This window comes from Lates calcarifer, linkage group LG23 (assembly GCF_001640805.2).
Source record: "Lates calcarifer isolate ASB-BC8 linkage group LG23, TLL_Latcal_v3, whole genome shotgun sequence".
Classification (NCBI taxonomy): domain Eukaryota; kingdom Metazoa; phylum Chordata; class Actinopteri; family Centropomidae; genus Lates; species Lates calcarifer.
This window is the reverse complement of record NC_066855.1, coordinates 12,780,885-13,318,370: the sequence shown is the minus strand read 5'-3', so window position 1 is coordinate 13,318,370 and position 537,486 is coordinate 12,780,885. Positions and strand designations below refer to the sequence as shown.

Sequence of the window (537,486 nt, the reverse complement as noted above, 5' to 3'; positions counted from 1 at the left end):
GTCCAAGGTGTTCAGTTTTGGAGTAGATTACCCTCTCGTACAGATCATAGAGTGGTCGCCACGGCAACTGTAGGTCATCCCTTGACAGCAGTTCCTTCTTCCTGTTTGAAAAAACAGGTACCGGTAATTATCATCTGTCCGGCCTATTTATAAGGGGTTTTTGCAGGATGACAAGCTGGTTCTTTGACATATTTGAAGAAAAAAAAACCCCGTCAAGTAAAAATCACAGTAATAATATTATGTTGACATGAAAGACTACAGGGTGTCTGAAAGGGTCTGTAATCATGGGAAAACGAGTCACTACCTCACAGGCTGTGCTCAACAGGATGGCTGCCAACTAGACATGTCTGCAAACATTGTGATTCTTTGTTTTCAGTAAAGTATAACTGGACTGACAGTTAGTAAGACATTAGTAATTTGTAGTTGTAGACTCAGATGGTATTAAAAACTCACAAAATAACCTTCCTGTATGGGGCTCCATAGAGCAAAATGAAGATTTGAGAGTGGACCCAACAGGCTTTTTGCAAGCTAACCACGCATCCAAGTGACATTTTTCTAGGAATCTTGGTTTTTCAAACACCCTGTTAAGCTCTTAAATTGCACGGTAACTGGTGTGCCTCTGATGAGTACTTTATACGCTTTAAAGCCAAGCAGGTTTTTTAATCCTCCGGAGAAACTCTCACATTGCTTTCTTTGTACTCTATTACTTGGTTCTTTGTTAAATTGCAATTTTTATAGGAGCAAACCCCCACTGAAAGGCGAGAGAGTCCCTGCACTGGAGAATATGCACAGTTTCCACAGCCTCAGATTCCTCTTGTCTCTTCTTCTCTCATTCATCTAACAGCTATGGAACAGACTCTCAACGGGGAGATGTGAAAAATGGAGGAAAGACGAACTGACGGTGAAATGCGAGGGATGAAAAAAGAAAAAAGCCTATTGAGACCCGATGCGTGATGTTGAGTATCAAATTCATCTCTCAGCTGTGAGACCTGGCACTTAATATATGGTTAGCCCAGATCTTTCTCTTTTCATCTAATGGAAAACACTCAGACAAATGACATCTACATTAAGATGTTGTTTTGTGATGGATGTGAAAATCGTGGAAACAACTGGAGACAAATGGGAAGTGATGAATGTGACCGTCCTGGAGAATATCTTGCAGACACAGGAGAAGTGACAGATCTGATTTGAGAGACAAAAGCAGGGAGTTACGAAATAGGTCAGGGCTTAAAAAGTGATAAATGTACTGTTAGGCCAACATACTTTCTTTTTTTTATTTACTATGAGTGTATCTGTTGGAGTGCATATGTGTGTGGCTGCATAAAAAACTACATTTACTCAAGTATTGTACTGTGCAGTTTTGAGGTAGTGTTTCAATTTTCTGCTCTACTTTAAACTTTTACTCACACATTACACATGTTATTCCTCAACACATATTTGACAGTTACAATTACTAGTGTTGTTTTTACATTAAAAAAAAACACACACACATCAATCTGCTAAAAAAAAAAACTGTGTTTCCCAATCTGTTCCCAATCTTGTTTCCCCTTACAAAAAATCCATCTGGCTGGGGAACCTTGTCATGTTTATAAGTTTCCAGTTCAGCAAAGAGAGGCTTCTCAGATGCTTTTATTTTGACAACAAACAAAGAGGGTTTAGTTAGTTAGTTTTTAAAGACTATGGTTCAAACAAAAAAACAAAGATTAGAGAAAAGAACAAGAAACTTCTTCTTCCCTCCTACCCCATTAATCATCTAAAAGCGCCCCAGATTTATTGTGTGTCCCACTGGAGGACATCTGACCCCTAAACTGTGAACCACTGGATTAAACAACCCAACTGTATCTAAAGTAGGTAAAATTGATTTCACCTTGACCAGATATAACAGTAAAATTCTGCTTATGCAACAGATAGATATGTCATTATTAGTAACAATCTAATAATGACATATCTAATAACAAATAAGTCATAAGGGTCAGTCTCTGCGCAGAGTACTTTTACTTTTGATGCCTCAATGTACCAAGGAGTGTGATTTTGAAGACTATTTCATATGATTGCCATATTTTCTTTAACCACTACATGTGCAAGCCACATTGCTGTTTTCTGATTATATGACTGAACTGCATTTCATTTCCACTTTGTCACTGGAAAAAACTAAAAATCTGGCAGCTATTCAGAGGTCTGGAACTTGGCTAAAATTGTTGTTTATCTGCAAATGAAAATCTATCAAGATGCATTTTGTACATTTTCTCAGGAATAACTCATAGACCATGAAAGGGAAATAACAACAGATCGGTGGCTGCGTTAAAGACAGAGAAAAGTGACATAACTTTTGCAATTACAGCAATTACTGTATCAACAAATGGCAATTAAAGAAAAACAGCACAATTTAAAGTAGGGTAAAAGTACCACAAGTGGAGAAGAGTCATTAAGCCAGTAAATATATTCTGTAATGTTAGTTACACAGTAATATCTATCTAAGGTCAGCTAACAGTAGCAACTATAAGCTACTGGGCATGCCAGACCAAGTAAGGCTGAACCACCAAAACCCCTGAGTGTATCGTGCCAAATTATGGTGCATTTTATTGCAAATAAAATGTAGTTTTCATTTGAAAAAGGCAGATTGTGCTACTGCTTTTATAAGTTACATAGTCTCACTTTAAGCCTATACTAACTAAATGTGTAGATCCTGCATTTTTGGAAAATTAAAGATAATTTTAAGATGGAGAATCTGATTGAGAATGAACAACAATCACTATTTCTTTTGCTGCAGACCCAGACTGAGATGCAGGTGTACATTTTACGTAATTAAATTCAAAGATTTAGAGGATTATGTGGATATGGTGGGGATATCCGCTGTCTGAATGCTTTCTGAATTACTCCTTATTTTGCTTTCTCAACACTGCTGGTTGTTTAAGGCTCCAAATGGCAGCGTTCCAAATGGCAGAGGTAAATGAACAATCCACTTTAACACATGTCATGTGATTTGACATCAGTATGCTGCTTGTAGCACAGCAATGTTTAGCACAAGGGCTCTTCTGTGATCTCATTATACTAAAGGATACAAAAGTGCAGGAGAGGCCAATGCCGGGGTGTCCAGCTTTCTAGGGTTGAGAGTTCTGCTATAAAAAATGTCTGACTGTCATTGCTTGACGCACTGAGTATTAATTTCATCATGTTTTATTAGTTATAGTTATTTCACTATGCTGTTCTGGATATTTTAACCCATTTATCCATCCAGCAGCAGGCTACCCAGACATCCTCCTCCCCAGGCACATCCTCCAGCTCCTCCTGGGGGATCCCGAGGCATTCCCAGGCCAGATGGGATATGTAATCCCTCCAGGATGCTCTGGGCCTGCCCCAGGGTCCACAGGGAAGCACATAGAGTTGCATCCTGATCAGAAGCCTGAACCACCTCAACTAAGCTCTTTTTATCAATGCGAAGACGCTGCAGTTCCACCAAGCTCCATACATATATCTGAGCTCCTTACCTATTCCCTAAGGGTGATGAGCTCAGGTATTTCTTATGCAGGTGTGTGGTTATGTGTGTGTGTGTGTGTGTGTGTGTGTGTGTGTTTGTGTCACACCCACTTGAGGAGGTGAATGAGCAGCCGGGCGTAGCTCTGCATCATGTGGGGTTCCAGGTTCGGCAACGTGACCAACTCATAGAGAAGCTTGATGAAGAGGATGTGGTCCTCTTTACAGAACCTCCGGCCGTACAGCTTCAGAAACCTGCAGGTGAGAGGTCACTTCCTGCTTCAGTGGCCCGCTGTCTCAACACAAAGTCTTGAATGACCTCACTGAATCTGAGTTGATGCCAAGTGGTCAAAGTGAAGTAATAGTCCAGTCTTTACTTAAAGTAAAAGGGCAGAACATGATGCCCTGATGCTCTCTTAAGGGAGTCACAGTAGCTCGGGGAAGGTCAGTAACACCATGTGGTCTCTACATAAAAAACTCTGATGACATTTACATTTTTAGCACTTTATTCCTCTTTTATTAAAGTGCAATTGAATTAAAGGTCTAGTACTGAATACTTGGGTTGTGTGCATTTAAACTTGATATTTTACACCTGTAAGGGACACTATACACACTGCACACTGTAATTCAATTCAACAAATATTTGTGAAGCCCATTAATTTTGTTTTTGATGTTACTGCACCACAGGGGTATTGATTTACCTCTATGATAATTTGTTAGGATGTAGTTTGTGGTTTTGTTGCACTGGTTGCACAGTCAATTTACAGTATAATGTCCCCCAAAAATGACCTCAGAGTAATACCACTTAAATTGACTTCTGTGTAGACTATTATTATGAATCCCAAGTGACTTATTATGGGTTTAACTTGTCGTTAAGTAGCCTATATCCGAAGAACAACCTTGTTCCAAACACTTACGAGAAGAGTTTCCTGGACCAGAAAGCCACCCCGGGCCACAGTTCTCTGAGGAGGACAGCTCTGGACAGGTTGGCTTTGATCTCAGCCAGCAGCTCCGTGGCCTCTCGGTCCAACCGGTCGGAGTAAGGCAGGAGGTCGTTATACACAATCTCCTTCTGAGAGATAAACCCGGCCATGTCCCCGTCCACAACAGTCCCAGTCATATCCCACTGATAGTCAGGTCACTTTCTCTGCAATAAAGTATAGGGAAAAAAACACGTTCCTCTTTATTTAGTGGTTATTGTGCCTTCTGGGAATAGCGCTGCTGAAGTTAGTGGACATAATCCGCTGTGTCCAGCAACCGGGCGGAAGGAGGGTGATCACAGGGGAAAGTATGTCACGCTAATTGAGCTACGTAAATCCTCGAGCGCTGACGCCCGGTTCCGCTCTGACCTGCAATGTCAGGCACCGCGTCACCTCTCACTTCGCACCACCACGGGGCGCCGTGCGTGCCTTCATGTGTGTGCTTTTGGGGAGGGAGTGAAGGGGGTGTTGAAGAAATATGGGCATGGGACGCACGACGGGAGGTCGAAGGAAAATGACTAGCCCACAGGTTGGTAGAAAGGGTGCATTACTTTGAGGTCAGGCTTTGATTTCGACACCGCTGAGTTTAGTGAAGGGAAGGCTTTGATATATGAAGACTTTCATGTGCGAGTGCTGGGTAGTGGACTGGGAGGAAAGCTGGGAGGGATCATTCTAGACTACAAGTCCCAGAGGCGTTGGATGAGTGCGTGTGACGAGCTAATCTTCTGAATATTAGGATGATCTGATAACTGGATTAATGCTCCTCTCCTGTTCTACTGACCTACAGTGGCTGTTATTGGGATAAACAAAGGGGTGGATTTAGAGAATTAACATCTATCTATCTATCTATCTATCTATCTATCTATCTATCTATCTATCTATGGCACATAAGCAAACATTCATCTGTGCACTTAAATGTGCCAGTAAATGAATAGATTTCAGTCCCTCTCCTGCTCATGTCATCCATGTCTACCTTTGTTGTTTTATCTGTCTCATGACATTTGTCCGACTTCATTCTTGAGTTACTGCACATCCTTCCATGTAAATCCTTTTAATTTAAGCCCATGTAATTCCCTGACCACTTCTTGCTTAGAGGCACAGAGGTGTGGCAATTGCAGGACATTGTCCAACCTGCCTAACGCTGAGGTTTTTCTGGTCACGGTGAGGGGCTTAGAGTCTAATGCAACAGCCCTTTGACTTCTTTGGTTACTTTAAGAGAAATGGGGCAGTTGCTGCCACTTCACCTCAGCCTGTTTTTTCTTAAGCTGCCTGATTGCATAAAGTGCCCTGTTTCTCAACCCTGACTTGGTCTTGCTAAAGGTTTTCTCCGGTTGCTTTTGCAGGTTCCACCGCCGCCCTGCAGCCCTGCAGCCCTGCAGCCAGCCTTCAATCAGCTTCACCTTTTCCGAGACAGCAAGCGCAGTGCCCTCTTTAAAACTATTTTCTCTCTATAAACACTGGGAGAGACAGACAGATTTTGAGAGAGATCCCAGAACAGAATGTGCCTTCCACAAGACATATCAGTCCAAGAGTGTCACACTGGGTTTCGCCAAGTAATCTCGCCCAAGTCTTTACCTTTTATATCCCCTTAGATCTTATTACTTTGGGGCTTTTTCTGACTCTCAGAGCAGTGACAGCACCTGCTTTCACTGTCTCTGATGTTGAACCACTTCCAGGAAGAAACATGGTGTCTGTTCCTATTTGTTCTTCGTTGTGATGTTTTTAGGTATCTGGAAATAGAGAATTGGTTGGAATGTTGTGTGTGTGTCTGTGTGTTCATGTGTGTGTGTGTTTGTATGGGCACAGGCGCTTGCATGTGCGTGCATGTGCGTGCATGCATGTGTGTACACATCTGCGAGATTCATTATTCCACAAGTGGAGTCTACAGATGGAAAATATGATTCAGGATGATGATGCCTTCTTTGACTCAGCAGGGAGAAGACCAAACAGAGAGAGAGTGAGAGATAGAGAGAGAGAGTGTGTGTGTGTGTGTATGTGTGAGAGAGAGAGAGAGAGAGAGAGAGAGAGAGAGAGAGGAAAGTGATGGAGGAAGAGGAGAGAGAGAAAAGGAAAGAGAGATGATGATCCCGATGGAAGTGGATGTTTTTGTATTCCATCAGCTTGCTCATCTGTAGCTCACGATTTTCTGCAGAAATCAAGAAAGTCAGTTCTGAGAACACACACCGACATACACACACACGCACACACACAGCCTCTCATTTTCACTGGGGATTTATGGTGATGCCAGTTTTCTCGCTCCTAAAATATTGGAAAACTCTGACAGCCAATAAGTGTGTGTGTGTGTGTGTGTGTGTGTGTGTTTCAATGTGTGAGTGCATGTGTTTGTGTGTGTCTAAATTTGGAGGGTGAAGAGTGTAAATGATGTGTCTGGGAAACCTGCATCGAAACGTCAACACACACACACACACACACACACACACAGGCACACACACAGAGTTCCTTCCATCCAGCTGGGTTTCTCGCTGGGAGATATGCAGCCCAGTTCATCGCCAGACAGACGGGTAATATATGGCCCCCGCTCCTGCCTTTCTCACACACACACACAGACATGCACACACACACACACACACACACACACACACACACACACACACACATACACATACAGACACACACTCTCAAACAAATACATAACCACATTAGAACTTTCTACAGAACTAACAGAGCTGTCCGCATGTTCTTCACTCAGATTCCTCTCCCACCAACCTCTCCCCTGTTTCTTTTGGATGTTTCAGTGACAAATTGCTGAGGAAGCCCTGCTAGTTATCCTCACTCCGGATGCCAAGGTGAGAAGGAAACAAGGAGACAAGGGAATAAGGACGAGGAAAAGGAGACAGACATTCCATCACAGCCCCTGTGGAGCTGCAGCAGGGACGAGCCTACCAGCCGTGATTTCTAATCGTGAAGAAAGGCAGAGCTGCGAGGAGTACGCAGGTATGCAAGGTTAATTCCCTCTTTATCTTCTTCTTCTTTTATCTCCTCGGCAGCAGTCCTGCTTGTTTTGCGCGCTAGTGTAGCAGTATGGTTGCTATATTTCATGATGACTGCATATGTGATTTATTTATAAACAGGAATGAGTCCGCTGAGAGGTTTCCCCTGGCTTTTGATATGCCTCTTTGCAGCAGCTGTTTGTGCAGGTACCACACGGTGCTCTCACATGCATTTGCTCATAGACACACCCGCATTCAGATTTATGCACAAATACAGTCGGGCCATCTGTCTTTCTATATGATTAATGCAGGCTCAGGTTTAAAATCTAGCTCAGACCACACACACACACTTGTGCCTCCTCTACAGGTGTGGGTGGTGCAAAGGTCGACAATGTGTCGTCAGAAATCTGTCGTCATCCATGTGAGGAGCTGGTGGCTTTGATCACAGAGATCCATGGCCTACGTATTGTGACCAGCAGCCTACTTGAAGATCTGGAGAGAGTAGTAAGAGCACAAATATATGCATATGCATCTGCATGTTGGACTTTGTCAAAGCTACATTTATTTTATGGCACGGGCAAGAATTGGAAGAGGAGAGAAGATTTCATTTAGGCGTACTGTTCTTTCACATATTGAAAATGAGAACGTTAAAGATATTAAAAACATACATTTTCATGGATTATTCTTAACAATCTTTTCAATGCAATCTACATTGTATGTGATGGGGTTGGGATTTGTGGGAAATTTGTGTGACAAAACCAAGAGAGTAAACCTTCTCCCAGTGCAAATGGAACAGTCTTTTTCTGGCAGGAAGCACTGTGGTTTGTGGTAAATGTCCTGGTTGTTTTGGAAAAAAAACATGCAGAGAGAATACCATCAGTGTTAAAATGTTGGCTACTAATCATCTCACCACCCTTCTAGTCTAATTCAGCAGGTCCCTGTGCACGAATACAGAGTAAATCTAGATAAAGTAGATATGAATAGAAAAAGATGTGTTTTTTCTTATAATTATTTTAATGTTTTGAAAATGCCACATCTATGTTTTTGTGTTCTCAGTCAAGAGAAAATGAAGAGATGCGTATATCTTTGGCTGACCTGAGCAGCAGCAGCAGTAACAGTGGCTACAGACACAATGGCAACAGTAACAGCAGCAGCAGAAACAATGGCAACAGTAACAGCAACAGCAGAAACAATGGCAACAGTAACAGCAACAGCAGAAACAATGGAAACAGTAACAGCAACAGCAGCAACAGCAGAAACAATGGCAACAGTAACAGCAGCAGCAGAAACAATGGCAATAGTAACAGCAACAGCAGAAACAATGGCAACAGTAACAGCAACAGCAGCAACAGCAAAAACAATGGCAACAGTAACAGTAACAGCAGCAACAGCAGAAACAATGGCAACAGTAACAGCAACAGCAGCAACAGCAGAAACAATGGCAACAGTAACAGTAACAGCAGCAACAGCAGAAACAATGGCAACAGTAACAGCAACAGCAGCAACAGCAGAAACAATGGCAACAGTAACAGCAACAGCAGAAACAATGGCAACAGTAACAGCAACAGCAGAAACAATGGCAACAGTAACAGCAACAGCAGCAACAGCAGAAACAATGGCAACAGTAACAGCAACAGCAGAAACAATGGCAACAGTAACAGCAGCAGCAGAAACAATGGCACCAGAATCAGTGGCAGCAGAAACAACGGCTACAGTAACAATGGCCACAGTAACAATGGCTACAGTAATAATGGCTACAGTAATGACAGTAATAATGGCAGCAGTAATGACGGAAGCAGCAATCACGGCAGCAGCAGCAGCAGCAGCAGCAGCAGCAGCAGAGGTGGTGGTGTAGATGGTGCTGGTGCTGATGATGGTGGTGGTTTTGATGGTTTTGATGGTTTTGATGGTTTTGGTGGTTTTGATGGTTTTGATGGCTTTGGTGGTTTTGATGGTTTTGACGGTTTTGGTGGTTTCGGCGGCGGCGGCGGTGATGACAACGATCTTGACATAGACAGAGACGGGGAGGTCTGGTGTGTGCAGGATGGACGAGTGTACGAGCAAGGGGAGCATTGGGAGTTTGACAGCTGCACCTCCTGTTCTTGCCGGGTACGTGTACAAATCTTATGTAACTCAGATCCAACATATTAGCAGTGAGGTGTTTCCAGGGACAGTGCCATGCAACTCTCTGATTGAATGGAAGATCTGTCATAGATAGACAGCAGACCGTAACATTGTTTAATTTTGAATGCTGCTCAGAGCTTTTTCAAAAAAAGAATCTTTCAGTCCAAGTCAAGTCTCAAGTCATTTTACATTTTGATTTCATGTCTCACAACAGTCAAGTCAAAGTCATCCTCATTTTTGACTTGAGTCAGACTCTCATTTGTTATTTTACTAATTTAAATACATGATACATCTCGACTTTGACTTTAATTACTGTAAGACTGGAATAACAGTTTTGTTATGTTAACAGTTTTGACCTGCTAAAAGAATCAAAAGTCTCAAGTCTACAGCTCTGATGCAGCCTGTAACCTTGAAGAGCTCATTTGAAATTTTGGGAAATACGCTTATTTGCTTTTGTCTAAGAGTTAGATGGGAAAATCCCTACCAGTCTCATATCTGCGTGCTGAATATGAAGCAACATGTCACAGTTCATTGAGTTATTCATTCATTCTCTGCCTGCCTCTGCCAGGAATCACTAACTCTCTTGCCATTTCAGACCCTGCCACTCACACCTGCCCTGCAGTAACCCAAGCCTTTCCTCCCTTCCAGCCACGTGACACCTCCCCACCCACCTCTTCACCTGTTCCTCATTTCTCATTTACATCTCAGTATATATACCAGTCCACTTCCACCTCCAGCCTTGTCTGGTGTCTATTGTGCCATCTCAGCTGTAGCTTTCTAACCTTACCTCCCAGACATCACCTCCTTTTAATCCTTGTCTGTTTTTGTCTGCAGAACCTAAATATAGGTGAACTGTTTTGAAATGTTTATCTCTGAGTTGTACATTTGAGTCCTTCCAATTCTGAGCCGTGGCAGGAGACTGATAGCTTAAGTTAGCCTAAATCCTGGAAACAGGGAAACAGCTGCCCTGGCTCAATTCAGAAGTAAAAACAATCCACAAAATCCAGGAAGTCACTGCTCCCAGCCAAGAAATAGTCTGGCACACCTTCTTTAATGTTTATGTGCTTTATAAGTGGTGAGAAAAGGATGGTTAGCTTAACATAGCTTTACCAGAGAGAAAAGTTAGTCTGTCTCTGTAAAAAAAGTCCACCTATTAGCTAAAGCTCATATTGTATCTTGTTTGTTTAATCCGTACAAAAAAACTTGTGGGTTTAAAGGACAACATGAGCCAGACTATTTCTTAGCTGCAGTGACTTCTGTTGGACAGAACCAGGCAAGTTGTTTTCCCCTGCTTCTACTCTTTATGCCAAACTAATGGTCTCTTGGCTGTAGCTTACAGTATGAGAGTGGTGTCAATTGTCTAGTCTTAACCTTGACATGAAAGTGAGTAAACACATCTCCCAAAATATCAAACTATTCCTTTAAAATGTTCTTACCAGTTGGGAAAGTTTCACTTGTATCCAATGTGGTTTCATTTATTTCCAGAGCTGCATTCATTGGCCTCTATCAATATTTTATGATGCTTCATCGTCTTCCCTGAGTCTGTTTCTCTTTATAAAATATCATTAGTTTTGTCAAAGAAAGATTGAGGGAGTAACCAAACCTATGAGTCATGACAGCATACCATTCCTCTGCAGGGACTGGCATCTAGAACAAACATCTGGCTCAAATAACATAGTATGACCAAAAACACTGTTGCCAGATCTAAGTGTGTGAATACTGGTCTGTCTCTCCTTTTTACTCCTTTTAGGATGGAAAGGTGGTGTGTCAGCAGGTGGCTTGCCCTCCTGTATCCTGCATAAATCCGTCCTTTATTGATGGAAAGTGCTGTCCTGTCTGTCTCAGTAAGTTTGAATTGCCTAACACTGCGACACAGTATCAAAAACATTTGCTAGGTTCAGAAAATGTGATATCAGCATAGAAACTGTGTATATTTTGTCTATGTATATAAAGATAATGAAGATGGCTGGTCCCCATGGTCTGAGTGGACCCACTGCTCTGTCACCTGTGGACGTGGAGGGCAGCAAAGGGGCCGATCCTGCAATGGCATCATGCCATCCTGTACCGGCCCGTCAGTTCAAACCCGGAGCTGCATGCTGATCAAGTGTGACCGCAAGGGTAGGACATCACTCTGCATGTCTTCCAAGAAGGGTTGAATTGAGGGCAGCTGGACTCGGTTGTAGATACTTGAACTTCTCATCCAAGAGGTTTCTTCAGTTCTGGACTGATGAGAGGTAAAATGTCTTCAAGTATCCACAGCCAAGTCCAGGTGCCCTTAATTGAACCCCTCTTGGATGACCAGGATAACTGAGAATCTTCACAGATGTCTGATCTGTCATGTCTTGACCTCATTTATTTCTTCTGATTGAACACAACCAGTCCAAGGGAGTTTAGTGAATATTCCTCAAAGAGCAGAAATATGACACTTAAGACAAATGGATTTTAGACATTGTAGTCATAATTAGAAACATGTTGTTATAGCTCTGTAAATGTACACACAGTGTAGAGCTGTGGTGGTGGTCTGTCTTGAATTCCACTCAGAGACATTTCCTGGCTACTATGCATAAAAAAAACGGGACTTTTTACTATTTGTATGTGCGTGTTTCATGTCTAGTGCGTGCTGATGGGAACTGGGGCCTTTGGTCTCCTTGGTCTGCGTGCACAACCACATGTGGTGAAGGAAATATTACACGAGTACGTCTGTGCAACAACCCTCCACCACAGAAGGGGGGCAGAGGGTGCCCAGGCAGCGCCAGGGAGACACAGTCTTGCAACAACACACTCTGCCCCAGTGAGTACAGGAGCACAGATGCACATACAAACTGCACTGTGGTACTTGACTGCCTTATAGATAAATGATATGTTGTGTGTGTTGTGTGTAGTTGCTGGAGGATGGACAACCTGGACTGAATGGTCACTGTGCTCAGAGTCTTGTGGAGGAGGCCTTTCAATCCGCCAGAGAAAGTGTTTGAAACCTGCCCCTCAGAATGGTGGGAAGCCTTGTGCTGGAGATGCTGTGGACTATGAATCTTGTAACAGACAACCATGTCCTATAGGTAACCTTAACCATGTCCACAAACCTCAGGGGATAGGTACATCTTAATTGTGTAAGCAGATATTTTTCTATAAGTAGGCTAAGCTTTGCAACCATGGATAAACCTAATCCCTTTTATTGGGGGATATTTTCAAACAATACAGGATTAAAAGCAGTATTGTGCCTTTATTGAATTATTGAGGCTTAGTGCAGAATAAACAATTCTAATATAAATGTCCATTGACCCAATCTTGGATTATTTGCTTTGTAATTCTTCATGAAAACAGCTCATTGCCTTTTGCAGACACGTGTTTGCTGTCAAATCCATGTTTTCCTGGTGTGAAGTGCACATCATATGCTGATGGATCATGGGAATGTGGACGCTGTCCATTGGGTTTAAATGGCAATGGCACTCACTGTGAAGATGAGAATGAGGTAAGAACAACATATCTTACACTCATGAGGGCAGGTACAGGATCAGACTACAGGACATCAGGCTAATAATGGTCCAGTGTTGCAGATGTAAGGCTTTGGAAACAGCTGATTTTTGTCCTATATGGCATGTTATAGTAGAAGTCAAGCAACAATGTCTACTGACTGGCAATGCCAGAATTTTTGCAAGGATGTCAGTGTTGGTCTTTTGATTGAGTGGTCGCTCCATCCCCTAAGGTCCGGACTGTGAAGTGTCTTATGGATGGATTATTATGAATTTTGTACCACATTTCGTGGTGCCCAGAGGATGAACCTTACTGACTTTGAAGATCCCCTGACTTTTCCTGTAATGGCTCCATGTAGTTGACATAGCAAAATATCTAAAACTACTGTATAAATTGTCATGAAGTAGCGCTATTCATGGTCCCCAGAGGATGAATCCTGTCTCTGGTGCTGCCTGATTACCTTTGCATCTCATGCAAGTTATGAGAAACCCAAACAGTATATGACTGGGTCAGAGTTCAACCTCTAGTTTATAACTTAAGGCACTTAAATCACCTGTCATCCACTTTTCGCAATGTTGTTTAGACAGGTATTTCGGTAGAGCTTTGTGTTTTGCGTTTATTATGTTTGCTTGTGTGTGTCTTCCTTTCCGCTGGTTTTTAATTGATATTACTGTAAAACACTGCGTGACTGCTCTGTTTTAAGAAGCTCTATACAAACTTTACTTACATTAATATTCTGTAGTCTGGCAAGACTTTCCTTCCTGACACAACACCTGCAATACAGTTGTAGAAACAGTTTGTGTTTGATATGCTGAACATGGTTAATCCCTCTATCTCTTCAGTGTGAAGTGGAGGGTGTGTGTGTTACAGAGTGTGTAAACACAGACCCTGGATTCTACTGTCTGCCCTGTCCTCCTCGCTATAAAGGCACACAGCCATATGGCCTTGGAATGCAGGAAGCTCAGAAAACCAGGCAGGCATGTGTTTTACTCTTCGACCCTTACTCATTTATTTAATTTTTTTGTATGAACTACTTTCTTTGCTTTGAACTACAATCATGAACCACTTTTGTATTCTCAAATGCTTGGCTTTGTTCTAGGTGTGTGAACCATACAATCCTTGCAAAGACAACACACACACCTGCCACAAGTACGCTGAGTGCATTTACCTGGGCCTGGCATCTGAGGTCTTGTACAAGTGTATGTGTGCTGTTGGGTTTGCCGGTGATGGCTTTTTGTGCGGTGAGGACTCTGATCTGGATGGCTGGCCCAATTACAGATTGCCCTGCAAGCAAAATGCAACCTATCACTGTCAAAAGGTAAAAATACACCAACTCCAAAATGTTAAAGAATTTTAATCTGATTAGCTGAAGCTGCTTTTTGATTGGATGTGACTGCACTAAGCTGAGTTCTGATTGGCTGCAGGATAATTGCCCCATGCTGCCAAACTCTGGACAGGAAGACCTGGACATGGACGGACAGGGAGACGCCTGTGATCCTGATGATGACAACGATGACATCATAGACGAGAGGGTTAGACTGGTGTTTGAGAGTAACTTTGAGGATACGGTGTCTGAAAACAGGTGTTTATTCAAATCCCCCCTGTGTGTGTATATGCATGCATGAATGGTTGTTTGGCACAGGACAATTGCCCGCTGGTCTACAACCCTCGGCAGTTTGACTCTGACAGAGATGGGGTCGGGGACCGCTGTGACAACTGTCCGTTTGATAGCAACCCACTGCAGACAGACACTGATGACAACGGAGAGGGAGACGCCTGCAGCATTGACATAGACGGAGATGGTAGGAGCTACTCACCAAATCATACCTGGAACATATTACTTACTTACAGACAGACCTCTTTAATTACACAAGTTTTCCCCAAACTTAAGTTTACTTACCCTGTAGGTGTCCAGTACTTACAGAAACACTTATGCTTATTATTCTCTCTCTTCTCTAAAATGCCCAATTGCTACTGCCTTGTTCCCTGTCGTCTTGTTTTCTTCTAGTGTTTCTGCACTAGAAATTGTTACTGTAATTTACAAACTCAGAAAAAGTGAATTTGGTTTTAAATTACTCTTTAAATATGAATTGAATTACATTTACCCAAACACAGTATTGATTTATATTGGTTGGGGTGTCTTCCATAAAATAGTAAAAGTAGCATGAAATGCATTTTACCTGCTGTGTGTCTGTGTGTGGTGTGTGTGTGTGTGTGTGTGTGTGTGGTGTGTGTGTGTGTGTGTGTATGTGTGTGTGTGTCTGTCCCTCTTTCTCCAGAGGTTCTGAATGACCGTGACAACTGTCCCTTAGTCTACAACACTGACCAGAGGGACACAGACCTGGACGGTGTTGGAGACCAGTGTGACAACTGTCCCCTTCTGCACAACCCACTCCAGGTTCCTGAAACACACAAATAAAAACATACAACAATTAAAAGCACACGTGTATCTATGTATATTCTGAAAAAGGCTACAGTTTTCATGGTCATATTGCCTCATAGAACATCTGGTCTAGGGTGCGCAGAGATCCAACAAAGCTGTTCTAACAATTTATTGGTAGCAGTTAATCAGGGATGGATGAATTTTTCTCTTTTTACATGAAGAGGAAATATTACAAGAAAATCTTGGAATTCTACACAGGGAGTGGATGTGCAGGTTGATGGAAAACTGAGCATGGAGACTTGTGATTTAACATTGTGTAAACATATCCAGTGTACTACATGTGCGTGTGTGTGTGTGTTTGCAGCTTGACTCTGACAGTGACCTGGTGGGGGACATGTGCGACGACAACGAGGACATCGATGAGGACGGCCACCAAAACTCTCTAGACAACTGTCCCTACATCGCCAATAGCAACCAGGCTGACCACGATAACGACGGGAAAGGAGATGCCTGTGACCACGACGATGACAATGACGGTATTCCCGACGACCGGGACAACTGCAGACTGGTGCCCAACCAGGGACCAGCTGGACTCTGATGGTCAGTGTTGTTACACTCTAGAAACTCGAACGTAATCTACTGAGCCTCCGGCGACAAAATTGAGACTATCTCTGATATCATAATACAGATGTGAACAAATGCTGATTAATCTGCTGTCACACAGGGAAAATATTTTGGACAATTTATGATAAATGGATTTTGCAGTCATGCAGGAAAATCTCGTGACTATCAGTCCAGTATGTTTCCAGTGGTCCAGGTCATGTTAATGTTGGACATCAGCATAAACAGTTTATGGCTCTCTGTGGTGTGATTAATCATACTTAAAAGATTCTTCAATCTATCTACCATCATACAGGACTTTCTCACCACATTTGCACGTTTTCCCATCCAGTCTTTTTTGTCCCCATCTTGGCAAAAGATGATAACAAGTCAAATCTTTGCACTCTGTCTCTTGATTCCTTTCTTTCTCTCTCTCTCAGGTGATGGCAGCGGAGAAGCATGTTTTGATGATTTTGACAATGACAGTATTCCAGATGCGCTGGATCCATGTCCACTGAACCAGGATATTGGGTCTACAGACTTCAGGAAGTTTCAGGTTGTTTTGTTGGACCCAAAAGGCACAACGCAGTCCGACCCCCTCTGGGTGATCCGTAGCCAGGGCACAGAGTTGCTGCAGACGGCCAACTCGGACCCTGGCATCGCTTTAGGTCAGATTATCCCTGACTCCAGAAAAATCAAAACCTATTCCAAGTGTAATGCAAATTGTTGTTAGAGACTAAAAAGACCCAAAATGTCCCCCTGGTTTTTAAACAGGATATGACAAGTTCAGTGCGGTAGACTTCAGTGTGACGTTTTATGTGAACACCAACCGAGATGACGACTACGCGGGCATTGTGTTCGCCTACCAGTCCAGTCGCCGTTTCTATGTTGTCATGTGGAAACAGGTGAGGCTTGAATGTTGACTTTAACATCAATGATAACTCCTATTAGCTTCAACAATGGTAGGATGCATTTAATCCTAATTTTCTAACCTTTAACGTCTTCAGATATCTCCTTGATCATAACCTACTTTCTATGTCCTTGTATTTAGAAGAAATGGGATAGCAAAAATGAAAAGTGCTTGAAAAGAAAAGAGGCTTTTCAAGTACATTTCTTCCTTCGCAGTAGCCACCTACTATTGCACATTCGTCAACTTGACCTTCACACTCTTTTATCCTCCACGTTTTTTCTTTCTATGAGAGCAGGTGTCTCAGGCGTACTGGGAGAAAAAGCCATCTAAAGCTTTTGGCACAGCGGGAGTCTCCATCAAACTGGTCAACTCCACCACAGGACCGGGGGAGTATCTACGCAATGCCCTCTGGCACACCGGAAACACCAGAAACCAGGCATGAATCAGTGACTTTGCGTCTTTGTCTTCGTGCAGAATATTCTGTTTGTCATTAATCACCATAAAGTTCTTTTTCAGATACACAGTCCTTCCCTGAAATGACCTTAAACAGGCCATCTTTTGTTAGACTGACACAGTAAAGCTCCGATACTCAAGTACAATATTCTTGTTCCTCCCGCTGACATCTCTGTGTATCTTTTAGGTCAGAACATTGTGGCATGACCCCAATAAAATTGGCTGGAGGGACTTCACAGCCTACCGCATGCACCTTATCCACCGACCCAAGACTGGGTTCATCAGGTACAAACACAGCCATCATATACTCTAACTTTTATCATATAAGGTGTCATTTTCGTCAGTGGGTGATGAGCAGCTGGTTTGATTTATTCATGCAAGAGTCTTGAATGAGACTGACCCCAAAATATCCAGCACATGTGAGGAAATGACTCATCACCCATCTGTGTTTTCTCACCTTTGTCTGGAAATATTGCTCCGTTAAATAGTCGTAGTTATTTCTATACGCAGGGATAGTCATAAACAAGACAACTGATATGTGAACCTTGGCTGGTTTCCCTCCTTGGAGCCTGAATTTATATTTTCATGTTGTGCTGTCATAAACCACAGCTGGATTGTGATTGTGGAATTCAACCAACTTTTGAAGTTAGAACAGTAAAGATTTGTGGGCTTCCTCAGGGGAACAACAGATCTTTCCTGGTGGAAATACTCAGCCAGTAACCTTTAACTTTTAATTTACAGCTAAACCATTTGATATTATTATCTTGGCTTTTAAAGGACAATACAAGTGTTTTAGCCCACATATCACTTGTGCATAATTTTTCAAGACATGCTCTATTGTTTTACAATTGCTCTCATCCATTTCTGCAGACTTTTCAGATCAATCTGCATTTACAACTACTAACATGTTATTTCAACAACAGTACAAAAAGATAAGCCTCTTAGTGGAGATCATCAGTTTAAAGCATGTTTTACTGTTAAGTGTCTGTAAATGTATTTTCAACATTTTGTGAAATGAATGAAAACAAAATAGCTGAATGAAAGGCAAAATTTAAAATGCTAAAACACCACTAGCATCACTGTACAGTAAATGCGATTTGTACAAAGCTTGCAAAAAACGGCAGCATGTTCCTTTAACTCACACATTTCAGACTTGGTCAATACCAGCTCAGTTCATGTAGGTTTTAGTGGAACAACAATCAGACAAAGAATAACTTCTTAAATCTGTGAAAATCACATTCAGTGTCACCCTTAAGGCAATAATTCACCCTCAGATGTTCTTATACTCGAGGATATCATCAATCTGCGGGAGTTATTTTATGATAACAGCGTAATTTCACTTTCTTGGTTGTACCCAGTTCTCCTCAACCTGCCACATCTACTTCTACTTAGTTGTACTTCTCACTAATGGACTTTCAAAAAACCCTCCAGGCAATGAATTTTCCGTGCTTTGTGCTGTTTATCTGCAGATGGAGAGAACAACATCAGTGCTGTAGCCATGTTTTCAAGCTGGGAAAAAAGTGAGGGGATGAGAACAAAGCTGTTATGTGCCAAGCCCAGTTGTTCAAGTTATAAAAATACTCATAAAAGAAGGCTATCTTTGAAGATGCTGGCATTGACTATACTGCATTCAGCTGAATGATTGTACCATAGGGTGACTGTGCGACTGCATGCTTATTGAATGTGAGACTGGAATGAAGCTCCTGCTCTTTGATTGTGAAGGACGGACCTACATTGATATTTTGGATGGGTGATAAAAAATTATAAAATTAGCCATTATAATTGCTTTAAATATCTTTTTTTGACGTCATGCCCTCACTATTATCCTCTAGAATAAATGGTAAGAGTGGGAACTGGGAGGAAAATATACAACCAAACAACAAACCTGACCCAGAAATGCAGGGTACGTTGCTATTAGTGATGGAACACATATTCACATCCTTTACTTCAGTAAAAGGAGCACCCACAATGTGAAATATACACCATTACAAGTAAAAGTCCTGTGTTCAAAATTTGATTTCTGCAAAAAAATGAGTATTACCAGCAAATTGTACTCAAAGCACAAGAAAAAAACTCATCCACAATGCAGGAAAAATGTATTTGTATTTTACTATTTAATCATGAATACATGTAAGCAACAGTTTAATGTTGTAGCTGGCTGAGGTGAGATTTTAACATGAGTACAAACTTGTAATGAATTTTCTCTATGGTGCCCACAGTTATAGCTGGCCTGTGTCAATAGTCGAATATAGACGACTTCCATTGATTAGTGCCGTTTTCCCTTTGCAGGGTGGTGGTGTATGAGGGCAGGGAGATTTTGTCCGACTCGGGGGCGGTGTACGACCACACCCTGGCTGGAGGCAGACTGGGACTGTTTGTCTTCTCTCAGGAACACGTCCTCTTCTCAGACCTCAGATATGAGTGCAGAGGTGAGAGATCCTGTCAAAACCTTTAACCTGACTACTGATCAGTGGTGGAGGAAGTACTCAGAACCTTCACTTAAATACTCTGTCTCTATTCTTAGTAAAAGATGCAGTATGTACAATCCTAATTAGGTGAAAGTACACAAGTACTTAAAAATACTTAAAGTGTCAAAGTAAAAGCAGAAAATTGACCTCTGTGACTGATAAATTATTAGATATTAGTGAATTCTGATGCATCAATGTGTAAGTAGCATTTTACTGTTGTAGGTGGTTATATTGGAGGTAGTTTTAACTGCTTTATATGCAGTTAGATTGTTTAGAGCAGTGATTCTCAACCTATTGGTTAGGCCTCTCTAAAGGGTCACAAGATAAATCTGAGAGCTCATGAGATGATTAATGAGAGAGGGAGGGAAAAAAGTGAGCTCTGCTGCCCAAATCTGTATTTATCCTTTGGACTTTTTCTAGTCTTTACTTTTTTTGTGAAATATTAGATGATTTAGCCTGGAATGATCAGAGAACTTTAGAAGGGGAAATGTTTCTTTGGTGGAACTCGAACACATCGGAAACATGGCAAGCCAAGGCCAACAAAGCTGGGAATCCACCACTGCTCCGTCCTCTGGCATTTACAAATCCATTCCTCTCATAGGTGTCTCTCTGATGACCATATCTGTAATCTGTTTTTCTTTCTTTTTTCCCCCTCAGATAACTGAATTATTTTTGCTGGGATATTAAGGAAACTCTACAACAACTCACCAGAGATGCACATTCATTTCAGAAAATGTTAATACCCCTTAGAGAGAGAGAGAGAGAGAGAGAGAGAGAGAGAGAGAGAGAGAGAGAGAGAGAGAGAAAGAGAGAGAATGCACCAGACCCAGGCCTTTATCCAGCCAAGACTATCAGTTAGTGACCGTCATCTATCTATCAGCTTTTTATGCAACAGTATTGATTTCAGACTGTCTCATTCGCTGTATGTTACTGCAGGACTCTGGCAGCATCTCTAATGACAGTGACTTCATATTGCTTCTTATCTGCGCTTTTCCTAATGGTTGTAAATAATTATTTATTGCCAGATACCAGATATGAAAGGGAGAGATGCGAGGATAAATTGATGATGTGGAGTGTGCGGAGCAGATGTCTGGTGGTAACTTATCAATAAATTACTTTTTTTTCCAATTGTTTCTTCCTCTCACTTCTTTTCTGATGACGCCAGTACAGTTAGAAATAGGACTGTGGAAACGTGGTCTCTAGCTCTTTCTAGTGGCGAAAATAATAACTACAACTGATGAATGGAAGAGAGGAAACTAAGGTTATTTAAGGCTGGGAAAGTCAGTGGTTGTAAAGTATTCTGATCATTGACTTACCACGCCTTCCAGTTTTTATTTAGTAAAAGTATTATCAACAGATTGTAGAAGTACTCATACAGGATAGCCTCTGTCAGTGTTATTTTACAATTACTAAATTATTTTTAGTGATGTAAGCAGGATTTTATGATTGTAGTTGGTCAAAGTAGAGCTACTTTATATTGTCTATTTCATCTATAACAGTGCATCATAAAAATGGAAATACTCAGAGTCTAAGTAGTGTACCTCAAATACACAGGTACAGTGCTTGAGTAAATGTAGTTACTTTACACCACTGGGCAAAGCTAATAAGAATTTAATTGACTGTTTCAAACACAATCCTAGATTAATGATTAACCATCCTGAAAGAGCAAAACAAACATAAACTGTTTATTTCCTTCCTATAGAGGGAAATATGTAGGCAACATTCCACAAAAATAAATAAATAATCAGCTTTTATTCATTGTGGTGAGTGGTTTTGTTTTTCTTGTCTGCTTTTACAATGATAAATCTGTGTCCCCAAAGACACCTGACATTGTGCCTCAAGGAAAATAAATCCTTTGTAATGACTCTAAACAGAGAAACCTGTTAAACCGGCTGGAGAGGAAAGTGCAGCGAGACAAAAAGACACACATCAATGCACATCCAGGTACGCACGCCTCTACCTGGCGCCGTGAATGAGTGACGTCACCACCCCGCTTCCAATGAGATGAAGAATGAGGAAGACGAGCCCAGCCTCCGGGTAAGAGAGAGGGTAGAAGTCATTATCAAAGAGAAGGCTTTCTGTCCAGTTAGTTGGAAGTGGTTGAGTGTAATTTGTTGAGAAAGCATTTGTGGAAACAGGAGGGATGGTGCGCAGCTGTACCGACGGGTGGTTAGCTCGGTTTGTGGAGCGACACCATTCGGGGCTCAATTTTGCGCTTTTGGTCGTCGGTTACATCCTTTACCTCATCATCGGGGCCGGGATCTTCTCCGCCATCGAGCTGCCCTACGAGGACGAGCTTCGGCGGGAGCTGAGGGCTGCCCGGGAGGACTTCCTGAGCAACAATACCTGTGTGTCCGACGCGCGCCTGGAGGAGCTCCTGGCTCGCGCGCTGGAGGCCAGCAACTATGGCGTGTCCGTGCTGGGTAACGACACTCAACGCAACTGGGACTTCGTGTCCTCCCTGTTCTTCACCAGCACCGTGCTGACCACAACAGGTGAGGCCCGGGACACAGGTGTTCGAACACTGAAACTGTAATAAAGCTGTAAAGCTACAGTGTGATAACGCTCAGCTGGAGTCATACCTGTTCATTTGGTAGCACTTTCTGATAAGTCAAGCTTTATAACAATTGGCTGTACGGTTCAAGAAACCTTCCTAACACTATGTAAGACATGGAAATACTCCCATTTTTAATAATAATTTGTATCTAATGTGATTTTTAACGACTAAAAGGTTCATTAAACTTCACTCATATCGTAAAAATTACACCAATTTCTTCTCCAGGATTCTATGAAATAAATATTTTCCGTTTGAAATGTTCAAAAGATGTCTCCTATCTCACTGAAAGTTCATTCCTAGTGTACAGTATGTGCACTGGAGGTTTTGTCAGTTGCATATTGAATCACTATTATTTCCAAACTCGTCGTGATGTCACAAAGTCACTCTTATATGTGCATTTTTATCTATATAACTGCAATGGCAGGTGAGCACTTTCCCCTTCAGCAGATGAATGGGAGAATCATTGTGAAGGTCAAACATTTCTGAGTTGAGTAGAATTGTAATAAATCTTTTACTAATACTGCATAGATCAGTTATCTGTAAGCCATCAGTCACAGCAATTTGTTGGTTGGGTTAGGATGTGAAAAATACCCCTGACCTGTGTTTGATGTTGGTAATCTGTAGATAGATACTTATAGGGTTCATGCTGCCCAGTAAACCACAACATCTGCAGTTATACGTGGTAATAAGTTGTTGATGAATGGATCCAGACCGCCCACAAGTTTTACTGGTCCATTGGAGGATCTTTCCATTGAGTTAAAGGACAGGTTCACAGTTTTAAAAACACCAGTCAGGTGCCCATATACACTTTGAGGCCGTTTTTGCTCATTCCCGCTGTTCATACAGACCATTACAAGATCCATCCCAGGAGTGCTTTCATTGGAAGTGATAAGGGACAAAATACACAGACCAAATGTTGTGCCAAAATGTCGTAAACGTTTATTTGATATGAGGCTTTGGCCTTATGAGTTAGTCAAACAAGGTGCTTTCCTGTCTTTTTAGTGTGAAATTCTTTCTCTGTGTTTCTGAAATGTTTTCCTGTTGAGCTGCAATGAAAGGACAAACAACAAAAGGGAATTTTGGGCTAAAAAGTAACTTTTAAAAGTACTCACTTTATTTGTCTAACTCAGACTGCTGAAGCAACATATTAGCTTCTGATAAACTTTGGAATACATTTTGGCAATGAATAAGGACTATGGATTTTGTCCCTCATCTTCTCTCACTAGAATCGCATCAGGAAGACATATTTTAAGGCCAGTACGAACAGGAGGAGAGATTACAGCCAGCAAAACCAGTTTCATTGTCCATATGGGCAAGATACACTTGAGAAACTGATTCTGTCCTCCAAAGAGCTAAAAAGACAAGTGTCCTGGTGGAGGATGAAAACCTGCCAAAGAACTGCTTTTATTGATGACTCATAGTTGCTTTATGATATATTATATATTAGTTACAGCTTACAAACCCTTTATACAGAGTGACATAATAGAAGTTGGCACTGTTATATAACTGTACATGTCCATGAGAATACATTTATTCAGAAGGTAGAAGGAAGTGCTGAAACCACAGGAGAGTCAAGGACAAAATGTGTGTGGTCTGGTCACCCTTCAGGATGTTCATATTGACTATATGAACATCTTGTCAGGCTTTAGCTGTTGCATCACCTCTTATCCAGTAAATTGAAGCAGGTTTGGAAATGTTGTTTTTATGAGAAAGCACTACCCCGAAGCTCCTTTAACACACGCAGTTGTTAGTTCTGCTTAATAGGAGCAAATTTAAATCCACATAGAACCCACTTCCCCTCCAGCCTTCTGTAGTGCAAACATACATAAGTTATAAAGAGGTTAACTTAAAAAAACATTTTAACATTAAAACTCAATGAATAATTAACTTTTTTTAATCCAGCCTGTTATTTATTTATAGTTAATCTTCGATAGAACTTGCTGCAGCTGTTGAATGAGCTTCTGTCATTCTTTCTGTCTTTCTAATTATTGTGTGTAAAGCTTCACAGAGCCTAAGTGGCCCCTGCAAGAATCCCACCTCTAATTATAACACTATAATTAAGACTGTGCTGCATGTTTGTTTCTGTTTTCAGGTTATGGTCACACTGTTCCTCTCTCAGATGAAGGGAAGGCCTTCTGTATCTTCTACTCCCTGTTTGGCATCCCTGTTACCCTCTTCTTCCTCTCTGCCATGGTGCAGAGGATCATGGTTGTGGTGACTCGGGGTCCAGTGTCCTACTTCCACCGTCGATGGGCCATATCTAAATCGAAGCTCGCCGCCATCCACGCCACCTGTCTCGCCGTATTAATGACCCTGCTACTCCTCATCATCCCTGCGTGGATCTTTATCAACCTGGAGGCGGACTGGAACTTTCTGGAGTCTCTGTATTTCTGTTTCATCTCCCTGACAACCATCGGCCTCGGGGATTACGTCCCTGGAGAGACCCACAGTAAAGAGGCCAACCCACACCCGCAGCTCTACAGGCTGATCATTACAGGTGAGGAGGTGGCTGAATATACTGCTGTTGCCCTCAGGTGGAAGCCTTTTATCTCTCTCTCCAAAAAATGAACACTTGAACGAGTAAAAACAAAAAGGCATTGGCTGTATTTGTCATTGGTTTAGGGTTTCGCAAGGCCAAGCATTCGTAAATTGTCCCATTCCGTAAAGCAGTGGTTCCCAACCCTGATGGATTGTGACACCTCAAAGCAAAATATTGTTTACATATGTCTCAGTGTCTAACTTTGTCTAATAAGTCTACGAGTTGCGAGCAGTTCAACGGAAGACACATTTCTCCTTGTTAAGTCTAATATCTACAGCCATGCTAGCACCTCTGTGAGGCTGTACTCAGGCACAGAGAAGCTCTGAGGTAAATGCTAACATCAGCATGCTAATGTGCTCACAGTGATGGTGCTAACATGTTGATGTTCATCAGGTTTTATTTTATGTCTGTGCAAGCCATCTTGGTTTAGTGCTCAAGTTTTGGATTAATTGAAATTTTTAGGGAATTTTCCTCTGGGGAGCATGACTGTCAAAAGTTCATTCAGTAGATTTGGAACAGTTTAATAATAATTAAAAAAAAAAACAAAAACAGAAACCCCTTTAATCATCTTGGGGTATATTAACCCTTATACTGGAAACCGTTGCTGAAAAGGACCAAGATCCTTTAGCTGATATTAAAACAGAAAAATCATTTAAAAAAAATTTCAGGTTTTCATGGAACATTGATAATTTGTTCATTAACAGTTCATCCAGTTTGTCAACATTTACCACTTTGGCATCTCTAATTGACAAGGTTAAACAAAGCCATGATTGTTAAGCCACTGCACCTATTACTTATAGACCCAACCTTGGTATGATCTTATTAGTCACACTGTATTGGCCTTTGTTTCTTCATGTCGCTATTGTGTCTGTGTTTGCTCTCCCAGTCTACTTGCTGCTGGGCTTGGTGTGCGTCCTGGTGGTGCTGGAGACGTGCTGCGAGCTTCCCCAGATGATACGCTTCAGGCAGAGGTTCTACCAAGAAAATGTTCGGGAGCTGGACTCAGAGACCGCCAACATCATCGACCAGGATCAGCTGAGCGACCCCCCGGATCACATGACAGATAACCAACCGGCCATCCCGTCTGTGTCAGAGCAGGCTGCGTCCTTACGGCAAGGAAGCAAGTCAGTGCCTTACACCCTAGCTTCAGGACCAACTGTTGATGGAAAACTGAGCTGACAGATTGTCCTCCACACATGGTTTTAAGGGACTGGTCTATGAACTTTTGCCCTACACATGATTGCTCAGGGCATACTGACACTGACTGCTATCTAAAAGTGTATATATGAGTAAGAAGTCCTGACCATGCCTGTGTGTGTATGTCTACATTTGATCTGAGTCACTTAATTGCTTCAAAAGTGATTATTTTCTTCAGTGCCAACACCAACACACACTTGCGGTGTAAAAGCAGGAACCACCCACAGATAATCAGGATGGCGTTGTTTTCTTTTTCTCCCCCGTTGCTCCATTCCCTGCAGATAAGAGTTTATAGACGTATGATACAGAGGAAGGGCTGGGCCCCTAAACGGAGGGAAACCCCATGAGTTTCCACTTCCTGCCAAAGTCTTGAAGCTATAATTCCAACACAGCACAGTTTGCTCTGGAGGATTTCACACTCCCTTTCAGCGCATTATGTAATCTATGGCGGTATTTGCATAAGAAATTTGCCTTCTTGGAAGTCATAAAGCAATACCAGGAGAATGAGGCATGCCATCACATGGCCTATTGTACATTATGTGGAAGTAAAAGATCAAATAATGGCGAGGAATGTTTTTTTTTTTTTTAAATCCTGGTTGGTCTCAGGTGATGACAGGCCTCCAGCTCCTGATAAGTGTGTTTACATAGTTCAGTGTGTTAATTATACTGCAGTGTGTACCCTTTTACCCCTAGAGGGCAGCACTTTCATTTCATATACAAAAGACATGTTACTGGGAATTTACCTCTCATGCAGCTTCAGAGAATGTTACGTGAAGACATGATTAAGGTCAAGAATATGTAATTGTTACAACTGAGGGTGAGAGAGCATGGTGTAGAACAAAAAACTTTTTAATATCCATGCACTCTGTCAAAGCCATCTCTGTTTACAGGAGTGCTAAACCGAATGTACACTGTATGGCGGTAAAAGTTTTATGTATTTGCAAGTTCTGTTTTAATTCATTCGCAAAACAGCTTAAAACTGGTTAAATCACAAGGACAAGAGGAACTTGACTTGTCTTCCAAAGATCATTTTGCTGCTGTTTTCATTTTCATTTTGTTGGTTTATGGGTTTTAATCAAGAGCAGAACTTGTCATGGTTGATTTTATAGAAATCCAATGATCTTTAAGTATGAAGTGTAAATAAATTGTGCAACCACAAATGTTATATTCTGTCTTTTCAAATGTACAAATAACAAGCAAATCAAACATTTTATATAAACTTGGGTTATTTTATTTATACATTATCATATTCACATCATAATTCAAGACACATACATGCAGACTGATGTGGGTACACACATTCAAATGCATACATTCATACACACTCACACACAACCACAGCAAATGCCCTTCAACCAGGGAAGAAGAGCTCGCTCCCCAGTGGGAGAAAACATCTGTCACACTGAAATGTCCTTGAATCCATATGTGCTGCAGGACTGTTGTTGCAGCAGACGTTGACCTTTGACATCCTCACAAAGGCTGGAAAGTGTAACGTTGACTTGCTTATTCACAAATTGGTAAAATAGCCCTCACCAACACGCTCGCAATCCCTCACACACACTCCATCCATCACCATCGCTTGTACACACAGTATGTGTGTGTGTGTGTGTGTGTGTGTGTATGTATGTGCGTTTATACGATCTGCGGCTGCTTGGAGCAACGGGGCCAGAGGGGGCGCAGGCTGAGGATGAAGAGGAAGAAGATCACTATCGCCATGATGGAGACGATGGAGACGTAGCTGGCGTGGGGCAGAATGGGGGTGTCAGGAGCTTCGGCTGGAATCATGTTGGTCAGATTCAACATGTAGCCCAGCGTCCAGCCTGCATCACTGCCTTTAATCTGGACACAGCACAAGAAGAGGGAAAACTACCACTGTCAGTCACTGATGTGCAAACTATTTGTACTGTAACTGAATACAGATGGGGGGCAAAATTTAAGGAAAAAAAATAACAAGTGGAGAGAACAAAAGCAACACAGATGCTTCCATACACACAAGGGCTGACTGACAGAAAAAACATCAATGATCATATGCTACAGCCTTTACAGTCACCAGATCTAAACCCAACTGAAAATCTATGCGTGGTGACCAACCAACCAACCAACCAACCACCAAAATACCAAATTAAGTTTGTAGGAGTGGTGTTCATTCCTCCAGTTGAGTTCAGAGATTTGATTCTTTGTCAGAAGCAATAAAAACCAATGAAGCTGTTTTCTGGATCCACATACACCACATGATGTTTGTAGTCTTCCATAAAATCACTATTACAGGCTTATTCTCAGCTGCTTAGCTACCACCTAACAAGTAAGGTTGCGAGACTGTAGAGCATGTACTTGGTAATTGTAGGAAATATGAAGCAGAGAGAAAAGGACATGATGGAAGAAATGAACAGATTGGGGCTAACAGGAGAGGGTGTTGAGAATATACTGGAGTGTGGTGCTTGGTTAGCTTCTTAATGAGAGCAGGACTTTAAAAGCCTGGACATTTAAGTGTTAACTAACTCTAGTGGGTGGCAGTGCAATGTTTAGGCTACAAACCTACGTTAAAACCTAAAGAAGAAGAAGAAGAAGAAGAAGAAGAAGAAGAAGAAGAAGAAAGCGTAGCAAGATCTATGGTCCAATCATATTCATGCAGGTGCATGACGCGGACTTTACGGTCTGACACTTCTGAGCGACACCCTGCAGGTACAGTGTCAATGTTGCTTGCTTCTTGCAACTGTCGGCCTTTTCTCAACCCACATTTTTGGCGACTTTATCATACTTGTGTCCTCTGTCCTTCAGAGACTCTGTGGTCGGCTGGTTCAGGTTCCAGGACAGGAGAGGGAGCTGAGTTTCGCAGTGTTCAGTAGAAAACTACCACTGGCGTTGAGGAACCACTCACCTGATTCCACTCGTCACTAATCCTGGGTCCAAGGTAAGAGCCTGCTCCTGTGCTGCTTGTGCTTGGGTTTTTTTGGCTTGATAATACTTGTAAGCTGCTATGAGGCTGCACTGCTGATGTTTAGATTGAAATGACTTGAATTTAGCTTGAATTATTTGAATGTGGTCTATTGCCCACGCGTGCGATTTTACGCTGCTTTAAAGTTATGCTGTTAAATCACACAATTTGCGTCGGTGGTTAAATAATTTATCATAGCAGATGAGCCAATATCTTGCTGTATGGTTGCAATGTGGCATGTGCATTATGCTTTATTGCTTTAATGACCAAGTAGTGGCAGTTACTCTTCCTGTAGGCTGCATTGGCTGGTGTTTTCCCTGTTGATGGTGCCATTGTTAGGGGGTTTGTAATGTATTGGCTCACTTCAGTTCTCGTTCCTGGCAGATAATACACTGTATATTGACTGTCTTGTTTACTGAAGCTGCAACAATCGCTCCTATGTTTCAGTGTCCTTGAGCAAAATACTAAACCCTGATGCTTAGGCCCTGCATGTAAGCCACGTAAATATACACACGGGTTGTATGCACTGGTGTGTATTTGAATGGGTTGATGCGAGGCAAATTGCAGTTCTCTTTGACCACTAAGGTAGAAATTACATAAAGTAAAAGTCAATTTTGTCCGTTTTACTCGGTATACTTGAGTCTTTTCAGCAAAATATAACTGTGTAACCATTTTCTATAAGGGTCACTTCCTTGATAAGTATTTTTGGCAGGTTGAGGAAGTGCGTACGTAAGTGTCTTAAAATTGTTTGATAAAGTTATTCTGAGGTTTTCTAGACTGAAACTGTGACTGGATAATTTGATTAGTTATTCAAAATGAATGTTCTAGTATAATCTTTTTAGCCACCCTTAGTGGTATTCAAATTCATGTTTTAAAGTGGGATATGAGATCCTGAGTGGTTACTAAGACGAGAAAAGATGGCTGGCCAAAGTGTAATGCTGAGGCCAGGATGTAGCATAGCAACCTGGCAACATTATTCTAACCTTAATCCTAAAACCCTGAAAGTATAGAAAAAGACCTTTTAAGGAAGCAGTTAAAATGACTCACTGGCAAGGTCTGAAACCAAAAGGTCATCATAAATATAGAAGCACAAGGGCACACTTGTGCAACACCCACAGGATGTTAGTGGTCCACAGAATATGACTTAAATCAAAAGAGGGCATGAGTCTTAGGAAGCAGAAAGTGATCTACTGACCTTCTTGATGAATTTTATGTTGGAGTAGTTCTCTGAGGTGAAGTTGTATCCTTCTGTAAGCAGGGTGAGGATGTACGTGCCGGAGAAACAATACTCAGCCAGGTATTTTATTTTTACATCTGGATACCGCTGTCTTAACTGTAGGAGTGGTTCAAATACAGCAACATTGTCAGTGTTTAGAATAGGAAGACCGGGCAACATAGATAGGGCATGAATGTCAACAAATATGACAGGACATTTTTTGTGTGTGCAGCTGATGCATGAAAATTCCCCTACCTGATCCCATGGGGTAGCGCAGTAGCTTGTTAGCTTTTCCTTGACAGTTTCCAGTGAATGGATGGATGTATCGGTCAGATTGAGGAAGTTCATCACAAAGTAGTAAGCGGAGAAAGCCTTGAATTGGAGAGGGGAGAGAGAGAGAGAGAGATGAGGCAAAAGCAAAAGAATGCATCTTGATATCTTTAGCAAATGAAGCAATCAATTTATAAATATTTATAAATGCTAAGATAAATTCTCAATAATTGACCTGTGTGTCTGTTCCTGCCCCCTGACTCTGATGTAATTCATATTTAGTTCCAGGGAAATTGTTCACGCAGTAAGATATGGATTCTTCAGAGTAACTGAGAGACACTGTTTTTGTCACATGCAAGTTTACAGTGCTTTGTACACCACAAATAAAATGCTATTCACTTTCTTTATAATAGTATGATGGCAGAAAACTAAGAGACATGAAATAAAACCAAGAAATATCTGCATGGCCAGATGCCTTTTTTTTTTTGCCTGTAATTTGAATCAGTTGAAACTTAAAGCAGTTACTTTACTGGTTAATTTTAAGGAGATCATGTATTCTGATGCAGATCAGGAACATTTTTACTGCTTGCTGCTTGTTCACCAAAAATTTCCCGAGTCATGCTCCAAACAGAAGTAGCTCAGTGAACGTTGGCCTTTAAAGATGACAACAGATAGATCTGTATGTTGTGTAACCTCTCTGAGGTTACAACACAACACACAGCTGCTCTATGGTTACTGACATATGCTGATAAATTAACGGTGATGACTGTGTTACCCTACCCCGAATGGCCCCTGCAAAAGTGGCTGGAAGACCCCATTGAAAGAACACCGGCTGTATTTGCAGTGCGTAAAGTTGAAGACGCTTTTCACGAACGCCTGGCATTGTTGGAAGTTCCCTATTCCACGGTGAATGAAGGTTGCAGGTGCTCCCTGGGGTTTCCTGCTTGACACGCAGGGGCTGTCATAGAGGACTGAGTAGTTCCTTGTGTCTGTGTAGCCAGGGTGGAAACAAGGATCTGATATTTCTGAACTTGAACCCTAGGAGAGAGAGAGTGAGATAAAGCAGTGTAATAGACACAAAGGGGAAGCTAATTGTAATTAATTATTGGATTAGTCTCTCATATAAGTCTTGCATCATCTCAGGTTTGATTAGATTGAAATTAATGCTGACAGAGGTAAGTCAGAAGTTTACCTGAGTCTGTTGTGCCAACGTCATTCGTAGTGCTTGGTCTTTCCCGTAACACAGGAAGCTGTGAGTGTACAGGTTATAGTCGTTTCCATAGAGTCGAAAGGTCACGGCGTTGCTGGGTGACTCAGAGCCGTCATAATTATCGGATACAAAGCTAATCTGAGTGGAGGCCCCACCAAGATCAAGCGCGCCTGTGGTTTCCAGGCCCTGCAGTGGAGACAAAAAGGCATTGAAGTTGGCGCACAGCGGGAGCGCGCGGACTGACGCACACAAAGCACATCTGAAAGTGGACAGACTTGCATATGCAGATGCTCTGTACGTGTGCAGACCTGCTTGAGGCGATCGTCCAAGTAGTTGACTGTGACCCAGCCGAAGGCGCCCTCCTCCTGGCCACTTAAGATTCTTGCTCCCTGAAAGGAAAAGGGGGACTTTTGCAGGGTTTCTTCCACAGCCTTAAAAACCAGGTCTGATGCTGAGCTGTCCTCTTTACTGCATGCACACACAACACAAATTCATTAGATTGGTTCACATCCATAATTCAAATCAATACAGCAGCACATAAATAATAAATTGACTGTGTCGTATAAAATGGATTTGACTGTAATATATTCGCTGTTCTAGCAGTAGAGCTCATGTAGCGATAAATCACATCAAGATGATGGAAAAGCGGATGGAAAGGCTACAGATAGCAGTGCTTTGACTGCAAAAACAATTACAGAGTTGAGGTTGGGACATGGTCACACCAGTGTCAGCATGAAAAGGCCTACTGTGGTTTTTGTTTTTTTTATTTTTTTATTTTTATGTACATTTCATGTTTGATTATGGGAATGTGTGTGTGTGTGTGTGTGTGTGTGTGTGTGTAGATGTGAGCCGTACTTGAGCAGTCTCATTCCCGCAGTCGCTCCCAGATAGAGAGGGGTCTCGTGGTGTCTTTTTTTTGGGACTTGTAGCTTGGCCTCCCGCATGCAGTCTCTCAGAGACTCTCCTGCCTTCCATGGAGCAGCCGCATAGCTGGAGATACCTGGACCTGCAAGAAGAACAAAATGTCAAGAGGAGGGTGAAGTCGTTCAGCCTAAATTTAGTGACCATAAAACATAATGAGACCCTTGAGTTCAGAGATGCTAGCCTGCTTAGGAATGTAAGGTCATCTTTAAGCAAGTACAGTTATGTACTGTGCAGGTCATCCCTTAGGCAAGTCCATACGCCTGAGATGCTCTGCTGGGGTTTTGCATGGTGTGACTCTGTTTTCTGGCTGTTCACAAATCCCATGAAAACCAGCATTGCTTAAATTCATCTCACAACACTCTCTTATACACTGTCTGTGACACTCATCCTCTAGACTGGTTGCTAAGAAAGACAATAATCTTTTAAAAAAAGGTCACAAGTATAGTTTCATTGAGGGGAAAAAAAAACTTCAGCACAACAGCTGGACACCATAGCAAACCTTACTCATAGAAGTGTGTTGATCTATTATCTGCAGGAATCCACTGTCTGGTGCCTATGAAAGGGCTCTACTTTACACTTTGATAACTGATGTAAATTACATGACAAAGGAGGCCATCACACTCCAGCTGTGCTTTGATAGATAAAAGCAGTAGTTAAATCAACTTACAGAAGAGAAGCTAACAGCAGCAGTCAGTTTGATAGACCTGTCTGTCTTGTAGCACGCTTTAATAATTCAGCAAAAACAACTGGTTGCATAAGATGGTTCCTTTTTGCATGAGGCACTTTCCACTGACATATTTGGATTATTATTCTTGATGTTAGTGATAAAGGAGTAGTCCTGCATGTAAAGGGGAAACACACATTTTCTCTCTTGCTGACAGTTAGATGAGAGAGTCAGTAGCATACAGATCAGAAGCAAGGGGGAAACGGCTATCTTAAAGGGTTAAAAAAGTTGACAGGTTAAAAAAACATGTCATGTCTCATTTGTTTAACAATTTTTTTTTTCAATTTCCTGGAGTCTTGTTGTCAGTGTGACATTGGCACAACTAAGCTAAACTAGCCCAGCTGGCTCTAGCTTCATATTTAACTTGGCTTGCCATCCAAGGACCATTCCACTTTAAAAAAAGCTGCAGAACATCTGGACCAAAATCCCTTTATCAACAACTTATCAATATTTACAGACTGAATGAATGACTTTTTAGAAAAGCTAAACCCAATACTTTTTTGGCAGCTTATCACAAAGTGAGTATTGCATTAGTACATCGTAATGGGTTTATAATGAGCCATCACATCCGAGCCCATAAATGTTAGCAAATGATTAATAAAGGGTTCTTCCAATATAGTAATCTATCAGGTCTGGAGTTGTAAATGTTAATGAGTTTTTTAATAAATAGATTTTGGCTGCAGATGCCCTGCAAGTTTTATATAGAAGGTAACCAGTTTAGAGCTGGAGTGATGAGTCAGTTGATCAAGTAGTGGAGGGACAAAACATAATCTGCTACTTTTTTGGTAATTGATGAACTGATCATCATTTTTCCAGCTAAACTACTGACCAGAATTGAATGGTTTTGGACTAAACAAAGACATTTGAAGACGGCAGAATTAAGTTAAGTTAAGTGAGATATAGAAACATGTTTGCATGTTCATGTAAGCTTAGGATTGCACTCACTTATACAGTATATCTGTATTAGTATGTATTAGAGGTCGTACGCCAAGTGTGTCCATGTGTGACACACTGAGCAGCATACCGTACCTTTGACTTTGCAGGAATGTGTCTGTTCGACTCTGCCAGTGTTGTTATCCTTCTCTGCTGGCCACTCGTAGATATACAGAGCTGTGTGGGAGGATCCAGCGTCCAGTACAATCCCATACTGTGGTGGAGACAGAAGGAGGAATTCCAGTTCACTGCTCAGTAACACTAACTCTGGGTGACTTCCCTCCAGACATACATTTTAAACATTCAGTGTAAATGTGATGGGGATTATCCTCCATCTCATGGTGAATTTCATGCTATGTGCGTATTTATGTTTGTGCTTGTACAACATCAGAAGATTCTGCAGTCCTTGGCAGCCATGGAAGTCATTCCTACATGAAGATGTTTTATTTAATAAAACAGCACCCCAGAGACTGTAATGAATAGTAGTGGTAAGACTAAAACTGGGCTGCATTTGTGGCAAAAGGGAATGGTGATTTAATATCCTTATCAGCAGCCACTGGCCATATTTGGTGATGGGTTTCTAGAACCAGTAGTACAGGTTGAGGTCATATCGACAAGAGACCATATTTGGCTTGTGCACTTTGGACTGAGATCCTACTGTAATGCTGTGGGCTCCCACACAGGGAGAGCAGGCTACAGTATTTTAGTATTTTCCTCTACCATACCTTGTACTTTTGGAGGAGAGGCCTGTTCTGCAAAACTGCGACCGTCACCAAGGCAACAATCGCTATGACACCAATCACAGTGATGATGATGGTCACAGGCGTGTGCCATGGGTTCTTCTCTTTCATCTCTGAGAGCGGGGGCGGAGAGACAGACAGACAGACAGACAGACAGATAGGAAGGAAGGAAGGAAGGAAAGAGGGAGAGATGAGGCAAGAGAGTTGCCGGGGGTAGAGAAGGGGAAGAAGGGGACACATTGGAAAGAGAAAGTGGGCGTGTGTTAGCCAAGTCTTGCATCCAGATGTGAGTGATGTCACAGCATGTGTCTTTGTATGTATGAGAGAGAGCCTGTCTGGGGGTTGCGGGAAGTGTTTAATTGTATTGTTTTGTAACCAAGGACTACAGATGGATTTCTGATTGGGTGTGTCTGAACTCATGCCAAGCTAGTCATTGATTCTAGGGGGGAGTGTTGTTATTTCAGCCACAGCACATTTAAAAGGGTCTCCCCCTCCGACAACACCAAAATACTTTGCTAATGCTGAAAGATCAAGATTTTCCACTTTGAAAAATGATGAGGAAACAAGTCGGGCTGTTTACACAAAACATGAGATAAGAGAACTTGTACACTGTGGAAATGTTGACCTATTATTATGATTAAAACTATAGCAATGAGCCAGTGTTAGCAAACAGTAAGTAATAACTGAAACATCCTGTATCATTAATCCTGAATATATTTGTCAACTGTGTCTAATACTATTTTGTTTGGCTCCCATTCCTTCCTAACTACTCACTGAGTTTCCACTGTTCACTAATGGGAGGTGAAACACAGAGATGCACCCCCCCCCCCCATATGTGCTTATACATTCAGTTTTATAAAGGGACAAAAAGGGTTTAGCAGGCTGTCTGCATTCACAAGGCTACTGTGATGGAAAACACAGATGAACAAGATACCAGCCTGAATTGTAAAGTACACACACACACACACTCTCTCTCTCACACATGCACACAACACAACACCCACACAAGCACACACGTGGTTGTTTGACTATTACCAAGGTAAGTAAACTGTCAGACACTATGTAGGTGCACATGACAGATCGGAAAGTAAATACACACACTGTAGAAAGTACCTGACTAGAGACTGTGCAGTACACAATTCATGAGGACACTCTCACACACACACATACACATACACATAGCTGTGTGTCTGCTGCGCTGCATCAGCAGGACTTGCAGCAATGATAGTCAAACTGACCTTTGTCTAGTGTGGGAAAACACAAAAACTGAAACTTAAACCACATTAAAGCAGATAACCAACGGTGAACAGAGCAGAAAAGAGCACTTACCTCTGTTGTCTACTTCGATGAACTTACCACTGAGGAGGGGGAGAGAGACAGAGAGAGAGGGTAAGAGGAGGGGGGGGTGTGTGTGTGTGTGGGTGATGGGGGGTAGAGAGGGAAAGGGGGTGAGGTGCAGAGGGTGGAAGTGGAAGGGAGAGGAAAATATGGGAGAACAGGAAGAGGAGAGAATGGACAGAGGGGAGGTAGCAGAGTGATAAGAGGGGAGGTTTTTCCATCGTGGCTGGACAGAGGATTAGAATAGAGCTGTGTATGTGTATGTGTATGTGTATGTGTATGTGTATTTCTGGTGGAGCAGCTCTGAAGCACTGAGTTTGGCATTTCCTCCCCAAGCTGGGGCAGCAAAGCCCGGTCACTATGGAGACACAGCTAAAGTGTATTTGTGCGTGTGTCAGTGCACTCTCGTGTGCATGTGAATCCCTTAAAAGGGACTCTCTCTCTCTCTCTCTCTCTCTCTCCCTCCCCCTCCCCCTCCCTCCCTCTCCCTACCTCTCTCCCTCACTGTGTGAACTAATGAGAGCCACTTGCCCCAGCACTACTCTCTCTCCCTGTTCATTCCTTGGGATGTGTAGGAAGGAGGGGAAGTGGGGACTCCCTTGTTTGGCTGTTTTTTTTTATTACTGGCAGGCTGTGATGTCATCTCTGTGACGGATCGGGATCCCCTGCTTTTCTCTCAAGCCATGTGTCTATCTGTCTCTGTGTGTGTGTGTGTGTGTGTGTGTGTGTGTGTGTGTGTGTGGTGTGTGTGTGTGTGTGTGTGTGAGAAGAATGGGGATTGCTGGAGAGTTAGTGTGTGTGCAGACCCGAAACATGACTTGCCTGCAAATTTGTTGGTCAATGCACAGATCCAGTCTGTTCTTTTCCTCTCTCGATACACTCACGAATGTACATAGATCCTCATTTTATAACGCGCACTAAAATATTACTGTTAACTTCTCATTTATATCACTTATCATTCCTGAACCTTCCTCCTTAGAGAGAACAGTATGACTCAAAGCCTCCCACATTAAGGAATCACACACACACCAGAAAGTATCCTGTAATTGTTTGACCATGACTTGCTACTTTCAAGCAAAGAACCAAAGTTCACAGCTATTTGTTTTTTTGTTTTTTAAAACATTACCCTGGGTCTCTCTAAACCAGATAAGGTCTGGCTGTTTATTTATTCACCTTGTATTCTCTAAGTGAGCATACTTTTATCTCATATCTGAAATCTTTCTTTGTAATTGTCAGTGTAGCATCCCACGTGTCTCATAGAAATTATTATAGTCAGGCCAATATATCTTGCCGATTTTTTTGGATTGAATTGCCTAAAATGAACTGCACAAAATGTAATTCTAAAACAAAAAAGTTAACTGTAAAAACCATCACACCTAAAATGTAAGTAAGTATAAAAGAGAGAGAGATATGTCAAAGATATCAGACTACTTCAGGCACAAATGACCCCGCACATGGCTGACCCTCTGACACTTAGACTCCTTTAGATGTGAGTAATAAAATTATGAAAGCATGTATGTTTTGTGATGTTCACTCCTAGGCTTCTAATTGGATCTGTCATGATTGGATTTAGGTTCACTAATTGTCTCCAGTGTTGCCACATAATGGAATTAAATCTGGGCAAAGCAGAGGAAACTAGGGTGTAGCTGAGCTGGGACAAACAATAGGCAACTACTGATATCAAACTGAGGCACCCATCAGTCAAACAAATATACCCCCAAATGTTCTTGTTTTTAAGTTTCAATATCTTGCACTTCCATTTTGGAGACAGCTTTTTATACCACTTGGTCGATAGCAGTTACATTAAAAAGGAAAAAACTTGCAATAAAATAGTGTCTGGGTTATTGTGTAGGTGGAACGCATTCTTTCCATCTAAATTATGTTTCAGATGGCTTTCTACAGTGACAAATGTTCTGTGTTCACAAATTTTAGACAAATTTAAACTCTTAATTTTTTTGAGTGAAGCTATAAAAGTTTGTTCAGTCAATTAGTTTTTCTTCTTTTGAAACTCTAATTTGCTTAAATTTACGTTTGATTACTTGATTATTAAGTAAACACAAGTGCACATACTTGGAAAGTATTGGGAATTCAGTGGTAGTGAAATAAAAAAATCTATAACTGTTTTATCTGTCAACACACAAGACTCAGACACCAGCTAAATAACAGTCCCCACACTGGTGTCAGCCATCAAAAGCTCAACCAGTGCCAACAATAGAGGAGGTCCAACCACTAACCCTGACAGCATTACTTTCTGGGGTACATCATACAAGACCAGCATCTTGCTTCAGTGGGATTACAGAATTCATCAAACATTTCCTCGAAGGCGTGCAGCCGCAATGAAGCAAGAAAAGACTATGTGACTGCCACATACAGTATGTGTACTTGTGATACATCATCTTCACATGCTGTTTGTGTAGCTTATGTAGAATTTATGAGAACATCTGTGATGTGTCTGCTTGTTGAAGTAAACAACCAGCCCTACTATTAATGAATGATTCCATTAATGACAGCTGAGTCCAATTATAAAACACCTGCTTTTTTATAGCACAAAACAAAGTCTGTGAAGGGAAGTGGTTATAGTAGAGCTGTAAAAATAGTCTGGACTGACCTGAATCTCGCCCTTCCTTCCTGTCACTGTCAAGTCTGCAAAGAGTTTAGCAACAGATGGAACATTTAGTCTCTAGCTAGAGTCCTTCTTCAATTGGCTTTCAGAAAACTCGGTTTCATCATGTGTTATCACTTAGTGGTAATGTTGTTGCTGGCAGCCGACAAAACAGATACAGACACGTAACCACAAACACACGTCGAGACAGAAAACAGGGCTTACCTGAGCAGCAAATTAAGTACATGAAATCATCAAGGAACTCTCTTCAAACATCAACACAGACTGGAACGCAGGCCTTTAGGCCACACAAACTCACAGGTTTGTACACTTGTACTTGAGAGGAATTTTATTGTCATAAGCATTCCCTATAATAATCCCAACTACACACCTAGCCCCAAATCTTGGCTTTACCCTAAACCTGATCTAATCCTAACCCTAAAAGTCATACCCTTTGAACAACTGTGTGAAGACGGGAGGACCAACCAAAATGTCCTCACTTTCCAAAGCTGTGCTCATGCACACACAAAGACACACAAACAATCTTTTGTTCACAGGCACACAGATTTGCAGACACACAAATACACGTCGACACGGGCACACACTTCCACGCACATGCGCATGGCACAGTCTTTCCGTCTCTGACCCTTCTGTAAACACAAATGTATTGTTAAGGTGAGGCCAGGATTGTTCAATCTGCGACATAGCGAAAAGACAGGGTGGTGGGGAAAAGAGAACACAGAGGAGCAGAAGTGGAAAACATGACATCTGCTATCACTCAGTGCATCTTCCTGAGACCTTTTTTGAGTTTAATGCAAATATTTTAAGAATTTTAGATTTCCTTAGCAAGCAAAGTAAATAAAAAGCATAAGTGCATGCTTCAACCAACTTTTAGTTATCAGGAAGGAAGCACTGTAGGATACAGACTCGAGACCATTAACTTATTGACTGCAGTAGAAAAGAGTGTTGTTTAGATGAACAGCATTCAGTCATTTACCTACAAAAAAACAACATTCAACAAGTCTGACACATTCAATAACATTCACAGCCATTTTTATTGCCTAACACACACATTCTTCTTGCCTCATAATGACCATAAACAACATTCTTCCCCTAATCCTTAAACTTTTATGTAGTCCTTGTTCACCTAAATGCAATCTTGAAACTTAACCCCTGATTCTAAACTAGCCAAAGTTAAGATGTTAGACAAGCCAACGTGGTTTCACTTTAGAAAAAGTCTAAAGTTCAAAGTGGTTTTTACACATGTGAGTGCTTATACAAATACACATGGCCACACATACATAATTAAAAGGCAAGATGTACAGTTCGTAATTTGTGCTAAAACTCCTTCCCCATACAAAGGTACACAACTGTGGAGTTCACTCTAACTTTTATGACCTATGACATAACATCACCACCCATGTTGATCTGTAACTCATAAATCTGCGATGTAGAGATACAAAACCCAAAGACAGGAAGAGAAAGAGAGAAGGAGGAGGAGGGCCTTTTGAATCAGCAGATTCTGAAAATGCTTTGCGTTCAGCAATGAATCAAAGGGTGACACACTTGGGGATCAAGTGTGTGGTTTTATAATGACGGCCGAATGAGACAGTGTCTCTGTAAGGCAGGTCTTAAATTAGTTGTCTTGCTTTGGTGGTTTGGCTCTGATAAATCATGAGCCTGCAAACGTAATACATGTCACATAGACGTAGTCACCACAACTGGCCTAATGCCATGGTGAAACATGCTTTTACAGTAAATCCATCAGTTAAGTAAAATTAGCAAGACAAGAGTATCAGCTGTAAAATTTAACTAAGTATCCAAAGTTAGTCATTGCTTCAAATGTTTAAGTGCAACAGAAAGACAGAAGAAAATAAGGTGCTACAGGACAAAATTAGTAATGGAATGTTATAAATATTATATATTATATTTAATTACAAACTACAACTGTCAAACAAATGCAGTGCAGTAAAAAGTGGAATATTTTCCTCTGAAATGTGGACAATACTGTATTAAATAGCCATCACCTGAAAATTGTACTTAATTATGTCTATTAAATACTCACATACTCAAACCTTTAGGCATAATCTAATGACCAAGACCTATTTCCTATAAATGGTGGAAGACATAATAATTTTGAATAGAAAGCACTTTATAATGATGTATATGAACTGAATCCTACATTGAATTATTATTCTTAATTATGTGCTTCAGAGGAAATGGACCATGTTATTTCTTAGATAAAGCATGTACATGTATACAAGCACATGTATAAACCACAAAGACCTACGTAATGCATCCCTCCCCCCCAACCCCTCAGTACACACTGTTCTTGAACTGTCAAAGGGCTTCTTGCGTCAACCTTTTCATATTAATCAGACAAGCTTTTGTTTGTCCTACACTGACTTTGCAGCTTTAGAAATACTCTTGCTTGGGCTGTTGTGAAACAGCAGCCAAATGTCTGGCTTTTCCTGAAAAAGGGAACCTCTTGCAGCGTCATATGATGAGAAAGGAAGCATCTCCAGTCCCCAAAAGGAAGTGATCTTTCCTTGGTGGTGTTCAGTCTGTCCTAGCCCATCGGCCAGGACATACTGACACTAACCCTGGGTCGGTCTACCCTGACCTTCAGCAGAGAAAAAAATTATGGTCGTCGCTGTGTCAGTGCCAAAGCGTGTTGCTGAACATTTCTAACTGGAATGTAGCCTTAGATCTAATTCACTTCCCACAGTAATGACATGGTGTTTGCTTTCATCTGCATGGAGGGCAAGTTGCTTTATCTCGACAGCTCAGATAAGGTATCAGTCACTTAACAGAAGCTTTCGTATACATTTTTCAAATTGTCCAAACATTCTTGAATTCACTGATACCTAGTCCAAAACACACTTTTTTAGGTGCAAATAGTACTGTGTTCAGTTAATATTAAAGGGTCAAGCCACCTAAAAGCAAAACCAAAAATCTATGAGATTCTGTGAGATTTGCCTCCTCAGCAATTAGTGGAGGTGAATAGAGTTTCATTTGTGGTGTTCACAGCTCTGAAATTGTATTCACCTCCACTGTGTTGGGGTGGACACAGAGGCAGATATGTTTAAAGAAAATGTCACACAAAATTACCTACATGCTTTTTTTGTAATTGGTTGAACTGGCCCTTTAATCTACGTAGAGAGTTATGTGTCTTGATAGTTTAGATAAGGTATCAGTCACTTTGCATAATCAAATTTGACTTTCTTGAATTCACTGATACCGAAACAGCATAAAACAAACTTTTTAGATTCAAACAATACTGGGCTCAGTTAATATTAAAGGGTCAGGTCACCCAAATTTACAAAGATTCCTGCTTTCACACCCATTACTGGAACTCACAGAAACCACGCATCTTACTGTGAAACTTCAGATAAGGTATCAGTGACCAAACATTAGCAAATGTGACTTCTTTATACAAATATTTGAATTCATTGATACTTTTGTAGTGTAAAACAAACTTTTTGGGTCCAAATAATATTTGGCTCAGCTCCTATTGTATGCAGTAGACTTGTCAACAAATGCAGATCCCAGTCTGGTTCATACTGATAATTACCTAATTGCTCAATGGAGCCATCAGTATAAAGATTGTCTCATATTGTCAGATTTATTGACAATTAAACTTTAACCCCCATACATATATTCAGTTAATCAGATAATGTTGCTCAGTTATGATCGGTCATATGCACTGTGCCTGATAAACTACCATAAACCTCACGTGATCTTGAGAGTATCATGTGTAAGTGTGCCACTGTGTTCATCCTCCTGTGAAATAATCACACACACCCTCTCAACTCAACTAAATCCCACATGCAAAAACACACACACATGCACAGGCACCTGCTTATGCTGCCTGTGCGCACCCTCAGGCACATTCTATAGAAATGTCACACACCTTCCCCACACTGCTACACAGCTGCTACATGCAATAAAGGAAGTCACACAGTTAGAAGTGAACACACACTCACCTGATACTTTACAGTTACTGTACGGACTGCTGGAACATCCTACTGCTGGATACACCGGGTGATAAAGACCTCCTGCTCTCCCGCGTGCATGCATGTGTGTGTATTTGAATTTCTGTGTGTTTCTGCGCGTGTGTGTATATGTGTGTGTGTGCCAGCCATAGCAGTACACCTACCTCTTTGTGCGGACATGGGTTCTCTCTCAGCAGCAACACAATGCTCTTTCTATTCTTTGCCCCTCTCTCTGTCTCCCTCTCTCTCTCACTCTAATCCTCTCTCTTCCTCTCTCTCTCTCTCTCTCTCTCTCTCTCTCTCTCTCTCTCTCTCTCTGGTAACACAGCTCTCTGCTCAGTGTAACGTTTTTCAGTACCTCCTTTCACATACACTCGCTTTATTAGGAGAAGCAGAGCTTCCCTCCTCCCTCCCGCTCAGCCCACTCCCCTCCTTCCCAGGCGCTTTTAGCTGTGCCTTCTGTTTACCCCTTTCTCTCTCTCTCTCTCTCTCTCTCTCTCTCTCTTTCTCTCTCTCTCTCTCTCTCTCTCTCTCTCTCTCTCTCTCTCTCTCTCTCTCTGTCTACACCTTTGTCATTCCCTCTACCGCTGTCACTTTTACCCACTCTTCCTGCATTTTTTCATTTTCCCCACTATCTGCATCTCCTTCCTAATCTGTCTCTGCCTTAACTCCTCCACTCTCCCTCTCCACTTGTGCCTTTTTTTTAAAAATCATTTTCCTTCTGCCTCTCTTTCTCTTTGTCATTGTCTCCGTCTTGTAAAGTGGGTCAAACATGAAAGCAGTGTTAGATCTAGATGGGAGCTGGAGCTGAAGCTGGAGGGAAATTAGAGAAAAAGCAGCGGGTGAACTCAGTCTTCTGCTTGAATCCTTGATACCAAGCACCCTTGTTTTTATAGATGTAATCTTAACTCAGTGGAAACTCTTAATAGCTCTACTGAAGTCTTTAACCTCAAATATAGTCTTTAAAGTAAACTAGAGGCATTATGTAAGGTTTGTACATGCAGAGCCGGAAGCTTTCAGTTCAGGATGATAAACAAACCTTGAGCCCAGGGCTGTGACATCGACACTGCCACCTGTGTGTTGTGTGTGTGTGTGCTTGTTGAACACATTTATCAAGGCCAAAAAAACAAAAAAAACAAAGCCCTGTCTATTTTTGTAAGTCATGGTCACTGGGGGAAGGTGGGGATGGTGGTGGGGTCCAATTCAAATTTACACCCATGGGTACACTTTAACCATAACAATAAGCCTCCACTTCTCAGCACTGCCACTGGTATGAGAAAAAATTCTGCCGCCATCAGCAGAAAGCAGTTAATGTATGGGGCGTGATCAGTATGACTGCTAAAGTGTATAGCGCAATCAGTACAAGTGGTGTTGGGCAATGCTTTGTTTTCTTGTAGGGTTTTTAAAAAATTATTATTATTATGGTGGGACCACAGACGGAGGTATTATTTTCCTTGGAGCTCTGCCAGTGTTTTGTGCAGTTGTGGAAGAAAAACACATTATTATGACAATGATAATCCTCACTTAATGATATTCTAAATGACGTGCAGAGTATCTCCTTCAAGATGGCAGCAATGTCCTATTGCTCCGCTTAAATCTGTAAACGCTCCATCAGTCTGTCACTAAATGTGAAAATCTTCATTAGTCACGTAAATATGTCTATCCAGTGGTGTGCACAGTGAAGGGTGGGGGGTGGGGGGCTCACTGCCTCTTCTACTTATGCTCTGAGTGCCTGAGTTTAAGTACCCCTCTAGTCAGTCACAGTGTCCCTCTACTTGGTACAAGAACATCTCTAGTTAGTCCAAGTGCTGATCTGGTTGGTCTGATGAGCCTGAAGGACCTTCTGGTCTCCACAATTGTCCCTCTAGTCCATTAGAGTGCCATTTAATTTGTTCAAGTAGCTCCTAAGCACCCATCTGTTAAGGAGTAGTTAGAAATGCAATTATTTTCCATCTTTTTGAGAGTTAGATGAGAATATAAATGCCACTCTCATATCAGTATTGTAAATATGATGCTAGTCAAGTTCTGACAAATTTAGTCATTTGGGAGGAATGCTAGTAGGTAGGTGAGTCCACAAATTGGTTGTCATTGTAAAGTAAAGCAGCAGCTTTTCGGCAAGCAACCTTACCTAATCGTGCCATCCAACATTACCATGGTGTAGAACTCAAAAGACTTAGTGGGCCAATTATCCAATGTAGCCTTGTATTTACTGTATGTACATGAGAGCGGTATCAGCTTCTCATCCAACGCTTGACAGGAAGGTGAATCAGCATATCTCTCTCAATATCAAACGGTTCCCTTTAAGTTATGCTTTGAATGTCGTAATGTCAGCAAAAGGGTTGGTTAAGGCAAGTACCCTTTGTTGTAGGGCTGAAAAAAGCATGCACAGACTCTTAATCTTAGTTGACACTTAGAACTAATAGCTGTATCTACTCAATTTGATGCACCTTAATTTTCGCAAGGTACCTGATCAGATTACTGGAACAGATTACTGAAGCTGATAAGCTTAATTTATTGATATGATACTGGGGAAAATTTGACCAGAGGAATGTGATTCTTGTTGAAGTTGAGGTGAAGTGATCAGCTACAGAAACGTATTACTTGAAACTTTGTGAATTTTGCCAGTCTGTCCTCAGGGAGAGCAGCGCTGCAACAGTAGCAGGCTGATGCAGACAAAACTCAGAGCACAGTGAAGAAATTATTGGATTTTGTGGTTGGCAGTTTGTGATTAATTTCTGTGCATGCTATCCAAGCATGAAAATGAATTCTATCAAACATTTATTGACCCTTGATCAGTCCAACCCAAATCGCTTGACATTTACCTCCTGCTCAACACAAAATGATTACCTCATCAGCATGTGATTCGTGACATTCACAGCCAAAGTCCTAACTGTTGGCACTGGTTTATTTGTCGCTAGAGAGACCACACCCTTTCATCCTTGAGTAAGCAAGAAGATAATCTAATATTCAGGGTCTACCATCTGGAGTACTTGTAGGTTTTGATATGCACGCCTGACTTGAGCTGGCAATAAGACATCACTGGTGTTTACTGAGACACAGCCTTAAAGGACTCACCCTGTTTGTTCGTATACCATAGAATTTGCTGAGGATTTAACAGAGAGTAGTTTCCAGTAGTACTGGTAGGACAAAACGTATTTGTGATTTTGTTTGCGGGAGAATTTGATACATTGTAATGTCTATTGCACATTCCTGTATCAACACCACAAGAAGTAAAAAAGAACAAAAAAGGATGAGTGTCATCTGAAATACTGCAAACGTGCTGAAGCAGTTGTGAGCAGAATGTAGTGGCAGTGCGTCTGCTTTTTTAAGGCCTTTCACAATTCTCATTGTTTCCTCATTTTCTAAGTCGTCAGTTGATGCAACATCTAACAGTTCCTCAGAGAAATAGGAAGGAAAAGCCTGATGGAAGAGGAGAGAGGGAGAGAAGAAGGTCACAAAGCAAGGCTTGTGTATTTGTGGGACCACATGCAATACTCAATCAGCAATCACTGAAATATATCAATCATAAATCAGACTTTTAATTCTATGCCCTCTTTCCCTGACTGGCGCCTGGAGGGCTTTTAGTTAGAGAGCAGTTGTTTAATGAAATTCAACCATAATAACAATATTTCATGTGTAGTGTCATCTGTTAATCTATGCTGACCTCTTAAAAAGGCACCATGTACATTATTCTGGTCATATATGCTGTCACTCTAATGACAGATCTCAACAAGCTGCATAGTCAGGGAATGCTGTAGCTCCTGATGTATTTAATTTCCTGACTGAGGTTTTGTTGATGTTTTAAACTGAATAGACTGTACATATTTTAATTTAAGCTGTCTGTTGGCAATAACAGAAGAGCTATCAGTCAACCGTGGCCACATGCAACCATCATTAAGGAATTTGTTAAAACAAAACAAAAAAACAAAACAAAAACAAAATGGCAGTCAAGGATAGACCCTAACTGTTTATTAGAGATCAGCTTGTGTTGTTTCTTGGCACCACCGTTTCTCCAAAGGATGGCAAACCTAACCCTCCAAATTCATTTCAAAAGCATAGGTCATTTTCTGCTGTGGTTTCAAAGGTTGTGGATAAAGAAATATTCATTGACTTTTACCAGACATGCCACTTCTCAAATGAATCAGGAGTGACAGCACTATCGCTAGAGCGAGGAGAGGGCCGGACAGGGTCATATTTAAAGCATCTCGGCTACAGTCAGCCTCTGTTTCCTCCTTTTATAACATATGCATCAAAGAGATTTTTTTTAACTTCCTCCCCTCTGGTCACTGACTCTGTGGTGTTTGACCACCGCCCTACAGTCTGTATCCTGTGATGCTGTTTGGCTGTTTAACCCTGATGTACAAGGAACTCTATAGGGCTGCCAGTAAGCACTCTGATAATGTACAACCACTGGAGGTTATCCTGTGGGGAAATTCACTTAGTGGTTTAGTTTATTAGTTTTAGGCTCCATTTCCATTGTGGTCCTTGACATATAGAGTAACACATGGGTAGAATTTGCATGGAAGCATCTATTATCTAACAAGAATAATACATGCAATTATAGTAACAAGTAGAAGCAACCTAAAGAACTGAACAAAATGATACAACATTCATGCAAAGATATACTACATTGATAGCTACGCTCACATGAGTAAGCTACGCTGTATGCTGTTACACTACTGTGTCTCTCATTTACATGTGAGAATTAATGTGAGATGTAGTTTGCAGCCCTGTTGGTAATGACTCTTTCTGTCTTCACAGAATAATTATGTTCTTATGTCTTATTGTTTTTTTGCCTTTATTGGACTTCATTAAAGCAGCATCTCATCAACAATGTTCACAAAGCAATAAAATATTGAAGTTAACCCTGTAATTAGAAATAATAGGCCTGTAACCAACTTCCCTTTTCTTGGTTAGATGCGATCCTCAAGCAGCTTTAATTGGATTTTTCCCAGTCAGGTTTTCATGCAAACTGTAGTACAGTTAGCTTGTGAAAGATGTCAGTGACCTGAGCAATAATGCCAGTATAGTTTTCTGTTGTGGTTCATTTGATTTGTCACAGTTGATAATATTTTAACTGTGGCCAACATGATTTATCTGCAGTTTTGAAAGTTGGGACTTTTACATCTCCCTAAGTAACTTTAAATCAGAAAAATAGGTGTGGTGTTCCTCATGGTTAGTTTTACAGCCCTCTACAATTTGACATATCTACTCACTTATAACACTTGGTCATAAGAAATGTAGCTTTCAATAATATAGTTATACTGATAAGTCACACCTTTAAATTGCATTGTCCTTAAGAGATCTCAATCCTTCTTACAAGAAGCATCACTGAGGTTTTAATCATCCAAGGCACATTGTGAAAATGAGGTTTTGTTTCTATAATGACGCAAAAACATATTCATGCCATTGTCAAAAAACAAAAAAACAAAAAAAACAACCAGCTGAAGATAAGAGAATATGCTGCTGCTAGAATGTTTGCTCCAACATGAAAGAAGGAGCATGAGGGCTATCGATGTCTCCCTGTTGATCCATCACTTTGATCTAAACTGTGTTGCTGAATTTTCAGTAAAATGCTGTTTATAACGAAAGGAAGAATTAATACCCAGTGAGTGTTAGTTAAACTGTATTGTGCAATAGGTGGAAATAAGCTACAATACACAATACCACAAGTCTAGTCCTGTCTGTAGCATTTAATTATCCCTGGTAGATTTATGTTAAAGTATATTTATAGCCAGCAAATGAGCTACCTGCCCCCTTTAGCACACACACATACTACGATGGCAGTTGAGCACAGAATTCCTTTGAGACAAGACAAGATACAGTTGCATCTTTCCCAGAAAAGAAAAAGAACCTGAGAAACCTACTGTTGATTCTGCCGCACAAGTAAAGTTCTCTAAATGCTGACATACAAAGTAGTTACAAAGAAGCCATTACAACATTCAGAAATTATTACAACAACTGAAGTATGTTGACAACTATTTGTTGGATTTCCATGGAATTTGGTACAGATGGTACCAGAGGATGAATCCTAATAACTTTGGTAATCCCCTGATTTTTCTTTTGCTGTCATCAGCAAGTCCAAAGTTTAACCTCTTCAGTTACATATCTCAACATCTACAGGATGGATTAGCTTTAAATTTTGTAATTTTGTAAAGTATTCATTGTCCACAGATGATCTTCATCCCCTTTGATCCCCTGACTTTTCCTCTTATTCCACCATGAATGTATGGTCACAACAACTGCTAGACAGACTTTCGATAAATTTATTGCCATTTACTGTATGTCCTCCTCAGGAAGGAAACAATTCCCAGTTGTAGGAAATTTCACTTTAAAAAAAGAAATGTATTTTCGACACATTCTTAAAATTTTATGTCTTCAGTAGGAATCAATAAGATTGTGGCTTAGAACTATAAAGCAGGGCAGGGGAGTTGAAGGGCATTAAGAGATGGACTAATGCTCTATTGGTTTTAGTCTTTTAATTTATCCTATTTATCTCTCAGCACTAAAGTAAGCAGCCTCAGAGCATATTCCACGAGTGGCATACATACCAGCTATGATTTTGTTGTACTGTCTTTTAACTGGTCCCTTTCAATATATTTTTTATTTTCAAACACTTTGGCCCAAACCAAGCACTTGCTTCAGCAGTGTGCACTGGATTTCCTGAAAAAGAGGCTTTAAAAGCATATTAGCCTGATGGAACAAGGGAGGAATAGGATAACACTTGTAATGCATTTTGGAGGGTATTGTGTCACATTAACATCCCAGTAAGAGCTGTCTGATTGAGTTAGGGTAAGTCTTAAAGCATATGTTGAGAATGTTTTCAGCATAGCAAGATGCTGCGCTGTGAAAGCGAAAACCAAAGAGGAAGAGAGGGTGAGAGAACAAATCTAACAAGAAGTCATTATCAAGCCAATGAGGACTCCCAGAGATGAGAAGTAGATAACATCCAGAGACAGAGAGACAGACATCTCCAGTTCATCCTTAGGTTATTAGTGGTACTCTCTATGCTGTGTCTCTTTTTAGCAGCCACAACCACACCGAGGCAAAAGAAAATACTGTGCTGTTATGGTTGGGCTGACATCTTACAAACCACGCTTTTGTAGCATATAGAATTTTTCAAAAATTCAGGCTCTTGTATCTTCCTTTTTTTCCAGCTTTCTTTACTTTTTGAAATATCTCAACAACTACTGGATAACAGACATTCATGGTTCCTAGAGGATGAATCGTAATGACTTTGGTGATCCCCTGATTTTTCTTCAAGTGCCACCATGAGGTTGAAATTTGTGGTTTTGTGAGACATGTCTCAACAACTATTGGATGGATTGCCATTTGACAGAGAGTAAATACTTATCAGTTACTTTGGTTTATGACCAGATACCTTCAGAATTAATCACATTCCCATCAGCTTCAGCTGTACTTTGTGTTTCATGCAAACTAAGATTAGCATCTAGCTCAAAGCTCTGTTCTATGCCAAACTTCAGTCTCACAGACCTGCTAGTATGGCCATAATCGGTTGTCTTGTATCAGCAAAGACCAACTCCTCATGTCTTGTGTGGCAGTAATCCCCAATGATCTGCTTGAGGAGCACTTTGAAATGACATGTTGTTGCTTAATATTTAAAATAATGTCAGAATTTGTGTTTTATATGGAGAAAGTATGTGGACTGATTCAGCTTTATTAATAACTGTAAATTAAAAAAGTCTTAACAACCTTAGGCATATTAGGTATATTTTACAATATTTCTTGAAAAATGTAAAAAAAAAAAAAAAAAAAAGATGGATTCCATGTGAGATTACAACATGTTTGTAGTTCCCAATGGTAAATTCTCACATATTTGTGCTTTTGAATTCACATTCCATGCAAGAAACAGTGAAAGGACTGTGTGCGTATTTGGGATAACGTGACAGGCCGAACAAGTGAGGGGACTTTATTTGACATTCAGAGTGTAATCAGAAATTTGTTTCCAAGCCACACATGAAAGCATTTCATCTTGAGAGGTCACAGCTCAGGCCACCAGGCTAATAAATGACTCATGTTCCATAATATATTAGAAAGAAAATGGGAAGCATTGTAAATGACAAAACCGAATTAGTTAGGGGTCAATCAAAATACAGGAGTCAGTTAGGGTTAATACATAATTCATATGACCTCTTCACTCATGCTGACCTTTTTTTGGGCTACAGCCCCTCCCGCTGAGGAGCGTTACCATGGCACCGAGTCCCTGAGGAAGTGGAAATTGTCAACAAAGAGTCTTTTTGTCACTTGAGTTTTCTGCAAAATAAGAAACATGATTGTTTGGCAAAAATAGCTCAAATTTGCTCCTCCCTGTTATTGACTGGTGGCAATCACATGGATGAAGGCTTTTACATAAGCTTGCATTTTTGTGTAGAAGTAGGAGATCAATCCTCCTCACATATCATGCGTCAATCTGAAGTATGTGCTTTTGGTGTTTGTAAAGTTTATTTGGAAATGTCTTGAAATGTAGTGGAAAGCAGTTTCTTGTGAGAGAATTTCTAATCTAAGTATAGTTTGAGGTACATCGCTCCCTGTTGGTTGAAACTGTAACTGTAACTTGTGGGTGTTGAAGAGAATACTCAAGTTATCTTCAGTGGTGATGTATTTCCAGTTTTTTGTTACTGAAAAGCAGGAAAGGCTGAGCCTCTTTGTTTTTGTGCATGTTTTGAATTAGTTTGAGGTTTTTGTGTCTGTGATAGTCGGTTGTGGTTTTTTTAAACTAAATCGCCTTCAGTTGTTGAACATCCACCATATTGTATTCTCTTTCCTTGTTGGCACAGAACCTGATGTTTTCATATTCTTGCTCTATGTTTTTCTGAGGGGTACTTCCCCACTTTGGCTAGCTCCAGCATTGATGAACAGACATGATGAGAGATTTTGGACTTTTTCTCTAATCTTTGATTTTTGATGAGATATTGGATCATTTGGACCATTTACTGAAGTGAAGTGTACCTTTTTGAGGACATCTTGTAGGCGTTGTTTGATTGATATAATTCAGTATATATATATATATATATATATATATATTTTTTTTTTTACTGTTTTCTGGCACCGTATGGACCAAATAATACCAACTGATCAAGTAAACCATTGCAGATTAATTGATAATAGAAAAAAAGTTAGTTGCAGTGTTAATTTACAGCTAAAGTGTGCTTTTCTCTGTATGCTGTTCTGTTCAGGATGCCATATCAAGTGTCAAAAGGGTTAGGTATGCTATGTAACGTTCACATGAATCCTGTCCCATTGAGAACATCCTGTTGTCATTGGTGGAGACTATAGTTGCAGTAGCTTGAGCTTAACATGAAACAGTGACACTCTAGCAAAGATATCTGAAGAAAGCTTTCCCACAAGGCATTTTCAGATGAATTTAATATTGCAACTTGCATTTCAAAGACATTGAGAATCCAAAAAGGGATAGAACACCCACAGAGGGAGAGCAAAGGCAAAGAACTGTAGTCTGAACAGACCCTCCTCAATATTCTTAAAAGACAGAACAGAAGCCGTGGGAAAATAGACTTGGGCTGTTTTGTTAAGTCTTGGTTTCTTCTTGTGCTGCATCTCGCATCTCCCACAGACGAATAGCACAGAAAATAAGACCAATCACTTGACAGTTCCTTGCTGCTCAGCGACTTTCACAATGTTAGCACTTTGTCATGTAGTATTTACATACAGCATCAACAAAATTACACATTTCATTGAGGATTAAAGCAGAGCTGGGTCAGTTTAGTCAAAATGTTTGGTTGAATGTTGGAGTACCAGATGGATGGGAGTTATTGTCTTGAAAGAAATCCACAGAAAAGTTGTGTCACATTCAGATACTTTCCTCAACCCATTTATTCTAAAACAGTAAATGAAAACATTGTTAGTTTGGGATGTTTTTTTGTTGCTCTGGCATTAAGCAGGCACTGAAGCACCACATTTGTGTACTGTGGTTTTTGACATTACAAGACACATCTGAAGTTACTTGTAATGTGTGTTAACTGTACATCTCACTCAGGTTGTCATGAAATTGTACTGACTCTACTGCATTTAGCAACCGCTCTTACCCCTTCCTAAGATCACCTGTCAATGCCCGGCCTTCAATTTAGGTATGTACTACTTTTCCATGTCTTAAAAAAGGTACATTGGCACTGATTTGTGAAAAATTTCTTATCTATAATACAAATAAAGCGATAAATATTGCAGGTTCTTGGCAAAAGGCTTTGTTATATGTGCTTTTTAATGTGCAGTCATTTTAGCAAAATACTTTTTGTTGTCTACAGACAAAAGGCAGGCTGTAGTAACATTACATCCATGTTAAATGCAGTTGCATACCACATTTTGAGGTACAAAACCAGTTTAATGGTCTTTCATGACCCTGTGATACGTCTAACTGTGAAACTTCTGCCTGAATCTGTATTGGAAATTGACCCCAGTATCATCACCTCAGCCTATGTTGCATAACTTTTGTTTTCTGCATTATGGCTGAGATGATTCATTCTTTTTCTGACAATATTTCCATTAGAAAAGTATCACATTCGTGATGGGCATGTAGCTTGAGGACAATGAAAAATAATTTCAATATCGCTTCTAATCTCAAAGTCGTAAATAAATGAAAGAATGTATGAGTTTAAAAACAACAACAACAAAATAACAAACCCGAATCTGAACATTCTTGTTGTGTTCTCCAAATGCAGGACTGTAATGTCATTGTCAATACATAAATACATTTACAATAACTACAACTTTTAAAAATATTACGTGGTCAATCAAAAATGACACTTAGATAAACATTTAAAGTACAATATATTATACAACAAAACTGAAATAAGAGACCATGTTTAAAACACTTCATGACAAAATAATTATCATACATGATGTGAAATATACATTATTAATCTAATGTTTTTCATTTACAATTTTCATTCACTGACATACACTATATTACAGCGAGGATGGAGATTTGAGTTAATGGTAGGACAAGTGCATAGCAAAATAGAAGATCATTTGACCAAGTTAAAGAAACACATAAACTGACAAACCAGCTTTAGAAAACAACATTAAAAACCATGTTTAAGGCAAATCTCATCATTTAAAATTGGCATAGTCTGAGAAAATGTCGACAAAGTCTTGTACCACCCTGTAGCAGAAGTCATATTGTTCCTGTGAAGAAAGAGGGGAAAAACAGAAAAGGCAGATGAGGTGGTGGACTGTAAAATTGGTCTCAGCCAAGTTAAAGCAAACAACGGGAGATCAGTCTTTTTAGCACTTCAGATAATTTAGGATCCACTTCTGCTCATACTTACCACAGTTTGGACCATATGAGGCCTCTGCATGCGTAAACTCTTCACAGTTTGGAACACGTCCAGCAGGCCTTCTGCCTTGACTCGCTCCAAGATATTGCTCAGTGCAATGAACGTACCTGTTCGCCCTGCACCAGCACTGCAATGCACACAAAAACCCTTAGTTCGATTTGGTATTTGCAAGCAAATGTTTGTGCTTGAAGTAACTTCTGTTAGGGTTAGGGTTAGGGTTAGGGTTGTCATGTGCAAAATGCTGCAGTAGTCAACACAAATTGAACAACAGGAATGTCGGGGCAGTTTTGGCGCTACCTGCAGTGTACGACAATGGGATGGTTCCCAGACTGCTGCTGCTGTCTCTGCACTGAGGCGATGATGTCGATCATGCCTTTCCCCTCGGCCGGGATGCCGACTTCCGGCCAGCCGTGGAAGTGGAAGTGCCTAATCACCCTTGTCTGCTTCTCCTTTGAGAGGAAATGCGCAGGTAGACAAGAGATCATAGTACCTTACAAATATGATTTATTGGCAGTATATGAAATCATAATGGCAGGTGCAATGTCAGTGTAGGATAAGTGTGCAGTAGATGAGTGGCAGGCTGATGAGTGCTAATCCGGGAGGCAGGAATGTACTAGCGAGCTGCTGAGAGGTGATGTGGGTCGAATTTAATGAAATATATGAGATGAGAGGCTTCCACTTGAAAATCCTAAACACATTCCTGCCCACCACATTTCCTTTGGCAGCCTAAAGAGTTTTATGCAGTCACTTGGGTTTTTGTTCTGTTATAGACTATTATGTCAGATCCTGTATAGCTTTACAAAGTTTTACAAAAATGCTTTTAAAACTTATAAAAAATGTGCTTTTCACTATGTTCAGGAGTTAAGTTTAATTTTCAAATATTTACACATGATTGTAAGGATAGTCTCCACATGCATTTCTTTACTGTTAAAAGGTTTGTGGGTGACTTGCCAGCACTTCCATCAAAGACATATTTCCTGTTCTCAGATGGTTTAATTTATTTAAGTGTTTGAAGCTTAAAGAGGTAAAATGATCAAATCACAAATCCCTAGGTCGGGAATCACTGGACAAAATGTATTAACTATATATAAAATAGCTCCACCTCTTCTATCTACAGTGGTAAAATGCTAATAATCTTATAGTGTAATATATAATAATATATCACTCATAGGGACCAAATTGTCTTTAGAACAAGTGCATTTATTTTTGATATCTAAAATGTTTTGATAATACTTTTGTAGCTTTATTTTGAATGTAAAACTCTAAACCTGCAGTGTGGAACTTTCTGTCTCCACCTTCTGGCAGAGAGAGTAATTACACAAACACTCTTGCGGCTTGTTTTTGTCTTTTATCAATCACTTTCTTTTTGACTATAATCGTCCCTTTGAAGGCTGAGTTTATTTCTTATCTGGAGCATTAGAAACTTTTCTTGGATACTTCCCTCATACTCCTAGCTGCTGTAGCCTACTCAGTCGCTACAGTTGCTCCCCTCTTCAGCTCTGACAAACCAATCATTGCTGGTTGACTGCGTATTACATAGAGATTTACCTAGCGTTGATAGGCTTAATCAGCGATGTGTGGCAAGGGCTTGGTTGTAAGGGACATTCATTTATATATACTGCGCTCCAGTTGTGTTGTTATGGAGAATTTATTTTTACTTTGTTCTGTATCTACACTCTTACTTCAGTGAATGATGTGGAGACTTGAAATGTTCAAGAGACACTATTATGATTTAAAGTAAAACCACTCCACTGTTACCAGCTGAATGTTGATATTTACTTGCAATTACGCTGTGCAGCTAAATTATTGCTAGGGTAAAGGAGTAAAATGCTCAACAGAATTACATTAAGAGGGCCAATAAATGCCTTTTTATCTTGACAGGCAAAAGTAATGTGGTGTTACTGCCCTCATTAACAGCTGTCTTATAGTGCAAGGTCAATTTGCTTACCGGGACAAAGGTGAGTACCAAGTCTCGTAGACTGAAGGTGTCACACAAAGTGTCTCCCTTCAGCTCTACTGTGTAATCTCCGTAGGTGACTGAGTCCTCTGTGGGCCAGTATTGGCAACATTTGTCCTGAAAAACAGACACACAGAACAGATATTTGCATAAACTAGTGTAAAGTAAAAGAGAAACTGCAGCTTAATATATGAAATGGGAAAAATTCTAAAGTGGTTTTGGCTCAGTATGAAATGAAATACTGTAAAAACATTAACTGACATGGGCATAGTTTTGTGACAGAAGCAGGAAATCAGAACAGAGATGGTTTATGCTGCACTGCTGTAGTAGTTGTTGAAGCTATCAATCATAGCTTGCTTGCGGCCATCAGCTATCACAGCTTACCTGCTCCCTCTCCTGGAGCTCAGTGAGCATGACAATGGAGTGGCATTTCCACTCCCACACCATTCTCCAGAAATCTTCTACTGTGTGTGGCAGAGGGCCCTGGGTGGCAATGAAGTAGTCCTTCTGTCTGTAGCCCTGCGTCACAGTAAAAACACACACCTTTTCAGTTTTACAGGTTAAGTTATGCACATTAATAGCAGTACCTATGAACTACTGCAGATACATGTGGAAGAGGAAAGGCATGAAGTAATAAATCTGCTCACATCTATGAAAGACGCATTGATGTAATCGGTGAACTCCTGACCTCTTCTCATGGAGAGAATGACTCTGTTGAAGTCATCTGGAATGGGAACCGGACAGTAAACATAACATTTCATACCAGTTTTAGAACAGAGCAGCTCATAGACCTGTTCACAGAGCGTCAGCTCTCTGATACCAGTTATTGAGTCTAGGGTTGGAAAAAGTAATAGTAGTATTTTGTACTATTGTTTTCTCGCTTGTTATCTTTCTTACATGGAATAATTTGCAGGACTCTGTTCTTCTTCATGTTGGCTGGAAGGTTCCCAGTTCTCATGTTCTCCTTCATTATTCGCATGTTGGTCAGTTTCTGGGCAGAAAAACAAGTGAGCAAAGTTAACGGGTTACAAACCTGTGAATGTTCACCATCTCTTTTTGCTTTCAAACTCAAATGGGGAAATGAAAAGTTTCACATTTAACATTCACAGTTATATGAGCTTACTGCTTTACTAATGAGTGGTTTGGTTCTAAAATACTTTCTCAGTTTCTTGTATTCGTGATAGCAACAATAGTTGACATGCTACTAACTAACATGCTATTCTGTGTACAAAGAAAATGTGAAATAATCTGTCTATAGATTCCAATAATTAAAGTGAGGACAGAATAAATCAAAAATATTTTTATGTGGAGGAAATCACACAGTTTTAAGAGGAATTGTTTGAAAATATCACACTGTATATTTCGAACAACAGGAAGTGAATAATGTTAAATCTTGTTTCTCTAGAGGCCACAGCTCTTTAGGTACACAGTTGAGAACCCCTGTTCTTCTTTGGACTACTGAAGATTCTGAAACATTCAGGAGGAAAACAGATTGTATGAAACAGACTGTCTCAACAAACCTCTGGATCTGGTTTACATGTTTATCAAAAATTTACTGTGTTTAAATTTACTAGTTTTGTCTCAAAAGCCTGGAAAAGAAGGCAAAACTGACCTTCTCAATTAGTATTTCTTCTGATTTCTCCAGTGTTACAGCATTCTTTTCCCACTAATGTATTAATTTTTTTGTGTAGATATAAAGGTCTGAAAATTTGATGATCTGTTTTTGTACATTTAATATTATTCTTGTAATATTATTTGACAAATAGGGAGCTCATATGCTCATATGGGCTAGCGCGGAAACGTATTGCTGCCACCTTAGAAAAAGAAAATCGGATCAGAAAAGTTTACCATTCAGTGATAGTGGTTGTTTTTTTCTATTTTTGGTGGGTGGCAGCAATACACTTCCGTAGGCTACACTTGTGCATGACACACAGAACAAACTACTTCTGTATTTGGCATTTAATCAAGTTGGACCTTCACATCTGTTTGTGTCAGTATAGCAGGCCTGATATTTTATTACATGTGGTCTTTTAAATGGCCAGAATGTGAAATAAAATGTTTTACCTTAAACTCTTCTTCTAGGCCGACCCGGTCACCGTTTGCAAAGGTGTTGTGCAGTTTGTGCAGATGGCCTTCCAGAGATGACACGTCCAGCTCTGTGTCTCCATAGAGGTAGTATTCAAGCAGGGCCTGGTAGATGAATGAGTACTGCATCTGGGGTGAGAATACACACAAACCAAATGACCACACACACCATGCAGAGGCACATATGAACAACAGTTTACTTATAAATGGAACATTATGTTCACGTCCATTTTTCACATTAACTGTCAAGTGATAATGTGATGTTGTATAACCATCTGATACACAAAGTAGGAACTTGTCTCTAACTCACATCAGTCTGAATCAGCTGTGAGCGCTGTTCTCGTATCTTAGAGACGAAACCAAACACATCAACTTTCTGCTCCGCGTACATCATGTCGATCATGCCGTCTATTACGATGAAGGTTCCTGTCCTCCCAACACCAGCGCTGCAGGGACACAAAGCAAACCACAGACTGAATGAACCACAATCCTCAGCTGACACTTGCATGTTAATGGACAACAGGAGGGAAACAAAGGGACATCTGTGCTTGTAAACACATGTATTGCTATAGTCACTCAAAATGTTTCCAGCCATAGCTGACAGTTTGTTTGCCCGCAGACACACAAAAAGGATATTTAAACCAAAATATACTTATCTCCATAGAAACAAATAGGATAATTTAAACCATTAACAATGATGCTCATTCAAAAAGCACTAAAATAGTTGGATCCAAGTAAACAACAAAATAATAAAGAATGAGTAAAGAATGGTACCTGCAATGAACCACAATGGGCCCAGAGAAGGGTGGGTTCACTGCCTTGACCTTTTTTAGGAACTTGAGCATGCCAATGGGGGAAAAAGGAACTCCGAAGTCAGGCCAGCTGGTGAAGTGGAGCTGGGTCACTGGCCGGGGAGTCTTAGCGGCATCGCTGGCTTGCTGCATAGACACACAAACACAAACGCATGGAGGAAACACAGTTAACAGTGCTAATGACATTGGCATAGTATGTTTGAAGAGACGACAGACCGGGTCTGGCCCAGGGGCAATGTTTTTCTAAATCTCTGTTTCAGCAGTAACCGTTATCAAAATAGCAAAAGCTTTTTTCAACAATCTGGATGCATCTCCGTACCCTGAAGCTAGATTGAACTGAAGTTATTCAGAAATTGCCTCTAAGAACGTAGAAAAAGTCTAGTTGTATAACTGTGAAAAGAGAACTGAACTACACATGATGCAGCATACGGTGACATTCCACCCACGATTCTGTTACCTCTGAAACTTACATATTGTACACAGAACTTGCGTATGGTGTAGTCCACCAGGACAGTAAAGTCTTCCACTGCCACCCTCACATTCCCATAGGTCCAACAGCCCTGATCTGGCCAGTACTGGTAACACTTGTCCTGAGGAGAAATAATAGCCATGATTCAGTAAATTAAATACTTAAATAGCAGTTTCGTTTCCAAAGAGTAGTTCACATGCATGACACACATGCTTCAATTTCACAGCCAGTCAGTCCAGATTAATATAAATGAGAGGGGTAAAACCACTCAATACAAGACTTTGCTGGTTGATTATGATAGTGCCTCAGTGGACTTTATTACACATAATGTAGCCATTGATTTCAACCCGTCCATGTGCTGATTTAAATCTTCACCAATTCTCTTATTGATCTTTTTAGCCTTTCTCCTCCTCTCCTTGTTCAGTGAAGGAGCTCTGGTTCACCATAAAGATGGTGCAATTACAGCCTGGTAAAAACATATGTCAAAGAGGGCATTACAGGTGTGAAATGAATAGCTCAAATTAAACTCCTATCCATCACCTTTGACAATGAAATCTATTCGAAGCACATTTCTTGTCAAATCTTTTTTGCGATGCTCTATTAATCCCTACAGAGAAATCTGCCTCCTTTTCACAGGAAAATCAGAGCAGAGACTTGGCTGGAGAAGAAACACCCTGGAGCTGGTAGGAATGCATTATTTTGTTCACTGACACTTCGGCAGGGGAGCTGAGACACATTTAAGAAATAAACAAGGCAGAAAATCACTCACTTCTTTCCTCTCTTTCAGATTTGTCAGCATGACAACAGTCGCTACTTTCTGCTCCCATATCATCCTCCAGAAATCAGCTACCGTGTCTTCTTTGGGACCTGAGAGACAAAAATATTAACATTTTATTATTTATTTACACATATTTACAAATATGAAATTAAAAATCAACCCATGAATGCTTTATGTAATCTCAGTGTGCATTATATCTTACCTTGTGCTGCTATGAATTTGTTCTTTTCTGTGTAACCCTGTTACAATAGATTTTAATATTAATTTAATTAATATTGATACAATACTCCAGACAGCTACTAATGGATCTTGTGCTGAGTTTGTTGTATTAACTGCTGTTTCCACAATCAAAAATGGACTCTGAATCTTATCTTTAAGGCGTACATGGACGAGAGGTCCTTAAGCTGCTCAGAAAAATGGAAATTTGAACATCTGTGAATCCATGATAACTAGACAAAAGTCATCCACTGAGAAAAACTGTGTGATATGATCTAAAGCCCCAGAGCAACTACTGATGAGCCCAGAAGTCAGATTATTCCCTACCAAAAGTATTTAAGATGATTTATGAAACAAGAAGAGCAGAACGTTTACAGGAAATTAAGACAGTAATTGTTATTTTTGGTAAGTCAATATTGTTATTTCACAAATTAATCAACAATGGTCATCGGATTGATTAAACCAAAAAATAAAAAAGGCATAACTCACATCGATATAAGAGGCATTCACATAGTCTGAACAGGGATTTCCATCCAGCTGAGTCAACACCACTCTGGAATGATCATCTGTTGAAGTTGGAAAGATTAGAGGGTTACAGCCAAAAAATAATAACACAAATCTGTCACTGCTACATGATTAAACACTAATGTTATGCAGCTCGGATACGGAGCATTAAAGAAATATTTTGACATTTTGGGAAAAATGCCTAAAAAATGTTTTCTCTCTGGGAGTGAAGTTAGTAGAATGATACTCAATCTCCAACCAACACTTCTAAATCCCCATAAAACAGCAAACTGACATTTTTACACTTGGGTTTTTGTACTGATTAAACAATTAAGATGAAGTGTTGTTAATAGGCAGATTTTGTTAGCCTTGGACAGAGCCAGGCTAGCTGTATCCCTATGTTTCCAGACTTTAATCAGTTCTTTGAGTCCAAGTCAACATTTGTGCCAAATTTGGAAAAAAAAAAAAAATGCCCTCAAGGCATTACTGACAGGAACTGGACAGATTAATTTACGGATATACAGACGGACAACCCGAAAACATAATATAGCATAAAAAGGAAGAAGGGTGAGGAAACTGACTATAGAGGTATTTCATTGTGAATGGATATATATGAGCTGTTGGGGAGGATCTGTATCCGAATTAAAAAAGAAAAAAAAAAAAAAAAGACTCATAGAGACACGTGCACACACATACAGGAAACTGTGAGCTCTGGGTGTGAGTCAAACAAAATCATAGTTCCTACAGAACAGAAAGTACGCTCACAGGGGAGGATGTTGGGGTATCGGTTCTTCTCCTTGTTGTCGTCCTTGTTGGCCTCCTCGTACGTCCCCTGGGCATTACCCCCTGGCAAGGACTGCAAAAAACAAAATGACAGCTAGTTTTTACATAACCTCACATACTGAAAAAATACTCTCAACTTTCAACAGCTCACAACCAGCGCATTGTGTTCTGCTTGCATGAAGGGCTTTGTTCAGCCTCGATGTAGGCACTTCCTCTGCTACCTACAGTAAACAGTCCTCTGTTAAAAGCAGAGAACTTCAACTTCCTCTGTCTGTTCTAAACTGTCTGAATAAAATCATACTTTTATATGTACATGAACCATGAGTCATACACTTTATTTTGAGTCAGATCCTTAATCAGGGCCACAAATGGGTACAAGGGTATTTTTCACGCATGTGGGTGTGTATGTGTACAGAATGCGTCAGCGTCAGTGTGACACATAACTATAAGTAGTTCTCTTTAATAAAAGATACACACATAAGTCATGGTTTGAATCTTCTGCCTTCTGCACACAGTATTTGTTGTGGGAAACCCCTTTGTCTCCATCTTTGGGTATTTTCTACAGTATGTGTTTTTGTTGCCACAGCTGCAGGCAAAAGACACTCATCTGGGGTATGAGACAATTTTATAACTTTTGTAACATGCAACATATGGAAGCCATTGCATAGTGTCTCTAATGATTCCAAATCGACACACTTGTACGCCACACTTCATTAAAAATAAACAGCTAAAAAGAGCTCACTCAACCAATACTTGCACAGTCTTCTGTTCTGAAGTATGAATGCATCACAGTGACTTAGACCTTTAACCCCAGCTGCCTGATGTAAACATCACTTTCGGACTCTGCTGTACAACCACCCGTTATTCTAAACCTCCAGTAGGAGAAGGAAGGGGGATGCTTACATTGTACTCCTCCCTGAAGAGCTTGCCGTCATCAGCAGAGCGGAGCCTGTACTCCTCCTCGAGGTGGTCCACCGGGATGGGGAAGAAGGTCTTGGAGGCCGAAGGGGATCTGGGCAGAAGGACCACCGTCTGTTGCTCTGTGGAGAGAACAGTCGGTGAGTTTATCGTCCCTGCTGGGCTGATCAGGTTTAATGTTGTGGCGGTGAATTATCTTTTGTGTCCAATGAAATGACTTTGTAAATCAGCTCAGTATTTCACAACTGTACTAATACATAACGTTAATGTTTTAGTGATGTTTTGCTGAAACCGATTATCAAACAGAATTTGATTTAATTAGACCAGTGGTTCCCAACCTTTTTCTCAAACGTACCTACACATCACATGTCAGATGAACTCAAGTAACCATTTACCATACCACCCGTCACACTCCAGACATGTCCGTTTGAGTATATTTCAAACTAGACAAAAGCTAATTCAACCGTTTTATCCACACCTTAAAGCTATTTCAATCACTCAATATAAGCATATTATTAACCAAATTGTAATTTCTACTACTTAATGAGATACAAGTACCTCTGGTTGGGAATCAGTCAGTTAGACAATCAGCCTACTGTCCTACTCTGAAAGGATTTTAAAAACCAGTTTATCAAAGACATAAATGATTACCATACTGATTTCAAAATCTTATGACATGTTGACTTGTGTCCTCCAATCCTTCAGTGATTCATTTAAAAAGTGTAAGTGTAAGTATTCAACGATCACCAAACATCAACAGGTGTTAGAGAACCAAAGGACCCCAGGGAAAAGCCACTTACAGCACCCTGTAGGCAGGTTTTTCCAATGGAAACCTCTCTTAAGCACCCAATTAAGCATTCTGTTAGCTCTCACAATTTGGAAAATGTAGGTTGACAAAGCATCGAGAGAGAGAGTGTGTTAGTAACGTGAGGTTCCTGATACCGCCACCCTGAATACCTGACCTGGGGGTACAGTGGTGTATAACGACTCAGTACTGTATCCAAACTCTAAAACACAACACAAATCACATACAGCACAGATACACATGTATATTGTCAGAAAACAGAACAATACTGTCATTATGAATAGCACATGTCACAATCTATAAAACTGTTGTGTATGTCATGTAAGAACAGTCTTGAGGCAAGAAATCTTTCAGATTTAGCAGAATTATCTACTCCCTGAACGGATTTAAAATTAAATCTCGATAAATACTGTAATGTGTTCCCAGTCTATTAAACCTTTACAGTGAAAGGTAAATATAAAATCACTCAAATGAAAAAATGGGTGATGTTTACAATAATGGGTATCAGCAGTTCAACCAACACCTTGAAATAAATCTGGTGTTTGTTACAGGTACTTATGGATGTGCTGTCTTTTTTCCAGTTACATTTCCTATCTGCAAGAATACAACCTGCTCTGTACATTCCTTTGTAATGTCAGATAAGAAAATACTTCCTAAAGAATGCTCACAGGTCCTCAAGACATTTTGTTTCCTGTAATGTCTAGCAACTGCTATCAAGCTTCACATATCAACTCTTAATTCAACTAATGTATCTGCTCTGATCTTTGCATTAGTAATGGTGTGCACTAGCTTTACACACAGTATCTGAGGTATATAACAGGTGGTGATAACAAATAACTGTTCTTCATATAAACCACAGGAAGTCTAAGGCAACCACACGGCAATGGTGGGACAACCTGCACACAGTTTCACATATAAAGCTGATGCCTTCTTTTCACCTCCTACTGCCTGTCTTTACTTCATTCTTTTCCTTTGCCTCTCCTGTGCGATCTCATGCTTTGTAATTCCACTATGACTGGGCAAACATCATCCACTGCCTGTTGCTCTCACAATCTACAATTTGTCTCACTGCCTCTAATAATCAATTTACAACAATGTTACCTTGTTCCTCCAGGATGCCATTTGGTATTTTCTTGTCAACTGTCGTGACAACTGGTTTTTTCTGGTTTTTTAACCTGCCAGGAAAAGGGACAATAAAGTGGAAAAAAAACAAAACAGAACACAAAATGTAAAATCATGAGATTAGATGATGTCCTGATGATAAAAAACTTTTTTAAACTTGTTGCAGCTAAACAATATTTCTCAAATTATCAAATGATCCAAGTAGCCATGAACAAAACAAAACTGTTCATCTTACCATCTGAAGCTTGAGAAGCTATTCTTTCTCATTAGCTGATGTCTTGGAAAGACAGCACTATAGTCCGAATGTGGTTAAGAATTTGTTCTTCACTCTCTTCTGTTGCCTATCTACGTCCAACTGTCACAACTTGTTCTCTCCTTACTAAGCATGAAAGGGAGTCAGCTAGCAGCACTTCCTGACTGGGCTCCGCCTCAATGACTAAAAGGAGGAAGTGTTTGTCACCCTGAGCTCTGCCTCCGAGTCTGGCTCACAGCCACTCAGTGAGGGTGAGGGAAAGGGGGTGAAGTCAGAAGGGTGAGTCCTTACGGGGTGGGGATTTATTTATTTATTTTTTACCTGAGAAAGTACCAGGCTAGCAGTGCGACGATGAGCAGCAGCAGGGACAGGACCAGCATGATGGGGAGGATGTGGTTGCTGGTGGATTTAACGTCTTCTGAGGAAGAAGGGAGAGGCAGAGCCGGGGGGTCAGGGAGCAATGTCAACAAAGAAGCAGGAAGGAGGGGGGCAAATGTTTGTGTGTAAAAATGCTTGGCTGCATTCGTGGGTTTGAGCCATGTCTATATTGCATGAGGTGATAAAAATAATTTAATACTTGGCACTGCAACACACCTCCCATGTTTTCCTCTGGCCACAGGACTGATTTAATAACTGGCTTCAGTTGTATTTTGTCCACAGAGATAGGTATCAGCTCATTTTGTCCTGTCAGTATGTCTAACAGAAAATGAGAGGCTCTAAGTATGGAGACTCTGCCAAGAGTCACAGCCACACAGCCTGCTATTAGCTGTGTTTATAAGGATACACAATAAGCCGTAAATTACTGTCCAGGGCTGCAGAAGTTCATTGTGATCCGGTAATAACAAGGCTGTAGAAAAGGCTATTATCAAGCAGATGCATGCACTGCAGAAGATACATTATAATCATATCTTAGGGGAAAAGTGATGACTGCAGTGGGTAGCAATGGGAATTCTGTTGCCATCACAAATTGTTCAGTGTTACTCAGTTTCACATGTCGAGGTGCATTGCCCTTGTTATTGTTCTTACCGTGTGTATTGTTGCCATTGCCGGTGGAATTGGATGTTGCTGTGGTTGCCACCAAAAACAGAAGTGGGACCATTGTGACTGCAGAAAAACAAAATAAAGACAGATATTAAATTTAGTTCCAGACATGTCTGCAAGTCAAGATTCATGAGAACATGGCCGCTGGATAATATCACCATTCAGGGGAATACAAAAGCTATTGACAGATCTGAAGCATATTACTTTATTCATGACTGTTGCTTTCAGGAATGTGCTCATCGGTACAAAGTTCATGCAGACACAATGGAACAACACACTCATATCCTGGTCATTCATTAGTCCTGTCATAAACCCCACAGTGTAATGCCTAACATGTCCACATAGAGGCACAATACTCCAACCTTTGACAACAAGTCAACTATCATGCTTCCTTGTCAAACCCATTGAGAAAAAAAAAATGCAAAGATAACATCCAGGGAAAAATACATTTTTAAAATTTCTAATTAAAATTTGAAAGAGAAAGAATGAGGGCTAATGTGTGGTGTGGGCTATGTTCACATGTGTGTCCACAGACAACAATCTCTACACAATGCAATGATCCTAACTACCCTTATAAAGTATATGCCTATACTTTAATCTGTGTTTATCAGACTGAGAAAAGAGAACCTGAGGAAATTCCACTTGGAGCTGATAACAGCTGTTTCCGTGTTAATGCCATAGTGAAATGTGCGATTTCCAGGGTATAGCATGTGTTGGGTGTTAGTGTGCCTTAAGCTAGAAATCACAACTTACACAGTCACACGTACAACATGCATACCAACTAAAAGCCGGGGAGATCAGCTGACATTGATCTGCATATGAGTGCTTGAGCCGAGCTAAACTGGATGCATCAGATTGTGAAGAGTGAAATCTTAAAGTCAGGCAGCGAGAGGCTTGACACCTACACCCTCATGCTCTGCTCTCTGCCACCGTCCCCGCCTTCCTCTTTGATAACATCACCCCATCACATGCAGCACAAAGGCATACAGAAAGTACGCACACACACACGCATGCAAACACTCACACCACCATGAGCTCCGTCCAGAGCCCCTACACACAGCCACATCCAAGAGTTTCAGCTGAGTGACTCTGATCATCCCCTCATTTTCTCCTTGTAGAGGAATGCAGAGGAGAGGGTGTGGGTGGGGGGGATAAAGGAGTATCTCTGATCACTTCTTGTGTTTGATCATTGAAAACAGGTCTAATGTCATTCTGATTTAAGTATCTCTGTTCTTTTTAAAGCCACTCGTAAGGGCTGAAAACAAATAAGCCTTGAGATGTTTGCACTTTTAAAGGCCTTTTTTTTCCCCCACCAAAGCATGTTAAAAGTTGGAATCTCAGCAAAGGACGCATGCACAGAGCTGCTCTCACCCCATAATGAAGCATAGCAGAGTGTGCTTTGTCTCCCCAAGGCTGCAGGTGTGTGTGTGTGTGTGTGTGTGTGTGTGTGTGTGTGTGTGTGTGTGGCGCTTTGCAGCTGCGGCGAAAAAGAAAACCCAGGCCAAGTGCATAGTCAATGAAGACACTGTGTGTTGAAGCCTCCACGCTGTGCCGCAGTGTCCTGTAATGTGTCCAGGCAGGACACCGGAGGAATGTGGAGGCAGCGGAGCAGAGACACTGACTGCAGCGGGGAGAGAGGGAGCAGAAGGTCCAGGTCAATAATATTTCCCGGAGCGATTAATAAACCCTGACATGTCAAGCCACCGCTCCGTGGGGAAGACTGATGAGCGAATTCTAATGAGAGAGGAGGGCAGAGGAAAAGCACCTCCCCCCCCCTCCCCCCCTTCTCCAGCTCTCCTCCCTCTTTACTCCCCCTCTTTAAGACTCTCTCTGCAAATGTCACAAGCTTGGGTGAGGGGGAGGATATTACTGAGCTGAGTTATTACAGTGTGTGTGAATCCTTGGAGAAGGACAACAGGACGTGAGGTTTTTGTGATGTGGAAATGCACTCATGGTGCCATCTGAGACTTTCCACTATACGCGCTGCATTGAATTTCTATGTATGCTTTGTCTGTTTGTTTGTGCATGCGACGATGCAATGGGGACACCCAGCAGAGAGCTCGTAGCTAGCCCTACGGCTGTACCATGTGGTAAAGTGTTGCTGCTTGTTGTAAGAGTCCCCCAGTTCCTGGCTCTCTCTTCCCTCTCCATCACCACTGGAGATGTCACCCTGTCACAATTTAGCCTTCAACCCCTGCTAAACTGCTCCTGGGGGGGAGCAGCCTGGTTATCCCCTACTCTCAAGCTTTTCTCCATCTTGTCACTGCTGTGGTCTCCAACCTGACCTCTTCAGCATCTCGGAGGAGATGACCAACTTCCTTTCTTCTGACTTTGCGTGAAACTGTCCCTCGCCTAACTATAAATAACACTGCTTCCTATCCCTCTGGGTATCTAATGTCTTTTACTCTATTTCCCCTCATTCAGCATAAACCAGCCTCGACCACAAGTCTCAAATTAGACTATTTAAGTGTTAGTCATCGTTTAGCTGGGGTCAGACTCTGGGCAAACTGCTATCATCACGTTGTGTGTGCTCTCATCTGTGTATTGTCCTTCCTCCATTTAGCACTCCACAGCTAGTCACCAACCATCAGCCATAATGAAAATAGGTCATGGGAGATGTCAGCTCGGGGGAAGTTCCGAGGCGTCCTTATTTTCCGATAGGAGACATTTGCAAGTAGCCTTGGGGAAGGGTATTGTCATGGCCAGCCAGTTATTTCAGTGGTGTGTGTCCCGAGTTACCCAGGCATATAGTTAGATATCTCATGGTGGGTGAGTGTCTTGGACCGCAAAATGGAACCAAGCTCCAATACTACTCAATATGATTATGGTAGGGAATGATAATCATTCTCAACTTGAAGCACTGCAAACTGAATGAACTCTACATACAGTACGTTAGGGTATAGAAGGCTATTTTCAAATACTCACACGCCCATATGTCTATTGAACCACTTATTGGTGTTATCATTCCTTCACTCTTTATGGGCTGTGAGGCAATCCCTTCTTAATGAGATTCCAATGTAAGAGCCAAATCAAGTGGGTATCTCCCCAAATTCCCTGATTGCGTTTCTGCGCTCAGCTGCAGCAGAGAGACCATAACAAAAACAAGAAAATTTGAACCAAAAAGGCTGTAACTTCGGATGATGAAGACTTGATCTGACTGCTGAAGAGCCTCATTTGAGCTTTAGCTGAATTTAAGACGAGGATTTTTGCACTGAACAAGAGCTGTCCCTCATCTTTCACATCAGAGATGTATTAGAAAAGATTGTCTTCACGCCCATATGGACAGAAGGAAATGATTACGTGGACCAATAACTATTTTTAAGTTTTAGTAGATAGCCGACAGTGGAGAGATGTCATGAGAGGGAACAGAGGGATGGGGAATGATGCAACAAGGGCCTCTGTTGACATTTTGGCCCACAGATGGTAGCCCATCCTAGACTGTACCTGAAAGCAAATAATCTGGCACAGATTTATTTTTCTTCTTAGGTTTGGCAAACAGACAATCATCTTTGAACTCATACTAGAACGTTATGAGCATCATTTTACCCTGTTTCTGCCTTACATACAGTACTGTATAAGACAACACTTAAGCCAATGTTCACAGAGACCTCCAGCACCTGGTATGTACTGTGTGACTCACAGATCTGTCTCCACTGATTACAGCCTGCCACCTCTGAATGCCCACATACCTCACAAAAACGTGGACGTGCACATGCACGGATATGCTCATGTCACTGAACACAGGCAGGCAACAGAAAATACGAGCAGGCTACAACAAGGACTCTCCTTGCTTCTTTATCCTCACAAACATGGGGGAAAAAAAGCAATGTGGGAATTCTGACTCATGGCGGATTGTGTCTTTTATATTCCCAAACCATGAAGCTGATAAATGTTTTTCCCTGACAGTGTTTTGTTTTGGAAGATGAGTTATCCCTCTCTGTGGACTTGCGTTTTCCTTGTGGTGTGCTTCCCTGCTCTGTCATTCTTTCAGTCTGGGTTAAAAAAAAAAAAAAAAATCAAACCCTGAAGTGACATAATGATACTCCTGCAGCTCTCCACCATTGTCTCACTAATTAGCCCCAGACACCTAACCATCAGAAAGGACAAGCTTGTTACAATTAGGAGATAAGACGGAGAAACTGGTTGTCTTTGCCTCTGACAGGAAATGCCGTGTTCCCTGGCATCGTGTCTTCCCATAGACAGAGCACTGTCAGTTCCACTGAACATGGTTTCTCTGGGCACAGAGTCTCTCTGTCTCTTCAAATACATCAGCTGGGGAATTTGGAAAGTGGGTAGTGGGTGTAGGGGCGATGTGACAGGGTGAGCCGGCAGTAGGTACATTGTGTCCTCTGAGCAAGAAGCTGCCAGACTGTTTACCCTTTAGGCCGTGAGGATTTTTTTTTTTTTTATAACTGAAACCTGCAAGATGGCTTATTAGGAGAAAAACAACCAGTAGCTTTCTAGCCTTCTGTGCATTCTCTCAATGCTGTGTTCGAAACATGTTTGCAACCTTTTTGTTCCTGCCTAAAACTGTGTCTTTATAATTCCTAACCAGATAGCGATTATTTTAAAGTTATAAATCAGTATTTTAGGAAATACGTTTATTGTTTCCTTGCCATGAATTACATGAAAACATCAATACCACGCTCATATATATCAGTTAAATTAAGCTTCAGCCAGGAGACAGTTAACGTAGCTTAGCATAAAGACTGGAAACAAGGCAAAACAGCTGGGCTGAAAAAAAAAAAAACTGCCTATCAGCACCTTTAAAGATCACTAATTAACACCTTATATCTTGTTAATTTAATCCATAAAAAATGTGTAACAAGAGACAAGTTGGGGCTAAACGCACGCACGCACACACACACGCACTTCCTGCCAAATGCACACAGGAACAGTGGCTGTTTGATGTTAGATTATGATGGATATATCAGTAATGGTATATGCCAGATGATTATTAACAAGAAACAGCAGTACAGAAACACTAAATATACTGTATGTTTGCAATCATTTTGAAACGATGTTGTCATTACATGGTTTTCTACCAGAATCGATGGCGAAATGTCCCACCCACTACATATCTTGGTCAAAATTCTTTAATATCTAAAGTTCGGGGATCCTTATCAAAATGTGGGATTTACAGTTATCTGTCAGTCTCAGATACTAAAGAAAACTTTAACAGTTTTGAATTTAAGATCAGAATTTTACATCATCTGTTGTGTTTCCTGTCCAAACTGATAACATAGATAAACACAAATTTTCATATAAACATTCATGTTATAAACATTGTGACACCAGTGAATCCCCCACTTGTCAGAAACTATAGATGTTAACAGACTGTGGTGGTGCATGTGCAGAATGGCTGCAAGGCAAAGCAGCAACTGCATTAACAGTTGCTGTTGTCAACAGCATCTTAAATGATGAAAATGTAACAAACAGCTAAATCAACTTGGTATATATCCCGTGCAGTTGCAGAGAAAACAGTCTTACTTTGTTTCATGCAAGTCTGGATCAGTGTTGACCAGAATGTAACATTAAAGCCAGCAGCCCTCCTCGACCACTTCTTCACGTTCAATATACTCATTGTGTTTAAAGCGTGACTGAGCAACTTCTTTATTGTTAACTACTTTCTCTTTGTGGTAGCACCACAGAATAACCTGTGGGTAAAATAAGGCAGCCTTATTTATAAGGCTGATCTGTCTCATGTCGAGTGATATGGTGGTTGGTTGCTATATTATGTTTGCAACATCAGTGCTGACACAAGAACTGGGGCTAAACAGACGTGGCTGTCATATAAAACCAACTCCAAGAGAGAGCAGGGGGTTCTTATATAGAACCTCAGTAACAGGTCTAATATTTATTTGTAATGTTCGGTTACCATGATGGAAGAGTGTACAAAAAGAGGAAGGATGTGTGAGACAGTTTGACAGGTTTTTTTGTTGTTTCTGTGTTGATACTATGTGCTTTGTGTTGCGCTGTACTAGAGGCTTATAAATATTTTTGTGGTTGGTCATATTTAACATGTGCAAAACTTAAAATTAAATTAGCAAAACCATTAAAGGTTTTAGCAAGTTGCATTAAGGGAACTGTAGATACATCTTTATCTGTACAATAATTGCAGGGTTAAGTTTCAGATAAGTTAGTCTTGACCAGAACACTGCAGAAAGTTTAACAAGTTCATGCTTTCTATTTGAGTTGGTCGCCCTCGTATCACTGCGTCTCTCTGTCTCTGTGCTCTCTGCCTTTGGGGAGCTGCAGTGTGTAAACCTGGGCCGGGTTAGCTATTTAAAGGACAGCGCGCTACATTCACAGTACTGACTGAGGAAATGAAGCTGAGGTGTCCATCTGCTCACACAGATGTGCGACCGCTTCTCATGCAATGTAACCTAGTTGGACAAGGTGTTCACTGTTGCTCTTTCTTACTTCTCCACTCCTGCAGAATTCTGTTCTGCACTTAACATCTATCATCTACACTCAGACTGTACTACAGTGTAGTCCATGCACACAGTGTTAATATTTAAAATAAAACTGCAGGAGCCAGGGTTCTTTACCCGTGGCACACTATTCATTATGTCTGATTTGAATCCATTCTAAGATTTTAAAAAGTACACTGTGGAAAATGCAGATTTGATTAAATGTGTATACTGCTGTTCCTCACAATGTGTTCCCATGGTAACCTGGCCACCAACATGGCACCTGTGGGATGTTGAACAAGTTGCCTTAATAGAAAAAAGAAAGAAAGAAACCCAGAATACAGACACACACTGAAAACCTGATATAACCCACCAGTTTGTGTGAGTTAACAGCTCCTGCAAAACAGTTAGGTAAAAAGTGTGGGTCACAGAGTGTTCGAGCTGATGTCATTTACAACAGTATGGAAGTATACATAATACTTTAATGAATATGCTTGACAACTGGATTTGGTTACATTTATAATTATAACTAGGACTGTGCTTGACATGACCAGTAATGGTCTGTCCCATTTCGACCTATGTCAAATACAATGGATGCAACACGTGGGTGAATTTGGAATTTCAAAATCCTTCCATGGAAATCTTATACTCTTCACTGCAGATCTGACTGAGATTAATAAAGAACGCTTAGTAGCGAGTAGTACTGTCACACTCTGCAGTATCTTGCACTAGCACTATCTATAGCACCATTTTACAGTAACAACTCTACCTCTGCAGCACTGCTTTCTTGCCAGTCTGGGTTCCTCCCCTCCTGTGCTCCTAGCATTGTCATTAATCAATTCCTGCCTCCTTCCCAGGGCGCCCAGACGCTGTGGCAGTGGTAATGACCTTAGAGACCTGCTGGCTCCGCTCTGCAGCGTCAGCCCGTCCACCTCTATGGGAACAAATGTAGCATCTCCCACCCAGATCTCCAGCTGAGTGTGTAAGAAAATGCATATGTGCTAATGTAAAGTACGCTGCTGTTTCGTTTGCATGCATGAGAGAAATGTTTAGAGAATAAAAGAACAAAGAGAAAACCACATTAGCCACTGTCAGGAAGAAAAATAAAAAAAAAAAAAGCTGGTGTTGGTTGCCAGGTTCAGGCCATAACATCCTGTTGACTGAGATATGGCAGCCACTGTGTCTGACCCTGAAAGCACTGCCATTAGCAGCAGTCCTCGCTGGAAATGAGAGCTTTTAGCTGCTGCACATTAGTTAAAAATAACAGGGTACTAGATGAGACATGATTATTGGTAATCCTCTTAAAAACATTCCAGCCATAACTGCAACATTTGAGAGCAGCTCTCATTTAACTTAACATCTGCAGCGTTTATAGCATTTAGCAGCTACTGTCACATTCTAGTGAGGCCCAGAAACCAAGAGTGTAATTGGTAGTAAATATTTACTCCAGTCTGGTCTGCAGTAGCAAACACCACATTTGATCTTACTCTTGGTCAGCTTGTTTGAGTGTCATTTAGTCTGTGTGTTCACACGGTTGTGCGCGTGGAAGTGTCTCTCTCTCTCACACACTCACACACATAGTCACAGTTAATATTTTTCCAAGAAGCCAGTAGGTTTTTTAATCACTTCTGATCCACAGATTTACACTCCTGCACAAACACACTACATGCATACGTTTCTGCAACAAATCTGCTAACAATTGGCATACAGAGCTACGCTGCCTGGCTGCCTGGCTGCCTGGCATGGAATACACACACACACACACACACACAGAGACATACGCATACCCGCAAATCTACAAATGCTACAGCAGGGATCCGTGGGAAATACATGTGCCAGGGCCTGCTTGAGAACCACCGTGCCAGAAATAATTCTACTAGTGGTCCATCATCCTCAACACGTGTGTGTGTCGGTGTGAGGCGACGATCTCCCAGAGAGGGGGTCTCATCATGTCCTCCCGGCCCCTTACACCTCCCAACCTGACAGCGTTAAACACAGAGGCATCCATCTTTCTCCTACCCTGACACCTCTGGGATTTACCTCGTCCCCTCTTTCAATTATTCAGAGGCAGCGCAATTACGGCGCGGAATCAGAGCCGTCGATAGCCAGCGTAATGAGCGGCAGCTGGGCTGAAAATGACGAAACCCGCATTGTGACACTTCTCATTATCACCCAGCACTCTGTGATTACCGGCACTTTGCGATGAACAGGTACCAGTGTGAGAGGTGTGGAGAAAGAGAGAGAGAGAGAAGAAGAAGAAGAAGAGAGGGTTGTGTATAAAACAGTGGAACCTGTCAGCACAGTGACATATGGGAAACTACTGCTCAACTTGTAGGGCCATTGAGAGGAGGGTAAAGGTATAACATATGGTGGTGAACTAATGCACTCTGTATATGAGGGGAGTACTTATGGGGTCCTTCTTGGAGGTTTAAGTACATATTGGACGTGCAAGGACAATTCAGGTGTTTGTCAACCTTGGTATGTCATGCTTTTGTCCATTATGGCTTACTGTATAGAAATTTGGAAAACTGGGACTCCAGCAAGAATGACTGGCACTACATGAGCCCTCAACAACTTTGGAAGAACCTTTGTTTTTTTTTTTTTTTTTTAAAAAAAAAAACAGAGATAATCTCAATCACATGTTTTTGAGTCTTTGAAAAAACATAAACACAAGGACTAGTCCCCCTGAGATTCCTGTAGCTGTTGTAGCAAACAGCATAGCAGCTGTAGAGCAATTAGCCACAACTGGAATCTCCTTTTATTGTATAGTGTGAGTCAATTAAGAAGTCACACTGTTTTTACTTAGTCTCCCCCAATCTGGAGTTTGTAGACACAAACCATTTTCTCGTATCTGCTGCTACGTTGTTAAAAACCATCGTCCTCTTACGGTCAGTAATTATATATTATATCTGAAGCTGAAATATCAAAACAAGAACGTGTGGTTTCTTTACGGGGAGATATGTGCTAGATCTAGTTCATAGCAGGGTGTGGTGGCTTTGTGAGACTCCATACTGTCTCTGGCTAACCACTTCCCCCCCATTTTCAATCTTTATGCTATGCTAAGCTAATCACCTACTGGTTCTAGCTCTGTCTCACAGACACAAGAGTGGCATAAATCTATCTCTCAGCCATCTACCTCTCAGCAAAAAAGCTAAAGTGTGCATCCCACAATGGCTATTCCGTGCTCTGATCAGTGCTATATAGGTCAGAACTGTTATCATCACCAATACTGATGATGGACAAAAAAAAATTTGACCCAGATTGACAAATAACAAATTTTTCCCTTTAAACCTCTCAGCTTTTTTATATCAAGACTTGTCATTTGTAACATATCCATTCTATGGACATGAGTTTAGACTGTGTGGTTATGTTTTAGTTTGCAGTTTTAGTGCATTTGCTACCAGGAATCAATGCAGAAACGCAGCCTTAGCCATTACAGAACCACATCCTTTCTGAATATAAGCCTCTGGAATTACATAAACTCAGCGTTCACATCAGAACAAATCTGAAACAATAAATAAAGTGATGACTGGTGGTCACATTATGAGTAAATCACCTCTTTAACTGACCATAAATTTGTCTGAGGTTCTTTTTTTTTTTGGAAAGTTTTATGGTCCATAAAAAGGATTAAACAGATTAAAATGTAGTTCTATGCAGAATCATAACAGCTGACTCAGATACCGGCTGAAAGCCTGATTTTAGAGAGCATTACAACCAACCAGACTGTCTCCCCTGAGAGTGTATGGCTCATTTTTATGTCATGTTATTCAAGCAGAGAAATAACAGGCAATTGAGAAATCCTGTGGGACAAAGAAACCCACTTCACTCAAATGAATGAAAATGAATTGCAGTGTCAGTGCCTGTAATGATGACAATCCACATAGTTTTTTTTACTGGCATTAGATATACTTAACATCAGTGCTGACGCAAGAACAGGGGCTAAACAGATGTGGCTCTTGTATAAAAACCAACCACCAGAAAGGGTGCGACAAAGAAGGGGGGGATCTTGTATAGAACCCCACCACCCCATTTTCACAGAGAGACAAAGATAACCACACTCCTTTAAGATCTTCACAGGACAGACAAGATCTATCCACCAAAATATCCTTTCATACTCGGAGAGAGGGGATGGGGAGGAGGGGTGTGTGGACTGGGGGCAGCGGTGGAGAAACAAGTGATAAGCACCGCTGCAGGAGAACAAAAAGCCACTTGACTCTGAGCGAGGAAAAAGAGAAGGAAGAGGAGAGGAGAGGGGAGGAGAGGAGATGTGGGACCAGAAGGGGAGGAGCGGCCCACGCTGTGAGGATGAGGAGCCTGCCTCTGCTGCTATGCAGAGATAGAGCAGACCTGTCTGCTCAGTGCAGACGCAGACTAAAAAACTCTCCTGTCAGTGTTTGGAAAAAAAAAAAAAAAAAAAAAGGGATGTGAGGACTATGTCTTCTGGTTTTTGAAATGTCCCCAGACTGTCGGCATGGGAAGCAAGATTTTTACTGCCACGCAGCTCCGGTTGCCATAGCAAAAACCTCACTCTTTCACTTCACTTTATGCTCTCTTATCACACACCTGGCAACAACAGGTTTGACAAACAAGTAGGGAAACAAAAACAACTGGTATTTCCATAGCATGGTGCAGATTCACAGAGGAGGTGCAGTGATTGCTGATTTAAACAGCAGCCTGCCTTCTAGGGAGGAACTTGAAGTGGAAGCACAGTAATTATGTTACCAAAAACCCAAATCCCAACCTAACACATTTTTTACAATCCTTTTCGCAGGATCACGGCCCCTGCGGAGCACATTATGAGCAGCACTTTGTTGATTAAGCTTGTGTAACCTTGTTGTTTGCTCTCTGCATGAATTCTATAGGAATATGAGTCATTCAGTGGGGCCTTGGGCACTATAGTGAGCCGCATTGTCCTCCCTCCTAAGCAGGCTTGTTACAAGAATGAGAAAGGATGCATACACACACACACAGAGCATATGGAGAGCAAATGACTGGCTTAAATTGAAGGCCTCTTGGAGAACTCACTGCCCTCTTGGAAATAGGAAGTGCAACATCCAGTCTTCACACACTGCTGCCAAGAGCTCCGCAAGGCAGGCCTGCCATGCTGGGGAGAGACCTGTCCAGTCGCTAATAGCTCTTGACAGAGGCATGGAGACGTGACAGGGCATCAGAAATCACAGACATACACACCAGGCAGGGGGGCAGGAGGAGGAAGAGAAGGTGATGACATATCGGGTATCACTAAACCTCAGCAACAGACAAATATGTTTGACCCACAAGCCGCAGAGGTAACACGAGGGTCAAAATCTCAGCTCTGCTAATGAGAGCGAAAACTGTAGAGCTAAAATCAATAACCCCCAAGGGCCTGACATATGAGGCTCACTGAAAAAAAGTTTTCAGTGTTTGAAAGTCATTTTCATACCTTACACAATCAGTTTAGTGAGCAAAATCCTGCCAACACTCCAGTGCAAGTGAAAACAAAATCCTGTGTGCAAATACTTTTTGACCCAGGTCTGCCTTTCGGGTGGTAAATAGAAATTTGAAGGTTGAAGAGCTACAGGGGACTGCAGCACTATGTAAAGTATAAATACAATGAGTGAAAGGAAAAAATAAGCTTTGGAAAAAAAAAGAGAAGGCAAAACAACCTTCCAGTGAGGAAAAAAATGTCCTTGCTATTATGAAAACATTTCAAAAGTTCATTTGAAACATTAAAGTGTCCTCTATCTTCCTCATTTAAATAGAACTGTATGAAGACTTCACATTCTCCACAGCTGACATTTGTGATGTGCTATCTCAGTCGCACTCCTAATAAAAGCTACTGTATTTGCGCATAGCTCCTCGTGAGTGTAGGACTCCATGTGTGCGCGCCTGCGTGAATGTATGTGTGTGTGTTTCTGCAGTGTAAGCACACGCTGTCCTCCATCTGCTGTTTGATAGAGACTGTTTCCTTTCCTGTGCAGCCAGCCAACCAGCCAGCCTTCCTGTACCGCTCCGCTCCAGAGGGGAAATGGGAGCGGGACTGCCACACACTCCTGACAAAAACCCCTGGATAAGATACGTACACACGCAGACACAGCAGGACAGACAACAATTTAAGCTGCACATTTCAACACAAACACACTCACAAAAAAAGTCTCCTCTCCTTTCTCTTTCCTTCCGCCTTCGACTTTGGGCTTTGTCTTCCCATTCCTCCATCTACTGTATGTTCCCTTTGTCCTTACTTTATTATGATCACACACCTCCACAAGTCATTAAACAGCTTGGTGGGGACTAAAATATTTGAATTTAAAAACAATGAAGGGGATTGTTAAATACAGGAAAAGTCAAAAGCATGGGTGTTGAGGTGCTTTTGCAGCTATAAAACAGCTGAACGTGACATCAACTCAGCACAATTCCCATTAGCCAACAAGCGTGGGTTGTAATAACAGGAACATTATAGTCAATCACTGCTTTATGTCTGAATTCACTTCCATCTCTGTCTGCTTTTGTTTTCCCATCTTACCTAACCTAACCCAGTGACAGCTGTAACACTGCAGTCTTAATTACTTTGGCCACTATAATATCACAGTATGCTTTTGGGAGCAAAAACCTTGGAAAAGTCGGCATCTATAACATCAACAAAAGTAGGAAGTGTGGCATCAATGGAATGGCAGAGGCACTAGTTGAGGCTCAAAGTCTCAAGAGAGAAAACATAAAAAGCCTTTTTATAGGGCAAGACAATAACATTTAACCAACTAATCAACACAAGGTCTAAATCAGGATCCAAATATCAGTATCTAAACAGTAATATTACAAATCATACCATTTTATATTCCAAACAATACTGCTGCTTTGAATAAGCTCCAGGATGCACAATCAAGTTAATGATGTTTTTACTACTGTACACTTTACCATGCAGTCTTCTGTTCTCACTACAGTTTTACACTTCCTGTTTCTTGGTCCCTTTTTTTTTTTTTTAAGACAACAAACTGAAGACATGAATCTCCAGATTGAGGAAGTGACTGCGTGGCCAGAAATGTGCTAGGAACTTGCAATAACAAGTCTATCAGTACACCAAGAGTCAAGTGTCCAGCTGAAATCCTGACTAGTGGTAAGTGTATGCAGTGAACACACTCATGCGGTGTTTTGTATGCAGGCCAGAGTGTGCTCAATTACCTGGATGAGTGTTGATTCAATGTATGCTGATTCTCAGATCCATAATAGCAGGTCACATGGCGCTGACCGAGCCCGGCGGTCACATTGTCGTCATCGTCTTCGGCGAGAGGTCGGACAGAAGGTGAGGGAGGGTCCCGTTCTCACGGCCCAATGAGGAGAGATGATCCCTGGATCCAAGCGGCAGGTGTGAGCTCTGGGTCTCGGCGCTTCGCTTCCAGCGGCTCAGCGGTCTGCGCTGAATTTTTGCAGAGTAGCACTGCGGGTCTCAAAGGGATGCTGCTTACCACCTTTAGTTTGACAGAGAGTGAGAAGGACAGACAGCATGTTAGACAATTAATAAAACAGTAAAGACAAAGAGACAAATGAGGAGGAGAGGCTGTCATGTAGTTCCTGTCTTAAGCCAGAACAGTATGTAGCAAGAAGACAGAGAAGTAAAGATTGAGGGCAGCTTCCCCAAAGATGAAGCATGTGTAATCATTAGAGGGCCCCAGAGCATTGTGAAGCAGCATACACATCCATGGGTTACTCTTCAAACATGACAATGCCATTCAGCTTAGAGGGAAATACAGAAGCAAGTATGAGCATTTTTTCTCCTCAGCATGGGAATGGTGTCTCAGAAGAAGGTGCCCAAGGGTGATATGCAGATGGTCACAAAATGTAACCATGTTGAATAAAAGATTTTTAAATTAGCCAGTAGAGTTCAATGAGTTCCTTTTTTGGGAGGGTAACACTTCACAAAGTGCCTGCGATGCAAATTAGTCTTCTAAATCCAGCAGAGACAAACTCATAGAGCATGGCACTTTCCATCAAATATGTTTGACCCACAAACTAAAAAATTTAGTTTCCCATGATTTCTAAATCTACTGATGGCGAAAATATGCATATCAGTTCAGATTTAGAGAATCCCTGACATACATTTGCAAGTAGTTGTAATTTTACTATTTCAGGCTGTTTGTATGAGGAAATACTGGTACATGTGCTGTGCATAAGCTGCAGTAGAGATTGCAGGTTGGTGCCATCTCATATATAATCCCTGCTATTACCCAAGGGAGGCCTGGAAGGAGGATATGGGGGGGAGGAGAGGAGTGTGAGAAAAAAAAGAGGACAAGGAGCACAATTTATCTACCTGGGAACACTAAGCAGCAAAAGAATCTGGAGGTTTCGTATGGAAACCTTGTAAGTACGGTTTTCCCTTCAACTGAGGGACTTTGGGTGGAGCCTTTCACAGGGAGACTAAGCTCTTTAAAACATGACACTGTGTCAAAAACTAAAAATTCAAAACTACACACTCACAAGTTTTCCCTCTTCTGCTCTTGAAACTCTGACATTTTGGAGATACAAGCTTTTCTCCCAACAGTGGCAGGCAGCATACCGACCGGTTGCTATGACGACGCTCTTGTCTAGCCAAGCAGAAGGGAGGTGGGGAGGAGAAATTGGGGGTGGGAGGGTGGGGGTTGTTCTCTCTCCCCGTTTCTCCTTCTCTAGGCTGTAACGATAAATGAATGGACACATCTCCTGGAGCCTCCTCCCCTATCTCCACCTCCCCTCCCCACTGGAGCTCAAAGAAAACAGGCAGTCAACATTTGCTCCATGACATCCTGGAAAATGAGGTGTCATGCTTGAGGATTTCCACGACAGCCAAATAATGGCACGAGCTGCTCAGAAGACAGGATAGAGTGGAATGAGGATGGAGACTAATCCTTGGAGTAGTTTTAGATTTACACCTGAGTTCCTGGAAAGCACTGTGAGGGATTTTTTCGAATCATATATCATCTCAGGGTCATAAATAAATAATACGAGGACTGACAGTGTGGAGTCAGATCAAGCAAACTATTGAATAATAGAAGAACCTTCCTGTAATGCAATCAAATCTGGAGCATTATGCTTGACAACATCAGAAGAAGAGAACACAACAATGTATAAAGGCCACTGAACACAGAATACAATTTGCGCGTGTTTAATCTAGTTATATCCCTTACGTGAGCAGAACAGGCTGCAGTCCATCTAAAAAGGGTCACCATACCTGCCCTCTCACAGCACTGACTTGGCTGTGCTGCCAACTGTTGCTACGGTGACAGTTCCACCCAGCCAACAAGGGTACTAGACACTTGAAAAAGGTAAGAAAAGATAGCTGTGGGAAGTGAAGGAACTCTTATTTCCTACAGTAACACAATTGTTATTGTGTTTATTTCAGAGTTTAGCTGAGTGAAAACAGGAGCACTGATGTGAACAAGGCAGCCCTTTGTGACTGACTACAGCTTATCACTGTTCACTTCCTCACTGATACATACCAGTTACCACAGTACATGTGATTAACACCACAAAGTATGGGTATTACTCATACACTTAGTATAACTGCATATGACTTTGCAGTCAAAATGCTCTCATGTAAGTAAAGAAAGAAAATAGGGGGTGCCACTTTCTTATGAGGCACCCTTTTTAAAGGATTTAAAAACTGTGATTGATGACTTTATTAGCACCTAAGAAATTATTTACTGATGTTGGCTAAAATGGGCAATGATTCTCATGATGTACTCATATATTATTTCATATACACAAAAAGGCACACTGGTAAACTAATCTATGCTTATCCTGAGGCTGTACAACCAGAGAAACTGGAGGAAAATAAAATGAAATTACTAGAGTTTCTGGTATTAAAGATGCATTAACAGCCACTGTTTATAATCAGAGCACTATCTGTTTGCGGCTAATAAACATGGACTGCCAAAACCCTCCTGCCTTCAAATTAGGAGGTGAAAATTCAACTTCACATACAAAATGAACAAACCTCAAGAGTTTTCACAGGAACATAACGCATACAGACAGCACACAGAAATAACAAATCATTTCTGGCACTGTATCTGATCTCTGCTCGCTGGCAGGCCAGATGATAAGTCTGTCTATGTGTGTGTTTGTATGTATGTTGCAACTTTATCAAAGTAACCTTGCATGTCTGTATAACCCCCTCTGTGCCTCGTGTGAAGGTCTGGTGAACTGTCCAAGTGCAGCATGTGGTGATGCAGGATTTACAGCTGTAGAGCCAAAAACACCGTTTCACCAAAACTCTCACGCAGCTGTTATTTCCCTGACAAGCCCCTGAGCTCAGCTGGAGATACATAGTACCAAAGTGACAAATACCAGCTCAAAGACAGACGGACACCTCACACACCTATATGCATAAACACACAGAGACACACACACTTGGCTCTTCCACCTCTCCAGGGTTGTGGTCAATCAGATTACAGCATCATACTGAGATCTCCAAGTGCACCAACACAAATCCATTTATAGAGATAAGCTTTGGGGCAACAGCTACTACACAAACACATATAAACACACACACACACACACACACACACACACACACACACACACACAGAGCCAGAGTGAGAGAGAGATGTCGCTTCACCCACTGAGTTGCTATCAGGCCCCAGCATCAGCACAACGCTGTATTTACAGAAGTCCTCTCTGACCTGCCAGCGTGCATCACTTCCAAAACCACAGTGCCTCCGTAAAGAAGTTCAGGACCTCTCCAGGGGGTCACGAGATAAATCTCAGTGGTATTGAGATGATTAATAGGACAGGAAGGCAGACAAAATATGTCTCAAAATTAGTTTTCCTTTCAGACTCAGACTCAGTCTGTGCTTTATTACCGGATAATTTTACTGTCTCGGGACTCAAATAATTATTCAAATAAATCAAACTGAGAAGAAAAAATATGGTTTTTTTTTTACACAACTTGTAGACCTGTAATATGTGATGCAATTAAACATTTCTCTGTTTTCACAAGCTGCTAAGAGATTCATACTCAGGCAAAGAAAGTGTGAGCGCATGACTATTTTCTAAATGCTTGGTAATGGAAGATAATAGACAATACAGTAATAAGGGGGTGTTACATTTTTAATAATGAGGCTTGAATTAGAATAGAGCAGCAGCAGCAGCCTAGCACCTCCTTTACCAAGTCAGTGTTAAAGAGATGTAAAAGTGGGAGAAGTGGCAAGAATCATTGTGATTTATGGTGTTTACAGGCAAAGCTGAGAGGGACAAAATCAGCCCCGAGATGCAGCAGCAGAAATTACAATTAATGGCAATGCGGGAAACGAACGCATGAGCGTGACCTTTATGGCTCTATGATCAGATGTGAATAGAGCCACGTCCCTGATGAGCCGTCCAAGCATCAGGCGCTTAATGTCCCAGAGCAAGAGGACAAGCGGCAACAAGGGGTACGATTTTGTTATCTGAGACTCCCTCGCCTGTCCGCCTCGCTTCCAAACACACCGGTGTATCTTGGCATCTAGGACTGAGCGAGTGGCCCTTAGCCAAAGCAAGCAGGATGTGAATGTGATAATATCATATAGCAGCTCTTCTAAACTTGGCAATTGTTGTTATAATCAAATATCTGGAAATTTCCTAAAGGGCCCAGGAAGGACTAGATCATTTACAGACTGACTGTGTATGTGACAGACTACATCAATAGTGTTATTTATTTAGTGGGCAGCTAAATGAAAACCCTGATCTAATACTCACCTGTGGCTCTCTCAGATCAATAACCAATAGAGTGATGGAATGAGCCTCTGTAATGTAAGAAAAGTCCCAAATCCATCAGCAATATAAGTGAAAAACCACTGCTGGGCCAGGTGCAATGATTTCCAGATGGTTAAAAAAAAGAAGTATATTTATAAGCTCTTGTGAGCTTCATCTTTCATATGTGTATCATCATGATAGCAGACGTACAGCAGAATGACCAACAACTCCATCACATGAAAGCCATGGCTTGAAAGACACCAACGTCTGTCACGTTGGTTTGTTGGTCCGTCTGTTGGTCCATCCACCACTCTGATGCAGATTAAAATACAACAACAATGGGATGGATTGCCATGACATTTGGTAGAGACAGTCATGTTCCCATCAGGATGAGCAGTACTAACTTTGGTAATATTTCATATTGAGCTATCACAAATCATTTATGATCATACACCTGCAAAAATAATGACTATTGCAGTAAAATGTTTGGTGCTACTGCCAAACTAAGATGATAAACATTTTATCTGATGCACATCAACATGCTGGAAATGTACTCTGACTTACAGTATGTATGCATTTAATTGATTTTTTTAATGTGTAGGCTGTCTCGGGCATTCTTGGACTTTTAAACCTTTTGCATTGGAGCCTGTGGCTATAGTTTAAAGATGCTGTTTACTGTGTTGCTTGTTTAATGTCTGATGAAGGTCTGAGGAAAATGTTTTCTTTAATCAATAATGTGTTGACAGTGTGTGGGAGTCCACTGCTTTTTCATCATATTTTTTCCTCCTATGTATCTTCCTTATGAATTAGCTCTAGACTATACACTGCTTTAGTTGAACAACAATTAAAAAGAAGATCAGTCTGGACAGCAAAGCTAAGTCTCAGTCCCAAGACCCAGACATGACTTACAGCTGGCCAGAGGCCTTAAAAAAATCCCCATAACTGCAGCACATAAAAACAGACATTATTCAGGCTTCTATCCCACAATCCAATACACATCCCCTCAGTGGTGGTGTCTCTTTTCCCTTCCTCTTCTCACATCCTTTCCCAAAGCTTATTCTCCCAGGCGCCTGGGAGCAGCTCAGACAGAATGGGGTTAGGATAAAACAAGTCCCCAGCCGAGGATTCCCTGCAACACTTAAACCCCATGAACCCCACCTGGTAAATATTCATGACAGTGAAATAGTGGTATTCCAAGACAAGTGGCAAGAAACAAACCAATCTCCACACAGTTACAAACCAGTCTCTAATACACACAGTAGGACACAAAACCCACGCATAGAGACTGACATTAATGGCCACGTAAGAAACATGTACACCCACACAAAGGGGGGAAAAAGCTCTGTGGATTTCTCAAGCTATCTGTGTGTATATCTGGCTACAGCCCAAGGCTACATGTCTTGTCTGTCTGCACAACCTTGTCTGGGAATGGAGATGTTCCGCACGTCAGAGAGAAAGAGAGAGAGGGAGAGAAGAGCTATGAACGCCCCCACTTCTTTCACAGAAAACTGCCAAAAGTAGGAAGCGGGAGCGAGAAATCAAAACACAAATCAAGCTGTGAAGTAATATGTAATGATGCTCTTTTGCAGAAATGGGTATGATTATCCACCTCAGATCATTGCTACAGAAAGGTCAGACTGTCTTTTGGATGATTAACACACATATCAATAAAAAGAAACATGGATGAGTATTATTTTTAGCATGGCTGTAGGGGGTACACTCAAAACTTTAAACCCACTGTCCCTCTTCTAACACCTTTGGCTTCTGGTCAGGGAAACTCTCTCTCTCTCTCTCTCTCTCCATGCCTCATGTCTTTGTCATTGTATGAAGCTGACTCAGAAGACTTGCTGTCCAAAGCAGGAAGAGAAACAGTTTAGATCATATCCTGTGTGTGAACTATGGTTTACAGTCAAACATGAGGAGTACAAAATTAGCTGGACTGTGAGAACTAGCGAGAGACTGAGAGTGAAGGGGCCACCTTAAGCCCTACTACATATTAAAAACAAAAACAAACCACAAGAAAAAAAAATGGACAAAAGGACACAGGAGAGGGAAAGCCATAACTGGAACAGCTCTGGGTGCACTGTCTTCCTGTTGAGTGTAACAACACACTATACTAACACAGATGCCATAGTTATATCAACGTTGGCTCAGTTTTGTGGCATATTAAGCCAGATTAGAGAAGGAGATGACACACTCAAACTGCATATGTACAAGCTATGACCTAGAACATTATTGTGGGTGTGTCTCACACCCATAATCCACATATTAGTTTTCTAAAATTACTCAATCTGTAATAAACATTGAAAAATACCAAACTACAGCTTAGACCAGTGGCTTAGTGACAAAAAAATAAAAAAGTAATCATGTGCCTCAAAAAAACAACAACAACAACAAAAAAGATATAATAGACAACTTTTCTTGGTTGCTTGCAACATGTGGGGCAAAGAAATACAGAGCTTTGCCTCTCAGTTTACAGCTGAATTTAGTCATTAGTTTTAGAAATAGCCTGTCGTGAAGTCTATCATTTTAACTTCTATATAAGTAAAACCCAAAATACTGTTAATGTTATTGAAAGAAGCCAAGAATTATGTTAGTATTACAGATCCTGATTGATCCTGATTTTAATGTAGTCATTATCTGACCTTGTAATGTTTTTAATTGACTGCTGATTAGATTGGGACAGACACTGCTGACAAGAAATCCTCATCTCATGGCAAATAAATGAATTCAAAGTATTTTCAAGTGTTACAGCCTGCAGTGAGTGATTTTTTTGGCTACTTGGGGGCAGCAAAAACAAGCTGTGAACAAAACACTGACATATTATCGCCTTTCAGGTTGACATAGCTGACCTGTTAGCAAACAGATGCCTATACTTATACACATCCAGCAGATAAGGAGCAACATTAGTATTCATTTGGAGTTGTGTTTGTGACTCTAATATTCACTCTCTTTTTACATTCAACTCTCCAACATCTCCTGAGGGAAATATGCGGCTCTTTAGCTGCTAAATGCTCCACTATGTTCACCAGCTAGTTGCTAACTCTGTTTGCCATTTGATGCTGGGCAGGTGGTGTATGTCGGGTTAATCAGAGCTTTTTTTTTTTTTGCAGGAAACAGCTGCCACCTAAAATGATGCTATGGGAGCAGCAGGGGAGTGAATCAAAACAGTAAAGTTGAGAGCTGGAAAATGGGAACTGCACAGGCAGATGTTAACAATTTCTGTGGGTTTGTTAATAGAAATATGTTGTTGAAGATTCATTTCAGTTTGGAGATTGATTTCCCCAGTCTCTCACACTGTGCACAATCAGTAGTGAGGTGGTTAATAGTAGCTGGACTGTCCTGAATCTCAAAAGCTGAACTGTTACACCAAGATGGTCAGATGGTAGACAAGCATGCTATAATTATCTAAATTAATCTAAAAGCGACAAAGTCAAGTCATCTCTCACTCCTACAGCTCAATACCCCCATACTGCCCAGGAGAAAATATGCCCAAGACAGGAAGTAAGAGCTCATAGGAAAGACGCCCTGTAAACTTAAATCAACAGGATGTGAGTGATTTACAGGGTAACATCCACTGCACTCAGGAGTAGTGACTGGCCACGCTTGAAATGAAGTTCTCAGACCTTTCTGAATCTTTTTTCAAAGGGATCACTTCAGCTGATCTACAGGCAGGGCCGTGCGCATGGGTAAATACTGTAATCTCGTCATCAGACAGAGGGGAACTTGCACCCCACACCCTACCCTCCGTCCAGGAAACAGTCATGTAAATACTCTGTAAATACTCTGCTGTATGACCGTCTGACAAGTAATGTGAAACACACTGAGGGCTGGAACTTGGAGGGCAAAGGGATCAGATTTGAAGGGCTGCTGGCAGATGCACTGACCGCAATTTCGATATTTCTAAAAATGAAAGTTAAGATGGAATTTCATCCTGCTGCTGCACACATATGGTGCATTTCACAAACAAGCCGAGAGAATTGAGTCTCGGTCTTCAGGGCATAGCATTACTGTTTGCCACATATCAAACAATGTCAAAAACAGGATTTCTTCTTGGATTGCAAATTATCCAGGGGATGGAGATTACAGATGCAAATACAATGGAGTGTTATTTCAATTCATTTTCTAGCAGAGTTACAGCAACCCGGAGGGAAATCATGATTTGAGGAGCTGAGAGAGTAGCCCCGCTGTGGTACTCTGTCTTTAACAGGTACCAGGAAAGTGGCCATTCAGCACATCATCTACAGTAGCTGCTCCAGTCAGATGACGGACTGATGGATGGCAAGTCACACTCAAGCTGCGACACCATTGATTTTCTTCTCATACAACCCAAGACTGCTGATTCAAGATAATGTTACATTTTTAAAGGCTTCACTGTGATACTGTGGCGATACATTCAGCCCATGAAAGTGATAAATTAGTTGAAGCAACATTGACTGGTGGGATTTATTTCCAGGGCATTGATTTATTTGTCTGGTCATGTACATTATTTATAGCTTATCGTTAAATGTGTGCTTTCATTTCTGGTGCAGATTCAGGCTTTTAAATAGATTATTGAGAAGACTGCAAAACTGGAAACTGTTGTGTGAGGCTGGTTTCTCTGTTACGGAAATTAAATGTTGTCTTGTAATAAACATATCCAGAACTGTCAACTGTGTTCTGTACATCCAATTCACATCAGTGTCATTTAATGACATTTCACAATATTTACCACATCACAGTCTATCATGCTGATATAAACTATGATTTTGTTTTTGGCTTCCACTGATCCAAAACATCAGTGCACCTCTTACTCTTGTCTGCAAATCGGATTAGAGCTACAGTAAATATCACTGTGCTCATCTCAAGTGATATTCAGTAAGCCTGCATCTTTTCACTGTCCATATACAGAAGCTGTCCAAACTTTCCATTAAGCTCACACTAAATCAGCTAAAGACACAACTTCTTCTCTCTGTTTTGACCTCTCTACAGCTTTTCACATCCAAAAACTGATTTTTCTGACAGCCTGGACAAATCTGAAAAATGCTGCTTTAGCACAGGTGGGGAAAACAACATACATCTCCTCAGACAGGGAGTTGTGTGGCAGTATGCTTGAAACAAACCAGTCTGCTTTGTGCAATTTGTTTACACGAAAAGTGAGTTGTGTGAAGAATGAAAAAGAAAAAGAAAGCTGGAGAGAGAAGTTAAAATCTAAACACACCTAGCCAATCTGCATAAAATGGGTGAGTTTGGCAGACTGTCTCTTTGTCCTTTATTTGATAGTGACAGCAGAGATACACAGGAAAGAAACACAGGCAGAGATAAAGAGAAGTAAGACATGCAACAAAGGTTCCTGGTCCAATTTTGACCATGTTCTATGTAATTACACGGCTTACGTCTTATCCATTCATCAGCCATGATAAAATTAATGCTTACTGCTTGTTCACTTCTCTGAAAACATAAACAAATTAAAAGGAAATGACAACTAAATTATTTGTTGAAAAGCACAGTGAGAGTTGTCATGGAGAGCGCGACTCTCAAGACTAACAAGACTTCCTGTTCCAATCCTTTACAGTCACTGGCTGTGATGAAGAGTTTTGTTGTTTGTTGAGAAAAAGAAGAGATGGGCATTTTTCCATTATCTGGGCAGGGACACACATGCTGGTGTTTTCACAGTTGGCTTCGCATGTAACCTCAGCGCTTGCTCTAGTCCAGCTACTATCTGCCTTGGCCATCATTGAAGGGATGAAAGGTTGGGGGCCTGTCAAGAGTCATGCTACCTGTCACTGGGATTAGTGGTGCTGATCATTGGAAAGAGCTGTAAACAAAAGGCCCACGTGCACAGCTCTGAGGAGAGGAGATAAGAAGATGTAGGAGGGGTTTTGATGGAGAGGAGGGGTGGTGGTGGTTACTGATCATTGTGCCAAGCAAGCAGCTGTGTGATGGATTTCACACACATCTTCTCGTCTATCTCTGTGTCCCTTTGTGTCACACAAAGAGCAGAAGAGCCCATTCTGAGTGCACACAGTAGAGGATCAGCATTTTGCCATTCATGTCATTTGCCCTGGCTGCATTATCGTGCATGGGTGAGCAAACACACCCCCATGGTCCTTCGGCATGCTCGACACAGGCAAGCAGTTATTGTGTTTGTCAGCCACACTGGTCTCAGGCAAGAATATTTTCAGGAATTAAAGGAAAACAAATGACAAAAACAACGGTTCTCATTTGCAATCAGGAAAGCTGGTTGAATATAAAGCGAATCCATGGATGTATCGGACAAATCCAACAACATGACAGCCCTGAATTGTCTGCTGCTGGTATCAGACATGTGCAGCATCTTGGCAACGCAGCACACAAAATCTGAACAGGATATTGCATCCCTCATGACATAAGCCGTAAGCAGCCCCCTTCATTTTTAGAATCAGTGACATTACACAAGCAAATAACAACAGAGATGCCATGTCAGCCTCTCCAGAGGGTCAAAAATGTGCGGATTAGACGGTCATTAATACTGAATCTGGATTATAGCAATCCTGAGGCAGCTCTACAGCTACAGATTACTTCTATCCCAGCCCCAGCAATGAAAGACAATGGCACTTTTTGTTCCCCCAGAACTGACAGTACCGCACAGTAACAAATGAGGACTCATTTCTAATAGGGTCAGGAGTGATTAGACAAGCGGCAGCCCTGGCAGCCCATGGAGGGGCCCAAGATCTCCCAGAATCCCCCAGAATCAGACTGGATTTGTCAGCTTAAAACCTCGCCAACTCCAATTAGCCTATTAGTGTAGTTAGCTGTTGTAAAACAAGTAAAAACGGCAATAAAGTCTCTGGGATACGACTTATAATATGGGCCTGTAGTAAAAACAGATTCAGCATTAACAGCATATGTCTTTGCAAGACACATTAGAGTTACAAGTAGCACTTGACTGTGATAAAAAACGGCACCTAAGTGTCTAGACATCTTCACATCATCTTGTGATGGCAGCCTATCCATCATGGCTGTTATAAGCACTGTTGTGCTTTTGATGCATAATTTATTAGCCCCCCACAAAAAGATTTTACCCTGAGACCTCTGAAACTGAACCAAATGTAAGCACCGAAGCACAGTGTTGATTTGGCATCAGTGTTGTTTTTAGCAAAACTGAAAAACAACCAAAAACTCAGAAATGTATTGAATGGCATGATTGTTTCCTGCTTATCTCAGCTGGTTTGTAAGGAAATGTAACACTGTTTTATAAAATTTGCAGCATTATGTTATTTTTTGGGTTTCATTAGCATTCTTTAATTCACAGTGAAACAAGTTATTATTATTTCAAAGGGAGAAATTCAACAGAAAGACAGGAAAATCTGAAGTGGGAGGGGGTGAAGGTGAGGGGAGAGGGAGAGAGGGAGAGAGAGAGAGAGAGAGAGAGAAAGAGAGAGAGAGAGAGAGAGAGAGAGAGAGAGAGAGAGAGGGGGTATACAGATCAGCCAGTGTGACCTGTCCTTGCCCCACAAAAACAAATGACATCAGAGTAGCTGCCAATCAGCTGACGTGACTCAGAGAGAGCCTGTTAGAATTCACTCCAGCTTTATTTTCCCGACATTTTGCGATAACCCTATCAAAGGGAGAAATACTGCTCACTGCAATCACACCATGGATTAGTGAAATCTCACATAACTCACATAATGTTTCAATACAGAAATTACATTCATTGTTGTAACCTCCAGCGGTATGGATGTTTTCAGCAACTTAAACAAGCACCTTTTATTCTTTGTGTAAAAATCACCCCTCTGTAAAGTGATCCTATAAAACACCTCAATCTAATTCAGCTCCAGACATATTTTATTAAAAGGGAAACAGTTTTTTTTTTTTAACTACATTGATTGATATGGGTGGCTCTAATGAACGTAATTAGATGCAGCTCTGGTGACAAGGCATAAACCATCATAAACGGCAGAGCTACAGGCGCCTCCACTGACTGCCATTTCAAAGCCAATGATCTCACCATGCTCTTATTAAGTAGAATCATTGCCTGTCAGTTGTATAAATTAAATATCAGGAATCAAAGCTGACTGATCGCTAAGCCCCTCCCCTGAACACCAATTACCCAATCATAGCAAGACACCAAACACACTGGTAAGTCCACTCAAAGCTCTTTCTCTTTTAAGGTTGATACTGTTTGACTGGCTCCACACTGCAATAGGGTAAGAAAGACATTTGAACGTGTATGTGAGATTAAACACTTTAATGCCTCAAAGTTTTGTGGTTTGTGCTTCAGGAGAGTCACTTCTTCTCAAGGCATCATACACTGGAGAGTGTTGACAGAAAATCATTTCAAACCTAGTGAGCATCCAAAGGTCAAAAGCAGAGTGTGCTCCTGCTAATCAACCCACCTACTGTTCCACAACAACAATCTGAACACCTTGTTAAATCATCCATTTCTATGTCACAAAGTGGACAGAGGCCAATTTTATATTTATATAGATAAGAGATACTGTAGCAATGCTATGGCACTGAAACAGACTGTTGGAGGTGCCTCTCTTTTGCTCATCATTACAATATCAAAAATCCTCTGCTAGAAATAAAACATACAATAATAAATGATCTGATTTGCAGCATCTGAATTCAGTGTGAAACAGCTGTGGACACCAGCTGTTTCAGTGCAAAGCAATGCAAATTTTTCCTGCTGATTTCTAACAGAAAATGCCCAGTTCAGCAGGTTTTGTGACAGATGAGTTTGGACAGTGAGTGAGAGCCTTTGCACACTGTCCTCAAAGGGGGAAGCAAACTCTAATGACGCCTGGAGTGTTTGACATAGATAAGGTTGTTCTAAGATAACAAGCTGTAGAGATCTGTACCAGACAAAATACTTAAAACAAAGTTTTGTAATGAGGGCCCACACAACAAAACGCTGAGCTGCATATTAACCAGGAAAACGAGTGAAAAAGTGGGACATTGTAATGCACGGGATCACTTCGGAGAATTCCAGGTCTGTCTTGGGGGGCGGCAAGAGATGAGATGAGTGCTCAACAAAGCAAAATGGTTTGGATTCATCATTAGACGATAACAAAGTGTTTTATTCCCCTTAACCATGGCAGTGATACTTGGATTGTAGAAGTGCAACTAACAATGTTTCCTTTCCTATTCTTATTTTTCCTATTCATCAGTTGGGCGTTTAGTCAATTAAATGTTAGATAATGATCCAGAGCCCGAAACGATGTCCTCAAAGTGTTAGTTTTGTCTGACTAATGGTCTGAAACCCGATGAGATTCAATTTACAGCTCTACAAAACAGAGAAAAGCAGCAAATCCTCACATTTAAGAAGTAGCAAATGCTTTTCATTATAAAAATGAATTCATAATTCAAATTGTTGTTAATTAAGTTTCTTTCAATCAACCAATCATTTAAGCTATACTAGAATTTATGTTAAGATTTATCAGCTCAGTGGTAACGGTTGCTAATAAAAAGCTGGGCACAGAGCTTATGTGGGTTTTCCCCTCACCTACATCACTGGATGATTCACTCCCCAAAAAATTAAACCCAAACAAATTAGTTCAGAACCCAAATGTAGCCATGCTGGCACACCCATGTCATCTCTGGCAAACACTGTCTGCTTTAAGAGAAGCAGGCACCCCCTGCCACCATCACCCCAGCAGGATCTGAGGGAAACCTAATTGGACACATGCAAATGAAAGATGTGTTAAAAATTCCTCTTCATCGTGGGGGGATGTATTTTGGCACCAGCAACCATAGCACCCTGTGTTTAATCTCTCCCAGTTGTGCTTGTGGTTGTAGTATGAGCTGAAATATACAGTACAACCACCCCCTTTTTTTCACTCCCCCTTCCCTCGTTCTATTCGTTTCCCCTCCACAGCTTACACCCAACCCCCGCCCCTACGTATCATTTCGACAATAACCAATTACAGGCGCAGGAATGTGGGGTGAAATGTGTGGCCTGGAGCATGTAGGATTTTATATCAGACTCCACATTGATATGATAGTAACAACATGGGTGGGGAAGCTATAAAAACAACCCTCTGATTCACCTCTTCCCATATTTTTGGAGCTCATGGAAAATGACAGCCATGGTGGCGGCTAGTGGTATCAGGCTACCGCCGACTCACTAATGAAAACAATCAAGCAGAGCCGCGGGAGTTCGGGCCATTTATGGGACAAAAGCGCACCTCGCTGAAGGACCAACTGCTCACTGCTGCAGCCACACATGAGAAACATTGAGCAGCTCAAGCAAGAACATGATGAAAATGGACTCCAACTAGTCCACACTAATGAGTTTTTGCCATAAGATCGAAGGCATCTCTCTGGCTAACTAAGCGGCTAACTAGTCCCCCGCTGTGGCCCAGCTGCTGGATGTGATACTACAGTAATGAATTGGTAGCAGTTCAGAGCCTTTTATTTATTTCCTGTTGTAGTTCAGCCAAGTCGGCCAGGCATCACTGATGGCTCGGACCACTGTGTCAATGTGTTGGATTTAGTATAAACTGCTGCCTAGGCCACAACAGAGTGAACATTTGCCTCAAATCAAATACAACACAGCAAATAAGCACCACAGCAACACAAAGCAGGTCCCTGTTGGGAGACAAAATCCCAGCATTCTGCGCCTCTAAACAGAGCCAGCAGCCGTAGCATCTACTGTCTGCCTCCCCATCCTACACTAGTTCATCCAAGGCAGTCATAAAAGACTGCAAATGAGGGAGTGTCTTAGTGTGTTCAGAGAGCAAGGCGTTTTCCCTCTCCAGGGAAGACAGATCTGATGATCAAATCCTTTCCTGTCTCCTTCTTGAGCCCCTCTCTGCAGCAAACAGAGGCTGATTTTTCAGTCTGTCATGTCAGCCATGTGTCACACTCTGCTGCCCACCAGCTCTGATAAAAGAGCCCTAAATATGTAGAGCCCAGAGATACTGCACTTGCAAAGGTAAACAAGGAAATGTGAAACTAATTATACAACAAAATTCCATATGTACAATCCCCAACACGCAATTCAGCAGCAAGGCCATTTGACGGACACAGCAGTATACCATGACCAGGTTGTGGTAAATAAAATGCATTTCACTTGTTATTTAAACCCCAAAGACATGCCAATGGAGCAGGAAGTGGTGTGATTTATAAATGAGAACAACACGGATACACAAATGAGGCCATCCAGCGTGGCTGTTTTCTAAAGCCCCAGTGTAATTTTAAGCAGGATAACAAATTAGTCATTGTGCAAGAGACACACCACATGGAGAAGCCCCACAGGGGACACAGACTCCTAGCGTTAAAAATACATATCCCATAATGTATATTTGTTTTCTGTTTAAGCTCCAGATGCAGAGAGAGAGAGAGAGAGGGAGAAAGCGCGGAGGAAGAGGGTTTGAACAATTCATGGTTCACCAGCGGTAAAATAGACGCTTGTGCAAAGAGCCACCCACTGACTGGGCTGGACCTACAAAGAGAGACACTGTGCGATATTCAGCCATGGGACACACCATTATTATGATTACCCTGATCTCTAACCTCATTTGCCTCCATGTCTTGGTTCTTTAAGAGCAGCAGAGAAAACACACAGGGTTTTTGCGATGGCTGTCTGTGATCCCTGCTCCTTGTTATCCAACACACTGTGGTCTGTCTCAGTGTCTCACTGTACGACGTGCTGTGAAACAGGGAGGCCCTGAGGATGAGTGGGCGGACATAGGACAAATTAGGCTGTTAACACGTGTTGCTCATTTCATCATAGATAGAACTATATCCTTAAGACCTGTGGTGCATATATGAAAGAGGTTATTATCTCCAGAGTGAACCACATCTACACTTTTGGAATATGATATGCCTTTTTGAAAATGATGTGTTTGTGTTCTACTTTTAAACTATAATGTATTAACACCACTATATGATATGATACACTACGGCACCTAAATAATTTCACATCAACAGGTGAAGAGAAGAGTGAAGAGAAAAAAGGAGGGAAAATGCTAATGAGCGACTAATTGTGCACCCTCTAAGACAAAAAACTAGAAAGCAATTGTCACATGGTTTTTTGTATTGTTGACATTTTAGCTGACATTTTCACTATTTTTGATAATATTCAATAAACTTTTCCCATACAAACTAAAAATAATTATCTCTCCATATGTGGCATGCATATCCGATTGCTAGTTCTCACTTCTGTAAAAAAAAAAAAAAAACACCAAAGAGCTCCTCATGGCTGAATCTGTACTGGCATCAAAGCAGACTCTAATTACAATAACCAAATGTCCCATCATTGTAAGTGAATGGTGTGGATCTGGCATTGTCTCTGGCTGAGCACAAAAAAAGGCTTTGGCAGTGTTTAGACAAGTGTTACTGTCATCAATGTGCTTTCCCAGTGGGAAAACATATTGTATGACCAAATGCTACGATGATTAGCAACATACAGTTGAATGCAGTGTAGTTTTGGTGAGAACCATGAAAACTGTGCAAATTAAAAAAGAAAGTCATGGGCTATGATGTTCCATTTTTGCAAACATTACACCCTACTGCAAAGTGGAAATATTTCACAGCACTTATAGATTAGATCTCTACAGCTGAAGGTCAGTGTGACAAAGTCATGGTGTGGCATGTATTTTTTTTATATACCAGGCTTATGTTTCAAATAATTGTGCAATACCATCACGTGACAGCAGCTGAAATTACATCCTTAAACACTGACAGGCATTCGATAACATGAAGCATGTTCAAGGTTCCTCCCCTCATCTTATATCCAACATACTGAATGATCCAGGCTGCCTTTAACCTTGGTCATTTTTATCATCTAGGACAGCTCTGATTATCATCCCATACATTAGTGTTTTCTGGCGCTTGCCTGAGCCTCGCATGCCTATCAGCATGCATGCCATGTCAGCTAACCCCTGATTGTGGGCTCACTGCCGCATCTAACTGCACTCATTTAGACACATTTATCACAGTCAAAAAAAGGGGAAAAAAAGAAAAAAGCCTCAACACTATAAAGCTTTCCAAAGAGTCAGAAGTTAAAAGGTGCTTTTAATGAGAGATCTGACCTCGCACGCCACGCCACATCCTTTTTCAGCTCAACACAAAAAGTGACAACCCAGACATTGAATTAATGCTTGTCGCTGTCACTGCAGGCCTTTGTGATTTGATCAGTGCACTTGTAATTATTACAAGTCTCAGGAATATTGATGTTAAAAGGAACCTTGAATCAGAGACTCAGAAAGAATAAAGTAAGATTTTTTTGTCTACAAATAACTGGTGCTGTGTTCAAATTGTTATTCTGTAGTTATATGACATAATGATCAAATAAAATAGGCAATCCTTTTGAATTACCCTATTGTACTTGTGTGAAAATGTTTACTGGAGGTTTTCCCGCACCTTGAAACTGCATCATATTACTGAAAACATGCTGAAAATATCCAAGGACTGATGATGATCACAAACAACTCCCTGTGTAGCAGCCTTGGAAGAATGAATAGGAAATGAGCTGCTTTAGTAAGCATCCATTATTCATTAAGCACTGTACTCGTCCATGTCAACAACCTTAGTATTGACACAATTAAACATTATTTCCTCTTTCTCGCTTTCTCTCTCTCTCTCTCTCTCTCACACCCATCTTTCATCTCAACACTATATGATCAGCAGCCAAACGCCTAACAGCCTGTAAACTCCAAAACATCCAACAAAACACTTAATAATCCAGCTGCATTTGATGGCACACTTATGATCTGACGTTAATGTTTCAGTGAAGGCAGGCACATTTGATGAGGTGCAAGAGAAAAATCATTCCATGTGCGGACATATTACAGAAAAAGATCTGTCTGACAGCACATGCAGAGGCTGATGATAGAAGTCACAAGACTGCGTGAGACCTTGATGCATCTGCATCAAGGCTTCAGAGTTTATGGCGCTACGGAAATGAGGAGGAGATAATCACGCTTTCTATATGCACCATCGCCACGTGAGACACAGCCACGCCTGCTGCTCTTGGAATCAATTAAAAGCCACTTTACAGTTTGTGTGCAGGAAGGAACATTTGGATACTTCAGCAGTGTTTTAGAGGTACATTTTAGGAGGACATTAAACAACTAAACAAATGCCTAAGGGTGTTAAGAAATATCAGTAATTCCAACACATGCACATATGCATGCCTCTGTTTCACACACTCTGCGTCATCTCTGAACTCCAGAGACATTATACATTATCATAAACATCAAGCTATCTAGGAATGTGTGGGCATGATGTCTAACGTGCATATAAAATGACTGCATCTCATATTCACACTAAGCTCAAACAAACAGCCCTCAAAGAAATCCACAACAGCAGATTTTTTTTTTCCTTCTCAGCTGTCAAAGCAATATTAACCATGTTCTCAGCCTCTGGGGTTGCCTTTTGTTTCCCCACAGAAAACCTAATATTTGTTTTTCCTAGTCATTCATTCAGATAAAATAAAAGTGGACTGAAACATGTTTTTAACCAGGGCCGGAGATGTTTGCTTTCACTTCAGTTAAAAATCAGGCCATATGGAGAAGGCAGTTAAGCTTTTCTGGGCTACACCCTGCTTTCCCTGAGCAGGTCACCAAATTAGGTTGCCATATCTCAGCCAAAAGAAAGCAAATCATAGCTCAATTCAATAAAAAGCTTTTATGTTGAAACCGCATCTGTCAACACACTGCCCCTAACAGCAGCTGATTTTAAGTGTGGGGAGTGTGCGATTGTAGCAAACAAGTTTTGGCAGTCTGTTCTACAAGCTGAAACACAGATCTTACAATGTTTCAACAGTGTGTTTTTTCCCCCCTTTGGAGACTCATAAAACAATGACAAGGTCACCAGCTCAATGTCCCAGAACTTGTCTTCTAAGAGCTTTGTGGTGTACTTTGTAATGTGCTCATCTAGCAACTGACAGAAATACAATAGAGGAACTATGTGTTGCCCAGAGGGGCAAATACACCCATATTACTACTGGGCAGCTGTTGTGAAGTGACATCATGCAGTATTTCCCTTGGCTATATTCTCTTATTCAGACCAGAGGGCCTTAACCAAATGGTTCCCAACCTAGAGTTTGGGAATTCCTACGGGTCCCATGATGAATCTGTGGCTTCACAAGATGATTACACTGACAGAAAAATATTTCTCCTGCACAAAGTCATGCATATTTTTTTCCTGACTTTTCTCGTGTTCTGCATTTTTCTTTCAAAGCACTGGACACTTTAATCTGCAGAAAAGAAGAAGAAAAAGAAAAAAAAAGAAAATTCCTGGTAGACAGGTAGACACTGCTTTGTTTAAAGGAGCTCACAAGCATTTCCTTTCCTTGTCATCCCCTTGATATAAATACAAACTTTGCACAGAGCAAAACGTGAAGTCATTAAATGTCTTTTTTGTCTGAGCAACAGTTCAAGCCCCCCCACCCGCACATTCCATTTACTATAATGTGAGACCAAGAAAAGCAGCTAATTCTAATTAAGACAATCATCAATCAATAAATTGTTACAGGTGCTATAATAAATATTAGAAAAGACAAGTGCCATGTGAAAGATTTTTAGGGGCTGTAGCACTATTTTGGAAAGACAGATTGATTTAATTTTAACTTCCCATCAAAAGATTATCTCTCTCTTGTGTCTCATGTGCTCGGCCTCCCAGTTATCTCAGAGGAACTTACAATGCCTCCTTTGAACAGATGGTGGGTGAGTTCTGACGCATCTGAAAAGGGAGAACCTTGATCTCTGTCCAGCTGTTGCGATGCTGCAGTGACCCAGCTGAGTCTTAAACACAGCTGATAGTAAACAAACACAAATCTGCACAGCCAGTCAGTTTGTACATATTTCAATCACAAGCCCTAGCAGGGACTCACTTGCCCTCAGCAGCAGCAGCAGCAGCAGCAGCAGCAGTGCTGGCCCTGGGTGGAACACATCATGTTTGTACGTGTGTGCATGTGTGTGTGTGTTTGCAGGAGAATAAGAGGCAGGGCTGCAGGTAGCAGTTTGCTGCCATCCTTCCTGTGGTCCATACGGTACAGTTTAGATGCATCTCAAAACACAATATCAAAGACAGAAGACAAAGCAAAGACAGTAAAATCAAGGTGACGTATAGATCATGTGGCTGCTACATACATATAAAACTATGAGACTAGGTTAAATAAAGCCAGAAGTGTTATGTTAAAGCTGGTAAATGCAGGAATACTGGGACAATATAGTGACTGGTTTTCAAAAAAAGTAATCAATAGTTGATTGTGACTAAAGTCTGGCAGCTGATTCCTGTCAATGGAAGCTCTGTCTTTTTTTTTTTAAGAGGTCGGTCTTGGGTCTAAGAAAAGACAGCTGACCCTTGCTCACTTGGCAGGTTCGACATGTTTGCTCTGAGTATTCAAGTTGAGCTGAAAAGAGGTCAGGTGCCTCTGAGAATGTTGCCTTTTTAATGAAAAGGAGTAGAACGCATCATTGTTTAACATAAACTCCACGTCACCCTGACCTATTATGCATTTCAGCAATCATGCTACCATATGGACAATGATGGGCTTACTCTCAGCCCTGCTTTCAGCTTGTTCAAACTGTTTTCAGATCCTTTTTGTCAGCAGTACTCAAGGTGAGCTAATTATTTCCTATTTGCAGTAGAGGACACCAGTTAAACTTTCCACATTAAAAACAACCTTCTTTTCTTGTTTGTTAAATCTTGAGGAAGCCTGGCTCAGTCTGTCAGGTTGACAAGTTACACAGTTTATTTGAAGTAATTTAACGAAATGAAAGAACTTCGCTTGTTGTCCAGCCATGTTGCCATGTCATAGTGGTAACAGCACAGCATTTAACCTCCAGAATCTCTCAGTACAGGTCATATAAGAACCAAGCGATAAAAGAGGAAATCAAACAACAAAAGAATGCAGAATCATTTTCACTGGGAGACTTTAAGTGTAGTCTCTGCCCAAGAATGATGTCTGAATTAAAGTCTTTTCAGGAGTTTAGGCTGTCAAAATTCATTCTTTTGTTAACGGCCAGTGGAGCATAATCCTACTGGTGTCTTGGTTCATTTAACTTTTCATTTTCATGGTCTGATTAGACAAACGTCAGAGTTGGTTGCAGCGATTCATCCCCTTTTTCAATTTACCCAGCACACAGCCATAGACAGCCTCCTCCAGGGGATGCTGATCTGTTGCTGACCCTGACCTGTGACCTTCCCAGGCAGGGAGAGGCCTTCCCCATGGGGATTAATATTATGTCCAGTGATTATTCCACTGCAAGCCACAGCAAAATTTATTTTTGCAGCTACCATTACGTGCGTCAATCAAAAATGAAAAACGTGTCAAATCTCAAGACACGACTCGAAAACCTGGAGAGAAGTACCAAAACACCTCACTGCTCACCGACATGTTGAAACGGGCTCAGACAATCTCGACACACACAAGCACTCATCCACCGAGTAAAAAGAGCAGAATGATAATCTTAATAAGATAAACGCAGAAGACTAAAAGGGTAGGTAAACAAGGGAAAATGAAGACCGAAAGGGTAGATGAGGACAAAAAAAAAAAAAAACTCCAAAGGTTTGTTCCATTAACCCACATTGACGCACCGGGGTTGACTGAAGTCGCTGCAGGTTGTGAAACGAAAAGCTCCCAGAATTTTGGCAGACGATAAACACCGCGAGTTTAACGAAGATTACTAGATCACGGCCACATCAGAGCTGAATGCGCACCTGAAATGGACGTTTCAGTGGAGAAAAATAACCGTGCGCCGCTGTGCGTAACGGACAGGTAACACGACGCCGTGTGTGACTGCTGCTGCTGGTGGTGGTGGTGGGGAAGGAAAATGACAGAAAATTTGACGTTTCCCCACCCGCCAAATAAGTGTCAGTGGGGGGAAAAGAAAAGAAGTAAGCTTATCACTCACCTTGATGGCCTCGACGTGAAGTCCTGAGCGCAGATTGTCTTGGAAAAGGCGAGGCGATGCTTCAGCGTTGCCGCCTGTCACCGGGGGAAGGAGGAGTTTGTGTTTACTCCAACATAACAGAGCTGGCTGTCGGCGAGCACACGGATCCTCTTCCTGTTCGGCGAAGAGAGGGAGCCACGGTCTGGCCGCAAATTTAATTACAACACGTGTGCTGCTTTGTGAGACCTGGATACCTCCACCTCGGACCAAAAGTCACTTTAAGAAATAGTTTGAGTTTATCATCGCTTCATTTAATCCCTGTTGAAACAAATAAAAAAAAAAAAAACCTTTTGGTATTGTTGGTCAAAAACCACACTGATGATTATGATCTGAATGAGCTGGGGTGTAAAGAGAAAAGCCCCGAAAGTGCTTATTTATTACCTCTACTGCTGTTATATAAAACAATATTCACAATGCCAAGATGTATGTATATAATCAAATTTAATAAATATATCAAACAGAGTTTAAAATGTGTTTTAAACAAGTTCTGTTTGACTTTGAGGAAAGTTGTAATGTTAAACAAAATAGAAAAAGAGTTCAAACATTTAGGACCTCTGTGTCTTATAGTATTTTTACATCTACAATGTAATGCACTAATGAGATGTCTGAATATAAGCCTGCTGCTGAATAATAATCTTTATTCCAATTTAAATGACAATCAGTTTAATCAGTATCTGGTGGAGTCTCTTGGTCACTTCTTATCTGCTATTACCAGAAACTCCTGGTGCTCCATTGGTAAATATTGCACTCTTCCTGTCTTGTCTAATAAAGCAGCTTTATTTTGTGCCATAAATCAGTGGCACCAACCATGTTGACCACAGTGTAAAATGACACAGTTACAGAGGTCGATTCTCTCTGTGTTTTCCCTCTTTATTTGTGGTATTATTTGTATTAATGTTTCATATTTGAAGTGGAAGTCAGCTGTGTTACAATGTCACACTTACAACCTCTATAATCATGAGCCAAACATATCTTTATGTCTTCTGTGAAGTGATCAATGCTTCACTGATACATGTGATCAGGTTATCATTCCTCTTCCAGTAACTTTTTTAATTTTAGAGACAGGAGGTAAATAATTAATCTGTATTATGTTTTATGGCCCTGCAATTTAGGAGAGTAGGAGAGTAGGACTTTGAATCCAAGGCTGTGAAACTACCTGACAAGGTGTGTGTAGACAACAGGAACTAGAATTTATAAACATGTCTTTTACATGTCCTGAAGTTGCTTTGTTCAGTAGATCTCAGCTTCACAACCCTCACTATACATCCAGACAACAGATATGAGTTTCTATCACAGACATGACACAGGTGTCATGTTTAACCTGTTGGGGGTGGGGTGGTGGTGGACTGGTGTCCCTGCCATGACAACCAGCTCTGTCTCTTCCTTTCGAACCAAAGGTCACCATCATAATCACCAGATTTTATGACCACCAGTCCACATTTCACTCCACCCAGGGAGGTAACTCATACACAGAATCTTTAGAGGATCAGAGGGTCCTAATCTGCTTCTGAGGCTTCATCAGAGCTTTAGAGAAGAGACGCTGGGATTTGGATTTAACTAGCGCAACTGGAATACAGCGATAATGCCTTCCACCGCGAAGACTCTACATTTCATATCCAGTGCGTTGATTACTGCCATATCTGTTGGGTTGATGGGGTACGCCATGTCCAAACAGTGGGCTAGGACCACCATACAGTGTGCAAGAGGGGGAAGCGGCTTATTCAACGGGACTGCTATACTCACGTTGGAGCTTTTCAGTGGGAATTTGGAGAGAACCTCTTGCCCATCATTTGGAGGCGATGAACGTTTCAATGGTAACTTTCCAAAGCTCTAAAAGGGCCCAAATTAGATATTTTCTTCACTTACATACCTCTAGAAACATCTTGAGAAATCCATCACCAAGATTTCCTGCCTTCAAAACACTTTACTTTCAATATTCCAATATATAGCCAAGGCCTGCTCACACATTTCCACCAGGCTGTAATTACAGTAAACTGGATTTAAGATACAATAACATTCTTGTACCCTGTGTGTGTGTGTTTGTGTAGTGTTTCCCAAACTGACAGAAACAGGAGTTACACCACTAGCCCTATACTCCATGGTTTTGTGCCTGTTGGTCCTGTGTCTGCTGTTTTCGGCCTGCAGCATCCTGATCTGCCTCTACAACAGCGTCAGTAACCCTTATGAGACCTACATGGGGCCTGTTGGAGTCTACACCTGCAGCTCGCTCAGCGGTAAGTGACACATATGGAACAGCACAAAGCATCTGGGAGTAACACAAGTGGGGTTGCAGGAAAAAAATAAGCTTTTTTGTGGTACATTTCTGTCCCATTTTTTCATTTGGGACAGTACTAACAGTATTGTTTTTCCTGCAGCGTGCCTGTCAGTTCTGGCCCTCATCATATTTGTGGTGAACATCAATGTGACCAGCATGGCAGAGGATTTGGTAAAGAACTTTGCAGGGGGTCTTCTGGTAGATCTGAAGAACAAGTCTTCAGAGATGCAGCTAGGATACTACCTGATCATCCCTTACACGGTGCTCTGTCTCGGTGCCATTGGTGTGACATACAACTATGACCATGCAGCCTACAAACAACGGAAAGAACAGCAGAGGCCTACCGAGGACGCACCTAAGGAGATAATGATGTATTAATGGCGATGGATTCAGTTTTCAGTGGCACTCATCAAATTGCTCATCAAGACTTTCTGAAGTAACTTACTGTCATGGAAAATTACTGTAGGTATGTACAGTAAAATATGGATGTACAGCTTGTATAATATACAAAGAGTAGGATTAGATTTGTTGCATTTAGTATTGACATTTCCATGAGAAGGTTTGATCACCATTACAATATCAGCTTTTTAATGTCATCATATCATGAACGCCAGTTTTATAATGTCAGTGTTTTAATTTGAGTTTATTAGTATATACATCAATTTAGGTTTATATCTTTTGGATCTTTTGTAATTGAATATTCTTTTTAAAAAATCTATTTATTTTGTCTATGAACAATTTAATTAAATATTCGTTGGTTTGATAATAAAAGTGAGTTTATTTTTCATAGTGAAATGGCTGTAAAATGCATCTCCAATACTGCAACATGCATTACAGATGAACTGCTATACATAAACCCATTGATCTGGATTTATGTATATATTTGTGAGTTATATGTCTGAAATAATAGTTTGAACAAAATGCAGGAACATAAATAAACAGATGGAATGAGGTTAGTTCTCCTTTTTATTCTAAAGGATGGATTTACAGCCAACTTTTATCTGTTTTTTTTAATTTAATGTTGCAGATTAACTTTGAATCACAAAACATATGTAGTTGATGAATAAATCTTTTTTTAACCTTAAGACTAGAAGACTAGAATTTGAATAAAAGATGAGAGAAATGGAGAAAAGTGAAGTGGCAGAGGGAATTAACTGATGTCTGCTGCCCTCTATCTCAGAGAGGATGTAAATGCATCCCAAATTTCAAGTCAATTCCTGTTTCCAAATTATTCACATCTTTTCATCATCCTTGTTGATGTTTTTTTTTTTTTTTTTTTTAATCATGGGATATTTCTCACTGAAGAAAAACAGAATACAAAGTAAATGTAACTTTAAAATCTGCGGGAGGGGATCAATGACACAGGACTAAATAACACACATTTGGATTCTCACAGACATTTCTGTGACTGGAAAACTCCGGATTTGGAACAGACCTGTGGTTACCAATCTTTTTGTAAGATGTAGGTCTACACCTACAGTAACTGTCAGATGAACTCAAAGTATCTCCTCACAACACCACCCACCATCTTCCAAATATGTCCAACAAAAGTTGACTTCAAATTGGAGGTTAACACTATTGATTGTATAAAAGTGGACATACAGTAAAGTTTTCGTACACTTTCAGTGTTTAGGTTTGCTCTCCCTCTTAGAGTGGCAGAGGCTGGATGTTTCAGCCATTTATTCATGACTAACATAGCTAACTAACTATTCCAATAGCTTTGAAATCAGATGATAATTTTTCTATGTACATGTGTATTTTTGAGTTAGTTGATCTACTCTACAATCTCTCCATGTACTTCCTGTCTTGGCAGCTGCAGATGTAAAATCCACGTGACATAAGCCACATGGATTACTTTACTCACCTTCATCAATTCATGTCTCATGATAGAAGCACTGATGCATTGCATCTTAACTGCAGCCTATCCACTTCCATGTGGGATCAACTTGGAAAAGCCTTGATGAGAGATAAAGATTTATTACAGATCTGTTTAATCCATTTCAAAGAATTTAAAGGTAAAACAAGCAGTACTGGCAAATATAGTGATCGTGACAACGCTTGTGATTCTGTAGACACTGAGATAGATCTTGTTGAGAGTCAGCGTCTATTGTCTCCTGGATCTTCAGACGCTCTCACAGTTGTGATTCACATGACTGTGTTGACATGAGAGTGGGGGCGAGGTGTCCTGTTACCGTTTCCCGTGTCCCATCACTCAGAGCCTAAAGTCTGTTTGGACATGCCCTTTCCAGCACCTCTCAGCCCCGCAACGCCTTCTACTTGCCTTCAAAAGAACCACTCTTCCTTCAAGTCTCACACTTCAAGGGACCTGTGGAAGGATGCAGCAATCTGCTTTGTGGTCGTCAGCATGAATATGTATTAAATTTCTGAGAATGCACACTTTCTACAATGAATCAAAAGCATTTCAGGCCTGACAGAAATTCTGTTGGTAGAGCAGAAAATCCACCATGCCCTCTGATGTGTAAGAGTTTCAAGTGAAGTCAGTCGGAATCAACTTTTACTCTTTATTCCATGAGTCTAATTAATTACAACAGGCAAGTGGGACATGGCAATGATCAATAATTTCAGTATATACAATATTGATTGTATTACCTTCCACTAAACTCCTGCAAAGATATTCATGATGCAGGATAATACAACCTGGTGTAACCCTGAAGCTGTGACCAAGACCCAGTGTGAGGCCAGGGCAGCTTGTATTCTCCGAAGGAGGCTGCGTCAAAGCCTGTTTCAGCGGAAAGCCGCCTGCTGTGAAATTGATAAGCTCTTCACAACACAGCATAGATCTATCAGCCATTAGAGACCCTCTTTTTTTATTTCTCACCCTTGGAAATTCATCATTGACCAAGACTGACCTCTGACAGACGGCAGCCACACATTCAAGAACAAAGTACTAAATGTTATCCTGTCTTGATTTCTATTCTTTTATTATTATTATTATTATTATTCTATGTCAATTGGCATGTTTACTTTTGTCATGATAAAAAAAATAAAATAAAGGACAACTTATGGACAGAGTGAGAGGCATTTTAAATGGTTATAGGATCCCTTGATTCTGAACATCAACCTGTTAAACAGCTGCCAGAGGAGACATTTAACTGTATCTTTTACTGATCTTCTCCTGTGTGCACTGATGTGTGGAATAGCTGAATTGCTACTGGGAGACCCCTCTCGCCGTTTGCTGTGCAAACACTGATTGAATAAAATCAGAGATGGGCAGTAATCTCTTCCTCTCTGCATACTCTCTGTCTCTTGGCTCTCTAGAATGAATAAACCCAGGATTATGCAGAAGCTTTGAGCCCTGACCACTCACTCTGTGTGATAGGATTAAAGCGGAAACTTTTGTACCTGTGAAACTTTATCTTCCAAGGTCCCGCATTACAGAGGCCTGTGAAACAGACACCTCCAGCTGCAGGGCGGGGGGGGGGGGGGGGCAACACATTCAGCCACGTAGAGTCCACTCCGGTGGGGCATCGCAGGTTGGGGGAAGTGGGGTCTGGTCTCCCGCCACCTTCGGGAGCAAATTTCACATTGAGAACTAATAGGTACGGGTGGGTGTATATCTACAAAACATAACACTTTCACAAACACCTCTAAATGCTTATCATAGTTCCAGTATTACAAATAAAAAGATACAAAAAGCAAAATATATAAATGCCAAGACAACATTCCTCAGAAAAAATACCTGAGTCTATCAACCTGAAATGCCAATTGTGGCACAAAGCCTTTTTATTTGATGTCCTTATCTCTACTGACTGAATGACCTTCTCCCTCCACAGTTGCAGTGAGATATGTGTGTGTTTCTCAAGGTGTGTTTCCCTGTTCCATTTTCCTATGAGGTAATGAACATTTATGGCTCTGCTACTGATCTGTCTTGACACCACACCTTAGCAACACTTGCACAGTACATAACAATACATTACACATTTTATACAACACACGTCACACTTACTTCTTATACTGTCTGTTTTCTATCATTGAAAGTGGTTGTATGTATTTTAAACATTCTGGTCTATACTGTCTATTATCTTTAGTGAGTTTTCACACTTTTCACATAGAACTGATAAAACAAGAAAACAGGAAAGTATAAAATGATAATGTCTATTGCTGGAGGTGCATTATGTCTTAAAACATCCTATTTGCTTCTTGATATTTAATACTCTTTGTTAAGGCAACCCCGCCTTTAACTTGTCTCATTTCAAAATTCAATCAAGTACTGGGAAGAGCAGAACATTACAAGAGAATAACACCAAGTAATGAGCTGTATGTCTACACCTCCTCACCATGCTCTCACACTCAACCTGACCATGTGATACTGGTAGGTAGGGCAGGTTCCTTATTTATCTCGGTCATTAATCTTAATTTGTCAGTGAGGGCTGAGGTGAAGGCGGAGGAAAGGAGAGAAAGAGGAGGAGGAGGAGGAGGAGGGCTAAAAGGTAATTGCACCCCTGCTGCTCCATTATGGTGTCATTCCTCTGTTAACAGAAGATAAGATCTTCTCCAAATCACCTGAAGCCAATTCTCCACTTTACCTGGCTGGGACAGAGAGACAGAAAAAAAAAAAAAAAAAGACAGAGCAGGTATCCAGCCTAGTCTCACAACTCCAATGGAGACAAACTGAACTAATCAATCTGTGCAGAATTTCCCTGACCAATCTGTCTGTGTGGTTAAGAAAAAAAAAAATCTACATCTGATGCCGGATGACAGTTTACAGCCAGAGTGATGGATGGAGGGAGGGCTGAGCACTTTCTCTGCCCCATGCCGCTTGACACTGTTGTTGATTAATGTGCCCCTGATTGGCAGGTGTGATAGATATCAGTGGGTGCAACACGTAGGGACACACAGTTAACCTACTGACACAGCATGCAGTTTAGGTGAATTGGCGCCATTTGACCCAGACACTAACAGAAACAGTTAACATCAGTGACAGTAAATCTTAGAAGGCAGAAGAAAACACAATACTGCAGGGAATTTAATAGATTTTTGTGTTCCATGTTGGGATGCATTATAATTTATACGGATTATCCAAGGAAGAAAATGATTAAATAGATAAAGAAATGAAGATGAAGAGACAAAGATAGATAGCTATTAAACAGCAAATTTGTGTGGCAGTGAAACAATGACTATGAAAAAACAAAAACTTTTAGAACAGGTATGCTGACATGATCTTGAGTCAGTGAATTTCTTTTTATTTTGCATGCACAGCTGTCTGTGACCTGTTTCTGTCAAGGCAGAAGCCCCATGAGTACTCATCATTTCTTCATTTCAAATTGGGTCATGCAGACATTTTCTTATTCTCCTGTGCACTCACAATGGTGTATAACAAATCAGTGAATGGGAAAAAAAGTAACATCTAAATAATTATTGCAATTTGTATCACAGAGAACAGTACCTAGCCCAACCAGGGCCTAGATCATGATTGATTCAGAAAATGATTCACTGAGAACAGTTTTAGCATAAGCACGGACTATGCGGTTTTTGATCTTGGCAGTTTGCACTGCAGGAGGATGCCTAAGCCTTCCTGACTGTCCAAATGTGTATTAAACCACCTGTTTGAGCCATATTCAGCAACGGCCTTGACCCTGAGTCAGTGCGCCTACAGTTCCGCGTTGTTTTGGGTGCTTTGATTTCAGTATACCTGCTTACTCGTCTCATTTTGATCTGATCATGACCTGTTAGTTTTCTTTATACTCTCAAACATCTACCTATTTATTTTATTCATTTTCATATGAATACATTTTCAGTTAAGCCTACATGGTGCTAAGAGCTTCTAGGGAGAGTAAGTAGCACAAGCTTTGCACCAGGTGGCAGCATTCAACAACTGAATCAATGGAATCAAACAAATCATTATGAGAAACTTGTAGTACAGGGATAGTCACAGTTACTGTTACTGGAGAATTAATCTGAGTGTACTTTGTAATACAAATCAGGCTAATATACCTTAAGATATGACCATTAAGTATCTTGTCTATATCATATAAGCTTGTAATATTACAGAAAACATCAGCAACACAAATGCACTCCTGCTTAAGTAAGAATCTGATTATTTTATTAGTTGATTTTAAATGGGAGTTTATGTCTCTGAGCGGTTTCAAGGTTCATCTGTGTCTCCATGAGATAAAAGGCTTCTGTGTAAACGGAGGAGCTCAGACTCTCACTGGAGCAGGACACAAATCCATAGATCACAGACACTGGACTGTAACTGAGATACTCAGTCAAAGACTGCAAGCTGTTCTCCAATCCATATGGCCATAAAACTACAGAGATTCCTGTCTGCAGCCATGGACAGCACATATAAATTCTAGTCTGCTTTGTACAGTATTTCCTTACCCTTGTTTGGAAAAAAAAGAAATAAATAACAGTAGTTTTCCAGGCAAAGAATTTTGGTGTTTTAGGCAAGAATTTAAATTCCAAGACAGCTTGAGAAATGGTGTCCACGCGAAGGTTACAGAGAGCTTCCTACTCTATCTATATGTTACTGCAATACTGTGTTTTTGTGATTGTCTCATAAAAGTCTCAACACTGCATGTCATCAGCTCCTGTCAAGGCTCTCAGGAGCATCTGACAGCACTGAGTGTCTTTTACAGAAGCCAGATGGGAAGAGGTGCTAGAATAAAGTGCATCAAGTGCCCCCTATTGAGCTTTATGAACGGATTAAAGGATTTGCAAAGCTCTGTCACAAGGCCGTCAATCATTGTCACACCACTTGAAATTTATGGCACTGACCGCAGAAAAAACCTTGGGGCTGTTGTCATAAAGAGTATAACTTCATCTGTCATGTTCACCTCAACACCAACACCTTGAGTGATGAGAATTAAAAAAAAGAAAAAAACAAAAAGCAGAGATTGGAACCATGACACAAGACACACAAGAGTTTACCTTTAGGAATGTTGCTGCAATTCAATACTTCTATGCCTGTATTCCATTCATCATCAGGTTTTCCACCTCTCCTCTGAGCTGTATCGCTGTGACATTTCACCCTATGATGCAAAGTCTTAAAAGCTGCAATCACCTGCCTGTCTCTCTGATAAAACAGAGGTCCTTTGAATAAGGCAGAATTTGATATCAGCTTTCTAAATCCTGCATAAGAGACAATGCAGCCTCTCTACAGGAAGCAATGTTCAGTGTCATTTAGCACAGACGAGGAGACAGGGTGTCTGACTACTGGAAGGATCAGAAGTGCTTCAGGCCTGTTTGCATGTGTATGAAACGATTTGTCTATATAACCAGCTGACCCCGAAACTCACCACAGACCTGACCCCCCTCTGTCCAAGGATAATAGTGCTTTTATTACAATTATTTACAACTGTTTTTCTAGTTCTGGCCTTCATTTGTATCAGTTATGATAACATTATGCTCACTGAAGTAGTTGCTGAGATTGGGGAACATTGTGACATCACCACAGCAAAGTCTAAAGGTGCAAGAAACACAGTCCCAAGTTCATCAGACAGTTTGTATAAATCATAAAAAACATTTTATTTGGACATAAAACTGGAAATAAGTGCATCAGAACTGTTGGTAATAATCCCTCATTGCAAGGGGAAACTGTGTGCACAGATAATATAGTACATATAGGTAGGTCAAACCAGAAGGCAATGGAAAACTGTGAGGAATGTGTGAGTACAATGCACTTTTGTAATACAAAAATATGACACAATTTGTAATATTAAATAAATAAATGTTTTCATTTTGAAGACTTCACATGTTCACGTTTTATTATTTGCTAGTTTGTATTTATTCTTTCTCTTCTGTCATATTTGCATACAACTTAATGTGTCTAAAGGTTTTAAGCTACACACACACACACACACACACTCACTGGAGAGGAGTGAGGACAGTTTCTGGTAATAAAATGTTCACACTTGGTGTGTAACTTGGCCACAGTTCTTAAAAAAATAAAATGTATACAAATGTAAATATCAGTATCGACCTAAAAATCCAGAATCAGCCGGACTATGATACATACATGATACATTAAAAAAACATAAACATAAACATAAAAAAGTAGCTTTTCAGTCGAGCTACTGCCTAAAGAAACTGCATACATAATTTGATCCCCTCTAAAAAAAAGACAGAAAGGCGGTAATGGCGTAGATAAAGCTCCCAGACTTGTCTTCACCCTCTGTGTCAACTCATCACCTCCTGGTTGGGTGTCAACGAAGGGAGGAAGAGGAGAGAGGGGTGAGGTGGGGGAGGGAAGGAGGGAGAAGGGGAGCGGCTGGCAGGAGATGGATTGGGGGGGTGGTAGGTGAAGGGATCACCTTGCCAAATCCACTGTGAAGGCCTCTGCTCGGTGCACTTAGCGTATAGTGGCTGGAGCCAACATGTAGCAGGGTGTAGGTCTCCCTGAGGCGACACTCAGGCCCCGGCCTCCATGCCATTGTCATCTGTCCGTCTCTCAGCCTCTCCATCCAGCAATCTGCCTGGAGGAAACTTACTTCCTCTCTCCACATTCTTCCTCCCTCCATTACCCCCAGGAGGCGCAGGGGAAGCTGTGCCGAAGGGGGCTCCCAGGCAGGGTCAGGGGAGTATCGATGTCGGAGCCGATATGTTGGGGTCTTGCACTAATTAGATCATCTATCGAGCACTATAAGCCATCAAGATGTAAGATCTCGTGTATATCCTTTGAATAAACTGGACAGAGGGTGCGTGTAGTTTGAGCTGCTGGATCTATGGCAGTGATAAGAAAGTGATAAGAGGTTTGCACACCTCACTGAGTGGAATGGCAAATATGTCATCATCCTGAGACAGGGTCTAGCTGGGCCGTTTCACTGAGTGCACCCATGTCAGGGTGATGTATGGATAAAGTAACACAACCTCTGTGAAGGCATAGGGGGGAAATGCTGCGCTGCCAACCTGCCTCTCAGATCCTGAGCAGAAGAATAGGGGCCGCATGTAAACATTTGAGACGTGTCACTCATTCTTTCCTTTATAGCAAACCTGGACGCCACCTGCTAGCACCAATGTGTGTAAATCAGACTCAAAGCTCCACCAGAGCTTTAACTTGAGATAAATTCATAGTTCACATTGAGGAAGATAGACATCAGATAGTTCCAACCAAAGGTCAGCCACCCTGGTTTTAACACTATGGATTACACCTTCAGAGGTTTGTCTGACAAAACCCTGCCCTTTGGGTTTTTTGTACATTTTGTGAGGCTCATAGAAAGCCTGTTCAAGTCTGTTAATGGAAATGGCTTGGGGAATTCATTTGTGAGGAAAAGCGAGAAAAACACTAAGTCTTGGAGGAATTTCTTCCCCTGGGGATCCCTAAGTGATGTCCATCTCCCCTCAGTCATTCAGAGAGCTGAAACTGGAGAACATCACTGACACTTTGAGTTCTCTCACTCTGAATCTTTTAAACAATCTATTTATAAGAATCCAGTTGTACATTTAAAGGGTTGGTCATCCAAACTGAAAACAAAAATACATTCTCATTTACCCCTCAAGGTGTTTCGCTATGCAGATAGTTTTGGTTTTATTTTCTAAGGCTTTGAGACATCCAACACTGAGAAATTCCAAAAAAAAAAGAAAGAAAGAAAAAGAAAAGAAAAAAAAAGAAAAAAATTAATTAAAATTCAAGGGAAATTGTTGATTTCGTAGTATTTTCCATGCCTTGCTTATATTTCAAAATTTCAAATAAACTTGATTGTGACCTGCAAATGGTGATAAATATGTTTAATATTATACATGGTGCTTTGAAAATAAATTGAATATAAATAAACAAGGCAATCCACAGAAGACAGTCAAAAATTTTAAACAGACTATTTCTTTAGGTGGAAATAGTGTCATTGAAAACTGTTGACAGTCAGGTCTATTGATTGTCCACATAATAACACTTTCTGGTAAAACATGTTGCTTTGAGACATATCTCAAAACCTGGACACATAAATCCAAAACTGTCTTCAAAGATATCTGTAGGCTTAAATGAGAAAATAAGTAGTTTTGTAATTTGGATGAACAAACCCTTGAAATATAATTTCTCTCGATTGTGATTTTCAACACATTCTCAATATGAAATTGAATTTATTATCTGAGGAGTTTACAGTTTACAACAACAAAATTAAATAGTGAAAAAGGTGGGTAAATACACTGAGTTTGTGTGTTGGAGTCAAATATTTCACTCTATGATTACTGTGTTTTTATATACAGTATATGCATTGAAGTAATCAGTGCCACAACCTGCCCAGCAGAGGCCTCTCTCCTCCCTCCAAGCAGAAACCAAAAACCTCTGTCACCATACCAAAGCCATATTGAGACAGAGGATCCTAAGGCACAATAAAATCGGAGATGTATGGGAACCATCGAGGTAGAAACGTCTGCAGTGATTTATCCCAGCACGCCTTTCCCACTTTAGACTAAGACATGCCTACATGTGAAGATTTAAATGTAAGATACAGGTGAAGGGATTTAAAATGACCCTGACAGAAACTATGAAATATGGGAACATAAATGTACATTCTGTCAAATGGGTAAAATATCATATGGGTAACACAAACTCCTTCATACAGTGAACCCCTGCCAGGTCCTGGAACGGTGCCCAAACCTGGATTCTGGGAATGCTTCCTCACTGTATTCTGGCAAAGTTGCTAATTTGAAACCCATAAATAAAGTTGCGGTTCATTGCCTGGATAACCTGGGCAGTAAAAGTATTCAGTAGGTGATTCCAAACATTATTCCTTGTGCTTTTCAGATGCTTTCTAATCCTTTAAGTGTGACACAAACACTTAACAAAGGAATGCTTCTTCACTGTGCTTAAGCACGACCCGCTGAGAGGAGAGTTCTACTTGCCATAAGATGTCAAAATAATCAACTCAGAGTGTTCAGGAGCTGGCACAGCCTCAAAGAGCTGGCCATCATGTATGACAAAGCCTGAGTCTGCAACCAGGACACAGTGAAAAACAAGACCATGTCTGTGAGAGCAGTGGACCAACAGTGACAATACAAACACCCAGTGATAGAAGTTTAAAGCTCAGTGGTCTCAAACATATTTGATCTTACTGGGCTTTTTCTCCTCATTATCTATGCAGACTCCATTGTCACAGCATGTTAGTTAATATCAAGTAGGTAGAGTTGATTAAGGCAGAAACACAAAATAAACATGGTCATAATCTGACAACTCTTACCTTTGCTTGCATTATCATTAGATTGGAGCTGGAATGATTTTCAATTAATTGATTAGTATATTGACAATAAATAATCAGCAACTATTTTGATGACTTAAAAACTAGTCAAGTAAAAATGCCTAAAATTGTGAGGTTTTGCTGCTTTTCTTTGTGTTATGTAACAATAAATAAAATGTTTAGACAAAATAAGATATTTCAAATTATCACCTTGTGCTTTAAAAAACTGAGACATGCATTAAAAAAAAAATCTAGGATCTTTACTATATACATATACTTTATATTTTCTTGTACATTAAGAGTGACCTGAATTGTATTATTTTACTGACTGTAAGGCAGTGATGAATTCTGTTGATATGCAAAAATAAAATATGGGAACACTTCCCTAATATTTTGCACATTTATTGCAATACAGCAAAGGTGACCATCAGCTGGGAAGGAGATTACCATTTAAAACTCTTGACCCAACCCACATGTGGACCTCCATTACTGTTGACTGTAAATAAGAGTCTAACTTGACCTGCAGGTGTGTTTCCCTCTAACAGTTGCTGAGGAAAAGTGAGACAAGAACAACTTGAAAGACAGCACGAGGTTTTCATCTTCAGAGTACACCTGAGAGAGAACGTGAAATATCAGCTAATGTGCATTTTGTCGAGCAAGTGCCAACACTTCAATTTATCCTCAAAATCCTCTCGTCCACTTTACATCAGGCATTCATTTCCTCATTCATAGCAGCTTACTACACAGGCTTTTACTGTAGAATCAGTGAGTAGACTGGGCTTTGTTGGGCAATGTTGGGTCATTCGATATGGACTTTGGCAGAGCAGTCTAATGAAGGATGCATTGTCTGAGAGAGCAGGCTTTTTTCTGTCTTACAGAGATGCTGACAGCTTCCTTGGCTCTGGCGTGAGCTTGGCTTTTAATCAGAAACAACACTGTACACTCGATCAGTCCGTTCACACCAGAGCCAGAGCACCTTCATGCTGTTACAATGACACCATTATGTCAGAAACAACTCTTACATGAAATGCCATATCACAGCTTTTCCTCTCCTGTGCAGATATTTTATTGACTTATTACAAACTCTGGAAATAAGCAATCTGACTTTCACTGCTTAGAATAAAACCAAGCGACACACATGTGGGATTTTCATGCATCTGCGGTTAAAAGCCCTTTCGTTTATTGCATCCATTATGTCCATGAGTAGCATGATTCATCTGAGGATCATTTTAAACGGTTGCTTGTCTCTGAGGTCTGATTGTGCACTTCAGCAGGTGGCTCTTTTCATTAAACCTAAATGCCTGATGATTGTGCTCTTCATTAAAGGCTGTCCAGTAATATGGGCCTGAGATGATTGCCCATGCGGTGGTTAAATATAGTGGTTGGACAAGGCCTCTGCCACTGTGTAATGAGAAAAGTCAATAGTGCCGGGGCTATTACGCTGTCAGCGCTCGTACCATTACACGCCATTAAAAACAGCACAACTCTCTGATTCATCATCATCATATTTATTGGATGGATGGCCTGATTTAATTGTAAAAGCAGTCCAACCACTGCAGAGTTCAACATGTGTCATCATTTTGTAGCCACTCTGCATGCATTCTCATTTACTGACTAATAAATTCTCAGGGACTGAAGAATTCAGAGTGTTTAGTATAAAGACACGTGATTATGAGTTTTTTTTTTAGAATTTTTATTTCTCACAGGTAAACGGACTGATTGGTGATGATGCAATCTCCAGTATTTCTTCTGTTCATTCAGTGAGACAAGAACACCGAGCTGTAAACTCAGTCATTAGTGTGTGACCCATACAAGCTCCCAGTGTTGACATGTACGCAGAGGGCAGTGTGCCTGGCTTATTTAACAGAATGGAAATGAACCATTTGTCACTCCCCCTTAATCAAATTCTCTCTGTGGTGCCATGGGTCCACATTTGACATTGCTGAATGCTAACTGCAAGTACCTGCAACTACAAGTACCAAGACAAAAAAAGGGGATTTACAAGACCCAACCACACATCTCCAGACACCAGAGGAGTCTTGAGACAGACTCACACAAAGCATCTCCTGTCTGCTCATTTGTGAAGGTCATTAATGTTTAATCATATTCAAATTACTCTTAAGGAGGCATCTGAGCTGCTCACCAGTATGCAGATGATGGTCAGGGGGGCTTGCCCTCCAGGACTTGTCCCAAGGCGGCTCTCCTCTCTTGGTCTGAATCCCCTGTGGGCCTGTGGACATGTCACGGCCCATCACCCTTCAGACAGACAGGTCCCCCTGACTGGGGTCGTCCGCTAGACTGGCAGACTAGCTTGATAGCTACTGTCTACCCCCCACCCCTATTGTGATTTAACTGCTGGTCACAAGCCCCATTAGCATACTGATAAGAGATAGTGACACCTCCCTTTGAATTCTATCAGGTAGCCTGAAAGCTGAGTGTAATGAAAGGGATAATTACACAATTTATATAGGGAGGGGCAATGACAGTCGCACAAAGCTATCTGGCCAAGGCCTGACCCACCTAATTAAGACGGAGTCCCATCAGTCTTGATGTCCCTGTCAGTGAGTTGGTCCCTGGTAGTTTTAAGTAAATAGAAAAGTGTGTCTCCCCACAATTCTTTTAATGGCCCATTTAAGCACACAGAGTGGGTGAATATAAAGAGGTTTTACAGAAACAGGCACAACAATTTTTCTGGTATGACACGGAAACCTAAAGAAAACTTGATTATGCCTCTGCAGACCTTCATGCAGAGGCTATTCGCCACTTTCTTGTCGTAGTGACAAGGGTTTGAAAAGCTGCTCCATGCTGAGAACAGTAGGGGTTAGAAAAACAAGGCTCCTTAAATCACAGCCTGGTTTGCAGAACAGAGGATGGCTGAGAGGGACACTGTAAGAAAACTACCAAACTCTAGGTTTGTTTTTCATATATATTTTTAAATTAATAGCAGGTTTCTATCACTGACAAAGCACCATCTCTACATGCAAGTGCAAACATTACTGGGCCACATCCACAATAGGATGTATACTGTGACTCTGGACTCCATCCACTGCAATAAAAAGGATGTCAGATGTTTTATCCAGGGTTTCAAGTTATGAAAAACTTTTGCTTTCCTTCTTTAATGTGCCCATCTATTCTGTCTCTCCTTTAAATGAATGTACAGTGAGTCAACACAAGAGCATGAGAGCGACCCAGGGATACACGCAGCAATCAGCACACAATCTCTATTTCACAGGCTAAACACAGCCCTTCCCTCTCGCTGTTTTAATTATGCCTTTGTGTGTCTAAGATTATCTGAGGCTTGTAAAAACCTATTTTCCCTCTTGGTGAATAAAAAAGGCCTCTCTGTCAAGTGGGGGCATGTCAACACACTTCTATGGATGAGCAGTGTTGTCAGCATCGTAGTGGAGTGGATACACACACACACACACACACATGCACACCAATATGAAAACACGCATGGGCGCACGTGTGCATCCTGGATTATGTCACATCACTGGAATGTCATCACATGAAAACGGGGGGGGGGACTGCGTTAAATGAGTTCGAGCGACACGGCACTTGCTTGTTTTTATCAAGGACGACACAGCGTGAGTTACAGTGGCAGAGAGAGAACTCAACTCGGGGAATGTTAACAGGGGAGGCTTTCGCAGCAGCACTGAGCCTGGAAGCCTGTTTCCCCCCCAGACAGGGTGCATGTCTTGTGTTTATAGTTGACACACAAGCTGTTTGGGGTTGATAGACTCCAATACCAGAGTCAACACATAGCACTTGCTGCACACTGATGTTTGTTTGAACACTTGTCTGGCAAATAAGCATCACCTTTGTGTTTCCTGGGCTGCTGCTGCTGCACAAGCTGGGCTGATTTTCATGTATTTGGTGTCTCTCGACTCCCTAAAATAATCCCTGTTGTTCCACAAGGAGATGAATCTAACAGTTTTTCAAGAATAAAAAAGTGTTTTAAAAAAGGTCTAGTCTGTATTTTTATACTGTGTAGGAATTTCAGCATGTTAATTATCCAGTAAAAGAATGAAAGCCATGAATGGTAATAATATTACCTGGTATAATTACATGCTTAAGGGTGGGTGATCAGCTTATCATAGTATTACATCTTCTTGATTAAAGCAGTTTAAAAGCACTACCTTTCTTTCCCTCCTCTTTAAGATGATAGCAGCTGCCTCAGAAGTGAGCCAGGGCCTTGAAGTGCAGGCTGGGATTAGTGGCGAACACAAAAGGAGCATTTGGAGGGGGGCATGCCTGTCCCTTTTGAAAGGCTATCATTTAGAGCCGTCAGCCACAGATCATCTGCGGCTTACATGGGGAAAACTCGGTTAAATGTTGATCAGGCCCATTATTTGACTCTCTGTGAGGGGTGCGTTTGATGGTTTAGGCCAGGGAGGGCTCCAGAGACTCAGTCTGTCTCCCTTCTCCTGTCTCTATATTGGTATGCATCGCTCATAATAGAGGCAGGAGGTAGGGGGTCTCATTAGGGGCCGGAGCAGTGTTGTTTTGGGGGCGGGGGTGGGGGCCAGTCAATGAATTCCTCAGGGCAGATGCACCATCATGTAGGACTGAAGCTGAATAATGCATCATGGGAGCAGGTGAAAACATACAACAATACATAAAGTCAATTTCTTGTTTGCCTCTGCAGCTTCTATGCTGCAAAACATAGCTGAACAACTGTTTCCCAATGATGTGCATCAAGAGCTGTTTCAAAGTAGAAAAGTGCCCCAGGTGGGCTGCGTCTTTAGACAACAGGAACTTTGTCCCATGTAACACTCACTACTGAGAGATAGCTTCCTGTAGAACAACTCGCAGTGACTGACATGTGGTGCAGAGGTAGCTATTTTGAGGACACCCTGAGCACTGAATGATCTCCTCACTTCCGTCTCGCCACCAAAAAGTCCAGGCTGCAGCGGGTAAAATGGATTCCCCCTGGGTAGCTACTTCCTCTGTCATCTGTCACCACTTCCCGTCTGTTGAAGAGCAAGGTAATGACAGCACGCAGGTGTTGCTAGCCGGGTGGTATCACTGCAAGGCATCAGCAACGTAAAACATGCTTCCCTGCCCAGAAATGTTAATACTGTCTGGTTCAGTTGCTTTAATTTCAAAATGTAGTATTCATTTTTTTCTTAGCTATTATACAGTACATCTTTCACACACACTGCAGCAATCCCTGTAGGGAGTTTTAGCGTGCGCCGACAGGTCAAATGCACCATTATCATGTGCAAGACTTAAAGTGGTCCCTGAACCGAGCTAAAATGATTACATATTGGCCGTTACTCAGATATTTGTTCTGCTGCACTGCACATAGAAATTGATGTTCCATGAACCTGGGAGATTGTTCTCATAAGGTCATGGTTTGGAATTTCATGTAGGTGATGAATGGCTGCAGATTTATTGAGGAGCATATGAGTGAGACGTTCACTGTATTGAGAGTATGAGAGAATATAGTTATAGGAAATTATCCAGGGTGATAAAGAATTTGGAACAAGGTTCTCAAAACTTAACTACATATTTGGTTTTTTTTTTGTTTTTTTATCATAGAGTGTTGTCTTCAAGTGAGTCAGAATGACCCATGATTTGTTAGAAATATCAGTCTGGCCGATGTGAACTTTCTTTCCTGGCTTCTCAGCAGTGTGTAAAACCACTGCCATGGTTTGTTATGACAAAGGTCACGGATAAAGGATGATCTGCCTACAGTTCCCTAATGTGAGAACAAAGACTTTGTCAAAATATATTCCTGCAATAGAGTGAGTGGGGGGGGGGATAAGTTACATTGTTTTGGGGATAGGTTTTCCAGACAGAGCGATGTGAAGACAGGCCCTGGATTTACTGGGACTCGTTCTAGTCCGTTAATCCTTGTATCTCTTTGACTCTTTCCGCAGGTTCCTCTGTTGGCAAGGCTCACTGGGCTCTGAAGTGGCTGCCCTTCCTGTGCTCACCAATAATTTCTAGTCCTGGTATCCACACGAACCTGTTTTCACTGGTAAAATGGAGGGATAATTAACCTTAACACGATTTAAGAAAATTATATGTTCAAGAAAAGCAACATTACATGGTGGTAAATTTAATAATTTTCTTAGATGTTTTAGCATTCAGGAATTTCAGACATAATATGCCCAAATCTGATTATTTATTTCAAGAAAATGTAAAATAGAGAGAAAACAAAGAAATACAAAGAAATAATGAAAAAAATATAGGGTATGACAACTGGTGCAGGGATATGTGTCTGCACATTTTTCACATGCTCTCAAAAACCAAGCAGTTTGCGCTGAAATGGCTCCTGTTCTGTATAAAATAATCCATATGGCTGCTCGTCTGGATCGGGGATCCCATGCCGTTACCGGCCCATACGTTAGGCTTTTTATGGGCCTCGGATGGGGAATGATGAAACCGAATCGGGGCATGCCAATTGATAGACATTCGCCTCAGCTATCGCTTGCACACACAGTCCTTTTAAAGCACAGTGAGGGGAGATGCCCCCCTCCTCTGCACAGCCGCGTAGTGGCTTCCCCAGAAGCTGTCATCATATTGTTCACTTAAATGTTTAACTTCCTCAAGAGATCGAGCTGTAATATAAGAAATTATCCCTATAATGCCCACTGACTGCTACAAACAGATGTGAAATTTCAGGGTAGACCCAGACTGTAATCAGCCCCCCTACGGTCAAGCTATCATGTTCTTCACTGGGGTCAGACACACAGTCTCCCTTTTCATATTACTCCTCAGATTTGTCTGTAAGGTAGTGTTATATGGGCTGTGGAGAATTATTAGGCTCTGGACACATCTTTTTGTTTGAAATCCTGAATGCTTTACAAACCAACAAATTGTGACACCTTAATTCACAGTCTCTACATCATCAGAAATGAGTGTATGAGACATGGCAGAGCAAATACCTGCGCCGTACATTTTAAAAGCAGGTTTTGGAGTGAAGTGCGAGATCTCGCTCAACAGCTAATGGGAGTTAAGTTTCTCACTTTGCTGAGTGCAACTCTATCCAGCAGTGATACATCACTCCAGCTCCTGTCACTCACTGGCTAACGTGGACAAGCCTCCCGGTCCAACAACTTGTCTTCATGACTTTCCTGGTTGTTCTATCTATCCTATCCTCAACTGAGTGTAAACCTAAATCTAAACAGAGCAACAGTCCTGTTTGTGTGCTTGTTTATTGATAACCTCTGTAACACTTAGATTTGTCCTCTGTCTGTAGATCTCACTTCAGATGAAGGAAATACCCATCCCTGCTCTCCATAGTTGGCATTGGATAACTTTGCCAGTGTATCTAGTCCTGTAAAGAGAAAGAGGATTAAAATAATCCAGTTCTGAAACACCGGCTCCTTCAATTATGAGCCAACCTTGCCTTTGGAGGGATGACCCTTTGAGGCTGAAACCCATCATTATGGGTTTAGCCCACTAGGCATGTATGGGGGGGACCGGGGCCACTCTTATGCTGAGGTATTCTGCGGGGCCTGGGCCTTTTAGCCCCGGAGGCGGGGGGGGGCTCAAGCAGGTATAACACAGAGACATGGTGGCCTGACTGATATTCATGGGGACCAGGTAAATGTGCCCTTCAGGCACACTTGGGCACTGGAGCGTTACGTTTCTGAGAACTGAGAGGGCAGAAACTTGGAAAGCAAGTAGACATACTGGATGTGGATGTGTCGTTTGCTTGGGCCCGTACACTGATTACAGAGGTGGATCATGACTCATGAAAAGTACAAAATTATCATCATAAACTATTCTTTAAGCACCAAAAGTAAAAGTACTCATCATGCAGAGTGGCCCACTTCAGAATAATATGTGTTATTGCTACATTATAATTATCTAATCTAATTTGTGATAATAAATTCAAATCAATACATGTATTAGTTGATTAGATATATGGATTAATGACACAAGTGACTGCAGTTGATGTCTGATATGTGATATATGTTGTAGAGGTATAAAAGCAACACAAGTAAAGCACAAGTACCTCAAAACTGTGCTTCAGCACATTACTAGAGTAAATGAACTTACTTGCCCTCCACAACTGCTTGCTATAATTGCTTTTTTTCAACACTGAATTAATGTATCCTGACAATTCCACATTGAGAGAAAAAGTTACAAACTGGACTGAAGGATCAAGAAATGACAGTAATACGAACTAAAAAGGCCTGTGAATGTGCTTTATTCTCGATTCACCGGACGTGATGAGGATTTCAACAGAAAACTTGTTACTGTGAGAACCTGCTCCTGTATGACAAAAATCCTCTTTGTCTGATCCGTGGCCCTGCTCCACAGATAATAGAGCAAAATGTGGCCTGAGGGAGATAATTTGTTCCCAGATCTTCAGATCGCAATATTTTCATTTGAGCCCAGGAGGGGATCCCTTGAATTGCCAGCTTCCATTGTGTTCCAACAAGGGGCACGAATGTCTTGTCAATTAATTTTTCTTTTATTCCAGACCACAGAGCGCCTGAGTGAATTCAATTATCAACCAATTAAGAGGTGTTTCCTTCTATTTACAGGCTTTGATTCCGTGCGTATCCATATTGTTTGAAAATAAGACAGGAGCGGGGTGTTAAATCGCCTGAACGTTTCCTGTGCGTGGGCTGTTTTAATATTTTCTCCCCAAATAGCAACGCTGCTTTTTTTTCGTTGTATCCCCTGGGTCACAAGCACAACAAAAGCGCATTACACGCCGTTGGACTCTTGCGTCAGTTGTTCTTCTACAGTGGTTCCCAATGCAGAAAAAACAATAAATCCCATTAACAGGATTCGCACTGACACACACGAAACCGGCCGGGTTTTTTTTTTTTTTTTTTGCGTGACAAGACTTGGGGAATAAATGGAGACAGGTGGAATATTCAGCAAACAGGTTAACATCTAACAGGCGCTCAGTCTGAGTCATGTCCCAGCCCAGACAAAAAGCTGAACTTCTGAACCTGGTGGAAGTAAGTTAAAGGTCCGATTGCTTGTTGAAATGGGGCTATTGGAAGTGACAAGCGGAAAATGTCTCTGTCTTACACACTTTACCGCTTACAGCAACTTGACTTCAGATTTCCTGACAGGACTCGCAAAAGCATTCATACTGTTTTTATTTTCAGCTTTCTTTTGAAATACCAAAACGTTTGAGAATTTCATCTGATTATTTGTAAGGCCCTCTTTTTTTATTGGCCTGACAGGGGCTGCGAAGAGAGACAGAACAACACAGCAGGGGTCTCCAAAATATTTTAAACGGCCGATTTAACTCGAAAATCTGGTTCAGGAGGGGCCTGTTTTGCTTCATCTGAATCCAAAACTGTACAACAGCAAACAAACAATGACCTCTAGTGATTTTAAAAGCAGCATACATCAGAATAAAGGTGATTGGGCCTATGAAAGTGGCTTTCAGTAAGAGAATTAAGAGAAGTCCTGACATTAAATAAGTAAGACACAAATAGGAGACAAATGAAGTAGACTATATCTAAAGAACACAGTTCCCCTGGTTACTTCCCTTATTTGTTTCATTCAGTGCCTACGTGGATAGATAGGAAAATGACACATAAGCCTTAATGGTGGAGTTAGAAATAAATGACTTTTATTCAAACATCAACATGAGTTTAAATAAAACACACACACAAAAACACAGTTCAGTCTAAAATACATGTCACATTTCTTCCTTTATGAAAATAATTTCTGTACATGTGTCTTCTTCTTTAAGACAGGGAGTCAGTCGGCCCAACCGAGCAGCTACAATATGCATTAAGAAAAGTAGTGTAGGCATCCATCAGTTGGTGGATACATCTCCATAGGATGATGTGTGAGATGAACAGTTTTCTACAAATGGAGCAGTGGCAGTTTATATTCCTTTTCTAACACACTGAAATCTTTTTTTTTTCCAGTTTGGAAGGAGTATTGTTTAATTCCAGTGGTAGTTTTACAATGAGGCCTACTAGACCAGTAAATAAGTAATCACAGTAGGCTATATAAGAAATGTGTAGGCTAACAATGAGTGATAAATTACTTTTCCAGCTCTGACCGTCTACACCTCTGTTCCTTCCCGGCTGTAAATGAGGTTATTAACACTAAAATGGTTGGAGATGCTCTGTACTGATGTGTAATAGTTCATTCTGTTGTTGTCAGAGTTCAGAGGAGAGATTAAAGTGGGCGAGTAGGAGCCCAGTCCAGACATGCCCTCTCTGATCGTCTGAGACCCGAGGTGCCCGGATCCGTAGTCCCTCTCCCCTCCCCGGGAGCCTTCGCTGCCGCCGGGCCCGCTGACCGCCAGCAGCGAGTTCACGCTGGACACGAAGCTGCTGAAACACGGGCTGTGCTCCGCGGAGGGAGACGGGGACGACTTGGGCTCCGTGGAGGCCGGGGATCCGTGAAGGCTGGGCGGGGAGGAGCTCAGAAGGCTGGCGGTGTCGGAGAGCTTGTGTGGGCCGTCTTCTGACTTGACGGGGAGAGATGTGCCGCTGTCAGCTCCGTTTATGTCAGCTCTCCTTTTTCTTTTCCGCCTGAAGTTCCCGTTGTCGAACATCTTCTCACAGTTGGGGTCCAACGTCCAGTAGTTTCCCTTGCCTGGACGAGAAATATAACCAGGGTTAAATATATGTGTGACAAATATGCAGCATTTTTTCCCATAACACGACTTAATTATTAATCTGGGTTTTCGTTTTTAAAATCTAACTTGCCCTTAAAAGTAATAAAACTGACCATGAGCTGGAAAAAATCTAATCAGTTGTTTCAACAGATTTAATTAATTCTCAAAGTTGTATCCAAACAGCAGCATCAATACCTCACCACGTGATTTCAATAAAAACATCTAAACACAAATAATCCAGAGACTCACCGGGGTCATCCTCGTCTCGTGCCACTTTCTTGAAGCAGTCATTCAGTGACAAGTTGTGGCGGATTGAATTCTGCCATCCAGCTTTGCTCTTCTTGTAGAAAGGAAAGTTGTCAGCCACGTACTGATAGATCTGACTCAGAGTCAACTTTTTGTCTTGCGCGTTCTGTATGGCCATGGCGATCAGTGCTGAGTAGGAGTAAGGTGGTCTGACCATCTTGAAGAGTTCCTGCTGGCTGGATATGGACAGCCACCCCAGGTCTGCTCCACCAAACCCGGTGGGAGGCGGTAAGAACTGCCTCTGGTTCGACCCGTATCCGGACTGAATGTAGCTCGCGCCGTTGTTCCCGGGAAGATACGGAGAGGAGTTGATGCCGGGTCCGTTCAGCCACAGGTACGGGTTCGCGGAGGGGGACGTGTACTCTCCGAGGCCGTAGCTGGAGGGGTGCGTCGGCGGCCTCTGCGGGTGATGGTGGTGGAGGTTCTGTTGGTACACGCCGTAGTTATCGCAGTACACGGCCATGTCCAGGAGCTCCTGAGCGCTGTGGTGCTGAATTGGGCTGGTCTGCTGGCTGGATGGTTGGTGTCCAAAAGCGTTCATAATCCGCCCTGACCAGATTCCCCCAAAAGCCTAATTTCGTCTCTGCGTCTCTCCCTCAGGACTGAACTCATCCTCAGGAGGGAGGAGTATTTATGCGCAGCGCCCGGAGCCTCTACAGGTAGCCCCATTGAAGAAAACTTTTGGGATGGTCACACCTCTCCTTTCTGTCCCGTAACAGCCCATTTGTATTGACCCAATCTCCCTATCAATGAGCATTGATACTGTTTCAACAGCAACGCTGAAGCTCCAAGTTAATTTTTCAAGCATTTCACATTAGGGAACATTAGTGGTTTATAAACTGTATATGTCATGAGCCGTGCGTAATTACGCGCCGGAGTTTATCTTGACTTTGGCAAAGTCCTTATATCGGAACTGTTTAAAACAAACCAGCAAAGACCCATGTGTAAGTACAAAGTGGAGTTGTGAGATTTGATTTCATGAATTTGAAAAATTATTGGAGGTCACCAGAATGAATATCTGTCTTGAATTATACTTTCCAGATATTTTCCAGATTTCGGATTATTTTCTGCTTGGTCTTTTTCCCTCTGTTTTGAGATATAGTGACCTAAACTACAGGGTCCAAACTTCAATGCATGACTAGCGAAAATCTGTTTTAATGCGAACTTAAATGTCTCAGTATCGCGTTTATACAACATTATATCTGTAACAGCGAGCTTTTATCAGCCATGAGGGTTGTGAAAATAGAATTCAACAGAATTCCCGTCTTATTAGGCGCTGATTGTCACCATGTCTGAACTTGATGAACTTTCTGTGGGACAGTGTCAAACCCAAATAACGAGGACCCGCGTGCGTTTGTAAAGAGCCAGTGTCTCTTAAAAAGAAATTCGTTTGCAATAAACACTCCACAAGTGCCGCAAGTTTAGTGTCAACAAGTAACTCGTGGAAAAAATACCCCCAGCAGGTTCCCTGAAGAAAACCGGCTATACTCTATCTGCCACGTGAAATAAAAACTGGGCCAGGTAGAGGGCTAATTACGTCACTATATTCCATTAACATACTACAAACAGCCACTCAGAGTCAACAGGTTTCTCCTGCTTCAACCTTTGAATTATTTTAATCAAAATATAATTCTATGATTTTTCATTTACAATAAGTAAACCATTAGGGCTACTAGGGAGATTCTATACATAAAAACAATATGCTCCAACAGACTCGCACTATTTCAATTTAATTGTATTCACTTGGTCAGAGGGACACTGGCAGGTAAACGGTCTGAGTTTCAACTGAGAGGAAAGTGAGAGAGACGGTAACAGCCCACCGATACTTTAGACGCCCTATAAAGATTGTTGAAAGTTCTGTCTAATTTAACTGGTAACACATGAACCACACATCATGACCACCACAGACTAATAATCTACAGACTAAGACTTCGACATTTTGTCTCCCACAATATTATATTATTATAATACGTCTGGAAGTTATCACAGTGCGGCTGTGAACGACTGTATGTGATAAATCATTTTTGAAATATGCTGCTGTTATAAGGCCACATATTATTAACCCCCCAAAACTCGTTCCACGATGTATTTAGAACTCAGTCACACGACTTTAAAAAGCGAGTCCAACAAGTACATCGTGAATTTAAAAATCAGAAATGGCCTCAGTGTTCAGGTCTACTGTCATCCCCGGTGAATACTGGACTCTGCAGGTTGCAGTCGGACTCCTGCACTAATCGGTACTACATTCCTCCTCTCCATGACCTTGATGTAATTGTTTGGCTCCGAGGTGTTGTCCCGACCACAGGCTGTACAGCGGTGGCAAGCGGTGGGCTCCACGGGAGGGGAGTGGCATTTAACCCCCAGATGAAAACAACACAACCTGTTAGGTGTCTAACACCCAGGACAGCTAATTACTGCTGACTGCTGACTGGACATCTGAATCTGAAACAATTCAAGCAAGGACTGCAACGATCCTCCTGAGCCTGACATTTTAATATTCAGAAACTTGGGGGAAGTTTTGTGTTGCTGAGGAACCACGACCTCTCATGACTAAAAGTAAATATACTATTTATTTATGAGGGTGAATATATTTAGATTTTAAGTAATTTAAATATCATGACTTTATGATTTGTTTAAATAGTGGCTATCATTCTATTATAGTTAATTCTTTTGCATTGGGCTTTGTTAAAAAAAATAGGCATCAGAAATCAGGACTATTGTTGTGCTGAAGCAGCTATCAGTCACTGATTTTTGTGTATTTTTCTCTCAGATTAAGTTCAGAGATGTCAAATATGGCTCAGCCTTGCAACCTCAAGCCCCCATGTCATTGTAAAGTAATAATTCAAACATGCTGACTGTATGTGTGTGTGTGTGTGTGTGCAGGGTGGGGGTGGGGGGTTGGGGTGTCTATTGTTACGCTGCCATGTCTGTCTTCATCCCCTATTTCCTCGAGCTTTTCGAGGTCATGGGAGCTTTTCTTTGGGAGATCAAGTCAATCACAGCGAGGTCAGAGGGGCAGGAGCAGAACCACCGCAGGCCCCTTCAGACTGAGAGCAGAGGAGAAAAAAAATAAAACAAAAAACAACAACAACAAAAAAAAAAAACAGTGCTGCAGGTGACAGGGGAATCACCTGTACTGCTACTTCTCCATTCAGTATGTATCAGCACATCTTACTGCTGGGATTACAGCTGGATTCAACAAAGACCTTCAGGGTTAATAAGGCTTGTTTTTCTTCCAACAGCCTTGGCTTTAACCATGTGGCCGAATGAGTTAGACAGCTGCTGACTGTTTATTGCTTTGAAGTAATTACAAGACTATTAGTTGCTTTTAAGGCCAATAAACTCATAAAGGCCCAGATAAAGTCATTAATTTTGACTTTGTAAACAAAATTATCCCTTTGTGTAGCCAGGAGCTTGTCCTTCTCAGAGTCTCCCCCTAGTGGAGAAACAAGTGAATAACAGACAACACAGTTTTGAGTGCTAATTACAATACTGCCTAGATGCAGAGCGGGAAAGCTGGTCTTGCTGAATACTCTACCCAAAGTTAATTCCTCAGCAGCTCTGGCCAGCAGTGTGCAGGAGATTAAAGACACCTGAAGTGAAGTGATGTGATCTGAAACTTGGCAGGAGCTGTAACTGTCTGGCCTTTGGAGCATCCTTTATTTCCACACTCAGTGGTCTTTATTCTTCAAGGTGGCAAAGACATATCCACAGCAAGACGCATTAATAATAGGATGTCTAGCTGAGCTTTACACTCTTTCTCAACCCACTTCTAGAGTTTGAAGGGGTGAATAATGGGTATTTTTTTTTAAAGAACTACCATCTTGCTTTTCCTCTTTAAACATTCCAAACGTCACACTGTCTCATCTTGACAGCTTCAATGGACGCTAAGAAAATAATGTACAGAGTTTTAAATGCACATTTGGCTGTTGCATAATGCAAAGCCCCTGTATAAAGAACAACAACTTCTAGACACAGTAATATGATGTTTTCTGATGTCAAACTTTGCTTGTACATCACTCTGCCTGGTGAAGTCCAAACATCCAGGTAAACAAACAAACAAACAAACCAAAAAAAAAAAAAGAAGCAAAACACAGTTTGCTCTGAAGGCTTTTGGGACAGCAGCCTCAATTCAAATTCCAAATATCATTACCACAGAAGTGTCTTACTGCATTTGTCTACCTGCAAGACCCAAGGGGGGGAAATCTGTTTCTTAGTAATTAGATGTTCCTCTCTGTGCAGTCCCCTCTGACCAATTACTGTTTGGCCCTGACAGTCTGTCTCCAAGAGCTAAAGAGGCAGCCCTTCAGACAGCACACGCTAACCGAGGGAGAAATACAACTACAACTTCTGCCTCTCTGCTGCTAGCAGCATTAGCTTAATTCTCTCCTCAGTTGGGCAGATTTACACCTCTGCTCCTGATTACATCCTTGGAGAGATCAGATGTTACTGGTTAGAGCCAAAATCACACTGTTCTGGGCTCACCATCAGCTGCAGAGAGGTTAAATATAGGCTACTCTACTCCCCTGTCTCCTAGCGTGGTCTTTAAATACAGAATCTTGGCATAGGGAGAGTCATGAAATGAGGTTTTGCAAGCAGAAATATTTCAACTCTAAAAATTCCACCAGCCATTAAATAACTGCTGCTTGAAATCACCAGTGCAAAGACACTGTGGACATGATTTGATGTAGTAGGGTACCAGCAGTGTCAAGACTGTTAATATGACCTTAAAATTCTATATACACACAGCAAATGTTTATGTCACTTTGTAATTACTCATCCAGGTAGTGTGATGTGGCAGGCAGGATGCACTTACAGTGTTATCCAGATGAGGGCAGCATTGCTTTAGCCATAATACGCTGAGCAGCACTCAATAAACCAGCCATCTATCAACCATGCTGTACAGCTTTCTGGGAGGCAAAATATATCAAAACCCAGAATCCGATCAGTGTATTGATTTTAATCACACAGAATTTAAGAAATACAGAGGCTTCAGAATTTAGAGTGAAAGTGATGAAAAATGTTTCCACTGTCTGGAAGTTAACTGTCTGAATGCACAGAATCTTTCTCTCTAAAACCTTTACAGTTCTACAGTACTAATCATTGGTTACCCTGCTGCTTTAGAAACATGCATAATATTACAATAATAATGCAAATTCTGCTCTGAAAAGGTCAACACTTATGCCAATGTATCATAATGTCAGATATGAGCATTGGTGTGTATGATAATTAATCACATTTTACCATTCTGTAACATGAATTGTAATAAAAACAGTCCTTAGCTCTCAGTAGAGTTATGAATTTGTTATCATATCAACAGGAATCAATGAAAAAAGATCCATCTATTTTATACTTGCATGAGAAATACTTCAGAAGAAGTTCAAGAATATGTAGATGAGATCAAAAGACCAAATAATAAAGATTTAATTAACCGGTCCAAATCAATATTCCACTGTTGGGACAACATGCCTGTGGCACTTTTTAGTTATTTCCATGTGAAGCTGAAACTAGCTGGGAACTCTGCTTCCTCATCAAACCAGTTCTCCACCCCCGATCTCTAGGTATGTTTCCTAGCAACACGTCTCACTGACTGCCTGGGAAAACCCGGTGCTTCATAATAGCCTCAGCTAATATAGATCACCACCACTTGGCTCTCACACTCAAGCCAAGATAATAAGCCTGTGAACAGAATGTACATTTTGCATTAAGTGCTGAAGGCAGCACAAAATAACATCCACGCTAACAGGCTCGGATTTGAAATCTCCTGTGTTCTGCACAGTCCGCTGTTGACTGGTCTCTGTACTTGTGAGAGCCGCCTGTGACAGTCGCTCGTGATAAGAGAGAGATGGAGTGTCTGTCTGGAGTGTGTAAAGTTGGAGGCAGTACAGAAAAACAGCATTAAAGTGTTTAGTCAAAGGCCTCGCTCACAGCTACCAGTGCAGGTGTTTACTATAAAATCTGCCACACAGATTAGAAACATGCTCAAAGGACAGCTTGTACTGTATCAGCAAAATCTCACACTAAAACAGTGTAAGGACATTTAAAACTTCACTAACAGTAACTTAAAATCTCTATCAATAACTACTGCAGCTAATTTAGAGCAGGGCTGCAACTGATGATTATTTTTTAAATACTGATTAATCTGTTGATTATTTTCCTCAATTCATCAGTTCACTGTTGGGTCTATAAGACATGTCACAGTAGAACTAAAATGGCACATGATTGTATATAATTTGATTTGTTGCAAGGACAGTATGTGTATGAATTTGGACCACTGAAGTGTAACATCAGTTAAGATGGGTCCTTCATTACCTAACTTTGTGGCCTCTGGTCTTAAATAGGGGTCAACATGAGATTTTCTATTTGAAACAGTTTGAGTTGTGCTCACGAGCATACATTTCTACAGTTGTGTTTTTATTAAATAGCTTCAAAGTAACAGACAAAAAATCTGGGGCAAGTTGGTGTTATTCCAGCTTTGGAGTATTGTAGGGCTGCAGCTAACAATGCTTTTCATTATCAATACACCTGGTGATTCTTTCTTTCTTGATCAGTTAATAATATTAGGTTATAACACAAACGAAAACAGCAGAAAATGCTCATCACAATCCCCACATATCGTAGCTATCATACCACTGACATGCAACTAAAGCTGCACCATCATATCACTAATCCCGTCTTGCTTTTGCAAGAGGAACACTGTTGAAATAATTCTCCAGGTGCTGTGTCCTCAATGATTCAGCATCTATTGTGTTTTAAAAGGATTAAATAAAGAATCATCAGTATACAAGAGACTGTTATAGAGGCGTTTTTTTAGAACTGACTCAATGACAATGCTCAGTTTCAGATTTTTGAAGAGCGATGCAGATCCTCTCACAAAAGAGGAAAATATCACCGGCCTTGTTCTCACCACACAAGTGATGTTTGCTCTGTCACTGAACACGATTCATTCAGTTGGTTTACTGAACCACTCAGTGACAACTCTGCGCAGATAGAAAAGGGCCTTATGGTTCCTGCATGACACTATCTGTGACAGCTACACACAACACCCCACTGTCATGTTGACACCTATTGACTGGTGGTGAAGCTACATGTTTATTTGCGAGGGGTGACAACAGACAGCTATACATTAAAATGGCAACAGGGGATTTTTATCTCCATACAGGCTGAGATTTAGAATGGCAATTACCATGTTGCTTTTAAGAGAAATCTTGTTGCATTTCCCTCTTTATTACATAGTTTCATCATGACATTTTTAGCCTAGCGAGCTAGCGATATGGCTCTATGGATGGCAGTGTTGTTCAGTCAGTGGATCAGTCCACCGCTTTGGTGAAGCCTGAAATGTTTTTACTATGAGACAGATTGTACAGACATTCAAGGTCCATGGAAGCTGAATTTTGGTTATCCCAGCTAATATTTGGTGATTGTTGATTGATACTTGACAGTTAAGCAACTGACAATAGGAAAGGAAAAATGAAACAGCTAACTTAGCCATATCCACAATATAATAGCGACCGCTAACCATGTCTATTACTGTGTACTTGTAGAGAGTCCCTATTTGGGAAAAAAGCCAAGAGAACCCCACAGACAGTTGTGCTTGGACATAAGCGTGGTTGTTGATTTATGGAAATATTGTCCTCTTTCATTATACCGAGGAGACATTTAAAGAGAGGCATGCACATTTGCAGCCTCCCAGCAAATGAAAGTGTGTCAAGAGGGAAGGAAAATATACACATTATTCCAGGCTGAAATGACAAATGAGATGGGGATAGAGTGCGTTGTAAATACATTTCTCCTGGAGAGAGGGAGCTAGCTCGCAGCCCCCCGCCCCCCAACAAAGCCCCTGGAAATCCTCTCAATTAAGCGAAGCATTTTCCTATGCTTTGAGGAGAGAGAGGGTGAAGCATAATGCCTGAGCACAAATCACTGAGAGCCTATTGAAATAGCTGCCAGTTAACTATGTAATATTACCACTGCTGAAATGCTTCACCCTTTATCCCTTTTCAATTGCAAGGCTAGATATTGAGTGTGCACTGGGTATTCTTGATAAGTGAATTATGCCACTTATTAAACTTTTATTCCTATCTCACAGTTTGGAAAGAAGTTATCATTGCAATGCAACGAGCAAGTTACAGTGGCTATGAAAAACAAACAAACGAACAAAACAACAACAACAAAAAAATTAATGGACCAACCCCCCCAGACTTGGAGTGTTAAAAGAACTGTGGATGTAATAAAGCTTTGGTAGTCATCACCCTAAAACGTTTAAATGCTTGGTTGAAAATAAATCTGTAAAATTTATCTAAATTAAGTATAAATATAAATTACCAAGTAACTGATGGCATAAGTACTCAACCACCTCAAATCAATATTTTCTAGAGGAACTATTTGGCAACAATTGCAGCCCGTTACCAGCTTTGTACATCTGGATAGCGCAATTTTGCCCTTTTATTAAAACTGGGCACTCTATTCAGTTACATCAGGACTATGAATAAACATAGTCCAAACCACATTTTAAAATTGTTATTTTATCTTTTTAGCCTTTTTGTTTTGCATATTTTCTATACAATTTACAGTTTATCACTGACTTTACTGCACCTTTATTGCTTCACTGAAAAGGGCTACATAAAAAGCTTTACTATAGAGTTTATTATTGCCACAAATATATTGGATTGAGGTGTGGACTGACTTGGCAACTCCAGAGCGACACAAGCATTGCTGTTCTGAAGCCATCAATTTGTAGCGTTTGCTTTATGTTTGGGGTTGCTCTCTCGTTGAAAAATAAATCCTCCAAATCACAGCTCTCTCACTAAAACGTCTACACTATTTCCTGCGTTTACGTTCCCTGTACCGTCACAACCCGTCAAGGCTGCACAGAAACATCACAGAATCACAGTGTGTAATGTCATGTTAGCTTCTTTAAAACAACAATAACAACAAAAAAACAAAAACCACTAGCTTTCTCTTTGCCACTGTTCCACGAAGCTGCTATTGGTGAATCACAGGGGAAACATTTGTTGTGTGCACTGTCTCCTACCTTCACCATGGAACCTTGTCGCTTGGAAATTTCCTTGTAGCACTTCCTCCTCTGACTGTTGCTTCTCAGTAACCTCGTCACAGGTACATTTGCTACTTTGTATTCATGATGTTGTTTTTGCCTTGACTGAGCAGCTGTTGGGACATTGCAGAGCAGAGTAATGTATTGAACATAAAATCACCTGTCACACCTTGAATATGCACAGGTGATCTTCATTCAGCTAATTACATGACTTCTAAAAACAAGTGTTCACACCAGTGATGAGTGCAGGTGTGTCATGGTAAAAGGGGGGTGGGGCAAACGCATTAAGCCTTTTTCATAGAGGACATTTTGACATGTCAGGAAACGCACCTTACACTGGCTTAGCTTTTTACATGAAATTAACTGAAAACATAAATTCCAACAGTCTGACGTCCAAGTGACCACGTGGCGGGTCTAACCCGCATTAGTACCGAGCAAAGGCTTTAATAAACACCATTGTGTTTTTGCTATTGTAAGCAGAGTATGGTACAGCACTGTAGCAAGGGCAATGGTCATTACAGAGGTAGTCAAGCCTAGAGAGGAACTTGGGGGGGGGTGAGGAAAGAGAAGCCACGAGAGAAAAATGTGATGGTAAAACTTGCATTTTTATTGAATATTACGTACTCCATTTCTTCGTGTTTGGAGAGCCATTTATCATCTCAACAGATAGCACATTGTCAGATGAAGGTCCCAGACTGCACACGCACTGTACCTTGTATTCAGCAGGGGTAACATGTAAACAACATTGATTGGTTCTCTCCAGGATCAAATTGATTTTTCTGTTTGATTGTCTACATGTGAGGACAGAGGGAGTGGTGCAGGAGGGATGAGAGGAAATGGAATAGACTGCAGATGAGTACTAACTTATAACTATAAAATAATGAGTTTCCATCACCTTACCGGTTGTTTTTAATCCATGTGAACATTGGTTCTGCAGAAAATTGTGCACATTGTGTTGTTTGACAAAACAACCCATGAGCTACAGCGTTACAAGCAGTCTCTTTTTGACTACTTTTTCCAAATAAAACTCGGAGGGAAAAGATGTCACTCGGTGTTCCTAATTAGGACAAGAGAGCTTTGTAAACCTAAACTTTCTTGAGACGTTTAAAAAAGGCACCTTCAAACAGCAGATGCTACAGTTTGAGTGTTTCTCCTCGGGCGGACACCCACTCACAAAGTGTCAGCAGAATGGGAGAGCAGAGGAGTATGAGCCACCTGGGGCAAACACTTCAAAAAAGGTCCCACAAGCTGGTTTTATGGTGCAGACAACAGGGCCTGTAAATACATTTGCCAAATGTGCCGGCTACAATTAAATGATGGTTTGGAAAAATGAGGTTCAACAGCACAATTTTATAGCAGCTTTGAGCCACTAGAGAACAAATAACAGCTGGAAACTGAACAAAACAAAAATATTTGTTCAACTGCTGATCATAAACTACAGGACTTTCCTAAAATGGGAAGATGACTAATGAAGCCATGTGGTGAAAGTGACAAGATTTCCTTCCAATAAGTAAAACTGATAGTGCTGATAGCATGAAGCATCTAAAACACCTCACTTCAACACATAGTACAGAAAGGCATTATATTCACGCCTATATTTCCTAAAAGCAGTATACCTCAAGTGCTGACTATGCCAAAATGATTACTGTTACTGAACTTTATTTTAGTCAAGTTATTCTACCAACACCTAAAGTAATGCACATATTACTAAACTAATTAAATTCAGTTTAAAGCTGCTGCACTACAGATAATTATACACTGACTTAATGGTTTACACTCCAATCATTAATTTGGAGTCAAAATGCATTAAACTTATCAAGCATAGAAAGTTGAGTAAAAACTTGTCAGCCTGTGTCTTGGATGGGAGCCCCACGACACCTAATCTGTAAACAACAAAATGAAATGAAACCATAAAAAAATGATTAACTTGCCAGAATGATGTGTTATTATGCAGCCACAGTGTGAAGGAACCACAGTTTTTTAATGGAGAACTTTAAGTATGACCTTCAGCAGTTACTATAAAAGCAGAATTTAAGGTTGCATGAAACAGGACAAAGCTGTTGACTCATCTATGCCGCTCAACTTATTCTTTCAAATATGGGCCACATTCCAGATTCACACTTTCTGCTTTGAAAAAGAGAAATGATCACCTGGTGAGCGGATACATTATGTAAATGAGATTCCATTAGCCTATATAGAAGTAATGCGCATCTCCGTATAAAACGCCTGTGTGTTGATAATGAAGCGTCTGTTGCGATGGCTGTCAATCAAGCGGGCGGAAAGCTTCGTTGCTCAGTGTTTCAGTAATTTTCCAGTGAAGGAAATGTGTACAGATTGTGTGTACAGACGGTTTGTTTTGGATTTCAGAAGTGTGCCAACACACATCTATTTTCGGAATCTCTCGCTGTAGAAAAAATAATGAGGCAACATCTTTTTTTTAAAAATACATACACTTTAAAGTTTATTCAGAAGTCATGTCAGTAGTGAAATGGGAACAGTCAATATTATTGAAATCCAAGGTTACAGCAATCTAGGACAAGGTCTGTGAACAATGATAATGCAATAGGAGTTAGTTGTATGTGCACCCCAAAGTTTAACCAATAAAATCCATGATAGATTCTCACATATCAACTCTGTCAAGTCCCTGCCAATTCAAAACCTACAGGCCCTTTTTTTGTTTCATATAAATGCCACTTAACCTAATGATACGTTAATACAAAAAGAGTCATGATCAAATCACATACAAAAAACCTGAAATAAAATCCAATCATATATACAAACCTCTGTACATAGTGGGAATATGAATAAAAAGAGATAATAATGCTTTAATGAGCTATGTGCTCTCATATGCTTGAGAGTGGGTCAGTATTGGAAAGCTGTTGGTCCAAGCTTATCTATCTGAACACAATCTCATGTCATGATAAAAGTCTTGAAGTGGCATGGTGTCGGCTGTAGGCAGCATCTACAAATTCAGTGACTACTCATCTGTGCAACATGCTCCCTGTTGCAGACTGCATCATCGTCAAACTGAAGGCAAAAGAAAAAAAAAATGATAAGAGGGGGCGGGCTGCAGTGAGGTATTCATCTTGTCAAGCTGGGACAGGGAGCGAGGAATGTGTGGGTAAAAACAACCGCTATTTTTTTGGAGGTGGGGGGGTGGGGGTGGGGAGCGGTTACTGTTGATGGTGTTTTTGTTGTGTTGTCAGTGTGTTGTTTGGTCCTACTGTCAGCGTCTTTGTTCACTGTACAATTCCTGAATCGATGGAGGCCTGTTTCCTGGTGGTCTTGGGAGGAGGGGGAGGAGGGGTCTTGCTGGGCAGAGGAGGAGGAATGTGCTGCAAAACAGACAAAACAGCAACTTTGAAATCTCAATAATCACAAGAAGAGATAACTTGGCTTTCCACTAAAATCCAAACTGCAGGATTAAAAGCTGCTATCACTCCCAAGATGACTGACAGGTCTTTTAATACAAGAACTAATGCCAGGATCAGCTTACACAACATTTATGTCTTTTAAGACGGTCACTATGTCAGATTAGGTGATCATGGTGCCTTAAATTGTCAGACTGCATATCTTTCAGACTACACATTGAACCTCAGCCAATAGTATCTTGCAGTCTGCATGAGTGTGCAAGGGGTTGAACAGAAGGTACAAGACACAGACTTCCTACATCAAGAATCAGTTGCCTTCCATTACAACACACAACTTGTTGTAGCAAAGCTAATTTTCCCTTTACATATCCAACATCTGTTAGATCAGGCCATGTTTAGGTTGATATCATGTAGCCTGGTCCTGGTGCAAGCTATTCATGTTTTCTGATGTTTATTGCAAAAACTGCACGTTAGCAACTTTATAAGCTCATTTTTTCATCCGTAAGTCAAACTGTTAAGGTAAATGAACATGCTTTGTATTTATGTGGTATTTATGTGGACTTGCAGCTTGAAATGTTGAGATACCTGAAATGTAACTTTTTTCCAATCCAGACAGAAAAAAGTCTGAAATGTTTGCACCTACATGCCCTACCCAAGACACCTGAGTTCACAACAGAGACAACAGACGGGGAGTAATGTTCATCAATGACCTCACCTCCACCTCCATCGAGGACTGTAAATGAAGAGCAGATGTCACTCAGCCTCAGAACATCTGATCTCACTACATTTCTGTCAGTCTGCTGCCACACTACGTGTGCCCAGGCTCTGTTTTACTACCTGTCCATGGGCCGTGACAGTGGATAAATAAGATTAGTTAACGGAGTGGCGAGGCGAGAGGATGGCTAGCGTAGCCTTCGGTGAGTGTGGAGAGACGAGCCGCTGATTAACAGCGGGAGAGCTCCTGATGGATGTGAGAGGTAAAGTAATCATCCAATCAATCACGTCTGAGCGCCAGGCCAGCTGGGGGGAACGAGTATAAATATCAGCAGGGTGGACAGGCGGGTGTAGGCCCTCGCTGCTAACTGACTGATGCCTACACTCTTCTGTGACACAGATTACAAAAATGATGCAAGAATGCAAAACACGCATGCACACACAGTGACATGGATGCATGCACGTTAGGACAGGATGTACAAGAGTAGGAGATTGTGGAGGAGGCTGACCCAAATGTCAATTGCGTGTAGTGGCCTCTTGTTTCATTATAAGTGCCATGCATCATTAAGGAGCTCCTCTCAGCCCTAATTAAAACACCTACCCTTTGATGTGGTGGGGGTGGTGGAGGCGTCGAGGGACTCGTCAAGTCTTGATTATCTAACAGGTTGCCATAATCAGCCGTGCTGCCTTTCACAGGCAGCGGAGGAGGGGTTTCGCCCTTGTCAGAGCAGCCCATCCCATTCAGCTCCAGACCTGTGCAAGAGGGAGCACATCAGCTCACATTCATCATCAAACCACATTAGCGCTTCTTAAACTGCAGTGCTGGGACCCAGAATAGATCACATGGCCTATTTCTGCCTAATTCCCCATATTTAAAACTAACTGTGTGATTTTTTTTTGTTTTTTTTTTTTAAAAAAAAAACAATTATTTTTCCAATATGAATTAGTATGCACTTTGATGCTTGACCCTGATGATGTCATCACATTTAGAGCCTACAGTTTTGATATCATTTTACTTTGCTAAGACATCATCTAAAAGACTTTGGTATTTACCAAGCAGAGACATCTAACAAAAAGATGCTGTTAGTTGTTATGCAGTTAGAGTTGTACAATGTGTGAAGCTGCATCCACAGTTTTTGGAACTTGACCAATACAATCAACTAAAAGTCAGGCTATCTCAGCCTCTGTTGCATTGGTTTTGACAGCAAGTCCCCAGCCTTATAGAAATGAAATGCTAACTACTTACACAACAATCCTGTGACTTAAAGATATTAGGACAAAACTCAATACTTTTTTTCAGTTTAAGCCTCTAGGGAGAAAAAAAGCAATACATGTGAATTTGAGGTAGTGTCTGTATCACAATGCAAAGAAGTTGAATAAATTTGAAGCCGCAATAGCAGGTTCTCTCTTTTGGTAATGAACGTCCCTGATAAGCAAGTTAACACATTAAGCCATTATGTGTGATGCTGGTGTTAGCAGCTGGCACAAAGAGACAAATTTAGAGGTAAATCCACAGTGCTGACAGTTTTAATTTGCATGGCCATTTAAAGAAGTGTCTCTAACATCACACACACTGTGGCGCTATGTTTGAGATCAAACTGACTTTGACTAACACGTCATCATGTGCACCACAGCATATGGTAACAGTGATGCAAGAGGTAAAACACAACCAGAGGGAGAGCCGGAGAGGGCCGACAGATACAGCAAGCTCAAGTAAGCTTTCTCTTACTGGAAACAGTGAGTGTGCTAAAGGAGAGTTTACTCCTGGGAGTGATGGGTGGGGGTCCCGGTGAGGAGGAGGAGTTGGAGGAGGAAGAAGGGGGTCCAGGGGACACAGAGAGGCGGCGATCTCCACCCATCTGGTTGAGAACTTGACTCCTTGGTCTCTGAGGACGCAGGGGGCTGATCTGTGTGATCGTGTATAAAGCAAAACAGAAAACAAAAACAAAGACATGATTAGAGATTGAGTCAGCACTGAGTACTCAGAGAAAAATAACCTGAATTACACAACAAGTCAATAAAAAAGAACTGAGAGCAAAATTTACTATGCTGCAAATGAGTTCAGTCTATGATGTAATATACCAGAAGATCAATAAATAAGAAAATCAGTTTCAAATCTCCTTTGGGACTGTTTCATGTGTATTCACGCGCATATTCAAGTTGGCTATTTGTATTCCTAAAGGAGAAACCATTTAGATAAAAGTGGTCATTGGGTTGCAATATCTTTTTTGTGGTTACAAATAATTGTTTGAATGCAAGACTGCGCTCTCCCAGCTTTATCATGGCTGGAATTTGAATATGAAAAGATATGTCCTCAGGGCTATGCCACACTGTAGGCTACATTAACAAACAACTTTGTAATTGGCCATACTCAAACAGCCAGCCACAAAGGAGACACTGAAAATAACAACACACTTCATTCTGGGATGTAATGGTTTTTTTCTGGGGTGTTACAACACAAACGAAAATTTGTAGTGTGGGTGATAAAGTAATTTCTTGATTTTTCTGTTCTAGACAATACCTTCAGATGCAGCTACTATTTCCTACAACTGCTTGATATCCACCAGACACCCCTAGGTGCTCTACCCTTGACCCCTGAGGCAGGAAGCTCCTATCGTGAGCCAGACGGCTCCACAAATGCCAGGGGCCTCCTTTGGATCCCATTCCTGTCCTTATCTTAATGCCGTTAGCCAGGGAACATTCCCACTGGGCATGCAGAACACAGTGATGCCTCTGCTGTAATGGACACAGCGGGGTGAAGAGGGACATGAGCACAGCAGAGAAAGGGGGAAGATAAAGATATGTAGAGTGCAAACAGAATTGAGGGGAGCAGCTGAGTCGCAGAAATGTGAGAGGGTAGAATATTGGGGGAAGAAGAAAATAAAGAGAAAATGAAAGAGTTGAAGAGAGCAGAAAATATGACTAAAAAGCTTAAGACCCTGCTAGAAATACAACATTCACTGCAAACCATATTATGAATTTTCACAGTAATCTTGCCATGAGCTATTTTGTGTACAAACCCAACAACTTGATTTGAGAATGACACCAGAGAAAATGACTCAGGCTTTGGGAGCATGAATGTGCTCAGCAAATCTTATGGTAATCCACCTATTAGATTTTTGATAATTCTTGTGAACAAACACAGGTTTTGGTGGCACTAAAAGGAAGGTTGGGGGTCACTGAGATCATTCAGAATTATGAATATTCAGGTATCAACAAGCAACAGTGGAAAAAAGTTTCTTATTATTACAGGTCTGTGATAACGCAGAGAAGAAAGGAACATCATGATGCTGCCTGAGGGAGAGCACCAAGCTTGAAACACATTGAAATCCAGAGGAGCTGCCAGTTCCAACCTTTTTTTGTTCTTCTTGCCACTAACATCTTCCCTATTTTTCTCTTTTTCAACCATGAACACCCACAGCAAATTGTGTTGGAGTGGAGGAGAGAGAAGAATACAGAATAGTTCAGGAAAGTAAAACAGACAAGAAGCATGGTTAGTATAGGATGGAGAAGAGAGGAGAAGAGATACAGTACCGTCTCTGAAAGTATGACCGCTTCAGTGGGTTGCAGTTGGATCTCGGTGGTCTTCATCTCCTTATCGAAGATCTCCTGGTGCTTACTGTTCCTCTTCTCCTTCTTTTTCTCTTTGCGCTCCCTCTCAGGTTCGTCCCGGTCCAGCTTGTCCTGAGACTTGGTATGCAGCTTCTTTGGCAGGAGAGGCTCCAGGGCAAAACTGGATAAAACGATAATATAGCAATTGTCCAATCAAAGTCCTTCCTCATCTGTGCACCTAAGGCAGCTTTGTCAATCATTACCTGGCTTAGGACGCAGGATTAAATCGAACTGCATTTCTAATGTTTATCCAATATATGACAGGTACGCAGTCTTCATGAACTCAACACAAAAAGCGTTGTAAATTTTTCAAATACAGCATAAGCGCATCCCCAGAAATCCTCTTAGGTGTGGAATGAAAATCAAAATCTCTGTACAATGTTGAAAATGAGGCTTGAGACTGACTGTATGTAATAATAATATATATTAAAAAAAAACATTTTTTCAGATGGGATGAGAGATGGGATGACCAAAAGCCAGAGAAATTCTATGGTGTTTTATGCCCTGAAGAACTATGAAATACTTAATTACCCATCTGAACCAGGCCTGGAGGGGGAGTTGTCAGAGGAAATGGAGGTGACTGAGGCCACTGACAGCGGCCGCTGGGAGGAGGGCATGGTGAAGGAGCGCACCATGGAGTGTGGACGAGGCCCCCGCCGCTCGTCTGCTGCCGGCTGACACCACAGAGAGAAAGAAAAACAGAAACATACAGAAGGAATTCAGCTTAAAAGTCACTGTCTGCTTTGAAGTTAACTGTGAATTTCTATTTCTTGGTTAATTTATGTGTTAAAAACATCACACAGCACTGTACATGTTCTCTTATATGCTTTATTTATTGCCTGTAGAGAGGAACTGATGATGCTTGTTATTGTTTAGTGTATTAGAAAGCTAGCCTCTGCAAATTAGCACCAAACTCAGAGTAAAACTAAGGTAGATGGGAGTATTATTAGTAAAAAGTATTGAAGAAATTAAAATGATATGACATAATGTCTGTGCAACATTTCACAGCAGCCAATTCAATAACTATGAAGTTTCAGAAATATTACAATCATGGCAGTCCTAGCAGAATAATGAGAGCATAATCACACTCCTAAGATCACGTAACTGTGAACTGTGTACAGCACATAAAGCATTAATCATAAGCTCCATAATTAATCAAAATATTTAAAGTGAATAACTCAACATGACTTAAAACTTGTATTTTTTTTTTTTTTCTATATTTTTGAGATCTAATTGTTACTAGCACTTAAGCTTAAAAGTCCTATACTGGTCTCAGCAGCTTTCTGCTATATTAGTTTCTGCACAACATACATGCAAGGATTGTTTACATGTAAAAATCAGTGATAGAAGGATATTTTCTTTTGTGAATGGAATTGTACATCTCTTGCTGACATCATCACTTGTGCTTACAAAAGGCTTTAAGGCCCATTTCATTATACACACTGTATAAGTGTCCTAGCAGCATGATATTATGATGGTCACCAAGAGATGGACAAACTGCAAGGGTGAAGGTGATTTCTGGTATTACTCTGAGCTCATCTACATTATAGAGCTCAACATGTAGCAGCATGATCAAACATTAAGTTAATGGAAGAGAAAAGAAGGTACATGCTATGCTATTAATTTCCCCTGGAATCTGATGGAAGAAAAATGTGGCAACGGTAGCTTTAAAAATGAACCCCTCTGCATTTAAAGAGTCTTTTCAAGCGAAAGAAAGGGGGCATCACACACCTGATAGGATAACCTTATTATCACACCCTGGAAAATGATGGCTTTTCTCTTGTTTGAAAGGTCACCACCCTCTCCCTTTAAATTGAGTGAGGGCCTCTTTACCTCAGGCAAGACTAAGGGGAAAAGCTTGGCCAGGCAACAATTAAATCTGCAGCGGAGGAGAGAGATGGCAGGTAGTCCCCAGCAGCAGCCTACCTTACTGACACACATGTTCTAAGTGCATTTGGAGGACTTCCTGTAAAGGTACAAGAAACTCAAACTAGTAAATTTGTAGCTCACTGAATTTGTAGATCAGTGTTTCTATCGAGTGCCAGTTCAAAGGAAGGTTAGCACTGAGCCTCTTCTGCAGCTTTCTGTCATTATGGTGCATCCTTCCTGTTTGGTCTGTTACTTTAGATTGAAGGATTCACTGCTGTCTTTGAGAATAAATCAGTGTTTCCTCCAGCTCAATGCTAGCTGTCTCTAAATCATCCACCCATTGCTCTTCTTCCATGAGCTTCGTACCATGGTTGTGGACATCCCCTATGACACACCGACAAAGTCATTTTTGAAGTCTGTTCGTTCCTGCCTGAGCTCAGTTTTCAAGTCTTACATGTCCTTGTTCAGGCTTTGGATAGCTTTAGCAATGGTAAAGTCCCTCTTCTCACTACCAGCTTCCATCATCTCTCCATTGGTTGATGTAGTTCGCATTTTCTTTTCTTTTGATGTAAACTTAAGCTCTCCCTGAAACTTTCTAGCCTCCAACCTGACTTACCGAAGTCATTTTAGTTTCTTGTAAGAGCTCCATTAATGTGTTTTGGTGGAGTTTTATATTATTTGACCTGCAGAGTTCTACAGGTTATTGTTTTTGTCTATGCAACTGCAGTTTACTCAAACCAGAGTATTTTTTATCTGTGTATCTGAAATGTACAAGACAGAAAGATAGAGTGTAAAACAAATGTTAAAAGTATGAGCACAAACAAAGCAACAGGAAGATTAGAAGCTTACATATTGGATTTCTTAAAGGTTTATTTTTCATGTTGCTATGTTATGAAACTCCTTAGAAGAAATAGAATAGTCCATTTCTTTCTCAGCCAGACACACCAGAGGAAGTAAAAGAAATGGTGCAAATTACATTAGTGTTTTTGACATAGAAATATCAAATAGGTAAAAGCTCTTACCAGAGTCTTTGCCCCGTACTGTTTCTCCACCTTCTCTCGCAGCTGCTTGAAACAGGCCTCCAAGCGGTCGTGGAAAGGCCTCAGCGCCTCAGTGACCTTCTCCCCATGGATGCGAACACCTTCGGCGAGGTGCGGGATCTGGCGGAGCAAAATAGCAGTGTAAGAAACCCTCATCCGACACACCCTGGAGAGATGTGAGGTTAGCTACACGCTGGTTCTTCATTCATCAGAGGAACAAGCTACTGTTCCGCCACATATATCCAATTTAATGCACATGACCTTTGGCCCCTTGGCTGAGCATACTCAGCACAAGCTGTGAATGTACATCACTTTGAGTGTGGCTGCATGCAGAGAGGGAATATCACTGCAACCTTATCCAGGTAGACGTAGACTATATTAGAGAGGGCTGTTGCCATGACACCCCTCCCCACCCCCCTCTTCCTCCCACCACCATCAACACTTCACAACACAGGTTTATTAAACATGGCAATGAGAAAGCTTAGACAGAATACATGTACAGGCATGTACTGCATGTGATGGATGTTTTCCTATCCACCTCTGACGCAAATAAAGACGCAATGCACCCTTTCAAGCACGCTGCTGCCTCTCACACTGTAGGCAGCTGGTGAATAACAAAATCTTAACACATAACAGAGGCAGCTCAGGTAGACGGAGAGAGAGAGGAAGATGGAGAGAGCAAGAGCGAGGGAGAGACTGAAACTGCTGAAAACTAGTAATTAGAAAACCCCAGTCCCACAGTCAGTGTCAGCAAGCTCTGCTGACTAAATCTGGCAAGAAGAAGAAGCGTCATCCCTTGGGGAGTGAGCATTTGAGAGATTTTTTTTTTCTCTCTGCTGGTTGAAATCACAGGTTAAGTTCTTTTTTTCTTGTTTTTCAGAACCTGGTGTTTCTGTGTTACATGCCATGTTTGGCTGTGGTAAGGCAGGAGAGAACTGCACAATAACTCGTCCAGAAAACAGCAAAGATGTTGCAGTCAGCTCTGGTAATAGCAGACCTTTTCTTTCCCATGGCAACTGTAAAAATATTCCCTGACTGCCTAACTGCTATAAGTGAGAAATACTGTTAAACTTGAAAAGAAAACAGCTTATGCTTTTAAGCTTATGAATAAGTAAAAACAAAAAAATAAACCACATTAGAAGGGATTCAGTTCAAACATTTATATTAATCTGTCCTGTTCAGAGGGGTGCATTTGCACATTTGAAAAACAAGGAGACACTGAACCACAGAGTGCATTTTGTGCCTTATTTTAAGTACAGTAGCTTTTACGGCTAACAAATTCACCTAAACCCTGAGCAAATGGAACACTGAATCTGCTCTGAGAACAAAGAAGTGTGTGAAGTATCTAGCATAGCTGGACCAGACTGTGTGTGTGTGTGTGTGTGTGTGTGTGTGTGCGCTAACCTCTGATTCCCTAGAGCCTATTTGTCTTTCTTCCTTTTCTCTGAGGGCAGAGTGCCCCTCCACAGCAGGCTATAGTAAGAACTGACTTCACTCAGCTGGCACACAACACCAATTCAGTTTTGTGATGCAACCTTTTGTAATAATCTCGGCACATGTTTTATTTACACATGGCTTCAGCATGTGGGGGGGCTTATTAACAGGGAGAAAAAATTACTAATGCAGAAACACACATAAGACGGTGACGGTGAGTGAAAAAATCAGCTAGTTTCAGCCATATGATACACTGCACTAATGCATTAAACAGTATCTTGTGAAAGGAGAGGGACACAGTGAGCGGATCAGCTTGAAAAAGCAATAGCGAACATGTATTGTAGCTCATAAAATCCAGGGTATTTCACTCACTGAAATGTTAGTTACTGTGCTGTGCTCCACAAAACTAAGGATTTGGCACAGAAAGATAAATGAGAGGAGGCTACAGACACCCTGGGAGGATTTCCCCTGGTATTGAGCACCTTCATCATCACTGCTGGGACCTCTTGGAGGAGAGAGGTGCAGAGAGGATGGGGCTAGCAGAAAAAAGGTGAAGGAGAGGAGCGAGAGGCAGAGGGCATGGGGAGGGTTAGAAGTAAGAGAAAGGGTAGGGAGAGGAGTCAGGAGGACGAAGTGTTGTGAGACGAAAAAGACAGAGAGGGGGAGAAAAAAACGGTGAGAGTGAAAGCTGAGGCAAGATTCACGTCTCCCAGGATACCCACATCTTTTTATAGACCTTAGGATGATTGAGTGCGACTGAGTGGCGGCATGGCAACAGAATTCTGCTTGGTGGCTGCATGGAGATAAGCTCATTGTGGAAGTCACTTAGGCTCAAGGTTGCAAACATACACACGCACAAACACACGCATTTTCATGTGTTTAATTACACGTAACAACTTTTTTTTCTATTCCTCTCCAGCAGTCTAACAGAGACAGCATTTTTATGATTTTAGATAGCAGTATGAAATATTACCTCATGCGAGGCTGATATTAATATCACATAATTAGACAGTGGAGACCTGGGACTGCATTCATAAAATCTAGCAAGGATTCCACGTTATTACTTTGCTTACAAAAGAGTAACAATGCACCCTACATAAAATAGTATACACAGGGAATTTTGTTTTTTATAGATTTTTTTTTTTAATATATTCTTTAGAGGCATCAGGGCCACATGTCACAGCAATAGTTAGAGTGTCAGCTTTAAAAATTGGACTCTTTATAAGATACAAATAATAGGAAGTGGCCAGACACAGTAAATTAAAAATGGCAAGAAGCACACTGTCATGAGGACATTTGAGACTTACTTTCTTGATAATGAAAAACACAGTGGCAATGCCAGTGTTTGGGTATCACCACTCTAACCAACCACACTTCATGTGAAACTGCAGTCAGCTAGCAAACAAGGTCAGATAAGCTGACTGTATGCTAGATACTTCCCCAGTAGAAAACATACCTAAAGAAAATGAGTGGCTGTGAAATAAGAACAGCTAAAGAGCCGGGTATTTATAGGAGTTGGCGGATCAAATCAGAGCAAAAAGATGATTAAACACTGGACATATGTTGGTCGGGCAAGACTCCACTGTGATGCTCATGTTGTTTTCCTCAGAAAACAACATGTTTGTTAATGTTTGCCATGTTGTAAAGCATTCTCACCAACTGTCTATGTCACTGACTCAACAAACCAATGATTCAATTAGCTGAATAGCTGCCAGTTAAGTAGAACTACTGCCAACAGACACCATGCAAAAATAATATATAGGTGAGCCATAGATGCTCAGTGGCAGCAGTGTCTGTCAATTGGTGTCAGGTTAGCCAGGAATACTTGACTCTCAGAGCCAGGTTTCTGTGACTTTGTGTCCCCCTGGTAGTCAGTAATCAATCACTGTAGCTTTAAATGTGGCATAAAACATTGGGACATCATGAACCCATAAAAAATCATTGTAAATATGGAGCAAACTAGACAGTATTCACTAAATCGCCATCAAAGTTTTTCTGTATCCAGAATACATACACAAAGGTTTGATGTTTCTCTATATGAATGCACATTCCCCCCATTATATTTCCATGCAAATCACAACTTGTAAACATCTACCTTTCAAGCTACACTTTGTGGGCATGCAGTGTTTACAAATGAAGCCCCATTTATAAACAGGTGAACACTAACACTATCAACTGACAAGAAGGATGAAAGAAATGGGGTTACTGTTTAGTATGAGCTGTGTCTCTTGGAGCCCACTGTTCTTAGCTGAACCCTGTCATCCTATCCCCCTCTAATGCACAGTAAGCAGACTTCAGAGCCACACCCTGGGGTTCTGGGACAGCAACGTTGCCTTTGAGATGCCTGGTATTAAGGCGATGATGACATATTAAGACCTTTCATGAAGGTGACAAAGGTCTTTGAGACGTACACAGCCAGCGGTGAGTCAGGCAGACGATAAGCAGACAGACACTACTATATGCGAGATGAAAGGATCAAAAACTCGAATCAAAAGACACGATAAAGACAGAATTGTCTGTAAAGGATTCTGCATATATGCATGTGAATATGTTGTTGATGCCCTGGTAAAAATGCCCCCCTTAGGTCTGTGATTCAATTTATTGATCTCTCTACTCTTAACAACTTTATAGAGTGAATCACACTGCAGTGACAAGTTTAAGGTACTAATTTAGGCATCTGTCCAGAGCATTTGCTAATTATAACCAGAAACATCATAGAAAACACCTACTTTGTATTTGCCAAGGAGCTCTTTACAATACCTAATTTCCTGATTTCCAGTTGCTCATTTCCTCTCTAATTACTAGACTAGGACAATGGGTATTTCAGAATAACAGTGCACACTGGCTCATTTCTCCCTGTTTAGTTTGTTCATTGGAGCAGGCTCGCCTTCATTTGTCTCATTTAGACAGATTCAAGACACGAGATAAACAAGCATTCTGGCTCTGGCAAGTAGACAGCTGATACCATTTCAAATCAACAACTCAGCCTCACTCATCTCTTTTAAAAGTTCCCTATGTGTATGTTTGGCGTGGGCTCAGTAAACATATTTCTGCTTTCTCCATGACACATCTCTGTGATGATCACACCAAACTACTTCAATCGTGTCTTTTTTGTGCTTGTGGAAAATACATACCACCATGATTTCAAAGACTTAGTTAAGAGAATGTGAAAGACATTTTTAACCTGACACATCTGCTAAGATAAAGCAACCTGTTTATCTCGCACTGGTAGGACTGGTGTGTATAACAGAGCTCCTGCTAATTAGTACTGTGGATTGTGGGTGGATGATGATTTCAAAATTGCAGTGTGATTTCTCACACTATTTTAGTCCAGCTGAAATCTCACATTGATGCTGAAATGGAAAATTGGCTCTTTCACATCTGAGCATCAATTTGGAACCAACAAGATTTGAAACAATGACGGTTTTACATGACGATTCAGTGCTGTTCCTTTGAGATAGATATAAAAATAACTGACAGGTCTAAAGGTAAAGGTAAAATCTAGCTGCATACTCCAGCTTTGTCAGATATAATGTATTTGTGATATTCACTTCTTTCCAGGAGTGATGAAGTACTGACACATTTATTTTTAGGCTCCCCTCACCTGCTTTGTCAACTTCTACTTCAGTCAGTGATTTCCGACATTTTCCCATCTTCACACATTTTGAACATTGTAAAAAAATGAATATGGAAAAACTACGGTAATAGCAAATATGGAAATTATAAAATGAAAAAAAAAAAAAAACAGCCTTACTTCTACAGCAAAATAACTACAGTATGTGAGCAGCATCACAAATGACACCAAGCTTGAAGACTTCAGTGTCAAAAGCGGGGAGGCAATATAAGACTATATATTTCTGTTGTGAGTCATTGTGCCTTATAAAGACAAAAGGTTTCACAAACACAAAAGAGCCAAACTTTTCAGATTCGGAGGAGTTCCGCTGCAGAAACAGAGCACAAAGTTGACCTATTTTTCAACAGCAGCGAAAGGAACAACTACTGCAAATTCAATTAACTTCCTTTTTTCCTTGCAAGCAGCGATAGGAAGGAGACAAAAACTTCTTGTATATGTGTTCAATTCCAGGGTGAACCATAAGGCGGGAAACCATGACTTCCTGAGTATTAAAGTGACCCTTAGTTTACAGCAAAGGAGTTAAGAGAGAGCAGAAAAACAAAACTGAAAACCTACAGTGCAGCATTCTAACCTCCCCAAGGGAGGAAGTTTTTGTTATTCCTCTACAAAGCACAGATAGCCAGGAGTTTATTAATCAAAAATGAGCTACAAATGACCTAAAATCTGTAGCGTTTCACAGTAAGCGGTTAAACAGCACATGTTGCGATGTATCCCAACAATGTGTGTGTATGTGCATTTCTTGTCTGCTGTGCGTGCACTTCCTCCAGGCTCAGTGAGGGTGCAAAGCTCGCAAAACAGCCAATGCTGATCTCTTGCTCTTCACGCAGTAGAGCGTCCTCCCTAACTTCAGAATGTTTGCTTCAGCACTCTCTCTTTTGCTATTATTTCCACTGAACTCTTTAACACACTTCTGCTCACTTCAGTTAGTGTCAATGGACACTACTGCCTGTGCACTCACAAGTTCTTCAAATAATATTATACTTTCAGCTGTAACCCTTCAGAGTGACTTTTTTTTTTGCAGTAGTGGCACTTTAGTAAATTGTCAACATTTCAGACATAAATGCCACAATATACAGCACTGAACAAGTATCATTCAGCTTTTAAATTCTCCACTGTGTATGTATATGAAGGACTTTGAGATGTCAAAACACACTGCCTGGTGTCTAGAGGGCCCTTAGATGTTGGGTTCCTGGCTCCCAAATTTCTGGTGCTTTGATAATAAAAAACCCACAGTAACTTACAGATAAGGCCTCTAAATTTTCAGCACCTGAAAGGCTAAGTAATAGTCCAAAGCAAATTCAGGGAAATCAAAAAATGCTGAAAGGCCAAGTGGCATGGATTCACATTTTTATGGCTCTCATGCTCCTTCATACCGTCTAATCCATGCTCAGTATTTTGGCTGCCTGTAGGCTGTGCCTTTCTTTACATGTGCCATGGAAAAGGAAATACCATGGAATATAATGGAATATGTCATCTTTTATCGCAAACAAACGTTTAATTTGTGATGAGCTGGTCATGGCACTTTTCCTTGAACCCTGACATCTTTGGCAAAGACAGGCCAATGCTTTAGAGACTACAGCATGATGCTTTACCATGATCATATGCATTTCACAAAAATGCAGGGGACCATTGTGAGCAGCAGTCTCACCTGCCAGGCGATAAGGTCCTTCAGTTTCTCTATCTTCTCAAGGTCCTCTGGGTGTTCCTGCATGTACTTGTCATTGAAGAAGGCCTAGAGAAGAGGGCAGGAAGAGATATTAGAGTAAGTATGTTTGCATGAAGGTAGGAAGAGTAAGTGCAGGTAAAGGTGAGCAGAACGAGCAGAGTTTGTGATAGAGAGATGAGGGAGGAAAAAAATGGTAAGTCAATGGGGAAAAAACTGGCAGGGCCTGTTAAGAGGAGGAAAATTTTGTCAAGAAATCCATCTCTCCTCTGCCACCTGCACTATTTCATTGAGATGAAGGAATGACCTGAGGGCAAAGAATTCACTTCATCTGACTCATACCGCACCGTTTCACAAGACCAATATGAATCTATTCCAGGTAGTGGTATTTGCTGGGAAACCAACAGGTAATTTTTTATTATCAAACACAAGGTGAAGAGAGTCCCCCCTTTGCTATTGTGTTATGGTGAATAGAGTGTGCACCTAATAAACCAGTGGAAATATGATGAAAAACAGGATTCAAGGAAGACTGAGTTGAGCTTTTCAAATACAAAAAAACAAACAAACAAACAAAAAAACAAACAGATTTATGATTACCTGTTGAGAGGCAAACAATATGTGAATGAGTAGTCACAAGTGTAGTGATAAAAACATCGAGGCTGATTGCAGGAAAGCTGATGTATGTATGAGATTATGATTTGTTTTCAAAGCATGAAAGCAAGCCCAGTTTTTTTGAGTCTGATGTATTATAAATTAATGAAGGCTATAATTATCGTATTAGTTAAACAAAATAATCTTAACTCAAGGTAATTACTTGATTTACATGAGCTTTGAACCACATCTCATGAGTTAAGATATTTTGTCAAACTACTGTACTGTTAACTTTCATGCAAGAAATGCAAAATTATATACCACAAATAATTCTCATATTTTACTTTTAAGAAAGTAAAATGTGTTACAAGTCCTATCGTTCAGGTAAAGTTAAAACCAGTGAGGAAGATCAATACCACTCTCATATCTGTACAGTAACTATGAAGCAGGAGAACAAACTGAGGACAAGGAGAAAGAGCTACCCTGGGCCTGACCGAAGGTAAAAATAAACCTCCATACCAGCACCTAAAAATGCAGACTTTTTTCAGTCTCGACTACCTTCTCATAGTTGGTAAAACCGCCCATGACAGCTGGGTCCACAATCCCATTCAGGAGCATTGAGAGCGGGTTGATGGGAAGGTTGGGGTCTGCGAGATGCCTCTGCACCATGCTGCTGATCTTCTCATTGGTCAGCTGCATCGTTTCTATGGCATTTTCCAGTGGACTGATCTCCTCCTGTGCAGCAGAGCAAGTAAAGGTGTCATCAAATATTCTCAGCAGCTATTCATCTGTTTTAGTATATATATATATATACACATACATCACTACTGTCACTACTGTGCAGTCCCAACAATAAAGCTGAAACTTTTGTCTTCACCAGCAAGGGACAGGTTATTAGAAGATGGGCTTAGGAACCTTTAACTAAACACATAAATCATGTAGGATAGAGAAGCAATGAATCATTTTTCACTGCGCTCATACATGAACCTGCAACTGTCAAATGAAGATGGATAGTGCGTTGGTGTGGGGGAATTTCAATTCCCATGTCAACAAAACATGATTGGCAATTCAGAGAAAAGATGAATAAAATACCTGGAAATGCTGTCATTAATTCCACTACTGTGTGAGAGCAAATTCAAACTCTGTGTAACTCCACGTGGGGGCAATCTCATTACTTTGAATTTAAAAAAAAAAAAAAAGAAAAAGAAAAGAAAAAACCTCACCTCCTTGCATCTCGCTACTAAGAATTTAGGAAAAAACATGAGTGGATTGTTGAGTAAATGTCAGATTTAGACCCCAGCCAAAAAAGATAAGATGTTGTGCCAGGGAGACAAATCTCCAATCTGTGCCGGTATGTCTCAGGCCAGCTTGATAAAAAGCATTGTCAGATGGAAGGCTTTAGCTTGGTGAATCTCAGCCCAGTCATTAAGCTTTAAATAGAGAGTCTGACCTCGGGGACCTGGCCTCTCTCCTGGCTCATCTGGAGGGCAAGCTGCTCCTGACAGTATGTTCCAACCCAGCCTGAAGGAAGAGGCCTCTGCTCTGAATTAGCGTAGCATTGGAGAAAAACACTTCACTACATGGAATCAGGAGTTAGAGGGGTGGGATCAAGTCTTTTTAGAGGAATGACTGTGGATGTAGCAACCAGAAGGACCATTGTGGTGAGCTAAATGCCCAAGCTGCCTGGTGCGTGGGTGTTGTGATGCTATTTGACGGCTGTGAATGTAGAGGGAGCAGACTGTAGTAAACACTGTAGCTAAAGATAACCTCTTAGAGGAGGAGGAGATGTTCCCCTCTCTAAGGCTTTTCAACAGCACATATGAAAGTGACTAATCAAAGCGACAAATAAAGAGTAATTGATTGTGAATTACCTAGCCAGGATAATCACGCTAAGTAGTGCATTTGTTTTGGGACAAACTAATGACACATTAAAAGGATGAGGAAGGCATCCTGGGTCTAAGTGATACTGTTACCTGCTCTTCTGCTCCACCCTACCTGACTATACTAAGCTCAAAATAGCGACACAGGACTGGCATTTTAATTAGTCAAAACAACAAAGATAATAAAAATTAATGAAGTTTCAGCAGGATGCAGGGGATATGTGGAGATTTCATTCCAAGTGCTACAGTAAACACTAAAGTCATTTGTTGCAGTCAGACCATCCTTTTATCAACAGGTTTTCAGTAGAGCAATCCAGGTAATTCTATTACCTGGAAAATCAACAGAGAGTGAGTTCTGAACTCTCCTCTAGTTGTACTTGTGCTGTGTAGCTATTTTCAGTGGAAACAGGCTTTAAGGAGTGCTTGGTGAATCAATGCTGGCCCTCTGGCAGAGAGAGAACGTGCCCGGGGAGTGGCACGCTCGCGTCCACACGGCTGTCTATACCGCTTAAGTGGACAAATCATATCGATTGCCTCTGAGCAAGGCTGCAGATCCTCATCTGATTAGGAGGCCTGCCTGGCACACAGGCCCTTCTCCTACTCACTGTGGAGACTGACTTGACTTCAAACCAGCGCAGGATGCCAGGAAGTTTGTATGCTGTCGTATACGTGGTCCTCTCAATCCACATGTTCTGCAGACAAAGTGACAAAGACACAAAATCAAAAGTCTGGAAACAGGAACGCTATGCAGAAATCAACTCAGCATGATGAGAAGCAAATCAATTTGCAGCTGTTTTTGTGCCAAACCACACTGAAACAAGCTGTAAGACTATTGTTGCATGAGTGAGATTAAGATGATGTAATGGTTGTTCACTGAGAACCCACTGAAGGTGGGCTGGTGGGAAGGAAGCATCCAGTACCTCCCTGCCTGGATGGCAGCTCATTAAGGCTCGCTCACAGACAACCCAAATAAGATGGAATCTCTTCTAATGCATCATGGAGCTGAAATAATGACTCTAAATCTTAAGAAGGAAAAAAAATCACCACAGGAGATGATGACTTCCCTTGCAAGAAGGTTTCAATGTTTAAACCTTTTTTTATCAAGTGTGTCAGGAGAAAAGGAAAAAAGCTGTATTCGAATTTGAACAATTAAATTAAAGTGAGTCAGCTTTAGCACATAGCTACTACTCACCATGCAGACAAGGCAAATTAAAAAGATATGTCTATGTTGACATGTTTAGTAAGTTTGACAAACACAATATGTCTAGCAATAGATATCCATCACCCCTTCTGTCACGACTGAGAGTCCTATCAGTCTGTCAACATTACAGAGTAAGTCTGAGACTTAAATACATCATGTATCTGCTCTGCTGAAGTGATGCCACAGTAAACATATAGAGGAACGTGAGAATGGTTTTAATTTGTTGCCCTTGTCATTTGCAATCTGGATATGAAGTGTGCACAAAACATAATTCATTAGAGGTGCTAAAAATCTGAACTTGACAGTAGCACTAGGCAACCTGTCAGCTATTTTATTTAGTCTGGGTCCTCTCATTGAGGAACACTTTTCCTGTGTTTAAATGTAAAATAAAATAACATCCTCTATACCCCTCTTCCTTGGTGTAAAATGTTCTGTTTATGTAAATGAGAGTTCTGCTATGCTATTGGTTTACTCTGCTGGGAAAAAAAAAAAAAACTGAAAGAATGTGTGGAGCACCTAACTCAAACAATAATCCAGCAGCATCCAATAATAAATTACAAGACGATGGTTGTGACACTGAGACAAACAAGCAGAAACCTGATCAAAACAGATAAAAATGAAAAGCCCTTTTCAGCTTTACCCTGTTTGCGGCGTCTCAGCATCGGAGAAGAGTGACAAACTATTTGATCAGGCTTGGAGATCATTATTCTGCCTGTTGAAATTTAACCTGCTTAATATATTATCTTCCAAATGTGCATTTTTTTGCCCTGTTCGTGGAGTGTGCGTGAGAGGTAAAAAGCATCTTTCAGAGAGAAAAGTACACGTTATGTAATATATGTTTACCTATTCATGGTATCATTTGTCATTACCAAAATGTGGGCTATGAATACATGGGACCATTTTTACTTGCATGGCACCCAATGTTAACAAATTATACATTAAATCTTTTTAAATAAAATGGGCAAGCTAAGAATGGGCAGGGAAAAAAAAGACAGCAATTACCGCAAACTCATTGTCGGGGTCCTTCTCTCCCTTCCTCACTGGCCTGGAATACTGGAATTTATGGACTTCATTTACTGTGTAGAAGCTGGGGAGGGAGAAAATCAGCACCTGAGTAAATTAAAACTGTTATGGGCAATCTGCAGCTTGATTCAAAGGTTGATTGCTTTGCTTCAGGTCAAACACAGGACAGGTTCCCTTCTAGGCTAGCTCTGCCAGGAACTGTGGCATTTAGCATGTATGGTTTTGACTAGCTGTCTAAGGCTTAACCTCAACTATGTGATGAAAAAATTAATTTCTGGGTGGCACACATCGCTGACAGCCCTTGAAGTGAGCCCGACATGTCAGACTTTTAGAAAAGCTGCAGCATACGTGACAGAGGCACATGACTAGCAGGGATGAACTTTGCCAAATAAGGTTAATAGACTTTTCACACTAGGAAAATGATGGCGTTACATAGTGGCTGTGAGAGCAGCTGTCTGGGCAAATACACGGTCCCCCACACAGACGCTTAACTTGCTCCTTTTCCATCTTTCTAACTGTCTCTCATGCCGATAGAAATCCACATTCACACTCACCTGAGGAAATGAGAACAGATCTATTATCCTCATACAGCATATTGCATTTCCAATTCCTAAAACAGTGCCATATGGTTCAAAGAGCATGGTTTGACTTTATTAGCAAACAATAATGAATAAAATATGAAATGAATCTGTGCTGTTCCAAAGCCACTGCCCTGTTATGTTTTTTATTAGCAGCAATAAGTGGGTGCAGATGGGCTGTAACAACTTTTGAACTTTTTCTACTCAGGACTGTCAGGCTGACAAACAGACCACACAAAGCTTTTGTGGTATTCAAACTACACAGATAAACTGAGCTCAGGTCTTACTGGCACTTGAGCCACTTACTACATTATAGTTCTAATCAGTGTTCCCTTCTGTGATTGGTCACAAAGGGCAACACACTATTTAATGAACATGATGAGATCCATTCCCAAATTAGCTGAGAAAGCATGACATTAACCTAGAAAACTGAGCCTGATCTAATAAACAGATTAATAAAGCAGCTGTGCTACCCCAATGAAACCTTTTACATATCATTAGCTGGCAGGCCAGAGAGGATACAGTAGCATGGTCTGGACAAAGCAAGGTCAGAAGGGGGTGTGCTCTGCCTGCTGCTGTGACCCTGTGGCTCAAACAGCTCAGTCTCATTGCTATGCACTGCTGATCTTTTGCACTAAATGAGGGAATAAATGAGAGAAAGCACAGAGATATGGACAGAGAGACAACCCAGAAAAGCATGGTGAGAGCTGGAGAAAGACGCAGAGGGGACAGAGTTGGCAGGGATGGACAGATGCACAGTTGATGTGGAACAGTCCTCTATCACTCTCTAAACACGGCTGCCTAATCTGGGATATTAACAGAGTTACATATTCCAATCAGACACAGTTAGCAAACAAGCCAACAGGCTGCTGAAGGGATCAATTCAGGGGGATGTGACCAGTGCTGCAGGCTTGTGATAAGATCAGTGCCCAGGTATATTTGCCTAAAGGTTTTTCCAAGTAAATGTCTTCTTTTAATTATGTCCATTGATGCGTTGGGTGGCATATCAAAGTGAATTTGCACAGCTGAGTGATGCAGCGCATGGCTGGCGTACAGATTGGGCAAACAAGTGGGAGAGCAGGGGCCCACTGTTTGCCATGGCCCCTGGTGCACGACACAAAGGTATTAATGGTGTCAGAGAAACAATGTTTTACTTGGCACAGTGACTAATAGCAGATGGCTGTTGCAAGTTAATAACCACCAGAACGACAAGAAGGTCAAACGCAGTTTGCTCTACACAGACACACATTTACATCATGATGTAATCACCTTCACCACAGTGGTCCCCAACAACACCACAGTTAAAAAAAATGCTAATGCACTTTTACATGTCACCACAAGCTCTCTAAATAGCTTTTGAGAGACTGGGGGGAAAGTAAATTGGGCTGTGCTGGATTGAAATGCATGCTGCGCGACTTTGAGCTACACACTCCATAATTACAAAGAAATGAATGTTTGTGGAGTGGGGGAATATCCTGCTTACCTCACTATTTGTTCTGAGACGGGCTTGTTCTGGAACTTGGCAGGCAGGTCTAGGATGGGTTTCACCGTGAAACACTGGATGTCTTCAGCAGAAACATCAAGGATGTAAATGAAACTGTTGGACTCTAATTAAATGCAATTACTTAGGATGATAATTCAGTAATATTGTTAGTTAATGTTCAATACAATCTAATTGTAAAATATGACCTTACTCCTATTAATTTTGTGAAGCACTTATCTGATGTGATGCAGAACAGGGAAAAACAGTTCATTGCATTTGACATCAATTTCATTCCTTTATATGGGATTTTACATTCCGTGACTACATGTTTTATGGGAAAATATATGTATTAAAAATGATATTAATAGTATTATTGATGTAAACTCTGTACTGCCAGCAACCAGATGACAAAAAACACTGTTCAAACTGAATTAATGATGTACTGAGGATACACTGTCCAGAGGAACACTTAGTGTCCTCGCTGGGAGGTGTGGTCGTCTTCATCTTCTCTGCGTTGGGAAACTGTGTGAGGAGCCGTGCTTCAAAATCCTCCCTGCGCTCATACTCCTTCCCACGGTAGATGAACATTTTGTTCTGAAGGGCAACAGAGAAAACAGTGAGACCTTGGGTGTGTACATAAAAGCGGGCACACAGTCATGCAAGCTGGTGCTAATTTGCACACATTATGTGGACATGAGGTACACTGTCCCTGTTTTATGAATATGGCAGTATTGACAGCATACAGTGTCATTTCACAGACCATTTCACAGGAAGATTAGATCCAGTAGCTAAAATTCATTCAGTGATGGTAGTAAGGACAGACCCAGGACAATGACAAAATTGTGATATAAAAAAAAAAGTTACATGGATGAGAGCTGCTTTGATTTGTAAATCTATTTGGGTCTGGTACTGTTGCTGGGTTAAAATACATTAGCATAATCTCCATATTAAATACTTGGAAATGAGGTTGACAGAAAGTTCCTGGCACTGATTCAGTGATTAGTCAATCCCAGCTGAGTTCAGAGTGGGCTTGCTCAGGGAGAGGACTTCTGTTTTAGCGAACTGACAGACTGCAAATGACTACTACCACTCTGCTTGGGGCTCTTTCATAACTGCTAACTACAGCTACTGATAACGTTGCCTTCAAACCACTGTAATGGTTCAGACATCTCGCCAGTTTCATATTAGTGTGGTAAGATCATGGCAGTTGAGGACAGGCCCTCCTCACACCCTCTTCACATCTCAGCAGCTTGATGTCTTGTGGAAACAATGAAGTTGTACATCTCATAGAGGGGCTTACTATGAATTACTAGCTTCGTTCATTAGCTTAACAGGGACATTACACAGCTTGAAAGTGATCTTATCTGGGGAGAATAGTCTAGCCATTTTTTTTTACATCTCCTTCTTTCTTTCACAGACCATCACTGCACAATAGCTCACATGCAGCAAGCCCTGTACTCATGCACAGCACACATCTCAATTCCCCAATTAATTAAAGGAAGCACAGCCATGAAATATGCCTAAAGCCATTTTCAAATTTGCTTTGACAGATAAGTTGACTAAAGCATGTTGATTTCCAGAGTCATCGCTTTCAACCGCAGGAGATTGAGCTAGATCTGCCTGACAATACATTGCTGCAATTTTCAGCTTGTGAACACTTTTTTTCCCTCTAAATCATACAAATTTTGTTGAGGACACCTAATCTCTGCATACTGTAGACTTATTCGTAAGAGGACAGACGATTTTTACTATTGTTGTTAAGCATTCTGGTCGTGCATGCAGTTATCTCAATGTCACAATTCTCATTTTTATTAGCCTCGGACATACACTAGCTAGTTAAAAAAAATCACTGCTCTTAAGGTAATAATTGATACAAAAATGGTCTTTTCTTTCATGGCTGCTGGCTAAAAGGCAATTTCAGACAGTCAAGAGAAAAAGCAGTGAAAGTTCACATAGCTGCAATGTCATCAAGTTCAAATCTAACACATGGTAAAGATTTAAGCTCCTTGGACATGACTGATGAATCAGATGAAGTTTAACTGAGATACACATAGATAAAAAGGTCATTTTGTTTTATTCCAAAACAGAAATAAATGATGTGAGAAGTGTGCACAGAGAGGCCCTAAAAATGTATGAGCTGGGAATGTTCCTTCATCTCCCTGAGTGTGCTCAGGGGTCTGTCTGAGGAACATTTTGAATGATAGAACATGACAGCTTATATCCGAGTGTCTCCGAATGTGGTGTGTTAGGATACATATTTCAAATCAACTTTCACACACCCTCAACTGCGCTTTACGCTGAGTCGCTCAGAGGAAACTCAATAAAGCGATTAAGTAAAGTTTAGGACTGATAGGAAGAGAAGGGAGAGGAGGAGAAATGTGCCAACTGGATGTGAAGTGAGGGAAACAATTGTACTGGAGATCTATTTTTGAAATACTGAGAATACCTTTAGGGTGTCTAAAAGCTAAAAGCAACTCAGGTTTCTTTATAGAGCAAGCAAATAGAACAGAAGCTTTCAGTCATGGTTCAAATCTTCTTGACAAGGTATTGTGACTTGCAAGGTGGAAATCATGATTCAGATAAATATTGTGCCTGGATTTACAATGTTTGTTTTGCTAGTAACAGGGGAACTTAACAGTACCAGTAGCAGTCTCTACAAGTGCCCACCAATGGAAATAAACAAGAACCACTGGGTTTTTACTCACAGAACTACATAAAAAAGATGATAACTGGGATTAGCTGCAACTGTAGATCCAAACAAATGACATGATCTAGAGCAATTAGCAAGTACCCTAGTGTCTAACTGCATTAACAACTAATAAATCATAAGCAGCTGAATTAAGCACTATGGCATAAAATCAATTTTTAAAGGGGGTGGATACAAAATACCTTTATCAGAGTATTGGTTTTCTCACATAATTGACTTTTCCCTGAGGACACTGTGATGCTGCAACATAAACAGCATCATGGGTTTTGAAACAAAAACCCGCCACACTATATTTATCTTAATAAGTAACTCATATATGAATGCTCACATATAAATCTTTCAACATAAGTATGAAATATACCAAGATGGTGTGCAAATCCAGAGCCCTTACGACAGGACACTGAGCCATGACACAAGAGAACTGACTCGCTCTGTATCTCTTTTGCTGTATTCATTCAACAATGCTTAATAAGATTAAAAATGCAGCTGGAAAATAATTAAGCAAAAATTGGGTTGCAGTAGAGCTACACTACCTTGAATCTACTGTAGCATAAAGAAAGCTGTGGTTTAAAAAGGCAAAACAATAGACGGGCAAATCAAGTGCAAATTCCTATTGGCAAAGACAACCTTGCATAGACCTGCCCTGGTTATTTCAGGTAAGGTCGAACAGCTGCGGAAAGAACAAAAAGAGAGAAAAAAAGAGAAGTTAAAGCTGTCCTCTAAGGCTGTTTAAATAGCCAGTTAGATTAGGCCGGTGCAGCTTGCCCTGTCTGTAATGGAGTTTCTGCCCTGCCAGATGAAAGAGGTTAGGAGGGGCACATGGAGATCGGAAAGTAGCAAAAGACCCTTGTGAAATGGCTGTTCCTCATAATAGAATGAAAAGGGTATGAACAGGGGATCATCGTTCGTGAAACTGGACTTTCACATTATCTCATTCCAGGCACTCTTTGAGGCCATTTGCTGTGTTGCTTCAGGGATAAAAATGGCTTGAATTGCCTCTGAGAGAGGAAAACAACACCTTCAGTAGAGTGCCAGATGACAGCCTAAAAACAGCTGTAACAGGGAATACATTAAAAGCAAACAAATCATGCGTCATCAGAGAGCTCTGAGCTAATGTTAAACCCACTGTGAAACAACGTCACAGAGAAATTCCTACACCAGTTTAAGTTTTTATATGAATAAAATCTGATATGTGGACAGAACAGGACACCCTTGACAGACAGAGCAAAAGAGGTCTGATATGCACACGGCAGCAGCTCGGACACTGAATAAGGCCAGTGTGGAGATATCAAATGCCTGTTAAACACATCCTTAATTTGTGATAAGCTGAGATCAGATTGGCACAAGGCCAGAGAGGACATTTGGAGGGGAAATAGAGATAACTTCAGTTTTAGCAGCCATTTATACTTGGTAGGGGTTATAAATAGACTTGATGATAATTCAGTGTTGATATTCATAATGATCAATAGCCAACTAATGGCAGTCATTTTAGAAACCATGGCTTCCACTGTACTACGGCACCACTTGCAAGACCATTTGGAGTAAAGCTCTAACTATATAAACAAGGGTAAACCTGAATGTTTTTGGGATTATAGCCAATGATTCAGCAGCCACCAAAAGCAATTTCCAATGTGACCATATCACTTCCTTTCACTTTGGTTTGGGTGCATGGTTTTGTTGTGCAGGCGGGGATGGGACACCTTGTGATGCAGACCACGCTCGCGGCGTGGAGAAAAGGGTGTTCAGCTGAAGTTCAGGTAATGGAATTAAAGGCAGTGATTTTGCAGCGTGATCAGCCTTTTGAGTGGACAAACAACACTGTGTTGGTTCTTGTAGTCGTTCTCCTGGGTGCCATGGGTTTCATAGCCTTGCCCTGCAATGGTGGATTTGGGGGTATTTTTAGGAATTACCAGCAGACAGAGTACAGAGACAGTCCAAGCTAAAAACAGTCAGATATCAGATACATATTAAAGAGAAAGTCTTAAGGAGATATACCGTGAATGAGAGAGGAAGAGGTTAGGGGAGAGAAAAAAGTCACAGATGTCTGCATTTTTCTAAGAGACCCACTTTTCCCACACTGAAGGGCATCCATCCAGCACATTATCCTAGATTTACTCTATAGCCCACACATGAAACAGCTGCTATGATTCACAGTTTGTTTTCTGTGTGAGAAACTAAGTGAAACCCAGACCAGGTGGGATGCTGAACAAGTGAGTCCTGGCAAAAGCAACCAAACCCTGTGGGAGCTACAAGTGTGTAACACGTCTGTATCGATGGCTGGGGTTGAGAACTTGTAAACCTATTGATCATCTGTTTTGACAAGTGGCTCACCCACACTGTGCTTCTAGCCATGTGCTGGGTGCTGAGAGTTGTGGGAAATGTATGCTGATATGTGTACTCACTCGTAGGAAGGAGGGGAACCCCATGCCATAATAACCGACAGCAAAGTAGTCTGGTTTGGGCCGGATGACCTTCACTATGTTCTCGTAGAACTGGGCCTGCTTCCTCTGTAGGGGGATACAATGGTATGCTTCAGTGGCATAGAAAACATCAACATTTTTTCTTTTGAATGATCCTGACAGGTGATTTTCTTTGCAAATTTTACAAATGCATTTTTGTTTAATTCTCATCTCATTTTACATCATCTGGTTTATCTTGTTGCCCCCTTTCCTGCTTGAATAAAGGGTAATTAAATAAAATAAGCACACCGCAGTCTTCTTTCTCTCTTTTAAAAAACCCTTATTATTTGTCTTTGATACCAATGAATAGTATTAAATACTGTTTTGATTTTGTTTAGTATAAGATGGAAGGAGCTGTTTACAAAAAGAAAAAAAAGAAAAAATCTTACCAAGGATGCACTGAGCTGCTCAAAGTCAAACATTTCATTCTCGTACTGTTCAGCCAGTTCCTTTCCCAAAATGATTGCCTCCTCCCACATCTATTGAACACAGAGACAGTTAGTGAATGAATCGGTTATCAAGATTCAAGCTGAGATAAAGCATTGCTTTTCTGCCAGCTGAATAACACAAATCATCTCTCCCAGGCAATGATATTCAATATAATCCTTTTTGAAAATAAATAAATGTGGATTCTTATTATGTCAATAATATTTCGTTTTTTTCTTTCATTTTGAAGAAAAAAACTCAAATACCATCCTCTTGGGAGAAAAAATTTATTATAGTGATGCATTTCCCCTCGAGACTCATCCAGTGCAGTGGAGTGGTGTCACAGATAGATGGGAGCCACTCAAACATGTTGAAAGGCTTCTAAGTGGCTTCCTGACAGACTAGATTGGGCTGAACTGATCTGGGCCAGGCTGGAGGTGGACCGCATCCAGACTGCTACTCAGATCAGCCTGCCATCACTGAGAGCGGCGGTGGCAACACCATCTGGGACTGTTTTCTGGATGACTCGGGTGACACTCTTAGAAACAGTCCTCAGTTGATACTGAGTGCTGATGTATTCTTGCGGCCACTGTATCACTTCCTGATCACTCTGCTCTGTTTGTGTGTGTGTGTGTAAGTGTATCCAAGGCTCTTTCAGTTTGCCGGCCCTCTCGCTACACATCCTGCTGAGTGACATTTGGCTAGAGAGCCAGGAGTGGCGGCTGCACCCCAACACTGATGACACAAGCCTAGAGCCCAGAGACATCATCTCGGAGAAGCTCTGGCTGTCGTTCTGCAGACCTATTCCAAGCTCAGACTGAAACACATTTTTTTTCTCCTCTGGAATAAAATATGAAGAGTGTAGAAGAAAAGCACAGCAACCAACCAGGTCCAAGGTATGTTTGAATGGCCTGCTCTTCACATCACAATACAGAATTGGTACATAAAAATGTCCCAGAAGTGTTTTGAGGGAAAAAAAAGAGAAAGGAGGACAGTGGGAGAGAAGAGCAGGGAAAAAGGGTTTAATGGAACGTAAGAGACAACACAAAAGAGCCACATTAATGCTTCTGCTGTCTGTTATGCGCCTTCATCCATGAGAGCATCAGCTAAAAGAGGAGGATTATTTACAATCCCCGTTCTACAGAAAAGGAATATAAAACTTCCATTCAACAGCTCTTCGTCAAACCCTACCTTCTCAGGACAGAAGAGGTATTTAACAGAGATGACAGGATCAAAAAATAGCATCCTCAGAGTCCAGGATTTATCATGATTATGACCACTCTTCACTCCTGTGTGTGCGAGTATATCTGTGTTTATCTCTTACCTTGCCCTTGTCGAAGTAATTGATAATCTGCTGGTAGAGCTGATCCTTGAGCTGTCCTTGAGTGGTGGCCTGGTAGCCGTCTCTCTGGGTAAGGTGGGCTGCGCATTGCTCGTCTGACCACTGCAGAGAGGACAAGTTAGCATTGGGGTCAACACTGTGCAATACAATACAGGGCAAAGGGGGAATAAGTGACAAGAAATCAATCACTGAGTTATAGCCAATGCAAATGGATGACACTGATGTGTAATTCTCTTTAAAGCTGCCTGCATTCTGGCAGGGCAAGATGGAAACTTGAGACTCGGGCAATGAAACAAGCATCGATACATATTGAATGCTTCAGTGAGAGCATCAATGCAGTTCATAGATTTCTGTAGCTAATACTTGCTGCTATAGTATCTAACACCAGATTCACCACAACCCAAAATAGTACTCAGGTATGTTAGCCCTACTGTAAGCCAATCCAGTGAAATGAAGTAGAGCTAGGGGAGCAGAGAGAAGCATCACTTATGCTTGTGCTAATAATAAACATTGGATACAACTGAGTCATGCAACAACGTAATCTTATTCATCAGAAAATCTGCTTGATTTTGTAAACAATGGCAGACAAAGAAGAATGATGTAAAAAACTAAACAAAACAAAAAACCCCCTAGAAGAATGCGAGGGTATCGTTTTGTGCTGACTGCGCAGTCCATCATGCCTTTTCTTTACCCAGCATGGAGAATAATGAGGTTTCTGAAAGGCTAAAGCAGCCTGGCTAACAGGGAGAGATGGACAATCTGATTGGTCTCTGTGTCGAGGAGGCACAATCCTTTGTGTCCTGCCAGGACCGATTCATTAACAGCCAGCTTTAATTGGGATTCTGTGGTGTTTGTGTGTAACCTGAAGAGTTAAGATCTCTGAGAAAATCCGACCAAGTTAAGTCAGAGGGCCCCATTTGAATAGCAAAGCCAAGAAATTTACATATCCTGCGCTGGAGATGGGTGAAAAAGTAATTGCTCTGCACACTGTTGCCGTGGCATGAAGAGGGATGCTGGGAGGCTTTGGATCAGGCTATTGATTTCTTTACAGCTGGACTGCGGCATTTAAATGGTAAACTGATCTCTGTTTATTCATGGATGGCCAGTGACCCTGCATCGACAAAACTTAAGTGCTGATACATCTCTGACAATACACAAAGTGCAGTAAATTCATCAAATCTCATTATACTGCTGCAGGTACTCTACTGGATGACTAATTATTATCACAGGAGCCAGTTTTACTCTGTAAATGATGGTCGATGCAGAATTATGAACCCATCATTCAAGCTTGTTTACATGTGCCTGTATGCAAATACAAAAAGGAGGACAGTGACTTCAAAGATTACCCAGGACAGCTTATTGGAGAAAAGAGGATTCATCCATACTCTGGTGGAACAAAATGAACCGATTTCCACTTTATAATTGTGAGTCCTTCTCTAAAGGTATGCTATGATCAGAAATGCCACAGCTGCTGGGAGATGAGCAGAATTAAAATAATAATGACAAAAACAACTCCTGCAAATGCTACTGTGACTGCTCTGCGAGGAAAATGTGATTCAGTCACAGCCTGCTCTCCCCTGTCGGGACCTGTACAAAGGCTGAAACAGCCAGCTATTTATGCAAATACAGATGAGATATTGGGTGCAACCATTTTGGATGAAAGGCAGAGAAGAACAACTCCAAATTCAGGCTATACCAATTCCCCCGACCGGGAATAGACAATGCAGCTCTTTGTGTGAGGAGTTCTGTGTGTGGATGTGAAATATTTTTGCTAGAGACAGAAACTTTTGAGGCTGTGAGCAGGTCTACATCACACAAGAAAGGTGTGATTGTAAAAAGAAACGTTTCATGATAGCTTATAAATATTTATGTACCTAATTTAAGATATCATTGCACTAAAAGTGTGGTAGAAACCTTCCACTTAACAGGGACCACGCACTGAATCATATGGTTTACAGTAGAAGATTCTTCATTTCCAGCTGATGGTCATTAACCTTATTTTCAGGAAGATCAGATAGTAACCATGATTTTTGCTTAACTATGTCTACCTTTTCAGGAAGATCAGATAGTACCATGATTGCACCCAAGGTGAAAAAGATTCTGCTCAGCAAATCTGCCCTCTTAGCAGCCATCTCATGCAACAGTGGGATTAAAAAGGATGCTAACCTATCTCTGTAAGTCCTGTACACATTCAAATTCAAAGATTCACACTTGCTTAATGCCTGAGGGAAAATGCCATCTACCTGACAATAGCTTGAGTGAGTTTGGGTTCTACGATCTCTGTTGTTTGAAATATTTTTAGGAGTGTACTTCCACATTTTTTTGTTGTTGGTATTGTGTCTGTGTACCTTGAGCAGTTTGGCGTGCAGCAGCAGAGTGTAGGCAGCCTCTGTGTAGTTGTCGCACTCTTTGTGGAGGTCACACAGCTTGTACAGGTACCTAGCGGGAAAGAGCAATGATTTATGGGTTATGTCTGGGAGGGCCTCTCACACTTAAACAACACACAGAAAGTTAACTCTGCTAGACGGATGTGTCCTGACAGCCTCTTTTACCTCAAATAACGTTTGACAGACAGATGGAAAACTCTGACTGGAGAGATTGTGGAAAATGGAAAGGTATTTTCAACAAAATCAAATATTTTATTCTGGATCTCTGGGGGCGTGCAGCTGGGAGGAAAGGAGCCAAAAATGTACGGCATTTAGCATTTGGCAGGTCGAAATTTAGCTCAACTGAATGTCTGAAAGTCTCCTTATGTACGCCATATAACGTGTCTTAGTATTGCATGTGTAAAATGACAAAAGACTGAATGTCCCAAAATCCGAACATTTTTAACAGGCACAAGGCTGGCTATGACTGGGTCTTACCTGATGTACATTTCCTCTCTGTCGATCTCCTTGTAAAAGTTCTGCAGGAAGGAAAGAGAAAGGCCATTAAAATGGGTTTTAAAGGGCTCATAGATTTCCACTGACAACAAAAGTTCACTCTATCATGCTTATAATGCATAACACTAGAAATCACTAGACTGTAGATTATGCTTTAATATTTTTAAAAGAACAATATTTTGGCTGTGTGACAGATTAAATTTAAGTTATGGACAAATACCAATGTACTGACGTGCAGCAGGGAAACATAAAGGTCTACTACAGAAAAGTAAGTTGGCTGACATCAAAATCACAGTGTTATCCTGACACACAGCTCTCCTGGCCAAACCTGAAAGCTTATATTTTACACAACATGACTCAGCACTGAGAGAACATGCCTCAGAAAAATGTTTAATATAGGCCATGGGCCTGTAGTCTTTTCAGTGCCAGTAGTCACGTGAAACACAGCTGACATTTTGGTGCTCCCTGATGAAATGTCACTTCACAGAGGTGGGGTGTTTCAGGTGAGCTGCTCTGCGATAACATCTTAATGCACTGTGACATGTGGAGGTGGCTATTATTGTTTCTTGTCTGTGGGTAATCACATGTCATCAGGGTCACTTTATTGACAACAGAAGCCTATGAACAATGCCTAGGTATAGATGATATAGATGTCTGTTAGAGAGCTCTATACATGTCATTTCATGCAGTGGGGTTCCCATGTGAATATATGTCATTGTTTCTGGGCAAGTGTGTATTCAGGAACTGAAAATAGCCATCTTACGAGAACGTTGACAGTGCAGCTCATGCGGTTCTCCTTGTTCTCATCATGCATGATGGTCCTGTAGTCCAGCAACCTCTCCGAGCAGACGAACCACCAGAGTGACGAAGTTCTCACCGGTCTTGGCCAAGTACTTGTGCTTCCTGCAGTGCTCAAGTAAACTATTGTGTGTGTGTGTGTGTGTTTTTGGAGTTTGTTTGGAGTGTCAGGGTACAGTGATGTTTTTTGTGTGACGTGTATATGAATGTGAAGGAAGAAAGGCCAGGGGCAGAGAGGAAAAAAAATGTGAAGCATGTATAAGAGGTTCTTCTTCCGAAAATGTCAAACTTTTGCCACTAAGGATTTAGGGAAACATTCTTTTTTTGGCCCCTGAAAGCAATGTTAGCATTCAACTGTGCTTAAAGCAAATATCACAGTGGCAAAGTGCGATGAAAATTCGTGTGATCATCAGCACACTGTGATTATTTTGAGGAGTGCTATGTTGCAATTAGCATTATCTAACTTGTGAGAGGCTCAGGCGTAATCCTGCCCATTAATCAGCACTTACATTTTCTGAAAGAGAACTTTGTACTGCTCGTCTCCGCGGCCCCCCTCCACCTCGTGATCCAGCTTGGTGATGATCTCGTTCTCAAACTGCAATTAGACAGAGCAGGCGTAAATAATCAGTGTAGCTAATTTTTCAATTCATTAACGCCATCTCCCTGTCTCACTCTCACTCTCTCTCTGTCAAGGCTTGGCTGAGGGGATCTGCGCTTTGACTTTTATCGTTCCTCTCTTGCAGCCCAGCTGGCTGTGAGCTGGTATTTTCTGTTGATTATTAAAGATTTTCCTCATCTGTGTAAATCTGGTTAGTTTATGGAACATCATGAGACACATCCCCCTCACTTTTGCTCTGTTGTTGCCGTAGCCTCTGACAGTGATGCATGGACCTTATTTCTCTGATATTTGTATGTAGCAGCTGCACAACAAATAGATTTTATTATGCTATAACACTGACTTCTTGATGTGTTCGTGTGTTGTTGAGGCGCAAAGTCAGGACAAGAGTGCAGAGTGCAGTCAAGTAAGAAAAGATATAAATGCTGCTCTCTGTTAAACCAAGGATTTACAACACACACACAGAAAGAGAAACCCAGTAAAGGGAATATTACTGACTTACAGCATAAAAAGAGGTCAGGCCACAGTGAAATTGATCACATTTCACTAAAGGGAAAGAATGAGAAAGTGGCACTCACCTCCAATGAGCCAGATCCTGACTGATACATTGACTTGATTAGCAGCACTCCCACTCCCCTACCCCCCACCCCAAAAAGACTGCACTATTGGCAGGGATGATCTGAGAGAGAGATGTTGGTTAAACTACGACTGTCTTCACTAGACCACATGGGCCAGCATAGATGGTGGAATTCACTGTGTTGCTTTATAATTTGATACAAGTACAATAAGCATCATATACTTGTGGAGCCTACATAAATATCACAAAGCTGAAAACTGCCTGCAACAAAGTACGGCAGAACAGCTGTAGCCAAACGGATTTCCTCATGCAGAAAGGCTTAATTTTGTACTGTAACGAGGCATAACATTAAGTTCCACTTACCGTGGCTGTTGATAATCACAGCACAACAAAATGAGATTTGCAGAATTACAAGTAAGCTTGTGGCTATGAAACTTTTTCTCAGATGGACTATCCCTCTGCACAGTTTACTCCTCCTAAGATTCCCAAACCAGCATCCTCTGCTTTTCATAAAGTCCTTTTTTCATTACTACTCTAATATTACTCAATTTTGCTGCAATTATTTCAGAAGACGCACCCGCTGGAAGCTGCATGTGAAGTGGAACTCGCACTGCATCATGTCGAAGAATATGGGGATGGTGGCCTTTCGCAGCTCAATCTCAGGAACTAGTGTCATCTCCAGGATTGGGCCCACCATCTCTGGAATAAATTTTATCTTGTGGGGCCCTTAGAGAAGGAGAAATACATACACATATGAATGCATAGCATACTGCACAACTCATTTGTAGACTTCACTTTGGACAAAACAAGTACATGTTGATCTTAAGAGGGCATGAATAATCCTTAATGTGCTGCAGATTCTTGTTTGTAGGAAACAAAAGAAATCTGGCTTCCCATGTTTATTAAGTCTCTTTTCATCAGATTTTTCCATAACAATCATGCAGTAAATAACTTCAAATCCAAACACCTCAGGTAAAAAATAGCAAGGGGCTCATTAAAACCCAGTGAATGAGTCAATCTAATCTGGTGGAAAGCTCTAATTAAGGGATCAGATGGTGTGGGTTACAATGAAAGAACTTTAAAGGAGGCACAGGTGCCAAAATCTAACACCCCAATCCCAGTACTACAATCTCATTCCATTGAGAATTGACTGCTGAGTCTCTCTCATCACACAACATAAAGCTAATTAACACATGATTGTCTATATTTAGCTGCTGTTTTTTGCTGGGTTGACTTGTAATGACTGTGAAGGTACTTAGATAATCACAGAATTAAATCACAGAATAATTTAGAAAACAACACTTTAACACATGTCAATTGCTGGCATTCTACTGCAGAGTCTGTATGACTGATCCTTAGCAGTGAATACATTCAGAAAAAAAAATTACTAAAATTTTTGGATTACACGGAAGCAAAACTGAACATACTGACAAAGGAGTTGGTAAACCTACCGAGATTGTACCACATATCCCTGATTTCAAAGCCAATTTGCCTTCTCATGTCCTGGTACCTGAAACAGAAACAGGATTTTTTTTTTAAGTTATAGAAGTTAAATCATGGCATAGAAGATAAAAACTATTTCGGGACCAAAGCCAGAACCAAATGCAATGTCTGTGTTCAGTAGAAACAAGAAGAAAAAAAGAGAACCAGAATCAATCCAAAAACCAAGAAAAATTGAAGTAAACACAAAATCTGAATGCTTCTGGAAGAGTTAAAGATTTCATAGCCCTTCTGAGTGCTTCTTTGCTCGCTCTGATGGAGGTATATATGTGCAGTGATCAAGCTGAAGAGAATACGTATCCTGTTGTCTTCCTGAGTTAAATACTGTAAATGGTGGGAGATTTGAGTTTCATCTATGCCTGAATGACCCTTACACAAGCATATAATGAGACTGTTTAAACAGAATTACAGTATCCTCTGCACTGCAAGTTAGTTTGTGTTTCCGTGTGTGTGTGTGTTTTTTTTAATTTTTTTTGGAAATTAAATGCACACAAATGAGTTATTTCCACTCTTGCAAGTTCACAGCATTCACACATGCTGGCAGTCAGCAGACTGTCAGCTAGGATCTATCTTCTCTTCTCTTTATGCATACAGAAAACAGAGAACAGCTGACATGAGGCAAAGTGTTTGATTAGGCAGTCTTTGTTGGTACTAGTTCTTTGCGGTCGACTTGGTGTGTGAGGAGCCCTTATATAAAACAAAGATTTGCAAAAGAAGCTGGAGGGATCACTCCCATCCTGACTCTTTGTCCAGCTTTTACGAATGAGGGCTTATAAGCCGATCAGCTCTGCCATGTTGAGGTCATGAACCAATCTCCATGGCAGCTTGGGGCCCCATCTCCCTGCCTGCCACACTGTCCCAGGTCACAGAGAGGACAAACAGTGAAGTGGAAAGGACAGAGAGGGAGAGACAGACAGTGAATGATGGAGAGACTAACAGGAGTGGAAATAGCAGGCAGAGAGGCAGAAAGTGAGACCAGTGCTGTGAAACCTGATCACATGAAACAAAAGTAATGGCTTTAGCTCTTTCTAAACAGACTGATAAGAAAACAGAGTAAGTTCAAGACTCAAATAGTTTTAAGATCAGGAATATAGAGGACACAGTGAAGATAACAATCCTCAGAGAGCTATCTCTGACTGTTTTTACCTTTTTTTTCCACTGGCCTGGTATGGCGCACTTTAGCTGCACAACTGCATGCTGAGAAGTTATCAGATGTGTTTTCACTGGTGGTTCACTGTGGGGAATAACTGCACTGAACCGCAATATTGTGGTTCTGTTGCGGAGCAGTGCCAAACCATCACAGTCTCTGTCTTCAACAAGGCTGTGTGGCTGACCAAAACAAACAAAGCTGTGTTCAAAAGTTGATGGGTAAACCAGATAAATAACTTCTGTGCCCACTGCTCTATAATATGTTTAAGCATTAACTAAGATGATTGTTTTCATTTGGTTGAAACCATTTTACAATCTTGTACAAAAGCTGTTGAACTGGTAAATTTGAACAGCTGCTATCCTAGGGCATGTTGCCTTTTGAAAAAAAAAAAAAAACAAATTACTGAACCCACTTTGAGAGACATTTAAAGTTAGATGTGGTCATGCGTGTGTGTCGAGGTCCTCAATAATTGCTTCCTCTCTCTAGTCTCATGCCCTCTCCAGATGGTGGCGCTGCGGGCGGCTGCGTTGTTTGCCCACGCCAAGAATCAGACTATCACACTGAGTGACTAATGGAGGCACAGGGACACCTCCGTCTCCTTGTCATTGCACGCTGATGGCATGACACCTTGCGTGACATTGTAGCGAAATAAAAAGATGAGATCTTGAGGTCTGAGCGTGATACCTATCCTGACCTCTAATTAATATCCCTTCAGAATGTCTTTCACACATTGTGACATTTCAGAGCACCCCGTAGCCCTGATGGAATTCTGAAACCCAATCGATTGTTTTGCCAATATTGTTCAAAGACACACTAATGTATTTTGACAGAGAGGACAAGAGCATTGAAAGAATCCTTAACAAAGACGCTGCGTCACCTCTTTGCAGCCTGGCCAGGTCAAAACACTACCATATTGGTTGTCAAAGGGAGGAGTGTTGCAGAGCCCAAGGACTGATCTTTAGGCAAAGTATTGGCAAGATGATAAAATAGAGATAGATGCCTGCCTCTACAAATTATTGTAAAGGTGCATGCAGAAACAGTGAAATGATAATGCATTATGTATTGCAACTGTTTTTGCCTGTCATCCACACTTTAATGTGCAAGTTTGTGCATCTTGTAATTTATTCATGTGCATATCTGTGTATGATTGTGCTCACAGCATGTATGTGCAGCATGTGGGTTTGTGTCTCTACTCACAGGCAGATGCAGACAATAGATGACTGCTCAGGAGGCATCATGTCCTCGTCTGAGCTGAGACAGATGCAGGATGCTGTTCTGTCACACTCCTATAGGCACCGAGACAGGCAGCTATGACTGTCGGCTGTCAGGACCTACAACACATACCTGTAAGCTACGGGGCGGAAAGCTCCCTTTGAGGTTAACTAAGAACAGCATGAGGACAGCCGTGAGCGGTGAGTGGATGCGGGGAATCTCAGCAGCTTGTGCTGTGTAATGCAACTGGGTCAGGGGGCAAAGAGTGGGATCGAGAGACGAAAAGGAGGAGATGGATCTGGAGGTGCGGAGGCATGAGGTGATGGAGACAGAAGAGAAGGGCAAAAAAAATACAGAGTGGCAGATGCAGTGGGAGAGAAAAAACACACAAACACACACACACACAATTGATTGACAGGTAGTGGCCTGTAAGAACAGATGAGATGTGATCAAAGCCAAAAGCAAAGGAAGTCAGATATTCGCATAACCTGACAATATGACACTCCCTTTCTTCATCACTCACACTGTATGCGGTATCATGACAATGACATTGCTGCATGCTCATTTATCCAGCTCTGTATGTGTATGTGGGGCTGCATTTCCACAGTCTTTGGTCATAGCCCCTCTATATCAACAGTTGGAAAAAAAAAAAAAAAAAACTATGGTTCATTACAACTTTAACCTTATTTTTGTAGTTTTGTCCATTGCATTGATGACACTGAACTCATTATAACTGATGCTGAGGAAAAAGCTATTATCTTAACTACTCTCTCAAAAGGTAAATAAAAAGTAAACACAACTTAAATGTTACTAATAATCTCTCACTGCACAAGAATATATAACTATATATAACTATATAACTATACAGTAGATCAAAGAAGAAGACAGATGGCATTATTTTCTCTAAATAAGTTTGGCTAACCTGGGGGTTTGTTAAAAATCTTCATGATCATCTGCTTATGTTTCAGATCTTTTTTAATCAGTGTTGCAGCATCTCCAGATTTTAGTGATTAACTTGGTGAACAAAGGTTGTGAAAAATTGGAATAATCCTTTAACACATGCGTACAGACATGCAAAGATGCACTTATCCTCTTATGCAGTGCATACCTACAAAGTCATGTTAGTCTGTTATCAGAGAGGGAAATGAGGATCACACAGACACCAGCAATAAAGAACAACTTCACAAACAGCACTAGGAGACATGTGTGACGCAGGAGAAAAGCCGACGCAGAGCACTTAAGAGGCGCGCTCACACACAGCTCTGATTTCACCCCTCTGTTCTCTGCTTCGGAGCAAGGCACAATAATTGGTATTGCAGGCAGGACTGACAGTTCATGCGCCAGCACACAAGGAAACGGGATGCGCAGAGGCAGAGGTAAAGGAGAGAAGGTGAGAGGTAGGTGGAGGGAGACAGAGACAGAGAAGGAGAGTGGGTGGGTAGAGGCAGCGAGAGTGGGTGAGAGAGAAACTGACGAACCCTGTATAATATCCGCTTCGCTTGCTCTGGAAGCAACCTGGTTCTATTTGAATGACATATTTGGGAATGCTAACTAAACAGTCTGGAAATAGCAAGGCAGAGATCAGCCCTTTCCTGTGCTTATGCCAGGAATGGCAGTTCTTGAATATGTGAATCAAATAGCTGCTTCTTTCAGGGAAGGCTGACAAGTGGAGAAAAGCAGGGTGGGGGTGGCTGGGGATGTCTTGTTTACTGTGTTGCTGGCTGTTTGTGTGGGAGTTTATCAGGGCCGATAATAAAGCACTGACCAAAGAAAGGTCTCTCTGTCAAGCACAGGCCAGTGTGATGTATGCTTTAGTGACAAAAGCCCCTCCAAATGAAGATGAGGGCCAATATGCTCCGCGTCTGCCCAGAAAGCATTTACACATTTGGCTGCATTACCGGACTCTATGAGAAATTCTAATGTAGATGAATGGCTCTTTGTAGAGACAGGCAGGCAGTGGATAAACGGGAACTGAAACCGTTCTCTGAACTTAGCTGACAGGAGGGTTAGGTTTTAGACCGGACTTTCAGAGACAATAAATATCTAAACTAAAACCTCAGCCATTTCAAAACTCTGTGTGATATCAAAATTTCTCCCCCTTTTTTTCTGTTGAGAGAATAAGAAGAATAATAGCATAAAAGAAGAAGAAGAAAAAGCATGAAGGAGGTTCTTTGAGGTGAAACCAAAGACCTGTGTCTTAAATCAAAGAGGGGATTCCCAACTTCATCTGATACCTGAGATTTGAGTACAAGATGTGCTCTCTGTAACCCCTGGAGTTACTATGAGGCTGCTCTGATTTGTTCATGGGGCTGAAAAACTAGTGCAGCCTCCATTGGAGCCATGGGGTGTTGGGTTTCCCTGAGCCTCCATGTGAATGAATTATATAAAGCCTGCTCACACTGGGGAGGGAGCTCGGGCTGTGTGGGTGTGCAATGAGGATGTCCTGTGGACCGAGAGAGCGCTCATACTCACTTGTGGAAGATCTTGACTCTTTTGTCGCTTGAGAAGTTCTCCAGCTGCAATGACTCCTGAGTGAGGAAGGCTACTGCCAGGTGAAAGTAGTTGTTCCACAGCTGACCCAGATTAAGGACAGAGAGACAGACAGAGAGTGTGGTGGGGGAAGAAAACATAACACTGAACTCAGAGTCTAAAATCAGTTTTACAACAATATCATTCAGTACCACACCACAGTAATGTGAGATGGAAAGCTTTACAGTTTCATTCAATCAAAAGGGTTAAATGAGATGGGTATACTTGTGTGAGGGGAAGCTCTCCCAGTAGAGGGAGAAGTTGCAGATTTAGGCCACTTGCCTCCAGAGTGCACTCTCAATCAGACAGTGACAGCAGTTAAAGCAGTGCTACTGTAGCCACCATTATTCACAGCTGTGCAAACAGTCTGTGCATGCATTCATAGGAAATAAATCTCTTCAAGATGAGTTTTCAAAGAGTTTAAAGTAATGAATATATTAATATGAAAACATAATTATGAGAATACCCATAAGCCTATGTGATTTTACTATGTGATTTTATCCAGATAAGTTATCTTTACCGCGCTATGCTGTAGTTTAAAATAAGGAAAATCCAACAGCTTCATACACAATAAAAAGAGCTCCAAGTGGTATAAGTCACAGTGAAGCGCTGTTACAGTAATAAATCCATAAAGGCTTTAAAAGCTCAGAGCGATTTAGTTGTTGACAACATTAACATTCTTCCATATGTCAGACATTTAAAAAGCAAGCAGGAAAAAAGTTGTTCTATTCTAGGGGGAGCAGGTTAAAATATTCAGAAATGCACATCAAATTGCCAGCTATTACAGAGCAACTGACGTTCCACAATTTTTATATCTGCTGCCTTCAGTGATCTTTTTTCTGTTCAGAAGGTCAAACAATGCGGCATCTGGAACATTAAAAACAGTCTCAGTGTGAAACTGCGGTGAAGTGATGGCTTAAAAATTCTTTTCTAAAACTGCTGTTAATAGTACTTAAAATGATAATCCACTGTTGCCTTGACTCAAAAACATTGTCTTTGGGAGAGTGGGAGTGGGCTGGTATCAAGGTTATTTTGAAAAAAAAAAAAAAGAAAAAAGGAAAAGAAAAAAAAAAAGGTTTTCATTGATTCAGCTCTTACCTGTAGCTCAAAGTTGGTTTGATCCAGAAATTTCTTGTTCAGCACTGCTGCATACTGATTAATGGCCCGTAGGAACACTCTGGAAAGATAAGAGGAAAGTGTTTTCGTTCTAGTCTTCTTACTGATCAAAGAAGTATTTTTCCCCCTTAAAATAAAGGTATTTAACTTCTATAGTTTCTAATTAAATGGGCTTAAAGGTCACTTTCAGATAACTGTGCATTCCTCACTGAAACCACATTGACCAAAATAGGTCAGTTATACAGATCTTTGAATACAGAATACATTATATTTAGATTGTAGAGACAATACACTGATTAAAAAAAACAACTCACATTTACACCACTTAGTCTATCAAACCATTATGTATTGTTGCTGCTACCTCATGGACATAACATATAGGCTACCACTTCTAGGACCAGGGAACTGGGTGAGGAGTTAGAAGTACAGGTTTAGCTTTTTTTAAAGGTTTTGGTTATTTCTATTTTATTTCATTTTTTCCTAGGGCCCTCTTCAAAAACATGAATCTCAATTAAAGGGAAGAGAAGCTTGCTAGAGCTTCTAGCTAATGGCTACTTTCCACCACCAGCCCCTGAATGGGTAAAAACAAACATTACAAGATGCAAAAAATATACAATATACAATGACGATCAATTCATAAACTGAACCATATCAAAGCTGCAGCCAGACAAGAAAGTTGTAGCCAGACGAGAAGACAAAAACAGTTGTTTCTACTGCCACAAAGAGTGAATGTTGGCCCTTGTAAAAAATATGTGTTTGCAACAGAGGTGAAGCACAGGTTCAATCTCTCTCTGAAAGACTGAGGTAGAGAAGGGCTCGAGGCACTCCCGAAAAAAGATGCAATGAGTAGATCTTAATGAGAACACTGTCTGATGGGTTAATCCACTCTGATGTTGCAGAATTAAATGTTAATAACTTAAGTGGCATGAAGCTTTTAGAGGGGAATTATGATTGCTACTTACAGAGTCAGAGGCCCATCCACTATTTAACTTCACTCCCTGGCAGAACCAGCTATACAACATTGTGTGTACTAATCTCTAGGAATTACCCACTGAGAGAAAAAAAGCCCTTATCATTAGTGTAGGAGAAAAATGTCTAGCACAGCATTTTCAATAACCTGGCTTATTTTATTAAAGGAACAATTGCCCCAGGTTCTTTCTCAATCTTGGTCACTGCTTTAGTTGGTGTTAGCATTTTCCACACAACTCTGCATCAATAACCAAAATGCAACAAATGATTAACCAAGGCAGCACATGAAGATACATCAGAATGTTAAAAAAAAAAAAAAAAAAAAAAAAAAAAAAGGCAAGGTGAAAGAAGGACAATTGTTATGCCACTTGAGTGGATTGCATCAGGGTTTGATGAGCAGGCAATAAAGCGGCATTAAGATGTAACGCTCAGGTAACAGACACTGGCAGGTGAGCAGACATCTGCTGCACAGGCAGCTCCAACAGAGCAGTCCACCTTTGTCTTGGCTTAAGCCAATCTGTTACTGGAACTGGGTCTCCTCTGGGAGTTGGACATTCCTCACACTTCATCTACTAGTCTCTTACTTTATGTTAGCTGCGTGGCAGTGAGTGTCCTTATCACCTGAACTCACCATTTCATTGGCGTAGAGACAGGACTGGGGTTTCCCTCACTGCCCTGGCTAACTGACCTTGAATAGGAATACCCATCACTGTTAAGACTACAACACTGTGGGATCTGGGGTCCTTTAAAGCCATACAATATTCATGTCCCACATTTATCTCTATTGCTGACTAAATGCTATCTGAGGCCAATGTGTGGTACATATTAAGAGTCACCTTAATCATTAGCTGGAAAGGTTAACTGTCATTGAACACCTTTGGATAAGCCATTAGAAGTCCATTTCTCTGGCTCTCTGGCCTCAGAGTGGGACACCCCCCTCCCATCTCCTAAGCACTCAGACAGCCTATTACCACCATCCTGTCTGCATGAGCTCAGGCTCCCCCTCCGCACACCTCACTCAATTTTCTGCAGTTGTGAACATGCCAATATAGTTGATACGCTTAACACTGGACTAATGCTAAAATGTGTTTCCATCCACTGCACCTGTCGGCTGAGAAATATTACTGCTCAATATGTGAGGCTCATTATTTTCAGTTTTTAATTTAAAAACAAAATAAAGAAGGGGGGAATTTATATATTTTGAATACACAGGTGACTATTTAAAATGGTTAAAGGATACTCAGAACAGCAGTCACTGAGCTAAGTTACTGACAACACGTCTCTATAAAAAAAAAGCTGAATTTTAATTATGAATTATTCTACAGATATTATTGTGACAACTTTTATTTTTAGTTGTCAAAGGAAATAGCAAGGCAAAGATGATATGGAACTTATTTACACTAAAGCCAACTATAGACATCACTAGAACAGCTATTTTCCATGTAGCAACATTTCTTGCATCTTTTCTAGCTCCTGTGGCAGCAAATAAATACAGAGTACAGGATTCCTTTGACACTGCGAAATGCCTAAAGGATGTACCAAGGCACCTTTATGAAGATGGATACAGATGCATGTCACTTGATGTTCTCTGTTCTCTGAGTTCTAAAATTCTGAGCCCTCTTTGTTGACAATAACCTCATCCTGGCTCATTAGCCTTTCTTCACCCACACCTTAAGTTTCCATGATTCCTTTTGGTACTCTTACAATTACATCTCCGTATTTTGAAGAAGACGACTAATACAAAAATATATTAATTTCACCAGCCTCATACAGTGGAAATTCGAAATCTCTTGAATCTGAAGTCTTGTGTCATAACACCAAATGCTCTGCAGTCCCAGTAATTTAAATCAGGAACTGTGCCTTACTAAAAAGTTCATGGCATGGGATGATTTTCCTAATGGGATAATAAATACGATCTTACAAAATGTACTGTGCATTGTCCCCAAAAACAAAAAAGATAATAGCAAAAAAATGAAATAAATACATAAACTGCATTTGTACAAACAGGCAGTACAAACACTCAGGTTTAAAGATTGCAGAAGAATAATTGAAAAAAGTATTGATTAGAGTCCTTGCAGCAAGAAACACAACAATATTAAAGTACACGAGGACCAGGAAATGTAAACCAGTTCTCTTGTTTAACACAGGCAAAGCCTCATCTTAATGGTTTATGTAACTGGACAACTACAGCCAAAACAACTGACCTCCAAAACCTTTCTCTGAACTACACCACTATCAGTGGCGTAATACTCAGACATGGTAATGAAACATATCTAGCTCAATAATTTGGCTCAATTCATTCAGCACAAAGGCTAGCGTATATGTGAAGGATGTGACGGCTCCAACTAAACTTGTTTCTAATCACCAATAGTTATAATTTCTACAGACATTACCAAAGTAGCACACAGCTCCCACTGCGGGGTCACACAGTGAGGAAAGGAGTAAGATCAATACTCCTCACAGCTTCTGGCTAAATATGACTCAACAGGCAAAATGCAGCTGTAATCAACCATTTCTTCTTGATCTCGCTTTCCAGTGGAGGCACTCCTCCATGGTACCATTGCAACTGGTTGTTAATCGAGGCAAATTCAATCTCCTGCGCTCTCTACATGTCTGATGTGCGGCATCTGTACGCTAATTTGAGATGGTTTGGATAAACAGGCTTCGTGAGTGCCTCTCTCATGCTACAGGTCAAACAACAATGCAAACCCCAGTACCTAAGAGCCTATTTGAAGCCAACAGTCTTCCTGAGCGCAGACATATAATGGGCTTTAACGAACAGACAGGACAGTTCCTCTGTGAGCACATCCTGCCATTAATTAAAGTGAAAAACTTAATGAGGCGGATGAAAATAGAATATACTCTCCCTCACAGTGGGCTCTGACTAAGACACTCCAAAAAGGCCATTTCAAACAAGATTAAAGGCATTCAGAGCTAATTTCTTGAACTCTGGAATATATATATTTTTAGTGTGGGCTTAAAAGTATGAAATTTTTAAATTGTGATCCTTAAATAAATGTGATATACTAACAAAAACTTGGGTCTGTCTGTATTTGAGTTGGTCCAGGAGGACTTATTCATAAAAAGATGTAATTACTGTACATTTTATAATTAATCACCTTATTGATTTCAGGGAATATTCTTTGCACAGAAACAGCAATGGGGGGGTGAATCAAGACAGTCTGGATAGTGAACATTAACTGTGTATTATACAGTCAAGGCTGCCACTGCTCTTTTAAGCCTGCATTATTAACAGCGCCAAATGCCAGGGGGAAGAAACTTGGCTGCCTTGCAACATCTGTGATGGCCAGTCATTACACTGCAGAGGGAAAATAAGATGCTCAGATGCAAAGGGAGAAGACAATGACAAACCAGTTCTTTATAACTTCATTACAACTACAAGCAAAATGTTAATGACTGGGAAATTTAATCTGCTACTATAAATGTAATCAAAGACTTATCCAACGGATTTAGTGTTTGCCTTCAGCTAAGATATCAAGCAGTTCTGGGGACATGCTAGAAATGTCTAATTCCTAAAAACAGCCTGCCCTCTTGCTGCTTTATGTTTTTCAAGTTCAGCAGGGAAATCAAGGTAGCTCTAATCATCCCCAGAAATCACGGGCTTCCCTATTTTCTGCTTAGGGAGACAAAAAAATAACTTGGAGATCCTTTAACTTTTTAATTAGGCTGTGCAAGAGAAGCATAGCACCTCCTACACATTAGAGTCGTTTTGGTACAGTATACATATGGCAACATTATGATGAATATGCTCTATCAAACTGTCAGTGTCAGAAAAATCACCCCATTACTGTGGATTGATGGGTGTGCTGCACACTTACATTTCAGCACAGACAACAGAGGATTTTCTTCTCACACCTTTGCTGCTCTTAAAAAAAAAAAAAAAAAAAATTAATCAGCTGACTTTCTGCACCCGTGATACACAGACTTGAGCTCTGTTGGGTGATCAGCACCAGCACAGGCACCTAGCATTTATGTTAATGAAAAGTTATCAGCAGATCATACTTGCTAATTGAGTTCAGAGAGCATTCCCGATAATGATCACCATCTATCTGCATACTATTGCTGAATAGCTGGCGTATCTGCCTGTGTTCAGAGATAAGGCAAGGTCGAAAAACCTTCTTTATCAGGCCGATTTATTAAATTAGATTACCTTTATTTCAGACACCTCATCTAATATTACATCTGTTTATCTGTCAACATGTTTTTAACCAAAATTTTAATTTTTTTTAAACTGTGACAACCCTCTACTAATGCATCTTAAAAGCAGGATATCCAACTTTAGTTAAAGTTTCTCATGGCTTTTCAGATAAACTAGGCTGAAAGAATCTATAAAGAGAGACACACCCCAGGGAAGCTAAGGGAAGCTCTAATGACTCAAAAATATCACTGGGGTGAGTCAAAGAGCTGCTCTCATCTGTTAGACTCTCCCATTTACACTGAGGGGGAAAGAACTCCTCACTTCCTCACTTCACTTTACCACTAAACCATTTACAGCAATAAAGAGCTCTTAAACATAGCTGGGATGATGGTGCCAATATAAAATCTTTACATCAAACATGAAATTAAGCTTATATCTTAAAGTAGAAATCTGTTACATCCTTTAGTTAATAAATCAGGAGTGGTGAATGGTGGAGTACGCTTAAACACTTAAAACACACCATCAACATAATATTTTTATGATGTTTGTCAGATCGGACCTGTGAGCTGACAATACCAAAGGCGAAAAATCTAGAATTTAACTAGATAAAATATAAAAATTTGGGTTACTTGGCTACTCAAAGAGATTTTTTACATTACTGCTGTTGTTGTTGCTGATACAAAAAGTAGAGCTTTTTTCGATTCAGACAATTCTCTTACTAGAATGTATAATTGACGGCCATGCTAGCAGCTCGGTGAGGCATCACAATGATGCTTTGAGCTAAGTGCTAACAATAGAAATGGCTACATGCTCACAGTGACAATGCTAACATGCTCACATTTAGTCTGTGATCTTAGTTTGGTGTATTAGCATGCTAACATTTGCTAATTACCACTGATCACAAAGAGCAGTTGAGGCTGATGGGAAATAGCAAATAGCATTATTTTTAAGCAAGGTAACATGCTATTAGATTAGGAATATGAAGGTGCATACAGCCAATGATTAAAAAGGAGAGTTTTACAGGAATAGTTATATCTCTTAGAAGTTACTAACAGAACCAGAAAACCCTCAGAGGACCTGATCATAGAACTGATCTGAACTGAACTGATCATCAACTGAGGCCAAGTAAAAGATACTGTAGTCGAGACATATATAAGGTGTCTGAGAAACTGCATAAAATGACAGTGGAAAAGATATGATTGCTGACTGACCCCACAGGCCAATGAAGCCCTGTCTGTCATGCCAATACTGTGACAAAAAAGCTGCAGTCCCCTTGACTTGGCAGCACCAAGCAGTGTGATGCCAGTTGTCAGAGCTGAAGCACGCTAGCTTCCGCCAGCCTATAAACACAGCGATCTGAGATGTAACAATGACAGCAAAGGCTGCTTTTCATCCGGGCCAAAAGTTTGTGAAGAGGTGAACGGATTACTAATGAGGCAACACAGGCTGATTTAGACAGAACTCCAAATACTGGCAAGCAGGAAAACTCCCACTTTCAACACTGGCGGCATAGGGCTGGCAAAGTTCATATTCATGCAATGGATGAGATAATGAGCCGTATTCAAAGTTATCAGATGAATCATGAAGCAATTAAAACAGATTCTAACAGTCGAAATCTTTCACATTTTATCTTTTCTTCACTATTTCTTTAAAATACAAATTATATGCCTGTAGAAAACTAGAGTGAAGAAAAGCATGTGGACTTTATGCCCAATATTTAGAAAGAATTTCTCACATCCTTCACAATCTTTTGATGAAGACACAGTGAAACTGTTTGCATGGATTCATCATACCCTCTACAGCACTTAAAATCAGTATATTAGAGATGATTAGGGCCTTGGCATATTAACAGACTGACATTAATGTCATAGGTGCCCTTTAAGTCAGTGTTGATTGCAGTGTGCATCAATGCCCCTTCAAATGCCAAATTAAATACACATCTGATATGAAGTCATGAAATGGGGCCGTTTGGTTTGACACACTGCTGATCTAAAGACAGAACTAAGTGGGTTATCAAAGCGAAAGGAGCATTCATTGAGTGTACTGCAAACATGTCACTTATGTTCAAAGAGGAAGGACAGAAATGAGCTGCAGCATATTCACTGGATCTCAAATGAAGCATCTGCCTCAGTATAGTAAGTGATCCTCATCTTATACCCAACAGGGGAAAAAAGTGATTCCACTCGTCTAAAAAACAGAGGTGGAAAGTAAATGTATAAATATGAAGTGCTTAATTTCCATTTTATGTACTATGCACCTGCAATATTAATCTAATAATAATTAAATACTGTCACATTCTGTAATTTTCTGTATATTTTGTATGGCTCTTGTTTTGCTCTTGTTTTTCTTTGTTTTTTGTAACAAAGCAATTTCCTGTCAAGGATCAATAAAGTATTATTATTATTATTATTATTAATATCATCATCATTATTATTGGTACATTCATATGACACTCTGAAAGGGGCAATTTTATAAAATGAATGCTCTGATTCCAGTACAATTTCCTTTTCACACTTTTCTATGCAAAGAAATAAGTAAGGAGTATTTAAGTATTTTTATATCATCAAGATTTAAACACTTCCACTCAGGGCTCCCATGTGGTAGGTCCAGTTGAAGGATAGTTTCCTTACACAGTAAGCCATCCTGCTGCTTGCTCTTGATTTCGACTAAAAACCACGTTGAGAGAAATCACACTGGAACGTTATCGCTTTACAGGGGGCACTATTCGCAGGCCAGCTGACACGTATGATCACAGCCACTCACATGCACTGCATTCCATGGGTAAAACAATATTACTTGTCTGGGCAAAGGATTATTGTGAAGCTGATAAACACACGGTGACAAGCATTAACACAAACTCCAAGTCTGAGCAGTCTACAAAAGTGGCGTGTCTGGCATTTACATTAGAGCTCTCTGAGTCCCTGCAGAGATTAACCTGCAGTGGCATGTTGACAAACAAACACTCATACAAACAGTATCGCCTGTGGATGCAGTGCAGTATGCAGCAATATGTCACAGAACATGCTTAATGACTCTCACATGATTCCTCTGTAGAGCTGTGTCTTAATCTCACGATTGCAGAATTACCAATCAGGGTTTCAAGGCACAGACACGAACCACACACAAGAGAGAGAAGACGACTGTTACCACATTAACAAAGTTGGAAAGCCTTGTAAAGGTCAGGCCTTTCTTTTTCAGCTCACAATGTCAAAGAGCTGAGGCTTGAGGGGCCTGGTAGTGGTCACAGAAAGGAGTATGCACAGATCATTTGAGAGGTTTATTATCAAACTAGATTTTCATAAATAAACATGACACCACAGCGTGCTCTTAGCACCTGATGGATGGGAAAAACACATACAACAGTGTAAGGTGTAAAGTTTGGATCTCCACAATGTCAGTTTTTCAGAAATGTATAAAAAAAATGTATTTTTTGGTCAACATTGATGCCTCATCAGAATTGTCTAACAGGGCTTGTTAGGATTGAAAGGACATTGTTATTTCTTAGGGCCTACAGAGCCATGCAAGTTGTCTGAAAGTTAACAAAAATGGGGTTGTGAGGTTTTTATATCATATAACATTATTCTTTAGATGGGAGTATGTCAAATCAGATACCTATAAGCCCAAAGGCACTGTTTTTTTTTTTTTAACTTGGTGGGTGACAGGTTGAACGGGGACAAACAGGATCACAACATCATTGGCAGTCATTTCACTCTCTGCAAATCTTCCTCTCCTCCTGCCTTCCGGACCTGCCCTTCAGGTCCTGGATTAGTCATGGAGAAAACTCCAAATGGCAGCCATCCAGCTTCAGAAACCCTCTCCTAATGAGTCTGTAAGGGACTGATGGCATGGGTTACCGTGTTAAAGAGCTGCTTCTTCAGCTTGACTGTGCTTTCATCTTTTCATCAGCCACGCAGGGATCTCTGAGAACTCCCCATTCGTCTCTCGATCTACTATTCTTACACATAATTAACAGTTTTGCAAGGAAACTTTGGGTGTTATTTGGGGAAATGAACTGATTTTAAGAAGGATGTTAGCTCAAATCTAATATATTTAAAGTTTGATCATGTGTCCCGTTAAGCCAGCTTGGCATAAAAAAACATATACTGTATTGTATTGCATAGCAAAAAAAGAAGAAAATAACACTATGATACAGGAAGACAGCAGTTCAGTTAGTCTCTCTATGCTGTGTGGATAACAGGGAGGATTCTAACATCAAAAACTTGATTATAACATTTAATATTTCACTCAATCTGTTAACTGTCTTTGTGTATTTGCAGTAACTGAAGAAGTTCAATTTATGCAAGAAGTTCAACAATTTATCAATTTGTTTAATATAACAAATTACAGTTGATCATCTAACATAATTTTTATTCAATCTGTTAATTAACTTTTGGTTGCTGCAACATGCACAGCTGTTTAAGTGCTTCGCATTACGACTAGAAGAAAAAAAGACATTGCCAATGAACATTGCTCAGATTGATGATGATGACTGCACTTAGTATGCAGTGATTCAGCATCTCAGGCTATAAGGCTGAAGAGTGCCGAGCTCTTGAAAACTTTACTATGCAAATCTGTATGGGAGCACGTTCAGCTGACTGTACAAAGCAGCCAGCAGCTGTTGTCTTGTAAAAATGTGATGTAAGGTTTTTCATCCCTGTGAGAAAAGAGACAGCAACTATAGTGTTAAAAGCAAATGCCAACTTGAGCTAATTCAGTAAGCGCTCTTTAATAAAAAAAATCAAGGTTTACGTACAGGGTATTTGTACCTCTAAAAAGGCAAGAATAAATTCACATCAATTCATATCTGTATTCTGAAGCTTTGCAGTTCAAAGAAGCTAAATTGTTGATTCTTACATTAAGTACCCCATTTTTAAAAAGTGCATTCAATTCAGACCTTCTTGTTCCATTTTACTTGGAAGATAGAGTGAGAACAACGTATGGGACCTCAAGGTCAGAATCCTCAAAGCGTGATGCATATAAGCCATGACATGTCTCTATAAAGACATTACTGTGTAATTTAGTGTGTTCTGTGCACCAGAGAAGATATATATTATCTAAGAAAGCTGTGTCAAAGGGCATGTAATCAAGTTCCCAGCCAACCCTGAACTTAGCGAGCAAACATGTTCCCTGTCATTTTGAAGAACAAGTGTCAGTCCATCTCCACTGCCAATTAGCTGTCACTATCGAGCCATGGCCACTTGGCATGGGAGAAAATGGCAGTCAGTGGCTAACCAGCACGATGCTGCTGTCCCTGGGGCAATTAGAGCCCATAAATCAGTTTACAACCTGGGGAAAGTAAGAGGCGATGGGTGGAGAAGAAGGAGTGGGAGGAAACGACCGCTGCTGCTGCTGCTGATGCCCATCTCATTAGTGGTGCTATCATAATGTGTAGACATGAAAGAACCGTCTGCCCCTGCCGTGGGTGACAATCTGTATGCTGAATGTGGCATGTGTGGATTCCCCAGAAACAAGACAATATGAGGAGGGACTGTGGGATATTCAAATATGCTTCATGAGGCTTTCAAATGTATTTTAAATACGTGTCAACTTGGACATTACTAAAAAAAAAATGCACTAGACCAAAGTTCTCTAAAACAGAGAAGTGAATACGGTTGAACATCTGAAGAGTCAGAAATTTTTCTCAGAAATTGGTGTTGACCAAAACAAGGCTAAAAGAAGAGTAATGTTTGTGTTAAATGGTAAAAAAAAAATAGCCACTTTCATGAGTTGATAATATGCCAGAGGTATGTATGTCTATATTCTTTTGTGACCAAAAACAGAAGTGAATGCCACTTTAAGTCTATAAATGAACTTAAAGACAGTTTGAATTGTGCAGAGACTGCCATGACTTAAATCTCCAGTGCTCAAGAGTGCACAGCAAAAAAAGCATGACGCACACACACAGCTTCCTATACTCTTAGGTTGTTAATGCAAAACATTTATAGCTCTCTCATGGGATGAATGAATGTGTCACCTTGGGTTCTCACTGTGGGGAGCAGGAAACAACCGATCAAACAGACTTTGACAGTTGGCGACAAATGAAAGAGTTTTGCTAATTTGTCGTGAAGCCGACACCTGCAGTATTCAAACAAGCTCAAGTATAAAGACTGTGAGATGAGTCAGACTTTGACAGCCTTATTTTTCATTGAGTTGAATAATGATTTAACTCCAGCAAGTGGCTGAATGCACTGACTAGAATGCAGAATTAATCTATTGGCTGTCACAAACAAGTGCAAGTAGACAAAAGGTTCAATTGGGGAAGATTCTGCTGAGGCACGGGGCATGACACTCCAGTCTACGAGTCAAAAATAAAACATTTCATAGGCTACAAAGCATGATCTGAGAATGAACTGCTGGGAACTCAGTGATGCTCATCACATCCCCAAAGCTGCTCCTAAAAGTACCAGGATCACAGTGGGTATGGAGTGTTTGAACAAGCTTGTTAGTCCAGTGCATGCATGTGGGGACGTGTGTTGTTTTGTGTGAGTCTGACTGGTTTAGGAAGGTTGGGACTGTATGATTTTATCCCCTGACACTGCTAAAGCTCAGTCTACAGCAGAACAGAAGTGATTTGCCCACCTTCAGGGAAACAGGGCAGCATCATCACCAAGCTATGCTGATGTCTTTTGCATTGTGACCCAGGTGGCTGACGGTGTTTTTTTTTTTTTTTTTAGGAGGGACAGCGTGAATTCTAAAAGGAATCTGGCTTGTAGCAATCAAATAGTCAGATAAAAGCAATAGAAGCAAAATTGAGTTGCAATGTAATTTCTAGCTAAATATTCTAGCTGGTGATGATGCTGGAATGGTTTAGGAAAGTGTGTGCAGGGAGTCTGACTGCTTAGAGTCAACTATGGGCTGCACATACTCTTCACATGCTGTAAATGGCCACTTTGAAGATGAAATTGAACAGATATCAGCTTGTGGTACTACTAAAGCCTTGTTATCACAAATTCAGTGTTCTTCATTGATTTTTGTCCAATGCGTCATCATCTTCCATTAAAGTTGATTTTACACATCAAAGTCTGTGTCAGTCAGTTCTTGGAAAGCACAGCTGCACATGTGAACAAAGCTGTATAAAGCCCTTCGTGGCTCCAGAGGGAGCTGCACAAAATCTGCTAAATCACCTCAAATGATGTCACTTGAGATGGCGTCGGTTGGGTCTGAAGACAAGAAGTTTGAACATGAAAAAAACTGGGGGTGTGGAGTCAGAAAAGAGTTTACCCAACCTTTGCAGCCTGCTTCTCTCTGCTTGAAGCTAGCAGCCTGAGGATACATTAGCCACTACTAGCATAACACACCTGAATCTCAAACCAAACTGCCGGTAAGTTGTGGGTATGGGTGATGTAGGCACCGGGAAGGAGTGGAATAAAAATGACTTAACATATCTCTGGATATATCTTTTGATTCCTTTTTTTTTCCTTTTAAACAGTCTATCATGAGTCTGGCAATGTTATAGGAGTGCAATGCTGAATTTCACACATCATCGTCTGTGTACAAGTCTTAGGAGTACTCTTTTGAAGATATGGAAATTTCACAGTGACCATGGATCTTTGGCGACTGTGTAAAACACATCCACTTCCACTTTTAATTATGCATGGATGAGGAAGAGGGAATTTTCCTTCTTAGTCAAAAAACAGACTTAAGGTTTTCATCTGACAGCTGTTGCCTTGCCACTGCATAATGGAATACTACAACACATCCTGGTGCATGTCTCTTCTGAAAAGGTACAAATGGAAGAAGAAAAACAAAATCACAAAAAATGTAAATACTTTTCTGGCTCTAACTTCTTCCAAAAAGTGCATGAAAGCATAGCTTTTGCCTAAACTCCTAAACTGCAAAGCACATTTCATCTCTTTTTATATTTTCAACAAAAATGGAATCAGGCAAGGTTCACATTAATAAAACAGAAGGCCGCAGCAGCACAACAACCAACAAAGTAAGGAGATGCTGAGACTAAGTTTGGAGATTAGCAGGCAGCATACAACCGAGCATCTATAATTCATGTGATTGTTTGCGTCTGCGCTGACTGCTCATCTGATTGCTACACTGCTGAGGCCTTGTGCCGATATTTGCATGGAGAGAAAAACATTATAAAATATCCTTACCCACTTTTGACTGCTGTTCCTTAGCAACAACTGTGTCAGGAGTTTAAAGCCGCACGATTTATGTGTGAGTTTGTGTGCATGCATGCATGTGTGTGTGAGTGTGTGTGTGTGTGTGTGTGTGTGTCCTGCGGGGTTGTACTTACTTATTTTGCATCATGTTCATTATGACCCAGTCTGAGGGGTAGACATTTTTCCCAATGAGATCTTTAAACATGATAAATGTTTCCATTAGGAAATCCTGCAAGACAGAGAAAGTTTTCAAAATGAAAACCGTTATTCTGCCCACCACCAAGATAAGAGCAATCTGAAATGAACTGTTTTGTGGCTTTCAGGCAGAAACAGTTTTTAAATTAGTTTTTAAGGTCAAGGTGACTCATGTATTTCATTTTTGCAGGTGACACCTGACACCAAAAATCAAGCATGTTCTTAATGCTTACAGGCAGTATTACAGTGAGATTACAAATGTCTTACTTCTCACAGGAACACTATTTCAAGTGATATTTAGATAACATTAACAGGGCATATAATTATCAGCTATTAAAGCATAACAAGACAACTTGATAACTGGTTTCAGTTAGACTACTAATAGATGCTCAGCTATCTTCTCTGCAGCAACACGACTTCAAATTCTCCCTCCTTAACTTCATACCCTCTTTTACTCCTCTATCAAATATACAGTATACATACTCAAGGGAAAAAGTATCTGCATCTGCATCTTTTCTCAATGCAGTTTTGTTTAACCCTTGAATTGCTAGAATGGTTCCATGTAGGAATTTTAGGCTTATTCTGCTGTCACTCCTACACAGCGCCAGCTAAATACCTCAAAAATAAATATTCATGTAAATCTATTTCTGGCTGTAGATGTTCACTCCTGGATGAATCCCTGTGTTTCGTGGTGGCGTGTTTAGAGAAAAACTGCAAAACAACTGAGTCCTTTGGGCTGAAACCAGTTCTGAGAAGTGGATATGGCCCACGCCAGCTCGAGGAACAATAAATCTGTGAAAAGAATCCTGCTTCATCACAGTGACTGTCTATCCTACTATGGGAGCTAGACAGGCAGCCTTACATAAGCCCAGTGCACAATCACGAAGGTCAGAGTGCTATTCATGTTGTACTGCCTTTCATATCGAACAGAATGTCAACATACATAAACTCAATCAAACAACAATTGGTACAAATAAGAGGTAATCTTATGAATTCTATACATTTTAATAGGGGCATTTATATATCAGAATCATAAAAACAGTGTGTGCATATAACACTAAAATCTCTGCCAACTTATTTTATAGCTTTACCTGTGATATAAATTTGATTCTTGTCCTTCCTATAAAGTCTAAAAGTTGTTTGTTGGGATAAAAGCAAACAGTGGGATTTCCCTACTTGTCAGTGTAGAGTAATATAATGCTAATCTGGCGGCAGATACCAGAGAAATACTGCTTTGAGGGAGGAATTATTCAGAGCTGAAATCCATAACATCAATGAGATTTATCCCTCCTCCACAACTTGTTGGCTGCAACGAGTGATCTGCCTCCCTTAGGAGTTACTATCATCAAGAGCTTTCTGTACATTTAGCAGACCAAGCAATAGGACTAACAGAAATTCAATTTCATACTTCACTGTGGAGGAAAAACATTTTTCTAAAAGATCTAATCTAACTTTTGATTTCTAGAAAAGACAGAGAAAAATAATACTGAACTAGAGACCTTATTTTAAGTTATTATATGAGTATGTAGTCTAAAGAGTCTCATCTAGTAGACATGGGCACACTGATAAGGTGTACTCACCACCACATCACTCCTTATCTTGCCAAAGGTGCTGATCAGATGAGCATAATGATAGTCGTCCATCTGCCTCAGTGTGGCAGTCATGCTGGCCACAAAGCTCCCCTGGAGAAGAGAAAGAAGTGCATTCAATACACAATCAAGTTCAAATTGAAGGCTGAGGATAGAATGACTCTCTGCGCCTGTGATTTTGATGGATACTGACTAGCTGAGCTGATTGGATCTGAGTACTAAAAGCAGGCATGGCCTCCCAGGTTCAAAAAAGTAGGTGCCCTCACTCAGTGGCTGATCTCATTAACCTACTGGCCCCCACTCCCCAGCTCTTTGTCTCCACTGATTATAATGCCTGTGAGGTCCCTAACGTGCTGTCTTTACTTCGCAGTGCGCTATCCTGGCTCTGGTTAGCACTCTGTACATGGGCTGCAGAGGGCAGATAAGGGAAGGCAAATGTGTGGTAGGCTGGGTGGAGTGAGGCTGCCGCTGCCAGTCCGGTGTCACGCCAGTGATGTGTATGGACAAAGGCCCAGACATGCTGGAGAAAAGAACTGAGAGTAACTGGAAATATATGAAGATATTTTGGAGTGGTCCTTTTTGACCATAAGTGTGACTGATAGAGTTTGTTGTTTGTTGTTTGATGCTGACAGTTCAGTTGTATACGAAAATCAGAGGAATAGATGAATTAAGCCAGAGATTTATACAGAGAATCATAACAGTCCACTACCAAGAGACTCATACAAGAACAAAAGAAAAGTAGAAACACTGAGATAGCAAAGAGATCATGTTGTAAGCATATTCATTAGGCTGTTGTTAACTAAACAAAAGATGCAGGGCTAATTAAGAATTCATCTAAACAAAACGTTACAGAATTTGCATAAATACTTTTGAAGAATAAGTACAGTCTTATTATTGGAATACTTTAGTTGCTGCTCCGACACAATTTTACCTCAACTAGCCGATCAAAGAAAATGCACCAAAGATAAGAGGAGGTAATTAACTGCTTTGTCACAGAATGCATGAAAGCACATCCAGATTAATAAGTCGAAGGTCTGATAAGCTTTAAGACTCAGAAGCATTAAAGGTGACTGTCTATCTCCACATCTAAAACTGCTGAACTAAGCATCACATTGCTGGATTGAGGCTGACCTTTTCCACAACTCACACCAAGGAGCTAACAAAAGCAAAGACCTATGAGAAAATTATGTCAAAGGAAGAAAGAAAAAAAAGGCCAATGGAAGATGGAAGTTTATACATTTAATACCCTTAAAAAAATCTTTCTCTTTACTAATCAATTTCAATCTTTGACTGAATACACATTTTTCAAATGTGAAAAGTTATACTTGTCTTGATCGTGTCTCATTTGTAAAATAGACTGACTGTGAGTGAAGTGAACATGTATTTTGAGCTGCACTGAGATTTGGCTAAAGTAACGCTAACCCATTTTTTCCCAAGAAGTATTATCCCGTAATAACCTGAACAAACCTCAGGTTGGGACTTTAATCTGGGACTACCTCAGTGAAGTGTTAGTGCAGCCCTCGTGCGATGACTATAACTCAGCTGCATCACAGGTAGCTAATCCTCACAAGGCATTCTGTTTCACTGGAGAACCTCTCTTTGAGCTGTAATTAGGCCTGACCCATCAAAACACAGCAGAGCAGAAACAGTGTTGAACACTCACACACACACTCTCACCTCACCTGACCCCCCTCTCCAGTTCTGTGTTTTTTCCCTGTTGTTTTTCTCTAATAGGGTTGCGGTTATTGCTCTGACAGAGGTTAATTATAATTACTATATGTATGGCGACGACACTTGCTGCATCAACGATACCAACAGGATAATCATGCAAAAGATGTCAAAGTATGCACTAATGCAAACATCTATTATTCACGTCTCTTTCACTTTTTCTCATGCTACTCGGAGACGATGACTGCTTCACTTCCCTCTCTGTAATGCTTCACAGAAACCAGTGTGACTCATGTGATATTAATATGAAAAATGTTTTCTAAAGCACAGAGGGCCAGACTCTTTCATCTGTGAGGGCATGTAAAGCCTAAGTTAGCCTCAGTTCTTCAGCATTACAGATGGAGAACAACCTTAGACAGACCCTGATCAGAAAGTACCAAAGAGACTAGTGTGTATAAAATGTGTTAAAAGTTTATAAAGTGTAAGAGACATCCTTCTCATACTTCTGTAACTTCTTATTCTCCTAACTGAAGAACAAAGGTTGCGGCCACTTAATCACAGGGACATGGATAACCTCCTGTACTGAATTAGAGGTAGTTTAATAGGTTTTAGTCTTGGTGGGATGATTTAATGTATAGTTCGTGGGCAAAGACAACATTATTTTTTTGAGAATCTTGAGCCCATCCGTCTTAACAATGCCAGATCCTGCAGTGTAACTGGTATGAGACACTGACTGCAGCAATTCCCCTCACTTTGTAAATAAGAGGGGAAAGGGCTTCAAAGCAGGAACAAGTCTTTATAGAAGCCAGTGACACCTGTTGCAGCAACTCCCCTCCCCATGAAGAATAAAGAGTCTAGATTAGCTGGAGGGGGTCCTGCGCTCGTTCATTCTCCTCAGCTGTGTATGAATCCCCCAAGATAAAGAGCCTTCAGAACAAACTTTACATGCTGTAAGCCTCAGTATGGGACTTGCCATAAGGCTCCAGCACCACACACTGTAACATAAGCCCCCAAAGCTTACACCCAACGCTCAGTAAAGATTGCCAACAGCACAGACATACATACACCAATGTTACTATTGATTTTATTCCTGTAATGTGTTGCTTATGAATGAATCTTAAGCTTCCAAACAAGTGTAATTGCTGCTAGAGGCAGTAGGATCAGCTGGCAAATCCTGATGGCAAATTAAATACAGGTGAGGGAGCTTGCCACCATATTGCCGGCTGGATGTGGTTTCAGAGAGTGGGAGATAGAGACACAGAATCTCTCCCAGAAAAGGGATTCAGACCTTTCACAGCACAACAATTAAAGTCCAAATACAGAACAGGAACACAAGCCAGCTGTTAAGGTGTAACGTGAGAAATAGAGATGTGAGGTATGACTGGAATGGAAGTCAGGTCTGCTCTGAGGTCTCCAGCTCTGATTTTAGGGGTGCAGAGTAGCCTTCATAGGTAGCAGAGTGACCAGCATTGTTTGGAGTGAACCAGAACTTAAAAGGCCAGCCTGTCATCTCATGGCTCATCTCTTCTCTTTTATTACTGGGATAAACCCAGTACTGTTACCATGACAACTCTTATTTATTTTTAAGGACAGAGAAGGGATGGATGGAAATCACATGAGGCAGGCTAAGAAAAGCAGGGTTTTTGGGGAAAGAAAAAAAGAAGTTTCTCCCTGACTATTCACAAGTGGGGCTATCAACTCTGATTTTGGTGTGGGTGATGGTGGTATATGACACTGAGGAGCTGCTGAGTGGAGCAGCAGTAGAGGGAGGACCAGAAAATATTCCTCTAGCTGCCTGCCTGACAGAAACAAATAAAAACCAAGCAACCAGCAAAAAAAACAACAACAAAAAAACAACGAATAAAAGACGCAAGAGACAGAAACAGAAATCCTAACACAACGCCTTTACTCCTTTTATTGCTTTGAAGGTACAAGGTTACCTTAAGTTTGACTGTGTGATGCCTCTTGCTTGTTGTGGCTTGTTTGTTTTCCAACTTGAAGGCTGAAGTCATTAAAACTAAATCACTAATACGAAAGAAGTTTCTTCATCAATGATAAAAAATCCTGCCATTAGACAGAATGAGACATTGTATACCCATTAAACTAACAGTAATCAACAAGACAGCTCTGTGAGGCTTCTACGTTCATTATGCGATAGAAGCAAAATTTATGGGTGAACAGTAAACAGTTACCATTTGTGGGGCAAAAAAAAGTAAAGACTGGCCAGAGGGCAGCACAAAAGGAAAAGTCATTTTGTTACCTAAATCAAATCAGCTGTGCTTTAAAAGCCTCAGTGGCAGGACACCAAAGCAGACTCATGCCCGGACAACACTGTAGTGTCCAAGGTATGAATACTGGTTTTTCTGAAAATCTAATAATTCAATGTCCCTTTGCTCCGGAGATGACAGACATATAAATTATAGTTCTAAAACACTACACTTGCCAGTGATGATGTAAAATGGTCAGGATTAATAAGTGTCCGAAATAGCTATTTTCTACAAACAACAGAACGCCCTATTGAGGGATTATCATGGAGTAAACAGAGAAAAAAATTAAGGAAAAATAAGGCAAAGCTCATGACCTTTTATTTGAGGTCAAAGCAAATAAACACAATTATTAGATCACTGGCTGAGCTTCCACTGGAGATAATAACTGAAGGACAAGACAAAATGACGGGGATGCTTACGGAAGTCAGTCATTTAATCGCCACCAACTGTGCTGTCATTAATGTCGAGTATTCATCTCCTGAATCTATTTCTCAAGCTGCACAACAATAAATGGAAAGTTTGCTATCGATATTTATCACAGTGTCCGAAGGCTGCAGATTTCCAAAACCCTGCCTCCATATCCATCTTACACTTGAGGCCAAATGAGGCAGAGTCTTAGTGGAAATGAAAAAGTGGTGATCAGAGGGCAGGGCCAGATCCATCATACGCAGCTCTCTAGCGCGCATGTCTTTGATAATTCATCTTACTTTAACGCCTGACAGCGGAGAAGTAAAAATTGATGTTTGCTCTAGTAGTGAAGGGTTGCCCCATAAACAGAGTATTGTTTTAAGCCTTTAATTAAGCCAGCGGGGAAATGGCACGCCAGTCTCTGGAGAGATGCAGACTGAGACTCAATCTGTCTCTGGAGGAGGGAAAAACTGACACAGGAGGAGAAAGATGAGGCAAAGTGGGGGGTGATGACCAGCAGGGACCAAAGAGACTCCCTATTTCTCTCTATTCCCTTCAGGCATGAAGCAAGATGAATTTGCTGGGTCATTACAACGGAAATTACACAAGCACGGAGAAAACCTCACGTGGGCACAAAGCCATTTAATCTGAGATGAAGACACTCCTCCCATGCAAACGCAAGTGATCGGTGCTGCTTTTTCATGAAGGGATAAATAAAAAAAAAAGATCTCATGAGAAAGAGAGAAGCACTGAGTATAGGATGGCGGGCTTTGCTGGCAGATGCAACCAGCAGCACACAATAAGATCTTAATTTGTATTCTCTTCAATTTGCCTCCTGACTCAGAGAAAGCATTGTTGGAGCTGAGATTCAAAAATTTCCACTGAGGTGATTTCTCAGGAGAACTCAAATGAAAAGGTGAAATGGCATCATTGGCCTCTGATAGGAAAAGAATTGCAGAGAGAAGCATACAAAAAATAGAATTTGGAAAAATAATAAGTCTATATACAAACTATTTATTATTCTTATTCTTCTTCTTATTATTATAACAGAATTATTAATCAAAATAATAACACTTTATTTTGGGATGCCTAAATACATGTTTTTATAGAAATAAGAATGACTTAATTCAGTAGCTCTAAAATCACTCTACAATGCACTATGTCTTATTGCTGACCCCTGGGGTAAATGCATCCATCCATCTCCTTTTCCTCTGCACCCCACTATATCATACACACACATACACACACACATACACACACACAAACACAAACACACAAACAGCACAGACAAAGAAGAGAGAGGCTGGAAAGGCAGCAGCACTTAAGCACTTTTCACACTGGCCTGTCAAAGGGAGGCAGAGCTGACACATGCAAGGTACTTGGCCACTGCTGCAGGATTCAACAGCGAGCCCACTTGGCTCCAACATCAGGCCAACAAGGTGGCATGCCAGCGGGTCAGCCAACGAAAACGAGTGAAGGACCTGTTAGAGGCCAGCTGAAACCATTCACACTTCATTTTCTTCTTCAGCAGCGTTTGGCGTAATGCACTGTGATGTCCAGATAAACACTTCAGAATACATAACGATAAATAATAAGCACAGAGAACCTGGGCAGCCAGCCATGAAAGTGACCTGTTATGCCATTCATTCAGACAGCATCCAACTTAGACAAGCTTGAGGAAGCACTTTCACACTCTAATACATCAAAGCATTACACTTCCTTGAACAGATACCTTAATTTATACAGGAAACACCATTGAGCCAAGACCACTTTTTTTCACAAGAAAGCTCTGTGTGTCCAATGACGACCCTACATCATTCATTAAAGAGCAAATAGATGTTACTGACAACTGTCCAGTCATATGTCACATTGCATAGATAGACTGGAGCATGAGGGAGACTGTATAGGTCTGTAATACAAGGTCATGCATTCAAGCCAAAACAGTCTGTCCAGACAGCCCAGAATATTTGTTACTAAAGGTCAAGACCAGCTTTAAATACTGGCGGTTTGAGGCTGTCCACACTTTGAATTAGCTTTTGGCGGTCACTGGGCCTGAGGCAGAGCCAGAAAATCAGACAATTTTTGACATTTCTGGAAAAATTACTGATACAAAGTCTGCTAAAAATAAGCTGCAGGTACCCTGACATTATATTTCTATCAACTTAAGCCCTTACTACACTCAAATTTTGACATAATAACCACTACCATATGACTTAAATGACAAGCATATTTGAGCTAGGCTTTACTTCAACACTTTGTTTTAACCTATGTCGTGCTATAGATTCTTTTTCTTCTTCTTCTTTTTTTTTTTGGGACAGATTCAGAGCCAGCTTTGTTCGCATGTTTGATGAAAAGACCAAAAGACCACAGCAGATGGGGGCCGACTCTCGCTGACGCATCCGCAAGGCACATTTTCAGCGTTGCTCTCTCACTCTGAGACTTGCTGGGGCAGTGCTGCTGCACAGTAGACACATCATATGAGCCTGTCAGCTGAAACATACACACCATCACACATACACACAGTGTCACACAAAAAACTTTCCCTTTCTGTTTGCACGATTGCAGAGGGATCTAAGCTACAATAAATTGACAGCTCTCTTCTCCATCGAGTAATTTCGGTTCCATACAGATATGACACTCAACACTCTAATGTACTCTGTGCGGATGAATGCACTCAGGATCTCAAAGGCGAGATTGGATATGAAGCTGAGTGGTGACAGTGAGGCTGAGTTGCATATGTACTATATGTAATATGGGAATTAGCAGTTTAAGAGCAGTTTAGACTAATTTATTAATTAGGGGCTGGGGAAGTCTTAGCAGTTTTTAGGCATCCTCACTACAACTATGAGACCAAAGAGACAATTTCCTATTCCATTAGGTGATGCTAACATGTTCTGTGCCAATTAGTGGTTTGACATGAGTGTGACAGCAGAATGAGCTGAGAAAGAGCAGTGTGACAACGAGAGGAAGACTCCTGTCCTGTCAAATCAGCAGCAACTCTGTACTCAAATCACAGGAGGTAGGCGCTACAAAATAAAATCAAATACCTTCATGAAAGTATATTTGAGAGGATGTGACAAGATTACATAATCAATCAGCTGCCTGTGATTCTAACACATCACTGCATTTCATTGCTGCTTCCCACCTAAGGTGGAATTTGTGTTTGGGTTTTTCTTTATAAGTTAATTTGTCTCTATGGTGTGGTATTTTGATTGACAAAAATCTATTTTCACATTTTTTCTTTTTTTTTTTTGCCAAGGGCAAATGTTTGTATATTTGTTTGCCAACATTTCAACATTTCTGATTTTTTGAAGAGTTTTTAAGCTATTCTGCCTTTATTTAACAGTGACAGCACAAATGGAAAATGCACATAAAAACAGGTAAACGGAATGGCTCCTATTAAAGATGAATGACAGTGTAGTCTTAAATGGTAGAAACTCTGTATTCAAAGCACAAACCAAACAATCCATAAATCTATTTATAATCCCACCAGGCCCAGCAGCAAAAATTGAGAACAAACTGGGTCTGGATCTCCCTTTGACCACAGCACTGTGTATACTGTACATGCATGGGACAAGGACATCGAACAGGAGTCCCCTGAGGGCTTAGCTTTGAGGTAATGAAATCAATAGGAGAGGAGAGTCTCTCCAGTAACTTGTCCACTGCCACCGGTTTATCCATCTGAGAAACAGTTTGCTTACACAAGCAGATCGCTGAGCAGATTCCAATAAAAAAAAAAAAAAAAACGACAAAGCCTATTCCAACCACACAATACAGCACACATCACCTCCCACCCAAAGGACATCTCTCCATTAAACAAATGTCATTAACCCTGGGTTCAAATCTGAAACGTTTGCCGAGCACCGAGATGTTCCAAGGTCAAATCCTTACAAACATTATTCAGCTTTCTCCTGTGACAAAACCTGCTGCTTGTCATTGCCTGGCAGAGCAATAATAAGACTGTGGTGCAGATGTATTACTGTCACGCTAAAAGAAGCAGCCAGTCTCATAAAACTGTGTTGTGAGTAGTCAGTCAGTCAGTCAGTCAGTCACATCGCAGGGGGTATTTTATGTCACGTTGTAGAGAAGCCAGATAAGGTGAGGGGGATGAACAAAGAACAACAAAATGTTCTGTTTTTTCACGTGTCATAAAGAGCTCAGCCAAGAGACCTGTGATGCAGTGAAAGAGTGTCTAATGGGTTTAAGTGTGAACTGAACCTGAGTCTAAGCTGTAATTCACTCAACTCTGCCCCTTTTCATACATTCCACAGCTGGACCAATTGTCCTGCTGGCTACCACTGAACTGCAGTCACAGGGCTGTCATGAACCATATATTTCTTCGGTTTTAGTTCTGACTTGAGACCACTGATACTTATGAGTTTTAATGTAAAGCTACAGCATGTCAAACCAAGAATAAATTGGATGAATTACCAGTTCTGAAATACTTGACATTGCTTTTATTGGTTTGGTTTTTGTTTGTTGGTTTTGTGTTTGCTCAGATGCCAAAAATGTCCATAATTTTGAGGTTCATTCTCTTGGCTGCAAATTAGGAGATGACTACCTTATATATATATTTTTTCTTTGCCCATAAAAAATTTAGACAGATATACATATCATATATACATATAACACATGAAGAATTCCCACCATCCACTAAACTGACTGTGATAAAACATATGGAATGGTTTCCATAACTAGACAGCAGAATAGATCCTACAACTATCTCATACCAACACGCTTGCTGGCAAGTTATTAATGCCACTTTCAGAGTTCTATGATTCAGGATCTTCAATATGACTTTTTTTGTTTAATTCCAGTTGAAAATTGCTCAATTACAAAATTAATAACAAGGCCTCACAACAAACAGGATTTCCTCCTGAGACAAGATTCCAATGACATACACACATTAAAAAAAATCCAATAATAACTAATGAACCAATAGTGAAAAACATAGTATCTACAGGGAAATAAACCTAATGAGAAACAGCATCATCATAATTATAATAAAAAGTGTCATAAATGAAATATAATAATGATAAGTGTCATATTAGGAGGAAGACAGCTTAAAATGAATACAGATATTTTTAAGTAAACTTGTACTAAATAATGAATGCATTTCATCTAAATTATCTATCTGAAACAAGATGTCCAAAACAGATTAAAACTGATTTTCATGCAAGTTTCAAATTACGGTAAATTGAATTTTTTTCTCAGACACAATTAAAGTCTTTACACAAGCTTAAACTTGAGGAATTGATTTAATTTTCACACAAAAATGCCAATTAACTCCCCTCACTTATTGAATTCTGGTTTATATGAATCTTCAAAAAGGAAAAATTATATACTGACTTCCAAGAAATTCACTCTGGTGAATGATCAATGTCAGTCTTTATCATATGTGTTATGGGCAGCTGTGTGTTGTTCATCTGCTGCTTCACTGGTACACAAGGTATATAAAAAAGTTCACATAAATGACCACACACACACACACACACACACACTTAAATGCAAAAACACACACGGTAGCAGCAGCTGCTGTCTTGAGAGCTGCAGCTCATTACCATGGTACCTGAGGCTTAAAGCAGAACTAGGGGTTTCCCTGTGAGAGAATGAGGGCGAGCTATGGTTGCAAAAACATCCAACCAGGCATATACAGCTTCACTCTCACATGATCAACGTTTCTTCTACTGCGCTATTTCCCTCCCTCCTTATTTTGTTCATTAAACACTATAATGGTACGCCATGAATCCAATTAAGTCTCAGATGAAAGACAGGTCTTCTCCTGCACAAACAGTGTTAACTACTAACTAACCCATGACAGATGGATGAAAAGCTGAGAGGAGATCAGGCAAACAAGCTCTTGACAGAGGAGGGGAAGAGCAGATGGAATCTCCTTCTCACACAAGGAAAAGAGCTGTGAGGACTCAGGGAAATTGAGACGACAGAAGGTGAATGGACTTGTAATGAAACTCTCAAGGATGACAATACATGACGAGCATCACTCTGCGGAGACGCCGAGTGACACACACAAAACAATTACAGACACAGGTGTGTGTGCAGACTGGCGGGTCTCATAGACACATCCACTGCTGTCTTTCTCCAGACAGGAGTGGTGAAATGCTTGCACGCCGGGCTGCAGAGCTGTGAAGAAGAGTGCACTCTGAACAGATCCATTCAAATTTTTTAATTCTTCTGCTCCTGACAAAGTAAGTAAAGCAAGTTTTGATGTGCATACGGTCTCGGGATGATCAGATAAAGAGATGATGCATGAACCTGCCAGATGTAGCCAAAACTAGATCTGCACTTTCTCCACCGCAACCTTCCCTCCTCCCTCTGCTCTCTCTCTCTTCCATTCTCCCTCCCCCTCTCATTTAATCTCTCTCTCTTTTCTCTCTCTCTCTCTCTCTCTCTCTGTCTCTGTCTCTGTTTGTCTCACTCTCTCACTCTCTCTCTCTCCCCCTCTCTCTCTCTACACAGTCAGACGCGCACACACGCAGAAAAGAGGAGAAAGCCAGAGAGGAGAACCACGGCAGCACGATGGGGATATTCTGCCTGCGTGGGCTCTGTCGCTGAGGCGTCCGGAGTTCATCCACAGTGTGTGTGCGTGTGCCTGCGCGTGTGTGAGTGTGTGTGTGTGCGTGTGCGAGTGAGTGCGAGCCCCTGCCGACGCCGTGTGGAGAAAGGGGAGCAGAGGAGAGCGGGTGGAGAGGAGGAAAAGAGAGGGGGAGTGTTGACTCTGACTGGGGCTTAGAGGAACCTCACGCCACTGGATCAGAGGACGCCGATGTGCAACAACTACTTCAACTACTGCTGCTGCTCCTGCTTCTTGCTTTGCCTGCTTGCCACTGCCTGCCTGTCCTCTTAACTTCTGCCATGGCATAGCCCCCTCTTCCAGCTTGCCTCTAATCCGTTAAGGAAACGGGCATGCATGGGCACAACCAGGGATCTAGGCTATCGCATCCTTTACGTCAGTAATTCACAGTCTGAGGTGAGTCGCTCCTCTCTGCTCTCCTCTATTTCACCTCTCAGTCTGCAACTGCAAGAGGAGGAAAGTCTGTTCAAATAACCTCTGTTGGGGGAAATCCGAGGGATCTGCTCTCTCTGTGGGACTGAGCCTGGGATAAGCCACAGGGAATGTTTTCACTGAAGATTTTCCCTTTTAGTCGGCTGATCAAATATCATATACGTGTGGCAGATGAAAGGAGGTAAATCTCAGATTGATTTTATGCTTAGTTTCCTCTGCCGGGGTGAAGTGGTTAAGGGAGATTTCAGGCAGCCGTTGTGGAATGTGCTGGTGCTGGAGTTTAAGAGACGATTCAGCCAGTTTAGAAAACTTTAAACTGAAAAAAATGTTTATATCTCAGGTAAATATGAGGAGGGAAAAAAGTCAGTGACACTGCTAGCTGACATTTATTCGATCTGGCAGGTCAGTTTTTCTATGTTCGAGAGGATTTTTGATCCAGATTCAACCTGACTGGCTCAGCATACATAGCTAAAACAGTGCTTGCGTACAAGGGCTTGCATGATGCTGCATTTCCTCTCAGTTTTGTGGCTGAGTGAGCGTTACATAAAATACACTGATATCTAAACCAAAAGAATTGTTGCATGAAGCTGTTGTCCCATATATGGAGGCAGCAGTGTTTTGAAGGCGGGTAGCTTGCAACACGGAGGAATGTATAATGAGTACTGGGCATCAGACAGTTGGCTGCATCTGATGAAGGACCTTAACTAAAGACTAATCTAGATTAATGGACTGGGTGAACTCACCATCTTCTCACAGACTGCATGTTTATGTGTGTGTGTGTGTGTGTGTGTGTGTGTGTGTGAGTGAGTGTGTGAGGGAATGAGAGAGAATGAGTTGCACAGAACCCTTACATCTTGACTGTCCTTCAGTCGCCACACAAAAACGCATGTCACCCCCACTCATCCCTCCACAAACCCCCTGCCATCACTCCCTGTCTCCCCTTCAACCCTATCGCACATCAACGCTCAGATACAATCTCCCCTCTGCTCTATTTCACTTTCTGCAGACACTGAGGAGAGGACTGAGGGAAACAGATGAAGATAGATAAAGAGAGAGAAAGAGATACAGAGCGAGGGGGAAAAGAGATTGTGGGAAATAACAGAGAGAGTAAGAGAGGAGAAGATATTGAATTTTGCTTTTATTTTTACAAATGAAGGGTATCATGTGCTGCCACTCAAAGAGTGACACGAAAAGTACATAGCTGCCATCACAGCCTTATTCATACTATATAAATACAATTCTATAAAATCACTGGGTAGGGATGGAAGTAGAATGCTCCTCAGTAGAAGAGAAATGACATATTTCCCTTCATCCGTCACTGCCTGTCTTCCTTTAACCTTCATGCTGCCTCTGTGAGAACTGGGCTCGGCGGACCAGGAGCGATGGGTGTGATGGGCCAACACTTCAAAGCTAATCTTTATTTTTAGGAATCACTGATATCAGTCTGGACTTTACCCTGCGATGCTCCAGAGAGAAGGGTGAGGAAGACTGACTGTTCTGCCACATAAGCACACACAAGAAAGGAGTGTGTGTGCACGCCACCACTGTGCGCTCCAAATGCAGAGAAGTACACAAAGATGGAAAGGTAGAACAAAGCTTGCAACAGAATGAACTGGCAGGGAGAAATGTTAGAGAGTTGGCCTGCATAAACTAAAAATTTTTTTTGCAGGGAACTTTTTTTTTTCTTTTCTTTTTTCTTTTTTTTTTTTTTTTGCAAGACACCTGCCTCACTGAACCAAGCAAATATGACACAGTGTGAGAGTGGGAAGGAGTGAGGGAGAGTGCAGGGTTTCCAAACGAGTGGTGGAGTGTGTACTTGCTTCCCTGTGGCCCCTTTTGCTGGGAGGGGGAACTCATTCATCCAGAAAACAAACTGCTCTCCTATAAAAGAATGACTGCTTTTGGAACAAGCCAGATGTTACCTTTCATGTGCTAATAAGATTATTCATTAAGAGTCTTGATTTTTTGTTTTTCCCCCGGGAGCACCAGAACAACGCCACGCAGCTGAGGTGAATCGCGTGCGTCTGTTTTTGAACAGGCGAAGACGTGTGTGTGCGTGTGCATGTGGGTGTGGGTGTGGATGGGTGACTTCGCACGTCTGTTGCGAACAGAAGAAGTCGCTTTACACCTGATCCCACCCGGGTGTTGTTGCGCTGGTGTATGTGTGTGTAAAGCATGTGTTCCCCACTGCTTTGCAGTAGGGGCCCAGTCAGCTGGGGCTCCAACAGGCCCAGAGGCAGAAGAACAGAAGCTGGGAGATTAATGTGGTAAAGAGAACAGGTGGAGTCTATGTATCTTTATGTCTACTGGTTTGTCACTTTTAGGGCTGCAATGAACAACCCTAAAAGTGATGAAACTTCCATTAAAAAATCATCTTCTTATTGTTTCTTCAATTAACAGAGTGAGAAATGCCAAACACAATTTCCAAAAGCCTAAGATGACTTGTTTTGTTCCAACAAATAGAAGAAAATTAAGCAGCATATTCTTGCATCTGAGCAGCTGGAACAAGCAAATGGTGTGTTTTTTGTTTAATAACTGACAATTTCTCAGTTGTGACGTGCTCACATGTTTCTGTGGATTGACTAATCACTTCAGCACTAATTACTTGAAGCTTGAGGTGCTTGCAAGCAACACTGTGACAATTTCTTGATACAAATTATTGATCTCAGGCATGTGGGGGGTCAGAGGAGTAGGCTTGATGTGGATAGGCTTAATGTGAATTTGTACTATTAACTCTCTGTGTTGTGTACAGAAGAATAAGCATGGGCACAAATGTCTTGGTTTTTTTTTTGCGGGGGGGGGGCTAAAGAGGGTCTTAACAACACAGTTAAAAATAGCAAATCAGAAAAACATTTTTTTATTCAATGTAAATTGATTGGCCTTATAAAGAGGCCTCTCCCTCCCATTACATGGCTTTCATGAGATTCAGTTGAGCAGACAAAATGATGCATCTTACCGACAAGGAAGGATGGCTTTTGCGTCCCCCTTCCCCGTCTCTGTCTATTCTTGTTCATGGCTCCTTCTCCATGGCTTCATCCTTCCTCTTCATCTCTATCTGTCTATTTTACTCACATTGAATTCTGCTCCGTCCAAGCACAGTGAGAACTCGCCACTCTTTCTCCTTGCACCTGTTTATTCTAGTCTTTTCTTCTTCCCTTCCACCCATTTGCATGTGTGGTTGTGTGTGTGTGTGTGTGTGTGTGTGTGTGTTTTTTCTTTTAGGGATGACTAGGAGGTATCTGAGAGCAGCAGGGGAGTTCTCTAGTTACCCATCAAGCTTTGAAACCTCACTGTCTAGAAGGCAAAGAGAGAGGGAGAGAAGACACAGTCAGAGAGAGAAAGCAACAAAGGGAAAGAAAATGAGAGGACAACAAAAAAAAAGAGTAACAGAAAGAAGAGAGATATAATGTTCTGTAGAAAGATGAAGAGCAGAGGAAAGGAGGGAGTGATCTGATGCATTCTGATTAGAGGAGGCAGCCTCTGCAGCATACATCCTTTCTTGAAGTCTGATCTCCATCTAGTCTGTATGCTCACTGACGTATGGATTACAGGCTTCCTATGAATTCATCAGGCTTCCAGGAACCCACCAGGGTTGCGGCCAACTAACCACACTGAGTAAGGAGCTAACAAATGCAATTCATTGGGGACAAAGTGAGTAAAAATAATAAGACTACAGTTCATGGATATGAAGTGCTACATGAGAGCAGCTGCAGACTGACGTACACTATACTGTGTTGTTTCATGTTAGCCATTACAAGCATTATATACAGGTATAATGTATAATGGAGGCTCAATGAGAGGCTGTTAGCCTGTATTAAGCCTTGAAACTGCAATATCTCATGCAGTCTTTTCCACACAGACATTTTATTTTATATGAGCTTCAAGTGCACAACTGAAGACAAAAAAAAAAAAGTGAAAAGCTATGTAATGCACAAATGGCTTTGCAATAAATGTGGTGCATATGGCAGGGACTTAACACGAGGACATTCTGAGTGCAGTGGATTAACAGCAAATCTATATTCATCCCGTCACAGCATCAGACCCCTGAACCTGAAACAGTTTTTGTAAATAGTCATTACTACTATGATGCAGAAAATACACTGTACAAATTTCCTGTAGAATCATAATAGTTAGTTTAATGTGTCAGAGATGCTGTGATTGTCACTGGGATTAAAATGTTCCTGGGTAAAAAAACCCTCTAGTCTACTGTTAACAGTTAGGAAATTTCATACTTCATTCTTGACAAATAATATGTTCCCTGTGCCATTTAGCCATTACTTGCAATACTACACGATAATTCTGGGCAAAATAGTTTAAATGGTGCTTGGCAACAGAGCAGTGGCCCGTGATGACTGAGCAACAATTACTAGAAAGACAATCCTTTAAAATCCTGTGATTTCCAGTGCCATTCCATCTTACCGCATTAAGCTACCATTAACTGACAAAGGATTTGCTGCATTTGGTGTTGGACTAATGCACTGGACTGCTGTTATCCCTCAACACTGACCTGTACAGTCAATCACTTGGCTATATATACCCTCTCATCACACCCTGAGAGCATGGGTGCACCCAAGCTTGCTCACACACTGCAGCCCAGAGACAGAAAACATATATATATATATATATATATATATTTTTTTTTTTTTTTTTTTTCTGTCAAAACTGTCAAATGACCTTACCACCACAATCTAAAGTAAACTACGAGCCTGCATATCTTTTCACTGCATAATCAGTGTGCTCTTAAGAGACAGATCAAAGACTTTGCAAAACACTACTAAGCCCCGTGTAATTATAAGTGTAAGCTGACGGAGGAGAGAAAAGAGGAAGACGAAACACAAGCAGATAAAGCTGGATTACAGTAGAGTTTGGAACTTCCATGACAGTGATGATACTGCCATACTTATTTGTTCGAGTAGCATCTGAGACCATGCTGAGCTGTAATGATGTAAAACTGCAGCGAGAAGAGCAGGGGAGCGGGGAGCAGGAATTTCAGGTAGCATAAGGGCAGACTTGAAGCCCACTTTGTCTTCAATTCAAAAAAGCGATGCTGGTTGCATATATTTCCCTGTGAATTTTATTCAGCAAAAAACACAGGTGTTCTATAGCTGCGAAATTAGAGAAGTCGAGGGCTTTAAAAAGTGGAGAGTACATACTCTACATAGCAAAAATTATTGCCAACGTTACTCCCACATTTGATTGTTCAACATCTCACTATGAAACTCTGGGCTCCTATAACACCCTCCACTTTGCTGAGAGGACTTTCCACAATAGTTTGCAACCCGGCTGCAGGGATTTGCTGCCATTCAGCCACAAGAGCATTAGTGAGGTTGGTCACTGATACTGGGTGATAAGGCCTGGCTCGCAGTCAGTGGTCCAGTTCATCCCAAACGTGTTGGAAGGGGTCGAGGTCAGGGATCCGTGCAGGCAAGTCAAGTTCACACAAAACTCACTTTGTGCGCAGGGCATTGTTATAGCTTAAAGAGGAAAAAGCCTTTCACAAACCACCACCACAAAGTTGGAGGCACAGTCTAAAATATTATTGTGTGCTATAGCATTAAGAGACACAAGATGACAATGCAGCATGTGGGGTCCCTGAACAGTTTGATAAGTACCATGTTCTATCCATTAGGTAGAGTTCCAGAGACTTCTAGAATGCCAAGGTGCACAGAAGCGTGTTGGTCTGACACCTTACTAAGACACTTTATGTTGGGTTTTTGCTTTAATTTGTCATCCATCTGTATGTGCCCATGTAGTGTATGACTAAACTGCCAGTCATGTAGCTATAACATAAACTGATCATTAACTGGGAAAAGAATTCATTGATGTAAAAGAAATAAAGAGTAAAAGAAAAGTTCTGTGAATCACCCCGTTAAATGCTAATACCAGAAAGGTTGTTTAGGCTGCTGCTGCTAATTGACATGTATAGCCATATTTCCAGCATTTAATCAATTCACTGGTTTCATGATGCATACTATATTAATGAATTTTCCCTTCGGTGGAGCAGAAGCGATAAAACAAAATTAGTCAGGCTCAAAGTTACGGTAAACAGTCAATCCCCAGGTTGAATCAGGACACTAAAATTTCCACCTTTAAAGATTTTACCCCCGGCAACCAAAGGTTCAATTAGGCAACTGTCATTTACAAAACCGCTGACTCATATGCGGTTGAAAATAATGCAAGTAATGGGGACCCAGTTTTAAATTCAAGGTGTATTGCATTAAATGAGCACATGCTCTGAGAATAAAGACGATTTCAATTACAGAATAATGAATTGCATTACTGCAGTAATCTTGACTGTCCTTGCAACACTCCAAAGCTTCAAAAAATGGCAGAATTAGCAGGGAACCTCTTCCCAAGAATCAGCCATACTCAACAGATTCTCATCATGGACAGAATTGCACTTGTATCCTTAGAAATAACCCAAATAATGACCCATAGTGCCAGTATGACAGCTGTGTGAGCTGTGCCGCTAAAACAAGGTCAGATGTGAACATGTCTGATGTGTTTTGCCATGCGCACATGACCCTGTAAGGTCTGTTTTTGGTCTGTCCTACTGGGTAGAAAATAGTGGGTCAGTTCACTTCACTTACTTACCCCTAAATTGAAAAAAAGAAGGATCAGAGCCACCCTAAAAAGGGGTAGTTGTCACAGCCTTGCATGATGAGTCATGCTGTTTATGCAAGAGGCCAGGGGTGGTGTTCCAGCCGGAGGTGAGATGTGAGTACTGCTACAATTGCCTGGGCCCGAACCCAATGGGTAACAAATCAGATATGTTGAGCCAGGGACACATCATTCAGCCTGCAGTGCTGACATGTCAAAAGGGATCAAATTTAAATGAGGATATGATACAATACCATGAAACTGCATGTATTGTAGAGCCTGTGCGTAGAGAAGGGAGAGTAAGTAGAAAGTAATGAGAAAACACTGTTGCTGTTTGTGCCGACAAACTACATTCACGTCTTAATATCTGACGATTAAGAACAGGGTTGGCATCTTGAATAGTAATCAGATATACTGTAATTTTGCACATATTGAATACAATGCTCAGTTCCAGCCCTTGCGACACAGATGCATCCACTGACTTCACATGGAGAAGAGATGTAAGGTAAATGTCTTATTCAAAATGTCACCCTTTGAACAAACACAGAGACTACACTGACAGTGATGGACAATGAGAGCTGAGCCATGCTGGTGAATACATAATAGTCACATGTTCAGAATCCGGGGGAAAAAAAAAATCTGTCTTTCTTCAACTGAAATGCTTCACATGCTGCACAGCCAGGGTAATAATTGGAAAATTAATGTATTGGATTGTGCTATATGCAACCCTGATTCATCCCCTTTACGTTGTTGTATGTCCATCTGCTTTCACAGCTCAATCAACCAAATGGCAAGGGGGTCAGGAGTCATTCAGTTATTATATACATACAGTACAATACCACTGATAACTACGTGCTGCTTTATTTCCAAGCTCCCCTGGCCTTTCTGTGTGCATAACTGCACTGACTGGGGCTGATTTTTTCTTGAGAACATGTTGTGAACATGTTGTATTTTGTCCACTTTTCACTTTCAGTGTACCTCCACAACACACACACATCACAGTATTGCTATAAGGATGGTAAAAAATTAAAATAACTATTGAGATATTGAGATTTTTCCTTTTGTGATACATTATTGATAAAATTCTTGCAGAAGTATTGTACTCTGATACAAGAATATATTTCCTAATGTTCTCTGTGTTGGGCTTGTAGACAGTTTCCACAAATACTGCATTGCACTGTGCTCCCTGGTCATTTGGTCGCATCAGTATTTTACCTGTCTGTTGAGAATCAAACAAATATCTGCCTGCGCAGCAGAAAGCTGCCATCTCCAACCTGTCTATATGGGCATGCTGTGCTGCTCGCAGTTGGTGGTTTCAGAGATGTTACTTGGAAATGATTGGACAGATTCAGGGGAGGACTGTCAATCTGTCACATTGCGGTTCATTTGCCTTTAATGGCTTTTTAAGTTTCAAACATGAGTTTCTTTTATGGGGGGGGAAAAAAAAAAAAAAAAAACTTTTGCTGACTGTTTAAAGATGACAGGATCTTTACAGAAAGAGTCACAATACCCATGAGATATTTGGTATCTGGCAACAAGCAAAGATATTATTCACAGCAAAATGGTCTTGATTTCTCACGCTCAGTGTGCAAACTTGCACGAGAACTATGTATACACAAGAACTTCATAATCTTGGGAATGCTTTTACTTGTGATATGAAGGGTTTTATTCATATATTCATGCTAAGAAAATGTTACTTTGTTTTTGGTAGGCAGATTGCCAGAGCATCTTTTGCAGAAAAATGACTTCATGATTATGCCAACATGAATTTTGCTGTATTTACAAATAGTACAGAGTATAAAAGGGGCTATTAATGAGACTGTTATGTCAGATCACAGATAAGATAGGTGGCTGTCTTACTCTACCAGAGCCAGAGATCCAGCATGCTACAATTTAATAATACAGAGCCAGGGTGATAATGTGATACAGAAGACAGTGAGACAAAATGTCCATTGTATAGCTCCCAGGTAAGTAAACAGACAGGTTGGAAATAGGAAGTCATTCCCTGTTGACAGAGAGCAGTCATGGCAGATAACCCGAGAAGGATAATTGTCCTATCTGATTCAGCACCTATATGAGTGTGTGGAGTGTTTGCTTATTGTAAATCAGCGGGCAGGAGGAGAATTATATTTCTGTCAGGGCCTCAGAGGCAAATTGATGCCGCTACCATACTTGTGGTAAAGAGGAAAGGTAATTCATTATCTCTGCTTAGGATGTTTCTCCTGAGGGGGTTGTTTTACAGTTTTCGGACAAAAGTTTGTCTGCTTTGCAGGTATCGTCCACATTTTTTGCTGCATTTTCTCTTATCTGTGCTCATTTAGAGAATGGAAAATGAACAGACAGCACACTCGCATATGCTGAGGGAGAGCAAATGTACCACCAAATATTCCTTTTTTTACTTAATTATGAACTGTGAGTGAGAAAGGTCAGACAGTGAAGAGTCATGTTGAACCCAATGAACCATGGAAATAAACTGCTGACCTAAGGCACAAGTCGTAGTAAAGTCTACAGTGTATATGATACTGTGTATTTGAATGTGTGAGAATGTGTATGATTTTTTTGAAGTGTAGTGACTGATAGCCACTACAGAAGCTCCCAAACAAACTGTTAAATAAACACTCATCAATTTAGAGAGTGGGAGAGGAGAAGGAAGAGGAACTGGTAGTGAAAGATTTACTTTTACTGGCTATAATAAACAAATAAAAATGATTGGTTTCACAGAGAGGATGATTAAATGCATCATGGAAATCTGATGAGAGTATTTTTTAGGGCATGCTAAAACCATAAACCTTATAGTTTTTCCAGTAAGTAAACAGAAGAATTGGCAAGAATAAAAGACCAAAGCAAAATGGCGACAAAAACAAATTTAATCACCACACCTTTAGTCTCCAATGCACAGAAACTATATTCAATGTCAACCTCAATTATTCTTGTTATATACTATTATCATGGGAAGAGACTTCATTTATATGAAAAATCTGCTCATTTAAAATTTGTATTTGTTATGCTTCTTGGCATGCATAATGACAAGTGTCTGATAAAAGCACTTTTTAATAATATTCATTAATAATTGCACAAGTTCCTCCTCTCTCCCTAAGCTAAGGCAGCATGTGTGTTCTATTGAGTGGGTTGTAAGGCAAGGTTCGTTGTCTTAGCCAATCATTACCAATCAGTAACGCAACATCTTTCTCCATACCTCTCAGGAAACATGGTGAGCAAGGAGGGTGGCAAATGCATGCTCACCAACTCAGAGTCTGACTCGGAGGCAGCGCCCTTGCCCTCCACCTCACTGGCGCTGGAGGTGAAGTATTCCCTGGAAGCCAGTCGACAGGTGCGGAAGCGAAACAAGGCCCTGCAAGTGCGTTTCAAGGATATCTGTGAGGCACAGAACGAGCAAAGGGAGGCAGAGTTGCAGGCAGCGGGGAAAGGTGGCAAGCCGATTTCATACAAGGTGGCGTACCGCAAGTACATGACCGTCCCTGCTCGCAGATCCATCCCAAACGTCACAAGGAGCACAGGCGTGCAGACATCCCCTGACCTGAAGAAACGCTATCAGACCTTTCCCTTTGAGCGCAAAAAAGGCCACACCTTTAAAGACATGGCGGCCGTGGAAACTTATAAAGGTCAGAATAACGGTTTTGTCATGGAGGTGAAGCAGTCCAAGGCTGCTGTGCAGGGTTTAGATGAGGAGGAGGAGGAGGGAGCCTGCGGGGGGAGTGGAGTCCGGAGGACCAGGGCTCTGCTCCATACTAATGAGTGCATTGCCACAGTGGAGCAGCACACTGCACCTGATGGCCTGTGCTCTGACGCTCTGCTGCTCAGTTGCTCTGCAGACACAGACTGCCCTGCAGACACATCGAGAGGAAGTGGAGCCGGAGCACAGGCAGAGTACCAGCTCTGCAGTGTCCCGTCCAAAGCCAGGACAGGATTACAACACAGGGAGGCCGATACAGACCGCTCGGCCAAGAGGCAGCTGCTCAATCTGGAGGAGGGCTCGTCCCGAACCCTGCCGGACAGGGCCTCCAAGGTTACAGGCCCCATCGCCTGGAACTCCCTTACACAGGTGGAGTGCCTGGACAGTCCATCTGTGCGGAGCAAGCGGAAGAAGGGCCTGCAGCTCAACGGGCTGCAGAGTGAGACGTTACCACGTGCCGGTGGAGGCTGTACAACACAGGCACAGTGCCACACGGGACAGTTATCTGCTCGGCCTCTAAGGGGCATGGAGGAGCCTCTGTCACCCTGCAGAGGTGGTGTGGCCGGTGGGGCACCGCCCGACCAAACACAGGAGGCCTGTAAGCAAATAGTGCCTATGAATCAGGACAGGGATGTTAAAGCACAGCTCCAGGCCATGGAAAATCTCATCAGCTCCAGCCAAGAGACCATTAAAGTGCTGCTGGGGGTCATCCAGGAACTGGAGAAAGGGGAGGCCCACAGAGAGGGGTAAGACATCTCATATTCATCTTATAACTTGTGTTTTACACTGCCAACTTTACCAACTTTTTCTCTACTAACACCAATTCCAATACCTCAACACAGGGATCCTGCCAAGTACCACTGCAACACCAATACTCTCTTTCCCCCAAATTTAAAATCTGTACAGCTCACTGCATGGAAGACATTGGTATCATTTTCATGTAAGGTAACGCATAATGCAAGAGATCGCTGTGGCACTAAAAACTGTCCTAAAGCTGCCCACCATGACTAAACTCACTGAAGAGCGCAGAATTTTATAATGACATTGATAATACTGTAAGGGCAGTATCAATGCTGATACTGATCCAGTGAAGCATACTTGTTACAAATCTACAAATCGTGATTGAGAAAAAAACAGGAAACATCAGAGAGACAGACCACATTCATGATTCCGCATGTACAGGAAAAGTACCCTCTTGATGTGTCACATTATTTCCAGATCTTCGGGACAGGCTTGTATGTGTGACAGCTGCTCAGCAGAGCCTTGACTGAACCACCCAAAGAGTGTCAAAAAAAGAGATCACAGTGGCATGTAGCTGGGACGATGTGGCTTTCACCTGGATGTGCCCTGCAGTGCTATTACAGCACAAAGTCCTTTTTATGATGATTTCCCTCCAGATATGGCGGAGCTGCTGCGGAACGTATTTAGACAAATCACCTCATTCAATTTACAGAAACTGCTTTGAATGAAACTAGTTCAACCACTGAAAACGTTAGCATGCGTAGTGTATGTGCAAGATCAATATTAGCGGCACTGCATTCTGTATGAGCGAGTAGTTTTCTTTAGAATTACTGCGGGTCAAATTTTGTTTCAATATTTGAAGTAAGTAATCATTCTAAAGAGGAAATTAAACTACACACTGAGATTTTTAAGTTCTTTTATTGATTAAAAAAAAAATACTAAACTAGACATTTAACAACAGGTCTTATCCAGCTGCACACCATAATGTTTATCTAGTAAGTCCAAGGCCTTTGAAAAAGCCATGGCCTGTGAAAAAGCCATTTACTGTCCAATAGATACTGATTATATACAAAAGGGCTGCAGATATCATCTAGCCTGCTGAAATAGAGGATTGTCTATCCAAAGGGATGAGGCAAACAAAATGGCCAATTTGTTGACTGAATTGCTGGGGCTCGCCACTCAGATCCCTATCTGTTTTGACCAGCACTGTGGTGGCTGAGGTACGGAGTGAGAAAATCCATATAATCATCATCATACCAACCTAGTTCAAAACCTGTGAGGATTACACATGCATACACGGTTGTCAAACATATAACCAAGGAGCACACAAGTACAAATCCTGTATATGTGTATGAGAGCAACTCTCAATATCAACTTGAAAGAATGATAAGGTATAACTCTTATTCAACAAGGATTGAACAAGAAACAGATCTTTCAACAGTTTGAGTTTACACTATCTGAAAAGACAATTTTCCTGCTTCAATCTCACACAAGGCAGCCTTAATCTCCTTATCACCAAACTCATAAAGGTGTGTTGTGACTAAAAGTGAAAAAAAGTAAGTGGACATGTGGTGCAGCAAGGGGAGCCATCTTCTATGTGTTGCAAAGCACATCTGGCTTATCAGATGTGTCTAAAGTGGCAGGTGGGGAAGAAGAGGAGAGGAGAGGAGAGGAGAGGATTTGTAAATGAAAATTACTAGTTAGTACTATTTAATGGTGCCATCTGGTCACATACATAAATAAACAATCACAATGTGTTTCCATACATTAATTACAGAAGCCTGCATTTAGTTTAAGTCAGTGAGCAGTATAAGCCCCTTGTAATCCATCTGAGCCCAACTGAACCTCTACATCCCCAAACAAGCCCAGTCGTCTTCTGTACGTATTTCCAATTCCCAAAGTTGGATTTCTAGTGAGCCAAGCAAAAATTCTAATGCCGCTTTAGTCACACTACATTAGCTTCATACTCCCTTACATAAATGTCACTGACAAAACAAATAGGAGTGCCCACAGGCTATAGGTGAATTGTGAGTGAAATTACATCTGATCCATAACTGCTTATGTTATATGACATTCATCTTTCATGGAAGAAAATGCAACGCACTGAGCATTTATCACCACACATGTTTTCATGACATGCTGCTCAGACACAAATTGAAATTCCGTGGCTAATGTGCTGAGACTGAGAAAAAAAAACTCGTCACACATAACACAGACACATATGTTGAAAAGAAAAAAGAAATTTTAAGTAAGCTTTGATACTCTAAATAAAGAGGAGTGTAATCTTCCATTGATCTCAGCTGAAATTCAAATCGCCTGAGATCAAAGACATTTCGACTAGAGACTGTCCATAATAATGATCCTTAAATTTTCATTTTTATTTCTCCACTATTCTGCTGATCTATGTGACCTCAGGAAGAAGGCAAGAAGTATGTGGAATGGAAAAAGAGGGAGAAAGAGAAGGAGGATTGAGTTGCAAAGTGGGAGGAACCACTGGTCCCTGAAGTAATTTTTACCACTATAAATTGCCATTTTAAATGAAACCTCAGTCAATTTTTATGGTGTAGATTTGCAAATCCAAGCTTCAGCAACTTCATACTGTTTTGTCATTGCAATTGAGGATAAACCATCACACCTTAGTTGCTCACTTCATCCAAAAACAAGAAAGAATCCTAAACTGAGCTAATGTAACTGCTAAAACAGAATTTCCTATTTGAAAAAAGAATTTCTACATGAAATGCTCAGTTGTATTCATAGCAGACTTCTGCCCAAAAGTGTTTATGCACAAAGACTGAGAGTTTATCAAAGATCTAACATGGTCACTCATCTTTTGTGCTGATGATCAAACTGGGATAGTTAAATGCCTATCCAAGAATTGGAAGTACCACAAACGCAAGATGCAGAAAATAAGCAGGTCCTCCAGACTGAAAATACACAAAACAACTCTCTTTTTGCTGCTCAACAAGGATGGAGACAGTTTATCAGGAAGAGTAAGGCTTCATCTCTCTTGGTTATTGTAGTATTAGAACTTTCTGGATTATATGAGAAGCTCTTACCAGGCTGTTGCAAAAAAAGCAGTTAAGAGCCCATTGATTTGCCCAATGTCCCCACACACCATGCACTCAATCACACACACACACACACACACACACACACACACATATCCCCCAAATACAATCCTGCCCAGGGCATACAACACAGTGTGAAGAATGTGATGTGGTCCTAGAGTACATCATTGGTTGCATCCAACTGAACAAAGCTAATTTTGCTGTATCATCAGCTAGTGTTGGCAGGCCAGACCCAATTAATCATACTCCTGGGGACTTGTTGCTAGTCTGTCTATTAACACTGTGTATGTGTGCATGTTTTTATGCCTTTGGACTCCCACCCACTCAGTAACCTTTGGGAGAGCTCACCTAGTAGCACAAAAGAGGGAGGGTGTATAAATATACTGTTAATGGCACTTTTGGCTTCATTCTCCCCAGGGAGGCCTGCCGGAATTAGCTCTGCTCTCTTATTTTCTCTTATCAACTCAGTGTGAGAGAGGGGTGGGGAGGAATGAGAGATGTGGGGGAGAAAGATCTAGACAGCATGGGGGCGAGAGATAGAGAGAATAAGGGTGAGTTGTTCAAAGGATGTGATCCAGTTGCCTGTGTGTACCCTGCTTATTGATGGGCTCATGAGTGGAGGTAGCTGTGACCTTCACCAATGCACTGTCACCCCCTCTCCTAATGGCAATTATAATTAATTCAAGCTGCAAACTTCAACTAAACTTCTCCCCATTACCTCATCCTGCTACAGCCTTAAATAACAATATTGATATCAACACCTCTAATATACCTGTCAGAGCATATAGCACAGGAAGGAGTAGATAAGACGGGGAAATTTATGATAGCGGTTTAATTTTTATTGGTGCCGCACCTTATGGGCAGTGTGACAAGAGTCCCTGAGAGAGAACTGAAAAATGTCTCTGCTTCTGCAAAGACGAGACAGAAACTAAATGTGAAAGTTAGCACATAAACTTCAAAGAGAAGAAACGAGTGGCTTTTGCAGCCTTGAGAAACCCCAATTTATGACAGTGACAGTTTGTCACACAGTCGGTTCACCCAAATTATGAAAAAACAATCAAACCAAAAATTATTTCCCCTCTTGCCCCTGGTGGCATCTAACCACTATGATTTCTACCTTGATGACAATACAATGGAGTTTCATATGTAAAATTCAACAGTGACATCTCTCTCCAGGTACAGCACCTCCCCACTGCTCTGGATAACACTAGGAACAGTTTTTTTCAGTTTTCACACTGAGGTCTGTGTTCATTCTTTTTAATGTAGTCTGTCATTGCTGTGAGCGTGATTAATGGAATTCCACTGACTTTGATTAAAATGGGACAAAGGCAGAAACATATCTCAAAAACCAAAACTACCAACTCCTCATTGCAATTAACTCAGTGCCACAGGTTTCAAACCACTCTACAGAGGTGATTCTTGAGACACTGGTAAATTTATCACAGTAAGACAAAGACAAAAAGCAAATATTTGGGACACCTACAAATGATTCCATCAAATTAAAAGCGTCTTAAGTAGGAGGATGGTTGTATTTGGTAGGAGTAGGCCTATGTGTGACTCCATATAACCACTTGACTGTGATGGACAGTGGTTGAGGAAGGATACTACCTGGTCAGTAACATCTACAAAAAGCCTAACATCTGTACTGGGTTTACAAGATTGCTTTCTATTGATGCAGCAGTGCAGGTCATAACCATAAAAAAACAACCAACAAAGGATTTCCATCTTGTCCATGTCATCGGTGAAGTGAGTCCACAGTGTGTCCATTGTAATAGGTAATTAATGACAAGGAGAAACACTAACTGTCAATCAATATACTCATTCCCACAAGCTAATCCAATAAGAAAGCCATTGAGTCTTTGAAGCATGTAACCAAATAGTTCCATTCAGGACCATCAACTGGTCTTAAGCTGCCCCTTGAGAAATAGGGATCCATAATGGGAACTTGGTTCATGACAATATTTCATGTCAGAGACAACTGATGATAGAACAATATACAGACACACAGGATGTAATATAAAGGGATACTGATGGCTTTGAATATTACTTCGGTGAATCAATATCACAGTGAAATTTAGATGGGCTGACTGTGCAAAGCCAAAGAGCTGCTGTTCTAAAGAAAACTGTCAAATTGTATTGGCTTATAGAATCCATTTCATGTCCAATTTTTATTACTTCCATGAAAAACTTCTGTAATGTAATTGGTAATGTAAAGAAATGTAACAACCCAAATAAATCCTTGATGAAAACTATCTTGCAGTGCAGCCCAGAAACTCATCCTGTGTACCACTTTGCCTTATCTGACCTCCGATCAGTCAACCACCGCTAATGGCCAACACAGTGCTCTTTCTGCCCTGGCTGCCGGACACAGGCCACTCAGGAGGGCAGCGTGACTCCTCATCACCCTCATTTACTTCGGCCCTACTAACGAGGGATGACAAACAAGATGAGAAAGGAAGGTGTGAGGGAGCAGCTTAACAAGTCCTGTAATTACTCATTCAAACTCTTATCTTCCCTGCAGACTCTCCTATCGAACCGGACAGGACACAGCCAACTGTGACACATGCCGGAACAGCGCATGCATTATTTACAGGTTAGTGGCCATTCCTCTTCAAAGACACAATGATCCAAATGTGCCCTGTCCTTTCTCCCCTCAAGGAGAAAAGGAAAAGGGATGGGAGAAAGGAGGGGAGGGGGCAGGGGATGCAAGAAAAATGTGGATGCTGTTAATGAGCACATAGGGACGGGTGGCATTTACACAACACGCTCTCACTGAATCTATACATCTTTCTCTGACTCTCTTATTGTCACATCACACCCCTTTATTCACTGAAGGGTGCTTAGCAGGTGGTGGGTTAGCTAGACTTTTGAGACAAAAGGGCACATGGTTGAAAAGAGAGAGGGTACATACTGTGGAGTTAGTGAGCACGGGGCAATGAAAGGTGAAATTAATTACGGTCCAAACATCACAAAATATCATCACTGTGTGCTGTTGCCAAGCCAACTGAGCCTCTCCATACTTTCAAAATCACTTTAATTTATTTGACAACCAGTACAGACATGACTCCTGAGTCATTAGTCTACTAGGGTACATGGGTGTCTCCTTATGAAGGTATGTGTGTGTATGCATGCATTTTGTTGCTTCTGTGAATGAATGCGTTGTATGTAACTACGTGAAACAATAGTGACACAGCAGTTGATTAAGGACTGGATGAGTTATTTAGATAATTTAAAGTGCAAACGTGCTACAGTTTGTATTTCAGCATCAAAGAAATATTTTGTAGTTAGTTTGTGGTCTGTCTCATCCAGAGGTTGGAACTTTACAACATTAGAAATAATCAAAACCATTAGAAAAAGTGTGATTTCTTCTTTCAAACTTCCAAAAATTAAATAAAGCTTTGTCTTATACGGTTACAAAACCAGCTGTTACACTGAAACACAAATTCTCTACAAAACTGTCTGAAATAATTTCAAGCACTAAAGAACTATGGTCACGCTAAATACCGCTGTGAGGCTGTGCTTTGGCAGAGTGGTGCTTTGAGCTAAATGCTAATGTCAGTTACTGTTTTAGTTTGGCCTGTTTGATGAGAATGTCATTCATTTTAGCAAGTATTGGACAAATTACCATTTTGGCCTGATGATGGTTCAGTCACGAGATCACCAAAGTCATTAGAATTCATCCCTTAAGGACCTTGTATATCTGTAGCAAATTTCATAGTAATCCATCCAATAGTTGTCAAGAAATCTCACTCCGCACTGAAAAATGAGAACCTCATGAAGGCACTAAAAAAAAAAGTCAGGGGGCTAAAGTCATACAAAACATTCTCTGGGACACATGAATGTTTGTACAAAGTTTCATGGAAAACCATCCAGTAGTTGTTGAGACATTTCAGTCTGGGCTTAGGTGGTGAAGCAACTGACAGACCAACATTGCCATCCATAGAGCCAGTCAATACCAAGGCTGAGGTTCATGAAAATCAATTAAAATTAATCACATAACAAAAATAACCATTGGTTATTGCCCTAATGTGCAGGGTCTGCTTAAAATTCACAGTCTGTGGCCTTGACCTATGACAGAGCCTTGCAGGTCCTGATACCTCTGTCATACCTGAACCTTCCTCTTTGATACGCAATGAGACCGACAGTCTGCAGGCCCCATGAGGGATCTTTGCTCACAGTTAGAGTTGCATGTCACAACCTGTATGTAAATATGTGTATAGGTGTCAGGCTGTTTTTCAGTTTGGTGCCTAGAAAAAACATGATTCCAACAGTCAAAAAGAACAAGGGGAAAAGGGGGAAAAGATTAGAAAGAAAAAGAGATTTAAAGAGTAGGAGGGTGAGAGTCGATCAATAAAACTGTTTTTAGTGGACACTGCTGTTCCACTCAGTCGGCATTTCGCCTCTGAAGAGCCATTTAAATCATTTTCTATCTACTGCTCTCAATAACTGATAAGCCTCTGGACAAACTTCAAATGGCTCCTGAAAATGAAGGAGCGGGGCACAGCTCTGTTCCCTCTGATGTTTGAGCTGAGGAAGGTGGATCGTGTCGTAAAGTGGAGTGTGTTTAAATCGCGGCAGGTCCCCTCCGCATATAGCCTCAGGGCGGACAACAAGAACCGTGGCTTTTACAACAATTCACTGTCGGCAAGATGAAGTGAAGTGAGCTGAGTTATCTCAAATGATGTGAAGGACACTGGAAGGGCGCAGAATGGCTTGGGAGGAATTAAGAGGCGATAGGCTTGGGTTAAAGAATGGTTGAAACAGGACAGACTGCTGCGATAGGAGCTCGTCTGGTATTATAAATTAGTCAGCTCAATGTTTAATGCGCACTGTGTGTGATTTGGTCCTGTGGAAGGGAAGACCCTGGTCCCTCTGGCCTACCTATCCTCAAATCTACACTCTGCCTGCCTGAGTAAAGACCAACTGTGCTTGCCCAGCTGTGCCAGCCTCTGCAGACTCTAGAGACATTCGCTAACCATCCCCCCAGATCTGTGAGCACAAACTGCAGTGTGATAACACATTTAAATTTTAAAAATATGAGCAATTCCATTCTGAGGCCTCTTTTTGTCAAGATATTCTTGGCAGCTCAGATTGTACCTACACTGTGTGTTGGGAAAGGTGTTTCATTTATATCTCCATGACCTGAAATCCCAATGAGGGTTTAAAATATGCAAAATGCTGGCTGCAATGAAAGCTATGATTAAGTGCACCCATTTGAATATGAGCCAATTACACATACGTGTCAGTGAGTTGTCCAACACATCTGTCTTATCTAAAATTTTCTAACCTGAAATTCCTCCCAGAGAAACTGACTGAATGTTAGATTACATATCACAGACAAAGTGATTTCATATTTGTCTCTTGACTTGGTTGGTGCTGATCATGCGCACACAATGACAACGATTTTCAAACAGCCGCTATATTAACATCCAAACTCCACATTTGGCTCCCTAGATCTGCCACAATCAATTGAAACGCTTCATCTGTGGAAGAAGAGCAGAAAAACAGAAACTCAACAGAAAACAGAAGGCTCATTTTTGATAAACCTTACCGGCACCTGGCAGGGTTTCAACTTGATAAAGGGCAGAAATTTCTAAGTGAGATGTTTGAAATCTGTTAAATTAACCTGAGTTCTCCTTTAAGAAACTCGCTTGGCATGTTAAATTGTGTTGATTGGACACAGAATCAAATATAGCAGTTGTATTCACACAGGCAGGAGGATTAAATGGCAATCTAATTACTTAGATCTCCATGAAAACAACCTCTCTGGAGGTGGAAGAACACAGGATAGGAAGCAGAGCCATGAAGGAACACACTGTACGTGGGAAGAATAGCTGTCTATGATATCTATTAGGATTTGTTTTTTTGTTTTTTTCCAGAATATGTCCATATCTTCGTGCCAGGGCCAAACCCCTAACTCTTGTGTTTATGATGAAGCTGGTCTCGTGGCCGGAGTGGACATATGGGTCCATAAATCATTTTAACACAGGCCGGTAAGGAGCCAGCCATGCACTCTTCAGCATAATCAATTTATCCAAGAGTATATGGCATCATCTCAGAGCCCATCCTTAGCATAACAACAGCACCAGATCAATATGGTGCTGTAGTCTATGGGTATGGACTTCAAAAAGAATACACAAGCTGCTGTGGTCTCTCGTCCTTGTCTGGTCCCACTTTCCTCATTCTGAACCATCTTGAACTCGGTCTCTTTTTCTTTCATCCTCCCTCAGTAACTTTCTCTCTCCATCTCACTCTTTATCCAGAATATGTTATCACCTCCTAACAGCTAACACTGTGTGTTCAAATGAACTTGGGGATTCAGTGCTTAATACAATGTGCATGACATTGAAACAGAACAGGAGAGAAAGGGATGAAAAGATTATTGCAATTCATTCCATCTTGCCAGGTGATGTAATATCTGTTTCCGTGAAAGGTGGACAGAGGGGAGGAATGGAAAAAAAAGAGAAAAGAAGTCAAGAGAAGAAGCATGAGAGACAAATGCAGAAAGAGGCTTGATGGGAAGAAAATGAGACAGACAGGATGGTGCAGAAAAGCTGTGTGATTTAAATGCATTTCCACTTATTTCAAAGACCGCAGGCATTAAGACATGATGCGTCTTGACGCAGAAACCTTGTAATCTCATTTTCCTCACATTGCATTTATACAGGCTAATGTGCTGATCAAACAGAGAGATAGATTTAAGTGGTTGTGATTAAGAAAGTCATTTGTGAAGGTCCCCACCACTGGATTACTATTGTTCACAATGAACTACAGTTATTTCCCATCTGTACGATTTTGTCATTAGCTTGCGTGTCATGCAATTAATTCAAAAAAAGGGAACAGCAGCTGATCATTAAACTACTTATCTGATGATAAAACATTCTTTGAATAACACTGTGCAGCCCAAATAGATAGTAAAAAAAATCAACAAAGGAATGGGTATTTAAAAGGAGGAAAAATCTCCAATCTATTGTGCGAGGCTATGAAAATCAATTAAGCGTTGCTAAAGGCTGAAGAGCTGATTACATTATAACATATGGAAATTACTGAGCAGCGAGGCTGTCCTACCGCACAACTCTGCTGGGGGAAGATATCTCTTTTTGTGCAGGCATAATGATGTTTTCCAACATGGTGGCAAGCTGGTTACCATAGCTACAAGAGTGATCCTCGGTAGGACAGACAGTGTGAAGGGACAGTGAGGACAGTCAGAAAAATCACATTCACACCCGGCAAAGATAAAGGAACAAAAAGGAAGGCAGGGTGAGAATGTGAGACAGGGAGAAAGAGAGAGGATGATGGAGACAACAAGCGATGAACACTCACAGATGTTTAAAGTGGGGTAAAGGGCAGGTGAGAGGTGGGCATGGCAGCGAATGTGTTGAAGTAAGAGGTTAGACGTGGAATGAGTTTCTTTTTTTCGTGTATGCACACTTTTTGGAGCGCAGGAACATGACGGGGAAAAAGTAGTGAGAGAGTGAGAGGGAGACAAAGCAAGGCTGAGAACAAGTGGAGGAGAGAGGTTAAAGACTGACAAGGTCCAAAGTGCCTTCTTCAATTTGTTCCGATCCAACAGCCCACTCAGGGGAGTGGCAGCTAGGGGACAAGAAAATGCCAACAACGCTTCACTTTTTGCTTTCAGCAAAAAATCTAAATGTGGAGTGACGCAGCAGGGCCTGTGACAGTTTCATGAGGAGATGCTGATAACTGGGCCGGGTAGAGACTAATAAATCTTTCATTAAAAGGCCTTTTGAGTATGTTTCAAAGATGAGATGATTATCTTTTCACTCTGCTTTTTTTTTTTTTCTTCAAATGAACTTTTTTTTCCTTTTCAGTGACATTTACGTTTCCTTGCTTTGCTGTTCCCAAGCTGCAAGGCCACTTTACCTCTATTCTGTATGATTCTCCTGGTGGATTGAAAGCTGTGTTTTTGATAAGAGTGGCAGAATTAGCTAAGGAGCAGATTCAGCTTCACAAAGGCTAAGATTGACAGCTACCAGGATGTTGTGTTCTAAGCATCATGAAACTATAGGTTGCTCAATTATGTATGCTGAAGATCCTTGAGAGTGTGTGGGTAAGGATTTAGTCTGACTACAATACAGCTACAGAGCTTTAATAAGCCTGGTGCGTGAATAATGATTTACAGCATAATTTGACATTACATACATGGTTATCAGGTGAGATAAGTGGTGTAAGCAGTGCATGAACACGTGTCATGGGAGGAATGGAAACATTTAGACAAGGTTTTCCTTCATATATAAACTGAGATGTAGCAACAGGGTTCCTGCATGTGAGCTCAGATGTCAGTGTGATCTTTTATCTTTTGAAAATCGTGCCATGACATTTATGTTTGACTGGACAGTGAGGCGTGCAATCTGACAACATGGGAAACATGGCATGAGAGGGAAGGATTGACAAGCAACAAAGGTCGGGGCACAGATTAAAACCTGAAATGTTCGCAATGTTGTCTGAACCATTTATTCCAGACTGTTCTCAAAGGTTAATCCCTGGTCACTGCCAAGATCTATTAAATATTTGGATCTACAGCTGAACCTGAACACATCACTGCTACAGAGTTGTACCCAACGTGTCATAAATAGAGACTGTACATGTCAGAAAACACTGCCTTTCGCTGACTGTCCTCTCTAAATAGCAGAGGTGGAAGCGTGATGTTGTTATACTGTCACAAAAACCGAATGGACTGTTAATGCAAAACAGTGTGACTCAAACAGGAGACAACAATTTTTGCCCACTATCCTCTCAGCTTTCAGCGTTGACTTCTCTTAACCATGACAGTGATATTTCTTGAACCTTACACAAGGAGCACTAATGCATATGTGGGGAAAAAACGTTGTATAAAGGTCCTGTGGGAGCTGTGAAAGATGGGATAAATTTCCACTTGATGCAGCATCGGCCGGGACTGAAGACTACAAGTTTGAAAATAAAAGAAATTTGGCGTTGCAGAGTTAGAAAGACATGAGCTTACCAGACCTTTGTGGCCCACTCCTCATCCCAGCTCGATTGATCTCTGCTGGTTTTGCTGCATTAACTTTTCTTTTCTTTTTTTTGTAACGGTATTGAGTGCTACAATGTTACAGGAATTCAATGCTACAATCAATACTATTTAGCCACATGGGTGGCAGAGCAGAAAAGATTCACACAGGTTTGACGGTGGGACATATGGACAGCACTGACTACTGACTTTTTTGCATAAATCTATGTGGCTATCAACTCATTAACAGTAGGCATTATTATGTGTACACTACAGATTTTTCTTTCTTTATTTATTATGATATTTGATATAATACTTTCAAGTATCACTGACATTAAGAGCTGAGAGGGATACAAGTGCACATCAATATCTACTTTAAGTTAGATAAGTGAGTAATAAGTAAGTAAGATAGACAGGTAATCCTAAAATAATAAAAGTAAAGGTATAATAAGCCTCCCCTTATTGGAGAAGCACACGCACGCAAACCTTAACAGGCAAAGACCTGAACAGAGCAAGGACTGTGAACTTAAATGCACTGAAAATGTTCAGAATATTCTCAGAGCATGTATTGAAAAAAATGTCTAACGTCTACTTTTTTTTTTTTTTTTAATCTGGTTAAATGGCTGTGTGTCCAAGCAGGGCAATAACCTGTAGAACTGGATGCACAGCAACAACAGTCTCAGCAGTATTAGAGGCTTACACTGTAGAGCAGAGAAAATCCTATCATTGCTATCCTGTATCTGTGTGCGTTTGTGTGTGTGTTACGGGTGCATGTGCGTGACATATCCCACACAAAATGGCACACCATTAAACTATAGACCTTCGCCAAAAATTCCCAAAAATGGTAGAGAGATCTGTCTCTTGGTGACTTCACACAGTATTAATTGAAGGTTTTTTAAAAGATGAAAAGGAGACAATGAAATACTCAGCACACTGCTTCACCAGTGACACCACCACACATCACTTCATTACACTTTGACAAACATCACAGAATTCTTTGATGCTGCCTTACTGTGGTTATTTGAGCTGCAAGAGCCCGTTAATTTTGCAGCCCACGAATTTCATTTAATATGTGAGCTTGAGTTGACTTCAGAAAACATCATAATCTTATTATACATCATGAGCCCCAGGGCTGTGTTCACACACATACTTCAGTTCCCTTGGGCCTGACCAAAGGAGGGAAAAAAAAAAAAAAAACTGGTATCAAAGTGCTTTTATAGAACATTGCAAGGCAAATAAAATCAACAGTGAGAGAGTGTCAACAAAAGGAATCAGTAAATGTAAGACACTGAAAAGTAATAAAATTCAAAACAGACTGGAGCCAGGATAAATGATAAAAGATCAGGTAAAAGCACGTTTATAGTGGAAGGTTTCTAGAAGGAATTTAAAGATTGATTTAGGCAGACTCTTAAAGGGCCAACTCTGACCGCTACTGCTCAGTCACCTTTCAAAATAAGGCGGCTTTTTGGAAATGAGAGAAGCATATTGGCAGGTGTAAAGACACATTTGGGGGTGTACAGCAGGCAAGGAGGCCTCAACTGTAGTCTGTAGCTAATTCACTTGTGATAAGTGAAATCTTAAAATCAATTCTAAATTCAATTGGAGAAAGCAGTAATATGGTCTCTTTCCCTGGCATCTGCTAAAGTCCTGGCTGCTGGATTGTGGACCAAATGTATGCCAGAAACACTTTGAGTAGTTTGAGTAAAGAGAGCTGCGGCAGTCTAGATGAAATGACGTTCCGGTATGAATTATTGTTCCTTTTCTAGTTCCTTTTAAAGCAAATATTTCATTTTGGACATTTCACTGAGCAGAACAAGATAATTTAGGACAAACCTCTTAACCTGTGGACCAAAAGGTAATTCAGAGCAAGACAAAACGCAGACATTCCCAGTGCAGCACTTACCATTTGGTTTAAGGTCTGCAGGGTTTTTCCCAAGTTTAGCAATGACTTAAAGCAGATTAACAAATGATTCATTCTTGCCTTTTAGTTATAGTCTGTTTTAGGTCTGCACATACTTACAAATCTAGTCACAAATGAAATGGAAAATTCCAGTCACAACATGACCCCTCCCTTTATACATCCCAGATGTGTTTCTTTAGTTGTTTCACCGATAGCATTCTCATCAATCCTACATGACAGAGTCTGTTCACAACGTGCCAGACTCATCCCAACTTGTATGCGCTGATATACACATGCAACCGTCTCCAACTTGCATCTACACACACAAACTTGTGACATTACGCAAACTGAAGTGGATTTATACCAGTGTAATTAACAGCCAGTGATTTATTGCTAATAGCTGCAGTGCTCTTGGCCCCATGTAAAGGCCTGAGTCAAACAAATGCAAAGTGCTGAGTGTCTGGTTCAGCACCCAACGTTCATTTGAGTCACTGTCAGACACCCACATTTATGTCTGTTCTGTTCAAATCAATGCCAGAATAATCAATGTACGTAATAAAAACAGTCTAATTTACTGTGATTTTAGATCCCTAGCCTCTGGAAATTGTTATCAGGCTGTGCCTTAAGAAGCCACAGACAGAATAATCTGCACCTACAGCTCACCTGGATTGCTAATCGCTATCAACATCCAGTAGTTTGACTGAATTCTAATCGATGAAGATTTAAAAAAAAAAACTAGTTGTGCTTTATAAAGCTCTCAAAAACGATGTCTCTGTGTTGCAACAGGTGATCTTTACAGATGCCTTGTATTTCAATCAGAGCAGGCCGCAGACTGCCTAGCTCACCTTGACACTGCATAATCTCTCTCAGTGTTAAACGACAGCGCCTAACCTGACAAACTGCAGAATTCATGAGGTGGATCCTGTTGCCATTATGTAAGTCTATCCGTCAGAGTTCCCACCCACCCGACTCAGGCTAGTGGCTGGAGGAAGCTTTAGCAGATTAAAGTCCCTCTACACTTAAGCACAGCTGAGGCTGTAATCTGAGTTTCACTCAGCAGTACCTAGTAGTCAGATGTGTGCGGGTGTAGGATTACAATGATGGCCAGTCCAGATAAATCCCCTAGCACCCTGGGGAAATGTGGAGGACACAGAGAAGGAAAAGACTGTGTGTGTGTGTGTGTGTGTGTGTGTGTTAGTGCATGTACAAAAATCCCACAAATCATTCTGCATCCCCATTACCTTTTGCTGATGTTGTAATATTGTGCAGGGATCAAAGCATCATGATATAAAGTAAAATCCTAAAAGACTCACATCAATATCCAGGCTCTGATCTCAGTTCTAGCGAAGCAAATGATCTTCGGTTCAACACCTCCTCCAGTGACCGAGCACTCCTCAGTGGGAAAAATACTAATGGGCTTCCCTCTTGCTTTATGAATCACAATAATAATGCAAATAACAAAAACGACAGCGGCAGCAGCCATAGTGGGCAGTGGATGCAATCGAAAACAGTCTAAATTGGGAGATTTTTACTGGGAAATAAGGATGAAGTAAGCAAGAAATCTAGGTCGCTCTGCCTGGCTGAGCAGTGCTGTGACAGATGCCTGTGTAAGGGGTCAAGTGAGAACAGGCCACGACGTAGATACTTAATATGGTTAGAGGGGAAATGTGGCAGTCAAAACATGTCAAGATTAAAAGAAGCGTGAAGGGGAAGGAAACCTGAGTGGCTTCAGTGTCGATAAAGGAAGAATATACGTGGTAAACTGTATCACATAGCAGCCTGTATTCAAATAATGGCCAGGTTTGCAGCCTGCTAAGCAGAGGCAAGCTCAGAATAAAAGCCGGGTAAAAAATAAAACAAAATATAATACTAATAAAATGGTACCTGAACTCAGGTGATAAATAGTCATGCTACACTCACCATTCCATTGCTATGTATGTAAGAGAAATGCTGTTACTGCTCACTGATTCATTCAATTCTTACTGAAAACAGCAAGGATTATTATTTGCAGGTGGGCTTCAATGTGACTGATATGAAAATAGTGTCAAGGTTGCATTAACAGTAGCAATAGCAGTAAGCACAAGTCAGAGTTTGAACTGATTGTGTGTCTCTGTTTCTTTGATGTAGTGTGGAGCTGGACTTCAAGCAGCAGGAGGACAAGCTGCAGCCACTGATGAAGAGGCTTTGCCCTACGGAGGACGTCCATTTCGCCCCCCTGCCTTACCCCCAGGAGGCCTTCACCTCCACCCCGAAACGCAAGTCCAAAGCTGACTCCAAGAAGCATGCTCGCTGGAAACTTTGGTTCCTGTGAACACAGAGGACCGTCTCCTCCCCTGCTACCGAAAACACAGGATTTACGTGTTTGTCTGGCCATCTACATTTGTTTGGTTTATCCATCGTCGTCTGGTTTATCACATCTCTTTGGATTTTTGTAGACCTGGTAACCAGTCTCTTTGGAGAGCTCCACTACTGGATACTGAACCCCTTTCTCAGAGATGACAGGATGTGTAATGGGACACAAGTGTGGATTCCATGGAAATTTCAAAATGTCATGCTTACCAAAAATGGATTCAGTGTTATTTTGAACTAATTTCTTCAAACAGGGTGTGAAATTACACCAGGGCAACATATGTGAGGATCCGCAAGGTGAGAAGACGAGTTTGATTTCCCTCTGTCTATTTACATATATTTTTCTAGCCAACGTCCACGGGGGTCCTATTCTATGATATTGGTTCAGAGACTGTCACATTTCTACTCACCAGTTGGGACTTTGTCTTTCTTTCCAGCCTCCAGGAGAGGTTGGCAGTTCAACCACAATGTTCTGAGGTCTACATCAACGGCATAAGCACAATTAACACTGTTCAGGATACATTTTCTCCAGAATTATTAAAAAGAACTATTTTGAGTATCAACTCACATGTAGATCACCTACTAACTATAACAGACTGAAGACTTTCATAATATCTAAACAAGAGACCTAAAGGACAAAGAAGTCAGAGATGTTTATTGGAGTTCTATGATCAACTTTCTATCCATCGCTAAAATGTCTCCTTGAATCAACTGACTTTGAAGTAAAGAATGAATAAATAACACTTATTTTCTTAATAACATTTGCAAAGTTAGACGTCAATGTACTTTTTTCTATATAAATATATATCTATATACATTCACTTTAAGGTTTAGTGGAATATATTTATTTGAGCTGCAGTGAAGAGGGGCTGTGCATTTTAAAAATTGCAGTGCATAGAAAGTCAATAATTTCTGATTCTTAATTCCCTTTCATACATCAAGCTTAGTTCTTAATAAGTCACAGTGCATATGGTCATTTAAACCCAGTACCCTAGAGAAAAGAGGGAATCCATAGTCAAACTTCATCACTGTAAAACCATACAGAGTTCTGGCTCAACACACACACAAAAAAAGTTCAAAGCTCCTCTGTTTTTCCAGTAATGAAACCAACTATAATAAATAATGTTGGTTCTTAGCACATTTGAGGGATAAAAGAAGATAGATGTGATTGTATTGCTGCAGTATCCTGCATCAGCTACTACGATAGCTACTGAAACCAAGGCAGAGAGACTGAATGTGCCACTTCTGATCACAACCAGGGCTTCTACAGTGCAGGGTGGCAGGCGTGTAGCCTCGCATGCTTTTTACAACCTTCAGATTTTGCAGGATATTTTCTAGCTTTTCAAGAGACACTTTTTAAAGAGAATGACAAAAAGTCTTTTCTTTCATCCATCCATTTCTTCTCCATTTTTTAATTACTAGCTCCTTGCTCATTGCTTCCCATCTATTTGACTGTAAAGTAAAAGCTAATGTAGTAACTCCACACAGGGTTCAAAGACTATGTACAGCCAAAATAATATTTGCATTAATATATATATATATATATATATATAAATATATTGTATAGCATCAAATAGGGCTAAAACCATTTTAATGAGTGGGAGAGCAGCCAATATTTGAAAGAAAACAACATTAAGTTAACAGCGCCTGCAGAAGCATAAAAACAAAGTCACTCTCAAAGCCAAAAACACTGCCCCCAAAAAACAGGAAATTTGCCAAAGTGGTTTCAAGGACATAAAAAAAATAAAACAACTTTATCTACTGTCACAACAATACCTGGTGAACTACTAGATATCACTGGTTTGACCTTCACAAGCTCCAACATGCTGCTTTCTGTTGGCTACATGTGTTTCACACCTCCACTCTTGTACATGCCAGGTCGGTTTCTTTCAGTAGTTATACTGTAGCATTGAGAGAGAACTAGATGTTTATCTGTACCTTAAAAGAAGTGCAATTGATTTAATATGTGCAATACTGTGTATTTTATACTGTTTTTTTAACAAAAGAAAAAATAAAGATATTTAATATGCAAAATATGAAAAATAAAAACAGACATCTACAGAGCTCTCAAAGTATGAAGATGTTGGAGAGATGTTATTTTCATCAGACATCAGGCACCTCCATTGTACTGATTTAGCAAAATTTGCAATCAAAATCTCAGAGACAGATATCTCAAACCTGGGCAAACAATGCCAAAACATTCTGCATGGCTAACTACCATGGGAAAGTGAGGAAATATGGTTTTTGTAATTTGCTGAACCAGCCTTGTGAAAACTAATTCAGGATTTCTCTTAGGGATGTATGCAAAACAATCAACTCCACAAATTTATGTGATGAAAAGCAGGAGATAAGGTTGAAAATACACAGAAAATCAGCTCCGCATCTCTTTGATGGCACAACACGAGAGCAGAATACAACCAAGGGATAAGCAGCAAGGGGCTTCTGGTGAACAAAGTTAACCTGCCTTAGAACCTGCTTGTGATCCAAAGCTTACACTCACAGCACAGCTCATGCCCTCACTGTTCCTACTTGAATGCCGTCTAGGGACTTTCAGGCATGTCGGTGCGTGTAAATGCATCCTCCTGATGTTTTGGCGCAGACCAGCAATGAGGTGAAACCACGAGGTGAACTGGGGACAGAGCTCTGAGTAAATGCCCCAGAGATGCAGAGTCACCCTCACACAGACGCATGAAGCTCCAGGAACCAATGTTGCTCCAGGGCAACAATGCCCCCTCCCCCAACCCCCCACCCCACCCGTAGCAGGGCCATCTACCACAGTGCTACCCTGCAGTGGATGTTTACAGCATACTACTGAGGGTAGAAAAAAGATACCCGGTGCACCCTTTAACTGCAGTCCGCTGTGGTTTGAAGGTGATGAGCATCAACATGCGAGTCCTGGTAGTTTTTTGCGCTGTGTTGACAGCGAGCACGCGTCTGACATGAGTTGTCGCAGGGTCAACAAACCCAAGAGGACACTCAGTCAAAGTTTCGGCGCAGGAGAGGACAGGAAAGGAGAGGGGAATGAGTGAGTGATAAGTGCACGTTTGAGGCATTATGATGCAGTGCCATATCTCACTATGCTTCTTTTCTGTAAGAGCTCTGCAGCAGTCTGGCCAGCAGGAGAGAGAGAGAGAGAGACAAGAGCAAAAGAGGGAGCCGAGGATACACTAAGAGAAATATTTAGACAGAAACAGATATAAAGACAGAGAGATAAAGAGAGTGAGTGATTCAGAGAGGGAAAGATACTGGAGACGGTTTTGATCTGATTAGTTGTCATTGAGATGGCTGTGTTGCAATACACTGTATTCGGTCAGTGAGTGCATGCAGCAAAGAAAATGCTCTAGCCCCTATAGCCGGTCAGCCCCATACTGTCAATCAATAAGAGAGAGTCCTTCCTCTGCAGCTTTCCACTTCATTCCTTCTGCACGCAGCAGGACTATCATCAGGATGATCGTGAAGCACTTCAACCAACCTCTATTCCTCAAAACTACAACTATGAAAAGTTCAATGGGTCATTTAGTCAACATGAAAGTATGGCTAGCTGTCTAGCTATGTATCAAATTTGTCCCCAGGTCTGTCAGGTACATATATTATTAATTTTGATTGGCAGAAAGAAAAACATAAACGTTTGTTTCATTGGCTTGGTTGTAATTTGTGTCACAGGTTTTTTCAGCTGCAGCTTCCTAACCATGTTTATCTGCAGTTCTCATCCAGAAGCTTAAAGTAGAGGAAGTAATAATAATTCAAGGGCATAAAGGTAGAACTTGGTAATTTCAGCAGGGACAGCCTAAATGTTTCTGCTACTCTCACCAATGTAAATGTATTCACAAGGACCCATCTCAACCTGTGTGAGAGTGGACATGAATATAAAGATGCAGCCTGCCAGGGTGTCCGACGCTGCAAATGTGTGGCGATGCTGTGTCTAAATCGCTAACAGGCGTAGCACTGCAGTGACAACACACAACAAAACTGACGCCCCCAAGCCGTCGCTGTGATCATTCTCATCAACATTCTGTGTCCACCACCACCAGAGAGAGAGAGAGAGAGAGAGAGAGAGAGAGAGAGAGAGAGAGAGAGAGGAGAGAGAGAGAGAAGAGAGGGGCGGGAGGCAGAGTAGAACGTTAATGCATAAATCTAAATGTAAGAGGCTGCCACTCAGAAGAACAAGGTCGGTGTTTGGCTGCGGTGTTGTGTGAGCAGCAGCGCGCAATCTGCCTGCAGAGTAGGCAGCAGTACCCAGAGGCTGCAACAACAGTCCTCTGATTAGAAAGCTACGACTTTTCTAGCTGCACTAACTGGGTCTCATAGCTGTTAAAAATTCACACCAACCTTATTGATCATTAAATAATGATTTGAGCTTCAAATACAGCTTCTGTCCCAAGTACAATAATATGTATAGTGTTTGCGTAAAAGAGCCACAGCATCTTTCAAAAAGACGATGCTTTGATGTGACTTCTAATTCCCAAAGTGCAAAAGGACACACGCTTGATATTATGCAGGTGCTTAGAAATGTCAAGGCAGTCAAGTACAGTGGCTACCTAACTATAGGGACAGCAGCTGACAAAAGCCAAGGACCAGCAGGGACAATAACAGCGAGCTGTATATAGGGAGGTGAAGTAAGGTAGAGGGCAGCAGCACATATATACAAAGTAGATAGTTACAATAAGGGTCACTCGAGGTCACGGGTAGAGTAGTTTCATTAACCAGAAAGGTACCTGCTTTGCCTGTAGTGCCATTCAGCAGCCTCTGCTGGAAGCAGGGAACACCATTTCACCTACACCACAGGGGGAGAAGGTGAAACCTGAATGCACTTACTATAATACAGCATGTTGACAGCCTTCTCGACAAAGTGGTAGGCAAGCTTCATATCTGAAATGTATGATGAAAAGACCCCAACAGCAGTGAAAGATAAGGGGGGGAGGGGGACCGCACAAGCTCTAGTTCTAACGACATATCTACCAGTGTACAACCTCTTTTCTGGATCTAAAAATGAATAAATAAATCCTCTTCGACAATGAGCCAGGCAGGGCAATGCAGAGTTTGTATCCCTGGCATAACAATGGGGAGAGATCTAGACAGGGAGAGTAAAGTGGGAGTCCTAGTCCCTGGAGGGAGCTGGCTGGGAGAAAGGGGGCAACAGGGAGGCCTCAGCTCAACTCACAGCTTTATTAGCCTTACATTATGCAACGTGATGCACACTGGTGATCTGTTACACAACAGAGGGCTTCCCATTTACACGATTAGCTTGGTGCATCACTGAAATAGAAGAGTAGAATCTCTATAACCACCAATCACTTTACTGCAACTTAGAAAGAAAGGAAGCATGTGAGTGGAAAAGAGGAGAATGAAGAAGGGAGAACGAGAGGACACAGGGGACAAAGGATGACTGCTGCGAAAGTATTATGGCACTATGACATAACACACACACACACTCACAAACACACACAGGATGATTAGTGTGTGATAACTGCGGGTACTGCTGACTTTATTAAATCACCCTCTGCTGGTGTGGTTCAGTGACTGGTAATAAAAGCAGATAAGCTTCCATTTAAACAGGTGATGCCGTTTCCTGCTGCTGTCCAGATGGAGAGGTGCTGCGCGTAAGCACACACACACACACACACACACACGCACGCATATACAATAAATAACGACGATGAGAGGAGAAAGGATACTACACCAGCCAGAAACAGTATCAATATCATCAGTCAGTATCACACGACTCCATTTTCCTATAGGTATTTGAAATTCAGAGAAAATGTCTCTGTCATCACTTATCTGAATTTAAGTGGGCTGTAAAAGTACCTTTAAGCGCCCTCAGAGGAATCTCCTTCATCATAAAAACTTGCGTAAAAACAACTTACGTTCATTACCACAAGTCTCACTTTCAAAGTCACATCACAAGCTGCACGTAGCTCGAATGAATAGAGGCAGCAACAGGATGCAAAAGAAAGTCAAAGAATACAGAATTTGACATTCATGGGACTTTTTGGACTCATGAAAATGGATGAAGGCTTTGCCACGCACATCAGGCATACTTATACGATGACTGATAAGTGCATTAATTGCTACCGAGCTGTAGTGGAGAATGCGATTGGGAGAAGGATGCTTATGGCAATGGAGGGCGGGGGGAGGGGGATACAGTGATTAAGATTACAGCGCAGAACATCAGAAATGTTCTAATAAGTGAGGGATCAGACACACAAACCAGCAGACACACAAACACACAAAAAAATCATGAAACAGCAAAAGCAAAACACATACAGGCTGGCACATAAACAACTGGCTGGAGAAAGATATGAGCAGATCAAAGCCACTCTTAGATTGAAGTTGGGTGAGAGCATTCTGCCAAGGTAGACTTTACCTTTAATGATAGGTTTGTAATGGGATTGGAGTTGCAGTGGGTTTGTGGGAGTTCAGCTTGTTGGGAGTACATAGGCCTTTAAATTGGAGTGTGTGCGTGTGTGTACAGTAAAGGTGTACAAGAATGTATGTATGTGAAAACTAGAAGAAAAAAAAGATGGAAAGAGAGTTGGTTGTAGACAGACTTACAATGTGAGGGGAATCGCGGCCCATGGAAATAACTGTCCTGTTTACTGTCCTCAGCAGCTTCTCCATGATGATCTGCACATGCCACTGGGTTGGACCCTGGAAAAAATACAGAAACAAATCCATATATTAACACACAAACATAGGGAAGGAAGGACACAACAACATGATAAGCATTATGAGGAAAAAATCCACTTGTGAAAACCGTGTTTACTGTGATTTTTAATGCATTCAAAGGCTTATTTTGTGATGACATGTTGTACTCTACTGTTGAGCGTATCAACTGTACATATAAACACTTCTGACAGAGCAGACATTGTTTACATAAGTCATACTGCAAATAAGGTTGTATGGCAGGAAAAAGAAAAGTGAGGTTTTATAATTGGCTGACAAACAGTCTTTTTGCTGCACCACAGTCTGTGATGCTATTGAGGCTACTTCTAATATAAAAATTGAAGGCTCCATCTGTTCTACATTAGATTTTGAAAGAATCATTGTTAGATGTCTGTAGTAAAATGATTAGTCCAGACAGAACTTTGAAACCTTGATTCTGAGTGGCTGCATCACATACACTTCGCTAATTATCTGCACAAATAAGAAAATAAACCACCAAATAATAAGGGCAAAACCTTCAACTGATTTAAAGTCAACAACTGCTTAAATGCTACATTTCTGGGCAAGATAAAGCAGTTTGTTGGAGCTGGAGCTCTTTGGTCCATGGCACAACTTTCCACCAAATTTAGCTGAAATCTGTTCACAAGGTTTTTGAGTTATCCTACTGTTTAAAAACACAAAGTGGTTTGAAAAAACTGGGGTTTTTTGATAAATCACAAAACAAAGAATCTGTTTGTCTATATACACAGATATGAAAAATGCTAATACTGCCTCTTCATAAACTCTGAAAATATTTATTGAGGACATTTTGTGCTAAGAGACCTGACAAATGTGACTGATGCAGCCAAGATGATTTATACATTGCAAATCCTAGCTTTTGGAAGGGAAAACACCCATGGGGTGCTGCTTTCATAAGTGGGACAATTTTCCTTGGACATGCTTATTAGTTTGAGTGAGCAGAGGCCTGTTTCTTACTGTCTCTACCTGTCTGTGGGGGGAATCTTCTAAGCAAACCGAGCTCTGCAGCATCAACCTAAACTTTCAATAATTTACATGGCTCTTTCTGTGGCTGAAGAACTCATGCACGCAAGTATGTGCACACACACAGACACAAACGTGCATACAATCGCACAGAGGAGTGCTGCGGAGAATAGACTCTGAGAAGAGATATTGCCTTGTAGCGCAGCAAGTGTGACGCACATTTTTCGTGAAAACCCACAATTCCCAGAATATATTTTTTTAGACAAAAAACAGGTCTGTATAGACTTCTTATACAAACCCAATGCATAAAGAAAAGGTCTGACTTTATTTGTTTGAATTGAGCTATTCAAGGGGGAACACACAATTGATAACTCAGAAACTCCAGTGGACAGAGGTATCCACAGTGGTTTCTTTTATATCATTTCCCTTTGCTTATCTACATGCACATATGAGTCTGAGAAAGTATGTAGTGCAGGGCCGATATGAAAGAGAGAGCAAGGCAGTGAGAGGAAGCAGCAATACGAGAGATAGAGAGACAAGGAGTGTTAAAGCCAGAGCAAGTGGGAGAGGTGGATAATCCCTCGCAGAGTGGAGTGTGGGAGGCGAGGCCGCCGTGATCAATGGCGAGGGGAGTCGGAGAGGGCCTGAGGGAGGACATCAGGAGTCAGGGCATGGATGAGGATGAAACACACTCACGAGACTATGTGTGTTTGCGTGCATGTAGGCGGGTGTTGCCGTGCGCACTTTGTGAGGTCTGAGGCTGATGCCTGAGTATGAGTGATGTGGACCCCAACGAAAATTTCATTTCAGTGCTGGCTGATTGATCAAGCAGCTGATCGACACGAAGTTGACAACAATTTTGATGTTTAATTAAACATATGGTGTTTTCAGTTTCTCAGATTTGCTACTTTTCTTTATTTTATGAAACTGTAAACTGAATATTTTTGTTTTTTGGACTGTTGGTCAGAAAGTACAAACAATTAAAGGATGTCTTTTTAGAATCTGGGAACTTGTGACAGACATTTTTATCAACTTAACAATTCACTAACTAATTGGATAAACAAGATGGATTGATAATTAAAACTTGATTAGATATGACTGGCTGTGCAACTGGCTTTGTGACTGACCTTAACGACTGCTAAACATCATTATGCAGACCACATTACTTATAAGTTTCTCTGGGCCTAGACAACCAAGGGGTAAAGCAAAGCTCATCACCATGTTCTTGGAGCACATTCATGGTGCTGGAGATGGCCTCTAGCCACCCTGAGCAATGAATTACAGAGCACGGCCAAATGTAGGGGTTAGTAAATTAAGACTGCTGTAAAATCTGCTCCTTTTGGGACACGCATGGCAATGAAATAAATCAACAGCACAGTGATCAGTAACTATTTAGTAAAATATCCACAGTTGAAATGTGCTTCCTCTCTATGGGGAGACTGGATCCCCTTGTGCTACTGTTTATCCTAGAGGGAAATTAAAATACATGAAATTGGAGAGCTGTGTTCCTCACCACATCCTTCCTGTAGAGCACCTCCAGGATGTCACTCAGCAGCTGGCAGCAAGCCTTCAGCTCCTCCCGCTTCTCCAGGTGGAACTTCAGCTGGTCCGTCATCAGCGGCAGGAGGATCTCGCGGCAATCTGCGGGGACACCACCAAATGCGCACATTTACAATGGCGGCTCAATGCAAGGAGCAGATGATAGATCGCACGAGGTAGCACAGCATATGCTCCCGACACAATGTTGATGCATATGCATGCAGCTTGTTAACAGCTTCTCACAGCTCAGAGATTAAATTAAAACAATGTACACAATGAACATATGTATTAAAATGACTGTGGCAAAAGCTCCCAAAATCCCTAGGAACAGTTACAGTACAATAGCATGACTGTCATAACAATACTAAAATGAAGCCATTTTCAGTGCACACCTGATCAAAAACCGCCCTTGAAATATAAGGTAGGAAAAAAAATAATTAGCCAAACACCCTGTGACCTGACACCACAGCTAATTACATCTCAACATCAGCATGAAAAATCTGACCAAATTGGCCAAACTGTAATGGGGCCTTTAATCAAAGCGCCTAACCCCCTACTACACCGGCAGGTAAAAGATAAAGCATGGCCATATATATATATATATATATATATATCTCCAGGGTATGCCCAGGTTAAACCTAAAATAACAAATAAAAGCAGAAAACAGCAACTGTATTTCTAACTCTGTCAAAGTAACACTTAAAATTTAATTAATTCTACACAACTTGCAACCAAACTGTACCTAAAGGTTCAGCTGATGTTGACAGCAACATCAAAAAGTGAATTTCCATATGCAGCAGGTAGAGAATTTGGCAATTGGACATGGAGGACAGCAGCGATAAGCCAGAAAGTATTCTCATGGAAGATAAACCTAAGGCGGACCGCCACAGAATTATCATATTTTTTATTAAACCTTCTGATTCCAATCTTAGTGGCATTTGTGTATGTGCATGTGTGGGTCATATTTAGCCTTGGGACGAATACTGGAGGTCGGTTCGTTCAATTAGAAGATGGGAGGTATCATGGGGGCTGGGTTAAGTGACTATTTTATAAAATTAGAAAGCAATCACATAACAGTAATAGTTTATGCCCATTGCCATCTAACTTGTACCTCTCAATTGCCCCCATGCAGTGTGCTGACAATCCTTCTCATGGAGAAAAGGTCTGAGAACTGATGTTAATGTCATATAAAAATATAGGAAGAACATAAGAGCAATATACTGAGTGAGAGCACCACCACCTACTCTTCAAATAACAGTTTTTACAATGTGAAGAGACATTGCTCTTCTAAATGGACACCCAACAATGGATTTCAGTTTCAGAATCAATACAATCTCTCTGCTTCACAAATAATGTTACAGCTCTAATAAGCTAATCAGCTGGGACAAAATAAAATTTTAACTTCATTACTCATCAGAGCAGATACATACACACATACACACACAAACACACGCAGACATAAAGCTTTGCCAGTTGTCAATACTGCTCAAGGCCGAATGATAAACTGCAGGATGTAACACATAATGAATAGCATGAACTATGGTGACCTTTTCATAAACAGTACCCAAGGGTATTGAATATAAATTCAAACAGTGTGCTACTTTCTCCAATCCATTTCTTAAGGTACTACATGTGAAATTGAGCAGTATGGAGTGTTTCCAGGAGACAGACTCAGAGAGCAGGAGTGAATGCTTTCATCCCTACATACATCAAAAAGATAGAATAGCATCTTTGACTAAGGTGAATGTCTTCAGAAGCTGTTTCGCTTTCACTTTCAGTATAACTGCAATTAACCATAAGCCATAAGCCAAAGCTCCACACAGAGAACATGATGAGGCTCTGTAATGAAAAGGTAATGAATACATTACATTGTAATTAGCAATTTAACAAATAAAGACTACTGGAGAAGCTGAAATTTCATTTTTAACAACTCAGGCATTGATGAGTGCATCAATTACACAATTATTCTCTTCTAGCAATCTTCTAGCTGCTGGACTGATTTGAATTGCTTTTAATGATCCAAATGTAAAAATAATTATAGAGAAGCTACTGCTTGAAGATAGCATATCTACTAAATATGGGGTCCAAATGATGAATCACTGTGTCTGCAATTATGTTAAATGTCACCAATTAACACATAAAGTTGTTGTAAGTGAATGTTTGTGTAGAAAAATATTGAAAAAGACACTCAAAAGGGAATCAAGAACAAGCAGGAGAAGCTGGTAAGAAAATCAACAAGATTAAAACTCTACACAAACCCTGTAGTGAAGGGTTAAATGCTCATTACACCCCAGCAAAAAAAAAAATACTGGATTTATAAACTGGAGGTTGAGCCAGAGGAAAGTTGTTACCCAAAGAGTTTATCCTCTGATGACTATGACAGTGTACCAATATTTGTATGTCAGTTTTCCTTTTTTGGTTTGAGGGTGACGCAATAGGAAAGGTGACATGGTCACCAAAGCTCATTAAGTTTCTCACATAATCTGAGACACATTACATCTGAAAGCAAATGGGTGACACAAGATGAGACATTGAGGTGACAACTAAATGAATGGCTGTGAAGATATTTCACTTTGGATGAGTATTGGGCCTGCTGTCTCTGCCATCCCTAGAAACTAATTAGAGATAACCTCCCAGTATAGTGGCGTTACCCAAGCATGTCACTTTAGCAGTGCCAATTTTTTTGTCATTTTGCCAATGCAAAACTTTGATAGAGTTTAGAGCAACACTCTGACTATACATCTGAAAAGCTCAACAAATCATCAGTGAATAGCTTCTTAGGTCTTCAACTCAGCTATTATTCACATAGCTTCCACTGGTTATCACCTGAAAAGAAATGTGGATGGTAAGAGTCTTGTCACATATTAGCTAGCCCTAACACAAAGTGACAACCATGTCTGCGCTGAAGTATTTTTGATGCTGCGAGAGAGAGCACCAAACTATCTGCTTGATACAGAAATAGAAATGTGTATCTATGTGTTTGTGTGTGTGTTCAGTAATCTTCCAGGGCTTGAACACAAAAGTAAATCTCCTATCTGAGGGCGTGTAACATTGTATGGAGTGTTTAATACCTTGTTTTTACAACGCTTCAGTCCTCATTCCCTTTGCACCTCCTCCAAAACTCAAAATACACACAGGTAGCAACATACACATACACACACACAGATGCATAAATGGACATAGACATGTGAGCACATACATACGTATATACACACACAGTTACACACACCAGTGGCAGGGAGGGAGCAGGGACAAGCAGACTGGAACTATCAAGCTAGGCCATGAGTGCTCTCCTCAAACTTCCAGCGCAAACAGATTTTAGACGCTACAGTGATTTTTCCCCTTTAACACAGACCAGAAGAGCAGCTGACATATTTGTTCTCTTCCAATGAGCCTATTTGCAAGTGATTTAATGCGCCCGTCCTGCTCTCTCCTTTTACATCATAAACAGTGAAGGTGACACAATGTTGTGCCTCCAAAACAGAAAAAAAAAATGAAACAAGACACTACCCTCTTTTCTGAGTTCATTAAGTTTTCATCTGCAGCAGGGAAGTGAGTATGCATACCAATCAAAATTCAGCACACAGCATTTCAAATTCCAATGTATAGATGAAACCCATGGGGAGAGGAAAGTCATCTTATTGTCTAAATTTCTCATTTTCAACAGAAATAAGCCCATCAGGGACTGAATAATACTATTTTAGGACATGTTTTTGCAATGAAATTCTTAATATGCTGCCTACAGGAAAGAAAGCACCTCCATCAGTGAACACATTCAGTGCATACTGATAAGCAAGTGCAGACTGCTAAGAAACTCTACTGAGGGCTGAGTGTCTAGGTAAATACCTCTTGCTGGGCATTCATTTGCACCAAGCATTCCAGTACATTTCACTTTGGTATTGGCTGGCAAGGGAACCTTTCAAGGACCACTTGGGGATCAGGATGCTAACTAAGCAATGCGTCCCATGAGCATGGGCATGGGAGCTGATTAGGCTACCTTAAGAACTGCCTGGCTAACCCGTTTGCTCATTGCAGTGGTCATTATCCACAATAAAAACATCTCCAAAGCAGAGTTCAACTTGATTCTGATGTGGAAAGGACAATTTCTACTACTGGAGATGTTCAAAGCACCAGTGTGTCGAGCCGCTGAGAGAACTGAGCATCCAGATATTCCATATCTACATCCCAGCAACAAGTCCTCCTGCTGATCAGCAAGCCATTCACGAGCATCAGGGAGGCTGGTTTGTCCACAATTACACCAGCAGATCAATAGTAATGACCGAAGGACCTCGCACTGAGCTTTGTCCCTCAATAGTTACTTGCTAAACTGGCCAAACCACAAATCGACAATTTTATGTTGCTAAAGTATAAAAGGACTGGATCATTAAGTTGAAGGCAGAAACATTTACATTGTGTTATGTTCAATATCAGAGCTTATTCAATAGAATAAACTTGCCATTACACGCCAGTCCAAATTCCATCTCATCTTTTTTGTTTTCTGGACATTCATGCTGAACTGAACATCTGCTGATGACGGAGGCAGAGAGCAACTGTGCAAGTGGATAATTATTGTCCACTTGCTTCACGTTAGCCAATCGCTCTCAGGCATGTGTTGTCCCTGCCAGCCACATTAAATCACTGCTTGCTGTTTTATTGGGTTAGGAACTTTGCATTTAATTTACCACCACAGGACAGCATGCGAGTGTGAATGTGTTTGTCTCTAAATCGAGCCTAACGTGGCCTCAGAGGACTGCTGCCTCCAGCAAAATGTTTGGCCCTGGACCGTCACTGTAGCAGGGCCTTGTCTGCAGGTCACCGCAAGCTAGCCTGGCTGCAGAGACTGGAGAAACAGGCTCTAATTAACCATCTCTACATCCGTGCCTTCATATTTGATACTACATCATGGCCAAAATATACAACAGTACGGTGCCCAAGTATATTATAAAAGTGTTGGTGTGACTTTGGAAAGGAAAACAAGAACAAAAACTCTCAGATAAACAAATCTAAGGAAAAATGATTAAATAGTAAAAACAGAGAAGGAAGGAGGTGCTGAGACTTTAAGACTGGGTAGATGGGAATACTGATATTCTGATAAAGACAAGACAAGTGACTTTAGCAGTGGGGATGCTTAACTCTCTCAGATAACAAGAGGGATTTCCACTACATCTCACCAATGACCTTTACTGTGGGCTTACACTGGGCTGCCTAAGGGAGGCAGGTGGTGTGTGTGATTGCCTATATTACTGCACCCTGAGCGAAGGTGCACGCTGTGAGGAACAATGAGTACAGTTTCTGTGTGTGTGTGTGTGTGCGTACGTGCGTGCGTGCATGTGCTCTCACCGTGATGAGTGAAGAGATCGCTGTGGACGATGTCAATCAGACAATCCAGCTTCTGTTTCACCAGGCGACCCAGAGGAACCTTTAGGATGAACTCGGTGAAAAGCTTGCTACAGAAACAGAGAGGGGGTGGAGACAATAAAGAACAAAAAGGTCAAACTGATCAGGCATCTTGGTTTGGTTGACTGTGTCCAAACCACAATCAATCATCCAAAACGGAATTAAAGGCTCTGCACAGCCACACAGGTAGATCTCAGATATTCTGGCCAGGGTTGGAGGACATAAAAACATATAGAGTGAGACAATACAGATTTGCCAACTGACCCTGAAAACTGACCTATGAACTCTGAAAACAGCTTCCCAGTAAAAGTAGATTTTGCTACGTTTGGTTATATTGGAGAGACAGAGTGTTTAAATCATGGAGTGATGACTGATTCGCAGGAGTTTTGTATTCATGAGATGAAGTGCATTTATTTCTCTGGTACTTATTTGCTTATGTACCCAAAACCAGACATATTCTTCATCTCTTCTTTAAATCTATAAAAGGTTTCCTAACTGAATATTCAGAGAATGGATTATATCATGAAAAATACTGCTATTGTAATACACAAATATGAATAAGCTTGAGGGACCTTACAAATATTAACTTGTTAAAAAAAAAAAAATCCTGGCTGATTAGACCTATTTTTTTATGATGAAGCTGGATTGAGTTATGGTACAACTTTGCTACAGTCTCCAAACTTTGTGTGCTTAAAAAGCCAAAAGTTCATTAACACCTTCAACAAAACAGGCTAGTCGAGTCAGAAAACTGTCAATCAAACACAGTCTGTACACCCACACACCCCTGAGAAGAGTCTAATCAGCCCCAAATATGTGAAAACACCTGTGTGTGCGTGTGTGTGTGTGTGTGTGTGTGTGTGTGTGTGTGTGTGTGCAACCTTCACCTTCAATGGCTTCGGTGTTGCTTTTGTGTTTCACAAAACTACAGACCTGAAAGATTTCTAATTCTATACAGTCTTGTACATCAGCTAACACTATTCAACTAAATATTTTTAAATTGACAATTCTTTTTTTTTTTTTTTCTTTCAAGATGACCATGTAAGATTAAAACTATGAGCATTCAGCAGTTCACCAAGCCTAAAAGATAAATCTACATTCATGCACACACATATAGCTGACAGTTTTCTCCTCAATGAAGAGGCCGGATCCTCGTTATGCTGGCAAGCTGAGGCTCAAGGAGGAGAGAAAAGGTTCTGGCAGGCGATGAAACACCCCCCCCACCCCCAAGGCTTCAATTTAGTCACCTCCAGCTCAGCCACTCAGCCAGGTTTGTGCTAACAACAGGAACAGCTGATACCACCTTTGCTCAGACAGGCCTGTGATTTATGGCTAAGTGAATGCTTCCTAAGGACCACCGCTTTGAGAATTAAAGCTAAAATCAAAAGCTTTTCTCATGTTGTTTCCACTCAAACTACAGAGAGAGTGGCAAAGCATCTATCAATTGTGCTCTTTCTCCTGTCTCACTTTATTGTTACTGGAAATTCATTTTTGGACCATGAAACTTCAACACAAATATTATTAACTTTATTGAGACTGACAACCAGGACAGGTATGACCTAATAATTTAATTAACATCTGTCAACAGCAGTCCAAACTGTCTCTCCAGTTCCACAAATAGGACAGTTTGGGCATTTTACTGCTCTTCACCATGCAGCTGGATGGCATATGGTTCATTTGGCTGCACAGTATTAGGCAGGAGTGCAGGGAGGTCATGTGGTTAAAATTTTTTCAGGCCTTATCATGAATGACACAATTAAGTATGAACATTTTGAACATTTCTGATCTGACTTGAAATGAAACAGAATCACTGTCCCAAACTTAGAAGGCATTTGGTGAATCACCTCCATTTGTAGAATAAATTCTACAATTTATTCTACAAATGGTGAATTACCACCACCTCCACCCCACACACATTCCCCACCTGACTCTGATAGTGGTGTAGTTGAGGCCAGAGGCAGGGCTTGGCGGACTTGTGTGTGCCCAGAATCTGCTGTGGAAATGGCAGCTGCCCAGGCGCTGGAAATGAGCAAATGGAAGGGGCTCCTTGCTGAGTGCTTGCAAATGAGCAGGCAAAACATATTTCAAGGCCTGGAAAACACCTACTTGTACTAGCTCCACTAGCTTCACTTGTGCCCATCTTTGAGCTGCAATAAATATAGATCCCAGTGTCAAGGGTGTTTATTATGGCCAAATATTTGTTGAAATAATGTGCAACAATACAGGGTTTTCCATTTAGAAATATCATCAAGCAGAGGCGGACAGATCCTGTCAGCACTTTGTCAAATTGTTTTTGATGATGGTATAAATGGTAGCTTAAGCCATTAAATATGGCTTTTTATAGTTTTAATTCATAAAAGTGTATTAATTGCTTCTTCTGTTAGTGTAAAACTGTGTAACAAAATACATATCCAGTAATCCACCATAGGTTTGTGATTAATGATGAAATAACTAAGATAATTTAAGAAGAATCCAAGACAGAGCTCTACCATATTTCACAGACGTCCTTTTGATTCAGCCTCTTTGGAAGGAATATTAGATCATTAGGAAAAGGAGAAGTTGAATTTTTTCTAACAAACATTAGACTCAACCTGCTGATTTCCCCAACGCATGCTTCACTGTCTGTGTGCAGGATGTTTCATCATAATCAGCATGACTCATGCATGACTACATTAGTTTGAGCTAAATATTTACAGATGATAAAATGTTTGACCAAAACTTCAACAAAGTATGTACTTAAAGATACATTCACAGCCAAGAAGTGTTTCACTGAATATCAAATATCCAAAAAAGCTCCATAAATGAGGCCAATCTATTTTGTTTTTGTGCTGTGTCCCTTTAGCATAACAGATTAAAGACATTCAAATGGGACAGAAAATCAAGGGCACACCCGTGAGGCATTTCTCACAAATGCAATAACCCTCTGGTCTCAATAATGTGCCTAGAACACAATCCCAAAAATACATAAAACTGACACTTTTGGTTAAAGGTTATGGGGGTCATTTGACATTTACAGCACATTTATTTCTACATGTAAGGAAAAGTTATTCATATGAAGGATAAATCAAGTTTTCTGTTCAGTTTTGTACTACATATATAGTTTAGTATTACAGTAATATAAGCGTGTGATACTTCAGAAGTCATTTATTATTAAGACAAGCATTAAGCTACAGCAGATGACATTCACGGTAGACAACATTAACTGGACACTTGAGTGGAACAGTAAGTGAGTTTCCAAGGCAACCTGAGCATGTTTAACCAGTGTCCACTGCAGTACAGCTCGTGAATGTTGAGCTGCTGAATAAAAACAGCCGATGGTAGAGAGCCACACAAACACATAAACAGCGCTTCTAAGTCTTGACGGCGACACAGTATCCCATCAGCTTGCTAGTGATTCATCTAAATATAAAATTTTAATTCAAGCGGACGCCTCGAAAAACAAAAGCAATTAAGATTTCCTCTTTCATTCCCTGGAAAAAGGACATTTAAGGCTAATTGGAGCGTTTTCTATACATTTGCTTTAATGAGCTGCTGTGGTGCTCTTTAGCAACACCTTCTCTGTTTGAGAAGCTCACAGAGACACACAGAAATAATTAGTTCACAGAGATGCGCATGTGATCTGCTGCGATAACAAGTTCTCATCTGCCAGTGTACGCTTTCCTCTCAGATTATAATTGTCTACACCAGGCGTCATTTGTAATGGTGATGGGAATATGTAGTGCATCAGGAAATTACCTCAGTTCTTTGGGATCAAAGACCAGCTTGACATCATTGACAATGGTGGGAATGTACTTCAGTGCAGCACCCTTTACCGGAAGAAGAAACATGTCAAGGTTATTTTCATCTCTAAGTTAATTAGTTTAGTCATTGATTGATATTTAGTAAGCTACTCAATCCCACATTATGTAATACAATATTTTCCCCAAGTAAGGAGGGAAGTGAGGGTTGTTATGTTGTGTGTTTCATTAGAGCTGATTCTGTGTCCTCCTTTCCTGTTTGACTCATGGAAAGTTAAACAGCTGATGACAAAGAATAAATATTTTTTGATGAGCAACAGGTTTGGTGTCATCACTTTGTGTTTGTTTGATACTATGAGTGGGTATTTTTTATTAATAACCTATTAATATCAGATGAATTACACAAAAACTGCAACAACTCCACTACTGTTTATAAACAATCTCAGACACTAAAGTCTCAACTCCTATGATGTCTCTTCCTAGTCTCATATAATTTCTTTCAGACTACTTGGAGTCAGGGGGTGGTGTTAAGACTAATAAATAAACTGGGACCTACAGAAGATGTTTTCTAATGATACCTTGATAGACACAGCCAGATATAATCTACTTTTGCTCATTGATACTATAATAAAGTCATCAAGTGCGTGCACCCAGCGGCTGATTACAGAGCCATCCATTAATAATGGGAATAATTAACCGAGCTGACACTTTCCTCTCTAACTGACTGCAGCTAAATGCCGGCCTAGGTGGGTTGGGGTGTTTATACAGCATCTGTGCAAATTAGCAGCAGTGCCAGTCAGTCTCAGAGGTTGATTAGCCATACAAACGTTTCAGATGCACGCGGGACGTCATCCGCTACAATCCACTGTTTGTGATTGTGCATGGTTTATTTCTGAAAATATGTGACAGGTAATTAGCAATGTTTATGAGGTTGGTGAGAGAGAGTATTTAAATGAAACACTGTGAAAACAATTTCCGTTTGGTAGGTAGGATACTAAACTTTTTTAGTGCTGTAATACCTGCACCTCAACACATTCACCCCGACTCCGCAGTCAGAAAGAGTTACAGAGACCGAAACATGGATTTCAAAGAAGATGTTTGACTTTGATTCACTTAGCAACCCTGATGAAAAGCCAACTGCCTCTGTTTACCTACTGAAGAGGCCATTTTAGCAGAATGTCTTTTTTGCTTTGTTCTCGGCAACAACCAGACTCCCACCTGTTGCGCTGGGCTGTGCTGTGTGAAGTGTCACTCCAAATCTCAGTGGAGCTGCGGTGCCGTGTTGTGTGTCTCACACAGTCACCAGAAGCAACTGTCTCTGTGTGTGTGTATCTGTGTGTTTATCAAAGTTTTTCTCTGCATGTGTGTGGGTCTGTCCAGATGTTCATCAGGATTCAGACTTGAGGTATGATGGGACTGCTCATTAGCTTCCACCTGTCACAGTGCTTTCACAAGGGCAGACTTGGGAAGAAACCAGGATTCTTCGCTTTCATGCTCGTTCCTCAAGATCAGTTTTTAATTTACTGACAGTAAAGCTAATATCTCACCCAATTACACAGCAACTGACTCCTAATTGACTCCTGAGCTTCTCCTATGGTTGAGTGTGCACATGGATCTACTGTAGGTGTGCCAAGGTGCATGTACCCTGTGATTATGTTATCTCTAAAAGCATAGGTGTGTGTACATGAGCATGTGTGTGCATGTGAGTGTATCTGCACAAAAAATATATATATATATATTTGGACAGTGACATAATCTTCATGATTTGGGCTCTGCATGCCACCAAATTGGATTTGAAATTAAACATTTAGGAATTGAAACCATTTTTATACAAAGTCTCCTCATTTCAGGAGCTCAAAAATAAATGGACAAATTAACATTACCATAAATAAAATGTTCATTTTTAATACTTGAGAATCTTTTGCACCCATGGACATCACCAAACACCGGGTTTCCTCCTTTGTGATGCTTTGCCAGGCCTTTACTGCAGCTGTCTTCAGTTGTTGCTTGTTTGTGGGTCTTTCTGCCTTAAGTTTTGTCTTTAGCAAGTGAAATGCATTTTCGATCGGGTTGAGATTTGGTGATTGGCTTGGCCATTGCAGAATATTCCACTTCTTTGCCCTAAAAAACTACTGGGTTGTTTTCACAGTATGTTTTGGGTCATTGTCCATCTGTACTGTGAAGCGCTGTCCAAACAACTTTGCTCCATTTGGCTGAATCTGAGCAGAAAATATATTTCTATACACTTCAGAATTCATCTGGCTGCTTCTGTCTTCTGTCACATCATCAACAAACACAGCCATGCATGCTCATGTCACCACACTGCCTCTACCATGTTTTATAGGAGACATGGTGTGCCTTTGATCATGAGCCGTTTCAAGCCTTCTCCATACCTCCTTCTTCCCATCATTCTAGTACAGGTTGATATTAGTTTCATCTGTCCAAAGAATGTTGTTCCAGAACTGGGCTGGCTTCTTTAGCTGTTTTTGGCAAAGTCTAATCTGGCCTTTCTATTTTTGAGGCTGATAAATGGTTTGCACCTTGTGGTGAACCCCCTGTATTTGCTCTCATGAAGTCTTCTCTTTATGGTAAACTTAGATATTGATACACCTACTTCCTGGAGAGTGTTCTTCACTTGGGTGGATGTTGTGAAAGGGTTTTTCTTCACCACGGAAGGGACCCTATGATCATCCACCATTGTTGTCTTCCGTGGACGTCCAGGACTTTTTGAGTTCCCGAGCTCACCAGTGTGTTCCTTTTTTCTCTGAATGTACCAAACTGTTGATTTGGCCACTCCTAACATTTCCGCTTTCTCTCTGATGGATTTCTTCTTTTTTTTCAGCCTAAGGATGATCTGTTTCACTTCCATTGAGAGCTCCTTTGACCGCATGTTATGGGTTCACAGCAACAGTTTCCAAATGCTAATACCACACCTGGAATCAGCTTCAAGCCTTTTACCTGCTTAAGTGATGATGGATTAATGAGGGAACATGCAGCCCATGAAATAGCTTTTGAGTCAATTGTCCAATTACTTTTGGTCCCTTGAAAAAGAGGCGGCTACATATTAAAGAGCTGTAATTCCTGAACCCTTCCTCCAATTTGGATGTGTATACCTTCAAATTACAGCTGAGAGTCTGCACTTTAAGCCCACATTGATTATAGAACTGTATCTTGAATATGTTTTGGTAACCAGCTAAAATAACAAAACTTGGGTCAGTGTCCAAATATATATGGACCTAACTGTATATGTTTGTTTCAAATCTGTAGTCAACGAGTTTGGGGTCAAGGACATTCAAAAGACAATGAAGAGAGCTTAGAGGCAGGAGGAGCAAGGTGGTGAAATAAATACCTTAAGGAGCAGCTAAAGAGGAGAAGGCCAGAGGAGCCCCAGACCACAGGACAGTCAAGGTCACAGTGAAAAGGAGATCGGAAAAACACAAACACATACATACCAGCACGGACAGACAAGAGAAGTCAATACAAACATATATAATGTGTGAATGGAAGATAGATCTGAAAGGCTAGGGCTGCACAAACTATCCTGAACCCATCAACTCCTTTCCAACTTTCCTTCCATTACAAATGGAATCAATAACAAATACAGTTTGTCACCTTGACGAGCAATCACTGACTAAGATCCCTCAACAAATTCACTCCTACTGAGGAGTTAAGTATTTTTATATTACATATAATCATACTGTATGGACATAAAGTGAAATATGGTCCACAATTTTTCAACTTTTCAAATGTGTCACTGTCTAATGTTGTCACACACATACAGCCCTGAATGAACTTTACATAAATATAACTCATCTAAAATGAGCAGTGTTTTGAGACTAAGTATTTGACAAGATATTTTATGTCGTTGATTTCTGGCCACTGCAGACACATTTCAGTTCATACCTAAAAAGCATGGAACTTCCAGACTGAGCCCTAATCCTAAAGGAATAATTTGACATTTTGGAACATACAAGTGTTTGCTTTCTGGGTGAGAGTTAGGTGGGAGGATCAATGCTGCTCTCATATTTGTACTGTAAATACTATATGAAGCAAAAGCAAGCAGCTGGTAAGACTAGGAACCGGAGTAAACAAGTAGCCTGACTCTGTCCAAAGGTAGAAACATACGCCTACAAGGATCCCTGAAGCTCTATACCACATATCTTGTTTGCTTAATCCATCCAGTCTGTTTCTTGCCCGGGCACGGAGATAATCATATTATCCCCCATAAAACTCCAACTTTTGTTTTTACACTTCAGTGCAACAGTGTAACACGTTGTACGGATTAAATAAACAAGATACAATGTGTTAATTAGCAAGCCACAGAGGTGCTGGTAGAAAAGCTAACAAGCTGCTGGCTGCAGCTTCATATTTACCAAACAGACATGAGGAGTGGTACTGATCTTCTCATCTAAGTCTTGGCAAGAAAGCAAGGAACCATTTCCCAACATGTCAAAATAATTCTTTAATCATCTATTTAAGATACTCTCTGATATACCTCATTTTATTTTATGTGCAGCCCTGCTAAGGTCACATTGGGAGAAACTGAGAGTAAAGATAAAGAAAATCTGCAGAGACGTGACAAAGGTGAAGAAAACAAAAATGAAGGACATAGAGATCATCACTGAGCAGCTGCCGTAGTAGTTAGCATCTAACAAGACACATGCATCTCCAATTACAGAGCGTGCCATCCAAAGCAAATCACAGCAGATTTATTTACAGTTCACACAGCAGCAGTTATTTACTATTCACAAAGCAGCAGATATTTCTTGGCACGGAGTTGGAGCGATAGCATGCAGTTGTGGACAATCAGCCTACCTTTACCATGCCAGTGTTCTCTGAATTACTGTTCATCATGTCATTAAAGGATGTGAAAAGGTTCCTCAAGGACTCCACGAAGTCGGCCTCTCCTTTGTTCTCATAGAGCCTGGGAGGAGATGAAGTAGAGAATTACATTGGCAGATGATCACAAGGCTGTTGTTTATTTCATCCCTGTGTAAACAGCCCCACCCGCAGTGGAAATGACAAGAGTTTGATGATTCCCTGTTAAATCATTAAAAGCAGCCAGCAGAATGGCCCGTGTGTGTTATCAATGCAAATATTCTTGGATCAGAACCACAGACATCACTCTTGCTGCCAGCCAGATTAGCATTTAAAACAACATGACAAGACCCCGAAGCACCTGCCTGCTTTCATGTGGAAACAAAAATCAGAAAAATTAATGATCTATGCTAATGATTCTCCTGGAATACTATGCGCAGAGCAGAAAGCAAATGCCATGGAAGGGTTCACTGACTTTACTTTCTAATCTGTCTGGCGTATTAGTAGTACTAATGTCTCTTCTGCAGGTTTGGTTATGTGGAGTAAATGCTACCCAGTGACTGTAGCAACTAAAAAGGCAGTGATCACAGAACAATTGCAGAAACCACTTCCCCAATTTCTAAGTGCATGGGAATACAAAGCGGGGCTTCCTCCATAATCCCCCCAAAAATTCAAACGCTTTTTATCCCACTTGCAGAGCCCATAAATCTCCACAAACTGGGTATTAACTGTAAATGAGCTGCATTGTGCTTGCTGCAAAGTAATTAAGTGTGCCAACTACCCAGATAAAAAAAATAAATAAAAATTAGGATTTGCGAGAGAAATTGATATTGTTTGAAAACACACACTGAGGCAGAGGGAGGCCGGTCAAAGAGGGGTGAATTATTTAGATTGCTCCCACCGCATCAGATTTGAATGGCTTTCTTCCAGAGAGGTTGGATTTTGTGGTGCCACAGTCTCTCATGGGGCCGTGGGTATTACATGGTCCAGGATAGTCACTCTTCGGGTGTTACAGAAATCACGGGATTAGAGGCACCTGTCTCAGATCTCCCACAACAACAATTACCCTTAGCAGGGTAAGCTCAGGGACAGCCTCACCGGGCTCAAGTCACGAGGGAGAAATTGTATGATTAGAGTGTCTCCTCTACCATTTCATAGAAATGTTCTGCCTTGGCACCTTCTCCTCGAACTGCATGAAAGGCACCAACAAATGCAACTTCATTATTTAGAGGAATTTTAAACTAAGTGCGACTCGGCAACAGTGAGCCAACAGAGCTGATGCTGACAACCAACCAAAGAAAGTGTTTCAGCAACTATAAAACACAGGTCCACTTCAAGGTTGGAAGCTGGTCATTCATTAACCTGTGAAAGAAACCACTTGGTACACAGTGTGAACATGGACATCTCTAGATTGGTGCGCCATTGCAGTGGTCTCATATGTGAGTTAAAGGACGGAGCGTCCTCCAGACATCGGACAGAAAACCAATCAAACTCTGCACACTCAATTAGACCAGGATCATACATCAGCCCCTGAGCCGCCAACAGCTTCATTCCGTGGCTCGACAACATTATCATCCATTTAATATCCTCACAGCCAATTATAAATACATCCATAGAAATTAACTCACCCAAAGAACGTTCACTTTTACCCATTTCAACTTTATCCAGCATCGTACTGTGGATAACACAATCAATACTGCATACAATGTTGATTTAAAAAAAAAAAAGAAATTATACTGAAACCACTACATTATTTAATAAACAACTGCTACACAACTATTAGTATAAAGTCAACAAGCAGTTCTGTTTCTTTAATGTTTTAAGGAGTAACTGCATCCATGCTGCAAGTCCTTGTCTTCACAACACAAAATGCTACTACCGTAATTTCCAGACTACAAGCCGCTTCTTTTTTCACACACTTTGAAACTTGCGGCTTAAGCAATGATGCAGCTAATTTATAGATTTTTACGGGCTAACGAGTTTCATGCCGCAAAAACATTTAGACACCTGCGGCTTATAGACAAGTGTGGCATGTATATGTACCTTCTTTTTTTTTTTTTAATTTAGTGGGTGCGGCTTATAGTCAGGTGCGCTCAATAGTCCGGAAATTACGGTAAAAAAGTGAGTAAGGTCACAACTACACAGACTATACTTGATCACAAGACACCTTGTACCCATAGAAGTCAATGCTCCTCTTGAATGTGCTTTGCCTTCTTGATATACTGTATATTCATTTGTACTGTCAACAGTAAACAGCCATTTGTTAAAGTAATATGTGTCATACTATGTGCGCGTGTGTGTGTATCAGGACGTACTGGTTAAAGAGGACTCTGGAGCGCACGATGAACTTGAAGATGTACTCCAGAGCCTTCATGGCCTTCAGCAGCTGTTCTGTCAGCTTCTCAGCGTTGTCCACATAGTTCTTCAGGACTTTGGTCAGCTTCCTACAAACACAATCATACAAGGTGTGACAAATCTTGTAATCACAAAATGGGATATAATGTGTTGCTGAATGTCTTTAGTCTTATTTATTTATATAGAGGCTAATTAACTCACATGTATGCCAGTGTGGCACTGAAATGCTTTCGAATGTAGGTCTCCAGGACAGGATTAAAGTGCTGGAACTTTCTGTCGGCTATAAGCCCAATTATGAACACCTGTCAGAGAACAAAGACATATTCATTAAAATGTAAACCACATGGCTCATAATGGAGAGCGGGAAAAACTGCCTGTCTTACTCAATATGCTGAAATAGATTGGGAAATTAAGGAAGATTGCATTTGAGCAGAAAGCCATTTTCTCTCAATTCTCTAGCCTGCAGATAATCTAGGACACCCGACAACACAATTTCTACCTCCTCTCTCTGAAAGAGAAAACTGTTCCTTTTGAGATGAACCCCATATCAGGCAAAGCCACATTAGATAGAATTCTGCTAGATACTTTGTCAACTCATTGGCTACAAACACTAGATTTAATACATGACAAAGTTACGTAATCAAAAATTCAACCGGCTAATTTATTTTTGCCTTTTCCAAGATCCTTTTTTGTGCTCTATTTTGCAGGAAAATGAGACTTTTAATGTTAGACAAACAACTTTAATGAAAACTCTATCCTGGCATTACAAATTCATGCAGATCAATGCAGAAGTGATTCCACATGAGATGCAGTGTGTCTGCACTTCCCTCTGCAAATGATTAGCCCAGCTCTTCTTCTTGTTCTTGTACAAACAACAAGAAACAGTCTGTAAGCTACTACATACAGCACAGCCCATAGGTATTTGTACAGTAACACCTTTTTTAAAAAATTGTTTTGCCTCTGTACTCCACACATAAGATGTTAAATGAGAAAAAGAGCTGACAAAAAGGAAAAAAAATACTTGCACTCACACTGGATAAACTAGTATAGCTTCATTTCAAATCCTGTGTGCTTAAGTGTAGGTCCAACACAGCAAAAAATATGTACAAATCCTTCTGGACTGCACTGCAATGTTGTGTTTACAGAGATGCACATAGGTGTCGCAGTTAAGGTATTTTCCTCCGAGGTGTGCCCCTGGCACATACTTAACAGTCTTGTGGTGAGTTAAGGTGTGCACTTTGCATACTTATGAACATTTCTTGTCCCAAAATGCATTTGCTCTGGCAAAGTGAAGGTGTTCTTTTTTCTTCTGTTGCAGATACAGGCTGTTTGAAGTTTGTGTGGTCAAAAATAGTTCTAATTAATCATGCAAAAAAATACACTTCACAAGAAAAGACTATGAAATTAATATGATACAGCAATGATTTACAGTTCTCTCCAGAAACAAAAAACAAACACATTTTTTACTCTTGTGATTTAATACTGCAGCTTAGAGCAGAGCAGGTTTTGTTGGGGAATCAAAAAGGGCCAACATAAAGAGCAGGGACGCCCATCAAAAAAGGGTTTAGCATATGAAAGATCTGACAGCATTAGCATTTGCATCTGCGCATGAAACATGTCTAAATGTTTATTTTCACTGACAAGAACCTCTGCTGCCATGAGTTGTGCTATGCTGTTATTGTCTGCTCCTTCACTTACCAAGGCATCAAACACCAAAGTATCAAAAGTGTCACTGTCAGAGTTCTCCATCATGATGTTGAAGAGAGCATCCAGAGTGTCTTGCAGAAACTAGAATGAAAGAAGCAAAGCATGTTGGTGGAAGTGACGAGTAAAGTGAAGAATGATAACACGTTTATGAAATTTGTGCAACATTTTTGAGTTACTGTTTGCAGAAAATCAACAACTGGAAATTATATTTATAAATACATCCCGATAAGAGCTGGATGATACAGTTCAAATCATTAAACTGCTGATATTAATATTTTTCCGGTGCTGATACTGTACATCGGCTAATAAAATGATAACATTTTAGTGCAAAAACACATGTAAAACAAAATCTTAAATGACTTATTTGGTTCATTTTAACTTATTTTTGTTGTATATCACAGGTTTGGACAGTTTTTAAATTCTTTTACAATACTGTACTAGTAAATGACCATCAGAATATGAATCCACTGAAAGTTGATAAACAACAATACTGAATTGGTGTCAGGTAATAATCCCAAAAATGATAAATGCAAACATGTTGAATGTGAACTCATTTGCCTTGTTTGGTGTAACCAAATGCCAAGTGCTCTGACAATGCAACCCATTACACACCCTTTACAGCTGGTAACATGAGCCAATATAGTTCTATGAAGACAGTAATAATTTCCCTGTCAGCAGTACCTCCAGAAACACTAACTATATACAGCCCCCCCTCCAGGGAAACATGCTCCATTTACTCAGCCAATTCTGAGGCAATGTGAAAACAGATGTAAAAGTGTCGGAAACAGCTCTATACCGTGCTTGGTCTGTCATCTCAGGATGGATGAGATTCATCATGTTCTCAACAAGAAACAAACATAACTTGCACAGTGTGGAGTTTAAAGCACAATTCAATCTCAAGAGGGCCAGACTGCATGACAGAGATGAGGGAGAAGCGACCTGTTCACTCGCTCACAGTATCACATTAGGGAGATGAAAAAACAGGCATAAAAGCTCAATTGAAAAACCTCAAAAAACCTTCTAGGATTTCTTTATGATCTAATCTTTGTGCATAGTGTCTAATTCACAGTATCCAGCCTTAAGTACACTCTGACAAATTGTTTTTGAATGCCAAACTGAAAATGTACTTAACTGCACACCGACATCCTTGGAGTGCATTGCAGGGACTGAGTGCTAATGTGGTGGTAATAATAATCACACCCCTGTGGTTTAATGAACCGGTCCAGCTGTGGCTGACACATCTATCTGGCCTGATCAAACCTGTCTGGTGAAGGACTTCCTCAGATGCACTGCAATCTGCCAGGCCCCCAACCAGCCTATGTAAAACTTTCTCTTGAGAGTGATTTATTCATCTGCCCCGTGCTGAGCACTGCCTACATTTCTAACAGCAGGTCATCTCCTCCCCTTCTGTACACTATGTGTGGTTCTATGTTCTCCCTCTACATATTTACCAAAAAAAAAACAAAACAAAAAAAAAAAAACACAGCAACCTGTTCTCTGACAAGAAGTAAAATCATATGTGAAATCCCTGCAAAGTAGATGTGGCTTTCAGGAACACTAAAGATTGCTTGTGACATGTAAAAAATACATTTCTGAAGGATACAACCGTATTTGACTACACAAGAGTTTTGTGACTCAGCATCGAAATGAAGACAGCAGACAAAGTGCTTTTGACCCTCTGACCTTGACGACCTCGCCACCTTCCACCTTCATCAGCTGACGGAGGTTCTGCTGCAGGAGGCTGGTGTTGGACCGCCACTTCAGAAGGCCAAGTAGGTCCACTGAAAAAAAACACAAACAAACAAACAAAAAAAAAAAACAGGGCATTACCAAAAAGCACAGCATTAAGTTCATCCTTCCAATGGTAATACAAGAGAGCAAGAAACGGATGAACCTTTAAATTTAATGAGTCAAACACGCACACACACACAAACACACACACACACACACAGGTAGTTTGTAAATTTCAAAAATATAGCTTTTCCCATTCTATTAGATCTCTCACTTTTATCATGGAAAATGAATTAGGCACAAGAGCATGAGTCATAATGTGATTAATCATGCTCAAGGGAGAGCTCGTTCAGACCACCTTTGGCAGGTTATCAAACTGGGAGCTTAAAAAATGCGGTTGTGTCAGATTGTTAAGGCATTGTATACAGCAGCTCTGTGAACAGACTCACACTTTTTACAAAGACGAAAAACGTTTGGCAACACAGAGTGTTATGAGACTTCAGTGAGTTTAGAGGCCGACTTCATTGATCGTTAACATCAAGATCATCACGGGGGTTACTACTCAGCCTGTGAAACCAAGTGTCTAATGTGTCCTGTGTCAAGCCTGAAAAAATAAAACAGGTGATATCATCAGGGTTATTTTGTTTAGAGCTTGTAGATATACAACTTTTACTAACTAGTAACTAGTAATTTATTAGTAAGGGTCAGGTAGTCTCTTAAGAAGTATGCTACTGAGTTGCATTATGTGAAATGTAGGATCCAATATTTGTGGAGCTTAACCCATAGCAGGGACTAAAAGTCAGGATATCTTAACCTCCTCTGCATTAGTCCTGTCTTTTTTTTTGTTTGTTTTTTTTTTTTAATTAAGAGTCCCCTGACTCTAGTTCTTGATATACACTGTAATGCTCTTAACACACAAGCACTGTAACTACTGATTCATTTCTTTAAAGCTTTATCTGCTTGTTGTTTTCCTGACTAATAATTTCTTTAGTCTGAAAAATGTGTTAAGTCTGTGTCTTTTGTCTGTCCAACACCAAAGATATTCCATCACAGAAAACAGAGAAAACAGCAAAGTAGGGAATGCTTGGCCTTTTGCTTCAAAATATTGTATTTGATTTATAGATTGTGAAGAGTTTTCAATAAATTTGTCAACCAGATAATTAATTAATCTATTCATCTTCTCACTTATGGCCCTGTCCACAGTCTTTCTCATAGCATATTTGTTGTGATCTATAATTAGCCAAGCCTGTGCAGAAAGAGCAGCTAGGCTCAAGAAAACATGGTTTAAAGACTCACCTGACTCTATATATGAACTCAGGCTTTCCTGGGACCTTCATCCCTGGCTGCTCCCTATCTCTGTTTGCCATGCTTGATTGGCTAAGTGGGAGCCAATCATGCATGGCAACATGGTGATGGATGCCTATCATCTGCAACCTGACAACCTATCAGGCTCCAGTCACAAGACCCCGTCTAAACTTCCAGGGATCTCCCTCCTCAAGAAGACATAAATTTGAAAATTGACGGTTTAGCGTCTCAGAGAGACAAATGGAATGAAATGGGGATAAATCATCAGTTGGCTTGTTCCCAATGGGGTTCTGCTGTTAGCAGCCACTGGCTTTAGCACATGGGACAGTGAGGCAAGGTGCTGGGGGGGGTGGGGGTCAGGTTTGCCTCTGAGCTACAAGAAAATTACTGAGTGCCTTCGACAAATAACATATGCCAGAGAATGGATGTCTCTGCAGGCAGCCAAATTTAAAAGATGCTACAAAACTGGCAGATGGAGAGTGGTGGAGTAATTAATTCTGGGAGCGCAGGTTATATCGTCACTGCTCAAGTGAAATGCAAAAGCCCTCTTATTACCATTTGAATGTCTGTTTACAGTACATCTAACCTAACAAAAGCATTTTTGTTCATTTTTATCAGCAAGCACAACCACTAAGTAGTCTTAATAGCTTCTTATTTTTTTCTTAATAGTAATAGCCTTGAATTTGGTTCAAAAGTTTAAAAAGTGTAGACTTTTTGAATCCAGTGATGCAAGAGCAATTTCACACATAGTAGGTGCATGAAGTATTTTTCCTCCCAGCCAAGGTAAGGACAGGACGTTAATACATCTTCCACCAGGCCAGGTCTACTGCCAGCTCTGCTGTCATTAGATCTCTGCTTCTCCTCCAGCCTCCATTTAGTGAAGCACACTGCAAATACCTAGGGAAGAACCAGGAGCCACTTCACACAAGCTCCCAGCGCTGGGAGGCCGCCTGCATAAATCTAGCTTAATTAAAAAGAGTGTTTCATCTCAGATGTGGGGATCAGGGATGAGGTGTCATGTGTATGAAGCAAGCAGTCTGTTGCAAGGGGTACTCTAGGGTCGTTTTATTTTTTCCTTTGCCAGAGTAAGTCTTCAGTAAAAATCTCTTGTGAGCAACCAGTTAGGCAAAGATGAATATGAGTCGAGGTGATGATGAAGAAGTTTAGACACAATCAGGGCTACAAGTAGAAGATTATTTCAATTATCAATTCATTTACTTTTATGAGAAATCAATCCATTATTTGGTCCATAAATAGTAAATAATAATAATAATAATAATAATAATAATAATAATAATAATAATAATGATTAAAAAACATTCCAGAGGCCAAGGCAACATCTTCTTGCTTCTCGCTTGTTTTGGTTGGAGCAGCTGTGGCTCAGGAGATAGAGAAAGCTGTCTGCTAATCGCAGGGTTGGCAGTTTGATCCTGTGCACATGCTGAGTCCTTGGGCAACAAACTGAATACCAAATTGCTCCCACTGGTCAGGCAGAACCTTGCTGGGTAGCTCACAGCCATCAGTGTGTGAGAGTATATGTGAATGAGAGGCAAGCTGTTAAGTACTTTGAATAAAAGTGCTATAAAGTATATATGCAGTACCTTAACCCTCTGCCACATCTCCACCCAACAGTCAAAAACCAACAAGGTCAATTAATGATATACCACAAAGAGAAGAAGCACATCTTTACATGTGAAAAATGCAGCTAGCAGATGAATGTTCAACATTTAAGGATTTGTTTAGCTTAACTACTTAACTATGTCAAACACTGTTGAAAAGTGAAAAGATGTTTAAAAATGTAAATGAGAAGTCAGAATAGAAGGAAAACTGAAATTGGAATTGTGCAGGAAAATAGAGGGACAAGTGAGTGAGGTAGCGAGCAGGCTAGCTGTTTGGGTGGGAGTTTTAAAGAGCTTCTAGGTTTTAATAAAGCAGGCAGACACCAGTATAGTTGGGAGAAAGGACTGGCTCTACGTAGCTTTATTAAAAGAACTCAAACCTCTTCCTAGAGCTCTAGCGTGGGATGACATATCCTGGAGGAGACATACATGCAGGCACATGTGCCCGCTCACACACACACACACACACACACACACACACACACACACACACACACACACACACACACACACACACACACACACACACACACAACACAAAAGCCTCTCTGTTTAATCAAACTCAGTGTGCAGTGACGAAGCAGACTGATCCCCAAGCACCTAATGGTGCCTTGCAAATTACCACCACAAAGTGCCAGGTAAATATCAGCAGTGAAGCTGCTCTACAGGACTGAATCTTCTCACCAGGATACACACTGCTGCCCATCTCTCACACATGGGGAAAGGGGGAGAGCAGAGAAAAGAAAACAGGAGGAGAGGATGTTACTGATTGATTTGTCTCGTATTCTGCATCCTGCACATCTACTGTTTAGACAATGGTCTGAGCTGCAAACATTACTTCCCTGTCTAGTGTAATCAGTGTGGGCAGGTTCTGCTTCTTGTAACTGAGACTGCTCATCTCACCACCCACTGAGCAGAGTGGGAGGGCACATATGACTGTATTTAAATGACAACTTAAACCGCAGACTAAACTTAATAACCCTCAAAGGGAACATTACTGTAACAACACGCAACACCTCCACCTCCAGCAACATTTTGACAACAATATTCTCCCCTCATCCCAGAGATCTAACCAAGGCCTGTTCTGGGGTCAGCTGTGACTTCATTAAAGAAGCTTTATGAATGTTTGTTGTGCATGTTACTGGGGTCACACTTGAGACAGGATGAGCGAAAAATCTTCTTTTTTTTCCCCATGCAGGTCTTTTTTAACTGGCAAAGATTTACCACAAGGTCACATAAGGCCTCTGTATTAGTATGGCAGCTGGTGGGGAAAAGACTTCTACTGAAGATACAGACAGCTGTAATTCCTCTTCAAAGCCAAGTGAAAATCCTATCTTTCCAAAATGTCAGCAAACCGAGCTTGACAACAATCTGTTTCTCTTAACCAAACAAAAAGGTGCTGAGATAGTTCCTTAACTGCAAGACTAGAACTAGAAAACCAACAATGCAGTGCCTCTGTTAGGTGTGCCTTGTTCTTCTTTTAAGTATAAATCCAGTTTATCACAACTTGGGTCTTATTTTCTAAAACTGTCAATATTCTTCCTCTCAGTGATAATGAGACTGCGCTCACTAAGTTTATTGCTGAGATTTAGGAATGAGGCAACACTCACAAAGCAAAGTCAGATGGGGTAAAAAGGATGTTTGTCAAGGATCATTGTCATTTCAGCTTCATCAAAGACAGTGGTTTGGACAGTCTGGCTAAGCTTTTGTGTGATATTAACATGTTTCCAGGTCACATCAATCATTTTGGTGAGCAAATGTTATCCCTTACTGATATATAACATAAGAACCAAAGTGTAATAAATGAAACTACTCTTTAGTAAAATGAAAAGAACTTGGGTTTATTTTAATAAACCACTAGTTGGTGATCTTCTCTGGTCAGATTCTCCTGAAGGAATATAACATATTTAGCACCTGAAGAAGGTAAAAACAGGTTTGTAGTTCTTCCTTTCACAGGCCTACACACAGATTATTCAGTGACAGCTCTGATACTGCAAACAGACTTCAAAGTGCTAGACCACACACAACAGTCAGTTTGCTTCAACAGTGCACTGCAAGCTGACTACTTCAAAATTATCTTCACATTACCATGAATAAAAAACAGGAGGGCGTGATGCACTTCTTATTCAAAGAAGGTGTTGGCTTTGGGCAAGTAAAACAATTCATTTTTACTTCCAGGTAAAGTTACGCTGCAGTGAACCTGCCCCTTCATTCTCACTCTTTAAGGTTGTGGCCAAAAAACACTGAGAGGAATGAGGAAGCTTTCATTTTGACTCTAATTAAAATGGTGACTCAGTACTGCCTACCAAAAAAAAATAACAAAGAGGCACCAGGCTCAGGGGAAAGCAAAGCAGACATTTTGGAGGGTTCTGTTTAGAGTAACTGTGAAATCATTTGACCACTCACACACAGTGGGCCAGCTTTTCACACAATCCTCACTGAGACAACCACAATGTTGGTGCTGCAAATAAAGTAGCAGTAATGTCTACTGGGATTTATAAACATGTATAAAGGTTAGAGGAAACACAAGAGGCCAAAATCCCATTAATCGATGAGGCGCAAGGCAGAGATGGGGATTTCCTTAGCTTAATACGTGATCTTCTCAGCACCCTGGGGAAAAATAAAAAATAAAAATACACTGTGCTAGATTGACAGCAGTGCAGAGCTGTCAACACTCAGCAGAGATAGACTCAAATCTACTGACTGAGACTGACTGACAGCAGGGAGCTGAGGAGGAGAAAGTAGGTAAAAGGATGAAAGAAAACCTCTGAATGAGGGCAAGCGTCCAGCATGACCAGGTGGAGGAGCGAAAAAACGACAGAAGTCCCAGAGTCCCCCTGTGTTTATGTTTACTGAGCATGGAAAATCTTTCTTTTAGTCGAGTCAAAGCATAGCAACAGATAGATGGAGCAAACGCTTACATAATGAGAAAATATACAAATATGAGCTACAGAAGTACAAAGGCTCTTACCATTCTGTGTAAGCTTGGTGGAGCAGACCAGGGTGGAGATCTGGAAGGAATCCTTGCTGATAGTGCAGTTGCCCAGGTTCTGGGTGCTTTTACCGGTAGTGGAGTAGCCCTTCTCCTCTAGCTCCAGCTTGGTGGCAGGTAAGTTCAGGTACAGAGACGAGTCTTCCATCTTCTTTGCTTCTGCCTGGTTTCCAATCAATTCATGAGCAAATTTAATATTTACACCTGAGGTAGTTTGGGGAGCTCATTACATTTTTGCAGTATAATTGAAATCTATATCAGCTGTTTATGCTGAGATGAAGTGTTATGCTCTATTACTGTGAGTTTTTGGTGAGATGCATTTTCATTCTGTACACTATCACTAAAACAATTTTTTAAATGGAGTTTTCTGCCAGCCGTTGCATGTGAGAGTAACTACAAAACCATTTGCCAAACACTATCCTTGAGTGACAACGGCAATGCAAAAAATAAGAAACAGAAAAATCTAATTGGGGGAATTCTTCCCACATTAACTTTTTAATTAACATAAATGGGCACCATGACGCAAAGGTATCATTATGCAAGGGGTTTTAATTGTAAGGTAATTTCATTTCACTGTGGATGTGTACCTACTATACAATTCTCCATAGAGAGCAGTGAAGCTATTATTATGGCAGGTACTAATAAGACCGGCCAATTTTTCACCTACGACTCATCTCTGCTGTGCCCATGTCATGAGGAGTGTGGGCTGGCCTGGCAGGAAGACAGCCAGCAACAAAGACACCAGAACATCAAAGACTTGACTTTTAACCACGTTATGGGATATTGCACACTCACCTTGTACACAATAAGATCGTGCTCGCCGTCCCTTAGAGTCGTCCCATCGTACCTCATCAGCTTCACAAAAGACAAGGCGAATATCTTCTCTGATTTGTCTTTTGCTGTTGAAGGAGGCAAAAGAAATGCATGAGGAAGACAGAGAGCATCAAGATGGAGGAGGAGATGAGAATCACTGGTGTTGTTTATTTTCGAGGTACATTCTTTACTCTACGTACTTCTGGTTTTTGTGTACTTTTGCAGACTAAAAGACCAAATCTTGTGTACAATACAGCATGTGTTTATATGGAGAGTGTGTATCTTCGGGAAGTCTGAGGTAACACGAGAGCTTTTAGTGACAGATTCCACTGCAATTAACCATGCAGCATGGCTGACTTTACAGCAAGTCATTAACAAAATAGCAGACTAATAAAACAGATAATCCCAAATGTAAATCTCAGCACTACAGACCCTTAGTCAGCTCCTGAGGAGGCACAAGAATTAAATGATCCCCTCTGATGACTTTACTAACACTGTGACTATATCTGTGCATGAGTCGTTTTTTTTTTTCCCAAAAAGATACATAGTTCTATATAGATGTGAGTGAACTGTGTAAAGAGCAATTAATGATTAAGTTGTTATATAAAAATGTGATTAGCCTTTTTAAAAATCATACTTGTTAACTTAAAAGACAGTAATAATCCATGTTTTCAGACTATTTATTATTAATGTTAAAGCAACATGGTTTATCTACATCCTGTTAGCATATAAATACTTTCACTTGATCTCAGAGCTGCAGCTATGAACAGTTTGCATAATCATACCAGGGGTAATGCATGTGTCTGGGTATATACACGTGTGTGTCTGTGTTTGGGGGGTGTTGAGAGGAAGAGCTGCATAAACAAGCAAGTGAGTTATGACTTTGTCCAGTAACCAAACGTTTGGAAAGGGCCACATATATCATCATTGTGGATCAACAAGCTCAAATTTATGTGCAGGGAGACGTGATTCATCGAAGTATCTCGCGCATTCTATCTGCATAAATCCCCTCATTGGTTTGCTGCCTGCAGCCTCGCCTGTGAATAATTGCTGGGCTGGCATGAGAGAAACCAGTGGAGGGAAAACACTGTACGCATGCCACCCAGTTGAGAAAAATGTATTAGTGAGTTCCTAAGGAAAGCAGGGATCTCAGAAACTCTGCATTTGGGGGAAAAAGGTCACCTTCGGGACAGAACTACTTTTTTGAGCTAATCAAAGTCAAGTCTGAGTGGAAGTTCTGCACACTTCCACCTCTAAGGGTGGGCTGTCACTTGAGATTTATGCTGAGTGTACTGCGTTACATTTTAGAGCCTACCCACTACCCCGCTCACCAGGTAGTGGCATAATGACAGATGAAACAAGTGAAAAGATGGCAGGGATCTCTTACAGCTATGGTGGCATCTGTGATAGCAGCCATCAGTCTGATGAGGCCTGACAATGTTAGGGTGGTAATCTGATGCACTGTGTTAGAGGCAGCCTGATTCTCAACCGGGGGTGGGGGGGGGGGCTGAGATACTGAGCACATGAGCTCCAGTAGTGGCCTTGATGAGCAGCTCTGTCACTCTGTGTTTCTACTAAAAGTTCAGCACTTGCTAGGAGCAGTGGAAGAAGCAGGAAGGACACGAGCGGATGACAGCAGACAACTCATCTGGCAGACCATCTCTGCTCTGTTTGTCTTCAGAAACTCTTCACATGTAGAGCGATTAAGCATTTCCCTATTTTCCCAGAAGAGTATCTGCCAGCACAATGCAGAGTAACTGATTACAAAATAGGTAAAGAGCATGATTATAAGCACACTAGTATTCATGGTATGGTCATGTGCTTGAGCTTGTAAAAATACCTACATTAAGTATTATTCTGGTTTTGAAAACAATCATTGTCACATTTGAAATGAGCTTTTAAAGTCTCAAACATGGTGATAGGGAAGATTAACTGCATCAGTTGGCACTTTTGTCTTTCATTACTGGTGATCAAACGAAGAAGCAAAATCCAACAGAGTGGTAAACGCAACAGCTTCTATGGTGTTTGCAGGCAGCCGGTAATCACACTGGGTTCATCCTCAACTACTGAGATAACTCAGTCGGTGCAGAAATGACAGAAAGTGGCTGGATGCCAAAGAGACAGCACTGCACAGATGCAGACAGTCAGAAACTTGGATAAAGTTAGATTCATGCGTACAGGGGATTTGAATAACCATATATCTCTATGACGGGAGAGGTATAGTCATATAAACACACTCACTGACAGGGAAATACATGACATACACCAAACACAAATCCATATAATCCAGCCATTACACTTTTTCAAATTATCACTCTATTATCAATTATCAGTGATGAGTTGGCAGCATCAGCATGCCCCTGTTGTCCCAGAGTCACTTGAGGTGAACCAGTTTCTAAAGCAACCGTTATAGCGAGATAACAGCAAGTCACAGAGTTTCAAAGGTATGCCTCGTAACAGCATTAGTCCCCGGAGAAGCAAGGTGCCAAGCATGACAAGAAGGCTCTCCAAGTGGATTATAAACCAGCACTCAGCTCTGAGACCTGGCCATTTTCTCCAAACCACCTGCATGCAGGTGAGAAGCAAAGAGAGCTGGAAGATTTTGGAACTGGAGGATGACAGCAGCTGCAGATTACCATCCCATGTTGATATCCTCCCAGTTCTGCTTGTGCCATATGAACTGATTGCTTTGTGTATATACACCTGTCATGGCTGCTATAACCTCTCCAAAATACTTTTCCCTGCACCACTCCTTCTGCTGGAGGGATGGCCTCGCCATGTGGCAGGCAGATGGGATGGCAAGGCTGCCAGTACCAGGCTTTCCTGCCCTCTACACCCCCAAAATTAAAAAGGATGTTAAAAAACAGAAGGACGTACAACACTGGCTGCATTCAGCTACACACTGGTCCCAGTAAACAAATGAGTTCCCTCAGGCATTTTTCACATCCCAGCTGTAGTCTCTGACAAGCTACTCCATGACACTGCTTTGTGCAGGGGCAGACTAATACCTCTGATTAATGTGACAAAGGGTGAGCTTCAAAGTATTTATCACCGTGCAGCACATCTGCTTGGATTGGATATCTTCCATTATTTTTGCTGTGGATAGATTAGCAGCCAATTGTGCAGCTGGTCATCGGCAAAACTGATTATTCACATGCTGACATTTGTACTCACAGTCCTGCGATGAGCGGTGGCGAAACGTGAACCGTAAGTGGCTACGGTTCACATCTTCAATAGGAATAGCAACCTGAGATAAGGGACAGAAAGGGACAGTGAGACATCTATAACCATGGACACAGATTCAAAAAGCTGCAGGACAGGAGCAGAGTGAACCAGGAATTTCCTATTACACAGAAACTGATTGAAAACAGTGGTTGTCTGGAGTAGCATGATTTGTGGTGGGCTAAAGCATGCAAACCCAGTAGTATGGACCTTTAAGCATCATGCATCAATGATTTCATATTTTTGTACATTTCTGCTGCCACCACATTGACCGTTTAATCTACTGTGCGTTTTCATAATCATTACTGTTTGTCTATGCATCAAAGCTTCACTGGTTATTATTCAGCGGACACCACACTGTTCATGCTACAAAGTTCTGGTAGTGGAAACCTGTATTGTGATGAATAATGGATAGGGAGAATTCTATCAAAGGGTGGTATTGCAGTCAATATCGAAAATAATGACCAAAATGAATAAAAAAAGAAGAAATGAGGGGGTACAAGTAAAGAGGGACGCACCTTTATTGTTTCAAACCAGCGTGGCTGCTTGACTTGGTAATAGATGACAGACTTGTACTCATTGATCCCCTCATCTCCAGCTCCAGGGAAGATCACATTCTAGATAAACAGAGCGAAAATACAAAAAGAAAACCAACAAGTTATCAAATAATACAGATGGTTATCTGATTATGCTGGCTTTAGCTGTGAGAGGCAAAATTGTGATGGTTGAGCTATTATCACCCTGTCAAAACATTAGCACACTCACAGCATGTGGAAAATTGACTAGCACTTTTTTCATAAAATGTAGTCCCAAGGGCAGAAAGTCTTCATCTCACAGAAAGGGCTTTAAAAATCTGGATGCACTTTATGCATGAGCACCTGCCTGTTGGCTGCCAATCTCATGACAGCATTGTGGAAATAAGAAATAAAATTGAAATTAATTATTTAAGAAGGAGGGGCGGTAGCTCACATGCAGAGAGAAGAGGAGGGGAGCCAGGCACAAGGAAAAAGGACCAGCTGGTACAGATGGATCCAGCCATGTAAATTGTTCTGCCTAGTGGGTCCCCTGAGTTTCTACAAAGGGTAAGGGTGCATATGTAAAATACTATTCGCCCCACTGGGGGATTTGGCTCGAGGGATGGAGTGACAGCGGACGACACGCATGCCTTGTTTTCTATCAATCTCCACTCAGCCAGCCTACCTCTTTCCTCCCACTACTGCAGCTGACTCCCTGGCCTGCTAGTGCACGGCTGCTGAAACAGTCCAACACTAATGGTTTCTGACAACCAGCAATTATGAGGAATAACCGCCCCCCCCCCTCCTCCCAGCCATGCTGAGCAGATCGGGGGGTGGGGGGTGGGGTTGGGGGGCAGGTTGCTAGCTCCTGCAATTCTGCCCCCCAACCTACACCCCTTCTCCCTTCACTAAGTGGCTGGGACTCATGACAGTTACAGATTTTCGAGGCGAAAAGAGGGGCGGCAGAGTGGCCGAGGTCTAGCTGCAGGTGAGAAAGGTTTGTGGGGATGCACTAATATGTCAGGGTGATGAGCAATAACTGTCCAGACTCTCACTACGCAACATCACAAATTCTTTTTGAGACAAAGCAAGGATGACAAAATCCAGAGGCAAATAGAGACCAGACCAACAGAAAGAAAAGGGACAGAGAGGAGCGGAGGGGATAAGAGGGGATAAGGTTAGAACAGAAAGAGAAACATCCAGACAAAAAGTTATAAACCTTGCCTCAATGTGAGTAATTTTACTTTACTTTCCATTTTGCCATCTCCCAGTGCCCTGTTATATGAAAGGTTTGTTGACAACAAAATGTGTTTTATTTTGAGCTAGCAGTGATTGTGACTCCATGCTCAGTGCTCTGTGTTCAAAGATCATACCAAGCTTCAGACATTAAAGTGACAGACAGGAAGTGACAAAGCCTCTCATGTCAAAAACAGAAATTTCCTTTCAGCAAATTAAAATCCAGGAAGGAAGAGGGAGAATTTGACCAATTAGGCACTGATCCCTGGAGAACTGAAGAGATGAAGAATGAGCGCTTCTGTGGAAAGCTGCAAGACAAGATGTTGAAGGGAGCTCTAGCTCCACAAAGACAACCTGGCCACTGTCAACCACTGTCACTGATTCCAGTCATTACATCTCAGAGGCTCGGACAGCCATAAGTACACATACATAGTAAAATGTTATACTGACACCAGCTGAGGAGGGGGAGCACTTCTACCAAGTGAACTGTGATCAGTCCCTGAGAATCACATTATTCATTTTACACGTTGTAAAATAAATACATAACGTGTTTCTAAGATACCTGGTGCAAAGTAAAAGATTTGTCTGTAATTACTGTATATTACATGTGCGACATCCAAAAATAATCACAGTGAGACTACTTGTGGAGCAATGAGACAACCAAGCATTAACTGTATTGTCAGAACTGCATTTACAGTATAATCACCGCTGATCTTTACACTTCCTCAGCCTGCTGGGCCCAATCATTGACGAAGCCTCTCAGTCTAAGACTAATGTGTATAATTGAGGCAGCCACGGGTAATAGCGTTCTCATCTGATTCACTGGTTGCAGGAGGCCTCCCCACAAGTGGGGATCTGTCATCTCAAATCAATCCTCCCTCATCAGCAACTTCCACTCTAATTCCATAATATTCTGAGTGTGGAAATAATAGCATTATATCTATAGAATGTAATGGAATTAATAATAGCCCTACAGCAATTACATTAGATATACCTTCATTTAATGAAAGCTAATACTCACTACAAACTGAGGCCCTCAAAAAACCACAACAAAAACTGAACATTCACTGACACGTGAGCACACACACTCCCACAGACACACACACACACCTCCTGCCCCGATTCCTCCCACGTACTACTCATGTCCAACTGCTCTAAACCTCTCATGTGCCCCATTAACTGATGGCCTCTGCAGAACAAGAGTTAATGTCAAGCAGGGGGTGAGAATAATTAAACATCAGAGAAAGGGGTCACTGGCTAGAAACTCTAGATGAAACAAAGGCTTTATTAGGACATTAGACACCGATGGGTTGGCACATGATTACAAAGTAGACAGCGCTCGGAAGAAAAAGTCCATTAAACATTGTCTTTAACTTGCAGATTGGTGGCCACTATAATGACTGGTGTTTAATTGTTTGTGTCTTTCTGGTTCAAGTTTCTACAGGAATTTAGTGCAATAGTGTTAAGCTGCAAACCTGGAACAGGTAAGACTGAAATTAAAATAATTGACTGCTGACCAACACCAAAATATAATTAACTGATCTCTGCACCAAGGGATGACAGCAAACAAATAGACAGGGGAGAAAATTATCCTTCTACCTTAATTAGCAAAGGTAATTATAGCAGAAGGAAAATGCTGATTTCACATCTTTCATCACTTGCAACTTTCACATACTATGCTGCCCACATTGCCTATCCGCACACTTAAATCTAGAACTGACTCTGACAGTGATAAAGGCTGATTCTTGCAGTGGTGAGCCAAATTTTAAGCTAGTCAATCAACCACAAAGCAGCAATATTGTATTCTGTCATTTTTGACACGCGGCAAAGGCATACAGTCTGGCCTGTGTATCACACAGTTTTATAGGAGTCCTGGTCAGTTAAGCGGCATGCTGAGCTGTGTGGGATTAAAGAAAGCCCGGTAAATCACAGACTGTCTGAGAGACCGATTGGCCACAGCGGTTGTGCCCTGAATGCTGAGAATGAGCTGACCCCAGGAAAAACACCAAAGAAGCAAGCTGACATTCCTCAGCCATACCTCCAGCTTCTTGCCGTCCTCGTCGTAAACAGACATGGTCACCTCGACGTTTTTGGGCGTGGTCTTGCTCCCCTTGTCAAAGTCTCCCTGAACCAAAGTCACGTAGATGTCGTTTCGAACGTCACCTTTAGGAAACAAAACAAGCATGTCAGGAAATCTACACTTTTCTTCACTAGAAGACTATATATATATATATATATATATATATATATATATATGAATATTATAGTATATATTATATACATGAATATTATAGTATAACATCTATCTATCTATAATACATCTTAGGCAGTATAAGTGGATATTTGGCACCGTAGGCTTTAGGGCTGACTTCAGTCCATTAAATAACTAATGTCTCAATCAAACCTTAATGAACTATGATATGTGCTTATCTCCCTCACTGACATTTGGTAAAATAGTAGACCTTAATTCTAAATCACTTGCTGAATGAACGAAGGGTTGAGTCAATCAACTTTGAATGGATACTCTCAGAGAGGGGGGGCTAAGGTGAAGCTTTTCAAAATACTCAACCTGGCATGATGATCTCAGGAAAGCCCATCTTGCGAGCCACGGCCGTCGATCGATCCACCAGGTGAGGGAAGTCCTTCCGAATCTGATGGATGTCTCCAGGAAGCAGCTTCAGAGTCACCCACAGGCCTGGTGATGCATTCGAGGCAAAGAGGAGTGGGGCCGAGTTAGGAGAAGACGGCGTGAAAGCAAACTGCCCCAGGAAAACACTAAAAAGAGGTTTCTTCTCACACTTTTCCACTGTCAGTTGTCAAGAGTGACACGTAACAGCCCTAGGGCAAGATGCTAAATAGAAGCTTCCCTCAGGGATGTCATTAGGAGAACATAATAACAAGGGGAAACATGTGTGTTTACCTTGTGCTTGGTTGAAAGTGTGGTGTAGTAAGGTGTGCATAAGTGGAGTGACAAACTACAAAATCCCTGTAGACATCAAAGTGCTACATTATTGTAGGGGAAAAAAAATCACTGCAGCCCTGTTTGACATATACAGTATAGCACCTTACTGCCGGAGGTTTAAAGCATTTCCCTTATACAGGATGTTCTCCTTGGCCTTCCGAGTACTAACAGAAGGAGCAAAACAATATGTTTCTCCACAACAAACAAACAGAAACTTGCTACCCTAAATGGGAAGTCTGAAAAAAAAATCATCTTTTATATCCCACTGCAAAATTCATGATAATGTCCCCAGTGCCCAAGACTTCTTCTTTAGGCACTCTTTGTTTTTATATGAATAACTGACATTTATTGTAGAATATTTAAATTGGACAGTAATTCCCAGACTTAAATAATAGGTCTTGGAAAATGTGAGAGTGCAGTGCTTGAGAGGAAACTCTGTGGCTCTGAATGACTCTGAAACAAAGGGCCTTCAAGGGACTTTCATGGGTCATATTTTCTAACAATTTAACAGCAGTAGCAGCTCTGCTTATTCTACTGGTTGGAAAAGCCTCTTTTCTACACACTGCATGGTGTGGCAGATTCAGCTCCGTAGCCACACTCACTCAGCCTTAATAGTCTCTCAGGAAAAACAAAGCAGCGTAAATACATACCTCTGAACGAGACTGAAAAAAAAAGGGCATCCAATTAAGCAGTCATCCTGTAGCGCACCCTCTTCACAGGCCACCAAAATGAGCAGCGCTTGTGAATCCTGGAGCTTTATTCACTTTCACTTTACAAGCCCCATATTGTTATGAGTGACACATCTCTCGCTAGCCTAGCTGGAAGCCTTTTGATAAGCGAGCGTGACCGAAACAGCTGCTCTCAGTGCTCTACTGTTCCTCCCAGTGTGGGCCGGAGCAGACCTGACATTTATCCAAGTACATCTTCATAGGGCATGACAATGCCATGGAGGCTGTCATGTTGTTTCTCCCCTCCCAGCACACAATCCCTCAGATGGCTGTTCTTCCAACTGATGATGTCAAATCACCGATAAGATCTAGTCTCTGCAGGAGACTCGATAGCTTAATTAACAGCTGGATTACTTAGATCCTGTCGTCATGGTGATGAGTCCAACTATTTATAGTATGAACAGTGATTTATAATGTGAGCACTTGGCAAAAAATTATGTACTTATAAGGAAGATGAACAGTTTCAACACCTTGCTAGTGTGTTGGGGGTAATGGTATATTGTATGAACAGTTATAAAGTGCAGTATGAAATAAAGGTTAAGGTCAAATTTTGCATGTTTAACGTTAACCTCTAATCTTGATTACAATTTGGGCCTTCCTTGTGCGGATCTTAAAATATTTATCTTAGACGAAGGAATAAATAAAGAACTTTTTCTACATAGATAAGCGCACACTCACAACTCTGATACAAACATCTGGTTTTTTTTTCATAATTTTATTAAGGTTTTGGCACATATTGCACACCCCAGTTTCCTGAGGAAGCTAATATGAGCCAAGACACTGATTAATAGGATTAAAAATAAAAAGGCTGCATCAGTGTTATGAGAATGTGGCTTCCCCCTCAGCCTCATTTAACCTCCTAATGGGATGTCTAGAAAAATCATCAAACATCAAGTTTGGATTTTGATCAGGCCTGACAGTAGTGTGGCGTGTTTCCTCCTTGGCTTCTGGCTGTTATATCTGAACTTTGCACTGTACCTTGGACCCTTGTGATTGACCTCTTTGGCGGTGATAACTTTGTTGATGACGGTCTGGAGGAAGTCGTTCTCCCCCGCCACCCTGGGTGAAAAACGGGAGATGTTCAGCTGCTTGTGGCGAATGGCGTCATCCAACGCTAGCCTGCAGTATGCACACAACGGGCCAACACCACAGAGAAGAAGAGGTGATAGAGACAGAGGAGGAGGAGGAGGAGGAGGAGGAGGAGCGGGGCAGAAAGAGCCACAAAGTGATGGTGTGAGGAGGCGAGTGGGATGAAAAGAGAGAAAGAGAGAGACACACCGAGGAGTGATGCGAATACCGTGACAGACACAAAGCCACTTGTTAGCAGTTAACAGTGAGGCAGGATGGGTGACGAAAGAAACACACAGAGAAATCTTCATTTAGGAAATGATGCCCAGTCAGCATTTATAGTGCCACTTCAGCTGTGGGAAGCTTGACCTGCCCACAGTCAGTCTTGTCTTGAGTGTCCCACCTTGAAAACATTTTCAAGGTGGGACACTCAAGACAAGACTTGAGTTGAAAATGTTTTCAAGGTGGGACACTCAAAATCCCATGTTGTAAAACCCTAGAATATATACAATCCCTGACACACAGTCACTGTTTTAATAAGAACGCAAGCTAAAACATAACTTGTGTTGTACTCCACAGGGCCTCAGGTGTAGAGAGTGCCACACTGAATGAAACGAGTGATGTACAGAGCATAAGAAAGTAGCAGATGTGATCTAGGAAGCACCACGTGTGTGGCAGCTGTGAGAGAAATGTGTGCGTCAGGCTGGGATGGCATCTGCAGCGTAGACGACTCTGAGTAAACAGAGGAAGGGAAAAAGCATGGAAGGAGAAGACAGCGATGATGTCAGCATGGAGAAGGCAGTAAAGGATCTCTGTGTTTCAGACTGTCTTCAGTGTGTCCGACAAATCAAAACAAGGAAGCAGAATAAGGGAGAGCATAGATTTGTGCATTCGCAGGACAAAACACTGTACGATAACAGGCACAAGACAAGTATCCCTTACAATTTGCAATAGCAAAATTTTAACACTGGGACTAGGTTTTTACAAAAAATGCTGAGTTAGACACAGTGGGATATTGAAAGGGTATCCAGGACAAGGTGGGAAGGGAAAAAAAATCTAATACTAAAAAAAGATAAACAGTTGAGATGGGAGTTGAGATTATTATTTTACTTATTCTCATTATCAGCTGTCTTGATTATTTTTAGTGAATGTTTAGTTAACAGTAAATGTCAATCAGAACTTCCCAGAGGCCAGGGTTTTGTCTTCAAATGGCTGGGTTTGTCCCACCCACAGCTCAGAGCACAAAGGTAAGTGAGTTACAATGATATAAAACACAGCAAATCCTCACATATGCAAGGCTGCAATTAGAGAATTTGTCATTTCTTTCTTAAGTGATTTAAAAACTTAATCAATGTGCAAAACTGTTGTCAATTTTCTGTCATCATCTCATTGATCATTTTATCCTACAAATGTATCATCTACATGCAAGTGCAAGTCAGTCTGTATCTACACAACATGCCACAGATCAAGCCAGCACTGTGTCAGACTTATAATAAAGGAGTGTCTGGGGAAAAACAAAAACTATTTCAGCAAGATTTTGATCTATCTTATCCATTTCTGAAAGCAATTTCCATTTTTCTATTTGGATGCCAGGAGTCTATCCAAATTACATCACTTCGTCAAACCTTCCCTAAATAGCTCCTTCACTTCCTGTCTCTGCTGGTCTTAAAAAACATGCAGTAATGGGTTGTGGAACTGCCATTTAAAACAAAAAAAAAACTTCATCTGTTAAAATTCAGTGGCAAATATTCACACTTGGACATAAATAACCCCTTGTAGATTCTGTTCTTCTCTTTACACTAGAAGGCTCTAATTTCCATGATTTATGTTCGCAGATAAAACTGTTAAGTGAGGTGATCTGCCAGCTAAACTGCCTGAATCTGAAGCATTTCCAATTATGCAGGAAATCACGTTAAGGAAAAGGTTACTCTGGCTCTGTACGCCATCCTACGAGAATGGCAGCAGTTAATGAGATTGCCTTAATTGAGTCAGCAGGGAATAGGGGAGCGCTACTGTCTTAAAACCCCCGCTAATCAGGTGTCAAGGATTCAAGACTTGAAAAAATAAAAAATAAAAAAATACAACCAGTGTCTCTGACATACTGTACATACTGATAATGATGGTGTTAAGTGTGAGAGCAGAAATATACCAGCCGTGCTATTTTTTGCAACATTATCCCTAGCTTTAAGAAACTCCATGCTCCCTTATGTATAAATGTAATTTATTTGGTGCTGCTGAACAATGCACTTACGGCTGAAATGGGATAAAGTGCTGTTTGTCCTCATCGTCCATTTTGCCTGTTATGATGTCGGTGACATCCATTACTGTGGGAAAACAAAGAGAGGGAGGTTAAAACATTCTCAAGGCCTGAAGAGTGAAGCGTGGCTGTGAAAGAGAACTAGCATGGTAAGGCCACATCAGGGGTGAAAGCAGAAACAGATAACTCTGGTCACAAAAGCATACACAAATTGATGTTGAGTCTTGTTTGCCATCAGTGAAACTTCACTAAAAACAATCGTGCAATGTAGAAATATTGACACGACACAGTTTAAAAGAGTGATGTTGCTGTTTGTAGCAAAGTTATACAAAATTGTGTGGTGTCACAGTGCCAGAATAATGACTCCTCCACTTTCTAACACATAATACATGAAGACAATGTTTATTTCTATCCGCATTAACAGGTCAACAGGAGATGAGGCCAACATTTGCAGTAACCGGTAATTGTGTGTACAACTGCACCTTTACTCTACAAGTCAGAGGTCAACCATGTAAAGTACTTTATAACCATGTATCAAAAAGAGTAAATCTTAAAAATCAGGCTTTCCATCATGCTGTGTGTAGCATGATGATGATGATGATGATGATGATGATGATGATGATGATGTTTTAAGATAGGCTATCATCAATCAGGCTGTCATTTACCTTCCCCTCAAGTGGCACTGGGAAAAAGACGATAGAGGGGTATAATTTTCTCTGTTGGACAACCGTGGGCAAAACGCCAATCTAATTAGTTTACGACACACGTGGCAGCTTTCCAACCGGAGATGAATCAAACACTAATTCTTCTTTCTACTTTTAGCTGGATATCTCTGAAATTTAGCCAACACATTTATTCATCCATGCAAGGACTTTGGCACAATACTTAACTTTGAACTGGAAGACAAAAGGGATCTGCTCTCAGCTCACACACGATATTCAAAGTTATACAAAGGTCTGAGACGATGTGTGTTTTTGAAAAGTAACCTCTGATTACAGTGTTAAAACTCATGCCTTGCTGCTCTTTTTGAAACAGCAGGTTATCACAGAGTCTCTGTGTAGTCTGATTTACCTGCCACTCCAAAGGGCCTTCTTAGTCCTGATGTCAGCTTCTTGGTGTTGTTGTCTCGCAGCTCCATGCGCCCCACTCTGACAATCTGACACACAAAGCTGATCTTCTCTCTTTTAAGATCTTCACTGCCTAAGTCCTGAGGAGAGAAAACTGAAAAGTTATGGAAAATTCCTAATGCTGTTGTCTTAGAGTCACTAAACAATGATTTATATTTTGGATAGACCAATCCCAAACTATTACGATCAGATTATACGATTTGATCCAACTGGATTTAAAGTCTGATCTGGCAACAGCCTTTTTTAGGCTACAGCGATGCCAGGATGCACAACAACAGATCGATTAATGGCACCTTCTTATGTGAAGATGAGTTTGTGTTAGGGGCAAACTTTTCACCACAAATTGCCTCAGCAACATCTGTGATTGTGTCCACAGATTCATTTCCTGTGGGCAATACCTTCCAAAACTAGCAAAGTGCTCCCAATGGGTGCACACTGACCCTTCTGCCCTTGGGCTTCCATTAGATAGAGGTGACTGCCTTGGTAAATACACACAGCGAGCCGGGCTCTTTCTGAGAGAGCTTAACAAATACAGGCTCTGCAAACAGGCTCCCACATGCCTCATAACATGGCTGAATAAACAGTGCGCTGCCAGGGGCACACGTGCATACACACACACACACACACGCACAAGACAAACGCACTCACTGTGAAGACCGCCCGCAGATTATGAAGCTGGTCTATGTCTTTCACCAGACCTGAACTTGACCATTTCACCAGGTAGTTTTCACTGTGAAGGAGAGAGGAAGACAGAAGAAGCATGAGTCATCATTATGTGTCTCGCATTCTCATATTTGCATTGACCCATCTTATGATACAGTGAATTTGACCAATCAGATTAGTTGCATTAACTATAGTTTCCCTCAAAAGCCGCAGAATGCCTGAATGTTAATCCAGACACCGATCCGCTTGGAAAACAAAAATGCTTCGACTGATGTTGGATGCAAAAGAAACATTCCACAGCCGAGCTGCTCTACTTGTGATAATTTGCTGTCACAATCCTAAAACAATAGAAAATCCCTGGGCAGCAGGCTGTGCTTGGTCTGGTCATGTTCTTGCATGGTGTGTGTGTGTGCAAGTGTGCATTACTTTGTACTCAGCTGTTACAGTTAGCAGTTCTGGAAAGTGTGAGTGAGTCTCAAACATCAAATGCCATCTAGATATATGATACATAGAAGACTGTGGATTTAATCTTGTGTGTGAGAGGGGCAGAACTAAACTCATCCTCTAATGACTCTTTTTTTATGTCACTGCATTAAGTCCTGAAAAATGTTATGAAAAATGAGGCCTTGAAACTGAATAAAGTCAAAAGCAATGACTTAAACTGTCCAGAAATAAATCTGTATCTATCACAAACAAACTGTAAAAGTTGGATTGAATAGGGAAAAGACTCCTTGAGTGTAATTTGCACTTATTTGAGTGAGTGGAACAAAGAGAAAGAAAGAGAGACAAAAAGAAAGAGATGGCTCTACCTGATAAATTTGGACTCCACCGGGTCATAGAGTGACATCAGAACCTCTGCATCTTCACCAATCTTACATACCACATTCTTCAGAGTCACAAAGAGGGCAAATGCTGGAGTGGAAGCAAACTTTGCTTGCCTGGTCAGATCGATATTCTGCTTCTGAGACTGCCAGAGAGAAACAGAGGTTACACATTCAATATTCCACATCTTTCTGTCAAATGCAGGTAGGCCTAAGGCCTGAGTAGTTTGAACGATGATATCATCAACAACATCAGCATATCAGGAAAGAGATTCCATACGTAGTTGCGGCTGGTAACTGCACACCGAATTATTAAATGTCAGCCACAGTCTCGGTGTCTTTCTGAAAATTTAACAAGTTAAGAAGCAAGATTTAACAATGTCTATAAAGCCATCAGAATCCATTATAATCATCCCCTTCTGGAATAAAAAGCTTTTACATTCACTTGATCTCCTGGACTGCTTCTACAGTAAAAGGTGGACTGACTGCGTGGTTCCCTGGATGCCCTTCAAAAATATGCTGGGATCACATCATAAATATTTATCGCCTTGACCTGGACACTTTCTTATTGCCCATGCATATGCAGTAAAGACCTCTGCATGAAAAGGTCGCGTAAGATGAGACCACATAACTGCAGGGCACTTTGCATCTGGCACCACCACATACTGCCAGCTGACACTCAGGTGAGGGATACCACTGATACGCCAAGTGAAATAGACAGGGCATCTGGCTGTGTTCCTGAGTTCATGAGGAAGCAGTCAAGCATTTTTTTGTGTGTGTGGCAGGAGTGGCCTCATTTTTACCACTAGACTAAAGTTGTGCAAATGCAAAATTCCATTCCAGACTGAACTACAGGGATCCTGTGTTTTTCAGGCATTTTTATTACTTTAAAAAACACTTTTCCTATTTGTTTATGTGCTGTAACCTCTGGGGATCTTGATAGCTATACCCAATAGCTAAACCTAGCTTCACATAAGTCCATCAAAATGCCAGGATATTTCAGTCAGGATCAAAGTGGTAGGCCATTCAACCTACACTGTCATAGAGAGATGTTCAATACGATTTTGCATAGGGATGGAAAATACACTACTGTAGAGGAAAGCTTTCCCCAATGAAGATAAATGAGGGGTCATCTAAAACAATTATCTCGCATGAAGAGCAGTGATAACCCCTCTACCTTGTGGCGTTTGTAATGTGAACAGCGTGACTACGTTTGTTTGACTCTGGATGAGATTCAACGAGCCAGAAAGAACGAGATGAAGATGTGACTACATTCAAATCACACTCACACAATCACACCATGGAGTAATGTGCTTTTACTTATCACTGATGTACTATCTGGATAAAGACCAGAGTTTAGCTACAAGTGTAAAAATGATGTCTAAGATTGAGGACCAGGCCCTCTCTATCTTTACCTTCTCCTCTTGGATCCGGTCCTCAATTTGTTTGGAGGCCGCCTCATGTGCTCTAAACAGACTGATGGTGCTGGTGAGCTCGGGATCCAGTATGTTTCCATCTTTGTCTCTGACCACCAGATCGAGATCCAGGTACCTTGCATAAAAATGGGGGAGAATTAAAGAGTGATACAACCATGGTAAATATTATGAATGTGTGGTTGCATTTGTGAACGAGGAAATAGCTGCCACTCCCTTTGCCTCATTGTCTCCTCATACAATATTCCCACAGCTCCACTTTTTTCTTTCAAAGCTCCACTATTTTTTTCTCTATGGAACATGCTACCAACATGGATGCCAGGAGTCAATGTAGTTCATCACCTCATCCCCGCTTCTACAGAAGCGAAAGACATTTTTCTACCTGGCCAAAGGTTTAAAGTTTCATCACAGGAACAGTATGGAGCCTCACAATTTTCATTTTCAACCAATTTTCTGGACCCAATGCAGACACAGCAAGGGCTGTCGCTTCATGATGGAATACAGTACGGTTTGCTGAAGCTAAATCCCTCTCATTTTCCTCAAGCTAAGTGATGACCCGTCATTTTCTATTGACTGACACTGCTGACCTATTCCAACAAGAGTCATTTTTCCAGATAGATGTGGGGATAAAGGGATATAAGCTGTAAGGGGAAGGACAGGACTAAAAGCCTCTAAAGACTGAATCCTCACTTGTTGCCGTAGTCTATCTTGGAGGTGACTCTCTGTTTGAGCTCCGTGAGCTCGTCCTGTGGGAGGGTGCCGGACAGGATCTGGGAACGCCATTCGATGAGGTCGTAGATCATGTCACGGACGGAGTTGAACATCTCACGCTTGTCCCCCTGTCGGCAGAGACAGACGGATGAACATGTGTGCACAGGAGAAAAGTAACAAGAGAACATCCAAGTGCTCTTGTGCCTGCATTGTTGACTGTTAGGAGGACTGGTTTAGCCTGGCTGCTCAGGTGTGTCACTACCAGCTGTGCAGGACAGCGCAGGTGAACAAAGCTCTTATTGATGTGAGCAGGTGGAATCACCTTAAGCCAAATTCAACTAAGTTTTGTGAATATAAAATTCCATCTAAATTGGTCATACCTGGTCATTACAGAATCTTTGAGGCAGATGACAATATTTGACAGCAAAAATAAAAGCCTATAGAACATAAGCCCCTACATAAGCTCTGCAACATGCACTGAATATAACATGAGTGTATATACGTGTGTGTTTCCACTGGGAGAGGACGTTGTAGCTTACCACATATAAGTCCCTCCATATTGTAGCCCACTCCCGCAGTGTGGTGGTAACCTCCTGAACCAAAGGCAGCTCTGTGGGAATGACTGTCTCTTTTTGCCTGCAGTGATAGGGAACAAATATGAGCCGGTGACTGTGTGTCCCTTCTGCCTTCTCCTCTCCATGCTGAGACAACGTGTCAGATCACAGACAGTGTGTGAGCAGAGAAGGTAGGGGAATCTCTGAGGATATTAGTCTATCAAGCCTTCTGCTGCAAGTAAATTCATCACATACTGCACATGTTTCTTCAGTTGTTAGTGTTTAAACATGTTCCCTGCTATCTGAGTGATTCAGGTTAATTTAACAGCTTTATTTGGACCCTTTAGTTATAATTCTATGAAAAAATATCTGTTCCTCAAGGTTTTCAGTTGAATCCAAGGACTTTGAAGTTGAGGGTTTATTATTTTGTGGTGTGCAAGGGAAATCAAAGAAGACAGATCAAAACAAAAAACAGCGCCACGAGTTGTGGAACAACAACACACATGTCACATCACATCAACTGAAGACCTTTCCACTGAAACACCCTCGGAGGCTATCTACATACAACTTATACTTTTATCTGGCCAACAAGCTACTCAGTAGGTCAGGGAATAAGTTGAGAAGACAAACTTCTAATCTGGTTTTTTTTTTGTTTTTTGTTTTGTTTTGCAGTCATAACAGATAATCATTAGCATATAATCTTACATACAAGCAAAACGAAAGAAGAAGCAATCGTCTTCCTTGTGAAAAACTCCCCCCATAAGTTCACGTCATCCTAAAGCGGAAGTAGAAAAGTACTAACCCACTGCCCTCGACCGTGGCCTCTTTCAGGTGTATATAGCAAGCAGGAAATATGCCCTGGGTGGAGGAAGAGATAACAATGAAGGCAACATCATTGTATTACTGGGACAGAAGCTGAACAGCTGAAAAACTGAAGCTATAAAGAGCGAATTAAAGTGTAAAAACATTTGTTCACAGGCCACTTACCTTTTTGGATTTTCTCCTCAGCCTATGCCCTCTGTACCAGTCTAATGAAGAAGAGAATTGTGTTAAATTGAATCTGCTTTTCCCATGTACAGAACACAAGGTGGATAAAAACAACTAACACGCAATAAAAGCTGCATTAAAGTTCCATTTCAACATTAAAGCTTTTTAAAAAGTTGGTTGTTTTATTATTCAATTTACAATAAGGAATTACATTAAAGTTGAAAAAACACTGTGAATATAGCACGCCTTGTACACTACCTGGCAAACTGAAGGGGGTGCAGTTGCTATAGCAGGGACACACCATCATAATCACTATTGCTAATATATCATCTGTGTTTACAAAAATTTGACAAAACAAAAGAGGTACGACTGATGACAGGAAAATAACGTTGGACGCCCTGGTATGTCAGCTCTCATCACAAATGTCATCAGTAAGCCTGTACTCACCTTCATATGTCTCAAGTATGTGCACTGTGTCTCCAATCTGCAGCGACAGCTCCTCCTCTCCCCGGGCATCGTAGTTATAGATTGCTGGAGAGAGATGAGAGAGGACAATATAAGAGGAGGAGATATTACAGGAGAAGGAAAGGGGGGGGGGGGGGGGCAATAAAGCATTTGGCTCCCTTGTGGCGCTAATTGTGTGCCATTGCAATGTGTAGTAGAGGCATCACACATCCACAGGATGTCCACCCACACGGTCTGACACAGTGATGGTTAGGCCTGGCACCATCGATGCTGTAATATCAACACTTTCCTGCCGCCCACTGAAAAGAAACCAATAATGATGGAGAACGCCAAAACAACAGTAATGCCGGTGGAAAAGAGATTTACTCAGAATTACAGGATGGAGACTAAGAGATAATAAAATACTGCAGTTCCCGATGTTCCTAGGTGTGGTGACTTGAAGATGCTTATTTGGTTTCCAAGTCAACACTGAAAGCATATTTTTGTTTGAATGCTAAATGAAGCAAGTAGGGATGAATCACCAACATGTTCTGGTGAGTTAAATGAAATTTATGAGAAAAATGCCCTCCCAAAAAATTCTATCTTAAAGCGTTATGAATTCATTGACAAAACATTACTGTATCCAAAAACATAATTCATTCCTTCCTTGAAGCTAACTTTCCTCCTCCTCCTCCTCCACATTTCATCAAAATCTGTTAACAAGTATTTGAGGTATCCTGCTAACAAACAAACAAACAAACAAATGGGGCAGAAAATATAAATCTCCTTAGCAAAAGTAAAAATACTGATCAGCAGACTATTCGCTCTGATGCCATTGATTCAAGAGCCAACACACACACAGCATCTCACTTTTGTCAGAGCGACATCAACATGTCAAGGTCATTTTACAACGACAACAAAATCCTGACTGGTGACACTTGTTCTCTCATTCAGTGAAAGGTGAACAACATGTCACTGTCAAACCAGCCATGACTGACACCTGTCTTGGAGAAATGCTACAAGGCCGCCCACACACCACACACTCATGCACACACAATCTATACACAACCTATGCACTGGCAGCATGACAGGTGGCTGTAGAGACAGAGGTGTTTGTGTTGAGAGGACACCTGTAAAGAGAGATGACTCAAGTGTGTGCCTTTTGTGTGTGTATGCATGTCCTGCTGGGGGAATGCAAGCAGGGCCACATCAGCAGAGGTTTCTAGAGGTGAATGACGGCTTAATTAAAAAAGACCCTCTCAGCAGGCGCTGGAGCCTTCCCAGCATGCCACTGGTACATCAAATGAATCAGCCATTTTCTCCCACAGTCACCTGCCATCTGAGGAGCTGTTTATGTTTCATTAACTTATCAGTTTTTCTTTGTTACCATTTAGCTCTTAAGTTGTAATGGTGGACAATTATCTAGGACAAAACACTTCTGTTCTTGACACTTGCTGCGTGGGTGAAACCTTTTCACGTATTCTACTCACACACACTTGATTATAGCAAGTCTTTTAACAGATAAGTGTTTAACTCATATATTAAACATTCGACTTTTACTTTCTACTTAGTGCATTTTTAACTACTAGTCAGGCAGAGTTTAAAGAAGTATTTTTTGTCAAGTCTGGGTCATTTGTCATCATTATTGTCTTATTATTGACTGTATCTTGCACGGTTGTGATTCTTTCGCACTGACAAAATCTGTCCACAGACATATCAACACCTACCCAAGAGCTCAAAACCACCTCTGTGGTAGTTCCTGCTACAGCAGATGTCTCCAGGACTGCATTTTTCCATGATGACACACGCACACACGCACTCACAAGGTAAAAACCAATACCAGCCCCACTGTTGCTGCTGGTAATCAAGCACTGCCTTGTGTCACATTACAGTTACAAAGGCTGCTCTGAATACAGAGAATACCCATTAGCAGTACAGTAAGTATCTTCTATAGAAGAGGTCAGACAGTCTTGTAATACTGCATAATTGACTTATCAAGGCAACATAAGACAACTGACAAATGGTACAAAGAGGACACAGTAACTATGCAAATGTCTGCTCCAACAGTGTAAAAAAAGTTTAGCAAGAGAAAATATCTCGACTTAAACACCAAACACACTAACTTAAAGACTTCTCATGGGATGTTTGCTTAAGTACAACCTACAAAATGACATGTAAAGCATACATCAGCCGGCCACTTCATCATTTAGTGGAGAGCCTAAAATGCCATGAGCAGCCTGTTTCATTCAGCCCTGAGCTGTTTTGTTATCAAAGTGTATGTGCATATACACGAGCATGTCCACAATGCATTTTGTGATCCCCAGAACAATCCGATGTGCCCAGCGAATCCACCAGAACACGAGCCATGGGCTGACAATTGAACAAAGAGCCCAGGAAATGAATTCAGTGGTACCACGCTGAGATACAAAAGGTACCTACAGGGGGAGAAAGCAACAAAACAATCAAAAGGGAGGTGGGATTAATCTGTGTGCAGCCATTAGAGAGTGGCCCTGTCACTGTACAGCAGGGTGCGCTCAATTAAACTATCATTAAGAGTAGCCAGGAAAGCCTATAAAGCCATCAACTGCTGCAACTGTGTGTTTTGTTTGGAAGTGGGTCACAGGTCCGGCTGATTCGGCATGTTATCTAAATGGCAGGTGCAGTGAGAGAGCAGCCTGAACAAACAGCTCTGATAGAGACATGAAGCTTCACACTTCATCCAATAAGATGGGGTCTCATATCAAACAAATGGGAGCTCAGAGAACCAGGGAGGGTTCTCACTGGGCAAGAGGTGCAATTACGAAATGAGCACAACCGACAGCATGGGAACTTGCTGAGTAAATGACAACCATCAAACACAAGCTTGACATGTGAGGCGATGATGGTGCAATGTAACGCAGAAACCAAAGTGATTCTTGTCACGTGGGGGTTGAATGACAGCTCTGATTACTCATAAACCTGTATTTGCATACCCAAGAGTAAACTGATGTCAATTAGGAAGCAGCGAGGGAGAGAAAATCCATCAGAGGAGGAAGACGAAGAGGATGAGGAAGTGGACCATATTCTCCCTGGAGTGTGGCATGCAAATGATTTTCTGGAAACGGGATAAACAGCGGCATCATTTGCCGGGGGCTCATTACCATACATAACCTCTTGCATAAGGCTGTGCAAACTCAGTGAACATTATCATCGGAGGAAACAAGTGAGGAATCAGATTACAGACCTATCCACTTAGCCGATGTGCGTCTACGCCCTCTCCACAATTATAAGCAGCCTCATCTAAACACTGGACTGATTGTAATTCTACACTTTGGGCTCACTAATAACCTGCACTAATCCACACAGAGTATAACATATCATTACATTCAGATGAGAATACAGTACACTGATGAAGGAGGGGGTGGGGAAAAGGGAGGAAAGAGAAGTGCATAGAAAGTACTCATCAGAAAGAGACTGAGCCTCTTGATGTTTTGTATAAAGTCCCCGTGGGCTGCGAGCTCGCATACAGAGAAAGAGCCAGTCAGGAAATCCCAGATGAGAGGACTGTCCAGGAGGAGGAAACTCTCATGCCTTGGACTGGGCTGGGCCAGACTTCTGAGGAGCCAAACAGGCAGAAAAAACCCTGCAATGTCTGGAAGCAGGTAAATGACATCAAGTCCAGCCACAATATCACATCCCTGCAGCAACTTAGTCTGGCCAGAGTGACAGGACTCCCAAGTTCAACTAATACGGCGATAGGAGTCACTAGAAGGGGACAGAAGGATGAGCGCTGAGTGATCACAAAGAGAAAGTTGTCAGAACCCGCTGTCACTCACTGGTTGCCTGTTGTAGTTTGACAGCTGTTCTGTGCTATGTGTCTTCAAAAGTTGCACTATTTTTGACAGCGTACACTTTATGCTCTGTAACAGAAGAATAGCTGTGTTTTTCCATCGAAATTCAGTGGTTTCAAAGAATTTCTCCCAAGCAACATGTTTCTGTAAAAATGACCCTTGAGAGCAATTCTGACAAACTGAATTTAATTGAGAATGGGTTTTGAATCGACAAACATTTTTGAATTAAACTGTGAGTCTGAGAATCAAAATGGAATTCTGTGGATTCACTGCAGACACTCTGCATACTGTTAATCCCCTTTTTCTGTTGATGTAAACACAGACAGCCTGGGGACTTTGTGCAGTGTCCTCCGGTCTAATCTAACCTTGGATCTAGCTCTGAAGCAACCAGTCAATTGCTCAAATACTCAATTTACACAAAAGTAATTTGCAACTCATGATTTTTTTTCAACAATTCTTAGTTGCAGCATCTCAGTTGTGAGGATTTGCTGCTTTTCTTTGTCTTACATGACTGAGTATCTTTGGGTTTCAGACTAAATTTTTCATCTGCTTGTCAAGCTACAGCCAGAGACACCTGAGTCACATGCATGCCTTTTTTCCTACTCTGTTTCTATACTGTGGTCAGAGATAATAAAACAGTTGCATTGATACGGAAAAAATGTTCAGGACTAATTCTTTTCCATATAGAAAATTGACCAGGAATCATTAAGAACCAGACTGATGAGCAAAGTCAATAACAGCATTGGTATCAATAAAATCTGATCAATTCTCCCTAATTCTCAAGTCTATGGTGCAGCTCATGGAAGCAAAACTGATACTTGATCTCAAAACTGAGAATGATAACGAATAAATGGATTATTTGGTACACTATTTATTACATCTTGTATCATCCAAATCATGTCTATTGCCTTGTTTTGTGAGAAACTGAGATTGCAATCGTGTAGAGAGAATGAGAAAAAATTGTGGACTGTGAGAAAATAGTAATATACAGTAATACTGAGCAAGGGAATATGAATTTAATACAGTGCTTAACTTGAATGAGGAGGAGTTCAATAAGCGCACAAAATGCCCTTTACAGGCAGCTGGACTGAATAGAGGATGATTATTACATTCCAGCTGCACTACGGGTCTGTGAGGCAAGACGATGGAGTCAGCAGAGAGAGGTTCCACATGCACATGCGCACATGCACACACACACACAGAGTACTGTACTCTCAAAAGGATATATGTAACTGTAAATGCCTAACCCAGACCGACTGACGAGGTCTGCTCATAAAATGAAATCCCTCTTACTACCTAAGAGCATGAGACTATATGGCTATATTACACATCTGAGTAGTACAGTACATCTAATGCATCTCAATGATAAGATATATGACAAGGAGCACTTTCACTTTGAAGGATCACCTCCCTGTAAAGCACAGTAGGTCACATTTAATTTTCATTGCCTCATATAGGGCTGAGTTTTTAAAATGCTCCCTCATTTAGGGACACATCAATGTGTCTTTTAAGACTGTTGCTGTAATGGTGAAGATACAATTTTTATGTCACAATTATCTCAGTGATTTCAAGGGCAACACTTTGCACTATGATTTCTCTATGGGATTGGATTTGGCTTCATGTCCAACAAAATGCTCCATAAACAAGTCTTTGGAGTCTATGATGCCTTAGAGGACATGACTGGGCTGCAAAACAAACAGGCCCTTGTCTGACATCAACCTGGTGTAGTCATTTGTATGGGACAAATGTGAGCTGAGTGAGGTGCTGTTGCAGGTGTTTACTGTGTTTTTCTGATGAGCCCTGCTGGTGGTGAGACGAGGCTGGATGCAGAGAACTCTGCAGCAGAGCTGACAGGTATTCTTCAGGGATCTGCCAAGTGCTGTTAGGATAACGGGAGGAACATCGGCCTGGGGGTGGAGGGCAGAAGGACCCTGGTGTTTCGACTGCATCTCTGCACTGTCTGTGGACTCTTAACTAACTCCTCTGTCACAAACTCTCAACACTGACAGTGACACAACTGGAGAAAGCAATGTCCCCAAAGTAGAGTTCAAAAGCGTTTTAATCTGAATCCAATGTGAAATCTGCATATCAAATGCTTTATCAATCTATTTAGGTTTGGCTTTGAACAACTTTAAATGATAAAAGTGAAAAAATAGCTTAAAGGGGCCCTGTGGAGTTTAAACAAACCAAAGTTGTGTTTACACTCACTGTTACTCAGAAAAACTTAGTGTGTGTATTCTTAAAGCCTAACAAAGGTGTTGAATGCACTTTCTTTCTCAGAAAAACTTTGCAAAGCTAACTGGTAGTAATACGAATCACATCACCCTTGTGCATGTTCATCCTCATGCACATGTACAATACAAACACAGGGAGGATGCACTCATAGAAAGCCCTTCCACAGCACTGCTAAAGGTTAAAACCTCCACAGCGTACCCTTAATATTTAAGAGGTAAAACAACTTAAAGTTAAAGACCTCTCATAAATTTCTCCATATATTCCTATTCTTACATTTTTCCAGTGCTACGTGCTATATTTGGGGTATCTGAGTGTTTTGTAAATTACTCTCAAGGTCTTCTGTCCATGTCTAGCCCGGGATGTTTGTTGCACTAAAAGCCCCAAAATATTTAATTACATTTATACTTGATATTTTTTATCCCTCAGGCTATACTTTCGCCCATAAAATGTCAGAAAATACCATGTTCCCAGCTAAAAGCCCAAGGAGTAATCTTCAAATGTCTTGTTTTGTCTGGCCAACTTTCCAAAACCCAAAGATATTTAATTTGAAATGATCTACGGAAGAAAAAAAAAACAGGAAATCCTTTCATTTGAGGACTTTAATAATTGACACAAATGATTGATTATCAGAATTATTTACGATTCTGTCAACTGACTAATTGATTATTAATTGTTTCAGTAATAATCCCATCCTATTCTGGCCTGGGTGATACTCACGCACGGTTTGTATGAGTTTCTGGAGGTGGTAAGTATGTCTAGGCTGCTGACACCTCGTTTCAAACTGAGTGTTAACAAAGCCCATTAGCAGGGGATAATTGTATGAATAAACTCCAGAGTTCACAAACACTCAGGTGTCCCTGTGGCACGATAGTTGGCAGGACTAAAGGTGAATACAAAAGTATCAGCAACATGTTAATAATGCTGGGAGCAGAGCATTCAAGTAGGCATGCAGGCTATGACTCAGAACTCAAAAGAATCTGGTTGTTTAAGGGAGTCTAAGGATATTTCAAGGACTGGGAAATTACAATAATTCCCATTTTCCTTAATTATTTTCTGCTCTTGAGAAATGAAGATCATTTCTAACACTGCAAAAGAAATGAGAGCCTCTAAGTATGTTATTAAAATTCACAGTGATCTAGTCCACTGGGGTTTGGCTGAAATATTGCAATACATTCTGTCACATATATAAGTTGGCAGTATGCACAGTGAAAGACAATCAACTATACAGCATGTTTGTAACATTCAGATGGAGAAAGAGCTTTGTCAGTGACGTACAAGGCAGGGAAAACATGATAATTAATTTAAAGTCCCTCCCTAATAGGGTTTAATAAGAGGTTTAGGCATTCAGACGGAAGCCTAATGTTTCTAATTTAGAGGCAAATGCAGACAGTGAACCTGGGATTGTGAAATACCAACAAATCACCCTCTTTCCTCTTACACCAATTATATACAACAGCCTTTTAGCTTTATCTGCAGTTGGAAAGTGGAGATAATGCTATTGTAATTAACCTGAAATTAATACGACAGCAGCTGAACTGCGAGAGAGAGGAAAGCCCCAGGTCTCTCTCTCTCACTAGTAGGACCAGATTCCTCCTCCTGCTGACTGGAACCAAGGCAGGAAATGCCACTTGAGATATTACTGTATCACAATAGATTGGGCCTTTCCAGTAAGCTAGAAGGAAATACTGATGCTTTTCATGATGGCAGGAAGATTAACAATACCTCATTCACAAAAAAAGATAAGGTAAACTGAGAAACAGAACACTGTAAAACTATAACAGCGTAGAGCAGAGGAAGTGAGCAGGTTTGGGGCATGAAGAGAGAAGTAAGATGAAGGGAGAAGCAGGTGGAGATCTACAACACACCAGATCTAGATGCCAAAAGCAGTAATACCTTTTGGCAGAACTTCCCGGCATGTGGCGAGCTGCAACACAGGCCTCGGGGTACAATCTAACACAGGCCGATAACTCTGCTTCCACTGCCTCTGCAGAGCCAAGTTATTCCTTTAATTGAAAATCATCTTCCCAATACAACAGGGAGAGAGAGCAGAAGCTAGCTTATTACAGAGCACTGAGCAAAGCTTTTCACAGAGAGTTTCTAACACAGTGGTCTCTGGTATTATTTGTGGTGGTACACGAATATCTCCACTGGCTCTGCAAAGCAAACCCCGGCTGCGCTTTGCACACACACCTCATGAGCTGCAGACTGAATGGGAGCCTTGTGAAACACTTGACACACTTGACTCATTGATTAAGCAGGGAAATAATTTAAAATACAATTGAAAACTATATTTAAGACTTTGGGTAGAGGCAAGATTTACCTTTTTAGACCACAGTAATATCATAAATGCTAGCATCTTTTGCTAAACAACAGTAACGGATCACAGGGTTATATTTTTCTTCCATCTATACACCAATACACAGCATGGGGAAATAAATTGGCAGAATCCACACAGATTAGCCTTTTGCACAGCAAGAAGTAGCTAATTATTTCCTGCCCTGTGTTACATCTCTTGTGATATGAATGCTAATGAGTGCATAATTACCTTCAAATATTTGAAGAAACTCTGCAATTGACTCAGCAAGTTTACTTTGAAACCTCTTTGGTGGCTCTTTGCCAAAAATGTGACTTCGCTGACAAGCATATGATGCAACACTTGACCTTCACCAGGTGCTATCTGCAGCATCTAGCAATGCAAATGCAGCAAAACAGACATATGCAACAATAAATGCCTGGGACCTGTTCTTCATGCTGTCATATATATAAGCATGAAGCTGAGCCTGTGATCTACTGAAGCAGACGTCACACTGTCAGCGATGAGAGAGCAGCCTAGCATCAATAGTCAGAAATGTCCTACAGAAGAGAAGGAGGTCAGGAAGATCAGTAATAAAGGTAGGAAAGGTTGCCTGCAGTCACCCACTGCCAACATCAAACTGTCAAGCAGTCTTAAAAACCAGACAGGGGCATTCTTGCACAGCGAGGAACGTTCAAAAGGCAACTGACAAATGAGCAGATACAGAAGAGACTGCAACAGCAACCCTTAGCTCCAATTTATCTGAAGAAAAAGTTTCTTAATATTAGCTAAGTGTACCTGCTCAACTTAATATCATGCACACCTCTAAAATGTTCCATGTTTAATTGCTGGAACAGATGAAGGCAATTAACTTCCAGTATAATCCACTGAACCTCTTTGCCACGTGGGGCAACTAGTTTAGTCACCCAGAGAAAACAAAGATCTAACCATTCATTTGGCCTTAACGCCCTAAACTGTTGGAATGAACTACCACTGTGCTCCCCCCCCCGTGACTGCAAAGAAGCCCATGTACTTTTTGAAAGAGCACGTACGCAGTGTACCAGCCGCTGACAACATCATTACTTGGCCTTCTGAAATACACGTTTAATAAGTGGACCTTCGGTATACTGCAGTGCCAAAGCCGAGTAGTATGAGCCTGACCTCTGTCCCCTAACATTTGCAAACGGACCTGGATTCTACCTCTTTTCAAACAACAGCAACAGTCTAGTAAATTATCATTTGATCTACCATACATCTGCACAGGCTTTAAAGAAGAAAGAACAATGTGATTATAGTAATAATTGTATTAACACCTTGTGTAACCCCATCAATTATTTCATTAAAAAATTTAATTGGAGTAGCATAGGCCACATGTGAGTCCTTTGAAACAGTCTGCAGCAAAACCAAACAGTATGCGTCTCATAATGTATTTATATGATGGTTATTCTGCTGTTGTGTTCATTGCAGAGCCTTACTTATTTGGTTATATGGGTTACATAGCTGCTCAAATGCTGTGGTTTCACAAATGACTGTTGAGCGTCTGAGTTCAGTAGCAAGGGAAGTATTTTTAACCATCACTTCTGAAACGTGCAACCATGGCTGTGCTGTTCTGCTAATCAAGTTTAGTATACACATAAACCTTCAGTTATCATGTTTGGGCTTGAATCATGGTCCATACAGTATAAAATGTAGAATACAACAAAATATAATATCTTAAGTAAAGTTTATACAGAATGAAATAAATAACAATTACTTTGTGAATTTATTTAGTTGCACCCTTACTTTAGTTCATCAATGTGATGATCTAACAAGGTATGTGAAAGGATTTTTTGAGCAAGAAAGTTCTTGTTGACCAGTAGCTGGATGTGTGTATCACTTTAAATGAATGAAAGTAGTGAAACTAACAGAATGCTCAAGCTGGGGTAGAAAATATGATGCCCAGATGAAAATTCATTTCATGTCTCCACAATCTTCTTTTTTTTCTTTCTTTTTTTTTTTAAACAAAAGGATACTGAGGTGTCAGCTACAGCAGTGAGACAACTTCATCTAAATCCCTAAAGGTCGATCACAGAGCAGAGCTGCCACTCACCGAAATCTAAAACTGCCTCCAGGGCCCACCAACATCTGAGCTGCAAGGCTCTGACTTTATCAAGTATTTAGCCAGACACACACATACACACACACACGTACAAACACACAAAAGGCCATTTCATCAAATGCCAGCCATACTGAAAGGCTGTCTCTTGCTGCACGTGGCAATCCCAAGCCCATCTGCGACCACAATCAATGGCTGACATCTCCATTACAAGTCCCCAAAACAACCCACGGGACATTTTCAAGGTGACAAATGAAAACATTAATATGGACTGCAGCTGATATTAGTGTTGACATTTTTATAACCTGAATAGCCTCAGAGAAGTTGAGGCCTATGATTTCTGCTATGCATGAATCTCAGCATCTGGGATTAAAAGACCCAAAACCAATAGAGTATAATGACTGGAAAACATAACTCTAGGGAAGTTTACTTAGGTAGAATAAATATGTTCGGTGGAGAATGTGCTCTAGCTTATGAGACTTTAATAACAGCTTGTGTGTTGACGCCGTTGGCACTCATCTTTAACTTACGCGTATACCCCAAGCCATACCAGCCAACAGCTTACAGCTCTATCTTCTGAGGTACTTGGGAAGTGAGTTTTCCCAAGGAGCCGGGTTCTTTAGCCCATGCTTGACCTACAGAAACAGACAGGTCGTCCAGTGTCAGCTCACCCACTGGCAGCCTGGCACGGCATCAGCTCAGCTGCAAGCTCATCACTCTAGAATAAGAATAAAGCCTCAGCCAAAGCGCTCAGCGAGAGGTTGTTAAGAATGCTCAATACAGGCTGAGTTGATGGTCTTATTTTCACTGTCAGTTCTTTTCTTAGTTTTTATTCCTAGACATTAAACTTAGCGTCCACAAAGCAATTGCACTGTTCAATCTGTCTTAAGCTTGTGTCTACTATGAAGTAAAAACACTAATCTAAGTAAGGAAATGGTTTCTGATGTTTATGGCTGAGTATCTTAAAAGTATAACTCACGTCAAAAAATAGATACTGATAGTCTGCAAGCAAAGAGACAAATAAAAGGATCAATAGTGATCCATAGGGAGAATAAAATAATGTCTGGATTACTGCCTGATGTGAGTTGCTGATGTTTGAATTCTATCAGGTCTTCCTACAGTGCTTTACAGTGGAGGTGGATCACTTCATCACAAAGACTTCCTCTATAAACATAATAATTCATTAATACACTTTTGCACTTTGAAATTTATTGATATTGATTTATTGCCATAATCTAATATCTAAACTGATCTCAACATGAGATACTTCAAATCAGTGTGGCTCACCAACTGAAAACGCTGTCAACGTGTGAGTTTAGTTCAAACAGAGAAGATTTATGGTTTTCTTTTTCCCCAGTAATTCGTTTTTGTTTGGTTTTTTCCTTGGTAACTCCTTTCATACCTGCTGGCAACCCTGATTGACACAACACTCCAAACAACAACTTTGGATTGGATTTTGATAAAGGTGCTGAAATTACTGTGGCTAAAAATGTCAGATTTCCTAGGCCGCCCTGATAAAGGCATGTTTTAAACTCTGTCATAAAGGAAAAGTGCTTTGATTTAATAATCCACAGGGAGTTACATGTTTGCGCCAGTAGTCATTTTTTCATAGGAGGTCCAATTCTAGACATTTTAGATGAAAGTTTATGAATATGAACCAGTGACTTAATACAACCATATTGACTGCCAGAGTGATAGAATATGACAGCTGAAAGGTTCTCCTATATTAATTTAGCTGAATCTAAATTACGCAATAACACATCTACATTGGTGACCTTTGTTTCACATTGAAGTGTTATACACCATTAGCCATCTGTCAAGCCAGCCTAAGCAGCACAGCATGACTCTTTTCAGACAATGCACAAGCTGCCTGGCATGTCCACAATCAATACTGGGGGGCCACCGAAGAACGCCTGCCTGTGTAGCCGAGCAATAGGAACAACCCACATCAGTCACTCACACACACAGCCTCATCGAACACGATCAACCCAGGTGTGTGTGTGTGTCCTTTCTACTTCATGTCCCACTGTGTTTGACAAACTGCCAAGAGGGAACATCACGGTTCATTGTATTTGTCGTGGAGGTCCAAGCTCGCTCACGCCTACATGTGTCAACTTTCACTACAAAGATGCTCTGTAAAGTCAAATTGTGTCACTGTCTGCCACCATCACACGAGGCGACCAATCACATCTAGAGTTAGAGAGCAACAATGAGTCTTTTAATAGTTTAGCTGAATTCTTTTGTTTGTTTGTTTTCATGTCACTCATATCTACTAAAGGTAAGTAAAGGTTTGCTCTTCAGAGTACTACAGTACAACATTTTGATGTAGAGAAACATCTTACAAAAACGTGTAGGCTATGTATTGATGATAAGATTTGTCAGCACAGACCAGTCTTTCCAGAGGATACAGTATTAACAATAACAGCTGAGATCATGGGTGAGGACAAAAAGTCCTTACAAAGGGTACAAATGGTGATTTCACAGGATGTTGACTCATTTCTGATTCACAACATTCAATTTTTAGCGCTCCCTAGATTTACTCGTTCTTTATCACTGAAGCACTGGACTCTGTAGAAGTCATGGTTACAAATACTGGTTGAACTGCACTATAAGTAGCAGTTAAGAAAAAAAACCTAATTTTCACACGTATAGGTCCAAGGTTAACTCACTCATAACTGCCTCACTCTCCTTCCCCACCCCTCTCACCTCAAACTTTCAGATGACAGCGACACTTAAAACAAGATGTAGAAGTGTTCCAGCTTTGTCTCAGTGGTGAGCCAAGAAGGAGTAGTGTGGAACCACTTAGCTATGCACTGATTAAATAGGCCAGCTGTCATTTGTCTTAGCCACCATCTCACAGCAAGCCACTGGGAGCTGTACTATTAGAATTGCCTCACCAAGCAGCGCAGCCCATAGTTAATATATAATTCCCTTTCAGAATGAATAATACCAAAGTCATACTGACCTCCAAAGAGAGAAGAGGAGGATGATGACCAAACTTTTTGGCTAAGATTAAGTGACGGTCTCAGTGAATAAGACAATGAGGAGTAAATGATCAATGCATATGAGTTTCTGAATAGTGTTTGTGCAAAAGACTTGGTATACTGTTGATATGATACAGTATTTGATACTGCATCTTATCAAATACCAAAAATAACCCATGACAGAAAATTTTCCAACACCCAAACTGTTGACAGTTTAGCAACCACCTATCTCAAATTGTGATCTAATTGACACTTGTTGGGACTGTGCATATAAACTAACTTACAAATCAAGATTAGAAATGTTTATGCAGAGTTGGCTGACAGAAAGGAGAAGACGTTTTGTTTTCAGATCTGTTGGGCAGCTCCATAAATGCAGCACAGTTGTATTAAATGGGAGGAAAAAGGATGAGGTCCCAGGTGGAGGGTGTAGTCAGCAATTGTGCACTCAGACAAAAATAAATAAATAATCCAACATCACGATGCATAAACTCATAAAATCGAAAATAATGGCATTAGTTTAGCGTTCTAGCTCCAGGTGATCGCTCAAGAGAGGTGCACACTTCTCTCAGTCAGCATTTAATGAAAACACTTTCATTCCTATACACAACCACACAAGTACTGGTCACCACATCAAAGGAAGTATGTGCGTGACAAATAAAACAAAAAGTATCACACTGTGGTTTTGTGCATCCTTTAATATCATCACCTCCCTCTGCTGCAACAGGCAAGCAATTTCTGCTTGTGCAGTTTATTTATGAGCAAAGGTAGGTGCTGGTGGGTTGATCATAAACACAACCTGGCTATAACACAGACCAAACAAAGATGAAACTGTTTGTCTACCCCACCTCTGCTTGTCTCCACAACATCTCCTTCCTTCTCCTGGGCTCCTTGCTATTAATCATCTGCTTTATTTCACTCTAGTAAAAGCACTCCCACAATTTTGTCAGCTCAGCTTTTTGTTTTTTCTTCTTGGACAAACTTTAAGAGAGAGAAATCAGGTGCCTCGTTCTGAAACTCAACTGTGTAGTAAATATTGTTGACTGCTTTGTTATGTCAGGATTAATAGCAGCGATGTCTGGCAGGGAGCGCAGCAATGACAAGAGCCACACTTTTTCCTTTTCATTGTTACTGCACCTCAAACAGACGTGAGACGAGGCATTTTTCTGAATGAAATGCAATGAAAACAACTCTGAAAACAACATATGAAACCCAGAATAAACTGATAAAAAGTAATGACTCAAATTTCACTCTCCCATATTTCACACCAAATAACTCCAACGCTATGAGAGAAGAGTAAAATACGAGGCAGGGAATTTAAAACACATGGTTAGAATTTATGTAGTAACCGAGACTGTGTTTTAATTGCAACCATATTTGTTAGCTTACGGCACTTGTGGGTGGGAGATGGTTTTCTTGGGTGCAGGGTGGGGGCTTCACAAATTACTTACGGCCTCAAGTCAAGAGATAGAGTGACTGTGTCTCTATTTTCTGCTCCCAATGTGTCACTCACCGCTAACCTGTTCCAAATGAGAACCGTCTAGGAGTTGTCAGTGCTGATGGCCCGCAGTCTGCCACACACAAGTTCAAAAATATGTTTTCATAGCCTCAGAGGAGCGAACGTTTAGAACTCAGTGTGTATATGTGTGTGCTCAATTGTCCTCTTAGATAAGCTGCTGGTCTGTGATCTGACCTACAGGATGCAACATTTCCTTACTGCCCAAACTTGGAACTGCAAGCTGGGGGAAAAAAAGGAAATATTGTCCAAACGTATTTTGAACAATCATAGCATTTTCTACGTTGTGAACCAGTATTATGTTAGATTACTTAAAGCTAAATTACAAAGAGAGGATCATCAAGGGGTGGAAAACATTTCTCATGACAGCGCACGCTCTCAAGGGCAATTTGTGCTGAAGTCTCAGTGGCAATGTGTGGATACAGTAAATAGTCCTGCTGCTTAGTGTTCCCCGGTTTGCTTTCTAGAACCACAGCCCTCTGAAGTCTCTCTTAAGGAACAGCAAAGTCCTGATGAAACAGAATTAATGAGACAACACTTGAAATTAGCATCAAAAAAGTATTTCTGGTTAATTCATCACAGAACCGGGAGACAGCTAAAAAACATTTCCCCTAGGCCCTGTTAAATCACTTTTGAGATGCCACAAGAATAACTAGGCTTTAAAACTCCTGATCCCTTTGATTTATGCCAGGCTGGTTTGTATTTGACAAGAAAAGAAGTGTGTAATGAAATTAGCTCAAGGTCAAGAGAGATATGATTTTAACATTTCTTTGACGAATGGATCACCTCACTCCTCCTCTATGATACAAACATGGGTCAAAGAATGAAGTCAGGCCCTGAGCCCAAAACCTCAACTTCCATTTGAAGGTTGTCAGTGGTTCTTTTTGGATGTGACTGCTTCATGAATGTCAGTGCATTCTGTCAATTTAGCTGATCAGCTGAGTTAAATTCTGGCTGATGGGTAGCATTCTGAACATACCAGTAGAACTGAAGACATTGTTTGGAGGAGGAAGTCAAGCTAATGCCTCAGGGTAATAGTTATCCTTACTAACAATGTAAAAAGCAATAAAGTTTGTTTCCCCAGGCTGAATAAGGAAACTTCCAAATGCTTTAAAAACATAAGTTTTCAAAATCAAGTTAGTATTGCCAAAATGAAATATGATTGTATTTTTTTTATAAATACTTATTGATATGAATGTGTATTGAAATAGGAGTAGAAGTACTTCAAGGATGACTATTAGTTATTTGAGAGGTAAACACAATAACTCAGTTAAAAGGAAATTCAGTTATATCACAGATAATATGCCCAAACAGGTAGTCACTGTTAACCCAGGTAGAAGAGTTTAAAACTGTTTCTAACTACACAAAAAGTTCTGAACTGATTTGCATCAAACTAGGTGGAGGAATGTGGCATGGGCCAGATAAATACCCATTAAATGCTGGTGTGAACCCAGTTAAAGGGGCAAATTCAGCAATTTATTTAATCACTTTCCTTAACATTAACATTGCGAGATTAACATTTTCATCAATGTATGGATGTTGATGTTGATGTTAAAAAAAAACATATCAGCCATATTTACGGTGTTGAGATCTAAGAGTTTGTACAATTTGGTGCAGACCCAGATAATAATGCAGGTCTGGTACTTACTTTTTCCTTTTATTTCTCTATTACAAGAGCTGCACAGACCTATAGGATTGTTTGGCCTTGGACAGAGGTATTTTACTGAGTGACATTCTCGTAGTTCAATGGCTCAAGCTTTTCCAGTGTGAACATGTTCTAAATTTTGAATCACTGTACATTAAAATTTCTGTGTATTTGTAACTATTTTCCAGCATTTTGTAGACGAAACAATTCATTGAGCTTACAGCTTGAACACTGATTAATCTTTACTTAGAGGATGACATTACTATAAAATTCAAGTTTATGTCCCATCTCATATTATAGCATTGATATATGACTAATATATCACCCAGCTCATACTACAACCAACCAGACTTTTTCACTGTAAAGCTCATCTGCACTTGCAGCTGGTGAAGAGCATAATGCAGCAGAGATCTACACAACACAGCAAAAACTAGGAGGAGACAACCAAAACCACTCTTTTTTCACAGACTTATTACTGTGACACAAATCTAATAAGATTTTTATTTCCAATATTGGTTATTGGGTTGGTGCAGCCCACTGCCTTCTTCCACAATCATCCAAATACTCTAATATGAATAAGCTGGTATGGCAACTAAACCCTTTTTTGTCACTACTATGCTCTATGTTAGAAGATAGTGACATACATTATTAACATTGCTGTGAAAAGACTAAAGGTTTTCCCATATTCTCTTATAAAGCCATGGGGCCATTATGAGAGTAGTAAATGATATGACAAAAGTTTTGCTGAAACAGAAATGGGTCCACGGTGAGCACTGCCAGCATAAGAGGTTCTCACAGAGTGCTCATTAGTGCTACTTGGTCAACACATGAAGTATTAAAAGTGCAACGGCTGTGCACCCCACCAATCCTCTGCCGCATGATGTGGCAGCTGCCTCTCTTTCTACTAATGACTCATCCACTCTTGCACTCATTGAGCCCCAGTGAGAATTTTCTCTAAGATTTTTGAAGAACCTTGACTTTCAGGATCTCATGGATATTTTAAACTACATATATAGAGGCAATCATTAGCGGCACACACCAATATGAATCACAGCCAATCATATCCGCGCAAGAGACAACGGAAACACGGGCTCATAACGCACGACCTGGGCTGAAAACAAGAGAGCTCATTTGGAAACCACAGTCTGAGATGCCAGTCAAACCTCTGGTTTACCATGCTGAACTCGTCCATCAGTCAGCATCAGCATCCATCATACAGCTGCAAGTCCTCAGCCCCTCTAATGGACAAAGCTAAAAAGAGAGCGTGTGATGGGGTACATTACCCACATTAAAAATAACAATCCGTTGTCGGGAAACCAGATTCCTTTGGAAAAAACGTGCAATCTGCCACATTACGGACTGAACAGAACCAGGATGTTTTAGGGGATCCCCAGAAAAATGAGGATTAGTTCCATTACATTATAATTTAAGACATTCAAGTGAAGCACAGCAAGTGTGTTTAAGCTTGACTGTCACTCTCATATTTCACACTATCCATTACAGGTCATGCAACTTGCCTCTAATATACCACGCTTTAAATTTTTCTAAACATCATGCTTTCATCAGGGTCGTTTATGAGGTTATTTCCAGTATTTACTTTATACATACAATTTATCAATTAGTCAAGTGATATTACAAGATACATTTTTTAAAAACTGGCGGTTTTACAATTAAGTGTAGTACCTGTTGTGTAAACAGATATGGAAATGTATGCAAAAATGGAAACTAATGCCAAAAGTAGTCATAGATACTGTGATCCCTGGGCCAACATGTAAACAAATGGAACCCTGTGGTTTAATGCCAATTTCTAAAGGTCCTGGGAATTAAATGATTTATTGGTAACTGAATAAAAGCAATTAGTCACAGAAACAAAAACACACAAATGTATGCAATGGCTTAATTTTAAAAGCTGACAGTAAATTAAGTAGCAAAAACATGCCCTAAATTAGTTATAGAAATATTAATGTCAGTTCTACAACGGTACACAAGAGTATATGTTGGGCGGGTAGTATTTTTCCCAAATATTTTCTTCACTATAACGATAGAAACTGATACTTTTGGGTGAGGGTGTGTGTTCGTTGAGGTTAAATAATCCCCTGAAGGAGAGAGTGGAGACTAAACGGGACAGCGTTCTCAGGTAAGGACGCCTGGTTTCAAAGCATTTGAGGAAGTGACAATAAATAACCAACAGCAAAGGGCTTTCATTGTGTGAAAGTCGGAGGAACAAACACAAACAACCAACAAACTTAACCGTTACAATTCATGCGTAGCCCGTTAGTAGCTAGTTACTTTGTAGCGGAGGCCCCACAACACAGGAAACAGTGCTACAACTAGGCGCGCCTCTAACAATTCCCAATCCACACACAGTCCTCTTCCTCACAAAAGACAGACATTCCTTGTTTTGCCTATTATGCAAACTGGCTGGCAAAGGACCGATCGACATTACAGATTTGCATCCCCCTCCGCTTAAGGCAAATTAAACATAAAAATCTCATACACAGCCCCCACGAGAGGCAAATCCTATCTAATAACAATCTTTCCCAAACTTGTGCAATCTGAGAGCAGAGAGCTAGGACGAGCTAACGATGGAGCATGCAAGTTTTCTTACGTACCAACACCATACTTTTCCTTTTTAGTGGGCACCCAGCGAGACATTCTCAGTGTCGAGGCTTCCCCGAGTTGTCGTTTCGCCAGTTAGAAAAGGTCCAGGTGTGACCTCTTGTTGTTAGGGTAGACTTTTTTTCAGTTTTCTCTGAGCTTTGAGGAGCTACTCCGAGCAGCCATTTTCCACCAGTGACAGGACGCTCCGCAAGGGGGAGGAAGGGAACACAACTTTTTCACCCTGAAGGCGTTCATACAGCTGAACGTCCACTGCTCTGCAGACTTAAGCGGAAACTACATGACCGATTAAAAGTTTGATATCGGTGATTCGTTGACTCTATATTAATTTGAAGAAGTACATTATTCTAATAATGGCATTCATTTATTCAAACGATGAGTAAACTCTGCATATACCTCATATCTATCAATACACGTTTTCTCTCGCATACATCACTTATAGAAACATTACCAACACATTCATGCTACTATGAATTTTTTTTTAAAAAATGAATGTAACGGTAATAGTTTTGTTTTATTCTGCCATACAAAGTGTATTATACTTGCAAAAAGATGCACAATACTCAAAAACAAAGAACCCAGATTCAATGGATTATGGGATTACTATACTGAATGTGATGATACAAATGAAATAAAGATAAAGTGATGCTAATATTACTAATTGCAACGGTAAACACACAGATAAAGAAGACAAAGCATATGAATGTCAGCTTTTATTATTAAGGAAATAGAACTGTTCAAATCAGATCTTTTTCGCTTAACTCACCTTGAAATGAGTAAATAATGAAGACCACACACACACATGCACAGTTTCAACTTATTTTAATAAGTTTAAATTTCTATAAAAAATCAGAAATTATCATATTATTCCTGAAAGTAAGTATGTGTCTCTTTCAATTTATGGTGCTACCTGGAAAAATATGCACAGCCTACAACTAGAAAGATTGCTCTTTTGACAGTCTCATAGATCACAGAATTAGAATTCATGTGGTCTATGTCCACTTCCCTCCTGCTTAATGATGAAGCTACAGGAGCCTAAGTTAGCCAGTTACCCTGAGCAGTGATGTAATGAACTAATAAGAATTGTTTCTCAGAGCTGCGGGTGCTAAATAAAAGACATCAGAGGGATGCACCTGGTGCACACATTTGAATCTGCTCATCTTTATTCATCCTCTTTGCACAAATATTGCATCCTGTTGTTAAATCCCACTCTAGGAGAAGTCTCTCACAGTTTTGACCCCATGCCCTCCTTTTCTTTTACTTCCTCCACTTGTCATGTTGGAGCACTGCCAACAGAGGGCGCTGCTGCTTTCAAACTTATTCTCATCTACAAGATACTACCTCTTTTGAACCATGTTTCAATTTGTCCTTCCTCAGTTGAGTTTTTGATTTGTTTTGATGTTATCTCCCAGGCAGAGCAGACAAAAAGATGCAAATTGCTTTACATCATTGCATATTCCTTCTGCATGTAGCTTCCCAGCTTGATAAGGTGTTTTAAAGCAGGTCACAGCAATTGATATTTAAGATATCTCTGTCTTATCTCCGTCTTTGAAAGACATTCACAAAATGTTATTCCACCGAATGGGACTGAAGTTGCTTTGAAAGACATCTGGGGACTGTTAATCCACTGAGAAACACTGAAATTCATTAAACATCAAAGCAACTGCCAATTCCTTTTTTTGGGAGAGAAGTTGTATCTTTGCAGATCTGCGTTTAACTCCCTCTAAATAAATTCTGAAGCAGAATCTTGCCTCCAGCTTTAAGCAGATTCTTCTGTCTTGTAAATACCCTTCACTCACGCATTGTGGGAAGTCATGTGGGTCACAGTTACTTATCCGAGAGGACAGTGACCCATTTTTAAGACAGTCTTGCTAAAGTCACATGGCTTAGATAGAGGCTTGAGGATAGCCATGCCTCATCATCAGCCACCAACCACGAGATCACAGGGAAGAGGAGAAACAGGGGGAATTCAACAGAGAGGATTGCCGAAGCAGTAAGTGAGTCATGGAATAACATGGATAATCTGTTCATTAGTGACGCTATATCATTTGTGAGGACGCCTGAATGTCAGAAAGTTTGATCCGCCCTTTCACACATGGTTGCATGGTGTGTCTGTCGTGCATGAACCCAAAATAAGATGGTCTGATAATTAAAACGGTGAGTGTTAATGATGTCCTTTGTTTAGATGGAGATGTTGTTACGTCAAGCTTCGTATCAACAAGTGTTTGTTTTTTCCTTCAACCCGCCCACCCCTCTCTGTGTCACTTTCCATCTCCCTCCCTGTATTGGATGTTCAGCCCTTGCGCTCAGTAACTCTTTTGTTCGCCAAAGCATCCCTCACATTGCTACATGCCTGACTGGAGACAGTACCCACTAGCACCTAGTTTGTATCAAGACAGAGAGTGTTTACTTCCTAAAAACTAAGGACAGAGGAGAGTTGGAGGCAAATGAAAAAGGATGGTTTGTCAGTAACTGGTAAGTAATAGTATCAGCACCAATGTGGAAAAAGAAAGCAAAGAAATTGTGTGCATTGTCTAATGATCTATAATAATTTCCGCCTATTTCTCATTCTTATTTGTATTCCGATACCTTCTCATAACAGATCTGAAACAAAGATGACCTCAAGCATTCTTGTAGCAACTAATTCCTTGCAGTGCATTTCTGGCATGCCTCATGGTAAGAAGTCCAGTTGAGCCAGGGGATTCTCATTAATACCTCCACTGTAAAGGGCTTTTATTGTGGGCTGAAACTCGAGAGCTGTGAGCGGTTACCTGAGCTCCAGAGGGATGACTCTCCGCAGGCCAGCTGCCCACCTACGAAGAGCTCCAGGGCTGGAGGAGATCAGGAGATGAGTCCTACTGGGAGAGTTTAATACCAGAGGGGGACTTTTTGCCCCGTGTTTCTCGCCCCCCACGTGCACCTCGGCCCCAGAGTGCCATCGAAGGTGGCCAGCTAGACAGCTGGCTGGAGCACCTGCAGAGGATGCAGAACGACCTTCTCAGGGACCCAGCTGGTGATCATGTTCCGGTTTTAAATGACCGCACGACGTCCATGCCAGCCCTCAACAAAGAGCAAACAGGACGTGCCTGGAGACATCAGGGGGTCCCCTCCTTCAGCAGGGGTTCGTCTTCATGTGGGAGCACCAGCCTGTATGAGAGTTCGCTGGGCAGCCAGGATTCCCTCCAGACTGGGTTTTTTTCTCCTTCAGAGCGCAGAGGAAGCTGGGAGAGAGCTCATATCATGCAGGCCCCAAGGAAGGAGCAGGCTCAACTCAGTTATCTCTCTCCAGTCAAAATTGGGTGGCTGCCAATCCAAAGAAGAGTGATGATGGTGGCAGACGCCTGCAACCAAAATCAGTTTTTGGACCACTCTGCTGGCCAGGTAAAGCACATAACACCTAACAGAGCCTAAACATATTTACAGAAAGTTGTCTAACTGAGCACTCTCTGATGCCACAGTTTCTGGAATTCTTCTGTCTATATTTAGATTTGAGAATTTAGATGAATACAGTCCCTCTAGTCTTAGGGAAGATTTATTCTGGAGTGCTGAGAATTTCTCTCTCAGAGAAACTTTGTAAAACAACTTTTGTGTCTGTTCTGTAGGGTATCACCCTTTTAAAACAGGTCTTTGCAAAGTGGACTGATTGAACTCAGATTTGGCATTGACATCCTCTCAGGCTGCGTGATAATGATCCTTACATGTTAGTGAGACAGTGTAAGCTCTCCAAGTCTGAAATGAAAGTGCTGCATGATGGAGGTGATGGTGCATAGTGCTAGGTATAGAAGACTAAAACACACATTGTGCCACAGAGAGCCATTTGTAGTCAAGTCTCAGTTACCCAGGGAGAAGGCAGAGCTCTGGCATCCTTTGAAACAGCTTACTCTGCAGGAACTCCACACATTCTCGAAAGGTTTACGATTCATTTGGAGCTGTGGCAGCAGAGATTGAGCTTTGTGCCCTGCGAGGATGCAAGTCAATGTACAGAGACCATTCAATGGGAGTATTACCCAGTGAACTGATAATATGACTTCAGAATCAATAAGTTGCTGTGCTACCAGAGGCGTGACTGCACTGAGGTCACAAAGCACATCCATTCCCTTGTGATTCACCACAGTAACTTCAACTAAAGGTTGTTTTTTCATATTTATGAGCCTTAGACCTGAGAGATTATGATAAAAGGAATTGTTTTGTAACAAGTTAGATGAGAATATCAATACCACTCTCCTGCCTGCAAAGTAAATATTGAGCTGTTGGTTAGCTTAGCTTGCCACAAGGAATGGAAACAAGGATAAACAGCTAGCATAGTCTGTTTTACACTTTGGTTTTCAAAAGTCATTTTGAACAAACTGAATATATATGTTAATTAGTGACCTTTAGAAGTGTTGGTATGTGTTGTTACCTTTGAACAGAGCCAGGATAGTTTATTCCATATTTTCAGTCAGAAGCTAAGCTAGCTGGCAGTAGTGTTAGGTTTGTATTTACCTTACAGACATGGGAGTGATATCGATCGTCTCATTTAGTCTTGGAAAGAAAGTGAAAAAGTTTTTTTTTCACAAAATGTCAAACTATTTTTTAAATGTATCAGATGGCAAATTTTCCAAGGAAAAAATTACTATTTTAGGTCAGATATTACTGCAAAGGTAGTTTTTGGTGAAATCATGTCCTCTAAAAGGCTTCTTTTTTTTATAGGTGAAACTGAAACAACCCATCACTCCAACATTTCACACTAATCAAGCGACACCAAAGGCTGAGGGTATGTACTGACAATGCTTTACAATTGCTTGTTTTTAATGGCTGTGTTTTCAGCGGAGTATAGCAAAAAAATACCCCATGCTTCCTACAAATGTGCAATAATGCAAGTGTGATCATTATGTAAGAGTGATACCTTAAAGCAATGCATAAATAAAAAATTAAAAACATGAAGTAACTCTCTTGAACAACAACAAAAAAATTCCCAGAAACACACAAAGGTTCCATTTCAATTGGTGTTTATTGCCTGATCAGTGCCAGAACAAATATGGCCACGAGGTAACTGCAGGGGCCTGGTTAGCCAGGGGGGAGAACAAAAGCTTATTTCAGGGCTGACTTGCCACACAGTTTACCTGCCTCTAATCAGTTCCTTGCAGCGGTGTTGCCCCTGTCCTCTTTCAGACGCTCCACACTGACAGACTGGATGATCACTTTAAACAACACCCCCCAAAACAAAGTCAATTTCAAGTACAACCGGTCCTGATTGTTCTGCCATGGTATTCTGGCAGGATCGCAGGTAAAGGAAATAGGCGCTATTAAGGCCTGAAAGCTGACAAGCAGAAATACGGGAAGCGAGAAGCAGAAAGATAGGGAAAGATTCAGACTGATTGGAGAAGGAGCCCTGTTAATCTTTGAACACAGTAGACCCACACTCTCTGGGTTTGATCTGGGGTTTGATCTTTCAACCTTGTCCTTGTTTATACATAGATAATCCTGGCAAGGCTCTGGCTGCTTGAAGAAATCAAAGTAATCCATACACAGCAGCAAGGAACTTTGATAGAAAGTGTAGGTGTTTTAAGAAGCATACGCCTTATTAACATCATATACAGTTAGTTAAATGCCACATTCTCAGGCTGTGTGACATAATGAAAAGTATAATCATGTTAGACTATCACTAGTTATAATTCACTGCCTCCATATGGCTTACAATATAGATGAGATTTTTTTTTGTCTGTTTGTTTTTTTTTACCAATGCTTGTAAGCCATATATAAGCATGATGACTCATGCATCAAAGAATAATTGAAGAAAAACAGTGGTTTTGCATTTGACACACAATCTTTCCAGTGATGCTTTTGGATCAATTATAAATCTCTTGCTAGTCAATCAAATGGGCCATAAATATTCATAATTTCAGTTACTTCACAGTGAATAATAAAACTATGCAGGTGCATGTACACAAATTGGCCACGGCTGAAATCCCTGCAATGAGCTGAAGAAAAATGATCAGCAAGAAACAGAAAAATCTCCATGCAGGACCGCTTCCAAATATGTCTTGTTTTGATGCTAGTTGCTTTCACTCAGCCGTCAGTCCATTTAAATCCACAGTTCCACGTCTGAAACCAAATGAACTATCAGAGTTTCCAACCACAATTATTCCGACAAGAATTGACACAGTTACACCCCAGCTAGCAAATTACCCCCCCACCCCCCTTCCATCTCATTCTTTTTCTCTCTTTTTTTTTTCTCACTTTCTGGTTGTTGCTGACAACCCCTGTAAAAGTAGTTTTAATCAGACTCAAGGTTTCATTGCAGACACTCACTGCCCTCTCCCTCCATAACAGTCACATTTAACAAACTTAAAATGGCTTGATGTTAATGAGAAAATGATAATAAAATTGGATCTTGGGCTCCAAGGGCCTTTGTGTTTGGACTGGCTGGCCAATTTTCACTCAGGCTTACACTTACTATTTAGATAAAACCCATGGGGATGAGTAGTAAATTGGGCGGGTGGGGACTTGAGAGGGTATTTGCCATATGGCCTTACCCATTTATTTCCCTCTGGGGTATTAAGGTCAGCTGTTGATTCAAAAAAAATAAAAAATACTGAGCTCAGCCAGCAGGAGGTAATGAGAGAAGGTCTTTCATGGGGCCTGCAAGTTGGTTTGCATATAGTGATGACAGCAGGTGGAACAATGTGTCAGGAGGGCCTAACTCCTCTAACGGTACTTCTAAAGACACATTTTTGTAATCGTATTTGCAGAGTGGTGCAATTTCCACCTCGTCTCTAGTTTTCTCCCTTAAAACGAAAAACACCACGGATTATCTGCGCAGCATTCAAGGGTTATCCCAAAGTGAGAGCCCGTCGCCATGGTAACAGCAGCAGGTGGAAATGCAGCCAGGCAGGCAGTCGGGGTGGCAATGGAGTATCAGTCAGGGCTGAGATGCAGACCAGTCAACTTGCTATGTCTCCTGAGAAGGCAGAGAAGTGGCTCCGGGGTGTTGCTAGATTCACTTTACTTTGCCAACGTCAATTATTGACAGTGTCAACATTGTCATACTGTCAGAGGAATGCCTGTCTTGTGTGTGTATGTGTGTGTGTGTGTGTGTGTGTGTGTGTGAAAGAGAAAAGGGGGAGAGAGAGAGAGAGAAAAAGAGCATGTCTTGAGAGGAATGTGACAGTGGCTCGTTTGTTTTGCCTTGATACACAGATGGAGAGGTGAAGGGAAGTCACACCAGTTCGAGGGCATTAGGTGTGAAGAAGTGTTGGACAGCTGATCAAGGCCCTCCCATAATTAAACAGGTAACTTACAACTCTTCTGATATGTTTGTTTTTATCTCTTTTGAACACTGAGCTCAGGATAAACCAAGACATATCACTACAGCAGTACAGTATAATGATGGATATGAGTGGGTCTGTGTGAGTTGGGGAGTACATAATATATATGCCTGCACACTAAGGTGAACTCATGTCTCATACTCCTAGTGTTATGCTTATATTATGCTTTCTGATGCTGAGGCTGGTGTCTTCAGTTTCTAATCATGATAGATTTAATGTTTCAGTGTTGGCTTGGAAGGACACTCACAATATTGGACAAATCAAGGGCCTCATTTATCAACACTAAGTTGAAAAAAGTCTGAATTCACAAAAGTTTTACATGTTCATGTATACGATAGAAGAGAGTGTTTATTTTTTGTTGTTTCCTTTGGCTTGCCCTCTGGACTTCTGAGCTCCTACAGCATTCTGACCCATTATTTATGTGAAGAGAGAGTTTTATTTATACCAATATATAATCACGTCTTTTACAAGCGACCCATTTAAAATCTGAAGGAAAGGACACAAAAGTTAATGATAAATTGTCCCAAGGGGATCAGAGATGAAACATTTTTTCAGATTGTAGAATTTAAGTGAGGAAAACAAAAGTGACACTATAGAACGTGAAGTTGTACCTATCAAATCAAAGAAAAATATAGAAGATCAAAACGTCTATAAATAGTGCCCCCTTTGGAAAGAAAAACAGTCACTGAAATCAAGAAAAAAATGACTTGATCAACTCAGAGACAACTGGCTGATGGCTTAGACTTATTTGCTTTGTGAATCATCACAGATGCCAGTACTTATGTGCTCTTTAAAAATATGTTTCCTGCTCGATGCAGCAGCTGTTAGCTTTGACAAGATTTATCTAGTGAATTAAAGCATCTGCAGCCTTAATTTGCACCATCTAATTGTTGTACTTTTGGTGTAATTGACAAAAATTGACATACTCTGTAGTTATTCAGTCTGTGGGTTAGTGTATATATTTGATCATAACTTCAGAAATATATCAATGGACTAGAGTATGTATCTATAAAATAAGTAAATATGGATGCATTTATATTAGCTTTCTCTTTTAGGTAAATAGTATTTTTGTTAACAGATATTCTTTTAGACCAGCAGGTGTTTGTGCAAAAGCACAGTCAGAGCTGTGATGAAACATAAACACATTCTCGAATTCAAGTCTAGAGCTCATACTTTTCTTAGAAATGAGTGCTGGTATGGTTTGTGCAACACTGATAAATGAGGTATCAGGGAGGTCACATCGTAAACCTGCTGGCGATTACAGCAGGGACCTATCAGTGTTTCTCCATGCTCCATAAACACCATCAGAATCCTCCAGCCCAAGGACCAGAATCTTTGCTTTTTTGCCTCTCACTTTCTATTGGGGATAGAGTCTCATTGTTATTCTGTGAGGGATAAGTCACGCTGTGTGCTGGCTTTGCCTGCTGCTACTTCCATTGCTACTGGGGCATTCACTGTGTCAAGCACGGGGAGAGTCATCTGACTAAAGAACAAACAGCAAAGCCCTGAAGAAAGACAGCTGACCTGCTGTTGAAATGTAGCATTAGAGAGATGTCATTTTGTCAATATCTCATGCCATATTAAATGAGGTTATGCTCCGTTTTCTGTATTTGCCACAGCTCAAATTGGCAAGATGAATGTACATCTGTTTTATTGTGTTGATTAATGACAAACCATTCACCATGAGACATCAGCTAACACAGGAGGGTGGGATGGGGTTTCCATGCATAATTAAGGATCTTCATCACATAGAATCTCTTTTATCCACATGCTGTAGGTGCCAGAAAAGCAAAGCTTTCCTGCTAGCGAAGAGGACAGACCTGTAGACTGGCAAGCTCTAAGGAGAGGCTGGAATACTGTCAGGGTGTCAGCTTCCCCTGGATGTAGTCAGTCCATTGAGCTCCCCTCAGGGACCAACCCAGACCCCAACAGGAAATCCCCTCTGGTGAAAACAACCAGCGTAGAGCCCCTGAAGCATACTCCTCTCCATCGAACAACTTCTGCTGAGCCCAGCAGACCACACGCTCTGCTGCAAGGGACAAGCAGCACAGAGACATACAGGTCCCATGCTCCTTTGCGTAGGACAAGCAGTGTCCAGCCCATAAGGGCAACAGCACCACTGCTCAGAACAAACAGTAGCTCACAGCCCTCGCACATACAGACACATTCTGCTGTGACCACACTCATCCCTCAGAGCAAAGCTGGCTTCTCCTCCATCACCATCTCTTCCAGGAAAGTGAGCAGATCAGCCAGTCTGCCTGGCTCTGACACCTGCAGTCACTCCTCCCAGTCCAGCAAGTCCCCTTCTCCGCCCCTAACCGAGCAACCAATGGACCAAAACTCCAGGCATGTCACTGTGCAGAGGAAGGCCACGATAGTCAAAGTGACGGAGCAAAGGGTGATGTCCAGCCCTGTCCCAAGCACAAAAAGGGCAGGTACACTACCAGATAGCCATGGTTTGGACACAGTGGTCCACAGAAGAAAGGCTACCATCATCAAAGTGACGGAGCACAGGGAGAGCTACGCTACAGCCAAGGCAGGGTCTGGGATGAGGCACCCGGAGTACAGACACAGCTACACAGAGGGAGCGTACAAGGACAACAACGCATGGAGACAGGGAAACAATTCACAACACGTTGCAGTGCCTTCATATCACCGTTTAGATTCAACAAAGAGGTCAAACCCTACTGTAGCACAGAACACATCCACTTCAGATCCAGAGAAAAATGGTGGAACACTACACAGGTCGACACTGAGTCTTTTTGTGAGCAACACTCCTGCCATAGCAGCTCCCTCAGAGGTTTCTCCGAAAGCTGTTGGAGGGAGATCGGACAGGCTGCACAGGCCACTGAGCTGCTATGGCAATGTGTTTGGACACAGTGAGCCAAGCAAGGAGAATGTGACACAACCGGCTGCCAGGAAATGGAGCTTTGAGCTTCCACAAGAGACCAATATCAACCCTGTGAACTCGGACGATAGTTTCATCAGCCTTGGAACAGCAGTGAAAGAAACAGGTCAGCTAGTGGCAGATGCCCTCACGCCAAACAGAGGCGAGGAAGAAAGACTGCCGCCGCCGGAGAGGAGAGCGTCCCCCTGTCTAACTCTCATCAAGGCCCCGGGTAGGTTTCTAAGTCCCACTTTGACAGTCTTCTTGTCAGCACACAGGCTCCCTTTGTCTCTGATCTCCATTTTCAAAGGATAGCTGTGTCTAAATATACACTTCCTTTGTGCCATTTGTGTGTTCTAGCCTGAAGTTATTACACACCATTAAGAATTCTGGGTCTGAACTCTCAGGTTTGATATTGTCTTTCACCTTTGATGTCTTATTGATAGGCATTATTAGATTGTACTGGGATGATTCCTTTATCTGCTGCCGTGAGCGCAATTGACACTCACAGCCAGATATCTACGCTGATGTCAAATAACATCGCCACAGACGCAGAGGCCCATCAGCACCTACAGACACTTTCTCATTTTCACCTTCTTTCATTTTCCCACGCATCTCTTTGCATGCATAATCTATTCCAGTCCCCCTTTTCACTTGCAGTGCAAGGTAGGCAGAGAAATCACAAGCTGCTAAACATGGTGAAAATAAAGTATTAGGATGTGTTAGAATCAATTTTGGACATCCAGATCCTGCAATGCAGCTATTACGTTTGTGTGTGTTCCTCTGTGGTAATTACATTGTGGGGACAAAAATCTGTTTGCACAGTTGCATTGTGGGGACTAACTGGTCATCTGGGGGTCAAAATCCAGTCACACAAAGTTATCTATTTACTTTTGGGTTTGAGACTTGGTTTTCAGTTATGGTTTGAAATAGGCTTGGCATCTTTTTTGTATCTATCGATTGCATATGATGCTACAGCCAGAAGATGGTTAGCTTAGCTTAGCATAAAGACAAAACGGGAGCTAGCCTGGCTCTGTCCAAAGGTGAAGAGCTTTTGGACTGATCAAGGCTAGCTGTTTCCCCCCACTCCCAGTCTGTATGCTAGGCTACGCTAACCATATTCCGCCTGTGGCTTCATATTTAGAAAGATGGGTGCTGATCTTATCATCTAACCTTTGGCAAGAAAGTGAAAAAACAGATTTCCCATAATATCAAACCTTATTCTTTGAAGGTCAAGTTAAGCCTCCAAGGAATCAATACAGAGCAGTTTGTAAGTGTTTTGGTTAGTCCAAGTTGTGTCACAAGTCTCAAATATGTAAGATGTGGGGCTATGTGAAGCCTAGCTGTTGCTGTCTTATTTATCTTTTATTACAGCAGGATTTAAAAAAATTAGGATTTGATTGCTTTAAGTCTGGAAGCAGTCGAGTCTCAAATCCTCATTTTTGTGACTTAACACTGAATGAAGTCTCAAGTTTCAAGTCTACAGCTCTGAATTCACAGTCTGATGTCCTCACAAGTGATAGAAACGAGTGTTTGATTATGTAAAATGGCTAAAACAGTCGTCTAAAGCTACTGTTTAAAAATGCTGAATATTCAGGTGAATTAGTAATATGAGGAGGGAGTTTTTTGCTGAGTGAGTGTGCTTCTTCTTTCATGATGTCTTTTCTCTGTGTGAAATTATTAATTATTCTTTAATCACATTCATTAAGTGTGTCATCAATTAATTACAGAGGCCGGAGGCAACATAATTTAAATTCAATGTTTGATACAGTCAGCCTCCAAATGAGGCAGGATATTATGAAATAGAGTTAATATCTGCCGGTGGTTCACAGCAGTCAAATGGAAGGTCAATGACAGCCTGTGTCATTGTTGTACTTGCTCTTCAGTTACGTCAAAACCCTCTTGTGTTCCAGACCCCAACTCAGCATCAGTCTCCAGAGGAAGTGCTTGCACTCAATGCTGCTGCGATCATAGCAAATATCAAACTCCAGAGACAGCTTAGTAAGAAGAAAACACCAAATGGCAATTCTGAGAAGGACTCTACTGCATCACCCCTGGGAAATACTGGTATTATTACCCCTCTCTTCCCCTCATACGTAATCATAATTTCTTATGTGATAAAACATTGATCTTTGTTGCAATTAACTGAAAATGTTGCAAGCTCAACACTTTGTTTTCACAGCTACATCTCTGATCGATACTGGCTACAGTGAAATTCCTTTGCTCTTACATACTGTGCCTATTTGATTCATACCGAGAGGTAATATGTCATGGCAGGCCCCGGAGGGCTATTGAGCAACCGCGCATTGCAGTCAGGCATGTGTGACCACACCAGGTGTAAATGACACACAAACAATTTGATTTTCTCTGCCTTGGTAGTGACGGATATGGGTATGAAACCACATCCTGATCAAAGCCCAGTCCAGCGTCGCAACCTGGTTCATGCTGCATTTGTTCCGCTGAGTCTCGACCCCGAAAGGTCACCTGAAACTGTCTCTCTGCAGGTGAGTGCGGGGGTAATTTTTTCAGCTAATAAAATACTGAAATAAAAGGTTTCAAAATGTCTCTTTGTAGCATATGTCTGTGTGTTGCAACCAGTATAAGCAAAGATTAGAGGAAAGCTGGAAAAAAATAAATGTATTTTTTGTAGCAAGAATGTTTGTTTTTAAATTCCTATGTTGTTATTTAATGACTCCCTGGTTTATCTTAGTCCTGTTTGGGAATTTTGACCCCAGGCTGACAAACACTGGAATATACTCCAGTGTCAATGAAAGAGCATAACTGAACGAAGGAGTTTTCCATTGGATGCCCTAGGTTTATATACTGGGGCAGAGGGAGTTGAAAGTGAGGGGTTGGGCTTAAATGTTTTTGTCAAGAACAGCAGTATTTGTGAGGTTTTGTTTTGTTTTTGTTTTTTTGGTCAGGAAGCGCTGCAGAGGTCCAGACCAGACTTCATCAGTCGCTCCCAAGGCAGAGTGCAGGAACTGGAACGAAGAGCACAGGAGAGGAGGGAGCTGGCACAGTCCATTGCTGCTCTCAGGCAGAGGAGAGCCCACAGTGCCCGGTCTACCTCTCTGAATGGTACTGTACCAGCACCCACAGAGGCCTGTGTAGCTGCAATGGTTATTTCCCACATGATCAGTCATACACATACAGATGCATGGGGGTAACCATCAGCCAGTATGTCTTGTTTTTCAAGGTTAATACCAATATTTTTGGATTAAGCTACTGATAGGTAACATTTTGCCCAATTATACAATATGTTTAAATATATTTTCTGCTCGGAAAAAAACCCAAATTTTGAGTAGTCAGAAGTTTTAGACAGGGTGATCTTCCAAAACCACTCAGTGACAGGCAAACACTGCATTAAGATTGTGTCAGTACAGGAATTAATTTACAGAAATTGCATATAAAAGCTACACAAATATCTAAAATAACACAAAGGAAAGGCACAAAGGAAATGACAAAGAAAAGAATGTATTGTATTCAGGATGGAGAGAAAGAGAGAGAGATCTTGCACACTGGATAAAGCTAAGACTAAACACAATAAAAGGCACTCGAAGTAAGAATGAAACAAACGGCTTTATTTAATATATATGCAAGTGCTCCTCTATTAAATAACAAGATTTCAGAATGATTGCCAGCGATGGATTTCAGTGGAAATACTTGTGTGACCTTCAAATGTCATTAAGCTCTTGATGCAGTGTTCTGACTGATGAGATTTCCGTTCAGAGCGCCGAGCTTCACAGTAGAGAATAAAGAATTTAAAGATTTGTGACAGAGATTCTGCAGCTCTCTCTGCCCTCTACTGGCTGCAATGGAAAGATACAGCAGCAGGTCAGTGACTGCTGGGAAAGTGACAGATTTGGGCTAGGTCAGAGAGTTCTTTTAAAAAATCACACAATTTCACTGAATATTTCATCAGTGTTTATCAATCTGATGACACCCTTTGCTTTTATAACTGTTTATGAGAACTCACAGTTCTTGCATAATGCTGATAGAAAATTATACTTTCTAAAATGTTTTTAAATGCTAGTAGAGAAGATGCATGAGTTCATGTCCTTATTTACAATAATCATGTCCCTACTTTCTGTACATTGTAACATGATCATTTTTTCACTGTAAGAGAGGAAGCTGTCAGTATTGCCATGCTTTTGAGCCTTCAACTTAATCAGCATTATCCTGTATATGTGTGTGTCTCTGCGTGTGTGTGTGTGTGTGCGTACATGCTCGTGAATCCAGATAACCATTTCAAACCCAGAGATAGAGCTGTTACGGGGAAAGAGATGCAGCTCAGATCCAAGCGGTGAGTTCCGTCTCAATCTCTACCTTGCCATACTGTCAGATGCTTCTCCTTTGTAGGCAGATTCATCCTTATCTCTTGCATCACTTTCACACGAGAAGGGAGAGTCTGTATCAATGACATCTCTGTACAAAATAAGCTGCTCTTGTTTCTCTGCCAAGACTTTTGCTCTGTAATTATATTTTTTCCTTCTTCCATGCCTCACTTGTTTATTTTATTCCTGGCAGATCCACCTATTGATTCAGAAGATATCTTAGACTGTGGTTACAGAATATAGTGATGTACATAGTTGATATACAGTGGTGCATGGAGAGGTAATGACTGTATCCCACTGTTGGAAATTATCTGCAAAACCGCTCTTTAAGAGGATTGTAGGTGACACAATTCTTGTTTGAAAAATATTGTTTTTGTATGATAGGTACATTGGTACTATTTTTCTTAAAACATCAGCAATTAAATTAGTCATTTTCTTTACCAGCAACTCTACCAATAATCATAAAAGGCATCAAACAATCATTTTGTTACAGCATGTCTGCAGAGGTGAAGAGGAAAAAGGATGAAGAGAAGACTAGGGAGGTGTGTTTGAGCAACAGACAGCGGGTCGACCTTTTCAAAAAGGTAATTCCCATATGTCCTTTTGTAAATGGTAAATTGACTGCACTTACATAGCACTTTTCTAGTCTTAGTGACCACTCAAAGCACTTTAAACTGCACGCCACATTCACCCATTCACACACACATGCGCGCGCTCACACATACCGGTAGCACAGCCATCATGGAAAATTTGGGGTTTAGTATCTGTGTATTGAGTGTCAGTATTGTCAAAGGAAAGGTAAGCGAATGAGGTCAGTGAACCCCCGAACATCATTCAAATCCATATCATTTTGTTTTTAATTTTGTGGTTTCCAAATATGTCAGATCACTCCTGGTTACTGTGATTCCCCAGAAGTTAGATAAATATGAACTGATGCACTGACTCACCAAATACATGCAGGTAAGAAATAAAACAAATAACCACAAAACAGCTCACCATAGCATTAACAAGTACTTGCCTGAGACACTGAACAGAACATTAATTGAGTATATGACCCACAGGCAATTGGGCAAGTAATAACACACCTTTCTCCTACAAGCTCAATTAAACCTTGCAAAGGGTGAAACATTTTTGGCAATAATGACCAACACCAAAGGGCTATAGTAATAATGCAGCTTTTTCTCTCTTCGCAGTGGTGAAGCTGTTGAAAATAATAGCTTTAAATTGCCTGCCAACTCTGTTATGGTTAATTGAAAAGACTAGCACTGAGTGGGACACATGAGGTTGAACTTAAAGGACATTAATACAAAAACCTGAGGGTGGATGGGATGCATGGTGTATTGTTTCCACTGAAGCAGACAGAGTGGTCTGGTGGGCTTATTAAGAAATAACGATACATAATATCCAACAGAGCCTCATGTTTATTCTTTGGCTTATAATAGTTGTGCTCTGATGAAACAATTTTGTGGTCATTTTTGACATATCTGGTCATCATCACATATTCAACATCATAGTCTAAATCACATATTCCACATAGCAAATTGACAAATGTCTAGATCTGTTTTATTAAATTTTCCAATATAGGGACTTCTGATAACAATAACTGAATAACTGCAGGAATATTTTGTCATAGAGGTTGTGTTTGATTTTGCTCTGATTGTATTTAACTCAGGAAAGAGACATCATGGAAACAGTAAGAGTAAGGAAAACATGCAAACATTTATGATTATATTGTACCACTAGAGGTCACTGTTGCCAAACATTTGCTATTTGTGTGTTTATCCCTGCAGTTTGATGAGAAAAGTTGACCTTAAAAAAATATTCCAGAGGCATTTTCATCTCATCAAGTGGGTGTGGGTGTTTTTTTATTCTACAGTCAAAAATGATCATCCTCCAAAGAACAGAGTTTTATTTGCCAGAGTAATTGTAGTCACTTGCGTTCACTCTGCATCCTGCACCCCACACCCTCTCTCATTATAGAGAGAAACTGTGAACAGTCTCATTGTGCTCAGAGTGTGAGGCCTGCGTTCCTCGAGGAAACAAAAGCCCCTTCAGTGGCAGAGAGAGCTACAGTGCTGTGCCACCATTCAGCCGAGCTGCAGACAGAGTGGTTGCCCACACACAGCTGCTCCACCCACACTGCTGTTGTGGCAGATAACACGGGGAAGACGGGGCCCTGCCAGAGGATCCAGCGGGTCCTGAAAGAGGAGCTGGAAAACCTGAACGGTGTGGGTGAGAGGACAGCGGGGACCGGGCCTCCTCGCTCCAGGCTTTTTGTGCAGAACTGTGTTTCACATCTGAGGCTTGAAGAGCATATGTGTGTGTGTGTTTGTCCTGGATTGCAAAACAGCTACAGGGCTTTTATGCAGACAAGACTGGTGATCTACACCCTAATGTGTTTTGGTAATCTGAGTATTTTGTTTTCTTGTTGCAGAAACTGTTGGATCAGATTCTTCAAAGGAGCAACAACTGAATGACTGGCAACAGATGAAGATGATAACATGACAAAGCCTACAGCATTGAATAACAGATTGCAGAAGTGAACTTTGCCCTTTGACTGTGCTGAACATGAGTCAAAATATCAATGTAGGTCATGATATAACTCTAGTCTTACCTCGGCTTTTGCCCTTGTTCATTTCTCTCGTGTATCACCATTACACTCATGTTACAGAGTTCAACATCTGTTTTTTTTCTGAAAAATAAGTGCATGGCAATCTTTCAAAAACATAGAAGGTCACCTAACATCACTTACTGCTGTTTTGAAAGATTTCTCACAATCCCCAAAGACTCCTCTGTCCAAAATATGTTTCGTTAGATGCGCAATGAAAAAACCTTTTCCCTTGTTGCAACTCTGCTATGTCCAAATCCAAGGCAGACGAAACAATGTTGACTGCTGTTAAACTTTTGAAAGATTGGCAAAGATTTTTCATTTTCCTTTGAGAAAAACAGATGCTCACCTCTGTGACTCATCTGTCCTTGCCACCCTTGCGGTATACAAAAACAAATGAAGATGGCCAAAATGAATGTATGAAATCATGTCTCTGTTTTGGCTGTAATCAAATATCACACTGATACCCTTTTGATGTAGCATCTAAACCAGCTGTTTATCAGTGTTACCGTGTTTTCACTTGATTGCAAATTGCCTCTCTCTCCAGAACACTTCACGTAATGGGATGCAGAGTAACCTCTCACCGCACGATAAAGCACCGATGTCTTCACGCAGCCACTTTCACATGATCTCATGTGATGCGGAACAGTGATATAAGACAAAATAATTCATTATGCTCCACAGTCCCCCATCCAGGACAGTTTTCAGCCGTCCTCATTATACAACCAAAAAGCAGACGGAAGCCTGAAATGGGCTCTGCTGTTATTCAGTGCCAGCTATTAGCTGTAAGACTAAGGAATGTGACCCCTTCTCACTGGAAATGCCCTGTTAATGGACGGTGTCCATTTGAATGGAGCTTTTGTCTCTGTCTTTGTCTCATGATGGACTGGGGCCTGCCATTGCAGATTTAGATTTGTGTGTTTTGATCCAAAGTGAGTGTGCTCAGAGTGCTGCTCAGCAACATGATGGAGCTGGGCATAAATCAAAAGTGAGACGTGTGAATATTTATTTTCGGAATAACAGACAACAGAGCAGATGCTCTTTTCATCACCCTTAATTGTTATTTTACTCATTAGCCTTTAAGTTGGAGTTCTTTCATAGTCCAGCTGTTTCATCCATCTAAATTTGCAAGGGTGTCTTGGAGAAGACAAATGATCACTACTGACTATTTTTATAAACCTTATTTCATCTCAGCGCATATCCATGTGTGGGTGTATTTGGACTGTAGGAATCTATTAATAAAAGCACCCACGGTTTATATTTGTTTTCTTCTTTCTAAAACGAGCAAATTTAGACAAGAAAGTAGAATAAGACAATTATGAACCATGGATGCTGCTTGAAGAATGTTATTTACAGTGTGTGCTTTTTTCTCTATTTCAAGATGACTTTATTCTCCTGGTTTAAGTAGCTGTGTCCATCCACAAAGATGGTTTTACTCTGCAATGTGACATGAAACATAACTGAGTTCTCTATATTTCAACTGTGTATTTTATATTCAAAACTAATTATATGTGTTTTATATGTGAGTTATGTTTAGATCTCTTTTATTAAATTTACATTTAAATGTGTGGTTGTATAATTTTTGTCCAAGCAACGCTAAAAAACAGTTTTTTTCCCCAAACTACATTGACAAAATAACAGAGGTGAGATGGAAGAACTTCCATAAAGCTGAGATTTATTTATTGAGCACTATCTGTTCTAGCACACTAACAGAAAGTCCTATTTTACTGCCTGCTGCTCCCTGTGCCTTATCATCTTCCTCCAAGCACTCCCCTGGTTCTTAAAAAGAGCAAAAGATCATTGTAACATCCTTTGGCTGAATGTTGAGTTCCAGTGAAATCAGCATGCAGGGAAATACTCCTCAGAATTCTTTTATTTTTATTCATATTTGAGTCTAAAAGGAGAAAATTGAGTGTTCTGGGCATCATGACTCTAGGCTGCAACCTATGCTCCTATTTCAAATGATAGCTATAAGGCATCAGTAGCCTGTGTGCTGCTGAGACTCTACCTTAAACCTGAATGCTGAGAGCATATAGTACCTGAGATGCTATACTTAAATTTCGTTCTGTGAAGAGTGAAAAAGCTTTCAGGAACCCAGCCTCTTTGTTTGCCTGTTCTCTGCCTGGTTCTTGCTCTGAAGTGGATGGTCAGGCAGCTCAGTGCAGAGTGGTCACACTGAAGAGCATAATTGAGCAGAGCCAGTCTGTTTGAATGTGTCATGGGTCCATGTCCTTATGTAGGTCCGTATAATCATGTTGTGTGTCACGATGAATGCAGCTTGAGTCATAAGCTGTTTGTGAAGCTCGTGAATACATTGGATAATTATATTAGTGTGTTCAAAGTAAAACTACTCTGATGTGTGTTCTGTACACAGAGAACAGATTCAACTGGGTCTGCATTTTTTTTTCCCACACATGAATTCATAAAAACATCTCTGTGTGAAGGCTGTGTTGGAATATTCAAATTTACACTCAGTGTGGGCTGCTACAGTGTGTGCGCCTATCAAGCTCATTAGGTCAAGTTGAACACGGGGTATTAGGAGAGAGGCCGGAAATCAACTCCTTTTCCTTCAAAATAAAATGCAAGGTTCGAACAGTGTGTCCCGCACATTCCAAGTCGTTTTAAAGTCAAATGGGTTCAGTTTAGTTTCTGTAAGGTGTAGGCATTCGTGCAAAACTCTGTTTGTAATTTGACAATGACTCAAGGTCCCCTTACTTGTTTTTTTTTTTTTCCGGGTCACCATTTACAAGTTCCGACTGTAACGTAAAAGTTCTGGCTATGTCTGACCAACATTCCAAAATATATGTTCAATATTTGGCATTTTGGCTCGATTAAACTGAGTTGGTGAGGTCCACGTGGCCTAGCTACTACCCACCTCTCAGCTGCATCTCACAGGGAAAGCACTGTGAAAGCTCCGAGACAAAAAATTATTTGGTAAAACTGCTATTTCTGAAGCCAAAATGATGTTTAGCTGAGTGTAAATTATTTCAGTCTGCATTTCTTGAATATATAATTTATTTTAATTTTATTGTGCAAACGTAATTGTGAAAGAACCTTGTGATGGGGCTTTAGCTTGACAGGTCAAACCAGAAGTTGTATCTTATTCGCTTTTGGGAAGTTGATACTGCTCGTTTAATGGTTGTGGACGGCGGAGGTGGCGTTAGGACCTCGCGGAGCGTCTCATTGAAGCACATGGTCCCCACTCGTAAGACAACATTTCTTCCCAGTAATTGACCTGGAATTGATGTCATTGCAGTGGGCAACGGCTCGCGTGTTTCTCAACGTTTTCACAGCTCATTTTCGCTCAAAATTTCTCACTTTTTTTTTTTTTTTTTACTCTGAGCGTCGCAGTCCGTCACTTGGACACCTTTGAATGGGGAAAGCGCGCGCGGAGTTGACTCAACTGTCCTCGGGATTTCCGAACGCGCCGCTCGCAGACAACTTACTTGATCATATTTCAGGAGGTCGTTTTGATTTCTTTTGGGGGAGAAGAGGAGGAGGAGGAGGAGGGAGGAGGAGGGAGGAAGGAGGAAGGGGTTGCCTCTCGCACATCAGCTGTTTGGGGGGAGACAGACTGTGATTGTATGATGTGTTGCGCTGCAGCGAAACAGTAAAAAAAAAAGAAAAAAGAAGAAGCAGAGTCCCGTCCAGTACGCTTCAGTCGGGCATCATGAACCCCTGGAGTCGGAGCCTGAAGTTTGTTTTTTTGACAGCACTTCAGGCTTTATCTGTCTCTCTGTCGGTGTGTGGCAGATCTGCAGAAGGTAAGAGGTGAAGAGGAGGTGAAGGTGCCAAATTTTTTTTCTTTTGCTTTTCCTGCTTAAAGATCCATACGCTAAAGAAGTTAAACAGGCTGTTTTATTAGTTGTTTTAATATTAGGTAAAACCCAGTTTTACAAGAATGGCAGTCTCTTAGCTTCTATGTGTATATTGAAATGAACCTGTCACTGTGCATTTTGCCTGCTATGGGTCTGTTCTTTTCTATTCTGCCCATGCCTGATTCACGCCTCTCCTTTGGCTGTTTTGGGTACATCATGTTTTATGGAAGCCTTTGTTAGTAGAGATCTCTAACACATGTTTGGGCAGAGTGAAACATCTCCACTGTACAACCCCCCACCCCACCCCCCTCTAAATTCATCCCTCTCACTCCAATAGAGCTGTATGTGAATACTGCAGAACATCAGATTTTTTAGCTCGCAGTCCACCCAGTGTGCACCTCAGAGGAGAGGAGTCTCTGTATAATTGATGATGCTGAAACTCTCTTTGGCAATCAGTGCTAGCACTTGAGGCGTTTCGCTGCCTGCTTTAAGCATGCTTCAATTTTTCAAGGCACTTCACACACACTTCAGTTTTTCAATTACGGATGAATTCCAGGGTTATTACGGTGGCAAACATATGATAAAAATCTCATTGTTGGTTTGAACCTAAGCAGTCAAGTAGCTTTTTTTGTTGTTGTTATTTGAAAGCTGCGTATTGTACTGTGTTTACTGTGTTTATATGACATCCCCAGCAACAAATGAAAAAGAGCTGCTTGGGGAGGCTCTGGGGAAGTGTTCAAATGTGATGCCAGAGTGTGTCTGCACTTGTGTTTGTCTTGTACTGTGTTTGCAAGCCTTGGGGGGCTGTGGCTCATGACATCCCAGTCACCAGCGTTCCACGCCCTAGGTGAGATTGAACAAGGATACTACACACAGTTTTAGAGACAGCTGTGTGTGTGTGTGAGAGAGAGAGAGAGAGAGTGAAGGGGCTTGCACTTGAGTGCTGGCGTGTTCTTAAAACTTTTAACATCTTAATACACTGGCAGCCCCGACGCTCCATGTGGAATCCTGGGAATTAATTACCAGGAAGAGCAAATGTGTTAAAAAAACCAAAAAAAAAAACTTGGATTGAAGCATGAGGAAGTTGTTCATTTATTCATCAACAGTTCATCACCATCAGACGTCGGCCTCGACGCGTCTTCCCCCGTGGGTTCAGGCTTGACAGAAAACCGTCATCGCCGGTTCATTTGTGCGTGAAGCTGTGTGAAAGTCTGGGCAGATGTGTATTGGCAGGATGTTTATGGGCAGTTGCGGCTGATTGAGATAAATGGATGGATGGAGAGAGCAGTGCGGACAAGTGCTTTTCAACACCCACAGGAGATGGGGTTGAATTTAAAAGTGAAAAAATAATCAAACTGACTTCAGATAAATGCTAAAGTCATCAGTTGATGTTAAAAAAACTTTGTCATTTCAAACTCAAGATGTGTTTTGGCTGTTGGTCAGACAAAACAAGAAATCTGAAGATGCCAAAACATGAGTGGAATATTTTGATTAATTAAAATAATTAGTCACAGCCTTACTTCCTGTTAAAAGATAATGAGTCGGAGTCATTAGTGCACCCTTTTTTACAAGACTCTACTTCATCTCCAGACTGTGCACTTTCGTCTTTGCTGTCAGAATCCAAGGCTGCTAAGAAAAGATCTCCATGCAGTGTCATATCTGCATTCATATTTCATGACACCGCTCCTTGAGCTCTCTTGTCGGTTTTGCTCTCCCCTGTTTGTCTAGTGCATGTTCCTGTCCTAGTTGGGGATCATTTGTGAATGATTTCCTCCAATGGTTGACACGCTTGGTGTCAGCCAGTATTTACTAGCCAGCTGCACAGCTTCAGCCAACATGATTGTGTCCGCCTTGAGCGCTGCATGCTTGCATGCCGTGCACTCAGGCTAATGAAAGCTGAGCTGAGAATATATTTTTGGACTATAGTAAAACATTCCTTTAGCAAACAGTGTCCTCCCCCGAGAGACATTATCACCGTGATGTGACCCATCCCAAGTCAGAGCCATTTAGTATCTTTTCAGTATGAATGGATTCAGATCTTCCAGATGAGTTGTTCAGGATATTTAAGACCCAGGAGGATGGTAAGAGAAGTCAGCCAATGTGTGGTTGTGCATTAAGACAGATTGATCAACCAGTTGCTGTTCCGCAGTGGGGATATTTATATTGGGGGGTGGGGGGGATAGCTGGACTTTGCTCATGTGGCCTGACCCTACATGTGTTGCATTAATTTCTTCGAAGCCGCTTTGGACTCGTTTGACCTCCCCCACCCCCCAATCAGAACAAAAGTTTAGCGCAAGAGCTGAAACCTGATGCTGCCTCTGGACTTTCTCATTGGACTATCACACCCAGACGGGTCACAGTTGAGCTCGGCACGCCTCTCTCCAAGCGTGGTCTCTCTGGTCAGAGGGCCCAGTTGGCTCAGATATCTCCTGTCGCTGTCAAAGCTATCTGGGTTAGTTCAAGTTACACCATGTCAGTGTTTCGCAAGAAAATCATTTCACTTAAAAAAAAAAAAAGGTCTTTTGCACAGTGGTGGTTGCCCAGCATACCATTTTATACTGCTGTATATTAAAAATGTCAGGTAGCTGTTTCCTCTGGCTGCGAGGAGAGCTACACAACAACATGGATAACACACCCACAGACCTTTCAACTTGTCACAGCAGGAGAAGTGCAGGTGTTATCAATAACATTAATAACAACTGCATTCTATTTAGACCAGCTGTTTAGACCAGCCCTGTCTATTTAGACCAGGGCTCGGCTAATCTGCATGCTGGTTCACTTGAATGGCTTAATGGAAGTGAGTTAATGTTATTAGCTGCACCTGTGTGTTTGCTGCTATGAAAAGTCAAAAAACTGAAAAAGGTCCATCATCATTTTTTGCAAGTTGCCATGGCTAACATGGTAGCAAACAGTTGAGAATGTTCTGGCAGACATGGAGCAACATTAGCATTCATTTGAACACGTTTCTGGCCACATGATGAATGTCTATTTTTAACATTTACCCCAAACCACCTCTTTGACTCAGACTGAATTTGATAGATATCAGAGCAGTTTTAGCAGATATAGATCTTGTTAATTAACAGGAAGCTGAAATTGCACCTTACGCATTGTTCATGTAAATGTATTCATTTTTTTTGTCACTCAAAAAATCTTTTTATGTTTCTAAATTCTGGCAGCTTTTGATGCATGGGTAATACCAGGAAAGTGTAGGTGGCTTTAAGCTTTGAAGGGAATGGGAACCATTTGCTATTCCAGATTAACACTGTACTGCACTGTAGGTGCAAAGGGAAACAATCCTCAGTTTGATGAGATTCCATATGTACATGCAGACATTGTCTTCCACTGAAATGAGATTTATGTCTCAGCTCCAGATAATCTATCTTCCAGCCTGGCATATGCCATCCGCCCAGGTTTCACCTCCCTATTCTGCGATGAAAAGGGACAAGCTGCAATATGCTTCCTTAATAGCCAGACGTGTTAACAGGAACAAGACAGGTCACCTCCTACCTGGGTGAGTTTCTAACAAATTGGGCCAAAAGAAGTTTTGCTGCTGCCAGTTTCTTTGTCTGAGTCAGTCTGAGTTATGATCCACGGACGGACCTGTGATGTATTTTTAAGCGAAACAGAGCAAGCAGCACATCAAATAACTACACACAGTCCAAAGTTTCAAGTAGAGCATTGACCAATCTAAGATTGTTAAAAGTTTGGGTTGGTTGTTTTCAGGTTGTCAGACACCTAGTTGAAGAGAGCATTTCTTGATTTTCTTTGTTTCATAAAATATCAGGAGCTCAACCTGATGTCTTCAAATTGCTGTGTTTTGCCTGACCAACAGTCCAAAAAAACAAACAATTTACAATGATTTAAAGTAAATCAGCAAATTCTCTGCATTTGTTCAGAGTCCGGGAGATGTCCTGAAGGAAAAAGAAAACTAATTAAATCACATAAATTACCATTTTGAGAACACAAATCATTAAATTGAGAGCACAAATGACTAATTCGAGAGAATGAATGATTAAATCAAGAGACACTTCGCAGATTCCGTATTTTTGTACAACCAGAAAAAGCTAACATTTTGCATTTTTAAACAAGCAGAATTTAAATCTCAAAATTAATTAAGTAACTGTCAGAGGTTCAGTTTCATCAAACACTGAACGCTGATATCTGTCTTTTTTTTCTTCCTTGAGATGTGTGACTTTTAAAGACACTGGCTCCACTGAGGTAATTACATGGTTGCCATGATAACATGGAGATGTGTAGTGATGTAGCAGCTGCCCCCGCTTTTCTATCTTATTGTTGTTCTACCAGGTTCTTTTCTTTCACTGTTGTGTGCTTTAAATGTACGCCAGACATGTGCTTCCCATGACAGAGAGGGGTTACAAGCTTGCACATAGCTCTGCTCCAGAGGCCCTCCGACTGACCTTTGTTGCTGAGGCACATAAGCTGCAACCAGGCATCGCGAGCAGTTGCAATTGGGGGGGGGGGGGTGCTAACGGTGTCACCCAACGGGGGCATACCGGCACCGGTTTCTCGGACAACATTAACCTCCTGCTGAGCCAAGGGGATTTTTTGCTGCAGGGCCATCTATTTCCTACACAGTAATTATGTCCTGACATCAGCCTAGTGTGACAGAAAATGAGTTCAGCATACAAGGTTGGGGGTAAAGAGATGGAGACAGAGAGAGAGAGCACACAAAAGAGCTATTTACCAGCAGAGGGTGTCCAGCGTTTAACGGCTCGATTATGACCCTAAATACGCTGTAAGAAAATCATCTGCTAATAAATCCAACCATTAACAACCCTCATTGCTGTGACTTTTGACACACTGCTACCTTATTAGATTTAGTTTAAGTGGACCCTCTTTTCAGTGTGTGCAGATTCCTATTACTATGATGTCACCCACAGGTTTTGCTGTTTCCTAGTGCAGCCCTCGGGGTGTTGACATAATGTACCCCCCACCCCAACTGGGTCAGATGTTTACCGTGGAGTCAAGCCAAGATTACCAGGCACTTTTCACCTTTGCTCTGTAATCCCCATGAACCCCGCACTATGCCTCAAGTGACAAATTACCGGGAGCAAGGCAGATTAGTAGGGTAGGTGATCAGCAGAGCATTGAGGCCTGCTTCTCAAATGTGAGAGTTTGCTTGCTTTTTCTGCACTTCTGCAACCATCTCCATGATTAATCTTAAGATTATTTTAGAATATATTTTTAATTCTATAAAGAAAATGGTGATAAATGCTCAAATTCCGACAGCCCCCTGGCAAACGTCTTGAAATAGCTTGTTTTGTCCAACCAGCAGAACCAAGGTTATTCTTTTACCACGAGAAGGACATAGAAAAAACAATGAAAAAAGTAGCAAATCTTCACCTCAAAATAAAAAAAAAAGGTCAATAATGACACTAGTGATTAGTTGCAAGCCTAGAGAAGATGAAGAAGAGAGAGAGAGATAAGGAGAAGCGATGGAGTTCATTCCTTTTGTCTTCAAGGTCATTTATGAAAGGATGTCTGCTTGATGGGTCTTCCTCCTGGTGTATCATTCATCATTCTATTCCCAATCACCATTCTATTTGAATTAGCATAATTTGCCCACCCTGATTGGGGATAAATTGAGTTCGTGAAATGCCTGTCAGTCAACCATTATTAAATGAACAATGGCCATAAACTTTCACCAAGTTTTCCCCCTATGGGCTGATGTCATGACCAACTTTTGGCTCGGAAATTTTGCTGGATCACGTCCCCAACTCAGCTAAGTACTCTGATTAGCATCCACTGTGTCTGGATAAAAATATCTGTGGATACAAAAAAATGATCTTTTTGCAAGAACACACTTCCGTTTTATACCTTTTTCTGTCTTTGTTGGCTCAGAGTTGTACTTGTAACTGTCCATTTTTAACTCATCACTCGGCCCTAATTAATTCCTCATGCTCTTATTTCAAGCCAATTTCCTCCTAGAGGTTTCACTAGTAACTAAACAGTGTCCACGCGTGTCAAACAATGCCAGAATCATCTCAAGTGTGTCTCATCTGCACTTGTTTTTGTGCTATTCAAGGGATTTTGCATGTCAGACAGTCTCCTTCAAGCAGCCAAAGGCATTTATTTTTTTCATTTTCAATCTAACGTATTTTCAAGAGAATTGCTGTCAAAGTGACTTTGGAGTGTGTTCTTGTGAGCTTTTCTTGTGCCAGCCACAAGGCAAGGGCGACTGTGATTAGGAGTGCTACTTATTGATGTGTGCACACATGTGAAGCCTGTATCCCATCTCAGTGTGGACCTGCACACATGATTGGGGGTGGGGGGGGTGGGGGCACAGCCTCATCAAGTGTGCAGATGAAAAGAACAGCATTGCCATTTGTGTTGGAAAAGCAAAGACTGTTATGAATACATTATTTCATGGTTGCCTGTCAAGGAGTGAGTTGCGGTCGGTTGCGAGAAAGCAGGCTCTGGGGTTTAATAAAGCCGAACAGTTGTTGATTTGTTTTGGTGGAACAGAGTGAAAGGGAAAGAGAGGGGCTGGAGTTGTGAGAGGGGCAGAAAGAAAGGTCTGCAAAGAACTGAGGAAGTTCATCTGTTTGCTGGGACCATACAGCAGTCTCTTAGCGTGTGGAAAATGCATTAATTTGGGAAGTTTGATAAAACCAGGACATGATTCACAGTGAAATACCATCAGGAACTACTACTTCCCCAGTAAGAATGTACTTGGTGAGTTTCACGTCAAAACATGACTAAAACTGAAAATTGAAATACTGTTGAAACAACTATTATATTTTATCTGGGCGTCTAAAAGTCACAGGGTCAATTTAGGCATCTCTTGACCCACACATCAGCAAATCAGTGCTTTCTGATGTGATACAAAACCTAGCAGGTCAAGACTGCCCTCATGGGGTTGTGAGAAATAAATTATATTCCTCCTTTTTTGATATTGTTCTAATCTTTTTCTCTTGTGACACACAGACATATGCAACGAATGACGATGGGTGATAAGAAAGCTCTGTCTTAAGGGGTCACAAGCTAAAAAGCCAACCACTGACCTATCCTGCAGGTTCCTGACCTTTAGCCTTTACGGCCAAGCAATGCCTACCCCCTCATCACAAATTGCATGTGTTTATTTATCTTTCTCAAGAAAAAAGGCAAAGATTGAGAAAACTCTGAAAAACCAAATGTGATTTTGTGTGGCAGAAATGTTTTTCTTTCTTTCTCCTGTCTTGTTATTCATCTTGCAACACTGCAGATTTATCTTGCCACCCCTTGGGAGGTCCAAATCCCCAGGTTGGGAACCACTGACTTTGATGTGTAAAATCCCCTCAATCAAATTTTGCCTAAATTAGACGCCTAGACACCTTTTGACCTGCAAAATCATTAAATCCAAGCTTAGTGGGAATATGCTGCTGCAATGTTAACCTACAGCTAGCCATTACAGTGTGTAAAACAACAAAACCACGGCTGAACATATAGAGTACATAATTTACTTATTTGTTTATTTTTTACACAACACTGTTAGGAAAAGCCAAATTTATTGCCTTTTTCAGTCATAGATCAGTATCACGTTTCAGTCACACACATGCGAACAAACGCTCACACAGTCACATTCCCACATACACAGACATATAATCCTCCCACCTAGCAGTGATTTTATTGAGCCAATATAAATGGCACAAGCTCTCCTTGTGTACACGGGAGCATAAAGGGAGCTGATCGTGGCCAGAACTCTCCTTTATTAAGACCTCTGTTTACACTCTCCTTTATTGAACGTATAAATAAGGCCTCGGGTCCTGGTCCCACTTTTACCGCTCCCTTAATACCTCTGGTAGTTCTTATAACGTTCTAGCTAACAAAAGCCACTTACACACTCTGCACACACACATACACACACACACACACCGCAGCCCCGCCATGCTCCTAACTTTACCAAACGTCTCTCCCAAGCATGTGGAAAAGAAATGGGCCTACAGACTATTTCCACTAATATAATGCCATTTATAAGTGGGAATTAAACCTCATAGCGCACCACATTAACAAAATGGTTATTCACTCACGGACTTTGAAGTCAGAGAATGAAATGCTGCATGCTGGTGAACCTCGTCTTTAAAGTTAATGTGGAGCATGCCACAGAAAAGGCGATGGCCGTTCCATCTGTGTGTGTGTTTGTGTGTGTGTCTGTTGGCTTCATAAATCGGCTAACCTCGGCGTGGACTTGACCTTTCTCTGTCAAAACTTGTCTCTGTTCTTCCCCCTCATCTGTTGTGTTTATCCATCCGTACTTTTCTCAGAGGTTGTCATGTGTTCCCTTACTCAGCATGCCCACCTCCTCCCCCAGACGGTGTGGTTTTCTAAGACTAATGAGGGTAGGATGCTTCCTCCCCCCTGCTGTTGTGTGTGTGTGTGTGTGTGTGTGATGCCGCACTCGTCCTTGCTGGGGCCTGCTTCTCATCATCAGGCTGGAGCTCGGATGAGGACTGCTGAGCTGGTCACCTCTGGCACTCTGCTATCAGCTGGAGCGGCTCTGTGATGAACTCCAGAGTGGTGGTTTCCTCGGAGGAGAACCAGAACAAAGCTCAGCTGGGGAGCGCCGTGCCTGACCTGTGTTATTAAGGCTGGATAATAAGCAGACTCAGCAATTTAGCCGGGGTGAGTCATGTGAGAGACGGGAGGGATGTGAGAGCCTCGGAGGAAGAACCTTGAATCTGCTGGTAATAATAATCAGTGATGAGTGCGCCCCCATGAATGTGTTTTGTGTTTGCATGTGTTTGAAATGCGATTCAAAATTAAGACGGAACAAAGTTTCAATTTCAAAACACACTATAAATTAGCCCAAACCACACGCATAACTTCTCACAAGTCACTGACATCATCCTCAAACTAAATCTGTTTCCCTGCTGTTTGGAAATGCCTGATGGAGCATCAGTGGAAAAAAAACAAGCAAACATTTGATTTAGGATGTTTGCACTGAAACAAATGGTGCTAACAACCCCTGCTGTTTTAGTAAGAGACCCGAGCTCTGAAATAGCTTCCCCGCTGTGGGGAACTGATTACTGCAGGAGCCCTGTTAGCAATGTCCTCCTGTGGCTCACCATTGCATTCTGCCACACTGTGTGCTCATGATGTACGTTTTAGAGAGATATCAGCGTCTGTCTCCAGTTATAAGTGGTGGTTTTATTTAGGATAGTGGCTGTTTTTTCCGCCACTTCATCTCCAGCCGGCATGCTTGGAGACATCAGTATTGGATTTTGGGGGAACGAATATATTCCTAAATGACTGGCAACACACCAGAGCTTCAAGAATTGTAGCCATTCGGAGGCTCCAGTTAACACCCTGTCAGAACAGAGAGCGAGGAGATAAAAGCATGCTGGGAACAATGCCCCAAAGCTACGTCTAATCCCTGCACTGCATCCTGGACACTAGCCCCGTGTTAGGAGTTATCGCAACAGCAGCAGCGGCTACCCGAGCCTCCTCTTTGCTCAAAACTCTCCATTCTTGAAGAACTGCAGAGATTTATGCAGCTTGAGTGGCAGAGGGGGTGGTTACGGTTTCGCCACAGGCTAACAATTCTCATTGCTTGATGTCTGAGAGTGCTGATTAGTGCTGTTGTATTCATGCCTTTATGGCAGAGGAGACAGACTCTACTCTACTGACAGCCTATAAAAAGGAGGTGAGCATATGTTCAGGAAGGGCGAGGATGTGTTGGAGATGGCGTTTTGTCAGTGTAGATAATTAGTTATGAATAAACAAAAACATCCAGAGAGTATCATTTGTGTGTTGTGACACAGAAAATCCATCAAATACAAACACTGTGATTTTGTTTTAAGTGACACTTTATACTGCGAGGCAGCTGTACTGGAAGGTTGTGCTCTGATGTTGCTAATGAACCCCAGGCTCAGGCCTTTAATGGCGGGGAGGAATTCATTATCAGAATTGTTTGAAAGAAATCAGTTTAGAAAATGTTACCATTGTTTGTGTCCACCAAAATGGATGTGGTCTGGTTTTACAGATGCTGCGAGAATTTAGGGTAAACGAGGAACACTTTGAAGTTTTCTCAGTTTTCTCACATTGTATTTCACATTGTTTTCTTTTACAGGGAATCTTTTGAGCGCGACAGTTCAACGCAGACCGACAGCAAAGCAGAAACACTATGGGACTACAATACCTCTTCAGCTTGTTGGACAAGATTGGAAACCAATCAGCCACCTCAAATCCCAGGTGAAGAAAATTAATTCAGACTTGCTCTGCTTCTTCTAATTGTCTGTTTGCCTATCCTGCACTCATTCGGATATTGTCTACTGCAGAGGATTCTGAATGATTCTGATTAATTTCATGGCGTTTGCTGTGGAGCCACAATCAGGTCCAAATTTCCACCTCCACAAAAGAAATATCACAATCTAGAAAAATGATTCCTCTGCTTCCCAGGGTATGAAAGCTTCTATTTTGGGAAGAAAAAAAAAAACTTTGCACACATGATACTGTATTTCATAATCAAACAGGCAAACTGCCACTAACACAACACATTCATGTTCCAAAGGGGATAAATCATTTTGATTTTAAATGACCTAGGGGAATTTGTCTAATGGCACACTCAGGGCTAGTACTGGGAAGGCTCTTAGAATTAAAAAAATATAATTTTGGTGCATTTTGTGTTGGACAGCCTCTAGAAGATTAAAATTACAACTTCCAAAATCAGGATTTACAAACATTTAAACCTGGATTAAATCTCAGATAGATTAAATGTACAAGTTTCACTTTGCATCTTAAATTTCGAACTGAGCTGCTGTATATCTAATCAGCTGTGTGAAATGTAACAGACTATTGATTCTGAATTTTAAATAGGTTTATAATTGACTTTCTCATTTTTCAGCCTAGCTTTACTGACAGGCTGTTTTTATATCCCCCCATTCATTATATCATAAAATTAACATCAGTCGTGAAATTAATGAATAATCTCAGTTGTTTAATGGTTAGGGAAACTGGAGTAGAGATCTTAGATCAACAAATTATACAGTAAGTTATCCTTAAACTTGATGGAGCATCTCAGTCTTAATGGAACGAATCCTGCTCACCTGTCAGGACTAAGAATCGGCGAAGTTAAAGAGTGCAGGACCACGTTCGGTCAGACAGAGATAGCAATCATCTCATGTCTCTTTGTGTTCAGTTCAGTACATTTCAAGCACAGACAGCTGCACAATGTCTTAGAAAGGAAGAAAACACCACACGACTTGCTGGAACAATAATGAAATGTTTGAAATCTGTGATCCTTGGCTCTGTTTGGTGTTATAATCCCAGACTTTATAAAAAAAAAAACCAAAATGCATGGCTGCCAGGCAGACTTAAAAACACAGCTTGGGTTTCCAGGTTGTGTTATTGAGTCAATTCATTTGTGGATTAATTTGTTCTGGCTTAACTGAACGGACTATGTGCCACAAGGTTTCTTTGGGATCTTATTACCGGAAAAAACAAAACAAAACCTCAGATCAGCAAATAGAATACCTTCGATGAAGGTGAAATTAAGTTCTAATTTGAATATATTCCTCCTCTAATAACAACCCCAAACACACGGTGTGTTATGTATATTTTCCCTGAAGTTAGAAATGGCAGTTATGCAGTGTGAGGGAGGTCAAAGGATGCAAACAGAACGCTGTGTGAAAGTAGCAGGAAGTTTAGTCTCACTTGGTTTGTGCAATGATACTGCCTAAAACCTTAAGTGTTCTGCTTCCATATCCTCTTATGATCCACCAGACATTCCTCTCCACGTGGGGTGGTGGATGACTTAACCCAGAGCAGCGCTCTTTGCCACAGTTGACCCAGATTGAACAACATGTGTGAAATGTGTTTGTGTGTGTGGCAGAATGTGATATGGAGATTGAGAGACAGAGGATTTTTTTTTTTTTTTTTTTTTTTATGTGTGTGTGTGTGTGCGTTTCTCTGCCTGAGTGAGAGCGCAGGAGGAAGGAGGTTATGTGTTGACATGTGGATGAGTAAGTGTGTGTGTGTGTGTGTGTCTGCGTGTGGGCGTGTGTGCACGTGCACCGGCATTGTGCTGCGCAACACGACTCCTGACAGAGGTGATGCACGACTCGGTGCCACTTCATCCGACTCTAACAGAGACACATGGCCTCCTCTCTCAGAGTTGTAACTCAGGGGTGCGAAGTCTTGTGGCTTTCCGCAGGATTAATGTCAAACGGAATAGAAACATAAGCTAATCCTCTCTGCTCTTGTTCTAAGATACAAAGTAGCTTCATAAGGATCCCCAACCACTCTCACCAATTGAAAACAGTGGTCTCGCATGTTTTCTCACAGTGCTGGGTGGCTCAGTCAAAGTTTCATCAGGATTTGAAATGATTCCCGGAGTCATTTTTCATCTCACTCACCACCACCCCACCCCCCGTCTGTTGTCTCCTCAGAGTCACCCTGCATCGCTGAAGCTCCTGATTGAAGCGGAAGGTGAGCAGCTGCTCTTGGCTCTGGAGAAAAACGAGTAAGTGTTCCCTTCCATTCATCCTCGGCCTTAGCTCGGGAACTGAGTGCTTTCTGGAGTACAAATGGGTGACATATGCGCTGCCCAGGGGCTACAACTGGGGCAGTAGCCAAAGCTGTGTGTCACACAAAACAGCCGGGGAAGGGGAGGGTAGAAGGCTTTTCCTCTCTTGCATTGCTAGCACTGGCATGGCGGTGCTCTCTCTGCGCTTTGGTCTTTTTCGTGCGCTGAAACAAAGACTTGAAAGACAGAAATTCCTGAATACATCAGTCAGACATTGATGAAAACCGACATCTTCCTCCTTCTTCTCCCTCTATATTTTCATTTGATCTATTGGTATGGCACAGGGGAGAAGGAGGCTTTGTTTGAACATAGCGCACACTCAGCCTCTCTGTGTAGTAAGACACTATCAAAACAGTGTCATGTCAGGGGACTGTCGAGGAGGGGGAGCATTGGAAAGAGATCAGGTTATCGGGATGGGTACAGTTTGACAGAGACGTGGCTCTGGATCTGTTCACAGGAATACTTGTCATCTTTGCATTTTTTTATTTTTTTTTACACAAGGGCTGACTGAACACGGCCTCGGTCTCAGACAGCCTCCAAGTCGAGTGCACTGCTGAGAAGAATGGGATGTGATTGATGGAGCAATATGTTTTCCATCCAGCTCTGCTGCCACACATGAGCAACCAGGAACAAGCAGAGCTTTCTGCCAGATAGAGAGAAAGAGAGAGAGGGAAGTGAGGGAAGAGAGAGAGAGAGAGGGTGAGAAAGACGGAGCGGATGGGTTCTTATGCCAGAGTCAGCCATGAATCTCACTTGTTTTCCAGACTTAATATATGTAAATTCCACCTGCAGACTGTGGGACAAAGCTTTCAACACCAGCGACTGCAATTTTATGGCTTACCTACTTTGAAAATATTTTGATGGGAAATCATACTCGGTCTTTCTGTCGAATAACATTCCTGCTTTGCACAGGTGGGGATTTTGCAAAGCTGACTTGCAGATTGTCAAATTTTCACCAGCCCCATTTATAGCAGGGAATTACGTTCCCTTACAGGAAAAACATTTCATTTCAAAACGGGGGGGTTAACTTTTCTCCTGTGATCAGCTGCAGTGGAAAAACACCTTACATTCCCATGCATCAGCCGCATGAGCCTCGTCCAGCGCGGCTGTCATCGTTGTCCAACAGCATTAAATGTGAAGTCCGCAGTTGAGCTTGAACCCCGGGCCAAGACGAACAAACAGAGACGATGAGAGGTACGATCTGGATCTTTGTAATGAGCTTCAGCATGATGGAAAGACTTTACTCAAACAAACCTCTATGCATTCCAAATGCCAGTCTGTCAGAATGAGCTCTCAACACTTGCAGCAAGTCTGGAAAACAAGGTTTGATTACTGGCAAGGGTTAAATTTTCATTGTCTGCTGATTCTCACACCCAGCTGTGATAAGTCAAAATCTAAATAGAAGCTACTTTATGTCGTGCATGTTTGACAAGACGGATCACGTACAGCATGTGGACTTATTGTTGATTGAGTTTGCTCTGTGGATCGGTGCAGCGAAGCCAGAACTGAACCTGTGCTGTGCTGACACGAAGCGAAGGTTCTTGTCTGAGGTTGCTGGCAGACTGGCTGCATGCCGTTGATGAAATCCAGTTGTTCAAACACAGCCAGCATCTGTAGGGGAGACGGGGGAAAAAAAAAAAAAAAAAGAAGTGGGTCCAGAGTGAAATGATTTGAATTAAAAAAAACCCAGATTCATTTTTTTTGTTTTCTCAGGTCTTCGTCAATAAACATCGCTGGCAACAAAACACAATAGAGTTGCGCTGACAGCTGAACGTAACCTTTTCTTCTGTACTTGAGAGATGAACATGCTCTCAGTGCAGCTGAACTCACATCACCCCTGCTGCGTAATAGAGGGTAGAAGAGGTCACTTAGGAAGGCTGGGATGCATGAAAATTTTATCGCAAACAGCTTGAAATAATTGCAGGTTCTGTTTTCTAGGAAGGACCATTGCTTATTTGTTGCAAAACCTAAGATATCCTTATTTAACTCGGTGTATTTAACAGCTGAACTAAAGGCCAAAAACAAGAAACAATCTATTTAGAACACATCTCTTAAGTCTCTGTATTATGTTCTTTTGGCTTGGTGGCTGAATTATTGTGAAGGTCTGGACTTTGACATTTGAAAGTCTTATGTTAAACCTTCAGCTTGATCCCTGTTGGCCCAGTAAACCTAACCCCTTATATTAATAAAAAAGTCCAGTCATCTGCTTTAGGGAATGAAAATCATCCTCCGTGAACTTAACAAAAGTGTTAAATGCTACAATCAGTGACTTCTTATATCCATTTCGAGTCTGGGTAGCAGATATTATTATCTTTCCAGTCCATTTGACACCAGCAGCATGCTGAGCTGTCACATACCATCAGTCTGTGACTTTAACAGAGACAAATTCTCTTGGAAAGAAGTTATGAACTATGGATTATGGACTGATAGATATGTATAATAAGTGACAATTTGTTATATTCCTCTATGGCTCCCTCCCAGTGGCATGTCTAGTTAAAAGAATAACAATGTAAGTATAATATTGCAACTGTTACCTGATCTTTTGGTATTACCATAAGATGTCCAATAAATATCTTGGAAGATGTAGGCTGTGTTGGGTGTCTCCTTGTAATGAATTACTGATAGTGAACTGTGTGCCCTGTCGGTGGCACTGATGACATTTACCTGCAACATGATGAAAGCGATGCTTCATAATACAGAGAAGTGTTTGCAAGCCATTCTGGTCTGTCCGCTCCTTGGCATTAAGGATCACAGAAGCAGGAGACCTCAGATATTCTTGCAACAAAAACCGGACACCTTTTAAAAGCAGCCTGTTGTTGGGATGGAAAAGGGCATCTGCTGCCTAGAGCGACGTGTCAACCATGTGAACTGGTACACCAAATTACGGTTCAAAAGATGACTGCCTGAAAGATCAAGAACCCTCTCCATGTGGAAATGCAGTCATTTTTTTGTAACACACCCTGCATACTGCTGTTTCTTCAGATTGAAAAACTGCAATAAAAACATTGCTTAGTTCAACACTGTCAACCACAGGTTTTAGATCACAAATTTTTCAGTATCAGCATCAAATCAACTTCTTACATACATTTTTGTGTGAGTAAAAATAGGCCTCAACAGAAAGAGAGACTCTCAACATGAAGGGCATTCTCGTTATTATGATCATTATCGACGGTGGACTCATGGGAAGTAGTCAACAGATAACGTATAAAAAAAGACCATGTATTACAGAGTTGATTTTAGCTGCCAGTATTTCTGTAAGAAATGTGTATTTAATCATTAACTCTGTATTCCTCTGTGGTTAGAGTTGGAGAAACCAACAGTGGAAAAACTCTTAAGTGCATGTTGATATTACAAGATTTCCTTAATGAGAAGTCTGATTTCACTGTTCAAAGCCAAACCTCAATCTACAGTCAGATCTGTGTCAGAAGGTGTTGTTTAGGATCACAGATCTGATCAAAATGACGTCAGTCTCAAATGCTGTACTTTCTTTGACCATACCATAAAATGGCATAAAACTACCTGATTGAACTACATGTAGCTTTTAAAAGATCCTCCATTCCCTTTGTTCTTTATTACCTGAAGGTTAAGGTCCTTTACTACATGTCAAGGCAAGACTGAAGAACCAATTTGCTCCTAATGAGGCAGCTAGTGTGGGTTTGTTAGTGTTTCTGTGTGTGTGCGTACATGTATGTGTGGGTGAATGAGAGGCTTTATTAAGCACTTTGTCCTGTTGAGGTAGAAAAGAAGCTCTCTATATATTAATATATACATCCATTGACCATTTTATAAAAGTGTATTCGTTTTCTTTTTTCACGTAAGCAGAGGCATTTGTTTATTCAGTTCCTTGCCTCTGTTGGTTGAGGAAAACCCTGAAGTTCATGCACATCTCTACCAGTAGGGACAGTAGTTGAGCTTTGACCACTGGGTATGGAACCACTCCTCACCAAGCTGCTCTAGCAACTCTTGTTGCTTTGTGGCTTTGAATGGGAGGCCTCCAGGCATGTCAAGATGAGTCCCAAGCTGCACAGGCAGTGTGCTCTCCATCCATGTTTCCCTTTCTAATGGACTGCAGGATGACTGAAAGGAGGCCTGGGGCTTGTCAGCTGGGTGGAGGATGCTCTTGGTTTCCTGAACTTGGGGTTTCTCCCTGCTCATCATGTTGTTTAGCTGTAAGCACGAGGGATCTAAGGGGTTGGCTATCCATCTTTTGGAATCTTTTGTGCTGCAATACAAACAGACGCAAAGGAGCACACACAGATGTGCAGACACACACTTTAATCTTGCCTTTTCCCTGGACAGAGGGCAGGCAGAGGATGTGTTTCCTGAGTGAAAAACTTCGGCAAACTTCTTCTATCTCTGGTGCTTGAAAGAACAATAAAATTCAGCCTGGTCAGTATCTAGACACAATTTGCGTATTCGTAAGGATGTTATTTAACTCCATATCTCAGAACAGCCTACTCCTGGGGAGCTGAACAAACAGAAGGTGAAAAATGCCACACAAATAACCAACACTTACTGGGGGAAAAAAGACATCCCTGTGACCTCCTTTGTAGAGTTATTGTCCTCTGCTGCTGAGCCACACACAGATTGTTTGAGGAACATCAAACCCAAAAGACACCCGTGTGTATCAGATCCTTCCTGTTGTCATTAAGCCAGGAGTGAGACAACGAGTGTATCAAATCATTCCCCAAGTCATTAAGTCAGAAATAAGACAAAATGAAAAATCTTTTTTTTCATTTGGGCTTCAGGGCTTACTCAAGTTGAAGTGTTGTTTGTTGACAGATGTATGACAGATTTGAATGTCTGTAATAACTACTACTTAATATTTCTGAGCATGCCAACGCCAATCTGCACTTCCCTGATGAATAACAAATGATTTATAAAAATAAAAGCTTCCTCTTGAAGATCTCATTACGCACTTTCTTCCTGTAGATACCTGCAAGCTCAGGATCTTTTGCTGGAGTTAGAGTAAGAACACGGTAATAGAGAAGAGCACAGCAATGAAGGAGGGAAGATAGAGAGATTAAATGGGTGATTTGAAGTATCCATCCACTAAGGCGTTAAAGCTTGAAATACTGTTTGTGCTCTTTCTGCTATGCTTCAATAATCACAATGGAGATGACATCTAATTACAGCCTTGGTCTTGATTATCTTATCTTTAGCCAACTGGTCACATCTCTGTGTCCTGTCAGAGCATAATTGGTTTGCCCTCTAACCTATTAGCTGAGGATTCCCATCACAAATGGAAATGGACAGGTAGGAGGTGGGCGAATGACTCATTGGCAGAATTGTACCGAAAAATATAGTGAGGGTCACTGTGGAGAGGGCAGAAAGATCCCAGTCCATTCACTAATGACCGGCATGAATGTATATACACACGTGCGTGTGTGTGTTTTGGCATGCGCATATATATATATATATATATATATAAAGTTTGAGTACATGGAATGAATTCAATTCTGAATATAAAGAATGAAACTTGAATATATGCCATAGTGTGTGTGTGTGTGTGTGTGTGTGTGTGTGTGTGTGTGTATGCTTTCACCAACACTCATTTATTTTTCTGCAAACAGACACATACAACTTTCTTTCATCAGCAAAATTCAAACCCACACACACTCACCATGCTCTAAAATTCATTCAGAACCACCAGACCCTATTTCCCAGCAAAGGATGCACTAAGGTTAACTCTAGCCTTTGTACCTTTCTTGTTACCCTTGTGGCTGCAAGGCCATGATATACTGTGATTCATTAGTTTCAAAGACAAGCCTTGGAAATGGGCTCGTCTCTGTCCGGAGCCTGCGCCTTTTAACTGCTTCCTTCAAAAGGGAATGTTTTTTGGAAGGAGCTTCCATCTTTTGAATTACCTTCTCAGAAGCCGCAATTATTTTCCAGCTTAGAGCAGCAATTAATAAGGTGGACTCACCACTCCATGTTTCTAATTAATTAGAAGGCACCCAGTAACACTGGAGAGCTCCAAGAATGACTTGTCCCTTCCCTCGGGATGGAGAAGAGTGAGATGCAAATGCACGGTATCCTTTAAAGTTCTGTGTGTGGCTGCATGAATGCATTTCTACTAGTCTGAAGCCTTCCATCCCAACCTAACCTTAAGCTCACTTCAAAGCCCGACGGCAGACAACAATTGAAACTATTCTCCTGTTGTCACTTTTCCAGGTTCAGGTTCATTTGGCCATTATCATCATTTTATCTATTTCAGTAATTTAAATAATCATTTCTGTCTGATGTAGTCTTTTGCGTTTCCACACAAAAAATGTATCTACTCCTTCCCAATATATAAGATGTTTCCTACTTCACCAAATAGTCTACTTTACGTGCACTGGAGGCTTCAAGTTTCCACCGCACACTTCTGGATGTTGTATGTGCAACTGACCCCAAACTAGTCGTGATGTCACAAATCATCTCTGTCTGTATATGTGTTAAACTCAGATCTAAGGTGAAAGAGAAATCTTGACCCCTCAGCAGATGAGTGTGAAAGCAGCCGTCTGGAGTCAAACTGCACATCCATCACAATAAGCAAAACACATTTTTTTCAGCACAGGTGGGGGCTTTAAGTATGAAACAGAAGAAAATGAATATTAAAAGTTTTTTTGTGCTCTGAGTCTTTTTCCAGACAGAACAGGAGTCTCAGGACTCCAGCTGGTAGATTTATTCCTCATCCTCCCTCCCCTTTACCATAAGGTACGCAGCCAACTGAAACTTACTGTAAGCAGCTTTCTCTCTCTAGAGGACGAGCCATCACTCACCTTCACCGAATAACCTATACAGTCCTGCAGATAAAGATGTGATAGAGGTCGTAATGGAGGCTTGGTTTAGATGCATTTCAGATGAAAACTGCAGTTTAAAAATGAAATGACCAAAGTCAACTCATTCTGATCATGCTTTTGATAAAGGTAACTGGGGGTTTGGTGCCTTGCTCCCAGGCACCCTAATGATAGGGAGGGGGGGAGCAGGCCACGTTTCCACAGCGAGATTAGGCTGCAACCAACCTGTCAGAGGCCACAGGGGCTGAGGCTCACTCACTGGGTGCTGTTGTGCTCACGATTTTAGAAATGAGAGGACTGTTTTTGTGTGTGACAGCAAACATAGAGGCAACTAGACAGCTCTCACCCTGCTGTTTTCCATCTTTTATATGAGTCATCTTATAGGAGCCCCTTTCTTGCATTATTATGAACCTGGTGCGCAAGATTTTGGAGTTAAAGTAACAACTCCAAGGCTGAACAATAACCTGTTTTATTTTACCAGTAAATGCCAGTCTGTCATTTTAAACAGGAGCCTCTGCGTCTTTCAGGATAAGATTGCATTAAAAGTTATGAACGGGGGAGGGATTTTGAGAATAGGCTAAGCCGTGTGTTTGATTTTCATACCTTTATGTAACTTCTGTCTAACATATAATAGAGCATAATGTAAGGCTTTATCCGCAAGAACATTTATTGCAAGATTTTTCAATTCCAGGCGGCTGATAAAAGAGCATATTATTTTCTTCATTTCCTACTCTCCATCCATCTTGCGAATGTGTTTAGAGAGATTCTTGTTCATGAACATGACTTCAGGTTTTATCCATGTATGTCTACTCTTTACTACAGCAGGGCACTATCAGATATATATGTACTGTTTAGATTGGATATATTGCTGAACAGCACACAACGTTAAGGGCGTTGTTTTTTGTTTTGTGTGCCTCTGCTGAAATGCCTTACCAAAGAATGTTCTTATGAATACAGAAAGCTGGACATAAGGTGTCAAAAGCCATCAGAAGTTATGATACTGTTGCCTTTCACACATGTATTGTTACATGTTATAACACATTAAGACAATAGAGAGTACCCACCTCCATGTGTTGGTTAGTTGCAGGAACATAAAATAGTATATAGTACATTTTTTGGCATGCCTCACCATGTTTGCAAGCATTTTAGTGTTTGAAATTAAGAAGACAAATCAATGAAATTTCTTTGTGCACCGGGTTATTCACTGTGAATGTATGACGACAATTCTTTTTTATGTTCAGTAGAGAGAATAATTTGACAATGAGTTGCCACAAATTACTAGAATTGCCCATGATGGCATTGCAACATGCAAATAGAGCTTTCTTAGAGGAGTTCTTTGTACTAGTAAAGTTAGTTTTAGCATCTGTTAGCCGAGGCCCTCTGTCTTCATCTTTCTGTTTAATGCTCTTTCACTCAGATTTATCCATCTTTCTGTGTTTTTCTCTGGCTCACAATCTCTCCCTTTCACCTATTTAAGCAAACACTCTCCATAAATTCAAGTGAGATCTCATTTTCTCAAGGCTCTGGGGTGCCAAAGGGAATAAACAAAAGCTGCCAAAGTTTTTGACCTCTACGACTGCTGACCATAAAGATAATCAGTCCAGCTTCACAGTCCTGGCTTCCATCCTCCCTCTGACAGACAGACAAATATATCTGCTGCGGTTACAGTGTGAGTTAATGTCAGCCGGGGAGGGAACGCTCGCTTTACTTGACCTCCATCCTGTTCTCTCCGTTCTCACAGTCGACTGACCTTCCTATGACCAGCACTCCCTGCGTGTGAAGTCACTGACTGAGCGAAGAAGCCACGTGTGGTCATCAGTCAGACGGTCAGATTTGGGCTGAAGGAAGCCTGTCTCTTTCAGCTGATGTGGGAGATTTTTTTTTCTCCCCACCCTCCTCCTGTTGCCCTAAACATGCTCACGGAGAGCAGTGTCCTTGTGAAAAATGACTGCTGGATGGAAAGCAAAAACAGCATCCGCTCCAGTTGACTAGCACAGCAAAAAAAAAAAAAAAAACGAACAAAAAAAAAACAAAACAAAACACCAGCAGCAGTTTCCCTCTCTTGCCCTAAAAGGTATAGCATCTCCGCTGACGAACCTCTCCAAAGATGGCGAGTTCATTCGTCATTTTCTTTCCTTTTGTGTTCCTGCTTTCTGACTCATTTAAAACGTCAAATCCACACAAAATTCAATGGGAAACCTGTGTAGGAGTTAGAGTTCAGATGATTCTTTCATCGCTAAATTTAGCTTTGTGATAAAAGGAAATGGTGCAGAGAAAGTCAGGGACCTGGAGCTCGGAGTCTTCCCCCGTCTCCATGTCATGCAGAAAGCAGATGCTTTTCGTTTCCCATCCCACTCGTCATTAAAGTTTTGACTCTGAGGCCCCAACGGTGCTGAGAGATGGACACACAGGGAGTAGACAGAGGCAGAGGAAGGATGTGTGATGACTGGATCGGACTGTTTTTGCTTTGTCAGATGAGGTGTAAAAGCAGTCCCCCTTCTCTTCTGTCTACCTGCCTCTGTGTCTCTCCCTCCTCGCTTGTTTTCTTACTGTCAGCAACTCCCTGCTGGGATATGGGACGCGGCAGGGTCTCCATTGGTTGGCCCCTGTGCTCCTCACTCACTCACTCACTCTCACCTAATCCCTCCAGCTCTGGGGACAGGAGAATGAGCTGCCAACAACAATAGGAGCTGCCAGAGTTTGATAAAGAGGCTGTGGACTGCTTCGGGGTGCAGGGACCCTGTGGAATCGAGGCCCCGTGTCCATGACACAGTTGCCTTAAAATCATCAACAGAGTTCGGTTTCTGCAGCACAGGGGTCAGGGGCAGGTTGTAAATTCACTGAGGGTTAAGGAGGAAACTGCATTTGTTGACACATAGGCTGAGAGAAAAAGCTATAGGCTGTCCTTCCTGAAAAGCAACAAGGCATATATTTATTTGGCAGGAGTGAATGCAGTTGTCTGATGTAGGAATGTAGCTACTACTATTGAGGACACTTGGTCTTGAGGGCTTGTTCTTGTATTTTTTCCTTCAAATATGGAGGGATTTAGCAACAATGAAGGAGTTAAAGGAATATCTCAACATTTTTGGGAAACACATTTATTTCCTTTTCTGACAAACCCTAAGCAAAGCCAGCAGTCTGGAGACTTGTCTTCACTGTGAGGTTTCCAGGCAGGCAGTGGAGACTTCAGGAAGTCAGTACACCCTACCAAGAAATACTCCCATACAGTCACAAACTGATGAATTGCAGTCTTTGATTTAACAGAGATAAAGTCTTAGTGAACTTTCTAAGTGCTAGATTGGAGAAGTTATTACCTTCAAACAGAGCTAGGCTAGTCTTTATGCTAAGCTAACTAGCTACTCTCCCTCTCTCTAGCTCCATATTTTACATTCACATCTAACCCTGGGTAAGAAACCGAATAAACATCACCTAGAATGTCAACTATTACTTTAACATTGTACACCTGCAAATGCCACATGGTGGGATATTTGATTGGCTGATTCCTTGTACTTATATTGAGAAATAACATCTACAGAAAATACAGTTGAAAACTGAAGGGAATAGGTAAAATATGGGGGTTGTGTGTGACTTGTTTCTATAATCCTGGTCCAACAATTGATTATTTTTTTTTTTTTTCAAAATGCCAATGAAAATTAATAAATGGATGTTCAGTGTGTGGATGCAAATCAACCTGCGCTCACCTTTTATTTATGCTCGATGGATCATCGATGCTGTAAAAATGAACGAGCCCCAGCTGTGCGCTCCATCTGCGCACGCCGATGTGTGATGTGATGTTTACAAACAATCTCCTGGAGAAAGCCAATAATGTTCCACCTCCTGTGCACATCAGCCGCACAACAGAAGCTGTATTCCGTGAAGGGATCAGTGGAACATGGATGATCGATGAGCTAGTAGTGCATTATTGGGAAATCAATCACCAGCATTAGAAGCAGGGTGAAATGATGTTGAGAGCCGATTTAAGGAAGTGTGACATAATAGAATCTTTTGTCAGCATTCACTGCAGAAATCAGGTTTAATGAAAGCTGGCGGAGATTTATGAACACCGTGGGGTTAGGAAATATATTGTATTGCTTAATGAATTGGACATTTAATTCCTCGTCTTAGTACAGACCCCACCTGTTGCAAATGCATGAGGATCCTGATCTTGCACGCTACACTAAAGATTCATTTCTCTTTAAATAATTCAATTGTTTTTGTTCTGTCTCCTCCAAACTCTAATCTTATAACCTTCCTCTCCTGTCAGTCATCGCCTGAAAGAACACAGGGTCAGGGTGCGAGAACCAAACCCACGTTATACATCAAAATCAGACTTTTACTAGAAAGAGGGAGGACATCTCCCTCACTGACACAATCGCAGGGGTGAAAGACATGAAGGGAGGGAGAGAAAATTTGTATGCAGTCCTTAATTGTTTGATTTCCCTGGGGGTGTGCAGGGCGGGGGAGAAGGGCAGGAAAAAAAGAGGAGGAGGGCATACAAGTACAGACAGGTTTAATTAATTGAAATACTGTTTTTCCTTTTTTTTCCTTTTTTTTTTCTGTATGTGCATTTACCTTGTGAAAAGAATGATCGCCTTGATTGTTTGAAGCTCCCCAGTCACTCATTAGTTCAAGCATGAGGTTGCAATGAATATAGATGCATGAGCTTTGGGCCTTGGGCCAGTTCTTTGCAAAGCATTTGAATTAATGGGAAAGCTCAAAGCTGTTGTATTAGCATGACCCGTCCTGGAAATGACTTTGCGTTCGCCCCCTCGGTGTCTCCTCCCATTCTCAGCCTTAACCCACATAATGATCAGGAAAAAAAAAGAAAAAAGATGGAGAAAACAGACAGAGAAATAGATGATGCAGTTAATTGTTTTGAAGCTGCACGTAAAGCTTAGTGTTTCCACTTGGAATGTATTCACAGAGGGGAATATAAATTAAATCTAGTCAATTTCCATCTGTGGGCCATCAATATTTCCTGATTTTTGCTACAGGCATGAATAGAAAAAAGTGTCTAAAAGGTTGGTTGGTTGTTTGGCCCATATTACAAAACAGAGAGATGCTTCTACGGTAGTGGTATCGAGCCTGGGTTTTGAGATATCCACTTGCGAGATTTTCGTCTTCACCTCAATACAATGGAGATGAATGAAATTTTATTTCCACTGCCCACACTATTGTAAAAGAAAATGCACTTAAACCTATCATCTTTTTCCAGGGGCCCAGGCCTCTCTGTCACAACTTAGTGGTTTTATTGGGACTATATCTAGAGTAGAAAGTAGTTCAAATGAAAACGTTTGGGTGAACCAACCCTTTAGAATTTTGTTTCAGAGTTTGCAAAAACACTTCTGGATAGCATTACAGTTCTTGCCTTTTTGATTTTCCAATGCTGAATGCACTGTGAGTTGAATAAGTAGTTTAGGAAATCAGGCGGGGGAGTGTTGTGGTTTGCTGATAGTGTTGAGAGAAAAGAATGTGGTGCATGATCTGTAAGCCATGAGCCCGTTGTGCGTGGAGCACAAACACAATCCACAACGGAACATGCAGCGATGCTTGCGTGCATACAAGCGTGCGCACATACACATGCATACATGCACAAATTGTGCTGAGCTACCAAGGCATGCAGTCGTTCCAAGCACGCAAGTAGGGGACACACACACACACACACACACACACTCCACGCTCTCCCTTGTCCCATCTCTCTCACACCCCCTACATGACACACAACACACAACCCGAGCTGGTCCTGAGGGAGATGAGGAGGCAGAGCACAGGCATGCTCTCTGCCACAGAGGAACAGAAGCCCTGGAGGCAGATGGGAGTAGAAAGCAGGATGAAGGATCTCCCCTCCAGTGATCCACAGCAACAAAGGCGATTTTAGAGACTGCTGCTTTGGCACCCGGTATAATTAGTTTCAGATAAAGATGTCACTGGCCCATGCCACAGAAAAGAAAGAAAAAAAAAAATCCACCTAGCACAATATTTTATATTTTCATTTGTTTTCCTGCCATTTAAATTTCATTGTTATCACTTGTTTAATAACAAGTATAAGGAATATTTAAGCTTCATATTGTAATTGAGCTGAAGTGGAGCATTTGGAGTTCACACTGTGCAGATCAACAGCCTTTGATCAGTCACATGTGATTACTTTTCCCCTCACCCTTGGGGATCAGTGATATCATGAGCAATAAAATGACTATTAATGTCTTTTTTGAAGGAATGAGAGAGGCTTGCCCTGCTGTACCCCCTCTGAGCGAGCGGAAGATTACGTTTTGCAGGGCGATCATCGTCGTAGACGCCGTTTGTCTCATTCGGCGTGTGCTTGCATGCCTTTAGGTGACAGACGCTCTGGTGTAAGCAAAACACATGGGAGCCAGATGTGACTTGATGTCACATGTCAACAAGTGACAACAGGCGAGGAAACAAAAGAGGGATTGGACTGTTCAGTTTAAAAAACAGCAGACTTCATCTGATTCAAGTCTGCACGTTTCTTGTAGTTACTCTGTTTCTAGTTATGCTTTTGTGACTCTTACAACGTGCCTGTGTGTAGAGATAAGACATAAAACCAGACAACCGATGAGAAGTTCAATAAACATAGCCTTTTATTATTTTCTTCCATTTTCATTGTTCTTGTCTGACTGGAATGATCAGACAATACGTCACTCTGCACTAAACTGTGGTGGAGCGATAGACAAAGTGTTCCCATAATATGGTGAGGCAGCAGCACGTGTGCTGAATGTGACACAGAGTGCAACTGTGTTGAGGGACAGCTGATACAAAGCAAGCCCTCATATCCTAAATGATGCGTTTGTCCGCGCCTTCCAAGCCCATTTCCAATGCAACCATTCCAAAAACAACTCATGAACGTTTCCTGGTCTTCCCCCCACTATGGTTGAAATCTCATTAAGTTAAGGCAACTGAAACAGCTCGGTTAGGATGGTGGTCGTGGCTATCAGCCACTATCCACTTTGGCTTTTTGCCTAAGAGCTTTTGTGGTGGTATAACAGTATCACACCACTTCCACCTTTTCTGCTTAGGGAGTCATGATTCTTGCAACTGTATAATAATAACCACTGGTTTTTCTTAGGGTTTGAACAAACAACTAGTGCTGTTGGTTTTCTGGTGAGGACACGCTTCTGGTTTGATTCCTGGAGATGTGAGGTTGCTAACATCATATCTGTATTCTCATTACCTCTATTTCTTGGTCCACTTATCATACTATCTTACTTGATGTACACACTTAGCCTTTTTTAGCTGTATAGTCAACATGACTAAAATCTAAGGACCCTGGCTTCTCACTATATATGACATAGTCTGTTATATTTCAAAACCAGGGCAGTGGACCTTTTGGTGAGTTGACCATCTTGACTTTACTTTTTGTACTTAAAGGCATTATATTATCTATTGCTTTTATGGTAACCAACAGACTTGTGTATCTCAGTATAGTCTCCATCTGTATCACACACTTTATCAAAGATTAGTGTTGCATTTCTGTCCTAATTCCAATTATCTTATCCATTGTTGGGGTGGCATCCATCATCTCGTCCCTGTAATTGGTATCCTGTGGAGTCATCCATCACGCAGACATTGCACAGAGATGGCACTTTATTGATTTCACGGGGCATGCCTGGGCTTAACCACATCAATCTCTAGATGACAGTCACTGCAATAATTGCATGCCACCACTGCTAATGGCTATTCTGTTTGACCATCCCTCTGACCAATTAACCACCCCGGGATGCCACGCAGGTGTAAGGAATCATAATGAGGCTCTTATGACTAGTTGAGACCAGGATAAAGCCCAACCAGGCCTGCTTTCTCACTGTAAAATAAATATGAGAACTTTTCGTTGCTGCACTTTCAATGCAATTGACTTTCTTGACACGAGCCAAAACCAACACTTTTTGTACTTTTGCCTTGGCTGTTGGACTTAATGTCGACCTCAGAGCCAGGGGTGCCACAGAGCTGCACGTTAGATCGCTACTGAACAAGGTAGCGTATATAAATGAAGTCAAAACCATCTGCCACGACTTTTGTTGGTCTTTTTTTCCCCCTTCCTCCCTCTGTCTTGAGCAGAAATCATTGGCTGGCATGCTCCAACGGGTCTGTTCATGACATGCTTCGTGAAGACTGGGAGTTGCATTGAGCTCAGGGTAAGCAGGGGGAATTCTGCTTCTCTGCTCTACTTGGCACTGGCCTGCAACACTGCCTGATGTCAGACAGATCACAGCCAGGAAGACTGGCCCTCTTCCCTTGCTCCTGGAAAAAAAATGTTTCTAACACTCAGACAAGGTTTTTTTTTTTTTTTTTTTTTGGCTTGGGGGGGGTTTGCACTATTGTAGGTTTTCTTGCACATGATCCCACTTTTTCCCCACTTTTTCCAAGTGAGGCTGGGTTCTTGCCACTTGCCACATAAAAGCAAAGGGACATTATTACTACCACATTGCCTCACGAGTCTCTCTGTTGAAATGTAATGTACTAATTGCAGCTCCTAGATTAGGTTTTACGAGAAACGTACTTCTTTGATGATGATTTCATCTGCTCTAAATGTTTATATTTACAGCTGTCCTAAATAACTTTCCGTTACAGAACAGAGCTTACAAACGCTAAAAAGCTACTAGCTTTCTCCAGAGGCCTAATGCATAGCTTCTCATTTATCATAGTTAACTGTAGGATTTGTCCAGAAGTCCCTGATTAGGTTGTCTGAGTTTAATGAGACATGTCGGAGACTGTGACGGGGGAAATCGCTGCACATTGATCTACCTCGTATTCCAGCTGTGGTAATGAAGGCTCCGGTGTCAGTGTACTGGCCATAGGAAGTCAGTTAATAATATTCACATCATTGACTCCAAAAAGAAGTTAATATACCTTTGAATATACTTGTGTTGTTGTCACAGAATGTGTAAGTGCTAACCTTTTCTTTTCTCAGTTATTCTTAGTAACCCGATTGAATCAAGAGAATAGAAAGGGAAGTTGAAAACCCATTAGTAACCACTGACTGAAAAATAGCTTATAGTTTATTCTGCCAAACAGTACAGCTCTATAATGGCCACAGCATGGGCAAGGTTGACTCTACTTGGTGTATTTTTTCCCCACACTTTTGTCTCTGTAGTCCAGGCACTTGATAACAGTTTCTCAGGGAACACTTTCTTTCTCACAGTAAAGTTTCTCTTCCCCCACTTGGCCCTGTAGTCACATAATCAATTCAGTATTTTGTTGTTCCTCCAACATTTGATCAAAAGTGTCCCAAGCAGTTTGAACTCTCCTCTCTCCCATGGAGAATGTGGTTTTTACGGCCCGTGCGTGACTCTCAGCTCAGCTCTCGGTATGTCTGCCTGTGTGCTTTGGTGTTTTGGTTGTTGCCATAATCACAGCGCGAGATTTTTGCACAAGACAACAGTCTTGAATCCCAATCGATAAGAAATTGATATTGCATTAGCATGTAAAAGCTGCAAAAATTCTTACCTCAGCAGTGGAATGTCATCTTTCTAGGTCATAACACTGCGCTCACCTACAAATGAGACCTCCCGTTTGCTGTTGATTGATTAGGCCTGTTGCAATTCATATATATCACACCTCTCCACTGACTCTCCTCACATACAAGCAGAACAAACACTAACAATGTAGAAACATGTAACACAAAGATGGACTTTGTTGATAAATCACCAGAGATGATTTTTTTGGTCATATTTTCTCCATTAGCACATACACAGCAGGAAATGTGTTGGAATTGTTAGTCATGACATTTATTTATTCTCTATGTGAATCTATTCCATTTAGATAAGACATTGTGTAAATCCTGGTGTTATTTCCCTGTACAAAGACAGGCAGGAGAGGCTGACAATGCTGAAGAGATACAACAGACAAAATATGATAATTTAATGCAGGAAGAACAGAAGTGACATTTAGTAGCTGGCATTCAGGATTAGCTTGAAGTGACTTCATTGTCTTTCTGTCTGCGTCGTCGAATCTACTGACAAGCGAATCGGACTCTTTCCCTCACCTAATATAATTTCTTTCTCTTCAAAAGTTTTTTTTTTTTTTTCCAGTTTGGAGACAGCATGACAAGATGTAAACATAACAACTGTAATTATGGGTATTGCACCTGTCTAACTGATAAGGAGAAAGTTAACAAATCTCTCTCTGTCAGAGTTTTAAGACAAGTTCATGCAGCGGGAGCACAAATCTCTGTGATGTTTACCTCCTGTTGTGTCACACTTACAGTTGTGTAGGTGTCAGGCCACATGCACTTGGGGCAGGTTCGGTGGCGTTAACAGCCGAAACGTGGCATCTTCTTGCTGGCTCTTGGTGCCTCTTCACCAATGCCAGCTCCCTGTCAGGCGGACTGAGCCCTGTTGGAGGCCCGTCCCCGTAGGTAATACATTTTTAAATGGCGGGGGGGGGACAACCCCCTTTCTGCTTCTTTCCCCACATACCTCATTAACTTCCCACTGATTGATAAACGGTGAGCTGCTGCTGCTGCCATGCGAGGCGGGTGGCTTGTGGAATTAGACACAATATAGCCAGCTGGGCGTTCATGGCTCAGCAGGGATGAGATGCACCTACAAGTATTTCTACACTTTGTTAACGTTGCAAGTAGAGTTCATTTTGTTCTGCTATATGTTCTCTTGCGTTTATATTGTGCAGATTGCAGTGCTTCTCTAGTCTTGTTGTAGTCAATTAAAGGAAGGATTTTTCAAGTCTGTCTTACACCAACATTCAGGTGTTCATCTTAACATTGGTTTATCAGGTTATTGACTTTATGCTTTCCTCAATAAAGCACTGGCATTTACCACAGTTGCCAGGAAACCTCTCATGAGTGAGTGAGTGAGTTAAGTCAGTTACAAAACCAGTGGGTCTCAGCAGGTTGGCATTTACAGTAGTATACCAACCAAAAAATGGCAATTACAAAACTCTCTTTTAGAAATTTCATTTACTACTGATTTTCCAGTGGTGACTAGGTCTGCCGTCTGTTTTGACACAGATATGGCCACCACTGGCCTCTCAGTCTTTTTGCTCTCTTCTTTCACCATGCAAGAAACAATGCAAACAGTGCAAGAATGCCAATGGAATTGATCTCAGCATATCTCATTTAGATGGGCTAAGGTATGGTCTCTTGGTTTTAACGACAGAAGTGCCCCTGTTGCCTGAGTTGTAGCTGAACCAGTCTTGGAATTGAATTAAACTGCTAGTGTGAAAGTAGTGTGACAGAGATATGAGACTTAATTGTCCATTAAATAGAACAGATCCATGCCTAAATGCAGTGTCAGCAGGGTCTGTTTTGAAAACTCTCTTTGCTGGTGATTCAAGGATGCTCTGACATTTTTAAAGTGTAGAAACCATGGGCTAGGTCAAAAGAAGGAAGTGATTTCTCCCTGTTAAACAGCCCGGTGACATTAGCTAATATATTTGTTGTAATAAACTCAGTACGATTCAATCAGATACCCTACTGTGACGTTGGTTTAATTCTTGCAACAACTACGTGTCCTCTCTAAGTGTCCTTGAGTGAGACCTCCACCCCCTTCCCCACATTCATTCATTGAAAGTCACAAAAAATAAGTAACATATGGATGACACATGGGTGCAACATGTTCTTGTATACCCACACTCCCCCAGAGTGTTGCAGGCAAGCAGCGATGCAGACACATACACACACTCACCACAATGGATTGTCTGTTGTGGGCAGATGTTGAGGTTGTGTGTCCGACTGAGAGCACAGACCTAATTAAGACTGAAGAAACACATCATTTTATTTGGCTCTCTCGACTCTTTGGCCTTGCTTTGATCCAATGATTATTACCAGCTCTTTGGCTCTGCAGAGAAGTAGAGGGCGGGGAAGCATTGTGTCTCATGCTGACAGCTCCCAAACAAAATAACCCCCCTCCCTGGGTTGTTACAGCTGACACTCCCAGCTGGGTTGTCAGCGGTGAGGTCAGTAAGAGAATCCAGCTGCCTGCTGAGGTTTGCTCTTCTGCTGTGGATTAGCACCAGCCAACCTTCTGCTGGTATCCTACAGTGTAATACTGTAACATGCGCTCACTATATGTACAGCACATGGACGCAGAAAGGCACAGACACTAACCCTCACTTGTACAAATTAGGAACACAAATATATGTACTCATGCTGTGATAATCAACCCAGGAGGTCTCCACATTGCTGTTGCTTTTTGGATCTCATTTGTTAATCTCTCTCTGCTGTTGATCCATTTTCCCACCAACTGAGTTTCCTCCCTCCATGCCAGAGAAAGGAACACTGTTCACTAACCTCTGTAGGTGGCAAGAAGGGCAGCCAACATCATAGTAGAACTGTGACGGCATAGAGTTTTTTTGTCTTTGAGATGCCAGGACAGCACAGTCCAGTGGGTGTGTAGTTATCGTCCTGTATAGGCTTGTAAAAGGCCACAGGAGGCTCTGAAAGGTTTGCTGGTTGAAGGACATGAACAACAGTTAATGGATTTTAATGACCCACAGCACAAAAGAAATGCACCAAAACATCTCAAACCAAAATCCATTCCTTCGCTGTATATCTATATGTTCACTCACAGTTCTTCCCAAAACACCTTGGCTATACAGTACCTGCATAATAGCTGCCACTGAAGAGCTGAGCGTGGTTTGTTTTCCAAAAAACAGGGATGGCACACTAAAAGCGTTATCTTGATGCGTTATCAAGCAAAGCGACAGCACAATAGCTTTTTCTTCTTTCAGCATTCCTCTCTCCTCTCAATATTTGAACCTTTGCTGACAAAAAATGGAAAGAATACTTATTTTTACACACTCAAGTGTTAGCACTGACTAACATTATGTTGGTTAAGGCTGGAGGAAGCTGTAGCTGTTTTACAAAAAAAAAAAAAAAAAGCCTTACAGTGTTTGCCTGGCAGAAAACTTTAACTTGGATACAATTACAGGTACTTATGTCACTGATTAATTTAATTAATAAGCCTAAGAGTCTAGATCCATTCTAGCAGCTCTGCGAGGCCAAAGGCACAGCAAGACATTGAGCTTAATGCTAATGCCAGCATGGTGGCATACAATGACAGTGCTACTAATGCTGCTAATGACAGACCAACCAACAGACCACCATTGCTGTCCCTAGAGCCATGCCACTAGCATGGCTATATAACATAATTGCAGCTTTGAGTCCACTACCAGTAATGTTTCCTATGACAGAGTTAAGTCTGCGCTTTGTCAAGATTGGAGAAAAAAGCAGGTGGTAGGCACCACATTACCGCAATATTGCAGAAATGTCCCAGTCCTACATTCTATTGACCATGTATAAAAGTGGAAAGAAATTGTAACAAAGGAGAGAGCAGTGCTAAAATCCCAGTGTTTGCCTCCAGCTGAGATTTGCAATGTTGATTTATTGTGCTTTCTAGATATAAACTGTAAATGGATCACTTGGTGTCACTTTATAGTGTTATTGATTCCCATCTGTAACTAAAAATGATTTTTTTTTTCTGTATTGCTGTCAAGAAAATCTCCTCATTCCCGTTTTCATAAGATCGTAATAATATGTCTATCTATAATATGTTATCGTCCACAATGTGTTAGCTAATAACTGTTCTACCTTATGACATGGGATTAGTTATAGATTGATATTGAATGTTCATGGTGCATGCACGCGGTATAATAGAATACATCAGCCTTTTTACCCATTTTTATTCACTTTCTCAATGCCCACAGCTGCTCGGTTCAATTTATGCTCTCCTAGAGCAGGGTTAAGTTTTGAATCGCATCAGACTGTTTATCTTTCATGCAGGCCAGGCAGTGGCGGAATGGCTTAAGACACTGTAATTGATTTTTTTTGGATAAAGCCCTAAGGGTCACTTCTGAGTGTTTGTGTTCTGTTTATCCTTCCTAGGGGGCTGTTTGCAAGTAACTATACAGAAACCCATTACCTGGAAGATGGCAGCGCAGTCACAGGCTCTCACAACTTCACGGTATGTCTTAAACAACTTTTCATTTTTTGCTTTTTTTAATCAAAGCTGGCACAATAACGTTATGATCTTGAATCAGTGATGTTTTCTTCTTTATCACCCACCCTTGCAGCTTTCATAAATGCTGGCCTTTTTTTGAACTCTTCGTCTTGTTGGGTTCTGCTTCATTGTGCTCTTATTAGGGTCAGTGAGGAAGTAAAGGAAAAAAATGATGTTGCAGTTAGACCCACTTTTAAACCTCCTGGAATTGGGCAGTCTTGCGCATAAAGAAGCCTGTGTAGGTGAGTGGGCCCATTTTCGTTCTCTGCCAACAGATTCATATTTGATGAAATAAAAGGCGGACAGAGGTCAGAGAGAAGACTCAGTTTTAGACAACAGCTTGAGTCTTTTATAATGGATAAGCTTAAAACCAGCCCCCAAAAAATGGTTTGTTACACAGCACTGCAAGAAAATATTGAATTAGTGAACATCTAAGTGCACTTCAGAACTCACACTGACTGTGAAATATTCAGCACCTATCATTGCACTTTATGAGCCATGTACTTGTTAAATTGAGATTGCACTTCACTATCTAAAATACATCTGTTATATCTGTCAAATGACTTGTAATTTGTCACCAACTTTGACTCTAAATCAAGGCACATGTAGAGGGTGCAGTGTGATCTTTTTTCTTCTTTTATGACTTATCTTTATGAATTTACATCAGTTTATTGTCTTTCTTTATTTGCTTTATTGTTGCTCATGTTTGGGATGTGGGCCTCATCCAATTTCTTGTGATTTGCATCACTACTGTGATTCTGAAGACTGTAAATGAATATTTCCCATCTTCATTAAGCTCTGCTTTCAAATACAATGGGCCTCTGAAAACATCCTCCATGGATCCATAAATATCTTTCTCTGGAAGGATATTTGTTTTGGCTCAGAAACAGCAGGACTATTAGGAAACTACATATGTGGTGTATTGTAATGAATAACTATGATCATGTGGAACAGTTTCTATGCCTCAAAGCTTCCACCTGCTCGCCTGATTTCAGGGATATGATTATCTGCAGTTTGGGAAGCAATTTAACGTCAAATTTTTGTTCAGATAACCAGAAAGCACAATAATAGACAGCCTGTGAGGTCTGTGTACAAAACGAGTGGCCTACTTATAGCTGAAATCCACAAAAGAGGAGATTAATGTAATTCAATAATGCCCAACCCACTCAGTAAAATGAACAATATTTTCCACTTGAGACTGCTGTGAGACCAGAGCTGGACCATCAACTGGCTGGGCTCGGCCAGCTCATCAGCATTGCTGCCATTCCAGAGAGCAAAGACAATGAAGAAGTTGTGGCAGGTCAGCTCAGGGTGGACTCTGATACACTGAGAGTCAACGACCTAGACTTATCTGGCACATGGCACGAATTGATGCTTATATGAATGGATAGATATGGGGCTGCTACAGGTGTTCTCATGATTTAGTCATGATTTAGTCATTATTCCTCAAAAAGTCGATAAAATGTTTGAGAAAAATGAAAGATTCTGCACTTGATGGGTGAGTGGATTAAAAAGTTGGATGGATGTGTTAAAGGATCACTGCCAGTAACCTGTATACTGTACCTGCCCCGTGTCTTACTGACTTGGGAACTAATGGAGATCTTCAACCTCCATCCCTCCTCTCATTCCTCTCTCATGACCACAGCCAGCTCTTCATAGGAGGGTCTTTTTACTGGAAGCAACCAGATCTTGAGAGACTGATCCACAGTTAATTTATTTGTCCTGCCGGCAGGGAGGAGACTGATATAGTGATCTGGGCAAGGGATCTAGAGGGTTCAGTTGTGTGTCAAAAGCAAGGTACTGCTGGGAGTGACTTCAGCATGAGTCAGCCCTCCCTCAGTTCCCTATGTCTGTTTGACATTCTCTCCCTTTCTCACTAAATCCATCCACTTATAAAACGATAAATGAGTGCCATGTGCTGCAACAAAAGCCATCTACTGGGAACATGAATCACTACCATGGATATTAAAGAGTTAACCTGGAATAACAAATGCATAGTTAATGATAAACAGTGTTCACACCTGGGTTGCCTCCTACAGTAAGCTGGGTATTAGTTATTAATCTTATTCCAGCTCTGAAGGCCCAAGCACTTTCCTTTCTCATTCCTTTGTGCAAAAACCTTAGAAACAAAAAGTCTATTCATATCCCTTATATCGATGCATCACAGTCATGATCTCATCAAAGAAACATGAGGTGGTAGCATTAACTCAGTGTAATAAAACCAGCCCTCCTCCTCCCCTTTATGCTAAAATTTCATATTTCATGTAATGGGTTATCCTGTCTTTGCACCTTTTTGCCACGCTATAATGGAGTGTTCTCTCTCTGTACCTGTAGGTGGAGGTATGGAAATAGATGAAGACTTAAAAGATCTTGGGTCCACCTCTTGAATGTCCCCTGAATAAAATATTGTTTTTTAGGGAGGTATAGGATTGAGTTTTGATAGGAGCTCTTAGGAACACTTGTACAGTTGCTTAGTCATGCAATTATCCAACCATCCATAATCTTATACTGTGTTATCAGCCAATCATGTGGCAGCAGTGCAATGCATAAAACTGTGCAGATACAGGGGAGCTTCCATGGACCCAACCTGCTTTGTGTCAATAACCCAGACTGATGCTGGTGGTGTAATTGGTGTGCTGTGCTATTTTCTTGGAACACTTTGGGCACCTTGACATCAACCAGTCATGGTTTGAATACCACAGCCTGTCTGAGGATTGTTGGCAACCATGTGCATCCTTTTAATGCCAATGGCTACTTCTAACACGATAATGCACAGTGACACAAAGCAAAAGTCGTCTCAAACTGGTTCCGTGAACATGAACCAAATGCATGTAAGTCCAATATTCACTGGTACATAATAAATAATAGCTGAGAAAAAGCTAATATGCTATATAGGTACATGTGTTTGCTGACTTTTTCTGTCAGATGTTGATGCTGGACAGGTAGTACACGGTGGGATGAGAGGAAATGCAGAGTCAAGTGATAAGTCTCTGTGGTTTCATAAGTACAAATGACCCCTCTCAGGTTACACTCAGTATTTTCATCCATTTTTGATATAGAATTATTAATTGAAGCAGCTTTAAATAAGATATTTATAATTTGTCATGTAAATTTTTTTAAGGCTAAATCAAAATTGAATCGATTAAGGATTGTTTAAGAATTCAGGTTTTGATAAAGTGCTATTGAACCCCAACCTAATTTAGATGGTAAAACAGAAAGAAGCCTTTTACCAATGCTGCTTTAACTAGCTCATGTCAGGAGTGAGAAAACATAATTGGATTAACATAGTTTTATTACAGAATAACTAAAGAAGTACCGTGATGCAAGATTAAGCAAGGATTCCATTTAATACCAGAAACACATCCAGACCCTGAACATGCAAAATCAGCAGCCTCTGGAGGTTAGCCACATTGAAGGAAGTTGGATGTAGAAATTTACTGCGCTCTATATTTAGAGGAAGTTAAATAGGGGTTTAAAACTCAAATTTCCTTGTTTTCCAGAGCAGGATACCAGAGGGGCTGCTGGTCGGGCCTCACCTGAACGAGGTAGCAGAAGGGCTGTTTTCATTCTAAACCAGACGCTTCCTCCCTGCTCTCTCACTGCCAGGCCGGGTTCAATAAACATGGGTTTAATTCACTTTTTTTTACTCCCTGCTACAGCTTAACAGGTGGTCCGTGAAGGCGGGTACCTGGGAATGTGGTGGCAAGCAAGGGTTGTGCTGGAAAATTGTGGAACTCACATATTTAAGCCATCATTAGCCTGTGGTGATGAGTGGGAACTGCTCCTGCTAACCCTGCAAAGGGCTGTTCCCCCGGAGTTAATTTGCTCATATTTCACAGTTATCAGCTGGGACTGGTGTTGTTGAACTGTGCTGTGTGTTTTTTTTCACATTAGTTCCATTCTTCCTGTCTTGAATTTTAAATGTTGAAGTCTTCTTTGTTTGTGTTTCCTCAGGCAAACTGCTACTACCATGGTGAGGTAGAGGGTCATGTCAACTCAGACGCCAGCCTCAGTACGTGTGCTGGGATTAAGTAAGTGTGTCATTTGACTCATTTTTTCAATAGCTCTGGTCTAATACCTTAGTGATAAATTACAGAGGCAGCCAGAAAGCCCAAGAGAAGCTTTGTTTCACTGACTCGCTGCTGAGTCTTTGAGTCTGGTATTACTAGCATTAATGCAAGTAATACCAGAGGTGTTTTCAAGTCTTTTGGGAAGATTTCAGGTCTAAGTTCAAGTCAGACTGCACGTCATTCAAGACAAGTCTCTGTCAAGTCACAAGTCTTCACAAGCAAATTAGAAAACAAGATTCAAGTCTTCCAGGTCTCTGAATGTTGTCTCAGTGTTGGAGACAAAGAGGAACAGTGATTGCAATAATATCACTGGACACCATCAGAAATGTTTTTGTTACATCCTCTGCAGAGTGATTTGTCTGATTGTAAAAAAAAAAAACCTCTGCTGTTGACCATAGTTGTAATATTTATGTATTTATTTCAGTTTTTCTGCAACCTGTCTTCACAATGACAGATGCACAAAACTTATTTGACAGAGCTACACATTGCTTGGCCTGCTCACTGAGACAAATTGTTTTTGGTTTGGGTTGGCAGCGCTCACTCTTTCGGGGGAGTTTAGCATGAGTTCATGTGGTTGTGAATATTGTGCAAGGTTTGTGAGAATCTCAGAGTTTATTCAGACCCATTGCACGACGATGTCACTTTAAATCACAGAGGCCACTGTTAAATCATGAGAAAAGTTAAGAAAGAGGAAACAATGGCCACAACAATGGAAAAACCAAGAGATAATACTTCTCTTTAAGCAGAATGTCTGCCACTTGATCATCAAGCCATAATTCAAATGGTAGCCACTATTATTACACTGCAAGAGTGCACTCATCACTACTGATGTATCATCTTTTCTGGTTACATTAGGATGCCTTTCTTTGTTTGCTGTATATCTGATATGTTTCAGTGTGATTTCAGTATTTTAATTCTGGAAAAATAAATAAATAGAAAGGGTGCAGCACTTCATCTACCTTAGAGAGCTCTTTCCATGCACTTTTTCCTCTCTCTCTTTGCAGAGGTTTCATATCTCTTGAAGGCAAATCCTATGTACTGGAACCATCTGCTGATCACTCTGATGGGACTCACTGGATCTACACAGCTGAACACCTCAACTTTGCTCCTGGCACCTGTGGCCATGATTTCAACATATCTTATCCCACTGAACATGGAGATGGCAGCCCATTCAGGGCTTTCAGCACAAGGGTAATGGATTACTAATCTCTCGGCACTTTTACCTCCAGCTACAGGTAAACTGTGTCTGTATTGACAGTGTTGCAAGAAATCTTCAAGACTTCTTACTTCATTCTTGTGCCTTTATTTCTGAGTTGACAGTAGCGACATGACAGAAAAAGAGGAAAATGAGAGACGGGGAGGGATATGAAACAAAGGTCATTGCCTGGGCTCTTGGTCGGCGCCTCAATCCCAGTGCCACCAGAGCATCTGCTGTATTTCTTTATTTCCTCATTGTCATTGTGAGCATGTTAGAATTCTGATGTTAGCATTTAGCTCAACGCACCAGTGGGCCTAAGCACAGCTTCACAGAGGCCCTTCCGTGGCTTAGTAGACGCTCAGTCTTGGTAACATTTTAATATTCTGAGAAAGTATGGGACAGTGTGGTGCTGCAGTGCATAGCACAGTAATCTCTCAGCAAGTTTGACTGAGCAGGCCGTCAACCCTGCACAGAATAAGTGTTAGATAGATAATGGATGAATCGATGGATGGAAAGTGAAAAAATGGGTCTGTGTGTAATTTCATTATGTGATGAAAATATGTTTATTGACAGTTGTAGCCTGTCTGTATAGGGAACAGGTGTAATCAGTTTGTTTTTATTATTTCTGCCCTTAGGACCCTGTGATGTCGACAATTTTAAGCATTACTGTGCCTGACTAAATTAGGGCTTTTAAAGTTTAAAATTTTCCATTCTCTCAACTTGAGAGTGTCTGAGAAACACTTCTTTTTAATGACCTTTTTTTTTTTGACTGGAGCACCTTAAACTTCCAAAGATTTCCCGCAGTTGTAAATTAATGTAGCACTTTGCTTGAGCTTTTCTTTGTGTTTGCCAGCCAAATGTTTGAGCTTGTGCTTTAGTGAAAATCTCTGGATGCGACAATAGTAACAAACAGTCAAAGTGAAAAATGTTCTTAACACTTGGTTGGCAATTTAGAAAATGTGATACTACAGTTGATATTTCTTACTATCATCTGTATTTGGATTCAAACTGCACAGTATCTAAAAGATTGCTCATCTCAACTGTCTTTAAAAAGATCATTCGAGATAACGTCTGATATGATTTGGCGCTACATTAATAAGAATTGACTTGACTTGATCATTTGCAATGTAGATATTGGTAAGTGACATGCTATATCTTTTAGAAGCTACTACTTGTTGAATTATTTACTCATTCCTTCCATCTGATCTGACGTGTCCATTAGTGGTTCCGGGGTGTATGGAGAGTAGGGGTTGATGATCACCCATGTAAAGTACATTGGCTGTTAAGTGGCAACACTTACTCTGAAAGAGAAATTAGACTGCAGGCTTGTCGATCATACCTCTAGCAGGACTTGTCCATCCAGAATTAAACAGATTGCTTTTGAGAGAACCCCATCCAATCCCACAACCTGCACTCAGCCCCCTTAATACCCCACCGATTACAGGTATAAATCATAAGGGCCATGGTCCTGGGGAGTCTATGTCCCTCAGAGGAATTGGGTTTTACAGATGATGAGTGCTGATAAGTGGAAAACACAGAGTCTACTGATCTCTATCTGACTAGTGAGGGATGGCAAGGGTGGATGAACACAGGAGGTTTATCAGGTCAATACAAAGAGACACAGAGATAGGTGGTGTAAAAGATGAAACAGATGTTCCTGGGCCCAAAAGGAAAGTAAGCACACACATCAAAATTATGATGCAGCGGAAATGTGAGGGACTTTCCATTTTCTTAAAACCGCTTTTTATTTTTGCAATTGTTTAATCATTTCATTAAGGGTATATTGAGATTGAGTGTTTTTTGGGAAACAGGCCATACATATGGCTGTGCTGGCTAAAACATCGTGCCCTTTAAGAGTATTAGTTTTTATGTATTCATGCAGTAATAGGGATTTTCTGATGTTTTGTTTGCACTGTTGATGATTATAGTGCTGGCTTCAATGGCAACTATTGTCTTTGGTGTTAAGAGGGCTGGAAAGAAGCAAATCCTGACAACTGCACAATGCAGAGACAGAGGGGGAAAGATAACAAGAGAAGACAAGGCTCATATTGATGATTTATTCAAGTGTGAAATGTATGATTTAATTCTCCTGCATAAGAGGTTGTTTCAGTGTATTTTAATATGTTTTATCTGATCACAGTGTCCCCTTTAATTTATTTAAAATACTATGTCCCTTCCCCACCCAACACAGCAGGAGATGTCAGAGTTAGAAGGGAAAACATCTCTACTAAGTGAAGACAGATGTATTTTTATAAGGGAGGTGGTCAAACATTGTAATCCCATAGGTGATTAAAAGAGTGACAACAGATAAGATAGTGAAGGATATTTTCAAAAATTGTCACCCGTAACCAGAGGAGCTCAGGGTCCCGTTAGAAATAGAGAAGAAAGAAAACCAAATAAGTGAGAATATGAAGTCAGATTTTGCTGGACTCGGTGGGGTGCATGAAAGCTCACCTCAGCTTGTTACGCGGGGGCACCGAGGTGTGCTGCCGGTTTGATAAGCTGAGATGTGCCCCTGCTTGAGGGCCTAAAGATAAAAGAGGCGTGTTGGCAGAGTGCCCCTGGATGATGGGAGTCAGATGGGGTAGAGGAGTGCACAGAGATATGATGGCTACCTGACAGGAGCTGCACATCAACAACACAAGTTCCTGCAAATCTCTAATGTCACGAGATGAAAATGGGGCTGTCTAAGATGTTAAACCTGAACACAACCTGCTGTGGTATTTTGCAGAGTATGTGATGAAGTAATTTCTGAAGTGGTCTATAATACATATGGATTGAAAGAACACAGAACAGTTGGATGTGAGCCTAAACTAAATAGCATTTGACCAAGGAGGTTCATTGTGTGTTGTGTATGTGGTAAAGAGAATCTAATCACAAAGCTCCATTATTGAGTTTTCATCTTCTTTCACACCTGAGCCGGCCCCATTTGCTTAATGAAGGTTATGAGATGTGGTTGAAAGCTCTAAGGCTCATAAGCTGGCCTTTGTTCTTAAATTCCCCTCACCATACAGACTGTGTAAGAACGCTCGCACCTTAATTCTCTGATGTTGAAGAAGCAGTGGTGTGTGAAACATGAACTAAGGGAAAGAAAGGAAGAACACGTTGCTCTTGTTCACTAAAGTTGAAGCCTTAAATGTTTAAAGCGGTTTTTAACAATTAATTAGTTATAGATTTGTCTCTATGCACTGAATTGGATTCAGAAACAAATATTTTCAATTTTCCAGTGGTATTTTCAGTTACACAGAGAAAGTAAAAAATGTGTTGTAAATTCACACCAATAGCTCTTTCGATGCTGTTCAAGAACATCGATACTCTTCACTGAGTTGATGGAACATGGTGTTCATGTGTGTATCTCCTCTCCAGTGGCCTCCTAGAGACTTGGTAATCACCATAGGGTGCATTTAGAGCACACTTGCCCATCCTGGCTTATCAATGGAGGAGGCAGATAAGAGCAGAGAGGATCCAGGCTGCCAGGCCAGCAAGGATAAAGAGGCTCAGTTTGAAAGAGGGCCATGGTGTGAAGGCAGAACACTTAGCCAGCAGGATAGTATAGGATCTGCGAGTGTGTGAGTGGAAAGAGAGAGCTTGTGTGCACGTGTGTGTGCAGGTGAAACAGGCTCTAGCTGGATGTGTGGCGAAAGTGAGTTTCTTCCCACTCACAGCACAAAAGCAGCACATGCTCCATGGCCAGAGGCTGTATTTGTCTGTTTGGATGTTGGACATGCCCTAAATCCATATCCTCTCGATTCTCTCTGTTTGATTATTTTTCTATATAACGTTTCAGTTGTTTTTAATTCGTGATTTTTATTTTTTTGTATATGTGTTAAATGTTTTTAATAATTTATTTTCAGTCATTATAATTTTGCCCATGCAAGCAACATAGCTGTAGGGATGACTTAGCTGTATGTCAGTTGGTCTACCACTTTTGTCCAGACTGAATAATCTCAGCATCTATCAGATGGATGTTGCCATGAAATTTTGTTCAGGTGTTGATGGTGCCCAAAGAATGAATATTAATGGCTTTGGTGATATCCTGACTTCTCTTCTAGTGCCATCATCAGGTCAAAATTTTAATTTGACCTGTACTTTGGTTTATGACCAAATACTTGCAAAAGTAATGACTTTCCCATCAGTCACGGCTGTATTTATCTTTGTTGCTAATTAGCAATGGTTAGCATGCTAACATGTCAAACTAAGATGGTAAACATTATATCTGCTTAATGTTGTGCTGTGCCGCTAGCATGGCTGTAGACTCTTTGCATTATTTGTATTATTGTTTTTCATTTGCCATTTGTTTTACATCTTCTTCTTATAAATCTACTTACCACATAGGCTCAAACACACAGACCTTTTCTTTGAAATCTGCTCTAAGTTCCCTATTTTACTGACAGTTTGTTTGATTTGTCATAATTCATTATACCTGATTCTTCCCACCTGTTCAGAAGAGGTTGGACTGTGACAGTCTTTGACCCTGCACACCAAGGGAGATTAATATGCAACAGATAAGAACTTCAAAAGATTTGAAAGTGATTTTCAGACTGCTTCCGGACATATGTTCACGAGTCCATGCTCCACTGTCTAAGTGTGCTGGTGGAGTATGCTCTTTGATTTTTGCAGAGAAAACAGAGGATGTAAGTATTTTATATACTGTGTACCAACAGCCCTGGCACCATTGTCCAAAACAGTGATTTATTAGTTAATAAGCTGGTTCCTGTAGAGTGTTATCAGAGATATGTGTGACCTTAGCGGCTCTTATTGGATCAGACTCTAAGACTAGCTGATTGCTTTGTGCTGAATCTCACTTCTGCTGCCTTTTGTGTGGCGTGTAGCTCAGGTAAAAAGCCATATTGAATGGCCACCTGCTAAATTTAGGCTGCTCTTTCTGGAAAGCTGCGGTTAAGTGCGTCCTCCTAATGTCCTTCCTCTTCTCTCTCTACTCTCTCCTCCTCCTCCTCTATTCATTTCTTGGTTTACCGCTTTGTCATTTCTGCCCTCTATTCACTCTCTCGTTTATTGCTCTTTCTTGCCTCCTTGTCACTTTTTTACATTGTTTCTCCTTCACACCCACCTATTCCCTGTCTGCTCCCTTTCACAGCACAAACGCCATGCGCAGACTACGACCAAGTATGTGGAACTGATCATCGTGGCTGACAACAGAGAGGTAAGCAAAGGTCACACGGTCTCAACCTTTCCATCCTCTGCTGCCAAATCCCTCGGGACCGGGGCTGAGAGGTCATGTGTTTTGTTGGCCCTCCATCCCCTAGAGACGCCAATAAGATGGCTCTACCATTGCTTTGCTGTTGCAGCTGATGTGTCTGCTCCGTCATCCATTCCACTATCCAGCTCCAGCTACATCCCTCTGCATATATCATTCAACCACTTGACTCACAAATGAGACTATTCCATTATGTGCGCTGTGAATTATATCAAATCTCAGACTTAAGATCTTAAAGAGGGTTGAGAGAACAAAGTGGTCCTCAGTGACATGAGACATATAGGTCAATGTCACATGCTTTAGAGCCACGGAGACTGAATAATGCTGGATATAAGACAAGGTGGCTGAGGTTATCTCTATAGCCTAAGCTCCACCGAGAGGCTCTTTGATGATAGCAGCCACAGCAGAAACGCCAGAGGAATTAACGTGATAGCCATTGTAGCACAGCTCGAAGACACCCTGTGAAGAACTTCCTAGAGCTGACACAATTTTAATATGTCCCAAATAATGTCTTTGATGATAATCAGTGAGTGTGGATCACCTCTTTCTCGCTTTGGCTTATTCTGTATGGTTGCGTTGTTCAGTTCCAGAAGCAAGGCAAGGACATGGAGAAGGTCAAGCAGCGGCTGGCTGAGATCGCCAATTACGTGGACAAGGTAACAATGGAATCAGCAAAGGGAATGAGGTGTCGGAATGTGATTTATCAGAGGTCAGATCAAGCCTGGTGAGAATTAACCAACCTCTGAGCTGGGGCTGATTGGATTATGAATGGATGATCAATTCCATAACTCAAATGAGAAATATTGTGAAGAAGCAGCTATTTAAAAAAAAAAAAAAAAAAAAACATGCCGTGGGCGATGGTTTAATTGAACAGAAATGGAAGATTATTTATTCATATAGAAAGTTGTACACTGATTAATGTTAGAGGATTTATTCAGAGCCTGAGAGTGACTATTTAATAGCATTTATGGTTTGTCAGTGAAGAGAGTGCCAGAAATGAGAAGAGAAACAGATCTTAAGCCCTTTTATCCTGAATCCACATCTCTCTCCCTACCTACTGCGCCCTCCTCCTCTCAACCCCTCAGTTCTACAGGGCTTTGAATATCCGAGTGGCCCTGGTGGGCTTGGAGGTATGGAGTGATGTGGACAAGTGCCCCATTACCCAAGACCCTTTCACCACCCTGCATGAGTTCCTTGACTGGCGGAAAGTTAAGCTGCTGCCTCAGAAACCACATGACAATGCCCAGCTAATCAGGTAGATCTCTTTTAGTAGAATTTCCTGTAATACTGTAATTATACAAATTATATGGTTTCAAAGCAAATTAGATATCATGTTTTGTAGAATAAATGTTGTTCCATGTTTTATGAGCAGCCCTCAAAGGTCCCCTGCAGTGTGGATTTTTCATCACCAACAAATGATTTAGTTTTGTTTTGCCAAAACAATTAAACTTCCTACCTCGTAAAACATTTTTAATCAGTCTTAGCCATTTGCCTGCTGTGAAAGCCTCTTGAGATGCTGACTGTTAACAAAATGCTAACAAATTGCAATTTTTTTAAAAATCTTTGTTAAAATGCTAGTTTACCTATGAATATGGACAGATATCCTGAGAAAAAATGTCAGTGGAATAGAGGATGACAAGAAAATGGCAAAGTCATGTGTTAGCATTGCAGTGCCAAATACAGTCTCACAGACCTACCTATGTTAGCTTTGAAATGCTGACCTAACACTAGCACCTTCTGCTCATCATTGACATTGTTCTACAGCGCCACCATGTAGTTCCTGGGGACTTTTTCTTTGACAGCCAAAGTGTGGAGACACACTGTATACTAATGATTTGATAACCACTGTTTTTCCCTTTTCAGTGGGGTGTATTTCCAGGGCACCACCATTGGTATGGCACCCATCATGAGCATGTGCACAGCAGAGCAATCAGGAGGAATCGTCATGGTACGTTAATATGCTACACAATGTATACACGCTCAGATACTTTTACACTTGAAGGGAAGCAAAGCAAAACAGAAATGGGCTGTGATGTTGAGTTTTAGAAAAGAAACCAGACTTGTTTTATCCTTTCGTTCTTCCTCTTTCTGCTCTCTGCTTTTCCTCCACCTCCCTCCTGTCTGACATAGTACTCTCATATATCTCCCCTGAGTCTCTTCTGTAAGGGTTGAGCTAAGGATTCCAGAGTTGATATTAACCAGTATTAACTTCGGGGCACACACATCATTGAGTCTTTTTCCAGGAGGGCCAAACAGAGTGTATGAATAGCACCCTCCAATTTGTGCTGATAAATCAGAGCGTGTATTGATTACATGAGTGGAAACCTTTGCTTTTTAATGAGCTGCAACAAATGAGAGAATTTAAGGGTACAGCGTATCGCAGCTTGAATGAAAACACAAGGGGCATGTTGTAAACGACTGCCCATTTCAGAGCTGCAGCCCTATGCTATGTGCACGAGTCATGTTGCATTAGTGTAAGTCATGTTATTATTTCATACTTAATTCCTGTGAGTGGCTATTTGTCTTGAGGTCTGGCTGGCGGCTGCTGGTAAGGTTTACAACAAGTCCCCAGATGGTTCTTCACTCTTGTCCTCCCAAATGGTAAAGTGGAGACTTGGTCATTATCATAAAGCTCTACATACACACATACATCAGGTTACAGACATGAACAATTGGTCTCAAACTGCACTGTCTCCTCTGCTGGGCAAATCAAGACCCTGTTGTCTGAGTTGTCTCCCCTCATTAATGGAGTACCTTTGAACTCATTAGTTGACTTCCCCTTTGGGACTCATTGTTATTTTTCTAGGCAGTTAAATCTTAAACATCCATTTTCAGACCATCTGGAATCTCAATTTACCAGCCCCCAATGTTACATTAATTTCATTGGTGTGGTAGACAGTGGCATGCAATGCCCTCTTGAGCACTTCAGCTTCATCAGTTTCTAAAGGTGTCTGGGTTTTTCCAGGAAAGAGTTTGTTTTTTTTTTTCATGGACCCAGGCTGCGCAGTCGGATCGCAGTGAGTGCTGACAGCTGATGGCCGTTACTTTCAAAAGCCCCCAGCAGAGCAGTTCATCAGTCTGAGCTCAACTTGCACAGCACTACTGAATAATGCACAGTGACGGAAGACTCCAGAGGCAAGGTGCTCTGACGCACAGCTCTGCATCCATGAAGCGCTGATAGCTGCTGCCGCTGCATTATTTATCCAGCCTCTTCACATGTTCATGTTTTACACACCTTGCAGGAAATCTCGGTACCTCTACCAACAGCAGCTTTTGCTCTGAGTGTTACTCTTGCTTCATCCTGATACGGTTTTGTGTCTTATCTTTACCTGATTGGCTGTATGATTTTTCAAGCTGTCCTTTGAGAGCTTTTCTCTATCTTTCGACCCGTTTACCAGTTTTGCTCAGAGGAGGTTCATGTCTTTATTTGTGAGGATGAAGCAGCACATCTGTGCTCTGTCAAACTTTGCAGAACAAGCTCAGGGTGACAGCCTGCAGTCTGCTGTTTCATTTCTCATTTTAGTGCTACAACATCAAGCGGGGAAAACGCTCTGATAAGCACAGATCCAGCAGCATTGTTTGTAATTTTGGCAAGATGCAATTACACTCCCTTGTTCTGAGTAATGTTTCTCCAGTGGGTCCTGTGGGAAACAACAATTTGGCTAACATATTTTTTTTAATTATTTGTTATTTTCCTCAGAGTATGCATTCAGAAATGTCTGTTTTTAATTAGCTATTGTTTGCTGCAACAGAACTGTAAACTAATCTTATTGTGGGACATTGCTTGTAGCATCATGTCGAGCCTACAAATATACTTGATGAATCAGACTCATAAAGTAAAGAGGTTATATATTAAATATTGGGGTGAAATGGCAAACTCAGTTTCTGTGTGATTGATCTTTTTTTGTAGGATCATTCAGACAACCCCCTGGGTGCTGCAGTCACTCTGGCCCATGAGCTCGGACACAACTTTGGAATGAACCACGACACACCAGAAAGGGGCTGTGGCTGCAGGGTGACAGTGGATCGTGGAGGCTGCATCATGACACCCTCCACCGGGTGAGTCACAGCTTCTCTCTTGACTATTGAGAGTCAATAGATATATAAGATAGCTGACTCCTCATTGCATTCATCTGGTATTGCAAGTGTTTTATTTCAGCTAGTTGGCCCTCATCAGCCTCAGGATGTAGGCCATCATTTACTGTTTTCTTTGCGCTCCAGTGAGGCCTCTTTTGGTTCGGCTTTACAGACTCCAGAACCATTCAAAATGCATCATCATGATCTCAAACCATAATGAACTTTGGATTAATTTAGTCACTTATTAAATACAGCAGGTGCCGCTCAAAAAGTCCAGATTGTGATCATATGTAAACATTATTCCACATGCTGTCCATTTGTAATTTATTATCTGTCAAGCAGTAAGCAAATGATGCTGTCGAACTGTTGGACCGTTGGGTTTATGGCAGATTCAACAGCTGTGCTAATGCCTCGAGGCAATATGACTCATTCTGAATAGAAAGCCAATGGTTCAGTGGCAGTGCATGGCCAAAACAGCAGTGTTTCACTCATAATGACAAAATGGAGATGATCTCTAGTAGACTCAAGAAAACAGTGCAGAAAGTGAGACACATCTAACAACAAACCAAGTCTAAGGTATAGTTATTGAATAATTGCTCACCATGTACTGTCAGACATCTTGTAGTAGCCTGAGCACAGGAAACACTGGGTGGAAACACTGGGTATCAGTTCCAGCCAAGGTCTAGTGGTCTGTGGGAGCCTTAGCCTGGTGTTTATGCTGGAAACATCCCTCCGTATGTGGCTTGGACCAGACCCATTAAAAACAGGGTAACACTATTCTTGATTATAGACTTAAAAAACAACACAGCAGTAAGATGTAGATTTATATTTAACACTGATTGAGGGTATCCCCGGTCAAGGACTTTGTCCAAAAATGGCAACACAGTGAACATACACAAAAGAGAAAGAAATGTTTGTTGAAGTAGAAATAAAATGGTTTTGTCTTTCCTGCTTTCTCCTGCTCTGTCTCTTTCTGGCTGTCCCCTTTTCTTCCATATTTGCAGCCAGCCAGAGTGATGCTATTCTTTGACATACATGCAACTTTAATGTTGGAAAATCTCTCTGCAGCTACAAATAAATACTTAAACACATCTAAAAACTGTCTATTATACAGTTTTTATGTAAGGAAAACTTATCACAGCTCCCTTAAAACATCTGAACCTGAAGTCATATGTAGCAGTGACGAACATCTATAAATGTGAAAAAATACTGTTTGTACCAAAGAGAAATAAAATGAGGCATGAATATTTCGTTTTTTCTGCTCTCTTTAGAGACTGTGTGCTGATTTTTTCATTCCAGCTGACAAAAAAAAAAAGAAACGATCCAGTCCTTGGTTTCAAAATAATCCCCTCTACACCTCCTTGTTGCCCCATATTGCTGCTCTGCTATTTAATCCAGGATTAAGTAAGCAATACATTTAAATAAGGATGTTTAGGAACTCTGTATTCCCTCATTCTACTTCCTCAGTTAATTCCAGGTCAGCTCCATATACGCTGCCTGAGGCAGTACTATATCTCCCATAGGTCCAGCCCTTGTAGTTCCATGCTTTAAAATACGACGTGGCCACACACAGGCTCTGCTGCAATTGCCTGAATATTTTTCATCATGTAGCAGCCACATAACATTGTCTGCCATGTTTTTCTAGAAAGGCGACCATCTCTTTTCAAAGCAGAATGTGATAATACGGAATAGCTCTTCACAAGGCCAGGACTTGAACGAGTTAGTACAAAAGCCCCGCTGATTACCAGCTCCAGCATTCCAGTAATTGAAAGTACTGGCAAATCTTGCCTACACTCAGTCAGCGAGAAGTACCTGTTTTGTTTCTGCTGTTTTGATTGATCTTTCTCTTTCATCAAATAGCATAGAGGAATTTCTTCATTGTTACTGCCATGTACAGATGGATGTCCATCAAGCTTTTGTGGAGTTGTTGTGGCTCCAGATCAGGAGGAGATAATGAGATCCAGTTCATCATTATTATATTGGAGTTGGGGGGCGGGTTTAGGGTAGGTGGTGGGGGGCAGTAAAACTGTAAACTTGTCCCAGTGCCAGCTGCACATCTGCACAGAGCATTGCTTGTTTCCTGCTCGCACTGGTCACGGCCAATTGTCTCGTCCCCCTTTCCATCCATCTCTCTATCCCCCCATTAGCTCTAAATGAGAACAGGCTGGTGTGTCTCATCCTTTGAGATTATATCTCCTTAAAACACACACACAGGAACACACACACAGCAACTGAGCAGCTGCTGGTTACTCCATAGACACAGGAACACACATAGAAGGGGTGATTGATATGTTTGGTAAGGTAGATGGTAGAAGGAGATGAATCAGACAGCTCTTGTTACATATATGTGCAGTTCAGCTCTTTGAGTGATTATGCAGAAGTGAGGATCGTAGTAGTCAGAGGGTGCCAAATAAGGTGAAGTTGGGTGTTGGACAAGTTTAGATCCACATTCTACAGATGACTCCATGAAGGCCGATGTCCATTTTCTCAGACAGTGCTGACTTGCAATCTTCAATTACCGAAACAGGGTGGATAAAAGACGATGTTTGGCCGTCTTTCTTCACAAAACCTTTTAACTGCAAACTTTTTGCATAATCACTTGAAGAGTTTAACTGCACTTGCATGTAACCAGGGCTGTTTAACTCCTCTACTTCTACCTTCCGCCACGAACCTACCAATCACCCCTTGTATGTGCACAAACGTACAGTAGAAAATCACCTTTCTCAGAGCTTTACGCTAAGTCCACTGCGTACTTACGTTACTAAGTGCTCTGCCGATCTACTTGCTCAGTATTTTAATCTACAAAGTTTGGCCACTTTTACCTGGAAACAAGTCTGATGCCTGTTTTGAGGTATTCTGAGAAAATATATTAGTGTGGAAGCCCCTAAACGATTTAGTCTCATATCGTGGAGCTGGTTTCCAGGGGTATGCAGATGATACCGTCATTCACATATGTGGTAGACTGTTTCCTCAGTTCTCACCAAAAACTGGGAAAATGTTGCAACATTTAGCAACATCACAGCATAGTGTGAAGTGCTAATCTTTTAAATTAGTTATATTAGTTTTAAATTAGTTATTATGAATCTGTTACAAACTCCATGACATATAATATGTATATAACATGTATATGTCTTTTTAAATACAAACCTAAATCAGTACAGTGGCCATCGAAGTCAGTCACACAGGATGCATTATTCAGACAGGGTTTCATTCACTCATGGGTCAGGTCCTGAGTAAGATGATGACCGTAGCACATTACCACAGAGACTGATGTATTTCCCTTGTCATAAAATAATCAGGAATCGCAGAAAGTCAGTCATAGTCCAAGCCATGCCACTGAAATGCGACCCATGCCCTGCTGATGAACAGGAACTCTCTAGTATGCCTTGTTTAATTAGGTCCATAGGGAAGTCAATATGAAAATGCTTTTCAGTATCTACAACATAGGACAGACTGCCAGGCACCAAAGGCTGTAACAGATCATATCACCTAATGTCATCACCCAGAGTTCGAGCCCTATGTGCACAAAGGAAGCTATAAACTTAATATTAAATGTGTGGTGAAGCAAGTATGAAATATTTGTCATAGTCACAGTTGTCACAGTCAGGTTTGAATTAGCTTTTGTCCTCATTCCTACCAATGTAATAAAACTGCAATAACAATATGAAGATAGGGTCAGGGTAGGTATTTGCACATTTTGTATTTTCTCTCAAAATGTTCTCACCATTTCAAGGATGGTGGAAAATGTTTTGGCAGATGCGTCATAGGAAAGACCGGCAGGTCTGATTCATAGTCTCATCAGTGTTTTATGGCTGAAAATATGTGACATAAACTGGCTGTGTAGGACATGCTGGATGGGTTTCCCAGTGTTGTCTGTGATCTGAACCACAAGGACAGACAGGCTCAATTTGGGCTAAAGGGGTTCTGTGTATTTTAATGTGATACTTTGCCTTAGAGTATTCTAATCACTGGTGAAATAAAAAGATTTGGATTTATATTCATAGCCTTCAGCAAAGTAATTCCTAAACATGACCTTCATGTGTTGGTCATGCAGCGTTTTAACAGGAAATGTGTTCTTCTCTGCATCTCTGGCCTGATTGACAAGTTCGGTCAGACAAACAGGAAAGGAGGGAAGGAAGAGGAAAGCAGACAGAACAACAGAAACCGTTCTGGTTGTGAACTGTCAAAGTTTCCATTTAATCCATTGTTTATGTTTTTACTAATGACTTCTTCTGTGGGTTACCTGTCAATGTTCATCAAGCCCCTTGTCAAAGTAGAGGGGCTGTGAGATGTTTGAAAGACTCTATCTCCGATCATAGAGTAATAGATCTGGAAATTATTCTTTATCACCAGACCTCCCACTGATCCACTCAGGCCTTGTTTGGTCATTGCTGCAGCTTAGTCACAGTGATTGCTTTGTACACTCTTTCAACCATCAAGTGCAGTTCTTCTGAGGCTTGGGAGCCAACTGTGAAATACTGACTGTAGGTTAGAAATGAACTGAAGAACAGCAGAAGGGAGAAGAACTGATCCCGTAATGGAACGAGAGCATAACCATGTGGAAAACAATGCAGCAGTTTAACACAGACAAAGAGCAGTCTGAGAGACCAGGCAGAGGTGAACGTGCATCTCATCCTTTGTAAAATCAGAACAGGATGAGGAGAAGCCCGAAGGTCACGGGGTCATTTGGGGTCTTTGCTTTTGAGGTGGTGGCCCAGACTCCCGTGGGATCAGTGGTTGTCTAGAGTGTCTTTAGTTCACCATGAGCCCCAGATGTGCACACTGTGACTGGCCCTGGCACTGCTTTACTAGCCCTGGGGACTGCAGCTGCTAAATGCCATCGACTGTAATTCATCGGTGCCTCTGCCTTTTCACAGTCATTATCCCTCCTCCCACCCCCGGACTGTTGCAGGGTAGACCAATTATTTCTGTATTGCCTCTCATAAAGAACAGCTGGATCCTGAGCCGCTTGTGTATCTCAGAGTTAAAGAAAAAAAAAAACAGGGATGTGAGTGTTTGTCATGTATTGCCTGGGCTGGTAACTTAAGATCAGGGCTGAGTTCATGGAAATTGAACAAATGCAACGAACGAATGGGTGCAACATGAGCAAGCAATTTTGGCTCCAGCTTTGGGGGTAAAGAGGAAATCAACAACAGCAGTTGCCAAGGAAGTGGCCTGCCTGTTGAACAGCAGCCTTGACAGCTGTTCATCATGGCAGGATCCCTTGAGGTGCTCAGGTGGGTGGAAGAGGAGGAGGAGAAAAAGAGGGTGCAATTATTGCTGTTATTACAGCTTTCCTTATTGCTCTTCCTTTTGCCATTTCACTTCATTATAAATCCACTGTGATCCTCTGCTTTAATCCAGAGTGTCTAGAGATCTCCTTTGAGGTACCCCACTCTCACCTAACACAACCTCTGGATAGTATTGACATTAGAGAGAAACAGGCTGTGTGGGAGGGTAGTGGGGGTTCAGCAGCAGGAGCTGCTGTAAGTGCATCATGACATATATAGAGACATATATAGAACCACTTTGAATGTGAAACCCAATCAGAGTAAAACACAGTTTGAAAGGGTCGTCGACATTGAGCTAAATTGATAGCAATTATTTTACAGCTTCTGTATCAACACAGCCTGAAGGTCTGAGTTGAAGGCTCAGCCTCATAACTGAAAACAAATTGATGACTATGCCACATTTAAACTCTTGTTTCGCTCATATAAACAACTAATTGAGTTGCATTTATCAGGCTGGCAGGGACCAAGGAGCAGCTCAGGCTGAATATGAACTGGCCCTTATGCACAAACTCCTATTGATATATGCTTATTGAAGATTTGTAGATATTACCAGTTGTGCTGCAGTCATGACCATGTTTGCTGTCCTTTCAACACTGTCATTTTCGAGACCAGAAACACTTCACAAGATAACCAGCCAATTTTCCGTGCTGTCATTTTGGAAAATACATTATTCACTGAGTATATGGAATGTATTTGATTTACTGTGTTGACAATTTGGTTATCTGGACTTCCCTCCCCCTGACAACCAGCTGTTGGGTGGATTGCAGCTGATTTTGCAGGGTGCACGCTCAGTTTGTTTGTTTTCTTGACTGCAGCAGAGTGAGCCTTCTCACTGCAGTGACAGGAAAAGTCTCACTGACCCTCGCAAAGGGAAGAAAATCAACAGGCGAGTGGGTGGCGAGGTAGTCGAGGTGGAAAAGGTACAATTGATGGCGCACTTCACAACGTACGCTTCAAAAAGTCAAGTGCCCTTCACAGAGCGTGTTGAAAGAAACATTTGGGCATCTAAATTTACCTGGATCTCCCACTCATACATGCACTCATCTGTGTGCACAAAGACAAGCACAGATCTAAGTGTGAATATTACATAGAGATTCACCCATTCCGCCCTTGTTGGCGTTGAACTTTATGGTGTGGGTGGAGGTATTAAAAACCTCATATGGTGCTTTTTATATCAAGAGCCACATAGAGAACAAGATACAATCTGCACATATTCATGCACACTTCACACACGTGCGCAGGCAGACACACACACATACACAGAGTCATCTAAGGCACTCTATTATCACAGAAAAACTCAATAAAGCCACATGAGGTCTGTAACAAAGCTTTTGGCAGACATAACCCTGGGCTGTGTGCTTTCCCTATGGAGCAGACCACCCTATCTGTCCGCTCCAAAAACAATATTAAAAACACACCATTCCCCCGTTTCTCCCAAATTTATGGGTGTTGCAAGTCTTGCAAAGGAAGCACTTTTTGGTTGGAGTTTTTATGATTCCCTGTCTCATAAAATATGTCTTATCAGATCTCCCTCCCTCCATGGAGGGAGATGTCACAGAGGCCCTGTGCTGCTCGCATGCTGATGGAGCTTTGGAGAGGCTGCTGAGCTCTAGTGGTTAATTGATTTTGTGATTAGCAGCAATTAGCTCTGATTACATCAGACCAAAGAGGGCCCTTTTAAGAGACCGTGGTCGTCTTCCTCCTCCCTCTTTGTTTGTGTCACTCGCTAAATGTTTCTCTCGCCCGCAGGTATCCGTTCCCCACAGTCTTCAGCAGCTGCAGCAAGAAGGACCTGACGGCCAGTTTCGAAAAGGGCGTCGGGATGTGTCTGTTCAACATGCCCGAGGTCAAGGTGCTGTATGGAGGGCAGAAATGTGGCAACGGCTACGTGGAGGAGGGAGAGGAGTGTGACTGCGGAGAACTGGAGGTGAGGGCATTATAGGTCATGGTGAACAGACTTTGTTTTCATCTCCAGACCTCCTATAATTCTTCAGCATTCTTCTTTTATGCCCCCTCTGGCAAAATTTAAATCTTTCTTAACTGCTACCTGTAAATCATTTTTAATTATATTTCCCACATTTGAGAAATGAAATAAGCAGAAGCTAAAGTGGGGGGAGGATTTGCAGCTTTTCTGACTGAAACATGGCACAAACTAGCATTTCCCAAGGTAAAAACAAACCGTTCACCTCGGTTTTATAACCGAACAGTACAAAGCTCTCGTAACACAGTCTTCAGATAACGACCTCAGAGGCACAAGTGTTAATTTTTTTAATCCTGTGCACTGACGAGGTGTTGGGGAGGATCGTGTCTGATCGTGGGCACAGTTCACTGAGAGGAAACATCGCTGACAGCTTCACCCTGTCAACTGGTGAATTATTGAAATGAATCTGCATTTGCATGCACATACGTAATGGTGGCACACGTCGCTAACTGCTCCCACTGCAGGATGGTAAAACGGTTAATCATGATGCAACCAACAATCAGCAGAGGCAGACTGACAAGAACAAAACTATGAAATATGAAGGAGACATCTATTATGATTTGGAAGGGTATTTTGAATTACATAACAGCCTATGTGAGAGAATGCCTTGTTTTTTTGCCATTTGTTTACACTTTCATACCCAGTCTTTTTTTTGTGTGTGTGTGTGTGTGTGTGTGTGAGAGTGTGAGCTATTCAGGCTTCAGTAAGGGTCAGGCTGAAAGTGGCCTTGTCCTTCAAAACAAAGAACTGACATAAGCCCCACAAGCCTGAGCCAGCAGCAATAATAATGCTCTCCACAGGGTTGAGCAGCGTCCTGCCAAACCAGGCCTGATCAGAGTGCTCAGACAGCACCTCTTTCCACCATTAAAAAAGTCTCCTCATTAAAAAAAAAAAAAAAAAAAAAAAAATCTAGACAATCACAGACTCCTTCTTTTCAGCACGACTCCTCCGCCTCCTTTGGCCCCAGGGACAATGGGAAAGGCCCTTAATGGTTTTTAGGCTGAGAGAAGTTCTGGAAGGTCCATCATGTCAGCTGTGTCCCCTGCCAGCTCCATTCATCTACTTCCTCCGGAGTCTCACTGCACTCAGGCTGTACAGTACGTTCAGACCCTAATGGCGAGAGGGCGCAGAGAGCTGGCTCCTCGGGGAGTCCGGTCAGCCTGCCTCTGTGTGCGATCATATGTGCGCAAAGCAGACATACGCATCTCATACGGCGAGTCTCAATTGAGTGCTAGCTTCCATCTGTATCAGGAGGCAGAAAGTTGCTGATTGGTGCAGGGCATGGCTCGTGATAAAGGCTAACATGAAACAGATGGGCCTACATGGTGAGAGGAGAACTGTTACAGGGATGATATGGATGCAGATACTGTTTGCCTCTCTCTGCTCTGCAAAAAAGGACAAGAATTTTTCAGATTGATGTCGCTATCCAAAAATAAACAGCCCTTTCAACCACATTTGATTATGAAAATTGCTCCAAGGTCTTATTTTTTCTCTGTTACACATTAAATCTGTAACAAGATAACAAGAAACAGGTGTGAAAGACTCATTAGATGGTTCTCACACATTCCAAACAACTATTAATATAAAACAAATTGACTTTGCAACACTGCAATATACTCTTTTTTTCTCTTACTAAGTAAATAATCTGGGTAAATGTTATATTTAGATTTATAATGAGGCTGGGCTTTAGCAGACTGCTACACTGGCATTAAGGAAAATGATACTTGCATAGGAAATTCCTGAAATAAGTTGACTGACAGCGTGTATTTTACTTCTACCTGGAAAGGGGTTGCGTGATAAGTTGGGGTAGGTAAATGTGTAAATCTTTGTGTGTTACAACCTGTTAGTAAAACTTTTAACCCCAATGTTAAAAAAAAAAAAAAAGCAGAATTAAAAGTCAGTTTATTTTTAGGAGCCTTCATCTCTGAAGTTTCATTGCTTCTGCATCAGCCTATATCAGTATTTTTGCTTGTTTGTAGAGGGGATTTTTTTCTTTTCTCTTCTCCTCATTCTCTATATCCTTCACCATCAAGCTCATTGGTTCCAGGGATCTGAATGAGCTTGTAAGTCCTTTCAGATGGAAACATAGTTGTTTTTAGAGAACAAGAAACTGCTGTTTCCTTTCCTCTGCCAGGTTTTTTAGTTGCTATGGAACATAGTCCAGCTAGGGTGCATTCCCGCTGATAACAAAGTCTGAGCATTTGCTCTGAGGTGAAATATGATCCCTCTGTGTTGAGTTAAATTTTCTTTACTTTTGTTCCCCCTCACTTACATTCCCTTCCTCTGTTTGCCTGTTTTTACATTCCCTTCCACCTGAAGGAATGTATGAATCCCTGTTGCAATGCTACTACCTGCACTCTGAAGGGGGATGCTGTCTGTGCCCACGGACAGTGCTGCCAGGACTGTCAGGTAAGAAAAATACTGAACAACCAACCATTGCACTGTTTTTTAAATGCATCTTGACACAAATTCTCTGATTAACCTACTTAAATTAGCACCATTAATGAAGTTAGGTAAATATTTCTCCAGTGCTCTTTCCAGCTCATTGCATATTTGTCTAAGCTTCTCTCAGAGTCTGTGTCTTTATGACTGTTTGTTGCTGTTTATTTCTGAGCGCAGCTGAAGCCAGCCGGAACGCCATGCCGTGAATCCAGTAACTCTTGTGATCTGCCTGAGTTCTGCACCGGTACAAGCCCTCACTGCCCCTCCAATGTCTACCTGCATGATGGCCACGCTTGCCACAATGTAGACGGCTACTGTTACAACGGCATCTGTCAAACTCACGAGCAGCAGTGTATCACACTGTGGGGCCAAGGTATGTGGAAGCCCCACCCACCTCCTCCCCCTTGCTGTCTCATACTGTCCGTGAGTGGTTCAATAATGTCCGCCAGCTTTTTAATGTTTCATCGTGTGTTATAGGGGCCAAGCCAGCTCCAGGCATCTGCTTCGAAAGGGTCAACTCTGCAGGAGACCCTTATGGCAACTGTGGCAAGGACTCTAAAGGCTCCTTTGCCAAATGTGAAGCACGGTAAGACCTTATGTTCCCATAGAAACCAATGAAGGCATTTAATGTCATCTATGGAATGCAGTGGAATATATATACTGTAGTTACTCTGTGTAAAGAATTTGTGTTTGGTATGAGCACAACTGAACCTATTTAGATGACAGGCCATTTTCATTGCTAGAGACTACGTGGTTTACTGTAGTGCTTAAACAATCAGCTGATTCGTTAAAGCAATTAAAAAAACAAAAATGCCAAACTGGTTCCAACTTCTGAAATGTGAGATTTTGCTGTGTTTCTGTTGTATATCGTTGTAAACTACATATCTTTTGGCTAATTGACTGTTGCCTGGATAAAACAAAGCACATTATTGGGCTCTGGCTGCATGGGATGGACATTTTTCATAGTTTTTTGACATTTTTAAACCATTAATCAAAAAATAACTGTCAAATTAAACAATGGAAATGATCATTAGTTGCAGCCCTAATTGCAAGTTGCAGAGTTACCGTCATGCAGCAATTTACAAAAAATCTCAGGTTGTGAAAATAGCACAAACAAGCTGCCTGTTCTGCAGTGTCTCTAATTGGACAGCAAGAGTGAGAGCAAAAAGTAATTGCATATGTACGCATTTGGGAAAACAGTGACATGTTATTCAATTATCACATTGTTATTCTCCCTGTTGTTCATTCTGTTTACAGAGATGCTAAATGTGGCAAAATCCAGTGTCAGGGAGGAGCTAACCGCCCAGTAATTGGCACAAATGCTGTTTCCATAGAAACAAACATACCCCTTCAGGAAGGGGGAAGGATACTGTGCCGAGGTACGCACGTCTACTTGGGCGATGACATGCCCGACCCCGGCCTGGTCCTGACGGGCACCAAGTGTGGAGTTGGAATGGTGAGAGCTGAGCCCTGAGACTGTTAAATACAGGCACTATATACATTCACTTATGCTGCACACAAATCAGTCCAGAGTACACCTGACTCATCAGCAGTGGTAGAAAGTGACAAGCATGTTTTGAGATGCTTTTCTGATGTATTCTTACTTAATGCTAGTCTATACCTCTACTCTACTACATTTCAGAGCAAAATACTGTCCTTTTTACTTCACTGCATTTATATGTTATTTTGTATATTAGGATTTTACATGGAAAACATATGATCAGCTTTTAAGACTTGATGCATTGTTATAGATTACTACCTTGCAGTGTGCAAAATAATTAAAAACCAAACCAGCTACAACATTAACAGCACATTATCAGGTATTATTGTTATATAAATGAACACCTCAATAGATCCGTAAAATATAAATTATAAAAAAAATAATATTTATCTTTTAAATGTTATCATATTAATCAACAAATCAAACCAACAACTTTACGATTATTGCTGCACAGTTCCAAATGAAGGACTCTGAAGTACATACCTAAGAGGAAAAGAAAAGTGAATGAATATCTCATTCAAAGAAAAGAGTGTCAACGAATCAAGAAAGAGATTATTTTACATGATAAGTTCTTTTACTTGTCATACTTTAAATAACTTTTAATAATAATTTTGAACACAAATGTTTTATATTGTGGTATTGCTATTTTCACTTGAGTGAAGGATTTCACTATGTCTACCACCATGACTCACTAGTGGTGATAAATAAAATATAAATGTATTGCCCAAATGCTGGGAAATGAGAGTGGAAAAAGTGATGTGGAGTGACAGTCCATGACTAAGATGTTTTAAGGGGTGTGCCCTCCTGTCATTTCAGACTCGCACGGCCTCAGACACTTCATTGACTTACCATTATTCAGTCTATTTGGCATCTTCCAGTGGTCATCAATTTATCCATTGGTCACTTCAATGATACAGTTACTCCATTTATTCTAATTTATTTCTCTGTGGGCCTCCACCCTTAAGGAGGATCCACCCTCCGCCCTCATCTGTCAAAGGCTCTGGCATTACTCCGTGCCCACTGCTGCCAAAGCTCATCTTCACATACAGCCTGGATATATTTGGGTGTGGTGCCTTCAAGGATCTGTATAATAACTTTTAAAAATCAGCTTTAATGTGCTCTTGAAAAATTGCACTGTTCAGATAATTATATTTCATCCTATGCTGATTTTTAGCTGAAGTGGATTTGTCGGTGGGCAAATTAAAAGAATAACAAGTTGGAGCTGCTGGTCTTTTCTCTTAAAAGATTAAAGGGTTTAGAATATTCCTGAAACGCTCTTTGAGCTCAAATTGTCAATTTTTAATGTCTTTGTCTGCTTTAGATGTGTCTGAACCGTCAGTGCCAGAACGTGAGTGTTTTTGGTGTGCACGAGTGCTCAGCCAAGTGTAGCGGCCGAGGGGTGAGTACAACGCCTTTCATCCTGTGTCAGTGCTGTGAAGAATGCATGGGATAGGTGTCCATCTCGAACCAGTTCAGCTGTTTACTTAATATCCCATTCCTCCTTCTGACAGAGGCTCATTCTGGCTGTAATATGTTCGAAATTCCCAGCATACGGTGGGTAGGGAGCCATTAAAATGCTTTGCAATCAATCACGCTAGATGCTGAAAGGTTCAATCAATTAGATATAATGGCTTCATTTATGTTCAGCCTTAAGTGCCATTCATCATACTCTCAGGCAGTTGTCCTTGTCCCCAAAAAATTGTGTTGAAATCTGAAGGCCGTGCTTTATTCGGCCAAACGCTGGGAGCAGTGACACGCAGTTTGACTTTGAGCTGGGGAGCATGGCTGTTGAATTTTTCTTAAATGCCACTCCTATCAAATGTCTATGGGTGGTCCTGTTTGGGATGAAATATGTGGCTTTGTGGTATTAACCTTAAATTCACTGGTAGGTCCCAGAGGCTTTGACTGTGACTGGTAAAGTTTTTCCCTTCATCAAAGCTACAGAGGAAAGAGTTTTTACTGTCTTTTAAAACAAAACATCTCCAGTTATTATACGGTCATATGTGTTTGTCTAGTTCCAATTAAGACGTATATATAAAGCTCTAAGGGCTGTTTTACTCAAAGAAATAAAAGGATGTTGCTCCTCTAGGAGACAGGGCACCCCTGCATGCACAGATTAGATCAAGATGTTGCCTTGGAAAGAGGCCCTCACCTGCTCCATATTACTCTGCCAGGGGAATCCTCTTAGACTTTCCCATTCCTGCGCTCTGCAGGACAGGAAGACGGGAGACGGAGAGATTATAAAAATGTGGTTTAAGACAAAGGGTTTTTATACGAGACATATCTGCCATCTTGAGTCTGGCAGTCCTGGCTAGAGGACATCATCACAGAACACTGAGAATCTGCATCATGAGCATGTGTTAACTATGGTGTCTCAATACATTTACAGTTCTATTGATTGATTATCTCAAGCTCCTCAAGTTGGGCTTAATAATCAATAATAAAAGTTAATCATTAGTTAAGTCACTCAAGCATCCAGTTGTCGTCTATTATGTGAATGCATCGTAGCTTGATGAGTGCAGATGCTGCATTAAAGGAGTGCAGTCTCGGTCAAATCCTCAAATGTAGCATGAAAAAGTTGATGACTGCTGACTTTGGGCTCATCTAACAGTTAATCGTCCTTTTAATATACTGCAGGTGTGCAACAACAACAAGAACTGTCACTGTGAGGCTCACTGGGCGCCTCCATTCTGTGACAAGGCAGGGTTTGGAGGGAGCGTGGACAGCGGCCCCATCAGATTAGCAGGTAAGTCAACTGTTGCAGTTCAAGTACATCAAATGGCTGATTTTTGTATCACCGGTCACGTTATGTCGTAGGTCTTGGGGCGTGGAATATTTGAGCATTTCAACAATAATAAATCAGGCACGCACTAAAGCTGAGGATTCCTGAAACATTTGCTTCCCTCTGCTGAAAACTATAGTTTTAATGAAGAAAATGCCAGAATAAAAGTTTAGAAACAATAAATCTGCAGTAATGTTGACAGATAAAGTCTAAGATTATGTCAGGTTCAGTACTAGAGGACCACTATCTCTGAGACTCATTATTTCTGTGTGTATTTCTTAACAGACGGCAGGAATCTGACAGTGGGCATCATGGTTGCTCTTCTCACCGTCCTGGGAGCCGGTCTGATCATCTGCATCAAGAGAAAAACTCTACTGGGCCTGCTTTCCACCAGTAAAAAGAACCCAATCGAAAAGCTCCGGTGCGTTTTCACAACATGCCAATTAAATTATTTTTCAATCCAAAAGTCTTCATATAATGTAGCAGCATGGTAAAAATCTGTGACGGATGCTGCTGAGAGGGAACATTTTTACAACTGTCACACTGTGGAGCTAATTTCTGTGTATAATTTGTTTTGATTTTATGATTTGAAATTTATTAGCTTCGTAACAGGTGAATGATTAATATGATAAAGTGTATAATTAGCAATTTATCATTTCTTACCCGTCCTTCTTTGTATTCCAGATCAGTAAGCGCTTCAATCAGCGGACCATCCACTCCTAATCAGCCTCCATCAGCGAGCACGTCTCCATCTAGACCGGCCCCGCCTCTGCCGCACAGCGCCAGCATCTTCAAGGTCATTAGATCTTTGTTTTGACAGACCAGTTACATACACACACATAGACTGCAAAGAGACAAGACTTTCGTACTGTATGTGACTCAAACAAATGGAGGATCACCAGCAGATGATTGGGGCTGTAATATTCTTCCTGGAATGCTGCAGCTGTTTGGGTAGCACAAATCGTTCTCAGCGAGATTGACGTGTTGTTTTCACGCAAATGGCAGCTCATTCAAATCCAATTAAATCATCCCTCTCTGTGTGGACATGTGGAGGAGGTAGTAATAATGGAGTCTGTGGTGAGCAGTGTGTTTGCGACACTTGAATACATTTCTTGTCATTAACAGCTGCCTGTTAAGAGAGAAATTGTTATATCTGCGCGTTTCCCACATGAGCAATGTTGACACGGCTGCTTACTTGAGATATCAAGCCATCCTGCCACTGATAATTGCAAGACAGAGCAAGAATCTCTGCTGTAATGACTTGTGTGCCTGTAACATTGTATGCCTTAACTACTCCATTACTGCCCTGACATGCTTTGTAATGGGAAGTGACCCGTGATCGATTGAGTTAGGGCGTGCTGAAATAAGAGGAGCTGTGTCTGAATTGACATTTGTGGTGCAGGGTGGCACACGAGCGAGTCAACCTGTTGTGCATTAACATGACATTGGTGTTTTCAGTTAGCGGCATGTGGTTTTCATTTGGGGTCAACGGTAAGAAGAGAAAGGATGTGAGGCTGTTTGATGTAAGCACAGTGCAGGTGAGGTCATTTTCCAGTTGTTGGGAGCTGTGTTAAACCGCCTCATGACTGCATGTGTGCATGCCTTTGTATGTGTTAACATTGTGTGTTTTTTTTTTTGAGCTGTTCACATCTGGCCAGGTCTAAATACCAGGCAGACTCATATTTTGGCTCAATTCTATGTCTGATCTGTCTCAATGGGAGCGTGTGTGGGCTCTTTAGCCATGTCCACCTTTGAATGAGGCCAAGCGGGTGCTTATGGCACAGTCTTGGTGTTTTTCCTTTGATAGGTTACTTGGGGAGGACTTGGGGAATAGTGAGCAAGTCAAGTGGGAGCGTTTGATTTATACATCCTTTACAGCGTCTGGAAGAACGGTGGAGGAAGAGGAGGAGGTTAACATGACTGTTTCTGATAGGAAGCAGACGGTTTCTCTCTCTGATCGACTCTCCCGGTTCTGTCTTTCATCTCTCTGCAGCCTCCTCACCGGGGGCCGGAGGCGGCGCTCCCCCCGGTGCCCTACCCCTCCCACAGCCTGCGCAGGCTGCCCCAGTGCCCCCCGGTTCACCTCAGCCACCCCGTCCCCCTGTCTCTCACCGTGTCCCTGTCCCCCGGCCCCGGGCAGCTGAGACCACTGGTGCCTCCGCCTCACCGAGCCCCTCCACCTCACATCCACGTGGCACCGAAGGGGGCGTCGTTTCGCAGCGCGTCGCGCCATTCTTCCTGCAGGATGGTCATGGTGAGTGCGTCCCCTGCTCCCTCAGTTGGAAACATTTTATTTGATGATGTTACTCACTGTAATTTCTCCACTGGGTCTGGGGAGCATTTATTCACTACTTCAGCCTATAACACCCAACCAGAGAAATGATGTTGTTCGCTCTACCTTCAGAACGGGTGCTATGGTGTCGACTGTTTTCATGGTTCTTTTGTGTCCTATAAAAGTATATGCATGTTGACAGTTATACTCAGTCTCATAAAGTAACGGGGTTAACTCAGGAGCCAGCGTCATCCAAGCGAGACTTCAGTTCTACAATACAAACCACTGCATAAATAATGAAAATGGAGCCAGACCTGCAGAGGGAGGGAAGGGGTGGGCGGAGAAGATGAAACAGCGACTGGGGTGAGCAAGTATGTCCAAATATCGCAGGGTGGTAAACTTGCTGCCACTGGTATTCCATGGAGTTTAGTTACGGCACTGCAGGCTGTCAAAGTTGAGGTGAGGAGAAAGCCAGAGGTTGCTGGTGTTAAATCCCCACTCACAGTGATTTGCAAAGTCTCTTATTTGCCTTTAATCCGGTTTGACTTATACCCTGTGGGCAAAAGAGAGGGAAGAGAGAGACGAAGAGAGTGAAAGCATCGATTAATCAAAGATGCTGCTTCTAGAAGATTAAATGTGTGACTTTGCTGCTTTTTTAAGAAAGAAGAAAAACAATCTTGAGACGGCTGCTGGAAAAATTGTGAAGATTTTTGGGGTTTTTTGTAATGTCATGAGATTTTGATCAATTCATGGACAAAAATGTGTTTTCAGAATGTGCAAACACATAAAAAAAAACAAGTTTAAAAACAGAGAAGGACAAAATGCAAATGAAAGATCAGCACTGAGTTACAGATTGAAACTAAATCCTGAGTTGACTTTAATTTATGACAGGGAGCACAGTCTAGCCTTTAAGGACGGCACTGAAAATGACGCCACAGGGGGGCTGGGGTCAGAGTGATGCCACGCCAGGATCTAATTAGAGGTGTGTTAAACAGATAATAATATTATAGTCCTGTCCAGATTGATGGAGAGGGTCACATGAGAGATTTGGCTTTAAAACACAACTCTGCTGTGGAGCCAGTAAATGTTATGACGGCATATGATGGACTTCAGCATTACATAACCACTGATAGATGTTTTAATAATCTTCTGTTACTGTACTTGCTTTTTTTTTTTTTTACACAACTTAGAAACAGTGCACATTAATAGTCAAGTTAACATTTAAGTTTAATCCTTCCTATTTAGCATTTATAAGCAGGATATAAATATTTCATACATGGGTACCAAAACACTATAATATCGTTGCACGCAGATAAACAGTATGTGTTCATTAATGTATTTTTAAACAACTCTAACACTCATGAGTGGGCATTGGTGTATAAACAGAAAATGAATGGCAGTATAATAAAACACAAGCGCAATGATATGAAATATGTCCTCATATGAGCAGCTATAATTGTCAAAGTACTGTTCATTAAAAAACATGAGAATTATGTGCTTATATTTATTTATTTATAGTGTGTTGTAAACCATTTATATAATATTAGATTATATTTAGTTGTAGTTTAGTAATTTAGTAGTTATTTAAATACTTAATAGGGAGAGTTAAAGTAAAGAAGCATGGATCATTGCTATGTAAATATGTCAGATGTAGCTAGTTGTTATCTGCAGTTCCTTGACAGCTTAGTATTAAAATAAAAAATCAGACAACAAAATATCAAGAACATAAAGCAAAGTACAGCATAAATCAAAAAAGGTTTCTAAAAAGTATGGTATCTACTTTGCCTTTCAATATACAGTATAGTTTCCTGAGTCATTTTAACAAAGTACCATTCCGTTTCACAAATGTTCCTGATTTTCATACATTTGTACAACAGGTGAGATGCAGCAGCTCTTGGCAGTGTTTTGACTTCAACAAGTCAAGTCTCAGCTGCTCCTATTTAATGTCGAAGTGTGAAACTGAAAGGGATTCCTGTTGGCAGCAGACTTCACCAACAGTATCTTTAGCAGCTGTTTGGCAGCTTGGAGACGTTGACAAAGCCTTTCCCACCCAGCGCAGTGAAAGCTCTCTGCTGGGGGCACGGAGGCATTGTCCAATGGGAGCGCTTTCGCCTGAAGGAGCCAGCCAGGTTTTTAGACAAGCTTGGATTTGTGAGATATGGGCTCGGTTATTCTAAGCTGAAACTGCACCAGCACTTTGTGCCTATTAATCACCTTATCAGACGTGCTGTATTCATTTGCCTGCATTTCACTCCGCTGCCATTTGGTATTGTTCTGATATTTTTGGACGGAGCTCAAGCCGGCCCCATTGCCTGACAGTATTGGCTGTCAATGTGATGAATTCATAGCAGTACTTCAGTACTGCAGCTTGTCATGATGCTTGACCTCATGGATATGAAGGGTGGACACACTTCATCCTGCATTAAAGACTTCACTGACAGCATAAAGCTTTTAAGTTTTCATTGAAAACATTAAATTAGCGCATCTGTTTTGTTTTTGACATAGGAGTGATGTTTTGAGTGAGGTCTTAGGTCTGAGGTTTGATTGTGTAGCTCCTTCCTTCCATCTTGAGGAGGAAGTGAATGGAGACCAGATGGGGGCTAGGTAGTAGGCCTTTATTATGACCTCAGTCTTCTAGAGAGGATTAAAACCACATGACAGCTCCTCTCATCACAAGTTGCATGGGCAGTGCTGCCCTGACACATGGTAGACGGGGGGGGGGGGGCGCAAGGCCAGCAGGCCTGAGCTGTATTCATCTAACTGTGAGTGCCACCTGGTGGAGGTTCTCTGTCATTATTTTTTATCTGTACGTCCTCTCGTCAGGAGTTGGAGAAGCCCAGTCCTCCTCAGAAGCCCCTTCCTGCTGATCCAAGGAGCTCTCGTCTGGTTAGAAGTCCATCTGCAGTGCAGGGCCACGCTGTGGTCCAAGGGCCCTCTGCTGTTCGTGGCCCCGCTCCAGTATCTGGTGGACCTAGACCTGCGCGCCCCATCCCACGCCCCAACAGGTGAGTTCCAACCTTCGCCACATTTATTTAAAAACTGGGATCACTCACTGCGAGATGATTATTTACATATTTGTGTTACTCTTCTCCCTCTTTTAGACCCAGTCCCAAGCAGCCTCCAACACTACCAAAGCCTTGCATAATTGCCAACGTCAAATACAGCAGCTGAGACTTAAGCCGAAAGGGACATTGTTGTGATAAGACACACACAAAAAAAATTGCACTATGAAAGCTCTGAAAACCTTAAAAAGATGGTGGCTTCTCTGAGTTTTGAATCAGGAGATCTGCCGTGTCCCTTTGGTGCTCTGTCTCTGAATGGTGCTACGAGTCTGAGCTCAGGTACATGTAAAGTATTTATATTCCGTATTTATTGCCACGCAGTGCACTGTGCCAGACACTTTTACTACATGGTAGCAACTTAGAAATTTTAATTTGTTGTTTGCATCAATTCCACAATTTGTTTTTCCATATCAACTGATCTTTATTGAGGAGAGTGATAGGAAACTTTAAAAAAAACAAACAAACAAAAAAAAAGCCAATCTGTGAAATTGTGATTGCAGAAATGTTTTTGTGAAATGTGTTTTAATGAAGGGAACCCTTTTTACCTGATAGTGTTGTTCTGTATACAACAGGAAGAGTTATTGTGCAATGACAGAAGTGAACAGAGGAAACGTCAGAGAACACTACTAGTTCATTTGCAAATCAATGGGGTTTTTCTTTAAGAGTAAATGTAGCCGCTTTGAGCCAGACATAAAAAAGTTTGAAAGAACCACTGAAAAAGAACACTCTGCTGTGGTATTACTACAGCAGTTCTGCATTGTGATTGTCAACATGATTAAACAACTGAAACACTGTGCGGGAATCTGAGAGGCAGAACATGCAGCTGAAATGGAGGCATGTTTCCTCTTCATTTAAATTACAGAAAGGTAACAAGTTGGATTGTGAAATGTCACTGATTTGCCATTTCCTCTGCATCATCAAGACCCAAGGAGCTCACTGGTTACTGAGGTATGAACTGAACATGGATCTGAAATGAGCCAAGATCAAGGAAGTATTCATCCCTCAGAGAGAGTCAACTTTTCTTAAGTATTGCTCTGCTAAAGGTCATGCGTGTTGAATATTTCCCTCTATGTCTGCACCACGGATTGGATCACAAAGCCACTGAGGGACTGTCTTGAAGCCGTGGCCATACAGGCGTCACGTAGGCACTCGCACATAAAACAGCCAGTGTCTGGCTACAGTGTTCATGTGTGGATTTCAAATCATGTTTTTCGTTGATGGGAAAGGACAGATTCACTTGACAAGGACACATTTCTAGATCTTTCTGAAATGAAGTCTGTTGTTACTCGGTGTACACACTGAGCCGCCGATCATCCAAATCATCCTGTGCTGTTATTCATTTTCTATTTTTTGTACCTTTTTACTTTGGCTATCCAGATTAGTTTTAAAAAAAAAACAAAACAATCTACATCCCAGATCCTACATAAATCAGATGTGGTAATCGAACAGTGTTTTATCATTTTTACAGATTTATTGTTTTACTGGATCGCAGTGCAGCATATATACATTCACACTGAGCAGCATTTCCTTTAAGCACAGCTCTTCACAAATACATACGCTGAAAACTGACATGGACTGAACTTTTGTTACTTTTGATACTGTTATATTTTTAATAATGCACTAGTTTTACATCCATTGCTTTGTTTACTTTGCTTTTTCAATGCGATGTGTCAATGTACTAATAGACAGCATTTGAATCCAGTCACCTGACTATACATCATGTCCATATGTTGTCGTACAGGTGAACACATTTTCATGGAGAATGCTTTTTTTATGATGACTGTTTGATACATCATATGTAAAGAAAAACACATTAAGTGTCAGTGTCTGGTCATGGTATTTTGAACACTCGAGCAGTATTAGTAAAAACTGAAAAACATTTTCGGTCTTGATTTTCGTGCTTTTTTTTTTTTTTACACAGTGTGCATGTTTTCTCAGCAAGAGTGACATGAAACGAACAATCATATGAAAGAACCTATTATTATTTCTTTGTTAAAAGTCCTTTTGGATGTTAAAATAGAAAATAGACAACATGCACACAAACAATGGCAGTTTCATTCCAGCAGTTCCACTTTGTAAGAATACAAAGACCGATTTAACACTTCTCAAATTTTAGAACCACAATGACATTATATCTACAAAAATAACCTCTCTGTCTGCCTTTGGTTTTTCTTTTATCCCTCAGCAAAAATACAACTGAAGACTGAATACTAAATACTCAGTAATAAGTGTAATTTAACATTTTACAGAAATCTTTATTTTCAGAGGTTTTAGGATTCAAATCGGTTTAACACTGACAGTTGCAGCAGCTTAGCTTATTTCAACAGTCTGTCTAATTTTGACAAGGTCTTTCTAAGGGATAAAAAAAATACTGCTTTCATCAATACATGTTATTTTTTTATTTAAAACAAACCCTGTGCTAATGAGGAATCGAAGCAAGTTCGTACAATAACAAGGACACAGGCTGTCAGTGAAAAGAAGCCCCTGAAACCAGCTTCAGCCAACATTGCCTAATTACAAGGAGAGGTAATTTCAGCTAGGTTTTATTTGTCAAAAAGACAGGGGACTGGGATGCAAAGGCCAAAGTTTGGTGTTTAGTGCTGAATATTTGAAGTGCGATTGAAATAATTTACACATGCTCGTTCATGGTTACTTAAAGACATGTTGAGACATTTAGGCTGGTGTGATTGCCAAGTCCCCCAAGCTTCACTGTTATTTAGGAAGGTTAAGACACATTTATTTAGGGTGACGTGTGGAACTGGACTGATAATGACCGAACAGCTCCCCCTTGTGGACAATCTGCAGTCTGCTAAAAGTGAATGGGGAGTGAGTGAGTGAGTGAGTGAAATCAAGTTGATCCATCAGGTGCTTCTCATCAAATAGAAAAGTCAACAATCAAAACAGGAAATTTCTTATATTCTTATAGTTTATATTACCCTTATCAAGTGTAGGATTTAAAAAGTCAGACATATTTTTTCATCATTAAGTGTTTATCTTTTAATTATGACACATAATCTCATGATCGTGAGAAACTTTCTTATACTATAAAATATTACCTCCTAATTATGACCTATACAGTGTCCTGTAATCCATATATAGTGCACTGCATTCAGTACTATTCTACACTGACACACTGTCAGTCAACATTTGTGTTTTTTCTGTTCAGCGTCACACGACAAAAGACATTTTTTGGGGGATCTACGAGCTGGTGGGAACATCCACAGCTTGAGCGTCCCCACCACTTCACACGTGATCGTCTGGATAATGATCAGGCGATTATGACAGGGCTCATGGGCAGCGCTCAGTAAAGTGAATGTGAATCCCTACGCAACTCAAAACACGTGTGAAGCCACGCTGGGGGGGGATTACGCACCGGTGCGCACTGCGCGTCAGCCAGCCTCAAACTGGACAACTCCAAACTTTGAACAGCAGTAAATATAGTTTTAGCAGATAGGAAGTCGAGCAGATATATTCCATTTAATCGTTTTTTAATAGTTCCTAGGTTAACCTGTATGAACGCGTAGCACGGAGTGGTGGAGAGGGAAAAAAAAAGACTTAGTGCTCTCTCGCCCCGATTAACGAACATAAATGTGTCATGTCGGAGGAAAATAACTCAGCGGAGCCAGACATTCACCCTGAAAGTGAAGAATGCCCCGGGGGGGAAGATTCATTCGGCTTTGGAGATGATCTGGAGTTGAATCAGTTCGACGGCTTGCCCTTTTCCTCGCGTTACTACAAATTACTAAAAGAGAGGAAGGCTCTGCCTGTGTGGAAGGTCAGGTGCGAGTTTGAGGATGCTCTGGTAAACAACCAGTTGGTTGTTGTGTGTGGGACGGCGAAGACTGGGAGGAGTACACAGGTAAGACAGTGTGGTCAGTAATATTATTTTGTTTTCAGGGCAGAAGAGTATGGTGGAGAAGAGTTTTTCTGAAAGATTTTTACTGGAGAAGCCATAAAGAGTAATGCACGCAATGTATTATTTTTTCATATTTTTCTGGACACCAGTTTGTATGACTTGCAGTTTGTTGCCACATGCTCAGTCCAGCCAGCTAACAACAAATTTGAGAAGACTGATTTCATTTACTTGAGGTTCATCCTATAACTTGTGTTTTTCTGTCCAGCACTCATCTGCCCAACAACACATCTTCAGTCTACACAGATTAGATTCTTGTGACCTTTTTTTTTTTTTTTTTTTTTTTTTTTTAAACTTTGGAGGAGTACCATGATGTGAGTCTGTGTGAACAGGCTTGCCCAGCTCAGCAGATGCTGTTGTGTCACTGTGATGCTGTCCAAGCTGCAGCCTGCCTGACAGTCAGCCAGCACAAAGGCTCCAGCAGGGGTGTTAGGGGACCTCCTGCTGCTAAGCCCTGATCCGCTGGAGCTGCCACATGCTGCCAAAGCAATTTTGCATTATGAGCGATAATACCATAGGATATCTCCTGTCACTGTTTGTTTTGCTGTGTGCTTAAACAAAAGCCGTCGGTACAATCCTGAAAGGACTCCCGCCACTGAAAACCAAGTTGATGTGAATAAAAGAAATGTTCTGTTTTATGGAAAATTAGTACTCTGAAGACACTGTCAAGATATACAGAACAATGAAGTGTGGAGGGTGAACAATATTCAGGGATTTATTTTCTTTCAGATCCCACAGTGGTGTGCAGAGTTCTGCTTGTCTGCCCAGTACCAGCATGGCATGGTTGTGTGCACGCAGACCAACAGGCAGCAGGCTGTAGACCTGGCCTTGCGTGTGGCTGATGAAATGGACGTCAACATAGGCCATGAAGTGGGTTACACCATCCCCCTGGAGACCTGCTGCTCCTCTGACACTGTTCTGAGGTTTGTTGACAAGCTCTCTCACTTGGTCTATTTCACAACCAGCAACACGCTTGAATGACACTTTAATATCATCCACAAACTATCTCTGTCACTCCTAATTGTTTCCTTGCCTGTGCTCCTCAATCATATCATGAATAATACACACACAGACCTCCTGTGAAGAATCCATTTACTGGTTCCAGCTTCTCAAATGTGAGGATTTGCACTTTCTGTTTATCATTGTACATTGAATATTACTAGGCTTTGGACTTCTTGTCAAACAAAACAAGCTAATTTGTAGTGATAAACCTTCAGAGAATTATCACCTGAATGTGCAGCTCCCCACAGATTCACACTGTTTAGCTGTCCAACACACAACTTAACTGTTTTGTTTCCTTCTCAGTGTTCTCATGGCCTTGTTTTTGACTGCAACAGGCAGTATTTTCAGGCAAAAAATGCACTCAAAAACTTGCTTGTAAAAACAGTGGCAAATTTAGCAGCTAAAGCCAAATACCTTCCGCAGAAGTTGGAGACCAAAAACAGAGCTAAAGGACTGTGGATATTGGACTTACCTTATGTTCACTAGGCAGAGTTCACTGCATCAACTTAAAAAAAAAAAAAAAAAAAAAACTTCCATGCTTGTTTCTGCTGCCCCCAAGTGTTCAAGAAATTATTGCAGAGATTTATTGCAGAGATAAAGAAAATTTGTGAAAAATGTATGATTGCCATTCTCGTGTACAGTAGTTGCCAATTAAACTATTAACTCCTCTGATGTATTTTATTACTCAGATATTGCACTGATGATATGCTGCTGAGGGAGATGATGTCAGACCCTTTTCTGGAGCACTATGGGGCTATTATTATTGACCAGGCCCATGAGAGGACAGTTAGCACAGACATTCTACTAGGTCTCCTCAAGGACATCCTGCTGCAGAGGCCTGAACTCAGGGTGGTGGTCCTCGCCATCCCGCCCATGACTGACAAGCTGCTGAGCCACTACGGCAGCATCCCGCTCATCAATCTGGAGGCCTCGAGTCCTGCTGACGTGGTCCACAGCAACGGTGGCAACAAAGACTACTTCTACTCAGCACTCAGACTGGTGCTGGAGATCCATCGAGCCAAAGAGGATGGAGATGTTGTAGTGTTCTTTGCCTCAGCTGAGGTGAAGAGATTATTAGAGTGTTTTTCATGAGTGGTTTCATTGGGCTCAGAGGTAAGACTGGTTTAACAAATTCCCTCTTCTCCTGCTTGAAATTGCTTCGGCAGGAGGTCCAATGTGCCTGGAGCATCCTCCAGAGAGAGGGCACCAGGCTGGGAGCAGACTTGGGCCAGATGGTGCCTGTGGTCCTGTACCCAGACCAGGGAGGGTTTCTGCCTTTCCTGACCAAGCAACCAGACTCCAAGAGGTTCAGGAGAGTTTTCCTCTCTACCCAACAGGGGGAGGACATGTGGTGGGCTACAGAGTCTGTCAACTTTGTCATTGACACAGGAGTCCAGAAAAAAATGGCAAGTTTTTACTTCCAGTGAGATATATCTACCTAAAATGAGTATTCTGCTGATATTAATTAGTATTTGGCTTGTTTTACCTTCTACTGTAGGTGTACAATCCAAGGATAAGAGCTAACTCAGAGGTACTACGACTCATCAGTCAATGTCAGGCAGAAATACGCAAGCAGCTGTCTGGGCCAACAGGTATGTTTGACAGCCTGGTAGCTGGAGAATAGTCAAACCAGTGGAAAAGGTTACAATGGTTTGTTTCTGATGTTTTGAAGGTCAGCCTCTTGACTTTGAATAATGGCAGTGTGAAAACTATCCCAACGTCAGATTTAATCAAAGAACTACATGTAAAACCACATTTAGGTGCATCAGATTTATGCCTTACCATGGGTTTAACTTCATTTCCTAGGGAAGTGTTTTTGCTTGTATCCAGAGGAGAGCCAGCTTCCTTCAGAGAACCCCCCACAAATCTTGGAGTCAAACATTACACCAACAGTCCTTTTCCTAAAAAGGATGGAGATAGCTGGGCTTGGACAGTGCGATTTCCTCGACAGACCAGGTGAAGTATCCTCCCAGGGGAAATAGGGATATTTCAGGTTACAGGTTCCCACAGCCAGCATTTCCCTCCTGCCCTAAAACACAAGCAGAAGTGAATGTGGGATAGTTTTTTGGCTAAAGGAAGTACAGATGAATTTGCTCTGTGTAGTTGTTTGGGCCCAGTCAGCCATGATTTAGCTGAGTTGACAGGGCCCTGCTACTAACCATTGTCTGAGCTCTGACCCACCCTAACATGAACAGAACAGGCTAAAAGGGTCAGCTCATTAACGATTATACAACATGTCTCATTAGGGCAGCACCAGATAAGTACAATTAGGAAGAAGTGCAGGTCAAATCTACTGTAATATCTCCAGATTCTTTGGAAGTTGGCATAAAAATAACTTGCTGTAATAGAAAAATAAGAGAAATTGGTGTGGTCATTGTGCTGTTTTCTTTAAGTGTGACTGCTGCACAACTTGCTAACACTACAATATATAGGTAGGATGTGCGACACATACTATAAAGATGAGAGAAATTGATGACATACAAAAAGACACACAATCATGCTTCCGTATTTTTTGGCAGATCCTGAGGGTCTCATGCAGGCATTAGAGGAGCTGGACTACCTCGCAGCCTTGGATGACGATGGCAACTTGTCTGAGATTGGCATCATAATGTCTGAAATCCCTCTGGACCCTCAGATGGCCAAAGCCCTACTAGCATCCTGCGAGTTTGACTGTGTGAGTGAGATGTTGACAATCGCAGCGATGCTGTCAGGTGTGTATGTGCCCTTGTGTTCATCTTTAATTTATAATCAGAATAAGATATGTTACAAGCACTCCTTCTGAGTGAGTTTGGTTCATAGACTCACCATATGGATATTGTTGTAGCTGGCTCAGCTGCAGTTTCTCTGAGACACTGAACCAGATGGTCTTTGGTTAGAGTGGCTTGTCTCGGTGATGCTGACCTTGTTGTTTCCTCATCTTTTAGCGCCAAGCTGCTTCCTGAAGCCACCTGGTGGAATGACCCACGAGGCAGTTCAGTGTTACAGGAAGTTTCAGCACCCTGAAGGCGATCACTTCACCCTCATAAACATCTACAATGCCTTCAAACAAAGCCAGAGAGAACAATGTAAGATACTGTTGGGGAACAACTCTCAAATAAGATAATACACTTTTAAACATGCTTCACTATAGCGTTACACACACTAGTACAGATTCATCCTTACTGCACTGATCCTGAATCTGTTATTTATTAGAGCTAAAGAAATAAAATCTTTGTAACATAGAGGCTTGTGTCATCATACCAAGGCAATTTTATTTAGAGAGGACAGTGGATACACACAGCAATTTTGCAGTGCTTTACATTTCATTTTTTACAAAGAATTAAAAACAGAAGCAGAGAAATTTAAAATTAAAGGGTTAATGCCAAATAAATCTAAATAAATACAATAGGTGTACTTACATTAAAAAAAATAGTGGAAAATCTGGTAATGGTCAGTTTTTGAGTCTGTTTAACTGAAATTCTACCTCACTGTTTGTAATGCCTTTATCCCAGACTTCAGTGCTGAAAAGTGGTGCCATGACTATTTCCTGGATCACACTGCCCTGAAGACAGCTGAGGCTATTAGATCTGAGCTGAGTGATACTTTGAACAGGATCGAGCTTCCCATCTCTGAGCCCTCCTTTGGAACCAAGACTAACACCCTCAACATCAAAAGAGCTCTGCTGGCTGGGTTCTTCATGCAGGTATAGGGAGACTAAATGTCAATACTGACGAAACTGCCTCCAGCAGTTAAACTGTATCCACATTTACGGTGTCTTTTCCTTTTTGTAGATTGCCCGGGATGTGGATGGATCGGGAAACTACTTCATTTTGGCGCACAAGCACATGGCCCAGGTGCACCCGCTCTCCAGCTACGGTGCTCAGTCACAGAAGCTCGGGCTGCCTGAGTGGGTTGTTTTCCACGAGTATACTCTGTCAGAGAACAACTGCATGAGAACAGTTTCGGAAATTTCCCCTCAAGTGTAAGTCAATCTCATTTTAAGACCGCTAAAAGATAGGCCATGTGTACAAGCAGGGTAGATCTGAGTTCTCATGGCTTATGATGTTACTGGTGATACAAAAATGTTTTGACTGTTATTGTTGTTCTAACTGAATCATTTGGTCACATTTTAATTCTAATCTTTTTAATCCTCTTTAAATCACCACAGTAATTATTTTTACATTGAAAATGAGTACTGACCATGTTCTGACTTGTTTTTTCCAAATAACCTAATTTCTGTTTCTGTCATTTTAGGTTCATTCAAATGGCACCACTTTACTTCTTCTACAATCTGCCCCCTAGTGAAAGCAAAGACCTACTGCAAGACATGTTGGATGTAAACGGATCCAGAAAATGTAAAGATGACAAACAAAAAGCTGACACCAACAGCGGCTCTCTCAGTGACACCACAGACTTATGACAGATGTTTGATTCAGTGATTTTAAGTCAGAACTGTGAAAAATCTGGGCCCCAATCTAGTCACCAAATCCATATATGCTTGTAAAATGTTTATAGTCAGTGTAAACCACAGACTGTAATATTTTTATTAGGCTACACTGCTTAAAAGTTGTTGTCATCGGTCTCACTGACCTTATTTGGGAAGGTGAGGGTGTTGTCTAGTGAGCTGACACTGTAAAAAGTAGTTCACAAATCATGAACACCTTTATCAGTTGTGGTCTAAAACAACATGTGTAGCCTCCACCAACACCATCTGTATGGAAACACCAGTATGTTGACAGCTGTTTAGAATTTTAGACTTTAACGAGCAGCAGAGGGGCTGCAGATGGGTGTTGTCTGTTGCTGTACTTTAAAGGGAGCCACACTGCCGTCACAGCTCCTGTGCACATAACCAGGAAAATGCAGACTCAAAGAGATGGTCCATCACTTTGATGCATGTACAAGCTGCAGGAGAAGTCATTTGTCATCTTCCTTTCCCTTGTTTCTTATGCAAAGTTGTCCTTTTCACAGGTGCTGTTCATTCAGGTTAACGTGGCATATAGACGTCTGGTTTTCTGAGACTGAAACATTATGGATGAGCTGACATGCTTCCAGACCAGGAAAGCAAATGACTGTCAAGACACATTTATTAATAATCGGTGTCGAGCTTTATAGAAATACTTAATTTAAAAACCTGTTGGTGGAATGGCACTCCAATACAAAAAACCCTCTACATTTGATTTAACTGGTTAAAACTGGCTCTCTACCAAGTTATGCCATTTAGGAAAATCTGGAACTGTTATCATTTTGATAAATCTATAAAGCTTTACTATGCACTAATTTGATTTAATGGCAAATGACACATCCCTTCCTCTTCCATCTGCTGAGACTAGATTTCAAACTCGCCGGTTTCAGCTGCTGTCATTAACACTAAAGCTTAATCATCTTTAATTGTCATGGTTCATTATCTTGTTATAAAAAGAAGTCTTTGTTAAAAAAAAAAAAAAGGTGACTTTGCTCTGTACTTCTTTTCATATAACCGTTGTATATTTCTGTAGCAGAAACAGGATATGTGGTGATTTCCTTTTGCATTGTTTCTTAAACGAACCAGGAGTTTGTAAAAACTGTATTTACAATTGCTGAAAAAAAAAAAGAGCATAACTATGCAACATTTACTAACTGTCAGGATTACAGTACTGGCACTACTGTAGCTGATGATACCAAAACATTTCTTCTAGTCTTAGAAGAACAGTGAACCACTTCCATGACCCTGAAAGTCCTCAGTACATACATAGGTGTCTTGGTTTTATTGTTGAGGTTCACACAGTTAGGTATTCTTTGAGTTTGTCCATGATGGCGGGCATTTTGTCTGCTGGTATCAGCATCACTGTCCTGAAAGGCTTCATGGGGACGTCGTTGAATGACCACCTCCCACTCAAACAGGAGTCTGCCTCTTCTTGGACTGAGTAGTGGAACTTCATGATGGCTTGCTGCAGGGAAAATCCAGACAATACTTAAAACTCCAATAATATTTAGACATTAATATAAATGTTTTACATCACCTCTCTCTAATTTGGAGGTATAACTATATTAAAAATTCTAATTATTTAGAAGGTAAAACACACACTGGAGATTTTTTGTTTGGGCTTTCGAAGACAGCAATTGTGACCAAGATCTTTTACCTAAAGTTAGTTCACATCTATAAGAACTAGTAGTGTTATTATCCAACTTGACTTCACCTCATAGAAGAATTCCTCCTCTGCATTGACAAACATGTATTCCTCTTTGGGAGCTCCTCCTCTGGCTGGGATACTTTTGGTTGCCTCCTTGCAGGTCTTGCTGATCATCAGACAGTAGTGACACCTCCCACTGGGCTTATTTGTCCTTTGAGCTTCAGCTATTTCTTCCCTGGAGGACAGAATTACATTCTGTTTATTTTCCTGCACTATACACTTTCAAAAGAGTGATTTATTTGTGACCATGGACATCTTTTTCTGTTCAAAGCACAGAGATACTTCAGATACTCCTTCAGCGATTTAAACACATTTTCAAAGTTTATTTATCTTTTACAAAGTGCTGTAAGGTCCAGCCTCTATCAACAGAGCTTCGACAATAATTATTAGTCATACAAAGTAGAGGCAAAAGCAGTTCACACAACTTGTCCTGATTAGAAAGGTTCATCTGCAGTATCACGGCCAATGCTGTCATAAAAATAAAGTGTGTACAGTTTTGCCTCTTCATGGCAGTATCTGTTTGCTAGAATGTCACCCTGACAATGTCTTATTATGAAAAAAAAGAAAGAAAATAAGATGTAGTTTAGTTGCTGCCCTGGCAATAAATAAGTCTTACTGATTTCAGCATCCCAGTATAAGTGGGAACAGATTCTCTCAATAGCAATTATCATCAAGGATGCAAAAAAGCTGATGTTGTATGATAAATTGCAATAATATGCACATTTCACATTCTATTTTTGAAGTGGTATGATGATGCATTTTATGGCACCCTATATTTCAAATTTTATGAAAAGTGTGTTGGGGTGTTTTTAAAGGGTTAGATATTTTGGAGTAGATTTTTCCCTGAAAGGAAATATTGAGGAGGACATACAGGAACAGAGTAGAACTTACTGAAGCTGTTTGTGCAGTGGGAGCGCAATCTGTGGAGGTACATTGATGAAGCGCTCGCTCAGCAGCAGCCCCACAGGCTTGCTGGTGTCATTCAGGATCTGCTCTAGCTGCTCTGTCACGGCATGGGTGGAGTTCTTCTCACACTGATCCACGATCAGCTCCTTCACTTCCTCCACACACTGCACACCCTGCCCGACACACATACAGCGAAATTTAATGGTCACAGCCTATGATGATGCCCAGTTAGTCCGTGAGGTGTCTGCCTGTGGCGTTACCTTTCTCTCTGTTAGGTTGAGCATGGTGATGAACCCAAACACTTCATCTGGGTCGTCATCATCACTGTCCTCTGGTACCTCAGCTTGCTGGAGCGAAGTGAAGTGACAGGTGGATACATGTTAGAGCTGAAACTGCTGAAAAGTCACCAGTAAAATTTGAGATGAGATTAAACTCAAGTAGCTCACCTTGATGACACTCCCAACATGATTCTGTTGAATTATAATGTCTGTCATCTCTGATGTATTTACATGAGCCTTCAGGAAGAGCTGTATCCAAACAAGACATAAGTGAAGCCATGTTTCACCTAACATGTAACATGAACATGCTACCAAACCACGACCAAGCACATTATTAGAAACACCTGCTTTTTCATGCAATTATCCAATCAGCCAATCATGTGGCGGCAGAGGTAGAACACCTTAGGAATGTGGGAGAATGGGAGATTAGCAGCATGAATGTGCAGCTGACAAATCTGCAAGTAGTGGGTAATGCAATCATGTCAACATAGTGTACAATCATAAAGATGTTTCCAGCATCTTGTGGAATCCAAGCCAAAGATAAACTGAGGCTGTACCCATCATTAGAATGGTGTTCCTGATGAAGTGCTCGGTGAGTGCGTACACATACTGTTCCAAACCTGTTGCAATAGCTTCTTGATGCCATTGAAGTCGTTGCCTGAAATGGTGTGGGCTTCGAAGTCCACAACGACCTCCTGAATAAGAAATAATAACAAAGCAGAGAGCAGTTACCATTAGCAGGCACCTGCCTGTGTGGAAAACATTCAGTTCCAAGTACTTTTGTCGCTATAAACAGTAGCTGTTTTAGTAGGTTTTTGACGTGCACCAGAACTACGTTTAGAGAGTCAACTTATTAGAAAATAAGCTGCATTCATATAGTGACGCTTCTATATATATTCCAGTTTATCTAATATACTTATTCCAAACCTGCCTAACAGCAACAGTAGCTACTGTTCATATCGACAGCTGGGTTAGCTAGCTAGGTAGCTGGCTAGCAAGGCCAATCAACGGATATTTTGGTCTTTTACCTCATTGATCTCTTCCTCTGACGCCTCACTGTCCTCCTCCCCGGAATCGTCATCCTCCTCCGGATTCTCAATGGAGCTGTTGTCACTTTCCTCGGGATTTTCACCCAAACCTACTGCTCTCCTCTTAGCCGAAGAAGCCATGCTGCAAACAGGTAACACGCGTGTCAACAGAGTGGGCGGGGCAAATGTTACAGTTCAGCCATAGCGAGCCAGGACAGTGACGCACTGAAGTCGCCATTACGGCTCTGAATGTACACGTCTTGCCGCCTGTCGTTGCAAGCTGCGGAGCCGCAATGTCGTCTTGTTAGCCGTTGGTGAAAATGGAACAAACCATTTTAAATAGGGGGGTTAGTTTTCTTTAAACTATAAGTAAACTACCTCGCTGATGCTATAAATGGGTACTTGCATTACATGTTATCATTATTTTAGTTATATAGTTGTAATAAATAATGTTACTTGCATATAATTATTATTTTTTTGGATATTAGTCAAATATCCAGTGTTATGCCCCCCCTTCTTGACTGGGGCTGAAGTTGTTATGCGCTCAGCTGTATGACCAGCTCAAGGTATATGAATTTTGTGTAATATTTTGTCTTTTTACACCATCTATCCAAGGATATATCATTGTATCACACGAGCAAGGTAATTTAGTCGCTTATTATCACTGGTCATAACGGACAGGTTCTATTAAAGGGACTGTTACTTAAGCTAAACTGTCACTCCGTGTGTCTTGCTAATGTAAACAATAACATGCAAGAGGATATAAACCCTGTTGTAGCCTGCATACAACTGTTTCAATTAGAGAGTGAGGCTTTATTGCTTTTTATTTGATCCCCATGCGCAGTCCAATAATCGTGACTCAACATCCATTGTTATCAGCAGGTTGCATATAACAGTTTTAGGGTGTAGCTTAGCTTGTGCCTTCACACCCACTGTCTTGTGTTTTTGAAATTTAGAAGCTGCTTTGGCTGCATTTTTGACAGCAGTGTTCACATTCCTACCTGGTTTGCACTGTTCCATTCTTCCTTATTTCTTTTTGCCGATTCATTGTTTCAAGGTCATTATCAAGATGCATGTACTGCTTCTCAAAGAACCAAGAGATGGAGAGTCTGGACCTGATCCTTACATCAAGGTAGAGGCATAGTATTCTGTTCAGATACAGCAGTAATCAAATGTGAATGCTTTGCATTTGACTTCACATTTTGAGTCTATTGTTTCGATTTTCTAGGAGCTGGCGTCACATGGTCACAAAGCAACCCTAATTCCTGTACTGTCTTTTAAGTTTGTCTCATTAAACACATTGTCAGATAAGGTAAGTTATTTTGTAGCATATAAAATCAATATTTTTGTCATGTGTGTGTATATATATATATATGATAGATAGATAGATATACACACACACATTTCATGTCCCCAGTTGTTTAAGATGTCTTTATTTTTAAGCTTTTCCAGCCAGAAAAACACAGAGGTCTTATATTTACTAGTCCAAGAGCAGTGGAGGCTGTGAAGATGTGCTTAGAAGCAGAAGAAAGAAGGGAAGGTGAGGAGACACAGAAAACTACAAACTCAAAAACCCCTCATTGATAGTATAATAATCTTAATCCCCCAGAAGAATGTGTTTGGTTAAATATATATAAATTATGTTTACTATGTTTCTGGACTGCTAACTGAGATTTGAAACATTTCAGTCTAGTTTGACTAAACGATATCTTTAATTTCCTAACTATTAATTCAGAGTGGAACAGCTCTGTGAAGGACAAATGGAACGCTAAGTCCATTTATGTGGTTGGGAAGGCAACTGCTGCATTAGGTGAGTTATCACATTTGAAAACAATAATTTTTCTAAAAGTCCATCTTTGTGTGTTGTACTTCTTATAAACCTTTTCTATGTTACTGCTAATTGTAGCAGAGTGTGTCAGGCACCTGGTGCTCACAGGGACGTGTCAAGTGATGTTACTGCCCTCAGTCATTTGGAAATAGGTTGTACACAAGTGACAGTTTACTGTGACGCAGGTGCAGCACCTTCCTGACATGTGTTTTACCTTCTTTGCTCACAGTAAATGTCAGCAGTTGGATGTTTTTGATTGTCAAATTGCTTATATATATTACTAATTTGCCATCCCATGACATGATATTCCCGTTACATATCTAATCTTTTTGTGTTTCATCCACAGTACGAAATCTGGGTCTAGACCCTGTGGGTGAAGACACAGGGACAGCAGAGGTCTTATCACGTGTTATCATTGAACGTATGATATGCTTTTATTCTTGCACATTCATGCAGTTCACTTTAATTGAAAATGTATGATTGTTCTTATAACTAATATGACCTTTTACTTAATTCTCATCACAGGAGAGGACACAAATATTCCACCACTTTTCTTCCCCTGTGGCTCAATCAAAAGAGAAGTCTTGCCCACGGCTTTAAGGGAAAATGGTAAGCATTTCCCCCTGTTGTGCCTCCCGATTAAAACTCAAGGTGATAAAAGTCCCACTGGGGTTACACTAATTATAGAAAAGTAATTGCGTTACCTTTATCACTGCGGGGATCTGTTTCTTTGTTTCCAGGAGTGCCCCTAGAGACGCTGACTGTCTATCAAACGGCTGAACATCCAGATCTGGAAAAAAATCTTAAGAACTATTTCACAGAGCAGGTAAAACTCACTCCTACTACATTTTAGTAGACACTTTCTATGTAGAAAAAGCTTATTTGTCTGTGCATTCACAGGGTATTCCAGCAAGCATAGCTTTCTTTAGTCCATCAGGAGTGAAGTTTTGCCTAGAAGTAGTACGAAGGCTGTCAGGTGAACAACTCACTCAAATAAAGGTACGTAGTCGCACACATAAAAAATACATGAATGTACAGCACATATTAGATCTTAAGTGCCTCTGACAGTCTCATAATCTGCTTTGTTTCCAGTTTGCAGCCATAGGGCCTACTACACAAGATGCAATGACAGCAGAAGGCCTGTGTGTCAGCGGCACTGCAGAAAAACCAACAGCTGAACACCTGGCAGCAGCGATAGCCAAAGCTCTGCAGTAACCAGCCACCACCACTCTAAGTCCTTCCACTCTATCTTTTCTCTTTGTATATTGTATCTGTCAGGTGGACACCCCACACGTCCAAAAGAAAAAGAAAAGAAGCCTGTGTCTTTAAAATAATTGCTCAACGCATCTTTAGAAGTTGGTATCGTCTAAATAGTTGTAAAACCAACAGAAAGGTGACCAATAGGGACAGAAATATACATGATGAAACATGAAATACAAGATCTCTTCCTGACAGCGATGATATTCTGTATTTGTCTGTCTTTGCTTTACCTGCTCATCTTACTAGTTAAGTATATGTACTTTAGCTATTTTGCACTGAAAAAAGAGGCATCGTGCCATAGAAGCCACAATAAAGGGAGTGAATATAATTATAATTCTATTTAAGTTAAGCTTGCTCGAGAAAGTCAGTGTATATTTTTTAAAATAAACTTTGGTCAAGTGTGATGATATGGAAGGTTTGGTCATGGTTATTATAAACTGTAAAACACTTGTGTGTGTGTCCTATTCAAAACAGGTGTTGGCAGAAGTCATGGTTGTCCTAAAACACACTTATTGTCCACATGAAAGTAAAGGTTTTCACTTCTTTCCATGGGTCAACAGCAGTCCATTTAAAACCAGTGGAGCATGTATAACACATCCATACAATCCAGGCAGATTGAGCAGTTGCATGCAATAAAGACAGGTTTACTTTTCATACAAGGGTGAGAAAAGTGGGATTCCTCTGGAGAGTTGCACCTTCAGGTGGGTGTGGCAAAACTTGCCTATAAAACACTGTGGCTTCTTACACGGCATCATCTCACTTATATATAGTCTCAGGAGTAAACCAACGTCACGATGCTGACTTTTATCCAGCTGATAATTTTGCCTTTTTGGACGAGCATTAGCTCAGCTGATGCGGAGAAACTTTTCCACAACCGGGATCATTCTGATATGCAAACCCTTAATTCTCACCAAGCTGAGGTTATAACAGACCAGTTCACAGCAGAGGTAATTATTTACAGCTTTTGCCATCTATTAAATTATGCATTTCATGATACATTATAGGACCCAAATGTAATTTAACCCATTTCTTGTTGTAGTTATTTCTCTCTAGATATGGATTCATTAAGCCAGTGAACTGGGAGGCGATCCAGTTTGAAGATTCACACACAGGTTTTGATGATGACTTCTTGGATGAATTTCAAGCCACTATCAAGGAGGGAACCTCAGTGCCTCATTCACGGGATGCTCCTCAAGATGGTAATGTAGGTGTCCGCAAAAACCCAACTGAGAGCAAAGCGTTTATTTCAGCGCTTAAAGAGTTTCAGAAGATTTCGGGCCTGCCTGTCACAGGTGTGTTTGATGAGGCCACCAAGGTGGCAATGAACAAACCAAGGTGTGGGGTCCCTGACAAGGAGGTTGACCTGAATGGCCCTGCAGAAGCTGAAAACAGTAGTGCCTCAGATATTGAAAACAGTACTAGTGACACTTTTAATGAGACTGACAGAGACAACACAGGAAGTAATTTCATCAGTGACACTTCTTCTGGTGCTGCAAACATCTCGGAAGATGAACTATTCAATTTTAATGACACAGAAAGTGTCCTCACAGGTATTTCCAATGACACTAACATGAATTACACCGAAGAATTTCATGTATTCAATGACACCTCCTTAAACAACAGCCAAATGGCAAATATCAGTTCGAAGACACAGCAGAACGTAGCGGAGCGCCGCAGGAAACGTCATCTTGCCACTCTTGTATCCAAAAGCAGGCACAAGAGAGATTTGAGTGAGACCGGTTACATGGCCTTTTCTAAGAAAGTGCTGAAATGGAGGCTCATAGGGGAAGGCTACAGCAGTCAATTGTCTATTGAAGAGCAGAGGTACATCTTCAGACTGGCCTTCAGGATGTGGAGTGAGGTGTCTCCATTGGAGTTTGTGGAGGACACAGGTTCCCCGCTGGAGGATGTTGATATCAGGCTGGGCTTTGGTACAGGTAGGTCACAGCCTGTACATATGAAACTCATTCCAACATATTTTTATGAAGAATTCAGTGAAATTTTTATATTCTACTATTTGAATGTTGTTATTCTTATACTCTCCTAAGTACAACAGATTTTTTTGCTCTCTCAAATATTTACTGAAAATATACATTTCAAATTGTGACACATTTGTCACAACTCCTCCTAAATGCTTCCATTAAATGATAAAATTTAATCATCATATTATAATTGGAGTACAGCACAATCCGTATAAATAGCTTTAATGTTAAGAACCAACATATTTTAGCTGTAATAGCAGTCACCGTTGTTCCACAGAGCTGGAATATGTTGATTTTGTACAGTGAAGCTTCTTTACTGCAGAACAGCTGAATGATTTATTATATTGTTTTACTATTCTGTGTGTAGATGTCATTTTATTCAAAGAAAGAGGACAATGCACAATGACGCTTTCTTCCACACAGGAAGGCACCTTGGATGCAATCAGAGGTTTGATGGCACTGGTCAAGAATTTGCCCACGCCTGGTTCCTGGGTGATATACACTTTGATGATGATGAACATTTCACTGGTCCTAACGCTGGCAGTGGGATCAGCCTTCTTAAAGTAAGTATACTACACCAAGAATATAGGACATTCTGTCATCAGTAATCTAAAGTTCAGTTGAAGCTCAGTCATTCTTACAAATGTTAAATTTGCAATGTGTTAGGTGGCAGTTCATGAGATTGGCCACGTCTTAGGTCTCCCCCATATATACAGACCTGGATCTATAATGCAGCCCAGCTATCTGCCTCATGAGTCTGGCTTTGAGATGGACTGGATGGACAGGAAAGCCATACAGCACCTCTATGGTACATGGTTACTGCACCATCTAGTGGATACATTCACACACAGCTCCAGAGATAATTTAGGTTCAGTTCTCTAGTGACACTTTTCTTTCTCCAGGTGGCTGTAAAGGTCGGTTCAACACAGTGTTTGACTGGATCAGAAAGGAGAAGACGCCCTATGGGGAGGTGGTCATCCGCTTTAACACCTATTTCATGAGAGACGGCTGGTACTGGCTGTATGAGAATAGAAATAACCGAACACGTTATGGTGATCCAGTTGCGCTTCAGGTCGGCTGGCGTGGAATTCCTGCGGACGGAGTGGATGCATATGTGCATGTGTGGTCTAGAAGAAGAGATGCCATTTACTTCTTTAAAGGTACATTATACTATGTGAGATCAGACAGATTTTACGCTTGTCTTAAAGAGATACTGAGGAAGTGTTGTTGTTTTGTACAGGTACTCAGTTCTGGAGGTATGACAACGAGAATGACAAGGTATTCAGACAGGACCCAGAAGGTCACCGCTATCCAAGGTTAATCTCTGAAGGTTTCCCCGGGGTGTCCAGTCCCATTGACACAGCCTTTTATGACAGGAGGGACTCCCACATCTACTTCTTGAAAAACACGCTTGTAAGAATGGCATCCTTACCCTCTCTTTGACACATGACAAATGGTGTGGTACGAAGGGAGCACATAGGGATTGTTAAATTAGTTAGAAAGAAGCCCAGTAAGGTGACAACTGGGGTTAAATTAACCAGGCAAAGTGGGCCAATTTGATTAATTGCAAATTTATTGGGAAATATCAACTAAAGCAGGTCCTGACATATTACCTCATCATTTATAATTTTGCTGGCACTATGTCCAAATCTAAACAAATTTGTCAATAATTTTCTAAAGTTGTGTTTAATCAAACTATGATTACAGCAGGACTACAGTTTGGTTTCTGAGCATATAATGTAGCTGCCATGTATAGTCTGCTCCATGCTGTGTAGTAACAGTAATGAGAAGGCAGCAGGGTACATACTGTATATAATGCACAGAGGGGATTATGTATGTATCCTGGTGGGGAGCCTTAGCGGGGGGCCCAACTGCTCATTTGTGCCCTGAAGGGCCTCTAAACTTTTAATCCATCCCTGGCTTGTCATCACAACTACTGTTTCCTTATGTGATTTGTAATCCAACAATACTAGTTTGTAAAACAAGTGAAAATACAGTAAGCAAAGTCTTGAAGAGACTAAAGCCCATGTTAATTAATTGTTTCTCAGCATTATGAGGGAATGTATTCATGCAAACATACCTGCTACACTTCCTCTGTGATTTGTTTGCGTGCTGTAATTGAATTGATTACTATATAAGAGGGAAAACAATTATCTGTTCAAACAGGTGTACGCATTCGACGTCGAAGCCAACAGCTTGGCAAGAGGCTTCCCCAAAAACATCAGAGATGTTTTCCCTCCAGTGGTGAGCGGAGACCATCCAGATGGCAACGTTGACACTGCCTACTTCTCCTACACCCACAATGCCATCTTTCTACTCAAGGGCACGCGCTTCTGGCAGGTGGTGGGCAGCCGCGATCGCTGGCGCCGGCCCTCTCTGCCGCAGAATGGCCTGCTGCCACACAAGGAGGTGGATCAGCACTGGTTCGACATCTGCAACGTTCATCCCACTGCACTCAAACTAACCCGCTGAGGGCGCAGAAGCAGAGAGGTAACAAACCCTGTTGATGTGTACTGATGTTTCATAATTTGTCTGTTGCTGTATGTTTACATATCATCATATTTGTGTAGACATCCATTATGTAGTTTTTTGTCATGTCTGTTATATAACAGACAACAAACAAGTATTTTGTTGGCTTATTTTCACTGTGCTGTGTTATTAATATATCTAAGAGCTGCTCTGTCTCACACTTAGAGGTGCCAAATGCATACCAGCATGAAAACAATCCTAAGGGACTTATGATTAAGATATTTAGAACACTGGTGAGAAGAAATTTATTTGTAGAGTGTTTACTCATTCTATATACAGACACTGTAGCTGATACCATCAGATACCTGATATCAATGTTTTGCTGAGCTGCTCTCTGTAAAGCCTTATATGCCTCGGCACAGTGTGGAGGAAACCGCTTTTCAAATAGCACATTTACAAAGAAAAGGGGATGATTATGCAACAACTAATGAAATCATGTCAAAGCTCACAATGTACATACTGTGAACTGTGGAGTGGCTTCTCATGTCAGATATATTGGACCTGAATCTTTTGAAGAACCATGCATAAAAGTATCTCTGTTATTATGCATGTATAAAAATGGAAATATATTCAGAAGACTGGGGGTGGTTTTGAAGATCGAAAGCATGCAGTCTTTTGACATAATAGTATAGAAAAAGAAATGGCATGTAATGATGTACAGTGTATATCATCAGTTATATTGCACACAGTTGGGATGAAGTCCCTGCATTGTCTATGTGTGCATTATGTTGCTAGGAACTATTACCACATCCACTCGTTGCTCCGCGACAATGGTGGAAGTGGAGATATACTTATCCCATGGCCTCTTACAGGCTTCACAACCTGCACATCTGCACTGACTCTATGGAACCATCACTTCCCTCTAAATCACCTGCACTAGCTCAAATCCATAGATGCCTGCAGGCAGGAATGAATACTGAATGACCTGGAAACCATGCTACAAAAATCCCTTCAGTATTTCGTTTTGATTCATCCCTCACTGTGCAACAAGTTTTGGGTACATATGGAGGAGAAAAAAAACAATATGAACTTTATCAATAAAAACCTAGAGGTGATATCTATCTAGTGATCTACTTTTTAAAAAATTCTGCTTGTTATGAAAGGTTGAGTTAAAAATTTACACACAATCAATCAAAAGAAGAATATTGAAATTTAGATTGAAGCAAAATGATTGAAAAGGGGGATTCGTCTCATTACTTAATGCCGTTCCATTTTATAGTAATCATTTGAGCATGGTGCAAAGAAACCAACATCGATTCTGTAATCAATATGTTACTTGAACACTCTTATTAATGCAGCTCATCTTAGGAGATTAAGCTCCTGGTGGGCGCCAGATAACTAGCGTTGTGCTCCAGGCACTCCATAGGCCATATTAATAAATTGAAGTAGAAATCAATTACAAGCAAAGGAACAAAATGTCATGGTAAGTGGAGCTACAGAGATGGATGTCATGAGATGATGAGTTTGCTCACACATTTACAGAGTGAGCTTCTCTTTCCGCGAAGACATTAACGGCATACAAATAAATGCCCTTGTTCATCTTCTCTGCTGAAGATGAGTGCTTGTTTTCTTGAGCTAATATTCTGCGGTTCCTTGTCATTTTCATGGTATTTCAAGGGTTTGAGTGAGTAAATAGGAGTGGGCATCATTTCCGACTTCACAGTTCAGCAAATTCCTCTTAAGAATCTAATATGCCATATGTTGGTTGCTGCGGCACATTGCTGTGTGGTTGACATCTCAGCAAGAATTATTGATAGACTAATTTTGAATCCAGTACAGGAGATAATGCAGTGCAGAGGAGGCTTGTGATCTGTTTGTTTATCCCATTATGAAGCACCATACATCTCCTGCACCCCGGAGTTCCCAATACAGACAAATCCTAAATGCAAACTGTTATTCACACATTGCGAGTCCCCGGCTGCCATATTGCACAGCTCAATGATCTGTGCTTTTTTGCTCTAACAGTGCTGCTATTGAAGCTCCCTTCCCCACACCGCGGGCCTCTATGGATGCGACAAGGATAAATGAGATCAGTCATGCTGATAGAGCCCGAGCCGCGGCAGCCCCAGAGAGATACAAAAACCTGTGTCATGGCACAGGAATCCACATGGGAGGCACTTCAGAAACAGGAGAATGGGACAAAACTCCTGCAGCACATTCACATAGCTCCACCACCCCCACCCCCCCACCCCATCTCGAACTCTGCCAAGACGTGGAGATAACTTGCAGTGCTGTTGCCTCATTTCTGTCTCAAAGCGGTGTGGAAAACATAGGAATAAATCATTTCTAGCATCATTTCAAATGAATGTCATATAGTAATGTGTCTTTGTGTGCGCCATGGGATTAGTTCAACAAACTGCTGAATGCAGATAGTATGTTGCATTTAAATGTATCTTCCAGATCCTTGAATGAGAGCCGTTCAGATATATAATTCTAGTCCCCTCTGGGGTTGAATGGTGAGCTGAGGGATAATATCACTTTCAACATTTGTACATTTATACAGTAAACAATTCCAGTGTCTGTGATGGAAATTATTGCCTTTATTTCTGAGTCACACCTTGTGGAAAGGATGTTGAATAGTTTCAGTTATTGTGCTCTTTATCCATTGTACGTGTCATAATATTCACACAGCACCTTGAGAATCTCTCAAGCTCGGTTCACCGTCTGCATTGGCAGAAGTAGGGCAAGTAGGGCGGTAACCTCATCAGGAAAAGGCATAAACAATTCCATTACTTGAAGAGTATTGATCACTGACCATGGAGAGGACTCATGGGGATGGAACCGCTTCCTGCATCCCGCTCCCTTACCCTGCTCTGGTATGCCCTGATATTTCCTAACCCCTCACCCATTATGACCCACCAACTGAAATTCAAATCCTTTGTTCCTGGTATCTTGTTGTCAAAGTGGTTTAACACATTTTAAGCTGCATTAGATGAAAAGAGTCTGATAAATGTCAGCTTGACTTGCATTTTGACAATTTGACCTTGAGTTGTGTCATGAATAGTTACAAGTTGAGTCCAGTGCAGTAACAGTTAACAGAATGAGAAATATGCCATGTAACCTAATCACGTAGCACTACCATGATAAAATGGTGGCAGTACATTTTCATAATAAGCTGGCAACAGTTTATTGATTAGAATTGTTCTACGATGAACTTTTGGGACTTGTAGAAGATAGATTTTAAAAAGAAAAGGTCTAAATTGAAGCTGCAGTGGCCAAGTTATCCTGATTTCAAGTCCCAAAAAGACTGTATCCCACACTTCCCATAATGCAAATTGAAAGCATATTTTTGTTAAACCATCCTTATTTGATAAAAGCCCAAATCGTTCAAACTTCTTGCAGCTTCTTTTTAATGCAGGATTTCTGTTAAACATGTATAAGCCAAACAACCCGGTTGACATCACCAGATTCTTTACCTTTAATAACTAATAATTAAATACTGTACAGTGTATAGTTTTGAGCATCATCCTTATCTAATCTAAATAATAAGAACAAGAAAAAAAAGTTAGTAATATAGATCTACATTCTCATACCTCCATAGGAACCCCACTATGTACTTACTTATACATGTATATATACACCAGCATTTTATCTTCATCAAACAACACTGTGCCTTTGATACACCATAGACTAGCATCCATACCTACTGTGAAATCTTGTATAACAGCTGTATTAAAATGTAAATTCAGGAACATGATATTGTGCCTTCAAGTGGGTAAACTCATCTGTCATGCCTCAAAAAAAAAAAAAAAAGAGGCCAGTAGGGGGCAATGTCAACACATAGTAGGTTCAACTATTCCGTAGGACTGCTACATGGACCCACAACTGTCAGTTTCAATCGTACATCGGTATTCATCTTTTAATGCATTGGTTTTTCAAGTTTGCAGGCATCTTTTGTGTTTTTATTAACCTTGCAAATGTATTAGACACTGATTCAGCTATTGATCTACAACAGGAGGTACAACAAACTCTATGTTAATGTGTTACTGTGTGCAAAGTTTTACATTTTTAATGAGAAATGTGAGATTTAGACAAAGGCTAATGCAGTTAAGGTATATTGGATTGTTAAGGTTTAGCTTTTTCAGTATATCTGTGGTGTGGCTGTGGTTGTCTGTGTTGCATTTCTTAGAGTTTTGAATATATCAGGTGTATTTTGAGAGTGGAATAAGAAAGGGGATTCTTTCCTCATACTGCATGTGTCCCCTGTTGTCAGAGGCCTACTGTGGAAATGCTGACATGTGTGTGGGTTTTTTTTTTTTTCTTTGAAATGACAGGTTATGGAAATACATTTACCTGGGTATATACCAGCTATGTGCTATGTTTCACTATGTTTGAAAGAGAATTTGTAGCTGCTGCCAAAGATTCCACAGCCACACTGAGGTAGAGTGCGGCTCAGCATTTATTCCGCCATAATAGGCGTGGAATTCAGACTTTCCTGAAAAGCGGATTTTGAGTTGAAAGTTGTTTTGCGCATTAACTCTGAGTGGCATCGTTAACAAGGCTCTGGCTTGTTTACAGTGGTTCAAAAATCAAGCAGTCTCTCACCTCACTCAGCAAGAGACACACAGGAATGCACACAGTTGCACCCACACTTGCAAACATACACCCACATTTGAAAATGCATACACAAGGATCACATACACACACACACACACACACAGATGTTCCCCCACATTTGCCTCCCTGCCTCTCTTCTTCCCTTTCCGCTTCTCCTCTTGCCCCCCAGATAAAGAATTTCGGATTAAAAGAGAAAAACACTGACTGATTCACGACCTTCACGACTGCCTCTCAATTTCACATTCAAATCAATATTTCAAAAGCGTTATCATCAAATAGTTTTGAGCAAAGAGCTACTCACTAAGGATCTTTAATGTTGAGAGAGGTAAATAGGATTTAGAATTCACAAACCTGAGCTTTCATGCAGTCATTATACCGTGAAGAAGAAGAAACTCTCTTTGTGTGACGGGAAACTGTGTAAGTCTGCAGTAAAAGCAGTTTTTTTAAGACAACATAACAAGTATCTTTGACTTTATATCCCTGTTCAGTTACACATGTAAGCAGAAGTCTCTATGCCAAATGGAAATAGTACAGTAATTACATGTCTTCTCTTGAGAATAGTCCATTTATCAAACAGACTAATTTGAATGAGGAATCCAAATCATGCAAGTGTAATTAAGCATTGTGTGTAGCCTCATGCATAATGCAGCATTTAGGTATTGACTAAATACCTGATAAACAAATAGCGTGGGTGTGGAAGAGGATATGTTTGTCATACCACAAGCGATCCACCCCAATAAATGCTGTCGCCCCGCTAATTTGCCTCCATATGCGGCAAAAGGAATCTCTCCCACTCGCCGCAAAGCTGAACCCTGACCTTTGGCTAAGGAGGAGTTTCGGGGGACAAAACAAGGGGCTTTCTGGTGATGTCAGTCTGAGTGGCAGCTGCAGGTCACGGAGGGGAGGTTGTGATGGGGGGGGGGGGCTGTCCCATGCATGGCCACACAGAAGTGACTGCCCTGGCCTGCCACCTCCATTTCAAGCCTGGGAAAGTGACAGGAAATGTACGTGCCACAGCAGTCTTTGTCAAAGGGGAGAAGGAATGAAAAGAAGCCTGTACATGGGCAGATTAAAACGTCTAAGATTTAAACTATCTTCAAGTTTTTGATACATGTTTTGTTCACTTGACTAGCATCTTTATGAGTCAGTTCACCCAAATGACAAAAAAAGACACCCAAAAATATGTTAATTATGTTAATTATGTATCTAGTTTTTCACAGGGACTACTTTTTTTTGGCCAGAACATTTTTCCTCTGAAAACTGTTGACGGAGTTACTTTGTGGATTATTCAGAGTAAAGAGGACATTTATTCTCAAAAGATTCTCTGTTGTTAGACATTCACTGGGCAAATTTAGGTAAATTAAACCACAATTATCAACTGGGCTAAAAAAAAAAAAAAAAACTGACTGAGACAGCAAGAAAATCAGTCTTTGTTTTGTAATTTGGGTGAATCAGCCCTTTAATTAGTCTGAGTTACTGTCACTGCACGCCTTTTGATTTATTTGTGCAGCAGCTGTAATAGAGTCTTTTTATTTACCTTCAAGTGTCTCTGTTTTAGACAGCAATCACGAGTCCCAACATCGCGCACTCCCACAAAATATGGCATGGTGCTGTTACCACCTGTCAGCAACACAGTCTCCATCTGAGCAGCCCTTTTATTCTCCTCTGAGCCACAGAGACACACCTGCTTATGAGACTACTTGTACAAGGAATTTGTCAAGTGGCCGAGCACTGGGGTTTGTCTTTCCTCCTCCTCCCTCCTCCCCTCTCCTCTCCCAGTGCCCCTCCACCAACTCCACCTCCTTCGTCTCTCTCCTTCCGCTGTTTCCAGATTCCACCCTGATTTTCTTCCTCACCTCAGCACCCTCCCACCCCACCCTCTCTCTGTCCTCCGCTCTCCTCCTTCTCTCTCTCCTCTTTTCTACCAGAGGAACAGATGGGGTTGAACCCGCGGGGGGAAAATGATGGTTGGGTTTGAAAAGTCCTTTACTTAACCGGCGGGGGGAAGGGTGTCACACTTTGTGCATGCCAGTCTGTGTCCATGTGTGTCCAGCTTTCACTTTTAACCTAAATTTTTGCTGGGAGACATTTTTTGATATGTTATAGGTCTTTTGCACCACAGGAACATATGATTTATTCAGAAAAAAATGTAGAATTATTATTATTATTATTTTATTTAAAAGGACATTTTGTGTTGTTGTTTTGTATTGTTGTCAAAATCTTCTCCAGAGTTGATACCTGTGGCTTCGTGCTTGCTTGCCTGAGCAATAAATCCCATTCACACCCTTTCAGAATGCTGCAGCCAGACTCCAGAACAAATATGAGAAATCACACAACCTCCATTTTAGCCTCTTTTCATTGGCTTCCAAAACAGATTTAAAGATTGTTACATTACTTCTACATTTATTTCATACTCTCACTCCAACATACTTTTGTGAGCTTTCCTGCCTACCTGTTCCTGCACTCAACCTTTACCAGCAGTCCCCCAAGCTAGACTTAAACCACAATCTGGTTTATTAGAACTTGGGTTTTATTTTTAAAGTATAATAATAACATTGGACACCATAAAGACAACCATAAAGATCTTAAACAAACACTCAGGTTAGCCAAAAGTATTTGGAAGGAAAGGCAAACAGTTTAACCAAATAATCTGTTTTACAGACTTTCAACGTAGAATATCACACATACTATAGCTGAGCAGGCACAGGTGGGCTTATCACCAGTATTTTTAGTGCAGTTTTTTTCCCGATCAAAGTGGTTTAGATAATCTGACAAAGCAAGACTGTTATCCAAAGAAAAACAACAGGATCAATTGTTTCAGCTAATAACTTGTCAACATTCGAATGACAAGGCCCTCTAGTGGCCATAGTGATTACGACACCTATCCAACTGGAATAAAAGAGAAAGTTAGGCAACATTAGATAGACAACATGAGATGTTAGTGGATACCACAGCATTATGCTTTTTATTTCCCATTTCCCACCGACAGGCAATGCGGTGGTTACAGTTTCTTGTAACCATGACAACAATGGTTCCCTGACCTTAACCAAGTAATTTTCATTATGACCATGAAAACAAAGACCTCGTAACTTTAACAAAAAGTAAACGTCACCCTAACTGAGATGTTTTTTCTAACCATACCTATTTTAACCCAAACCACGATCCTTCCCTGACTTCAGCTTTTTTTTGCTTAAACTTAACCAAACCTCAAACGTTGCTGAATCACATCATAGTGTCAGATCAGAAAATACTTAACATTTGCTATTTGTTGTTCCGTAAGGCATATGCCTTGATTTAGAAGACTCATTGGGCTAAACTCTCGTAGGCCTTTTGTGCTGAAGACATTTTAACATGTCATAGTAGGAAAAGTGCAGTTGTAAAAAGCAAAATTAATGATGGCTGAATTCCACTCTATTGTTCATGCCGTCTTACTGGGACAGCTAAATTAAACAGAGCTATCATTAGTGTTATGAGTAACACCTGTGCTTTTCTTACTGGGTCAAGTCTAAATGTCTTTTTCAAAATTTTTTACAACCTGATCATCTGACTGCTCGTGTTTCTTGCCTCCTCAGACTTCATTGTGGCGATGTTGCCATTTTCCTAGATCTGTGCCGTTACTTTGTTGTGAAGAGTGCTATTATAATCAATAAGAAATGATGTCCAACACAACAAAATTAACAACAACTAGAATGGCAGACAGTAGAGCACATACCACTATAAATATATCTGATTTTCAAAATCCACATTTTTTCCTGAGAGACTGATGAAAATGTTGCTTAAAATATAGAGGAAGGTGATAAAAAAAAAAAAAAAAAATCATGAATCTGCCCTGCCCAGAGTCTGACCTGCCCCAAACTTTTTGATGGATGCCACCTTAGCCCATGCCCCATCCCTCCTTCAGGTTTGGTGCAAATCAGTTCAGTATTTTCTGTGTAATCCTGCAGACAAATACACAAGCAAACCAACAGACATCGGTGAAAACATAACTTCCTTTGGCGAAGGCAACAACCTGCGCTTACACTGGTGTGGAAACGGCTGGTATGTTGTCCTCACTTGGTCTTGTTAGGGCTTCAGCTGTGTCTGAACTGGCCGCAGGAGCTCTCCCCCATTCCTGCCACCCTTAACAAGGCCCCCAGCCCTCACAGAGAATAGGCTGCCCTTTCACACTCACACTGGACGCGGCACGAATGAGTGCCACCCTCACCCCGAGCTTCTGCTCTGAGGGAGCTTTGCAAAATTCTGACACATTTCTCTCTGAAATAAAAATATCATGTAACACATTTTCCTCCTGTGATACATGACAAAATCTTGCTGCATTGTGAAGTATACCATCTCTTCATTCGTCACCTGGCGTGTAGTCAAATCAGAATCTAAAAATCCTCTCTTTCCTTCCCTCCTGAAGTGTACATGTATTTCTCTTAAACATACATACAGTATCCTGTGCTCATGAAAGATGCATTTCCATTCAACACAAACAGCAGGATAGTTGTTTTTGCAGCACTCGCAGCTGAAACATATTTGAAAATAGACCTCAGAGTTGTTCTTCTCCAAACAGCTGCCATTATTCATGAATGTCAGCTAAGGAATGCATTTCATATGTCAGTGTCAGAGAGATTATATTTTGTTACAACCTCTGGCTGGTGTTGGTAAGGTGTTTTTTTCCTTCTAATATACCAGACAGTGTATCAGTAAAATAAATATTGCATGCTTTTCACCTTGAAGGATGTGGTATGTATTCTAACCTATGCTTCAGGAAGTGTTGTGTGTCAGCCATGAGAGAATTATTTCTTTAGAGGAGCAGCTCTCTCCTCCTTAATGTTCATGCATTACATTTTGGAATACTCAATAGGCAGGAATCTTGCTGGGAGCTGGAGTCTGGGCTTTGGCTCCCTCCCATGTAGGTCACACCTTATTATGGCAAATTTAAAAGTTCTTGCCATGACTCTCTGTTTAGAAAATGAGAAGGAGGTCCCCTGTGTGCATGTGTGTCACGGATTTAAACGGTACCGTTTCACCTCCTTTCTGGGCTGTTTTGTTTGATCTAAATGAGAATTCGGAGAAAGTGGAACAGCTCGTGAAGGAGCAGTGAGAAATCGAGACTGACGTTGCCACCTCATAGCCCTGAAATTGTGCAGAGTAGTTGTGCCAGTCTCTTTGTTTGGAGATTAATGTTGCGTCAGTCACATTCTTTGTATGGGGGACACTAGCCAAACTGCATGGTGAAATCTAGCTACATCAAAAACATCCATTCTGATGTAGAGGAAAATAGGAGAGCATCATTTGGAGAGAATCATAAATTTATCTGACATGCATGGGCTCCTGCTGTTATGAGCTATTGATATTCTGCCAGTCAAAGCTTACCATTTGTGGCATCATCAATCTCTGTGTTTTAACTTTGTATATGTGTCTTTGTATGTAGGTGGAACATAAGTGGGGTTGTGTTGTGTGGCTGTGCACACGCAGGACTGAATTAGGAGGCCCCCCTCTTTTTCTCGCTCTCTCTCTCTTTTTTTTTTTTTCTTTTCTGCAGGCTTTGCTCAGGGGCATGACACATTTCTGAGGGGCTTTGGATCCCCTGGCCTGATAATTCCTTCAATTATTCAATGGTTGGCTGGCAGATGAAGTGAGGCCATGAATAAAGCAAATCTGTGGGCATACGAGCTCCGACAATACAAACACACTATTAGCACTCATTTCCTCTGCTCGTCCTTGAAGATACACTGCGGTGTCCCGAAAATGGAGTGGATGGGGGGGGGGAGCTGGTGATTACATAGGTTTGCCTGGGCAGCAGCTACCTGCGCATTTCAAGCCCAAACAACCCACAAAGTTAGGAGAAGAGAGGAGGGGTCGGGTGGGGGTCAGAAAGCAGCGCTGAATCCCAGCCAAACTCTTCCAGGAGTGAGCTTATTGCTGCTTGTCGGGTCAGCTCTGGGGGTCTTTTCTTTCACTTCCTGCGTAGGGTCTTTGTGAAATCAGGCAAGTGCTTTTTTCAGTGCTCGCTCATCATGACTCGGTAGAACAAACGTGCATCAGATTATGGCTCTTTTCTTGCGGAGAGGCACCGCCACAGAGCCGCGGCTCCCCCTAATAAAAAGCCCATCTTCACAGATGCCCCGTCCTCTTCTGACTTAGCGCAGTCAAGTGTAGGACAAAGGCAAAAGAAGGGGTGCTGTGCTCCGCCCTAATGAAGTTGTAGGTCTTGTTCCTCGCTGCGCTCTGTTGGAGAAACAAAGCTAATCATAGTGAGAGCAGCCCCAGACTGCTACAACAGAGGGACCAGGTGCTTGTTCTTTTTTTTTTTCCTTCCTTCTTCTTCTTTTCCTTTTTTTTCTCCGCAGAGCACCTGCCTTTAACCATCTGCACCTGCTGTCTGTAATAAGACAAGGGTGCAGCACTCGCAGCACTCCCTGGATGTATGATGGGATAGCACAGGCTGATTGTGATGATGCCTCAAAGACATACGGTGCAGACACATCTCTTATCTCCTCGTGAGTCTCCCTCCAAAGCTGAAGTCTGACTCATCACTGACCCTCTTTGTTGCCCTAGCATGAAACCGAACGGGGAAATGTGTCACAACAGAAGCGTATTCTGCCTCTTACCTTTCACTGCTAAGATTAAACCGCCACTGTGAGCAGACAAAACTGTCCGGCGGCTTCAGATTGAATGTTGCATATATTTAGGAGACCCCTTCTCTTTTCTGCTCCTGTGGTGTCCCATTGTTGCGTGATTAGAATCTCCTCAGCAACAGACTCCTGATGTATTTGGTTCACGGGAAGGTCAAGGGCGAGCCAAAATGCCCCACCCTCCTCCTACAACAAAAACCTTGTGAAAAGGAAAAAAAAACTTGTAGCTGCCACACCTACTCTTCAGGGGAGAAAGACTGGTCTGATATTGTATTTTCCCTTGGTGATTTTGTGGATCTGTGTAAAAGTCTTTGCACTGAATCATTAACCAAAAAAACAAACAAAAAAACAGTGTTGAATCTTTCCTTTGGGGATGCAATCAAACTTCTACTGGCTGGATTTTGTTTTGGACAAAAGATTGGCCTTCAAACTTCAAATACTTCACCTATGAATAAGAAATCCGCGTACACCAAAAATGAATAATATAGCGTTTTTTCTTTTTTTTTTTTGAATGCAGGATACAATTGAAGATGAAACTCTGTGCCACCCTGCACTTCAGTCTCTCACTCTGCCAGTCGTCTCTTTGATGTGTGAGGTAGAAAATCTGTGCACCTGTGGGGAGCAAAAGAGGTTGATGGTGGTAGAGAGGGGACAGTGAGACGGAGGGGTGGGGGGGCTGGGAGCGACCGCCAGCTTACTTGAGTGTCTATCCACCTTAGCCTGCTGCTGTCGCTGCCAGCAACGCTGTGCCAGACTCTGCTCTTCCAGATAAACAAATGCTAGACAAATTTCTCTTTGTTAAACCTGTGTCGACTGCTGCATAATAATGAAGGCTGGTGCTGCCAGAGCGTGTGTCCAGCCAGTAATGATCCTCCTGTCTGCGAGGACAATGAGGAAAGAATGTATTCAAAACAGACAGACCCCCTCCGCTGCTCTGCTGTACATTCTTCCTTCCCCTGGCCTGTCTTTGGCTTTGGCGTTAATGCCCCTTTGTAAACACAGTAGTCCAGTCACTCCACCACAATTATCCTTGAATGTATTCATAGCAGATCTGGGACGCAGCCCAAGGCATCATTCTTACCATTCTTTTTGTTTTGGCCATGACTTATCATTCAGCTGGCTCTGATATCACAACATTGAGCCTTTCACCCTGTTTTCCTGCGCTCAAAGAGAGATTGTTAAAATTAAATTGCAGCCGAGTGACAATAAATCTCAACACCGCTTGACAAAATGCCAAATCTGTGCCATCTTATGACAGAGATCAGTCAAGGATCTCTTAATGCCTAGCATGAACAAGGCTATACTCCTCTTAGAAACAATGATAACACAAAAACCTCATAGTTAGTAACCAAAAAAAAAAAAAACATCTCTGCTATTCTCAGTGGACTCTACCTAATTATGCATGAAAGATGACTGAGGGCTGTGGGGGGAGGAGGTGAGGAGGCTGACTAGTGGTGGACTTTGTGTGGCTTGAGTGCACCACTGAAGGCAGCCAAAGACTGCTTTGGTGCCTGGCAGCTGGATTAGAATTACTTTCAGAATATCACGCATCATTACGGCAGAAGAACCGGCCAGATCACAAGGTTACTGTGATAATGAAGGAAGGACGACAAGGTAAACTGCTGCACTGAGACACGGATTCAAATGTGACGTGTATTTACCTTACAGGGCTAGTAGAGGGGATGCAACTAATTTCTGTGGACACCCCCCCCCCCTTCCAGAGGTCACATTCAATTAAAAAAAAAAGAGGATGAATTCTTTTGGCCGTGTAAAATGCAAAGAGGTGAACCCCAGCCTTGCGTGCAAAAAATGCAAAGACTGAACAGGACAATTGTGATATTCAACTATTGTCTTTGTCAAATATATAGCCTGTGTAATGGGCCTGCGAGAGAGTGCATGTGTTTTGCTGTTGCATAGCAGCCATGCATCTGATGAACATTCAGCACTGTATTACTGAAGGAAGAAATGCAATCTGAACTAATAGATTTAAAGTGTGTACCTTAATCATCTCTGCTTTTACATGAAATGTTTCAGTGATGACTTTTATTCAAAGCTCTAAACTTAAAGGCTCAGTGCTACCTATAGATTATACAGTATTACTTAAAGCTGCACTAATCAATGTGTTTATATGAATGGTGGGTTATATGACTATGGGTAAAGGGCTTAGTCATGGGGTCAAACTCACAGACAATCATCACCAGGCTCCCCCAGGTGACCAGACGAATGCTAGCGTTTGCTACCCTGTATTTGCTGGATGTGTAAATAGGCTTCGGTTCTAGCTTAAAAGGTGGTTCACCAGGGGCTTTTCTGAGTGGAGTTTGCATGTTCTTGCTGTGCCTTCACACCTCACAGTCCAAAGACTGTAGGTGTGAACGTGAGTGTGAATGGTTGTTGTTGTTGTATGTCAGTGTGACTGGTGATCTGTGTCAGCCCTGTGATGGACTGGTGATCTGTCAAGGGTGTACCTCACCTCTCGCCCAATGTCAGCTGAGATAGACTCCTGCCCCCGCATGACCCTTAAGGATAAGCAGTATACTGTAGATAATGGAGGGATGGATGGTGACAGTATCTCAGTGTTTTGGTTACAGGAAGGAAGATTGCAAAGTAACTAATTTAGCTGGAACAAAAGAGAAAAGAATTTTAAAAAGAAGTAAAATATTCTCCTCTGAAATTAGAAAATAAAACAACAACAAAATAGAAAAGCATAAGTAAAATAAGAGAACCACAAAGTAGTACTTCAGTGTGGCATGGTCATGTACAGCATGTGTGTGATCAGCAGTCAACCAGACATCTGTCTCCTTGCTCTCAATCACCTAAGTCTGTTTTTATAACAGTTGTACACAGCAGACCTGTTGCTGCTGCTGCTCCTCCTCTTCCTCCAAATGACAGACACTCTGATTTTGTTTCTATCGCTGAATCTTACTCCGGTAATGAAGTTGGGACTGTTATGTTTCTCTCATTACCTTTTCATTAAAGATATGACTAGAAAATGGGGTTGCCATGGCGATGGCTCCATTAAGTCTCCAAGCTGTATGTGGAGCTGCATTGTTTACTCTTTTGCCAAGACTGCTGTCTTCAATAGGAAACGAATACTTTATTTTTTTCCCTGCACCTTCATCTTTTCTCCCTTTCTTTTATGGATCAAACAATGACCTTATGCAAATAGAAAATTCTTCAGTGGTCCTATTTGTAAATGCTGAGAGGTTTCATTAGCTTGCACGCTGCTCCCAAAATAATAGCTGATACTACTCTGTGGGGTGAGTGGGGGAAAAAAAAAAATTCACAGGCTCTAAGCAGTAATTTACACTGAGGAGATTAAAGAAAATGGTATGGAGCCATTTTGTCTAAATGACAGTTGGGCTTAATGTCTACAAAAGCAATTGTCAGTTTGCTTGAGCATTACCTGGTGAAAGCATGCACGTCTTACACTGGGTGTGAAGAACATGAGAATAAAGTAGGGGTATCTAACATTAATTTGGACACATAACTCCATCTATCCACCGATCTTGCTATCCTTCAAGCCATGAAAAAAGAAAGCATCAGTATCAGATTCAAGTCACTTTGGTGTCCAGAGGCAAGGTAAATAAAAGAGGGTAAAGACAGAGTCAGAACCTTTTTTCCTCGTTCATCAGCAGCATTTTCCAAACCATTAGCCCTGTCATTGCTTCCTGTACTTTTCATGTCTGCTGGCTGGCTTCACCCTCAGTACTGTGATTAGTTCAAGCAGGATGCCGCTCATCGATTTTGCTCCACTGGGTGTTAGTTAACCCTCTGCCAGCTTTTAATTGCTTCTCTTGACTGTTAAAGCAGTACACGGTTCCTGCAGAAAAGAAAAGAGAAAAAAAAAAAGCTCTGCTTGAATGTTGTTTGAACGCTCTCTTGTTCTAAAACATGCAGGATGGCACCTTTCAAAATACTCAAATGCAATGAATTCTACCTGTGCTATTTAGGAAAAAACATGTTTTGCTTGTATCCAGGAATAAGGCATTTAATTTAATGTGTTACCTGCTGGCAGCAATTACCATCATGCCGAGAGGTATGGATGGAGACAGAAAAACAGATGAAAGAAGAGAGATGTTTAGTCTCTCCCTCTCTCTCGCTGTCTCTCTCCCTCTCTCTCCCTGTCTTTCAAGCGTATGGTGTTTTGTGGAAGTAACATGGCTCTAGTGTGATTGACAGAGACATGATAGCTGCGGTAAACAAAAGGTCCTTGCATGTACACAGAGAGATGAGCATGGAATGGATTTGAAAAAAAAAAAAAAAAGACAAAAAAAAAACACAATATATTACAATTCGAACAAAAAGTGCAGTGCCCTGAGCCCTCATTTAAATTGGATTACCTCTGGATTCCACATGATGTGATCTATGTCCGCCCTGTCATAAAAAGTGATTTAGCTCTACATTATAAGGTTACTAAATGAATGTATTCTGCCAGGGACTGTTTGAAGCTGTTCATCAACAGCATGTTATTGTTTCTAATGAGCTCTGGGTTCATATTTGTATGGGGATTTTTAATCATAATCATCAACATCACATCATCATACCTATCATCTCAGCTCTGCAAAGCCAAAATTGTATATATAGTATCTCTATTTGTGCAAACCTTAAAGGGCAATAGCTTATTGCAAACACGATAAAAGATGCCAACCTTAAATTCTATTAAACTAATACATCTTCACAGTTTGATGTAGATATCTATCTGTGCAGCTGCACATGAGAAACACTTTGTTAATGCTACACAGGAAATCAAAAGGAGAAGTAGGCAGATGCACTGTCATTTAGACAAATGAGAAACATCAGCCATAATGAAAGATGATACCTACGTTTTTATATTGTGTCTGGAGTGAACACTGTAGGAACATTCTACCAGTGGGAGAGTCATCTTGTGGAAAAAATGCCAGGAAAATCATCTTGCTGCAGGAGCAGTTGATGTGTGCTAGTGGATTAAATTTAGCAATTCGTGGCACAAACAATTATTTCAAATGAGTCAATATTTGCTTGGAGACAACACCTTCTCTCAGAAGACAACATTTGTAAACGAGACTAATACATTTTATCATTTTATCAATGTTGACAGAAGCCCTAGAATATGGTTATGAGGGCCTCATAAAGGCAGCCAAGCAAAACTTCAATACTTTTCTAAACGCCCCCTTGGTTTTCTACTCCCCATCATTATTTGAATGCTTTTTGAAGGTCTTTAATTTGCATCCTAATGTTGTGCCCTTGTTCAATTTAATTTACAATGCAGATGCAGGAGCGATAAGTGTGACGGAGGTTCATCCCAAGATGGAGAGGGAAGAAAAAAATAAATAAAAATAATCAAAATCATTTCACTTTTATATGTCCCTCATATGAATTGAGCTGATAAAACATTCATATTAAACAAAAAGCCATTCAGCATCAGCAAGTACATTATTAAAGAATACATGTGGAGGCATAAAATAATCATTTCTAACACTGCTCAAAGATAAGGAAAATTTCAAATGCAACTACTGTATGAGTGAGCTGCCCCTTGTTTCGTGATTTGTTTATCTGCTATTTGCCTCATGTCTACATATTTACTTAGCAGTAATTTATGTACACACAGTCAGCATTAGTACATGAGAACAAACAGCATAGCACAGCACATTTAGGTAGCAGAGCTGTTCTCAGAGCTGGCACAGAGTGGAAATGACAATGGTGTCACAAGAAACAGATTGGATTTGGGCTCAGGACACTTTGGGCTTTTTTTTTTTTTTTTTTCTTTTTTGTTCCAGGGAGGGGTGTAAAAAGTAGGTTGCAATGCTGGGGGTGTATGTGCCCAGCCCCCAGGGCGATGACAAAAAATATGGGGCACTCTTTCACGCACGCTCACACACACACACACACACACACACACACACTCTTCTTTTCTCTCTCTTACTCTCTGTCTTTTCTCTCTCCTTCATTATATCTTCAATTATCAAGTCAGGAGAGAAACTCATTATTTTTGGAAGTCAGTGGCCATGCTGGTGTTCTTTTTGACACAACACAAGAGGGGAACAGACAAAGTCCATTTTGTCGAGATTTGAATCTGTTAATACCATTAGCTAATTGTGAGAGTAATCATCTTGAAATTACACTGAGGAAAATATGATTTACATGTTTTCACTTTTCAGCTCTCTGAATTAACTACACAAAATGATCCCTTTTATGATCCTGTGCAGTATGTGTCATTAAAGAGTAAGGATTAATTACTGGTGGGTTATTTTATATTTGATGGGGTGTTTTAATTGACAGCAGGGCATTTCATGCAAGCCATGACCAGGCTGAGCAGCACGTGACCCACCACTGGGACTGTATCTGATTTCATTATTAGCCCCAGTTTGACTGGCTTAGCCCTCATATGTACCATGAACACCTTTACCCCTGGGTGGCTCGAGTTAATTACTTCAGTCCATAATGCCTGAGATACCACCTAATAAGCATGGAGTGTTACAAATTATGATGCTCGGATTAACTGCTGTTTACTCCCAGAATGAAAGCCAGAATCATTTATGTGTTTGGAAGTGAATGGGCTTTTTAGAAAACACATCAAATATTGCCCCTCCTTTTGGTCAAGGCACTTTTTTCCTTTTTTTTCTACATTTGTCAGGCATGTGATTCTTCTTCCAGGTCACCCATTTAATAAATTCCACACGCTTTTACTGGTATCTAGCCATAGATAGTTTGAGTTTTAATTGCCCAGGTTTTGAGATATTTGCCTCAGAAATTTCTGCCTCCACATCAGTAATAATGGAGATGAGTGGAGTGTAATTTTTGGTGCTCACAGAACGGTGTCTTTCCTTAAACAAAATCCTGGTTACTTTGGTTAATCCATAGAAATCAATGTAAACAGTTACACTAGAGCTACTTTGCTAATGAAGAAATAGTCACTGTGAAAACTGTTGCCAGGACATTGGATTATCCAGACTAACTGGGATTTCATTTCTTGAAATGCACCCAGCTGCTGAGTTTTCTAAAATGTAATTTTAGCTGCACAAATGGAATCCTCTTCACCTATCTTACACTGGGTTATGTGCAAAAACTCAGAGACAGATATCTCAAAACCTGAGCCCATTAAACCAGCATGTTCTGCAATGCCAGACACCACTGGGGCTGGGTTATAAAATGTGTTATTTTGTAATTTGTTTGAACTGACACTTAAAATTATTATGTTTTTGCACTTTCATAAACCTTTGAGACACACAGTAGTTTCCACTCTGGATTTGTTTCCCAAGCACAATTAGAAGATACTGCCCTCCTATTAAAAAAAAAAAAAACAAACATAGGTCATCGGTGCAAGCAGCTTATTACAACTCATAATTACATTTTATCGTGAAGCGACATCTAGTGGTTGTATAAGGCAGCACTGGCATATTCAGAAAATGCCCCAAAACAAAATGTTGCCACTCGACTGGCAAAACCCCTAGTGGCTGGACCACACCAGCATAGGCGCTAATTCAGGAAACGCTACTATGGGTCATTATAGAGGGTGGAGACAAACGGCCTATGTAGTCATTTAGGGTGGAGGACTTGTTGAATTAAGAATAACCCTGATGACATCACTGGTGGTATTCTCCCACACTTACAGTAACAGAGCTCCTCCAAAGCCACTGAAGACATCATATTACTGTTCACAGTACTGCTCCCCATGAGCAGCCAACCTTTAAACTACCAGCCAACAGTGACTGGGAAATTACCGACACCTTACAAGATCTGGAACTATCGACCATCCCCCCACCTCAACCACACTTCTCCCGCTCATGTACAAAGTACCACGGCTCAAATGGCAAGAGTAATCTAGTACATATTAATGCTTTGTGCTCTTAAAGTGTGTTTTTAAGTGCTTCAGTTCAAGCCCTCTTGCACTTAGTGAGGTTAAGTTCACATTGTCTTACTGTCTACATATGCAAAATTACACAGTTTACGGACGTGCAGGGGAGGCGCGCCATTTCACGGTGATTAGGTGTATCTAGGGTGGTAGGTTTGTGACTACACGTGTGGGTTGGCAGTTGGGGGGAAAACTTGAGACAATGCTCCACTTCATGAGCGCACACTGCACAGAAGCCCTCCCACACAGCCTTTGTTAAGCCTTCTCTCTTGAGCTGGCACTTCAGCCTTCCCTGAGCCCATTGACTCCCACTGGATGCTCTCCACTGTGTTTCCTGGGTGAAATATATGAGGGGCTCTTTAATACTGTAACATCCGTATCCATTCCTTTCAAACATGCCCCCCTCTCAGCAAACTGCAGCCAATACAATTTAATCCCATTTGGTAGGCAACTTAAATTCATCCAATTTCACAGATTAGGAGTTGTGGTCTGTGCAAAATTTAGCTTGGTTATACTCCTGATGTTTCTTTATCTTTAATTCCTGACGCACTAACACACAGAGGAAGCACACAACTAGGAAAAATGTGAGGAATTTCATATATAATCTGTGTGTGTGTGTGTGTGTGTGTGTGTGTTTTAAGCTAACCTTTCCCCTCTTGAATCTGTGCCCTAATTTTCACGAAGGCCATATTCATATTGGTTGTTTTTTCTATAAGCCAGGCTTACCTCATTCTAGAGACCTTGTCAAAGCAAGTGCAGTTTCTATAACAACCATACATCATAATGAAGCTAGAGATTCTACATAATTAAATTGCAAGAATGTGCATACAGTGCTGAGCTAATATGATACAGGCTTTATGTTGCATTTGCTTTTAATTACAAAGTTAAAACTTTTTAAAAAGGTTCTTTGATCGAGCCATGAAACGGCAATTAATGAGTACGTGGAGATGATTGGCAAGATTAACTGCCTTGAGACTTTAGTTTTCCATCTCCCTGTAATTCTTGACATAAACGTTCATTTATTATTCCTTATTTGCACAATGGTAATTAATTTTCAAAATGAAGCATTTTGTGTGTTTTTTTCACTTATAATAATTTCAACCTCTCCACACAAAACTTTTGCATTCAAGTTAGAGTCAGCAGGGTGAACACACTGTGCAGTAGCTTGATGTGTGGTGCAGTTTTAATGGTTTGTTTGCTCAATAGAAATGAGGAATGCAGTCATTCTTTCAAAAAGTGCAATTCAAATAGATGTACTGGGAAGGAGGATGAGAGATATTGAAAAAAGAAAAAAAAAGAAGAAGAAGAAGCCCAACCTCTGACAACAGGGATCGGTCTGTCTTATGAAAACGAACACCGATGGTTTTAATTTACTGACTGCATTAGTCAGCTCCTCTCCGACCAAGCTTGGTGTTGTTTCGTTGGCAGCTGCAAAAGTTATTAATGGTGCAATAACAGGAGGCAGGCCTGGGCACAGAATATTCTATTCTCGTTCAGATTGTGTAATGATTTTCTACGAAAGGGAGGGCTGCCTGCTATTTCTCATTGCAGTTTTTTTTTTTTTTTTTTAATGGAGTGATGAGGGGAGTATAGGTGGCAAGAATGCTGCCCTTTGGGTTAATTGACTTATATCTTTCACAATTGTCATTCATGGTGAGTATGAAAAAACTTCATCATAGGAGATATGAACCAACCTGCTTGTGTGTGTGTGTGTGTGTGTGTGTGTGTGTGTGTATATATATATATATCAGACTTCAACATTAACAGCTGCAACAAAAACATTAAAATGTGTGACCAAGAATGTCAAGTTTCTTAGAAAAAACACAAGAGGCACTTTTGCAGTAATGTACATGAGATGTTACATAAAGCTGGGAATATTGATAGTGCATAAATAATGTAAAGGCAACTGTATCTAGACTCCACTTCAGTGTGAAATAAACTTAAAGCTTGATCTAAATACACTTACAATCAAAGGTTAACACTTCCGAGTTTCGTACTTTTAATGCTCCTGAGTGCGAATCAATACACATTCAACCCCCTCTCCTCTGCTTTTTTGCCACAGGCCCTCATATTGATTCTATGCATGAGCCTGCAGAGTTATCACAAAACTAATTGCACAGACTTGAATTTGACAATCCCTTTATGAGGAGTGCTTCATTGATTTCTGGATGGTGGCTCTGTTTGGCTCCTTTACAGAGGGAGAGGGGAGGTTTGCTCGCTGGAGAGACACGCGGCGCGGCTTATTCTAATTGCCTTATTGCCTTATTGTATTCTGGTGGCAGGCTTATGCGGCACCGTGTCAGAGACTTAAAGTTGGGCGACTGTTGCTCGAACGTACAAGCAAGTGTGCTCTCCCCCTGTTTCCCCGGCCATGTCTGAGTCCTGTTGGGAATAGCACTGAGTTGCCACTTTTCCAAAGGATACGGCGTGTCAGCGAAATCTGTCCCGCAGTGTGAGGCTTGACACTGCAGTGACAGCACAGCAATATTTCCCCTCTTGTTTCAGAACAAATTACCAGCAGCATGACATCAGAGGGTTCATTGTGCACACGGACCCCCTCCTCACCCACATCACTAACCCCCTCTAGTCAGCTCTCCAGGGTGGAAGGACATCTCATTGTTATATACTGCGTGAATTTCTTTGTTTTTTGTGGATTTTTTTTGAACAATTTCCCAAAGAGGTGTGAAAGTAGAGTCTGGTCTCATTTGGCACATCTGTATCTACTCTTCATTGTTCCTGGAGTCCATAAATTATCAAAGAATTCTTATCCCTTGCCATGTGTACTGTCATCAATTTGTTTTTATCTGTGAGCTTCATGCTCTGTTGTAAATTAGATGTAGGTCTCTAAAGGTTTTCCTGTATAAACAAATGGTTATCCCAAAGCACTTTCCATTACCACCTTGACAGGTAGGGAAGCAGCACATACGCCAGCCGTGGGTGAAATAAAAATCAAATGACTCACAGAAAACACAAGGGACAGTCTAACATTGCCTGACACTGTGCGCCCGTGAGGCCACCAAATGCAATTCACCTGCAGGGTTAAAGAGTTTATCCAGAGCTCCAAGATACTGTACACATGCCTGTCTTGTTTATTTTCCTACATGCATCACATTGGTACTGAATGGCCTCTTTAAACCACTTTTCTCCCTCTGCAAATGAAAAAAAAAAGGTGCATTGAGGTGCATTGTTAAAAAGGACAGTGAAACAGTGCTGCCTGCATTGCTTCCATTCCCCCCCCCAGTGCAGAATAAAGCTGCATTTCAGTGGGGTGGTGCGGAGGTGGTGGTGGGGTGCTGTCATGCATCACACACCAGGAGGAGCAGGGAAACAAACAGGGCCAGATTCATCAAACAGACGGGAGTTGCTCAGCAGGACGGGGAGCGTTGGGTGTTAATCAAAGTTGAACAGCTAAACTCATTTTATTCCAAGGGGAGAAAAGAAGGATTGGAGGGGAGGGAACTGTGCAGACCACATATTATGTCTTGGGTGAGTGGAAAATTCTGGCTGCGTGATGAGATAATGTAACATAAATGTCTAAAGACATGATAAAATGGATAATCACAGCGAAGATGTGGGAAAATTCTGCCAGTTTTCTCCCCATGAACTGTGGTTCAAGTTGCAAGAATTCATTATGCAAGCACAGCTGACTCTGTGCACCCCAGTTTTGCATATTTTCGGCTTGCTTTAAATATGCCGTGCCACCCAGTCACTCTGGCTTATTTGTTTTTAAGTCCTGCAGACTTTGATGTGGCCTGTAATCTTGTCCAGTCTATTAGGATATTCAGATCGAAGCAGAGAGCAAATTAGTAGAGAAGCCGACATCCAACTCGGTTTTTTGGAATATTCCACAGCTCCTAATTGGATGAATGGATTTATTTTGTTTTTGGAACAACCACGGTGAGGCTTCTGTTTAATCTCTGCGGGCCCCTCATCCTGCTTCCCCACCCACTCACCAGATTGATTGTATCTAATACCAGACAATGGCATCAATGAATTCAAGTAGTTTTTTCTCCCCCCCCCCCCAACCCCTACCCCTCCCTCTCTCTCTCGGGTAGACAAGAAAGAGAATCATTTGCATGCAGGTGACATGTTCAAACGGGGCAAGGCGAGATGAATCAAAATGCAACTCAACAGTTTCCTAATGCATTGACCTAATTATGCACCCATTTTCCTGCCTTCTCACCCCCCCCCACACCCCCCCAACTCGGCTACTCATACCCCATTCAAACATATTCAGGATTGGTGCTGATGAAAAACTCTCTGCTGATTCACTGATTCGCTGTAGTTTTGCTGACTTCAATTGAATTTACTGGATGATTCACTGCCTATTTTAAAAGATCTCCCAGAGAAAAAAAATACTTAACCATAAGTTGAGCAAAGACAAGATGAACCTTTTGTTTTATTGATCGACTGTATTAGTGAGTACTTCCTCTCCAGGATGCTTTTAAGGTTGGACATATCGTGTTACATCCTCATCCTGACCACGGTAACCACAACATGCAAACCCGGTGGGCAGGAGACTACACTGGCGTAGACCAAACAAGCATCAAAGAGCGCAGGATTCATGACGGCGGAGTATTGATCCCCGAGGAAATTTAAATCATGTTTATGGGAAATTACTTCGATCACCCCTTGGCCGCTGAGCTTACCTAGATAAACATGTGCACATGCATGGTGGAGAGGGAGAAAACATTGATGGATGTGAAATATTGAGTCTGGTCTATAAAATACAGGTGACAAGTCGTTGTACAGGTCACTGATTTATGCTCGATGTACTTTTGCAAAGCAGCAGCTATTTTTCCAAACCTCTGACACATAAAGGAAGAATGCAGCACAGTAATTTGTTAACTATGTTGGCTATTTTATACATTTACCTATGTTGCATTCATGAAATCTAGATATGCAACTTGTATGATCACGTGCTATCATTCTGCATTTAGCTCTGTCTGTTTTGTAGAACAGTTTTAGCATATGACTATGTCTTATCACTCCAGGTCCAAGAGTGTTGTAACACACCACTGGAAAAAAAGACTCATACCATGTTCTGCTACCATAAATGAGAAGAAATACAATAAAATGTTCCAGTCGTTGCTACCATCCTGCTCCACTGTCTGGGCTGACATTAACACCAAAATGAGAATGACCTCATCATACGTTTGGCCAAATCATCATAAATGACATGATATTAACTCTGCCAGACAGCTTTATTTATTTATTTATTTTTCTTGGGCAGTTCTCCATTCTGCTTTAGTTTGTGGTTCTGTGCCCTTGTTATCTGGCCCTCCAGACTCTCCTCTCACTGTGAGGCAGAGGAGCAGAAAGATGGCAGTAATTCATTTTGTGCCACGCCACAGGCAAAGGCTCCTTTTTTTTTTTTCTTCCCTTCTTGCCCATTACCTCCAGACCAGACTCTGCGTCTCAGCAGGACACTGCTCCCTTCCTCTCTGGCCCAGACCCATGCCGTACTCCAGGGGGCTGAGGTTAGTGGACGACCCACTTCAGATTCTGTCAGTGCCACCCGCAAGCATCCGAGTCACTCCACTCTACCTCCAGGAAAAAAAACAGCAAAAAAAAAAAGATGGCAGATTGGGGAAGCAGTGGCTGGTTTCTCTCTCTTCATCCAAAATGAACTAACACTACCCAAAGAATATATATCAGTGCCTGCAGGAACTTTAGCATCTGTTTTGAAATATTCCTAGAATACAAAGGACACATAAAGCAGCACATGTCAGATTAAGAAAATGAGAGTTCCATTAGTTAAGACCTTTGTATCTTAAAGAAAATCGACCTTCACTGGTAAGGTATTTGCAAATATGAAACTTGATTTGTTTGCACTACATAGCTTATTGGCAATATCTAAAAATATCTTTGTATTCTATTATGGTTGGCTGTTCTATCTCAACAGAAATGGTTCACTGTGTCTTCAAGGTAAAATATTCTGGTTCGAGAAGGCATAAGTTTCAATTACAGCCGCAGTGTTTTTAAATGAGAAGACACACATCAAATCCAAGATGCGTGGATGTTTATGAGTTTAGAGTGGCATGATGGAAAAGCTCTTTTTTTTTTCTCTTTTTGCAATATTGCCACAAGACCTAATTTGTTCTCCCGGCAAGCATTTGGGTTTGGTTTTTATCTTTATTTTGACATGTTGTTGTTCATGAGGAGAGCAAAAGAAATATCCCATTAACAGGCTCTTTCCTATCTCCCTACATAAATCACTGACATGGAAATGAAACTGTTCTGACAAAAAGGGAGATGGATAGAGGAATACAAATGCAAAAACCTTACACACACACATCCATCCCTTCCCCTCCCCTTCACTGTTTCACTTAAAGGCACTTCAGCAATTGGAACAACTTCTGAATAGACAATTAGGAATGCAACAAAAGTCTGAAGTGATTTAAAAGGGAAAAAAATCTGTCTGAGGGGACTCTTGTACATAATTATATCTGAGTTGCATTCTTTTCACAGGATGGCAGCTCCAGCTAATCAATGTGGACCAAGTCGTCGATTCTTTGTTAAAGTGTGACAGAGCCATTGATTTCTGATTACAGTGGCAACAATTATATTTGTCTTTCAGTTGTGCAAGTGTTGACCATGGATTATACTTGTTTCTAACTGACTAGCAGCAGTTATAATCATACAAGGCATGTGCAACATAGTTCAAGTCAGAAATAAAGGTATAGCGTTTGAGAGTTTTCTTTTAATGACATCCATAATGTTTCTCAAGAAACATGGGAGTCCTCTGGATAATGTATTGATACTATATGTTCGTGTTGTGGCCATCAGTTTTAATTATCTCAACTTCATTTCAGAGGAAAAAACAATTTCTCTGTTAATTTCATATGACTGATGGTTCAATACAATACCCATGAGCCTAAACCTCTGTTGCTATGGAGAAGAAACCGACCATGTTTATTGGATGAATCAGAGCCAGACAGTTTAGTGAAGCTACTTGAAACTGTTGAAGTTATTAGCAAATTTCAGGTAACTATAGCAACGGTACTCGTTAAGCTATAGTCAAGCTAACTCTTGCCGTTGAAACGGAATAAACCGAGAATTAAACTAACAACAAACAAACCTTAAAGATGGCTGACCATCTGAACACAGTCTCTCTTTTTGCCTGGGGTGAATGACCGTGGTATTGCGCAAGTTAATATCCTGAGAATAATGAACTTAGTGAGGAAAACATACTTTACTGACATATTTGTTGAACATTTTCAGAATTAACATATTTGTGAAATATATAAATTAACAACCTCATTATGTCAGTTATGTTTTCTTGAGAACATGTTTGCTGTTGCAAATTAGTTGTATATAGATATCATTTCTAATTTCCATGTTGATATTTCATGACACCTTGCCACTAATTTATGTAATCTTGTTTGAATTTTATATATATATATATATATATATATATATATATATATATATATATATAATTTGCACAACAGCAAAAGCGTTTAAACTCGTATCACTCACCCAGAATCATGCAATCATTGATCTTTGTTCCCTTTGTTCAAGATAACTCACAAACTGACCTGATGCTTTGACACAAGAGTGTGCAGTTCAAATCACAGCCTATTATATCACATACCTCCCTGAGGAGCAGCTGACATTTACTCACTTGAATCTATCAAATCTTCTCAGTGCTCCTCTGTATGTCTCTGTCACTGTATCTCTCTTGCTATATATATATATATATATATATATATTTTTTTTTTTTTTTTTTTTTTTTTTTTTTTTGGGGGGGGGGGACTTTGGCCTGGAGCATATTTTTATCTTCAAATATGACCCAATCTGAGAGGTGCTTCAGCTTAGTGATGAACTCTAGGAGATCGCAGCTGCAAAAACAGCCCACTGATGACGCCTACAGAATACCCATGAGGAGCTCAAATCCTTTTGAGAAGCAGGAAACATAACTCCATTGAGGTCTGATGCTTATATACTCCTGCAACAGGCAAACCTAGATATAAACAAAGCACTTAATTGAGATAAGTAGCTGCATTTACCTAATCTTGGCTGCTTTTGGTCCTGTCCCAGTAATTATAATATCACTCCACAACGTGCAGGTATACTTGAAGTAAATGCTGCGTGTGGAGAACGTGTTGATGAAGTCGTTGAAGTGTAATGCTGATAACACCAGTGATTGGCTAGAACACAAGCCTCTTTGATCCCTCTTAAAGGTTAAGAAAAGTGCATGTAATTTATGTTTTATGCATTTTCTGACTTTTCCCGAAGCTGAAATTCTTTTCTGGTGCTGCTTTTCATCTCACTGAAAAAATAATCTCTGATTTTTTACTTTTTTTTTTGTCTGCACAGGAGAAAAACTATAAAAGTGACCACCTACTAGCAGGAAAAGTACAATAAAGCAACTCTGGTAAATAATGTTCTAGCAGAGGGAGAAAGCAGAGCTACACAACATGGCTTTCACCAGCAAACACAGAGGATTAAGTAAGTTTCCCTTTGAGAAATTAACTACTACACAAAGTAGAGATAAAAGAAGAGACAGAATAACGAGGCCTGTTTGCCTTTTCAGAGGGTTTAGCCATGTATTAAAAATCATAGCGTTAAGCTTCCTGACAGATGCTAATGAAGTGATGTTTACGTTTTTGATTCGCTGCCTAAACAAACATAAGACATGCTCTCGAAAAACAGCAAGCCCTGCAATCCAAACACATCCATTGAGCCTGTCACCAAAGACATGACAGCTTTCTTCCCTACTAACAACAATGAGCGACTCATTTCCATATTAATGAGCAAAAAGAAAGGCAAGTGGATGGAGGAGGAGGGGTGGGGGGTGGGGTGGGGGGTTGTTGAGCATGGAGGGGGCGATGTTGCTTCTTGTTGTCTTGGCACCTATTGACAAAGTCTTCAAATAGGTTGTTAATGACCAGCCTAAAACACAGGGAGCAGCCTGTGGAGTAATCATATCAGCATGTTGCGTGTGCATATCATGCTGAATAACGTTGCTGTGCCTCATATGTGGTTGCTCTTGCGTAAATGTTTGGCATCATTGCCACACACAAGACAGATATGCGCACACTGATGCAGCGTCACGTGTGTGTCCATGTACACTTGCTCATCCATAAAAAAAAAACCCACATACACACAGCACTTAACATCTTGTACAAGAAGAGACATCCTCATCCCACAGGAAGCAGGCTTCAGAGCGCCCATAGGGCAAAAACGAAATTAGCAGCCTAAGAGTACTCAAGGCCGAATCTAGGGGGGATACAAAACATCTGTTAAGTCCCACAGTATTTACTCCTCATAACCTTTAAAACAAATTACTGTCATACTAGCCTGCAAGCTGAGTTTCTTTTATGCAAAAATTATAGACTTATTGTGAGATTTGTACTTGAGTCAAGTTTAAATGGACGCTGTACCAATTATCAGTTCATTTTCTAGTTTCAGAGACTTCTTGTCAGACTTTCAAAACAGTTGTATAATGTATTCTTTGGCACTTCACGGTCACAGAGGGAACAACATAAAACAAACATGGTTTATGGATTGAAATGAACAGATTTCAGCTGTGTGTAAAACTGATACCGATACTAAGAGTACTGCTTTTAACAGAAAATTGTTCTAATGTCACTTTAATGGTCAGCATTCAGGCACCTGCTGACTTGCAAGTTGCTTATGAACACAAGTGACCTGTTGACTCTGCTCACATTTCCCATTATAGTACAAACAGACTTGGACTTTTCATCAAAGTCCCAACACCTACAGTACTGTATCTCTGGGATTTAGATATTTGTCTCAATTATTCTGTGTATGTTTGTGATTCTCCGAGGCATTTATTCTAACACTTGACTCTGAGAGGCATCTCCAAGACATAATCTTCCAGTTCATAGTGCATGTCATTAGCCTCCTAAATTACAAACATCATTAGGAGAATTGATTCAACTTAGCCTCTTGGGGGGCTTCAGTCTGCTGCACCGACATTGCAGGAGCTCATTTTGAGTGTTGTGTCAATCCTATTTCACAAGTTCAAGCGGACCCATTGGGGGTCTGAGCTGTTTGGCCCCTCTTTATCCCTCCACGGTGAGGCCCTGCCTACTCATTAGCAAAAAAGGAGTAGACTGTGTGTGTGTGTGTGTGTGCATGTGCATGTGCCTTCATGCATACAGGGTATGTTTCAGCCACTGAGCAGGGAAGAGGAAGTCATTGTGGCACACTGACCTCTGCAACAACCTCAAATGCTGCACCACTGTGTGTGTGTGTGTGTGTGTGTGTGTGTGTGTGTGTGTGTGTGTGGAGGAGGGGTGGGGGTGGTGGTGTTGGGGGGTGGGGGGGTGATTCAAAATCAAAATGTTACATGTTCCTGAGGGAAAGAACACTGAGAAATTGTCACAACTTACCAAGAAATGGAAAGTGTAGCTATGAGCCGATGCATCATAATAGTGCCTGAGCAGAGTATGTGGTGAGAGGTGGGGGGGCGGGGGGTCAGTTTTGATAAGATTCTGCACACTGTGCCAAGGGAAAGCAACTAAGGTATAAGAGGGGAATTGAGGCTACACACAGCATGCGCAAAACATCAAAATTTGAACAAACTCACCCCTCGAATTCTAATGCATCACGGTCCGTGCTCTCCTGAGCAGCCGCTAATTCCAGCCCATGTAACAAACATGGAGGGGGGTTGGTGTGCCTTCAATAATTCATCTGGAGATTGATAGATGTGTGTCTTCAGAGACTGCAGTGTGGATAATATGTTGCTCGGCTCTCCTCTGAGACTCGCTGTGAACTCTGCCTGTGAAATAGTGAGTATGGAGATCGGGGTCAGAGTTCAAAATGAGAGGGTCTGATACAGCGGGTGCACCGAACCCATATCCCCTCTTCTAATAGGATGGCGCAAATCCCTTCGATACTCTAAACTCAAGATGTTGTATGTTGATGCAGCAGGGGATTGAATGCAGGCTGCAGGCCACATATATGGTTTTGCATATTAAAATAATAATAAAGCACTTTCATGCTTGCTGACAGTGTTGTTTTAAAAAGGAATCTGCACTTTATTTCATCAGTTCTGTGATACTGGGTTAAATTAAAACAGGTGAAAAGGTTGGTTCTTCAATTAAAAATTATAAAAGAATAAAGTGTTATCTTTGGCTTTGATTTAACTCCAGCTCTTACTTAAGAAAACAGAGAATATTCTCAGAGAGCATATGAGCAGTGGGAGTGGAAGAGATTCCCTCTTTTTTCTTCACATGGATTACATTAGCTGCTTTTGTGTTACCCAACACGTGCACCGTTTTTACAGCGCATATGAAGAGGGTGCTTTAAAGGTCATCTTAATGTTGTTGCCCTGACATGAAAGCTATCTTTTTTTTTTACCTTACGTGAACACAGAGTGTCTGAAATCACCAATCTTTGTAAACAATATACAATCAGTCCCAAACATCAATAAAATCATGGGCTGGGTGATTCGAGAACACAATTTCACCACATCCATTTTCTGTGTAATTATCCCACTGAGGGGTTGGTTGTCTTTTTATTCTACACAGGACATCCCCCCACCACCACATGTAGCCAGTGTTCTGACAAGAGGTGGACCATAGTTGATGGACAGATCAATAAAGGGAGCATATGGAGGCCAGGCAGAATATAGACGTGAAGAGTGGGAAATGGGATATAGATAATTGAACTCACTGAACACCCCGACTGGCACTAAACACAATCTGCCGCCATTTACTTGACCTCTAGGACTTACCATGCAAAGTGTAGAAATTAGACTGAAAATGAAATCTAGAAAGCTGCTGCGGTTGTTTGAATCTGTAGCCAAGGCCACTCTTATGAATGTATATCAAAAGCAAACCCTTCATGGATTAATGTAGCGCTTGAGGCCAGTATGTGCAACACAGTCAACTATACAGTTAACAGTTCAGTGCTAACATTTGGGCAATTTTTGTTGTAGTACAACCTCTGACATTCAGACAATGGCTGCTATACAACCCAAAAGAATATCTCCACCCCTATGCTTAACAGTAAGGTGTTCTTTTTTATAATTTTCTCCAAACAGACTTTGTGATTGTGGCCAAAGAGCTCAGTTTTAGCTCCCTCTGTTCACGGCACTTGTTTCCAGAACAGCTCTGCCTTATCCAGACGTTGCCTTGCATACACTACGGTGACTTTTGTGATCCTTTGTTGCCACACTGGGCTTCCTCTGTGCCTTTCTGCCCAGCAACATGGAAATGCAGTTTTATCAGGAAGTGCCACTTCTAACTGACATTTTGGACAGTGGACATTTCAAGATGGGAGTGTTTTGATAACTTTTTATAGCTTCACCTGCTTTGTAGCTTCATTTTCAGATCCTAAGCCAGTTAGTTAGTTCAAGGAGCCCATGGTTGTTGAGTGTTACCACAAGGTTTGAAGACTGACAGTCAGACAATTTAAAATCTGTGGAATTGTCATCAGCTGACAATTCCTAGTGATAATTCTACACCTGCCTTACAAATCCTGATGAGTTAATGAAGATCTGTGCTCACATGCAAATAACTGTGTTTAGTATTACTAAACTGAACTGTCTACCCTCACAGAAACCACAACACTACTTGCAGAATAATCACTGTAGAGAAATCAAAGGCACTCCTAACATAATCAATATCAGGTAGTTGAGATTCATACAAGCTGCGTTCTGTGAAGAATGCTCCCTGTACATGAACTTACCAAACACAGAAAATGTGAGTACATCTCTCCTTACAACTACACGGCTTACGCTCACCTCTTACTCACTGGGCTGTGTTATTCAGCAGCGTCCCGCTGTGATCAGTTGTAAGGAGAACCATCAGTTATATGTACATTTTAAATCACAAATATCACAGGCTTGTACAGATCCCTATAACATCTGAGTATTATGTTAAAGCAATACCATAAATTATAGATTCACTGCGGACTTGAGCACCACTGACACATACATAATTCCATGTGGGGACATTATAAGCCTATTAAAGTGTCTGTTTAGCCAGTTCTCTCTCTCTCTTTCTCTCTCTCTCTCTCTCTCTCTCTCACACACACACACACACACATTTTCTCACATAGTTGTACCTGGTCATGCAGACAATTTTGGTTTTGCTTGCTTTTGAAAATATAATCTTTAAAACTTCTGCTACCACCTAATACAGTAGGAGTAAGTAAGAAAGAAAGAAATCATGTATACCTGCATTAATCTTTTTTTAATGTTTTCCAGCTAACCAGCCTTTCTGCCAGTTGGTCCTGGGCAGGTAGTACGCAGTGAGTGTTTTTGCCAAAAACAGCTGCCTATTACATCTGAAAACAACGCTGATAAGAGGTGTGAGACTGAGCAAAATATGCTCAGTAGGAGGCGTCATGGTGGCCAAGTGATTATAACATATCTTGTGACTGCAACATTTATTGGGCTGATATGAACAAAAAGCAATAGTCTTTCAAAAGATAAATAACAGCAGGCTGTAAAACCAAAACAATGAGCTTAAAGATGCTAAAGCTCAACTAAAATGCTCTTCAGAGCTGAGGGGAACTTCAGTGTTGGGTGATAATTTCCTGTAGGTTTGTCACCACAAGCGCCACCTTTCACATTGTTGTTTGACTCACTGGTAATATAAAAAATATCAGCAACATGTCTTTTATTGAACAATGTCTTGCATATTCTGAATAATCCATAGACATCACGGTCAACAGTTTATACTAAGACTAGGTCCTTTATTTAAAAAAAACAAAAAAAAAAAACAAAAACAATTTCACAGAAAACTGTCAGCAACAAGATTTGTGGATTATCCACAGTAAGAAGGAGATAGTGTCTGGAAAGATTTTCTTTTCTAATGCCCGTCAATGTTGTAAACACCATAAATGATAATATAAAATCAAATAGAAAATGTCTCATAATTTGGGTGAATTGACCCTTTAAGGATGATTTTCTATGATAAAAATTTCAAAACCACTGAAATAAAAGGCACGGTCATTCCTGAGTATAAAACCAAGACTTCCCATTTGACCCCATCATTTTTGCTAACCATGTGAGCAGAAGGTGTGTGTCTCTGTGTGTGTGTGTGTGTGTGTGTGAGCGAGAGAGAGAAAGAGTGTGGTGGTGGGGGAGGGGGGCGGGCTTCTTTTCCTTCTTGGTTTATGTCATTGGTTTAAACGACCCAAGACCCCGCCTTGATAAAAAAGGAGAGTTAGACACAGTGTGACTACAGCCAAAGAGAGAGGGGGGAGAGAGAGAGAGAGGGAGGGAGAGGGAAAAAAAATAAAGCAGTGAAACAGTTAGACAGATACCTTCTCGGCGTTTACGCTCGGCTGTATTTTAATAAACAAGGACGCGTATCAACACATTGTAGCCTCTACCCTGTTATCACTCCCCTCTTTACGGTCGTTACTTAAAAAATCCCCAGAAGAAGCCGCTTTTGTAGCGCACGGAGGATTAATAAGGTGGAATCAGAATTACTCCAAATCTTCACATGAAACATTTCTCCCCGAAGCGGATGATGCTACCGCCGCCGCCGACGTGTGCCTAAAAAAAGTCGGCTTCTCAACTTGCGATTAGACATCATTCATCCAGGTAAGACTGCAAAACAGAGACAACCACAGCCGCCGCTTTTTCACGTTTGATTCAGTTTTGCGTTTGAAACGAGAGTTAGCAATGACTGGCCGCTGGTCGGTGGAGGGAGGGGGGGACGGGTTTCAGGTCCGCATACGGCTCTGACCATGTGTGTCCACCTTACTGCGCCATGAAGATGGGGAATGGTCGGGTGGGTTGTACACACACGGAGGAGGAAGGGGAGGCGGTGGGGGACATTAATTTCTGACCACGTAAAAACCTGGTCTTAACTGTCAAATGTGACCGAGAATAGCCCGCGTTTTCCCTCCAACGCTGCCATTAGTGTCCCTCGCCTCTTTACATTGCAAGGGTATTCGGCAAAGACGCCGAGACTAGGCTACATTGTTTTTGCACACAACGAGACTCCGTACGGAGTGTGTGTCGGTTAAAAGAAAATAGGAAGTGCCTCATTAGAGTGTGTGTTGTACAGTCGTGGAGTTGTGTGTTTATGTGTGTTGTGCTCTCCAGTGAGGCTATTTGCTCATAAATCCTCTAATACCTCAGACTTGACCCGACTGAGTGAGTTTTTGTGGACGGAATAGTGTTGTGAAAGACGTCATCCTGTATAATCTTCAGCGCTGCTTGCTGCTTAGCCTGTGCATCTCCTTTTTTTTTAAGAGCACAAGTTAAATTACAATGGAGCACATCTGCTGTCCAAGCTGCATCATAGTGTCACTGACCTTTTGCATTGATGCGTTTTAGCACAATTTTAAGACTTCTCTAAAGAATTTTTAAAGAAGCTGTCATGCCACCATTACAGAGAATCAGAGGTTCCCTAAACTTTTTTTTTTTTTTTGGGTGGATGGTGGATCAAACACCTGCATCTGATGACATTTTGCCCAGAGGAATCCCACCTGAAAGGATTTTGTGGTTTAGTGTGGAGTTGCAGGCAGATCTGCCGGGTGGGCCGACACTGTGCAGTGTGGAGTTAGAGACTTGTTAACAAAACATGCCCATCTTTGCAGGGGTCTCTTGTTGTTAAGTGAGAGTGAAATGCAAGTGACACAGACCCAGTCCTCGTGTTTCTGGGGTTGCCCCCTCTTCCAGGAGGCTCCAGGATGTGACTTTGAAAACCACTGGATGGGAACTAATGGACTACTTTTTTGTAGTTCTCACTCCTTGACATGTTAATGCATTTTGCTCAAGTGAATTTATACTGATATTTACAATGTGGATTTAGCACCAAAGCTGACTGTGTAAACTTAAAAATCAGTCGGAGAGTTGCATCTTATATTTACAGCTGCTGTTAGCTGCTGACAGTGGATGATCGAGCTGCTAATTGCCTTGTGTTAACTTGTTAATTACACACACCAAAGTATTTTTTACACATTATTGAGCTAATTAAGCCTCTGATTACTGCGATAATATGACAACAGGACACATGTTGGATTAATGGAGAACTAGAGTTATTTTAATTTTTTACTTAAAACATTATTGTCAGTCATTTGTTCTTGTTAACGCAGATAATTTCTGTCCTCCCGGTGCAACAAATAAAAACCTATTCTTGTTAGAATTAACGCAAATAGCTGTTTTATGTAACTTAGCCACATTATAGCAAAGTTAAGTTTATTTGATGCCTGCAAGCTGAGTAGGTGATGACCTTGGTGAAGCAGCTCTTTGTCCGTCTTATGGGTGCCCATGTGTATGTGCTGAACTGGGGGGTGGTGGTGTGGTGGTGGTGTGTGCCTGAAGGAATATAAGGCCACTACAGATGTGTGCAGCTTCTACATCTGCTCTGTTGTCGGGCATTGTCAAGGAAGCAGTTAAGATGGTGGGCGGCTCAGCACAACAGAGCTCCCTTGTCAGAAAGCTCCATTAAACTGCTCCAGTCACAAGGGCAGCAGGGAAGTGGTCATAACGCTGAGCAGTGTTCTTTTTCCTCACATGCCAGGTACATTCACAATCATTACCGGTCCGCAGTGGATTCCCCCCCCCCTTTCATTCACACAATCAATTCTTCATTCATAACCAACAAACTTGCCATACATAACTTGAGATAGCAATGTATTTTTTTAGCAGACACCCCCCCTTTTTTTTTTTTTTGCTTATCTTCCCCCATTGTGAGACAGCGATATAATTTAGAATGGGGACTGTCGTGTTCCTGGAGAGGAAATTGAACAGACTCAGTTAGTCGACCCCGTGAAGAGCCTGCCCTCTGCCATCCTCTCCTGTGTTGCCGAGCAGCACCCTATCACTCAAGGCAATTGAACGTCTCTGAGGGGACCTCTGTTAGCCCCGTGCAATATTTATTACCATCCATCATCCCGAGACTCTCGCTCTATGGGTGAATAACAGTGGCTTCTAAGTTCTGTGTTAAAAAGTTCCCTCACCAGCGACCATTAGAAGGGATTTATGGGGGAGCAGCTTCCCTGGAAAGTGCTGTGGAAGCGAGACGGAGCATGTTTCAGAGTCGCTGCATACCCGCTGGGGCTGTGGCACCAAATATGTCATGGATAAAATTCTGACTGGTGCTGTGCTGGTTGAAGATTTGCATTGAACTTCTCTTTTCCATTTTGAGTTTGTCTTCATAATGGGTTTAATTGCTCATAATACTAGTTGAAAATGAATCTACTATTTTGATAATTGATTAAGTCATCATTTATCAGCCCAAAGTGCCAACCTTTCAACCTTTTAAATTTGAGGATTTGATGTTTTTATGTTATTGTAAATTGAATACATTTAATTGATAATGAAAGGAATTATTTGTTGCAGCCCTAACATGTTCTGAATAAGCAGAAAGTATGGTGCAGCCACCTTTAGAGATGTTACAGTAATGCAACACGTACATTTCATACATCATGGTTGTATAAGTCAGTTCCAATATTTACAGCATTATGATGGCATTAGAGAGAGCAAATATCTCTCTATCGTCTGTGCAGTTATTTTCTTTGTAGCAAGTATTTTTTGCAGCAGAGATGTGATCTAGTATTCACCATGGCCTTTAATAAGGATCATCTAATGTATGCATGTGCTACTGATCCTGCCTCCATGTCCTTTGAATGAAAGTGAGTGCATGTTGTGTGAAAATTAGTATATCTGTGTTTGCTCACTACCTCTCGATATGGTCTTTGATCCTGCAGAGATGAGATAGGTTCTTTCTTTTTTTAAAAAAAATCCAAGTCTTCCCACTGTGTTGAGATTGTTTGTTTGTCTGAGTTGAAAACAATTGGGATGAACCTGATCGTGAGTGAAGCTATAGGGACGGGGCAGCGCTGTAAATGAACGTCTTACTGTGCTTCTTTTAGGTCAATTTGAAATATGTGTTTTTAATTGGTCTCTGAAGGCTAAGACTTCTCTCTTTTCTGCCTTCCTCAAAAGTGTCTGCATGATGTGACTGTGTTGAGCTGAGGAGCCCCGGAGCAACGGTGTTCATTTGAAGCCGGGCGAACATGCTCATTATCTCCAACCAAAGGCAAGATTGATTTAGCTGAAAGCCAGGGTAATATTGAAAAAAAAAAAAAAACACAGAAAAAAACACAGAGGTAGAAACTATAAACTGATCAAGACAGTAATTCTTGCCATGGATCGCTCTCGGTCAAAGCGAATAAGTTTAAAACAGAGCGCTGCAGTGGGGAACTACTCAGTATCTTCACCACTCACAGCAACTAAAGGTGTCATCAGTCAGCCGGAGCTACTCTCTCATGGCTTCAAAACTCCCCTAACCTTTAGAAATGGTATATTGGAAAGATATCTCAAAGAAACATTTTGCTTGTCATTCCCATTTCTCTGCTGCCCTGTTCTCCTGAGGCATTCTGCATCTTTGTTTTTTTTCAGCACATGGAAGAGTGTGTATATATGTCTGTGTGTGTGTGAACTTGTGAAGAGGGGGTTGGGGTGGTGTAAGATTTTTCTGCCCTGTCATCGCTTACTACCCCATTGCTATAATTTCATTGACAGTGGCAGCGTTTGTGTTTTGTGGAGCTACACAGGGGTAAAGGATAATTGGAGCCGTGGATGTCTTTTTCATGGTAACGGGGGAAAGTGGAACCCTGTGCCAGTGCTATTCTCTGTGCCGTACAAAAGGGACGAGATCCAGTGATAGGGCTAGCATAAGAGATCTTCAGTGTTCTCTAACACAAACAGATGTGTTTTATTCTGGCTGAAACTAGTCGAGCTGAACCTCATGTGGTTTCAGTGTTGGCTAGCAGATAGGAAGTTTTCTGCTGTTATTGGATTGGATGTAACGGTTGTCTCTGCTTTTATCTTGCACCACTCTACATTAGTATCAGGGGAGAGTGAGGTGACCATGTAATAAAGTGCAGTGTCTTTCAGCCATGTAAAAGGTCAAGTGACGCTTGTACTTGGGCCCCCATAGGCGATGTCAGACAGTCCTGTTAGCATTAAGGTATGGTGTCGTTGGGCAAAGCAGCAGCACAGCAATTAGAGTTATTAATTATTTTCTTACAACTTAATACTCTTTCATTTAATGCATATTAATTGATGTGCTCCCGAATCCGCACTCACATAATCCACCAAGGATTTCTCAAAGGCAAGCACAAAAGGCTTTTATTATCTTAAGGAGGAAGTGGTCTTTTGGGACGTAAAGTGCCCCTGCTCAATTGTGTATTACATTATGAAACAGACGTAAGTGAAATGAAATTACAACGTATCATCAGCACGGTGAAGGATCCTATTGAATAATTACCTCGGCAGAGCCATTGTTGTAATGTCAGGCTCGTTCTTTTGGATGTGATGGCAGGGGGGCTATGAAGTCCTCATGCAAGGGGAGTAAAAAGCAGTTTCAAGGTTAAACTGTGTGAAGGCCAAATGTTTGGGGAGGGTGGATTAATTTCATGTCCCATAATGTGATTTGCAATATCTCCTCCTCTCCCTTGCCCTTGGTTTCTTTTGGAGATGTGCGAGCCTGATGAGAGCTGAGGGCAGCAGGGAGGAGGGGTGGGGCTGCCGTAACTATCACCTGCATGTATAAGTGTTTACAGGACTACTAAATGGAATTATGGGAGATGGTGCATGCTTACAAATTCACCATCATTCCCAGACCCCGTCTCATTGCTGAATACAAATTCAGTGGTTATCCTTCTTGGTGCACAGTGGAGAATTAGCTTGCTCTCGTACATGCAAGCATGCACAAACACGGTCACATACATAAATACACACAAACGTGCAAACACAGGATGGGAAAGTGGTTCCAGGAAAATCGCTGTGCATCATTAATTGCAGGGCAGGCTACGAAGGAGGGAGAAGGACCACCATGGTAACAGCAGCAAAATCCCCTCGCTGCACAGTCGGCCTAAGAAGCCTGCTGTACTCGACACTTTATCACACAGTATCTGCATCTTATCCTGGCATATCTGCATATCAGCCCAGTTAATGAAGCTGTTGCCTTGTCTCGTTCTCTGGCAAATTCTGTGCACTAAAAATGTCTTCATAGATAAGCGTGCATTTCATATAGCACCATTTACATAGATACATTTTAAACACATAAGGAAACCTCAGAGTATGTATGCAATATGAGGAAGTGATAAAATCAGTAACTGAAGCCAGCATAGGTAGTAAGTGGGTGCGCTGTAGGCTTTTGGTGGTGGGGAGGTATCACTGGTAGCATTTCCTCACCGCTGTGCCTATTCTCAGAAAACCTCACTACTGACACGCAACAACATTGGTGATTTGAAATACAGCGCAAACCAACCAAGAATTTCATTAGATGATGATGCATTTGAGTTCGTAACATGGGAAAGTATTTCTCCAAATGTTTCAGAACATCATGTGGCACGTGGACGCTGATACAGTCCAGTCACGCTGCTCACAGTAAATTCCAGCAGACAGCCACGCATTGTCTCAGTCTGACCTGCAGTTTAAAGCCAGCTGCTGTAAAGTGAAGTGAAGATGCAGGTTTGAAAATTTAAAAAATGGCGCAAATTCAGCCGCTTTGTGATTTGACAGGCCTTAAAGGTCAGCACAACTACACACTGGCGTGAGTGAAATTTTCTCACCCAGACCTGTTTTATTTCTCACCATCACTATATGGTCTTGTGACTTTAATCGTAGCTAATCCTGTCCAAGTAATTTCCCCGTTTCCCCTGCCTTTTGTCTCCAATTTGGTATGGTCAGTTCCCCCAAACTGCCACTGTTGTTACCGTGAACTCTGCTGATGGCCTGGGGAGAATGTGTAGACAGCCATGTGCCCTTAGAGCCACGTGACAGCCGTATCTTTTCACCTGATGGTGAGGGAGGGCACGCTAAGGTTCATGCAATCCTCCACCCCCAACCTCAGGATGCCAGCACCCTCTAGGCAGCCAGCCCATCCTGTAGGAACAAAGACACGATTCCTCCTTGGTTTTCTACCTTTGAAAGTAGCCAAAATATGTTTGTAAGAATGTGCAACCATGATATTGCGACTTGTACCTGGATCTCAGTCACTATTGTGAAGACTCTCACACTGTGACAGCTCCAGTGGGGCTGTTTACAGTTGGGGTGTTGCTGGAGTAAATGCAAGCAAACGTATGCATGCTTGGAAATTGGTTTCACACTTTTAGTAGTAAGTATATGTAGGAACTGAATTTTTCCTCCTGTTTTTTTTTTTCTCTGTTTGCATGTGTCACGCCGGCTGCTTTAGTTATCCAGTGAAATCTCATCTTGTTTTCCTGTGAAAGGAGCAAGGAAAGAATTGCATACAAATGTGGTTCCAGGTGTCCATTGCAACATGTCTGAGTATTTTAAACCTCTCCCAGGGCATTTGTTGTGTGCAATACATGTCTTTCCACTGGCTGTGCTGCACTCTGTTTGCTGTTTCTCTTCTTTCTGGTTTCCAGCAAAGGCTGTATTTCACTGGGCCCCATATCACCTTTCTTTGCAGTGAATAGAGTGAACTCTCTTGTTTTAAGATGTGCAACTGCAGTTGGATGCAGAGCCCAAGTTAGGTTTGATCCACCTCTTACTGACCACCCACTTTGACCAATTTTTAAAGCATATTCAGACCAACAGCTACGCTATGACTTAAGGCGCACTCTTTATGAAATAGGAATGATGGGCAAAATGTGTCTTGGTTGCAATATACCATTTCTAAAGGTTGGAGAAGTTTTGAAGCCATTGTCTGTGGCGTTATCTGACAGAAAAGATGTTCCTACTACTTCTGTGACAGTGCATTGAGACAACATCTCTGATCAAAGCAAGCTCAGTTACCAGGAATCTTGCAGCATTGGGCCAGTTTGTGTTTTACCTGCACAGAATTTAGATGTAAGATAAAATGAAGCTGTGAAAATGTTCTAAAGTTCTACAATTCTGCCTCAAAGGTGTGAAAACTCTCCATGTGGGGTCTTGGCATTTGAAAGCCCTTCAAACTGGACCCCTTGGTTGGTTGGTATTTTATGCTTTACCTTTACCCTATAGCAACACCAGTTCAACCCTGTAGCGCTATTGTTTGCTTGAAACTGTGGTTAGTCAGCAGAATGAAAGGGACACTTTTCTGATCTCTTGATTTTTCTCCTCCTCTCCTGCATGTACCCACCCCTCCCCTCCACCCTAGTGAAGGTCTCATTGCTTATGTAATGTCTCTAAACATTTGTGCAGCATTAGGGGAAGTCAGGCATGCCAAAACTGTGCAAAACGTCCCTCTGTGCACCCCATTGAGGTGGGACAGATGGCAACCCTCGTTCCCAGTCTTGTAAACTGCCTGTGACAGGAGAGATGGCACATACGTAGCTGAACTAGGGCAATGCTAACTAAGGATTTACAGACAGTGGTGGACACAGTTGCATGCGCTCTCATCAGTGAGATGCTTATTATCAAAGCCGTAAAGCATCTCATTTTTATTCTCACTCTATTGTTTTTGTCTGTTAATTACAGAAAAGTGTTTATTGATTGCAGATTCATAGAAAAAGTTGATACACACTGTAAGAGCACCGATGTGTTGCTCCACCTGTGATCCAGGTTCTGGCTTACCTATATCAGACTCTCTCATTAGATCATCCATCACAATGTTAAAGAAGGTGACCTGGAGTTGTTTTCTAATTCAGTCGTTAATCACGGCCACAACAGAGTGTCGGGCACTTTCACTTTGTTCTCCCTTAACAACTCTCTGGGCAGAGTCCATTACTGAGTAAACAGACAGTGAAACACGGAAGAAATGAATGAAGATGCCCGGCGCAGAAACCCCAGAGGTGAGATCAAATGGCAGGCCCGGTGATGATGAGGGATGTTTATGGCTGGCACTCTATTAAGAGGAGACTCTTCCCTGCTGGCGCATAATGAACATCTACCTTGTGAAATGGTTGTTCTGAAGCTTTTTCCTTACACTGAATTACTGGTCATTTTCAAAATGTGCCCTAATTGCTCTCAGCGGCGAGTCAGGGGAAGGGCCACTGATAGAGAGAATGAGTTTTAGGGTAACTTGGCAAGGTGACTGGCTTATGGCATTATTATCCATGTTGATTTGAATAAATCTCCTCCGCCATTTCACCCTTTGTGTGTTAATGAAAGCCAGTTATGTCCTTGGAGGATGATATTTCAGGCCTGAACTCTTCTTCTTTTCTCTGTGTACATGGTAACGCCTCCTCCAGATGTCCCCCACTGCAGGAGGCTGCGAGGCACATGCGAGAGGCTTACCGCCAACCGCACTCGCACACAAACACGCAAACATACACACACGCCCAGATCACCTCTGGGGGGTGTGGGGGTGTGGGGGCACTTCAGCTGACCTGTTACGAAAGAAGACCGTATGGGCTGTCGAGCAATTGTATGTTTTTACCGAGAAGAGAGTTAAATATTGCTGACTAAAAGGGCAGTGTGTGTGTGTGTGTGTGTGTGTGCCGTGCTCAGGGGGGTGAGAGAGGAAAAACATCTCAGAGAGGAGAATGTTTTCGGAAAACCACAATGTACCATCTGCACACGGCGGGGTGTATGAGCGACACTGGACCACTGCTGTGAGGAACTATTGCATTGTTATTAAATGGCTGTTGCCTCACTGGCAGCCATATTAAAGCCTCAGATCCTGTGCCTGATGCAAGGCAACGAAGAGGAGAGAAGGAGGGGAAGAGAAGGAAAAAAAAAAAAAACTAAAAAAAGCCCAAAACCAGTCTGGCCTTCTGGACATGGTGACACGATGTGCAGCTGCGATGGCACAGATTAGAAGATGGCAGTACAAACTTCTTCAGAATGAAAAGGCAGAAAGGAATCTTTTTTTTCTCCCTCTGTCTCTCTTTTTCCTCTAACCTCCCTACCACCACTTCTATTGGCTCAGCATCTTATACAAGGTGCACTGAGGGGAGAGCCTTTTCTGTACATGTGTATTGATAAATGCAGATTTTGCAGCTCAGTCCACACCAGGTCCTGTCAAAGGGGGTCAGATTTTGTTTTCACATTAAAAAATGTCTTTACATTTACTATGTTAATTCAAGACACTTTTATCCCTCAAGCAACTCATCTACAAAATTAATTTAATTTTGCACTTGCTATAAAGACATAAAGTCTCTGTTTTCATGGCTGAAGAGTCTGGATCCACTCCTGCTATAGTGGCATGTTGACTTATTGATGTTCGGTGCCCTTTGTGCACACTGAACTAGTTGCAGACAGTGCATGAAATGCCACTGAAGAGTAAGAGTTGATTAGCTCCTCTTGCTCTCCCTCATCTCATTCCCGCACTCTCAGGGCAGTAAAACGACTCTCGAGATTGCACACTCTGCTAACAGTTTCTCGTTAACTTTCTTTGTGCCAGAGGTTATTAAAATTATGCAAAATTTAAATGCATAGTCACTGAGTTGTTGTCTCTGACCTATGCCAGGCTTTCTGTGCTGCAACTGCCTGTATTGATGGATGAAATATGTATCAATATTTTTTTTTCTTTCCTCTAAATGTTTTTGACCCTGAACAAGCTGCATATATGACATTTCCATTTTTTTCCAGCCTAGTCCAGTTGCCTCTCACATGTTTATTCAGTCTAAAAGGTCAGAATGGGGCATCAGTGGTGTAAATATGATATCTTATTTTTCTTATTTTTTGTGTATGTGTTTTTCAAAAGCTATTTTTCTGGCTCCTCAGTTTTGCCAATTAAAATTAAAATGAGAAGAAGCAAGACTTAAATTGCAGGTGCTACATCTAACCTTTATGAGCCAACTGATTGTAATTATTCTAACAATTGTTGAGGTAATGTGTAGAAATCAATAGCATAGTGGTGGGTTGATTTTTCCTCAGGAAGCAGTCATGCTCGTGTTTATATTTTGTTGAACAGCATTTCTTGAGAACAATCCTTGCAGGTTTAGGAGCCAAATGGTGGCAGAACTGGTTTGACTGAGGGCACAGCATGTTCAGGCAGTTTTTGGCAGAGGAGATGAGAGGTGAACCAGTAATAGACTGATCACCTGTCTTTACCTGAGCTGTGAAAATTTTAACTAAAATCTTCTATATTTTCTCCAAATGGAAGTAAATACGCATACGCATATATGAATGTTGAGCCTTGCTTGTTAAATTTGGAGCCAATTGACGCCATTGCATCAGTAGCTCAGTCAGTCCTCTCCCTACTCCATGAACCAAGGAGTTGGAGGAGTGAATGGTGAATGCCCGCAAATACGCATGTGTGCTCGAACTCCTCTGTTTTCCTGACAAAAGTTTCCAAGGGTCTGATTTTTGGGGGCTGCCATCCCGCTTGACGGAACCTGACATTTGGAAAGGTCTGCGAGGAGGATTTGTTTGTGACAGCTTCAAATTACAGTGGCACAGAGGGAACGGGAGAAAGGGGAGGGATAGAGGGATTGTGGAAGAAAATGGCTCGTGCTTATTTAAATGTCACTTCAACGAGGTGAATGCGTAAGCTGCTCTTTTTCTTTTTTTTCAAGCATTACATGTGCATTTCTCACAATGGAAAAAAACATTTTTTTGCCATCTTTTATTCTGTGTGTGTCTCTCCCTGTCTTTCTGTTTGGCTCAGGCAGCGTTATTGGCAGCGGGCTTTAAGCCTTGTGAAGCTTTGCCAGCATCTTGACAGTAACCACAAACCATTTAGTTGTTTGTTTTGTGTAGGTAGTGACGGAAGGACCAATCACTCGGCTCCTATTTGGTTTTGTGGTTTATGCTGAACTGTATATGCACTGGTATATAATACATATTAATTTTCAGGCTCTCCCACTCTCCCTCCAAGTGCAGAAACAAGGCAGAAGTAAGAAGTAAGAAAAATATGGCTTTAAGTACAACCTGGGGGAGGAAAGCAGACAAGGAAAATGACCGATAAGTGTGTTGCCATTTCTGTATGTCTGGAGTGATTTCTCTTATGGAACAACTTTTTTTTTTTTCATAGGAAAGGCTGGTTTTCTTGTCAGGACTCAACATACTTAGGAGTGCACAAGAGGCTCTGCCTGTCACTGACCTTTTTTAACAATGATGAGAAGACCAAAATACACTGAGTGTCCCTTGGTGATGATAGTCAAATGTCACTCAAACTAAAGGACTGCAGCCAGACTCTCATACTGAGCTCCCAACAATAGTAAGACGGAGGAGGTGTAGAGCCCTCTATCTCTTTTCCTTGACAAATAGCTGATGACACTGTTGGATTAAGTTCTCACAAGTCATGCCAGCTGCTGGAATCAGATGACAAGTACCTCCATGTCTACGTGTCTTAATCTGTCTCAGACGCATCCAGTCTTGCATATAACTGGAATATTCATCACACAGACGCTGGCTGCAAATGTCAATAAATTATGTGACTTAAGTGACGCCTGAGCTTGACAACTGGTTTACTGAAAGGCATTTGCCCTTTTGCCTACTTTTTCATTTTCCCCCTGCTGCCATGACACATTTTATTGAAGAGCTGTCTGCGAGTGTACCACAAGGACTTGGGGCTATACAATGCCAGGCTGCCTCTAAACTTAACCCTGCACAAGTTCCCACAGCGCCCAATGGAGACTTTTAAACTCTGCTACTGCAAACAGTGCATCTATTTTAACAGAGGCATTTTCCCATAATTAAACTAATGCATAGGAGAGTATGCTGGGGGTGGCTCCCCTGATTAATGGAGCAATTACATAATCCATTACACTGAATTATGAATGTGCTAATGATGAGCTCATGTTGGGTAACGATTCCTGGAGTTTGCTTGTGTAAAATATGAAAAGAGAAGCAGAGAGGACTGTCTGTGTTTGCAGATGTTCCTCTAATCACTAGGAGGTGAGGCTAAGGAGGAAAAAGAAATGTGTGACTTCCCACGGAGAGTGGCAGTCCCACCATCACGGGTCATTGCTTCCTGTTGTAGAAAGACCGTCTCCCACTGTTCCCACTTAGACTGGATGTCATAGTTGTGAGGATCTCCTGCTATGAAATACTGCAATACAAATCTGAATTAGTTTTATATTTAATTTTTTAATAATTAACATAAAGTATGCAATGTGACAGTTGGCGACTGAGCTCTGTAATTATCCTCTCGGCCAAAATCGTGACTGGCTGTAAAGCAATAATTTTTTGTTTACATTCAGTCTGTTTGCTGAGATGTTTGTGGTCTTGCAGTGGAGCAGATATATGTAAGTGGCTCATATCTTGTGAACAGTCTTAGATATCTCAGAATGCTAATCCTTTGTTTCGGAGTAAACATCAGCTTGACATTGAGGTTGCAAAATAATAGTTTTTTTTGATCAGTGATTGATTTTATCAAAAAATATATATATATATCAATGAGTGAATTCATCTTTGTGAAAAATGTCCATCAAAAGTTCTCAGAGACTCGCGTTAACGTCTTCATATGAACTTTTTAAAAGCAGCCACTGTGGCTACAAATGACAGGTAAATGCTAATAATAGCTCAAGTTCTGCAATCTATTCAGCAGTGTCAGTTACGCAATAATATCTACCAATGTTAACTTTGCTAACATTAGCTAATATTAGCCTCCATAAACTTCTGGTCATACCAGACCAAGTGATATTGTAACAGAAAGAATGCTGACTTCACAGAACTGGGCAATGGTGCTATTGCTTTCTCATGAAATCAACTTTTCAGTTCTAAGAAGAAGAATATTTCATTTCTTCTTTTCAAAAGTTGCATACTTTCACTTTAAACCAAAGAGTACCCATATTATGATTTCTTACTGGAGCAAAATTGATGCTGTATTACAAATTTGACTGCACAGTTCTCACTATACCTTGTTAAATAGAAAATGAATGGAAGGAAAGTAAACGCAGTTTGAAGTTGTGTAGATAGACGTGCCAATCACCTTAACACCTTAAACTGAAAATAGAGGCAGATTAGTTACACAAGGATTTATATGTGGTGGTACTAATATAAGTGAAAACACAGTCTCATCTTTAGCCATAATTTGCAGAAAAGATAAGTGTGTTGAGCATATGGATGGATAGAGGTGGATTATGTTGCAGAAGTGGTTCAAGAAGAATATGTGTAAATAGTGGATACTTATAGTGTGTTAGCATACTATGTTGTATGTGGCAGTGTGTGTTGTCCCACATGATTTTAAATAATCATTCAAGTATACATACATGGTTCAGTCATGCAGCACGTCTAATGTTGAAACTGGCATCCGGCTTTTTTTGCACTCAGTTTATTTTTACTCAGGTTACATACTCACAGTTTAAACACCCTAACACAAACAAAATGCTCTTTGTGCAGGTGGAGTTCTGCTGATATAAGCAGCGGAAAAAAACATCTGGCTCTTTAAAGAGTTTAGTTTTTGAGAGTTACAAGACACCTGAACTGCAAGCTGAGTTTTTGTTTATCAGATATTAAATAAAATGCCTTGGTCTAACATGGTTTTCAATCAGTTGTAATTTTTGGCACCACAGGATGCTGCCAATTATCAGTCCCAATTTGTGTCATCTACAATGTTATTGTATTTATCCAAGATTCAGTGTGTCAGTCACTGCAGATTTTGTGTAAGTGCTTATGCCTGAGAAATTAGTTCTCAGCGGTTCTGAGCTCCCTTAGGCCATCTTTTCCCATACACTTGCGATTTCCTTTGCTCAAAATCAGACCTCAGTTGTACATACTTCACTTGATTAGTTGAGTTTAGATAGGTCATCCTGCACTCCGGGCCCGACACCAAGCTGACCTCTTCAAAAGTGGTGCCAGAAGAGACCAGTGGAGAATTACTTTCCTATCATATTGTCACTTGCTGCCACAGGTAGTCATAGTCCTGATCTCTTGGATTTTATAGCGTTTCTGCCACTTACATGTACGTACAAGCAATGATGTGGAAGATTAAAGAGCAAGCACCAGTTTTATCTTATATCCTCACTACCTGCTGAGGTCACCTAACACTTCTGACTTTATTGCCACTGGTCTTGAAGTGTGCAGTCACATCACAGTTTGGTCTTGTTTGGTGGAAAAAAAATGCCAATAAAAACACAAATCTATTGTATATTGTGTGAATTCATGAATGTTTATCTCTGGAGAATAAGAGCTAATTGCAAGTTTTAATTGGGCTTGTGTTTACAAAATGTTGCCTTCATGCTGTAGTTGCACGTACGACAATAAATGGGTTTCTCAGGAGATTTTTTTTTCCTTTAAGTACATTATATACATGATGTTACGTCTATCAATTATAGATGTTTTTTAAGGCATCTCTGAGTGCAACAAACATGTCTGTTAGTCCATAAATATGCACTGGTGCTCTTTAGCTGGGATGATTGACATCCATTATTTTTCAGCCCGCAGTGTCTGTTTTAAGCTCGCTGCAGATGTGTCTGCATTAGATCTGGTTCATTTGAAGTTCAGCGTGTGAGACCATTTTCTTAGGTAAACAAACCAGCCAGAATCCTAACTTCCAGCTGAGGACACTTATCTGCTTATCTCTGATAGAAAATTGTCTTCTTCCCATGGTGTGAAATCTCTCTCTGCGCTCTCTCAAGGCAACAGTGTTTGTCTGCTTTGAGACAGAGGTGTGCCGTTTCCTACCTGGCGAAAGGAAAAGAAAAAAAAAAAAAAAATCAGCTCAGCATTTAAAGTGTATAAATTAATTTTGTCAGTATATTTTATGGGAAACAATTTCTGCTGGGGAAAAGCAAGAAACTATATTTAGTTTCAAATAAAGCAGTGAAAGTTTATAACTGGTGGAAAAACGTGACTTCTCTCCAGGTAGTGCCTGGGAGCGCTGTTTATTACTTTGCAAAGAGGGAAAACCGTTTTTATGATGAGTTTTGTCTGTGTGTGTGTGTGTGTGTGTGTGTGTGCGTGCGTGCGCATGTGCGTGCTGTACGTGTACGTGTAGGAGTCCATCCAAGCATCTGTTGGCTATTTTCTTATTTTCTTTGTGTGTGTTCCTGTGTGAAGCCCCTTTCAAATATGCACTTTATTACAAATCACGCTTTTCAGCTTCATTTTCATTTAAGATCCAGAGCCACTTTTCTGTAAAAGTCACAATGGTAGTCTGACTAAGTCTAAATTGAATGCCATCACATTAAATATAAAAATACAGCATGCACAAGGTTAAATATACAGTCAGAGAGGTATTAAAAGGACATCTTATTCCACCTTCTTAGAAGCACAAAATATTATTGGACATTTAAGTTGTTCCAGTGATTCTTCTCGTGTCAGAACAGTCCATAAAAATGTATTTTCATTGATTTTATTATTCCCCTGACAGTGCAGGACCAAAAAATAACATTAATAATCAGACATTCTCTCCTCTCTCTGTCCCTTGATGTGCAACTTTAGTTCATGCCACCATCTTACAGTATGAATTCTATGCTAGTTCTGCCACAGTCATGTTATTTCTGTAAATCTTATGTTTGAAAGCCCAGAAACCATTACTTTAAAAGATACTTGAAGCTACCTTCTGTTCCTGAAAGAGGTTTATGTGTAGTGTTGTTCGTCCCTTCTCTCCAAGCTGCCTACAGTACTGCATGCTTTGGTCTCTTCAGTGGGCCTCTGGGCCCTGGGCCACCAGCTCTGCCTTGTTCTGCTCCGCTGGCTGCATTGGCCCTGTTGTGAAATGTGATCAGTCAGCTCCATTAGGGCCTGGACTGGGTGCCACTGGAGACCAAATGGCCCAATCCCTAGCTGTACCACCCAGGAGTTGAGTTCTCCAGGGATTGGTCGGAGCGAGAAGCATCTGATTGGCTCGCTGTACGACTGCTGGGAATGTGGCCATGCTGCCTTGTTGTTGTGGTATCACAGCCTTGTTTACCAGGTTCTCGCTCAAGCTTACAGTGTACATTGAACAAATTTGATGTATTAGATAGCAGTGGATAATGTAATTGCCAATGCAGCACACAGTTACGCCTCTGCAGTTTTTTTTTTCATTTCACTCACTTTTGTTGTTAATAATCTGAGAGAAACCTACATAAGCCTCATCTTATATACTTCACATTTGTTCTCTTCTCCGGACATTTTTTCACCTTTTATTTTCAATAAGGAAATATATTATGCATGTAGCCATATTTTGCAGAAGATTTTAGTGTTTGGAACATATGGAGCCATCAGGTGGATAGAGGAGAAGTGGATTATTGTGTAGAAGTGTTTGGAGAAGTATCTGTTGAGGATTTGGTGCTTTTTTTGGTGAGAGACTGGGCCTCTGTTCGAGTCCATTTTATCCACCCTGGGAAAGCTACAAACATTTTCAAGTCTACGGGGGGTGAGTTTAAGATACTGGAAAGATTTTCTTCTTTAGTAAAATGTCACTTTAAGCCATCGTGTGACCCCCTCTTTCATGCCACTGTGGCCAAAATACAGCAGCTTTGAAGGGTTTGGACTGTGAAGTGGACTTCAGATGAGGGAGATAGAGTTTATCTTATCACACCAGAAATGCAATCAAAGTTCTAATGTTGTCTTGAAAAATTCTCATGTCCATAGCAAATCTGACAATGATATTTAAGGGATTAGTGTTACTTTTTCCCATTTGTCATGTCGGACTTGTGAGCATCTGACATGGACATGCAAAGTAATTCATTCCACTTCAACTTCCCAATGCATCTGCAATTAATCTTTTCATGTTTCTTCAGATGTCTGCTTTGCAGGCTGTTATTGTTTCTCTTCAGCAATTTATCACTGGGAAATAGATATTGTTTTGTTGTTGTTGTAGGGTACACATGCAAGGCTCTGTTCACAAGAAGTGGATAAATGTCAGCTTGGTGGCCTCCTGTAACGATAAGGACAAATACAAAGGGTGCAGTTAGTGACGCCAAGGCCAAATTGGCATTCTGTTTATCTGAATGAGACGAGACGACCCGCAGAGATAGCGACCGTCAGTGCACAGTGAACACAGTCGACCTAAAGCAGAAACACACAGATGAAATCTGATGTCAAAGGTTGTGAGCTCGGATTTAGACACAGTGATGCTGTGACAAGTGTGGGGGATACAGCACCCTTCATTTTCTAAATGTGGAGGCCTGCACCACAGCATGCGTTTTCTAACCTGCCTGCTTTGCATAAAATCAACTTGGCTGCCTGTCAGTATGTTGCTCTGTAATTAACCTGTGGAGGCCCAAAACGGGTGCCCTGTGAAAAGCTTCATTAACCTGTGCCTAAGAGGCGGCCATTGTCCTCTGGCTCCCATGAACCGTACTAAGCAACCACAATACACGCATATTTTCTACTTTCACAGAGAGCTATAATGGCTGGCAGAGAAACAAACCCACCTGCAATTTGTATTTGTTTGTTTGTTTGTTTGTTTTTTTTTCCTAGCAGAGCTGTCATGATACTACATTATACATGGAAGAAAATTACATCAGGACATCACCTTTTCAATTACTACTAATGCTGAAATGGTTAGATCAGCCCATTGACATAATTAATCACCAGTGATTCGGTTAATTCTTTGTTGTTTTTATTAATTGTCATTTATTAAGAAAAAATGTTTTTAAAGATGTCACTCTGTGAAGTTTTGCCAAAATTTTATCAACTTAACAAATCCTCAAAAAGAAAAAAAAAAAACCCCAAAACAGATTAATAATGAAAATTCATGGGTTAATTGTAGCTCTAATCAGCACATTTCTGCACATGATGGGAAAGCACAGGGCAGCAGCTGCACACATGCAGTTTACATCATCACTTTGAACTTGAGGTGGAACAAAAGTCAGGTTAGCTTTGTCAGGTAAGGACATGTAATTTCACGGCGCCACCCTCATGCCCCACCTCCTCTCATCCCCGCCGAAATTAAGCCGTCGTCTTCTTGTTTAGTCAGCTTGATGCTTGAGCTGTATTTTTCACAACATCAGCATGCAGCACTGAAAAAACAGCGCCCAAGGGACTCGGGCTCTGTAGGTGTGTGTGTGTGTGTGTGTGTGAAAAAGAGAGAGAGAGAAAGGGAGAGACTGCAACGCTCGTCTCCCTTCAGTTGGAGTAGCCTGTATGTGTGTCATCTCCTGAGTGCAACACCAGCTTGGCCCACTTCTGCCTGACCGACTAGACTTTACGGCTCATCTGGGCTCTTCCCTCTTGTCTCTTTGTGTTTAATTTGCTCTCTCTCTCTCTCTCTCTCTCTTCCCCATGTGGGGTCCAGTTCTCATGTCTCTCCTCGACATTCAGAACAGCAAAGCCAGAGCTTGCAAAGATGTACAACGTCCCAGGTGAATCGGGCAGAAGGTATTGGCTCACAGCCAGCGCCTACAACGAATCAGACAGGACCACCCAGCGCACATTCTCATGCATAGAGTTCATATCCACACCAGCGCATGCACACATACACATCTAGGTCAGAGAGTGAAAAGGGAAGAAAGGGGAACCTTTAGCCTACATCATGGCAGCTCCGTTTTTACAGGCTGCAGGGGCTCTGAGACCTGCGCTAGACAATATGGTCTCCCCTCTCATCCATAACTAAAACACAGTCACAGATGATACATTAAGCTTGACGTGTAGGGAGGTTGTCAGTTTTCAGCCTTTGTTTTTCGACTGCATTCACACTTACTGCCAGTGATGAAAACTGCAGCAGCCTTGCAAAAGGAGTACTTGAGAGAATACACGCTGTCAGGTATAGCCTGGCGATGCCAGCATAAGTCTCACAGACTGTTTTTTTTGACATAAAGGACAGCAGGAAAAAAGCCTTTTAAAGCTACAGCGTGTAACTTTTGTTTTGTTGAAATATGCTCCAAAACTTATGCCAATGTGGAGAGGTGCTGTCAAAGGCTTCTGTGACCCCAGCTCATTGAAAAGCCTGGCAGCAGTGCATAGATATTCCCTTTTAAGGTTTTTGAGTTTTACCTGTGTTTTTGGACTTTACCAACTCCTAGGGGAAATATCAGGCTCTATAACTGTTTAATACTTGACTGTGTTCACTAGTCAGTAGCTACTGTGTCTGCTGTTTGGTGCTGAGCAGGTAGTTTACAGTGGGTTGTTAGAGCTGAACAATGAAATCTGTAAAGCCGAGGGGCGTTGCATATTCTCTGTAGGTTGATCACTACATTGTCACAGTGCTTTCACATCATCATTTCATACATTGCTGTAATTCTGAAAATATTGATTATAGCTTCATCAAAAAAAAGAAATCATATTGAATCTAGGATTGCATTATCTACTACTCTACTGCCTCACATTTCTTCAGAAAAATCCTTTTTTTTTCCAGTTTGACAGTGTGAGGGCTGCGCCAGTGACGGCTCAGTGAGAGGTGTGCTCATCCGGCCAGGTTTAGGAGGGGTTCATGTCCATGTCTCAGTGAGGGAGAGCGCTTGTCAATCATTTGTTTGTGGAGCAGACTTGAGAGTGAAGCTGGTCCTAAGAAAATGCATGTGGAGTCCTGACAGACTGCTTTGAGCAGAACAAAACTTGTTTGTATTGCAAGACTACATGTCAGGTTCTAATTGTCTAGATTTTGGGGGTGATTGGTCAGACTGGGTGTCAAACCTCATTATTTTTTGAGTACAGGCAAAAGAATGAAAGATGAAGAATGCTGAATGCTTGATTTGACAATTTAGTGCATGGTTCAATTTGATACTGTATTTTAAGTTTGAAAAGATCTTTAAAGGAATAGTTCAACATTTTAGGAAACTTACATGAGAGGATCGATACCAAATACCAAATTTATAATATAAGGCTACAGTCAGTAGCCTTGTCATCTGAGCTGGCATAATGACTAGAAACAGGGGCAAACAGCTATCCTGGCTCCATCCAGTGGTAACAAAATCCACCTACCTGCCCCTCCAAAGCTGTTACGTGAAAGGTTTCATTAAAAAATGAATTTACATGAAAAGTTTAATCTTGCTATCATGGCCAAAACGCAGGTATTATAGGAAATATTGTAAAAATGTAATTTCTGGACGTGGCATTAGCAGGCGGCTCACTCTGAGTTCACTCGTCGTTGGATAACTAGGAGACACTGTCAGAATGATGGACACTGTGGACACATCATCCTCATCATCCTTTGTGTGTGTGTGTGTGTGTGTGTGTGTGCGTGCGTGCGTGCGTGCGTGTGTGTGTGCCTCCATCTAGGGCCTTCCCCAAACCCATGGCCAAAAATGTCACTCCAGGCTGCTGTGGGCTCATTATGCCATTAGCTGTCTCAGGCCTCAGTCCATTTGCTGGGCAGGGAGTGTGACGGAGCCCTTTCACAGGGTCACCCCCTCCTGCTGGAGGCTGGTCAGCTGAGAGGTGTGTGTGTGTGTGTGTGAGTGATGTTAGATATGTGAGAGGGAGGGAGACAGAGTATTCACCAGCACACTCAGAAAATGTATTTGACACTAATCATGATTTAGTGCAGGATGTGAGCTGTGTTTTGTAGTATAATCACTCCATATATATGATTTGCGCTGCTCCATTGTCTGTAGTTGTAATATCTCTTGTAGATAATGTACAGATCAAGAAGATGGATTTATTGTTTTCTCTGCCGCTAAGCAGTGAAAACATTAGGTATGTTTTTTGAGGCATATCTCACCAAACACCCTAAATCAAATCTAATGAGGTATCTCTCTGTGATGTTAGTCTCAGACAGGTGATGTTCGGGCACCACCCCTGCAGAAGGGGTTAATCCATCAGAAGCAAGCGTTCCTGTGTAGCCGAGCTATATTCCCCAGGCCTTTCCCATCCATCCATTGCCTGAAGTGGACGACCAGCTTATTTTCTCTGCATATTAAAAACTGCCTTGAGAGGTGGCAGGCAGGGGCCTCGGGAGGACGGGGATAGCTGGGGGAAAAAAAAAAAAAAAAAAAAGACAAGTGGGTGAGAGAGAAACTGGAGTGGAGAGGAGGGTTGGGAGCTTTTTTTTTCTTCCTCAAATAAATGATTAACTAAATACATCCCCCATTCCTGTCCATTTTGAGAGAAGGGTCAGCTTTGATCTCCGGGGCCCTTTGAAATGATCTGAGGAATGAGACAGAGGGGATGGGGGGGTAAGATAGACGGGGACAGGAAATGCCACACCTCCCTGCCCGTTGAGGGGAGACATCACAGGTATTCATGCACAGAGAGGCGGTGAAGGGCGTAGTGTGCGGAGTTCAGCTTTTGCATGATAACTGAGGTGATGGGAGACTGTGTGGTAAAAGTGAGCTGTTTGAAGACCTCGCTGTAGATATGTCTTGGGATAGATTAGCTTCCCTTTAACCCCTGAGATCAGTGGGGCGGCGGATGTCCTCTTCCCCACTCCACTAGCAAATTGAGCTTCTCTTTCTCACTGCAGGAGGGTGAGTGACTGCTGGATGTAAATCCCATATCTTACTGGCTCTGCCATGCTTGGTGGCCCATGTAAAGAGCATGTTGTTGGCTGAGGCGAGAAGGCACTCTCTGACTTTCTCCTCTGGATATTTGAGTGTCATTCCTCTTTGCAGCCATTCAGTTGTCTCTATTTCCACAGCTGTGTACAGTGAGTAGTCACAGTACTAGTACAATATGTGGCATACACTCCCCTCAACAAATTGGTTTGTAACTTCTGCACCTTCTCACAAATGCACCGACTCAGTGTTTGGTAGGCTGCAGACTGCACTCACCATCAGCAAGGACATTCCTATGAGACAGTAGCACAAATGCGTGTTCATTTGCTGCCACTGATTGTGTGTACACTAAAAGGATAACCTTGTGTGCATTGTGCTGTGGAAAACACAGTCCTTTGTTAATGCAGAAATGCACTGTAGCTTTGAAGCCAACTGGGATTCCTATCCAGTCAAATGTGGTTTGGGGTAATGAGCTTTGTCGTCCATCTATAACCTAACTTCACGTTAGCTCATGGGTTGTAGTGGCTAGAGTGATGTGTGTTTAGATCTCAGTCAGCAATAATATTTACATTTCCAAAAGATTATGGTTGCAGTTTTACTGATTCATTTCTCCTTGAACTTCTCCTCATTTAAAAAGATGAGAGGCATTGGTGAAGGCCGCAGTCCTCTCAAATAAATAAAGATTTGACATTTATTGGGATAATTATCTGTATCAACTGATATGACATTTTTTATTGTGATAACATTTTTGGCCATATTACCCAGCCCTACCAATAAGTACACACACCCATGTATTCTGTTTCTGTTCCTCAGAAATACATCACATTATTTAAGATAAAGACACTTGTTTCACTGTGACTTTTAGGAACACAACATTTCCTCTTTTTTTTCTTATGGTCTAAATATATATGTGTGTGTGGTGTGTGTGTGTGACATAGAGATAGAGACAGAGAGAGAGAAAAAATGAAGTACTATAACTTCCTGTGATAATATCATGTTATTATGCAGAAATATTGAACAAATTTATGATTTATCTAATTACAGCTGTGGAAAATAGCCAGGAGCCATATCCAGTAAAACACTGTTAAATACAATAGATGCCATGTTTAAACATGGATTGTTACGTTATTGCTTCATCTACAAATATTTGTTAATCAGTCAGTCCCAACATTTCACCAGAACTCCTGCTCATCAGTTGTACAAGGAGTTGCCTTACATTAATGATACTCTGTGTCCTTGTTTTTGTTAGCCGGGAAACTTGGGTATTTTACTAAAGTCACCTGATACTTTTAATTTTGCAGTATGTCGGTTATTCTGTTAGAGCATCGGCTTAGCACTTTTGTTCCCATGAGGCTGCTGGATCCTCACTTTCATTAAAGTTGTTTGGAGAGCGTCTCAGCTTCGGTGTCTCATAAAACAAACTGCTATGATGAAAATAACTTAAAACCACACAACCCGACGCTACTCCTCTGTTTTATTAGTACGCGCACACAGAGCCAGACACACACATACACAACAAAACGTTGTGTTTGTTGAGGTTCTAATGAGTCCCAGTAGCAGCGGTTTGATTTTTTCCCTCCTAATTTGACATGCTTCACTTGGGCTGGGTCCCTCTCGCTCCGCAGACCTCAAATCCTCCATGCAGGGGCCTAATGAATCTTCTCCATGTACACAAACAAAGGACAAACAAAACAAACAGGAAACTCTTGCTTCCTTGAGCTTCTAATTGTCCCAAACATGTCAATCAGTCACCACAGCTTGCATGAATATCCTTTTTCTACAGACAAAAGCGTTATGAGTTGCCTATGAGACCATATCAATCTTCAGATTGCGGGTATTACACTCATGTATCGGGTTACATCTACAACTGGCAGAGCTGGGTTTTCATTCTGCCTCAGCAGTGTCAGACCATTCGCTGTTGTACTCTCTGCTTAGGAAGGTGACATGAAGAACAATGAGTCAAACCCCGCCGGTCTCCTAGGGGCTCTCCATGTCGAGTTTCAGCAGTAATTGAATCGGGGCTTTTGCTGCCCACAGAAGACGGCGTGAGTGAATTGTCTCAGATAGTTTATAGGGTAATAAAGTCCCTTCACACCAACACCTGCCAGCTGCGCTCAGCTTTGACCAAAACAGTCTATTTAATACCTCCTGCTGCGCACCTGCAGCCCACCCGTAACGGTCAGTGCACAACTCAATCACACTATCGGCACAGCCAATAGACGCTATCTCTCTCTGTCTCCTGGATGCTTCTGGAAGTTATGATTGGGGTAATTAAAATCTTGACTCAATTAGCCCTGTGTTGTTGACCTTGTTTGCAGGTTAGGATGCTGTATCTTTAGGCCAAATGCAATTACTGCAGCCATTTTCTCTTATCTGATCTCCTCATCTGCTTGCTTCAGCTGCTGGCAAGCGCTCGCCGTTGTAAATACAGAAAAGTGCCTTTCCTGGACTTCCTCTTCTCTTCACAGCAGTGCACATCTCTTTCAAAACAACTTCTGTCACCGTTGAAAGGAACAGGCTGAGTGGGTGAAGAGTAGGTGGACAAATGGATGCAGCGTCGCTCGCATCTGGGGATTGTGTTTGTCACAAAGAGTCTTTCATAGATTTGCAGCTTGTGTTTACTCAAGCCAGGTTTGTGCTGCGGTCAGTCAATAATGTTCAAATGTGAATAATGTTGCAATGAATAATGTTAATTACGTCTCTGACAAAGCTCTGCACCTTTAAAATGCTATTATTGGGCACGCATGCATCTTCCCTCTGCTTTTTGCGGGCCAGCTTTTGGTATTATTAAGGAATCGAGCATTAACGGGAGTCAGCAGTTTTAGGCGCTGCAATCTCATTACATTTACAGGGAAGGGATGGAGAGCAACAAAAAAAAATTAATTGGAAGCATGCGATAGTTAGGACAGGAGCCTGGGCAAGGGCAGAATAAATCAGAGGGCTGTTTGACAGCTTTATGGCTCTGGAGAAGGAGAAGTGGTTAACTTTAATGGGAAGAGATAGAAATGTTGAGTTACTTTATTTTTCCCTCTTCCTACACGCGCTCATCCCATCCCACCCCCTTCCACCCCCACATCAGCTGAGGCACACAACCCCTCACCCCTGAACTATTTGGACTCGGCTTGATATATGGAGTTAATTCAGCTTGCTCCGTGCTATAATTCATGCGTTTCATGCATTTAATGTCGTGCAGACACAGCGCGGGGTGGAATTGTTAATTTTCTGCGCAGGGATTGCAACCTCCCTTCCTCCCCATGCTCACACACTCACACACACACACACACACCTCTTTCCTGCCTGTCACCTACTCCATACACTGTCCCCACCCCCTACTCCTCCATCCTCCTCTCCTCCTCCCTGCCCTCCTCCGCCTTCTTGTATTTTTTCTTTCTCTGGAAGTTAATTTGGCTGAAAGAGTTTCCACCAGCAGTATTTCCTGCAGCATCAAATTTCATCTTTTCTTTAAAAAAAATTAAAAAAATAATAAACAAATGCTCAGTCCTCTCTCCTAACTCCTAAACTGGACTTTCACCTCCTGGCCTGGTGGTTACATTTTGCCCCATCTCCCAGTTAACAAAGGTCAGCCCCACAAGAGGTCAACCCCCCCGCTGACTTAAGCCTTGTGGTTTTATAATTGGGGGAGAAACGTTGGCTAGTAAAGCAACCAGTGAAGTGGCTTCTGCAGGGTAATGGGGCCCTGCTCTTCATGCACTTGATTTAATCCAGGCAGACCTCTGTGTGTGGTGAGTGGGGGGTGGTGTGGGTGTGTGTGTGTGTGTGTGTGTGTGTGTGTGTGTGTGTGTTCTGGGATTGTTGTATGCTTGTGGGAGCAGATGGATGGGGTCACACCTTAGAGGACATTATGAGTTCTATTAGGATATTATGCCACATAGTGTACACAAACGTGACTGAAATCAAGGGCTGCAACTAATGATTGTTTACATTACTGATTAGTCAAAGTTTTTTTTTTTTTTTTGATTAATTGTTCAGTCAATAGAATGTCAAGTATATCCAATACAAGTTTGTCAAGTTTGTCATGATCTCTGTTGTTTTGTCCGACCGACAGTCATCAGTATATATTTTTTTTTTCAAAAAAGCAGCAAATTCTCACATTTGAGAAACTAAAACCCAACAAATGTTTGGGAGTGTAGTCACTCACATTTAATAAAGTCATCTGGAATTGTAGCTGAAGTGGAAAGGTCTGATTAGGCTCTCAATCTGGTACAAAAACTCTCCGATTTTGCACATTAACATTGTGTTTCAAAGATGTGGCATCACTTTGCAAGCTCTGTTTTTTTTCCCCCTGCATGTTTGAGCAGTGGCAGCGTTGAGGTTTCTGCAGTGTTTCAGCGGCCTTGGCTCAGACCAGCCAGCCAAAGATAAACACTGAAAAGCATTTTCCCCCCCAGGCCTTGAACACAACTCAGTGTAAAGTTGAAGCCGTCACCTTAACTCTAACATGGAAACTATCTCAAGCAGAAGTTAGCGGAGAGAGAGGGAAAAATAAAACATTACTTCTGTTCGTGGTCTGGCAGAGTTGCAGAACACATTGTTTTCATTTATTTATTTTATTTCAGTTGGCAAGGTAGAGGTGAGTTAAGGTTTTTTTTTTTTCTTTTTTTATTTTAGCGGTGGGAGGAAAAAAGGAGGTCACATTTGTTGACAGTGCTGTGGGAGTGCGCTGATACGAGTGCGAGGGCTTTGTTTCAGGAGACATTTTGTGGCAGGCAGGAGAGAAACCTAGCGCTGTGACAAGGGCTTTTCTCTTTTTTAAAAGGCGTGGCGACCCTCATGACCCAGTGAGTTGAAATGGAGGCCACTGCCGATTCTCATGCCCCGATTGTGGAAAAAACTCTGACAGCAGCTATTTCATGATTGAAAGCAAAAACAGAGGAGAATATCAGATTTCTTTTTTTTTTTTTTTGAAAGTGTAAAAAAACAAAACAAAAAAAGAAGTAGTGTATGTGTGTGTATGTGCAGTGTTTGTGTCGGGAGCGTCAGCCTCTGCCGCTCAGACAACACAACTGACCTAAACCCTGAGGCGGTCAGTGTGTCTTCAGTGTGCATACAATCCCATGATTCATCCTTTTTCATGGCATTTCCTCCCCCTTTGTGTGGGGCTATGTACTGTCGGAGTCAGGGAGGAGATCTCATTGAGCGGTTTTCTGCGCTCAAACACACACACACGCACATCTTTATGTACCCTATTCACACATGACTGTGGACTTGATGCATTTAAATGGCCTATCTAGTTGAACACTGATATTATGCAGCACTTACAGCAGTTTGTAGATAAAGCTGATGACATTATATTCATATTAATGGTTTTTATTAGCCCCCTTTGATGTTCAGATTGTTGATAAAATGGTGCTTTGATTGGTCTGTGAGAGAAGACACTTAACTGTAACAGATGGCAGCCTGTAGAGCAAAGATTGCAGAGCTTCCAGTCGGTGCATGTTAGTGCTGCAGCGATTAGTTGATAGTTGATTAGTTGATTGATGACCAGTTAATTATTCATCACTCATCGAGCAAAAATCCCATTTGACTTTTCTACATCTATGTGTTTGACATCACCGTAGATTGAATATCTTTTGGTTTTGGTCTGGGTTTGGATTGGTGGGCAGATAAAGCAAACAATTTGAAGACATCACCTTGACTGTTTGTGGCACCTATTAATTGATTAGTGTGAAAATAATTAATAAATCAGCTGCTAATGAAAAGCACCATTAGTTGCAGTTCTAGTCCATGTCAATCACGTAGAAGGAATAAGACGGAGAGGCATTTGACCTACAGACAGGTGACAAATAAACGTCAAAAATGAAAACCTTAATAAATGAGTGTGACCAGTGCAGATGTCTCCGTACAACAGCACTGCGTGATACAGTTAACATTCTTTCATGTTCTGTGACATGTATGAAAATACTGAGCGTGCCCGTAAACCTCAATTTTGGATTACGATGGCAAGAACAAAACACATAAGTGAGAGTATCCTATGATGAAATATTTCCCTTTTGATGGGAGCAGTCTCTTGCAGGAAGACTATCTGCACAGGGGCACTGACAAGTTTTGAAGTATGAGAACAATATGAATCGTATGCTATTGCCCTTACAACTGTATATTTACCCCGTCACCCATCTGACTCCATAACATCCTAAAAAATTATGATGCCTGTGCCAGAATATGAAGTATAATAGCACAGTGTTGAGCTAATAGTGTAAAAAGTGATTTAAGTTTCGCTCAGATGCCCCCAATTTGTTTCCCCCAGGTTCTGAGAAATGCAGGAACAGCAGAAACACAGCGATGGTGCAGAGATCGCATTTGTCTGAGAAAATTACCACACTACGCCTGCATGCTTGATGATCTCCAAAAGAACACTCGCGCAGAGTAAAAAAGAATGAAAAAAATCTCAACCTAGTAGTTAAATACATATTAACAGATGTCTTCCACTTCAGCGTTGAGGAGATGCAGGAATGCGCTCCATCTTTGGGAGGAGAGGATGTGTCCCCACTCTAATCAATTCAGGTAGGGCAGCATTATCTGTGGAGCTGCCAGAAGAGCTGCACTGCACAATAACTCAAGGAGGGCATTTGAGAAGTGTGTGAGTTTGATCCTGTGCCAGGGTGATGAATAGCTGTTTTTTCTCTTTTGTTGCCCATCAGCACTTTTATTCCGCAGTTAATCCGCCAGGCCACGCACACTTCCCCCCACTGTAATTTTTCACCTTGCTGTGCGATTGTGTTTGTGTATTTGTGTGTGTGTGTGTATGTGTGTTTACGTCTCTCACTGTCAATGGAAAGGCTCTCGCTCTCGTACGGGCACAAACACCTGCCTCTGCCCCGCCCTGCTGGCATTGGAGACTGATTTAAAGGTGTGTGTGTGTGTGTGTGTGTGTGTGTGTGTGTGTGTGTGTGTGTGTGTGTGTGTGTGTGTGTGTGTGTGTGTGCGCACGCGCGCGCACCAAAAGGATTGACATCTTGTGAAAAGTTAGCAAGGAGAGGAAGCCATATATAACATGTCAGCGGGCCCCCGGTGGGGGAAGATGCTTGTTACCGGGGTGTGTCAGGTGTTAAAAGGATTGTCATGTTGTTGCAGATAATGCAGCTTAGCCTCTTGATTTACTACTACGATGGAGGTGAGGCTTTCTGCTTGGACCGCCTTTCGATGAGAGCACACTGAGCTGGTTAAATCATCTATTTCTCTGTGTTCCCTGAGTCCACTCTAAATTGGCGTTTTTCACATCCAGGGGTGGGGGGTGGGGGTATCATTTTAAAATCACTGGCCTCATGTGAGGCTGGGAAAAGTTGAGCTTTTGGAAAATAATAACATATCCATGCTTCATACTCATTCATAAAATTGACATTTGATTGACCTGGTCCAGCTGAGCAGGAGTTTGGTAGCTGTTATTAGCAACAATCAAATCACTATTTTAAACTCTGTCTGATTAAACAAGGCAAAAAACATGGTAATGACAACACAATAGATAGTAATAGAACAGAGCGTTAGCCTGCTGAGATTCCATTTCTTACCAGGTGTTGGCTACGATGGCATGATTTCAGCCCATTGGATGATCTGATCATAAGGGGGCAGCTCTAAGTAGGTCAGTTCACGCCTGGCATTGGAATGCGTCTCAAGTATCTCAAGTGACCATGTAACCACAAAGAAACACATACATGATTTCTTTTTGCAAAGACCAAATGTGTTGTTGTTTTTAACTGGCAGGAGGCAGCAATGCACTTCCCTTGCCTAGTCTGTTGGAAATTAAAAGAAGAAGAAAAAAATCGAAACAATACAGACTGGGTGTATTTCTTGGCGTGTTCTTATCTAAACCAAATCGCTTGATATGTTTGAAGCTCTTGTTATACTTCTCGATGGGCTTTTTAGACGTTGTGGACAAAGCCAGCTCATGGTATTTGAGATGAAAAGCATTTTCAGATTCAGTCAGCTCAATAAAGATGCAGTGTGAGTGTCCATGTTTTGCTTTTTTCCCAGGAAACGTTTGGCCGCTTATATTAGGTCTCTTACAAAAGACAGGTTACAGCCTGACTGCACAAACAAATGGTTAACGAGGTGTAAGTGGAATGACCTGAAATTCTGCATTCGGCTTTACACCCCAACAGAACCTGACCCCACCTCCACCTCCTCCTCTTTCCTTCTCCTCCTCTCGTTTCTCAGACCAGCTCTGATTAGGGAGTTGGGGGTCCTCGTGGTCATATTTTAATACATGCCTGAGCACTCTAAGCCCCTCCTCAGCATTGCGCTCGCCACGTCTCTTCGCGGCGGAGGGGCTAGCCGTCCTCCAGAGAGCTGTTCTACATACGGTGGACAAGGAGCGCAGCTTCGCGCAAAAGCCTGCTGAGACTCCACACCATTTATCTCTCAGCTGCAAGGTTGGGCCAGGACTAATTGACTGAGCTGTGTGTGTGTGTGTGTGTGTGTGTGTGTGTGTGTGTGCGTGTGTGTGCGCGTGCCAGTCCTGGTCCCTTGAAGCATAGTGCATTAGTAGAGCCTGAGATGATAGGATGTGGTAAAGAGAGAGAGAGAGAGAGAGAGGGAGGCCAACCTTGTGTTGTGAGCCCATCAGAGGGGTTTGGATAAAAAGCTCTCCTGTAAAGTCCGTTATTGGCTCTGGCTCTCCAAAATATGTCCAGTTAAACTGTGTTTAGGGAGCAGACAAACCACACAGCTGATGCTGCATTTAAAGGAGAATTCTGTTGTATTTCAATGCAGATCTCTTTTGGGCCCTCATTTGTAAGTCTGACTGGAGAATAACACAAGGAGTCAGATGATCAGACAGACTGTTAACAAGGTAATAGTGAAGCCAGATTATATAACCCACTTTTTTCTTGGTGGGACAAACTGAAAGTGAGCACACCTGAAATGTTGTTAATAATGCCTTACTGCATGGGACTGTACAGCAGGTCAATGTTGAACCAGGATGATGATCTGTAAACTGTGATTGATGTTTACCACCAACAGTTTGACCATTTGCCTTCATTTTTTACTTCCAAATTAGTGTGCCGTGTTCCCAGACCTTAGCAATTAACTTGGTGAGTGCAGTGTTATTATACCAATAGGACTGATGGCCAAAAACTACGAAAATTAGACAAAGTAGAATTATCCTCTTAAGTGTTCCTGGCTGTGTGAATCACCGTCCTTGTGTGTTGCAGCACAGCCCTCGTACACACTCTCTCTCTCTCTCCTCTCTCTCTCTCTCTCTCTCTCTCTCTCTCTCTCTCTCTCTCTGTTCCTCTCACCACTCTGCTCTGGACTTTATCAACACATTGTTTGACTTGGCCTCCTCCCAATGTAAGCCCAAGTACAGCACAGAGTTGGCTGTCTCACTGTCCGCAGGGAGAGGGCTGAGCGATGTATGTATGTGTGTGTGTGTGTGTGTGTGTGTGTGTGTGTGTGTGATTGTGGGCACTTTCTGAAGGGGGGTGAGGGGTGGAAGCACCTCATTCTCCTGGACCAGGAAGCTGTGAATCACGCTGGCACTTCCTGGAAGGACTCAGAGGGAGCCGGGCTGGGCCTACTGGACCCAGGCGGGCTGTCTGAACCGGAGCCTGGCCTCTCGCTGACACCAAGCTGGTGGCGAGGGGAGCTCTTACCTCACTCTCGCAAAGGCAGGCCACGCCCTCCCTCTGCTCACCAGGTTGGCACGCTGCAGGCGTTTTCCTGTACTGGGAAGTGTTTTCAGCTTTGGCGTCGGCTGTGGCTTGCACTGATAACCTCAGCCTGTGGAACTTTGAGAAACAAGATTTTATTGATTGGATGTAAATAGCACCAGGTGGGCTACAGTAGCCTGGATTTCGAGCACTGTTTTGTTTGTGTATTGCAAGACTAAATTTTCATTACTGATGCCACTAGTTCAACAATTCTGCAGTTTGAAGGCATTCGGTTTGGCATGCTTACTGAGCTAAATATAATAGTGTCAAGCTGTCACCTGCCTACGCTGTCACAGGCCTCATTTAGTTCATGGAAATCACACTCTCCCCTGTCTGAGGTGCTGAGGATATGGGCATGTAAGTTGATATTAATAGTAGAGCTGGGTTGGTGCTGCAGGGTGTCCACACCTTCCTGTTTTCTCTTTCTTTGTTTTGGCCCTGCACTGACAGATTTACCTCTGGAGGAACTCCAGAATCTGAAAGGGAAAAATGGCCTCCATTGTTCAAATGGGGCTCTAGTGGAAAGAAAACAGAGGGTTTTTTTTTTTTTTGAAGAAGAAGAAAATAACAAGGGGGTAATAATGGATTGCAATATCAATAGTATAAACAACCTTGTCATTGAGATGTGTGTTTGTTATTTCTAAAGGAAATTGAGGGGATAGAGGTATTTTTTCCAGTGAAGTGTGCCTCTTTGGGTGAAGGCGTTAAGTCTCAGAGAGTAGTTTTACTTGCTTTGAGGAGGTTCTCATTTCTGAGTCTCTGAAGAGGCTCGCTGAGCTCCGGCTTTTTGATAGGAATCAGCTGTAAGAGGGGTGGATATTGCTGTGCTTTTTCCTTGCTGCACACTGTCAGATAACTTTAACAGTTGTCTCTCCTCACAATTTTCCTTTCAAACTCCGCTGGGAAATTAAGTCAGGAGAAATAACTGCTGAAGTTATCCAACTCTATCTTAAAGCAAGTGCTTCGTGTTTTTACAGTCTTGGCAAGGATTACCTCAGAACTCACATTGAGACATTACATTGAAATTCAAAGAGGTTCTAGCATCAGCTGGGAAAGATAAATACAGACTCTAGAGCTGCAGTGCATTTGACAACTCATTGAAAGATTTCATCTAAAGCTTCCCCCGAATGAAATATAATTTGTCAGCTTACTAAAAATAACTAGTTAGATAATCTTAATCTTTCTAACTGTCCATCCAATACAGATAAAAATATTCTGCCTCTGACTGCCTGTACTTGAACTAAAAAACATTTCATCACTCAGCACAACGAGGCAAAGCACTGTTTTTCCAAAAAAGATGTAACTTTGTCCAAATATTTTTGGAGTTCATTCCATCTGATGATTGATAAAATCCCTGTGGATTCAATGGGGTCTCAGTATTTTCACCACATACTGAAAATGTGGTTAGATTGGCTGTAAAAGATTGTAGTAGAGAATAAGGATTTATGGTTGCATAATACAGTTCAAACATATCTAAATCGAAAGACTATTCCCTTTTAATCCTACCTCATTTTAATCTTTGGAGCCTTAAAGTAGGAATCATATTAGTGTAGTGTTCAACAGCACAGCAGCTGTTGAAGATTTTTCATTATAATTACAAGACAAATCTTGAAATTAACTACCAAACTAGAAAGTACTCGGAATGCGTACCTCTGCCAAGTCTGAACAGTCCTTCTACATTTGATTTTATATTAGAGATGCTCACTAGTTTGTAATCTGTATCTGGATTTGCATCAAAATAAACAAAGTGATAAACTGTTTGGGGATATGTGTGCCAAATTCCTTCATTCATTATTTTGCTTAAGTAAGTGCTGTAGCTGATGAGAAAATAACAAAGAGTGTTTCTTAACAAAGAAATCTTGTAGGGGGAGGGGGTATGGATAAGCACCAAAAATAAATCACTGGGTGGTTGGTCTGTGGCCAGAACTTGTGCCAAATTTCACTCAAATCTGTTACATTTTGACAGAAATTGCAAAGTAACAAACAGAAAACGGAAAACAGAACCTCCTTGGGTTGCAGTCATTATCATAAATCAAAATCAATGAAGTAAATATTTAAAACCGGCAAGTGCTATTGTTATGTTAATCACATGGTTACTGTATGTGCAGACATTTGTTGCTGAAAGCTGCATGTCAACAGTCAGTGCCTACTACTCAATAAAGAAAGTGTTTAATGCGCTCAGCGTCCTACTTTTTCTCTTCTGTCTTGTGTTCCAGCTTTCAATCACACCTAACCTCACAAAAACATAGGTGGTGTTGAAATTAAAGTAAAATTCAGTTCTGATTGAACACTTTGACCCAGTGTGAGTCAGCTGCAAAACTCTGTCAATGCTGTGGGGTCACTGTGCTTTAATAAGTCTTTAATATTTCTCAGCATTGATGAGGTTTTTTTTTTTTTCTTGCCAGAGGATAGACCAGTCAGGTGAGAAATACAACCTAGTCTTGTTATGGATTGGAAACATATTGAGTATGGATTTTCTAGATTTATCCATCACTCGAAATCAAGGCCTAGATTAAACTAATCCCTTCAGCACTGGGAGTTAACTGGCATGTGTGGAAATGTATTGCTGTTAGATATCGCCTCTAAATGTCACAACCTGCACTGTGAAGCATCAGAACAAGAGTCTTCCCTTCAGCAGTGAGCCCTGAGGCTTCACTAGCACTTCTTTGCATCCTTAGAAAGTAGCAGAGTCTTAGTGGAGCAGACCCCAAGGCTTAATGTCAGCAAATTAATTATGGATTCACCCAATTAGTTCACAAACTACGCTGTGTTCGAGGGAAAATGATCATTCCCCCAAATGACTCGTCTATTCAGTTTTTGCCCCAGTGTGCATTCATTGTGCCTTTCTCAGAACTGTGTGCGTGTGTGTATGTGCGTGCATGCTTCAACTGCATGTGTGAGGCGACACGCAGCAGGCAGGTAGCCTGACCTTTTTAATTATTCAATCTCTCAAACTCATCCACAGACGCTCTCTTAGGTGCTCTCTCTTTCTGTCTCTAGTTTAGCTTCTTAACAATCTGTCCAAACACATTTCTGTCTGTCTTAAACAAAAGGAAACTTCCTGTCTCTTCTGTTCTTGAGGCTCTTCCAAATCACACTGATCTCTGTCAACACATGAAGTGTTACTGTAACTGTAATGACTGGTTCTTTTAACTGTGTGAGATTGCCTCAGATCAGTACCCCCCCCCCCCCCCCCCCCTTTTAATAAAGTAAGTAATCACTGCTCTCTAATGAGAGTCTGTCAGGGGCGGTGCTCACATCTATTTACCAAACCAAATTATTTTCTTATTCTGGCAAAGTCAATTAATCACATCTGAGACAATTCTGTTAGTGTTTGTCTCTCAATAGGAAGATGGATTGCAACAACGGTGGCGTCATCAGTAAATATTATCACATTACAAGAAGATGCTATTGCAAATTGATTCAGTTTGACTCCTGAGTTTTCATATTCTCTCGTGGTTGAAGTCATAATGTTGAATGGAGACTGAAACTAGGACTGATAATGATTATTTTCATTAGGTACTCAAATCTCTTAAATCCCTTTTCTGATGCATCAGTGACTTGTTTAGTCAATTAAAGATCAAAATATAATCTAAAATACCCATCACAAGTACACAGTTTTTCATGATACAAAACAGAGAAAAGCAGCAGCTCCTTATAATTGAGAAGGTGCAACTAATGAATGGTTTAAGGCTAATCGGTGACAGTCAACAAAAATTGTTGTCAATTAATTTTATGTTGGTCGACTTGTCAGTTAATTGACTCGTTTAGTTTTAGGACTCAAAACTCAAAGGTTTTCAATGCACAGCAGTATAAAATTGAAAAACATACAGTTATGTTGTTTTACATTGTTTTAGCACTAAGTGAAACCACTCCTTCATGTGTGTTTGTGTCTGTCTGTTGTGCTGCATTCAAATCCCCCCACTGACTGGCCGCCCTTCCCCCCACCTCTGTGGACAGTTATCGGACAGTGATCCTTGTGTGTTGCTGACATTGAGGGGAGTTTGTGGAGTGTGATTGTGCTCACAGTGGAGCCGTCCTTGGGAGACCGAGGCGGCCGTCACAGATATGGATTCCTGCATTTAATGTCCCGGCCTCTCGCGCACAAATGTTTCTCTTTCAATGAGCTGTGGCCCCACAGGCGGGGAGTTTTATCGATCATCTGACTTTTACTGCCTCTTAAATATTAAGATTCATGTATATGACCTTTGTGTTTGGATTGAGAGTGCAAAATCCCTGCCTAAATACCCTTTCAGGCCCTGCTGGCGTTGTTTCAGTTTTTCTTTTGCCCTGTTTCATCTGTTTTTATGCAAGCATGGAGGTCATGCTTGGCTGTGTTTTAGAAAGTAATTTTAAAGTTTTGGGACCTCTCTCTGCTTGTAGCCGGCTGAGGAAATGAGTGCAGCAGAAAAGGAGGGGAGGAGAAAAGGGGATAAGAACTGGGGAAGGTTTGGTCACTGTGTGGGTCTTGTTAGCCTCTGTGAGCGCTCTTTTTTTTTTTCTACTTCACTCCCTCCCTCTGTGTCACTCTCACTCTCTCTGTCTCACACACATGCACACACACACAGTCCTGGAAGAGGGCCCGGGGATTGATGACTCTGTGTGAGAGACCTCAGAGGCAGCAGCACTACAGAGAGATGGACAGATGAAAAGGAAGGAGGAGGGACGGGGAGAAGAACTGAAATGAATCAAGTAACAGGGTGAGGCCTTCCAGCAGGCCGTTAACGTACTGGAGCCAGACTGCCGCCTTGTTGGAAAGATACACTGGAAGTGACCCTCTCTGTGTGGCTTCCTCACATCAAAATTTCTCTTTTCTGACTACAGAAAACACTAGTCACAGATATGTCCTATGAAAAAGAGTTTAAAGGTACGTTCTTGATTTATTGTGTAGCTGTTTAGTCCAGAAACGCAGAAACAGTGGAAAATACATCAGTTTCCCAAAACCCACGGTGATGGCATTAGATGTCTTATATTGTTGGACCAACACTCCATTTGATAAACTGTGACCATCAAATCTTTAGCTTTTTTGCTTGAGAAATTACTTAAATGACTAATCGATTATCAAAACCATTTCAGATAAATTTTCTGTCTATTGTCTAATAGATTACCAGGCTAGTTATTGCAACTCTAAAATTGTGCAGTGTCTTTGCGCATTACTGCCACCAAGTCAAAACAGCTCCACAGGGTAGCTTTTAAAGTCTAAGTAAAACGAATGTGGAGTCTAATGAAGTATTTCAACTCGACACAAATTAATTATCTTGGTGACGTAGCCTTGTTGTTAATGTAGGATTGCATTTGCCAGACACTGCACTTAAAAAGCAGTGGCTTCTCTTCTAAACATTTTGTTCAGAATGTTCTCAGAGACTATTTTAAACTACATTTTTGGCTTGATTAACAAGCTTCGATGATGGCCTAGTCTGAACATTTGTCTCAGGTCTTAAATGCTTGTCTGGACATCTAGAATTGCTCTTGTTGTTGTTGTGCAGTTTGCACTCTGCTTTGATCCAAAAGTTGAGTGTGTATACACCCACCTGCCACTGAAAGCAATCATGTCTGGGCCCTTCTTTGGGGTTGTCACAAAGCATTCTGGGAAACATGCAAAGTCCTTAAATGAGGAGAAAATAAACAACACAGGTTAAGAGATAAATGACCTAATGGCTGATGGTATCTAACAGACAACAGATGCCCCTCAGACATATTTCTAAGTGTCTGGTGACATATTTATGAGGTGCTGCAAACTGCTCTGTGTATTTTCCCAGTTTGATGGGTCTGTATGCTCCCATATGTGTAGACATGTCCTGATAATGTCACATTTCACAACCGCCCACGCCAGACCTGAGCTCCAGCCCTGACCAGCCAATTCTGACAAATTACACTGACAACTGAAGCGAAGACGAACTCACATCCACACCATCCTGATTTCTCACAGATAATGATGGAGGGTTCTGTCTCTTCACTGAACTCTTTACCTTCTCGTCTCCCTTCACTTTTCTTTCTTCCAAATCCTGACTACAAAGGACTGATGAAGACTTCAAGTAATAACTTTGCCCTAATGCTTTCTGGCAGAAAGAGATGTTTTCATGGTCTCAGCACTTTCTGAGAGGAGGTGCTTCTGGCTCTGGTCCTAGACGAGCACGATGTGGCATTTGCAACATTTAATCCCTCTCGTGTTGCAATAATTTTACCCTAATTCACTAAGATGCTGATCCTCGCTGGGCTCTTTATGTTCTGCCAGTGAAGAAATGCATACGCGTCTGTTTTCTCTCTAACAAAGATGCATTTGTGCAAATAATTGCCTGCATGTCTGTCAGTGTTTGTGAATTGAATGCTTTGTTGTGTAACATTTTCAGCTCGCTCAAATTTCTGAACTTCTCCTAAACTAATGCATTCTGAAAATGCCAGTATGATTACAATTGCAAATCTACATTTTGGTCAAAATAAGGCTTGAGTCAAGCTTAAATTAAGCTTTATTTTTGAAGCTGGAAAAGTCTGAGCTTTGAGGAGAAATAAAGAAGTGGTGGATTGACACTTTATTCTATAGAGGTGTAACTGAGATAGTGTGCTTCACTCTGAGTAGATTTTAACTACCCTCTGTTGGCCTGAATGTGTCATTACACGACAGTCTGTCAACCTTCAGGTGCAGCATACCAACTGAAGAGCCTCTTTTTGTCAGATGATAAATCTCCCCTCACAAGCTCTATCAGCTTCTTTCACACTCCCTTAGATCAACATTTGTCAGATGAATAAGTATTTCTATGCGCACTTTGTTTTCAATGGCTTTGAGGGGAAAAAAAAAAAAGGAAAAAATTTAGTTGCTGTTTGTCTAAGTTGAGATACCTCAAATGTCACCACGATCAATAAGGAATGCGACGAGTGACAAGCTAGATGGAGCTTCAGATGAGTGTTTGTCAGTGAAAGAAAATGCACCTCAAACGGTGGGAAAAGTGGAGCTTTTAAAGCATGGAAGCTTTGTCACTTTTTTTTTTTTTTTTGGTAGAGCAAATAGGGCACTTTGTCGCCAACAGTATCTGAGTAAGGGTATGTGTGCGTGTGTGTGAGAATGTGTGTGATTCACTGATTTTCTGTATATCTATTGCCTGCAGCTTCCCAGGCTCTTTGTGAGCAAGAGGCTGAGTGACTTTGTAGTCAAGGACTCTTTAATGCCTTCCCGTGTCACTTAGGTTTTTTTTTGTTTGTTTTTTTTTTCACTTGTACATCAACAGTGTGTTTATATACAGTATAAGTGTGTGTGTGTGTGTGTGTGTGTGTGTGTGTCAGTGTTGTGTTTAACCAGGTTTCTCCGTGTTTGTGCCTTTTCTTGCAGGTGTATGTGCCGAGGCGGTATGCCCCGGGGAATAGTGCTGACAGTGCACTAGGAGTCTGAACCTTGTCAGTATTTTTCTGGCTGAGGAGGAGAGGTACCCTGCCGCGCCGTGCCGTGCTGTGCTGTGCCGAGCCGTGCCGTCCCGTGCCGTGCTGTGTTTGACACCATGTCCCTGACTGACAAACACAAAGTGAAGAGGCAGCGGCTGGACCGGATCTGCGAAGGTAAAGTGATGAGTATGTCCTCCACTTTTTTTCTTCCTTCCATGTGCACTCACACTTAATATCTCTGTACTTTCTAAACAAAATACTGTGCTTTCAAGTGCCTTTTCCAGTACATAGAACTAGCGCTGCGGAGGTGATCACATCATATTTACAATCACGATTTTAGTTTTCACAGTTAATTAAACTTAATCTGGGTGTGATATTGACGCTTTGGGCTTGGAGCTTCAGTGCATCAAGTCAAGTGCTCTCTTACTGGTAAATTATCTGATAAACTGCTTCATAATCATGGTCTCAGTGTAATTCTGATTATCATTTTACCATAATTTAGTAAGGACTGGTTTGTTAATTTGCAAGAGAAAAGATTGAGCTATTGTTACTTTGTTCTTTGATTTCCCTTACTGACACTGCTTCAAAGCTAGCCAGCCATCCTTATTGTTACTAGCACAACCCTAAGACCTACTGGTGATCAATACCCATTGATTACTATAATTTTCTCTTGGCACACAGCACATGTCAGATACCACAGTAACCAGTGTATAAATGTTGACCTCAGCAGCAAACGGTCATCTGGTGGATGTAAATAAGATTACTGCTTTACTCTGGCCTCTCTGTGAGCCGCTGTTTGTTTGTGTAGGAGTGTCTGTTATGTGACTTATGGTTATGGAGAGTCTCTAAACATCTGAACTCAAGTTAGATTACCGCAGGGGATTGAATGGTTTCTATCCTGTCACGGCTGTTTGGAAGCAGCCAATTTTACACCACAAACTCTGGTGATTATTAGGCTTTAGGTTGTGGATTAAGGAGCAGTGGTGTTGTATTGAAGGGCCTGAACATAGAATAGGAGCCTCCCTGCTGTGCGCATAGCTACAAAGTCGGCCCAGGCAACAAGAAATATGAGTCTTTGTGTGGGTGTATAAACTGTGTCTGAAGCCTTGTGGATGTGCATTTTTAAACCCACTTGTTTGACTTTGCCCAGTGTGTGTGTGCGTGCGTGCACATGTGTGTTTGTGTGTGTCTGTCAGACTGTGTCCTGAGGTAAAATCGTCTCCTCGCTGCTGTCTGGGTCCCCGAGAGGCTTGTTAAGCCGCTGGGCCCTCCTGGAGCCAGCGCAGGGAGAGGCAGACATGACTGCAGTGCTGGAAAATGAAGCTAGACGCACCATTACCCCCACTGCCAGCATATTTGTTTTGCAGCATGATGTAAGCACCTCAGCGTTGTGCGCATGAAATGAAGGACATATGCTGCGCATCCTGTATAAGCCCATAGTTAGACCCAAGAAACGTGTAATTTTTGATCTCAACCACAGTTGAATTTTTGATCCATAGTAGTTGTAGCACTTTAAAATGCACAAGGAGAATACATAACGGTACATAATCAATGTCAGATAATAAAAAAGAAAACCTAAGAAAGAAAATATAATGCTTCATTCTTAAAGGCGATAGCCAGGCTAGAGAAAACAATGAGTCATGTTTTGCCCTATAAGTATCAGAATCAAATTTTAAAAAGTTCTAGTATATCAAACTCTTTTAACTGTGTTCCCCTGTTGTGCATTACATTAGACAAAACTCTTTGTGTGTGTAAACCAAAAACTGAGAGGAATAATTGAACATTTTGGGAATATGCTTATTTGCTTTCTTGATGAATGTTCTAAGATCTGTGCTGCTCTTGTATAAGCTACCACCAGCATGTGGTTAGCTTAGCTTAGCACAAAGACTGGAAACGAGGGGTAACTGCTAGCCTGGCAGTAGCTTCACGTATAGTCAACAGATATTTAAGTGGTATCAGTCACTGGTCTGAGCAAGGAAGCATAAGTGTATGTAAGTATATATGACAAGCTTTTCCTTCCAAAAGGATTCATTTTTATCAGTTAGTTAATAATTATTTAGTCATTTGCACATATGAGTTTTGTAAATATGACAAGATTATATCAGGGTGCTAGGACTCCACTGAAAGTCGATAAGCAGCACTATTAAGTTATTTTCCCAGTCCTAATAGCGAGTCGTAAAAATAGTAATATTTCATAGCACAGGTGGATCGTTCATTGATAGAAATCCTTCCTGATTAGAGTGTCGGTCCACATCCAGCTGTTGCATCTGTGTGAATCAGACATCTGAGGTAGTTAGTCATTCCTGAGGGAACAACAGTTAGTCTGCTCTGCTGGGCATGAGCTCAAAGCCCACAGGAGACGCACAGAGAGACGGTAACAGGTGTTGCTGTGATGCATGCAGAGCTACTTCATAGCGAGCGTACCTGTCGATGTTCCTTCTCTCTCTATCACACACACACACACACACGCACACACAAATACGTATGCATACTCACATATACACACATGCACACACACACACACACATACACACACACACACACACACACACACACATACACAAGCTCTCCAGATGGCCATCATACAGGATCAGTGAATCAGTCCTCTGGCGGCCATTGTGAGGGCGTAAAGAAAAAAAAACAGCTTGTGATTTGTGATTTGTTCACGAGCCAATGACCAGGCAAAGTTGTCCCACTGATTGCATGTAGCTGCGTGATAAGGCTGCCATGGTGATTGTCTCCGCATAAGGAGAGAACACACATGAAGCAAGGCTCTGCTTTTTGTTTCACGTGCAGGTAAAATCCTCACAGGGGCCTATTTTGGCTACTGTCGGGAGTAACTCATCTTAGTCCAGGTTCACACTTCAGCCAGGCCCGCAGTTTGGCAAACGGATACAGACCAGCTGAAGCCGTGATTCGTGCTGTCTCTCCTCAATCTCTTTCAAGCGGAAACCTGGAACGTTCTCTTTCAAAAAAACGTCTGCTGAGACCGCACTCTCTTTGCACTGTCCAACAGAGCTTTCGCCTTTGTTTCTATTGTTTTCCCGACACTGAAAAACAACTCTTGTCTTCCAAGACCGTTTCCAATGCCATGCAAAGTGCAAATTGTGTTTTTTTTTTTTTCCCTATCATACCATTGCACAAGTTGTTCCTTCTTGCTGTTTTACATTGGCATTTATGGCAGAGGGATCAGAATTGCGCTATCTAAGGAAACCCGGTGGCTAGATGACAAGGCTGATTAAGCCATTAAAGTCCTTGATATGTATTTAGCATAATCTGGCCTGTCTGCAAATAAGGAGGCAGGGAGCTGGTTGTGACTGTTTTTATCAAAAGCTGCTAGTTAGCTCAATCAAAGCAGCTGCTGGGAAGCATCAGCTTTAATTCGGTGTTATGAGGAATAGAGAGGAGCTCTCTCTCTCTCTCTCTCTCTCTCTCTCTCTCTCTCTCTCTCTCTCTCTCTCTCTCTCTCTCTCTCTCAGGGGTGAAGAGATTCATTTCTGTCATCTGAAGAGATGAGGAGTGATCAGCCATGGTCCATGTTCCTCCCAGCCTCAGGTCCTTTCATGTTCTCAGCTTAATTTGAGCTGAACCAATGTTTATCATTCCACCGCAACTGGGCTATGTGGCTGGGAGGGAGGACAGTTCTGCTCCTGATCTGTTTTTTTTTTTTTTTTTTTTTTTTTTTCCCCCTTCGCTAAGACTGTTGTTTTGCTTGTAGACCGCAATAGTGTTCTCCCTCTGGGTTAGATTAGAGCTGCTTTAATCTAGTCGGATAGTGTTTTAATCAACATCTGCATTTTATTCATGTTGTGTTACATGATGGCACTTTATGGTTGCGTAATTAGAATATAATTTATCCATTATTAGCAGTTGAACAAAACACATAAGTAGTTCAGCAGACGGTTGTTCTAGTATTGATTATATCTGTTTATAACCAATACACATGTTCATTTATGTTGTGTAAGCTTAACTGAGACTTGCATCGAGTCGAAGACTGTTAATCTAAGTGTGCAGCTAGTGGTTATACTTTATACTAGCTGTAGTTTATTAGCTCAGAACTGAGAGAAAATCGGAATGTAACAATAACATGTTGTCTGATAGCTACAAGCTTTTTGGTCTTTTATTTATTCAGTTGTTATTTGATGAAGCCAGTTTCATTTACAGTCAGGTGTCCATTCTTTTGCAAATACCATTGTCTTGTCTGTCCTGTGCTTCAAATGGACAGACAAGACAATGTGTGTGAAATGCTTTACACTGTTACACGGCTGCTTGGGTTAAGACAGCATTAAACACTGATGAATGACTATATTTCTGCTTATAACCATATTTAAGTGTTTTTTTCGTTTAACTAGACTCCATTTCTTTTTCATCAATGACGTGGAGGCAAATCACATTTTCTGTTCTATCCTTTCTTCTCCCTCTCTTGCTCTCCTTCCCTCCCTCTTCTCTCACTCAGCTGCACACTCCTCATCTCTCCAAAAAGCAAGCGGGCTGTCGTCTCTCCCTTCTGTCTGCCCCATCTGTGATGCAGTATGGGCCACTGGCTTGATAATGATAGGCAGGCGGAGCGCGGGGCTGCACACGAGGCGAACGGGGGAACAAACCAACCCCGCCAAAATGAAAGACAAAACTCGAATCGGTCGCCTCACCAAGTCTACCAGAGGTCTCGCCCCGATGATAAAAGGTTTGCAGTAGCGTCTCTCGCTCTGCCCCGCGGTCCTCCCACCCGTGCAAGTGTGTTACACGCTGTGTCATAACAGCCGCAGAGATGCGAGGTGGTAGAGAGGCGGAGGACAGTGTCTTGATAACACAGCAGATGTGAACCCTCAGAAAGCCATCGGACCAGAATTGGTACCATGTGTTTTTCTTTCCTCGTTGCCCCTCCCTCCTCCCTGTACTTGTGTCAGAGCAAGAAAAGGTCCAGAGGCTCGTTAAAACTTTAATATACTGTACAATCACAGTAATTGAGTAGAATTTTCAAGTTCTTGCAGTCATGGTTTTAATTTATGAAGTCCCTATGAAAGTTTAATGGATCAGCAGTTGTAGAGTCGCAGCTATGTAAATCATTCTGCAGCTATCTCTGCCTGCGCTGCCTGCCAAGTCCTGCCGTTAGCGTCCTGTGCCCTAGAAAGATGGCCAGATTGCTCCAAAGGCATGACTGTTGCTGGACGTCTGTTCAACACATTGTACCTAGAGGTCTTTCACAGAGCTCTATGATTGGCTAGTGTGCTACCAAGCCGAGTGTTGGCATCAATTCTGATGCTGTTCACCAAATATCCACCGTGTAAGTTTGGGGCCTCTTTTCTTCTGTTATATTATTCATGCTAGCAAGTACAGGGTCCCTGTTGCTTGATGAGTGTAATATAGCATGCTCACTTAATTATGGAGCAGCTCTCATGAGAGGCATATCAGAGGATGTAGACAAGATGAATATGGTACCCCAGCTTCTCTTGCTTATGAATTGTGGGAAATGCTGCAATTTGCATGGCAGGAGATATGATATGCCATATCCTTGTTTCGGTTTTAGCAACACCAGCCCAGCCGTACTTGAGATGTTTATTATTGTTATTAATATTTTGTCGGGAAGCGGGGATCTGAGTGACACACGGCCCTGGAAGGGGCTTATTAAAAGAAGTTATTGTCGGCGATTGCCGTAGAGAGATACAACACAGTGATTAATGGTGTGTTTTACAGCTGACAAAAAAGCGCAGGGAGACTTAGACCTGGGAGGACAGCACTGAGAAATCACTGCAAGGAAATTGCTAGGTATGCTTTACCTCCAATGAAAGAAACCATCCTTCAGATGTGCATCATCATCCTGGACTGTGCAGGGCCATAGGGAAGATGAAACTGTTCTGATTTCTGTTTTGTTTTGACCTACTTAATGTTCTCCAATTTGGATGTTCCATAATGAAACAATCTGTTTTTTTTGTTTTTGCTCTTATATCATGATTGCATCACTTAAGCTCTAAAATAAAAACAAGCTGGTTATAGCGTTCCTCTGTGACTTGACAGGTAGTGGGACAACATAAACAGATGCAGCACTGTTAGCAGTCGCTTGTCACTCCTAAACTGTAATAAATTTAGCCCATCTCAGTCACGCTGTCTCTGTGTCTCAGCTTCAGGAGCATCCAGATGATGTCCCCTGGAGACTTGCCGCAAAAAACTCTTCCTTTAAACCCCTGTTGCCTATTTCAAACAGAAATAAAAGCACAGAATAGAAACAGGCTGGTAGCCATCTAGTTGTCACGGTCCAGTGAAGTCCAATCATATCCCCTTCCCCTCATGCCTCGTCCCATCCCACAGTGTCTGTCTTAGAGGTGAAGTCAAAGCTGGCAGCCTCCCCGCCTTATCAGCGTTTTTCCCATCACACACTTATCAGAGCTCCCTTTTCTTCTCCTCCTGCCACAGTTTTTTTTTTTATCCTTTATTTTTGTTTACATTGCTCTTGTCATGGCAAGTAAACACCGGCAGTTATCTCTGATGGCAGCATCTCAGATAAGCCACATCTGCTCTCTTGTACATCTGGTGTATGCAGGAACAAAGTGTTAGCTCTGCGAGAGGAAATAAGACTCAATTGGTAAAAGTGCAGTTCATGCTGATTCATTTTGTGAATCAACATTTTCTGAAGCGGGCATCGCATGGCCTCATTATGACAGTGTATTATCTGACACATTTCAAGATATAGATATGTTGCAATTATACTGATTTGAATATCTGACATGTTAGAATTTGCTGCTATTCTGTCATTCATATCAATTTATTTTTTTCAATTTTTTGATGCTTTATAACACATTAGTCATCTAAAATCATTTATTTTTAGCTCTAGTATACATCAAACTTTCTGAATTACTCAGAAATCAATGTTGTATAACATGACTGGTTACAAAGACACTGCACACGTAAAGCATGTATGGGTATTTGTATGTGTGTATTTACATATGTGAATCTGTCATTGCCCAGTAGAGGAGGCTGTGCATTGCATTCCTCCTGATTCGACTAGAGCATCCATTTGCGTCCTTCTAGTAGCCGTGGGATTGAATCTGACCCCTCAGTAGTACTTATGTGTCTGGCCTATGCACCCCCCTCCAGGGATAAACTGCAGCAAGCATGTCAGTCCCCAACCTCCCTGGTCCCTCTGGGAAGATCCATTCATGCCCAGAGGGATGTCGGCTGCAGGCCAGTGGGTTAGCGCTGACCACTAAGCACCATAAACACTGTAGCTTTACACTCCGTGAACACACCCAGGGGCCTCGGCAGCGTGCTGGCTATGTACACTATCTGGTTCAAGTGATGTCACAGGGGGGCAGTGGATTTAAGCAGGTTTTAGTTTGACGCTAATCCCCTTGTGGCAAACGCTGTAGACGAGAGGACTGTCCCTGCCAATGGCGTGCATCAACCCCATTGGATTAGTGCGTCTTGTCCCCTCCTCCACTCTGTTGTCATTGTCCAGCATGTGTTTTTAGCCCAATTTCTTTACCCTCTGCCTTAGTTTGGAATGTAAGCGTGATGCCCAGCACAAACGTGATATCTGCTGTAGAATGACGTAGAGCCTCATCCTAAAGGTGTGTTTTTTTCTGTTTGAATGTGTGTGTGTGTGTGTTTGTACTCATGCTATGTGTTTGTCATGTTGTGTCTCTCTCCTCATGGATTTCTAATGTTTCCAGGGCTGAATTATTTAGATAGGCTGCCAGCAGGGAGCTACATGATACACACACTTGAGAGTGAGGGGAGGGGTGGGCCCTTCAGCTGCATATCAGGTAAAAGGGTACCTCATGCTTCACCTTTTCTCCTCTTCTCTTCACTCCTCCTTTTTGATTGGGGGTGAGTGTAACTGGAGAGTTGAAACACAATACCCAGCTCTATTTTCAGCTTTTATAGCTGCCCGCTTTATTGTCTTCACTGATGCCTAACTCAAGTGAGCAGTCGCATTTTGGTGGCTCTCTGGGCCAGCGTGGTCCTGAATGGACTGAAGGCCAGAACGACAGGGCTGTGAGTCGCTGTCACTACTGTGGCACCATTTCGGGGCGTAGGAATTCTCTGGCACTGGGTGGGGGAGACGGTGGAACGTGGTTTCACCATCACGTAGATCTTTGTGAGAAACAGGATCCAGTCCTCCAGTCCTCCCAGTTCAGGCAGATCCAACAGGATCGGCATGGGCAGCAGCTACTGAGGAAGAACTCTGGCGCCCGATATGAGCAGCAGCCTCCACCTCAGGCAAGCGATGGCAGGTCGGGCCTCTGCACCACCTCAGGATTACTACATGGCTGACTGCTACCTTATCTGGTCAGCCACCTGAGGAGTCTGGGTTTTATAGGGATAACCAGCACCCGCTCACCAGATCAGCCTCGCATTATGGGCCCAGCGGCGGGGGGGTGAGGCCTGCCTGGGATCAAGGACAGGCGAGGGCCACACCTTCCATGCTGGCCTCTGCTTCTACACCTACCCCCGCACCTCCTCCCCCTCCACCTCCACCCCCGCCTCCTCCGCCACCTCCTCCCCCTCCGGTCCACGAGCTGAGCCGTTTGTACAGGGAAACTCTGGGATCTAAGATGATCTCAGACGTCCAGCGTATTGGTGGCAGCTCTCCTGTTCCTGCACTCTACGGGGTCCAGCCCCCTCTTCCTATTTACGCTGCTGAGCCGCCGTCTCTCTCTGCTCGCCAAGCTTATAACAATATCAACAGCTTGTCCCTGGACCCCCGCCAGCCAGCTGCCACCAATTCAGTGGTGGACCCAGCTTCTCAGGGAATGGACGGAGCTCTCCCCCGGGCTTACGGAGCTATAGCCTCCCAGAGGCTGCCTTACGACCCAAACTATGACCCCAGCTCAGCCATGGTGGCTGCCACAGCTGGAGTGACCTCCAGCCTGCCTCTTCACCATCCCAGTGCTGCAGATCCCAAGAAGATGGTGGACCCTACCTTCCTGGCTTTCCTGCGAGCTGAAGGCTTGGCCGAGAGCACGATCACTCTCCTGCTGCAACATGGCTTTGATAACACTGCCACACTGGGGATGATGGAGGACCATGATGTTCGCTCCGTGGCCCCAAACTTGGCCCAGGCCCGTGTTCTGTCCCGTGTAGTGCTTGGTTGCAAAACAGGTGGGACAGCACCACGTACACGATCCAACAGCTTCAGCCATCGCAATGACCTCTACATGCAGCCCCAGGGTTTGACAATGGACCCCAGCCTGATGCAGCAACCTCCCACCACCATCCAGACTGTGTCCCCCAGGATGGGAGAATTTCTTGGCAGAAGACCCAGCAGCGCACCCTCCCAACACCTCCTGGAGACGACCACCTACCCAGGAGCGCGGCCCCTGGCAGGTGGATCTTTTCCAGTCAGTCCCGGGGGATATAGCAGCGCTGTGACTCAGGCAAGACCATTCTCCATGTACAATGCCCACACTGGTCTTGCCATGTCTGCTCTTGGACAGCAGCCTCCACCAGCCCCAGGCACCCCTGGAGCGGCACCCAAAACCTTTTCTGGCTCCTATTCCCCCATGGAGCTGATGAAGAGAGCCCCTAACCTTCCCCCAGCATCGCCAGTGGCAGTGCAAAGCCCCCTTCATAGCCCCCAACTTCTCCGGAAAGGAATCAACGCTGCTCCAGAGAGTACGATTGTTCCCGTAACCTCTACCTCCACTCTTCAAGCGCAGAATCTTAACAACACCAAGTTGGTTGGACGTCGCACTGGTCCACCTGTCATAGTCTCAACCATGGTCACCACGCCTGACACAAGTAATGTCAAATCTCACCTTTCTCACTTATTTCTTGCAAACCCTCTCTCCTCTATCCTTTATCCTTGTAGCTGATTAGTATTTCTTTCTCTAGGTATCAGTAATAATTTTCTTTGTCGTATAATAGAGATGTTTTGGCCACACTACACAACACCAGACTGACACTCTTTTTGAATAGAGGAGTAGCATGTAAGATGCATCTGACAAGTTAAGCAGCTTTGCTCTGAGAGGTCTTTTTTTAAATTACATAACTATTTATACATGTATTGCAACAGAGTTGTGTCATTTGCTGGAGGGGATCCTGTCTCATCATCAAGTTGAAACATTTCTTATAAGCTCCAGTTATTGAGGTCAACGCTTCTCAGTCTTTTTCTTTCATTTTGTTTATTTGTCAGAATCATTTTGATGAACAGTGTGATTTTTGGAGTTGTTTTCTAGCTCCACCTTGCTCTTTATAAGTTTCTGGTTTCTTGTTTGTTCACTTGTTGTGGTGAAAATTTAACAATGGAATGCACTAACAAAATAGTTTGACAAAAAACACATGCCTGCTCTAAATAGAGAATAGTGTTTACCAGCTGCTCTCTTAGTATACTCCTACATCTCTTTTTTATAAGACAAACACATAAACATCCAGCCTATCTATAGTATGTAAAAGTTTATTTGCTTGATGCAAAGTTGCTGCCATTCTATTTTACACTGGACTCTCTCCTAATCAGGGACTTAACTGCCTCAAATCCAGTTACACTAATTGGATGTATAGTTGTGGATACTATAATAGGAAACAGTTTTTTATAGACACGCTGCTTGAAATTCTGGTTGCATTGCACTGCAGCTAAATGTTCTTTCACATACTTGTTTGTTTGCACTCATAAACAAAGTCAGTTGTTGTCATCTCAGACAGTAGGAAATTTGAAAGGAAATTTCCTGAGCTCTGTGCTGTGCTTTTCCAAAGCATCCCACAGCTGAAGCAGTATGTGGTATATATGATTAAGATGATTTCCAATGAGCAACAGCAATTACAATGCTCATTTACAAATTCTGAAGAACTGTTTACATTTTTCTGGAGTGACAGCCATGAAAGAAATTACTTTTGAAGGTTTCATAAGTGCGCTGTTGCAAACAACAAGCACAAACTTGTCTTTTTTGTTTGTTTTCTATAACAGTGTTTTCTTTTTAACCACATTCCTGTGAATGTATTTATTGTTCATCTTCAGTGGCCTCGCAGAACACGTAATGATGTTTATTTTTCTGTAGAACTTCTGTGTCTCATACAAGGTTAATGCAAGTAGTGTGGCAGCTTGGTACATTCAGTTTACAGTGAGAGGAAATTCTCCAGCGAGGCATCATCTCAGCTTATTTTTACACATAAAGGCCTTGATTTCTCCTTTTAACAAGCTGATATATTTCCCTGCTGATGAGAGCTGATGAGCTTAGGGAGGAATTAAATCTTTTAACCTTGCTTTCAGCCATGTAACCCTGTGTCTTGCCTGCCTCTCTAATGGGTCTGTGGGCTGCTGCACTTGTTACAGAGTAATGACTTTTATGAAGTGGCCTCCCTTCATGTGTTGTCAAGGAAATAAGAAGCGAGGTACAAGATTCAGAGGAGGGGGGTGAGGGAGAGTTGCGAGGGGGAGTAGGAGGTCCCTTTTTGAGCTTCATGCAAATATGAACTGCTTTCCAAGGTCACAGTGGCAGCCATTTTTCCCTCCTCAAATACACTTTTAGCAAAACAAACTCATTTGCATGTAACTGACATTTGTTGCTTCAGTAACTTCATCTGATAATGGGCAGCCCTTGCAGACGATCGGAAAGCATACTTCTTAATTGTGTGTTGCTAGGCAACCTAGGTTTCAGTGGTAATCAGAGAGATAATCTTCACATTTAAGAAAAGGGGAAAAGTGGAGCCCTGCATGCAGTGTTGCACATTTATTTTGTACACTTGTTACTCTTTTTTTTTCTTTCTTTTTTTTGAGCAGCCATTTGCAGTTTGGAGCAGGAGAAAATTGAGTGAAAATAATAAGATGTTGCAAGGCACTTAATGAAAACATTTCTCTTACCCCCCCCCCCCCCCCCAACCACGAAGAGTGTACATCTCAAGAGATTGCTTCTCATTTTTGTGCAAAGGCGCTAGTACTCCAGTGAAGAGCCACTCTTATTACATGCATGGTGTTTTATGTTCAAACATGCATATTGATGAAAAGTTGACACATTATTCCTTTTGCACCCACTGAATAAATTGGTAGTTATTTCAATACAAACCACAAAATCTTCTTTTTATCATCTTACATCAAAGTGTACATTTACGTGTCCACATTTCCATAGTGTTGAATTCTTATTTATTCTCAGAGCAGGCTTGTGAAAGCAAAGATGTGAGCAGAACTGAAATTACTAGCGCCTAAAAATATGTCTCTAGAAGTTGCAGGTGGGAGGGCCCTGCCTGTGTACTCCTCTTCACTGGGCGCTGTCTTGGTTGGCTAAAGCCATAAGTAGTGTTAATAATGGCATTAAACGTTTGAGTCGAGCTTAGTTGCAACAGTTCCCTTCCACCCAAAGTAGGGAGAGGGCCTTGTAGCGCTCGCATTGGCCATGGAGTTGTCCGTCAGTGGCATCCCACAGAGCAGCACAGGTGGGTAAACCAAACTTTAGTGTCACGTGAAGCAGAGTAGCCACCCCTCCTAGCTAGAGTAGTTTGCATTGTGTGCGTGCTCAGTAGATTAGCTAAGGTGAACGCTTGCGTGTTGTCCACAAATGCTGGCACGTGGTTTCCTTGTGGAGATAATCCGCAGAACATCTTCAGCTGTACTTTTCTGGGCTGGAGAATTAGGAGGCGGTGTGGGGGCGGCGGTGGTGGTGATGGTGTGTTTTGGGGGGCAGGGCTTTGTAGTTTACAGGAAGGAGAGAGAGTGGAACTTGGCAGCAGGCCCTCGTAGCCATATGGGATGTGTCAGTTGACGTGTTCACCTGTATAAGTCTGTTTTCTCGGTGACACTGTGCCCAGGTTTTTCCGCCATCTCCCTGGGAGGTTGGTAAAAACATGGCAGGTCTGGTTTTTTTTCCCCTCTTTTTGACAGGAAGCCATCACTGTTGCGGCTGACAGTTATGTAACCTTCCAGTGCATAGCTCCCGAGGGGGGCCCGAATGGGATTTTAATTTCCCGGCCTGTGTTTGGAAGGACATCCACGAGGATGCATGCCTAATGTACTCTCAGCTGTCCTTGGCTAAACTGCTTTGTTCAGGTGTCTGAGATTCATTTCAGCGAGCGCTCCTGCCTGTTTTCCTCTGGCTAGTGAGAAAGAAAACATTCCCCGTGTGTCAGCGTGGCCTTAGACTTTGTTTCTGGGCGCGCCTGTGTTTCTACGAGTGTTTTAGACATGAGGTTGTCTCTGTCTTCCTGTACAGCCACTCTGCTTTTTGATTGTATGAGGGCAAAATGCTTTGATTTAATGCTTATGTCACCTCACATGTATAGTTAGTGTCTTGTGACGTGTGTGTTTGTGGATAACACACAAAGCAAAATGCTGCCCCCCCCCCCCCAACCCACTATCCTGCCACACACATAAACAGATGTCCCTCTCTCAGCAGCAGGAAGTGTTTGTCTCCATCTGAGGCCGGCTGGATGTGACAGGGCTGACAGCAGGACATGGGGACAAGACCTTAAGTTTCCTCTATCTGTCTCTTTCTTCCTTTGACCAACACTATTTACTATGAATACATAGTGCAGGCAGAATATATTCGGACAGTGATATATTGTGATATATGCCATTGTTTTGGCTCTACGTTAGCAAACTAGCAACCAAGAAGTTTTTCATTTTAACTATGATAACTTTATATTTATTTTAACCTACCAAATTACTTCATGTCCCCTAAAATGAAATAAAACACCCTCGTATAAAAGTCTGAACTTCAATCTCATAGTCGCTGTTTCATTGTAACTGCAATGTTCTGGTGTACAGACGCACCACAACACTGAATCGCTGTCCTAATACTTCCTGACTGCACTCGTATATTGACCCCTTCCTTGCTTGTTGTTGACGCGGTAATAGGTTGGGGTTATTGTGAAGGGCTAATGGCTTACGTTACCTGTCTGGGAAAAGACTGAGAATTAGGAGTGGGGAAATCCTAGCAGCCATCTGTGTGTGTTTGTGTGTGAGTGCTAGTGCAGATGTGTGTGTGTGTGTGTGTGTGGATGCTACTATACAGGCATCACGTGTCAGTGGGAGTCTGTGTCATCCTCCCTAATCCCACTGATATGAATGAGTGGAGACAGACAAGAGGTTTCGGCTCACATGGCATCGATCAGGGGTTATTACAGGGAATGTAGCTGTATAATACGCAGTCTAACCCTGCTCATGTATTAATAACTCACAACACCACTTCCGCATGGTTCACAGATGAATTGTATGCATTGACATGTGGATATTAGTTTACAGTGCCTATTTAAACATGTAGTTGTCATCATCAGATGCATTTTTGTCGCACTGGGTCTGTCTATCACAGTGAATTTAAAATGAACCAATGACAAAACAATTGCTTTAAGTTCAGTTTAGCTCAGGAATTGGAACCCGTCATGTACATTACCTCCTACCTACGTACCTTACTTTGGGGCACAGAAAATAATCCGAAAAATAAGCAAAAACTTGAATAAACACATCATATCTCATATTTGCACACTTGACTCCTTTGTTTCAGGGTTTTTTTTTCTTCGCTCTGGCCTCCAGGAAATGACACAAAGTCCTGACCTCATAGTCGCTGCTTAATTTCAAATCTAATGTGCCGGAGTAAAAATCTAAAACAATAAAAAAAAAACTTTCTTACTGCACTGTCTACTCTCGGCAAAGATTGTGTTGTTAAATGGTCACTGTTCACCTCTAGATTCTTAAATGCTTATCTGTGTGCAGCCCCTCTGTCATGTGTCTCCAGTTTCCAGAGAACCTGGTAAATGTTACATGAACTATCTGCTGCTCCATCTCCACTTAGCCTCTGTATTGTTTATGTCCCCAGGGAAATATGGCCAGGAAAATCTATTTTTCCACTGCAGTAGGTTTTTTTTCTCTCTCAGAAAAAAAAAACAAGTGAAAAGAAAAAAGTGTTGTCGAGCCCCATCCCCTCTCACCCCTGCCACCCCTCCCTCTCTGTTTTCTCATGGTTGATCTTTCCAAACCATCGGTTGCGTTCACAGAGGGATTAATGGTTTCTGCGAAGCCAGCCAACCCGTGGAGGGAAGGGAGCCTTCGAGCGAATGAGGAACAGCTGGTCTCCCCCTGCTTGTGACAGCTTGAGTGTTTGAGTGTGTGTTTGTTGTGCGTGCACGATAGTAGCATCTGACCTCTGCGCAGGGTCAGAAGCGCCATTCCTGGACCGAAAGTGGGCCTTAAGTCTTAGGTCTTCTCTCATTTACTCTGCTGCTGCTTCTGTTTTTTAAAACCTATTCATAAGACATGTCAGGGAGGAGTTTCCATCAGTTTGTGTTGAAGAAAAATTTCTGAACCAAAATTTCTGGCTGGTGAGTTCAAATACTTAAAAAAACACTGAACTGAGATCTGACTCGTGGTTTGACATTTTTTAAATACATCATACAGTTTCAGCCTTTACTAAGTGCACTTTGTATTCCTCACAGTTTTTTCAAGATTAAATGGATCCTAAGTTGGATTTGAAACAACCAAAAGAATCTGCTGAAAAAGGAAGTAGTTACTTCTTTCACCTTTTTTAAGACAAATATTTTAGGTTCCATAGCAATGACTGGAGGCCAGCTGATTGGAATTTAGCTGCTATCACACTGGCCCCTGCGTGCTCCTCCACAGGCCTTAAAGGTCACTCCTAAGCACAAAATGGCAAGATGAGGGGTGTGTGTTGTGTGTGTTTATATGACTGAATGTGTGCTCATCTTCTGACATGTTATAATTGGTGAGAAGAATCTTCCAGCTATTTCTGGAGGTCGCATTGTCATGTTTATTCTACCAGTCGTCGTCTCCGTGGCCGTACTGTTTACAGGTGAGCCGCCATGTACGCGCGTTGCTCGCGTTGTAACAATGGTAGCACTTTTGTATAATCTCCCCAATTATTTGTTGTCGATTTTTCTGCCGTATATTATTCCATTCTCCACGGCAGCTGGGGAAGGGATTGGTTTTATGCATGTCGAACAGCAACAGCTGCATCCACTAAAACAGACAACTACCTCTGCACACCTCCCCAGTCCTCCTGTGTATGTGTGTGTGTGTGGTTTTTTTTTTTTTTTTTTTTTTTTTGCCTCCCTCCCCCTCTTTCTCTCTCACTCAGTGGTGGGCAGGTCACCCTGAATTATTCATCAGTGTGAAATGAAAAAGCTCATGGATATTGAATATCCCCTCTGAAGTGGTGGCCAACCTTGTGTTTTTTTTTCCTCTCTTCTTCGTCTTTTTTTTCTGCAGCTGAAAAGAGTAGAGAGTGGCAGATCTCATTGCCAGAGTATTTCAAAGGTTAACCGATTGCTTTACCTTGCTCACATATTTACTTTCTTCATGGTCTGGGGCCAGTGGGGTGGGGGTGGAGAGAGAAGACAGGGAAACACAGGATGAAGAATAAGATTGAAGAAGAAGAGAGATGAAAAGAATAGGAGTGGGGAAAAAAAAGGTAGAACAGAACTCTGTGTTCCTGTGGATATTTTTCTCCTGGAAGAACTCATTCCTCTGACCACCTCAGTGGGTTACCTTGTTGTGTAGCTGCGGCCTGAACGCTAACCTTTCTTGTCCTGTGTTTTGAGGCCTTTTTCCTTCTTGGAACACGCACGCCTGTGGTTGGCTGTGGTCGTCCCCTGATCGACCGGTTGTCATTCGTTTCCCACGTGGCCCACTGTGTTCCTCCATTGTCCTTCTGCCTCGTCTTTTGTCCTGTGGTTTGATCTGCGGCCCGCGCTGCAAATCAATGCTACTGGTTGCCATTCATTTAGCACAGCGGCCAACAAACACAGCAGGGACCCTCAGAACATCTCCCATGTGAGAATATATAAAACGGGCAGCAAGGATAAGGGGGGGAAAAAAAAAAAACTAAAAAACATTGAAGCTTCAGATCTCTGTGTGTGTGTGTGTGTGTTTGTTTTTTAACATCTTTAGGACATTTTAGTCACATTAGAATATTTCTGCGTCCACCATTTTCTGGCATTAGTGTTTTTATTTGTCTAACGAGCAAGCTGAATGCTGTTTCCCTGAAGGACTTGAAAAGACTTAAAAAAAGCCTCTTTTATGCCAGAGAGCAGATTCGAAGATAATGAATAAATAAAATAAATAAAAACTACTCAAGGGGCGAGCTCTTCCTCTCCTGTTTCGTATGTTGTACATGCTAATAGGACATGGAGTGTTACATTCGGTCAATAATATTTGAGAGAACAGCACAGCATTGACCCCGTGCCTCTCTCATTGGCCATTATGTTACTACTACCCTGTACCCTCTCAGTCATTACAGTCCATTTTCCTCCATTCCCAATTTCAACTGCAGCATAGACAATTACCCAGGAATCCTTTTAAGAGTATTCCCAAGCCATACAAAGACTAAATGTGCCTGCAGGAAGCAGCCAGGGGTTTTAACTGGCTAACCTTTTCCAAAACTATTCTTAACAGAGCGGTAATGACAGACAATTGGAGAGGGGGAAAAGCTATTTTATTTTCCTATGAATAAAACAAGTCAAATTATTTGTCTTCCAGGAAACTGTTTTGAGGCTCTTTTCCACTTTTTTTTTTTTAAGAACATTCTGTTACCAGGAAGCAATTGCACTTTAGCTTAAGTGAGGTGCATCAGCTGATGGCATACAGGAAATGGGGCAGCGTCTGTGTAGCTTAAAGGTGTCAGGTGTTCCTGGTGTCATATCGAGTGACCATAATGCAAACTCCAGTTACAGTGGGTTACGGGGTATTGTGGGTAGTGGGGAAGGGGGTCTGTGCTGCCAGAGGAAGTGTGAAATATCATCTGCCATGGTGGAAAGGGAGGTAGATGAGTAGGTGGGTGGGAGTTTCTTTCCAGAGTGTGTAGGAGATGAAGGAAGGAGGGGGGTTATGATGATGAAAATGGCTGTAACTCTTCAGCAAAGTGAGCTTTAAAAGGCTGTAAGTGGACACCTCATAGTGTCTGATGGCTGACTCCTGGCTGACAAGACCCCGCGACCCTGGTGTATTTATCGTAATGGAGCACAGCTGGGCCGCAGCTTCGATGGGTTAATAGCCATGTGACAGCTTCGGGGGGAAAAGCAGGAGGTATTGTGTGTGTGTGTGTGTGTGTGTGTATCTGTGTGTGTGTGCATGCATTTTATTTACTCATGCACTCTGCTGAGTGGCACGCAGGGGCCACACTTGGGAGGGTGGGACTCTCTGCTGCATCTCCACTCTCTCTGCCAGGCCAGATGGCTCCTGTCACTGAAAGAGAAGGAGGAGCGGTGGAAGGAAAAGGGGAAGGAGGGGAGTTCTGAGTCGCCCCTTAACAGCGCCAGAGTGGCCCGTCCCCAGAGCCACCACATCTGGAGACCACCTGCAGCTGGCTCACTCCTGCTTCCTCCGTCCTCATCCCTTTCCCTCTCGCACGCTCTCTCTCTCTCTCTCTCTCTCTCTCTCTGTCTCTCTCTCTCTCTCTCTCTCTCTCTCTCTCTCTCTCTCGCTCGCTGTGTTTTTCCAGATGGGGGAGGTGACGGCAGTGGCAGTGGAGTGTTTGGTCAGGCTCTGATTTGTGCCCATATTTCAGCAACTTTAGTGTGTCTCTGCTATGGGTGGAGGAGGAGGAGGAGGAGGAGGAGGAGGAGGTGGCTGAGTGAAGGAGAGAAGGGAAGAGGAGGAGGAGGAGGCTGGAGCAGCAGCAGTGGCGGTGGTGATAGTGTGAAAGCATAGCAAAATATCATTTTATTTTATGATTGCACCAGCCTCCGAGAGTTGTGGGTTTTGTATTTGTTATATTTCTTTTTTTATTCCTCCCCAAGTAAAAAGGCAGAGTGAGAATGTTCGCTTTTCTTCCCTTCGCTGTTGCTGCAACTGATCCAGAGGCCACAGGGGGGCTGTTCCTGCCTGGAAAATAAAGCCTGCCTGCCCTCCTTGGCTCCCCCCAAATAAAATACACTCATTTGCATTCTCATGCTGTAATTTAGCCCTTCCCTTTCTCTCTCTCTCTTTTTCTCTTTCACTATCTCTCTGTCCCTCATCCCTACATCTTTTCAGCCCCGGTCCTTGTGGTTCCACAGGGATTGGAACGTGGGAGGGGAAGAGAGGAGGGGAGGCAGAGAAAACAAAAGCAGAGAGGCAGTGTTGACTCAGGGTTGTTATCTGGACCACTGCTGAGGGGGCGGGGGCTCTTGTGTGTATGTGTGTGTGTGCGCGTCTGCATACATGCCTGGAGGGGGGACTTATTTACCCTGGCTGCTGCCAGGGCAGGTGCCTCTCAGTGGATAAACCTGGGCCTCCTAAATAAATATTCACCATGGGGAAATTAGACTTGCATCACCAATAGCTACACTACTACTGCTCTCTTTCCCTCCCTCTCTATGCCTCCTGTCACACCAAGAATGTTCGGTCCATTGAGGATCAGCCATCTTACTCCCAAATCCCAAAAAAGAAGTGTCACTGAGCATAAAGGACAAAGGAAATCTCAGAGGACTTTTGGATTTTTTACAGAGCAAAATGGATAAACCTGTTATCAGTGTGTATCTATGTCTTTATGTTAACAGGAGTGACTCTCCCGATATTTTGGTTGGATGTGCTTATTCCCTCAGAGATCTCAGCTCTTAAACTAAGTTGTTGAGCGAACAAACGTGACCTTTGGCGAAGATTATATTGCATTATTCATTCCTTGTGCATGAAGTGTGGAGTGGGTATAAAGATTCTGTCTGAGTGCACAGTAGCATCTGAAACCTATGGTTTGTTTACTCATGTCCTTTCCGTTAGTCCCCGTATACCCTTGATTCATTCTCTGGCTAGCTGCTAGCAACTGTTGATTACACTCATCCATATCCCAGTAGGCAAAGCGTACAAGGCTCTGGTAGCCATTTACCTCTAACTTGCAGAGTACACCTTGCGGTTAGGTCAGAATGAGGTTGGATCATGTTCCCACCACAAAGTAACCACTCCTGAATTTGTTTGTTATTGGACCAAGACCACTTCCAAGGGGTCTTGGTCCAGCGAATCATACCAAAGGGAAATATGAACAAGAGTCTGATTTGGCTAAACTATACAATGCAGGTGTGAAAATGGTCAAAGTCTATGTCTGTCAGTTTTTCTTTAACAGACAGCTGTTAAGAACAAGAATATTTGTTCTTAAATAAAAATGTTGGTTCACTCAAAAAGAAAAACATGTCTCACTTACATTAAGTTAAATATTGCAGTGCAAATTGTTATAGTTATAATTTGACATATATATGATGGTTCTCCATTTTAAACTGTGGAGATGAATGGAGTCTTGTTTGTGGTACTCATTACTCCACAGAGGACACATTCAACAGCGCTCCTTCAGTAGAAGTTAGTTCCAATGAAAACTGCTCACAGGGAGGTCTGAGAATATTTTTTTTGGGTCAAGAATCTTAAAACTTGCAGATCAAACCAAAACTATACATATTTAGAAACTGCTAGAGGTAACTGAGAAAATATGGGTTTTATAATTTCTGTGAATTCAATTACAACATTAGCATAAAAGAAAATTCATAGTCTTGATACCAAGTTGAAACTACAGAAAGTCAAAACAGCAATAATGTAGCACAAGACTAGGTCAAGGATGGAAAAAGAATCCAAAGCAGGACAAACAAAACCCCATAAAAGCCAGCAGGGGATATCTCTGGAGTACAACTGCTCCTGCGCTGAACCCCCTGCTGACCCGAGTCAAGTATCTGAAATGGACCCCTGAACCTCTGGTCGTAACATGTGGTCAGCTGAAGCCTCGTCTCCAGGCAGCAGGTTGGCCCGTTCTACCACTTGCTTTCTAAAAAATCCCTTTAAGTGCTTTAGGGGGATTTAACAGGCCTCTACATCCAGCAGCCAAGTTCCAACGCTTACAGGAAAAGGGCGCTTACAGTATAATTAGGCTGGTTAAAGAAGAGGGCTCCCTCTCAACAGTAAATCCACATGGGCTGTAAGGAGGCTTCGGGCCATTTGTCGGGTCTTCCGGAGCGTGACCGCTGCTCTTGATGTCTGACTGTGCTAAAGGTCAGGGCTTAAAGAAGTCGTGTAGCGAGAGGGAGAAGAGAGTGTCGACTCTGAACTCTGAATTCTTCAACTTTGAATTTGAAATGAAAAATGCATTACTATGTATGCTTAGAAAGGGAAAACACTTGTGAGGAAAACCATCACTTTTGCTCTTCTGCCAATGAACCTGTATCTGTAGTAGCTGCTATGAAATATAAAACTCAAGTAAGTTAAAAGGAATATGATCAATGATGCGTCTTACATATCTTTAAAATTGTGTTCTTATTGATTTTTCAAATTAACATTGATAAATTTATTTTAAACATTTTGGGGACAAAAACTCTGATCACTTTTACTTCACTGTTGGACTGTTTCATACATCAGACTGTCATGTTAACTGGGTGTGTGCAGGCACCAGTGCTTGTGCTCCAAGGTGTGGTTGCAGCTTTGGCAACAGTGACTGTGGGTTGAACAGATGTAGCCTTCAGTACTGGTTTAGACCCAAGCCTGGCTGCTCTACATCTAAAAGAGGAAGTGTTTGTTGGTGTGGTGGTGGTGGTGGGGGACCTGCTGTGCCAATCTGTTCTCATTAGTGTTTACTCGCCCCCTCTAAAACATGCAACAACATGCACGTCAACTGCTGGAGTCGGGAGCATATAGTTGTTTGTTTTGCACCGGGCCTGTGGCTGCATGTAACCCATCGTCACCTCTGTCCAGCTACTTTTTCAATTGAGATTCTCCCTTCTGGATTCTGATTGTCAGCCACGGCACCTGCTGGAGAGATCACAAGCAGGTCTGCAGGGGAGCAGGATACCTCAGTCCCTCTAGGAATTTGCAAACTTGTGGTAACAAGAATGAACACAAATTCAACCAATCCCAAGATTTTGCATCTTGTTTTCAGATCCCTGCAAAATTTTCCACCAACAAAATGTCAAACTTGAAGAATTCTGCCACACCACAATCCAGAACAGAACCACTTTTATAAGGCAAAGATAATAGAAAGTCAAGCACAATCTCCACAAACAACCTTTTTCCACCCAGGAGTTTGTTTTCTCAGGCAGAACTTGTCCTCAGCACCATCTGACTGCCCTTTTCAAAGTCACCAATACTGAATTTTGTCATGATTTATTGTGGATTAACACTAAAAATAGTTGCAGCCATTCTGGGCCAAGCAATCAGAACAACCTACAAGGTCCTGGATGGAGTGAATATAAGCAATACCTGTGAACCGAGCAGCTGTAGTCAGATATAATCTTTACCTACTTATGTTGGAGCTCAATACTAGTTGACCTTTTGACCTGCAGATTTAGCAGTGATCAGCGGCCATTCACTAAATCTGCTGTGTTCTTTGATATGCCCTCCCCTCCCTCTTCTACTTAAAATATCCCCAACCTTGCAGAATGGCTCTGTCATTTGTGAAGCTGTGATCTGCCACGTTCCATATTAACATATTGCTGTCAGTCAGTGCCCCCCCCCCACCCTCCAGCACGCACACACGCCACACACACGTCCTCTAATGTTATTGAAGAGAGAAAGATCAGAGGGGCAGCCGTATCCCCACACTCCATCAAGAGTGTGTATATGTTTTTGTACGTCTGTGTGTGTGTGTGTGTGTGTGTGTTTCTCGCCGGCTGGCAGGCAGGAAGTGGGGGCTGCTGCCTTTGATGGTCACACTCTCTCAGATGTGTCATTGCTACAGACGGTGGTTCAGCTGACACACCGTGTCTCCGCTTGTTGGACTCCGGCCGCTGAGAAACACCAGCCCCGATAGTCTCACGCACACGCACACACACACAGTGGAAAAGTGGCTTCACACCCTGGGATGGACACATCCACCCACCTCATGAGCCAAAACTGCTTCGGGCTGTTCCACCTCTCCACTTTACTGTCAGTGATAATCGGTTCTGGCGTGTGACCGGGCCGGGGCTCTTTGTCTATTGGTCGCGCCTGTCATGCAGCCGGTGAGGTGTGTGCACGTGAAGTGCATTCATGTGTATGTGCCTCCCCCATGCTCTGGCCACGCTGCAGAGTTGCAATGAAGCTCCGGTTACATTGTTATTCTAAACAGGGTGTTTTCAGCCGCTCGTCCTCGCAGTCATTCAGCGGGGCGATCTGTCAGCTCGCTCCCCTCCCCTCCAGGGACCAAACTGTGAACTTAACACACTCAGTTCTGATGACTTCCCTGATGGTGCGAGAAACAGCCAACTCTACAGCTGTAATGTTATTGCTGGAGTGGCTTGAATGTTGCATTGTTCCTCTGGTTTAGAGCGTGCGCGTGCGTGTGTGTTTTCAGTGTGTGTATTGCATTTTCAGAGGGGGGGGGGGGGGGGGGGCGGGTGTGTATGTCACTATTCCAATCTCTTCCTGGTAACCCGCAAAATGCCAGGGTGGGGTGAGGTTGTGTTTTTGTGTGTTTCTCTGTGTGTGTGTGCGTGTGGTGATGGAAGGGGAGGGGTGGAGGAGTGTTGAGGTCTAGATGAAAGTGGAAAAGCAGAGGAGGAAAGCAAATAATGGGGAGGGAGAGGGAGGTGAGGCAGGGAGCACAGGAAAGCAAGAGTGTGTGTGTGTGTGGGGGGGGGGCAAAGGGGGCAGGCATTCTTAAAACACTGTGGAGTCCAGATCAGAAATAAAACATAAAAAAAGGGGAGAAGAAGAGGAAGGAGGAGGGAAAAGGGGAGGAGGGATTGTGCTCGCGTGTTTTGTGTGTGTGTATGAGTGTGTGTGTATGTGCTGTCCCTATGAAGTGAACGCAGCCGGGGAGTAAATTGTGTGAGCCCAGAGAGCTCAGCTCCGCATGTTCGAGCTGGCACTTTTGAATTAGACAGAATTTTTTCTCTCTTTCTTTTTTTTTTTTTTTTTTTTGCTGCTTGCGAGATCTTTTTTCTGCCCCTCCTGGTTTATTATCAGCTCAAGACAAAGGCAGGAGAAAAGAGCTAAAGAGAGAGAGAGAGAGAGGGAGACATAGAGAGAGATAGAGACGCAGAGTGGATAGATGTTGCGCAGCTAACAGCAGAGGAAGCAGCAGCAGCAGCAGCAGCAGCAGCAGCAGAGAGTTTCCAGCCATCGCGCTCCCCCGACCGCAGCCTTTTCTTCCTGGGAGATTAAACATAAAGGACAAAAGCATCTCTCTCTCTCTCTCTCTCCCCCCCTACCCGCCCGACTTCTCCAACCCACCACCATCCGATCACCAGCCTGCAAGTCGCTGTGTGTGTGCGTGTGCGCGCGCGCACATAAGGACACCGCGGGTGTATGTTGCTTTTCTCTCAGCCCTCAAAGGCATGGACTGAAGATGATGCAGCCGGGGGCTTAGTGAGAGCTTGCTCCGCAAAAACCCCTTCCCCTCGCCAACAGGGCCAGACCAAGAGGAGCTACTCCGGGGGAGGGGGGAGGGGGGGTTGAAGGAGGAGGAGGAGGAGGAGGAGAAGAGAAAGGTGTGTGTGTGGGGGGGGTACCCTCCTTGGATTATTGCGGAGGGTCTTCCACTTCTCTTTTTTTTGTATCCTCCCCCCTCCCCTTTTTTCCTTTCAACTCGCCTCAATCATCTTCTGTTTTTGCTGCGATGCGTAGTTTTTAAGCCGAAGAATGTGGAGACAACATTTTCCAGGCAAGCAGCATGTTTCCTGTTTTCTTTTCTGGATGTCTAATAAAGTCTGGCATGTGGGAGGTGGGAGGGAGGTAGGTGGATGTGGAGGGGTTGGGGGAGTGTGGATAAGGGGAGGGAAGAAGGGGAGTGTGCGTGTGCGTGCGTGTGTGTGTGGGTGTGTTGTGTGGTTGGTAAGGTAGGCGAGTAGAGTCCAACAGTGTTGTCATTTTGAGGTCCGCCCGTCCTGTGCCGCTACACTTGGCTCCGTGTTGTTCGCTTCCTCTGCGGTCTTGGGCTCCGAGTGCGCCCCGTAGCTCGGGGCAACGCTCGAAGAATAAAAGAGCGGGAAAAGGAGAGAGGGGAAGGAGGGGAGGAGATGGGAGGACCGGCATGGTTGTGCCATGGGATGCTGTTGACACCCGCTTTTGTCCCATGGTGGACTGCGAGCCCGGCCCGCCCAGGCACACAGAGGGTACCATTTAAAACAGGCGTGCGTTCATTTTCTTGGCAGGGGATGGATTGGTGTGGCGGGCAGCCGGGTGGTGACAGGGGTGGGGCACTGGCAGCGCAGGACAAGTGGCCTTTGTGTGCTACTTTTGGGGAAGTGAAGGGAGGGAAGGGCAGGGAGGAGGCTGCCAACAAAGGGTGCCTGTACCCACCCCCCACCCTCACCCGCTCCACCCGCTCCTTTCACCCGACCACAACTCATGCAGTGACCTCGTGCTGTCACAGGCAGATGAGGGGTGTGTGTTTATGCCATGTTTTGTGTGAGATTGTGTGTGTGTGTGTGTGTGTAAGAGGGAAGAAAGTAGTAAATGAGTAATTCAGCCTCAGTAAACCAGAAGTACAGACTCTGGCAGAGTGCCATATGAAAAGGGAACAAACTCCAGCAAGGAAAAACAAAGTGTTGTTTGACCCAATGGCACATCTGTGTATTATGCCAAGCTTCTGCCTTACTCCACAGTCGAGCTCTTGGCGGTCCGCCAAGGTTGTGTGTGGGTTCTTATTCATTTGTTGCCACATCTATGCAAGTGCATTCCCGTTGGGTCTGTATTTTCATGCAGATTTCACTTTGCCTTTGCAAATTGTGCCACCACAAGAACGCTGATTACACACGTATAGGGTTGAGGCTTGATAGGATTTAACGGAATCTGCTTCTCAAATCCACAGAAGTCGTTCTAGATAACTTTGCGTACCTTAACTTTCTCCCAGCGTGTGTTGTTCCAAATAATGGAGGATTCAAAACTATTAAACTGTTAAATTTGAAATATTGATGTGATATCAATGAATTTGTCTGTGTAAAATTTGTCTGCGGAAACTGACATTATGCCATCAGCACGTTCGTTCAGTCACACAGTTTACTCGCAAAGTAATGTCAGAGGATTTTTTTTTCTTTCTGTAGCAAATTATCTCTGGCCGAGCACAGATGCCAAATTGCAGCGAGCACATTCGGCAGACAATGGCCAAGTTTAAGTTTGGCCTCTGGGCAAGTTACTTTGAGACTTATTGTTAATTAGCTACAGCTGATATGATCTACTGCCAGTGATGTTTGCCATTTCAAGCAGCAGACACCCCACACCCAGTGATGATTTATTATGAGAAGCCTGCAAACTGAACGTTTTGTAGATTCCTCTTTACTAATAAAAAGGGCCAACATTTTGATTTGCTTGTGAATTCAGCCGCAGCCTGATCCAAATTGGACTATTAGAACCAAACCCTATACATAATGTCCAGGCCACAGATCTATAGTGTAACCCCACTCACCCCTCTGTGGGCACACAGCTGCTTCCTGTTTGACTGGCTGCCTGTGTTAACCAGGGAGGGGATGTGGGTCAAATTTCAGTGCAGTGCTCCTCATAGTGGCACAGCAAATGGCTGTAACTGTTGGCGGTCAGCAGCGGCAGCAGCAGCAGCACCCGCCTCCACCCAACCTTGTTGTCAAGAAGGAGCCACCTGCAAACAGCAGCTTGGGGTTGCTAGGTAACGGGTGGCAGGAGATGATGATAGTATGGTGGAGGGCTTGTCTGGTCTCCCATTAGCACTTAAGTGACTTCTGCCATTGTTTCCTCTTCTCTTCTCTTCTTCTTATTCTCTTCTTCTTCTCTCAGCTTTTTTCTTTTGCTCATCTTCTGACCGCAACAAAACTGCGTTTCCCTGTTCCCTTCTGGTCCCTCTTCCCCTCATTGGAGGCAACATAACACCAGCAGCAGAGGGGCCAGCGGGAGGAAGAGACTCCCAGCTCCCTTCACCACATAATGGAAACTCTGGCCTCATCTCCCGGTGCGCCGCTCTGCTGCGTCCTGCTGCCAGACTCTGACTAAGTGTTGCTGGCTCGGGGAACTGCAGCCTCCAGCCCGGGCTGAGTCCGGGTTCCACAAGTATTTGTCTACAGGAATGATTAGAATTAAAATACTGATAACTGAGTGAGATTGCCCAAAAAAAAAAAAAAAAGAAAAAGAAAAAAAAAAAGCTCTCACTGGAAACCTAGATTTCCAAAATAATTTTCTTTGTGACCCAGTTCTCGTTTTTGGTGCTTGTTTTGCATTCTAATTGAGAAAAAAATGTTCTGTTTTTAGACTGCTCACTGAGCTCACCACCTTTTTATTACAGGGACTCAAAAAGATTTTAGTCATATAATATCTAGCAGTAATAGACAGCGAGTAAAAAAAATAAAAAAATAATAAAAAAATTCAAGGCCCATTTTTATCTTCTTGAAACCCGCATGATAAATCCCTCTGAGGTTACAACATGTAGGGAGGATTCCTTTTGAAATCATCCTGAGGTGTTTCTATTCCATCAGCAGTACACAGCTATAATGAAAGTATGATATAAGGTCATACTTATTGTAAGTATGTTGTGTGCAAACAACATGTATCAGTAGAAAATTAATTATCTCCTGTCGCTGGAAATGGGGTACTTTTCAATTATTGGTCAAATTTAATAAGGAAACATCACCTTGAGCTCTGGTTACTGCTGGCAAACATTTTATAGGCCATGCAGTTAATTGATCAGGAGAGAGAAAAAAAAAAAACAATTTATAGATTAATCTCCGATGGAGAAAATCATTTGTTGCAACAACAGAGTTCATCATTACACATACAAGACCCAGCAGGGGGTGTGTATGTGTGTGTGAATGAATGTTACATGCATTTATTCCTTTGGCAGGTAAACCCATGACAGCAGCTGCCTCCTCCAGTGAAAATTTACTCCTCCCAGATCACAGAACGCACTCACACACACACACACACACACACACATTTGCAGCCTGGCAACAGTTTAGCAACAAGCAGAGGAAGCGAGAACACAGAGGAAAGGAAATGAGGGGGATTAATTAATGGAGGAGTGAAATTAAGAGCACTCTGCCTCCTGCGGTTCTGACATGACCCCCCCGAACACTCCGCAACCCACCTCCCTCACTGCACTTTGGTGACATTTGATTCACCGTATGTGAATATATGTCCTCCTGTTATCTCTGTTCGATATTGTGGCTCAGTTTCTCCGGCTGTTTGTAGTCAGGCGGCCAGCAGCTGCTATTAAACCAGGCTGCAGCAGAGAGGAGCCCGCGGAGAACATGGCAGACCTGCTGAACGCCCAGTTTTATTTCCGCACGCTGCCTCTGAATGAGCTGTTAAAATAAGAGAGCCAGGAGAGTGTCTGTCACAGCGAGAGCGGGAGCTTGTTTCAATGCAGTGCAAAATGGTACATCTGTTTTTGATACTTGTAGGTGTCTCTCAGTACTGTGCTTTGTGGAGAGGTGTAATTGCAGCCATGCAAAGAGTCAAAAGATGAGCAAATCTGAATGTGCAACAGGTGAAACTTAAAAGGACAGTAAATCATCACTTGCAAGACGATAACCAAGACCAAGATCGGGAGTGATTTTCTGTAAGCTTTTCACTCATTTCACCTCCAGTTTGCAGGTCAAAAAAAGCAATTCAAGTTAAGCATGTTCAGTTCAACATGTAGTTAGGACCTGATAGACACAGAAATGTAGCGATTTAAATGCTGGTCGAACAGAGTTTACATGTAATGTAGATGTCTGACATTTGTTTGACTTTTCAACCAAGTTTAGCTCATTTTAAAGCCAGATTCATAGCCTTTTTTTAACCTTAAAATTGTTAGTGAAATTAGTAAAGAAAATCACTCCTGACATACATTATCATCTTCAGTAAAGACAAAGAGAAAAGTATGATATTAATACAAAAGTCTATGCATTTTTCCCCATATTTTGATGTTTTAAATTGCTACATGTAACATATTTAAACACATGAAATGATAGATAATTATTCTAGATAATTAGATAGATAATTATTACACACTATTCTTGATGCACAGACCACAGGCATACTGTCAAGTGCCATCATACAGAGAGGACAGGTGCCGAGAAGGGTGTCGTGCATGCATCACTTATCAGAACTGGGTGCGGTGGCATTGTGCCGCTGACAGACGACCCAGTGGTTCTGGTTGAGACTGGTTTGATATACATGCTGTCAGTATACCACATGGGGAGTGTTGCCTGTCACCTCCTTGCCTTCCCCTTCCCGAATACATCATCTCCTCTCCATCAAAATCAGCAGAGTGAGAATCAATCTGTCACACAGGAGGACACACACGCTCACAAGTACACACTCCGGCTCCTGGAAAGACCGAACGATAGGGGGAAAGGAAGAAAAAAAGAGAGAGAAGGAGTGACAGTTGAGGTGAAAGGATGACAGAGAAAGGAGGGAGCGGTGATTACTAAAAGACAGCTGAGGAATGATAGCAGAGGTGGGGAAGAAATTTACATGAAAAGAGAGATAAAGGAAGGAGAGGCAGATATACGGAGAGCAAACAGAGATACCGAGCTAGGCACCGGCAGAGAGGAGGAGCTGTCAGAAAGATGCTATCATACAGGGTAAGATCTGGGAGAATACAACTGCAAGACGATATGGTGAAATGTAACAGAGGAAGAGTCGGTGAGAGGGAGATTGAAAGAGTAAGAGACTGAAAGGTCAGAGAGACGGAGAGAGACCCAGTGGATGATTCATGGAGTTCAGCCTGTCTAACTTCTGCCTGAGGGCTCGGCGCAGCCTGCCAGCCGCTCTTCGCCCCTGCTGCCTCATCTCACCTGCACACCCACTGCTGTCTATAATCTGTTAGATACAAGTAACTACTGGTTAGATGAAACGGGGAAAGGGTTACAGGTGTTCTGGGTCTTTTCTGTGAGTCAGAGATAGCCTTGCATGCTGCAAACTGCAGTGCCTTAATCAATATTTTTGATTTTACCTTCAAATTAAATGTCTCTGTGTGATGTGAAAGAGGTGGCCTGTAGCGCTGAGATCAATCAACTCTGCAGCCCTACAACCTGAGCTGTTTACCTTCTTTTAGCTTATTCTTTCGGCCTTGCAGCAAATTTCTGAGTGAGTCCGAGCTCTTTACATTACCTTCCCAGCACTAAATGGCAGTAGTAGTTTGCAGCTAGCTGGTGAAATTAGATCATCGTGTTAGATGTCTTCAGAACCAAGATATTTCTTTCTCAGGAGTTGGTGGATGAAAAAAAAAATAAAATAGATCAAAGGAAAATTAATATTGGACTTGATTCGTCAGGTGAACAGAAGACGACTCCAAATGAATGTTAATGTTACTCTGTGTATGCTGGACGTGACACTGTTTATTAACTAACAGCTTAATTAACAGCTCATAGCTGCAGATCTTTCAGCTTGTTTAGATGTCTTTCTGCCCCCTAGTGGCCAAAAATGTTTGAACGCTACTTTAAATTTTTAGGGCTGCAGATCCACATATGAATCTGATACATACTGTGGGGCTGGAGCCATAGAATATTTTCATTATTGATTACTTGGTGTGTTACGTTTTATCACGCCAAGTCTGCAACATGTCAGAAAATAGTGGAAAAAGTCTGCTGTCCTAGGTCAGAGCTTGATTATCAGAATAGTTGATTTTCTAATCTGCTAAATAATTTGCTCTGTCTCAGATGCAGTCAAGCCCCAACTGCACAAGCGCACACACTCCTGACACCCTCAATAGTTTGGCGTTATGGTCTCGGTCATCGCCGCCCAAGACTTTACCAGCTGCCTCCATTAATATTCAACGAGCTGTCAGTTGCAGATGTGGCACAGACAGCCCAGTTGCCATGCCTCACCCTTTCCCTCCGACATGTCATCTGTCTTGATAAGTGGGCATGGAAGCAGTTGATGATGGTTGTTGGTGGTGGGCTGTGGGTGAGGAGGAGGAGGAGGAGGAGGAAAGCATGCGGGGGAGTTGGGGGGTTGGGAGGTCTGTCTTTCTGTCTGTCTGTCAGGGAAGAAAACATCTCCTTCGCCCTTTACCACCGTGAGCGAGAGGAGGATACGGGTGTTTGTGCCTCTGACCTCAACTCGCGGCGCAGATGCCAGCGGTGCCAAAAATAAAGTGCATTAAAACTGGCAGCCAAAGCCTGTTAAGTGATCACCATGACAACAAGCGGAAGGCACGGGGAGACAACACCTCCGCTCCGATCCTCCCCCTGCCCTAAGAGGCTGCGCTGCTGGACTGCTCGCTTTCTGTCAGCTGGGCTTTCTCAGCGTCTCTCCTGTCGTTTATTTGCTCGCTCTCTCTCTCTCTCTCTCTCTCTCACCCTCTCTCCCTCTCTCTTTTCATCCTCCTCTCCTTCTCTGATATGTCTCTCGGGAGCTCTTCAGGCTAACAGGCAGTGTTTAGTCTGTTTTTATGCATGCTCGTTTTACATTTTAATTTCACTCCTCTCTGTCTCGCTGTTTCTCTCCCTCCCCCTCCCACCTGTTTGTTTTCCCTCTGTGCGTTCCAGCCTGTTTGTGCAATGGCCACACACCACTTTCTCATCCCCTAATCTCACCTTTATCTGCCCTAATCAGCCTCCTCGGCTGCTGTAATCCCACAGAGCATGTCTCTAATGAGCCCTCCTCCACCTCCCCACCGCTCCTTATCTCGAACCCAGAGTCTGACGTCATCATAATCTTTGGGATAACACACCTGCTCGCCACTCACCCATGCACAGAATGAGGTCACACTTAGGCATCCAGATATGGATCTTAGCAGCAAACCAGAGGAGAGCAAGTAAACATGAGATAAGGAAGTGATGTCATGAAATCACACAGAAACATCCCTGCTGTTGCAGGTCTTGTCTGGAGTGACTTAGGACCTGTTTTCTCAGCTTGGACACATCCGTAGCTGGTGACTGCATGTGAAGATCATGACCTGTGCAGTGTTAGGGCACCTGGCGCTCGCACAGGTCTATCCATCTACAGGCTGGTTTCTACGCTGCACTCCGCTCGGAAGCAGCATGAATATTGATGCCCCCTCACTTGTTAACATTGTATGAAGCAGGACTGGTAATTGTCTGTCTTCTCAAGGTGACACGTCTTCTTCAGAGGGATGTGTGAGAAGGTCAGCCCGCTGGGGAGCTCGGCTCTTCTCGGCTCTCTCCACTTTAAGCGAGAAAAGTGGTAAGAGGGAAGGAGAAAGAGTCAAGCGGAGACAAAACCAGAATCGCAACATGCACTTTGTCAAGTGCACTGAAGCGCAGATGTGAGTTGGCTGTGGGTTTGTTTCAAGCTTGTAGCGTTTTCTCCAACGCTCTCCATTTCAATGATACATGGCTCTTTTGAGGCAGGGCAGCAGCGAAACTCATTTCTAAAGGTGTAGCTTTTTTCTTTTTTTTTCTACTTCTTCTATTCCACAGCTGCTGGTTCCACTCACTATGTAGGATCCTCTCCTTTGAACTGAGAAATTAGAACAACCAAAGTGTGTGCACGTTGCTGTGCAGTTGTCATACATAGACACAAGGGAATATATACTTCTTGGTATGATGGAGTGCATGTATGTGCAACACCTGCATACAGTGTACAGTATGTTCTTATCCACCTATATTCTCTTTGTGTGTGAGGGTCTCTGTGTGTGATGTGAGTGTGAAACAGAGAGGATTCCTGTAAGTGAGGCTGTGGTCTAATCCAGTATTGAGTAGGTGCATTGATTTTATTTAGCAACGCTTGTTAGTTCGGAGAAGCCCTGCTTCCTACTATGTTCTAATCAGAACATGTGCATGCACAAGTGCACACAAATGTGTACACACATAGATACATAGCAGATGATTATCATATTTGTTTCTTTTTCAGGAAAACATATGGCAGAAGAGGCTAACTTGCTAATTGTTTCAATCTAATGAAAGAAACCTTAAAGGATCAGTTCACCCAAATTGCTAAAAACATTTTATCGTTCAGTCCTAATGTCTAAAACTTTAGAAAATAACGTTGGGTTTATGTGTTACGAGTTTTATAATAACCATCTGAAAATTCTGACAATCATGAAAACAAAATCTAAAATAATCTTGCTTTCCTCTCTGTCTTGTCTCCAGGTATTCGGCCCCAAATCATGAACGGGCCAATGCATCCGCGCCCCCTAGTGGCGCTGCTGGATGGGCGCGACTGCACCGTGGAGATGCCCATCCTGAAAGACTTGGCAACTGTTGCATTCTGTGATGCCCAGTCCACACAGGAGATACACGAGAAGGTAGGAGAGTTTATACACCACACTGCTGCACTCCACACTAGAACAGCAGAAAGTTGATGGAGAGATGGAGCCTGTCACTCATCCATGTCTGCCTCTTTCTTTTCCTATCACAGTGCTGATATGGGGAGATCATTATATTGGCTCCATATGCACTTGCCAGTTAAAATATAGTGGCTTCATTATGATTTAATGTCACTTTGTCGCACAGAGCGTGGTGCCTATATCAGTGCCATTGTTCTAATAGAGAGTCTTGTATGGTGGGGATGCAGTGTAATTACATTGGCTTGTAGAGGCTCTTTATTGCTTTTTATGCAGCGCCGTGGCTGCAAAACAATATATGGCCACAGAGATGGGTATCACAGAAGTGCTATCTCTCCATCTGCAGACGAAGTGAGAGCCGCTACATCTTTCTTCTCGCTGTTTTTATGAAAATGGGACATATTAAAAATGAAGCATTTGCATAGAGATCAATTCAATCAAAGACCTTGGGCGGTGAGGAGAAAGGGGGAGCGGGTGGCTTTTTGTTTGTTTTAACACTGCCTTATCAGGAAAAACATGATTGTAATGTTCACCTCGGCAGCATATTCAGCAGTTCACAGTAATAACTTGCAGCCTAGATACCCAGAGGGGCGGTGTAGATTGAAAATGTCCAATCTCTCCTTTCTGCTGCACGGATGCGGAGATGCAGCGCTGATGATTCCGGGAGTTCAGTATGATGTTGTTGGGAATTGGGGAGGGGGGTGGGGACGAACACCAGCTGCTACACTCTCCTCCATCCACACCAGACAATACAGAAACTCATGGGAAAGGCTGGTCAAGGGTGTCATATGAAAGTGGCCTGAGGCTATGTCAGGTCTTCCACCCGCTAATCCCTTATTTCTCAGGTGATAGGGGCATGATGAAACACACGGGTGAATGCTGATCAAGATCGAGTTACAGCACCACTTCAGTGAGACCAAATCCTGTGCGCAACACCTGCGCTCCAGCATCCAAGGTTGATGATCCCTCGTCCTTCTCAGTCGCTGTGCCTCATAGTCACACGTGGCTTGTAAAAGTTGGACGGTAGCCCATGTGGCATAGTGTCAACATTGGGCTAACACACTATACACTGCCTGACTCTGTTCATCCAATTGCGGTTTTAAGCTTAGGTCTGTAACTGATTAGGTATTGGTATTTGATGAATTCATGGTTTTGACTTACCTACAAACCAAAACCCAAACATATTCAATTTACTATGATACAACTGAGAATGTCAACCACAGCTTTAAAAAGCTGGAACCAGTGAATGTTTGGCATTTGTTGATTCATTTTCTTTTGATGAGCTAGTCACTTATTCTGCTAATCATCTCAGCACTGGTCAAAGGAATTTGGGAATTCTACTTATTTCTTTTCTTCCCAAGATTTAATGTTAGATGAGCGGATTGATACCACGAATGTGCATTAAATATGAAGCTACTGCAAGCAGGCACTTAGTGTGTTAATTAGTGCGTTTTCATGGTGCTTGTTTTTATTATTTAAGCTTTACTTTGGCATGTTAGCCTCAGTCATTCATTTTAATGGTCTTCTGCCTTTTTAGTCACATCTCTGCTTTGCTGCTAAAGTGGATTTAAAAGGTATGATTAATAAAGGATCGTGGCTTTCTCCTTATAACATACTCCACATCATTGTGTGGTGTTATTCTGCAGTGTTAAATGCTTTTTCTGTAGTATTTAATGCTGTGATCACAGCCACGCCACCCTACATGCTAAATAGCGCTAAAAAGCAACATTTTGAGCAGCACGTCCTCCCCTGCCAGGTGGAAAGAGTCTGTTCTCGGCATTCCAACCAGCTCTCATCCCCAATACATCCACACTGCTCACTAGTGGGATGATTTCATAGCCATAAAATCCCTCCCCAGAAAGCCACAGTCAAACACACACTGCAAACTTGTACCGCCAAATCAAAAGTCCTTTGCAACTGTATACCCTCTCTCTCTCTCTCTCTCTCACGCTCACCCTGGCCAAAAGGGGAGGTCTCGTTGTCATGTGAAGAAAAGCCCAGGCATCATCAGAAATGATAGATGTTAAAAGCAGTAAGGCTTGGGTTACAGTGGAGAGGGGGATATAGATTAGGTCAGAGTTTCCATTAAAATAAACTGCATTCAGAGTCGATTTCACCCAAAATAAAAAAATAAAAAAGGGAGGGGAAAAAAAGGCTGCATTGCTAAAAGACTCCTTTTGCAGCTCAAAAAACAACACTAGACCTTCAGGCTTAGCCCAGAGGGAGAATACTGTGCATTTCCACTGGATGGGTACATATGTATGCATGTGAGGAACGGTTTAACCTTGAACCAGTATCTGGAAAGCCTGGCCGGGACACGGCTCTAATAAAAGCAGTATGGAAATTCAGAGCTAATCTGCTAATCACTGTAAAGCTAATGCAGTTTGGCTGGAGGTGAATGCAGAGCTGTTATTTGGGTGCCGTCAGGGGCTGTGGCTGATACTGAGGGGGAATAGTTTAGATCCACATCAGACTGAATCACAGGCCAGGTCACCTTGTCCATGTCAAATGGCAGAGGAGCTGTTTTTCACAGTGACAGTCCTGCTGAGGTGACTGAATTCAGACTTCTTCTTTGTTATTTTGTTAAATCTGAGGTGAATGTTTGACCTGAGTACATTTTGAGTTGATCTACACCAAGAAGGGAAATCTCAAAAATCTGGGGGAAAGTTATGTCATGGGCTACAGACTAAGTGTTTAGATTTCTATTAGTGCAGCTGCAGAACCAAAAGTGCCACCTTGTGGTTATTTATAAAGCACTGTAATTTCAAAAAATGGTGAATAACTCCTAACTGTGACACGCAAAAACATGTTTTTCCTCTGGAAGTTTAGCTTTAATATGATTTCAGTTTAAAACAGAGCTATTGAACATTTATCATTTCAAGTACATGTTAATGAGGAAGTACTGAGATTACTCATTTGGCTTGGAAAAACACTTCCCATTTTCTCTTTACCAGCTTGTAGCCACTATACATCTCCCACTTAAGTCAGCCTGAGTCAATATTTATCTAATGGGACTTTACCATATGTACAACATGTATGACACCCTCTGTTAATCAAGTAAGAAATGTGAGAAAGGATGTGCAACAGGAGGGGTTTCTATTCCAGGACAGTCATACATGCTATAGGTGTTGCATGTGCAGAAGGTAGCAATGCGTTGAGTTTAACTACATATGTCTTTGACCCACCACATGCTGTCCTGCCACATCTTAAGATTTAACCTGCAGTCAGCTGTTGCCCTTACCTCTCTGTGCAGTCAATTGTTTGGATATTTTGTCCGTAAACACCCTCAGGGTCTGGGTGCAGTTGTGATGACCGTGCAGAACCGTGGCCCCTTCAAGACAATATAATGACTTGTTTCCACTTCCAGCTCAGGTCTGTAAGAGGACAGCGTGTTAGTGCCTCTGGTAACCATGTGATGTCTGTAGTTCAACCTCGCTGTGAAATCTTTTTCTTAAGTGTCCAAAGTCATGCCAGACATGTGATTTTCATGGCTCCTCTTGAAGGAATGTGATCTTGTGATTGTCATGGGTCCTTCTAAACACAAATGGGCTAATGGCCATGTTCCATAGCCTGCATGAATGAATGGACAAAACGATTGACAGAATAATGAATGAAATACTAAAAAAGAAGCTTACTTCTTATTCAGTTATGATGTCAGATTTAATAAATGTGTGTGTGTGTGTGTGTGTGTGTGTCTGCAGGTGCTCAATGAGGCAGTGGGAGCCATGATGTACCACACCATTACCCTGACCAGAGAGGACCTGGAAAAGTTCAAAGCTCTGCGTATCATCATCCGCATCGGCAGTGGCTACGACAACATTGACATCAAGGCTGCTGGAGAGCTGGGTACGAACAGTCCAAACAGTCTCTGCTAATACATAAGCACATAGTATCACATAGTATTTAGAGTGGAAACGGTCATGTGTCCTAGTGTTGTACTTGGATTTTTCTGTTCTGTTTAATGGTCTTTACATTTTTTTTAAAAATTTTTTCATGGCTAAGCAAGATCATAGCAGGATTGCACTGCTTTGAAGTTTACCTCATCCTGTGTTCTGTTGATTTCTGCATGAAGAGTTGAGTGGCTTGCCGCGATTGGCCGAAGGGGTTGTTAGAGGCGTTTGGAGGTCAAAGTAATATCATACAGAAGACAGTGATTTTGCTGAAAGACAAGCTGCTCTGGACATGTTTACAGTTTCCTCGTTTTTTTTTTTTTTTTTTTTTTTACTGTATGCATTTTAAGAACGATATCAAAGGCTGAATTAAAGCGTCAGATGAATGGTTCGACATCCCCACTGTGAGCCGGAATGTTCAAAGAGTCCGAAAGGGAAAGACACACAGAGAGGAGGGAGAGTTCAGTCTACTCTCTGAACCACCACCCATGCTCATATCAGCTGGCTGGTGGCTCAAACAGCCCTTACAGTTGACAAAGCTGCCATTTCCCTGCCAATGCGAGATACTGCGTCTAACTGCCACCCACTCACCAAAGGCGCTCTGCCTCGCAACGCAGGAGTCAAAAGCTATCGTGCCTGGAGAAGGCGGCGCTGATATGACTGGCTGTACTCAGGGAGAAGAAAAGGGGCCATTGATTGAGCAGGCTCTGGCTATTTTTTGCTGTCCAGAGACGGCTGTGCTGTTACTCTGAGATACAGAGTGGGATGAGGACATTAGAGGAGAGCGAGGGCAGGCAGAAGTGCTTAAGTGTTAGAGTAAAAAAATAAATAAATAAAAAACCTTTTGTGTTGTGGAGGATAGACAAGGTAATACCAAAGGGTCACAGGGTTTGACTTCCCTGAAGGCAACAAAATTATGAGCATTTTACTGGAGGAGATCTTGATGGAAAAGTGTCTAAAACTTGCTATATTATGCATGTTCACAGAATAGGGCTATGCAATAATTAATTATATCTTATCTTCACTGGGTCATGATGATATGATCATATCTTATTTTACAAAATTCTGCTACTGCTCCTTAGGCTTAATTCCAGTGTAACATAGTTTAGTTCAATTTGATGATTTCACAATATACTATATGTGGTTTAACATTGATTTGCCATATGGTAATATATTGCTTTCAACCAGTCTATCAGCCAATGGCCCAGTGTCTTTCACCAATCATTTTGTAATTAAACAGGATAAAAAGACTAATTGTAATTACGATATCGATATTTTCTTGCGCTTAGCTCGATCAGATTTTCAGCTCTTCTGCCCTGTGTGTTTGTGTCATTCTTCCTTTAGGAATCGCAGTCTGTAACATTCCCTCAGCGGCTGTGGAGGAGACGGCAGACTCCACCCTGTGCCACATCCTCAACCTTTACCGGCGAAACACCTGGCTCTACCAGGCTCTCCGGGAGGGCACGCGGGTCCAGAGTGTGGAGCAGATCCGCGAGGTGGCGTCCGGCGCTGCCCGCATCCGCGGCGAAACCCTCGGCCTCATCGGCTTCGGTGACTCAGTTATTCAGTCGTTTACTCCTCTTTGTTTCTTACCTTTCCTCTTATTTTTGTCTGTATTTTTTTTTCCGCTCCCTTTACACGCCTCCCCTTCTGTGTTTTCATATCCTCTCCCCGCTCGGCGTGCCTTCTGTTTTCCTGCCCTGATAAGGTTATTTTTCTCCCTCTGCCCGTCCCACAGATTATCTCAAGGTTGTCTGTTTCACCTCCCTCCGGGCTGACTTCCTTTCCTCTGCCACTGTTCTCTCATCCCACTGCTCTAATGCTCACCATTATATCTCCATTATTCTTTCTTCTTCTGTTTTCGACTCTTCTTCCCTGTCACTGTGGTCCCTCGACATCTTGCCCCTGCCATAATCAGGCCCCTCATGGTAGACTGGATTGTGCCTGTGTGTGTGTTTGTGTGTGTACGCTTCCCTCTCTGCACCTGTTTTACTGCTGATTGTTTGTGTTTGTGCGTCATTCTTCCCTGTCTCAACATCACTGGGCTTACAGATACTCTGTCTTCTCAAAAGCCTTTCCAGAGTGCCACCTTATCTCTGTGTCCACATACAATGCCCCCCCCCCCCACACACACACACATAAACACACTGCCTCCTCCCCCCGTACAGGTCCCAGACAGCTGCCTAGACTTACAGTGCCCAAAAAGCAGGTCCTGGCAAAGAAACCCCCCCAACAATCTCTCTTTTTCTCACCCAATCCTCTCACCTCCAGCCTCCTCTCCCGGTCTTTCTGGCTCAAGCTGTCTCCAAAACAATGTCCATTGTCAGCAGGAGGTTGGGGAGAGCGATGGCCTCCTGGTGTTTGTTTGTAGGACTCTGCAGATACAGCCAGCTGTGCAACTCCGCAGGCTGTGAATACACAGGCTGGGAAAAAAAACCCTCTGTCTTTGGGGCGACAATAGATGCTGGAGCACTTAAAGTACCAGCGATGCCAACCTTTCAGGCCTCTACACTCTTAAAGACAGTGTTGGGCTCGCCGACAAATTCATTTGATATTTCTTATTTTAGATGTTATAGTATTGATTTAGTTATTACTCCCTGGATTACTCCACAGAAGTGGCACTATCAGTGGCTCTTAGCTTCTGAAATAAGAATAAGCTGGATGCCTCTCCCTTGTAAATAATCATAGATGAGTAGTATTGACATCAGTAGTACTGCTGTCAACCCCTTGCTTGATTCGGTCATATTGATTTGAGATTTTGGGAATAATTTCGCCTCAGAGGAGCCACCTTTTCTCTTATTTGTCGGCTTAGAGGATGATTCCTACTTGTGATGAAAACCAGTTAAAGCTGCTATAATCAATATTATCCTATTATGTTAATGGATGAGGTATGGATATGGATCAAATGACGGTGTATGCACAAAACGGCATCACTCATGTGACGAACCTACAGATAATAATTGCCCGACTTTGCAGTTCCCCTCAGCCTTACAGAGCCGTGTTAGTGTCTTTCATCAGTTAATACACAAGTAAGGAAATCAATTGGATTGGAGTTTTTGTTTATTTTATTTAGAAGGTGTAGTAACAAATGTAATCACTTACTATATTTAGTTTTTATTGTTATGGTATGGTTATATACAGATTGTGCATACCTTTGCAAAATTGTTATGTGTATCAATAATAGAAAATATCTTCATTAATGTCATTATATTAATTGTAACCATATTGTTCAGCTGTCATAGTTAGATAATTAGTTAGGCACTAAACACACACATAATTTAATCTGTTCTGGTGAAATTATCCCCCGTTAACTGCGCAAGACCGCGTTCAATCATTTTTGACAACCTGCTATTCACATTAAAAGTGAACGGGCTCCTTTACAAAAGCTTCATTCTTCCCCCCATGTTGTCCTTGACCAGTCGGCGTTACATCCCCACCAGGTCGGACAGGATTGACAGATCTCTTGTGTTTTGGACACGCGTTTTAGTGCAGTCTCATCCTCACCTTGTTACTGTGGATAAATGAGCGCCACAAAGAAGAGTCTGACACCTGGAGGACTGTGAGGCGTCTGAGATCAAAACACGTTCAGATTAACCTGAGCCCCCTGGTTACAGTGTACACTCACTGTTAGTGGCATTGATTAGTGTGGGAAGAGAGAGAGGGAATCTTAGAAATACAGACAGGAGACAGACCGTTTTTGGTTCTCAGGTAGCTCCATATTAAAAGAAAAATCCACACAAAAACACTAATAGTTTTCTTATAATTTCTAGTGCAGCTTGAGTACAGCAGAATTGGGAACTGGAGATATTTTGAGATACCAAAAACTGTGAGCAGATTTTATTGTAAATCCCTAAAAATCAAAGAGATACCGTTTCTCTCTAAACCCACCACTTTGCACCAATTTCCAACAATCACACAGGCAGAAAATCGTTGTAGAAGAAGCAGAGATGCCAATTTCGAACCCCCACAACCCCCCACCCCTCAGCAGCCTCAGTAAATCAGATTGTACTGCAGCTGCGAGACGACCTGGTGTGTTTCAAACTGACTGGAAAAACTCATTCCCCTGCTGCTGCTTCTGCTGGTGCTGGTGCCGGTGCTCTTCTCGTCGTCTGTATTGCTCTTTCAACCTGCACTTGAATGCAACAAGTTCACGCTTGTGCTGTGCGCAGGGTCAAAAGGTGTTCTGGGAAATATTAAAAAAGAGAGTAACTGAAGCAGAAGTACACAGGGCTGGTTTAGGAACAGCGGATGCACCCAAAAAACATTTGTAGCTTCAGGAAGGCTGATTATTTATTTTTTATTTTTTAACTGTAATCAAAACGTAATGAACAGATGAATTACTAATAAAACAAATTTTAAATTGCAGCTGTAATCCATCACCACCATAAAAAAGACTAGTCTGAGTGTTTGCTTTAGTGTTACAAGGCTGTTGTCATTGACTCTTGATGCTATCTCTTATTGGCTGAGATTGAAAAATGAAAAAAAAAAAAAAAAAGAGAGAGAGAGCGATCCTCCTCGGCTGTGGAGCCTAAGAGCGAGACATAAAGCTCCATCACAAAGAGAAGACCTTGAGAGTGTAAAGGACCTTATTGATCCTTTTCACCAGCAACAACATCCAACTCTCCATAACTCTCTCTCTCCCTCTCTTCTTCTCTCTCTCTCTCTCTCTCTCAGCTTCTGCTGCTGCTGCTCACTGCCTACACAACAAATGGCTGTGAGAGACAGAATGTCTCACAGCCACAACTAGAAACAAGTTATCTCCCATTGCTCTCTTCCAAGGAAAGATTTAGGATGTTTAACATCGTCTTAAAGTTTTTTATTTCGCTCTTTTGTGATTGTTTGTATTGTGTATTCAGCAGGTATGACGTTAGGTGCTTTTAGCTGATTTTGCATTTGCAGACATTCTCCTAGAGCTGGGATTCTTTAAGAGTGGTTTGCAACTTGGTGTCGGTCTGACCTCAAAAAATTTGACAAGAACGGACAATATTTGCAGATGTCTTGCCTCAGAAACACTCAGCTGATTAGGATCTTCAGTCTCTAGTTGTGTTTTTATGAGTCATGGCAGGAGACATGAAAACATAGCACAACAAGGTTTAGAATCCCTGCTCTAGATAAAAGCATTAAATAATTACCCAGAATATAAACTTAATAGAAATGTATCTCTGCTCCTGTGTTTGACTGTGCCGTCCCCCTCCCTGTGTCCCCCTCAGGCCGTTCGGGTCAGGCGGTGGCGGTGCGAGCCAAGGTTTTTGGCTTCAACGTCATATTCTACGACCCCTACCTGCAGGACGGCCTGGAGCGCTCGCTGGGCGTCCAGCGCGTCTACACCCTGCAGGACCTGCTCTACCAGAGCGACTGCGTCTCCCTGCACTGCAACCTGAACGAACACAACCACCACCTCATCAACGACTTCACCATCAAACAGGTACGTTAATAAAACGCGCACGCACACACGTGAAGACGTGTCACCCAGACAGAGCTAAACATCTCATTGAGCAGCTGTGACCTGACCTGGGCTTAATGCACTGCTATCTAGCAGGTAGACAAGCAGAGCTGCTGGTGTATTATTACTCTGTCAGCCTGGAGGCTGTCCTAAAGAGCATTATAGTCGGTAGAAAGTGAGAGAAGAGAGAGAGAGAGAGAGAGAGAGAGAGAGAGAGAGAGGGAAAAAAGAGAGGAAGCGGCAGCAGCCTTCCTGCCTGCACATTCCCCACTCTTTATCTTAAGCTCCACCAAAGCTGGACACAAATTCATTCCTTTGCTCTGTCAAATGCAATTAGCGCCAGCCCACGGCTACAGCAAATATATCGACTAGGCTGCACAGCGGGGGGCTGAGAGCACAGCGAGGGGAAAGTGCTGTTCTCTGAGTCAATAACCGCGCACCGAGGCCCTGCCTGGGGTGACACCTGCAGGAACGCCGAGGAACTGCACGGGCCGAAGGAACATCCCCCCTGCGTTGCCGCTCACCGTTTTTCCTCCCCTCGCCTCTCATGCGCCCTTCTCTCTGAGATTTGCGAGTTACAGTACGTGAGGAGAAGTGGGTGTAGGGTAATAGCCTAACCTAGTTAACTCTATGTCTTTTCCGAAGCTTAAGAATCTCAGCTGCCTCTTAAGTGCTGCAATGAAAGAGCACTTTCCTCCCTTTCCTCACCAAAAATCTTGGCAGTCGCTCTCAGCTTCTAAAGTGGAAACGTGTGTGTGTGTTTTTGTGTGTTTCTGTGTGTGTCAAAACCACCAAGGCCTAATAAAAGACTGCCTGCCAGCGTAAAGGCTTTTCATGCCCCTGGATTTCAGCTTTTGTCAAGATTAAGGGATTACTTTCTTCTGAGCATATTCATTTGATTTTTTTTCCTCTTTCCTCCCTCTTATACTTTTTGTTGTGCCTTTTTTTTTTTTCCTCCACCAGCACCAACGGTTGGTGGCACTGCCTCATCTTTCGGCTCATCCCTCATCCTTCATTTCATCTCTTGGTTTTGGATAAAGACTGCTCTCTACCCCACATCTGACAGTATTTTTTCCCAGGTGCCGCCTGTCGCTAGATCTTTCAGGTGTCAGGCGCAAACAAAGATGTCATCTTTTTCTATGCCCCCCCCCCCAACCTCAATTTCCTGTCCTGTGTAAAATGTTTTAAGACCCTAAATTGCAGACATTCAATCCAGATTGATGTTTCACCATAGATCAAACAGATTAATTTGACAGGCTGACAGGCAAACACATCTGCTCTTTTATCTGTAAATAAGCGGTTATATCTCCGTTCTTCTGTGTTGATGTGTTTGTATTTTACACGTCTTGTGTACCACAGATGCGTCAGGGTGCGTTCCTGGTCAACACTGCGCGGGGAGGTCTGGTGGATGAGAAGGCCTTGGCCCAGGCACTGAAGGAGGGCAGGATACGTGGAGCCGCCTTGGACGTCCACGAGACGGAGCCCTTTAGGTAAGCATGCGCAGAAACACACACACACACACACCTCATGGCCAGAAAGATGAACGCCTCACTCAGAGAGACAGACTCAGACAGGGAAATAGATGGGTGTGCAGGAAGAGAAAGAAAGCAACAAATTACACACCAAGGAGACAGACAGTTAGACAGGCAGGCAGAAACAACTGCAGACATATGACGAGTTAAAGACACCTCATACTCCTCTTAAAAGGCTCCTTCAGGGCCCTGCAGGTAATGGAATTCAGGAGATGGAGTGCTCGCTTTACTCCCACCCCAGGAAACTAAATACAGTTAAAGCTGCTCGTGGGTGGTTGAGCTGCGCTGAGGTGCAACAAAGAGTGTCGTCTTTACGCGGCCAAGCCCAGACTCACCTCTGTTGGGGAAAAATGGGGTGAAATATTTGTGGGTAAACAGTTCAGCTAGAATTTTGACCTTCTCTAAAATAAGAGCTTAACTTTCTCAAAACTGGGAGAACTAACAAAAACTCGACCCTTAACTCCTCCTTAGTTTGTTCAAATTTTAGAGGAATTTCTGTAGATTGTTACACTCTGATAAATGCTCATTATATTTGTATTTGTATTGTAAATTTTAGCTCATAATTCTACTGTACCAGCATTTATTATCTGCAATATTTATCTAATTAATGTAGCAGACAGAGGACATGTTATATATGATTTGTGGTAAATTTGATCCATTTATCTTGTTTGTTTTACAATATGGCAAATTTATTTGTTAACTTATTATAAATTTATTTATTATAGTTGTTTAGTCCTGGAATTGGCCTATGTGTAATGAATTATTTGAAGAGCGAGAAAAAAAAAAATCTTCAAAAAAAACAAATATTTTAACAGTACATATTTTAACAGTGTCCTGTCACTGCATGTAAGCTTTGAGCTCCATTTCTGTTTCCACTCCTGCTCTCACCGGAGAGCAAACAGCTTGACATGTCCCCTGGTTTTCCACCTTTCTAAGAACCATGTTCCCCATCTCAGAGGGTAACTGGTGTTGATGTGTCGTTCACGCATCAGGGGCAGCTGGGGGAGTTTTCAGGCTGCTTGTTTCCAGCCGGCTGCTCGGCCGACTCTGGCTGCACGAGAAGACTGAAACTCAGCCCGAACTCATGCTCCGCTGACCCGATATGTCAACAAGGGGAGTGTTTCATAACTTTGGCCCTCCCCACGCGACACGACACTGATTCGGGGCGCTGCTGAGGCGTTACACACACATACACACAGAACCAGGCGAGGTGTTACAAGGACAGAGGAAGAGGGGGAGTTAGACCTAATCTGTTTCTGAGAGCCACATGACAGGGAAGAGATGAGAGAAAGGACGTTTTGGAGAAAGAGGAAGAAAGCAGTTGTGAATAACAGGATCTGACACTTTTACTGACAACTGTCACACAAATTGTACACAAACATCTGACATTTTAGAGGGAAATTGAATGGGAATTAGTCGCAATATCAAATGAGTCGATGCACATGAACGGAAACTTTTTCTGTATTTATTTCTCCGTGTGTGTATGTGTGTTACAGTTTTGCTCAGGGCCCGCTGAAAGACGCTCCCAACCTGATCTGCACACCGCACACAGCCTGGTACAGCGAGCAGGCCTCTCTGGAGATGAGAGAGGCGGCCGCCACCGAGATCCGAAGAGCCATCACCGGTATGCGGTCACACACAGGCCACATCTCAATTTTTGCTTCTCCAACATCTGACAAAACGGAGCATTAAATCCCTCTTTTCCCATCTTTCCACTGCCTCACTGTCAGGTTCACAACCCCCCACCCTCACCCACAACCCTTCAGCCTCATTCTAACTATGTGACCTGTTGCACGTCTTTCTTTCCCAGATGCCACATTTCCACTTCGGTAGGCCCTGGGCAGCCTTTATTAAATCTGGACATCTTAATAGATGTCATCATTAGCTTCCCGACGCAGAGCAGAGCCAAGGGGCCGGCCTCTGAGGGAGAAAAATAAAAAAAAAAAAAGATTGTTAAATGATCTTAATTTGCATGTGTGTATTCAAGCCTGATGTGTTTGTCAAGTCTGCACTCATTAACACTTTGTCGTCATCTGGTGGCACCGCCCCCCCCCCCCCACTCCACTCCTCGAAACAAGTTACAGCCCCTTAGTAAAGTGTGTGATTTATGCCTGGTGAGCTCTGCTGCTTTTACACTTTTGTGTGTTTGTATTACAGGCCGCATCCCTGACAGCCTAAGAAACTGCGTCAACAAGGAGTTTTTTGTCACCACGGCACCATGGGCGGTTATGGATCAACCGGGCGTTCACCCCGAGCTCAACGGCGCCGCCTACAGGTAGGAAACTGAACATGCAGACGGCTAGCTCTTTCTGTTTCAGAAATATTTCGTTAAAAGCTGTCACATATTTTTCTTTTTAGGGTTTTAATTGTTTTAAAGTAGTTCAGACAAAGGGTACTAAGTCATAAACCGGAGTACTTACTTAGGGTTAGGGTTAGGGTTAGGGTTAGGGTTAGTACTTCTTGCTATGTTAACAAAACAAAATCGTAAAAATGCCATTTAATTAGCTTTTTCCTCGATCCTCTCCTCTGTATTGATTTTAATAAATGATTCAATGAAGTCACCGTTCTGCTATAGATCCTAGTGCCCCGTCCCCTCACTAACTGCCCTCTGTAGTGGTAGAAAGGTAACTCTCTGTCCACCATGTCCCACTCTGGGCCCATCCTGATCTCAGCATGTCCACCTCCATGTGCTTCTTTCACGCAGCCAAGTGAACCAAACTCTTCCGGCCGTAACAACAGGCATCCCCCAAGACAAAATTAATGCCTAGATAAGGAGCAGGTAAATACGACCATCCGGGCCGACAGCCTCTTCTCTGGAGGTCCCGGATAAGACCCTCTCCCTCCTGAAAGCTCATCTGATATGTGTGTGTCCCACCCCCGCCCTCCCCTCTAGCACTCACCTGTCTGACTGAGCACAGAGTAGAGATGGATGGAAGCGAATGTGGGTTTTGAATGTCTCAGTAAGCATGACGTAAAGCCATTCAGATGCAGTTTTATGGATGGAGTCATGCTTTACGGTTTCTCCCTCTTCTGGGTATTTGGGAAAATTCTGTTGGATCTCTAAACTGTATCGTCCTTTTCTCCTTCTCTGGTTGAATGGTGTGATTTTTTTTTCCCCTCCTTGTACTTTCACAGCCACAGAATTCTAATATAATGGCTCTTTTCCCAATAGTCTCAAGAACTAAATCAGTAACTGAAAGTCCCTTTTGTGTATTTCTGTTTCTCCTTCATCTCGAGAAACAGAAAGATTAGATTTATAAGCACAAATGAGGAATTAAAAAGATTAAATCGACAATTTAGTGGCGCTGAAACAACTGGTTGTTGGAAAAACGTTTTGATAATTGATAATTTATCAAGCCACATGCCAAACTTTCGATGGTTTCAGCTTCTCAAATGTGAAGACTTGCTGCTCTTTGTCTGTCATATCATTGTGATCTGAATCTTTGCTTTGTCAGATCAATAGTTCATAATTCAAACGATTTGAACAAAAAACTCAACCCCAATAACTGTTGTAAAGTACAACCTTGAGAGCAAGTATTTTAACAGGTTGAAATGCAGCTAGTGTTCGTTAAAAAAAAAAAAAAAAAGAATGTCCTGAAAAAGTTCCTGTGGTGGAAAAGAGCCAGTGGTGTCACTAGATGTTAGGAATGTTCACAGAATCCTGTTTTTCACGGTGATGGGAATGTAGGTTAGTCCTGTGAGCACACTACTCTCGCTCTGGGAATCCCATTGTCTATCATCAAAACACTAACCTCTGCCCACCCCCTCACCCAGATACCCGCCAGGTGTGGTTGGAGTGGCTCCGGGCGGCATCCCGGGGGCGTTAGAGGGTATGGTCCCGGGTGGGGTGCCCATCGCCCACACCCTGCCCTCTGGTACACACCCCTCCCAGGCCCCGTCGCCCAACCAGCCCTCCAAACACGGCGAGACCAGAGAGCACCTCACCGAGCAATAGCAGCAGAAGGGATACAGAAACGGCAACATCTCACCCGACCTGTCGACACTCAGAACCAACCAATCACAAAGCAACCGACCAACTGGGACCAAGAGACAGTGAAACAACACAAGCGGCTGCCTGTTAAAATCAGTCAGCAACTGGGAACAAAAGAAGTGTTCCGGGGAATTTGTACTTTTAACATTTTAGTTTTTACTCTCTCTGTCTCTTTGGGTTCAGTACCGACTTTACTCTTTGATGATGGTTTTTTTTTTTTGTTTGTTTTTCTTCGGGACATGCCTATGATTGTGGACACAGAGTCCAGTGTTTTTAGCGCTCCGGGATCACCTGATGAGACTCTGTCCCGTCCGCCACCACCACCCCCCTAAAACCCCCTTCCACCTCAGAGCTCATGGGAAACATAGGCCCACATCTCGACGCACCAACGGGAGAACAAGAGAAAAAACTTTGGCATCATGTGCTACTGGACCTCTCCCCGCCCCACCTCCCTCCCTCCGTCCCTCCCTATCCCACCCCCACCTCTCCTCCACCCAGCTCCAGCCCCCCTTATGTAACTAATGTGTGTTGTTTAGGCCCCTCATTATGCCTCAGAAGATAATTTTTTTTTCTTTCAATCTTCAGTGTGAATGACTAAAAATGGATTATTGAATTAAATATATTTATCATTCGTCAAACAAAAGGAAGATTGCTCATCAGTTATAGTAATCTAGAGTGGGTTTTAACCCTTTCCTGGCAATAACACATTCAGTATGACCAGCTGTCACAGCTGCAGTTACATGTTTTCACCACTTGGTAGTGTTAGGGATTCCTGCACAACTGTGAGAGAAGATTGCTTCCATATATTGTGAGTGATTATTTTTTTGAAGCTGTCAGCGGTAAACACTAAATATCACATTCACTTTCTACATTTGATTGTAGCTGAATTTTATTAATATGAAGTTAGAGGGAGCTGCCGGCTAAGTATTTAACTTTTCTTTTTAGTTATTAAGACCTTGTGTGTGAGAGGGAATGTGGGCTGTGAAGAAGAGAGCATTTACCATAATCATTGAAAGGAGGAGGTTGGTGTGACTGCATCTGACTCTTCTGGACATTTTCTGGTGACAGCCAGCAGATAGCCGATCTTATCTTGGTGGCAGCAACAGCAGCAGCAGCAGCGACTCCCTCCCTTCTCTGGGCACATTTCACACTCTGAGGACAGGAAAGGGTTAAAGCAAACTTAATTTCTTAATGACTCAGGAAAACACTTTTTTGCAGATATTGTTTATTCCCAGAATTTTGTCTTTGAGGAAAAAAAAAAAAGATAAGACTAATCTGGTTAGTCTGGATATTTTCTCTCCTCCCTCATCCTCTCCATTGTGGTATTTTTATATACAAGGCGCATCCCACGTTTTTGGTGTTAAAAGAGTTTTGAAGAGTCCTGTTAGATTTGTATTGCCTAGTTAAATGTTCCTATAACCATAGTCCTATGTGATCCACCCCTCTCTCTTCTCTCGTTCTTATATTTTCTTTGTTCTATTGAAGGCCAGGTTCTTTTGGGGCATCCTGTACTCTGTAAGAGCAATAGCAGAAACTCCTACTTAGTGTCCCAACAATAGCAGAAGAGGCAGCCAGCAGTATGTTTTTGTTTTTAGTGTGAGTATTTGTATTTGTTTCTTGTACAAGGTGAACATTTAGCATTCAGTGCAGTTCAAATAAAAAGATACGATTCTGAGAACCAGCTGTCTGTACCGACTGCTTGATTTGATCAATATTCTGTGTGCACTATGTTATCAGTGCAATGTATTTATTTTCTGATGAGACACCTTCCTTTACTGTAATTTTGCAAGGAGTGTGCTATCCTCATGGTTTTGTCTTTGTCACCAGGGGGCGCCAAAGTGTCAACAGAAACAAGTGAGAATGAACTGCAACAAATGCTACAACAATGGTCCAGAAAACTAAGCCACGCTGAAGCTAAAAGTTCAACAACAAAACACAATCTCTGAGGGTTAAAAGGTGATTACATTAACTGTGATACAGTTTATTGTCAATGAGCTTTTCATTGACTGTAAATTTAGTTCTAATAATTCAGTCTTTGAATCAAGAAAACATTTTATGTACTTTTAGGTACATGTACTTTGAATCTTTGAAGACAAAGACACAGTCTTGCAAGCTGTCTGTTTTTTCATCCTATGCTTTTGTTGTTCTTATCTCCAATCTACTGCAGTGATGCTACAGGATGTTACATCTTAGTTACCATGGAAGAATGGAGAAAGCAATTCTGTGTAGAGATTTTGACTCACAAGGTCCCCCCGAGAGGATGATGGAAGATTTGATTTGGCCTGATTTTTGCGAAATAATACCTATTGCTATTTATAAGATTCATCTTTGCACTTCAAAGGGGTCCATCTTACAGTGATTTGAACTATATTTAGATAGCATGTGTGATAGACTCTCAAAG

General features: G+C 41.6%; 16 protein-coding genes and 1 long non-coding RNA gene across 32 annotated transcripts; 12 read left to right on the top strand and 5 right to left on the bottom strand.

Moving 5' to 3' along the window:
• The first annotated feature begins 7,047 nt into the window (after window positions 1-7,047).
• On the top strand, window positions 7,048-19,813 carry LOC108898992 (thrombospondin-2). The gene is given in 21 exon segments (XM_018699184.2): window positions 7,048-7,418; window positions 7,547-7,612; window positions 7,773-7,909; window positions 8,462-9,514; window positions 11,280-11,373; window positions 11,483-11,647; window positions 12,144-12,320; window positions 12,412-12,585; window positions 12,868-12,998; window positions 13,843-13,977; window positions 14,100-14,318; window positions 14,425-14,532; window positions 14,643-14,802; window positions 15,280-15,398; window positions 15,748-15,960; window positions 15,962-15,983; window positions 16,424-16,651; window positions 16,758-16,888; window positions 17,189-17,329; window positions 17,534-17,631; window positions 19,636-19,813. Coding segments are annotated over 21 exon segments (3,756 nt in total). The 5' UTR covers window positions 7,048-7,411.
• A 1,999-nt stretch (window positions 19,814-21,812) lies between these two features.
• Window positions 21,813-27,267, top strand: LOC108899024 (potassium channel subfamily K member 1). The gene is made up of 3 exons (XM_018699230.2): window positions 21,813-22,309; window positions 24,464-24,868; window positions 25,797-27,267. The coding sequence occupies exons 1-3, from the start codon at window positions 21,958-21,960 to the stop codon at window positions 26,087-26,089; spliced, it is 1,050 nt and encodes a 349-aa protein (XP_018554746.1). The 5' UTR covers window positions 21,813-21,957; the 3' UTR covers window positions 26,090-27,267.
• Window positions 27,268-27,315: 48 nt separating this feature from the next.
• Window positions 27,316-43,342, bottom strand: entpd1 (ectonucleoside triphosphate diphosphohydrolase 1). 3 transcript variants are annotated; one of them, XM_051066525.1, is made up of 11 exons: window positions 43,159-43,342; window positions 39,006-39,040; window positions 35,045-35,172; window positions 34,416-34,533; window positions 32,594-32,744; window positions 32,047-32,206; window positions 31,721-31,924; window positions 31,309-31,566; window positions 30,514-30,630; window positions 30,238-30,375; window positions 27,316-27,946 (listed from the first exon to the last, which is right to left on the bottom strand). In XM_051066525.1, the coding sequence occupies exons 3-11, from the start codon at window positions 35,168-35,170 to the stop codon at window positions 27,740-27,742; spliced, it is 1,479 nt and encodes a 492-aa protein (XP_050922482.1). In that variant the 5' UTR covers window positions 35,171-35,172; window positions 39,006-39,040; window positions 43,159-43,342; the 3' UTR covers window positions 27,316-27,739. The 3 variants fall into 3 exon arrangements, with proteins under 3 accessions (XP_050922482.1, XP_018554742.1, XP_018554741.1); XM_018699226.2 differs by lacking the exon at window positions 39,006-39,040; XM_018699225.2 differs by lacking the exons at window positions 39,006-39,040; window positions 43,159-43,342 and adding an exon at window positions 42,986-43,132.
• A 9,022-nt stretch (window positions 43,343-52,364) lies between these two features.
• LOC108899022 (receptor-type tyrosine-protein phosphatase epsilon) lies at window positions 52,365-79,767 on the bottom strand. Of its 6 annotated transcripts, none has more exons than XM_018699217.2 (21): window positions 79,618-79,767; window positions 66,035-66,112; window positions 65,330-65,426; window positions 64,735-64,808; window positions 63,791-63,835; window positions 62,814-62,950; window positions 61,893-61,983; window positions 61,113-61,189; window positions 60,610-60,646; window positions 60,399-60,496; window positions 59,631-59,750; window positions 59,123-59,286; window positions 58,659-58,794; window positions 58,328-58,477; window positions 57,161-57,254; window positions 56,911-56,987; window positions 56,648-56,782; window positions 56,255-56,380; window positions 54,604-54,755; window positions 54,298-54,433; window positions 52,365-54,154 (listed from the first exon to the last, which is right to left on the bottom strand). In XM_018699217.2, the coding sequence occupies exons 2-21, from the start codon at window positions 66,105-66,107 to the stop codon at window positions 54,080-54,082; spliced, it is 2,094 nt and encodes a 697-aa protein (XP_018554733.1). In that variant the 5' UTR covers window positions 66,108-66,112; window positions 79,618-79,767; the 3' UTR covers window positions 52,365-54,079. The 6 variants fall into 6 exon arrangements, with proteins under 6 accessions (XP_018554733.1, XP_018554735.1, XP_018554736.1 ...); XM_018699219.2 differs by having other exon boundaries at window positions 65,330-65,423; XM_018699220.2 differs by lacking the exon at window positions 63,791-63,835.
• Window positions 58,391-60,378, top strand: LOC108899025 (uncharacterized). Its single transcript, XR_001963512.2, has 3 exons — window positions 58,391-58,482; window positions 60,054-60,129; window positions 60,266-60,378. It is a non-coding gene; the product is annotated as an uncharacterized LOC108899025 (long non-coding RNA).
• Window positions 79,768-103,457: 23,690 nt separating the features above from the next.
• On the top strand, window positions 103,458-105,235 carry LOC108898994 (clarin-3). Its single transcript, XM_018699186.2, has 3 exons — window positions 103,458-103,822; window positions 104,057-104,242; window positions 104,384-105,235. Exons 1-3 carry the CDS (start codon window positions 103,591-103,593, stop codon window positions 104,659-104,661), a joined length of 696 nt encoding a protein of 231 aa, XP_018554702.1. The 5' UTR covers window positions 103,458-103,590; the 3' UTR covers window positions 104,662-105,235.
• Window positions 105,236-124,970: 19,735 nt separating this feature from the next.
• On the bottom strand, window positions 124,971-127,337 carry foxi1 (forkhead box i1). The gene is made up of 2 exons (XM_018699183.2): window positions 126,232-127,337; window positions 124,971-125,960 (listed from the first exon to the last, which is right to left on the bottom strand). Exons 1-2 carry the CDS (start codon window positions 126,827-126,829, stop codon window positions 125,422-125,424), a joined length of 1,137 nt encoding a protein of 378 aa, XP_018554699.1. The 5' UTR covers window positions 126,830-127,337; the 3' UTR covers window positions 124,971-125,421.
• An 11,157-nt stretch (window positions 127,338-138,494) lies between these two features.
• dock1 (dedicator of cytokinesis 1) lies at window positions 138,495-306,288 on the bottom strand. The gene is given in 54 exon segments (XM_051066127.1): window positions 138,495-138,678; window positions 140,030-140,181; window positions 141,158-141,335; window positions 142,963-143,161; window positions 143,572-143,714; window positions 145,932-146,069; window positions 152,666-152,749; window positions 153,830-154,006; window positions 155,757-155,843; window positions 157,355-157,439; window positions 159,437-159,518; window positions 159,889-160,030; window positions 164,546-164,650; window positions 164,992-165,081; window positions 166,353-166,472; window positions 168,719-168,809; window positions 169,235-169,275; window positions 170,016-170,093; window positions 170,095-170,173; window positions 170,560-170,645; window positions 171,821-171,969; window positions 172,695-172,753; window positions 177,578-177,678; window positions 178,733-178,811; window positions 192,127-192,221; window positions 193,768-193,869; window positions 239,037-239,132; window positions 241,642-241,769; window positions 247,008-247,114; window positions 250,797-250,867; window positions 255,614-255,722; window positions 257,932-258,060; window positions 258,173-258,273; window positions 259,670-259,759; window positions 261,362-261,459; window positions 267,305-267,488; window positions 268,121-268,224; window positions 271,313-271,385; window positions 271,879-271,977; window positions 275,150-275,274; window positions 275,681-275,806; window positions 276,032-276,037; window positions 277,787-277,920; window positions 280,121-280,193; window positions 281,198-281,333; window positions 281,902-281,983; window positions 282,726-282,883; window positions 284,153-284,288; window positions 284,861-285,009; window positions 285,421-285,517; window positions 286,238-286,293; window positions 286,423-286,463; window positions 286,870-286,953; window positions 306,074-306,288. Coding segments are annotated over 54 exon segments (5,673 nt in total). The 5' UTR covers window positions 306,117-306,288; the 3' UTR covers window positions 138,495-138,582.
• On the top strand, window positions 204,245-234,655 carry insyn2a (inhibitory synaptic factor 2A). 2 transcript variants are annotated; one of them, XM_018699231.2, is made up of 4 exons: window positions 204,245-205,107; window positions 214,947-216,183; window positions 221,768-221,839; window positions 232,263-234,655. In XM_018699231.2, the coding sequence occupies exons 2-4, from the start codon at window positions 214,952-214,954 to the stop codon at window positions 232,444-232,446; spliced, it is 1,488 nt and encodes a 495-aa protein (XP_018554747.1). In that variant the 5' UTR covers window positions 204,245-205,107; window positions 214,947-214,951; the 3' UTR covers window positions 232,447-234,655. The 2 variants fall into 2 exon arrangements, with proteins under 2 accessions (XP_018554747.1, XP_018554748.1); XM_018699232.2 differs by lacking the exon at window positions 204,245-205,107 and having other exon boundaries at window positions 214,592-216,183.
• A 1,737-nt stretch (window positions 306,289-308,025) lies between the features above and the next one.
• LOC108899062 (uncharacterized) lies at window positions 308,026-316,677 on the top strand. Of its 2 annotated transcripts, XM_018699328.2 has the most exons (6): window positions 308,026-308,237; window positions 308,378-308,555; window positions 308,683-309,461; window positions 310,770-310,833; window positions 313,260-313,351; window positions 315,165-316,677. In XM_018699328.2, exons 3-6 carry the CDS (start codon window positions 309,063-309,065, stop codon window positions 316,587-316,589), a joined length of 1,980 nt encoding a protein of 659 aa, XP_018554844.2. In that variant the 5' UTR covers window positions 308,026-308,237; window positions 308,378-308,555; window positions 308,683-309,062; the 3' UTR covers window positions 316,590-316,677. The 2 variants fall into 2 exon arrangements, with proteins under 2 accessions (XP_018554844.2, XP_050922357.1); XM_051066400.1 differs by having other exon boundaries at window positions 308,026-308,555.
• Window positions 316,678-318,104: 1,427 nt separating this feature from the next.
• Window positions 318,105-325,601, top strand: LOC108899063 ((E2-independent) E3 ubiquitin-conjugating enzyme FATS). 2 transcript variants are annotated; one of them, XR_007809223.1, is made up of 7 exons: window positions 318,105-318,341; window positions 318,654-318,778; window positions 319,199-319,355; window positions 320,517-320,580; window positions 321,105-321,195; window positions 323,046-323,197; window positions 323,767-325,601. XR_007809223.1 is itself a non-coding variant. In XM_051066399.1 (6 exons), the coding sequence occupies exons 1-6, from the start codon at window positions 318,125-318,127 to the stop codon at window positions 323,082-323,084; spliced, it is 693 nt and encodes a 230-aa protein (XP_050922356.1). In that variant the 5' UTR covers window positions 318,105-318,124; the 3' UTR covers window positions 323,085-325,601. The 2 variants fall into 2 exon arrangements, 1 of the variants encoding a protein (XP_050922356.1); XM_051066399.1 differs by having other exon boundaries at window positions 323,046-325,601.
• Window positions 325,602-326,366: 765 nt separating this feature from the next.
• On the top strand, window positions 326,367-396,085 carry LOC108899048 (disintegrin and metalloproteinase domain-containing protein 12). The gene is made up of 23 exons (XM_018699311.2): window positions 326,367-326,983; window positions 337,107-337,228; window positions 339,424-339,497; window positions 360,198-360,276; window positions 364,267-364,343; window positions 365,387-365,573; window positions 370,679-370,744; window positions 371,383-371,454; window positions 371,884-372,053; window positions 372,662-372,746; window positions 374,709-374,857; window positions 381,916-382,093; window positions 384,467-384,556; window positions 384,767-384,962; window positions 385,067-385,175; window positions 385,847-386,045; window positions 387,412-387,489; window positions 388,728-388,836; window positions 389,158-389,293; window positions 389,557-389,668; window positions 390,866-391,126; window positions 393,968-394,149; window positions 394,246-396,085. Exons 1-23 carry the CDS (start codon window positions 326,890-326,892, stop codon window positions 394,313-394,315), a joined length of 2,895 nt encoding a protein of 964 aa, XP_018554827.1. The 5' UTR covers window positions 326,367-326,889; the 3' UTR covers window positions 394,316-396,085.
• A 1,412-nt stretch (window positions 396,086-397,497) lies between these two features.
• Window positions 397,498-404,640, top strand: dhx32a (DEAH (Asp-Glu-Ala-His) box polypeptide 32a). Of its 2 annotated transcripts, XM_018699297.2 has the most exons (12): window positions 397,498-398,065; window positions 398,849-399,042; window positions 399,811-400,183; window positions 400,288-400,527; window positions 400,620-400,713; window positions 400,928-401,077; window positions 401,641-401,832; window positions 402,046-402,186; window positions 402,613-402,803; window positions 402,892-403,082; window positions 403,355-403,455; window positions 404,069-404,640. In XM_018699297.2, the coding sequence occupies exons 1-12, from the start codon at window positions 397,802-397,804 to the stop codon at window positions 404,086-404,088; spliced, it is 2,151 nt and encodes a 716-aa protein (XP_018554813.1). In that variant the 5' UTR covers window positions 397,498-397,801; the 3' UTR covers window positions 404,089-404,640. The 2 variants fall into 2 exon arrangements, with proteins under 2 accessions (XP_018554813.1, XP_018554812.1); XM_018699296.2 differs by having other exon boundaries at window positions 397,501-398,065; window positions 403,355-404,640.
• On the bottom strand, window positions 404,167-407,681 carry bccip (BRCA2 and CDKN1A interacting protein). The gene is made up of 7 exons (XM_018699302.2): window positions 407,483-407,681; window positions 407,075-407,149; window positions 406,623-406,703; window positions 406,437-406,523; window positions 406,162-406,349; window positions 405,277-405,445; window positions 404,167-405,027 (listed from the first exon to the last, which is right to left on the bottom strand). The coding sequence occupies exons 1-7, from the start codon at window positions 407,621-407,623 to the stop codon at window positions 404,857-404,859; spliced, it is 912 nt and encodes a 303-aa protein (XP_018554818.1). The 5' UTR covers window positions 407,624-407,681; the 3' UTR covers window positions 404,167-404,856.
• A 253-nt stretch (window positions 407,682-407,934) lies between these two features.
• Window positions 407,935-410,764, top strand: uros (uroporphyrinogen III synthase). 2 transcript variants are annotated; one of them, XM_018699305.2, is made up of 10 exons: window positions 407,935-408,048; window positions 408,540-408,614; window positions 408,711-408,794; window positions 408,926-409,022; window positions 409,218-409,292; window positions 409,657-409,731; window positions 409,836-409,919; window positions 410,051-410,136; window positions 410,211-410,309; window positions 410,403-410,764. In XM_018699305.2, exons 2-10 carry the CDS (start codon window positions 408,552-408,554, stop codon window positions 410,523-410,525), a joined length of 786 nt encoding a protein of 261 aa, XP_018554821.1. In that variant the 5' UTR covers window positions 407,935-408,048; window positions 408,540-408,551; the 3' UTR covers window positions 410,526-410,764. The 2 variants fall into 2 exon arrangements, with proteins under 2 accessions (XP_018554821.1, XP_018554820.1); XM_018699304.2 differs by having other exon boundaries at window positions 407,979-408,124.
• Window positions 410,765-411,211: 447 nt separating this feature from the next.
• Window positions 411,212-415,364, top strand: mmp21 (matrix metallopeptidase 21). Its single transcript, XM_051066266.1, has 7 exons — window positions 411,212-411,504; window positions 411,624-412,507; window positions 412,976-413,115; window positions 413,219-413,360; window positions 413,455-413,712; window positions 413,793-413,965; window positions 414,719-415,364. Exons 1-7 carry the CDS (start codon window positions 411,365-411,367, stop codon window positions 415,022-415,024), a joined length of 2,043 nt encoding a protein of 680 aa, XP_050922223.1. The 5' UTR covers window positions 411,212-411,364; the 3' UTR covers window positions 415,025-415,364.
• A 32,891-nt stretch (window positions 415,365-448,255) lies between these two features.
• LOC108899020 (C-terminal-binding protein 2) lies at window positions 448,256-536,766 on the top strand. Of its 4 annotated transcripts, XM_051066547.1 has the most exons (11): window positions 448,256-448,625; window positions 487,178-487,413; window positions 520,036-520,190; window positions 523,931-524,075; window positions 525,464-525,670; window positions 529,330-529,544; window positions 530,922-531,052; window positions 532,591-532,718; window positions 533,252-533,369; window positions 533,799-533,873; window positions 534,869-535,003. In XM_051066547.1, exons 2-10 carry the CDS (start codon window positions 487,344-487,346, stop codon window positions 533,860-533,862), a joined length of 1,233 nt encoding a protein of 410 aa, XP_050922504.1. In that variant the 5' UTR covers window positions 448,256-448,625; window positions 487,178-487,343; the 3' UTR covers window positions 533,863-533,873; window positions 534,869-535,003. The 4 variants fall into 4 exon arrangements, with proteins under 4 accessions (XP_050922504.1, XP_050922502.1, XP_050922501.1 ...); XM_051066545.1 differs by lacking the exon at window positions 533,799-533,873 and having other exon boundaries at window positions 448,257-448,625; window positions 487,178-487,401; window positions 534,869-536,766; XM_051066544.1 differs by lacking the exon at window positions 533,799-533,873 and having other exon boundaries at window positions 448,257-448,625; window positions 534,869-536,766.
• Window positions 536,767-537,486: the final 720 nt, after the last annotated feature.

What these genes read in the sequence shown, in the direction of transcription:
- LOC108899024 (XM_018699230.2), top strand. Translation starts at nt 21,958, where the DNA reads ATGGTGCGCAGCTGTACCGACGGGTGGTTAGCTCGGTTTGTGGAGCGA. An exon ending in CACCGTGCTGACCACAACAG is followed by an intron (nt 22,310 to 24,463) that starts GTGAGGCCCGGG and finishes TTCTGTTTTCAG; the next exon opens with GTTATGGTCACACTGTTCCT. An exon ending in CTACAGGCTGATCATTACAG is followed by an intron (nt 24,869 to 25,796) that starts GTGAGGAGGTGG and finishes TTGCTCTCCCAG; the next exon opens with TCTACTTGCTGCTGGGCTTG.
- entpd1 (XM_018699225.2), bottom strand. Translation starts at nt 43,079, where the DNA reads ATGCATGCACGCGGGAGAGCAGGAGGTCTTTATCACCCGGTGTATCCA. An exon ending in ACATTCCTGCAAAGTCAAAG is followed by an intron (nt 32,745 to 34,415) that starts GTACGGTATGCT and finishes TTCTTCTTGCAG; the next exon opens with GTCCAGGTATCTCCAGCTAT. An exon ending in ACATAAAATTCATCAAGAAG is followed by an intron (nt 27,947 to 30,237) that starts GTCAGTAGATCA and finishes TGCTGTGTCCAG; the next exon opens with ATTAAAGGCAGTGATGCAGG.
- LOC108899022 (XM_018699217.2), bottom strand. Translation starts at nt 66,107, where the DNA reads ATGGTCCCACTTCTGTTTTTGGTGGCAACCACAGCAACATCCAATTCC. An exon ending in CACAGCTGATTCAGACTGAT is followed by an intron (nt 58,478 to 58,658) that starts GTGAGTTAGAGA and finishes TTCTCACCCCAG; the next exon opens with ATGCAGTACTCATTCATCTA. An exon ending in TCAATGCGTCTTTCATAGAT is followed by an intron (nt 56,783 to 56,910) that starts GTGAGCAGATTT and finishes ACTGTGACGCAG; the next exon opens with GGCTACAGACAGAAGGACTA.
- LOC108898994 (XM_018699186.2), top strand. Translation starts at nt 103,591, where the DNA reads ATGCCTTCCACCGCGAAGACTCTACATTTCATATCCAGTGCGTTGATT. An exon ending in AGGCGATGAACGTTTCAATG is followed by an intron (nt 103,823 to 104,056) that starts GTAACTTTCCAA and finishes GTGTTTGTGTAG; the next exon opens with TGTTTCCCAAACTGACAGAA. An exon ending in CACCTGCAGCTCGCTCAGCG is followed by an intron (nt 104,243 to 104,383) that starts GTAAGTGACACA and finishes TTTTTCCTGCAG; the next exon opens with CGTGCCTGTCAGTTCTGGCC.
- foxi1 (XM_018699183.2), bottom strand. Translation starts at nt 126,829, where the DNA reads ATGAACGCTTTTGGACACCAACCATCCAGCCAGCAGACCAGCCCAATT. An exon ending in ACGAGACGAGGATGACCCCG is followed by an intron (nt 125,961 to 126,231) that starts GTGAGTCTCTGG and finishes TTTCTCGTCCAG; the next exon opens with GCAAGGGAAACTACTGGACG.
- insyn2a (XM_018699231.2), top strand. Translation starts at nt 214,952, where the DNA reads ATGGTGAGCAAGGAGGGTGGCAAATGCATGCTCACCAACTCAGAGTCT. An exon ending in GGGGAGGCCCACAGAGAGGG is followed by an intron (nt 216,184 to 221,767) that starts GTAAGACATCTC and finishes TCTTCCCTGCAG; the next exon opens with ACTCTCCTATCGAACCGGAC. An exon ending in AGCGCATGCATTATTTACAG is followed by an intron (nt 221,840 to 232,262) that starts GTTAGTGGCCAT and finishes TCTTTGATGTAG; the next exon opens with TGTGGAGCTGGACTTCAAGC.
- LOC108899062 (XM_018699328.2), top strand. Translation starts at nt 309,063, where the DNA reads ATGCAGAACGACCTTCTCAGGGACCCAGCTGGTGATCATGTTCCGGTT. An exon ending in AGCGACACCAAAGGCTGAGG is followed by an intron (nt 310,834 to 313,259) that starts GTATGTACTGAC and finishes CTTGATACACAG; the next exon opens with ATGGAGAGGTGAAGGGAAGT. An exon ending in GCCCTCCCATAATTAAACAG is followed by an intron (nt 313,352 to 315,164) that starts GTAACTTACAAC and finishes CACATGCTGTAG; the next exon opens with GTGCCAGAAAAGCAAAGCTT.
- LOC108899063 (XM_051066399.1), top strand. Translation starts at nt 318,125, where the DNA reads ATGACAGCCTGTGTCATTGTTGTACTTGCTCTTCAGTTACGTCAAAAC. An exon ending in ATCACCCCTGGGAAATACTG is followed by an intron (nt 318,342 to 318,653) that starts GTATTATTACCC and finishes CTGCCTTGGTAG; the next exon opens with TGACGGATATGGGTATGAAA. An exon ending in GGGTCGACCTTTTCAAAAAG is followed by an intron (nt 321,196 to 323,045) that starts GTAATTCCCATA and finishes TTCTTGTTGCAG; the next exon opens with AAACTGTTGGATCAGATTCT.
- LOC108899048 (XM_018699311.2), top strand. Translation starts at nt 326,890, where the DNA reads ATGAACCCCTGGAGTCGGAGCCTGAAGTTTGTTTTTTTGACAGCACTT. An exon ending in TTTGCCAAATGTGAAGCACG is followed by an intron (nt 385,176 to 385,846) that starts GTAAGACCTTAT and finishes TTCTGTTTACAG; the next exon opens with AGATGCTAAATGTGGCAAAA. An exon ending in AACCCAATCGAAAAGCTCCG is followed by an intron (nt 389,294 to 389,556) that starts GTGCGTTTTCAC and finishes TTTGTATTCCAG; the next exon opens with ATCAGTAAGCGCTTCAATCA.
- dhx32a (XM_018699296.2), top strand. Translation starts at nt 397,802, where the DNA reads ATGTCGGAGGAAAATAACTCAGCGGAGCCAGACATTCACCCTGAAAGT. An exon ending in TGTTCTTTGCCTCAGCTGAG is followed by an intron (nt 400,184 to 400,287) that starts GTGAAGAGATTA and finishes TTGCTTCGGCAG; the next exon opens with GAGGTCCAATGTGCCTGGAG. An exon ending in CAGGAGTCCAGAAAAAAATG is followed by an intron (nt 400,528 to 400,619) that starts GCAAGTTTTTAC and finishes CTTCTACTGTAG; the next exon opens with GTGTACAATCCAAGGATAAG.
- bccip (XM_018699302.2), bottom strand. Translation starts at nt 407,623, where the DNA reads ATGGCTTCTTCGGCTAAGAGGAGAGCAGTAGGTTTGGGTGAAAATCCC. An exon ending in TCAACCTAACAGAGAGAAAG is followed by an intron (nt 406,350 to 406,436) that starts GTAACGCCACAG and finishes TGTGTCGGGCAG; the next exon opens with GGTGTGCAGTGTGTGGAGGA. An exon ending in CCACTGCACAAACAGCTTCA is followed by an intron (nt 405,446 to 406,161) that starts GTAAGTTCTACT and finishes TCTGTCCTCCAG; the next exon opens with GGAAGAAATAGCTGAAGCTC.
- uros (XM_018699305.2), top strand. Translation starts at nt 408,552, where the DNA reads ATGCATGTACTGCTTCTCAAAGAACCAAGAGATGGAGAGTCTGGACCT. An exon ending in CACGGCTTTAAGGGAAAATG is followed by an intron (nt 409,920 to 410,050) that starts GTAAGCATTTCC and finishes CTTTGTTTCCAG; the next exon opens with GAGTGCCCCTAGAGACGCTG. An exon ending in AACAACTCACTCAAATAAAG is followed by an intron (nt 410,310 to 410,402) that starts GTACGTAGTCGC and finishes CTTTGTTTCCAG; the next exon opens with TTTGCAGCCATAGGGCCTAC.
- mmp21 (XM_051066266.1), top strand. Translation starts at nt 411,365, where the DNA reads ATGCTGACTTTTATCCAGCTGATAATTTTGCCTTTTTGGACGAGCATT. An exon ending in CAGGCTGGGCTTTGGTACAG is followed by an intron (nt 412,508 to 412,975) that starts GTAGGTCACAGC and finishes TCTTCCACACAG; the next exon opens with GAAGGCACCTTGGATGCAAT. An exon ending in TGCCATTTACTTCTTTAAAG is followed by an intron (nt 413,713 to 413,792) that starts GTACATTATACT and finishes TGTTTTGTACAG; the next exon opens with GTACTCAGTTCTGGAGGTAT.
- LOC108899020 (XM_051066544.1), top strand. Translation starts at nt 487,344, where the DNA reads ATGTCCCTGACTGACAAACACAAAGTGAAGAGGCAGCGGCTGGACCGG. An exon ending in CTGCGAAGGTAAAGTGATGA is followed by an intron (nt 487,414 to 520,035) that starts GTATGTCCTCCA and finishes TCTTGTCTCCAG; the next exon opens with GTATTCGGCCCCAAATCATG. An exon ending in CAAGGCTGCTGGAGAGCTGG is followed by an intron (nt 524,076 to 525,463) that starts GTACGAACAGTC and finishes TTCTTCCTTTAG; the next exon opens with GAATCGCAGTCTGTAACATT.